Here is a 559,207-nt window from a genome sequence, read left to right on the forward strand (position 1 = left end):
GACATAAATTGAGAAGGATCTGGCCAGTGAAAAAGAATGAAGAATAGGCCACGACTCTTTCTTCAGGTTAGGAGGTCTCCGTTCCGATGATAGGGACCATAGATAGATAGGCGGATATAGTCCCCATTTGAGAATTTTCAAGCGCTCCTTCACAACTGTGAGAAAGTCCTTCAATCTGAGACTTGCATTGGATAACCGGCAGAAGGAGAGAGCAGAGTAAGGAGAGATCTCACCAGAAAACATGGTGGAAACAAGGTGGAAGTAAGAGTAGCCAAGGGGATTATTGCAGTTTTTATCATTAAACATGTCTTGTTCCTTCCATAAACAGAGAGGTGAGGTTTTCCTTGAGCCAAAGGCAAATAAGTGAAGAAAATGACTTAGCATTTTGCTAGAGAAACATCTGTAGGGCTTAGCATAATGCTAGAGTGATTCTTCTGCTTCATAATGGTTGAGAGGAGAGAGAAGCAGCTCTGATAAAAGCTGTACTTGGAGAAGGAAAAGAAATATAAATTGTAGATAAGACGAATTAGCTAAGATCCAGGGAAAAGCATAGAATAGATGGGAAGAGGAGGAAAAGAGGAGCTCAGATCTGTTGTCGGAGATCTAGAACATCACTTCGTCTCCATCCGTACAGAACACCGCAAAAGAGAGAAACGTGGTGACCATATGATTTTTATTTTACGAATGTTGATTATTGATGTTTCGGTTTATTGTGCTCTGGAAGGGTAAGGGAGACTGCTATCGGACCAGTTTTAGCACAAAGGATACTTGGGAGGCCATTAGACAACAAAAAACGAAGAACACTTGGAATAGAGGAGTTTGGTTTAAGCATGCTACACCTAAATACTCGTTCCTGGTTTGGCTTGCTCTTAAGAATCGCCTTTCAACAGGTGACCAAATGCAGAAATGGAATGTGGGAGCTCAAACACAGTGCATCTTCTGCAATCACGTCATGGAAACTAGGGACCACTTGTTCTTTACCTGTCATTACTCGAGGGAGGTCTGGTCGGGTCTCAGCTCAAAGTTGCTTCTGACGCGCTACACAAACTCATGGACTCATTTCATCCCGCTGCTCACGGATACATCACTGGGTCAGGACAAACTTTTTCTACTTCGATACAGCTTTCAGCTTACAGCCCATTCAGTGTGGATAGAACGCAACAATCGACGAAATGGGACACCCGCTATTCCTTCTGCTCAACTTGCCCGAAGACTTGACCTCCAAATCAGAGACCGGTTACTTTCTATCCAAGAACAAGGAGATGGGCAATTTTAGGACTGCCTGGTGACATAGCTTGCCTCAAGATACCTCTCTCCCTAAGCTTATATCTTTAGTATGTAATATGTAATTCATTAACAACCATTACAGAATGATAGTTGTTAATTTTTTTTTTCTGAGAAGCACTTTTTATTTAAGCAATTTGACGAAGGATTCTCTTCTCTTATTCTTCTCTCATCAATATATTAATTTTTTTATTACCAAGTCTTTCGATGAACAATTTTTAGGGCATGTGCAGTAGTGGGTTCTCAAAAAAGTTCTCACTAATTAAAAAAATAATAAAATAATAAAAAATAAGAGTAAAAATTGAGAATCGATTCTTAGAGAGAATTTTTGAGAACCCATAACAGACTACATATATAAATGACAACATATGGTTGATTTAATATTTTTTTAAAAAATTTAAATAAATAATTAAACTAAATAATTGATATGAAAATGTTATATTTAAAAGACCGTGTGAGTCTATCTCTACTTCAAATGCTCTTCGTTCTCAGTTTTCATTTTCCAATGGTTTGCAAACATAACCACATTTTACCTTTTCTATTAGTATTACTTTTTCTTTTTTGTATGTTTTCGATTTTATAAATTATCGACTTACGTTTCTTTAATTATCTTTACATTTCATTTCGTTAAAAGTCCATGAATAATTTGTAAAACTAGATGCTCTAGAATATCGATAAAGAAACTATTTATGTGATCTCTAATTATCCACTAGTTCAATTTATTTGAGAGAAGAGAAATGCAGAGTTATGACTTTTATTGGCTGCTTAAACGAAAAGTTACCAAGACACTTTGACTTTGCGTAATGCAAAAATAACGGCACCATGAAAAGAGGTTCTCTCCCTCCGCCTCTCAATCTGCCTAAGTTGCCGGTCAACAAGCACTACTCTATTTGTGTCATTTTCCGGTCAACATATTTTTTTATACAAAATAAATTATAAACATATTAATTAATCCGACTTTCATTAGAAACCATGCTTTGTAAAAAGATGGATTTCACAAAAACATAGAACAGTTTTAATCAAATTATTTATGAAAGAAGAAAAACTCTTACATAGTTGGTTTACTTCAAAACTAGTTATATAATTTATACGGAAATTTAAAATGACTGTATTAAGATATGTAAACCATATAATATACATTCCACAGGCTAATGATTTATACATTTGAGAATCTCTTTACATTAGTTTCGCCATATATACATATATTTTAAAAATGTAAGATCATCTCAGATATTTATTATATTATTGTTTCATTAACTATTTACGTACGTTTATGTTAACTATAAACTGTATTGAAGATAAATCTTTTTTTTTTAAAAGTCAATTGTTAATAGTGTGACTAATAAGGTTGGGACTGATCGGGTCAATTCAATCCAAAATTAAAGAGTTATTTGTCTAATACTGGATGTGTTTTTAGCAAATATAAAATTTGTTTTAGTTCTATTTTATGATATTTTTTATTTTTTAAATAACTAATTAAACTAAGTCATAATTTTAATTTATATTAGCTATTGAATTTAATTTCGAAAATAAGTAAAAGAAAACCTTACGGCGAAAAAAAACAATTATCAGAAAGAAAATGATTCGATTAACTCTATAATTTTATTTTACATATACTACTTATCTTTTGGATTACATACATTACTTAATAATTATTTATTTAACGTCTCTTAACTTTTTTTCATTTTTCAGCATATAATAATAACAAATAGTAATGATGAAGTTTTTGATGCGAGTAAAGTAAAATAATATTAAATCTACTTTGACAACTTCCTTTTTAAAAAAAACTGTTTTTATTATTTTGGGATTTGAGATTTGTCAGATATTTTCTTAACGTGAAGAGAAGCATTTGTGCAAACTACTACTACTACAAAGACAGAGAGAGAGAGAGAGAAGAAGAAGAAGAATCTTGAGAAGTTGAGCCTCCTATAAAGCGTGAATCTCTCTCTCTCTCTCTCTCTCTCTCTCTCTCTCTCTCTCTCTCTCGCATCACCGGGAAGATCTCGCGGCGGCGGTGGTGGTGACAGTTTGACCAGAGATGGCGGCGGAGAATGAGAAAAAATCTTCTTCAGCAGTCTCCGATATGGGAGCTTGGGCTATGAATGTGATAAGCTCCGTTGGGATTATCATGGCGAATAAACAACTAATGTCTTCTTCTGGTTTCGCATTTAGTTTCGGTTCGTCTTCTTCTTCTTCTCCGATCTCACCTGTTTTTATCAAAATCGCTTTGAGATCTGATGATTTGTTTTTGCAGCTACGACTCTCACCGGATTCCACTTCGCTTTAACCGCATTGGTCGGTATGGTCTCGAACGCTACTGGACTCTCTGCATCGAAGCATGTACCTATGTGGGAGCTTATTTGGTTCTCCATTGTTGCTAATGTCTCTATTGCTGCTATGAATTTTAGTCTCATGCTCAATTCCGTTGGCTTTTACCAGGTTCTTCCCCTTTTTGATGTTGCATCTCGATCTCGATCACGATCTTTTTACATATAGAACCAAATCCAGTGATGAGTGGCTTTGGGATTTTTGGATTTGCATATAGAAAGAACCAAATAGCTTTGATTTTGAAGTATTTGTAATCAATGGGTGGTTCTTGTGTTGATAGATCTCGAAGCTGAGCATGATCCCTGTGGTATGTGTCATGGAATGGATACTACACAGCAAGAGATACTCAAGAGAAGTGAAAATAGCTGTGGTGGTTGTTGTTGTAGGTGTTGGTATCTGTACTGTGACTGATGTTAAGGTTAATGCCAAGGGTTTTATTTGTGCTTGTGTTGCTATTTTCTCCTCATCTTTGCAGCAAATTGTAAGTTTTCTTTTTTTTTTTTTTGTGAAATTGGTTTTTGGAAGGTTGGAATCAGATCTGATCTATTTGTTTGGTGTTTTCTTTTCTTTGTTGTTGCTAGTTAATAGGTTCCCTGCAGAAGAAATATTCAATTGGGTCTTTTGAGCTATTGAGTAAAACAGCGCCGATTCAAGCTCTTTCCCTCCTTGTTGTTGGTCCTTTGGTTGATTATCTCCTTAGTGGGAAGTTCATTATGAACTACAGTATGTCTTCCGGTTGCTTTGTAAGCATCTCTCTCTCTCTCTCTGTCTCTGCTAGTATTGTTATGTTATTGTTGTCTCTAATGTTCTGTCATTTGCAGCTATTCATCCTTCTCTCATGTGCTCTAGCTGTCTTTTGCAACATAAGCCAGTACCTTTGTATCGGGCGGTTTTCAGCGGTTTCTTTCCAGGTTATAGGTCACATGAAAACCGTGTGCATCCTCACACTAGGATGGGTCCTATTTGATTCTGCAATGACTTTCAAAAACGTAGCGGGCATGATTGTTGCTATTGTTGGAATGGTAATCTATAGTTGGGCTATGGAATTGGAGAAGCAGTCTAATATTGCTGCAGCAAAGGCGTTGAACAGTGTGAAACACAGCTTATCAGAAGAAGAGTTTGGACTTTTGAAGGAAGGTGTAGAAACTACACAATCGAAAGATGTTGAACTTGGCTACACAAAAGGTTAGGAAGATGGATAGAGAAACATAGTCTTCAGGTACAATTTGTTCTGTTATAATATGTGTATGTGTTGTGTTATCTAAACCAAGAGATCGGATCCGCAGAGATTAGTCTAGGCTTCGATCTAAAGTTTACTTGGTTATACAAATGTTTTGTGTTATTTATATCTCTACTCAATTCCATGGAAAATAACTTCAATCACCATATGTTTTTGTTTTACAAAGAACTCAAAGAGTATATTCCTTTATCTTTTTTAGCTCATCTTATAGAATTTATATGACAGCAAACGAAAGAGTATATTCGATTTGGTCACATATTCTCAATGTATTTGTTACTCACCGAGGTTTTCCAAGTGTTGGATTTCATTATACCCGGTTTTTGTAATTTGAATTGTTGTAAATTGTCGAAGCCAATAGGGGAATCTGATTACTCAGAAGTTGAAGTAGAACTAATTGCAACTAACAAATGAGTTTATGAAATTGCAAAATAAGTGGTTCGAGGTCTGGTAATTAAGTTTATCTTAGACCAAACAGATCGGTCGTTTTATTAGTCAGATCGAATCTGAGACCGTCTTAATAGCATCACAAGTTCCAAATAGTTGCATTATAACTTTATAAAGAACTGAGATTTAACCCGCCGTACGCCGCGGCACAATATTTTTAATTTTAAAAATTTAAAATTTATATTGTATTTATTTGTTATTTTATTATTGTTATTAATTTGAAAAATATAAAATTTTACAGGTATTTAATATAAGTATTCAAAGTATAGGATTTTTGTAATGTTTTCAAGGTTTTAACCCTTGTGGTATATGTATAGTCTAGTAATACATTTATCTCCTGGTACACATCTAAAAGTGTTTTAAAAAAAAACAATTCCACTTAACTCCCTATATAGGATTAATGCTAACCCGTCTCACCAAAATCAAAATAAACTTTTGCGTAAAAAAATAAACAAAAAAAGTTTTTTTATCAAGTTTAATTATGTTAATTGTTTTACCAAATTAGCATACTTATATAGTTTATAGTTTTCCATGTCAATATATATAGTTTATGATAATTAATAGAATTTTAATTTTTTTGGTAATTCCTCAAAAAATAAAAAATAAACCAAATTATATGGGGGTTTTCAACATATTTAATGTGACATTTTATAATTGGATTTTCGGTTTAGGAAATTTGTTAATGTTAATATAATTATGGATATTGTAAACTTTTGTTATGGAAAATCTGTTGTATATCATTTAAATTTAAGAGATTCTAGCATCCATAAAAATAGTTTTGGAGATTTAATGGGTTAAAACTTTAATGGGTAGAGTTGTTTTTGGAAAAATCGGAATGTATAGATGTTGTTAAGATTTTATGGCAATAAATGTAATAAATGTTGGTCAATTTAAGAAAGTTTAGTATTTGAGTTTTTCTGCAATGTTATTTATGAAATTGTTTTAAGGGTTAATATTGTAAAAAAAAATTAAATAATTAAAACTTAAAGGGCATAGACTGTAGTTCAAAAATATTAATATAAATATATGCTACATGTTAGCTAAAATTGCTTCATAGTTTGGCATTTCTAATTCACGCAATGAACGGAGGGAAATGGATCAGACGCATACATGAACACAAATACATTTGGCATTACATTATTGCTAAACGAGGGTGCACAACATATATGAGTCATGAAATGGCTACTTATGAGGGTGCATTCTTTTTCTTAAAGAAAATGTCAAAATGACATGTACTGTATATGTATTTTATAGTCATTAAACAACGTGGTAATTGTTCAAAAATAACATGTGTATTTAAAATCTCAAAGTCGTGTAAAGTTTAACCCATCATTCGCAAAATTTTACTAACGTTTGTGAACCTTCATTAGCTTAGGCTACCTATGAGACTATATTTTAGTTACATTAATTGGTCGCTTCAAATTCACAATAGGTTACATCACGTTTCTAATGTTGTTTTTGATCAAAATGTTTCATTTTAACGAACCAAAATGCAGATTGTAGAGAATAGATTTAATGATAGTCGTTTAGGGTTTCATGGGTGATATAGAATATAAGGCTTTTAATGAACCAAAATACAGATTGTTGAGTATAGATCTAATGATAGTCGTTTAGGGTTTCATCGGTAATATAGAATGTAAGGCTTTCTAGTTTACAAACTCTTTTCTTTTTAATAACAAAGACCCTTTTAGACCTAGTTCTGTACAGCTCTTCATGCCGAAGATCAGAACATGTTATATGATTTCGTCCTAAGAATTTAATAATTTAATTTGGAAATAATCTGATTTTTCTCACCTATTCATATTCATTGTATTTGCTTATTGGGCGTAGAGCAAGAGACTCCAAATATGAATACAAATCACAAAGATTTTAACGATCTAAATAAATAGAAATTTTATGATCGATTCTTCTGCAAGTGTTGCAAGCTGGTACATTGTGCATGATTTATGCTTTTTTTATATACTCAAATTTTGGGATGAAAGAATTTGCATTTGGCTTTAATTGTTTCGTAGCTTTAATTGTTTCGTAGGTCTTTGGATTCAGTTTTTCATTTCTGATACTGACTATTGTTTTGCTTCATTGATCATGTTGTTTCTTTCACACCAAGCAACATAATAAACTCGTACAAAGAGGAGCCTGTACCAATATGTTATGACAATGATGGCTATTACCTACGTCTCTGTCTAAATATATTAAAAAGAATTGTTGTATAATTGTTGTGATCGGTAACAAGCAGTTCAATAGGAAAAACATTATTGTAAAAAAACAACAAAAAGTAAGTTAAAATTTATATAATTCTTAAAAAAATTTGGGGTATTTTCAAAAATATCTTTTTTTCTATTTCATTTTTTTTTAATATTCTTTTATGTTATCCATTTTCAAAATACACTTTTTAATATACAGACTAAATTCTAAACTCTAAATCCTACGTCGTTAAAACTATATCCCAAATGTATAATAGAGAACCCAAATTTAAAAAAAAATACTAAAAATTAATTTAACATATTGTAATTGTGTAAAAGAAGGTACAAATGAAAATGTAAAAAAAATGTGTGTTTTTGAAAAGAAGTATCTCAAATGGTCTTTTCTAACAAATTCTCAAAAAAATTTAATTTCATGTTTAATAATTTAAAAAAAATCATATATACATAATTATACAAATATTTTTAAGAAAATAAAAATATTAAATAATTAAAACCACCCAACCACTTCTATTTCAATTGCTCATATGGTTGGTAACCAAACGAGCGGTTGAATCTCACACCGTCCGTAATTGTGTTACAAATCAAACCCACAAATATTTAAAGCTACAGAAGCCACTATTGTGAACCCAAAGTCACGTTAGTAAGTTCGAAAGAGGATTGTCTTGTTGATTGTGAATAGATCAAGTCCTGCCAAGAGTCAACTATGTTTCTTTTGATATGGTTGTTCTATGTGTCGAGTTGATTACCTCAGTGTTTCACAAAAGACGAACCATTACAACTATTTACTAATGAATGATTCTGTTGATTTTTTTTTCCAACAAAAGATCAGCTCATATAAATTAATTAGAACGAAAATTGTTTACAAACATAGAATGATTCTCTTGATTAATAATTTATAAATATTAAACATTTTTTGATTTATAAAATTCTTGGTTTAGTCAAATAGTAAAACCAATCAGAACGCATAATAACCAAAATCATGGGTATAGAGCAGAGTTTTCAACGCGTCTAAGACCATCAACAACGAGGATGTTAAATTAATATATTTCAACAGTTTAATTGTTACAGTGAACCTGTTGAAAAAATGAAAAAGCTGAGCTGGATAAATATCAGTTGAAAATCTTTGAAAAAGTGGGTCCGCGAAGGACAGATGTCATTTGTAGAAACAAAGTTGTTATGCACGCATGTGTAGAGAGCGTTTTTACCACTCTTTTTTTTTCTTTTTTTTCTGCCAAAAAACAAATAAAGAAGACACTTTTAATTTTTTTTTTATCCTACTTTATCTATTTAAGACCAATTATTATATAACGAACAACTTTTTTCTTTTATTTTAATATCAAATTTTTTTATTTTTTGTAGTCTATAAATAGGGACTTGATTCATTTTATTTGAACATAGAAAATAGATATTTTCACTATAACTTTCAAATTATTCTACAATAAATTTTTGGTTATATTTTAATTTTTAAAACCTTTTTCCTATTCTAATCTTATTGTATTGTCATGTGCTTGTATCGTATTATATTTGAAGTTTTCGTAATTTCATTTGTTTTCACAATAATTATGTTTTTTTGCTGAAAATTATCTAACTTTTAATAATTTTATATATAATTCTAATGAATTGTTATAAATATGTAATAATAAAATTATAAAGAAAATAAGAATATGAAATTAAAAAATGGAGTAAGGTATTGAATGTTATTAAATAAAACTATTGAAAATGTTAAAATTGAATTGAGTGTTAAATGATTAGGTGGAAGAAAGAAAAAATGATGTGAAGTGTTAAAAATTGAGATGGAGGATGTTGAAATGTTATAACCATTCTACATGGTCTAAACTGGATCATGATACAACAATGATTATTCTATGGCACAAAACTGTTTAGTTTCCACAGAGAGTCCCACGCTTCTCCTTTATTGCTTCAGTAAGCTCTAGTTTCTGAAACATAAATAAATAGAACACGCGAACTTAATTTGTAACTTTTACAGTGAGAATAATTTACCCAATTATTACAATTTCTAACGAACTTTAATTTTTGTTTGAACTACCTACCTATGGAGTAACGGGTACATACATAAATCTACATAAATCTTCCAACAACTCCACAACTTGATTCATAGTAGGCCTTTCTCTAGTCGACTCTTTTATACAAAGACAAGCAATCCTAAAATACTCTTCCACTCCCTTGTCGCTACCAACAACACATCCAAAATCCAACATTTCGTAAAACCTATTTTGCTCCACCATGATCACAGCCCATTGAGCCAACCCAACCTCCTTATCATCAACAACAACCGGCAAATTCGGCCGTCTGCGCGTCGCCAATTCCAACATCAAAACACCGAAACTATAAACATCAGCTTTAACCGTCGCCGCGGTATTCCCTTCCCAATACTCGGGTGGCATGTACCCCATCGTTCCCGCCACTTGCGTCGACACATGCGACCTCGACGCACCCATCCTACGCGCCAACCCGAAATCGGCTATATGAGCCACGAAATTCGAATCCAACAAGACGTTACTCGATTTAATATCTCTATGTATAATCGGCTTCGGTAGTCCATGTAAATACGCTAAACCCTTGGCCACATCGCGCGTGACTATCACTCGCGTTGACCAAGTCAGCGGACTGTTCTCTTCATGAGTCTCGTGTAGCCAATAATCCAGACTACTGTTCTCTAAGAACTCGTAGATGAGGATCCGATCTGATCCCGAGATACAATAACCGAGAATCCTAACGATGTTCGGGTGGTTGAGACGACCAAGAGTCTCCATTTCTGCCGCGAATTCTCGGAATCCTTGTAAAGCGTCGTGATCGAGCTTTTTGACCGCGACTACGACGCTGTTAAAGAGCTGAGCTCTGTAAACGAGACCGAAACTTCCGTCGCCGACGATAAGATCCGATGAGAAGTTTTTGGTTGCTTTAATAAGTTCCGCCATAGATATTTCACAGATTGAAGGATCGAAGCTTGCGCTTTCCGTTACCATGTCGGAGGAGGTAAGATCCGGATCGGGGAAGTTATGATTCCGGGGAGGTTGGTCTTTGATTGCAGGACGGCGGCGACATACGAACGTAACGACTAAGATGAACAAGATTATCAACATGATGGTGGAGCTTGAGGCTGCGACTAGGATTGCTGTGGTTTTGTAATCCATGGATTCTGTCTTGGATTAGCGTGAGAGAAAGAGAGAGAGAGAGAGAGAGAGAGAGAGAGAGAGAGAGAGAGAGAGAGAGAAGAGTAAGGAAGAGTAAGGTGGTTTGATTGAGTCGTAGATAAGGCGAGTCAACGATTTTTGCTGGACAAGTCTACGCAGGTAGCACGTGTCCGATTGATATTGGCGGTTAAATGGGATTAGTGTAAAATGCATGAAAAATTTCCGGTTTGATTTAGAATATTCGTTGGTGCTCCAATAAAAATAAAAAATACAATTAGAATAATTTTAAAACGTGTTAAGGGGATTAACAAAACAAATCTAAAGTCATTTTTTTTACGTGCCGAATATGAACTTTTCTTGACATAAAATAAAAATCTAGATCAAGTGATTTCGTGATCAAGAGATTAACTTATTGCCTACCAAAAAAAATCGACTTTAGCCGTTTCTAGATTTTTTCCCAATATATAAGCTGTTAATTTTAAAATAAACATAACTGAAAAGGAATAAATTGAAAAGGAATCAACAAAAATAAACATAACATAAATAAACATAGCTGTTTATTTTAAAATAAACATAACATAAATAAACATAATTTTAATGGAAAAAATAGTACTGAACAAGAGATATATAAATTGAAAAAGAATAAAAAAAAAAAAACTGGAAAATAGCACTCTAGAGACTCATTACAGAATTAAGTCGTTTATGATTAAGATATTGAGTTCCAAACAGACTGAATTTTATACATAGACACTACTATTAAGAGAAAATATGGTTTTAAGCAGTTTTGTTGGAATAAGTGTATAGAGTAGATTTTTTTTTGTTATGTGAATTTATAATATACTTTGGAATTGTGTAAATGCAAGTTATGTGCAATTTAGCTAGAGAAATAACCATCGTTTGTGGAATTGTGGGCAAAAAGTGGTAGATGATATTCAATTAACATTAACAAGAACAAAAAAGTTCACATTAAAAACACTGAAATTAGAATATGAGTTATGTTGGATGAGTAAATTTATTAGACATACATTGAGAAAAGTTGCATGGTTGACAAAACCCTTTATTAAGCTAATTTTACAAACCAAAATTATACTAAATAAAAGTAGAAGCCGTAAGCTCATAAAGCTGTCCATATAGGATTTTAAACCACTTATCACGATTCAACATGTCACTTATTAAAAAATTTAAATTTTCAGAATTTTCTATATTAATTTTTTTTAAAGACCAACCGGAATCAGACATCTCAATATTTAATATTTTTGAAATTATGTTAAATATCTATATCAAAATACTTATAAATAATTGTATGTACAACATCCCACATAAACTAGAAAATTTTAGACGATGGCTAGAAACCATTAGAAATAAGAGTACGTAACCCCTACATAGTATATACAAGGAAGAATACATGTGTGACTGAAGATTAGGAGAGGAAGAAGCACGTGACTACAAATGTATATAAGACTAGACTCTGTTCGTTATCAAGTTTTAGGCATGGATTGTGAATTGTAACCGCAACATATGGTTGTTGAGAGAGAAGAGTGATGATCTAGAAACATGTTCTAGAGCTCTTCGTAACAAACATTGTATCGATACATTTAGATAATAAAGAGAGTACTTCTTCTTTCCTATCAATTGGTGCGTCGTGACTATGATCTTTATCGCGAAGAGGATTTAGGGTTCTGAAATTGGGGATTTAACAAAATCAAAGAATTGGAAGCTCAACAATGGTGACACAACAAGAATTATCACCGATTAGAGAATTATCGGCGGTGGAACAAGCGGCGGCGTCTCTTGTGGAGGTTTACGATCAATTGACGGATGTGGGGAACAATATTCGTCATTTTGACTCTCGTACGGATGTGAAGCTCGAATCATTATGAACCGAGTTGGGCGCTAAATTTGAGAGTCAAGATCAAAGATTGCTAGAGATTGGACGCAAGATGGATCTGTTGCTGCAACACTTACCAGGAATAGCGACAGTACGTGAGGTTGGTGGTTCAAGTAATTTAGGAGCTGCAAGATCGCAAGATCCACTTAATCAGGTACCAAACTCTTACTTGGAACCATGTCGTAGTGTTATTAGGCATGATTAAGGGAGAATCTTCTCAAGAATGTTGCCGTGTTCGAAGGAATTGGGATCTATAAGCTGGATTGCGCGTGTGGAACATTTCTTTATTATGGGGGCTATAACGATGCAGAAAAGTTGGTGTTAGTATCAATCAGCTTACAGGGAGAAGCTTTGAGCTGGTACAATTAGGAAATCAACAGAAGAGAGTTTGAGAGCTGGCACCAGTTTAAGGCAGGACTATTGTTGCGCTTTGGTAATCTAAAGATAAGAGGGCCTAGCCAGAGTCTATTATACATTAAACAGACAGGATTCCATAGCAGATTATGTTCAAAGGTTTGAAGATCTATCCTCTCAAGTGATTGGATTAGATGATCAGAAGTTGGAAGGGATCTTCTTGAATGGATTAACGGTAGAAATGCAAAAATTGGTTCGTATGCAGAAACCAAGAAACTTACTTGAGATAATTGCATAAGCTAGAGCCATGGAGGATAGTATTATGAGAAGGGTTGTGAGAAAAGAATTGTTGTTAGCTACTAAAGAAAACAAAGAGAATCAGATTCCGACTTACAACGGCAATCCAAATCACAACGCCAACAGTTGGAAAACTAAAACCATCACTACTGATGTGTCATAAGTGAAAGACAAACCAGCGATTAGAGGAGATCAACGACCTAGACAACACAACTCGAACGCTGAATTGGATGAGAAAAGAAGGAAATTTTTATGCTTCAAGTGCGACAGACCATGGTCTAGAGATCACTCATGTCCTAACAAAGAACTAAGATTGCTAACAGTTTTTAACAGATATGAAGTGGAAGTATTAGAGGGGAATGGCGAAGAAGGTGATATAGTAGAACAGATAGGAGAATACATGGCACTGTCTTCCAATTCTTTATAAATAAGATTAATATGCAATAACAGAGCTTCCATCTGTTATTCCATCTGTTATTCCAATGGTTGAGAAGCATTATAAGACAATGGCTGAGAACCATTATAAATAAGATTAATATGCTTCAAACTACGAATGAAAAGAAAATTTGATTTATCAGACGTCCAAATTTAAAAGTTTTATTTGGTTTATTTTAGTGAATTAAAACTTTTAAAAAGTTTTAAAATATTATAATATTTTAAAAATTAAAAGTATCAACAATATTGAAACTTTACATGTAGTTTAAAAGTTTAAAATATTATAATTATTGAAACTTTTTAAAGGTTTAAATATTAGAAATATGAGGAACATCTAGAGATTGATGTTGAGAAGAAATAGATATCACCTACATATCACTCCATGGTACCTGGTAAAATCTATATTCCAAAACTAAATGAACAAATCTAAAATAACTACCAAAATCTTTTGTGTTAGTATCCTAAAATATATTGTTTTAGGAAAGATATATTAATCTTCGTCTCTATATAAGACGTGTCCAAGTCTTTAATTTCCGTTCATTCACAAAAAAAATTTCCAGCGTCAATATTTTGAGTTTTAAAATTTATGCTTTTTATTTTTCATTATCTTTTAGTGTTTCAGATTTGAAACCCTTCAAGAACATGTGAAACATAAAAGTCAAGACTGTACAACTTTTAAAATACGGATGTTGTGAAACAATTAAGTAGTTATAATTGATTTTCTCTTACTATTCTTTCAAATAGTCACGGTTTTTTTTATGTTAGTACTTATATATACATTATTTATAATATATACTTATATAGTGTTCTTTTGTTGCATGATTATTTTTTTTTGTTTTTTTTAAACTATGATTATATTGTTACACGTAGTCTATTGGTATTAAATCATACCAATAGACTGGGAAAGAGGCTAAATAAATATATCTTTCAGAGATAACATGGATTACAAAGAAATGTAATCCAATATAAATGAACTATATTTTAAATAATAAGAAGTAATAGGTCAACTATTAGCTAAAATATTCATGACAAATACATGAAGGGAATTATGGATAGTCTATTGGTATTAAATCATAATAATGAATTATGCAGTGAACTGGGAAATAGGCTAAATAAATATAACTTTCAGAGATAACATGGATTACAAAGAAATGTAATCCAATATAAATGAACTATATTTTAAATAATAAGAAGTGATAGGTCAAATATTCCTGACAAATACATGAAGGGAATTATGGATAATGCGAATTCAAGCAAGGTATATGCCGATCAGACATAATATTTACTCATGTAAAATTCTTGGAACATAATTTCTGATGGTCGTAATGCTTTTATCCATTGCAGAGTAGGTATAGTGGACGGATTTGATCCTTTTGACAACTATATATTGGTCATTCAGTTCATGAAGTTTAAATATTTTTTTAGTGTTTTTATTCCGTTTGATGGTTTACGAGTTTAATAAAAAATAGATAATCACTAATCCAGATTATGTTATAAATACTATACCAAATAAATATTTAAACAATTAAAATCGTAGTTTTTACATATATTTTTATTTATTGGACTAAAATATACAATCTTGAATAGGAAAATTTAATACTAAAAACATAATTATGAGATGGAAAACATGACATATACCCGATATGGTAGAATACATATCCTAAATTAGACATATCTTCTTGCGTTTACTATTTCTTATAGTAGAATTGTCTTTACAAAAAGAAATTTAATCATTTTTGTCTAAACCAAATTAAATACTAAATTGGTACAAACTAATTATGAAAGTTAATAACATTCCTAAAAAATATGTTTACAAACATAACCTACATGTAATAAATTATAAATATGTTAGTAAACTTAGTTTTTAAAATCAATGCTGCACATATGTCCAATATTTATGTTTTCTGAACGTCTTTGGTTTCGTAATAATATATTACAATTTTTAACCGTTTTTTCTAACCAAGTAATAACGAATTGATCAGAATCACCAGTTTGTAAGTTCGTAAAAATCTGCAGTTCCATATTGAAAACTATTTTTTTCCCTGCCACTGAGTTAACAAATTCCAGCAAGTGAGAATCATATCCGACACAAAGTTATCCTCAAAACTGACCATGATTAGTATGTAATCCGAACCAAACCCATCCACTAAGTATTATACATCGAACGTTGGGATGGTTTCATCAAGCTTGTTCACTGGACCTATCCAGATATCGTAATAATCTAAACATAAGATCCTCAATAAACAGCTTTTGTTTCAAAGAAAAACGAAATCAAAATTTTTAAAAAGTCGTAAATAATTTTAAATGAAGAGTCAGAAATCTCGTGTGGAAAATCGACGCTCATCGCGTCTTCAAAGACACTAGCGATCGAAATATATTTTGATTTCATCACTCTCCTCCAAAACTAATATCAAATCGTAAAAACCAAACCTCGGAAGCAAAAAAAGAAAAATGCAGATTTCAATATAAGAACAGAACACAAGCGACGAGATTTGAAGTAGAAGACAGAGGAGGCAGAGAGAAGAAGATGACTTTATTATATAGGGCACCAAGTATTTACCCTAATTTTGATTTTATTGGGCTTTCAGGCCCAATGTGAAAATGGGTTCAGAATTAAAAATGCCCAAAAACGTTTGAAGGTTATATAAATTGAACGAAATTAGGTTTTTATTTTTATTTTTTTATATAGTTCACTTCTCTTTCGCCGCAGGACTCATCGGAGTTTTCAGGTTCGTCTCTCTTCTTCCACTCCATTTTCGAATATCTATGATTCATATACTTTGTTAGAATCTTACTATTCGTCTCTCTGAAACGTTTATTAGAATCCATATGAATCGTTTGATTAGAATTTAGTCTAGAGATCTGGTTATAGAGTTATCTGATTGGAGTTTTGATTTATGATACATTAGGAGGAGAGAAGAATGTCTCACAGGAAGTTTGAGCACCCAAGACATGGTTCTCTTGGTTTCTTACCAAGGAAGAGAGCTAACCGTCACAGAGGAAAGGGTGAGTCTTTTTTCTTATTCAGTTTTTGATTCAGTGTTATTGAAATGCTTACTTTGGTTTCTATCAAGTTGCTCTCTTTTTGCTTACACACCAAAAAGGTTACTCTTTTATGGATTTGTTTTGGTTTGCTTTGCTTACACGTTATTGTTGGATCATCAGTGAAGGCTTTCCCCAAGGATGATCAAACCAAGCCTTGCAAGTTCACAGCTTTCATGGGTTACAAAGCTGGTATGACCCATATTGTCAGAGATGTCGAGAAGCCTGGATCCAGTAAGTGAATTTGTGTTTCATTCTGATTTGTTTTTTTCAGAGATACATGAGTTCAAATAGTCTTTTAACTTTGTTTTTTTTTATTCTTGTGTAGAGCTTCACAAGAAGGAGACATGTGAGGCTGTTACCATCATTGAGACACCTGCTATGGTTGTTGTTGGTGTTGTTGCTTATGTAAAGACTCCGAGAGGTTTGAGGTCTTTGAACACTGTCTGGGCACAGCATTTGAGTGAGGAGGTTAGGAGAAGGTTCTACAAGAACTGGGCTAAGTCTAAGAAGAAGGCTTTCACTGGCTACGCCAAGCAGTATGAATCTGAGGATGGCAAGAAGGGTATCCAGGCTCAGCTTGAGAAGATGAAGAAATACGGAACAGTTATCCGTGTTTTGGCCCACACTCAGGTAATATTGCTTATTGAATGTTTAGCATTCATGTTAAACATCTTTTACATTGCGTGCTTGCTGACAATTCTATGTTACAGATCAGGAAAATGAAGGGACTGAAGCAGAAGAAAGCTCACATGATGGAAATCCAGATCAATGGTGGTACCATTGCCCAGAAAGTTGACTTTGCCTACAGTTTCTTTGAGAAACAGATCCCAATTGATGCTGTTTTCCAAAAAGATGAAATGATTGATGTGATTGGTGTGACCAAGGGTAAGGGTTATGAAGGTGTTGTTACCCGTTGGGGTGTGACAAGGCTTCCACGTAAGACCCACAGGGGTCTACGTAAGGTGGCTTGTATCGGTGCGTGGCATCCAGCTAGAGTGTCCTACACTGTAGCTAGGGCTGGTCAGAACGGTTACCATCACCGTACTGAGCTGAACAAGAAGATTTACAGGTTGGGCAAAGTTGGTTCAGAGACTCATTCAGCCATGACTGAATACGACAGGTCAGTAGAATTTAATCTTTATCTGTCTCTTACTTCTGTTTTGTATTGCCACCTCAACTGATTGTGATGTTTTGTGGCTATGATATAGGACTGAGAAGGAAGTGACTCCAATGGGAGGATTCGCACACTACGGTGTGGTGAAGGAAGATTTCTTGATGATTAAGGGTTGCTGCATGGGTCCAAAGAAGAGAGTTGTGACTTTGCGCCAGTCGCTGCTTACGCAGACATCTCGTCTTGCCATGGAGGTGATTAATGTCAAGTTTATTGATACCTCCTCCAAGTGGGGACATGGTCACTTCCAGACCTCCCAGGAAAAGGCCAGGTTTTTGGGTCGTGCAACAACCAAGGCTTAAACAAGTTCTCTCTTTCGTATTAGCTCTTCTTTGAAAGTCTTGATAAGATATTCTTTTGAAACATTTTTCGTTCGCAGTTTTGTGTTTTAGTTATTTGGTGAATTTGAACATTTTTCTTTTGCTTCCTTAAACTATTCTTTCTCGAAATTTCTTTTCATTTAATTATTCTGACTCGGATTCTGAGTATAAAGATTGCTTACATTATTTTTCCGCAAATCCAAAAGATGCAAATTTACCGAGTTGAACACCTAACTAGAGTCTATCCATGACTTGTTTGATTTTTTTATGAAAGGGATGCACATGCATGCTCGTTGACTTAATTTTGACATGTTCCTTTTGATCGGTTTGGTTAATTAGACCAATAATCAAATCTATTTCTAACATACATGCACTAATTAATTAAAGAAGATTATTATTATTGATATCCAAAATTTTAACATCTTATGCTTATTTTGTTTTGTTAAATTATTAATTCACTTTTAATAATAATGAATATTTATTTTATATTGATGCACATATTGTTTATAATATAACTATAATATAAATTGTGTAGAATTGGAGTCCTAATTATTATGGAATAGATAGTTAAATCCCCTTTATAATAAAACGGAAGTACACAACATTGTTAGTACACAACATTGTTTTGTAGACTATATAATTTTAATAAGTTGGTTACAAATAGGTTATACATTAATTGATAGATTAATTGGTTACAAATATGTTACACCGAAAATCTTAAAAAGAATATTCTAAAGAATCATATCATCTAACTTACCCTATTAATTTCTTTTATTAAATTATTCATCAAATAAAATCTTTTGATATCTAACTTAACATATTAATTTGTTAATTATCATTATATTTCACCTCTCAGTTTTATATATAATCCTATTTTGTGAAACAAATAAATTATCATATTATTTATTGTAATTAAAAAATAGTTTTATTTCTGGATATAACATAAATTGAATTTTTAAAAACAAATATAAATTGTTCAATCTATAAAATATTCAAGCTTTAGTAATATTATTCTTTAAAAATAATATATATTGAATTAAAAATTTTACTGAGTAGCGGATCAAAATTTGACTATTTAAATTCAATTTCATATTTTTTGTTGAATTTTATAATATTATATTATATAATAAATTTTAAATAATTTATTTTGAAATATTTTTAATATATGAAACTTGATATAAAAGTTAGAAACTATAAACACTCTAAATTGATTTGTTATAGCAATGTCAATAATATGTCACTATAATATGAAAGAATTTCAAGAAACCAAGTATATTAAAACAAAAAGTATAACAATATATTAAATTACTCATATATAATAACTCGCTTTTTAAAAACTAAATTTACAAAATTATGTCTTATAATGACATTCAAGTCATGATGTAGAATATACACTGTGGAAATAACTTCACATATATAACCTAATACAACATATCAAAATTTTATTTTAAAATATAAAATATACAAAATTTTGTATAAAATAAAATTTAACCAGTGTTATAGCACGGGTACTTATCTAGAATCATTAACAATATAAAACTTACAAAATAGGTGTCTTTTTTCAAGCCATCATATTTAGCATATATTTTTATTGCATAATATTTTATCCAAAAAAACTTTTAAAAACAATCATATAAATTATATTTTATATAAAATTTCAACCCGTACACTAGCACGGGTCTTAATCTAGTTGTGTTTTTAAAATGGAATGTGTAAGATTAAAATACGGTTTAGTAAAAAAATAAAAGGTACCAAAATACTTTTCTAGAAAATATGTGAAATACCACTTAAAATTCAAATATCATCAACAAAGTTTTAAATTTATTTTTATACTCATGTATTTATGCGAGTCTTATCTAATTATCCATAAAATTTAAAGTAAAACTCACTCTCAACATTCAAGAAGAACAAAACCAACCCACAAAAGACATAACAAGTCCATAAAGTAACTAACAAAACCTACTATAGCCAAGCCATGGTACCTATCTATTGATATTTTATAATTTTTGATTTTAAGAATAATAGTTTGAAGAAAGCACATGAACTCTTTTACAAGACTATATACTCTACTTAATCCACAATAAACAAAAAAACGAATAGTACTAATACGAAATGGAAATGAAACTAAACCAAACTAAATTGAATAAAACACAAACCAAATCGTATTTATTTTGATTGAAATTTTATTTAGGGAAGTTTACTGTAAAGCTTAGAAAAGGTAAAAAAATGACTAGAATGTCTTTGTCTTTTTGAAAATTTAAATGACATATGAACCCTTTGGAAGGTGTGTTAGAAAATAATAATTTACAAGTGTACCATTAAAAAGCGATGCCACATATCTGTTTTTAACACAACTGTTCAAAGTTTTGGAGGGGGGAACTCTCATTCATATAACCTATTTAACGATAGACATATTTTTTCCGACAGAGTTATATAAATATTGGCAGACTTATTCGATAGAGTTTTATAATTAAGTAGATTAATTTGATTGAGAAAGATTAAAGATGGCAGACATTAAAAAAACTGGCAGAGTTATGGTTATCGGTAGATATATTGGATAGATATATTGTAATGATGATAGAATCATTCTTTTTTTATAGAGATATTAGTACAATGGTGAAAGATATAATATGCTTATGTCGAGTAGCAGTTTTGTTTGACATATTTATATAGTCATTATGGTAGACATATACACTGAGATAGATTTATATGACAGATATAGTTACGCGATGGTAGATATTTTCATACGGATAGATATAATTAAAAACGATAGAGTTATGAGTTAATGAAGTGGTAGACATATTTGTTACTAAAATAACAAAAGTTAAGTAGAATTAAACATATAGACGTGATAAAGTTAATTGGTTTGACAGAGTTATACAATTTAGGGGTGGGCTTTCGGGTACACTTTCGGGTTTCGGGTTGGGTATTTAGGGGTGGGCTTTCGGGTACTCTTTCGGGTTTCGGGTCGGGTATTTCGGGTTTTCGGGTTTAGAAACATAAGACCCATTCAGATATTTTTAGATTTAGGGTTGGGTTCGGATAAACACCCATCGAGTTTAAGTATTTTTGGGTTTCACCCAAAGCCTCAAATTATATTTTGGTTCAGATCGGATTTGTAATTTTTTAATCCAAACCAAAGTAAAAGAGCCAAAAATCAATCCGAATTCAAAAAAAAATGAAATCAATCCAAATTCATTAAAAATGATTATAATCATAAAAAAAAAAACAAAGATATCAAACCAAATTGAATTCATGAAAAGAAAAGGATAATTCTAAATAACAAAATATCAAATTCACGAGCCGATAATTTTTGACTTCTTAAAACATCAAATGGCATCAAATTCAAAGTTGAACTATATAATCTATATCTAAATTAACATATGAAAATTGACATATTAAAAAATGAAAACTAATTTATCTTGTAAGTTGTAATAGTGATTATAAAATTACTTCTGAAACTTGTATATTAACTCAATCTATTGTTAGATATATATATATATATATCTTTGGATAGTTTTGGGTATTTGTTCGGGTGTTCGGGTATCCCAATCGGATTTGGGTACCCATTTCATTTACTAAAAGCATCCAATTGGATATTTTAAAAGTTCAAATTTAGGTTCGGATCGGGTATTTTTAATCGGGTTCGGGTTAAACTTTCGGGTTCGGATATTTTGTCCAGCCCTAAAACTATTGATGTTTTAGGTAAAAACAAAGCATTTTAGTAAATATGCTGTGTTTTTTTTAAATATTGGGTTTATATACTATCTTAATTTATAGTAATATTTTAAAACAAGGTAGTAGTGCAATGGTTAAAGTCTTTTATAAATGTGTTTCATGACTATGGTTTGAAGCTTAGCGGTTGCCAAACATTGATTTTTATAGCAAATTTTGACTTGGTCGCAGCGACTAACCTCTACCTCTTCACCGCCGTCACTATCCTCCAAAACCATTTCAAACCGGATCGTACACATCAAAGCAGATTATGAAAAATAACATTTTAGATCTTTCTTAATGTCAATTATATATCAAAGCAGATTCGTACTTTGGATCTTTGTTAACGTCAATTACTATCTCCATTCCAGCAATATTAGCACCGTCAATGCCAGAACAAGTTCAGATTAGTTGGCTTCGCCGAATTATTTACTGAAAAGGTTCATAAACCTCCTTGTTTGAAGCCAACGTCCACCATCGATAGACACATACATGAAAAAGATTAAAAATACATATACAATCTGAAAGAAAGATATAAACTCATGAATCCACAATTGTTTCTAACATATATTTTTTGCTAATTAAATATGAGATCAAACCATTTTTAAGTCGGTAAAACAATAAATCTTTCATAGAGGCTTAACAACATTTTCTACAGAATCTTGGGCTAGAATAATCTAACAAAACAACATAGATCCGGATCCAAGAACTTACCATATCTAGCCTAGATCTGAAAATTAGTTTGAGTGGAGAAGACCTAAACCTAGGTAGCTGAAACCAATTCACCACCCACCGTAAGAACTAAGAGCCAAGGATGGCTAAGGTCTAAGGATTGACAAGCCATGGAATGTTCTGAGGATCGGAAGAAGAAGAGACAATAGTAGAAACAAAAGCCCTCTAAATTTTAGATCTTTAAATTTAAACAAAATAAATTCACACAAAGATCCACCAGAGATATAACAAGACAAAATCAACAACCGGTGTTGATAAAACCACCGACGTCGAAAATATAGCTGGCCGTCAATGTTAATGGAATGAAGATCTACCGTAGACAAAACAAGACAAAGGTGATTTTTTACCTTTTATTTGTTATTTATTTATTTTTTAATTGTAATGACATGATAGTAAATAACAGAAAAACAAAATGCTTTATAGTATTTTTCCAACTTATATGTGTTATTTGAGAAAAAGTTTGGTTGGATGTGCTATTAGAGTAAATGCACAATTTTTATGTGTTGTTTGAGTAATTTTTTTATTTATTTATTAAACTAAAAATTTAAGAAACCGAATTCCCAATTTATTTTTTTAAAAAGGAAGGTCTAACCCATAAATTGCATATATTAAAACAAATTGAATCAAAGAACTAACCAAGAAACTGGTATCAGAAACACACAAAATAAACCAAGACTGAATTGGAATGGTTTAAACATAATGCTTATAACGCGTGCGACAACAACTGCAACTTCTTTTGCTTGTTAATGTTCTCTCCCATTTCCTGGGTTCACGACGAGTATTAATTGCTCTTTGCTTATGGTTTTATCTCAAAGACTATTCCTTTCACGAAAATCTCACTCTTTTGCAAGTGCCCATGTTACCAAATCTCATAATTCTATCCCCAACCCGGTTAAACATCTTGAATCGGATCTGGTCTGTAACGCACACCACGCGTTCGACGAAATTCCTGACTTAAATGTCATTTCTGCTACAGCGGTGATTGGTCGCTTTGTGAAGCAAAACAGGCATGTAGAGGCAAGTCATGCCTTCAAAAGATTGTTGTGTTTGGGCATAAGGCCAAACGAGTTCACGTTTGGCACCGTCATTGGGTCTTCTTCATCTTTGAGAGATATCAAATGGGGTAAGCAGCTACATTGTTATGCATTAAAGGTGGGGCTTTCGTCGAATGTGTTTGTGGGTAGTGCTGTTTTAAACTGTTATGTGAAGCTGAGTACGCTGGTAGATGCTCGTAAGAGTTTTGATGATACCAGAGACCCAAACGTAGTTTCCATTACCAATTTGATAAGTGGGTATCTTAAGAAACATGAGTTTGAGGAAGCCCTTTTGTTGTTTAGAACAATGCCGGAGAAAAGTGTTGTTACTTGGAACGCAGTTATTGGAGGGTTTAGCCAGACAGGGCAGAACGAAGAAGCTGTAAATACGTTTGTGGATATGTTAAGGGAAGGAGTGGTGATGCCTAACGAATCAACCTTTCCTTGTGCTATAACAGCCGTGTCCAATATAGCCTCCCAGGGTGCTGGTAAAAGTATACACGCCTGCGTTATTAAATTCTTGGGTCAGCAGTTTAGTAATGTTTATATTGGGAACTCTCTGATAAGTTTTTACTCAAAATGTGGAAACATGGAAGATAGTCTTCTGGCTTTCAACAAGCTCCGAGAAGAAGAGCGGAACATTGTATCTTGGAACTCTATAATATGGGGTTATGCGCATAATGGAAGAGGAGAAGAAGCTATAGCCATGTTTGAGAAAATGGTCAGCGACACAAACCTGAAACCAAACAATGTGACACTTCTTGGACTATTATTTGCATGTAACCACTCGGGCCTAATTCAAGAAGGTTACATGTATTTTAACAAAGCAGTGAATGGTTATGATGATCCAAACCTGCTACAACCAGAGCATTATGCTTGTATGGTGGATATGCTCTCTAGGTCAGGTCATTTCAAAGAAGCAGAGGAGCTTATCAAAAGTATGCCTCTTGAACCAGGAATTGGATTTTGGAAGGCTCTGCTTGGGGGATGCCAGATTCACTCAAACAAGCGTCTGGCAAAATTAGTAGCGTCTAAGATCTTGGAGATGGATCCCAGAGATGTTTCATCATACGTAATGCTTTCAAATGCTTACTCTGCCGCGGGAAAGTGGCAGAATGTGTCAGAGATAAGGAGGAAGATGAAGGAAATGGGTTTAAAGCGTGTCACAGGATGTAGTTGGATTGAAGTTAGAGACCAAGGTCGTGTCTTTGTGAATGCTGACAAGAAGAACGAACTCAAGGGTGAAGTGTATAGGATGTTGACACTTATTACACAACATCTTAGAGGAAGATGAATGTGGTTAAAAGTTGCGAATGCAACTCTTAACATGTATAACACAATCTCCTTGTGGGCTTCTATGCCGATCTCGTAATAATTTTGTTAGTGTAAGTTATATTATTAATAGATTCTCTTATAAGACTGAATTGCATAGAAATTACTTCAAACAAACAATTAAACAAGAATGTGTCTCTCCCTATCTGTCTACTCCTCTCTCTCTATCTCTTTGCTAAAATGCTAAGAAAAGAAAAACGCGTAGCAAAATGTGATTTTTGTTGGGAGACTCATTAATTTAAAGGTTTCCTCAATTTACTGAAGGGTGAAAGAGAAAAGTGGAACAATTTTGAAACTCCATTGACGTGTTTGCCCAACCTTAAACACTCAAGAGTACAATTAATGTTTTTGTTCCATACATACTCAGAACAAGAGTTTGAAAGTCACTGTTTCTAAGTACAAAGCCCCTTTTGAGTTTTGACAGTGCCTATAAAAATGAAGTACAGATTGCCTTGTTTATAAATTATAATTACGATAAAAAAAAAAAAGTAAAAACTGGGTTTATTAAAAAGATTTTAAAACCACATTGGTCTCTCACCATTTCCCATGTAAAAAATTTCGGTGGATGAATCGTGTGAGCCCATTTCAATCTCTCTACTGAGTCTACCCCAACCTAACCGTACCTCCAAGAACTTTCCAGTTTCCACCACTCGGTAGCGCGTGAGTACCACCGCCGGATCCCTCCCATGGCGTTCGAAGGATTCCCACCTCTAATCGCAGACCAGCTCCACTACTTACTCAATCACTCTCCTGATTCCATCAAGGTAATAATAACATCGCCCAATTTCAAACCGGATTCAAGCTTCGAATCATCTCCTCAATTTGTTCAGAGAATTAGGGTTTCATAAGTCGTAATAGTCCCGATTTTGTTTCCATGTAGATTGAAAATGTCTGGTCTGGTAACAAGATTAATCCCAAGATCCTCGATCGCTTTACTTTGGTGATACCTTACTGTCTTGAAACGATTAAATGTAAGTTGTTTTTTTTTTTTCTCTTCGGCGATTTTTGGTTAAATTTTGAAGCTGAAGTTCTTTTTATTAATTTCGTGTTCATATCGTATCGGCAGGGGATGTTATTTACAATTCAGAGTATGCATTTGATCCTCCTGATTTCGTATTTGGACCCGACGATGAAGATTTTATGCCGTGTACTAGCACTATTACTTCTGATGATGATGATCATATATCTTCGCTGAAGAAGGCTTTGTCTGAGTGGGATAACGAGGATTCCACGCGGTTGCTTGCTCTCATTCAAGGATTGAGGTGGTTTCCTTCAAATCTAACCCTTTTTATTTAGGCTTCTTTTTTATCTTTTTTTGCGTTTGAGTAATCGATGTTTCTCTTTGAGCAATGTATTGTTTAGGGATCAATATGTGGCCTACCAAAGAAGGCGTGTCGGCCAAGTTGATGATGATCGCGTCAAGTTTGAGATTAGTACCGTGTTAACTCGCAAGGTATCATGCAGGCATTTACACCTTCATAGCAAATGTTTGGTGTGTTATATTGTTTCCGTTTAATGTTAGGCTTGTCAACTGTAACCACCATTTTTAGTTAGAACTTCCATTGTAATCATTGTTAATGTTCTTCTCGTTCCTCTATTCTCAGGGAATTGAAATGCAAATGGCTTCAGGAGTTGACAAGGTATATATTGCTCTTAAGATTCTTTGTGAAGTAAGACGCATTGTATGCATTTGACTTTCTATTACCTTTAATTTTTAGTGTAGCCAGAGGAAGTCAAGTTTGCAGTACCTCTTGTGATGGATATGAACATCAACAAAATGGTTGTTGGGTGCCCTTGGAAGCATCAGCAGAAAATTTATCTTCAGGTTTTCTCCTCGTTCCTATATAAGTCTTTTTTTTTTTTTTTTTTTAATTTAAAAATTGCTAGCATCCTTAATAAACTGGTTACGGATGCAGGTAGTGTACCCGATTCTTCGGAAATTTGAATCAACAGCTTCAGCACCTCGTTTGAGATTAGTCTCATCTTCTGAATTAAAAGCGCTATTCTCTGTTGAGGATGTTAAACTTCCTCCGTGGATGGACGGGATGTAAGTTACATGTGCACACAGTTTACGATACCTGCAAACCATGCATGTTCTAATCGCTATGTTTAACTCCCCCCTTAAATTTATATTTCCAAGGTGCTTGGCTGAATATCTTCCCCATCTCGAAGAAACCCTTGAGAGACAAGTAAGTTGAACTAAATCTTCTTACACATACAAGATTGTATTTAATTTCTTGATATGAGGGCCTTATCAAGCTTAGTTTCTAGATCCAGGAAGCTGTTTCTGCAATTGATTTAAGGAGGAGTTTTATTGAGGCATTGACTATTTTTCTTGGAAGACCTCTTGAAGCTAATCCTGTAAGCATTTCTTGGTACGCCTTGGCATATATGTTTAGAGATATTTCCGAGCTGCTTAACTTTCTTATTTGTTTTTCTTGCTAGACCTTTTGCCGTCAGGCTACATTCCTTACTGCCTCTGGACAATTTACTTTCATGGTAATTACAATCACTATTCAGGACTTGTTGTTTTTAAAAAAAAAACAAATTATACTCAAGCTTTGCCAAAGTGGATTTTGGGTTCAATTGCATTTATTCATGTTTCAAACATGTCTTCTAGAGAACTCGTTTCACAGTAAATATGTAGCAGTGGATAACTAGGGTTTTGGCTTTGTTGTAGGTTCATTTCTTCTTTTCAACTCAATTTCCAAAGCAGCAACCAACTCTAATGCTTCAGAGTTGTCAGGTATCGAACTATTTGTTAACGAATCAAACAAAAGGCTTTGGGTTTCTCTTTGTTTCTTTAGGTATTAAGAATTGATAAGCTTTTTGATTTACAGCATTTGAACCAATCGAGCGTACCTGTAAAATCAAACCTCCTCAGTGAGTATCCATGGAGTCCAAGATGGGAAGTGGGTCGAATGGCTGAGCGACTGTGGTTAGTCTCTTTGGACTCTTTCTTAGATATCTCATTAACTAATTCTCCATCCTAACATTCAAGAGCTTACTACTTTTTACAGTGATTTCTTGACCGATGAGGCTGTGAACTTCAAAAAATATTGTAACGAAGTTGTGCTCCAACATTAGAGTATTGTCTTAAATATCTTTGTCACACTCCCCCTGCTATGTTAACTCAAATGGAGTACATTTCTGTTTCAAGGGAAATACTGAATGACAATTATAAGCGCTTTTCCTTGATTTCAACAGTTTTTCGATTAGCTCTGTTCCCTTTTTCCAGTCATAAAAGTTTTCAATTTACACACTTCAGTTGCATATTAGAAAAGAGAAAAATTGGACCGAGAGGAGCTTGTGGTTCGGAAGAGTTTGAAGTTGGTTTTCCATCGATTAAGAGAAGGTAATAGTTGAACTACCGGTTAAGAAAGTAATTGATATATCGATGACGGATCCTGACAATGTCTAGTGAGACGCAGAATACTAATAGTTAAAGATATTGAATTAAGAAAATATACAACTGTCTTTTAAATTTATTTCGTAATTTATCAGTAGCATTATCACTTTTGGTCTGTTTATATATAGTTTTTTGGAATTAGATTTTTATTCTTGAATATTTCCTAACCAATACATTATTTTTAATATATTAAATTATTAAGAAAATAAAATAAATTATTATTTATATAAAAAAACTGCTACAACACAATATATGAAATATAAAATAATGTGTAAAACATAAAAAACAATAATATGTAATTTGAATTTTAAAATATTAACAAACAAAACACCATCATATTCAATATATTGTTACTATAAATTGGATAATTATGCTACATATACAATTATTTTTTCATATTTATAATATCTTGCAAATTATTATTCATAAATCAAAATTTAAAATCCGAGTCTCAACCTATGTTTAACATTCTTCAACCATGAAATTAAATTCAATCGTAAATTAGAAAAGAATTTATACAATAGTAATACTGTAGTCTGTAGTACTGAGTTTATTCCCCTTTTTTTTTTTTTTGGTTCAAAATTGTCCATTTTTTTTTTGGTCAACAGAATTAAATTTCGCCATTTTCTATAAGTTTTTGTTTTAATAATAAAAAACAAAGTACCATAAACCCTAAACGACCGACCCCGCTTTCTTCGGTATATGAAAACAAACAAAGAAAATGAAATTTCGTAATTAGAGGACCCAAAAAGATTCTCCCATGGAAGCTTTGAGTCACGTCGGCATTGGCCTCTTCCCATTCCAATTATGTCGACTACCACCGGCGACGACGAAGCTCCGGCGTAGCCATAACACCTCCACTATCTGTTCCGCCAGCAAATGGGCCGACCGTCTTCTCTCCGACTTCAATTTCACCTCCGATTCTTCCTCCTCTGTCACCACCGCCACTCTCATCTCTCCGCCACCATCTATTGATCGTCCCGAACGACACATTCCCATCCCCATCGATTTCTACCAGGTATTGGGAGCTCAAACGCATTTCTTAACTGATGGAATCAGAAGAGCATTCGAAGCTAGGGTTTCGAAACCGCCTCAGTTTGGTTTTAGTGACGACGCTTTGATCAGCCGGAGACAGATTCTTCAAGCTGCTTGTGAAACTCTGTCGAATCCTCGGTCTAGAAGAGAGTACAATGAAGGTCTTGTTGATGATGAGGAAGCTACAGTCATCACTGAGGTGCCTTGGGAAAAGGTAATTTCAATTCGATTCGGAATAATCTTTTCTTTGTTTTGATTCCTAAAGTGGATAAATAAAAGAACTTTATCATGTTCTCTCTTTGGATATCTACTGAAGGTTCCTGGTGCTCTCTGTGTATTGCAAGAAGGAGACTGAGGTTGTTCTTCGGGTAGGAGAAGCTCTGCTTAAGGAGAGGTTACCTAAGTCGTTTAAGCAAGATGTTGTTTTAGTTATGGCGCTTGCGTTTCTAGATATCTCCAGGGATGCCATGGCATTGGATCCACCTGATTTTATTACTGGTTATGAGTTTGTTGAGGAGGCTCTGAAGCTTTTGCAGGTAATTTGACTTTTTTTTTTGGGATAGTTTGATGGATTTGGATGCGTTAGTTTTGGGGGGAGTTCTAAGAACTCATTTGGGTTGATACTTTTGTTCTTGAGTTTTGTGTAGGAGGAAGGAGCAAGTAGCCTTGCACCAGATTTACGTGCACAAATTGATGAGACTTTGGAAGAGATCACTCCACGTTATGTATTGGAGCTTCTTGGCTTACCGCTTGGTGATGAGTACGCAGAAAAAAGAGTAAATGGTTTAAGAGGTGTACGCAATATTTTGTGGTCTGTTGGAGGAGGTGGAGCATCAGCTCTTGTTGGGGATTTAACCCGTGAAAAGTTTATGAATGAGGCTTTTTTACGAATGACAGCTGTTGAGCAGGTGTACAATTCGATACTTTTCTTCTTTCTTTATCACGACTCAACTAAGTTCCTCAGTCTTATTTATGTCCCTGGGTTGTAGGTTGATCTTTTTGTAGCTACTCCAAGCAATATTCCAGCCGAGTCATTTGAAGTTTATGAAGTTGCACTTGCGCTTGTGGCTCAAGCTTTTATAGGTAAGAAGCCACGCCTGTTACAGGATGCTGATAGACAATTCGAGCAACTTCAGCAGGCTAAAGTAATGGCTATGGAGATTCCTGCGATGTTGTATGATACACGGAATAATTGGGAGATAGACTTTGGTCTGGAAAGGGGACTCTGTGCGCTGCTTTTAGGCAAAGTTGATGAATCCCGTACTTGGTTGGGCTTAGACAATGAGGATTCACAATATAGGAATCCAGCTATTGTGGAGTTTGTCTTGGAAAATTCAAATCGTGATGACAATGGTGATCTCCCTGGACTCTGCAAATTGTTGGAAACCTGGTTGGCAGGGGTTGTCTTTCCTAAGTTCAGAGATACCAAAGATAAAAATTTTAAACTTGGGGACTATTATGATGATCCCATGGTTTTGAGTTACTTGGAAAGAGTGGAGGTAGTTCAGGGTTCTCCTTTAGCTGCTGCTGCAGCAATGGCAAGGATGGGAGCCGAGCATGTGAAGGCTAGTGCTTTGCAGGCACTGCAGAAAGTTTTTCCTTCTCGCTATGCAGATAGAACCTCAGATGAACCCAAGGATGCGCAAGAGACGGTGTATAGTGTAGATCTTGTTGGTAACAACGTAGGCCATGATGGTGAGCCTGCTGTCTTTATTGCAGAAACTGAAAGACCCTCTGAGAACGTTGATACATACGATTATGTAGTTCAAGGTGGGGTCTCAAAGAGTAGCACTGATGCACTTACTGTTGATAAGTCCATTGTCGATATAGTAAAAGAGGCAAGTGTGAAGATCCTAGCTGCTGGCGTGGCTATTGGAATGATTTCACTATTCACCCAGAAGTATTTGCCTCAAAGAAGCAGCTCATCTTTTCAACGCAAGGATATGGCTTCTTCTATGGAATCTGACATTGCTACCATAGGTATGATTAAACGATGCAGTTTTCATTTAAGTTCATTACTCAAAATACTCATGTTTTGTGAGCTTAGAACATAGTTCCCAAGATATATGAGTTTCCCCTGGAGTTGTTCAAAACTATTCCAATTTCTTGACAAGAAAGAAAGTTATTCATTTACCTACACATCTCCCAAAAGTATTACCGAGATTAACAAGTTACTGAGTAAATATCACTCTGAACATGTACATTCACTGCTTGAAATTTTTGATGAAACTGTAGACAGAAATGTCTATTTCTGGAGTTGTTCACTGTCAACATTTCTATCACCGTGGAGTTTCACGATCAATATATCTGTTTAGGATACCGTAGGATCACATATTATCTTACTGTGGCTTTGTATATATCTTTTTTTCTAATTTAGGGTCTGCGAGAACTGAGGATTCAGAAGCCCTTCCCAGAATGGATGCTAGGACTGCAGAGAGTATAGTCTCCAAGTGGCAGAAGATCAAGTCTCAGGCTTTTGGGCATGATCACCGCATAGAAATGTTGCCAGAGGTAAGGGAATAGATCCGCAATTCAATCGATGTTGTGAAAGCTGTTGACCTGGTTGTAGTGTTTGGAACTTGCCTGGTGCCTTTTGTGATTCTGGTTATTTATAGGTTTTGGATGGGCGAATGCTGAAGATATGGACTGACAGAGCAGCTGAAACTGCGCAGCTTGGGTTGGTTTATGATTATACACTGTTGAAACTGTCTGTTGACAGTGTGACAGTCTCAGCAGATGGAACCCGTGCTCTGGTGGAAGCAACTCTAGAGGAGTCTGCTTGTCTATCTGATTTGGTTCATCCAGAAAACAATGCCACAGATGTCAGAACCTACACAACAAGATACGAAGTCTTCTGGTCCAAGTCAGGGTGGAAAATCACTGAGGGCTCTGTTCTTGCATCATAATATGCCATATAGCATTCTTAAGCTTGCAATATTCTCTTTGTTTTGTAAATTTTCTCTCTAAGTTAGTGTTTATAAATGAACACAAAAAAAAAGTAACTTTATTGGCACATCCTCATCCTTGATCTATTCTATAACATGAGTGATAAAATATGAATTCTTTCGCAATCAGGTACAAATTATGTCCGGAACTTTGACTTATCTTACATGCAAGCCCTTCACAATATAAGGATCAGTTTGGAGACTCCTGTCTGGTTTGTGTAGAATAAACGTGCTCTAGTTATCATCAGGTCAAACGTGATCTAGAGAAGGATTTGGTAAATCTCCAGCCAGATGATTTTACGTTCTCGGTTCTAGGTAACAAGCTGAGGCCAAACATTTCCTTTGGCATTCGACTAGGCTCAACAAATCCAAGCAGCTTAGCCACAAGCGAAGCACTCTCTTTAATGTGTTCCATGTCTTGGGTGTTGGTCCACAATTTGTGCGCCACCTGCAGACTTCTCTGCTTTGAGTTCACCTCCACACCCCATTTTTGGTAAAGTTCTATTCTTTGGCTCCATGGAAACTTCTTTGGTATTTGTTTGGAAAGCCATTCCTTTTCGCGTGTGAGCGCCTTCACTGTTTGCATCCTGATTAGGAACCAAAGGAACTGGTTAGAATAATATGGCTAAATGATTGATATTGATGAGACTTGTTGAAAAAATGTTCCAGGAAAAACCTTGATGCTTCCATGTCATTAGACATCGTCTGCTTCAGAAAAGAGAGCCTTCTAAGTTCAACTTCCATATAAACATAGTCAGAAGGATCGCCTTTGAAGAGCAAGAAGAAGTAGGTTCTATGAACCAATGGTACATTGCACACTCCCCAAAGCTCAATTATTTGCCTTCGTTGTCGCTCGAAGTCTGAAGAATTGGTTGAATGTTGTCCATTAGATGCTAACTGTAGTTTCTCCAGGGAAGCCGCTGTGGAATCTGTTTCCTTAGGTTTTTCTTCTTCAACCTGCATTTGGTGATCATTCAAACTGTTGAGAAACGACACAAAGTTTTGCTCTCTCTCTGATTGATTATTGGTGGCATCTGTGGTTACCTCATTTATATCCTGAGGATTTGGCAATGCATTCTTGTTTCCTCTAATGCTATATGTAGGGCTTTCCGGTCCAATCTCCATATTTTGGGTTCTTGTGGGGGCATATGAAATCCCAAAATCTAGATCCGGTGTTGACTCAATTGAGTGGTGCTGCTTTGCCATTTCTTCAAGCCCTGCTACAAATTCATTGAAGCTATTGCCTGTCTCAGGATCATAGTCTTTCAGGCTACGCGCATCAATGGAGGTTGAACTCCCTGAATCAAAGGAAACGCTCGAAGTGTTGGAAGTCTTGCTTATTGGTCTTCCAGGAGACGCTTTTAGCTCCATCATCCTCCAGGTAGGTGATGTATTATTATTAACTTCCAAATTCTCAAACCAATGAGGGGACCTAACACTCAAGAGATTCTCTCTGCAACTTCGGCTTCTTTTGGTAGTAAAATATTCTGGAATCTTAAGTTCTCTTCTAAAGGAGGGTGACAGTTGTTGTTCTGCTGTGTGCATGCTCATAAGGTATTCAATTTTCTTCTGCATCTCCTTAACTTTTTCTTTCAAAGCCATGTAAGAGGTGTTGTTGTCAATATCATCTGTCCCAATATTTTTGCAGACAGATGATTCGTTGTAATCTCTGTTGGTGTCTTGATGCAGTTCTCTCTCCCACTTATCTCCAGATGTCGCATCCTCATCTAACTTAGCATCATCGGGTGTTAACTCCACTTCGACTGTCTCTTCTGGTTGCTTCTTCGTAGGGAGTGAAATCAATTCACAGTCTTCATTTGATTGTTGTTCTGACTGAACATTTTCTTCCAAATCCGAATTCTTTAAATTTAAGTCATATATCTCAGGCTTAGCGTTTAGACACAACTCTACATCTATAGTTTTCAAGGATAAGTCAACATAATCCTTTTCTGCAGGTGTGCTAATCTCCATTTCTTCATTCTCGGCTTTCTCATTACCCGTAGAAGAGTTATAGCTTTGTTCGTATCCCAGCGCTGATAAAGTTTCTTCCTTTTCTGCAGGTGTGCTTATATCCATGTCTTCATTCTCAGCTTTCTCATTACCCGTAGAAGAGTTATAGTTTTGTTCGTATTCCAGAGCTGATAAAGGTTCTTCCTTTTCTGTAGGTGTGCTAAGTTCCACGTCTTCATTCTCGGCTCTCACATTACCCATAGAGTTATAGCTTTCTTCGTATTCTAGAGTTGGTAATGTTTCTTCCTTCCTAGGTGAGAGAAACTCAGAGATAGCTTTCTTATCCACTATGTCGTCTAGTGAGACATGGCTTTTGACTGCTGCTGGTTGTCCACTACTCAGCTCAGCTTCAGGTTCAATGCATCTAACTTCTTTGCACACATCTTCCAGTTTTTCGTCAGTTATTTGAACCATCTCCTCCCAGCCATCGTACAGGTTATGCCTCGGAAATTGAGGCGTATTATCATCAAGCAGGAAATCATCTTCTTCAGTATTTTCCAAAAACTCAAAGTTCCTCTTGGTTAAGTTATTGATAGGTTCTCCAAGATCTGTTAAATCATAGCTTCTTCTTCGGAGATCGGCATCAAAATCCATGGAGCTAAACATGGATTGTTCATCCATCCTAGAATACCGCTCTTCTGCTGATGATTTAAGTAAATTCTCTACCTGGGATTGAGCTACATCACGTTGCCATTTTAATTCTTTCATTTGTTCCTCCATCTGCAGTTTATGGTCAGAAGTTTCAAAGTGTTAAATAGACTTCTTAGTGGGAAAAGGAGAGCAATGTAATAAAGAAGCATTCAAGAGATCAGTGGAATCACTTTTGCAATCACTTCCTCTTTCTGTTTCAGCAAAGAATAGAAGTCAGAGTCTCCAGAAGCAGATCCTAGATTTTTCAACTCATTCTCCATTCGAGCCAGTTCTTTTTGCAATTGCCTCACCAAAGCCTTCTCAGACACAACCAGATTGACCTGAGCATTTGTCGTCACCTCTTTAGCGCAGATTGCAAAGAGAAGGGTGTTTCTCGACTGTTCAACATGGCTACGTGCAGGGCTCATAGTGCATACGATAGCTGTTCTTGCATTTCCTCCCAAAGAGTTCTGAAGGATCCGAGTAAGCTTTGAGTCTCGAAACGGTATGTGCCCGTTTTTACCTTTACTGCACTTCAAAATAATTACACTGTCTGTTAAAATACCACAATTTTGGTAGAAGAGGATTTTCCTAATGACATATAACCGAACCTTAGTTTGCGGATGACTGTTCCAAGAGTAAGTAAACTCCTGTTTATATGACAACCTTCTTTCAATCTTGTCCCAGCAGATAAAGTCTGAGAAGCACGTTCACTTCCAGCGAGATCAACAAAGCACTTGAGAGGCAAAGAATCAAAAACAATTGTCATCAGAGAAAGAAAAAAGGTTAAAAGCTCAATCAAATCTAAAACAGTAATTAATGATTGTAATTGTACAATACCACAGACGCTGCAAGAGTGCTGGAGTTGTCAGGAGAATATTCTCGACCAGTACTTTCGATCGTCTGCAAGAAATGCATCGTTTAGCATAGCGAGAATGAAAAGTTGGAATCAAACAAAAAGGGATGGATTGATTGAGAGTACCAGCCGGAGTATTTGATGTGATCTTGAACTAGTTTCATTCAAAGAGGTTTCTCCAATCTTCCTCTGAGCTGCAACAAAACTGATACATTAGTTAACGTTCAAATTAACCGAAACAATTGTAAGCCTGGCGTGTTACTCACTCTCACAGACTGTAAGAAGTTCCTCTAAATGCGTTCTGTCCTGGATGGTCTCCTCAATAAGTTTCTCAACGACGGTTCCTCTCTGGTAAAGCAAGCGGATGGAAATGAGTGGGTCTAACAATATATGATAGAGTGTATATCATAATATCGAAAAACAAGTAATGTGTACCTCTGGATCATCAAGAAGCCTCAGTGGGTTGTTATCCCCACTTAAGAGATCCCTCACAGCTTCATTGTAGATCTCAATTGCAGAGAATTTGAGAGTGAATTCGCGTTCTGTATGCTGAAGAAAATGAAAAAGAAGAGTGGTTTATTTGGTGGTACTTACGGAGGAAGCAATAAGAGACAGAGAGAGAGAGAGAGAGAGAGAGAGAGAGAGAGAGAGAGAGAGAGAGAGAGAGAGAGAGAGAGTTTAGAGAGATATTAATTAATGCCGCAGGGTTCTTGTTCAAACCTTTTGAATGTAACAAAAAATGTCATCCATTGCAAATTCAGTGATGCCACTCATTGTGTATGTCTTCCCACTGCTAGTCTGTCCATATGCGAAAATGCTTGCTGCAAAAACCAAATGTGTCAAACCAAATTCATTGTTACAAAGAAAAGTTCGATTGAAATATTCGAGGTTGTGTTTCCATTACAATTGATTCCGTCGAGAACACAAAGAGCAACCTCCTTGGCTCCATCTTCATAGACTTGTTTCGTGGGAGAACTGAATCCAAACACTTTATCTGTAAAAATTCCAAAACTTGTTTTCTTAGCATCATTATATTTATTCCACAATGCTTAATTTAGCTCTGAACATCCTACCAAATGTATATGTGGAGGGGAAGAGAGATCTCTCAGGCAAATTATTGTTGCATATTATTGTTGTGTTGTTTACACATTCCCAATCGCATATATCATTCCTCGCCTTCTCCTTCTCGTTCTGCGGCCTTACCCTTACCGAAACCAATATCTTCTCCCCCTTTCCGCTACTAGCCATTTTATAATGTCCCTCTCTTTCTTCAATACATTCCTACCGGAAGATGCAACAATCTTGGAACCCCTTCCTTGAGAGGGAGAGAGACAAAAGGTTTAGATTGAGAAGAAAATTTGATTTAAGAAAAACAAGAGTCAGGTAAAATCTGTAACTAGAAGAGAAACGAGTCAGGTAAAATCCCAAAATAGGTGAAAAGGCTTATTTGGGGTTTCTTCTTCCTTAAACAAACATCTATATATTCTCTAAAACCTAAAATAAGAATGTCGACAGATTGTACCCTTTTACTCTTCCGCTAACGGTACAAATCTATGACCTGTCGTAGCTCTTAACACAAATTAATCGCCACGAAGATCAAAATACAAATTAGACAAAATTGTATCCAATCAAATATTGAAAACAATTCTTATAACATGGCCTTGTCAAACACACAACTGAAAACGTTGGTGGCATCATTATTCTATCTCTCTATTGTTCATCTTCTTATATAGTTTGACATTATTCCACTAGCATACCCTAAGTGCGATTATTATTACCTCTATAAGTTGTAGAATGTTCGTGTTAAAATCCGTACCGGTATATAACGATATATAGATACAAAAATTACGAATGCAACTGTTGTGTAACTGAATTAACTTTAGATGATAAGATTTCGAATGTATACCTGAATATTTTTGCAGCGAAACGATTCAAAAACGATTCGAGGTTATGTTCGCCCTCTAATTTTTGTACTTATACCGGTATCCACAACGCACACAAGTAGGAATTCGTCACACTGTCCCTATCTCTAAGGAGATTAAGTGTTTACTTGTCACACAAGAAACATATAGACCTCACAATATTACGTCTCTGGTATGAGTTTTCTCTTTTAGAACTCTCTGTTCTCGTCTATTTATATTTCTCTAAGTATCTGAATCCATGATATCATATCTATATATATACACGCATGTAACCCTAGCTAGACTTACCCGGGTTAATGTGGAATGGGCTTTTTCCAATTTCAAATTGGATTGGAACTTTTCCTCTTTGTTTTCTTTGACAGAAAAAAAAAGTGAACCAAATAGAAAATCAAAATTGCATAAAACAAAATTTACATAAATTTTTAAGGTATTTATTAGGAATTTAAGGTTTTACACCCATATAAAGGTATTTTGTGTATGAGTCTATGAGGGTTGATCTTATTTTTCTGGTTAAATTAGCGGTATAAGTTTTATTGGCACATGTATTTTTGATAAAGTTTTAAAGAGAAATATTTTTGAAAAGTGGTTTCAAAAAATGACTATTTTTTAAGTTACGGGTATTAAAAACAAATTATATTTTGATCCAATGTACCTAAGTTTTTGACATCTGTATATTCATATAATATTAGTGATAGACATTTATTTAGACTCAAAATTTTAAATAGATATCTAACAAAAACATTGTAACCACTTATATTATATATCACATTTCTAATCGTTTACTCACTCAGAAAATTTCCAATCGTTTACTCATTTCACCAATATCTACATCTTATATGTCCCGTACGCACCCATAGTAAGAACAGGAATTTCCAATTATTACCAGACACTCAAACACACATCTCAATTCTCGACATATTCAAACAACTACACCTTTTAAACTTGGAACAACACAACAAATCAAAAAGACCCAAAACGATATATATAAGAAAACCAAAGTGAAACAATTTATTTTCGAAATACAGTAAACAGCAAAAATCCGATCCCAAATAACTAATTAATGCCAGATGAAGACATTATACTCGACCACGGCATCTTGACCAACAAGCTTATAAGTCTGGGCCTGTGCATAGCCTCTAGCAAACCTGAAAGCGCCGGTTCCACCGATGATCGGCATCTCTCTCAACTTCGTCATTATCGCATTCCGTCCATACATCGCGAGGGTGCTTCCGTTGAACTGTCCTTCCGTGAAAGCCAAGTTAAATACCATCGTGAAGATTAAGTCTTTCAAGTCCGTCGATGCGTACATCCCCTGAGCTCTCCCCACTTCCTTCGAGCTCGGGTCGGGTCCATCAGTCAAGGGATCATCAGCGATCATAATCACTCCAAATTTGATGGCAGAGGAGTTTGTTCCGGGAGCTTCAGCCACTCTGATGGCGGTAGGTTTGTCACCGGAGATGACGTCATGGAAATAAAAGTGGAGGTGGGTGAATTTCTCCGGCTTATAGCCTTGATATGGCGTCGTCGTTGTCGCGTACGCTTCGGATTCTGTAACGGTTACGGCAAGTAGAAGAGTAGTTAAGAAGGGAGAAAGAAGAAGTAGAAACCGTTTAGCCATGTTCGTTATTTCTATCTACAAAGGTTAAAAAAAATATGATACTTCAGGCTGTTGTATATGGAAATGTGATTTATTTATACACAAAACAAGATCAGTACGCAACTATGGGTTTATATAACATTTGTATATATGTCGTTTTCCAGATTGGTGACAACTAGGGATGTTAAAAAGGGTTTATAAACCCAGCCCGGCCCAGCCGTGTACAAGCTCGGCCCTCCAAAAACCAATGTTGAATTTGAACCCTACAAAACTAACACTAACGAGCCTAAACTCAGTCCAGCCCTGACCTTGCAATTATTATTTTGTTTTCTCTTCCTAAGCGTGTTATTTAATTATTGACGAGTTGAGTGATAAACTTTGTGGTGGTCGTGGAATCGAAGCCAGAGCCTTGGACTGTGTCTCTGCTATGCGATTATCTTCTCTGTTTTGGACTTCTTGAAGTTGAATCTAATAAGCCCTTAGATTTCAGGCAAATTCCTTATTCGTTCCCCAATTTCTTCTTTGAATTCGTTCATCTTTCAATCCCTAGTTCCTCCATCACCTCAATTAGAGCGAATTGATTTCTACGAAGATCGTGTGAGTGAATTGATTTTGAGAGGTCCGTCAATGGTGCTTGGGAGTTGGGAAGAAGAAAAAAAAATTGCCTAAAAAAAAACCTAGACTAAAACGTTGTCATTTTCAAATAGAAGATTGAAGAAGAATAAAACAGGGCCAGCTCGAACTTTTGCACAACTCGGCCCTAGACGAGCTCGAAATATTAATAACAAAAATACAGAGTTACGGGTCCAAGATATTTAAACGAGTCGGGCCAACCCTGTAACTTTAAGCCCTTCTTAACATCCCTAGTGACAACAACATGTCCGTTGACGAGGAAGTAAACCAGGTTGTTCGATTTATAAACAACTAGATATTTCCACTTGTACAAATCTTGATACTATGAAATATGTAAACGATGAGGTATATACAAACAAATAAGAACGTTCCCGCAATACAAAAGACAAAAAAGATTTTTTTTTTCTTTTTTTTAGTGCAAAGACAAATCAATACAATAAAAGTAGAAGTTATTGTTCTTCAGTGTTGACACATCAGCTTTTTAGTTGAATGAGAAGCAGACATATCAGTAAAGACCAACAATCAATAAAATTATAACAATTAATACACACATCAGCTCAATTTTGATTACTTGTCATCGTTCAAATTATCTAACCCATTCTCCTTCTCCGCTTCACCATGTATCGAGGACTCAACTGTCACTCTAAAAAACATAAACGGGGAAGGGAGTATTATCAGCGGATCTTCACTCTGCGACAAGATCCGGTGAGGTAGCGCTCGTTCAATATATAATCTGTTCTAATCCGTTGGCTTTTAATTCTAGGGGTAATCATTCTCGGACTCCGTATCTTCTTTTATATTTTTTTTCTATCTCAGCAAAAACACTCGTCTTCGATTTTGATTCTGGTTGATTGTGAAAGTTTAAATTATCTGGAGTCATTTCGTTTCTCTTATGATTACTCAATGTTATTTGGCACTACCTTAGTTAGTGTTCATGGCACGCTCTCTGTTGTTTTTTAAAAATTAGCTATCATTTTTAATATAATTTCTCATGTCTTTTATCTTTATCTCTGTCTTTTACTTGTTAATTATGATTGTCTGGTTTGGTATCTATGCCACAAGTCACTATATTGTATGTATCAATTCGGGAAGTTACATGGCTTATATAGGTAAGAAAGATAACGCTGATAAGAGTGAACTGCTTGTACTGTATTTACATGTTGATTCCAATTCTTTATTCTTTTTGCAATGTTTACTGTTTTGATTATTTCTATGTGCAGGATAAAATTTTCACGGATGTCTTTTTAGAATTATTATTTGTCAACAAGTATAATGTAGAAACTTCATGTTATACTATAATAAACATTCACGAAATTAGAAAGTTTACTGAGTTGTATATGTTTTGTAGAGAGGAAACTCACGGTTTGAGGATTGCCATCCGATCATTTTGGTGAAGAGCAAAGCTAGAGCCATTTGGAAAGTAAGGTTATTGGTTTCCTCTTCCCTTTTCCCTCTGTTTTTCTTTTTATTGTCCACGTTTGTCGATAAACTAAGGACAATTGACTAATTTATTATGTTACAAGCATCAGATTTTGTACCCCCCCCTTCTTGTTTGTTTTTAGCCTAAAAATTATTCACTCCATAATCATTTCACAGAGCCTCTAAAATTAGTTTAGGTATGAAGTTATCTCTTTTTTTTTTTGTCTGATAAAACGGATAAACTGTTGGCACATAATGTATGAGGAAGCTAGCGAAGTAGCGAATGATGCAGTCGGGAGCATGAGAACAGTTGCTTCATTCTATGTAGAGTAGAAAATGTATAAGAAGAAATCTGAAGGTCCTACGAGAAATAGGAATATGTGAAGGCATAGTCAGTGGTATCGGTTTCAGAGTTTCTTTCCTATTCCTCTTCTCTTCTTATGCTAGCAGTTTCTATGCCGATGCAAGGCTTGTCAAAGACGGCAAAAAAACCTTTGATTCTATTTTCAGGGTATAAAGAAACAAATGCGTTTTAGAAACTCATGATTCCTGTTTTTGTTTGTGCCCCTTTCTAAAGACTGTTATGTTTCGAAACATGTTTCTTTGCTTTGACAATGGTAGCAATCTCTCAGTCAAGTTCATTGTCTCTTGATTCCATCAAAGCTGGCAATGCGGCAGCATCGATCTTGACAATTATAGACAAGGAATCAAAGTTGATGCAAGTGATGAGTCTGGAAGAGTTCTTGATAATGTTAAAGGAGATATCGAACTTTGTCATATCAGTTTCAACTATCCTTCAAGACCAAATGTTCAGATCTTCCAATATCTTTATCTATCTATTTGTGACGTTGGAAAGATTAGATATAGAAGAACTAAAACAAATTGTCAAATAGAATAAAATCTATAACCATGAGTTAGTGTAACATCCGCTAATCGGAATCCCGATTTAGGATGTGCATCGATCGATGCAAGTGTTGTGTCGATAAATGCAAGGCCGGTTTAGTCAAGAAACGAGTAAGTTAAACATTGCATTTTGGGGTTAGGAAACCCTGAAACCAAGTATTAAAGTTGGAACTCGAGGGTTTGGCAGAGTTTGGTCGTTTTTGGAGGAAAATATAGAGAGAAAGAAGTTCCTAAGTGTTCTTGAGAGTTTTGAGAGATTTGTGGCTGTTCTTGGAGAAATTGTAGTTGGGATCGTTGTAGGAGCTTGTTAGGAGTGTAGATCTACTTGTTTGAGGGACAGAATCTTCTTGGCAAAGGTGAGTGCATGACCATGGCTTATCTAAGCTTGAGATCTCTGATATTTCCTGTTTATGTGTTATCTGGTTGATTCCTTGGCTTGTTAGAGTGTTTATGTGTCACTTGAGGCTTTGGGAAGCTTCTTTGTGGCTTTGTGATATGCATATATTTTACCATGTTTCACCATAGTTTATTCACATCTTTTGCATAGTTTATTAGCTAGTTTTGTCATTATTGTGTAGTTTTAGCCTCTGTTTGTGCATTCTAGTAGAATATGCATTGCATTTGTATTGTTTCATGCATAAACAGGTGATTTGGACCCCAAGAAGCATGGAAATGAGCTGAAGAGAAATAGAGTGCAATCAGTGAAGCAGACAAAAGCTGGAACATAAGAAAACCAAGGTTCAGAGGCCACTCGACCACCACACTCGACCGTGTGGGAAGATGGACTCGACCAGTGAAGAAACAAAAGGAGAAGGCACTCGACCATGCACTCGACCGAGCACATGGTCGAGCACTTCCAACCGCTTTAGTGTTTTGTGTGTTAGCTAATTTAGGGCTTCCTTCCCATCCTATAAATACCCCTTGTACTCTATGGCCGTCCACAAGTCAGACTAAGTCAGAAATAATATCTAGAGCCACCTCAAACCTAGTTTTTACCCCTTTTGGGGTTTTATTATTTTTCAGCATCATTATCCACTTTTGTTCTTGCTTTTTTCCAGATTTTCAGAGTTTGTAACCTTCATAACTTTTTATGTGTTGAGAATCTGAGTTTGATAATTTGTATTAAGTTGTAGATGTCTCTCTTATTTTTCTAGTCATGTTGGTTTCATCATTTTCTGGGTTTGAGTTTTTCATCATCATGATCTGTTCATCTTAGTAATGAGCTAGGGTTCTAGAGATGGATTAGGCTGGTTTAGAGTTATGGTTGCTTAGACTGATCAAACTTTGCTTGTTTATAGATCTCTTCCAGATTAGGTGTCCACTAAGCTGTTCTTGTTCTGAGAAGTTAAGATTAGATCTCAAGTTTCCTTGCAACATACCAATGTTTAGGTTGCTAGATAAAACCAATACTGGAGATTACTGTGCTAGCCTAAGAGATTAGTTGTCTAGGGTGGTTTTTGACAAATAATGATCTGGATCTTTAATGATGTTTATTCATGTCTTAGCTAGTGAAAACTAGGTCTAAGAGTGTCTAAACCTGATTACTATTATTGTCATGAGAGTGGATTAGTAAGGTTATGAGATCATTTTCTAGAGATAACTCATGTTGATTGAGGTTTGTTGATCAGTTTAGGTAGCCTTAGCTTGATACCAGCCCATGAATCCATCTCTAGGAGCCTACTTTGTTTATTGATTGTCTGTTATTGCATTATGTTTTGTTTCATTGCTTTTTAATATGTTTCAAGTTATTAAATTGCTTATGTTCTTCGTGCCAAACCACTCGACCTAGCAAACGGTCGAGTGCTTGATCGAGCTCTATCTGGGTTCATTTACTTTATATTCTGCTTATGTTCTGCATCTTTGTAGATTTTTTTCATTGCATTTATCTAGTTCTTGCTACTACTTAGTTTAATCTCTGCATTGTTCACCTTTGTTTATTTTGCATTTAGTTTATGTTCTAAGTTCTATTGCTAACTGCTCACCACTGCCTAGTTTCTTCTTTTGGTTGGTTTTTCTTGAGTTTCAGGTGCTCACTCGAGCAAGCACTCGATCGTCTGCACGATCGAGCCTGTGATCGAGCACCAACCCATAAACCAGCTTGTTTCCTCGTCTCAGTCAGTCGACCAGCTGGTCGAGCCTGTGTTCGATCGTGTGTCCATTCGAGCAGCTGATTGAGTCGGTTCATGCAAACTAGATCCAAGGGAAACCACAACCTCCACTAGTATATTGATCACATCAACCGCTTACCAAGGGATCTGAGGCAATAGAAAACAAGAATACTTCAAGAACAAGAGGAGCAGTTACTCATGGATCCTCCAATCATTCATAATCAAAGACCAAGGAACAGGTTGGAGATGCTCCTAACACTCACAATCAAAGAGCAGGGATAGTTCCACCAGATGTGGCCAACAACAACTTTGAGATCAAGAGTGGTCTTATTTCCATGATTCAAGCTAACAAGTTTCATGGTCTACCTATGGAAGACCCCTTAGATCATCTTGATGAGTTTGACAGAGTTTGTGGGCTAACAAAGATAAATGGTGTAAGTGAAGATGGCTTCAAGCTCATATTGTTTCCATTCTCTTTTGGAGACAAGGCTCATCTATGGGAGAAGACTCTTCCAACTGATGCTATTACAACTTGGGATGGTTGTAAGAAAGCTTTTCTGGCCAAATTCATCTCTAATGCAAGAACTGCAAGATTGAGGAATGAGATATCAGGTTTTGCACAGAAGAACAGAGAAACCTTTTGTGAGGCTTGGGAGAGGTTCAAGGGCTATCAAACACAATGTCCACACCATGGTTTCAGAAATGAGTCACTACTTAGCACTCTCTACAAAGGAGTATTACCCAAGATTAGAATGTTATTAGATACAACTTCCAATGGTAACTTCCTCAACAAACATGTAGATGAGGGTTGGGAACTAGTTGAGAACTTGGCTCAATCTGATGGGAACTATAATGAAGACTATGACAGGACTGTGAGGTTTGTTGAATCAGGTCAAGATGAGAAGTATAAGAAGGATTTAAAAGTTGTTCATGAGAAGTTGGATAGGATATTCCTAAGACAACATAAGAGTATTCATTTTCTTGGTGAGGAAGACACTCCAGCTCAAGATGGGGAGAATGAACTTGCTGAGCTTTGCTATGTGCAGAACCAATGAGGTTCCAAAGGCTACAGTCAGTTTTAAGCCTAATAACCTATCCTACAGAAGCACAAATCTAGCCAACCCTCAAGATCAGGTTTACCCTCTTTAACCACCACAACAGCATAACACATATGTACCAAAGCAGCAACAACAAGATTTCGAGGCTCCATTGTATCCCCCACCAGGGTTTCAGACTCATCAGGCCCAGGAACCTGACTTAAGAGATTTGATGCAACAGCTGCTGCTTGGGCAAGCTAATGGTTAGATTGAGATAGCAAAGAAGTTTGCTGAGATAAACTAAAGGTTGGATTCCACCTATAATGATCTGGATCTTTAATGCCTGTTTATTCATGTCTTAGCTAGTGAGAACTAGGTCTAAGAGTGTCTAAACCTGATTACTATTGTCATGAGAGTGGATTAGTAAGGTTATGAGATCATTGTCTAGAGATAACTCATGTTGATTGAGGTTTGTTGATCAGTTTAGGTAGCCTTAGCTTGAGACCAGCCCATGAATCCATATCTAGGAGCCTACTTCGTTTATTAATTCTCTGTTATTGCATTCTGTTTTGTTTCACTAATTTTTAATCTATTTCAAGTTATTAAATTGCTTCTGTTCTTTGTGCCAAACCACTCGACCTAGTGACTCGACCTAGCAAACGGTCGAGTGCTTGATCGAGCTCTATGTGGGTTCATTTACTTAATATACCGCTTATGTTATGCATCTTTGTAGCTTTGTTTTATTGCATTTATCTAGTTCTTGCTACTGCTTAGTTTAATCTCTGCATTGTTCACCTTTGTTTATTTTGCATTTAGTTTATGTTCTAAGTAGTTTACAGTATGCATTTCATTATTGTCATTATGTTGTTAGTAATCAAAACCATTATCATATATGGGTTGAGTTGAGCTAGAGTTCACATCTTAAGTGATTGCATAATCACCCTTTATGGATTGACATCCTTTATGCTACAACTATATAAGGGTATTGAAACACCTTGCATACCATCTGATCATCTTAGCCTAGCTTGTGATTGTTTGACATTCATGATTAATTCATAGGTTCATTGACACACAAAAAGGCATGTTTCACTTTGGATCTTGTTTTGGTGGTTTAGGAACATATATCCGGGGAGGAGCTTTGGGAAAGAAGATGCTCGGCATGTGCGTCCGTCGATGCACTTTGTGTGTCAATCGATGCAATGCAAGGATGGCGCAATTTTGACCTAGGAGCATCGGTCGATGCCATGTGGAGGCGTCGATCAATGCAATTTGGGATTTTGTGCAATGTCGAGCATGCATCAGTCGATGAAGTGTTGGTGTCGGTCGATGCAGGTGAACCTTGCATCGGTTGGTGCAAGCTTGTGTCGGTCGATGCGACCGCAGTTGGTGTTGGTCGATGCATGGGTTGGTGCGGTTGATGCAGTTGTCCTGGTTTGTTGTTTGGTTATTGATTGTTGTTTTATGGTTAGATATATCTCAATTGCTTTTGTGTATAGTCCAATAGATGGGAGGATTGCCTTACTGAGTGTTTACAAAATACTCATGCATGTCATATGTGTTGTGGTGCATGTAAAGACAAAGTGTGATTGTGGAATCATGGCGATGAGGAGGAGGATGATCTAGGATTCTGGTTATGTGTTGTTGGTCTTGGCTATGTTTATTAATGGTTGAACCTGGTTTAGTAGCATGCTAAGTTGATGGTTAGAATGGTTAGAAATGTTCCTGTTGTTGGTATTGTTTCTGTTGTGTATATTGGTTGTTGCTGGTTTAAGAATGAATTGTGGCTTGGTTGGTTTAATTAAGTAGTATGTGATGCTTAATTATATATTATTATTAAGAAAAAACGGGTCGGGTTGTTTCAGTTAGTTTGATATAAATCCAGCTCAGTTCGGTTCAATAAAATTCTAAATTCTCTTATTTTGTTTTGGTTCTCTGTTTCAGACAATAACTTTGATTGGAGAGAGCGGAAACGGGGAATCAACAGCGACTGCGTTTTTGTAGAGGTTTTAAGAGCTTGATTATGGTCAGATCACTTTTGATGGAGTTGAGATCAAGACAGTTCAAGTGATATGATTTAGACAACAAACCGGATTGGTGAGCCGAGAATCTGTTTTGTTCAATGAAACGATCAGAGCAAACATTGCTTATGGTAAAGGAGGAGATGCTACTGAAACCAAAATCTTATATGCAGCTGACCTATCTTACGCTCATGGCTTCATCAGTGGCCTAAAACATGTAACTTAAACCAGAATAATCGAACCAAATAAACAGATTGTTTAGCCCTAATTCCTAAGTCCATGGTTTCAGATTAGACTGAAAAACTTACTTACCATTGCAAGTCAATGATACAATGGTTGGTGAAAGAGGAGTTAAATTATAAGGTGGGGAAAAAGCAGAGAGTAGCCATAGCCAGAGCAATTGATAAAGACCCTAATCGAACCAAATAAACAGATTGTTTAGCCCTAATTCCTAAGTCCATGGTTTCAGATTAGACTGAAAGACTTACTTACCATTGCAAGTCAATGATACAATGGTTGGTGAAAGAGGAGTTCAATTATAAGGTGGGGAAAAAGCAGAGAGTAGCCATAGCCAGAGCAATTGATAAAGGCCCTAAGGTGTTGCTAATTGATGAAGCCACAAGTGCTCTAGAAGCTAAGTCAGAGCGTGTGGTCCATAATGCATTGGACCGAGTTATGGTTAACTGAACCATCATACGTGGTGGTGGCTCATCGGTTATCGACTATCAAGAATACTGTTATAATTACGGTGGTTAAGAATGGAGTCATAGTGGAGAGAAGAGGAAAGCATGAGACTTTAATTAATATCAAAGATGGTGTTTATGCTTCTTTCGTCAGCTTTTAAATCTTCATGCAACAAATAATAACGAAAAACAAAAAACTTACCGTAGAACACAATCAAATATTTTATTAATTATGATTTTGATTTCAAACAACAAAAAAAATTATATATTCTAAAAAGTACGCCGCATGTACTAACCTAGTGTAAGAATAATAACAAGATTCTGCATTGTGATACTCTGCATAAATTCGATAAAAAAAATTAGCTACATCATTAATGTGGCCTAATTTATCCAAAAAACTAGCTCAAAAGTTAAGGATTACTATTTTATTAGCTTAAACTCTCTATTTCAACCGATGTGGTACATTTTCTGACTCTAATAGTCTCTCTGAAAATATGGACGGAATACAGTCCAACAAAAACAGTTGAAATCCAACAATTCGATATCACAGCAAGACACTCATTTATATATGACACATAAATGAAAAAAAAAAAAAATTCCGGAAAATTGGCTGTTAGATATGGGTTTTGATTTTCGTTAAAAAAAAAAAAATCTATGGCCTTTGATACTATATTAGAAATGTGACCCAACTTAATCTAAAAACTAGTTTAAGAATGATTATCACGTCCTTTATATAAGGTCAAAAGTCTTTATCCTAACGGATGCGAGACATATTTGGACTCTAATATATATATATATATATATATATATATGTATTTATATATATAAATGTATAAAATTTAAAGATTAAAGATGTTTGGCATAGTTGTACACGTAATATAATATAGTAAATGATTTTTGTTTGTATACCATGAATGATCCACCCACGTACGTCTCCCGGCTCTGAGGAATCGGCTTGGAACAACACCATGTATGGATCCTTGTTGGCTTTGTCCATTTACGTAAACAAACTTTCATTTCTGCGTATATATCATAACATCTACTACTAATAAAAGAAACTCACTGAGACCTCTCAGGTCGACCATCAGCAAAAAAAAAAAATTTCTCACAATTTGTAAAGTCACCTTCTATTTTAAGGACATCATCAAAATATAGTTTTCTCAGTCTGCCGAATCACTTTCTATTTTTTTTTTCAACTTGAACTAATTCCAAATCCACATTGTGATGCCAATGTTAGCAATGGACAAAACTTCCAAGTTTTAAAGGAAGGATCGTCGATCCCGATTGGCACAATTGGTTTCCATGTTCTTATATATGGATCCACATACTGTAAATCAATTAGAGCACCTGACCACTATTTCGCATTAGATAAGTCATAAGTCCATGATTTGTTCTGGTCTTTTTCATTTTATGTTTCTAGAGTTAGCTTCCCCCACATAGGTAACTAGTAAAAAAGTTCTGTATAGTTACAGAATTATTTGTAGGTATAACTTTGTTTGTGTAGCAAACATTTTTTTATTACTGATTTGTGACAAAAATAGTTAGTAATTATTTGGTCGTAGCAAAATTTTCCGTCGTAGATAATTGTCGCAATTTGTTACAAATTTGTGACTAACGGAAAAGTAGCAAATTGCTACGGTTTGTGACAATTTGCTTTTGTTATTTGTTACAGATAGAGTCTGAAAAATCAGTAACAATTAGCTTCAAAAAGTAACAAAATGGGTGTCGGATAAAGGTGACATTTAGCTACACATTGTTTTGTGACAAACTTGTTACTAATTAAGACGATATAGTTGTGAATAATTAATACCATTTAGCTTCGCATTCACCGTGTTAGTATTTGTGACAATTAGTTACGACGTAGATACGAAAATCAAAATTTATAAAAAGCTACATAAATCACAAATAACCTGCAAATATCATTGCAAAACAAAATTCCAAAAGCTCCGATTACAGAAAATAAAATAGAGTTTTAAACATGAAGAAAATAAAACAGAGTTTTAAGCAGTAGAGAAAAGAAAGAGTTCTAAATAGGTAGATTGAGTAAAGAAAGGTGGGAGAACAACATCTTCGAAAAGCTCCGTATCTTCATCTTTTCTTGCTCATGAGACTCATCAGGGACATTAGTGGGATGACTTCGATGGACATCAGCCATTTCTGGAGGTTCAGTCGCAGGTTCGGGATTTTCTTCACCGTTCTCCGTGATGTTGCCTTGAGTTGGGCCAGTGAAGATTCAGAAACAAATGATAGAGAGATGTGTTTAGAGCAAAGAACCCATGAGAATGCCCGAGGAATATGAGTGAGAGCCATCACTGATTGATAAAAAGCATCACCTGAAATCACAAAAACAACAAGTAAAAATTAACATGTAATCAGAGTGAAGAAAAAATCCACAGAACCAAAGTGAATATTTTCAGAACCCATGAGAATGCCTGAGGAAGATCAGAGAGAGCCATGAGAATGCCTGAGGAAGATGAGTGAGAGCCATCTTGATGATAAAAGCATCATCCAAAACCTGAAATAACAAAAACGACGACAAAGTAAATATTAACATGTAATCAGAGAGAAGCAAAGTGAAAATTAAGAAGTGAACATGTAACTTTGTTTGTTCCAACAATATCAGAAACTACGTGTAGACTGTAGAGTCGTATACATCATACATAGACAAATCCCATCTATAGCGTCAACCTTAGTAAGTAGCATCACAAAGCATCAAGAGACAAATTATATCTACAAAAATTAATAATATGGCAAATTATTGTTGCATATTATTTTTGTGTTGTTTACACATTCCTAATCGCATATATCATTCCTCACTTCTCCTTCTCGTTCTACGACCTTAGCCTTACCGAAACTGATATATCATGGTTTTTACGTGTGTTTTAGCCATGTTATAAGTCTAATATATAATGTCTTTTTGGTGTTTTAGAGTCTTTTAGAGTCTTTACAGTTTTAGGTACGTCTTAGACTTATTTTGAGATTTTTGAGCATTTTGGAGCATCCGGAGAAGCCAAGCTGAAGAAACAAATTCGGAGAGAAAAATTGGTGCAGGTGTCGACCGACACCACCCATGGTATCGAGCGACACCTTTTTCTGACAGCAACTGAATTTTCAATCTTTTTGAAGTTTTGAGGATTTGCAAATTCTGTCCATAAGTTTCTCATATTTGCAATTAAAGCCCAAGTTTTGTATTAGACATATTTATAGGATTTTAGGTCAGATCTATACTTTATTTTTGCTACCACCTTTTGAGAGAGAGAGATTGTAACGCCCCGACCGCCACCTCTCAGTGGGCCCCATGTCCAATCCCAGTCCATGGGCCCATTTTTCTTCATGGGCCTCACGTCCTCTCACTAGGACCGTGAGCCCATCCATATCTGACGGTCGGCTTGCTACGTCCGGGAGGCTTTAAAGACTTTTTACCGTCCCTAAAAATCACCACATGATATTTCCATGTGTTTTGTCCTTACTCGCACAGTTCCGACAGTCAATTTCCGGAAGGTCACCCATCCTGAGACTATTCCATCATAAGCACGCTTACTGGAAGGTCACCCATCCTGAGATTACTCCAGCATAAGCACGCTTAACTGTGGAGTTCTCTCAGGCCCCCTCACCGAAAAGATAAGTGTACTTTGGTGACATAGGTGGCCAAATCAATTCTTTTAAACCTCTCCGCAAATCTATGAAACCGGGGTGTCACAATTCACCCCAACTAACAGATCGCAACGTCCTTGTTACGCACCAAGACCGTCATCCCCTGACAGTGTGAGCCCACTCGACTTCACACTCGTCTGGATTTGGCTCTGATACCACCTGTAACGCCCCGACCGCCACCTCTCAGTGGGCCCCATGTCCAATCCCAGTCCATGGGCCCAATTTCATTAATGGGCCTCACGTCCTCTCACTATGCTCTTGAGCCCATCCATATCCGACGGTCGGTTTGCTACGTCTTGGAGGCTTTAAAGACTTGTTACCGTCCCTACAAATCACCACATGATCTTTCCCTGTGTTTTGTCCTCTCTCGCACAGTTCCGACAATCACTTCCCGGAAGGTCACCCATCCTGAGACTACTCCAGCATAATCACGCTTAACTGTGGAGTTCTCTCAGGCCCCCTGACCGAAAAGATAAGTGCACTTTGGTGACATAGGTGGCCAAGTCAATTCTTTTAAACCTCTCCGCAAGTCTCTGAAATTGGGGTGTCACAAAGATCAATAGAGCTTTTAAGACAAAAGAATCAAGACTCTTTCAGAGAGATTCATAACTCCTTTATTTTTAATGTTTTGATTTTTTAGTGCAATTTATTCAGAATATGATTTGTGTTTCATTGATTATGTCTGAGTAGATCTGCTTATTAGGTTTAGGGTTTCTCATTTGAGATTTCATGGATTGTTAGATTGATTATATTGACTACTTGGGATTCATTATCTTTCTTGTTCTGCACCATAGGTTATTCTTAAAGCTAGATCTTTGATTAGTCATGTGGATTTAAATCTTAAGATTATTGATTGATATGAGAATATAATTGATCTTAAGATTGCTGAGCAAATTTACTTTTTACAAAGAGATTTGGATTAGTGATTTTGTGAACAATCTAAACTTGATTTTATTGCTGACTTAATTCTTGGATTTTACTAAGAGATGTGGATTTATGGTTTTTAACTTGGATAATATTTGAATTAAGAACTAATTTATTTTACAGTTTTATCTAGAGTTCAAGAACGGTGCTTAAATTGTTGAATACTACTTGATTAATCAATGTGATTTTCTGTGATTTCCTGAGAATTTTTCTTGGCCTAATGTTTCATCCATTTAAATCTTACAAGTTTTAATTTAATTTTTGCATTCCTATTTTAAGTAACAATTCTTGTTTAGCTTAATTAAAGAACTTATAAATCTATTGTGCGAGTCTAGAGTCTTTGTAGATTCGATCCCTAATTACTACAATGATATCTTAATTTGAGAGAGTAGCTATAGGGTAAATATGAGCATATCAACAACCAATATATCTCCCCCCTCTTTGTTAAGAGGAAGAGAGACAAAAATGTTCAGATTGAGAAGAATAATGGATTTAAGAAAAAGATAGGAATTAGAAAGCAGCGACACAAAAAGAATCTGTAAGTAGAAGAAAAAATGAGTCAGGTAAAATCCCAAAATAGGTGAAAAGGCTTTTATTGGACTTTCTTCTTCCTCAAACAAACATCTATCTATATTCTCTAAAGCCTAAAATAAGAATGTCGACAGATGGTACCCTTTTTACTCTTCGGCTAACGGTACAAATCTATGACATGTTGTAGCTCGTAACACAAATTAATCGCCATGAAGATCAAAATACATATTAGAGAAAATTGTATCCAATCAAAATATAAGAAATTCAACGCCTGTGTAAATATTGAATAAAATATGATGATAAGATTTCGAATGTATACCTGAATATATATTTTGCAGCAAAACGATTTGAGGTTATGTTAGCACTCTAATTTTTGTACTTATACTGGTATCCACACACACACAAGTAGGAATTCGTCACACAATGTCTTTCTCATTAAGGAGATTAGGGTATTAAGTGTTTACTTGTTATATAAGAAACATATTGATCCCTAAAACGACAGAGGCTGAAAAAGTGAAGGATTATAGGCCAATATAGTGTTGCAATGTCCTCTATAAAGTTATCTCTAAGATTCTCGCTAATCACCTCAAAGTGTTGCTTCCGCAGTTTGTCTCCGCTAATCAATATGCTTTTGTCAAGGATAGTCTTCTGATTGAGAATCTCCTTCTCGCTACTGAACTCGTGAAAGACTATCATAAGGATTGCATTTTGGGCCAATGTGAGATTAAAATTGATATTTCAAAGGTCTTCGACACAATACAATGGTCGTTTCTATCCAAAGTATTACCCGTACTGCGCTTCCCGCCTACATACATCCATTGGATTATGCTTTGTATCTCTACAACATCCTTATTTGTTCAAATGATGGTGACCTAGCAGGGTTTTTAGAAGTTCTCGTTGTTTATGCCAAGGGTTCTCACTCTCGCCGTACTTGTTTGTCATATGTATGGACGTGCTTGCGAAGATGTTGGATAAGGCTGCTAGTGCAAGTCTTTTTGGGTATCATCCACGTTGTAAGAACATTGGTCTCACTCACCTCAGCTTTGCGGATGATATAATGGTTCTTTCAGATGGCAAGATACAGTCTATTGAGGGTATTGTTGAGGTCTTTGATGCGTTTGCTAAATGTTTGGGGTTGAAAATAAGCATGGAAAAATCAACATTGTACCTCACTGGTGTAGCTCCATCAGTAGGACAAGCACTTGGCAATCACTTCCCATTTGTTTTGGGGCATCTTCCAATTCGCTATCTTGGTCTCCCGTTGGTCACAAAGCGGCTCACTGCTACTAATTTGTCTACTCTGTTGGAACAGATTCGTAAACGCATTGGTACTTGGACAGCAAGGTTGCTATCCTTTGCAGGTCGGTTTAATCTCATATCCTCTGTTCTATGGAGAATTTGCAACTTCTGATTGGCAGCGTTTCATCTTCCAAGTGCGTGCCTTTAGGAAATTGATTCGGTCTGCTCAGCTTTTCTCTGGTCGGGGGTTGAAATGAACACTTATAAAGTGAAGATATCATGGGACGTAGAGTGTTAGCCAAAAAAGAGGGTGATCTGGGCTTGAGATCACTAAAGGAAGCCAAAAAGGTGAGCTGCTTAAAGCTTGTGTGGCGGGTAATATCTCATGGAAACTCTCTGTGGGTTAAGTGTGTTACTACAAACTTGCTGAAGAGGCAGTCTTTTTGGTCAGTCAAGAACAGTTCTACTTTGGGATCCTGGATTTTGAGAAAACTTCTTAAATACCGTGATTTGGCCAAAATGTTATGTAAGGTATCAGTGGGTAATGGTGAGATAACATCGTTTTTGTTTGACACCTTTTATAGATGTTGTTGGTGCTCGAGGGATTATTGATCTCGGGATTAGTAAAGACAACTCCTTGGTTGAGGCTTGGTCACCCCTCGCCGGCGCCGTTACAGAGTCAGTGTGCTGAATGACATCTAGGAAGCTTTGTAGGTACAACGACTAGATTTTCTGAATAAACGGGACACCATGCTTTGGAAAGGGAAGAATAATACGTATATACCGGTTTTCTTTACTAGAGATACTTGGAATCACGTCAGAACAACATCTCAAACAGTGGCGTAGCATAAGGGTGTGTGGTTTACTCACGCTTCACCTAAATACTGTTTCTGTGTGTGGTAGCGGTGCATGATCGACTCTCCACTGGCACTCGTATGATCCAGTGGAATGGTTCAGTTGTAGGCGCATGTGTTCTTTGCCAATCTCTTTTGAAGACTCGGGATCATCTTTTTTCTTGTCATTTTGCAGCATAAATATGGACAGCTCTTGCGAGAGGCCTTATGAAGTCGAGTTTTTCTACTGATTGTACGTTTATGATTGATTACATATATGGACACCAGATTCCACGAGTCGTGGAGTTCCTCCTTTGTTATGTGTTTCAAGCAGTTATCTACAGTCTCTGGCGAGAGAGAAATGGTCGGAGGCATGGAGACACTCCAAACACTCCACTACAGATTGTTTCTTGGGTGGATAAGCAAGTTAAGGATCAGATAACAGCAATCGGTTTGCAGGGGAACAGGAGATACGATGAAGCTTATCAAATGTGGCTGAAGCTCGCCTATAGTTTAAAACAAAATTTCATCTGAGAAGTCCCTAAAAGATTTCTGACAATCTCAAAAGTCCCTCTCTTTTTTGGAATTTCTTTTTGATTTTTTTTTAAATCGAAAAAGTGGTGTTTTACATTATTGTCCAAAGGAAACTAAGATATTTACAAAAAATACCTGGGTAGTATCCACCCAACCAAACAAAATCGAATCTAAGACCCGAAAATCGGAAAACTGAATCGGTATCTTTTAAATAAAAAACTGTAAAATTGATGTTTAAAACCGCTCTCTCTCGTCACTCTTCTCTTTCTTCGAATCGATTTGGGTGAAAGTAAGTAGAACTAGGGTTTTCTCGTTTTCTTTCAATCAACCAAAAATCGAGTAAGAAGATGGTTAAATAAGGGGGGGGGGTCGTGTGAGGAGGAGTGATCGTTTGAAAGAAAAGGAGATCTCACAAGGAGAAGGTAATTCGAAAGCAAAATCCAATTCGTCGGAAGTAGGTGTGTCGGGTTTGAGTCCGGAGACAGTAGGAGGAGAGAGAGCTTTGAGTACGGTGGCAGAAGAAAGTGAAACTCGAGTTTCGGAGGAACCCAATCCGGTGGTCGAAGGAGAAAATGCGAACGAAGGAGAGTAAGCAAAATCCGGTACTCCGGAATCAAGTAATCGAGAAGAAGATGATGAAGAAGGAGGAGATAACGAGAGATCCACTTCTGTGGAATCAAGCGATGGAGAAGAAGAAGGAAACAATGAAGGGGAAGAAGAAAACGATGAATGAGAAGAAGGTGAAGAAGGGGAAGAAAAAGACGATGAAGGGGAAAACGATGAAGGAGAAGAAGGTGAAGAAGGGGAAGAAAAAGACGATGAAGGAGAAGAAGAAGAAGAAGAAGATAAGGAGGAAAGTTCGAACTCGGCAGGTAACTCGAGAAGGAGTACAAGCGAAAGTGAGAGGGAGCACGAGGAGCACAACGATGCAAGTGTAAGTACAACTAGTGTTTGTCATTTGGAATTGAATTGGAATTTGAAATCGAACTGGTAGAACTGGTGCAACTGTTGGGTGTAGAACTAGTAGAACTGGTACAACTATTGGGTGTAGAACTAGTAGAACTGGTACAACTAGGTGGTGTAGAACTAGTAGAACTGGTACAACTAGTTGGTGTAGAACTAGTAGAACTCATATAAACCTGATATTGTTGCAGGAATCGGAGGAGGAAACAGAAGCGATGCAACCTTTAGGAATGCACTTCAATCCTAGTCAGTACAACAAGAAAATCAAGCTATCGACAAGGTGTCATATTTTTGAAACTTTGACAACGCTTGAAAGATTAGAGCATCCACTGACTAGTTTTGAGAGGGATTGGTTTGAGAAACATCCACAATTCAAGCACATTTTCCACATGCCAAGGGACCCAAACCACAAGCTTATGGGAATGTGGTTGCTATTTCTTCGAACGACAGAAATTGAAAAAAAGAAGGAAGCATGGTTTGTTGTGAATGGTGTTCCAATCCGCTATGGTCTGAGAAAACACGCGTTGATGTCTGGATTAGATTGTCGGTGCTATCCACTTGATTACAAGGAAGTCGGTAGTAACGAGTTTCGAAGGAAGTATTTTTTACAAAAAAAAAGGTTAGACTTCAAGATGTGAGGGAAAAGCTGATGGTAATGCAACCAGGTCGTACTCGGGATATGTTGAAGATGGCGGTTCTCTACTTTTTAGGAAGCATCATTGTAGGCCATACAAAAGACTAGGGGAAAGATGTTGCGGGTATCGATGATTTTGTTGTAAGAGCAGTGAATGATCTAGATTTTTGTGTGTCTTTTCCTTGGGGGAGATTATCATTCGATAACATGCTAAAAGAGATTTCCCATACAATGAGGAATTTTAAAGGGGTTGTGCATAAAGAGGGAGCGTTATGGCCTGTTCCAGGTTTCTGTATTCCATTGGAGGTTAGTTAGTTTAAAATTTGAAGTATTTTCATTGTTGATATTTCTTATAAGTGAAGCTGATTTTAGTTTATTTTTGTGTTGTGTAGTTTTTACTATTTGAGGCAGTTCCAATTTTGGGGAATACTTACATTGACCAATTTCCTGAGGCGGATGAAAGTTGTCCTAGGATGTGCAGGAGGAAATTTTAGAGTACCGGTCAGAAAGGTTTTCCTCTAAAGGATATAGGTGATACACTTGGTACAACAACGGTTAGTTATCCTAACAACTTAAATTATTTATCATTTGAATAAATTGGTTTGTAATGTATCTAAAGTAGGTCGTTACACAGGCAATTGCTAGTGTGATCCCTCATATTGATGAAGAAATTACTCTTCTCAATTTAATCATGGAAGAAGCTGAGGAAGACGATACCCATGATGTCGTTTTTGCCAGTTGGATGTGGCGTCTTTGTAGAGGACTACCTGTACTTTTGGAGGAGATGTACACAACAGATGTGGCTTCTCGGTCAGGACAAAACGATGCGAATGAGGTGGTCGAGGAAATAGACGCCAATGAACAACTGAGAGAAGATACTATTGAGTTGGTGGATCTTCTAAGCACCATGAAGCAGGATATGAAAACCCAGTTCGATAATATTTCAGCGAAGATTGATGGGCTTGAAAAAAGGATCGAACCGTTGGAAGTATATGTGAAAGAGCAAGAGAAATCAAAGGTAATACTTCGTAATACTATAGTAATACTTGGTAATACTAGAAGGTGTTAACAATATTTGGTTTCATGTCAAGCGCCTATAGATGATGAGCAACCGAGGAGGGATGATGAGCAACCGAGTACTTCGCAAGCAGGAGGAAGAGGGACGAAGAGAAAAAGGTCTAAGAAGTAGTAAAACTATGTTATTTTCTTTGATTTGTCATCGTAGTACTAGTAAAACTATGTAAAACTTCGTTATTTTCTTGGATTTGCGATTGATATTACTAGTAAAACTATGTAAAACTACATAATTTTCTTGGATTTGCCGTTCGTATTTTTGGTAAAACTACGTAAAACTAAACAAAACTAGAGAATTCATAGAAAAATATAGAACATGATTCAAGAAGAGAATTCATATAAAAGATAAGAAACTGATTCAACAAGTTTTAAACCAGCGTAGAAGATCGACTCAGATAATATCAATCATAACACAATTTATCCAGAAGATCGACTTGACTGGAAAGACACGCCACCACCTCCCTTCGTTTGGCAATCTCGTCAGTCTTCTCCTTAAGCTGCATCTGCAAATTATAGATCTGAGTATGATGGGATCGAATTCCCTCAATCTCTCCCAATGGTTATCAACATCCTTCCTTAAGTTTTTTGCTTCTTCTTCAATTGCATCAGCCCAAATTTTCCGTCTGTGCAATCCATCATCCTGCAAAATATATCAACGAACAGACATCATACTCAGATCTCTCAATTGTATTTGATTTAATTTAATTTACCTTATACTTAACGCAAGTAAACCATCTCTTTTTCTCTGTTTCTGTTGGAGAGATCTCTTCGATGATTCGTTCGCCACACGAGCATATTCTAGGCATGCCCAAATCACCATCGGCTATGGCTTGTCGCAACCCTTCTAACTTCCTCGCCCTCTTCTGATCAGCATAGTATGGGTCGGCCTAAAATTGTTCCATAGTTTGAGAAGATCTAGAATTTAACTTTCAAGATGGAGTAGATGAGAGAAGAGAAGACTCAAAGTTTCGAAGAAAATGAATGAATGGATGAGAATGATGGATTTCACCATGTTTCAAGATGGAGTAGATGAGAGAAGAGAAGACTCAGACTCAGGTTTCAGGTAGTGATGTTCATATATTTCACCATGTTTTACCTTAGTATATTCACATCTTTTGCATGATCTATTAGCACATTTAGCCATTATTGAGTGGCTTTAGGACTGTTTGTGCATTAGAGTAGAATTGCATTGCATTTGCATAGTTTCTTGCATAAACAGGTGAATTTGGATCCCAAGGAGCATGGAAGGATGTTGAGAAGGATTTGAGCTATCAAAGTGAAGAAGATCAAGGAGTTAGAGTAGAAGAAACCAAGCTCGGAAGTCCACTCGACCGCCCACTCGACCAGACACTCGACGGTGTGCGGAGAAGGACTCGACCGGCTGGAAGAAGCAGAAGAAGAGGCCACTCGACCAAGCACTCGAGCGAGCACCTGGTCAAGTTGACCGACGACCCTCCATTTTGTCTTCTAGCTACTTTTAGGGTTTCCCCCTCTCTCCTATATAAAGGCTTGTACCCTGCAGCCACAAAAAAAAAAGAAGAGAGAGCCACTTTTAGATCAAATCTGTAAACCTAGTATATACCCTTTTTGGGTATTTTCTACTTTATGTTTTCTTTTCTTTTAGATTCTCTAGCCACTTTTGCATATTTCTAAGAAATCTTTGATACTTGTTGGTTCCATAACTTTCTAAGTATTAAGAATTTGAGTTTGATTTCTTCTTCAATATTGTAGATCTTCATCTCATCTTTCTAATAATGCAAGTTTCATTGATTTCTGGGTTTATAACTTTGTTCATCATGTTTTGTGATTGTGAGTAGTGGTTTAGGATCTTGAGGATGGATTAGGATGGATAATGGTTATGGTTGTTTAGATTGGTCAAGATTGATTCCTTAATATCTCTTCTGGGTTAGATACACTCTATGCTATTCTTATACTGAGAGGGTAAGGGTAGATCTTAAGCTCATTTTTGATTGAGGTTTGTTGACTAATTTAGATAACCATAGCTTGAGTCCAACCCATAAATCCATCCTTAGGACATTTCTTGTTTATTGATTTCCCTGTTGAGTATTGTTAATTGCTTTTTGTTTGCTCTGTTTTCATTATTTGCCCTGTTTCTGTTCATTTGCTTGTCAACTCGATCTCCCACTCGATCGCACATCCGATCGAGTACTTGCTCGAGCTCCTTCCAGAGTTCTTGTTTATGTTCTGTTTCATTTTTGTTGCATCCATTTCATTTCTGTTTAATCCTGTTTCATTACTTGTCTTGCATTTGTATAATTTTTGTTCCTGTTTAGTATCATTACTGCTTTGTTTTATTGTTTACTTTGCATTTAGTATCCTGTTTTAGTAGCTTTACATTCTGCATTTCATAATCATCATTATGTTGTTAGTAAAAATCAATCATCATATATTGCTTGACTTAGATGAGTATTCACATCCTGATTGCTTACATCACACTCATTATGGTTTGACATCCTTTATGCTACAACTACATAAGGGTAATTGAAACACCTTGCATCCACCTGTTCATCCATCATTCATCATCATATTCATCACCATACCACCAAAAGAACCATGTTTCAGGTAGTACCAATTTTTTTATTATTGGTTGTACCAATTTTACCATTTTTACCAGTTTTATCTTAGTTGTCCCAATTCTACTCTCTTATATACACATCTTTTGAAAGAAGAAAACATTAAAAGACTTCGAATTAAGTTTCAAGAGGGAGTTATGCCATAAAAAAGTAGAGAGTAGTCAAACCAAACACAATTGATACATGAATCAAACATGAACATTACAAGAATCTCCAAATAACAACCATTGGAGTCCTTGTCTCCGGCGCCTTTTATTCTGCATCCTAGGTCGAGTTTTTGGTCGTTTTTTCCCAACAGATGCATACCTTTTTGTTTTCTTTCTTCCCTTTTTATTTTTCGATTCGGGGGAATGATCTGCATATCTTGGACTTCATCTGGGACATCCCATCGAGACTTATCATGTACTAAATAAATTGTCCTGCAATATGCAATTGCCCACAACTCTGTCCAATAATACTTAGAACACAACTCATGTAACTCGATATTCTTACCTCCATATTTTTTGGAATGTAATTAAAGACACCAATGCATGCACACAAGGATACTTTTGTATATCGAAAAACCTGCAACTGCAACTTCTCAATCACAACTTCACCAAATAAGGCTTTCCGTCACTGTCAATGACAATGTATTCAAGTTCGAAACCATTTAGCTCTATCACCTTTAGTTTCTCAGAAGTTGCCCATAAATCATGTAAGTAGTTCTCCACTAAAGGCACCAATTTATTTGCGACTGATCCAGACACAACATCTTTCCGATGTTCATTAACCCATTCAGAGAATTTTTTAAGTATTGCATCAAGCATGGGTATCAAGGAGTACCTCCTTGCATCTTTAAATACGTCGTTCATCGATTAAACACAGTTGCTTGTGTCTAGGTTGTATCTATCTTTTGGAAAAACGCATCTTGCCCATCTTTCTTTTTGGGTAGATTCTTCAAGATACTTGGCAGCAGAAGGATATCTTGTCGTAAAAGAAGCGTAAGCAATGTTGAACTCAGCCACTGTGTAAAACCTACTACACTCCATGAATCTCCATGCAACAACGTTTTTGTTGACGTTATGAGCATAACCTTTCACATTTTGGGATAAATGCCATATACAAAAACCATGATGAGCCAGAGGATACACATTAGCTATGGCTTTTATGAGACTTGTATTTCTGTCAGTCATAAATACTATTTCCAAAGAATCTCCAACAACGGTTTTCAACATCTCCAAAAACCAATTCCAACTTGCATCATTCTCACCATCAAGAACACGAAACGCCAAGAGATAATGGTGACGGTTAGGATCTTGAGCCGACGCAAAAACAAGAATACCCTTATATCCGTTCTTTAGAAAAGTTGTATCCATAGTTATAACTTTCCTCATGACTTTAAATCCTTCAACGCTAGCTCCCAAAGCTATGAACAAGTACATGAATTTATTATTCTCATTGCAATGCACATATAATCTTGTACCATGATTAACCTTCTCTAACATGTGCAGATAACATCGCAACATCTTGTAGCTTTCTCCCGGGCTATCTTTCAAATCAGTAACAGCTTGAATTTTTCCTCTCAACGCCGTGGAATATGATATATCAACACCTAATTTTGTCTTGACAAGATCCATGATAACTTTCGGAGGTGGAGTTTCCATTTTCCCTGGATAATCACCATGTAAAAGAGAAGCAACTAATTGTGGAATGCCTTGTCTCTTACTGTTGCTTGAACTTTGACTAGCCCGAGAGCATGTATGCATCTTGTTGTGCCTTCTAATCGAGAAAATATCTGTCTCTCGAATCCTACCAGCTCGTAAAACCCAGTTACATCCTTCTTTAGGACATTTGAGCACATAACACCCCCTGTCCGACTTTACTATTTCAAAACTAAATCAGTTAGCGAATGAAGCTCTATCCACCACTTCTTGCAATGCCTTCTTGTTTGGAAATTCTTGAAGTTTAGTCAGACCCAAACCGTCATCCCATGGTTCAATATACTGACACGGTTCTACAACAGGGCGTGGCTCAGTATATTCATCACCTTCATCACGTGATACAACTTCACCCTCTTTATTAGAATCACCCTCTACAGCCTTTTCTTTGCCTACGTAGACAATAATGGCGTTAGGTCCGATTTCACCATCCTTTGCATGTTGGTTTTCAAAGTTCATACCAACAGAACTTTGGTCCACTATGGGCACTATGGGCACTATTTGAACTTGCTCAGGCTGAGGCTCAGAAGGGATGACATTCACAAACAACATACATCTTCGCTTCTCATAATTAACGGAGTCTAGATAAACATTAACATCCTCATCATTATTAAGCTCACAATGCTCCAATGTTTCTACTAGTAGTGGCTTGTAGCTCAGCTGCAACTGAATGTTACTAACAAACCCAAGCTTCTTGTATATCCTTGCTTTTAACATCAGCAATGTTATATTTCTCTTGAACATTATACTGTACATCCGACCTTCAAACTTAAAATGTAGGTTGACGTTCTCGCATATTGTATCCTACCAAATCAACCAATATAAAAAAATCTAAATTAGTACTACTACTAGTTTTACTAGTTGTACTACATGAATCAGTATTACTAGTTTTACTAAATATACCAGTATTACCAGTTTCACCACCTTCTCTCTCTCCTATCAAAATCGAATCGAATGGTAAATGAATTCTAATCTCCTTAATTCACTGAAATCGAAAGCCAAATCCCTTTCTTATCTAATAGATAGCTCAATTGACCCATAAACCTTTGTAAAACACCCAATGTGCTAAGCTTTCTTCGATCTAAATCCAATTGAATTTCTAAATTTACAAATCAAAAACAAATTCAACCAAAAGCTATTCTAATGTGAAGTAACGCACCTGCATTTTGAAGAACAACTTGATTCAACTCGAGTTGGTGAAGAACGACAGCAGTAGGAGCTCCGACGATGGAAGAATCGCCGGCGGATGGGTTGAGAGGTGAGTAACGAGGTCGGGTTTCTCGGGTCGAAAGAGCAGCTGGGTTTATTTTTTTATTTAAAATTTTTAATCTAAATCAATAAAACTAGAAGAGTAAAATCATCTCACCATCTCTTATTAAAAAAGGTGGGGGTATGAAGAATAGAGAGGGAGATAGGAGATTTGTCAAATTTTTTTAGGGACTTCTAAAATTATCCCTCGTTTAAAACTTACGCTAAGGTTTTGTTTATTCAAAAAATGTTGCACAAATTGTACGTTTTATTTTCTTTTAAATATAATTTAACATTAGATTCAAAAAACATATAGATCTCACAATGTTATGGTTCTGGACTGTTTTCTCTTTTAGAATTCTCTGTTCTCGTCTACACGCGTATGTAACTGGCTAGACTTACCCACGTGAATGTGAAATAGGCTTTTCCAATTTCAAATTGGACTTTTTTTCCTTCTTTTTTTCTTTGACAGAAAATAATAAATTTGTGTTTATCAGAAAGTCTGAATGTTAAAATACCTAGTTAGCCGTAGTGTCGTAAACATTAATTATTATGTGTCGGTTTTAGATTCTTCTTCAACATGAAAAAGTGAGACGAATATTGTCCATTTTGTTTTCCTGCAATACTGGATTTGTGAATTATGTTATTGATATCCCAAAATTCCATAAAATATCAATAATCGAATTAATTAAGATTATCTTCATAGGATCATGTGGAGCTGATTTTGTCCATAACTTCTTTCGCCTTACTGCAAGATTCGTCAACATTTTTCCAATGGATAAGTGACACAGAAATGATGTTTTAAAAGGAAAAAAAAAAGAGTGTACACATTTGTTTGTGGTAGAAGATCTATATGCGACAGAGGACAATGATTTGTCGGATCATAACTTTAAATTACAGACAATTATAGCGAGCTTAATAATTGTAAACCTGCGTCACTTTATGATTTAGGAAATCAAAGCTTAAAAGAGGGCAAAAAATTTTAGGGGTAAGCATTCAGGTTTTCGGTTTGGATTACGTTTTTTTTTTGTTTTATCAAACTGAAACTATATAGAAACCATATGTATTTCAGTTTGGTTATGGTTCGTTTTTACGGTCTTACGGTTTATCGTGTTTTATAAAAAATCAAACCATATAAAAAAACATATGTATCTCGGTTCGACTTCGTTTGGTTTTATTAGGTTACTCTGTATTCTTAAAAAAAATGTTAAGTTTGTTGCATAAAATAAACAAAATACAATAATATATCAATCATAAGTTATACATAATTTTAAACAATAGAATCTAAATCTAGTTTTGAAAACCCAAAGTTTTCAAATAATTTAAAAAGTATAATTGTAACACCAGAAAACCAAGAATTGGATTTTTGGTTGGATTTTCCACAATACAACAATGTAGAGACAATGCTTGCAGCCACATTTTTCTCTACATGCATTACATCCAAATTATGCCTGACCGGAAGATCCTACGCAACACAATTACAGTTCATAAAAATCCTAACTCACACATTGCTTAGTTAATTATAAAATTTATAAACATACCTCCCAATAAGCCAGTTTGAAAAAAATTGATCTTTTTTTCCATCTTGACAATTCCTCTTGGTCTACTTCTACTTTCTCATCTTCCTCAGATTCACTGGATACATCCTCATTATCAGAGACTGATTCCATACAGTCAAACCTTTTTCTCTTCCTCCCAGACTCTTTCATATTTCCAAACTCGTTTTTGAAGTTTTTCAGGTTATGAGATATCTCACGACCTGTTAAAATTCTTGCTTTTTCCGCTTTTCCATCAAACCAAGTCTTCTTCTCCCTATAACTATGTGTTGGTGCCAAACCCTTTCTGTGACACATATACACATGCTTTCTGCTGAACTTCAACCACTTACTATCCATGTTTTTACCACAAATGGGACAGCCCATTTTCCCTTTTACTTTACAACCAGCGAGGTTTCCATACGCAGGAAAATCACTAATAGTCTAGAGAAGAATTGTCCTTAGATTAAAAGTACTTTTACTGGATGCATTATATGTTAACTTTCTGTGGGACACCTTTCTTTACTTCACTAGTGTGCGTATTTATCTTCCACCGTGAAGCATTGCATTTGGGACAATTGTCTAGCTTCTTGTACTTCTTTCTAAATAGGCAGCAGGCATTAACACATGCATGAATCTTTTTATACCCCATATCAAAGCTCTTCAGAAACTTTTTAACATCATAAAATGATGTGTGAAGCACATTATCCTCAGGCAACATGTTTGGCAATGTCTCAAGAAGTTCATTGAAGCTCTTGTCGGACCAGCCATTATATGTCTTAAGCCTGAACAAAGACACAATAGCTGATAGCTTGCTGTGGTTTGAACAACTTTGATATAATGGCGTTCTAGCATCTGCAAGCTTTGCAAGAAACTCATCTTCTCTCTTGTCCTCACTCTCTGCAATCTCAACTAAGTCACCATCTGCAATCTACCTGAGTCACCCTTACCCTTACTCGCCAACTCTTTGTCAGAATATTCAGCTGCTTTATATAACTCAAAAATTTCGTCATTCCACTCATTTAGTTTGCTAACACCATCGACTACTAAGTTCACGTCTCCATGATGATACCAATCGTTTTGCAGCTTGTAAGCCTCATCCATCCCCCTAGTTACAAGATGATCAACCACGTCGATGCATGATTTGCGTTCTACATTACGATAGTCTTTGCAGGGACATATCATCATATCAATGTCCCCTAACGCCGCAGTCACATCCCGTACAAATTTCCGAGCGCCTCTCTCATAATCATGATTGACTCTTCAATGAATAAGAAATGGGACAGAATAAAGAACTGGGGAAAGTATCCAAACCCCAGCTGAAACCTAACCTATATAACTTCATAGCTTACCTGCATAGATGCACCCATGCCTTGTCCAACATTATATGTTATAAGCTTAATTAAAACCTTTATAACAACATTAAAAAGTGTTCCAGATAAGTAAATAACTCAATCACATACCACAACAAATACCCTAATATCATCTCAAGTGTACAACAAAACAATAACAGCCACAAAACAAAAAAAAACCAACACAAAACAACAACAAACAACAAAAGAATAACCATAAAATTTGGTCGAAAGGGACTAACCTGAACTGTTGAGTACAACAAAAGTGAGCTTCAGTTCCCCAATGGCATCAACCACAAACACTTGACAAATTGCAAAACGTATCCAATGAGATATGCTTTGGAGATTTGAAAATTCTTAAAATCCCTAATTTGAATCAAATCCCTAATTCTCATAATCCAAAATTTGAATCAAATCCCTAATTTGAAAAATCCCAAAATCCCTAATTTGGATCAAATCTCAGATCGATGCTCATAAACCCTATAATCGATAATTTCAATCCTTGAGAGTAAGAAGAAAGAAGCAAATTAGAGTAAATAGCAAAAATTTGCCTTCGATTTGAGAGCTGGGCTGGATAATGTGTCTGCGGAGGAGCACGAATCTATTGCCAGCGACAGTATTACGGATTCGTCGTAAAAAATAGAAGAGAATCTCAAAGAAAATAGGAGAGTGTTGTTTTGCTGTTTTTCTCGACAGTGTTATGTTTTGCTCGAGAGTGTTGTTTTGTTCAGGGTTGCTCGACAGTGTTATGTTAGGCGCTTAAGTGAAATATTTTGGCTCAGGGTTGGCGGAATAAGATTTTTCAGATTCTCGCTTAAGGATTTTATAGCAAAGCGTTTATATTGAGCTAATATAAAGTGACCAAAAAAACTAATCATCTTTTATAGCAGTTCATGAAAATGTGCTATCCTCTTATGCTATTAATGTACATATTTGTTGTAGTGTTAAAAAATTAAACTTTGAACTTTACCAAAAATGCAATAAAAAAAAGGATGTATTGTTCATATATATAGAGCAAACTTCCTTATACTTTGATGGTTACGTCCTAATATTTAACCAAGTAATTATGTCAAACATGAGAACAGGTTATTTGAAACTAATTTTCCTATGAAATTCCATAAAATTTACCTTATTTACCTATTATCAAATGAACTATTGCGTAATATGTATTTAAATTAAGGTACAACTAATAAATTGGTAAAACTACAATTGTACAACTATAAGTTTGAGTACAATTACTTGAAAAACTTGATAATATTTTATTAATTTATTGACTATTTTATCATTTGTTGACCATTTTGTCTTTTATTTATTATTTAATTCTGAATAATTTTTCCTTTCTTATTCATCACACTTGTACGTAATCTGTTTCAGTTGTCCCATAAGTTTTTATTTGTTGTTATTTTTATCAATTGTACCTAACCTGTTTCTTCTTTTGTTGACCCTTCTTCTTGTGCTTCGTATATGAACTCTTTAGGTACTTTGAAGGTTCCCCTACTCTCTTCTTCCTCTTCCTCGAATAAGTCTTAATCATCTTATCATCTCTTTTTTCTTCTTCTTCTTCACCATCCATCTCAACATCTCTTTCCTCGCCTCATTCTACTGTTGCTACTTCTTCTTCTTCTTCACCATCCACCTCATCACCATTGTCTTCTTGTTCTTCACCACTGCTCACTACTTCTTCTTCTACATCCACCTCATCACCATTGTCCTCTTGTTCTTCACAATTGCCTTCTTCTTCTTTTTCACTAAACATCTCATCACCTCTGTCTTCTTTTCCACTAGACATCTCATCACCAGATCCTTCTCCCATCTCATCACCTCCATTGTTCTCATATTCAGATCCTGCAGCCTTATTCATTGCATCATTCACATAGAGTTCCACATCTTTCAACCTTCTGTCCAAAACATAAAATTTCTTTTTGATTTTAGTAAACCCTGCTGCTTCCTTCTTCCTCTTCTCCTGCTGCTTCTCCTTCGTCTTGCTGCTGCTCCTCTCACATTTTCTGCTTGAGCAGACACATCTAAACTATACTGCCCTTCCCAGCAAATCTTCTTTTTTCTACACATAGGCGATACTCCCAACTCTCAGCTAATGGATCACTCGATTGTATCTCATCATTTTCTGTGATGCGAGCCATAAGAGAGACCTCAGACAAATCAGGTTCCAAAATGCTATGAATTATCTGTTGAGTAAACAAAGAAGATGCTCAGATTTCCAAATTTAAAAGAAACCTTAGATCACTATGCGAAACAGTTAAGGAGAAACTCTAACCGTTGTAGATCCAAGGGTGTCATTTACATCTTCAATCGGGAAGCCTTTCATGTGACTATATCTCCATTTTTGTTTGCACATTCTTGGACAGTCTATGAGTTCATCAACTATGTCAACTTGGAACTTACTCTTCAACTCAGGAATGCACTCACATGCCAATATCTACAAGTTACATTAAAGCATAAGACACAACAATTATCTCACAAGAACTCAGACGAATTAAAAAAGCTTCACAATAAATAAATCTTACCTCTAAAGGAGTTAAGAAACCCAGAAAACACCAAGATGAATTCACACACCCCTTAAAATTATTCATCATATGGGAGATATTTGTAATACTTTCATCAAATGTGTATCTCCCCCACGGAAACTTTTCACATGCATATAGATCATCCACAATTCAAAGTATAAAATCATCAATGTACCCATAATTTTTCCTTGGTGAGATGATTGTGCTTAAGAACAAGAGCATCACCATCTTTCTCCGGTCTCCACATGCTTCCATGGACTGTAGCTTGCTTCTCACATCTTTGATTTTATCACAATTTTTTCTGTTTTTTCCCATATGTTTCTTCTTCTTCTTGAGAAGGTCCAAAATGCCTTTTCACAAACGAATCACTCCCCAGGTTCTTGAAGTTTGATGGATAGAAACGACAGTCAAACCCATAAATAAGTCCATGCTCCCTAAGTGAGTACCGAACGGGATTACCATTCACTACAAACCAACATACTCTATCTTTTTCCATACGAACTGAGCGAAGCAACAACAACCACATACACATATACCTATGGTTCTCCTCCCTATGCATGCGCCAAACGTGCTTAACTGCGAGTGTGTGCGAAACCAATCCTTCTCATTTTCCTCAAGGATTTCCATGTCTTTCATTGTTTTGTTCTCCTCAGACCTTGATGACAGCCTACACCACTTTGTATATTCAGATTGCTTGAAGTAAAAATCCACTGGTGCTATTGGTTGGGTGTCCTCCTCTGTATCCTGCAAAACATAATTGTAATGAATATTTGTACCAATCAAACTTATTTGTACAAAAAATGTAATTGTACCAAAACACAACTAATTCAATTTCTCAACTCCCGCTCCGTGTACAACAAACCCAATCGAACCCTAGTTTTTCAATTTCTATAAACTTCACTCTAATTACCTGTGGATGCGATGTAGTAGGCGTTTGTTCTTCGGATTCTGTTTGGGACTCTTCTTCATCATCTCGCGGTTGACAAGGATCTATTGCTGGCGGAGAAGGGGAACCTTCGATTGGCGGAGGAGGAGAACTTTCAGTTCGCAGAGGAGGAGGATCTACTGTTGGCGGAGGAGGAGAAGCTTCAGTTCGCAGATGAGGAGGATCCACTGCTGGCGAAGGTGGATCTTCAGTTTCCGGAGGGTTCTTCTTCCTCTTCTTCAATTTAGCCCATTTCGAGTCTTAGGACCCATTGATATAGCTGGATTAACAAAAAAAAAAAAAACACAAAATTTAAAAGATTTCGTTTGAATTTGAACCCTAATTTTTTACAAACCCTAATTTTACAACCAAATTGGACTTACCTTTATGGAGGATGAAGAGAAAGATGAGAATTGAAGAAAATAGAGGAGATTTTAGAAAATTATAGTGAGAAGAAGAAGAATCTAGGAAGAATCTGTATGTGGGTTGAGAAAAAAAAATGATTTGTTGGGTTACGGGAGTTTCAATCGAAGAAAAAAATAATAGTATCCGGTTTGAATGGGTAACCCAAATTCATTGGTTGGGTTAGTAAATATTGGAAATCTGTAAGACTTTCTTGTCTTTCACCATTTTTTTGATTAAAAGAAAAGGAAAAAAAATTATTTAATATAACAGAGGCAGATGAGAAAAAAAATTTGAGATAGGGACACAAGATAATTAAATCCCTTAGTTTAATAGATATTATCGACAAAATAGATGATCAAAAAACAAAAAAAGAAAATCAGTTATTAACTCCACAACCATTTGGTCTTAACAAAAATAATAGAAAAATATCCTTCTCCAACACTATTTAAACAAGTAACTACTTGTGAATTACAAGAAGTTAAAAATTTTAAAAAACAAATAAAAGAATTACAACAAATAGTTCACCAACATCAACTTCACCAACTGCAAGTAAATGCTACATAAGCCCTGATAGAACCAAAAGTCCACCAATCTCCACCCACAATAACGGACGAACCCTCCACAAACAACCATGAAAACCATAATCAAACAAAAGAAGAAGAATAATATATCCAGATAATAATCAAAATAAACTATCAAAACTGGTATACAAAAATCACATTACATATAGGGTATAATTTTAACTAGAAACAATAGAACTTCTAGATAGATTAGCAGACTATGATTGTATTAGAGAAGTAATTGTTCATAAAAATTATATGAAAAAAATGTATGAAAAACTTAGTGGTGCAAATGGAATTAGTTTGAAGGTCAACTACAAATTACCAAAAGAAAAAATCTATAACGAAAATCATTGTTTTAAAACTCAGTTTATCCTTGTAAAAAACTTAAGTCAAGAAGTTATACTAAGAACTCCATGTTTTAAACAAATTTATCCATTTAAAGTTACAGAGCTATGAATCACCAGAAGAATTGTAGGAGAAACGATAACATTTGACTTTCTATCCCCAATGAAAACAAAAGAAATCTTAGCTTTACAAAATTCAACAATTGAGAAATCTATAAATTTAATAGATGGGAAGCTGAAACATGGTATTTATTGGGGGTTGTGATGAATGTATGAAGATAGAGATGATGAATGAAAAGGTGGATGCAAGGTGTTTCAATAACCCTTATGTTGTAGTAGCATAAATGATGTCAATCCATAATTAGTGTGATGTAAGCAATAGGATATGAATACTTGTCTAAGTCAAGCCAAATGTGATGAATGTTTTTAACTAACAACCTAATGATAATGATAAAATGCAGAATGTATAGCTACTAAGACAAGATACTAAATGCAAAGTAAACAGTAGAAACAAAGCAGTAATGATACTAACCAAGAACATGAACTAAACTAATGCAAGCTAAGAAACAGGATCAAACAGATATGATGTGAATGTAACAGGAATGAAACAGGAAATGAAACAGGTAGTGAAACAAGTAAATGTAGAACATAAACAAGAACTCTGGATGATGCTCGAGCAAGCACTCGATCGGATGCTCGATCGAGTGGGTGGTCGAGTTACTTAATACGAAGAACAGAGACAGAACAACAATCAGAACAGAGCAAAACGAAAGTAAATCAAACAGAAAGCGAATAGCACTACTCAAAAAAGGAAATCAATAAACAAGGAAAAGTCCTAAGGATGGATTCATGGGCTGGACTCAAGCTATGGTTATCTAAACTGATCAACAATGAGCTATCTCTAGACAATGATCTTCTAATACTTGTTAATCCATTCTCATGACAATAACAATCAAGCTTAGATACTCTTAGACATAGTTCTCACTAGCTATTACATATAAAAGCAGATATTAAACAACCAGATCATCAATGTCAAAAATCACTTTAAACATCTAATATCTTAGCATATTTCATGATAATCTCTAGCATTAGCCTTATTTAACAACTTAGAAATTGGTGTGATGCTAAGAAGCTTAAGATCCATCCTTACCCTCTCAGTATAAGAATAGCATAGAGCATATCTAATCTAGAAGAGATGTATAACAATAAAGTTTGATCAATCTAAACACCCATAACCTTTACCCAGCCTAATCCATCCTTAAGATCTCTACACACTACTCACAATCACTAAACATGATAAACAAAATCATAAACCCAGAAATCAATGAAACTTGCATGAGTAGAACGATAAGATAAAGATCTACAATATTGAAGAAGAAATCAAACCCAAATTTTCAATACTTAGGAAGTTATGGAACCAACAAGTATCAAAGATTTCTTGAGACAATACAAAAGTGGCTAATGATCTAAGGAAAAGAAAAACAAAAGTAGATAATTCCCAAAAGGGTAAATACTAGGTCTAGATATTATTTCTCTAAAAAGTGCTCTCTTTTGCGGCCATGGGTACAAGGAGTTTATATATGAGAGAGGGGAAGCCCTAAAATGGCTAGAAGACAAAATAGGCAGGCGGCTCGGTCAACTCGACCAGGTGCTCGGTCGAGTGACCTCTTCTTCTGTTTCTTCTATCCGGTCGAGTCCTTCTCCGCACACGGTCGAGTGTGCTGATCGAGTGGACTTCTGGATCTTGATTATTCTGCTCTAGCTCCCTTGTCTTCTTCACTTGATAGCTCCAATCCTCCTCAGCACTCTTCCATGCTCTTTAGGATCCAAAATCACCTGCTTATGCTAAAAACTATGCAAATGCAATGCAATTCTACACTAATGCATAAACAGTCCTAAAGCTACTCAATAATGGCCAAATTAGATAGTAAATCAACCAAAATATGTGAATATACTAAGGTAAAACAAGGTGAAATATATGAACATCAACACCCCCAAACTTAGTCTTTGCTTGACCTCAAGCAAATAAACAAGACATAAGTAGGGAAGTGGGGTTTAAAAGTGGGATCTCAGCTCCTAAAGCTTGATAATAAACTAGCTAGAATCAATGTCCAAGTTACTAGTACTATGATGCAAGTTGAATGAGCTGTAATTAAAGATTTTAGACAAGCCTATCACAACATTTACTGATTTAAGCCTTAGATATCCATATGCATTCAAATCAACTATTTCCTTTAACATTCATTAAACAAGAACATGAATCAACTTATGCAATGCTCTAAACTCATTTGGCTTGGTAATAAAGGTTTAGAGACAATGATTGACTCTCTTTAGAGTGGGGCTTATCAATATCAAGGTTCTCTCATAAAAATGGATTGAGCTTTAGAAGAAGGCTAAAGGTAAGAACACTTAGACACATACAAGAACAAAACCTTGTCTACCCAAAGGTCCCCAAAGTGTTTATCCTATCATTCTAATCCCAAATTTTCCTAGTTCTACCCTTTAACTTCATCTCTTCTCAAATACCCTTTTCTCTTTTGTTTTTAAGCCTTAGGAGAGGTTTCTTATTTGAATCAACTAGTGGAATGGGGCTTCTTTCTTATTTGCTATGGTTCCCTTTTCTTCTCATTTCTTAGGACATAGAAGCTTTTTGCTAGACTCTTCTTTTATTTCTTTCTTTTTCCTTGATTAGAACCATCTTTAACACAACATGCTTCAATTTAGACCAAATGCAATGCAGGAATTCTAGGCTTGGTTCAACCTTATGCTTCTAGCTACTCAACAAGCATCAAAGTACTATTAACTTGGGCATTGATCCTAGTTTAGTGAATTTAAACAAGCTAACAAGGCTAAACTCATCATAAATCCCTAATGCAAATATTAAACAGTCCTATATGAAACATGTTAAACAAGATCCTAATATGCAATGCAAACTACATGAACACTCTTTTTTTTGGTAAAGATTTTTGCAAAAATTTTCAAATTTTTAGGTTTTTTTCTATGCCTTAGATGAAATGCAAGTACTAATATGATTATGATAATATTTTGAAATAAGAAAACAAAACACAACATCAAATGTCATCTCAAACCCTCCCCCAAACTTAAATTACACAGTCCCTTATGTAAGAGAAATTTGAAAGAGGATTCAAGACTAAAAAATAAAATAAAACTATAGATGCAATGGTATTTACAATGAAAAGGTGATGTTGGTACCTCATTGGTTATGGAAGAAGTTGTCCACATCCTCATTCATGCTGTCAAATGTGTAGCTGGAGCTTGGAGCTTAGGTGGGGAAGGAGGCAACTCGACGATGGCCATCGACTTGTACTCAGTCGAGTGGGTAGGTCGAGTTGGCTTCCGAACCTTCCTTTCTTCTTCTGTTTAGACTCCCTTGCTTCCCTGACCATGAAAACACCAAAACAAGACCAAAATACCAAAACCCTAAACAATATGCACAAAGATACCTTAGGGACTTCCTCCCTAGTGAGCTTGTTTAAAGTCACTAAGCTTGACTTCTTCTAGTTCTTCAAGCTTGAGGAGCATCCTTGAGAAACATTGTGATCTTTTCATGTTTCTCCTTTTCTTCTCAGTACTTCTTAACTCTCTGACCATTGACTGTGAACTCACTACCATCCTTGTTGAGAAGTGTGACAGCTCCAAATGGTAGAACCTCTTTTATTTCAAAAGGACCTCCCCACCTACTTTTCAACTTCCCAGGAAATAGCTTGGGCTTTGAGTTGAACAGCAAGGCTTGGTCTCCAGCCTTTAGGTCCTTAATGAGGATTTTCTTATCATGGAAGGCTTTTGTTCTTTCCTTGTAGATTTTGGAGCTCTCAAAAGCTTCTAATCTGATCTCTTCAAGTTCATGCAGATCAAGGCTTCTCTTAGCTTGAGCTGTCTCTAAATCAAAGTTCAAAAGCTTGATTGCCCACAAAGCTTTGTACTCTACCTCAACTGGGAGATGGCAAGACTTTCTATAGACAAGTTGGAATAGAGTTCTTCTTATTGGTGTTTTGAAATCTGTTCTATAAGCCCAAAGTGTTTCATCAAGTTTGCTAGACCAATCTTTCCTTGTTTCTCCCACTATCCTTGATAGAATGACTTTGATTTACTTATTTGAGACTTCAACTTGCACACTAGTTTGAGGGTGATAAGCTGTTGACACTTTGTGTTTAACTCCATATTTCCTTAGCATTCCTTCAAAGATCTTGTTTATGAAGTGTGTCCCTTCATCACTAATCACAACTCTTGGAATTCCATATCTTGGGAAGATTATGGTCTTGAAAAGCTTAAGAACCACTTTGTGATCATTAGTAGGGCTAACAATAGCTTCTACCCACTTGGAGACATAGTCCACTGCTACTAATATGTAGACATTCCCATTTGAAGGAGGATTAAAAGGTCCCATGAAATCAATTCCCTACACATCAAATATCCCAACCTCCATAATTGGATTTTGGGACATTTCATTCCTTCTTGTAATATTTCTCATCCTTTGGCAAGTATCACACTTTGTAATGAACTTGTGAGTGTCTTTGAATAAAGTAGGCCACCATAAACCAGCTTGTAGGACCTTCTGGGCAGTCTTAAAGGTTGCAAAATGTCCTCCATAAGCAGAGACATGACAGTGTCCCAACACTCCTTCAACTTCATTCTCTACTATACACCTCCTAAACAGTCCATCTGATCCCTTTTTGTACAAGTAAGGTTCATCCCAATAGTATCCATTGATGTCCTTGAGCAGTTTCTTCTTCATGTAAGGGTCCATGTCTGCTGGGATTTCTTCACATACTTTGTAGTTAACTATTTCAGCATACCATGGCAAATCTTCACTTTCAAGTGCCATCCATTCCTCCATTTGGTCCTTCTCGACCGAGTGGCCAAACACACTCGATCGTGTGTCTGCTCGAGCAGTCGGTCGAGTTAGATCGAGTTGCATCAGTTTCTCTTCAGGCATTGAATCATCAATTGGTATTTCTTCCTCTATCCCCATCCTGGAGAAATGATCAGCAACTCCATTCTCTATACCTTTCTTATCAACTATTTCCATGTCAAATTCTTGGAGAAGTAGAATCCATCTTAACAACCTTGGTTTGGTATCTTTCTTTGAGTAGATGTGCCTCAAAGCAACATGATCAGTGTACACAATAACTTTGGAACCCACTAGGTAGCTTCTGAATTTTTCAAAGGCAAACACCACTGCAAGAAGCTCCTTATTTGTTGTTGAATATCTTCCTTGAGTTTCATCCAAGGTTCTACTTGCATAGTGAATAACATGCAGCCTCTTATCTTTTTTTCTGTCCTAAAACTGCTCCTACTGCAAAGTCAGATTGATCACACATTATCTCAAATGGGAGATCCCAATTGGGAGCTTGGACTATTGGAGCTGATATCAAGGCAGCCTTGATCTCCTTGAAAGCCTTCAAGCAATCTTCACCAAAGTTGAATTCAGTATCCTTACAAAGTAACCTTGTCAATGGCCTATCAATCTTTGAAAAGTCCTTGATGAATCTTATGTAGAACCCAGCATGACCAAGAAAGCTTCTTATATCCTTGACTGTCTTTGGTGGTTGAAGCTGAACCATGACTTCAATCTTTGCTTTATCAACCTCAATAGCCTTCTCTGAAATCTTGTGACCAAGAACTATCCCTTCTTCAACCATGAAATGACACTTCTCCTAATTTAGAACTAGATTTGTGTCTTCACATCTCCTTAAGACTCTACATAGATTAGCAAGACAAGAAGAGAAAGAGTCTCCATAGACAGAGAAATCATCCATCAAAACTTCAACCATATCCTCAATAAGATCAGAGAAAATTGACATCATGCACCTTTGAAAGGTAGCTGGAGCATTACATAGTCCAAATGGCATTCTTCTATATGCAAAAGTGCCATATGGACATGTGAAAGTTGTCTTTTCTTGATCATTAGGATGAATTGGTATTTGGAAAAATCAAGAATATCCATCCAAGAAATAGTAATGGGTATGATTGGCTAATCTCTCTAACATTTGATCAATGAATGGAAGGGGAAAATGATCTTTCCTAGTAGCGGAATTGAGCTTTCTATAATCAATGCACATTCTATGTCCTGTTATGGTTCTAGTAGGAATTAACTCATCATGATCATTCTTTACTACAATAGTTCCTCCTTTTTTAGGGACACAATGCACTGGTGAAACTCAAGTACTATCAGAGATAGGATAGATCACACCAGCTCCAAGCAACTTAAGAATCTCCTTTTTTACTACTTCCTTGAGGTTTGGGTTAAGCCTTCTTTGAGGTTCAATGCTAGAATAAGATTCATTCTCTAGGTGAATTCTATGCATCCAGAGGCTAGCTGACTTTAATATCATCCAAAGAATAACCAATAGCCTTCCTAAATTTCCTTAGCTCAACAACTAGAAAATCAAGTTCTTCACTTCTCAAGTTAGCATTCACTATGACAGGATAAGTAGAGTTTTTACCTAGAAAAATGTACCTTAGCCCAGATGGGAGAGATTTAAGTTCTACCTTGGGTGCTTTTAGCTCAGACCAGTCATCTGTGTGGGTTTCGGCAGGGCACTCGGTCAAGTGGTGTTGGTGCTCGGTCGAGTGCGCTTGTGTGGGTGGTCGAGCTCTCTGTATCTGCTATCTGAACTGACCAGACTTCCTCTCTTAATGCTGGTAGCCCCTCAAAAACCTCTAGATGGTCTGATTCTCTACTGGAGTCCAGTATCTCTTCATAAGCCTTGGTTTCTTTGTAGATGAACCCTTTTCTCCAGTTTTTGTCAAAACAGTTCTAAGGTGATCTTGTTCTACTAGCTCTCCCATCAATTCTCCTGCTAATTTGTCCAATTCTTCAACCCAAAAGACTTGTCCTCCAATTGTTGGTTTCTTCATAGCCTCTACAATGTCAAATGTCATTTTGAGGTCCTCTCCCAAGTTGAGATCAATCTTCCCTTTTCTCACATCAATTATTGCTCCTGCTGTGGCTAGGAAAGGTTTTCCCAAAATCAAAGGATCTTTTGGTTCTTCATCCATTTCCAAGACTACAAAATCTGTTGGGACTTCCACTGCTCCAACTCTAACTGGTAAATCCTCCAAAACACCATGTGGTAATCTTACTGATCTATCAGCTAAGATCAGAGATATGTTGCATGGCTTATACCTTGTAAACCCTAGGCGCTTAGCAACTGATAGAGGCATTAGGCTTACTGAGACTCCCAAATCACAAAGACATCTGTTGAAGGTCAAAGGGCCTTTAGAGCAAGGTAGAGTGAAGGAACCAGGATCTCTTAACTTTTGAGGGTTCACTTGCTTTTGGATTATGGCACTACACTCATGACTAAGGATCACCATCCCTTGAACTTCTTTGATCCTTTCCATCACAACATCTTTCAAGAATTTCTGGTAGGGGGGAATCATAGCAAAAGCATATATTAGAGGCATCCTAAGCTCAATCTCTCTAACTTTTTTATCAAACAATACCTTGTACTTTTCAACCATCTGCTTCTTGAATCTTCCTGGGAAAGGTAGTGGAGGTTTGTAAGGAGGAGGATTGAACCAGACTTCTTTTTCCTTGGTAGCAACTGGCGTAATCTTCTCCTGAGAAGGTGCTCGATCAGCTGCCCGATCAACCACTCGATCGTGTGAGTGCTCGAGTGCTGGGTCGAGTTCAATTGTCTCTCCATTCTGAGTCTCCTGTTGCTGAAAACCCTCCCCATCTTGTTCTTCACTGTCCTTAGGGATTGGTAGGACGCCTTTACGTTCTGGTAACACCCTTCCACTGTGTAGATTGATTGCATTGGCATATTCTGTAGAGTGCATGATAGCCTTGCCCTTATGTTGGTCATTCCTTGTAGGAGTAGAAGAAGCCAGTTTGGTCTCCATAGTCTCAATCTTAGAATTCAGAGTTTCAAACTTAGTATGGAGGTCATTGTATGTGTTTTCCATCCTTTTGCCCATCTCAGCAAACTTCTTTGCATTCTCAATCTGTCCATTTTCTTGCCCAAGCAACATTTGTTGCATCATAGCTCTCAAATCTGGTTCTTGGACTTGGTTGGTCTGAAACCCTGGAGGGGGACACAATTGAGGCTGGAAACCATTGTGTTGCTGCTTGGGTGCATAGTTGTTTTGTTGTTGGGGCTGTTGAGGTGGATAGACTTGATCTTGAGGATTGGCTACATTGGTGCTTCTATAGGAAAGGTTGTTGTTCTTAAACTGATTGTATCCTTTGAACCCTCCTTGATTCTGCATGTAGAAAATCTCAGCAAATTCTCTCTCCCCATCTTGAACTGGAACCTCTTCTTCACCACGAAAATGAATGTTCTTTTGTTGGCTTAGTAGAATCTTGTCCAACTTCTCATGAACAACCTTCAAGTCCTTCTTATACTTTTCATCTTGATCATTGGAGACAAACCTTACTGTTCTATCATAGTCATCATTATAATTCTCATCAGATTGTACTAGGTTCTCTACAAGCTCCCATCCTTCTTCTACATTCTTATTGAGGAAATTGCCATTGGAGGCTGTGTGCAAAAGCATCCTTATCTTAGGTAGAACTCCTCTATATAAGGTGCTGAGCAAAGACTCATTGCTGAATCCATGGTGTGGATATTGAGTTTGGAAGCCCTTGAATCTCTCCCATGCCTCACAAAAGCTTTCATTGTTCTTTTGTGCAAAACCAGAGTTCTCATTCCTCAACCTTGCTGTTCTAGCATTTGAGAAGAATTTAGCTAGGAATGCCTTCTTGCAAGCATCCCATGTAGTGATAGCACCAGTTGGAAGTGTCTTCTCCCATAGATGTGCTTTGTCTCCAAGTGAGAAGGGAAACAATCTGAGCTTGAAACCATCCTCACTTACACCATTGATCTTGGTGAGGCCACAAATTCTATCAAATTCAAATCTAAGGGGTCTTCCATTGGCAAACCATGGAATTTATTTGCTTGAATCATTGAGATGAGACTACTTTTGATCTCATAATTATTGTTGGCAACTGCAGGAGGAACTATGCCAGCTCTTTGGTTATGTGTATTTGGGGCATCTCCTGCACCAATGTGCCTTGGCCTTTGCTCTTGATTGTTTTGTTGCTCCATTAGCAACTGATTCTCTTGTTCTTGGGTGATTCTTGTTCTCTGCTGTCTTAGGTCTCTTGGTAGGCGGTTGATGTGATTAAGGTACCTCTAAAGATTCTGATTTCCTTTGGATCTTGTTTGCATCAACTGACCCGACGACGGACTCGATGACTGACTTGGACAGACACTCGGTCGAGCACTAGCTCGAGTTGAAGGTCGGACTGACTGAGACGAGTATGCCTTTTTAATTCGGGTGGTGGCTCGATCAGGTACTCGAACGTGCAGACGGTCGAGTTGTAGGTCGAGTTGGTACCTGAGATTCAAAACGACCAAGCAGATGAAGAATCTTAATCAGTAGTGATCAAAAGAACAATATAACTTAATCTTAAAATTGTATAAATCCTAAATGTCACAAACAAACACTAAAAAGGCAACGGTGCCAAATTGAAACATGATATTTATTGGGGGTTGTGATGAATGTATCAAGATAAAGATGATGAATGAACAGGTGGATGCAAGGTGTTTCAATAACTCTTATGTTGTTGTAGCATAAAGGATGTCAATCCATAATTAGTGTGATGTAAGCAATCAGGATATGAATACTTGTCTAAGTCAAGCCAAATGTGATGAATGTTTTTAACTAACAACCTAATGATAATGATAAAATGCAGAATGTATAGCTACTAAGACAAGATACTAAATGCAAAGTAAACAGTAGAAACAAAGCAGTAATGATACTAAACAAGAACATGAACTAACCTAATGCAAGATAAGAAACAGGATCAAACAGATATGATGTGAATGAAACGGGAATGAAACAGGAAATGAAAAAGGAAATGAAACAGGTAGTGAAACAAGTAAATGCAGAACATAAACAAGAACTCTGGATGACGTTCGAGCAAGCACTCGATCGGATGCTCGATCGAGTGGGTGGTCGAGGTACTTAGTACGAAGAACAGAGACAGAACAACAATCAGAACAGAGCAAAACGAAAGTAAATCAAACAGAAAGCGAATAGCAATACTCAAACAAGGAAATCAATAAACAAGGAAAGGTCCTAAGGATGGATTCATGGACTGGGCTCAAGCTATGGTTATCTAAACTGATCAACAAACCTCAATCAACAATGAGCTATCTGTAGACAATGATCTTCTAATACTTGTTAATCGATTCTCATGACAATAACAATCAAGCTTAGATACTCTTAGACCTAGTTCTCACTAGCTATTACATATAAAAGCAGGCATTAAACAACCAGATTATCAATGCCAATAATCACTTTAAACATCTAATCTCTTAGCATGTTTCATGATAATCTCTAGCATTAGCCTTATCTAACAACTTAGACATTGGTGTGATGCTAAGAAGCTTAAGATCTATCCTTACCCTCTCAGTATAAGAATAGTATAGAGCATATCTAATCTAGAAGAGATGTATAACAATAAAGCTTGATCAATCTAAACACCCATAACCTTTACCCAGCCTAATCCATCCTTAAGAATCTCTACACACTACTCACAATCACTAAACATGATGAACAAAATTATAAACCCAGAAATCAATGAAACTTGCATGAGTAGAAAGATAAGATAAAGATCTACAATATTGAAGAAGAAATCAAACCCAAATTCTCAATACTTAGGAAGTTATGGAAACAACAAGTATCAAAGATTTCTTGAGACAATACAAAAGTAGCTAATGATCTAAGGAAAAGAAAAATAAAAAGTAGATAATTCCCAAAAGGGTAAATAGTAGGTCTAGATATTATTTCGGTAAAGAGTGCTCTCTTTCGCGGCCATGAGATACAAGGAGTTTATATAGGAGAGAGGGGAAGCCCTAAAATGGCTAGAAGACAAAATAGGCAGGCGGCTCGGTCAACTCGACCAGGTGCTCGGTCGAGTGCTTGGTCGAGTGACCTCTTCTTCTGTTTCTTCCATCCGGTCGAGTCCTTCTCCGCACATGGTCGAGTGTCTGGTCGAGTGTGCTGGTCGAGTGGACTTCCGGATCTTGATTATTGTGCTCTAGCTCCCTTGTATTCTTCACTTGATAGCTCCATTCCTCCTCAGCACTCTTCCATGCTCTTTAGGATCCAAAATCACCTTCTTATGCTAAAAACTATGCAAATGCAATGCAATTCTACACTAATGCATAAACAGTCCTAAAGCTACTCAATAATGGTCAAATTAGATAATAAATCAACCAAAAGATGTGAATATACTAAGGTAAAACAAGGTGAAATATATGAACATCAGAAGCAAAAATAGATACAATATATACAACAAGAAATAAAATACCAACAAATAAAACAACAATTAAGTGATCCACAAGTAACAAATAAAATTCAAAAATTAGAAGTCGAACTCCTGAACCAAGTATGTTCCAAACTCAAATGCCTTTTGGGAAAGAAAAAAACATTGTTGAAATATGCTACGAAAAAGATTTTAATAAAAAACATTTCAACTAAGGTAGACCTATTCAAATGAATCAAGAACTTTTATAAAATAGCAAAAACAAAATACAAGTAGATTAAAATTTAATAAGAAAATCTAAATTTGCTTGGACTTCTTCAACATTTTATGTAAACAGCCAAGCTGAAAAAGAAAGAGGAGTACCACGCTTAGTAATCAACTATAAACCCTTAGACAATGTAATACAATGGATAAGATACCCAATACAAAACAAACGAGATTTATTAAAATGATTTTATGATGCTTGCATATTCTCTACATTTGACATGACATGTGGATTTTGGCAAATACAAATTGCCGAGAAGGATAAATATAAAACAACATTCACAGTTCCTTTTGGACATTACGAATGGAATGTTATGCCTTTTGGTTTAAAAACGCACCATCCAAATTTCAAAATATTATGAACGAAATATTGAACCCTTACTCCACATTTTCTATCGTATACATAGATGATGTTTTATGGCAAAGAACATAAACCTAAAAATAAATAAAAATTTCATAATTAGAAAGATGAAAAAGAGATAAAAGTTTTATTAGAAAGAAGCAATAGCAAAATGTAAACATAATTCAAGTTGAAGGAACTACAAAAGGAAAATAAATGCTAAGTTCTAAAATTTGCTCTCAGAAAATTGTAAAAAACGGATCTCACCTTTCTCGGTCTCGAAAATAGGGTAAGAGAGGGTTTATATATATAAACCAATTGACCTAGCCGCACCAGATGGTATCCAAAACAGGCTACACAAGGCTAGTGTCGAGTTCCACTCCGGGTGCATGGTCGGATAGTGTAACATCCGCAAACCGGAATCCCGGTTTAGGAGGTGTGCATCGGTCGATGCAAGGTCGGTTTTTGTGCGGACAAGTTAAGTGAAACACTGCGTTTTGGGTTAGGGAAAAAACCCTTAACTCGAGTTTCTGACTCATTAGTCGTGTTTTAGCCGCTTTTGAGAGAAAAGAAAGAGAGAAAAAGTGTTCTTGAGGATTTTGGGAGATTGGAAGTTGTTCTTGTAGAGATCTGTAGCTGGGATCATTGTAGGAGCTTCCTGGAAGTGTTTTCTTGCTTGTTTAAGGTTCAGAATCGTCTTGGCAAAGGTAATTGCATGACCATGGCTTATCTAAGCTAAATATTTCTCTGTCCTGCTTGTTTATGTGTTGTTTGGCTTGTTAGAGTGTTATTTGGGACGTTAGGAAGCTTTCTTTTGTCTTGGGATCGAGTTTTGTGGTTGTAGGAACGAAGATCCGGCGAGAAGCTTCTGGGGAAAAACGATGCTCGGCATGTGCATCGGTCGATGCATTTTGTGCGTCGGTCGATGCACTTTGTGCGTCAGTCGATGCACTTTGTGCGTCAGTCGATGCACTTTTTGCGTCGGTCGATGCAAATGCGAGGATGACGCGTTAACCCTAGGGTTTTCGTGCTATGTAGAGCATGTGTCAGTCGATGCAGTGTGCGCGTCGGTCGATGCTAATGTAATTTGCATCGGTCGATGCAAGCTTGTGTAGGTCGATGCAGCCCCAGTTGGTGTCGGTCGATGCATGGTTGCTGTCGGTCGATGCAGAGTCCTGGTTTGTTATTGTTGGTTGATGGTTAGAGATGTTTCCATTGCTTGTGTGTATAGCCCAGCAGATGGGAGGATTGCCTTACTGAGTGTTTATAAAATACTCATGCATTGCAATTTGTGTTTGTGGTGCAGGTAAAGGCAAAGTGTGATCGTGGAATCAAGGCAATGAAGAGGAGGATGTTCTAGTGGCTCGCTTGGTTGTCTGGCTTCTGTTAGGTTGCTAGATTTGAGTCCTATAATGTTGTTTAGGATTGCTGGTTCTCTGGTTTATGTTGATTGGATCATTAGTTTATGATTGTAATTAATACGGGATAATTATTATTGGTTATTGGATTATTGGATATTTATTGGTATTGTTATTTTTGCTGTTTGATGTGTTTGTGGTTAGGTGGCTAGTGGGTATGGGACCACTAGTTGTAGAGTAGTTATTATTATTATTTTATTATTAATATTTATTATTTATTAAAAAGAAAAAACGGGTCGGGACATTTCAGATAGACTATCGGGTGGTTCCATTCTTTGATATGGATGTATGTACGTTCACTAAAACAGGAATAACTCTTAAATCATATCTCCGATTGGCCTGAAATCACCACCATTGGAAACATAAATCGATTTTCTATAACTTTAATGAAGCACTCAGAAGCTGAGTCCCAACATAAAAGCTTCATTAGAGTCGATCATTGAGGGTTCGTCATGAACTCGACTTGGTGCCCTTTGGCAATGGTCAGATGGTATGGTCAGGTGCCTCCCTTTTCCTTCTTGATGCTTAAAATCCTCTTGTGTAAACCCCATAAATGGCACCAGATCCTTGTGATAACTGCAACTTGTCAATCCTTGTTTTTGCTCTTTTTAGGTTCCAACAAAGTACTTGTTTTCATCCAAAATGTGACAATGCAGTAATGCAACACTCTAAAACACCTAAATGCAAATATCTAATATTAATGACCTAAAACCACTAAGGACAAACTCTTAACAATGCAAAACATGACTAAAAAGATGTCTGAGAAAGTGTAAAATAAAGAGATATCAACATCCCCTAACTTATCTTTTGCTAGTCCTCTAGCAAGAAAGTAAGAGGATGAGATTTGAAAGTGGGGACTCAGAGCCAAAAATTACTGATCGATTAGTTAAATTCAATGTCCTAGTTATTAACACTAACGTAACATCCGTGAACCAAAAAATGGATTTTTGGAGGATGTGTCGATCGACACCCATGTCGACACAGTGTTTTGGTCGAATGTTCGGTTCAATTTTAGGATTCTCGATTCAAGTTGGTTCGGTTTGGGGGTCATAGTTAAAGCGGGAAATCGACAATTTTTGGTTTCGAAAACCTATTTGTCGCCTCCTTTGTGAGAAAAGTGAGAATAACGATTCTCAAAAAGTTCATGTGAGTTTTCCTAAAGGTTCCCTAATGTTTTTGCCATTTTTCTTGAGAGTTTTTGGCTTGGAGGTTGGAGATCTAAGGCTGAGAACGTGGGAGAAGCTTGTGGTGGTGTGTTTTTCGTCATCGTTGGTGAGATCTCTCTGTTTGGCAAAGGTGAGTGCATGACCATGGCTTATCTAAGCTAAGATATCTGTTTTATGTGATTTTTATGATGTGTTGATGTTTTCTTGTGAGTTCTATGCGTTTTTCGGGACTCCTGAGGCTTAGATCTGCTCATGTTCGTGTGGGACGGATTGGAGAAGTTTGGAGGCAAGATTTAGATTTTCTGATCATGAAGAGGCGATGCTCAACAGGAGTGTCGATCGACACAAGTCGTCAACACTTATGCGAGGATGGCGTGTTTGACCTACGAGTGTCGATCGATGCCATGTGGAGGTGTCCGTCAATGCAGTTAAGGATTTTGTGAAATGTCGGGCATGCGTCGATCGACACAAGGAGTGTGTCAGTGGACGCAAGGTGGTCTGTGTCGGTCGACACATGTTCTGTATCGGTTGACACACCCTTTGCAGGTGTAAGTGTCGATCGACACCAGGTGGGTGTCGGTCGATACCAATCTTTAGCAGCGGCTGATGACATGTTTTTTTATGTATTGCCTGGTTTGTTTTATTGTTTGTTGATTCTGGCATGAGAGATCTTATTGCTTGTGTGTATAGCCCAGTAGATGGAAGGATTGCCTCACTATGAATTTCTGGTAATACTTACGCCTCTTTTGTGTTGTGGCGCAGGTAAAGGCAAAGTGTGATCGTGAAATCAAGGCTATGAAGAGGAGGATGTTCTAGAGGCTTGGTTGTTTCCTTTTTGTCCGTGATAGGATGCTAGAGTGGAACTTAGTGGTCTAGAACGGTTGTTAGGATTGCTGGTTCTATGACTTTGTTATGTTTTGGATTGTTGTTGGTATTGACTTCATGATATTCTTTATTCGTTGTTGGTTTCTTGGAATGCTTTATTTGTTAACCGTTGTTTGTTATTGATTGGGATAGGTTGCTAGTGAGTATGGGATAACTAGATACTAGAAAAAAAAATGAGTCGGGTTGTTTCAACTAAGATGCATGGTGAATGAGTCTACTTAAGAATTTTGCCACACAAACCACAACGAACCCGGATTCTATCCTTAATGTACTCATGCATTCAGATTTGTCATTCTCTTTAACAATCATTAACAAAGAACCATGAATCAAAGTTTACATTGTTATCAAACTCAATTTGGCTAGGGTGAAGGTTTTTAGAGACAAAGAAAATCATCTTGTAACATCCTCAAACTCTATATGTATGGACCACTTCAATTGCAGTCCATTAACGGCCCAATTTGAAAAAAATATTGAAATGACAAGGGTTTGGTCGTTGAGTGAGGCCGTATATATGTATAAGCGTAATCATCTCCCTCTTCGTTTGGACAAGAGTAAAACCTAGTCTAAGCCGCCAATAGAGAGAGAGAGGAAGAAGAAGAATTGTTGAGAAGCAAAGGCATCTACCACCACCGTAGCTACACCGTTAGTCACCGTCACACACCGGAGATACCAGAGATTTTCGCCGCACTCAGCCTTTGCCGCCGTGTGAAACATCTTCACCAGAGAGATCTGTGTTGCCGAGTCCTCCACTTCGCCGTTCAACTCGTCAAGTCCAGCCGTCGAGGAAAGTTGCAGAAAGAGGTAACAACGAAGCTCTACGTCTCGTGTTGTTGTTGTTGTTGTTGTTATGGTTGTGTTGTTCGTTCATAACTAAACCGGGTGATTTAAGTTCAGAACCAAAGCTTGATTATCGAACGTGCATGAGCTGATTTGTGGTGTCATGCATGGTTACGTACGTTTACGGTGACGATGGTTAATTAAATATTGGTGGATCGTGTATTATGGCTGGTTTAGGAGTTGGTATTAAATCGAGAGCATGTGATCGTGGACTAAATTACGGTGTTATGAATTATTGGTTTGATTTAATTATTAAACTACATCTAATTAATTTATTTGGGAAACACTAGCACAATTAAATCGGGTTGATAATTAGATTAAATCATGGATTATTATTGGAATATAATCTTTGATGTTTAATCTAACCATTGCGGATTAAGGTCGTTGTTGGATCGGATTTTGTCGTTGCTGGCTTCTACTCGAGAATCAACCAAATTGCTAAGGTGAGGGTTGGATTTGCGGAAATACATTGGTTACTTTCTAAGCATAATTTCATGAATTGCTTGTATAGGCTTGGAAACTATGTGATTGGTTATGACTATTGTTTGATATTGTGTGTTATGATGTGATGATTAGATCTATGATAATAGAAGTGTGATGACATGGTACAATGATATGATGCATGATGATTGATGATATGAGATGATACGAGATTATGTACTGGGACACGAACATGAGATTTATTTCGTGTCTCGTGATGGGAAAACCTGAGATTGGTTTTGTGCCTGGTGATTGTACGAACATGAGATTTGTTTCGTGCCGTGTGATTGGATGAACATGAGATCTGTTTCGTGTCGTGTGATTGGACGAGCCTGAGATTGGTTTTGTGCCATGCTAAGCTGATGAGATTTCGGTTTAGCGTTGTTTGTTGATGAATGCACATAAATGATTGACTATGATGATATGAGAAATATGGTTTAAATATTCTTGGTATGTACTAGGTTGAAATTATGTGAAACCGTTATGCTTGCTAGATGTATATCAAGAAAATGGAGTCTGATTATGTGCTATGCAATTATTATTGAATGTGAGTAGCTTGTCGTCATCGTATTTCAGTGGGCAGTGTTGACCCCCTCACTGAGTAATTAATTACTCACCCCTCCTTTCTATTTATTTTTCTCAGGTTAGTTTTCTTTGTTATTTGAATTTTAGAGATTGTGGTTTTGAGCCAAACCAAGAAGTCAACACAGTGACCAGACCATAAGGCGGGTCTGGGTATTATAATTTTGGTATCAGAGCCTCAGGTTATGTCAAACCGGTTCCGACCCGGGAGGCAGTTCTGAGGAGGGTTACTGATTTGGCTTGTTTCCATTTTGTTTAGATGCCGCCAAAGGGAAAATGTGGAGGACAAACAAAGGGTGCTACACAACCAAGAGTGAGGGCCGAGAGCCCAGTGCATGAAGAACAGCCGGAAGTCGTGCATGTCATTCTAGCTCAGGCGGGAGAGGCTACTGAGATGGCTATGTTTGAGCAATTCCTTTGGTTCCAGGAATTCATGCAAAGGGAGCCAAACTTGAGAGGAGCACCAGGGGTGATTCCACCACAGCAGGATGCACCAGGGCTGATGCACTAGAGAGGTTAGTCTCGCCTCAGCATCAGCCACCACCTCCACCCCCGCCGGTCCAGGTGCAGGGTCTGTCATACTGGGAGGCTATGAGAAATTTGAAGGACATGGGCATGGAACTTTTGGTGGAAAGTCCAATCCTATTGATGCTGATCACTGGAGGAAGAGATTGGAGAGGAATTTGGATAATTCTAGGTGTCCACATGAGTACCGCAGGGACTTGGCGGTGCAGTATCTGAAGGATGAGGTATTGGTATGGTGGGAAAAGGTGGTAGAACAGACACAAGGACGGTATGAGCTGACTTAGGAGGATTTTAGGACCGAATTCTCCAGGAAGTATTTTCCCATAGAAGCTATGAATCATATGGAGAATAATTTTCTGGAGCTTCGTCAAGGCTCCACGACGGTGCGGGACTATGATAGGGAGTTTGATCGACTGAGCAGGTGTGCTGGTAGATTCATGAATGAGGATGAGTTGATTCGCAGGTTTCTGAGGGGTTTGAGGATTGAGCTCAATAATCAGTGTGAGATGTACGACTATCACAATAAGATTGAACTAGTGGAAAAAGCTGCTAATTTGGAGATCGGGTTGGAAAAGGAGATGAATCAAAACAAAGAAGCACATGCAAAAGCTACAAAGGGGACAAACTCTAATAAGAGGACTTGGGATAACCAAATTGATGGACCAATGCAGGATCAAGGACAAGCGTGTGGTACTTGTGGAAAGTCACACCATGGAATTTGTTGGATAACTTTAGGAGGTTGCATGAAGTGTGGTGAATTGGGGCATAAAAGGGAGAACTGTCCAAAAGGTGTTGATCATTGCCATAAGTGTGGGCGACACGGCCAATATGCCAGGGATTGCAGAGTGAAACAATACAACAGAGATGAAGAGCAATTGCCACCATCACCAAAAAGATTAGCCTTGGGAAAACGGCTAGATTGATAAGAGAAATATGGTTTAAATATTATTGGTATGTACTAGGTTGAGTTTATGTGAAACCGTTATGCTTGCTAGATTTATATCAAGAAAATGGAGTCTGATTCTATGCTATGCAATTATTTTTGAATGTGAGTAGTTTGTCGTCATTGTATTTCAGTGGGCAGTGTTGACCCCCTCACTGAGTAATTAATTACTCACACCTCCTTTCTATTTATTTTTTTTAGGTTAGTTGTGTTCCTTATTTGAATTTTAGAGATTGCGGTTTTGAGCCAAACCAAGAAGTCAACACATTGACCAGACCGTAAGGCGGGTCTTGGTGTTACACTTCTTCTCAAAGGGTTTATCATTTAAGAACTGGTTTCTCTCAATGAAAAGAAGGATTGAGCTTTAGAAGAATGCTAAAGGTAAGCTCCAACATATGCATACAAGAATAGGATCCCATCTATCCAAAGGTAAATATATCGATATTGATCCTACCTAATTTACGCCCAGTAAATGTCTAATTTCTACCTTTTAGCTTTAGCTTTTCTAAACCCATTTTTTTTAGCTAGTCTTAGGGGTGATTTCTTTCTTTGAGCTTTCTAGCGGATTTGTGTTCTATCAAGCTATGGTTTTTTTTTCTCTTTTTTTTAAAAAAATATTTTTTTAGAACCAACTCTCTCTTTTTTTTAATTTTGTTCTCAGATCTTTTACTAGAATTTTTGAAACTTTTATCACCCTCCTTTCCTAATGACTTTGTACCCTTTTCTTTCCCATTTTTTTTTATTTTCTTTTTCTTTTTAATCCAAAAACTCTCAAATCCCTAAAATAAGTGCCCACCTAATCTTATCTAGTCTGGATAATGCGAAACTAGAACTACTTACGTTCATATTCTTGTCGCCTCAAACCTAACAATTTCTACCAAGCTCAATCTGAAAAAAGGTCTAACAATCAAAGAATAGCAATGGCTTGAAAGAAGGGTAAGGTTTAAGGTGGGATGAACTGTTCCAATAATGGGAATCAACTACTTGGATTAACATGGGTGGTAAAAATAAAATAGAGAATCCAAGTATGTGTGTTGTGTCCATGAGTTTAATTTCAGTGCATTACTTGATAATTATTAGTCAAGATCAGGTTCAAATAAGATAGGGAATGATATCAAATCATATCCTGCTTTGACTAAGTTTCAAATGCAGATAAAAGTATTTGAGGTGTGGTTCAGTTCTACTTTTCAAACTCAATCAACAAGAATCCGACAGCTAATAATGAGGGCATTGAATTTATCCTAGTGAATCAGCGAGTTTACAAGGCTATAGTCATCATAATCCCCAATATATGTGCAAACAATCCTATGTGAAGCAATCTAGACTCAATCCTATAATATAAATGCAACTACATGAACATTCTTTTTTTAATATTGTTTTTCAAAATTTTCATTTTTTTTCTTTTTTTTCTATGCAAATAGATGCATACTCAAATGAATAAAACTATTATGCAAAAATTTGAAATAAGAAAATATAACACAATGTTAAATACATTCTCAGACCCTCCCCCAAACTTAAATTACACAGTTCCTTGTGTAAATAAAAGTCTGAAAAAGAATCCAACAATCACAAAATGAAACAACTTACAATGCAATTGTATAAACAATGGTTGAATGAAAGTGGTACCTCATTGTTTATTGAAGAAAGAGGTTGTAACAGCTCCCATGCTTTCCAGGGTGTATCCAGGATTGTCACCAGCTTCAGTGGGTGATGAGGTTAGCTCATTAGTAACCTCGGTTTTGAGCATGGACGACTTGCTAGGACCAGCATCCGAGTGGTAGTCTGGGTACGGCATCGATAAACCATCGGGTAAGGAATCGGGTACAGGAATGGATAAGCCTAGGGGTAGGGACCCAAATGGGAACCCGAGTAGGTGCTCAGATGGGGCATCAGATAGGGCATCAGATAGGGCATCGATTGTTCTTGTTCGACAAAAACATGAAAGAAAACCTATCAAAAGCACTCAAATCCTTATATATATACACAAGGATAGCATTGGTACTTTCTCCCAAGTGAGCTTGTTTAAAGTCATCAAGCTTGACTTAGTGGTTGGTCAAACCTAGGTGGGGTAAGCAGGGGAAATGGACGATCCTTCTTTAGTGCCTTCGTCGGCCATGTACTTCTTCACCCTTTGACCATTTACAGTAAATTCAGACCTGTCCATACCAAACAAGGTTACTGCCCATCTTGATTTGAGTTTCCCGGGAAAAAGTCTGAGCTTAGAGTTTAAAAGGAGAACTTTATCGTTGGCATTAAGATCTTTCTGCAGGATTTTCTTATCGTGAAAACCTTTGGTTCTCTCCTTGTATATCTTGGAATTTTCATACGCCTCTTATCGTATTTCACAAGTTCGTGGAGAACCATTGCTCTCTTTTCTTGGGCGGTTTTGATATCCAAGTTTAGAAGCTTAGTAGTCCAGATGGCCTTATACTCAACTTCTACCGAGAGATGACAATTCTTTCCATAGAGGAGCTAGAATGGGGTTCGCCCAATGGGGTTTTTGTAAACAGTCTTATATGTCCAAAGCGCATCATCTAGTTTAAATGCCCGATCCTTCCTTGTGATCCCCATGATCCTAGCTAAGACTTCCTTGATTAGTCTATTACTTACTTACACTTGCCCGCTGGTTTGGGGTGGTAAGCAGTAGCTACCTTTTGTTTGACGGGAAAACGAGCTATTTCCCCCCAAGAACTATCGTATCTCGCTGGATCCTGGACTTTGGACCCGAGCTATATATCCCTGTCCACTATGACCGACTCCTATTTCCCCCCAAATCGAAAGTTATACACATATATCATCCCGAATTAAAATTGTGTTGGCTTAGCTTGTGAACCCCAGACCAAACCATATAAACCTGAAATTAAACCAGTAAAGACTCGATTCCTTACTCAGTTATGACCCATGAACCCACAAATCCCCAATTTTAAAAAATCACAAACCCTACAATCGATTTGGCATTGTTCTTCTTCTTTCTTTTTTTTTTTGGGTTCCCATTACCGAATTCGAGCTTCAGAATGAGCAATTTATCAACAAAGTCGACCGGATCATCCAGTTCTCTTGCGATAGATCATCCAGTTCTCTTGCGAGAGAAAGTGTGTTCAGTGTGCCAAAGAGGTGTTGGTGCGGGGAAGTTGTTGTAGCTTTGATCTCGAAATCTGATCCGAATCTTTACCAGAGATACTACCGTTGTAGTTTGGCTGCAACAAATAAGGTAAAATTTACACCTTTACCCTCTTGTTTCATGATTTTGGTTGGTTCTAATAATTTGGATATTGGCAGCTTCGAAACGATGAACATGTGTTCAAGTGGGTCGATGAAGCTTAGCTGAATGAGGTAGATGCATTGGCTACGAAGAATGCTGGAATTGAGCAACAACTGAAAGATCTTAGGACATAGAGGTTGGAGTGTGATATTATGGTTTATGAGAAGATGGAGAAGGAGGTCTTGGAGAAGGTTGAAGATGGTTTAGTTGAAGCCAAAGCATGGAATAAGAAGATGATGAGTGTTGTATTGATAGTCTTTATGGTCATGATTGAACTAAGCAAAGTATTTGGTTGAAGATGGTGTATGGTCATGTTTGTGATTTAAGACAATGTGTACTTGAAACCTTTTGTGTCAAACATGAAGCTCCATTTGTTGTGTTATAAACGATCATCAAAAGAGATAGGGATTATAGTAAAGAGATGAAATTTAATGTCACAAACGATCATCATTTGAAACAAAATAGATCATACAAAAGAGATAGGAAAGGCAAGAGTTTATTTGGTCGAAAATACAACATAGGCAACCACAAAATTCACCTTTTGAGACAAAAGACACTAAGCGATCTAGGGGAAGAAAAGAGTTTATGTGGTCAAAAATAAAATCTAGCCAACCACAAAATTAGCACCCTAGTTATAAGTAGCGACTTGATAAAGCTTGAGTGAGTGAACCTTGACTTGGTTCAGGTTGAGTAGGCTGTCGAGAAGGCTGCAAAAAAACATGGCATGAGAGTTAGTAACCAAAAGAAAAGTTAGAAACTGAAACCATCAAAGCAATACATCATACCTGAGCAAATTCAGACTTATGGAACCTAGTTATGTTTAGCTTCCCCACAAATGCCACAATGTATTATTCCTTTCTTCTGTTTTGGTTGCTTCTTAGTAGGTGACTCATTGACACCATTCTTCCTTTTCTTGTCAGCCTTGGTCTGTTTTTCCTTAGGTGGTTCTGCATACACTTTATTCCCATTTGTACAAGGCCAAAACTTTGCACTCCTCTGTGGAGTTAGGCGTTCTTCATAGTTTCTCCTCCATATAGCTATTCGGAACCACTGGCAGACGTAGTTTTCAACCGTTAGCTTCTTGTCAATGATGAGACCATATGCATGCTCACATGGGATGCCACATATTTGCCACTTCTGACACGTACAAGTCATCTTCTTTAGACAGACACGGTGAGAGTCTCCACTAATTTTGACTTCTAAGGTGCCATTTGTGGTTGTTGATACCTTAGTCGTAGATGCTGTTTTATGCTCAGCCGCGAGAAACTTAACAACATATGGAGTATAGATCCCTGCAAACATTTGTGAAAAACATGAGAATCTATAAACACAACAAATAATACATAAGGAGAAGATGAAAATTACCTGTGTGAGAATTATATATTACAGACCTCTTTGCAATTCGCACCATGGCCAGTCGTCTTATTGTCTCTAACATGGCAACAAAAGGCTTCTCTCTTGCCTTGTTGATGGAGCTATTAAAAGACTATGTCGAGTTATTGTCGATATCTTTGCAGTAGTTACCAACCTTGTGGAATGCCCTACACCAACTCTTTGGATTTGTCCTCATTACATCACTGTCAACGCGAGAATCATAAGCAAATATCCTCTCCAAATGCCGCCTATACTCTGTCTCATTGTAAGACCATACCAAATTCCATAATAGTGGCTTCAGTTGGGCTTTATTTCCATGAGCCTTTTTAAGTTCTCGTATATGTGTTGAACACACATCCGATGCTCTATCTTTGGTAACTTCAGAGAAACAACCTTGATTAATCCCTGAGACATAACAACAAGACACAAATTAAATCAGTGAAGCCAAAATAAAACAATAAGTGAAGTTATATCAACCATATAAACTTGCCTTTTGCCTATCGAACATCATGATGAATCCATCACCATCGTTTAACCAAAGGTCTTCCTTCAAAAACTTTGCAAACCATACCCAATTGTCAGTGTTCTCAACTTTTACAATTCCCCATGCTATTAGATATATACCATTGTTTGCATCCCTTCCTAAAGCTGCCAATAGCTGACCCTTAATCTTATTCTTCAAAAAGCAACAATCAATTCTTATGATCAGCCTACAAGTCGCCATCCATGTTCTTCTAATGTTGTCAAAACAAACATAGAACCTGTTGAACATGTCTTTACCATCATCATTCGTAAGACATTTGACCTCAACATGTGAATTCGGGTTTGCTTCCATAATCTCAGCTGCATAATCTCTTAATCTATGGAACTGCTCATCATACTCCATCTCAATCCACTTTAGTATCGTCTTCCTAGCAGCTTGACATTGAGCCCTAGTGATACTGATCTTCCAATATGCCTTTACGATTTCTTCAATCTTCCTTGGCATGAAGAACTCAGAAACATCCCTAATCTTATCAACAAACAACCTAGCTATATACGACAATGTTAACATCTCACACTCTCCATTTGGAATACAGCTATGCTTATCAATGATATTATTGATCCTCCACATCTTATCATTTGACAGAATCGACGCATAAACCTTCCACTCACATTTAGATCCATCCTCATCATTAACACCAACACATTTATACCATATTTTCGCTTTATCATACCTGTACTGCTTCAGATTTCTCACAGTTTTGAGAACATAATCGAGAACCGCCTCCTTGAAAGCAACTCCATTGAAAAACACTTGCTTATAGAACAACTCCCCATTACCACGCCTCATATTCATACAAGCTCTTACTTGACCATCGTCATCGTCGTCTTCACTCTCTGGGTACACATTGTGGTGGATTGGAGGTTCGTCGACAAAGTCCATAACCAACTGTAAGATGTGAAATTGGTCTCTATCTTCACCTTCTTCATCGTAATCAGGCATCGGGTCGCCGGGATCTCTCTTGATTAATGCCTTCAAATCTCTCAACTTGAAGGAACTCGAACTCAGACTCGCTCTTTTTAGGGTTCTTTGTATTTTGGGGATTTTCAATTTAAGGTTCTTTCGAGGATTTTGGGTTTCAAACAATGTTTAGTCGGGTCAAAACGAGGTTAAATCGAAAAAAAATCAGGTCAAATTCTGGTTAAATCGATAAATTTGGGTTAAATCAGGTTAGTATGGTCTAATTTGGTTTAGGCTTTTCGTTAGTCGGTTAAGCAAATAGTAAACCATGACAAACCCAGGAATGGGTGTAATTACATATCGAACTTTTAATTCGGGGTGATATAAGTGTAGAACTTTTAGCTCTTGTCCAAAGTCTGGGATCCATCCAGCGAGATATGATAGTTCTTGGGGGGAAAATAGCTCGTTTTCCCTGTGCTTGACCCCATACTTATGTAACAGGCCATCGAAAATCTTGTTAATGAAATGTGTTCCCCCATCACTGATCACTACTTTAGGGATCCCATATCTAGGGAAAAGGATGTTTTTGAACATCTTTACTACGACCTTGTGATCATTTGTAGGACTTGCGATGGATTCAATCCACTTGGAGACATAATGAACCACCACTAGGATGTACGTGTTACCGTTCAACGGTGGGTTCAATTGCCCCATGAAGTTAATTCCCTAAACATCAAAAACCTCAACCTCGAGAATGGGTTGTTGAGGGATTGATGTCTCTCTACTTTACACCTTCTTAGACATTTTTTTAGGCATTTTTTGCATTGTTTGGAGTCTATCTTTAGCAGTTTTAGGTCCTTAACCTTAGATAGTTGCATTTAGGTTTTTTAGGATGTTGCATTGCTGCATTATTGCATTTTAGATGAAAACGAATGATTTGGAGCAAAAAAAGAGCAAGAATGAGAAGTCACCCGAGAATATACCCGAAGGTGTGATCGTGCAGAAGAACAATCCGAAGTCTCAACCCAAACTAGTGGATCTAAGCACAAGAACAACCAACCGAAGTCTAACCCGAGGAGGTGCTCGACCCTAGCCTCGTGTAGATGCCTCGGATGACAGTTGGTGCGGCTAGGTCAAGTGGTTTCTATATATAAACCCTCTCTTATTTTCGAGACCCACAACCCTGGACAGTGAGCGAGAGCCACCGAAAGACCTTGTTGAGCCGAGTTTTACATTTCTAAAAGCTTTGTTAGGATTTCTTATTTTCTGCTTTGCAATATTTTACTTAGATTTTTTATTACATTCTAGTTCTTTTCAATACATAGTTTACTTTCATTTTTCATCATATTTGTTATGCAATTCCTGTTCGTTTCTTTTAATATGTCGATTGCAGTGAGATCTGAGTAGTGAACTAAAGTTTCAAGGGATGTGTCAGGCTAGAAAGTGTTCTTAATCGATTAGGATGTTTTAGATTGTTTGATTTATGAAATTTCCCATTTAGATTAGTGGTCTTAATGCTAGTTTCAAACCAAGACGTTGGGATTAGATTTTAGGCATTTCCACACCGAGAACTCGATGAAACGCCTGAATTAGCTAATGCCAGAGATTTACTCACTTAGCCTAAGAGATTAGATGTGTAAGGAGTTTATTGACAATAATGGATTAGATATTAGTGTCTCCTTGGTCATGTTGTGATTAAGGTTGATTGTTCCTACCACGAGTTTGGATTAGCAAGGTTTAGAAATTCATTGTCTAGGGAATTAATAACTCTCTAATTTACATGTTTTAGGCAGCATTTTTCATCCATATTTTGCATTATAAATACCGTAACCTTAGAATTTATAGGTCCTTAACCTTAGGAATTTGCATTTAGGCCGCTTAGGGTGCTGCATTATTGCATTTGTGCATTTTAGATGATAACAGGTGCTTCGGAGCCCAAAAAGGGGAAGAATAAGGTAAGACCTGAACATTTACCCAATGAAGTGATCGTGCAAGAAGAACAGTCTGAACCTTATTCTGACCAAAGAGGATCCAAGCGCCGGAAGAACAACCCGGGCATCCACACGACTCGAACCTCGTCCATAGCTTCGAGCAGACCTTCGGGCAGAACTGAGCTGCTAGGTCAAAAGGGTTTCCATATATAAACCCCCTTCCTTTTTCTCGCCCTAGAGAGCGGCAGACACTCATGGACCCAGAGAGCAAGAGCTCCTAAGAGAGAGAGTGAGCGATTTAAAATTTTCAAGTTTTGTTAGGATTCAATTTTCACTTCTTTTAACTACTCTTTCATTTGCATATCTGTATTTTTATTACTTCGGTTTCCCTTTTTATTCAATGCGATTCTCATTCCTTTGTGTTTTCATATTGTTTGCCATGAGATCTGAGTAGTGAATCAAAGTTTCTAGAAATGAGATAGGTGAGTATGTGCTCTTGATCAATAAGGATGCCTTAGCTTGATTTTTTTTATGAAAATTCCTTTCTAGATTAGTAATCTTAATGCTAGTTTCAGAACGAGAGGTTGAGATTAGATCTAGGGTGTTTTGCCATCGAGAGATGTTAGTTGAAATGCTTAAACCAACTAATGCTAGAGATTTACTCACTTTGCCTAAGAGATTAGATGTGTAAGGAGTTCATTGACAATAATGAATCGGACCTTAATGTCTGCTTAGTCATGTTTTTCCATCGAGAGTTTGGTAAGGGAGTGATTAAGGTTGATTGTTTCTACCAAGATAGTGGATTTGCAAGGTTTAGAGATTCATTGTCTAGGGAATATTTTGCTTGAGGCATGTGAGACATCCCAAATTGATCAGGAGCACTTATGAGTCGATTACCCTATCCCTAGGAGCTTTCGTTTTTGATTGTTTAAGCTTTTATCCATAACTCGACTCATTACCCGAACTGGTACTCGATCACCATTCTCGTGTATACCCTCGAGCTGTTCGTCTTTGTGCTCTTGATTTTTCTGTTATCCGACTACCTACTCGATCCTGTACTCAAATGCTTGCATCGTGTGCTTAGATCGTGTGGCTCTTGTTTCATTTCTTTTTTATTTACTCTAGGTTGATAGTCAAAAGAAACACCCATACTATTGCTTGGCTTGACTTCCATTGTTCTGATCATATCTTATCTGCTAACATCACAACCATTTGGATTGATAACCCTTTGTACTACAACTGCATAAGGAATTGATACCCTGGGTGAAAATCTTGTTTTCAATTTGGCGTCGTTGCCATTTGGTTGAATTTTGTTTGTTACATTTAAGATTTTGGCACTTGCTAGATCAAGTTTTTTTTATCTCAGAAGATTCGGTACTGACTTGTTTACTTTCTTGTTTGGTTGTTTTGCCTTTCAAGAACAACCCGAGATCCCACCCGACCCGTCACTCTATCACCTGGATTGGGTCGACCTTCATGTACTCACTCGGATAACTGATTGTGCATGCAAACACGATCCAAGGGTAGCCAACACTTGAGTCTTTTCATCGATAACATCGACAGACCAAGGTTACTCCGACAGCAACCGCAACCAAGAACAATTGAGGAGGTCATGAATAATCAGAATGGTCCACAAGCTCCTCAAGAAAGGACCAACATAGGAGCTGGAGATGCTCCATCTACTCATACTCAAAGGCAAGGCACTGTGCCTCGTGCTGTTCAAAACAACAGTTTTGAGATCAAGAGTTGTCTCATCCAGATGATACTGAGTAACAAGTTTCATGGACTACCAATGGAGGACCCATTGGATCATTTAGATGAGTTTGATAGGCTCTGTAGCCTCACTAAAATCAATGGAGTTAACGAAGATGGATTCAAGCTCTGGCTTTTTCCATTTTCTTTGGGTGATAAAGCACACGTTTGGGAGAAATCCCTGCCCAAGAAGTCTATCACCACGTGGGAAGCATGCAAGAAGGCGTTCCTCGCCAAATTCTTCTCCAACTCCAGAACTGCAAGGTTGCGGAATGACATCTCCAGCTTTGTTCAGAAAAGAAACGAAACATTCAGTGAAGCCTGGGAACGTTTCAAGGGATACACCAACTGATGCCTGCATCATGGATTCAGCAATGCTACATTGCTTAGTACACTTTACCGCAACATCGTCCCTAAAATACGGATGTTGCTAGACACCGCCAGCAACGACAATTTTCTCAACAAGGATGTTGATGAAGGTTGGGACCTGGTGGAGAACTTAGCCCAATCTGATGGGCACTACAATGAGGAGTATGATCGCACCATACAATCATCCGGAGAGGAAGATTCAAAGTATAAGCGAGATATGAAAGCCCTCAATGAAAAATTGGACAAACTCCTCAACCAGCAACAACATGTCCATTTACTCTCAGAGGAAGACCAGTTTCATCAGCAAGATGGGGAGAATACTTAGGTCGAGGATGTGAACTACAACAACAATCAAGGGGGTTACAATAAAGGTTACAACAACTACAAACCAAACCCGAACGTAACCCTAATGTTGCTAATCCTCAGGATCAAATCTACCCATCCGCAGTCCAAGGGAACCAAGGACAGCCAAAGCCTTTTGTACAATACAATCAAGGCTATGCTCCTAAGCAGCAGTACTCCATCGGTTACCACCAACCAATGGAACCACCTGGATTTCCGCCTCAGCAGGGATCACACAACCAACCTCAAGAGGCCAAATTGAAACATGTCTTTTTCTGTGGGTTCTTAACTCATGAATGTATGAATGATGCTATCAGACAACAAACTCAAGCTAAGACCAAAGATATATGATCAGGTGGAATGCATGAGGTTTCAATTACTCTTATGCAGTTGCAGTATAAGAGATGTCAATCCATAATGAGTATGATGCAAGCAATCAGGATGTGAACACTTATCTAAGTCAAGCCAAATATGATGAATGTTTTTAACTAACAACCTAATGATAATGATAAAATGCAGAATGTAAAGCTACTAAGACAAGATACTAAATGCAAAGTAAACAGTGAAAACAAACCAGTAATGATTCTAAACAAGAACAAGTGCTACACTAATGCAGGACAAGTAATGAAACAGGATCAAACAGAAACGAAATGAATGCAACAAGAATGAAACAAGAAATGAAACAAATAAATGCAGAACTTAAAACAAGAACTGGAAAGTGAACTTGAGCAAGCGCTCGATCGTATGCTCGATCGAGTACCAGGTCGAGTGGGAGGCTACGAAGAATAGAACCAAACCTTGACAATCAAAAAGAGCAAGATGAAAGCAAATCAAACAGCAAGCGATTAACAGTATCAAAACAGAGAATAAACAGAGAAGGTCCTAGGGATGGGATCATGGGCTGGACTTGAGTTATAATTACCTAAACTGACCAACAAATCTCAATCAACAATGAGCTATCTCTAGACAATGATCTTCTATTACTTGTTAATCCATTCTCATGACAATAACAATCAAACTTAGATACTCCTAGAACTAGTTCTCACTAGCTAAGACATATAAAAGCAGGCATTAAGATTCAGATCATTAATGTCAAAAATCACCTTAAACATCCAATCTCTCAGGTTAAGCATGATAATCTCTAGCATTAGCTTTATCTAACAACTTAGACACTGGTATGATGCTAAGAAGCTTAAGATCTATTCTTACCCTCTCAGATATAAGAACAACATAGAGCATATCTAATCTAGAAGAGATATTTAAACAATCAATCTTGATCAGCCTAAGCAACTATAACTCTTATCCAGCATTATTCATCCCTAAGATCTAAACACACTACTCTGAATCACTAAACATGATGAACAAAATCATAAACCCAGAAATTAATGAAACTTGCATGATAAGAAAGATAAGACAAAGATCTACAATATTGAACAAAGAAGTAAACTCAGATTCTCAATACCCAGAAAGTTACAGAACCAACAAAGTATGAAAATCTTAGAGAAAAAGCTTAAAAGTGGCTGATGATGCAAAAACAAAAAGCTAATATTCCCAAAAGGGTAAAAACTAGGTTTATAAGATTTTTCTCTCTAAAGTGCTCTCCTTTGCGGCCATAGGATACAAGGGACTTATATAGGAGAGAGGGAAAGCCCTAAAACGGCTAAAAGACAAAATAGGAAGGCGGCTCGGTCAGCTCGACCAGGTGCTCGGTCGAGTGCATGGTCGAGTGGCCTCTTCTTTTGGTTCCTCCAAACAGTCGAGTCTCTCTCCACACACGGTCGAGTGTCTGGTCGAGCGTGGTGGTCGAGTAGACTTCCGGACCTTGATTCTTATGCTCTAGCTCCTTTGTCTTCCTCATTTGATAGCTCAAATCCTCCTCAGCATCCTTCCATGCTTCTTAGGATCCAGAATCACCTGCTTATGATGAAAACTATGCAAATGCAATGCAATTCTACTCTAATGCATAAACAGTCCTAAAGCTACTCAATAATGGCCAAACATGCTAGAAAATCATGCATAATGTGCAGATTAACTCCGGTAAAACAAGGTGAAATATATGAACATCACTGACCTACGCAGCTTGATTCAGCAAATCATCCAAGGCCAAGCATCGACAGCGATGGACAATGCGAAACGGTCTGCTGAGATGACCACCAAAATCGACTCTAGGTACAATGACCTCAATGCTAAGTACGACTCTCTAAATAGTAAGTTAAGATACCTAGAAGGCCAACCCATCACACAACCGCCTCCAAAGCATGGCCAGCTACCCTGTAAATCTGTTCAGAACTCAAAGGATTATGCTACTGCCCAATCGATCTTTGTTGAAGATGTAGATGATTACCTCATTGAGGACAGTGACGATCAAGACAGGGAGGATATGGATCACAGTGGGATCTATGAGCACCAATACCTATCCAAGTATCAACCCGATCCTACATTCAATCAGACCGATCGAGTTGGTGATCGAGCACCAGCTAATTGATGCATTACTCGAGGCTGAACGCGATGCATTACCCAATGATAGTGATCGGATGAGCCATCGGGCAGACGTCCAGATGACATATCAAACTCAACTTCCTGCATTTGAGGAAAGGGAATTGGAGGAAAGATTCAGAGCAGCTCTTGACATCCAATTAGTGGCGTTTGCAGAGGGTATGTCTAACCGGAAAGCCCCCCCCCCCCCTAAGTTTTTGCCACCACACGCTCTTAGAGAGGAAATCATCAACGAGACGGCTCAGTGGGAGATGGAAGTAAAGGGAGTTGTTAAAGAAATTGGGAATGCAATCCTGAGGAGTGGTGTGTGTTTAGATCCTGAACTGAGGATCAATGAGAAACTGGAGAACCCCAGGTTTTTCACTCTGCCGTGTTCAATAGGCCTTCGGATCTTCACCAATTGCTTATGCGATTTGGGAGCTTCAGTTAGTATCATGCCACTTTCAGTTGCCAACAAGATGAGTTTCAGCAGTTTTAAACCAAGTAGCCTATATTTGGTCCTAGCTGATAGGACAATTAGGCATCTGCATGGTGTCCTGGAAAACTTGCCTCTTAGGATCGGAAGAGTGGAGATTCCCACCGATTTCGTGATCCTTGACATTGATAAGGAACCAGAAGATCCACTAATCCTCGGAAGACCATTCTTGGCGACAGTAGGTGCGGTGATAGATGTGAAAAAGGGACAAATCAACATTGAGTATGAAGAGCACATCAAAATGAAATTTGACATCAATAATGGAATAAAAAAGCCACCAATAGAAAGTCAGATTTTCTCCATCCAAATGATACCAAGGATAATCAAGCATTGCCAAGAAGTTCAAACTGCCTTTGCTGTGGAACCAGGACAAGAACCGGAGAATCCGTTGAATAAGTCTGCTACAATGGAGAGGATTCTAAAACCTCTCCCTCCCAAAAACAATGCTTGAAGAGCATGAAAAGTCAAGCTTAGTGACTTAAAACAAGCTCACTTGGGAGGAAGTCCCAAATGTATCATTTCATTTTAAGATACTTTTGCCATCTTCTTTTTTTTGGTTTAATTTGGATTTTACAATAGTTTTATGTTTCTTTAAGTTTTCTAAAAAAAAAAAGGAAAAGAAAAAGAAGAAAATAGAAATTTTGCGGAACCTGAGGCTGTACCCGAATACGTACCCAATGAGCTTGATCGTGTTCCCACTTGGGTGGCGAGTGAGGTCTGAATTCCCCAAAACCCTAACCCACTCTCGGTGAAACCCTAGCGGCTGCCTCTTCTATTTAAAGGGACCAAACCTCCTTTCCCCCAACATCACAAACCGATAAGTTCTCCCTCAACCCTAACAACTCTTTAGCTTCCATCTTTCTATTTTCTCTCCAAAAGTCGAGTGTTCTTAGATTTTCGGGAACTAACCCTAATGATCTCGAGTTTAGCTTTTTCTTCTTTTCAAGCATTCACCCATGACTCCCAAGATAAGAACCTACAAAAAGAAAGGAACCAATTCTACCTCCGTCGCTGCCAGAACCGGAGAAAGAAGCGACCTTGCTTGTGATCCCCAGGGACGAGATGACGTTTTTCATACCCAACCAACGAGTGAACGTTTCCAATCCCCAACCCGATGCTCAAGCCGATACGCCACCCGTGGAGATACTCGAGCACCCAATCGTGTGAACATCCATGTTCGCTCACCAATCTCGATGGCGAGTGCCGTCCACAAATCTCCACGACGTAGGGACCTGTCTATGTCGGAGAGAACAGTAACCGACCCAATAGAGGTCGACTCTAACGCCGAAGGAGGAAGATGGGAGGAAAGTCGAACCGTCCATTCAAAGAGCACAGCTGAGGTTACGAGGGGGAAGACACCGACTTCAGAAAAGGCCGAAAAGGTGGCTAAGAGAGCAGCAGAGGAAGAGGAGGAGAACACCGATGGTGAGAGCCCTGACAGCAAAGAGTAACAGCGAGAACGCACCTAGATGGCGTCGAGGAGGCTGAAGCAGAGAGAAGTAGAGACACCGACAAAGCTATTCAAGGTTCTGTGAAAGATGAGCTTTGTTGGAACCATCTATCCCCACCGCGAGACGATGAAACAGTTGGGGATCGCAAGAGATGTCGAGTTTCTTTTCGACATGTGCCACCTGGGCAAGCTTATGCGGATTAACCTAGAAGCTTATGAGGAGGAAACTGTTCACTTTCTTGCCAAGCTATAGTTACACTACTTTGAAGACCACCCGAAGCTGCTACCCGATGGGGGGATCGGGTTCATCACCTTCTCAATGCGCAACAAGGAATATCAGCTTACTTTTAAGGAGATGGAGGAATTGTATGGTTTCAAGGCTGGTCATGGGAAAACTATGAAAGTAGACAAGGAGGAAAAGCATCCTTACAAGTCAACAATCTCCAAATCTGCTCAAATTAGGAGCCTTGTCCTATGGTATTTCCGCAAGTCCTTAGCCTGCACTCTATTTGCTATGAAAGAAACAGGGAATGTGAATGACCATGAGCTTCAGCTTCTCGACATAGCCTTGTGTGGAATCGTGGATAATGCTAGGGGCGATAGACAACTAGTATGGGATATAGCGAACACTAGCATGGTCTTTGTCTTGCTCGATCAGTTCCTGTATTTGAAGTCTTGGGCCATGAAAACCGAGAGGCGAGAAGGATCTTGAGGAATCTCCATAGGAGGATTAGTTACGCCAATATTAGTGGCTTGCGATGTGCCTCTGAAGGGAGTGGTACACGAGCCGAGATGGTTGGATGTTGAATACCTCACATTGGTGAGATTCTTGGCTTATGAGAAGCCAAATTAAAGGTTGCTCTTCAAGTTCGTTCACCCAGCAGTTGGAGCTACTCAGATGATTTTGCCTAACGTCGCAACCACAAAAATTCGGCTAGGAGCCAACATAGACTTCATTCCTCCACTAGAGGCGCTGTATAATCCTGAGGGGGGATTTGAAGCTGAAGAGGGAGAGCCAAAAAGGCAAGGACAAGGAGAAGATTCAGAGGACTACGACTTTGAGGAATATGTTTGCTCCCAGAAACAGCCATTAGGAGTGAGAGAGGCACACAAGTGGATCGGGTGGTTGAAGAGGATGAACAAGTTCCTAGCAAGGAAAGTGAAGGATCTTACCGGCACAATCAAGGTAATGGGAGGTCAGATTATGGAGCTACAAGACAAGGCAAGTTGTGCCTCAGCTCCCACTCCAGCATACGTACCCACATGGATGGGGAGGAGCGGACCACTAGCAGGGATTCGGGGTTTAGTGCCTACAGAACCTCATAGGGTATCGTCATACGTGCCACGAGCAGAGGAGGAAGGCACCAGACCTGATAGGTCACAGAGAAGCCACTATGATGCCTATCTGACACCTCACCTGGCGGGCTACACGATGCCCTATCTGATGCTTCCATCGAGCACCCATTCGGGTGACCACTCGAGTACCTTCCCTCAGCCTTACCAGATGTCGTACCCAATGCCTTATCCGGTACATCCTACAAGCAACTACACGGGTGACAATTCTGGGCCTTTCCCACCATACCCATCGTACTACCTGATGCCCTACCTGGTAAGCTACGCGATGCCTTACCCGATCAACCCCTCGGATGCTGGTCCGAGCAGGTCGTCCGTTCATATTACCAAGCTCTCCGATGAGCTAACCCTGGCACCTGCTGAAGTCGGCGACAACCCTGGGTTCACTCTGGCGAGCATGGAGGCTGCCACAACTTCCTTCTTCACCAACCCATGAGGTACCACATTCATCCAAACATTTGTAAATAACATTGCATTTATTTTCTTTTATTTTGTGATTCTTGGTTCCTTTTCTCCAAATTTTATTTACACAGAGACTGTGTAATTTAAGTTTGGGGGAGGGTCCTAGAATGTATTTAACATTGTGTTTTATTTTCTCATTTTCTTATTTCAAATTTTTGCATATTAGTTTTATTCATTTGATTCTGCATCTATTTGCATAGAAAAACCCGGAAAAAAAGTGTTCATGTAGTTGCATTTACATTATAGGATTGAGTCTACATTGTTTCATATAGTATTGTTTGCATTTGCATTGGGGATTATGATGATTATAGCCTTGTAAACTTGTTGGTTAACTAGGATAAATTCAATGCCCTCGTTATTAGCTGTTTGATGCTTGTTGATTGAGTTTGAAAGGTAGAACTGAACCACACCTTGAATACTTATACCTGCATTTGAAACTTAGTCGAAGCATGCTGTGATTTGATGTCATTTTCTATCCTATTTGAACTTAATTTTGACTATTAATTGTCAAGGAGTGCATTGAAATCAAACTCATGAACACATTACACATACTTGGATTATATTTTTCGCTTTTTACCACCTTTGTTAATCCAAGTAGCTGACTCCCATTATTGGAACAGTTCACCCCACCATTAACCTTACCCTTCTTTCAAGCCACTGCCATTCTTTTAGTGATTAGGCTTTTTTCGGATTGAGCTTGGTAGAAAGTGTTAGGTTTGAGCAGACAAGAATATGATCCTAAGTAGTTCTAGTTTCGCATTATCCGAACTAGATAGGACTAGCAGAGAACTTGTTTCAGGGATTTGGGAGATTTTGGTATAAAAAGAAAAAAAATGAAAAGAAAAGGGTAAAAGGTCTTTGTGAATGAAGTGTAACCAAAGAAAAAAAATCTAATGAAGGATTTGGATATAAAAAAAGAGTTGGTTCTAAAATAAGAAAAAAAAAAAAAAAAAGAACTATAGTTTGATAAAAATACAAATCCACTAGAAGATTTTTAAGAAAAACCATTCCTAAGACTAGAAAAAAAAAAAAAAAAATTAGAAAATGTTTAAGTTAAAGAGGTTATTTTTGGCTAATATGTAAAACACCACTTTTTATTTTTAAAGAAAATTAAAAAAATATTCCATTAAATAGAGGAAATTTTGAGATGGTTAGAATTGTCTTAGGGAGTTTTGACATAAAAACTCGGTGGAAAGAAAGTAAAATGATTTTACCAAACGTAAAAACACTAAGAAAGAAAAAATGCCATCTTCCTCTTCCTCGATCTGTTGCTTTCACAAAGATTTTTTTCTTTATTATCTAGCAGTTCTGATTAGGGTTTCAATCTCTCTGCTCTGCTCTGCTCGTTATCACCAACACCACCGTCGTCTCTTTGTATCTCCCGGCGGTTCCTCTCTTTACTTCCCTCCGGTAAAGCTTTGCTTACTCTTTCACTATCTTCTCTTTCTCTATATCTCTCCGCCCCTTTTCATTTCACTTGTTTCCCGAAGTTTTTAGCAAGTTTCTAAGTTCATTTCCTAGTAATCGAAGCTCGTTTGTGTTCAATTAAGTTGTTAATTTGAAGTAATTAGGGTTTGGCTGAATCCTAATTGATGAATCAAGTTACTCGATTTGATTCATTTGAAGTCTCAAGCTAATTTTGTTGAGTTTTTACCTTTTTCTTTAGCTATTAGATGAGGAGAATTTGGATTGTTTATTTTTTTCTGGAGATTGTGTAAATCCAGATATGTGGTTTTACAGTTGTTGCTAATACCATTGACTGAAACTGATGTTACTGTGTTTCTGTTGGCTGAGTTTGGAATAATTTGTGAGCAAATTCTATAAGAGACTCTATAGGATATTGTGTGAGTTGGTTGGAATGGAGTGCTAAGTGTGTATTGTAGATGATGTTCATGGCTGTAATTCCTGAAACAGACACCATTTATATATAGGAAACTTTTCTTTTACAATTTTGATATTTATGTTGCTATTTTTGGTCATGTGAGTCTGGGTTTTGTTTTTTGAAAATTGGCTACTTTTTCTCTGCTGAATCATATACTTTGGAACTCAAATGTTGAAATTTTTTTGCTTTATAATCAGTTTATGCATGTATTGGTTACTAATACTAGCAATGCTTTGGTGGTGAATGAAATGGTATTTTGACACTGTTTGGTGATTGGGCTATATGCAGGGTTTAAAGATGGATCAGTCTTTTATTTTGATTTTCTATTAGCATGCTCAGTTATTGTTGAAGTTATATCGTGAAGACTTTATATATCTCAAATGGATGATGGTGGGCATCGTGAGAATGGTCGGCATAAAGCAGCTCAGGGCCAGGTATCATGACAATATTTTTTCCAGTCTCAAACATAAATCACTTTTTTTGCGGACTTTTCTCTGTTGCGTACATCTTATCAGTTTAACACTGTTTGTCATGCTGCTGAATACCTCAGCATTGAGATAGTTTTTGATGGAAATGTATTATTGTTCATGGTATGAAACAGTGGATGATGCAGCATCAGCCATCGATGAAACAAGTTATGTCAATAATAGCAGAACGAGATGCAGCGATTCAGGAGAGAAATCTGGCGATATCAGAGAAAAAAGCAGCAATAGCTGAAAGGGATATGGCGTTTCTTCAGCGAGACACGGCAATCGCTGAGCGCAACAATGCGATAATGGAGAGAGACAGTGCTCTTACAGCTCTCCAATACCGTGAGAACTCCATGGTTACCGCCGCTGCTGCCAATATGTCAGCATGTCCACCTGGATGTCAAATGTCACGTGGTGTAAAACACATGCACCATCCGCACATGCATCATCATCATCAACAACATCACATACCCCAGTTGACTGAAAATGCATATGAAACCAGAGAGATGGAGCCAAATGATGGTCTCCCGACATCACCACCTGCTGTTTCCGCCTTGGAATCTGCCAAACCAAAACGTGGTAAAAGAGTGAAAGACCCAAAGGCGACAACACAAACCGCTGCTAATAAGAGAGGCCCAAAAAATCAGAGGAAGGTTAAGAAAGAGAGCGAGGACGACTTAACCAAGATAATGTTTGTGAAGACGACACATGACTACACGGAAGAAGATTCAAGTAAGCATATCCTAATAGGATCGAAATCTGATTGGAAAAGTCAAGAAATGGTGGGGCTGAACCAAGTGGTTTATGACGAGACAACGATGCCACCACCGGTATGTTCATGTACAGGAGTTCTCAGACAATGCTACAAATGGGGAAATGGAGGTTGGCAATCATCGTGTTGCACAACCACACTATCAATGTATCCTTTGCCAGCACTGCCCAACAAAAGGCATGCTCGAGTTGGTGGACGGAAAATGAGCGGAAGCGCATTCAACAAGCTTCTAAGCCGGCTTGCTGCAGAAGGGCATCATGATCTTTCAAATCCGGTCGATCTGAAGGATCACTGGGCAAAGCACGGTACGAACCGCTACATCACAATTAAATGATATGTGCATTTAGGTGTGGGTTGTTCTTATGACATTATCTGATTTTAAGTCACGTGTACTAAATTCAAATAAACTCGACAGGAAAAGGAATTGTATGTGGAGCCGATGTTATGTTGTATTATATAATTTGAAAATCATTAGCAACATCACAAAACATAATTTGTTTATTTTTTATTCACATCTTCAAACAGAAACTAAACACACTTTTTCTTATGAACTGTATTCATTGAATCATGGATGATTGATGGACATGTGAGCTAGTTTATTTACCCAGCACTCGTGTGATCAAATTGAACCAAATGGATCTGATCAGTTCGATCAAAGTGGAATCTTGGATAAAGAAGTCCAAATGAAATTTGGAAGAAGTTATCGATTGCATATTGAAGGAAACAATCACTTGGCTCTGAAGTAATCTTCCTACCACTTTCTTGGGCATAAGTGCGGCTCTTGTTTTGGGATTTTTAATCACACTTAAAAACATAACAGAAAAAAGTAACTGCGAATATTCAATGATGCCTAATCTAATAGACCAATATATCCAAGTTTAGTTTTTTTTTTAGTTTTTTCTTTTCTACGATCTTCAATGAGTTGAATGCATAAGCTATGCTGAATGGAATCGTAAGCGGGTGCGTGGAAGTGGGTACGTTTGGAAACACGGAAGTGGATTTTTTGAAAAAATATTAGAATCAGGTAAGTTTTGGAAATGTCTAATATATAATATATATATATATATATATATTAGGAGAGTTTCCCGCATTCTTGGACAAAAACTTTAAAAAAAAAAATTATTATCTAAACTTTTTTATAGTCAAATATAACACTAATTCAATTCTTTTATACGCTTGTATGGGCAGATATATTTTTAAATAATAGTTCAACTAATTTAACAAACCAAAAAGTAAATTAATTATAAGACTAAAAAGTATTCCAACAAAAATATAAATAGAAAAGAATTAACCAAAAGAGAAACTATAATTTAATCTTCAATAATAAGGAACGAAAGTAATTTTTCTAATATAAACATAAAGTAACATAGTTAGGGGAGTTACCCGCGAGCCTAACAATGCTGACTTCTAATGTTGTGATTGAGCGACTCTATATTGATAGCTTAGTATCCAAGTCAAATCTTCATAATTATCTATAGAAATTTAACATTTCAAAAAATAAAAAAATTCCGAAAAAAATATTTACAAAAGATTTTAGTATTTATTTTCTATTTTTTAATAATTTTGAATGGAATACAATTATTTTAATCCGATTTTTTCTAATGTTCGTTTAAAAAAAATAATTTGTTTTTTTTTTTAAATTTTATTTTTAAAAGTGAAAGAAAAAATATTCTTTAAAATAACTTGTTTTTATTTTCAATATATACACAATTTTAATTGTTTTATTTGTTCATCCATCTAATTATAATTGTCAGAACCTTTTGTCTTATTTAGAGTATTTGTTCCTCCTTTTAGTGATAGAGTATCTAGCCGGAAAAAAATGGCTTTTTCCGGAGATTAGCAGCAACCCTATGAGATTTTGTCGGGATCACAAAAGATTTTCTATATCTTCAAATTAAATGGGTAGTTGTAGTATTATATCCTCTCGAGATTTTCAGTTCAAATCGTCATAATTATCTATAGAAATTTAACATTTTAGAAAATAGAAGTTTTTCTGAAACAAATATTTACAATAGATTCTAGTATTTATTTTCTATTTTTTTTTGGATATGAATATTTGATTTCCTTTTTTTCTAATTTTCGTTTAAAAATTCAAAAAAAAATTAAAAGTGAAACAAATAGTCTGTAGAAATTTAATATTTTAAAAAACAGGGTTATTCTCAAAGAAATATTTGCAATATATTCAAGTATTCATCTTCTTTTACTTATAAATTTTAAATGAGATATAAAATTTAGATTTCTGATTTTTCTTTTTTATTAATCAAAATGAGAAATATACAATTTATTTTATATTATTTATCCATCTAAAGCAATTTCAAATAAAAAATAATTGTAAATTGTTAAAAAAGAACTCTTCCTAATCTTCCTTAATCTCTTTCTTTCTTGAAAAACCTCTGAGATATGAAGTTCTGAATTTAATTCATATTCATTTCTTCGTCTTTCTATCAATTTAATAGAAAAGAAATGTCAGTCACAATTATTGTATTATTTTTTTAAAAAAAATAAACAGAATTATAATTGAAATTCCATCTTCTTTCTATTTATTCAAGAGGGGTAAATAATTTATTAGGCACAAAGATTATATTATTATTATTCAAAAAACAGAATTATAATTTAAATCTATTTGTAAATAGAAAGAAATCCAATTTTTTAGAAAATTACCATAAATTTTCCATGAATAGAATCCACCATAATTTTTCTGCAACTATAACATTAGAAAAAAAAGAACATTAGCATCAATATTATTTTTAAAAATTAAGGATTCGGGTTAACAAAGTTGAATACCTGAATTTCATTATATTCAGTTTTATAGATCTACAATTATGGTCATCCATGAATTTACCTGAAAAAAAAAATTATGAGTTTATTTCAAATTACCAAAGAATAAAATAAAATATAGAGAACAACAAAACATACATGTTTTAAAAGATGGAGAAATTGCTTGATCTTGATTTCCAAACAACCACTACAAAAATAAGGAATCAAAAATTAGAATCCGATGAATCATATAAAAGACCAAAATTATAATTCAAAATAAATAGGGCACACATATTATATTATTAAAAAAATAGAATTATAATTTATTAGGCACACATATTATATTATTTTTAAAAAATAGAATTATAATTTAAATCTACTTGTAAATAGAAAGAAATCCAAGCTTTTTAGAAAATTACCATAAATTTTCCATGAATATAATCCACCATAGTTTTTCTGCAACTATAACATTAGAAAATAAAAACATTAGCATCAATTTTATTTTTAAAAATTAAAGATTCGGGTTAACAAAGATTAATAACTGAATTTCATTATATTCAGTTTTGTAGATCTACAATTATGATCATCCATGAATTTACCTGAAACTAAAAAAAAGATTATGAGTTTATTTCAAATTGCCAAAGTATAAAACAAAATATAAAGATCAACATAACATACATGTTTTATTGGAAGATTCATACTTCATGCTTAACATCCACTACAAAAAAAAAAAAAAAAAGAGGGAATGAAAAATTGCTTGATCTTGATTGCCAAACAACCACTACAAAAAGTACAAAAAAAGGGAATGAAAAATTAGAATCTGATGAATCATATAAAAGACCAAAATTATAATACAAAAATAAATTCGAGAACATAATAATAGTTTAGGATTTTTTTTCTTGTTATTGAGTTATGGAGGATGGTTAGTGTATCTAGTATTTATAATAGTAAACGACCTATGATTTAGGGTTTTGACTAAGACGGTGTATTCTTGACAGATTTTTTTTACAGAAGCCCATTTAGATTTTTGCCATTTTTTAATAAATTTTGACTTTTAATTCATATATTTTCGTAATTAATTTTTTTTTAATAATTTTTAAAAATTATAATAAGGGTAAAAACGTCCAGAATTGAATCTCATTAATGGCAAAAAAGTAATCTCAGGTCTGAGGATGAATGTGGTGCGTTTCTGCAACCTAAATAGGAGGAAAAAGCTTGTCCGAAAATATTTTAAAGGCAATTTTCATTAAGGGCAAGAGATGTCAATTTTTGTGAGATTCAATGTCAGCTATTTGGACTACTCCTTTAATATATATATATATATATATATATCAAAAATATGTAGTCTAAAATATATATAAAAAAATAAGTATTTAAATTATATGTACAACATTATAATCACAATTATGATAAGAAAAAAATTCTTATCACTTAAAAAGAATAAGTTAAAAATGTCTTATTTGTATTCAATTGTATGAAATTTAGTTGTTTAAAATAGTTGTATCTTTGATGAAAAAAACCTAAAAAAAACACAAAACAAGATTAGTATTGATTGTAGCCAAAGTAACTTAAATAAAATTTCGATGGCGATGGTGATAGCTCTAGGGTTTTAACCCGACCATGAGTATTTTCTCTTTAGGTGTGTTATTGTTGGTGTTCGGTCAGATTGGCTTTCATTGCGGTAGATTTCTGTTTGCGATATTTGGGTATCTCTTTTAGGATTTGTTTGGGTAATTGGAGGGAGTTTTGGCGATTTGGGATATTGCAGCGAACGCTGTGTTTCTCTGATCTGATTCAAGATCTCCATTTATGGGATTTCTCCGGCTCTGTATTCACGAAAGGAAAGCAGAGAGGTTGGTATCGGTTCCGGATTCGGTCTATCGAGAGTACGAGGTTTTCACGGTGTTCGATTTGTCAGATCTGGTGTGATTTGGTCTTTTGGTATCAGGCCGTTAATTGGGGATCCCGTGATCGGCGAGATAGGGTAATCCTGTGCTTTAATGGTTTCTTTGCGGACAACATATGGAGAATATCTTTGGTGGCTGAGTATAAAAGCGTCTCTCTTGTCAGGAATCACTCACACATCATCTCATTCTTGTTCTCTTATCTCGGGTTGCCTCATTTTCCTCTTCTTCTTGTTAGGGTTTTCATTACAAAGGTTCTTGAGATGTCTCAGAGTTTGCTGTTGAGTCAAGGTTCAGGTGTGACAGGTATGGTTCTGTAGGTGGTGAAGCGTAAGTTGAAGATTCCATACTTCGACAACACGACGCTCATTGAAGGCTATTCAAAGACGGTGGTGGGTCGATGTTTGAACCCGCAGGATCAGGATATGAAGTCCCTCCTCGTGATGTTTCCCTGGAATTGGCATTTAGAGGGTAAAGTGGTGGGTGCAGATCTTGGGATGGGTAAGTTCTAGTTCGATTTTGACGATGAAGCTGACGTTGTTGAAGTTATGAAGATGGTTCCCTTTAATTTTGATCACTGGATGGTCTCCATGGTCCGTTGGAGTCCGACAGTGGATCCCTAATTTCTGTCGGCTCTGAATTTTTGGGTCCAAGTAATGGGGGTGCCTTTTCAATTTTGGGCAGTACCGACTTCTAGAAGCATTGGTGAAGCCCTGGGGAGCGTGGTGGAGGTCGACATTGATGGTGGTAGAGTTCAGGTGACAGTGAATGGTCTTAAACCTCTATGCTTTGAGACCGAGGTTGAGTTCTTTAACGGGGAAGAGACCATTGTCTCTCTTCATTACGAAAGGTTGTTTGGTGTCTGCAGGAAGTGTTAATGTATGTGTCATGATGAAGAGCATTGTCTGCCTTTGGAGGAGGCTACCTTGGTTCGGACTGTTTTACCACGGGATGATGCGGATAGGCAAAGCAGAGAGGCAACATGGTTCTGGCCAGGATGGTGGTCCTCGATGGGGACATAGAGGTAAACATGGTAATGAGGGGTCTCAGTTGGAAGGGAAACGACCCTTTGAGGGGAAGTTTGGTCGGGGTACAAAAGTCCGCTCCAATGTAGCAGCAGGGTAACCGGTGGCTAAGCAGCGTTGCTTCCAGTCCTATGTGCAGTATAATGAGCACATGCATCGCCGGGAAGGTGCTCAGGAGTCGGCACCTCAGGTGGAGAACCGGATGGTGACTGGTGGAACTGTCGTTCAGCCAGTAGCGAGTGAGTTTAAGACTGCTCCGATGGCGCGTAGGGCTCTGTTTCACAAGGTTGGGGATGATGCGGTTGTGGATTTGGCGGCTTCACAGACCTTTGTTGTACCAGTGGTGGATGGTCCTCCGCTACCATTGAGGGATTCAGCTTTGATGGTTTCATCTGAGGGTTGTGTGGACCTTGTGGCTGCAAAGGAGGTAGGTGTAACCTTTGGGGGGGGGGGGGGTGGTTGCGAATGTGGTGGAGATAGTTTGTCTCTGGCGGTCGAAGGGCTTGCTTTGGTTGGTTTTGAGGATTAGGTAGGTTCTTCTGCTGAGGCTGATTCTGAGGATCAAGTAGCTCCTCCTGCTGGGACAGCGGATCCTATTGGAGAGAGTCACATGGAGGATCCGATGGGGGTCGATTCTAAGGATAAAGTGGTTCCTTCTGCTGGGATTGCGACGGATTATGTTGGAGAGGACCATACGGAGGAACCGATGGTGGTTGATGCTGCTGAAGAGGACACTGCCGATGCAGGGACGGATGATGCTCAGCAGGACACGGAACCTTCGCAGGTGGTAGACGAGGTTTCTTCTTCTTAAGTGGAGAAAACACGAAAAGGAAAGGGTCTATTGGGTCTTCAAGGTATGGGGTCCAAGAAGCTAAATGTATATGCTCGTATTCCCCGCAAACGCCCTGCTCCAAAGGGTTCTACGCTGTCTGGTCAGTCTCTTCCCCCGAAGCCACAGGAGATGGAGAAGGGGGTCACTGGTGGGACTAAACCACCAGTTCCAAAAGCTGCAAAATGAAGATCTTAAGCTGGAATTGTCAAGGTATGGAGTATTTAACAATGATTGTGTCGGATCATAAACCCCTTGTTAGTTGTTATTGAGAATAAGATTCGGCGGGGTCGGGGTGGTTTCCGATTTGATAGACGGTGGATAGACAAGGAGGGTTTCTTTGATACGGTTTATGAGGGTTGGGAGTCTACGACGGGTGCTGCTTCCTCTTCCACTATGGTGGATAAAATTACTAAATGTCGTCGTGCTATTTCTCGTTGGAGGAAAGAGCAATTACCTTATGGGCTAGAGACAATTGAGGATATTAAGTCCAAATTAGCGGTGGCTCAGGAGAATGATGCTACTTCGGGTGATGAGCTTGCGGAGCTTACTTGGCGATTACAAGAAGCATATAGGGATGAGGAGGTGTATTGGTATCAAAAAAGCAGAAGTCAGTGGATGAGGCTTGGTGATCATAATACCAGCTATTTCCATGCTCAGACAAAACAACGACGAGCTCGGAACCGTATTGTAGGTCTCCATGACCAGCATGGTAATTGGACAACGGTGGAGAGTAATATCCTAAATATTGTGGTCTTTTATTTCCAGGATTTATATACATCCTCGGACCCTTCGGATTTTGCTCAAATGTTAGACGAGGTTCCGTCATCTATTTCTCTGGAGATAAATGATTTTTTAACTCAGGAGGTTTCCGAACAGGAGATTAAACACGCATTGTTCATGATGCATCCGGATAAGGCTCTGGGACCGGATGGGATGACTGCCCTTTTTTATCAGAAAGCATGGACTACGGTTAAAGCAAATCTAGTGTTGTTAGTCAATTCCTTCTTGCGGAATGGGGATTTCAACAAAAGGCTACATGTGACAAACATATGTCTTATCCCAAAGGTAGACAAGCTGACGAGGATGATGGAGTTACGGCCTATTAGCCTATGCAATTTTGGGTATAAAATCATTTATAAGGTTTTGTGCCAGCGGCTTCGCACTATATTACCATCTCTTGTCTCAGAAACACAATCAGCATTTCTAGAGGGTCGTTTAATTTTGGATAACATTTTGATTGCCCAGGAAATGTTTCATGGCCTACGAACCAACCCTTCTTGTAAGGGGAAATTCATGGCTATAAAGACGGATAGGAGTAAGGCCTATGACCGGGTAGAGTGGTCTTTTGTCGAACATTTATTCAGGCATTTCGGCTATTGTGAAAAGTGGATATCCTGGATTATGTGTTGTGTTAAGTCGGTTCAATATAAGGTTTTGATTAATGGTCAGGCATATGGCTCCATTACTCCTTGTCGGGGGCTGTGTAAGGGGGATCTTTTGTCGCCCTATCTCTTTATCTTTGTACGGAGGTGCTAATTGCACATTTTTGGAACGCAGAACGGATGAAACTTATCACTGATATTAAGGTTTCGACTGCTAGTCCCGCCATTTCTCATCTCTTATTTGCGGACGACAGTCTTTTTTCTGTCGGGCCATGAAGGAGCAATTCAAGGTGGTATTAGGGATTCTTAGGAAGTATGAACGGGTTTTTGGACAACAAATTAATTTTCAGAAATCCTCGGTCCAATTTGGACACATGGTGGATAATGATCTAAGGGAGGAGTTAAAAGGGGTTATGGGGATCACAAATTAGGTTGTATGGGATCTTACTTAGGTATCCTGGAAAGGCTGGGTGGGGCTAAGACGAAAATATTTTCATTTGTTCAAGACAGATTGCAGTCACGAGCTAGTGGGTGGCCGACTAGACTTTTATCAAAAGGCGGCAAGGAGGTAATGATTAAGTCCGTTGCTACGACTGTTCCTACTTTTTTGATGTCATGTTTTCGGCTACCAAAGACGGTTACAAGGAAGTTGACTAGTGCAATTTCAAATTTTTGGTGGAGCTCGTCTGGACAATCACGAGGGCTATACTGGGTGGCGTGGGATAAAATGTGTAGTGGTAAAGATGCAGGGGGTTTGGGTTTTTGTGATTGGATGATTATAACACCGCTCTGCTGGTGAAGCAGCTTTGGCGTTTGATCACAGTACCAGATTCACTTTATGCACGGGTGTTTAAAAGGCGCTACTATCGGCACTCTGATCCTTTGGATCCAATTAAATCTTACTCGCAGTCTTATGGGTGGCGGAGTATAGTTTCTGCTTGCTATCTGGTTAACAAAGGACTTATTAAACATGTAGGATCTTGTTCTTCCATCTCTGTATGAACTGACCCATGGATCCCTTGCTCAATCCCCGAGACCAGCATTGAGCACAGGGTCGTCTTCTGACCCTCTGCTCCGAGTTACAAATCTCATTGACAGGAGCTCTAATTCCTAGGATATGACTTACCTTACGGCTACGTTTGTACCGGAAGATGTTGCTATAATTTCTGCCTTACCGTTGCGACAACCGGATAAACCGGATTTGCTGAGATGGTATTTTACTAAATCTTGCAAATATTCGGTAAAATCAGGGTACCATAATCTTCGTTCGAATACGACGGCTCCCGCTAAGACGAAAGTATTTGGGCCGGACATTGTACCTCTTCAGGCCTTTGTGTGGAATATCAGGTGTCCACCAAAACTTCGTCATTTTATGTGGCAAGTTCTTTCGGGTTGTGTGGTGGTTACAGCTAATCTACGGAAACGTGGTATGAGTTGTGATGCCACGTGTGGTCTATGTGGTTTTCAGGAGGAGACAGTTAATCATACCCTCTTTGAATGCCCACCAGCTAGACAGGTTTGGGCTTTGTCGCAGTTTCCGACGGCCCTGGGTGTTTTCCCTTCGGAGTCCATTTTCACAAACATGGATTTTCTCTTTTGGCGGTTTACAAATGTTCCAACACAGGAATTCTTTCCCTGGATCTTGTGGTATATCTGGAAAGCGCGCAATGATAAACTTTTCAATAATCTGGATTCAAACCCTCTTGCAATTTTGTGTTTAGCGGAGGATGAGGCAAAAGCATGGGCTCTAGCTCAGACAGAGGATAAGGTTTTAGATTTGGGTATTCCCATTACGGTTGTTCCCTGTGGAAGTGAGGGATTAGGGGTTCCTATGTCTTTGTCGCGTTATAGTTGTTTTGTGGATGGTTCTTGGAAAGCAATAGATCGCTATGCGGATCGAGGATGGTTTTGCACGTCGCCCTAGGGTGATGGCCCTACTATGGGAGCTGCCAACCTTCACCGTAGTCTCTCCTCTCTTCATGCTGAGATTGAAGCCCTTGTCTGGGCTATGTGTTGTATGATTGGGACGGATAACTAATCTTTCGTCTTACTCACCGACTGCTCCGACTTAGTGAAGATGGTGTCTTCGCCTTTCGAGTGGCCAGCTTTTACGCCTTATTTGGAGAACATTCAGGCAGATAAAGAGGAGTTCGCTTCTTTTTTTTTTAGCGCGCCGAGTCCGCACAGTTCCGCACTTAGTTTACATATGTAAACAACATTCCTTTGTTTTGACTTGTTTGAGCCAATCCTGTACTCTGTTGTCAAAAAAAAAAAATAGTATTGATTATTGAACCAACGTGGAAAAAAAAAGGAAACAATTAAAAGGTATTGGGCCACGCTGACCAAATATAATTAAGCCCAAGAGAAAACAAATAAAAGACATAAAAAAAATCTAAAACGCACGAGGAGGAGAGAATCAATCGTCTTCTTCCTTTGGATCTGGTTTTCTGAAACCAGCCAACGACGAACAAAACCGACTATGATTCCGATCTATAAATTAATCATGTTACCAACACAGAATCGTACGATTCTAAAACGTTTCTAATCGCCTTTTCTGGGAATCACGATTTCGTTCCGATACTAAGCGATGTGGGCAAATCTGTTTCCGATTCCGATTTCGGAGCGGCAATCGGAGCTTCATCGGCGATTTCGTGCAACGTAGTGCATAAGTAAAAAAAAATCAATATAATAAAACTACAAGTTTTCCCTGAATTGACACATCAGCGATGGGTTATCTTTTTCCTTTTATGTGAATTGACACATCAGCACCCCGACCTATTAGCCAAATTTTTATATTCGTATAGAACGAATCTCGATCCCTAATATAATGGTGCTTTCTACAATTAGATTTTAAGATAATGTTTTTGACTGAAGATTTATAATATTTAGAACATATCGTGAAATCTCACTTCAGTGATGGTGTAACAGTTAAGAAAAAAACAATAAACAGAACTGACACAGTAATTGACACAAAACAGAGAAGATAAGGTGGTGAATTAAGAACAATGCGGTTAGATATATCAGAGGATGTATCAAATGTCTGAAGCAGTTCTTTTTCTAGAGAAATACAGAAAGTAGTACAAGAAGCTGAATTGAAGAGTTTTAATACAAAAGCTTAAGGTCTACTTGGACAATCCAAGTGATGGAGGATGTATCAAAAGCTTGAAGCAGTTCTTGTACTATTTGCGACGTTAATACAAGAAGTAGTAACAAGAAGGTAAATTGAAAAGTTTGAGTACAAAAGCTTAAGGTCGACTTGGACAAGCCAAGTGACAGCTACTGAGCTGGATAAACATCTTGAATGGAAGATTGAAGATGAGATCATGGAGAGAGACTTTCTTATTTATTCTATAATAGGAAATTCCTATTTGTTGTATAATAGGAAAATTGTCAATTCTAGGGGTTGTGCAATTGTTAATTCCGGTTTTCTTTATTTTTTTCTATATTATAGAGAAAAATAGGGATGGGCTGGAGATGCTATTATAAATGCCAAGAAGGCGCTTCATATAGACTTGCGCGCTTCAAGATATGCTCAAGAGATACACACAAGATGTGTGGTGTCGCTCCATCAACAAAATAGAGAGATCATTTGATGGTTTATTCTTCTAGAAAAGAATGATAGGCATAGTAGTACTTGTATCATATGGAGTTGTAATTGCTATTTTATTCTAGTGAAATTAGTTTGGACTAGGTCTAGAGGGTATAGGAAAAACTGAACCTCATTACCAAAGCTCGTGCATTATTGAAACGACCAGACCCGGTTTTTTTTAATAATAATAATAATAATAATAATAATAATAATAATAATAATAATAATAATAATAATAATAATAATAATAATAATAATAATAATAATAATAATAATAATAATAATAATAATAATAATAATAATAATCTAAACTAGTGGTCTCATACCCCCTAGCCACCTAACCACAATTACACAATAGCGGATAACAGAACCAATACCATTAAACCAATAAATATCCAATACCAACAACCAGTATTAATTCATAACGATTAAACCAGTAATCCAAACAACATGAATCAAATAACCAACAACCTAAACCACATTCTAATGACTCAACTCTAGCAACCTAGCAAAACCATACAACAACCAATCGAGTCACTAGAACATCCTCCTCTTCATTGTCTTGATTCCACGATCACACTTTGCCTTTACCTGCACCACAAACAAAAATTGAGATGCATGAGTATTTTATAAACACTCAGTGAGGCAATCCTCCCATCTATTGGGCTATACACACAAGCAATAAGACCTCTTCATGCCACAAACAACAAACAATAAAACAAACCAGACAAACCGTCGCAACTGAAGAAGGGTGTCGACCGACACTGGCAATCTGGTGACGACCGACACCATACTCGACATCCCCGAAACCCTAGTTTGTGTCGACCGACACCTCCACATGGTGTCGATCGACACATGCCAAAGTTATTGAATCGTCCTCGCGTTGGTGTTGATCGACACCCAAACTGGTGTCGACCGACACCGATGCCGGGCATCGATTTTCTTCGAACAAAAACTCCGAAACTCACCTCCAAACTTCTCCCATCAGATCCCTGCATTCCCAGAAGCAAAACCCAGCCATAGAAAGCACGAAAACCCATACGTACTCAAAGGAAACAGTCACACAAGCACAAAATCACATAGAATTAGAGATCTTAGCTTAGATAAGCAATGGTCATGCACTCACCTTTGCCAAACAACAAGATCTAAGCCCCAACAACGAAAACTAGCTCCGCAACAACCTTCCCACACATCTCTAGCCTTAGAAACTCACTCTCCAGGAAGCAAACCACACCAACAGTGACCAGAATCTCCAAAAACTCAAGAACGCTCTCAGGAAACTCTCCTTTCTCCCTTCTCAAAGTGGCTAAAGAGGTGAAAGAAGTCGACTTATCCCTTATAAACTCGGAACTAGGGCCCTCCTAACCCAACCACGCAAACCGGACGATTAAAATCAAACTTGTGGTGTCGGTCGACACCCTAACCAAAATTTCAATTTTTGGTATGCGGGCATTACAATTCCCAACCACCAACATAGATTTGTCCCCGAATCTTGGACAACCATCAGCCAAGGACTTCCGTGCAACCGTCTCCACAGCCCGCACTCCTTCGACCAATCTACGAAGATCACCTATAGGTGATAAACTCACGTTCAAGGCATTATGTGTTCTCGACTTTTGGACTTTTCTTTACTCATAGGCCTCAACCTAGAGTTTTTATTGGCTCCTCATCAGGCCTAAGCCCGCATGCCATAATATTGGCTCCTCATCAGGCCTAAGTCTCTCGGGTTGCCACCTTACAGCGTGCCCTCTGATCGTCATCCGAAGTCGATATACCAACCATACTCACAAGCCACAAAGTCTCGGAATATGGTGGTAATAGGAGAACCAAAGTCCCCCAACTGTCCTTAGAGCAAGCGATTCTGAACACGTCTGAGTTCTATCCCTACAAGGTTTCCTTCCCGTGGTTTGCGTAAAACAACACAATGTCCTACCACCACATATCCCCTCACTGGAATACCTCATGAACACACAAGGATCATCAAAATGCCACAACGGCCTCCACAAAGGCCAACAAATATCCTAAACAGGACCGCCACAAATGCTAAACAAATGTCCTGAATATGATCGCCACTAAGGCCAAACAATGTCCTAAACAGGACCGTCACAAATATCAATTGTCCCGAAGGACCGTCACGAAGACCACTTGTCCCGAAGGACCGTCACGAAGACCACTTGTCCCGAAGGACTGTCATAAAGACCATACATCCCGAAGGACCGTCACAAATACCATTCATCCCGAAGGATTCCCTAAACAGGCCACACATCCCGAAGGACTGTCATAAAGACCACTTGTCCCAAAGGACCGCCTAAACATGCAACATTGGCTAAACAACCAGCCACAAAGGCCACAAAATTGGCTAAACAGCCTGCCACAAAGGCCACACAATGGCTTAACAGCCCGCCAAAAATGCCACACAATGTCTCAAAAGACCACCACACACGAGCACACAATGATTCAACAGTATGCCACGAAGGCCACACAAGCCCCTCCAAGGCTCACAAGCACAAAAAAAAAATGGACAAACTCTAACTCTCATAAAACTTTCCATTTGTAGAACTTTACACTTTTGAAAACTTTCCTCTTTTAGAAACTTCCATTTCAGGAAACTTCCATTTCAGGAAACTTTCCTTCTTTAACCACTGCCTCGCGGAATTTCGTATCCCGAACAGCACCTCATCTTGTTACTTAGGCGCACAACTAACCACCCCTAAGCAACCAAGTAAGAAATGAGATGGGCTGGAATACTCCATTCCCGCTCCAGCCACGGACTACAACAGGGACTAGGCTAGACAAATTCAAGTCGCGGCCTACTTCTCAAACCACTTCTTGAACCTTGCCTTCACATAACGGTGTACGACATAGCCTCCCATAAAACGCCTCATAAGGAGTCATCCTAATACTCGTTTGATAGCTGTTGTAGTAAGCAAACTCTACCAAGCTAAGGCGATCTGCCCAATGGCCACAACAATCCTGCACACACATCCTCAGCAAATTCTCCAGCGTCTAGATCGTCCTCTGTGACTATCCATCTGTCTGGGGATGATAAGCTGTACTCATATGCACCTTAGTGCCCATCTCTGCCTGAAATGCTCTCCAGAACAGCGAAATGAACTTGTAATCCCTATCAGACACAATACTCGCTGGCACCCCATGCAACCTGACTATCGCCTTCACATATTTCATAGCCAAGACTGCTGCTCCATAAGTTTTCTTAATGGCTAGAAAATATGCCGACTTAGTCAACCGGTCCACAATAAACCAAATAACATCAAAGGTCCGAGACACTGGCAATCCCACCACGGAGTCTATCGTGATCATATCTCACTTCCACTCTGGAATGGGCAGACTCATCAGCAACCCGCCTGGAACCTGATGCTCAGCCTTCACTAACTTACACACATCGAACCTCGCGGCCCAACTATTTACATCTTTTTTTCATCCCGACCCAGTGATAGTACCTCTTGAGATCACGGTACATCTTAGCCGCTCCTGGAAAAATAGAGAACATGCTCGCATGAGTCTCCCTCACGATCTCCTGCCTCAACCCCTCATCCTTGGGCACACAAAGCCGCCGGTGCACCAAAATAGTACCATTAGCTGAGACCTGATACTCTGAGTCAACATCCTTAGAGGCTCACCAGCCCCAAATCCTTTTCCTAAGTCAACCGCACCCTGCTCAGAAGATCTGCTCTATCAGCTGCCTCCAAACCCAACGGCTCCTGAGAAACCGCACACAAACTCAACGCATTGATCTCTCCTACCAAAGACTCCATGTCCTACTCCTGGGCCAAAGCCGCCCGCTTCCGACTTAGAGCATTTGCAACGAAGTTAGCCTTACCGGGGTGGTAGGCTATCTCCAGATCGTAATCCGCCACCAGCTCCATCCACTGCCTCTGCCTCAAATTCAGCTTAGGCTGAGTGAATATATCCTTCGGGCTCTTATGATCTGTAAACACATGTACCTTTGCACCATAAAGATAAGATCTCCAAATCTTCATGGAAAAAACTATAGTAGCCATCTCCAAATCATGAGTAGGATAATTGTCCTCATGCTTCCACAATCGCCGCGAAGCATAGGCAATCACCTTCCCATGCTGCATCAACACACACCCCAAACGAACTCTGGATGAATCTGTATAAACCACATAGGGCTCTCCCTGCTATGACAATGCCAACACTGAAGTAGTAGTAAGTATCTCCTTCAGGCTTGCGAAACCCTCTTCACACTCCTGGGACCAAACAAAAGAAACCTCCTTCCCTGTCAACTTATTCATCGGTTGTGCCTTGCTCGCAAAGCCCTACACAAATATTCTGTAATAACTTGCCAACCTAAGAAAACTCCTGATCTCTGTGGCATTTTGCGGTCTAGGCAAATCCCTGATGGCCTGAATCTTCTCCGGATCTACATAAACCCTCTCTGCAGACACAATGTGACCCAGAAAACCCATCTCACGCTGCCAGAAACTACACTTGCTCAACTTAGCAAACATCTTCTGCTCCCGCAGCTTCTCCAGAACTGCCCTCAAATGCACTGCATGCTCCTCATGACTCTTGGAATAAACCAGGATGTCGTCGATGAAAATGATGAAAGACACGTCCAGAAACTCCTGAAACAGGTTGTTCATCAATCTCATAAATGCTGCTGGTGCGTTAGTCAAACCAAACGGCATCACCACAAACTCATAATGCCCATACCTCGTCCTGAATGCAGTCTTCCTCACATCTACCTTGTCTATCGGAATCTGATGATAATCCGACGCCAGATCTATCTTGGAGAACCAAGTAGCACCTCTCAACTGATCCAAAAACTCATCGATCCTGGGAAGAGGGTACTTGTTCTTCACAGTGACCCGGTTCAGACCCCTATAATCAATACACAAGCGGAATCTCCCATCCTTCTTCTTAACGAATAGCGCTGGCGCTCCCCACGGTGATACACTAGGACGAATGAATCCCCGACTTAACAAATCCGTTGGTTTATTCTTCAGCTCTACTAGACTAATAATCAAGTATGCCGACATCAACTCACCACCACTCTTGCCTGTCCAAGAGCCTCTAGTAACTTGCCTCTAAGGGAAAATTCCGAAAGACATCTTATTCCAACATAGTTTTCCTCGGCACCATACTCGACATCCCCGAAACCCTAGTTTGTGTCGACCAACACCTCCACATGGTGTCGATCGACACTCGCCAAAGTTATCGAATCGTCCTCGCGTTGGTGTCGACCGACACCCCCACTAGTGTCGACCGAGACCAATGTCGAGCATCGATTTCATTCGAACAGAAATTCCGAAACTCGCCTCTAAACTTCTCCCATTTGATCCCTGCATTCTCAGAAGCAAAACCAAGCCATAGAAGGCACAAAACCCCATAGGAACTCAAAGGAAACAGTCACACAAGCAAAAAAATCATATAGAATTAGAGATCTTAGCTTAGATAAGCCATGGTCATGCACTTACATTGGCCAAACAACAAGATTTTAGCCCCAACAACGAAAACTAGCTCCACAACAACCTTTCCACACGTCTCTAGCCTTGGAAACTCACTCTCCAGGTAGAGAACCACACCAACAATGACCAGAATCTCCAAAAACTCAAGAACGCTCTGAGTAAACTCTCCTTTCTCCCTTCTTTTTCTCATAAAATTAAAAGCGGCTAAAGAGGTGAAAGAAGATGACTTATCCTTTATAAACTTGGAACTAGGGCTCTCTTAAACCAACCATGTAAACCGGAAGATTAAAATCGAGCCGATCGAACCATCCGCAAATGGTGTTGACCGACACCCTAACCAAAATTTCAATTTTTGGTTTGTGGTCGTTACAATTATTTACTTTATGTTCATACAAACTTGAAGTGGATCATACATACTTAGCCACAAATATGTGTTTACATGACTTAGTATTGACCACTGCAGTAAGGTCAATTCAAATGGTAAAATTGTAAAAAAAAAAATGTTTAGATGGTAAAATTGCAAAAAAATTAAATAATTTAGAGGTTCTTTTTGCACAAACCCTATAAATTTCTATATTTAATATTTTTGAAAATTTAGAAATTATTGAAAACCAATTTGAACCACGACCCAATAATGAATCCGGTTCGGTTTGCAAAATAGCAAGTTGTTTAATTCCTCCCCTGGCTGACCTAAAGGAGCGTCGTTCCCGTTCACTCCAGCCGCAGCACCATTGTGGCTAAGGTCACAATCTCTTTCTAGTTCTTCAGGAAATTTGTTTCCGATGGGTGTACCGTCGTTCTACAAATGGTTAATTGAAAGGTATCCGTTGATTCTACAAGAAGTCATTGAAGAAGAACCACTCGAGGTTAATGGCGGCGTCACGATCCCAGTCGATACAAGCAAACCAAATCCTAATGGTTACGAGTATGACAATCTCTATCTCGACATGAACGGAATCATCCATCCATGTTTCCATCCTGAAGACAAGCCTTCTCCTACTACGTTTACGCAAGTGTTTCAATGTATGTTCGATTACATTGATAGGCTTTTTGTGATGGTTCGGCCTCGGAAGCTCTTATTCATGGCTATCGGTGAGTGTTTTTTTTTTTTTTTTTTTTTTTTTTTTTTTTTTTTTTTGTTGTTTTGTCTCTATGGCATTACATTGTATGAGTTGGGTTTTAGTTTTACTTGTGTTTGTGAAATTTGTTTCATTGTGTTTGGTGTTGTGTAATCTGCAGATGGTGTTGCTCCAAGGGCTAAAATGAATCAGCAGAGAGCTAGGCGGTTTAGAGCAGCAAAAGATGCAGCTGAAGCAGTATGTACCATCTCTTTTTTATATACTCTGTTTCACTTAATTTGTATCAATTGTGAGCTTTAACCGATCACTTGATAGCGTATATACCACTCTAAATATCTCTGGTTATAGTTGCACCGATCCTGTTGTTGGGTTTGATTTACATGTTACTAGTGGCAAGATGAATCAATCATTATGTCACTATGTTGGGAACAGTTGTTAGTATCGAGAAATGCCATAACTTCTACATCATACAAGAGAAGTTGTCTGCTGAGTATAGCGTTGTCCCTGTGATCATATCGTTCTATGTTATATCATTATCTAAATCATCTCTGATGATAGTTGCACTGATTCTGTTAGTGTATTGTTTTTCAGTCTTGTATTGAACATATTATTCAACTTGTGAATCATGAATCAATTGCTGTGTCACTAAGTTGCGAAGCCTATTTTTACCATTGAGATATTTAAATCTATTACCTCCTGTGTTAGGCAGCTGAAGAAGAGCAGCTGCGGCAAGAGTTTGAGAGAGAAGGGAAGAAGTTGCCTCGTAAAGTGGATTCTCAAGTTTTTGACTCTAATGTTATAACTCCTGGAACAGAGTTCATGTCTACCCTGTCGTTTGCGTTGCGATACTACATTCACATTCGACTAAATTCTGATCCTGGATGGAAAAATATTAAGGTATCAATTAGGGTGTCTCATATGTTCATTATGGCTCTTTACAACATACTTCAAGTTTTGCTCATTATTTACTTATTCTGAAGGTTATACTCTCGGATGCTAATGTTCCTGGTGAGGGGGAACACAAGATCATGTCATACATACGTTGTAATAAGAACCATCCTGGTTATAACCCAAACACTCATCATTGTCTATACGGTTTGGTATATAAGCTACCTTTAAGTCTTATTATTTACATGCCTTTTTGTTTGATTTTGCACCAAGATTGTTCTGATCTTAATCGAGCAAGCTTGGCCATTCTACTTTTTATTCTTAATAACAGGACGCTGATCTGATCATGCTGTCTTTGGCCACCCACGAAATTCATTTTTCAATCCTTCGTGAGGTTAGTACAATTGTTCCTTTGGGTTTTACTCCTAGCCAAGCACTGACCAATCTACCTTGTTTATAATTCAACATGTCCTTCTTCAATATGTTTGGACAATATGACATAGTTACAAATTTGTATGCAAGTCTTTTAAGTTTCAAGATGATTTTTTTTTCCGGTTCTTTTCATGCCAATTCAACTGTATTTCTTCTTGGTGACTTTATCTAGGTTGTTTTCTTTCCTGGAGAGCAAGACAAATGCTTCTTGTGTGGTCAGATGGGGCACCGAGCAGCAGATTGTGAGGGCAAGATAAAGAGGAAGGCAGGAGAAATGCTTGATAACACCGAGCCAGATGTTGCGGTGAAAAAGCCATATGAGGTACTTTTCAGTGTTACATACTTCAATACTATATATTCTAAATTGCATGGTATGTCAAGTTCTCATTAATATCTTTACCAGAATCATGAAGTACTCTTATCTTTTGGCAGTTTGTCAATATTTGGATACTTCGAGAGTATTTGGAACACGACATGCAGAAACCAAACAAGCGATCGAAAAAAAATTTGGACCGCTTGATTGATGACTTCATCTTCATCTGTTTTTTCGTTGGGAATGATTTCCTGCCACATATGCCTACGCTAGAAATACGAGAGGTTTGTAGTTTTATCCGGTACAGTGTGTCCTTACATTTGTATGTTCATGTAGCATTATCTTAAATTCTTTTTAATTTGTTGAAAAATGGCATTTCTTAGAAAGAAGAGATGTTCCTATATCATACCTTTCTACGCCAGTAAATCACTTCATAGAAATCTTCGATTCTAGTTGGTATTATTTTGTATCTAATAACTTAGTACATATGTACTCATAGTTTGTGTTCTTAGAAATAAATAAAAAACTCATCTTTTTGTCATTGAAAGTCTATGAACGTACTTGGAAAATCTTGAGAATTTTGAAAAAAAAGATTTCAAATTATTATTCTTGTTTTCTTGTAGGGTGCTATAGAATTGCTGATGTCCGTGTATAGGAGTCGCTTCAGTTCAGCAAAAAAATACTTAACGGATGCAAGCAAGGTACATAAATTGAATTTCTTTATCTTTAGTTTGTAAAACTGTTGGATTATATAGTTTTTGAACTTTTTTTTCACTAAATTTCAGCTGAACTTAAGTAATGTGGAGCGTTTCATCCAGGCCGTTGGGATGTATGAAAATAAAATATTTCTGAAAAGAGAGCTAGTACATCAGGTTAATGTCCCTTCAGTAATTTTGTTTTCTTTAGTTATCTGCATTTCACGTACATTTTAAGATATTTTGATAGAAGCGACAAGATTATAAATAACATTAGCCTCCAAAATTATTGAAGGTGACATGATTATAAATAACATCAGGCTATGGATGTGCTCATCTGTTACATGTTTGACCAGACTTTAATCACTTCTCTCTGAGACTCTGACATGTATAAAATGTTGTTTGATTTTACAACTGTATATCCTCTAGGTGATGAGTAACTCATAGTGGATTTTAAGGCCAGGGAATGTTATAACTTCAAGTTGGGTGGGAGATCTTTAAGATAAATTGTAAATTTAAGGGATGTTTAAATGAAGTGAATGTTTTAGAGTAACAACCCTGTATTTTTTGATAAGAATATAATATACCTTATTCCTCTCTTTTCCATGGGTTAAAATTTTTCCTGCACTAGCTAACGAATTTAAGCCCCTCTGATACAGCTGTCCACGAAAACATACAAATCTACAATTCTGTTTCATTTTTATGAGTTAGTTTTTCATTGGTGCAAGTGTTATGATTTCTGTTACAGAGGCAATCAGAAAGGTTTTGTCGTGACAAAGCTCGTAACAGTGCTCAAGCAAGCAGACAAATCTCTGGCAAGTTGGTGCAATTAGATTCTGTAGATGAAGTGTCTGATTCATTGCATTCCTCACCACCAAAAAAATATTTGCGTCTGTCTTCGGATGATAACATTGGTGTGACGAATGTTAAAACAGAAAATAGCATCAAAACAGAAGTAAGTCATCTTGTATCTGAGGAGAAATTTTAACAAATTATTTAACTCAACTGCAGTTCTTTTGTTTAATTATATGGTTTAGTGTAAACTATAGTTGTACTCCATTTCAAATTTTGGTAAAACTGTTAAGACTGAATTTTTTTGCGTGGTGTTCTTTTGGTACTTGAGCTTGTCTTTCTCGTTTAAAGTGCACTAAAGTACACAGTGGTTTTCAGGAACTAGATAACGGAGAAGACTTAAAGTTTAAGCTTAAGAAACTGTTGCGGAACAAAGCTGATGTGTTCAGCTCAGGAAATGGAGAACAAGATAAGGTAATATATATATATATATATATATATATATATATAATTTTTTTCAGCTGTGTTTCCGTCAATGGTATCATGAGTGCTTAATCGTCATTGAGTTTGTTTTTTGATTTCCGTCTAATCAATCATTTAATCACGCTAGCAAGTTCACATGGCTGTTGTATTATCAGGTTCGGCTAGGTGTATCAGGATGGAGGGAGAGATACTACGAAGAGAAATTCACAGCTAAGTCTGTTGAGGAAATGGAACAAATACGCAGAGATGTTGTGAGTTTCCCATTGTGTTTAATTTGATGAATATAAATTACGTTAAAGTCACTCTGAATGCATCAATTTACTGTTTCTTTCTTCTAATTCTTTTGCTAGGTTTTGAAGTATACAGAAGGTCTTTGTTGGATAATGCATTATTATTATCATGGTGTTTGTTCCTGGAAATGGTCAGTTTCTGGTCATCCTAATACATATATGTTATACTATTCACATTGATTATTTTCTTGTGGTTCATTTTAACTAATACTGTGAAGCAGTATCTCGCTGACTTTACTATATTGTCCTGTAGGATTGTAATGCTCATTTCAGTTTACACAACATGCTACTTTTAGAGCTATTTAAAATATCAAATTTCCGTGCAAGACTCCAATTATAATTGTGCTATGCATCTTTGTTTATTCGAATCAGTCATCTACTTAAAACAGACCCTATAGTAATCAAGCTAAGATGTTTGAAATTCTTTGTACGTCTGTTTATATGCTTTTATGCCTGTTGTAATTTAACTTTCAAAAGAGCCTAGTTTAAGAGGACAGGATGGCCTTAGTTACAGCAATCTTAGTGGAAACGGACAAATTCATTCACACTTTCGTTTCTCCCATTAGTTTTTATGTGGTTAATTGCAGATTTATTTTGCAGGTTTTATCCATATCATTATGCACCTTTCGCATCAGATCTCAAGGGCCTTGATAGGCTAGATATCAAGTTTGAACTAGGTTCCCCGTTTAAACCTTTCAATCAGCTTTTGTCTGTTCTTCCATCTGCAAGGTATTCTATCTGTATATTTGAGCATTCGTAATGTCTCTCTGCTGTCACTGACTTGCTCACTGTATTCCTGTTCTCAGTGCACATGCACTCCCAGAGTGCTATAGGACATTAATGACAGATCCAGACTCTGCTATAGCTGATTTTTATCCTGTCGGTATGAAGTCGTTACATATTGGTCCCTTTCGTTGTGGTATTGTGCAATCCATGCCTCTTATTGTAGCTTTTTGGGTGTGCAGATTTTGAGATTGATATGAATGGAAAACGCTATTCGTGGCAGGTGTGATTATCATTTCAAACTGATAAAGGCAGACTTGACTGTTTTGATGATCTGCATAATTTCATCAGTTAGATGTAATATTTTACGGTCTCATATTTCTTATCTTTCCTTGTATAGGGTATAGCGAAACTGCCTTTTGTTGATGAAAGGCGTCTTCTGGAGACAGTTGCACTAGTGGAGAAATCACTGACGGTACATCCTATCTATGTTTTAGATATTGACTTTTTTTTGTAATGGTTTTACTTATAAAACAAAATTGTACAATCACATGTAACTTTGTTTTTCTTCTATATGTTTTTCCAGACCGAAGAAATTCGAAGAAACAGTGTGCTATTTGACATGCTCTTTGTGGTTGCATCTCATCCTCTTGCTGAACTCATCCGTTCTCTTAATAGCCATACCAAAAACTTGAGCAGTGAAGAACGAGCAACTATCAAGGAGAAAATTGACCCTGGACTAAGGTTTGTGTCTGATATTCAATAGGTAGTTATGGTTGTAGTTTCACGGTGATGTGATTTTTTTGTCTACTTTTAAAAATTGTATCTATTCCTTCTTGAGTATATAAGAAAAGGGACAAATTTAGTAAGGACGACATCTCTATTTCTTTTGGGTAAAATTTTGTGAGGAAGGCTCAATCGAAAATTTTGTATGCAGTATGTCATGAATGGTTACATGTTTCTTAATGTATGCAGTGATGGGATGAATGGTTACATAGCTTCATGTGGTGGAGATAGTCAGCCTCTATGTTTCAGCTCCCCTGTTGAGGGCATGGAAGATGTTTTAGCCAATCAAGTCATGTAAGCCCTCAATGCAAGATTGGGTTTAATCACCTTTTTGCCATCCCCTTGAGGTTGAGCTTTATGAAGATGCCTGTTGGAACCTGATCTTCATCAGATTAACAATCTTGTTTTTTTTCTTCAGTTGTGCCATATATAAACTTCCAGAAGATATCAGAGGCAGTGAGATCACTCATCAAATTCCAAGTTTGGTAATCCCTAAAAAGGTATAGTTGAGTTTACCATTTGCTCTACTAGGCTTCCGATTTTGGTTTCAAGTTGTGGTCAAGAATAAAGAAACTGCTTTGTTGGGTTTTACTACAACCAAAGTTGTAGTCCACTTGTTAGTCCACTTGTTTTTAGTGAACTAATTAGACAGTGTTCTTCATTTATTGGCTTCACAGACTATAAATCTAGTGGATTTGAAAGGTGAAGGTCTTCTATGGCATGAAGATGGTGACAAAAGACGAGCTCCTGCAAGGATTATAAAAACCAAGAGGTGTGAAGATTATAAATTGTTGTCATATGCAAAGTTTTGGAAGTCCTTTATATACGGATTGGTTTTAAATGTCTCAATTCTTTTTTTTTCTCTCTATTTATCCTGCAGGTATAATCCAGAAGGATCTATTTCCGGGGATAGGCTTGGGAAGGCAGCACACAGACTTGTGTTGCAAACAGTAAATGCCCAGCCTGATAATGCGCACATTAATACGGAACCAGCATTGTGTCCAAATACTGTTTTCCAGAACCAAAGAGCGTCGGAAAAAATCCCAGCCTTTGAAGAAAATAAGATCCAATGGGTAAGCCCTCAGAGTCAAATCACTCCAAAGAAGATGAAAAGCCCTCAGAGTGAAAACACTTGGAAGAAAAAGAGAAGCTCTAAGAGGCTAGAAGATTTGAAGAAGAAAAACCCTCTGAGTGTAATCCCTCTGAAGATGAAGAAAAGTAAAACCCCTCGGGGGAAGAAGAAGGAAAACCAAATCCCTCAAACTAAACCCACTAAGAAGCAGAGGCGGGCAATACACCTACGCATGGTGGAAGAGGCGAGAAAGAGAAAAGAGCAGAAAAAAATAAAGATAGCCAAAAAGGCGCAAATCGTTCCCAAAACGCTTGAGCTTCGATCCAGAACGCTTCCTCGATCATCTTCAACAAGATGATAAAATATGATCTTGAAAACAAAGGAAGGAGCTATTCGGATAATGCCTTTATGTGATAAGTTAATTTGTTACAATTAGTTAATTTGTTACACCCAAACAGTTTTGATACTCATTTGTATTTCAGACAAATGTGATTTAGCCATCATTACATATGTATCTTTTGTTCCAGAGGCTACCTAAAGAAGCCAAAGCAGGCATCCACTATACTTGTGTAAGTTAAATCATTTAAATTCCCTGGTTTGAGTTTGTTATAGGTCAACTAGGTATCTTGTTTGAAGAACAATTTGCTATTTATACATTGAGTTTTATGATTATGAACGTATTCAGATACATATCTTTTCTTCCCCTTTTAGACACTAAATTAGTCGGATCGGATGGTATAGTACATATCGTGTTGCTATGGATACAGTAGCTAGGATTTCTCATACATGTGTTTGTCTAAAAAAGTTCGAATAATTAAGGATAGGATTCGAATCCTTACGTGGGATTTAAACAAATAGGTTTGCTTGTCCAAAACAAAATAAGATTTTGCTTTATCGAATAATAGACACGCTCATGTGTTTTGGAAGCAACATGCACAAAAGCTCGTTACAAACACAACCAAAAGGTTCATTAAAAAGAAAACAAAAGCTAACATAGACATATCGATGCAGTAAAGAAGATCAACTCCCAAGTGCATGCATGAGATTGAGAATCTATTTAACACATCACTTGTTACAAGAACATCAGAAGTTTCAACCACGAAGGCAAAAAAACCAGTGAGAGTCGACTCCTTCTGAATGTTGTAATAAGCAAGAGTCCTTCTCCTTCTGTCTTACTCCTCGACCTGCTTACCAGTAAAGATAAGATAAGTCTCTGATGGAACGGAGGGGTACCTTCCTTGTCCTGTATCTTCCTTGATTCCTTTATTGTTTTCGATTTAGGGTAGCGTAAAATACTGAATTAGCTCAGCAGAATTGAGAAGTTTTGGGGTAATTTAACTGCAAAAGGTTAAATTTCTTGAGGAACAGTCAATCATAGGCCTTATACTCAATGAATTTAGATGTTGTGCAAGATTATCCTTTCTTCCTTGTTTTGGTAAGTGTTTTCTTGGCAATTCATCACTCCGGTTGGTCTTGTCACGCCCTGGAACTGATGATATTCATATCGGACAAGGTTGCCAATTTGCTTCTTCAATCCTTCACATTGTCTTCCGCGTGATCTTCCCTTCTCCGGGCAGCAGAAGTCGATCTGTTGCTACCTGCTTTGAAGCTTCTATTATTGGTGGTAAAAGGTTCCCAAGAATTGTAGGATCCTTGTTTGGATAAGATCCGTTGTACAATAGTTATCCGTTGTATGGTACCAAAGTGTTCATCCAAAAATTTGGTTGCGTCTTTCTGCACTTGCCCCATGACATCTCTCGGAGATGACCACTAGAATCATATACAAGCCTCCAATGGTTAAGGTCATTTAATTTTAATGATATTGTATGAGAAAGGGTATATTTTCTTCTTGATTTGCTAGCTTTTGGGGACTTTGAGATGAGATTCAATTCTTAATAAATAGTCGTTAGTATTATAGAAACTAGGACTCAAACCCGACAATGTCGTGGGGGAAGTATTTCGAAAAAAATTAAGTTAAATTAAATTAAAAGTATACGTTATAAATTTATTTGAAGTAATAGATCATAGCTGAGTGATCCTAATAAAATAAATTATGTTTTAAAAGGAGAAAATAATAAGTAGTACAAAAACTACATGAATATTAAATATAAAATGTTTGTAAAAACACAACCATTAAAATAAAAACCAAAAGTACTGTTTATGATAAAGAAAATATTATGTCAAAGAGACAAAACTCTAAAAAAAATTACAGAATAAAAAGTCATACTAAACTGAAGCAATCTAGCCAAAAATATTATTTAATATATTATAAATATAAAATATTTTATAAAGAATTATGATAAAGAGTTGCAACGGTCATAACAATTAATAATATTTATATTATTAGTAAAAAAACTATTATGACAAAAGTGATCTTAAGTGAGTAAATCGAATGAATGGTTGGAACGAGTAAATGTAACTTTTTATATAAAATAACTATAAATATAAAATATGTTTAATTTTTAGTCTAAATATATCAAGTAAAGTTATAGTAAAAATACACATCTTCTAAAAATAAAATACATATCCTACAAAAGCTTAAGATAAATAGACGCAACTGTAAGTTATATATTTTAAACTGTATTAAATATTTCTATATTGCTATAAACATTTTAAAATCTTTACGTAGATTGTAGAATAACATTGGATATTAAATATTAATATTCAAATTATTTTGATTCAACATAAAACAGAAAATATATTTTCACAAAAAATGATTTGTTAATCATTGGAAAAAAGACAAATATATATAGAGTTCATTAGTATTGAATAGACACAACTATTAAAACGAAAAGTAATGGCGAAATAATGTGAATAAAATATCACACAACTCTACAATAAGCTGACACAACTATATAAATTATATATTTTTTTTACAAAAAAATACAACGAAAAATCATAATTGTTATTGACATTTATTAAGATTACTATTATTATATAGATTATTTCTACCACCTAACTGTCGATTAGTCAATCTTCTACTTGAATCACATGTGAGTTATGTTTTGCGCTACTAACTTTCACAAATGTATACGAGGGCCGCGTTGTCATTCAGAAATACTAATCTCCTCATCTGATAAACCAAAATTACATCCAACAAATATAAAATATTAATACAAAAAAAATTATACAAACAAAAATTAGTTGATTTTATCAAATAATACACGACTTTAAATTATTTGACGCAAAAATTTAACAATTTAGTTATTTGTTTACAAAATAGTAAAATAAAAATTCGTGATTATTTAGAAATACAATTTAACGATTTAATCTATGTTAACGAATTTCATATTTTATTTCATAAAATTAACAAAAAATATCTGGAAAAACAATAAAAGTAAAGTTTCATGTCTTTTTTTTAAAAAAAAATCTTTTTTGGTAAATTCATGTTTTTTTCTATATATTTTCCCAAGGAAAAAATGATTGTGCTACGTCAAGTATAGGCAAACATGACCACACATACAAACAAAATAAATGTTTTGTTAGATACACTAACTATTGTAATTACATAAGGACATGCATAAACAAACACATCAGTTATGTGTACAACACCATAACCATCTAGTTCTGATGATTTGTTTACCGAAATCCGGTGTTCACCGGTATCGACCGACATTGACCAATGTTGACCAATATTGACCAAAAAAATTAAAAATTTTATATATTTTTTATAAACAACAAAAGTTAAAAAAAAGTTACATAACTTTACTAAAAGATTCTATAATAAATATTTACTACAAAATAATACAACAAATATACATTTTCCTTTTATAAATTCATCATTTGTATACCCTATTATATTTTATTATGTAGCATGCTATTAAATATTTTTATATAACAAATAATGGTAAATCAAAGTTCAAATATATAGCTGGATGCAATATACTTTGACAAAAAAAAACAATATAACAAATTAGACTCAATTATAAAAAGTCTGTGAACATTTTTAAGCCAAAAGATTCTATGTCTCATCATTTGTTATATACCATATTATATTTGTTATATAAAAAAGGCAACTTTTGTATATAATAAAATTTTACTACAAAGTATTATAACAAATATAATATGGTATATGAAAAATATTCATTTCCCTTTTGTATATAATAAATATTATATGGTATAAAATTAAAAACTAACTTTTGAATTTACAAAAGAAAAATGTCTATTTGTTATACTATTTTGTAGGGAAATTTTATTATATAATCTTTTAGTAAAGTTATGTAATTATTTTGTTAATTTTTGTTGTTTATAGAAACAAAATTTTGGTCAATGCTGGACCACATCGGTCAACGCCGGTCAATACTGGTCAACACCGGATTCCAGTAAAGAAGATATCAGAATTAGATGGTTATGGTGTTGTATTCATAACGCATGTTTGTTTATGCATGTTTGTATGTAATAAAAATAGTTCGTATAGTTAATAAAATATTTATATTTTTTGTATGTTTGGTGATATGTTGACCTATATTTGGTGTAGGTGACAATCATTTTTCCTTCCCAAAAATCTAATGTGGGATGTGTGTTTTAGGCCATAAATGACGACTTAAGTAAGCGGGACGTATTTCCAAAAGAATGAAATCCGCAATAACTACACCAATCATAGTAGTTTACATTTTTTTCAAAATCTAAAAAAGGAAATCCGCTTTTATTTTTTTTATGTATGATAAAATGAAAAATGCACTATGTTGTAGATAACTCCATAAATGGTGCGGGACATCTTAAAATCCGTTTTTCATAATTAATTGATTAATAAAATTTATAATTATACAATAAATAATCATAACTATAAATAACAAAATAAATAATAATAAATTTATATATGTCATAAATAGCAAAAAATATTAATAAATAAATAGTGTTTTTAGTTATACATAAAAATATATGTACATAAAAACTTGAACTTTTAATTTAAATCAATTTTATTTATGAAATATTTTTTTCATTAACAAAAATAGATAACAAATTACAATTATATTAATTATTTTTATAGTTACTAATTTATTCATGAAAATCATTATTATACTATAGAAATATGTGTAATTTATTGTGAACCACAATTATTTTTTTCACCAATCAAATATCATTTTGTACCGTTTATTTGTATAAACCGCAAATGTGTCACAAATATATTTTTCTACTATAAATCACGGTTAAACCATACCGCACTACTAAATTATTTATTCCACATAACCTAATACACGTTCACCATTTTAGACCCTAATTCGCCAAACTTTATTTTCAAGTAAAAAAGTCAAGATGGCGTAACATTAAAATTGAAAAAAATACATAGCTTCTAACGGTGTGCTAGAATATTGTAAAAAAATATAAAGTTTTTTTTTTTTTTTCTGTCAATCATAAAGAAAAATATATATATATATATATATATATATATATATATATATATATTTTTCAAAGAGGCGTGATTTTAAAAGCAAATCCGAAGAGAGGAGAGAGAGAGAGAGAGAGAGAGAGAGAGGCGATTTTGAAATTTCAGATAACGCTGATCTTTTTTACTCTCGCCGGAGTAGTCTCTCTCGCCGCCGCCGTAGACAGTCGGTTCTTCTTCTGCAGACTACAGTTTCCTCCGCCGGTAACTTTTACCTTCCCCGATCTCTCGAATCGGTGTTCGTTTTCTTATACTGAAAATTCGACAAGTCGTCGTATCTATAGCTCTCTAATTTAACTTTTTGTTGCTTCAATGATCACCTAGTTTTTGCGTACTGATAAATCATTCATGTGCTGTCTCCTGTGTGATTGAGATTTTAGTTCTTCAATTTTGTTTTCCTTAGTTTTTCTCTGTAACGTATCTATCTGATTTGTACTCGATCTGAGAGGGATTATCAAATAGCTTATTTCGTCACCAAACGTGTTCAATTTCACTACTTCTATTGTGATTTTTCCAAAGCTAAGCTCATTTTGAAGGTTTTACTCAGTAGTTAGCATTTTGCAGTATCTGATTAAAACGTTTTATTCGAAACTTTGAGTATTGGAGAATACAGCTTGCTGAATTAGCTTATGGTTTTACTTTATTCACTTACCACTTGAATTCTCCTCCATGTTAATTGATGTGTTTTTGTTTTTTGCTTTCAGCTTGTTCAAGATGATTGGATCGTTTCTTACAAGAGGATTGGTGTAAGAGAATCATACTATCCTTATATTTGTTTGCTAAATTTTTACAAGGATGCTGTTGATTTAGCTCTTTCTAAATTTTATACATTTGTTGCAGGATGGTGTTGGGTTATGCTTACCCTGCGTATGAATGCTACAAGACTGTTGAAAAGAATAGGCCGGAAATTGAGCAGCTTCGCTTTTGGTGCCAGTACTGGTATGTATTGTTGTTAATTTGCCTTTTACTTCGTCTCCCGTCTGTAAGGTTGAATGTTTGGTGTTTGTGTGTCAGAAATGACTTACTTACTTTAAGTAACTTATCAATCACAGGATATTGGTTGCTTGCTTGACAGTTTTTGAGAGAGTTGGTGATGCGTTTGTTTCATGGTTGGCATTCTAAACTAAACCTGCTTCATTATCGCTTACTGCAACAATGTTTTTCCTCTGTTTGATGATTGTTTTGTTTTTATTTCTCTCGTCAAGGGTTCCAATGTACAGTGAGGCTAAGTTGGCATTCTTCATATACCTGTGGTATCCTAAAACCAGGGTAAGTGTGTATATATATATGATTCTGAAAAAAAATACATAAAGAGTTTCTTTATGGTGTACATGATTCTTTGTTGATGATTGTTTAGGGTACTACATATGTCTACGAGTCCTTCTTTAGGCCGTATCTCTCGCAGCATGAGAATGACATAGACCATAGTTTGTTGGAGCTAAGGACAAGAGCTGGAGATATGGCTGTTATATACTGGCAACGAGTTGCAAGCTATGGCCAGACCAGAATCGTCGAGATTTTGCAGTATGTTGCTGCACAATCAACTCCAAGGCCGCAGCCACCTCAGGTACGTTTAAGAATCTGCAATGAGTATATCAATAATTGCTGCATTTTTTCCTAGAGAATCAGTCAATGCATTGATGATACAATACCTAAGTGAACTCGCATTTAATGATCTGTCATATTCGTATTCGTTTGTGATTCAGAAACGTGGAGGTAGAGCTAATCAAGCTCCTGCTAAGCCTAAGAAAGCCCCTATCCCCCAACCAGAATCTGACGAAGCATCATTACCCTCGTCGTCTAGCTCCTCTTCAAGTGAAAATGAAGGTAGTGAGCCAACCGGTAAAGCAGCAGGCCCTTCAAGACCTAGACCAAAAGTGACATCTGTACCAGTCACAGATACCAAAACTGCTGGTATCACTCAGATAGCACAAAAATCAGTCTCTTACCCGACTGTGACCCCAACCCAATCAACCACCCACGTGGAAATGGAACCAATGCAGATAGAATCAGTGGAGGGAGAAGCAGAATCAGGGAATGAAAATCCGAATCCCGAAGGTCCAAAAGAAACGGTGATGGAGGAGACAATCAGGATGACTCGTGGGAGGTTGAGGAAGACGCGTTCTGAGGAAAGCCGTTGAAAGAAAAAGAAGAAGAAGAAGAAGAAGAAGAAGAAGAAGAAGCAGAAGAGGAAGAAGCTCTGTTTTCAAAAAAAATGTTAATTACTTACATAGCATTTGTCGCTCTTCCCTCTCTCTCTTTCGTGCTTCTAGAATTTGGTTGACATGAACTAACAATTAAGTGGGAATGCTTGTATGAAAAGTAAATTTGTTGGATTCGTTCTTTCATTCAGTTAGTTGCGTTGAAGTGTAAGAGATAACACTCTTGTTTTGTTTGTTTCTCTTGATAACTAATTCGTTAAAATAGGTACAACTACTTGAGAGTAGAAATGAAGCAAGGTCAGTCATAAATTAAGGATAGGAAGCAGTTGAAGTTGGATTGCACCTAAATGCCTAATCATGTAATCAAAGACCCCTATAAAACGAAATTAGAGTGGCTAAAAAGAAGTGGAAGTAGGTGGTTGTTTATAGATGAAATAAGATTTAAGAAAGAAATTGGGCAACCAATCTTGGAGTTATTTTCTAGATTAATGTTTGGTTAAAAAAAAAAAAAAAGATTTAAGAAAGAAATATTATTCTTTTTGTGGAGGTGGTTGATAATAATATTTGTCCACATTGCAAAATATAATCTTTGGAAAACGTCGATGGATAGGAAGCATTTGGTGGCAATTTAAACCTTTTATAACATCTGTTGTTACTAACGCGTGAATATTTGAAGTCGGACTCAGATTTTGGAAAAGCCCCAGAGGTGAACATTTTAAACCATTTGACTAAATGCAATTTGGTAGTTCATGTCGTATGTAGTATCTATGTTGAGTGAATTAGGTAATTAAAAAGGATTGGAGTCGGAGATTTAGTTAGAAAACTAACAAATGCAGAAAAGTGTTAAGAGAAACCGTGCAGTTGGAAAGAAGTTACACCTAGTGATGTCAGATATGAATTTGAGTAGGCTAATCTTATATCGTGAAGAAAGAGGCAAAGCAAAACTTTCGACACTTGTTGTATGTAACGGATTATTATTTCTATTTATCTATTTTATCTTGGAAAATTCATCTATCCAATATTTAGCTATTTACATTGCATAGGAACAGAAATTATTACCCTTATGGTTATAATGGTGCTTTTGGAAATTAAGAAATAATTTCATAAGGGATAGTCCTACTATTGTAATTCAATTCTTCAAGCACAAGCTGAAGTCCATGAGTGGCTATGGAATATTCCATCTAAAAGTGGGAAGGATCACACGGAGACACCACAATCGACCGATCGAAACTGGAAGCGTCCTTCTCTCCCATTTGTTAATGCAACTATGATGCAGGTTTAAATTTACGCAACAGGGTTTCTGGAGAATTAATGGATATTGCGCGTGTAATGGAGCCACAAAATGTTGGGGATCTTCTATACTATACATAAAGCTAATTCACCATTAGAAGGTGAAGCTAAAATATTACTATCATTGATGCAACAAACATGGATTAGGAGCTTCTCCTCAATCTGATACTCATTAACATCATTAATGGTCGTAAGCTAAAATATTACTATCATTGTTAGAATTTTTTCTCTGAAGTTATTTTAGGAAAGTGCGATCGTAAGGGCGATTCTAGGTTTTGTTAAGTTTCTTTCATGCTAGGGTTCGCTTGACGGCCGCTGCCGATGTGCCTTCATGTCGGAGTCGGGTGCGTCGGCTTCCTCTCTGGAAGATGATTCTTCCATTCATAGTAAACAACAATCCTATGCTGCTGTGGTGAATAAGCGTCCTTTGCTTGAGAAACACGATTTTGTTATCAGTTTGGTTGATGGGGTTCCAACGATCGCGGTCCCTGATGCGGTGCTTCAGGACTCTGTGCCTCTCTGAGATGATTTTTTGGTTGGTCGGTTTGCCTCGACGGCTCCTCATGTTGCTAAGATTCACGTCATTGTCAACAAGATTTGGCCGCTTGGTAACAAGGCTCTTCGTATTGATGTCTATGAGAACTCTGCTACTTCGGTTCGTTTCTGTATTCGGGATGAGGTTACGCGGCTTCGTGTTTTACAGCGTGGAATGTGGAATATTGGGGGTGTTCCGATGATGCTGACTAAGTGGTCTCCTCTCCCAGAAGACGCTCAGCGGTGATAACATCAATGCCTTTGTGGGTAACTTTAAAGAACGTTCCTCATTCTCTGTTTTCTTGGGTGGGTCTTGGTTTCTTGACTAGCCCAATTGGTAATCCTATTCGACCTCATCCTGATACAGAGCTCTGTAGCAAGTTTGATGAGGCCAAGGTTTTTGTGGAGGTCAACTCAACGAAATCCTTGCCAAGTTCGTTTTTTTTTCAGTTGAATACGAAGGAGGATGTCACTATTGAGTTTCAGTATCCGTGGCTCCCACCCCATTGTTCTCGTTGTCAAAAGTGGGGGCATTCAAGTGAGGGTTGTGTGACAGCTCCCATGTCTCTGAAACAAACATTAGTTACTGATGTGGAGGAGGGTGAGATTGTTGCTCACACGGTGGCCCAAATGTCTGCTGTTTCTCCTCCCATTGTTCTGGCTCCACAGTCTACTGATAACCCTGCGGGTCCTAGCTCCCCTCTTTCAGCTCATGTTGGCGTCTCCCTTCAAACGGTTGACGAGGATCAAATTGGTTGGTCTGTTATCTCTCCTGGGAAAGGTTGTAAGAGTGTTTAGAAAGCTGTTATTCCACCTGTGGTTGGTCATGACACCCTGTTGGCGTCTCGGTTCTCTGTTCTTGGTGATGCAGGGGAGGGCTCTGAGGAAACTGCAGAGTCTGAGGAGATTCCTAAATCCACTTCTTCGTCGGTTCCCATTGTGGAGACTGTGAAGGGTAGCGGTGTTGGTGTGAAACAAGGTTCAGAGGGTGTCACTGTCTGTGCCTCTCTCCCACGTCAGTCCAAGCTCTTAACCAAGTCATCTTTGGAGTCTCTCTCTCAGCAGACTAGGGGTGGTCCCTCTGGCGTCATTAATGTCCGGTTTTTTCTGGAACATGCGAGGTTTCAATAAATCTAAAAAACATTCTGTTGTTCGTGATTGGGTGCAAGCTGAATCCCTTTAGTTTGGATGCTTGTTGGAAACGCGTGTCCAGGAAAATAAGGCCTCTCGAATCATTTCTTCAGTGTTTCGGGACTGGTCTTCTATCACAAATTATGAATTCAATCGTCTTGGGAGAAGTTGGGTGGTTTGGAAGGAGGATGTGCGAGTTACTCCTGTTTTTAAGAGTGGACAGGTAGTTACTTGTTCTATTCTCATGCTGGGGATACTCTAAAGTTTTTTGTTTCTTTTGTCTATGCGTCGAACCATGCTGACGAAAGAAAGGAGCTGTGGTCCAATCTTAAGTGTCACTATGACTCTCCATTGTTTGCCAATAAACCTTGGTTAGTTGTCGGTGATTTTAATGAAACTCTTGATAGTGAGGAGAATTCTAATTTTGAAGATTCCCCTACTGTCACGATTGGTATGAGGGATTTTCAAGATGTGGTTCAACATTGTGCTTTATCATACATGAATTATCATGGTCCTATGTTTACCAGGGGTAACAAGAGGGATGTTGGTTCTGTCTGTAAAAAGTTGGATAGCGTTTTCGTCAGTGAGGCTTGGAGTCGCAGTTTTGCTGATGCTTATGGTGTGTTTGACTCGGGTGGTGTTTTTGATCACCTTCGTTGTAGGTTTACTGTGGGAACTCAAATCATGAAACCAAGAGGGCCTTTCAAGTTCTCTAATGTTCTTCTGTCCTTCCCGGACTTTCAGTCCACAGTGCAATCCTTTTGGGATACTACTGACAGTCTTTTCCATTCCACCTCTGCAAAGTTTCGTTTTGCTAAAAAGCTTAAGGCTCTCAAACCTTTCTTGCGTTCATTGGGTCGGCAGAAACTGAGCAAGTTCACTGAGCAAGAGGAAGAGGCTCATAAGGTTCTTTGCGATTGTCAAACCGCCACTCTCTCCAACCTAACATCGGTATCTTTAGCGGCTGAAGCTGAGGCTTTCCAACTTTGGGATCATGTCTCTGACCTTGAGGAGAATTTTCTACATCAACGATTCAAGCTTCATTGGATGTTAGTTGGTGACAAAAATAACAGATATTTTCACTCTGCTGTTAAGTCTAGACAGGCGTTAAATGCAATAAGGGAGATAACCTGCTCTGATGGTACGGTTGCAAAATCTCAATCTGAGATTAAATAGGAGGCGATGAGATTTTTTGAGGATTTTCTCACGCATACACTGTCTGATTTTGTTGGTCTTAGTGTTGCTCAGCTAGAGCAGTTGGTTCCATTTCGTTGTTTTGATACTGATAACATTGGTTTGTTGCGGATGGTTTCAGCGGAGGAATCCGCACCACTCTGTTTAAAATGGCAGGGAGTAAGGCTCCTGGTCCAGACGGCTACACTGTCGAATTTTTTAAGCAAACTTGGCCAATCTTGGGAAATGATTTTACAGTTGCTGTTCAATCTTTTTTCCTCAAGGAGTTCCTCCCTAAAGGGGTCAATTCAACAATATTAGCTCTCATTCCTAAGAAGGCAGATTCAAAGGAAATGATGGACTATCGCCCCATATCTTGATGTAACGTGCTTTACAAGGTTGTTTCAAAGATCATTGCAACCGTTTGAAGGCTATTCTACCATCCTTTATTGCTCCTAATCAGTCTGCTTTTATTAAAGATCGACTTTTGATGGAGAACTTGCTGTTAGCTTCGGAACTGGTTAAGGATTATCATAAAGAATCTATCTCCTCTCGTTGTATGATGAAGATTGATATTTCCAAGGCTTTTGACTCAGTTCAGTGGCCTTTTTTGCTCAACATCCTCAAGGCCATCAATCTTCCTGCTGCTTTTATTCATTGGATCGAGCTTTGCATTGGGTCTGCTTCTTTCTCAGTTCAGGTTAATGGGGAGTTAGCTGGCTATTTTCAAAGTAACAGGGGGTTGCGTCAAGGTTGCTCTCTGTCTCCTTATCTCTTTGTTATTTGCATGAATGTCCTGTCTCTCATGCTTGACAAAACAGCAGTTGATCGTCGCTTTGGTTATCATCCTCAGTGTAAGGCCCTCGGTCTTACCCATCTTTGTTTCGCCGATGACATTTTAGTCTTTACCGATGGGAGTGCTCGCTCAGTCGCCGAAACTTTGGCTGTGTTTGATCAGTTTGCGGCTGCCTCTGGTCTTAAAATCAGTCTAGAGAAGTCTACTCTTTTCATGGCTGGTTCAACGCCACAGCAACAGCAAGAAATCCTTCAACATTTTCATTTTGCGGTTGGCTCTCTTCCTGTCCGCTATTTGGGTCTCCCGCTACTTACCAGGTCAATGAAAAGAGCTGATTATTTGCCTCTCCTTGAACGCATTCGCCTCCGTATAACTTTCTGGATGGGTCGTTTCCTGTCCTTTGCGGGTCGTCTTCAGTTGATCAAGTCTGTGCTCTCTAGCCTTACAAACTTCTGGCTCTCTGCTTTCTGTCTGCCAAAGAAATGTTTGAAAGAGATTGATAGCTTATTCTCAGCCTTCTTGTGGTCAGGCCCGGATCTAAACTCCAAAAAAGCTAAGGTTTCTTGGGTTGACGTGTGTAAGCCGACAAATGAGGGAGGTTTGGGTCTTCGACGTCTGTTTGATACAAAAACAGTTAGTATTTTGAAACTTGTATGGTGTTTGGTCTCTACTGGATCCTCTATGTGGGTCTGTTGGGTTCGTCACAACCTCATCCGAGCTGATTCTTTCTGGTCTGTTCGTCATACGAGTGTTAGTGGCTCCAAGATGTGGAGAAAATTCTAAAGTTTTGAAACTTGGCTAGATCTTTTCATAAAGTCAAGGTGACATTCGGGATTGATACTTCATTCTGGTTTGATGTTTGGTGTCCTCTTCGGCAACTATTTGCATTGTTTGGAGCTTGAGGTTGTATTGACATGGCAGACGTTTGCATCAGACAGAGCTACTGAACCAGCTCGAGGATGAGTTGCACTGTCTCCGCCTCTCAGTGCAATCCCTTGGGTGTGAACGACCTCTTTGACAACATAAGAATGGCTCCTACAAGTCTAAGTTCTCCACATCATATACCTGGCACTTGGTTCGATAGCAACATCCTCCTTGTGCTTGGGCTCCAAGAGTTTGGTTCTCTCACTCAACACCAAAATACTACTTCGTCTCTTGGCTTGCTTTTCAAAATAGACTCTCGACGGGTGATAAATTAGTTCAATGGAATGCTGATTCGAATGGTGATTGTGTTCTCTGCCAGGGCCATCAGGAAACTCGAAATCACCTTTTCTTCTCTTGCTCCTACTCTTCTCAGGTTTAGTCTGCCTTGACTAGTGCTGCGCTAGATACCAGGTTCACCACACATTGGGATCAGTTGGCCACTGATAATAGGTTTTTCACCCATGGTATCAATTCCCTATGCAGTTGTAGTACAAAGGGTTATCAATCCAAATGGTTGTTATGCTAGACGATGAGATATGATCAGAACTATGCAAGTCAAGCCAAGCAATAATGGGGTTTGAACTAACAATCCTAAAATAATTAAAAGAAAATAAATAAACAAGAACCACACGACCTAAATACTCGATGCAAGCATTCGAGTACAGGATCAGGTGAAGTGATCGGGTTAAGTAAATGAATATGAACAGCTCGAGGATATACTCGAAGATGGTGATCATGTACCAGCTCGGGTATAGGGTCGAATAGATGCGAAAGCTCCTGAGGATGGGGTAATTGACTCCTAAGTGTTCCTGACCAGTATGGATGTCCTACATGCCTCAAGCAAATATTCCCTACACAATGAATCTCTAAAATCTTGTTAAAACACTCTCGTGATAGAAACAATCAACCTTGATCACTCCGCTACCCAACTCTCGTTTGAGAAACATGACCAATCATGCAATACAAACCGATTCATTATTGGCAATAAACTCCTTACACATCTAATCTCTTAGGCTAAGTGTGTAAATCTCTAGCATTGATTGATTCAAGCATTTCATCTACATCTCTCGATGGTAAAACAGCCTAGAATCTAATCTCAACCTCTCGGTCTGAAACTAGCATTAAGAACATCAACCTAGAAAGGAATTTCTATAAAATAAACAATCAACCTAAGACATCCTAACCGATCAAGAACACATATTTGTCTATCCCATCCCTAGAAACTTTGTTTCAGTTTAATTTTAGAAATCGCTAGGCGCTAGTCAGGCGGTTGGGGTGGGCCTAGCGCCTAGCGAGAAAATCGGAGATTAAACGGGGATTAATCGGGGACTAGTTTTAAGGTTATTTTATTAAATTAATAATAAAATAGAAATATATAGTATTAAATATATGTATAATTCTGTTTATGTTAACATAAAAATATCAAATAAAATATAAAACTATAATATTATTTTTAAAATTACGGTAAACACATAAAAACGTAATTTTAGAAGAAAATGAATGATTTTCATTAAAAGTTTGTACATAAGTTATTGTAAAACATCATAAACTCTTAGTTTAAATGTCTAAATAACAAAAAAATACATATTTGATTTATATTTGTCTATGTAAATAATCATTATATACAAAATTAAGTGGTAAGTAATCAGATTAGACGAGTTATAATCACTTAGACAAATATAATTGGATAATCGATGCTAGGCGGGGATTATTCATTAATCGAGGCGGAGAGGGTGGGCCTAATGATTTTACGGGGCGTAATCGGTGCTAGGCGGAGATTTTTAAAATATCAAATCTCATTGCAGAAAACATATAAACACATATAAACGAAAATTGCATTGTATTGAAAATAGAAATAGAGTAGAAGAGTACATAATCGAAATCTAGAAGAATAGCAAAAAGAAAATGAAAATAAATCCTAACAAAGTGGAAAAAGAGTTTGGATTGCTCAGTTTCTCTCCCAGAAGCTCTCGCTCTCTATTCTCATGGTCTGCGGCGTCCCCCAGCGAGAGGAAGAAGAGGGAGGTTTATATATGGAAACCCTTTTAACCTAGCTTCCCAGTCCTGCCCGAGGGTCTGCTCGAGGTGCACGAGGATGAGGTCGGGTTACTCCTCGGATACGTCTTTGGGTTGTTCTTCCTGTTCTTGGATCGTCTTCGATCGGGTTGGGGTTCGGGCTGTTCTTCCTGCTCAATAGCTCCTTCTGGTACATGCTCGGATTTGACCTTGTTTCTCTCCATTTTAGGCTCTTAAGCACCTGTTTTCATCCAAAATGTGCAAATGCAAGAATGCAACACCCTAAATGGCCTAAATGTGAACTCATACAGTTAATGACCTAAAAATGCTAAGGTTAGGGTATATGTAATGCAAAATATGGACAAAAAAGGATGCTTAAAAAATGTAAATTAGAGAGTTATCAGCCACCCTGCTCCTTGACTCCTCCATCCCTCGGCTCCATTGTTTTATCCTCCGTTATGTCTTTCAAACCTCACTACACTGCATTTGGCGGGAACGGAATGCTAGACGACATGGTGAAGCTCCGACTCCACCCTCCTGTCTCCTCCGTTTCATTGACAAAACTATCCGTAATTGACTGCTCACCTTGGTGACTGTTCCTGGCTACGAGAATGGTCTCCAGTTCTGATTTCAAACCCACCCCATCTAAGCTGTTTTTAATACTTTATGTTTTACCTCTCTTTCTATTCTCAGATAAAATATTAAGTTGTACAACAGTCTTTTCTGGTGAATATAATTCATACAAAAAAAAACATCATTATGGTCGTGGTGAGGACGATGCTTCACTTGATGGGACCTATACCAAAATATTATATTATGATCTACAATATTTCTTCAACTCAATTTGTATTTTCTAAACGCCATTGTAATAAGGCTGCTCATTTACTAGTTTTAGCATGGGGTCGAAATATAACTTTGAAAATCAAATTTGATAGAAATATATATATATATATATATATTGTGAAATATACATATTCTAATTAAATTAGAAGTTTTTGCTTTGTTGAAGAAAGAAAATTAGAAAATATTTGAAATATATTTTATTTTTAGTTTTATGTGATATGACAATATGTAAAACATACAAAAGCACTAAATATTAGAGATAATTCAGAAAAAGAAAGATTTGATTTTCTTTCTATATTTATGTTAATTAAAACATACAAAAATATACAAAAATATGTTTGTCCAAAAAACAAAAAAAAAAACATACAAAAATATATCTTTTAGAAATGGGCTAGTAAAATATTGAAAGAAAATTAAACAAAAACAAATAGATTTAGGGAGATTCTCAAAATAGCACCAACATAAGTTTTTATTCCAAACTTAGCACAACATCTCTGAAATTCCAAAAATAACACTAATTAATTTTTCAATAAAATCCTAAATTCAAAATACTAAACCCTATCCCTCAAAACTATACCCTAAATGTGAAATTGAGAACCCAAACCTAAAAAAAAAATTTAAAAATTAATTTTAAATATTTTAATGTGTTAAATAGTGCTATTTTTGGAAATTTATGGAATGTGTGATATAATTGTCCATAAAACTTATTTTAGTGCTATTTTAGGGTATTTCTCATAGATTTATGGGTTTTAGGCTAAATAAATTATTTTTTATGGGTTCATTATAAGAAATTTTATTAAAAACTGGTAAATTTACACTATAATGAGGGGTCAACTGACCCCATACTCTCTCACTTGGGTCCCCCTTGGTTCAGATTGTTATTTCTTTTCAGATAGTTTTATCCCATCTGGATAATTTGCTGAACATTTGTACTATGATTTTATAAATTCATAATATAATACCATTGAGTTGAAAAGAAGAAATTCATTTTAAAATAATAAACAAAATGTTTGACATAACGCCTCCTAATTTTTCTGATATAATATTTTTAGCACCTATCTATTAAGATGAAGTGCATATAATTAAAATCCAATTTATTATAATGAAATAACTATACTGAAATATTTTCCTCCAATCTAAACCAAAAATTACGAGATTAAACCAAAAATTATTTAGTATCTATATATATAAAGTGCAGTTTCCTCACTCCTGGTGCTGCCACCTCAACATACCTCTCTTTTAAATAAGCCCATATTTTCGACATTACCCACTATGTAGTTAATATTTATTTCTATCACATTTTTGTAAAAGCCCAATTCATTATCCACTAAGCGATGTTTTTTTGGCCAGCGGAATAAAACTCCTCTCCACGATACTCCACAGCGCCGTCGTCCGTTGTGGACCTGAAGCGTCCCTGCCTTTCTCATTCTTTCATCCTGGCTCACCTAATGGTTATCTTTGAAATAAATGTTCTCCACTCCTCCACACCCTTTCGCTGTCTTCCCTCTCTTCAATCTTCATTGTAACGTTTTTCTCTATTACTGTAATTCATCCCGTTCAATGCTCGCTCTTTCAATTCAAGACCCACTACTCTATCTTTAAATGGTGTAAGTCCTGTATAATGTTTCCTCCTCCAATTTCATGCTCCATATATATTTTTCTTTGTCTCTTTGATTTCTCCTCACTAAAATGGATTTCGCTGTCATTTCATTCGAAAATCTCAAAGTTGGGCGCCTTCACCAACAGACCGTCGGAAGAATGCTTCGTCACTGGCCTGCTCGCAATGTCAAAAAAGGTGGCCAACTCATGGGCGTCGACTTCCTACTCATTGATGAGAAGGTTGTTTCCATCTTAACTAGACTTTTCATTTATTCGTTTTTTACAACTCTATCTAATTTGAAGTTTTTTTGTGTCATCCAAGGGTCGATCAATGTGACCCACCTTTCAAAATTTGAAAACTCGCTACGTGATGAGGCAATATATATTGTGTCTGACTTTGAAGTCACAAGAAACAACTCCCATTTTAAGCTAATTGATTCCCCCTTTTCAATACGCTTCACACCAACCACTGTTTTTGATCAGACTGAAGAGTCTTTTGGTATCATCCTGGAAGAGTTTTTCAGGTTTTGGACTCATGACCAATTGGTTTCTCTTGCCAACACCAATACAGATCTTCGAGGTGTGTTGATTTTTTCCACTCTTTCAATATTCCCCTGTTTCTATATTTACTCTATCTCTCAAAATTATAACTTACATAATCGACCTTTCATAAGTTGTCTTCTTCTCACATTCGAAAACCCTATCTTCTCCAGAAAATTATTCTAATAATTTTAGTATTTTAAGCGTTAAGGTTTCGTCCTCATGATTGTTTTTGCTCTCACATTAGATGTAATGAGCGAAGTCTGTTCCAGCAAAGCATATCGAAATGGAATGACACAACCTTGGAGAGGATGTTAGTGCACCTCGGTCACGAAAGGTCAGTTTCCACCGACTTCGATCTCTTTAGTTCACTGATGTATTTGGTTCTTTTAATTCCCCTTCTTCATTACTTTCATCACATGGTTTATTTTATTACAGTGGGGAGAAAGTGCCATTGACGATCATGCGTCCTCATTGGAGAAGGTTTTCAGCGAGAAAGACGGAGGGACTAACATATTGTTAGCTATAAATATAAACCAAAAGTTATTTGGAGGTGAATCACTTGATTAACTTCATTCATTAACACTTTACTTTATGCCATCTTAACTTCGCATGACAACTTACCTAACGTTTCTCCACAGGTGAACTCTACCTCAATGCCACGTCTGGGACCAAATTTTATTCAGACAGAGATTTAGCAACAACTCAACAGTTTTCTGATAGGTAATGAAAAGGTTTTGCCTAAATTGTTTACATTTAGTCATTCATACTATGTTTTTTAATCCCTTAACCATACTTACCTAAATGACTAAACATGCTAAAGGGGAAAGCAAAAGCAGGAGCCAACTCAATTTCACCAACCGATCTCAAGAAAAAAGTCTCCAAGTATTACGAAGAATAGGACATAGATATATGTAGAGAGGTCTTTACCTTCAAAATCAAAAAGAATAACCAAATCAAAGCAAGGCAACACAAGCAACACTTTCATAGAATCAAGGAAACACAACTAGAAATCATTTAAAAGTATTTGGCAGCACTTCACAAATCCATCACAAAAGACAAAGAAGCAAAGAGATGAACACACCTTTAATAAACTAAAGAGATTCAGAAATACGAATGCCACAATCAGATAACCGTAACACTAAATTATATGAAAAAGAAACCGAGCCAACAAAAAAACAACCCTGACTGTATAAAATTACAGCAAGATGAACAAGAAATTTATTTTTTCCCAAAACACAACTCACATCAAATCGAAAAAATCACTCAGAGGACAAACGGAAAAAAAAATTACAACTAAAAACACAAAACAACTCACAACTTAATTAGGAACTCTAAGGAAGCCAACACATTTTCATATAAAAAAATTTGCAACCCAATTCACATTTACCTTTAACGAAATCAACAGGGGGATAACCGAATATCCCCTACGGATGCGAAGCGAGCAGGAAATCAACCAATTACGCAAACCCCAAAAAGAAAAAAGAAAAATATTCAAGGGAAAACGAATACGAAAGGGATGACTGGAAAAACGATTACGAGCATCAAAGAGATAAATTCAATCCTCATAGTGTCCTCTAGATCGCAAACATTGCTCTTCTCTTATCCGTTCACGTGGACATCAAATTTTGAAAAAGAACAAATCCATTTCCAACTCAATAACATACAAATAATGACCCAGTAGACCAACACATTATAAGCCTTAAAGATAAATTGGGCCCGAGTGAAACAAACAAAAATAGCCCCAAAAAAAAGAAATGTAAGTTATTGATTTTATTTATTTTTCTTAATAAAATCTACAACGTTTTTCACTCCAAACATTAAAACATTGACAAAAATAACTACTCCAACAGTTTACAAAATACATATGAAAATATTAAATAACAATTCAACCAAAAAATGACAAATAATAATAAATTTATCACAACTATTAACTACAGCAAAACAACAACTTCATCTACACAATGTTAACTTCTAATTATAATTTTTTTTTAAAGCATTAAAAAACACACAAGATGATATCAATTTTTTAAAAAATAAACAGCAAACTAAATTATACTTACTGCAAAACCTATTTTTATAAAAAAATATCCAACAAATCAACATATCCAACCAAAATCAAATACAAAAACAAACGTAAATATGAATTTATGTAACCAAAATAAATAATATACACAACAAAACTTGGAATATACTTTAATCTAACTACCGCGCGTAGCGCGGATCACTTGCTAGTATATATATATATATAGTAAACATTCAAACATTCGCTTTTCCCATAATCAATTAGCAGTACAACAGAATGATAGCAAAAACTGAAAGAAGTTGACTTCATGAATCATCATGATGAAAAATAATCCCAACGTTTATATCCTTCTGTTGATTAATAATTAATGCTTCGTTTCATACTATATTCTAGACGTGGCAAAGTTTTTGGCAGAACTTAAATTGAAGCCCACATGATTTTGATTTACAAATTAAAGTTAAACAAGGCTGGTTGCACAAAATTGAATAAGTTAAATATATTAAAAGTGCAAATGGTTGCACAATTAAAGAAGTTGAAGAAACATTATCAACAAATTTTCACCATTTTAGTTGAAGTGGTTAAAATTTTTTAAAATCCATTAAACTTAAAAAGTTGAAAAAGTAAACAAGTTAAAAAATAGATAAAGTGTTCAACTTGTTCATCCACATTTCTGGAGATGAATAAGCTAAATCAATATCATTCAACTTAATTTTATTCAATTTTGTGCAACCATTTTATTCAACTCACTATTCCTCTAAATACATCAAATTCCCAAATTGGTCATGAAAATTGATTCTCGACCTTCTAGCTTCCTGCATAATTTTAAATGATGACAACCCTATTAGAGTCTCAAGTATCACAACTGTCATTCATAACAAGCTTTTACATCAACAAAATATTCAAAGCAGAGAATTTCATGATATATGCAAAATCTTACAAGAATTGGAGCGATGTGATGCCCGTTAGAACTTGTGGGAATGAGCCCATTTCTTTGGAATTGAACCAGTAAGACAGTTGCGGTCAAGGATCCTTCACCACTTGGTATACATGTAACTTTTTGGGAAAGTAGATAAAATCTAAAATTATATACTCTTTTATAAATATATATATATATATATAAAAGTATTTAATAATTTAAAAATTGTCGTAGGTTGTTGTGTTTTACACTTGAGAGATTTCAAAAGAAATATTCTATCAAAATAAGAGGAAAATCATAAAGATTAAATTCGAAGAAAAATCATGAATAATATAAGCAAACATAAGCAATATATAAGCAAAAGTTAAGAAAAATATATAAAAATGACCCAAAGACAGAGTTGTATACTGTATATGTTCAAATTTGAATAACCAAAACAAAAGTAGATGCATATTAATCATAAACTACACAAAATTTGTATACGTCAAGTTATTTACTAGAAAATGTTGGAATCTGTGACTGTAGACTTATAACCATAAGTTATTTTAGTTTTATAGTTGATATTAAAAACGCTTCGTTGAGTCAAAATGAGCTAATCATCCTTGTTAATTGATTTTAGTTACAATTCATATCATTATATATTTTATCAAAAGTTATTTTTAAACAATTTGTTATTTCTCAAATTTAATAACGTGACTTATTTTTCTAACATACTTTAAAAAACATTTCAAAACTAACATAGAAAACCATATGTCTTATTTAATTAATAAAAATAGTAGAAAACCATATGTCTTATTTAACTAAATACATTATTCAAAATACAAAATGATTATAATTTATACTTTATTTGATTGTCCTGTGGCCAGATAGGCTTATGCTCTAGCTAATGTTTCGCTGGCAATTGTTGGGTTCGCTGGTCGTAATTTGGAGAAGAACTGGGAACATTTGTTGAGTTTATGAAGAGATACGTTATGTCATCCCATGGCTGCAATGGGGTATATAGAAGTGGTGGAACAACTTTGTCTTCAAGGAGAAACAAGGGGATGTAAGGGAGTTGGTGGCTAAAGCTTATCAGGATTCATCTCAATGGATAGCATCCAACCTCTTTCTTTAAATTTGGATAAGCAGTTGCAAATGAAAAAGTCTACTTTGGAGGTGAAATGTAGGAAGCTGGTAGTGGGTATTGTAGTGTAATGTTGGTTCATCATGGTGTAACAAGTCTTCCCTGTCTGGTGGTCCATGGATTGTAAGAGATGATCAGGGAGAGGTTCTATATCATGCTAGAGATGTCTTTCAGCCTACAGATTCTAAGGTGCTAACGACTTTATGTTGTACTTGGACGCTGGAGGCGGTAAGGACATTACATGTTACTCGGGTGGAAGTTGCTATTGACAATGATACAGTTGCTGCAGTAATCAATAATCCTAGGGAGTGGCTAAGGTACAGTTTCATATTGTGAGACATTCATACTGTAATATCAGAGTTTTCCGACTAGGAGTGCCATAAGATGCGGGTTCGACGAATAAGGTGGCCACTGTTATTGCGAAAAGTGTCACGAGAGAAGGAAGATTTCAGTCTTATTTAGCACTTGGAGGACCTTCTTGGCTTAATGATTGTAACGCCCCAACCACCATCTCTTAGTGGGCCCCATGTCTACTCCAGGTCCATGGGCTCACCTTCCTTTTAGGCCTCACGTCCTCTCACTAGGCCCATAAGCCCTTCCATATCTGACGGTCGGTTTGCTACGTCCGAGAGGCTTAAAAGACTTGTTTACTGTCCCTACAAATAACCACTTGATCTTTCCCTGTGTTTTTTTCTTACTCGCACAGTTCCGACAATCAGTTCCCAGAAGGTCACGCATTCTAAAACTACTCCAGCTCAAGCGCGCTTAACTCTGGATTTCTCTCAGGATCCTTGACCAAAAAGATAATTGCACTTCGGTGACATAAGTGACCAAATCAATTCTTTGAAGCCTCTCCGGAAATCAGGGTGTTATAATTCTTGCGCATCAAGACCATTACCCCGATGGTGTGATCCCTGTTGACTCTACATTCGTCTGGGTTCGGCTCTGATACTAAACTCACAAGTAAATGAGCGCTTTTTTTTCAGCAGTTTACGTTAACAAGAGCAAACTTGGTATTGGTATTTGAAGCAAAAGAAGCAGAATCGTTAGGGTTTGGGAGGAGACGGTTTTGACGTATCAAATTGTTGTTAAAGGTAACAAAATATAATAGAGTTAAACCCAAGTCTTTCATCGTGATTCTCCTTATTACAGAAGTGGATTTTGACTTAATCTCTGTGAGTTATTGGCAGTTTCGTGCGATACGTTCTCTCAATCGCGAATTGAGACCAGCGGGTGTTGGAGGCTTGATTTCGGGTTCTTCTGAGATTTGATCGTTATGATATTTTGTTGGAAGCTTCAGGATTTCTAGACTGTATTTTTCACTGGAGGGATGGAAAGTTAAGAGTTTCTTTTTGTTCTGTGGGTTTCATCTTTGAGATGGTTGTTTCTGTTTTCCTTGCAGTTCAGATTCAAGGGTGGTTTGTTGTCTCTTTTGGTTGTAGGAGCGACTATGACTGTTGCTGGAAAGTGGAGAGCCTCTCTTTTGAGTTATATTTGTTATTCCTTAATCACCTTGTTGAGGTGAGTGCATGACCATGAGCTTATCTAAGCGATTGGATTGTATGACTAATTTTGTGTGATGATGTGTAGGTGTGGTGAATGTGTTATTGGGTGTTCTATTTAATGGTTGTTTGTTATGTTTTACTTGTGATTGTACTCTTTATTTGCTTGTGTGTATAGCTCGTAGATGGCAGAATCGCCTCACTAAGTATTTTTGGTAATACTCACGCATCTCATTGTGTTTGTGGTGCAGGTAAAGACAAAATATGACCGTGGGATCATGACAATGAAGAAGAGGATGTTCTAGTTAGGGGCTTAGTTGGTATGCTTTGGTTTTTGCTAGATTGCTAGAATTGGAATGTTGATGTTAGAACTATAGTTTAAGTTGCTAACTATTGGTTTATGATTGTGGTTAATTCTTGATTTATTATTGGTGTTTTCTGCTGCTTATTTTTGTGATTTGACTTTATGAATATTTAAATAAATATTTTGGGTTATTTATTTATTATATATTATTTAGAAAAAACTGATCGGGTCGTTTCAATGATCAACTGAGGGCTGAAGTTGTTTAAGTGTGTTTCTTTGGATTTTTAGTTTTGCTTTGATTTTGTTGTTGTTCCCAATTTTATATGGTTTCTGTCAGTTGACAAAAAAAGAGAATATGTTTTTCATACCAATTTATATATTATAATTGTTGAATATTATATTAATATACTAGGAGATATTTATATATTGTTAAATACTTATATATTTCAGTCGTTAAAATATCAATTTATAAAAGCATAAGAATATGAAAGTATATTAAGATATTTCGTGATTAATTATACTGGGTTTTCTCTCTCTTCACTCTCTCAATTTTTCAGAGAGATAAAGCGATGGGTAAAATTTTCCGATTGTCCAGCACCGTTTTCATTTTCACGGTGGCGTATGGCTGGCTTCCTTTCCGACATCGGTGGTGATGTTCACACCATTGGTCGGCTTGCTTCTGGCACTTGTTGGCTCTTTCCGCAACGGTGGCTGGCGTTCCTTCCGACATCGGTGGTGTCGTTCACACCATTAGTTGGCTCACTTCCAGCACGGTCGGCTCTTTCAGCGACGGTGGCTGGCTTAGCTTTATTTTTTTCCTGTCTTTTTCGTTTGGGTTTGAATAGTCTCTGTGATTCATGAGTTGTTGTTATCGATTTCGATAGCTTTCTTCTCGTTTAAGTTGCAGATCCTTGAGCGTCTAGGTTTATGGTGTAGATCTAATTCCTTGAAGATTGAAAAGTTATAGACTGAAGACAAAGATTAAGAAGTTTGACTTTAGATGGAGTCATATTCTCAGCAAATTGGAATTTGCCTTGTTCTTTGGACGTAGGTTGAGATTTCATTGTAATTTTCCGACGATTTCGGCCGGATTTGAAGTTTTCCGGTGTCATTTCCCTCTTTCGGTGATCAGAGCTCTTCGCAAGAGACCTCGAGTTCCTCTTCGACATGTGAAGCAACCAGACCCATTTTTTTTTTAATAACAATATACAATTAAACATCCCATACTACTTAATTAAACCATCCAAAACCACATTTCATCATTAAACCAACAACAACCAATATCATGCACAATGGAAACATATAATATTAATCAACTCAAATACCAAATATCAATACAATAACTTTATTAACCGATCTATCCAACAACCTAGCATAATGCTATCCAAGATTCCAATAACATAACCATACATAAGCATCAATACACAAACGAGACCCTAGACCATCCTCCTCCCCATCGCCATGATTCCACGTCACATACCTGCACACCACAAACAACAATTGAGATGCGGAAGTATTATCACAAATACTTAGTGAGACAATCCTCCCATCTATTGGGGTATACACACAAGCAACTGAGAAACCAATGTTTAACAGATAACAACCAAACACAAACAAACCAGGAGGAACAAACATCAGACGCAGCTGACAAGATTGGTGTCGACAGACACTGCCTCAGTGTGGATCGACACTCCTCCTTGGTGTCGACCTACACCTACTTGTTGTCGATCGACACCAAAGTACAGATCGTTCTACTCAAAGCTGAAATTCACAAAACCGCTTCCCGAATCCTCCAAAACTCATGGAAACCAACAACCAACCACAAAAACACAAGAAAACAACACAAACAGCCACAAAATAAGCAAAACAAAGAATTTCTAGGCTTAGATCAGCCATGGTCATGAACTCACCTCTTTTGCAGGAAGATCTTGGCTCAAAAACGATGAATCCAACACCTTAAGAAGCTTCTCTTTCGTTCCGAGCAACATATCTCACCAAAACAGTCAAGAAAAGACTCAAAAACCTTTAAACTCACAAACTCTATTTCTCCCTCTGTTCTTTCTGCAAACAGCGACAAAAAACACAAAAACCCTCGACTTGGGTCGCTTTAAATACATGGTTTGGAGATTCCACTTAAACCAAACCATTCCAAAATCGACAATTAGAACAATCTAATCGAACCAGAAATTGCTAATGTCGATCGACACTACCCTTGGTGTTGATCGACACCCATCCCCAAAATCCATAATTTTGGTTCACGGATGTTACAACATGTGCCACCTGGGCAAGTTAATGAGGATCAACCTATAAGCATATTAGGAGGAAACCGTTCACTTCCTCTTCACGCTGCGATTACACTTTTTCGAAAACCACCCGAAGCTACTACCCGATAGAGGGATCAGGTTCATTACTTTCTCAGTACGCAACATGGAGTATCAGCTCACCTTCAAAGAAATGGAGGAGCTGTACGATTTCATAGTTGTTCATGGGGAAACCATGGAGGTAGACAAGCAGAAGATGAAGTCCCTATGGCTGACAATAGGCGACAAGCTTCCCTACAAGTCCACATGCTCCAAATCCACTCAGATTAAGAGCACCGTCCTAAGGTATTTCCACAAATCCCTAACTTGCACTTTATGCGCTACGAAGGAAACAGGGAATGTGAATGATTATGAGCTACAATTGTTAGACATAGCCCTGTGTAGAGTTCTGGATAGTACTAGGGATGGTAGACAGATTCGGCGATGTGGCGAACACTAGCATGGTCTTTGTTTTGCTCGACCAGTTTCTTTACTTGAAGGCTTGGGCCATTAAAACCAAGAGGCGAGAAGGATTTGGAGAGATCTCTATAGGAGGGTTAGTTACACCAATCCTAGTGGCTTTCGATGTACCTCTCAAGGGAGTTATGCATGATCCGAGGTGGTTAGATGTCGAGTACATCACGGTGGCGAGATTCCTGCCTTATGAATAGCCAAATGATAGGTTGCTCTTCAAGTTCGTACACGCCACGACTGGAGCCACTCAGTTGATCTTGCCCAATGTCGCAACCACCAAGATTCGGCTAGGTGAGAACATAGACTTCACACTCCCATTAGAGGCGTTGTATAATCCAGAGGGAGAATCTGAGGCTAAAGATAGAGAACCGGGAAGACAAGGGCAGGGAGAAGACTCAGAGGGTTATGATTTTGAGGAGTAAGTTGGCTCCAAAAACCAGCCAGTAGGGGTGAGAGAAGCACAACGATGAATCGACTGGTTGAAGAGGATGAAGAAGTTCTTGGCAAGGAAAGTCAAGGACCTTACCGGGACAGTCAAGGTAATGGGAGGCCAGATCAGAGAGCTTCAAGAAAAGGCAAGCTGTGCCTCAGCTCCTACTCCTGCTTACACAACAACATGGATGGAGAGGAGCGGACCAATCGGTGGAGTATGCAGTTTAGCACCTGAAGAACCTCATAGGGCTTCGTCATACGAGCCATGTGTAGAGGACCATGACACCAGACCTGATAGATCACGTAGGAGCCACTCAGATGCCTATCTGACACCTCAATGATAGAATACCCAAATGCCGCATCTGAGCACCTACTCGAGTGACCATTCGGGTCCTTTCCCTCAGCCTTTCCTGATGTCGTATCCAATGGTGTATCCGATGCACCCTTCGAGCAGCTACTCGGGTGACCACTCAGGTCCTTCCCAAAGTATCTATCGTACTACCCGATGCCTTATCCAGTGAGCTACGTGATGCCGTACCCGGCCAACCCCTAGGATGCTGGTCCGAGGAAGTCGTCTGTGCACATTACCGATCTCTCTGATGAGCTAACCCCGGCACTTGCTGAAGCCGGTGACGACCCTGGTTACACGATGGCGAGCATGGAGGCTGCTACAACCTGCTTCTTCACCAACCCATGAGGTAACACCTTCATCCAACTTTTGTACATATAATTGCATTATATTTTGTTTCATTTTATGATTCTTGGATTCTTTTTCCAACTTTTACTTACACAGATACTGTGTAGTTTAAGTTTGAGGGAGGTTCTAGAATGTATTTAACATTGTATTTTATTTTTTTATTTTCTTATTTCAAATTTTTGCATACTAGCTTTATTCATTTGAGTCTTCATTTATATGCATAGATATATAAAAAAAGCAATAACAAAAACATTAAAAAAGTGTTAATGTAGTTGCATTTACATTATAGGATTGAGATTGTTTCATATAGGATTTTTTGCATTTGCATTGGGGATTATGATGACTATAGCCTTGTAAACTTGTTGATTAATTAGGATAAATTCAATGGGAAACGTATAACCGAACCACACCTTGATACTTATACCTGCATTTGAAACTTAGTCGAAGCATGTTGTGATTTGATGTCATTCCCTATCCGATTTGAACTTAATTTTGACTAATAATTGTCAAGTAGTGCATTGAAATCAAACTCATGAACACAACACACATACTTGGATTATATTTTTCCCTTTAACCACCCTTGTTAATCCAAGTAGCTGATTCCCATTATTGGAGCAGTTCACCCCGCTATTAATCTTATCCAAGCCACTGTTACTCTTTGAGTGATTAGGCCTTTTTCGGATTGAGCTTGAGAGAAAGTGTTAGATTTGAGCCGATAAGAATATGATCCTAAGTAGTTCTAGTATCGCATTATCCGAACTAGATAGGAATAGGTGGGAACTTGTTTCAGGGATTTGAAAGTTTTTAGTTTTTTTTTAAAAAAAAGAGAAAAAAAAATGGAAACGAAGAGGGTACGAAGTGTTTAGGAATGGAGAGTAATCAAAGAAAAAAATCTAGTGAAGAATTTGAAAAAAAAAAAAGTTAGTTCTAAAATAAACGACGAAAAATAAAAGTAAAAAAAGAGAAAGAACCACAGTTGGATAAGAATACAAATTCACTAGAAGATTTTTAAGAAAACAATCCCTAAGACTTTAAAAAAAATATGAGTTTAGAAAAGCTTAAGCTAAAGGGTAGAAATTAGACATTTGTTGGGTGTAGATTAAAAAGATCAAAACTGATATATGTGCCTTTCGGTAGATGGGATCATATTCTTGTATGCATCTGGTGTAGCTTACCTTTAGTATTCTCCTAAAGTTCAATCCATTTTTGTTCAGAGAAACAGGTTTTAAAAAGATAAACCGTTTGAAAAAGAGACCACCTTTGTCTCTAACCCATTCATCCTAGCCAAATGAGTTAAATGACAATGCAATGCTTGATTCATGGTTTACTACTAATAAATGTGAAAGGGAACAACGAATATGAATGCATGTGTAGATTAAGGATAGAATCGGGTTTGGCTGAGAAAGGCGTGGTGAAAGTTCTTAAGTAGTCCCCATCACCATGCATCCTAGAGCTAATAACTTCGACATTGAACTTAACTAATCGATTAGTAAATTTTGGCTCTGAATCTCCACTTTCAAACCTCATCCTCTTATTTTCTTGCTAGAGGACTAGCAAGAGATAAGTTTGAGGGTGTTGATAACTCACTATTTTACACTTTCTTACGCATCTTTTTAGTCATGTTTTGCATTGTATATAGCCTTACCTTAGAATTTTTAGGTCTTTAACCTTAGATATTTGCATTTAGGTTATTTAAGGTGCTGCATTTGTGCATTTTGGATGAAAGTAGGTGCTTTGGAGCCTAAAAGGAGCAAGAATGAGGTGAAACTCGAGCATGTACCCGATGGTGTGATCGTGTAAGAAGAACAGCCCGAAGCTAAACCCGATAAAACGGAACCGAGTCCGAGAAGAACTACCCAAAGTCCAACCCGAGGAAGTGCCCGATCATAGTCTCGTGTAGACCTTCGAACAAGGATGTGTAGCTAGGTCAAAGGGTTTCCATATATAAACCCTTTTCTATTTTCTGACCCCGCGAGCCGTAGACACAAAAGAAGGAGAGAGCGAGAACTACAAAGAGAGAGAGAGAGAGAACCGATTTACATTTTACAAGCTTTCTTAGGATTTTTTTTATATGCCGTTTCTGCGATTCTTCTACATTGATTCTCGATTACGCTTTGTTCTTTTTCAATACATCACCCACTTTTATTTTATGAAATTTTCATTCGTTTATGTTGGTATGTCGATTATGATGAGATATGAGTTGTGAACAAAAGTTTCTAAGGATGGGATAGGTTAGTGAGTGTACTTAATCGAATAGGAAGTTTTAAACTGATTGTTCTTATAAAAATTCCCTTCTGGATTAGTGTTCTTAATGCTAGTTTTAGGCCGAGAGGTTGAGACTAGATCTAGGGTGTTTTGCCATCGAGAGATGTTTGTTGTAATGCTTGAACCAACTAATGCTAGAGATCTATTCACTTAGCCTAAGAGATTAGATTAGTAAAGAATTCATTGACATTAGTGGATCAGATGTTATTGCCTGCTTGGTCATGTTTCTCCAAAGAGAGTTGGGTAAAGAAGTTATGAAGGTTGATTGTTTTTACCATGAGAATGGATTAGCAAGGGTTAGAGATCCACTGTCTAGAGAATAAACTGCTCGAGGCTTGTAAAATATTCTAAATCGGTTAGGTATACTTATGATCCGATTAGTCCATCCTTAGGAGCCTTTGTATTTTGATTTTTTAAGCTTTCATCTTTAACTCAAACCTCTACCCAAACTGGTATTTGATCATCAGCTTCGAATAGGGCCTTGATCTGTTCATCTTTATGTTCTTATTTTTCCTGTTACCCAACCATCTACTCGATCCGATACTCGATTGCTTGCATCGTGTACTTCGGTCGAGTCGTTCTTGGCTTTGTTCTTTTCATTTTTGTTCATACTAGGCTGTTGTTAAAAACTCATTTCATTAATTGGCTTGACTTGCTTGTACTTGATTGCATTCTATCTGCTAGTTTACCAACCATTTGGATTCATAACAATTGTACTATAACTGCATAAGGAATTGATACCTTGGGTGAAAATCCTGTTATCAATAGGTAAGATGTGAACATAAACTTTCATCATCTCATTGATGTAAGAACAAGCAGCAATGACCAAACCCAACAACTAAAGACTCCAATCCCACCATCAACAGGATAGAGAGGCTAGTAGTGCTCGGTGAGCTCTTTATGATTCTTCGAGAGACCTTTATTGTACCTATCAATGTTTAAACCTATATGATATTCTAAACATATTGAGTACAAGCACCACGAGCACAAATCCCAAACAAACTATGTGGATCACAAACATGGCTGACTAGAATACATCATGCAAGTGGCGAGACTCGCGCACAATGGCTCTGTTTCCATCTCCACTCCTTCGACTCCGCTGAAGACTCTGCAAATCACAAACCAAGAAAACATTGGTTGCTAAGTAGGTAAGTTCATCTTGGATGACTCTTACACCTACAAAATGCTATTCTTATCAATACAATGCGAATACATAAACTTGATCAAACTCACACAAAGGCACATGTCTCATATTCAAAAAAAGAATCAAAATTTGTTACCAACCCGTTTTTAAAGTTAGAAAACCAAAGTAGCCAACCGCTCTCAAATCCTACACAAGCAGATTCGTGCCCATATCGAAATTGAGAAAAATGGAAAACCTAGTCGCCAGAGGAGATAGAGGCGTAATCAGAAGAAGGAGAGACATTGTTAGTGGAGTCACTCATGATTGGAGTACGAGAATAAAAATATTCACAAAGCAGAACCAAATTTCATAGAAGCACCTATGAAATAGGAGGAGTTTCCGCCGCGTGTATTCTCCTCCTTTGGATTACTTTTCTCAACTTGGTCACATACCAATCGAATCTCTTTCTCACGTTTGGTTATGTGAAAAGCTAAATAAACATAGATAATGCTATGTCCTCGTACCAATGTCGGCGTTGCTACGGTGGTCCGTTCTCTTTCTTACGATGCCGATCATTTACTCACCGGTGGCCTTTTCTTTTAGTCCTTCCTCTCATTCTGAGGTGCTTCACCTTGCCTGGGTCTCGATTGAAGTATTGACTACTGCTCTAGATGTAGATCTGGGTTTTACTTTGGTTTACCTTTCTCACGTTACCGTAGAAAGCCCGGTCTCCAATGGCGAATCCTCCGGAGAACTTTCTCGTGTATATAACTGTATTCTCAAAGACGGTGATGATGTGCCCTGTGGAGCTGCTGAGACTGGCCTTTAATTGACCTACCTCCCATCTCAGCATATTATCTTGTCACCAATGAAGTCTCACCCTCAGGTGTCGCTACCCCTGGAGATGGCTCCCTTGGATCTGCTCCGGCTTTGGCCGAGGATACTTTTGTCGATTTTGATGTCTCATACGCTTGAGCTGTTTCTCCCTCATCTTTAAACCAGACAGATCTACTAATCCCAGTGACGCCTCGGCGAAGTTCCAATGAAATCCTATCCAATGCAGCCACCACATCCCTTACACAGCGGAGAGGATCCATGGCTCTGCCTAACCGAGACTTTTCTCAATTAAAGATGAAGAAACGGGTTTCTCTCTCTCTCCGACGACAACCCAGGACTTTTCGGCGAGTCTTCCAAACCTTTATCACAAGCATGATGAAATCTAGATCTTGTTCCAACCTTCCTGTCGCCGGAAAATTGCTCACCGGCACAGAGATAGCTTCAGTTGACCTAGCCGCCGATAAAACAACATCCCACCTATTTGTCTCTTGTGGTCGATTCTTATGGCATCCATGGGCCTTGATCCTGTTTCCTATTGGGGAATCTGGTCCATTAACAAATTCACATATCAGTCCAATTTATGAGTTTTTGGTGGGCTCAGACAGAAATATCTGTCATGGCCCACTTACAAAATTCTGGGGATTTTTCCCTACTAAATTTACAAACCCAATTCATGGTGCAATTACAAGACAAAATGTCATAACAAATTCTTGGAGCAAAGGATTTCCAGACATTTTGTAAATTTCCCTCTTAGTGAAGCTTGCTTTCTATGGGTGATGATGGATGATATGATATGATGATGCATATAGAGATGGATGCAAGGTGCTTCAATTACCCTTATGTAGTTGCAGCATAAAGGATGTCAAACCATAATGAGTGTGATGCAAGCAATCAAGATATGAATACTCATCTAAGTTAAGCCAAATATGAAGGATGTTTGTCACTAACAACCTAATGATGAATATAAAATGCAGAAAGTAAAAGCTACTAAGTCTAGATACTGAATGCAAAGAGAAGTCTAGATACTGAATGCAAAGGATGATCAAAACAATAATGTAATGAAACCGAAATAGAAACTACAACAATGCAAGACAAGTAATAAAGCAGGATCAATAGAAACTAAATGAATGCAACAGAAATGAAACTATAATGAAACATGACAGATGCAAAATATAAATAACAAAAACTGGAGGGAGCTCGAGCAAGCACTCGATCGAGCACCGATCGAGTAATAGGTCGAGTGGGTTGAAATCTTAGAACCGAAACAGAGCATCAACAAAACAGAGCAGAACGAATGTAAACAGACAACAAGCGATTAAACAGGATTCAAACAGGTAAATCAATAGATAAGGAAGGTCCTAAGGATGGATTCATGGGCTGGATTCAAGCTATGATTATCTAAAACTGGTCAACAAACCTCAATCAAACATTAGCCATCTCTAGACAATGATCTCCTAATACAAGTTAATCCAATCTCTTGGCAATAACAATCAAGCTAAGATATTCCCAGTCTAGCTCTCACTAGCAAAGATCATATAAAAGCAGGAATTAAACAACAGATCATTAAAGTCTAAATTCAACAAAACATCTAATCTCTTAGCATGCTTCATGATAATCTCTAGATCTAGCCTTATCTAACAACTTAGACATTGGTGTGATGCTAAGAAGCTTAAGATCTAACCTTACCCTCTCAGATATAAGATTAGCATAGAGCATATCTAGCCTAGAAGAGATCTATAACAAAAAATCTTGACCAATCTAAACAACCACAACCATCATCCAGCCTAATCCATCCTTAAGATCCTAAACCACTACTCACAATCACAAAACATGAAACTTGCATGATTAGAAAGATGAGATGAAGATCTACAATATTGAAGAAGAAATCAAACTCAAATTCTTAATACTTTGAAAGTTATGAAACCAACAAGTATCAAAGATTTCTTAGAAAATAAACAAAAGTGGCTAAAAGATCTAAGCAAAATAAAAAGCAAAAGGAATAATTCCCAAAAGGATAAATACTAGGTCTAGGATTGTACTCTAAAAAGTCTCTCTTTTTGTGGCTGCAGGGTACAAGGCCTTTTATAGGAAAAGGAAGGGAAGCCCTAAAAATGCTAAAAGACAAAATAAGTGGGCGGCTCGGTCAACTCGACCAGGTGCTCGGTCGAGTGCTGGTCGAATGGCTTCTTGATGTTCATATATGTTACCTTGTTTTCCCTTAGTTTATTCACAACTTTTGCATCTTTTGCTATCCATTTAGGCCATTATTGTGTAGCTTTAGGACTAATCATGCATTAGAGTATAGTTGCATTGCATTTGCATCTTTTCATGCATAAACAGGTGATTTTGGAGCTTAAGGAGCATAGAAGCAATGCTGAGGAGAAGTGAAGCTGTCCTGAGGAGAAAACAAGAGAGTCAAGGCTGTAGAATCAAGGTCCGGAGTCCAACTCGACCGCACCACTCGACCACCACTCGACCATGTGCTGAGGAGGACTCGACCGAGTGGAGAATGCACGAGAGAAGCCAGCTCGACCAGCCACTCGACCGAGCACTGGTCGAGTTGACCGAGCCGTTGACCACTTTGACTTTTTGCATTTTTAGGGCTTCCACCTCACCTCCTATATAAGGCCCTTGTACTTGCAGCCACAAAAGGGTCCAGCTTTTTAGAGAGTCTAAAACCTAGTTTTTACCTTTTTTAGATATTATTCCTTTTGCACTTTTATTTTATTTTTAGATTTTGTACTTGTTTGAGAGAGAAAGACTAGATTCTTATATTTTGTTTATTTCATAACTTTCAAAGTATTAAGATTTCGAGTTTATTTCCTTCATCAGTATTGTAGATCTCTGTTTCATCTTTCTAATGATGCAAGTTTCATTATTTTCTGGGTTTTTGACATATTTCACCATGTGTTCTTGTGAGTAGTTTGCTTATGACCTTGAGGATGGGTTAGGCTGGGTTGATCTTGTGGTTTGTTTGATTTGGTCAAGCTTGATTGTTGTAGATCTCTTCTAGGCTAGATGATCTTAATGCTGATCCTATATCTGAGAGGGTAGGGTTTGATTTCAAGCATCTTAGCATCACACCAATGTCTAAGGAGAATAGATAAGGCTAGATCTAGAGCTTACCATTAGGCTTGCTAAGAGATTAGGAGTCTTGTTTGGTTTGAGATGTATTGCTTAATGCCTGCTTGTGTAGATTCTTTTCTTTGTGAGAACAAGTCTAGAATTGCATAGGTTTGATTGTTTCTTGCCATGAGAGTGGATTAAACATGTCTTAGAATAGTATGTCTAGAGATCAGCTCAATGTTTGCTTGAGATTTGTTGACCAAGTTAGATAACCACAATGATTAGCTCAGCCCATGAATCCCTCCTCAAGGCCTTCTTTGTTTATTGAAATCTTAGTCTAAATATCATTGCTTGTTTGTTGTTTGATTGCTTTTGGCATTGCTCTGTTTTTCTTGTGTTGCTCTGTTTTTCTTGTGTTGCTCTGTTTTCACGTTTAAGTCTAGCTCGACCACCCACTCGACCTACACTCGGTCGAGTGCTGCTCGAGTTCATCCCCAGAACTTGTGTTTTTGATTTGTGATTGTCTTGTTTCATTCCTGTTTCATTTCCATTGCATTCACATAGTTTCCTGTTCATTACTTATCTTGCATTAGTTCATTAGCATAGTTTCTATCTTTGCTCTAGTTTCATTATAGCTTTAAGTTGTGTGTTCTGTTTGCATTTAGTATCCTGTTCTAGTTGTTTTTACTTTCTGCATTTCATATCTCAATTTAGGATTGTTAGTGACAAACAATCTTTACAATTGGCTTGACTTAGACTCATATGCACATCTTAATTGTTCACAATCACTCATATAGGATTGACACCTCTTATACTGCAACTGCATAAGGGGAATTGAAACACCCTGACTTCTATTCATTCCATACATCATCATTCCATACATCATTCATTCATACACCACAAATAAAGTCAGTTTCACTTCTTCTTTTGCTTCTCCCATCCGGTCGAGTCCTTCTCCTCACACGGCCGAGTGCTTGGTCGAGTGGGTGGTCGAGTGGACTTCCGGACCTTGATTCTTCAGCTCCAAATCCCTTGTTTCCTTCTCTTGACAGCTCCAATCTGCTTCAGCATCACTTCCATGCTCTTTAGGATCCAAAATCACCTGTTTATGCAAGAAACTATGCAAATGCAATGCAAATCTACTCTAATGCATAAACAGTTCTAAAACTATGCAATGTTGGACAAATGAGATAGAAAATCATGCAAAAGATGTGAATATACTAAGGGAAAACAGGGCAAAATATATGAACATCACTTAGCGAGGTGTCTCCATTGCCAAAGTTAAAGATCACTCTAATCAATATAAGTACGGTGGGGTTTGTTACTCCCTCCGGAACTAACATATGAGGACCTTAGCGTGGAATTGTTAAGAGGCGAGAGCTAAAGAGACTTCTCGTCGATTGGGAGAGATGCGTTGAATGTACTCACCAAGAATGATAAGACGTTTCTGCAATCTTTGCAAGTTGATTTAGCATTTGACAACCTCCAAACTGTTGAGCGTGAAGGTACAAGTGGAGGGTTAGCCCTTTTCTATTCAAAGGACTATCGGGTTAAGTTCTTGTTGTTAGATGATCGATTGACCGACATTGAAACAATCATTAATGGAAACTGAGTTTTTATAACATTTATCTATGGTGAACCTATTCTCGCAAATCGTGGATATGTGTGGGAACGACTAATGCATATCGGAGTTACCAGATCCGAGCCCTGGTTTATTACTGGGGATTTCAACGAAATAACTGGGAATCATGAAAAAAGAGGGGAAAAAAAGAGATCGGAATCTTCCTTTTTACCATTTCATGTTATGATTGATTCATGTGGATTAAGCAATTTTTCTTTCAAAGGAAATCAATTTTCATGGATTGGTCAACGGTCAAATGGTAAGATTCGGTGTCACTTGGATAGAGCCATAGGAAACGAAGAGTGGCACAATATCTTTTCCCACACTAATGTAGAGTACTTGAAGATGTGGGGTTCAGACCATCGTCCTCTCCTCGCATCAATACTAACACGTCCAAAAAAGTTTTTGAGAAGGTTTATGTTTGACAAGAGGTGGATTGATAAGCCAGGCCTCAAAGAGGCGGTGTTAGATGGATGGGGAGGTGATGATATTTTGGTCGAACGATCCATCATGAAAAAAATCCAGAATTGCAAACGAGCTATCTCCATCTGGAAGAAAAATAATCAAACAAATTCGGAAAAATTGATTAAGGATCTCCAAGAAAAGATTGATGAAACCTATGAAGATTGGAGTATGGGTTATTACAGAAGAAGGAATATAAAAAGTAGCGGTGGAGTACTTCAGTAACCTCTTTTCATCCTCGAATGCGAGCGATCCTACAGTGGGAATTAAGGATGTTCCTACTTTGTTCACACCTGATATGAACGAGCATCTCACGAAAGAAATCTCCGGGAAAGGCTCCAGGTCCAGATGGGATGATTGCATTATTCTTCCAAAAAATTTGGGAAACAATAAAAGGCGATCTAACTATGATGGTGAAGAATTTCTTTAGCTCTGGAATCTTTGATGGCAAGCTAAATGAAACAAATATATGTTTAATTCCGAAAGGAGAATGACCTCGTGAAATGTCAAAATTCCGCCTTATTAGCCTGTGTAATTTGAGCTATAAGGTGATATAAAAATTTTTGAGCTTACGTCTCAAGAGGTTTTTACCGAAACTTATATCCGAGACCCAATCTGCCTTTGTAGCAGGAAGATTAATCACAGATAATATCCTCATCGCTCAAAAAAATTTCCACGCCCTCCGTTCTAACCAGGCCAACCGTAAGAAATTCATGGCAATTTAGACGGACATGAGTAAAGCTTATGATAGTGTGGAATGAAATTTCCTAAAAGCTTTGATGGAAAAAATGGGATTTGATCAAAAATAGGTGGGTTGGATAATGCAATGCATTACTTCCGTCTCCTACTGCATTTTGATCAATGGGGAGCCCAAGGGACGGATTAGGCCAACACGTGGGATTCGTCAAGGGGACCCGATCTCTCCGTATCAATTTATACTTTGTACTGAGGCCCTAATCGCTCAGATTAGGAATGCCGAAAGAGAGGAGAAGATTCAGGGTTTACGTATCTCGAACGCAAGCCCACGAGTTTCCCACTTACTTTTGGCAGACAATAGTTTATTCTTTTGTAAAGCTGATCCTCAGCAATGCAAGGAAATTATCGATATAATTCGCTTTAATGGCGAGGCATCCAGACAAGAAATCAATTTCTCTAAATCTTCCATCATGTTTGGAACCGAGGCCCTGTCCCATGTACGACAAGAGATCAAATCTATTGTTGGAATATCACAAGAAGGAGACATGGATACATACTTAGGTCTCCCTGAGAAGATTTATGGGTCAAAAGCACAAGTCTTTGCATTCGTAAGGGATATACTCCATAAGAGGGAGATACTTTTGATATTATAGTCCATTAGAGATACAAGTATCCAATTGACCTTCATATGGTTGGAGGAGCATGTTGGCAGCAAAACATGTTCTCTCGTACGAAATCCGTAAGAACATAAGTTCGGGGTTCAACACATGCATCTGGACTGAACCGTGGATCCCAGATACTTCAGCGCAGCCGCCTGAAACATGGTTCTTTTGGTGGTATGGTGATGAATATGATGATGAATGATGGATGAACAGGTGGATGCAAGGTGTTTCAATTACCCTTATGTAGTTGTAGCATAAAGGATGTCAAACCATAATGAGTGTGATGCAAGCAATCAGGATGTGAATACTCATTTAAGTGAAGCAAAATATGATGACTGATTTTTACGAACAACCTCATGATGATTATGAAATGCAGATTGTAAAGCTACTAAAACAGGATACTAAATGCAAAGTAAACAATAAAACAAAGCAGTAATGATACTAAATAGGAACAGAAATTATACTAATGCAAGACAAGTAATGAAACAGGATTAAACAGAAATGAAATGGATGCAACAGAAATGAAACTAGAAATGAAACAGGAAATGAAACAGAACATAAACAAGAACTCTGGAAGGAGCTCGAGCAAGCACTCGATCGGATAGGGCAAATAATGAAAACAGAGCAAACAAAAAGCAGTTAACAATACTCAACAGGGAAATCAATAAACAAGAAAGGTCCTAAGGATGGATTCATGGGCTGGACTCAAGCTATGGTTATCTAAATTGGTCAACAAACCTCAGTCAACAATGAGCTACCTCTAGACAATGATCTTCTAATACATGTTAATCCATTCTCATTACAATAACAATCAAGCCAAGATACTTCTTAGACCCAGTTCTCACTAGCTATTACATATCAAAGCAGACATTAAACAACCAGATCATCAATGTCAAAAATCATAGTAAACATCTAATCTCTTAGCATGCTTCATGATAATCTCTAGTGTTAGCCTTATCTAACAACTTAGACATTGGTGTGATGCTAAGAAGCTTAAGATCTACCCTTACTCTCTCAGTATAAGAATAACATAGAGTGTATCTAACCCAGAAGAGATATTAAGCAATCAATCTTGACCAATCTCAACAACCATAACCCTTATCCATCCTAATCCATCCTCAAGATCCTAAACCACTACTCACAATCACAAAACATGATGAACAAAGTTATAAACCCAGAAATCAATAAAACTTGCATTATTAGAAAGATGAGATGAAGATCTACAATATTGAAGAAATCAAACTCAAATTCTTAATACTTAGAAAGTTATGGAACCAACAAGTATCAAAGATATCTTAGAAATATGCAAAAGTGGCTAGAGAATCTAAAACAAAAGAAAACATAAAGTAGATAATACCCAAAAGGGGTAAATACTAGGTTTACAGATTTTATCTAAAATTGGCTCTCTCTTCTTTTTTTTTTGTGGCTGCAGGGTACAAGCCTTTATATAGGAGAGAGGGGGAAACCCTAAAAGTATCTAGAAGACAAAATGGAGGGTCGTCGGTCAACCCGACCAGGTGCTCGGTCGAGTGCTTGGTCGAATGGCCTCTTCTTCTGCTTCTTCCAGCCGGTCGAGTCCTTCTCCGCACACCGTCGAGTGTCTGGTCGAGTGGGCAGTCGAGTGGACTTCCGAGATTGGTTTCTTTTGCTCTAACTCCTTGATTTGATAGATCAAATCCTTCTCAACATCCTTCCATGCTCCTTAGGATCCAAATTCACCTGTTTATGGAAGAAACTATACAAATGCAATGCAATTCTACTCTAATGCATAAACAGTCCTAAAGCTACTCAATAATGGCTAAATGTGCTAATAGATCATGCAAAAGATGTGAATATACTAAGGTAAAACATGGTGAAATATACGAACATTAACACTCCCAAACTTAGTCTTTGCTTGCCCACAAGCAAATGAACAAGACATAAGTAGGAGAGTGAGGTTTGAAAGTGGGATCTCAGCTCCTAAAGCTTGCTAATAAACTAGCTAGAATCAATGTCCAAGTTACTAGTACTATGATGCAAGTTGAGTGAGCTGTACTTAAAGATTTAGACAAGCCTATTACAACCTTTACTTATTTAAGCCTTAGATATCCACATGCATTCAAATCAACATTTCCTTTAACATTCATTAAACAAGAACATGAATCAATCTTAATCTTATGCAATGCTTAAACTCATTTGGCTTGGTAATAAAGGCTTAGAGACAATGATGGTCTCTCTTTAGAGTGGGGCTTATCAATATCAAGGTTCTCTCATAAAAATGAATTGAGCTTTAGAAGAAGGCTAAAGGTAAGAACACTTAGACACATACAAGAACAAAACCTTGTCTACCCAAAAGTAACCAAAGTGTTTGATCCTATCACTCTAACCCCAAATGATCCTAGTTCTACCCTTTATCTTCATCTTTTCTCAAATACCCTTTTTTTTCTTTTGTTTTTAAGCCTTAGGAGAGGTTTCTTATTTGAATCATCTAGTGGAATGGGGATTCTTTCTTATTTGCTATGGTTCCCTTTTCTTCTTAATATTTAAGACATAAAAGCTTTTTGCTAGACTCTTCTTTTCTTTCTTTCTTTTCCTTGACTAGAACCATCTTTAACAATCTCATACTTCCCATTTCTTTTTTATTGGAGCTTAAATTTACTTAAACACATTCCCCTCCTAAAGACTATAACCTTTTATTTCTTTCTTTCTCTTTTCTAATTCTAAACAACCAAGTCCCAAACCCAACAATTAAACCACCTAGTCTTATCTAGTTTGAAAATTGAACACTAGAATACACAAGGCAATATTCTTGTCAGCTCAAACCTAATACTTTCTACCAAACTCAATCCCAAAAAGGCCTTACACACTGATAACTCTCTAATTTACATGTTTTTAGCATCCTTTTTTGTCCATATTTTGCATTATTCATACCCTTAACTTAGCATTTTTAGGTCATTAACTGTAGAAATTCACTTTTAGGCCATTTAGGGTGTTGCATTTTTGAATTTGCATATTTTGGATGAAAAAGGTGCTTAGGAGCCTAAAATGGGGGAAAACAAGGACAAACCCGAAGATGTACCCGAAGGAGCCATGGAGCTGGAAGAACAAGTCCGAACTCCAACACGATCAAGGAGGATCCAAGAGCATGAAGACCAACCCGAAAATCTACCTGAAGACTAACTCGACCTCATCCTCGTGTACCCCATCGAGTAGACCCTCGGGCAGGTCTGGGAAGCTAGGTCAAAGGGGTTTCCATATATAAACCCCTCCTCTTCTTCCTCACAAACGAGTACGCCGCAGACCCTCGAACCGGAGAGCAAGAGCTTCTGTGAGAGAACTGAGCGACTCAAATACTTTTCCCTTTTGTTTTAGATTTTTTTTCATAACTTTTTATTATTTTCTTTAGATTTCTATTTTGTACTCTTATCCCTCTACTTTATCGTTTAATATAATGCAATTTTTGTTTATATTTGCTTTGATGTTTCCTACTATGATTTCCGAGTAGTGTAGTGAAGTTTCTAGGGATGGGATATATGATTTTGTGTTCTTGATCGGTTAGGATGTCTTAGTTGATTGTATATGTTTAATAGATTTCCTTCTAGATTGGTGTTCTTAATGTTGTCAACAAACCGAGAGGGTGAGATTAGATCTAAGGTGTTTTATCACCGAGAGGTGTAGATGAGATGCTTGAATCAACCAATGCTAGAGGTTTACTCACTTAGCCTAAGAGATTAGATGAGTAAGGGGTGTACTGACAATAATGAATCGGATCTTAATGCCTGCTTGGTCATGTTTCTCCAACGAGAGTGTTTTAACAAGATTTTAGAGATTCATTGTCTAGGAAATATTTGCTTGAGGCATGTAAGACATCTGTACTGGTTAGGAATACTTAGTGTTCGATTACCCCATCCTTAGAAGCTTTCGTATTTTAATTGCTTGCATTTCTATTCATCACTTGATCCCTTACCCGAACAGGTATACGATCACCTGTTTCGAGTAACCCCTCGAGTTGTTCATACCTTCTTTGATTACTCGATCATCCCACCCGATCCTGTACTCGAATGCTTTCATCGAGTGCTTAGGTCGTGTGGTTCCTTGTTTATATTCTTTTCTTTTATTATTTTAGGATTGTTAGACAAAACCTCATTATTGCTTGGCTTGACTTGCATTGTTCTGATTGCATCCTTCCTGCTAGCAATAAACAACCATTGGATTGATAACCCTTTGTACTACAACTGCATAGGGAATTGATACCCTGGGTGAAAAACCTGTTATCAATTTGGCGTTGTTGCCATTTGGTTGAATTTAAGTTTGCTACGTTTCGGATTTCAGCACTTGCTAGATCAAGTTCTCCTATCTACATTGGTTCAGAATCTGACTTGTTTGCTTTCATTTTTGTTTGTTTTGCATTTCAGGTTCAACCTGAGTACCCACCCTACCCGTCACTCGATCACCTGGATCGAGTTGACCCTCTTGTACACCCTTGGTCACCTACTTGTGCATGCAAACACGATCCAAAGGTAGCCACAACTTGAGTCCATTCATCAACAACATCGACAGACCAAGGTTACTTCGTCAACAACAAGTTCCACAACCGCAACCACCCACAATTGAGGAGACAATGAATGATCAAAACGGTCCACCAGCTCCTCAAGCAAGGACCAACATAGGAGCAGGGGATGCTCCATCTACTCACACTCGAAGGAATGGCATTGTGCCACCTGCTGTCCAGAACAACAATTTCGAGATCGAGAGTAGTCTCATCCAGATGATACAAAGCAACAAGTTTCATGGATTGCCAATGGAGGACCCATTGGATCATCTGGATGAATTTGATAGGCTATGTAGCCTCACCAAGATAAATGGAGTTAGTGAGGATGGATTCAAACTCATGCTTTTCCCATTCTCTTTAGGCGACAAAGCACACATCTTGGAGAAATCACTCCCCAAGGAGTCCATCACCACCTGGGAAGCGTGCAAGAAGGCGTTTTTGGCCAAATTATTCTCCAACTCCAGAACCGCAAGGCTGCAAAATGACATTTTCAGCTTTGTTCAGAAGAACAATGAAACATTTAGTGAAGCTTGGGAACGTTTTAAGGGATACACTACCTGATGTCCTCATCATGGCTTTAGCAATGCTTCATTGCTGAGTACACTTTACAGAGGAGTGGTCCCCAAGATACGGATGTTGCTGGACACCACAAGCAATGGTAACTTCCTCAACAAGGATGTTGATGAAGGTTGGGTCCTAGTGGAGAACTTGGCTCAATCTGATGGGCATTATAATGAGGAATACGATCGTACTGTGCGATCTACATGAGAGGAAGATGCGAAGTACAAGAGGGACATGAAAGCCCTCAATGACAAGCTCGATAAGCTCCTCAAACAACAGCAGCATGTTCATGCAATATCCGAGGAAGAGCAGTTTCTACAACAAGTTGGGGAGACTGTACAGATAGAGGATGTTAACTACATCAACAACCAGGGAGGTTACAACAAAGGGTACAACAACTACATGCCGAATCCAGGCTTGTCCTACCGAAACCTGATGCATAGCCCAATGCTTCCATCTAGTTCATCATGGGTGGAATTGATATCACTGATGCACACAATCCTATCCAATCATAAGACCGACACGATACACATTAATACAAGATTCGATGATCTCGCCTACCGTCTATCCGCCAACTTCAAATAACTACATAACAAGTTTGATGACTTGGGATCTCGAAATTGGCTTCCACCTCAAAAAGCCCTACGGAGTCTGCACACGCAATAGCCCTACGGAGTGGACGACAACTACCACCTCGAACGGCACCACTGAACATGACTGAGGACAACAATGATTAAGATGGGGAGGATCTCCGTGAACTGGCCACTTCTACTGAACCACCAAGCCACTCCCCAGAACAACCCGACCACACTACTCGAATAGATGATCGGGTTGATACTCCGGTAACTCCGTCTCCTACAGGCAAACTGGGAGGAGAGAAACAGAAAGAAAGAAAATTCATCCCTCCACCCTACAAGCCACCATTGCCATTCCCTGGATGATTTCACAAGGAACTTCTGGAGAAGTACAAGGCATTGTTCCAGAAACAAATGCAAGAACTCGAACTCCGCATGCCTCTAATGGACGCTTTCACCCTAATACCTCCTTACCAGAAATTCCTGAAGGATGCAGTGATGGAGCGGATCAAGCAAGTACAAGGGTTAGTCATACTCAATCATGAGTGCAGTGCCATAATCCAGAGGACTGCAGCACCTAAGAAGCTAAGTCACCCAGGATCGTTTACCTTACCTTGCTCGATCGGACCATTGAAGTTCGAAAGATGCCTTTGCAATTTGGGGGCATCTGTTAGCCTGATGCCACTAACTGTAGCCAAACGTCTTGGATTCGAGAAATTCAAGCCTACCGACGTTCAACTGGTTCTAGCAGATCGAACAACGAGGTTGCCAAGCGGAGTTTTGGAAGACTTGTCGGTCAAGGTAGGGTCAGTAGATGTACCAACCGACTTCGTGGTTTTGGAAATGGATGTGGAGCCAAGGGATCCGCTTATCTTAGGACGACCATTCTTAGCCACTGCAGGGGCAATGATTGATGTAAGAAATGGGAAGATCGATCTGAAGCTCGGGGAAGACCTCACTATGCAGTTTGACATTCGGGAAACTATGAAAAGCCTACAATAGCTGGTCAAACCTTCTGGATAGAGGAGTTAGAAAAACTGCGGGAGGAGGCATTTGAGGAGATTGCAATCGGAGATTGCAATCGGAGATTGCTTACAAACAGCACTGATAAATGGTAATAAAGAGGGATTCGTGCATCAAGAAACGGAGCTCTACAAGGAGCTGCTTGATACTTATCAAAAATTCATCGAACCAGAACTAAGTGAGGACATGAGGGAAGCTGAAATAGAGGGAGTGATGCTTGACAACAGAAGTTCGGACAAGTCAGTAGTCACCTCCTACGTCATGTCGTGCAGTTTCTCAACACCAGCCCACCCGGACGCTAACACGATCGCCCCATCGAGTAGGATGATCGAGCAAAACCTCGAGCAACAACTCCAAACCACTGATGATTGGTCCGAGTCTAAAGCGTCTAAAGTGGAACTCAAACCTCTTCCATCTGGGCTAAGGTACGCTTTCTTAGGACCTAATTCAACCTATCAAGTGATCGTTAATTCTAGACTGCCTGAAACTATAGGAGAGCAATAGGCTATACTCTAGATGATATCAAGGGTATATCCCCTGATCTCTGCACCCACCGGATAAACCTGGAGGATGAATCATACTCTAGTGTAGAACCTCAACGTCGGCTAAACCCGAACTTGAAAGAAGTGGTGAAAAAGGAAATTCTGAAGTTTCTTGATGCTGGAGTTATCTACTCCATCTCTGATAGCACTTGGGTGTCCACGGTGCACTGCATCCCGAAGTAAGGAGGAATCATCGTCGTCAAAAACGAGAAAGACAAGCTAATTCCCACAAGGACGATAACCGGTCATTGAATGTGTATTGACTATAGGAAGCTTAACGCGGCCTCGAGGAAGGATCATTTCCCCCTGCCTTTCATCGACCAGATGCTGGAACGACTCGCTAAACACCTGTACTATTGCTTCCTTGATGGGTATAGTGGATTTTTCCAAATACCCCTACACCCTGTTGACCAGGAGAAAATGACATGCACTTGCCCTTATGGCACTTTTGCCTATAAGAGGATGCCTTTTGGCCTGTGCAACGCTCATGCAACTTTCCAAAGGTGCATGACATTCATCTTCTCGGATTTAATCGAAGAAACGGTGGAGGTTTTCATGGATGACATTTCAGTATATGGAGCTTCTTTCTCGTCCTGTCTGTCAAACCTCTGCAAGGTGCTGAAAAGGTGTGAAGAAACCAACCTAGTGTTAAACTGGGAAAAGTGACACTTTATGGTCCAGAAGGGAATAGTTTTTGGGCACAAGATCTCAGAAAAGGGTATAGAGGTCGACAAGGCTAAGATCGAGGTGATGGTTCAGCTGCAACCTCCTAAATCGGTGAGAGATGTCAGGAGCTTTTTAGGGCACACAGGGTTCTACAGGCGATTCATTAAAGACTTCTCTAAGATCGCATGACCATTGACGCGGCTCCTTTGCAAGGAAGCAGAGTTTATTGTCGACAAGGACTGTTTAGCCGCCTTCAACAAGATAAATGAGGCTTTGGTGAGCGCGCCAATAGTTCAAGCACCTAACTGGGACTATCCCTTCTAGATTATGTGTGACACGTCAGATTATGCTATGGGAGTAGTACTGGGTCAAAGGTAGATAAAAAGCTCCATTTGATCTACTACGCCAGCAGAACCATGGACGATGCCCAGACAAGGTATGCGACAACTGAAAAGGAGCTCCTTGCTGTGGTTTTCGCGTTTGAGAAGTTCAGAAGCTACTTACTCGGTTCGAAGGTGATTGTCTACACGGACCATGTTGCCATGCGGTACATTTACTCAAAAAAAGACACCAAACCTAGGCTCCTCAGATGGATCCTTCTTCTGCAAGAATTTGACATAGAGATCCTGGAAAAAAAGGAATTGAAAACGGGGTAGTAGACCATCTGTCCAGAATGAGAATCAAAGATCCACTCCCAGTAGACAACTCAATGCTCGAAGAAAGACTGATGCACATTGCCTTCTTGGAATAAATGAGCCACACGATCGGACACACGATAGCTTACTCGACTCCTGAATCAACCAGATCAATCGATTTGATGGCAATCGAGTCTGCTGAGCTACCATGGTACTCAGATTTCGTGAGCTACATGGTGTGCGGGGAAATTCCTAAGGACTATGACACTCATAGAAAGAAGAAGTTCTTCAGGGATGTCAACAACTACTACTGGGATGAACCTTATCTTTACAAAAAAGGAACGGATGGCCTGTTCAGACGGTGTATAGCAGAGGAGGAAGTCCGAGGAGTATTAGAGCACTGTCATGGATCCGCCTATGGAGGACATTTTGCCACCTTCAAAACAGTCCAAAAGATACTCCAAGCTGGTCTTTGGTGGCCAACCATGTTCAAGGACGCACAGCTCTTCATAGCAAAATGTGATTCATGCCAGAAGATGGGTTACATAGGTCGAAGAAATGAAATGCCTCAGCAGCCAATCTTAGAAGTCGAAGTTTTCGATGTCTTGGGAATAGATTTCATGGGACCTTTCAACCCACTCTCAAATGGAAATATGTACATCCTAGTGGCAGTTGACTATGTCTCGAAATGGGTAGAAGCAATCGCCAGCCCGACAAATGATCACAAGGTCGTAATGAAGATGTTCAAAAACATCATTTTCCCGAGATTTAGAATCTCAAGAGTAGTGATCAGTGATGGAGGAACCCACTTCATTAACAGGGTTTTCGATGGCTTGTTGAGAAAGCACGAAGTCAAGTATAAAGTCGCAACAACTTATCACCCACAAACCAGTGGAGAAGTTGAAGTAAGCAACAAACAGATCAAACCGATATTAGCCAGAATCGTGGGAATCACAAAAAAGGATTGGGCATTCAAGCTGAATGATGCGTTATGGGCTTACAGGACCGCTTATAAAACACCGATTGGGTGAACCCCTTTCCAGCTTCTTTACGGAAAAAACTGTCACCTTCCGGTCGAGGTTGAATACAAAACAATGGGGCGACCAAGCTGCTGAATTTAGACATAAACACTGCTCAAGAGAAGAGAGCAATGGATCTCCACGAACTCGATGAGATACGGCTGGAGGCTTATGATAATTCAAGGACCTACAAGGAAAGAACCAAAGCTTTTCATGACAAGAAGATCCGGCACAAGGATTTGAAAGCTGGAGACAAAGTCCTTTTGTTCAACTCAAAGCTTCGGCTATTCCCTGGGAAGCTCAAGTCAAGATGGTCAGGACCCTTCGAAATTAAAGAGGTTCTGCCCTATGGAGCGGTGACTTTGCTAGGTAAGGATGAGACTAAATTTACTGTGAATGGGCAGAGAGTGAAGAAATACATGGAAAATGAGAGCACAGAGGTGGGATCATCTCTGCGTCTCGTCGATCCCGTGCCAATCTGAGATGAACTTAAAGTCAAGCTTGGAGACTATAAACAAGCTCACTTGGGAGGAAATCCCAAAGGCAGGTTTGTAAATATAATTTACAGTTTAAAGTCTTTTCTCTCTTAAGTCATTTTGCCCTACCTGATGAGCTACGCGATACCCCCCTCGATCAACCCCTCGGATGCTGGTCCGACACCGTGCATATCACCGAGCTCTCTGACGAGCAAACACCGGCACCTGCTGAAGCCGGAGACGACCCTGGCTACACGTTGGCGAGTATGGAGGCTGCTGCAACCTCCTTCTTCACCAACCCATAAGGTACCACTTTCATCCAATCTTTGTAAATAACATTGCATTTAGTTTATTTCATTTTGTGTGATTCTTGGATTCTTTTTCCAACTTTTATTTACACATAGACTGTGTAATTTAAGTTTGGGGGAGGGTCCAGAATATTTTTAACTTTGTGTTTTATTTTCTTAATTTTCTTATTTCAAATCTTTGCATGCTAGTTTTATTCATTTGAGTCCACATCTATGTGCATTGAAAAACCCAAAAAAAAATTGAAATTTAAAAAAAAAAAAAAAAAAAAAGTGTTCATGTAGTTGCATTTACATATTAGGATTGAGTCTAATTTGTTTCATATAGGATTGTTGCATACGCATCTTAGGGGACAATGATTAAAACTATCTTGTTTAAAATCAATCCTTAAGATTGAAGCTATAGCCCTTAGTCACAGTTCTTTGTTGCTAGATCAATCTTTGGAAAAAAAATGAAAAATCTTTGCTTAGAACCTTGTTTCTTTTGAATGCTTCCTCCACTTGCTTGAACATTGGAACATCTCTATATTATTGGACTTAATTTGAAATTAAATTGTCTTGCTTATGGAATTTGAATACTTGCTCATGGTAACTATAAATACGGGTTAGCACTCCAATTCACGAATCTTTTTCGTTTAACCCGATTTGTTTTTCCTACCCATGAACCCAAACCTTTCTTTCAAACCTTGTTGTGAATTGTTGAATGAGGCCTTTTTCATTGTGCTATAGGTTGTGAAACCTTGAGAGTATTGAGAACGACAAAGAACTGCCTCTTGATTTAGCTAAGTTAGAATTTGAACTAGCTAATAGATTCGGTTTTGAAAGGTAGGTGGTTAGTATGTTTATTTGGGGTTGGGTTGAGGAATAAAAAAAAGAAGTCCCTAAGGTTAGAATCAATTAGCTCTAAGTCTCTAAGTAAAAAAAAAAAAAAAAAAAAAAAGATCTTGCTACAGTATCCTAGAAAGAAAGAAAAAAAAAATATATATATATATACATATTAGGAGTTTAGCAAAGAAAGAAAAGCAAAAAAAAAAGAAAGAGAGAAGAGAGCTAGAAGTTTAAAGTTTAAACCTTAGGGAGTAAAAAAAAAAGAGAGTTGAAATCAAGGATGTGGGTAGAGTAATTCTAGGGGGTTTGATATATAAAAAAAAAAGTGAATGAGAAAAGGGTAGATTATCAAGAGTTAAGCTTTGTATGCCCAAATTGTTCTCAATCTTAGATAGTTTTCACAAGTGTCTAGCATTCCTTCTTTTGAGAGAAAACGACCCAAATAATTTGCTTGAAACCACCTTACTAAAAAGTCTTTCCCTTGAAACCGATTGAGCTTGATTCACCTTCCATTTGCAAGAATTCGCCAAACACTTAAATGAATATGAAAGAGATGTTCTCTACTTTTAGTTGGAGGTTGAACTAGATCGATGCATGGTAATAAGCATAGAAAAATATTTGTAAGTATGTTGATTGATTTTAGCACTATTAAACTATCATTAAGGACTATAGCTTGAATCCTTCGCTTAGTATATAAAGGTTATGAGTCCCCATTTTCAAACTGCACTCTCCTACTTCCTTACTAGAGGACTAGCAAGATTTAAGTTTGGGGGTCTGATAACTCTCTAATTTACATGTTTTTAGCATTCCTTTTTGTCCATATTTTGCATTATTCATACCCTTAACTTAGCATGTTTAGGTCATTAACTATAGGAATTCACTTTTAGGCCATTTAGGGTGTTGCATTTTTGCATTTGCATATTTTGGATGAAAACAGGTGCTTAAGAGCCTAAAATGGAGAAAAACAAGGACAAACCCGAAGATGTACCCGAAGGAGCCATCGAGCTGGAAGAACGAGTCTGAACCCCAACACGATCAAGGAGGATCCAAGAGCATGAAGACCAACCCGAAGATCTACACGAAGACTAACTCGACCTCATCCTCGTGTACCCCATCAAGTATACCCTCGGGCAGGTCTGGGAAGTTAGGTCAAAGGGGTTTCCATATATAAACTCCTCTTCTTCTTCCTCGCAAAAGAGCATGCCGCATACCCTCAAACCAGAGAGCGAGAGCTTCTGTGAGAGAACTGAGCGACTCAAACACTTTTCTCTTTTGTTTTAGATTTTATTTCATAACTTTTTATCATTTTCTTTAGATTTTTATCTTGTACTCTTATCCCTCTACTTTATCGTTTAATATAATGCAATTTTCATTTATATTTGCTTTGATGTTTCCTGCTATGATTTCCGAGTAGTGTAGTAAAGTTTCTAGGGATGGGATAGATGATTTTGTGTTCTTGATCGGTTAGGATGTCTTAGTTGATTGTATATGTTTAATAGATTTCCTTCTAGATTGGTGTTCTTAATGCTGTCAACAAACCGAGAGGGTGAGATTAGATCTAAGGTGTTTTACCACCGAGAGGTGTAGATGAGATGCTTGAATCAACCAATGCTAGAGGTTTACTCACTTAGCCTAAGAGATTAGATGAGTAAGGGGTTTACTGACAATAATGAATCAGATCTTAATGCCAGCTTGGTCATGTTTCTCCAACGAGAGTTGGGTAGGGGAGTGATCAAGGTTGATTGTTTCTATCACGAGAGTGTTTTAACAATATTTTAGAGATTCGTTGTCTAGGAAATATTTGCTTGAGGCATGTAATTCATCTGTACTGGTTAGGAATACTTAGGATTCGATTACCCCATTCTTAGAAGCTTTTGTATTTTAATTGCTTGCATTTCTATTCATCACTTGATCCCTTACCCGAACAGGTACACGATCACCTGCTTCGAGTAACCCCTCGAGTTGTTCATACCTTCTTTGCTTACTCGATCACCCCACCCGATCATGTACTCGAATGCTTGCATCGAATGCTTAGGTCGTGTGGTTCCTTGTTTATATTGTTTTCTTTTATTATTTTAGGATTGTTAGGCAAAACCCCATTATTGTTTGGATTGACTTGCATTGTTCTGATTGCATCCTTCCTGCTAGCAATAAACAACCATTTGGATTGATAACCCTTTGTACTACAACTACATAGGGAATTGATACCCTGGGTGAAAAACCTGTTATCACACAATCAAAAATAAACATGGCTTGAAATAAGGGTTGGTTAAGGGTACGGGAAACTGATTCTTAATGAGGAAATCAGCTACTTGGATCAACAAGAGTGGTAAAAGGAGAAAAGATGATCCAAATATGTATATGGTATCCATGAGTTTAAAGCAATGCACAAATTGATAATTATAAGTCAATATTAGGTTCTTATAAATAGGAAATGGCATCAAATCACAACATGCTTCAATTTAGACCAAAAGCAATGCAGGAATTCAAGACTTGGTTCAACCTTATGCTTCTAACCACTCAACTAGCATCAACGTACTATTAACTTGGGCATTGATCTTAGTTTAGTGAATTTAAGCAAGCTAACAAGGAAAAACTCATCATAGATCCCTAATGCAGATATGAAACAGTCCTCATTCATGCTTTCATAAGTGTAGTTGGGGTCTTGTTGCTGACTTTGAGGTGGGGAAGGAGGCAACTCGACTATGGCCATCGACTGGTACTCGGTCGAGTGCACTGGTCGAGTTGGTTGCCGAGCCTTCTTTTGTTCTTCTGTTCAGACTCCCTTGCTTCCATGACCAGGAAAACACCAAAACAAAGATCAAAATACCAAAACCCTAAACAATATGCACAAATATACCTTAGGGACTTCCTCCCTAGTGAGCTTGTTTAAAGTCACTAAGCTTGACTTCTTCTAATTCTTCAAGCTTGAGGAGCATCCTTGAGAAACATTGTGATATTTTCTTGTTTCTCCTTTTCTCCCCAGTACTTCTTCACTCTTTGACCATTGACTGTGAACTCACTACCATCTTTGTTGAGAACTGTGACAGCTCCAAATGGTAGAACTTCTTTTATTTCAAAAGGACCTCCCCACCTACTTTTCAATTTTCCAGGAAATAGCTTGAGCTTTGAGTTGAACGACAAGGCTTGGTCACCAGCTTTTAGGTCCTTAATGAGGATTTTCTTATCATGGAAGGCTTTTGTTCTTTCCTTGTAGATTTTGGAGCTCTCATAAGCTTCTAACCTGATCTCTTCAAGTTCATGGAGATCAAGGCTTCTCTTAGCTTGAGCTGTCTCTAAATCCAAATTCAAAAGCTTGATTGCCCACAAAGCTTTGTATTCAACCTCAACTGGGAGATGGCAAGAATTCCCATAAAAAGTTGGAATGGAGTTCTCCCTATTGGTGTTTTGAAAGATGTTCTATAAGCCCAAAGTGTTTCATCAAGTTTGTTAGACCAATCTTTTCTTGTTGCTCCCACTATCCTTGATAGAATGCCCTTGATTTGCTTATTTGATACTTCAACTTGCCCACTTGTTTGAGGGTGATAAGTTGTTGACACCTTGTGTTTAACTCCATATTTCCTTAAACATTCCTTCAAATATTTTGTTGATGAAGTGTGTCCCTCCATCACTAATCACAACTCTTGGAATTCCATATCTTGGGAAGATTATGGTTTTGAAAAGGTTAAGAACCACCTTGTGATCATTAGTAGGGCTAGCAATAGCTTCTACCCACTTGGAGACATAGTCTACTGCTACTAATATGTAGACATTCCCATTTGAAGGAGGATTAAAAGGTCCCATGAAATCAATTCCCCACACATCAAATATTTCAACCTCTAGAATTGGATTTTGGGGCATTTTATTCCTTCTTGTAATATTTCCCATCCTTTGGCAAGCATCACACTTTGTAACGAACTTGTGAGTGTCCTTGAATAATGTAGGCCACTATAAACCAGCTTGTAGGACTTTCTGGGCTGTCTTGAAAGTTGCAAAATGGCCTCCATAAGCAGAACCATGACAATGTCCCAGCACTCCTTCAACCTCATTCTCTGCTATACACCTCCTAAACAGGCCATCTGATCCTTTCTTGTACAAGTAAGGTTCATCCCAATAGTAACCATTGATGTCCTTGAGCAGTTTCTTCTTCTTGTAAGGGTCCATGTCTGATGGGATTTCTTCACATACTTTGTAGTTAACTATATCAGCATACCATGGCAGATCTTCACAGTCAAGCAGTCGGTCGAGTGACGTCGAGTTGCATGAGTTTCTCTTCAGGCATTGAATCATCAATTGGTATTTCTTCCTTTATCCTCATCCTGGATAAATGATCAGCAACTCCATTCTCTATACCCTTCTTATCAACTATTTCCATGTCAAATTCTTGGAGAAGTAGAATCCATCTTAACAACCTTGGTTTGGTATCTTTCTTTGAGTAGATGTGCCTCAAAGCAGCATGATCAGTGTACACAATAACCTTGGAACCCACTAGGTAGCTTCTGAATTTTTCAAAGGCAAACACCACTACAAGAAGCTCCTTTTCTGTTGTTGAATATCTTCCTTGAGTTTCATCCAAGGTTTTACTTGCATAGTGAATAACATGCAGCCTCTTATCTTTTTTCTGTCCTAGAACTGCTCCTACTGCAAAGTCAGATGCATCACACATTATCTCAAATGGGAGGTCCCAGTTTGGAGCTTGGACTATTGGAGCTGATATCAAGGCAGCCTTGATCTCTTTGAAAGCCTTCAAACAATCTTCATCAAAGTTTAATTCAGTCTCCTTACAAAGCAATCTTGTCAATGGCCTAGCAATCTTTGAGAAGTCCTTGATAAATCTTCTGTAGAACCCAGCATGACCAAGAAAGCTTCTTATATCCTTGACTGTCTTTGGTGGTTGCAGCTGAACCATGACATCAATCTTTGCTTTATCAACCTCAATACCCTTCTCTGAAATCTTGTGACCAAGAACTATCCCTTCTTCAACCATGAAATGACACTTCTCCCAATTTAGAACTAGATTTGTCTCTTTACATCTTTTTAAAACCCTGCATAAATTAGCAAGACAAGAAGAGAAAGAGTCTCCATAGACAGAGAAGTCATCCATAAAAACCTCAACCACATCCTCAATAAGAGCAGAAAAAATTGACATCATGCACCTTTGAAAGGTAGCTGGAGCATTACATAGTCCAAATGACATTCTTCTATATGCAAAAGTGCCATATGGACATGTGAAAGTTGTCTTTTCTTGATCATTAGGATGAATTGGTATTTGGAAAAATCCAGAATATCCATCCAAGAAACAATAATGGGTGTGATTGGCTAATCTTTCTAACATTTGATCAATAAATGGAAGGGGAAAATGATCTTTCCTAGAAGCAGAATTAAGCTTTCTATAATCAATGCACATTCTATGTCCTGTTATGGTTCTAGTAGGAATTAACTAATCATGATCATTCTTTACAACAGTAATTCCTCCTTTTTTAGGGACACAATGCACTGGTGAAACCCAAGTACTATCAGAGATAGGATAGATTATACCAGCTCCAAGCAACTTAAGAATCTCCTTTTTTACTACTTCCTTAAGGTTTGGGTTAAGCCTTCTTTGAGGTTCAATGCTAGAATAAGATTCATTTTCAAGGTGAATTTTATGCATGCAGAGACTAGGTGAAATTCCTTTAATATCATCCAAAGAATAACCAATTGCCTTCCTAAATTTTCTTTGCTCAACAACTAGCAAATCAAGTTCTTCACTTCTCAAGTTAGCATTTACTATCACTGGATAAGTAGAGTTCGTACCTAGAAAAATGTACCTTAGCCCGGATGGAAGAGGTTTAAGTTCTACCTTTGGTGCTTTTAGCTCAGACCAGTCATCTGTGGGAGTTTCGGCAGGGCGCTCGGTCGAGTGGTGTTGGTGCTCGGCCGAGTGCGTGCTCGAGTGGGTAGTCGAGTGGGTGGTCGAGGTCTTTGTATCTGCTATCTGAACTGACCAGACTTCCTCTCTCAATGTTGGTAGCCTCTCAAAAACCTCTGGATGGTCTGATTCTCTACGAGAGTCCAATATCTCTTCATTAGCCTTGGTTTCTTTGTAGATGAACCCTTCTTCTCCACTTTTGGTCAAAACAGTGCTAAGGTGATCTTGTTCTGCTAGCTCTTCCATCAATTCTCCTGCTAATTTTTCCAATTCTTCAACCCAAAAGACTTATCCTCCAATTGTTGGTTTCTTCATAGCCTCTACAATGTCAAATGTCATTTTGAGGTCTTCTCCCAAGTTGAGATCAATCTTCCCTTTTCTCACATCAATTATTGCTCATGTTGTGGCTAGGAAAGGTCTTCCCAAGATCAAAGTATCATTTGGTTCTTCATCCATTTCCAAGACTACAAAGTCTGTTGGGACTTCCACTGCTCCAACTCTAACTGGTAAATCCTCCAAAACACCATGTGGTAATCTTATTGATCTATCAGCTAAGATAAGAGATACCTTGTAAACCCTAGGCGCTTAGCAACTGATAGAGGCATTAACCTTATTGAGGCTCCCAAATCACAAAGACATCTGTTGAAGGTCAGAGGGCCTATAGAGCAAGGTAAAGTGAAGGAACCAGGATCTCTTAACTTTTGAGGATTCACTTGCTTTTGGATTATGACACTACACTCATGACTAAGGATCACCATCCCTTGAACTTCTTTGATCCTTTCCATCACAACATCTTTCACGAATTTCTGGTAAGGAGGGATCATAGCAAAAGCATCTATTAGAGGCATCCTAAGCTCAATCCCTCTAACTTGTTTATCAAACAATGCCTTGTACTTTTCAACCAATTGCTTCTTAAATCTTCCTGGGAAAGGTAGTGGAGGCTTGTAAGGAGGAGGAATGAACCGAACTTCTTTTTCCTTGGTAGCAAATGACTTAATCTTCTCCTGAGAAGGTGCTCGATCCGCTGCCCGATCAGACACTCGATTGTGTGTATGCTCGAGTGGTGGGTCGATTTCAATCGTCTCTTCAGATTGAGACTCCTTTTGCTGAAAACCCTCCCCATCTGTTCTTCACTGTCCTCAGTGATTAGTAGCACTCCTTTTCGTTTGGGTAACACCCTTCCACTGTGCAGATTGATTGCATTGGCAAATTCTGTAGAATGCATTATGGCTTTGCCCTTATGTTAGTCATTCCTTGTAGGAGTAGCAGATGATAGTTGTGTCTCCATAGCCTCAATCTTGGAGTTTAGAGTTTCAAACTTAGTATGGAGGTCATTGTACTGAGAAGATAACTTTTGGTTCAGCTCAGCAAACTTCTTTGCATCCTCAATTTGCCCATTTGCTTGCCCAAGCAACATTTGTTGCATCATAGCTCTCAAATCTGGTTCTTGGCCTTGGTTAGTCTGAAACCCTGGAGGGGGACACAATTGAGGCGGGAAACCATTGTGCTGCTGCTTGGGTGCATGGTTATTTTGTTGTTGGGGCTGTTGAGGTGGATAGACCTGATCTTGAGGATTGGCTACATTGGTGCTTCTATAGGAAAGGTTGTTGTTCTTAAACTGATTGTATCCTTTGAACCCTCCTTGATTCTGCATGTAGCAAATCTCAGCAAATTCACTCTCCCCATCATGAACTGGAACCTCTTCTTCACCAAGAAAGTGAATATTCTTTTGTTGGCTGAGTGAAATCTTGTCCAACTTCTCATGAACAACCTTCAAGTCCTTCTTATACTTCTCATCTTGATCATTGGATTGTGCCCACCAGATTGTTCTATCATACTGTTCTGTCATAGTCTTCATTATAGTTCCCACCAGATTGTGCTAGGTTCTCTACTTGCTCCCATCCTTCTTCTACATTCTTGTTGAGGAAACTTCCATTGGAGGCTGTGTCCAAAAGCATTCTGATCTTTGGTAAGACTCCTCTATATAGGGTGCTGAGTAGAGATTCATTGCTAAACCCATGATGTGGACATTGTGTTTGGAAGCCTTTGAACATTTCCCATGCTTCACAGAAAGTCTCATTATTCTTCTATGCAAAACTTGATATCTCATTCCTCAATCTAGCAGTCCTTGCATTGGAGAAAAACTTGGCTAAGAAGGCCTTCTTGATAGCTCATGTTGGTAAGGTCTTCTCCCACAAGTGTGCTTTGTCTCCAAGTGAAAAAGGGAACAGTCATAGCTTGAAACTGTCTTCACTTACACCATTGATCTTGGTTAGGCTACAAAGCCTATCAAATTCATCAAGGTGGTCAAAAGGATCTTCCATTGGTAGACCATGGAATTTATTTGCTTGAATCATAGAGATTAGCCCACTTTTGATTTCATAATTATTGTTGGCAACTGCAGGAGACACAATACCAGTTCTTTGTGTGTGATTGTTTGGGGCATCTACTGCACCAATGTGCCTTGGCCTTTGCTCTTGATTGTTTTGTTGCTCCATTAGCAACTGATTCTCTTGTTCTTGGGCAATTCTTGTTCTCTGCTGTCTTAGGTCTCTTGGTAGGCGGTTGATGTGATCAAGGTACCTCTGAAGATTCTAATTTCTCTTGGATCTGGTTTGCATCAATTGACTCGAACTGACACTCGGTCGAGCACTGGCTCGAGTTGATGGTCGAACTGACTGAGACGAGAAGACTAATTGAATCTGGGTTGTGACTCGATCAGGTACTCAATCGTGCAGACGGTCGAGTGGTAGCTCGAGTTGATGTCGAGTAGGTACCTAAGATTCAAAACAACCAAGCAGATGAAGAATTCAAATCAGTAGTGTTCAAAGGAGCAATAGAACTTAATCTTAGACTTGTATAAATCCTAAATGTCACAAACAAACACTCAAACAGGCAACGACGCCAGATTGAAACATGATTCTTTTGGTGGTATGGTGATGAATATGATGATGAATGATGGATGAACAGGTGGATGCAAGGTGTTTCAATTACCCTTATGTAGTTGTAGCATAAAGGATGTCAAACCATAATGAGTGTGATGCAAGCAATCAGGATGTGAATACTCATCTAAGTCAAGCAAAATATGATGATTGATTGTTACTAACAACTTAATGATGATTATGAAATGCAGAATCTAAAGCTACTAAAACAGGATACTAAATGCAAAGTAAACAATAAAACAAAGCAGTAATGATACTAAACAGGAATAGAAATTATACTAATGCAAGACAAGTAATGAAACAGGATTAAACAGAAATGAAATGGATGCAACAGAAATGAAACTAGAAAGGAAACATGAAATGAAACAGAACATAAGCAAGAACTCTGGAAGGAGCTCGAGCAAGCAGTCGATCGGATGTGCGATCGAGTGGGAGGTCGAGTTTACAAGCGAATGAACAGAAACAGGGCAAATAATGAAAACAAAGCAAACAAAAAGCAATTAACAATACTCAACAAGGAAATCAATAAACAAGAAAGGTCCTAAGGATGGATTCATGGGCTGGACTCAAGATATGGTTATCTAAATTGGTTAACAAACCTCAATCAACAATGAGCTATCTCTAGTCAATGATCTTCTAATACATGTTAATCCATTCTCATGACAATAACAATCAAGCCAAGATACTTCTTAGACCTAGTTCCCACTAGCTATTACATATTAAAGCAGGCATTAAACAACCAGATCATCAATGTAAAAAATCATATTAAAAATCTAATCTCTTAGCATGCTTCATGATAATCTCTAGTATTAGCCTTATCTAACAACTTAGACACTGGTGTGATGCTAAGAAGCTTAAGATCTACCCTTACCCTCCTAGTATAAGAATAACATAGAGTGTATCTAACCCAAAAGAGATATTAAGCAATCAATCTTGACCAATCTAAACAACCATAAATCTTATCCATCCTAATCCATCCTCAAGATCCTAAACCACTACTCACAATCACAAAACATGATGAACAAAGTTATAAACCAGAAAATCAATGAAACTTGCATTATTAGAAAGATGAGATAAAGATCTACAATATTGAAGAAATCAAACTCAAATTCTTAATACTTAGAAAGTTATGGAACCAACAAGTATCAAAGATATCTTAGAAATATGCAAAAGTGGCTAGAGAATCTAAAACAAAAGAAAACATAAAGTAGATAATACCCAAAAGGGGTAAATACTAGGTTTACAGATTTTATCTAAAATTGGCTCTCTCTTCTTTTTTTTTTTTGTGGCTGCAGGGTACAAGCTTTTATATAGGAGAGAGGGGGAAACCCTAAAAGTAGCTAGAAGACAAAATGGAGGGTCGTCGGTCAACTCGACCAGGTGCTCGGTTGAGTGCTTGGTCGAATGGCCTCTTCTTCTGCTTCTTCCACTGGTCGAGTCCTTCTCCGCACACCGTCGAGTATCTGGTCGAGTGGGCGGTCGAGTGGACTTCCGAGCTTGGTTTCTTCTGCTCTTACTCCTTGATCTTCTTCACTTTGATAGCTCAAATCCTTCTCAACATCCTTCCATGCTCCTTAGGATCCAAATTCATCTGTTTATGTAAGAAACTATGCAAATGCAATGCAATTCTACTCTAATGCATAAACAGTCCTAAAGCTACTCAATAATGGCTAAATGTGCTAATAGATCATGCAAAAGATGTGAATATACTAAGGTAAAACATGGTGAAATATATGAACATCACCGCCACAAGGATTAAATACTGAGAGAAATCCCTTGATATGTGTTAACACCTTGATTGACTTCAATACAAAAAGGTGGAAACTGGAGCGTCTTAGGAAATTTTTCCCCCGGAAGAAATTACCCTTATTTTGGGAATCAAACCAAGCTTAATTGCTTCGAGGGACGGTTATTCTTGGACCTTGACAAAGTCTAGGAATTATAGTGTTAAGTCTGGGTACGAAGCCGCGAGAGCTATCTCTCGCCCTGTTTGCGACCTCCCTTTTCAGGAGCCAAGTGTTACAACACTCAAGGTGCAAGCATGGAAGTTAAAAACATCACGAAAGCTTAAGCATTTCGTGTGGCAATGTGTGACTGGGTGCTTGGCTACATGTCAACGCCTGCATTATCACCATATTGGTAGAATTAGAGATTGTCCTAGATGTGGAGCGGAGGAGGAAACTATAAATCATATGCTATTTGAATGCCCCGCAGCACGTCAAGTATGGGCCTTATCGACAATCCCTTCCCATCCTATGGTGTTCCCATCATCTTCCCTATATAGCAACCTCGATTTTCTATATGGGTGTGGTAGAGACTTTGGTGCAATTGATCAAAACTTGAGGACGTTCCCTTGGATGATGTGGTACATTTGGAAGGCAAGAAACAAGAAAGTTTTTGAAAATATATCCGAGTCTCCGCAAGATACGCTGGAGAAAGCCATACAAGAAGAAGAAGTTTGGAGAAGAGCAAACAATAGAGACATACCATCAGGGATAATAGAAGCGGGCATACCAACCCAAATCCCACAAGATTGCCTTGTATGCTTTATAGACGGATCTTGGCATGAGGAGGTGGATAGGAGTGGACACGGCTGGATTGCTTCTTTCGGTGCTAGAATCTTGCTGTTATGAACCTCTTTATTGCTTGAGAATTAAGAAGAATATGAATGCTTAGCTCCCTCTTAACCCTAATTCTCTCTTAGAGATTAAGGTTAATTCTTGGGCTTGATATTCTCATTAGCATAAAGAGTTCTTTTATAGACCCTAGTACAACCGACCTAAACCTTAATAAGTAAATATTCCAAAGCCTTAATCTAATTATGAAAAGGAAACCTAATAATCTAATTATATGTTACGGCTTTATGGTCTAAGTGATACCACGATCCGTACCATTACTCCCCTCCTCGATTAGGAGCTTGTCCTCAAGCTCCGGTTTGTCACCATCTGCTTCTTCGTCTCTTCCCTCCACGTCGACTTGTCTTTCAAGTCTCATGTCTTTTGCTTGTTGAATCCTCAACGCCATAGCTTCAGGTAGAGACTCCTCCTCCTCAAGCTCCATCTCAAGAAGTGATTTGTTGATGATCCCCTCCGCCATGTGAGTCGGTGATTTTAGCTCCAACACAGATCGTAACTCCGGCTCCTCGATCAAAGCTTCCGCTCCTAAAGTTGCCACCACGGTTGTCGTCACGGCCGGTGCTTTTGAAGTCACTATCTCCAGCACACCTCCCCTCATAAGGTTTGGTTCCTCTATCTTTGAAACTGGAACCGCAACCAACACCGGATCTGGTTTCGAAGTCACCGTCTCCATCACTGCTGCTTGGAACTCCTTCAACATCTCCATAATCTTTTCATAGTGCTTATCGAATATCTTATCAAAATTTCCCATCGGATCAAATGGCTCAGCTCCCTTCATAGGATCGTTCGGCTCTGATACCAAATTGTTTTGAACCTCTCTATTGCTTGAGAATTAAGAAGAATATGAATGCTTAGCTCCCTCTTAACCCTAATTCTCTCTTAGAGATTAAGATTAATTCTTGGGGCTTGATATTCTCATTAGCATAAAGAATTCTTTTATAGACCCTAGTACAACCGACCTAAACCTTAAATATTCCAAAGCCTTAATCTAATTATGAAAAGGAAACCTAATAATCTAATTATAAGTTACGGTTTATGGTCTACGTGATACCACAATCCGTATCACTTGCACATGGGGCTTAAAGGTTCACTCTTGTTTGGGGTATGGAGTGTCTTCTGGCCTTGAACTTAGACAAAGCTCTCTTTGCTACGGATTGTTTAGACCTCCTAACGATGACGTCTAATATTGAAGATTGGCCAACCTTCTCATCAGAATTGAAGAATTTTATTCATTTCAGAAATAGATTTACTAACTTTAGTATTATATATATTCCTCGAGAAGATAATATCCGTGCCGATAAACTTGCAAAATGTGCAAGAGCACGAGGTTTTTGTTTTTCCATGTAAGGTCGTCGGAATCTAATTGGCTCTCTCTTAAAATAAATTTTCTCCGATAACTTAATATATGAGGTTAGATTGTCAAAAAAACAAAAAAAATTGAGAGTTAGGTAAATATTATTTCATTATTTTAGTATTTTTTACTATAATCTGTGACATCTTGTATTTCGTGCACATGTGCTAAAATCAATAATTTGTGTTTTTAAATTTGTAGCAAATTTGCGTCAATTTGTTTATGTTATTATTTTTTCTTTTATAGCTGCGTTTAGTAACTAATTAGCTACAAAATATATTATAGAAATTTCTGTCACTAATCTATAAGTATTTCTAATTAATATTTGTTATTGTTTCTTCCGTTGCTAATACCTAATTATATAAATTTCTGTCACTAATCTGTTATTATTTATAATTAACTTTTGTTATTATTTTTTTCGTAGCAGAAAACGTAGCTATATGATCACAATTTTCTAGTGGGATGCTTGTTGCATAATGTTTAAAAAATCAAAGAATTGATGGAGAGCTTGTTTATATTATTAACCCTGGAATGTGAATAAAGGAAGTCTGAGTCAAATACTCAATTGCATTTTACGACGTAGATTCGCACAAATTGTCATGTCCACATAGGTAGGTTGATGTTACCCTTTTATGGGATTCACATCTAAATTAACATTGTTGAATTATTTTGTGTTTTGCCCTTTAAGTTTTGCATATTTAATTGTTTTTACAATATTAATCCCTAAACAATTTCCAAAAATTATATTGCATAGGACTTAAATTACTAAAACTTCTTAAATCGACCAAAATTTATAAAGTTTCTTGCAATAAAATCTAGACAACATCTATACGTTTCGCTTTTTCCAAAAACTACTCTACCCATTAAAGTTTTATTCCCATAAAATATCCAAAACTATCTTCAGAGATTGTATAATCTCTCAAATTTAAATGATACAACTGATTTTCCATAACAAAAGTTTACAATTCCCATAATTATTTTAACATTAATAAAGTTCATAAAAACGAAAACCCGATTTTCGAATGATTAGGAAACCAATATTCTCAAATATTTAAGATTTTAAGCACATTTTGGGCGTATATGCGGATTAAGTATTTTAGAAAACCAATTATCTAACAAACAAATATTTGTTAAGTACATGTGGATTAAGTACTTCAAAAATATTTAACAAACAAATTTAAATAATACAACTTCATTCAAATTAATCTCTCAAATCTATATATACATTTTTTGAAGTACATTTTGGGTTCTACCCTTATATTTGCACTTATTAAAAAAACTATTTACAAAGTTAATTTCTAAATTTTTTCCAAAAATAGCATTAATTTAGATTTTGTTTCCAAAACATTTTACATATCATTCCAACTAAAAAATACAGAAGAATCAATATGAAAACATAAAATATGATATATTTAACCATACCTTGTATTGTGTATTGAAAATATTTTATCTATGAATTCCTTGCAAACAAAGAACACAACAATTTGATTCCTATTTTGTTTTCCAAACCTTTGAGCTTTGATTCTTAACGTAAGAAAAACTTCGATTCACATTTATTTTAGTACTATAATTAACATACATATATATATATATATATATATAAACTTAATAAAACTTTAAAATATTACGAATATGTATAATTAAAAAAAAAACTATATAATATGGTTATATAGTAGATGGTTTATAAAAAAGACATGTTGGAATTAATAAAATATCATTAAATTTGTGCTAACACGGGTTAAATCCTCATTTTATTATTTGTCAACACTATTAATATTATGATATTTGACATAGAAAAATTAAGTTGATTTAACTAATATTGTGTAAAACAATTAAATCATTAGGAAAAATGTGACTTAATCATAGCGTATAAATGACTTACTATGTATTTAGATATTTTATTTTTTGTTATAATAATTAAAAATCAGAATCGAATCTCAAACACTAAACAAAACAAACTAAATATAGCAAACAAATGGTTATTAAGTATATTAAAGGTTAAAAAAATTAATATAAACATTTAGCCACATAGACGGTCGGAAATTTTAGTTATTCCTCTATTTGGAAGACATATAATATTTAACAAACAAATACAATATAAAATATAAATAAGAATAATAATTAAATGTATGTGGTGTACGACAGGTTAAAAAAAGAAACATGTAAACAAATGTAAACAAATGAACACAACATTTAAGTGATTTTAACTAAAAATTATGTTTATTTTCTATTTTATATGTGTTAGTGTTTCCTCTTGATTATAATAAGTTTAAAGTTTGGTTTTTACGTTCATTTAGTTTTTTTACACTCCACCATCTATTTGTATAATTGGCCATACATAACACACAATATACTTATTTTCATCTTAAAATAATCTACATATTAACCAAATTTATATTCAATATTCAATATACATATCTACCCGCATATACATCCATAAATGTAACAAAAATCTATTGAGAACAAAAAAATTAAAGTAACTAAATTTTATATAAATAGAAGGTGGAGTGTGTAACCTGAATTCATAAAACTGTCATAAATAAAATTTTACAACATACAACATCAAACATACAACATCAATTAAAATAAAATTTAGCGATAAATATAGATCGGCAGATTAAAATCTAGTATATGGTAAAAGATCTTTCCGCAAATCATCGTCTTTCAAATTCAAATCCACCTGAAAACACCTTTTGACATCGATGCCTATTCTCATACTGGAATCTTAGGTGAATAATGTTGTACCAAACTTACTAGATTGTAATATAAGCAAAACACGGTCAACGATGAGACGTTATAGCAAAATACATAAAGCAAGAATCAGCAAAGCCACATTTACCAAAGTTACTTTGTTCTCTACAAAACAGAATTTTCCTTACATTTTGTTTTTACATACCCTTCTTTCCTTCTGGACTATGACCAATAGACTCCAACTGGTTCCTCAAATTCTGATTATCTTCAAGAAGCCTATCATACTCTTTAAGAAATTCATCGGCTTGCTTCCTCAATGCCTCTGTTTCACCTTTCGCCTCTTTTAGTTCTTTGCCTTTGCCGTCGCTCTCCGATTCTACTGTCTTTATCTTTGCCTTTAATACTGCGATTTCTTCCCCGAGAGCTTTCACTTCTTCTCCACTTGTAGTTTTCCCATCCTCAAAACCTCTGTTCTGTTTCTTTGCAGTCTCCATTGTCTTCCTCAACAACCGAAGCTCTCTAATGTAATGGTGAAGGCGATCAATCATGAGCGAGAGAAACAGCACAAATCCTGTAATATCATAACGTTAATAGAACTAACATAATCAAGAGATAAGTTGTGAAATCCTGTTATTTCTTATTTCTTAATCCATACCTAACTTGACTCTAAACCAAACATTAAGTGAGAATAACCCTAAATTAAGATTTGTACTAGAATGGCAATAACATCAATATGATCAGATCTAATCTAATGATGTTAGTAGATAATTCATGAGCGAGAGAAACAACACGAATTTTGAAATGTAAAAAGTACATTAACATCAGTAGTAGCCCTAATCATATAAGATTCGTCTTAGAGTGGTACTATGATCAGATCATAGGATCACAAATTTACCTCATCACACTACTCCTCAATTCAATAACTAAAGCTACAAACACTTTTTTACTGGACCTTACTCCACTTATACATTGAAGAAAGACACACCAGATTCAAATGGTAATATGATGAAATCTACTCCTTTGGAAACTGAATAAGGGAATCAAGCTTTGGCCTATCTAGAACCATAATTACTGTTTTAAGACACACCACAATTCTTGAAACTATGCAACATCAATCAATACTAAAAGAAGAGTAAACCCAAAGCAAATCAGATTCATATTAGAATTTGTAATATGATCAGATCTAAAGGATCATGATTCGTCCTAATAACACTCTTTAATTTCTGACTGAATCAAGAGATCGAAAAATTTAGTGATTTATACCCATAAGAGAAGCTTCGAGGAGATGCTTGGAAGCGAGGACCTGATCAGTAGGATTAAGAACAGCACCATCTTCAGATCGGCGACGTATATTAACCAAACTGTAAACGCTCGACAAGAGAACGACGAACACGGTGGTTCCGATGGTTTTAACAACGACGGGGCCTCGGCCACGTTTGATTCGATCGAAGGTGAGGATAATTAGCTTCCGGAGAGGCGTTTTGAAGAGGAGGAGGAGAATTAACGCCATCTCCGAGAAGATTACTGAGTAAAGGAGGTGAATCATCGTTCGTTCGTCGCCGGTGAGAGTATAAAACCCTAGATTGTGATCGGAGAAGGAGGAGTAGAGAGAGAGAAGAAGGTGTTGTTGTTGTTGTGTCGGTCAATGAATAGATCTGATAAAGGCGTTACGAGACTTTTAAGTAAGCTTTCGATTTGTTTTTCATATTTTTTTGTTGGGATGTTAATAAATGCCACGTTATCGAACTTTCTTAAAAAATCGATCGTGACTTCGCTCCGTATAATTATTTATTGCGATTAGATAACGGAAAATCCCCTAATGAAACAGAAATACACAATATTTTTTAGATTATTTTATGACTTTTTGATTATAAAATTGTAAAATCGATCTATTACAATATACATGTTAGTTTAATTTTTGGTAAGTAAGGATAGTATGGATTTAGTTAATTATAGTAATATATAAATCAATTATAGGTAACATTTAAAAGATAAGGAAATATCTCAACCTAATTAAAACAAAAATATGTAGTTTTTCTTTCACATTTATTTTATTTTATATTTAAATTATTTTTAATTTTTTATCTAATATATTTAGTTAATAAAATTTATGATTTTTTCTGGATATGATGTAATTTAAATTTTTTTAAATAGACACATATTGCTCAACTGATGAATAAAAAAATATACAAAATGCCCTACATCACCTAAGAAAACTAGGCAAAGATTCAAAGTCATATTAATAAAAAAGAGACCAAAATGATTCTGAATACAAATGAGCACAAACCTTGATTTATCAGGCATTGAAATTAAAAAATTTCTGCATTTTATTATGGTTCTTTATTTTAAAGAATTTCAAATTTTAATAACTTAAAAAATTCAAATGTATAAATTTTTTAAAATTTTAAAGATTATTAATATTTCAATTATTAAAACATTTATATTTTCATAAAATGTTTAAGATATGAATAATATTTAAACTTTATAAGAAGTTCAAATATTATAAGTATTTCAATTTCTAAAATAATAAAATTTATTCAAATATTTTAAATTTTGATAATATATACGAATTAAAATATCACATGACGTATGATATGGCAGCACATGTTTGAGTTGATATTAATAGAAAATTAAAATGACATTAATTCGATGCTACACGGGTAAAATATTATCTCATTATTTTGTGAACTTTTTAAAAACTTTAAAGATTATTACTATTTCAATTATTAAAACATTACTTTTATAATTGTTTAAGATATTAATAATATTTAAACTTTATAAGAAATTCAAATATTATAAGTAGTTCAAAAAAAAAAACTTTATTACAACATTTTAAATTTAGTTCAAGATTTGGGAAATTGGCAAAAATAACCCAAAAAAAATATAATTGAATGAGTAACCATTCTAACAATCTAACTATGATATACCTTGTATTATCTATAACAATGACAACTATATCCTTGTTGCATAAGTAACAGTGTGTTTTCTTCTCACTTCCTCACGTGAACATCTTCTCTTCCTCCCTTGCTTATATATATATATATTTTGTCTTCTCATTTCCCTTTTTTCTATTTACTTTACTATTTTTATTTAATTTTTACTTTTTTATTATATTTTGCAATAATATTTCAAAGCTCATACTAATTATATTTCACAGTCTCACTTAGAAAATATAGAGTTTCTGAATTTATCTTACGATTTTGAATATATCAAAAACGAATAGTGTTAATTAAAAACCTAATATATAACTAAAATAAATAATTATTTGTACTATATAAAACACAACAATTGAAAATACCGAAACGATTTATATGTTATTAGTAATATTCCACTTTTAATATTGTTCTCAAGTTCACATTTATTTATATTGCATACCTACATAAATTAAGTTATATTTAAAAATATCTAAATGATTTATATGTTATATATTTTCGTTTCACGCATTAAACTCGGTTGCTTAGGTTGCCTACGTTGTATCTTTTAGGGTATATCAATTTTTTTTGTATGAGTTTAATTGGATCATTTGGGTTCCATATGTTAAATATTTTAAGGATACAATTTTTTTTTAGTATAACTACAACCACAAGTGATACCACCATATGGTCATTATCACTTAATCTATACTATTTAGTTTTGTTCTATACTATTTCATTTAAGTGTTGTAAATAAACACTATTCTACCCATAGTCATTGCTATCATTTTCGCGGTAACCATCGTTTAACACAGTTGTTTGGGTTGCTTATGTTGTATCACTTTGAGTTGCCTACGTTTTTTCTTTGTTGTGCGTTAATTCGGTTGTTTATGTTTATCTCTTATGCTTGGCGTTCACATGGTTGTTTGGGTTGCTTACGTTGTATCTCTTAGGGTATAATACTTATTTTTTGTTTTGCGTTTTATTTCTATTGAAGTTATTTGTGTCATATACTATTTTTTTTCTATACCATTTCATTATAAATACTATTCATCATTTAAGGTTTTCAAAATCCGATTTTAAAAATTCAGGTTATGTCGAATGAAGAAAAAATATTCTATTTTTTTAAGATTAATTTCAAAGTTTCAATTAATTTTGTTGAAAAGGTATATCACATTAAAATGTAATGGGGGTAAGAACTATTTATCTAAATAAATAAATAAAATAAATAAATAAAAAAATTGACCTTGTACTCCATCACTTTCACTGGCTGTGCTGGCTGTGCTGGCTGTGCTGGCTGTGCATGTCATTCACGTTACCCCTTTCTTGTCTTTTTACATTAGCCCATAGTTATTCACTTAATTTATTTCATTAGTGTGCTATATTCTTAGTTTGTTTTTTTTTGTTTTGGTCATCTCGCAAATTCGCTCTTTAGATTTTTATGAAGTTTTTTGTGTACAACGAATTAAAATATCACACGACGGGTAATATAGCTAAACATGTTTGAGTAGATATTAATAGAAACTTAAACTGTCATTAATTCTGTGCTACATGGATAAATTTTCATCTTATTATTTTGTTAACAATATGAATATTAGATTAATAGACGTATCTAATTAAATCGATTAATTAATATTGTAACAAAATAATTAATATGCGGTATAGTGTAAGTTAAGTCATATAATTAACAATCAAAATACAATATATAATTTTAAAAACTAAACAAATCAAATAAAATTAACAAACAGAAATTAATATTTTTATTAAATAACCTAAACTGCAATGTACGGCGGGTCAAAATCTAGATCTACTAGAATGGATCTTACAAAATAGATGTTATTTTCATAAGTTATATTCAACATATGATTTCATAGCATAGTGTTTGAGGAAAAAAAATTAAAACAAATAAAACAATTATATATATGACACTTTAAATAAAAATTACAAAATAAATAAAATAAATGTTAATCTGTGCTCTAGCATGGGTCTAATTCTAGTCACATTTTAACCGGAAAAAAGCTTAAAAATATCTCATCTAATTTTTATTTGGAAGTTTAGAATAGAACAAAAATTATTTGTTAAAATATTATTGGACTAAAAATACCTTATCTTTATAATATTGGTAGATCCATACCCACAATTTAATATTCGCAAAGACGTGATGGAATAGTGTAACGGTGTTATTCAAGTGTTTTTATTAGTGATATAAAATCTATTTATATATAATTCGGTTAATGTTGGTGTAGTTTGGTGGTAAGTATTTGATTTTAACACCTACCTTACGAGGATTCGATGCGTATCGCAGGTTTTTAGTTTTTTTTTTTGTTCTTTTCTCAAGCCCACGAACGGTGGCAGTGATCTCGGCTCGGCAGACCATCGGCGGAGGAGGAGGAGCTCTCGCGGCGGGAGGAAACGTAATCACTAACCAGAAATCTCCGATTGAATACCCCAGATCTGTCTCCGAGTATGATTTTTTTTTTCGTAACAATGGTTTCTGATTTAGTAAAAGCAATGGAGGCTTACCAGCTTCATTATTTAACTGACTCCTTTCACCGAAAAATCCATTACCTGGGTCGCTGTCTCCTCCGTCGTTGCTCTCAGTGGTGGAAGATGCCCCGCCTAGGGTGGGTTATAAAATTGAAGCGTTACCACAAGACCACACCAACATTAACCGTTTAGTGTGTAATTAGATTGTATATATCTATTAGGAAACTTGAATTAAAACTTAACAATGGTACATGAGTCTGTCATTCCAGCTAAAGGATGTTAAATTGTGGGTATGAATCTACCAATATTATAAAGATAAGGTATTTTTAGTCCAACAATATTTAAACAAAGTATTTTTATTCCAATTTAGAAATATCAGGTATTAAACTTCCAAATAAAAATTAGATGGAGTATTTTAAAGTTTTTTTCCCCTCATTTTAAACCTCCAAAGTGTCACTTCGTAGCACTTTAAACCTTCAAATAATTTCACTAACAATATAAACCATCAAATTTTAATTTACTAACTCAAGCGACTCAACCCATTTTTTAATAATAAAATAATAATAATAATCTAAACTAGTGGTCCCATACCTACTAGCCACATAACCACAATCACACAGCAACGGATAACATAACAAAACCACTAAATAATCAATAATCCAATAATCAATATTAATTCATCAAAATTAACCCAGAATCCAAACAACATGAATCAAATAATCAGCAACCTAAACCACGTTCTATCGACCCAACTATAACAACCTAGCAAGGCCAGACAACAACCAATCAAGTCACTATAACATCCTCCTCTTCATCGCCTTGATTCCACGATCACACTTTGCCTTTACCTGCACCACAACACATATGAGATGCGTAAGTATTATCATAAATACTTAGTGAGGCAATCCTCCCATCTACTAGGCTATACACACAAGCAATTGAGAAACCAATGTTCAACAAACCACAAACAAGCACAAACAAACCATGAAACAAGCGTTAGACAAGATGGTGTCAACCGACACTGACCATCAGTGTCGATCGACACACACAACCATGGTGTCGACTGACACCCCCCAGGTATCGATTGACACTAACTCCACAGTCACGATCCGCTCGAAGCTGAAAGTCGAAGAACCGCTTCTCATCTCTTCCAAATCGTTTGGAACCCACCCAAAACCCCTAAAATCACATGGGAACCACAACCCAACCACACGCATACAAGAAAACAACACAAACAGCCACAAAACAAGCAAGACAAAGGATTCTCAGACTTAGATCAGCTATGGTCAAGCACTCACCTCTTTTGCAAAAAGTTTATGACTCACAACAACAAATCCAACACCTTGGAAGGCTTCTCCTTCGTTCCTAGCACCAGATCTTCACTCCACAACAACATATCTCTCAAACAAGCCTAGAATCTCCAAGATTTCCCAAGAACGCTCTCAAGAAATTTTTCTCTTTTTCTCCAACTCTCGGGAACGACACAACTCTTTAATCACGACCTAGGTCGACTTCCTCCTTAAATAACCCGGTTTTAAGGTTTAAATTGACCAAACCAAACCAAAAACGACAAATTAAAAGAAACCGATGAACCCAAATTGCTGGTGTCGACCAACACCCTCCTTGGTGTCGATCGACCCCACTCCCAAAACCGATAATTTGGTTCGCGGATCTTACAATTGTCTCCCACCAACAAGGATCCGTCCTCGAATCCCTCAACACCGTCCATCCAACCAGGACCCCCGCGCTACTGTCACCACGGCCCGCACATCCTCCGACCAGAATGAACAGCGACAACCAAGGCTTTCTGTGCAACTACTACAACAGCTCGCACATCCACGTGGCCCAACGGTCCACATAAACCCAACCCTACCGCTCAGCCCAAAACAGACTATCCCAATCATCATAACTCTGGTCCCCACGGCCAGGATTAACCTATCCCTCCTGGTCAACACTCAGCAACCCTGTGATTGAACCCCCCATGAACCCCGAGATCCGCATTCGATCACAACAGGAAATCTGAGACTGAACTCCCATCAATCTCCTAAATCCGCATCCATTCACATTGCTTATCTCCACGTCTTTGATACTTTTGCCCCCAACTCACCTGCTCTTAGGTTGCAACCTTCAAGCCATGCTGATCTCACTCTCAGACCCCCGTCTTCGAGTCATACCGTCTCACCCTCACGTCGTCACCCTCGAAATCTCAGTACGAGGAGAACCCCCATCTCCTCTGCCACCCTCAGGATCGCAGTCCCTTGAGCTATCGGTATCTATGGAACCCCCGTCCCCTCAGGAGAACCCCCATCTCCTCATGAGTTGTTCAGGACCCCCACCCTTATAGAAAACGGTCATAGCGTCTATAAGCATTTCTCCGACCGAGACCACCCCTTGTGATCCGCGTAGAACATCGCCATGTCCTACCAACACCATATTCTCTCCTGGAATATATCACCACTACTATGGCCACCCCCAGGCCTCACTCCAAAATATCTCAAATACTTTGGTGTTCACACACACCCTTTCCAAAAATAGACAAGTTCTAACTATTCATAAAAGTTTATATTTTTAGTAACTTTCTATTTATGACAACTTTCCATTTATAGAATCCCGAGCGATTTTCTTTTCCACATGACACACAAGTCCCAAAAGAAAAAATCCATAATAAATCTCCATTTTAACTTCTCGGAAATCCATTTGCAACACATCCACTTTCACAAATCACCGCTAGCGGTATTTCCCGATCCACCTCTTTCCATCTCTTTCAATAGCCCAATGCACTTCCCGCACAGAAGCTAAAAACACAACATAACGAACAACACATAAAACAACTTACCGTGGAATCTCATTGAAGGCTCGAAGAGAATGATTCTAGGACTCCATACTCACTCAAATTGACAAACTACTCATAATCAATTTTCATCACACAACAACCATTCACAAACATCTTGCACCAAGCAACAGGAAAATTATTGTAATGGCTCTGATACCAAACTGAAATAACCCGACCCATTTTTTTAAAATAAAAACCATTTTGGAGGAAAAATTTTGACGTTTAAAGGCAATTTGGATGTTTTTTTGTGATCCCGACACAATTAGTTGTGTATACAAAACTATGTTTGGACATGGTTATCGCTTGTTTTTCGAAGTTGGAAGCACATCCAAGGTAACTAAACCGGTACACATATCAAGTGGGACCCACAGTGAATGATCACTTTAGTTTTCGAAAAAGGATATATACGATTGCATGGTATATACTAACGATTGCGATCATACCAGCAGTAATACACCGGATCCCATCAGAACCCCGCAGTTAAGCGTGCTTCGACGAGAGTAGTACTAGGATGGGTGACCTCCTAGGAAGTCCTTGTGTTGCATCCCTCCCACTTTTTTTTTCTCGCAAGACTCTATAGTACAAGCAGAACGTCGTAACTTTCACACCGTGAAGAACCACGCAAGCCATAATACCTTTCTGGAAAGCCCCAAGAGAGTTACTGGCAAAGCAATGGATCTTTGTACCATTGGACCATTTTTGAGGACAAATTTTGACGTTTAACGGCATTTCAGATGTTTTTTTGTGATCCCGACACAATTAGTTGCGTATACAAAACTATGTTTGGACATGGATATTGCTTGTTTTACAAAGTTGGAAGCAGGTCCAAGGTAACTAAACCGGTCCAAATATCAAGTGGGACCCACAATGAATGATCCCTTGAGTTTTCGAAAAGGATATATATGATTGAATGGTATATACTAACGAATGCGATCATACCAGCACTAATGCACCGGACCCCATCAGAACTCTGCAGTCAAGCATGCTTGGGCGAGAGTAGTACTAAGACGGGTGACCTCCCATGAAGTCCTCATGTTGCATCCCTCCCTCTTTTTTTTTTTTTTTTTTTCTCGCAAGACTCTATAGTACAAGCTGAACGTCATAACTTTCACACTGTGAAGAACCATGCGAGCCATAATACCTTTCTGGAAAGCCCCAAGAGAGTTTCTGGCAAGACAATGGGTCTACGTTCCATTGGACCATTTTGGAGGACATATTTTGATGTTTAAAGGCAATTTGGATGTTTTTTTGTGATCCCGACACAATTAGTTGTGTATACAAAACTATGTTTGGACATGGTTATCGCTTGTTTTTCGAAGTTGGAAGCACGTCCAAGGTAACAAAACCGGTACTCATATCAAGTGGGACCCACAGTGAATGATCACTTGAGTTTTCGAAAAAGGATATATACGATTCCATGGTATATACTAACAGATGCGATCATACCAGCACTAATGCACCAGACCCCATCAGAACTCTACAGTTAAGCGTGCTTGGGCTAGAGTAGTACTAGGACGGGTGGCCTCCCAGGAAGTCCTCGTGTTGCATCCCTCCCACTTTTTTTTTTCTTGCTAGACTCTATAGTATAAGCAGAACGTCGTAACTTTCACACCGTGAAGAACCACGCGAGCAATAATACCTTTCTGGAAAGCCCCAAGAGAGTTACTGGCAAAGCTATGGATTTCTGTACCATTGGACCATTTTGGAGGACAAATTTTGACGTTTAAAGGCATTTCGGATGTTTTTTTTTATCCCGACACAATTAGTTGCGTATACAAAACTATGTTTGGACATGGATATTGCTTATTTTACAAAGTTGGAAGCAGGTCTAAGTTTACTAAACCGGTCCAAATATCAAGTGGGACCCACACTGAATGATCCCTTGAGTTTTCGAAAAAGGATATATATGATTGAATGGTATATACTAACGGAAGCGATCATACCAGCACTAATGCACCGGACCCCATCAGAACTCCAAAGTCAAGCATGCTTGGGCGAGAGTAGTACTAGGACGGGTGACCTCCCAGGAAGTCCTCATGTTGCATCCCTCCCTCTTTTTATTTTATTTTATTTTTCTCGCAAGACTCTATAGTACAAGCCGAACGTCATAACTTTCACACCGTGAAGAACCATGCGAGCCATAATACCTTTCTGGAAAGCCCCAAGAGATTTTCTGGCAAGGCAATGGGTCTACGTTCCATTGGACCATTTTGGAGGAAACATTTTGACGTTTAAAGGCAATTTGGATGTTTTTTTGTGATCCCGACACAATTAGTTGTGTATACAAAACTATGTTTGGACATGGTTATCGCTTGTTTTTCGAAGTTGGAAGCACGTCCAAGGTAACTAAACCGGTACACATATCAAGTGGGACCCACAGTGAATGATCACTTTAGTTTTCGAAAAAGAATATATACGATTGCATGGTATATACTACCGAATGCGATCATACCAGCAGTAATACACCGGATCCCATCAGAACCCCGCAGTTAAGCGTGCTTGGACGAGAGTAGTACTACGATGGGTGACCTCCCAGGAAGTCCTCGTATTGCATCCCTCCCACTTTTTTTTTTCTCGCAAGACTCTATAGTACAAGCAGAACATCATAACTTTCACACCGTGAAGAACCACGCGAGCCATAATACCTTTCTGGAAAGCCCCAAGAGAGTTTCTGGCAAAGCAATGGATCTCTGTACCATTGGACCATTTTGGAGGACAAATTTTGACGTTTAACGGCATTTCAGATGTTTTTTTGTGATCCCGACACAATTAGTTGCGTATAAAAAACTATGTTTGGACATGGATATTGCTTGTTTTACAAAGTTGGAAGCAGGTCCAAGGTAACTAAACCGGTCCAAATATCAAGTGGGACCCACAGTGAATGATCCCTTGAGTTTTCGAAAAGGATATATATGATTGAATGGTATATACTAACGAATGCGATCATACCAGCACTAATGCACCAAACCCCATCAGAACTCTGCAGTCAAGCATGCTTGGGCGAGAGTAGTACTAAGACGGGTGACCTCCCTGGAAGTCCTCATGTTACATCCCTCCCCCTTTTTTTTTTTTTTCTCGCAAGACTCTACAGTACAAGCTGAACGTCATAACTTTCAAACCGTGAAGAACTATGCGAGCCATAATACCTTTCTGGAAAGCCCCAAGAGAGTTTCTGGCAAGACAATGGGTCTACGTTCCATTGGACCAGTTTGGAGGACAAATTTTGACGTTTAAATGCAATTTGGATGTTTTTTTGTGATCCTGACACAATTAGTTGTGTATACAAAACTATGTTTGAACATGGTTATCGCTTGTTTTTCGAAGTTGGAAGCACGTCCAAGGTAACTAAACCGGTACTCATATCAAGTGGGACCCATAGTGAATGATCACTTGAGTTTTCAAAAAAGGATATATACGATTCCATGGTATATACTAATAGATGCAATCATACCAGCACTAATGCACCAGAGCCCATCAAAACTCTGCAGTTAAGCGTGCTTGAGCTAGAGTAGTACTAGGACGGGTGGCCTCCTAGGAAGTCCTCGTGTTGCATCCCTCCCACTTTTTTTTTTCTCGCAAGACTCTATAGTACAAGCAGAACGTCGTGCTTTCACACCGTGAAGAACCACGCGAGCCATAATACCTTTCTGGAAAGCCCCAAGAGAGTTTCTGGCAAAGCAATGGATCTCTGTACCATTGGACCATTTTGGAGGACAAATTTTGACGTTTAACGGCATTTCAGATGTTTTTTTTGTGATCCCGACACAATTAGTTGCGTATACAAAACTATGTTTAGACATGGATATTGCTTGTTTTACAAAGTTGGAAGCAGGTCCAAGGTAACTAAACCAGTATAAATATCAAGTGGGATCCACAGTGAATGATCCCTTGAGTTTTCGAAAAGGATATATATGATTGAATGGTATATACTAACGAATGCGATCATACCAGCACTAATGCACCGGACCCCATCAAAACTCTGCAGTCAAGCATGCTTGGGCGAGAGTAGTACTAAGACGGGTGACCTCGCAGGAAGTCCTCATGTTGCATCCCTCCCTCTTTTTTTTTTTTTTTTTTTTTCTCGCAAGACTCTATAATACAAGCTGAACGTCATAACTTTCACACCGTGAAGAACCATGCGAGCCATAATACCTTTCTGGAAAGCCCCAAGAGAGTTTCTGGCAAGGCAATGGGTCTATGTTCCATTGGACCATTTGGGAGGACATATTTTGACGTTTAAAGGCAATTTGGATGTTTTTTTGTGATCCCGACACAATTAGTTGTGTATACAAAACTATGTTTGGACATGGTTATTGCTTGTTTTTCGAAGTTGGAAGCACGTCCAAGGTAACTAAACCGGTACACATATCAAGTGGGACCCACAGTGAATGATCACTTGAGTTTTCGAAAAAGGATATATACGATTCCATGGTATATACTAACAGATGCGATCATACCAGCACTAATGCACCAGAGCCCATCAGAACTCTGCAGTCAAGCATGCTTGAGCGAGAGTAGTACTAAGACGGGTGACCTCCCAGGAAGTCCTCATGTTGCATCCCTCCCTTTTTTTTTTTTTTTTTTTTTTCTCGCAAGACTCTATAGTACAAGCAGAACGTCGTACTTTCACACCGTGAAGAACCACGCGAGCCATAATACCTTTCTGGAAAGCCCCAAGAGAGTTTCTAGCAAAGCAATGGATCTTTGTACCATTGGACCATTTTGGAGGACAAATTTTGACGTTTAACGGCATTTCAAATGTTTTTTTGTGATCCCGACACAATTAGTTGCGTATACAAAACTATGTTTGGACATGGATATTGCTTATTTTACAAAGTTGGAAGCAGGTCCAAGGTAACTAAACCGGTATAAAAATCAAGTGGGATCCACAGTGAATGATCCCTTGAGTTTTCGAAAAGGATATATATGATTGAATGGTATATACTAACGAATGCGATCATACCAGCACTAATGCACCGGACCCCATCAGAACTCTGCAGTCAAGCATGCTTGGGCGAGAGTAGTACTAAGACGGGTGACCTCCCAGGAAGTCCTCATGTTGCATCCCTCCCTTTTTTTTTTTTTTTTTTTTTTTTTTTCTCGCAAGACTCTATAGTACAAGCTGAACGTCATAACTTTCACACCGTGAAGAACCATGCGAGCCATAATACCTTTCTGGAAAGCCCCAAGAGAGTTTCTGGCAAGAAAATGGGTCTACGTTCCATTGGACCAGTTTGGAGGACAAATTTTGACGTTTAAAGGCAATTTGGATCTTTTTTTGTGATCCCGACACAATTAGTTGTGTATACAAAACTATGTTTGGACATGGTTATCGCTTGTTTTTCGAAGTTGGAAGCACGTCCAAGGTAACTAAACCGGTACACATATCAAGTGGGACCCACAATGAATGATCACTTGAGTTTTCGAAAAAGGATATATACGATTCCATGGTATATACTAACAGATGCGATCATACCAGCACTACTGCACCAGAGCCCATCAGAACTCTGCAGTTAAGCGTGCTTGAGCTAGAGTAGTACTAGGACGGGTGGCCTCCTAGGAAGTCCTCGTGTTGCATCCGTCCCACTTTTTTTTTTCTCGCAAGACTCTATAGTACAAGCAGAACGTCGTACTTTCACACCGTGAAGAACCATGCGAGCCATAATACCTTTCTGGAAAGCCCCAAGAGAGTTTCTAGCAAAGCAATGGATCTTTGTACCATTGGACCATTTTGGAGGACAAATTTTGACGTTTAACGGCATTTCAGATGTTTTTTTGTGATCCCGACACAATTAGTTGCGTATACAAAACTATGTTTGGACATGGATATTGCTTGTTTTACAAAGTTGGAAGCAGGTCCAAGGTAACTAAACCGGTATAAATATCAAGTGGGATCCACAGTGAATGATCCCTTGAGTTTTCGAAAAGGATATATATGACTGAATGTTATATACTAACGAATGCGATCATACCAGCACTAATGCACCGGACCCCATCACAACTCTGCAGTCAAGCATGCTTGGGCGAGAGTAGTACTAAGACGGGTGACCTCCCAGGAAGTCCTCATGTTGCATCCCTCCCTCTTTTTTTTTTTTTTTTTTTTCTCGCAAGACTCTATAGTACAAGCTTAACGTCATAACTTTCACACCGTGAAGACCCATGCGAGCCATAATACCTTTCTGGAAAGCCCCAAGAGATATTCTGGCAAGGCAATGGGTCTATGTTCCATTGGATCATTTGGGAGGACATATTTTGACGTTTAAAGGCAATTTGGATGTTTTTTTGTGATCCCGACACAATTAGTTGTGTATACAAGACTATGTTTGGACATGGTTATCACTTGTTTTTCGAAGTTGGAAGCACGTCCAAGGTAACTAAACCGGTACACAAATCAAGTGGGACCCACAGTGAATGATCACTTGAGTTTTCGAAAAAAGGATATATATGATTCCATGGTATATACTAACAGATGCGATCATACCAGCACTAATGCACCGGACCCCATCAGAACTCCGCAGTCAAGCGTGCTTGGGCTAGAGTAGTACTAGGAGGGGTGGCCTCTCGGGAAGCCCTCGTGTTGCATCCCTGCCTCTTTTTTCTTTTTATTTTTTTCTCTCGCAAGACTCTATAGTACAAGCAGAACGTCGTAACTTTCACACCGCAAAGAACCACGCGAGCCCTAATACCTTTCTGGAAAGTCCCAAGAGAGTTTCTGGCAAGGCAATGGGTCTTTGTACCATTGAACCATTTTGGAGGACAAATTTTGACGTTTAAAGGCATTTCAGATATGTTTTTGTGATCCCGACACAATTAGTTGTGTATACAAAACTATGTTTGGACATGGTTATTGCTTGTTTTTCGAAGTTGGAAGCACGTCCAAGGTAACTAAACCGGTACACATATCAAGTGGGACCCACAGTGAATCATCACTTGAGTTTTCGAAAAAGGATATATACGATTCCATGGTATATACTAACATATGCGATCATACCAGCACTAATGCACCAGACCCCATCAGAACTCTGCAGTTAAGCGTGCTTGGGCTAGAGTAGTACTAGAACTGGTGGCCTCCCATGAAGTCCTCGTGTTACATCCCTCCCACTTTTTTTTTCTCGCAAGACTCTATAGTACACGCAGAAGGTCGTAACTTTCACACTGTGAAGAACCAAGCGAGCCATAATACCTTTCTAGAAAGCCCCAAGAGAGTTTCTGGCAAAGCAGTGGATCTCTGTACCATTGGACCATTTTGGAGGACAAATTTTGACGTTTAACGGCATTTCAGATACAAAACTATGTTTGGACATGGATATTGCTTGTTTGACAAAGTTGGAAGCAGGTCTAAGGTAACTAAACCGGTCCAAATATCAAGTGGGACCCACAGTGAATGATCCCTTGAGTTTTCGAAAAGGATATATATGATTGAATGGTATATACTAACCAATGCGATCATACCAGCACTAATGCACCGGACCCCATCAGAACTCTGCAGTCAAGCATGCTTGGGCGAGAGTAGTACTAGGACGGGTGACCTCCCAGGAAGTCCTCATGTTGCATCCCTCCCTCTTTTTTTCTTTTTATTTTTTTTCTCTCGCAAGACTCTATAGTGCAAGCAGAACGTCGTAACTTTCACACCGTGAAGAACCACACGAGCCATAATACCTTTCTGGAAAGCCCCTAGGAGATTTTCTGGCAAGGCAATGGGTCTTCGTTCCAATGGACCATTTTGGAGGACAAATTTTGACGTTTAAAGGCATTTCGGATGTTTTTTTGTGATCCCGACACAATTAGTTGCGTATACAAAACTATGTTTGGACATGGTTATCGCTTGTTTTTCAAAGTTGGAAGAACTTCCACGGTAACTAAACCGGTCCACATATCAAGTGGTACCCACATTGAATGATCCCTTGAGTTTTCAAAAAAAGATATATACGATTCCATGGTATATACTAACAGATGCGATCATACCAACACTAATGCACCGGACCCCATCAGAAGTCCGCAGTCAAGCGTGCTTGGCCTAGAGTAGTACTAGGATGGGTGACCTCTCGGGAAGCCCTCTTGTTGCATCCCTCCCTCTTTTTTTTCTTTTTATTTTTTTTCTCTCGCAAGACTCTATAGTGCAAGCAGAACGTTGTAACTTTCACACCGTGAAGAACCACGCGAGCCATAATACCTTTCTGGAATGTACCAAGAGAGTTTCTGGCAAGGCTATGGGTCTTTGTACCATTGAACCATTTTGGAGGACAAATTTTGACGTTTAAAGGCATTTCAGATGTTTTTTTGTGATCCCGACACAATTAGTTGTGTATACAAAACTATGTTTGGACATGGTTATCGCTTGTTTTTCGAAGTTGGAAGCACGTCCAAGGTAACTAAACCGGTACACATATCAAGTGGGACCCACAGTGAATCATCACTTGAGTTTTCGAAAAAGGATATATACGATTCCATGGTATATACTAACATATGCGATCATACCAGCACTAATGCACCAGACCCCATCAGAACTCTGCAGTTAAGCGTGCTTGGGCTAGAGTAGTACTAGGACGGGTGGCCTCCCAGGAAGTCCTCGTGTTACATCCCTCCCACTTTTTTTTTTCTCGCAAGACTCTATAGTACACGCAGAACGTCGTAACTTTCACACTGTGAAGAACCAAGCGAGCCATAATACCTTTCTGGAAAGCCCCAAGAGAGTTTCTGTCAAAGCAGTGGAACTCTGTACCATTGGACCATTTTGGAGGACAAATTTTGACGTTTAACGGCATTTCGAATACAAAACTATGTTTGGACACGGATATTGCTTGTTTTACAAAGTTGGAAGCAGGTCCAAGGTAACTAAACCGGTCCAAATATCAAGTGGGACCCACAGTGAATGATCCCTTGAGTTGTCGAAAAGGATATATATGATTGAATGGTATATACTAACCAATGCGATCATACTAGCACTAATGCACCGGACCCCATCAGAACTCTGCAGTCAAGCATGCTTGGGCGAGAGTAGTACTAGGACGGGTGACCTCCCAGGAAGTCCTCATGTTGCATCCCTCCCTCTTTTTTTTTTTTTTTTTTTTTTTCTCGCAAGACTCGATAGTACAAGCTGAACGTCATAACTTTCACACCGTGAAGAACCATGCGAGACATAATACCTTTCTGGAAAGCCCCAAGAGATTTTCTGGCAAGGCAATGGGTCTACGTTCCGTTGGACCATTTTGGAAGACAAATTTTGACGTTTAAAGGCAATTTGGATGTTTTTTGTGATCCCGACACAATTAGTTGTGTATACAATACTATGTTTGGAAACGATTACGCTTGTTTTTCGCAGTTGGAAGCACGTCCAAGGTAACCAAACCGGTGCAAATATCAAGTGGGACCCATAGTGAATGATCCCTTGAGTTTTCGAAAATGGATATATATGATTGAATGGTATATACAAACGGATGCGATCATACCAGCACTAATGCACCAGACCCCATCAGAACTCCGCAGTCAAGCATGCTTGGGCGAGAGTAGTACTAGGACGGGTGACCTCCCAGGAAGTCCTCATGTTGCATCCCTCCCTCTTTTTTTTTTTTTTTTTTTTTCTCGCAAGACTCTATAGTACAAGCCGAACGTCATAACTTTCACACCATGAAGAACCATGCCAGCCATAATACCTTTATGGAAAGCCCCAAGAGATTTTCTGGCAATTTGGATGTTTTTTTTGACGTTTAAAGGCAATTTGGATGTTTTTTTGTGATCCCGACACAATTAGTTGTGTATACAAAACTATGTTTGGACATGGTTATCGCTTGTTTTTCGAAGTTGGAAGCACGTCCAAGGTAACTAAACCGGTACACAAATCAAGTGGGACCAAAAGTGAATGATCACTTGAGTTTCCGAAAAAAGGATATATATGATTCCATGGTATATACTAACAGATGCGATCATACCAGCACTAATGCACCGGACCCCATCAGAACTCCGCAGTCAAGCGTGCTTGGGCTAGAGTAGTACTTGGAGGGGTGGCCTCTCGGGAAGCCCTCGTGTTGCATCCCTGCCTCTTTTTTTCTTTTTATTTTTTTCTCTCGCAAGACTCTATAGTACAAGCAGAACGTCGTAACTTTCACACCGCAAAGAACCACGCGAGCCCTAATACCGTTCTAGAAAGTCCCAAGAGAGTTTCTGGCAAGGCAATGGGTCTTTGTACCATTGAACCATTTTGGAGGATAAATTTTGACGTTTAAAGGCATTTCAGATATGTTTTTGTGATCCCGACACAATTAGTTGTGTATACAAAACTATGTTTGGACATGCTTATCGCTTGTTTTTCGAAGTTGGAAGCACGTCCAAGGTAACTAAACCGGTACACATATCAAGTGGGACCCACAGTGAGTTTTCGAAAAAGGATATATACGATTCCATGGTATATACTAACATATGCGATCATACCAGCACTAATGCACCAGACCCCATCAGAACTCTGCAGTTAAGCGTGCTTGGGCTAGAGTAGTACTAGGACGGGTGGCCTCCCATGAAGTCCTCGTGTTACATCCCTCCCACTTTTTTTTTCTCGCAAGACTCTATAGTACACGCAGAAGGTCGTAACTTTCACACTGTGAAGAACCAAGCGAGCCATGATACCTTTCTAGAAAGCCCCAAGAGAGTTTCTGGCAAAGCAGTGGATCTCTGTACCATTGGACCATTTTGGAGGACAAATTTTGAAGTTTAACGGCATTTCAGATACAAAACTATGTTTGGACATGGATATTGCTTGTTTTACAAAGTTGGAAGCAGGTCTAAGGTAACTAAACCGGTCCAAATATCAAGTGGGACCCACAGTGAATGATCCCTTGAGTTTTCGAAAAGGATATATATGATTGAATGGTATATACTAACCAATGCGATCATACCAGCACTAATGCACCGGACCCCATCAGAACTCTGCAGTCAAGCATGCTTGGGCGAGAGTAGTACTAGGACGGGTGACCTCCCAGGAAGTCCTCATGTTGCATCCCTCCCTCTTTTTTTTTTTTTTTTTTTTTTTCTCGCAAGACTCTATAGTACAAGCTGAACGTCATAACTTTCACACCGTGAAGAACCATGCGAGACATAATACCTTTCTGGAAAGCCCCAAGAGATTTTCTGGCAAGGCAATGGGTCTACGTTCCGTTGGACCATTTTGGAAGACAAATTTTGACGTTTAAAGGCAATTTGGATGTTTTTTTGTGATCCCGACTCAATTAGTTGTGTATACAAAACTATGTTTGGAACGATTACGCTTGTTTTTCGAAGTTGGAAGCACGTCCAAGGTAACCAAACCGGTGCAAATATCAAGTGGGACCCACAGTGAATGATCCCTTGAGTTTTCGAAAAAGGATATATATGATTGAATGGTATATACAAACGGATGCGATCATACCAGCACTAATGCACCAGACCCCATCAGAACTCCGAAGTCAAGCATGCTTGGGCGAGAGTAGTACTAGGACGGGTGACCTCCCAGGAAGTCCTCATGTTGCATCCCTCCCTCTTTTTTTTCTTTTTATTTTTTTTTCTCTCGCAAGACTCTATAGTGCAAGCAGAACGTTGTAACTTTCACACCGTGAAGAACCACGCGAGCCATAATACCTTTCTGGAATGTACCAAGAGAGTTTCTGGCAAGGCTATGGGTCTTTGTACCATTGAACCATTTTGGAGGACAAATTTTGACGTTTAAAGGCATTTCAGATGTTTTTTTGTGATCCCGACACAATTAGTTGTGTATACAAAACTATGTTTGGACATGGTTATCGCTTGTTTTTCGAAGTTGGAAGCACGTCCAAGGTAACTAAACCGGTACACATATCAAGTGGGACCCACAGTGAATGATCACTTGAGTTTTCGAAAAAGGATATATACGATTCCATGGTATATACTAACATATGCGATCATACCAGCACTAATGCACCAGACCCCATCAGAACTCTGCAGTTAAGCGTGCTTGGGCTAGAGTAGTACTAGGACGGGTGGCCTCCCAGGAAGTCCTCGTGTTACATCCCTCCCACTTTTTTTTTTCTCGCAAGACTCTATAGTACACGCAGAACGTCGTAACTTTCACACTGTGAAGAACCAAGCGAGCCATAATACCTTTCTGGAAAGCCCCAAGAGAGTTTCTGTCAAAGCAGTGGAACTCTGTACCATTGGACCATTTTGGAGGACAAATTTTGACGTTTAACGGCATTTCGGATACAAAACTATGTTTGGACATGGATATTGCTTGTTTTACAAAGTTGGAAGCAGGTCCAAGGTAACTAAACCGGTATAAATATCAAGTGGGATCCACAGTGAATGATCCCTTGAGTTTTTGAAAAGGATATATATGACTGAATGTTATATACTAACCAATGCGATCATACCAGCACTAATGCACCGGACCCCATCAGAACTCTGCAGTCAAGCATGCTTGGGCGAGAGTAGTACTAGGACGGGTGACCTCCCAGGAAGTCCTCATGTTGCATCCCTCCCTCTTTTTTTTTCTTTTTTTTTTTCTCGCAAGACTCGATAGTAAAAGCTGAACGTCATAACTTTCACACCGTGAAGAACCATGCGAGACATAATACCTTTCTGGAAAGCCCCAAGAGATTTTCTGGCAAGGCAATGGGTCTACGTTCCGTTGGACCATTTTGGAAGACAAATTTTGACGTTTAAAGGCAATTTGGATGTTTTTTTGTGATCCCGACACAATTAGTTGTGTATACAATACTATGTTTGGAAACGATTACGCTTGTTTTTCGAAGTTGGAAGCACGTCCAAGGTAACCAAACCGGTGCAAATATCAAGTGGGACCCATAGTGAATGATCCCTTGAGTTTTCGAAAATGGATATATATGATTGAATGGTATATACAAACGGATGCGATCATACCAGCACTAATGCACCGGACCCCATCAGAACTCCGCAGTCAAGCGTGCTTGGGCTAGAGTAGTACTAGGAGGGGTGGCCTCTCGGGAAGCCCTCGTGTTGCATCCCAGCCTCTTTTTTTCTTTTTATTTTTTTCTCTCGCAAGACTCTATAGTACAAGCAGAACGTCGTAACTTTCACACCGCAAAGAACCACACGAGCCTTAATACCTTTCTAGAAAGTCCCAAGAGAGTTTCTGGCAAGGCAATGGGTCTTTGTACCATTGAACCATTTTGGAGGATAAATTTTGACGTTTAAAGGCATTTCAGATATGTTTTTGTGATCCCGACACAATTAGTTGTGTATACAAAACTATGTTTGGACATGGTTATCGCTTGTTTTTCGAAGTTGAAGCACGTCCAAGGTAACTAAACCGGTACACATATCAAGTGGGACCCACAGTGAATCATCACTTGAGTTTTCGAAAAAGGATATATACCATTCCATGGTATATACTAACATATGCGATCATACCAGCACTAATGCACCAGACCCCATCAGAACTCTGCAGTTAAGCGTGCTTGGGCTAGAGTAGTACTAGGACGGGTGGCCTCCCATGAAGTCCTCGTGTTACATCCCTCCCACTTTTTTTTTTTCTCGCAAGACTCTATAGTACACGCAGAAGGTCGTAACTTTCACACTGTGAAGAACCAAGCGAGCCATAATACCTTTCTAGAAAGCCCCAAGAGAGTTTCTGGCAAAGCAGTGGATCTCTGTACCATTGGACCATTTTGGAGGACAAATTTTGACGTTTAACGGCATTTCAGATACAAAACTATGTTTGGACATGGATATTGCTTGTTTTACAAAGTTGGAAGCAGGTCTAAGGTAACTAAACCGGTCCAAATATCAAGTGGGACCCACAGTGAATGATCCCTTGAGTTTTCGAAAAGGATATATATGATTGAATGGTATATACTAACCAATGCGATCATACCAGCACTAATGCACCGGACCCCATCAGAACTCTGCAGTCAAGCATGCTTGGGCGAGAGTAGTACTAGGACGGGTGACCTCCCAGGAAGTCCTCATGTTGCATCCCTCCCTCTTTTTTTTTTTTTTTTTTTTTTTTTTCTCGCAAGACTCGATAGTACAAGCTGAACGTCATAACTTTCACGCCGTGAAGAACCATGCGAGACATAATACCTTTCTGGAAAGCCCCAAGAGATTTTCTGGCAAGGCAATGGGTCTACGTTCCGTTGGACCATTTTGGAAGACAAATTTTGACGTTTAAAGGCAATTTGGATGTTTTTTTGTGATCCCGACACAATTAGTTGTGTATACAATACTATGTTTGGAAACGATTACGCTTGTTTTTCGAAGTTGGAAGCACGTCCAAGGTAACCAAACCGGTGCAAATATCAAGTGGGACCCATAGTGAATGATCCCTTGAGTTTTCGAAAATGGATATATATGATTGAATGGTATATACAAACGGATGCGATCATACCAGCACTAATGCACCAGACCCCATCAGAACTCCGCAGTCAAGCATGCTTGGGCGAGAGTAGTACTAAGACGGGTGACCTCCCAGGAAGTCCTCATGTTGCATCCCTCCCTCTTTTTTTTTTTTTTTTTTTTCTCGCAAGACTCTATAGTACAAGCCGAACGTCATAACTTTCACACCATGAAGAACCATGCCAGCCATAATACCTTTATGGAAAGCCCCAAGAGATTTTCTGGCAATTTGGATGTTTTTTTTTACGTTTAAAGGCAATTTGGATGTTTTTTTGTGATCCCGACACAATTAGTTGTGTATACAAAACTATGTTTGGACATGGTTATCGCTTGTTTTTCGAAGTTGGAAGCACGTCCAAGGTAACTAAACCGGTACACAAATCAAGTGGGACCAAAAGTGAATGATCACTTGAGTTTTTGAAAAAAGGATATATATGATTCCATGGTATATACTAACAGATGCGATCATACCAGCACTAATGCACCGGACCCCATCAGAACTCCGCAGTCAAGCGTGCTTGGGCTAGAGTAGTACTAGGAGGGGTGGCCTCTCGGGAAGCCCTCGTGTTGCATCCCTGCCTCTTTTTTTCTTTTTATTTTTTTCTCTCGCAAGACTCTATAGTACAAGCAGAACGTCGTAACTTTCACACCGCAAAGAACCACACGAGCAGTAATACCTTTCTAGAAAGTCCCAAGAGAGTTTCTGGCAAGGCAATGGGTCTTTGTACCATTGAACCATTTTGGAGGATAAATTTTGACGTTTAAAGGCATTTCAGATATGTTTTTGTGATCCCGACACAATTAGTTGTGTATACAAAACTATGTTTGGACATGGTTATCGCTTGTTTTTCGAAGTTGGAAGCACGTCCAAGGTAACTAAACCGGTACACATATCAAGTGGGACCCACAGTGAATCATCACTTGAGTTTTCGAAAAAAGGATATATACGATTCCATGGTATATACTAACATATGCGATCATACCAGCACTAATGCACCAGACCCCATCAGAACTATGCAGTTAAGCGTGCTTGGGCTAGAGTAGTACTAGGACGGGTGGCCTCCCATGAAGTCCTCGTGTTACATCCCTCCCACTTTTTTTTTCTCGCAAGACTCTATAGTACACGCAGAAGGTCGTAACTTTCACATTGTGAAGAACCAAGCGAGCCATAATACCTTTCTAGAAAGCCCCAAGAGAGTTTCTGGCAAAGCAGTGGATCTCTGTACCATTGGACCATTTTGGAGGACAAATTTTGACGTTTAACGGCATTTCAAATACAAAACTATGTTTGGACATGGATATTGCTTGTTTTAGAAAGTTGGAAGCAGGTCTAAGGTAACTAAACCGGTCCAAATATCAAGTGGGACCCACAGTGAATGATCCCTTGAGTTTTCGAAAAGGATATATATGATTGAATGGTATATACTAACCAATGCAATCATACCAGCACTAATGCACCGGACCCCATCAGAACTCTGCAGTCAAGCATGCTTGGGCGAGAGTAGTACTAGGACGGGTGACCTCCCAGGAAGTCCTCATGTTGCATCCCTCTCTCTTTTTTTTTTTTTTTTTTTTTTTTCTCGCAAGACTCTATAGTACAAGCTGAACGTCATAACTTTCACACCGTGAAGAACCATGCGAGACATAATACCTTTCAGGAAAGCCCCAAGAGATTTTCTGGCAAGGCAATGGGTCTACGTTCCGTTGGACCATTTTGGAAGACAAATTTTGACTTTTAAAGGCAATTTGGATGTTTTTTTGTGATCCCGACACAATTAGTTGTGTATACAAAACTATGTTTGGAATGATTACGCTTGTTTTTCGAAGTTGGAAGCACGTCCAAGGTAACCAAACCGGTGCAAATATCAAGTGGGACCCACAGTGAATGATCCCTTGAGTTTTCGAAAAAGGATATATATGATTGAATGGTATATACAAACGGATGCGATCATACCAGCACTAATGCACCAGACCCCATCAGAACTCCGCAGTCAAGCATGCTTGGGCGAGAGTAGTACTAGGACGGGTGACCTCCCAGGAAGTCCTCATGTTGCATCCCTCCCTCTTTTTTTTTCTCGCAAGACTCTATAGTACACGCAGAACGTCGTAACTTTCACACTGTGAAGAACCAAGCGAGCCATAATACCTTTCTGGAAAGCCCCAAGAGAATTTCTGGCAAAGCAGTGGATCTCTGTACCATTGGACCATTTTGGAGGACAAATTTTGACGTTTAACGGCATTTCAGATACAAAACTATGTTTGGACATGGATATTGCTTGTTTTACAAAGTTGGAAGCAGGTCTAAGGTAACTAAACCGGTCCAAATATCAAGTGGGACCCACAGTGAATGATCCCTTGAGTTTTCGAAAAGGATATATATGATTGAATGGTATATACTAACCAATGCGATCATACCAGCACTAATGCACCGGACCCCATCAGAACTCTGCAGTCAAGCATGCTTGGGCGAGAGTAGTACTAGGACGGGTGACCTCCCAGGAAGTCCTCATGTTGCATCCCTCCCTCTTTTTTTTTTTTTTTTTTTTTTTCTCGCAAGACTCTATAGTACAAGCTGAACGTCATAACCTTCACACCGTGAAGAACCATGCGAGACATAATACCTTTCTGGAAAGCCCCAAGAGATTTTCTGGCAAGGCAATGGGTCTACGTTCCGTTGGACCATTTTGGAAGACAAATTTTGACGTTTAAAGGCAATTTGGATGTTTTTTTGTGATCCCGACACAATTAGTTGTGTATACAAAACTATGTTTGGAATCGATTACGCTTGTTTTTCGAAGTTGGAAGCACGTCCAAGGTAACCAAACCGGTGCAAATATCAAGTGGGACCCACAGTGAATGATCCCTTGAGTTTTCGAAAAAGGATATATATGATTGAATGGTATATACAAACGGATGCGATCATACCAACACTAATGCACCAGACCCCATCAGAACTCCGCAGTCAAGCATGCTTGGGCGAGAGTAGTACTAGGACGGGTGACCTCCCAGGAAGTCCTCATGTTGCATCCCTCCCTCTTTTTTTTTTTTTTTTCTCGCAAGACTCTATAGTACAAGCTGAACGTCATAACTTTCACACCATGAAGAACCATGCGAGCTATAATACCTTTATGGAAAGCCCCAAGAGATTTTCTGGCAATTTGGATGTTTTTTTTGACGTTTAAAGGCAATTTGGATGTTTTTTTGTGATCCCGACACAATTAGTTGTGTATACAAGACTATGTTTGGACATGGTTATCGCTTGTTTTTCGAAGTTGGAAGCACGTCCAAGGTAACTAAACCGGTACACATATCAAGTGGGACCCACAGTGAATCATCACTTGAGTTTTCGAAAAAGGATATATACGATTCCATGGTATATACTAACATATGCGATCATACCAGCACTAATGCACCAGACCCCATCAGAACTCTGCAGTTAAGCGTGCTTGGGCTAGAGTAGTACTAGGACGGGTGGCCTCCCAGGAAGTCCTCGTGTTACATCCCTCCCACTTTTTTTTTTCTCGCAAGACTCTATAGTACACGCAGAACGTCGTAACTTTCACACTGTGAAGAACCAAGCGAGCCATAATACCTTTCTGGAAAGCCCCAAGAGAGTTTTTGGCAAAGCAGTGGATCTTTGTACCATTGGACCATTTTTGAGGACAAATTTTGACGTTTAACAGAATTTCGGATACAAAACTATGTTTGGACATGGATATTGCTTGTTTTACAAAGTTGGAAGCAGGTCCAAGGTAACTAAACCGGTATAAATATCAAGTGGGATCCACAGTGAATGATCCCTTGAGTTTTCGAAAAGGATTTTTATGATTGAATGGTATATACTAACGAATGCGATCATACCAGCACTAATGCACCGGACCCCATCAGAACTCTGCAGTCAAGCATGCTTGGGCGAGAGTAGTACTAAGACGGGTGACCTCCCAGGAAGTCCTCATGTTGCATCCCTCCCTTTTTTTTTTTTTTTTTTTTCTCGCAAGACTCTATAGTACAAGCTGAACGTCATAACTTTCACACCGTGAAGAACCATGCGAGCCATAATACCTTTCTGGAAAGCCCCAAGAGAGTTTCTGGCAAGACAATGGGTCTACGTTCCATTGGACCAGTTTGGAGGACAAATTTTGACGTTTAAAGGCAATTTGGATCTTTTTTTGTGATCCCGACACAATTAGTTGTGTAGACAAAACTATGTTTGGACATGGTTATCGCTTGTTTTTCGAAGTTGGAAGCACGTCCAAGGTAACTAAACCGGTACACATATCAAGTGGGACCCACAGTGAATGATCACTTGAGTTTTCGAAAAAGGATATATACGATTCCATGGTATATACTAACAGATGCGATCATACCAGCACTACTGCACCAGAGCCCATCAGAACTCTGCAGTTAAGCGTGCTTGAGCTAGAGTAGTACTAGGACGGGTGGCCTCCTAGGAAGTCCTCGTGTTGCATCCGTCCCACTTTTTTTTTTCTCGCAAGACTCTATAGTACAAGCAGAACGTCGTACTTTCACACCGTGAAGAACCACGCGAGCCATAATACCTTTCTGGAAAGCCCCAAGAGAGTTTCTAGCAAAGCAATGGATCTTTGTACCATTGGACCATTTTGGAGGACAAATTTTGACGTTTAACGGCATTTCAGATGTTTTTTTGTGATCCCGACACAATTAGTTGCGTATACAAAACTATGTTTGGACATGGATATTGCTTGTTTTACAAAGTTGGAAGCAGGTCCAAGGTAACTAAACCGGTATAAATATCAAGTGGGATCCACAGTGAATGATCCCTTGAGTTTTCGAAAAGGATATATATGACTGAATGTTATATACTAACGAATGCGATCATACCAGCACTAATGCACCGGGCCCCATCACAACTCTGCAGTCAAGCATGCTTGGGCGAGAGTAGTACTAAGACGGGTGACCTCCCAGGAAGTCCTCATGTTGCATCCCTCCCTCTTTTTTTTTTTTTTTTTTTTTCTCGCAAGACTCTATAGTACAAGCTTAACGTCATAACTTTCACACCGTGAAGACCCATGCGAGCCATAATACCTTTCTGGAAAGCCCCAAGAGATTTTCTGGCAAGGCAATGGGTCTATGTTCCATTGGACCATTTGGGAGGACATATTTTGACGTTTAAAGGCAATTTGGATGTTTTTTTGTGATCCCGACACAATTAGTTGTGTATACAAGACTATGTTTGGACATGGTTATCGCTTGTTTTTCGAAGTTGGAAGCACGTCCAAGGTAACTAAACCGGTACACAAATCAAGTGGGACCCACAGTGAATGATCACTTGAGTTTTCGAAAAAAGGATATATATGATTCCATGGTATATACTAACAGATGCGATCATACCAGCACTAATGCACCGGACCCCATCAGAACTCCGCAGTCAAGCGTGCTTGGGCTAGAGTAGTACTAGGACGGGTGACCTCCCAGGAAGTCCTCATGTTGCATCCCTCCCTCTTTTTTTTTTTTTTTTTTTCTCGCAAGACTCTATAGTACAAGCCGAACGTCATAACTTTCACACCATGAAGAACCATGCCAGCCATAATACCTTTATGGAAAGCCCCAAGAGATTTTCTGGTAATTTGGATGTTTTTTTTTACGTTTAAAGGCAATTTGGATGTTTTTTTGTGATCCCGACACAATTAGTTGTGTATACAAAACTATGTTTGGACATGGTTATCGCTTGTTTTTCGAAGTTGGAAGCACGTCCAAGGTAACTAAACCGGTACACAAATCAAGTGGGACCAAAAGTGAATGATCACTTGAGTTTTCGAAAAAAGGATATATATGATTCCATGGTATATACTAACAGATGCGATCATACCAGCACTAATGCACCGGACCCCATCAGAACTCCGCAGTCAAGCGTGCTTGGGCTAGAGTAGTACTAGGAGGGGTGGCCTCTCGGGAAGCCCTCGTGTTGCATCCCTGCCTCTTTTTTTCTTTTTATTTTTTTCTCTCGCAAGACTCTATAGTACAAGCAGAACGTCGTAACTTTCACACCGCAAAGAACCACGCGAGCCCTAATACCTTTCTGGAAAGTCCCAAGAGAGTTTCTGGCAAGGCAATGGGTCTTTGTACCATTGAACCATTTTGGAGGACAAATTTTGACGTTTAAAGGCATTTCAGATATGTTTTTGTGATCCCGACACAATTAGTTGTGTATACAAAACTATGTTTGGACATGGTTATCGCTTGTTTTTCGAAGTTGGAAGCACGTCCAAGGTAACTAAACCGGTACACATATCAAGTGGGACCCACAGTGAATCATCACTTGAGTTTTCGAAAAAGGATATATACGATTCCATGGTATATACTAACATATGCGATCATACCAGCACTAATGCACCAGACCCCATCAGAACTCTGCAGTTAAGCGTGCTTGGGCTAGAGTAGTACTAGGACGGGTGGCCTCCCATGAAGTCCTCGTGTTACATCCCTCCCACTTTTTTTTTCTCGCAAGACTCTATAGTACACGCAGAAGGTCGTAACTTTCACACTGTGAAGAACCAAGTGAGCCATAATACCTTTCTAGAAAGCCCCAAGAGAGTTTCTGGCAAAGCAGTGGATCTCTGTACCATTGGACCATTTTGGAGGACAAATTTTGACGTTTAACGGCATTTCAGATACAAAGCTATGTTTGGACATGGATATTGCTTGTTTTACAAAGTTGGAAGCAGGTCTAAGGTAACTAAACCGGTCCAAATATCAAGTGGGACCCACAGTGAATGATCCCTTGAGTTTTCGAAAAGGATATATATGATTGAATGGTATATACTAACCAATGCGATCATACCAACATTAATGCACCGGACCCCATCAGAACTCTGCAGTTAAGCATGCTTGGGCGAGAGTAGTACTAGGACGGGTGACCTCCCAGGAAGTCCTCATGTTTCATCCCTCCCTCTTTTTTTCTTTTTATTTTTTTTCTCTCGCAAGACTCTATAGTGCAAGCAGAACGTCGTAACTTTCACACCATGAAGAGCCACACGAGCCATAATACCTTTCTGGAAAGCCCCTAGGAGATTTTCTGGCAAGGCAATGGGTCTTCGTTCCATTGGACCATTTTGGAGGACAAATTTTGACGTTTAAAGGCATTTCGGATGTTTTTTCGTGATCCCGACACAATTAGTTGCGTATACAAAACTATGTTTGGACATGGTTATCGCTTGTTTTTCAAAGTTGGAAGAACTTCCAAGGTAACTAAACCGGTCCACATATCAAGTGGTACCCACATTGAATGATCCCTTGAGTTTTCAAAAAAGGATATATACGATTCCATGGTATATACTAACAGATGCGATCATACCAACACTAATGCACCGGACCCCATCAGAACTCCGCAGTCAAGCGTGCTTGGCCTAGAGTATTACTAGGATGGGTGACCTCTCGGGAAGCCCTCTTGTTGCATCCCTCCCTCTTTTTTTTCTTTTTATTTTTTTTCTCTCGCAAGACTCTATAGTGCAAGCAGAACGTTGTAACTTTCACACCGTGAAGAACCACGCGAGCCATAATACCTTTCTGGAATGTACCAAGAGAGTTTCTGGCAAGGCAATGGGTCTTTGTACCATTGAACCATTTTGGAGGACAAATTTTGACGTTTAAAGGCATTTCAGATGTTTTTTTGTGATCCCGACACAATTAGTTGTGTATACAAAACTATGTTTGGACATGGTTATCGCTTGTTTTTCGAAGTTGGAAGCACGTCCAAGGTAACTAAACCGGTACACATATCAAGTGCTACCCATAGTGAATGATCACTTAAGTTTTCGAAAAAGGATATATACGATTCCATGGTATATACTAACATATGCGATCATACCAGCACTAATGCACCAGACCCCATCAGAACTCTGCAGTTAAGCGTGCTTGGGCTAGAGTAGTACTAGGACGGGTGGCCTCCCAGGAATTCCTCGTGTTACATCCCTCCCACTTTTTTTTTTCTCGCAAGACTCTATAGTACACACAGAACGTCGTAACTTTCACACTGTGAAGAACCAAGCGAGCCATAATACCTTTCTGGAAAGCCCCAAGAGAGTTTCTGTCAAAGCAGTGGAACTCTGTACCATGAGACCATTTTGGAGGACAAATTTTGACGTTTAACGGCATTTCGGATACAAAACTATGTTTGGACACGGATATTGCTTGTTTTACAAAGTTGGAAGCAGGTCCAAGGTAACTAAACCGGTCCAAATATCAAGTGGGACCCACAGTGAATGATCCCTTGAGTTTTCGAAAAGGATATATATGATTGAATGGTATATACTAGCCAATGCGATCATACCAGCACTAATGCACCGGACCCCATCAGAACTCTGCAGTCAAGCATGCTTGGGCGAGAGTAGTACTAGGACGGGTGACCTCCCAGGAAGTCCTCATGTTGCATCCCTCCCTCTTTTTTTTTTTTTTTTTTCTCGCAAGACTCGATAGTACAAGCTGAACGTCATAACTTTCACACCATGAAGAACCATGCGAGACATAATACCTTTCTGGAAAGCCCCAAGAGATTTTCTGGCAAGGCAATGGGTCTACGTTCCGTTGGACCATTTTGGAAGACAAATTTTGACGTTTAAAGGCAATTTGGATGTTTTTTTGTGATCCCGACACAATTAGTTGTGTATACAATACTATGTTTGGAAACGATTACGCTTGTTTTTCGAAGTTGGAAGCACGTCCAAGGTAACCAAACCGGTGCAAATATCAAGTGGGACCCACAGTGAATGATCCCTTGAGTTTTCGAAAAGGATATATATGATTGAATGATATATACTAACCAATGCGATCATACCAGCATTAATGCACCGGACCCCATCAGAACTCTGCAGTCAAGCATGCATGGGCGAGAGTAGTACTAGGACGGGTGACCTCCCAGGAAGTCCTCATGTTGCATCCCTCCCTCTTTTTTTTTTTTTTTTTCTCGCAAGACTCTATAGTACAAGCCGAACGTCATAACTTTCACACCATGAAGAACCATGCGAGCTATAATACCTTTATGGAAAGCCCCAAGAGATTTTCTGGCAATTTGGATGTTTTTTTTTACGTTTAAAGGCAATTTGGATGTTTTTTTGTGATCCCGACACAATTAGTTGTGTATACAAAACTATGTTTGGACATGGTTATCGCTTGTTTTTCGAAGTTGGAAGCACGTCCAAGGTAACTAAACCGGTACACAAATCAAGTGGGACCAAAAGTGAATGATCACTTGAGTTTTCGAAAAAAGGATATATATGATTCCATGGTATATACTAACAGATGCGATCATACCAGCACTAATGCACCGGACCCCATCAGAACTCCGCAGTCAAGCGTGCTTGGGCTAGAGTAGTACTAGGAGGGGTGGCCTCTCGGGAAGCCCTCGTGTTGCATCCCTGCCTCTTTTTTTCTTTTTATTTTTTTCTCTCGCAAGACTCTATAGTACAAGCAGAACGTCGTAACTTTCACACCGCAAAGAACCACGCGAGCCCTAATACCTTTCTGGAAAGTCCCAAGAGAGTTTCTGGCAAGGCAATGGGTCTTTGTACCATTGAACCATTTTGGAGGACAAATTTTGACGTTTAAAGGCATTTCAGATATGTTTTTGTGATCCCGACACAATTAGTTGTGTATACAAAACTATGTTTGGACATGGTTATCGCTTGTTTTTCGAAGTTGGAAGCACGTCCAAGGTAACTAAACCGGTACACATATCAAGTGGGACCCACAGTGAATCATCACTTGAGTTTTCGAAAAAGGATATATACGATTCCATGGTATATACTAACATATGCGATCATACCAGCACTAATGCACCAGACCCCATCAGAACTCTGCAGTTAAGCGTGCTTGGGCTAGAGTAGTACTAGGACGGGTGGCCTCCCAGGAAGTCCTCGTGTTACATCCCTCCCACTTTTTTTTTTCTCGCAAGACTCTATAGTACACGCAGAACGTCGTAACTTTCACACTGTGAAGAACCAAGCGAGCCATAATACCTTTCTGGAAAGCCCCAAGAGAGTTTCTCGCAAAGCAGTGGATCTTTGTACCATTGGACCATTTTGGAGGACAAATTTTGACGTTTAACGGCATTTCGGATACAAAACTATGTTTGGACATGCATATTGCTTGTTTTACAAAGTTGGAAGCAGGTCTAAGGTAACTAAACCGGTTCAAATATCAAGTGGGACCCACAGTGAATGATCCCTTGAGTTTTCGAAAAGGATATATATGATTGAATGGTATATACTAACCAATGCGATCATACCAGCATTAATGCACCGGACCCCATCAGAACTCTGCAGTCAAGCATGCTTGGGCGAGAGTAGTACTAGGACGGGTGACCTCCCAGGAAGTCCTCATGTTGCATCCCTCCCTCTTTTTTTTTTTTTTCTCGCAAGACTCTATAGTACAAGCCGAACGTCATAACTTTCACACCATGAAGAACCATGCGAGCTATAATACCTTTATGGAAAGCCCCAAGAGATTTTCTGGCAATTTGGATGTTTTTTTTGACGTTTAAAGGCAATTTGGATGTTTTTTGTGATCCCGACACAATTAGTTGTGTATACAAAACTATGTTTGGACATGGTTATCGCTTGTTTTTCGAAGTTGGAAGCACGTCCAAGGTAACTAAACCGGTACACAAATCAAGTGGGACCAAAAGTGAATGATCACTTGAGTTTTCGAAAAAAGGATATATATGATTCCATGGTATATACTAACAGATGCGATCATACCAGCACTAATGCACCGGACCCCATCAGAACTCCGCAGTCAAGCGTGCTTGGGCTAGAGTAGTACTAGGAGGGGTGGCCTCTTGGGAAGCCCTCGTGTTGCATCCCTGCCTCTTTTTTTCTTTTTATTTTTTTCTCTCGCAAGACTCTATAGTACAAGCAGAACGTCGTAACTTTCACACCGCAAAGAACCACGCGAGCCCTAATACCTTTCTGGAAAGTCCCAAGAGAGTTTCTGGCAAGGCAATGGGTCTTTGTACCATTGAACCATTTTGGAGGACAAATTTTGACGTTTAAAGGCATTTCAGATATGTTTTTGTGATCCCGACACAATTAGTTGTGTATACAAAACTATGTTTGGACATGGTTATCGCTTGTTTTTCGAAGTTGGAAGCACGTCCAAGGTAACTAAACCGGTACACATATCAAGTGGGACCCACAGTGAATCATCACTTGAGTTTTCGAAAAAGGATATATACGATTCCATGGTATATACTAACATATGCGATCATACCAGCACTAATGCACCAGACCCCATCAGAACTCTGCAGTTAAGCGTGCTTGGGCTAGAGTAGTACTAGGACGGGTGGCCTCCCAGGAAGTCCTCGTGTTACATCCCTCCCACTTTTTTTTTCTCGCAAGACTCTATAGTACACGCAGAAGGTCGTAACTTTCACACTGTGAAGAACCAAGCGCGCCATAATACCTTTCTGGAAAGCCCCAAGAGAGTTTCTGGCAAAGCAGTGGATCTCTGTACCATTGGACCATTTTGGAGGAAAAATTTTGACGTTTAACGGCATTTCAGATACAAAACTATGTTTGGACATGGATATTGCTTGTTTTACAAAGTTGGAAGCAGGTCTAAGGTAACTAAACCGGTCCAAATATCAAGTGGGACCCACAGTGAATGATCCCTTGAGTTTTCGAAAAGGATATATATGATTGAATGGTATATACTAACCAATGCGATCATACCAGCATTAATGCACCGGACCCCATCAGAACTCTGCAGTCAAGCATGCATGGGCGAGAGTAGTACTAGGACGGGTGACCTCCCAGGAAGTCCTCATGTTGCATCCCTCCCTCTTTTTTTTTTTTTTTTTTCTCGCAAGACTCTATAGTACAAGCCGAACGTCATAACTTTCACACCATGAAGAACCATGCGAGCCATAATACCTTTATGGAAAGCCCCAAGAGATTTTCTGGCAAGGCAATGGGTCTACGTTCCATTGGACCATTTTGGAGGAAACATTTTGACGTTTAAAGGCAATTTGGATGTTTTTTTGTGATCCCGACACAATTAGTTGTGTATACAAAACTATGTTTGGACATGGTTATCGCTTGTTTTTCGAAGTTGGAAGCACGTCCAAGGTAACTAAACCGGTACACATATCAAGTGGGACCCACAGTGAATGATCACATTAGTTTTCGAAAAAGAATATATACGATTGCATGGTATATACTAACGGATGCGATCATACCAGCACTAATGCACCAGACCCCATCAGAACTCAGCAGTCAAGCATGCTTGGGCGAGAGTAGTACTAGGACGGGTGACCTCCCAGGAAGTCCTCATGTTGCATCCCTCCCTCTTTTTTTTTTTTTTTTTTCTCGCAAGACTCTATAGTACAAGCCGAACGTCATAACTTTCACACCATGAAGAACCATGCGAGCTATAATACCTTTATGGAAAGCCCCAAGAGATTTTCTGGCAATTTGGATGTTTTTTTGACGTTTAAAGGCAATTTGGATGTTTTTTTGTGATCCCGACACAATTAGTTGTGTATACAAGACTATGTTTGGACATGGTTATCGCTTGTTTTTCGAAGTTGGAAGCACGTCCAAGGTAACTAAACCGGTACACAAATCAAGTGGGACCCACAGTGAATGATCACTTGAGTTTTCGAAAAAAGGATATATATGATTCCATGGTATATACTAACAGATGCGATCATACCAGCACTAATGCACCGGACCCCATCAGAACTCCGCAGTCAAGCGTGCTTGGGCTAGAGTAGTACTAGGAGGGGTGGCCTCTCGGGAAGCCCTCGTGTTGCATCCCTGCCTCTTTTTTTCTTTTTATTTTTTTCTCTCGCAAGACTCTATAGTACAAGCAGAACGTCGTAACTTTCACACCGCAAACAACCACGCGAGCCCTAATACCTTTCTGGAAAGTCCCAAGAGAGTTTCTGGCAAGGCAATGGGTCTTTGTACCATTGAACCATTTTGGAGGACAAATTTTGACGTTTAAAGGCATTTCAGATATGTTTTTGTGATCCCGACACAATTAGTTGTGTATACAAAACTATGTTTGGACATGGTTATCGCTTGTTTTTCGAAGTTGGAAGCACGTCCAAGGTAACTAAACCGGTACACATATCAAGTGGGACCCACAGTGAATCATCACTTGAGTTTTCGAAAAAGGATATATACGATTCCATGGTATATACTAACATATGCGATCATACCAGCACTAATGCACCAGACCCCATCAGAACTCTGCAGTTAAGCGTGCTTGGGCTAGAGTAGTACTAGGACGGGTGGCCTCCCAGGAAGTCCTCGTGTTACATCCCTCCCACTTTTTTTTTTCTCGCAAGACTCTATAGTACACGCAGAACGTCGTAACTTTCACACTGTGAAGAACCAAGCGAGCCATAATACCTTTCTGGAAAGCCCCAAGAGAGTTTCTGGCAAAGCAGTGGATCTTTGTACCATTGGACCATTTTGGAGGACAAATTTTGACGTTTAACGGCATTTCGGATACAAAACTATGTTTGGACATGGATATTGCTTGTTTTACAAAGTTGGAAGCAGGTCTAAGGTAACTAAACCGGTTCAAATATCAAGTGGGACCCACAGTGAATGATCCCTTGAGTTTTCGAAAAGGATATATATGATTGAATGGTATATACTAACAATGCGATCATACCAGCATTAATGCACCGGACCCCATCAGAACTCTGCAGTCAAGCATGCTTGGGCGAGAGTAGTACTAGGACGGGTGACCTCCCAGGAAGTCCTCATGTTGCATCCCTCCCTCTTTTTTTTTTTTTCTCGCAAGACTCTATAGTACAAGCCGAACGTCATAACTTTCACACCATGAAGAACCATGCGAGCTATAATACCTTTATGGAAAGCCCCAAGAGATTTTCTGGCAATTTGGATGTTTTTTTTGACGTTTAAAGGCAATTTGGATGTTTTTTGTGATCCCGACACAATTAGTTGTGTATACAAAACTATGTTTGGACATGGTTATCGCTTGTTTTTCGAAGTTGGAAGCACGTCCAAGGTAACTAAACCGGTACACAAATCAAGTGGGACCAAAAGTGAATGATCACTTGAGTTTTCCAAAAAAGGATATATATGATTCCATGGTATATACAAACAGATGCGATCATACCAGCACTAATGCACCGGACCCCATCAGAACTCCGCAGTCAAGCGTGCTTGGGCTAGAGTAGTACTAGGAGGGGTGGCCTCTCGGGAAGCCCTCGTGTTGCATCCCTGCCTCTTTTTTTCTTTTTATTTTTTTCTCTCGCAAGACTCTATAGTACAAGCAGAACGTCGTAACTTTCACACCGCAAAGAACCACGCGAGCCCTAATACCTTTCTGGAAAGTCCCAAGAGAGTTTCTGGCAAGGCAATGGGTCTTTGTACCATTGAACCATTTTGGAGGACAAATTTTGACGTTTAAAGGCATTTCAGATATGTTTTTGTGATCCCGACACAATTAGTTGTGTATACAAAACTATGTTTGGACATGGTTATCGCTTGTTTTTCGAAGTTGGAAGCACGTCCAAGGTAACTAAACCGGTACACATATCAAGTGGGACCCACAGTGAATGATCACATTAGTTTTCGAAAAAGAATATATACGATTGCATGGTATATACTAACGGATGCGATCATACCAGCACTAATGCACCAGACCCCATCAGAACTCAGCAGTCAAGCATGCTTGGGCGAGAGTAGTACTAGGACGGGTGACCTCCCAGGAAGTCCTCATGTTGCATCCCTCCCTCTTTTTTTTTTTTTTTTCTCGCAAGACTCTATAGTACAAGCCGAACGTCATAACTTTCACACCATGAAGAACCATGCGAGCTATAATACCTTTATGGAAAGCCCCAAGAGATTTTCTGGCAATTTGGATGTTTTTTTTGACGTTTAAAGGAAATTTGGATGTTTTTTTGTGATCCCGACACAATTAGTTGTGTATACAAGACTATGTTTGGACATGGTTATCGCTTGTTTCTCGAAGTTGGTAGCACGTCCAAGGTAACTAAACCGGTACACAAATCAAGTGGGACCCACAGTGAATGATCACTTGAGTTTTCGAAAAAAGGATATATATGATTCCATGGTATATACTAACAGATGCGATCATACCAGCACTAATGCACCGGACCCCATCAGAACTCCGCAGTCAAGCGTGCTTGGGCTAGAGTAGTACTAGGAGGGGTGGCCTCTCGGGAAGCCCTCGTGTTGCATCCCTGCCTCTTTTTTTCTTTTTATTTTTTTCTCTCGCAAGACTCTATAGTACAAGCAGAACGTCGTAACTTTCACACCGCAAAGAACCACGCGAGCCCTAATACCTTTCTGGAAAGTCCCAAGAGAGTTTCTGGCAAGGCAATGGGTCTTTGTACCATTGAACCATTTTGGAGGACAAATTTTGACGTTTAAAGGCATTTCAGATATGTTTTTGTGATCCCGACACAATTAATTGTGTATACAAAACTATGTTTCGACATGGTTATCGCTTGTTTTTCGAAGTTGGAAGCACGTCCAAGGTAACTAAACCGGTACACATATCAAGTGGGACCCACAGTGAATCATCACTTGAGTTTTCGAAAAAGGATATATACGATTCCATGGTATATACTAACATATGCGATCATACCAGCACTAATGCACCAGACCCCATCAGAACTCTGCAGTTAAGCGTGCTTGGGCTAGAGTAGTACTAGGACGGGTGGCCTCCCAGGAAGTCCTCGTGTTACATCCCTCCCACTTTTTTTTTTCTCGCAAGACTCTATAGTACACGCAGAAGGTCGTAACTTTCACACTGTGAAGAACCAAGCGAGCCATAATACCTTTCTGGAAAGCCCCAAGAGAGTTTCTGGCAAAGCAGTGGATCTCTGTACCATTGGACCATTTTGGAGGACAAATTTTAACGTTTAACGGCATTTCGGATACAAAACTATGTTTGGACATGGATATTGCTTGTTTTACAAAGTTGGAAGCAGGTCTAAGGTAACTAAACCGGTCCAAATATCAAGTGGGACCCACAGTGAATGATCCCTTGAGTTTTCGAAAAGGATATATATGATTGAATGGTATATACTAACCAATGCGATCATACCAGCATTAATGCACCGGACCCCATCAGAACTCTGCAGTCAAGCATGCATGGGCGAGAGTAGTACTAGGACGGGTGACCTCCCAGGAAGTCCTCATGTTGCATCCCTCCCTCTTTTTTTTTTTTTTCTCGCAAGACTCTATAGTACAAGCCGAACGTCATAACTTTCACACCATGAAGAACCATGCGAGCTATAATACCTTTATGGAAAGCCCCAAGAGATTTTCTGGCAATTTGGATTTTTTTTTTACGTTTAAAGGCAATTTGGATGTTTTTTTGTGATCCCGACACAATTAGTTGTGTATACAAAACTATGTTTGGACATGGTTATCGCTTGTTTTTCGAAGTTGGAAGCACGTCCAAGGTAACTAAACCGGTACAAAAATCAAGTGGGACCAAAAGTGAATGATCACTTGAGTTTTCGAAAAAAGGATATATATGATTCCATGGTATATACTAACAGATGCGATCATACCAGCACTAATGCACCGGACCCCATCAGAACTCCGCAGTCAAGCGTGCTTGGGCTAGAGTAGTACTAGGAGGGGTGGCCTCTCGGGAAGCCCTCGTGTTGCATCCCTGCCTCTTTTTTTCTTTTTATTTTATTCTCTCGCAAGACTCTATAGTACAAGCAGAACGTCGTAACTTTCACACCGCAAACAACCACGCGAGCCCTAATACCTTTCTGGAAAGTCCCAAGAGAGTTTCTGGCAAGGCAATGGGTCTTTGTACCATTGAACCATTTTGGAGGACAAATTTTGACGTTTAAAGGCATTTCAGATATGTTTTTGTGATCCCGACACAATTAGTTGTGTATACAAAACTATGTTTGGACATGGTTATCGCTTGTTTTTCGAAGTTGGAAGCACGTCCAAGGTAACTAAACCGGTACACAAATCAAGTGGGACCAAAAGTGAATGATCACTTGAGTTTTCGAAAAAAGGATATATATGATTCCATGGTATATACTAACAGATGCGATCATACCAGCACTAATGCACCGGACCCCATCAGAACTCCGCAGTCAAGCGTGCTTGGGCTAGAGTAGTACTAGGAGGGGTGGCCTCTCGGGAAGCCCTCGTGTTGCATCCCTGCCTCTTTTTTTCTTTTTATTTTTTTCTCTCGCAAGACTCTATAGTACAAGCAGAACGTCGTAACTTTCACACCGCAAAGAACCACGCGAGCCCTAATACCTTTCTGGAAAGTCCCAAGAGAGTTTCTGGCAAGGCAATGGGTCTTTGTACCATTGAACCATTTTGGAGGACAAATTTTGACGTTTAAAGGCATTTCAGATATGTTTTTGTGATCCCGACACAATTAGTTGTGTATACAAAACTATGTTTGGACATGGTTATCGCTTGTTTTTCGAAGTTGGAAGCACGTCCAAGGTAACTAAACCGGTACACATATCAAGTGGGACCCACAGTGAATCATCACTTGAGTTTTCGAAAAAGGATATATACGATTCCATGGTATATACTAACATATGCGATCATACCAGCACTAATGCACCAGACCCCATCAGAACTCTGCAGTTAAGCGTGCTTGGGCTAGAGTAGTACTAGGACGGGTGGCCTCCCAGGAAGTCCTCGTGTTACATCCCTCCCACTTTTTTTTTCTCGCAAGACTCTATAGTACACGCAGAAGGTCGTAACTTTCACACTGTGAAGAACCAAGCGCGCCATAATACCTTTCTGGAAAGCCCCAAGAGAGTTTCTGGCAAAGCAGTGGATCTCTGTACCATTGGACCATTTTGGAGGAAAAATTTTGACGTTTAACGGCATTTCGGATACAAAACTATGTTTGGACATGGATATTGCTTGTTTTACAAAGTTGGAAGCAGGTCTAAGGTAACTAAACCGGTCCAAATATCAAGTGGGACCCACAGTGAATGATCCCTTGAGTTTTCGAAAAGGATATATATGATTGAATGGTATATACTAACCAATGCGATCATACCAGCATTAATGCACCGGACCCCATCAGAACTCTGCAGTCAAGCATGCATGGGCGAGAGTAGTACTAGGACGGGTGACCTCCCAGGAAGTCCTCATGTTGCATCCCTCCCTCTTTTTTTTTTTTTTCTCGCAAGACTCTATAGTACAAGCCGAACGTCATAACTTTCACACCATGAAGAACCATGCGAGCTATAATACCTTTATGGAAAGCCCCAAGAGATTTTCTGGCAATTTGGATGTTTTTTTTTACGTTTAAAGGCAATTTGGATGTTTTTTTGTGATCCCGACACAATTAGTTGTGTATACAAAACTATGTTTGGACATGGTTATCGCTTGTTTTTCGAAGTTGGAAGCACGTCCAAGGTAACTAAACCGGTACACAAATCAAGTGGGACCAAAAGTGAATGATCACTTGAGTTTTCGAAAAAAGGATATATATGATTCCATGGTATATACTAACAGATGCGATCATACCAGCACTAATGCACCGGACCCCATCAGAACTCCGCAGTCAAGCGTGCTTGGGCTAGAGTAGTACTAGGAGGGGTGGCCTCTCGGGAAGCCCTCGTGTTGCATCCCTGCCTCTTTTTTTCTTTTTATTTTTTTCTCTCGCAAGACTCTATAGTACAAGCAGAACGTCGTAACTTTCACACCGCAAACAACCACGCGAGCCCTAATACCTTTCTGGAAAGTCCCAAGAGAGTTTCTGGCAAGGCAATGGGTCTTTGTACCATTGAACCATTTTGGAGGACAAATTTTGACGTTTAAAGGCATTTCAGATATGTTTTTGTGATCCCGACACAATTAGTTGTGTATACAAAACAATGTTTGGACATGGTTATCGCTTGTTTTTCGAAGTTGGAAGCACGTCCAAGGTAACTAAACCGGTACACATATCAAGTGGGACCCACAGTGAATCATCACTTGAGTTTTCGAAAAAGGATATATACGATTCCATGGTATATACTAACATATGCGATCATACCAGCACTAATGCACCAGACCCCATCAGAACTCTGCAGTTAAGCGTGCTTGGGCTAGAGTAGTACTAGGACGGGTGGCCTCCCAGGAAGTCCTCGTGTTACATCCCTCCCACTTTTTTTTTTCTCGCAAGACTCTATAGTACACGCAGAACGTCGTAACTTTCACACTGTGAAGAACCAAGCGAGCCATAATACCTTTCTGGAAAGCCCCAAGAGAGTTTCTGGCAAAGCAGTGGATCTTTGTACCATTGGACCATTTTGGAGGACAAATTTTGACGTTTAACGGCATTTCGGATACAAAACTATGTTTGGACATGGATATTGCTTGTTTTACAAAGTTGGAAGCAGGTCTAAGGTAACTAAACCGGTTCAAATATCAAGTGGGACCCACAGTGAATGATCCCTTGAGTTTTCGAAAAGGATATATATGATTGAATGGTATATACTAACCAATGCGATCATACCAGCATTAATGCACCGGACCCCATCAGAACTCTGCAGTCAAGCATGCTTGGGCGAGAGTAGTACTAGGACGGGTGACCTCCCAGGAAGTCCTCATGTTGCATCCCTCCCTCTTTTTTTTTTTTTTTCTCGCAAGACTCTATAGTACAAGCCGAACGTCATAACTTTCACACCATGAAGAACCATGCGAGCTATAATACCTTTATGGAAAGCCCCAAGAGATTTTCTGGCAATTTGGATGTTTTTTTTGACGTTTAAAGGCAATTTGGATGTTTTTTTGTGATCCCGACACAATTAGTTGTGTATACAAAACTATGTTTGGACATGGTTATCGCTTGTTTTTCGAAGTTGGAAGCACGTCCAAGGTAACTAAACCGGTACACAAATCAAGTGGGACCAAAAGTGAATGATCACTTGAGTTTTCGAAAAAAGGATATATATGATTCCATGGTATATACTAACAGATGCGATCATACCAGCACTAATGCACCGGACCCCATCAGAACTCCGCAGTCAAGCGTGCTTGGGCTAGAGTAGTACTAGGAGGGGTGGCCTCTCGGGAAGCCCTCGTGTTGCATCCCTGCCTCTTTTTTTCTTTTTATTTTTTTCTCTCGCAAGACTCTATAGTACAAGCAGAACGTCGTAACTTTCACACCGCAAAGAACCACGCGAGCCCTAATACCTTTCTGGAAAGTCCCAAGAGAGTTTCTGGCAAGGCAATGGGTCTTTGTACCATTGAACCATTTTGGAGGACAAATTTTGACGTTTAAAGGCATTTCAGATATGTTTTTGTGATCCCGACACAATTAGTTGTGTATACAAAACTATGTTTGGACATGGTTATCGCTTGTTTTTCGAAGTTGGAAGCACGTCCAAGGTAACTAAACCGGTACACATATCAAGTGGGACCCACAGTGAATCATCACTTGAGTTTTCGAAAAAGGATATATACGATTCCATGGTATATACTAACATATACGATCATACCAGCACTAATGCACCAGACCCCATCAGAACTCTGCAGTTAAGCGTGCTTGGGCTAGAGTAGTACTAGGACGGGTGGCCTCCCAGGAAGTCCTCGTGTTACATCCCTCCCACTTTTTTTTTTCTCGCAAGACTCTATAGTACACGCAGAAGGTCGTAACTTTCACACTGTGAAGAACCAAGCGCGCCATAATACCTTTCTGGAAAGCCCCAAGAGAGTTTCTGGCAAAGCAGTGGATCTCTGTACCATTGGACCATTTTGGAGGAAAAATTTTGACGTTTAACGGCATTTCGGATACAAAACTATGTTTGGACATGGATATTGCTTGTTTTACAAAGTTGGAAGCAGGTCTAAGGTAACTAAACCGGTCCAAATATCAAGTGGGACCCACAGTGAATGATCCCTTGAGTTTTCGAAAAGGATATATATGATTGAATGGTATATACTAACCAATGCGATCATACCAGCATTAATGCACCGGACCCCATCAGAACTCTGCAGTCAAGCATGCATGGGCGAGAGTAGTACTAGGACGGGTGACCTCCCAGGAAGTCCTCATGTTGCATCCCTCCCTCTTTTTTTTTTTTTTTTTTTTTCTCGCAAGACTCTATAGTACAAGCCGAACGTCATAACTTTCACACCATGAAGAACCATGCGAGCCATAATACCTTTATGGAAAGCCCCAAGAGATTTTCTGGCAAGGCAATGGGTCTACGTTCCATTGGACCATTTTGGAGGAAACATTTTGACGTTTAAAGGCAATTTGGATGTTTTTTTGTGATCCCGACACAATTAGTTGTGTATACAAAACTATGTTTGGACATGGTTATCGCTTGTTTTTCGAAGTTGGAAGCACGTCCAAGGTAACTAAACCGGTACACATATCAAGTGGGACCCACAGTGAATGATCACATTAGTTTTCGAAAAAGAATATATACGATTGCATGGTATATACTAACGGATGCGATCATACCAGCACTAATGCACCAGACCCCATCAGAACTCAGCAGTCAAGCATGCTTGGGCGAGAGTAGTACTAGGACGGGTGACCTCCCAGGAAGTCCTCATGTTGCATCCCTCCCTCTTTTTTTTTTTTTTTTTTCTCGCAAGACTCTATAGTACAAGCCGAACGTCATAACTTTCACACCATGAAGAACCATGCGAGCTATAATACCTTTATGGAAAGCCCCAAGAGATTTTCTGGCAATTTGGATGTTTTTTTTGACGTTTAAAGGCAATTTGGATGTTTTTTTGTGATCCCGACACAATTAGTTGTGTATACAAGACTATGTTTGGACATGGTTATCGCTTGTTTCTCGAAGTTGGTAGCACGTCCAAGGTAACTAAACCGGTACACAAATCAAGTGGGACCCACAGTGAATGATCACTTGAGTTTTCGAAAAAAGGATATATATGATTCCATGGTATATACTAACAGATGCGATCATACCAGCACTAATGCACCGGACCCCATCAGAACTCCGCAGTCAAGCGTGCTTGGGCTAGAGTAGTACTAGGAGGGGTGGCCTCTCGGGAAGCCCTCGTGTTGCATCCCTGCCTCTTTTTTTCTTTTTATTTTTTTCTCTCGCAAGACTCTATAGTACAAGCAGAACGTCGTAACTTTCACACCGCAAAGAACCACGCGAGCCCTAATACCTTTCTGGAAAGTCCCAAGAGAGTTTCTGGCAAGGCAATGGGTCTTTGTACCATTGAACCATTTTGGAGGACAAATTTTGACGTTTAAAGGCATTTCAGATATGTTTTTGTGATCCCGACACAATTAGTTGTGTATACAAAACTATGTTTGGACATGGTTATCGCTTGTTTTTCGAAGTTGGAAGCACGTCCAAGGTAACTAAACCGGTACACATATCAAGTGGGACCCACAGTGAATCATCACTTGAGTTTTCGAAAAAGGATATATACGATTCCATGGTATATACTAACATATGCGATCATACCAGCACTAATGCACCAGACCCCATCAGAACTCTGCAGTTAAGCGTGCTTGGGCTAGAGTAGTACTAGGACGGGTGGCCTCCCAGGAAGTCCTCGTGTTACATCCCTCCCACTTTTTTTTTTCTCGCAAGACTCTATAGTACACGCAGAAGGTCGTAACTTTCACACTGTGAAGAACCAAGCGAGCCATAATACCTTTCTGGAAAGCCCCAAGAGAGTTTCTGGCAAAGCAGTGGATCTCTGTACCATTGGACCATTTTGGAGGACAAATTTTAACGTTTAACGGCATTTCGGATACAAAACTATGTTTGGACATGGATATTGCTTGTTTTACAAAGTTGGAAGCAGGTCTAAGGTAACTAAACCGGTCCAAATATCAAGTGGGACCCACAGTGAATGATCCCATGAGTTTTCGAAAAGGATATATATGATTGAATGGTATATACTAACCAATGTGATCATACCAGCATTAATGCACCGGACCCCATCAGAACTCTGCAGTCAAGCATGCATGGGCGAGAGTAGTACTAGGACGGGTGACCTCCCAGGAAGTCCTCATGTTGCATCCCTCCCTCTTTTTTTTTTTTTTTTTCTCGCAAGACTCTATAGTACAAGCCGAACGTCATAACTTTCACACCATGAAGAACCATGCGAGCTATAATACCTTTATGGAAAGCCCCAAGAGATTTTCTGGCAATTTGGATGTTTTTTTTGACGTTTAAAGGCAATTTGGATGTTTTTTTGTGATCCCGACACAATTAGTTGTGTATACAAGACTATGTTTGGACATGGTTATCGCTTGTTTCTCGAAGTTGGTAGCACGTCCAAGGTAACTAAACCGGTACACAAATCAAGTGGGACCCACAGTGAATGATCACTTGAGTTTTCGAAAAAAGGATATATATGATTCCATGGTATATACTAACAGATGCGATCATACCAGCACTAATGCACCGGACCCCATCAGAACTCCGCAGTCAAGCGTGCTTGGGCTAGAGTAGTACTAGGAGGGGTGGCCTCTCGGGAAGCCCTCGTGTTGCATCCCTGCCTCTTTTTTTCTTTTTATTTTTTTCTCTCGCAAGACTCTATAGTACAAGCAGAACGTCGTAACTTTCACACCGCAAAGAACCACGCGAGCCCTAATACCTTTCTGGAAAGTCCCAAGAGAGTTTCTGGCAAGGCAATGGGTCTTTGTACCATTGAACCATTTTGGAGGACAAATTTTGACGTTTAAAGGCATTTCAGATATGTTTTTGTGATCCCGACACAATTAGTTGTGTATACAAAACTATGTTTGGACATGGTTATCGCTTGTTTTTCGAAGTTGGAAGCACGTCCAAGGTAACTAAACCGGTACACATATCAAGTGGGACCCACAGTGAATCATCACTTGAGTTTTCGAAAAAGGATATATACGATTCCATGGTATATACTAACATATGCGATCATACCAGCACTAATGCACCAGACCCCATCAGAACTCTGCAGTTAAGCGTGCTTGGGCTAGAGTAGTACTAGGACGGGTGGCCTCCCAGGAAGTCCTCGTGTTACATCCCTCCCACTTTTTTTTTTCTCGCAAGACTCTATAGTACACGCAGAAGGTCGTAACTTTCACACTGTGAAGAACCAAGCGAGCCATAATACCTTTCTGGAAAGCCCCAAGAGAGTTTCTGGCAAAGCAGTGGATCTCTGTACCATTGGACCATTTTGGAGGACAAATTTTAACGTTTAACGGCATTTCGGATACAAAACTATGTTTGGACATGGATATTGCTTGTTTTACAAAGTTGGAAGCAGGTCTAAGGTAACTAAACCGGTCCAAATATCAAGTGGGACCCACAGTGAATGATCCCATGAGTTTTCGAAAAGGATATATATGATTGAATGGTATATACTAACCAATGTGATCATACCAGCATTAATGCACCGGACCCCATCAGAACTCTGCAGTCAAGCATGCATGGGCGAGAGTAGTACTAGGACGGGTGACCTCCCAGGAAGTCCTCATGTTGCATCCCTCCCTCTTTTTTTTTTTTTTTTTCTCGCAAGACTCTATAGTACAAGCCGAACGTCATAACTTTCACACCATGAAGAACCATGCGAGCCATAATACCTTTATGGAAAGCCCCAAGAGATTTTCTGGCAAGGCAATGGGTCTACGTTCCATTGGACCATTTTGGAGGAAACATTTTGACGTTTAAAGGCAATTTGGATGTTTTTTTGTGATCCCAACACAATTAGTTGTGTATACAAAACTATGTTTGGACATGGTTATCGCTTGTTTTTCGAAGTTGGAAGCACGTCCAAGGTAACTAAACCGGTACACATATCAAGTGGGACCCACAGTGAATGATCACATTAGTTTTCGAAAAAGAATATATACGATTGCATGGTATATACTAACGGATGCGATCATACCAGCACTAATGCACCAGACCCCATCAGAACTCAGCAGTCAAGCATGCTTGGGCGAGAGTAGTACTAGGACGGGTGACCTCCCAGGAAGTCCTCATGTTGCATCCCTCCCTCTTTTTTTTTTTTTTTTTTCTCGCAAGACTCTATAGTACAAGCCGAACGTCATAACTTTCAAACCATGAAGAACCATGCGAGCTATAATACCTTTATGGAAAGCCCCAAGAGATTTTCTGGCAATTTGGATGTTTTTTTTGACGTTTAAAGGCAATTTGGATGTTTTTTTGTGATCCCGACACAATTAGTTGTGTATACAAGACTATGTTTGGACATGGTTATCGCTTGTTTTTCGAAGTTGGAAGCACGTCCAAGGTAACTAAACCGGTACACAAATCAAGTGGGACCCACAGTGAATGATCACTTGAGTTTTCGAAAAAAGGATATATATGATTCCATGGTATATACTAACAGATGCGATCATACCAGCACTAATGCACCGGACCCCATCAGAACTCCGCAGTCAAGCGTGCTTGGGCTAGAAGAGTACTAGGAGGGGTGGCCTCTCGGGAAGCCCTCGTGTTGCATCCCTGCCTCTTTTTTTCTTTTTATTTTTTTCTCTCGCAAGACTCTATAGTACAAGCAGAACGTCGTAACTTTCACACCGCAAAGAACCACGCGAGCCCTAATACCTTTCTGGAAACTCCCAAGAGAGTTTCTGGCAAGGCAATGGGTCTTTGTACCATTGAACCATTTTGGAGGACAAATTTTGACGTTTAAAGGCATTTCAGATATGTTTTTGTGATCCCGACACAATTAGTTGTGTATACAAAACTATGTTTGGACATGGTTATCGCTTGTTTTTCGAAGTTGGAAGCACGTCCAAGGTAACTAAATCGGTACACATATCAAGTGGGACCCACAGTGAATCATCACTTGAGTTTTCGAAAAAGGATATATACGATTCCATGGTATATACTAACATATGCGATCATACCAGCACTAATGCACCAGACCCCATCAGAACTCTGCAGTTAAGCGTGCTTGGGCTAGAGTAGTACTAGGACGGGTGGCCTCCCAGGAAGTCCTCGTGTTACATCCCTCCCACTTTTTTTTTCTCGCAAGACTCTATAGTACACGCAGAAGGTCGTAACTTTCACACTGTGAAGAACCAAGCGAGCCATAATACCTTTCTGGAAAGCCCCAAGAGAGTTTCTGGCAAAGCAGTGGATCTCTGTACCATTGGACCATTTTGGAGGACAAATTTTAACGTTTAACGGCATTTCGGATACAAAACTATGTTTGGACATGGATATTGCTTGTTTTACAAAGTTGGAAGCAGGTCTAAGGTAACTAAACCGGTCCAAATATCAAGTGGGACCCACAGTGAATGATCCCTTGAGTTTTCGAAAAGGATATATATGATTGAAAGGTATATACTAACCAATGCGATCATACCAGCATTAATGCACCGGACCCCATCAGAACTCTGCAGTCAAGCATGCATGGGCGAGAGTAGTACTAGGACGGGTGACCTCCCAGGAAGTCCTCATGTTGCATCCCTCCCTCTTTTTTTTTTTTTTTTCTCGCAAGACTCTATAGTACAAGCCGAACGTCATAACTTTCACACCATGAAGAACCATGCGAGCCATAATACCTTTATGGAAAGCCCCAAGAGATTTTCTGGCAAGGCAATGGGTCTACGTTCCATTGGACCATTTTGGAGGAAACATTTTGACGTTTAAAGGCAATTTGGATGTTTTTTTGTGATCCCGACACAATTAGTTGTGTATACAAAACTATGTTTGGACATGGTTATCGCTTGTTTTTCGAAGTTGGAAGCACGTCCAAGGTAACTAAACCGGTACACATATCAAGTGGGACCCACAGTGAATGATCACATTAGTTTTCGAAAAAGAATATATACGATTGCATGGTATATACTAACGGATGCGATCATACCAGCACTAATGCACCAGACCCCATCAGAACTCAGCAGTCAAGCATGCTTGGGCGAGAGTAGTACTAGGACGGGTGACCTCCCAGGAAGTCCTCATGTTGCATCCCTCCCTCTTTTTTTTTTTTTTCTCTCGCAAGACTCTATAGTACAAGCCGAACGTCATAACTTTCACACCATGAAGAACCATGCGAGCTATAATACCTTTATGGAAAGCCCCAAGAGATTTTCTGGCAATTTGGATGTTTTTTTTTACGTTTAAAGGCAATTTGGATGTTTTTTTGTGATCCCGACACAATTAGTTGTGTATACAAGACTATGTTTGGACATGGTTATCGCTTGTTTTTCGAAGTTGGAAGCACGTCCAAGGTAACTAAACCGGTACACAAATCAAGTGGGACCCACAGTGAATGATCACTTGAGTTTTCGAAAAAAGGATATATATGATTCCATGGTATATACTAACAGATGCGATCATACCAGCACTAATGCACCGGACCCCATCAGAACTCCGCAGTCAAGCGTGCTTGGGCTAGAGTAGTACTAGGAGGGGTGGCCTCTCGGGAAGCCCTCGTGTTGCATCCCTGCCTCTTTTTTTCTATTTATTTTTTTCTCTCGCAAGACTCTATAGTAAAAGCAGAACGTCGTAACTTTCACACCGCAAAGAACCACGCGAGCCATAATACCTTTCTGGAAAGCACCAAGAGAGTTTCTGGCAAGGCAATGGGTCTTTGTACCATTGAACCATTTTGGAGGACAAATTTTGACGTTTAAAGGCATTTCAGATATGTTTTTGTGATCCCGACACAATTAGTTGTGTATACAAAACTATGTTTGGACATGGTTATCGCTTGTTTTTCGAAGTTGGAAGCACGTCCAAGGTAACTAAACCGGTACACATATCAAGTGGGACCCACAGTGAATCATCACTTGAGTTTTCGAAAAAGGATATATACGATTCCATGGTATATACTAACATATGCGATCATACCAGCACTAATGCACCAGACCCCATCAGAACTCTGCAGTTAAGCGTGCTTGGGCTAGAGTAGTACTAGGACGGGTGGCCTCCCAGGAAGTCCTCGTGTTACATCCCTCCCACTTTTTTTTTTCTCGCAAGACTCTATAGTACACGCAGAACGTCGTAACTTTCACACTGTGAAGAACCAAGCGAGCCATAATACCTTTCTGGAAAGCCCCAAGAGAGTTTCTGGCAAAGCAGTGGATCTTTGTACCATTGGACCATTTTGGAGGACAAATTTTGACGTTTAACGGCATTTCGGATACAAAACTATGTTTGGACATGGATATTGCTTGTTTTACAAAGTTGAAAGCAGGTCTAAGGTAACTAAACCGGTCCAAATATCAAGTGGGACCCACAGTGAATGATCCCTTGAGTTTTCGAAAAGGATATATATGATTGAATGGTATATACTAACCAATGCGATCATACCAACATTAATGCACCGGACCCCATCAGAACTCTGCAGTCAAGCATGCATGGGCGAGAGTAGTACTAGGACGGGTGACCTCCCAGGAAGTCCTCATGTTGCATCCCTCCCTCTTTTTTTTTTTTTTTTTCTCGCAAGACTCTATAGTACAAGCCGAACGTCATAACTTTCACACCATGAAGAACCACGCGAGCCATAATACCTTTATGGAAAGCCCCAAGAGATTTTCTGGCAAGGCAATGGGTCTACGTTCCATTGGACCATTTTGGAGGAAACATTTTGACGTTTAAAGGCAATTTGGATGTTTTTTTGTGATCCCGACACAATTAGTTGTGTATACAAAACTATGTTTGGACATGGTTATCGCTTGTTTTTCGAAGTTGGAAGCACGTCCAAGGTAACTAAACCGGTACACATATCAAGTGGGACCCACAGTGAATGATCACATTAGTTTTCGAAAAAGAATATATACGATTGCATGGTATATACTAACGGATGCGATCATACCAGCACTAATGCACCAGACCCCATCAGAACTCAGCAGTCAAGCATGCTTGGGCGAGAGTAGTACTAGGACGGGTGACCTCCCAGGAAGTCCTCATGTTGCATCCCTCCCTCTTTTTTTTTTTTTTTTCTCTCGCAAGACTCTATAGTACAAGCCGAACGTCATAACTTTCACACCATGAAGAACCATGCGAGCTATAATACCTTTATGGAAAGCCCCAAGTGATTTTCTAGCAATTTGGATGTTTTTTTTTACGTTTAAAGGCAATTTGGATGTTTTTTTGTGATCCCGACACAATTAGTTGTGTATACAAGACTATGTTTGGACATGGTTATCGCTTGTTTTTCGAAGTTGGAAGCACGTCCAAGGTAACTAAACCGGTACACAAATCAAGTGGGACCCACAGTGAATGATCACTTGAGTTTTCGAAAAAAGGATATATATGATTCCATGGTATATACTAACAGATGCGATCATACCAGCACTAATGCACCGGACCCCATCAGAACTCCGCAGTCAAGCGTGCTTGGGCTAGAGTAGTACTAGGAGGGGTGGCCTCTCGGGAAGCCCTCGTGTTGCATCCCTGCCTCTTTTTTTCTATTTATTTTTTTCTCTCGCAAGACTCTATAGTAAAAGCAGAACGTCGTAACTTTCACACCGCAAAGAACCACGCGAGCCATAATACCTTTCTGGAAAGCACCAAGAGAGTTTCTGGCAAGGCAATGGGTCTTTGTACCATTGAACCATTTTGGAGGACAAATTTTGACGTTTAAAGGCATTTCAGATATGTTTTTGTGATCCCGACACAATTAGTTGTGTATACAAAACTATGTTTGGACATGGTTATCGCTTGTTTTTCGAAGTTGGAAGCACGTCCAAGGTAACTAAACCGGTACACATATCAAGTGGGACCCACAGTGAATCATCACTTGAGTTTTCGAAAAAGGATATATACGATTCCATGGTATATACTAACATATGCGATCATACCAGCACTAATGCACCAGACCCCATCAGAACTCTGCAGTTAAGCGTGCTTGGGCTAGAGTAGTACTAGGACGGGTGGCCTCCCAGGAAGTCCTCGTGTTACATCCCTCCCACTTTTTTTTTCTCGCAAGACTCTATAGTACACGCAGAACGTCGTAACTTTCACACTGTGAAGAACCAAGCGAGCCATAATACCTTTCTGGAAAGCCCCAAGAGAGTTTCTGGCAAAGCAGTGGATCTTTGTACCATTGGACCATTTTGGAGGACAAATTTTGACGTTTAACGGCATTTCGGATACAAAACTATGTTTGGACATGGATATTGCTTGTTTTACAAAGTTGAAAGCAGGTCTAAGGTAACTAAACCGGTCCAAATATCAAGTGGGACCCACAGTGAATGATCCCTTGAGTTTTCGAAAAGGATATATATGATTGAATGGTATATACTAACCAATGCGATCATACCAACATTAATGCACCGGACCCCATCAGAACTCTGCAGTCAAGCATGCTTGGGCGAGAGTAGTACTAGGACGGGTGACCTCCCAGGAAGTCCTCATGTTGCATCCCTCCCTCTTTTTTTTTTTTTTTTTTCTCGCAAGACTCTATAGTACAAGCCGAACGTCATAACTTTCACACCATGAAGAACCATGCGAGCCATAATACCTTTATGGAAAGCCCCAAGAGATTTTCTGGCAAGGCAATGGGTCTACGTTCCATTGGACCATTTTGGAGGAAACATTTTGACGTTTAAAGGCAATTTGGATGTTTTTTTGTGATCCCGACACAATTAGTTGTGTATACAAAATTATGTTTGGACATGGTTATCGCTTGTTTTTCGAAGTTGGAAGCACGTCCAAGGTAACTAAACCGGTACACATATCAAGTGGGACCCACAGTGAATGATCACATTAGTTTTCGAAAAAGAATATATACGATTGCATGGTATATACTAACGGATGCGATCATACCAGCACTAATGCACCAGACCCCATCAGAACTCAGCAGTCAAGCATGCTTGGGCGAGAGTAGTACTAGGACGGGTGACCTCCCAGGAAGTCCTCATGTTGCATCCCTCCCTCTTTTTTTTTTTTTTTTTTCTCGCAAGACTCTATAGTACAAGCCGAACGTCATAACTTTCACACCATGAAGAACCATGCGAGCTATAATACCTTTATGGAAAGCCCCAAGAGATTTTCTGGCAATTTGGATGTTTTTTTTTACGTTTAAAGGCAATTTGGATGTTTTTTTGTGATCCCGACACAATTAGTTGTGTATACAAGACTATGTTTGGACATGGTTATCGCTTGTTTTTCGAAGTTGGAAGCACGTCCAAGGTAACTAAACCGGTACACATATCAAGTGGGACCCACAGTGAATGATCACATTAGTTTTCGAAAAAGAATATATACGATTGCATGGTATATACTAAGGAATGCGATCATACCAGCAGTAATACACCGGATCCCATCAGAACCCCGCAGTTAAGCGTGCCTGGACGAGAGTAGTACTACGATGGGTGACCTCCCAGGAAGTCCTCGTATTGCATCCCTCCCACTTTTTTTTCTCGCAAGACTCTATAGTACAAGCAGAACATCGTAACTTTCACACCGTGAAGAACCACGCGAGCCATAATACCTTTCTGGAAAGCCCCAAGAGAGTTTCTGGCAAAGCAATGGATCTCTGTACCATTGGACCATTTTGGAGGACAAATTTTGACGTTTAACGGCATTTCAGATGTTTTTTTGTGATCCCGACACAATTAGTTGCGTATACAAAACTATGTTTGGACATGGATATTGCTTGTTTTACAAAGTTGGAAGCAGGTCCAAGGTAACTAAACCGGTCCAAATATCAAGTGGGACCCACAGTGAATGATCCCTTGAGTTTTCGAAAAGGATATATATGATTGAATGGTATATACTAACGAATGCGATCATACCAGCACTAATGCACCGAACCCCATCAGAACTCTGCAGTCAAGCATGCTTGGGCGAGAGTAGTACTAAGACGGGTGACCTCCCTGGAAGTCCTCATGTTACATCCCTCCCCTTTTTTTTTTTTTCTCGCAAGACTCTATAGTAGAAGCTGAACGTCATAACTTTCAAACCGTGAAGAACCATGCGAGCCATAATACCTTTCTGGAAAGCCCCAAGAGAGTTTCTGGCAAGACAATGGGTCTACGTTCCATTGGACCAGTTTGGAGGACAAATTTTGACGTTTAAAGGCAATTTGGATGTTTTTTTGTGATCTCGACACAATTAGTTGTGTATACAAAACTATGTTTGGACATGGTTATCGCTTGTTTTTCGAAGTTGGAAGCACGTCCAAGGTAACTAAACCGGTACTCATATCAAGTGGGACCCACAGTGAATGATCACTTGAGTTTTCGAAAAAGGATATATACGATTCCATGGTATATACTAACAGATGCGATCATACCAGCACTAATGCACCAGAGCCCATCAAAACTCTGCAGGTAAGCGTGCTTGAGCTAGAGTAGTACTAGGACGGGTGGCCTCCTAGGAAGTCCTCGTGTTGCATCCCTCCCACTTTTTTTTTTCTTGCAAGACTCTATAGTACAAGCAGAACGTCGTACTTTCACACCGTGAAGAACCACGCGAGCCATGATACCTTTCTGGAAAGCCCCAAGAGAGTTTCTAGCAAAGCAATAGATCTTTGTACCATTGGACCATTTTGGAGGACAAATTTTGACGTTTAACGGCATTTCAGATGTTTTTTTGTGATCCCGACACAATTAGTTGCGTATACAAAACTATGTTTGGACATGGATATTGCTTGTTTTACAAAGTTGGAAGCAGGTCCAACGTAACTAAACCGGTATAAATATCAAGTGGGATCCACAGTGAATGATCCCTTGAATTTTCGAAAAGGATATATATGATTGAATGGTATATACTAACGAATGCGATCATACCAGCACTAATGCACCGGACCCCATCAGAACTCTGCAGTCAAGCATGCTTGGGCGAGAGTAGTATTAAGACGGGTGACCTCCCAGGAAGTCCTCATGTTGCATCCCTCCCTCTTTTTTTTTTTTTTTTCTCGCAAGACTCTATAGTACAAGCTGAACGTCATAACTTTCACACCGTGAAGAACCATGCGAGCCATAATACCTTTCTGGAAAGCCCCAAGAGAGTTTCTGGCAAGACAATGGGTCTACGTTCCATTGGACCAGTTTGGAGGACAAATTTTGACGTTTAAAGGCAATTTGGATGTTTTTTTTTTATCCCGACACAATTAGTTGTGTATACAAAACTATGTTTGGACATGGTTATCGCTTGTTTTTCGAAGTTGGAAGCACGTCCAAGGTAACTAAACCGGTACACATATCAAGTGGGACCCACAGTGAATGATCACTTGAGTTTTCGAAAAAGGATATATACGATTCCATGGTATATACTAACATATGCGATCATACCAGCACTAATGCACCAGACCCCATCAGAACTCTGCAGTTAAGCGTGCTTGGGCTAGAGTAGTACTAGCACGGGTGGCCTCCCAGGAATTCCTCGTGTTACATCCCTCCCACTTTTTTTTTTCTCGCAAGACTCTATAGTACACGCAGAACGTCGTAACTTTCACACTGTGAAGAACCAAGCGAGCCATAATACCTTTCTGGAAAGCCCCAAGAGAGTTTCTGTCAAAGCAGTGGAACTCTGTACCATTGGACCATTTTGGAGGACAAATTTTGACGTTTAACGGCATTTCGGATACAAAACTATGTTTGGACACGGATATTGCTTGTTTTACAAAGTTGGAAGCAGGTCCAAGGTAACTAAACCGGTCCAAATATCAAGTGGGACCCACAGTGAATGATCCCTTGAGTTTTCGAAAAGGATATATATGATTGAATGGTATATACTAACCAATGCGATCATACCAGCACTAATGCACTGGACCCCATCAGAACTCTGCAGTCAAGCATGCTTGGGCGAGAGTAGTACTAGGACGGGTGACCTCCCAGGAAGTCCTCATGTTGCATCCCTCCCTGTTTTTTTTTTTTTTTTTTTTTCTCGCAAGACTCTATAGTACAAGCTTAACGTCATAACTTTCACACCGTGAAGAACCATGCGAGACATAATACCTTTCTGGAAAGCCCCAAGAGATTTTCTGGCAAGGCAATGGGTCTATGTTCCGTTGGACCATTTTGGAAGACAAATTTTGACGTTTAAAGGCAATTTGGATGTTTTTTTGTGATCCCGACACAATTAGTTGTGTATACAAAACTATGTTTGGAAACGATTACGCTTGTTTTTCGAAGTTGGAAGCACGTCCAAGGTAACCAAACCGGTGCAAATATCAAGTGGGACCCACAGTGAATGATCCCTTGAGTTTTCGAAAAAGGATATATATGATTGAATGGTATATACAAACGGATGCGATCATACCAGCACTAATGAACCAGACCCCATCAGAACTCCGCAGTCAAGCATGCTTGGGCGAGAGTAGTAATAGGACGGGTGACCTCCCAGGAAGTCCTCATGTTGCATCCCTCCCTCTTTTTTTTTTTTCTCGCAAGACTCTATAGTACAAGCCGAACGTCATAACTTTCACACCATGAAGAACCATGCGAGCCATAATACCTTTATGGAAAGGCCCAAGAGATTTTCTGGCAATTTGGATGTTTTTTTTGACGTTTAAAGGCAATTTGGATGTTTTTTTGTGATCCCGACACAATTAGTTGTGTATACAAAACTATGTTTGGACATGGTTATCGCTTGTTTTTCGAAGTTGGAAGCACGTCCAAGGTAACTAAACCGGTACACAAATCAAGTGGGACCCACAGTGAATGATCACTTGAGTTTTCGAAAAAAGGATATATATGATTCCATGGTATATACTAACAGATGCGATCATACCAGCACTAATGCACCGGACCCCATCAGAACTCCGCAGTCAAGCGTGCTTGGGCTAGAGTAGTACTAGGAGGGGTGGCCTCTCGGGAAGCCCTCGTGTTGCATCCCTGCCTCTTTTTTTCTTTTTATTTTTTTCTCTCGCAAGACTCTATAGTACAAGCAGAACGTCGTAACTTTCACACCGCAAAGAACCACACGAGCCATAATACCTTTCTAGAAAGTCCCAAGAGAGTTTCTGGCAAGGCAATGGGTCTTTGTACCATTGAACCATTTTGGAGGACAAATTTTGACGTTTAAAGGCATTTCAGATATGTTTTTGTGATCCCGACACAATTAGTTGTGTATACAAAACTATGTTTGGACATGGTTATCGCTTGTTTTTCGAAGTTGGAAGCACGTCCAAGGTAACTAAACCGGTACACATATCAAGTGGGACCCACAGTGAATCATCACTTGAGTTTTCGAAAAAGGATATATACGATTCCATGGTATATACTAACATATGCGATCATACCAGCACTAATGCACCAGACCCCATCAGAACTCTGCAGTTAAGCGTGCTTGGGCTAGAGTAGTACTAGGACGGGTGGCCTCCCAGGAAGTCCTCGTGTTACATCCCTCCCACTTTTTTTTTTCTCGCAAGACTCTATAGTACACGCAGAAGGTCGTAACTTTCACACTGTGAAGAACCAAGCGAGCCATAATACCTTTCTGGAAAGCCCCAAGAGAGTTTCTGGCAAAGCAGTGGATCTCTGTACCATTGGACCATTTTGGAGGACAAATTTTGACGTTTAACGGCATTTCGGATACAAAACTATGTTTGGACATGGATATTGCTTGTTTTACAAAGTTGGAAGCAGGTCTAAGGTAACTAAACCGGTCCAAATATCAAGTGGGACCCACAGTGAATGATCCCTTGAGTTTTCGAAAAGGATATATATGATTGAATGGTATATACTAACCAATGCGATCATACCAGCACTAATGCACCGGACCCCATCAGAACTCTACAGTCAAGCATGCTTGGGCGAGAGTAGTACTAGGACGGGTGACCTCCCAGGAAGTCCTCATGTTGCATCCCTCCCTCTTTTTTTTTTTTTTTTTCTCGCAAGACTCTATAGTACAAGCTTAACGTCATAACTTTCACACTGTGAAGAACCATGCGAGACATAATACCTTTCTGGAAAGCCCCAAGAGATTTTCTGGCAAGGCAATGGGTCTATGTTCCGTTGGACCATTTTGGAAGACAAATTTTGACGTTTAAAGGCAATTTGGATGTTTTTTTGTGATCTCGACACAATTAGTTGTGTATACAAAACTATGTTTGGAAACGATTACGCTTGTTTTTCGAAGTTGGAAGCACGTCCAAGGTAACCAAACCGGTGCAAATATCAAGTGGGACCCACAGTGAATGATCCCTTGAGTTTTCGAAAAAGGATATATATGATTGAATGGTATATACAAACGGATGCGATCATACCAGCACTAATGAACCAGACCCCATCAGAACTCCGCAGTCAAGCATGCTTGGGCGAGAGTAGTAATAGGACGGGTGACCTCCCAGGAAGTCCTCATGTTGCATCCCTCCCTCTTTTTTTTTTTTCTCGCAAGACTCTATAGTACAAGCCGAACGTCATAACTTTCACACCATGAAGAACCATGCGAGCCATAATACCTTTATGGAAAGGCCCAAGAGATTTTCTGGCAATTTGGATGTTTTTTTTGACGTTTAAAGGCAATTTGGATGTTTTTTTGTGATCCCGACACAATTAGTTGTGTATACAAAACTATGTTTGGACATGGTTATCGCTTGTTTTTCGAAGTTGGAAGCACGTCCAAGGTAACTAAACCGATACACAAATCAAGTGGGACCCACAGTGAATGATCACTTGAGTTTTCGAAAAAAGGATATATATGATTCCATGGTATATACTAACAGATGCGATCATACCAGCACTAATGCACCGGACCCCATCAGAACTCCGCAGTCAAGCGTGCTTGGGCTAGAGTAGTACTAGGAGGGGTGGCCTCTCGGGAAGCCCTCGTGTTGCATCCCTGCCTCTTTTTTTCTTTTTATTTTTTTCTCTCGCAAGACTCTATAGTACAAGCAGAACGTCGTAACTTTCACACCGCAAAGAACCACACGAGCCATAATACCTTTCTAGAAAGTCCCAAGAGAGTTTCTGGCAAGGCATTGGGTCTTTGTACCATTGAACCATTTTGGAGGACAAATTTTGACGTTTAAAGGCATTTCAGATATGTTTTTGTGATCCCGACACAATTAGTTGTGTATACAAAACTATGTTTGGACATGGTTATCGCTTGTTTTTCGAAGTTGGAAGCACGTCCAAGGTAACTAAACCGGTACACATATCAAGTGGGACCCACAGTGAATCATCACTTGAGTTTTCGAAAAAGGATATATACGATTCCATGGTATATACTAACATATGCGATCATACCAGCACTAATGCACCAGACCCCATCAGAACTCTGCAGTTAAGCGTGCTTGGGCTAGAGTAGTACTAGGACGGGTGGCCTCCCAGGAAGTCCTCGTGTTACATCCCTCCCACTTTTTTTTTTCTCGCAAGACTCTATAGTACACGCAGAAGGTCGTAACTTTCACACTGTGAAGAACCAAGCGAGCCATAATACCTTTCTGGAAAGCCCCAAGAGAGTTTCTGGCAAAGCAGTGGATCTCTGTACCATTGGACCATTTTGGAGGACAAATTTTGAAGTTTAACGGCATTTCGGATACAAAACTATGTTTGGACATGGATATTTCTTGTTTTACAAAGTTGGAAGCAGGTCTAAGGTAACTAAACCGGTCCAAATATCAAGTGGGACCCACAGTGAATGATCCCTTGAGTTTTCGAAAAGGATATATATGATTGAATGGTATATACTAACCAATGCGATCATACCAGCACTAATGCACCGGACCCCATCAGAACTCTACAATCAAGCATGCTTGGGCGAGAGTAGTACTAGGACGGGTGACCTCCCAGGAAGTCCTCATGTTGCATCCCTCCCTCTTTTTTTTTTTTTTTTTTTTTCTCGCAAGACTCTATAGTACAAGCTGAACGTCATAACTTTCACACCCTGAAGAACCATGCGAGACATAATACCTTACTGGAAAGCCCCAAGAGATTTTCTGGCAAGGCAATGGGTCTACGTTCCGTTGGACCATTTTGGAAGACAAATTTTGACGTTTAAATGCAATTTGGATGTTTTTTTGTGATCCCGACACAATTAGTTGTGTATACAAAACTATGTTTGGAAACGATTACGCTTGTTTTTCGAAGTTGGAAGCACGTCCAAGGTAACCAAACCGGTGCAAATATCAAGTGGGACCCACAGTGAATGATCCCTTGAGTTTTCGAAAAAGGATATATATGATTGAATTGTATATACAAACGGATGCGATCATACCAGCACTAATGCACCAGACCCCATCAGAACTCCGCAGTCAAGCATGCTTGGGCGAGAGTAGTACTAGGACGGGTGACCTCCCAGGAAGTCCTCATGTTGCATCCCTCCCTTTTTTTTTTTTTTTTTCTCGCAAGACTCTATAGTACAAGCCGAACGTCATAACTTTCACACCATGAAGAACCATGCGAGCTATAATACCTTTATGGAAAGCCCCAAGAGATTTTCTGGCAATTTGGATGTTTTTTTTTACGTTTAAAGGCAATTTGGATGTTTTTTTGTGATCCCGACACAATTAGTTGTGTATACAAGACTATGTTTGGACATGGTTATCGCTTGTTTTTCGAAGTTGGAAGCACGTCCAAGGTAACTAAACCGGTACACAAATCAAGTGGGACCCACAGTGAATGATCACTTGAGTTTTCGAAAAAAGGATATATATGATTCCATGGTATATACTAACAGATGCGATCATACCAGCACTAATGCACCGGACCCCATCAGAACTCCGCAGTCAAGCGTGCTTGGGCTAGAGTAGTACTAGGAGGGGTGGCCTCTCGGGAAGCCCTCGTGTTGCATCCCTGCCTCTTTTTTTCTTTTTATTTTTTTCTCTCGCAAGACGTAATAGTACAAGCAGAACGTCGTAACTTTCACACCGCAAAGAACCACGAGAGCCATAATACCTTTCTGGAAAGTCCCAAGAGAGTTTCTGGCAAGGCAATGGGTCTTTGTACCATTGAACCATTTTGGAGGACAAATTTTGACGTTTAAAGGCATTTCAGATATGTTTTTGTGATCCCGACACAATTAGTTGTGTATACAAAAGTATGTTTGGACATGGTTATCGCTTGTTTTTCGAAGTTGGAAGCACGTCCAAGGTAACTAAACCGGTACACATATCAAGTGGGATCCACAGTGAATCATCACTTGAGTTTTCGAAAAAGGATATATACGATTCCATGGTATATACTAACATATGCGATCATACCAGCACTAATGCACCAGACCCCATCAGAACTCTGCAGTTAAGCGTGCTTGGGCTAGAGTAGTACTAGGACGGGTGGCCTCCCAGGAAGTCCTCGTGTTACATCCCTCCCACTTTTTTTTTTCTCGCAAGACTCTATAGTACACGCAGAAGGTCGTAACTTTCACACTGTGAAGAACCAAGCGAGCCATAATACCTTTCTGGAAAGCCCCAAGAGAGTTTCTGGCAAAGCAGTGGATCTCTGTACCATTGGACCATTTTGGAGGACAAATTTTGACGTTTAACGGCATTTCGGATACAAAACTATGTTTGGACATGGATATTGCTTGTTTTACAAAGTTGGAAGCAGGTCTAAGGTAACTAAACCGGTCCAAATATCAAGTGGGACCCACAGTGAATGATCCCTTGAGTTTTCGAAAAGGATATATATGATTGAATGGTATATACTAACCAATGCGATCATACCAGCACTAGTGCACCGGACCCCATCAGAACTCTGCAATCAAGCATGCTTGGGCGAGAGTAGCACTAGGACGGGTGACCTCCCAGGAAGTCCTCATGTTGCATCCCTCCCTTTTTTTTTTTTTTTTTTTTTTTTTTTTTCGCAAGACTCTATAGTACAAGCTGAACGTCATAACTTTCACACCGTGAAGAACCATGCGAGACATAATACCTTTCTGGAAAGCCCCAAGAGATTTTCTGGCAAGGCAATGGGTCTACGTTCCGTTGGACCATTTTGGAAGACAAATTTTGACGTTTAAAGGCAATTTGGATGTTTTTTTGTGATCCCGACACAATTAGTTGTGTATACAAAACTATGTTTGGAAACGATTACGCTTGTTTTTCGAAGTTGGAAGCACGTCCAAGGTAACCAAACCGGTGCAAATATCAAGTGGGACCCACAGTGAATGATCCCTTGAGTTTTCGAAAAAGGATATATATGATTGAATGGTATATACAAACGAATGCGATCATACCAGCACTAATGCACCAGACCCCATCAGAACTCCGCAGTCAATCATGCTTGGGCGAGAGTAGTACTAGGACGGGTGACCTCCCAGGAAGTCCTCATGTTGCATCCCTCCCTCTTTTTTTTTTTTTTTTCTCGCAAGACTCTATAGTACAAGCCGAACGTCATAACTTTCACACCATGAAGAACCATGCGAGCTATAATACCTTTATGGAAAGCCCCAAGAGATTTTCTTGCAATTTGGATGTTTTTTTTGACGTTTAAAGGCAATTTGGATGTTTTTTTGTGATCCCGACACAATTAGTAGTGTATACAAGACTATGTTTGGACATGGTTATCGCTTGTTTTTCGAAGTTGGAAGCACGTCCAAGGTAACTAAACCGGTACACAAATCAATTGGGACCCACAGTGAATGATCACTTGAGTTTTCGAAAAAAGGATATATATGATTCCATGGTATATACTAACAGATGCGATCATACCAGCACTAATGCACTGGACCCCATCAGAACTCCGCAGTCAAGCGTGCTTGGGCTAGAGTAGTACTAGGAGGGGTGGCCTCTCGGGAAGCCCTCGTGTTGCATCCCTGCCTCTTTTTTTCTTTTTATTTTTTTCTCTCGCAAGACGTAATAGTACAAGCAGAACGTCGTAACTTTCACACCGCAAAGAACCACGAGAGCCATAATACCTTTCTGGAAAGTCCCAAGAGAGTTTCTGGCAAGGCAATGGGTCTTTGTACCATTGAACCATTTTGGAGGACAAATTTTGACGTTTAAAGGCATTTCAGATATGTTTTTGTGATCCCGACACAATTAGTTGTGTATACAAAAGTATGTTTGGACATGGTTATCGCTTGTTTTTCGAAGTTGGAAGCACGTCCAAGGTAACTAAACCGGTACACATATCAAGTGGGATCCACAGTGAATCATCACTTGAGTTTTCGAAAAAGGATATATACGATTCCATGGTATATACTAACATATGCGATCATACCAGCACTAATGCACCAGACCCCATCAGAACTCTGCAGTTAAGCGTGCTTGGGCTAGAGTAGTACTAGGACGGGTGGCCTCCCAGGAAGTCCTCGTGTTACATCCCTCCCACTTTTTTTTTTCTCGCAAGACTCTATAGTACACGCAGAAGGTCGTAACTTTCACACTGTGAAGAACCAAGCGAGCCATAATACCTTTCTGGAAAGCCCCAAGAGAGTTTCTGGCAAAGCAGTGGATCTCTGTACCATTGGATCATTTTGGAGGACAAATTTTGACGTTTAACGGCATTTCGGATACAAAACTATGTTTGGACATGGATATTGCTTGTTTTACAAAGTTGGAAGCAGGTCTAAGGTAACTAAACCGGTCCAAATATCAAGTGGGACCCACAGTGAATGATCCCTTGAGTTTTCGAAAAGGATGTATATGATTGAATGGTATATACTAACCAATGCGATCATACCAGCACTAGTGCACCGGACCCCATCAGAACTCTGCAATCAAGCATGCTTGGGCGAGAGTAGTACTAGGACGGGTGACCTCCCAGGAAGTCCTCATGTTGCATCCCTCCCTCTTTTTTTTTTTTTTTTTTTTTTTTTCGCAACACTCTATAGTACAAGCTGAACGTCATAACTTTCACACCGTGAAGAACCATGCGAGACATAATACCTTTCTGGAAAGCCCCAAGAGATTTTCTGGCAAGTCAATGGGTCTACGTTCCGTTGGACCATTTTGGAAGACAAATTTTAACGTTTAAAGGCAATTTGGATGTTTTTTTGTGATCCCGACACAATTAGTTGTGTATACAAAACTATGTTTGGAAACGATTACGCTTGTTTTTCAAAGTTGGAAGCACGTCCAAGGTAACCAAACCGGTGCAAATATCAAGTGGGACCCACAGTGAATGATCCCTTGAGTTTTCGAAAAAGGATATATATGATTGAATGGTATATACAAACGAATGCGATCATACCAGCACTAATGCACCAGACCCCATCAGAACTCCGCAGTCAAGCATGCTTGGGCGAGAGTAGTACTAGGACGGGTGACCTCCCAGGAAGTCCTCATGTTGCATCCCTCCCTCTTTTTTTTTTTTTTTTTCTCGCAAGACTCTATAGTACAAGCCGAACGTCATAACTTTCACACCATGAAGAACCATGCGAGCTATAATACCTTTATGGAAAGCCCCAAGAGATTTTCTTGCAATTTGGATGTTTTTTTTGACGTTTAAAGGCAATTTGGATGTTTTTTTGTGATCCCGACACAATTAGTAGTGTATACAAGACTATGTTTGGACATGGTTATCGCTTGTTTTTCGAAGTTGGAAGCACGTCCAAGGTAACTAAACCGGTACACAAATCAATTGGGACCCACAGTGAATGATCACTTGAGTTTTCGAAAAAAGGATATATATGATTCCATGGTATATACTAACAGATGCGATCATACCAGCACTAATGCACTGGACCCCATCAGAACTCCGCAGTCAAGCGTGCTTGGGCTAGAGTAGTACTAGGAGGGGTGGCCTCTCGGGAAGCCCTCGTGTTGCATCCCTGCCTCTTTTTTTCTTTTTATTTTTTTCTCTCGCAAGACGCTATAGTACAAGCAGAACGTCGTAACTTTCACACCGCAAAGAACCACGAGAGCCATAATACCTTTCTGGAAAGTCCCAAGAGAGTTTCTGGCAAGGCAATGGGTCTTTGTACCATTGAACCATTTTGGAGGACAAATTTTGACGTTTAAAGCCATTTCAGATATGTTTTTGTGATCCCGACACAATTAGTTGTGTATACAAAACTATGTTTGGACATGGTTATCGCTTGTTTTTCGAAGTTGGAAGCACGTCCAAGGTAACTAAACCGTTACACATATCAAGTGGGATCCACAGTGAATCATCACTTGAGTTTTCGAAAAAGGATATATACGATTCCATGGTATATACTAACATATGCGATCATACCAGCACTAATGCACCAGACCCCATCAGAACTCTGCAGTTAAGCGTGCTTGGGCTAGAGTAGTACTAGGACGGGTGGCCTCCCAGGAAGTCCTCGTGTTACATCCCTCCCACTTTTTTTTTTCTCACAAGACTCTATAGTACACGCAGAAGGTCGTAACTTTCACACTGTGAAGAACCAAGCGAGCCATAATACCTTTCTGGAAAGCCCCAAGAGAGTTTCTGGCAAGGCAATGGGTCTTTGTACCATTGAACCATTTTGGAGGACAAATTTTGACGTTTAAAGCCATTTCAGATATGTTTTTGTGATCCCGACACAATTAGTTGTGTATACAAAACTATGTTTGGACATGGTTATCGCTTGTTTTTCGAAGTTGGAAGCACGTCCAAGGTAACTAAACCGTTACACATATCAAGTGGGATCCACAGTGAATCATCACTTGAGTTTTCGAAAAAGGATATATACGATTCCATGGTATATACTAACATATGCGATCATACCAGCACTAATGCACCAGACCCCATCAGAACTCTGCAGTTAAGCGTGCTTGGGCTAGAGTAGTACTAGGACGGGTGGCCTCCCAGGAAGTCCTCGTGTTACATCCCTCCCACTTTTTTTTTTCTCACAAGACTCTATAGTACACGCAGAAGGTCGTAACTTTCACACTGTGAAGAACCAAGCGAGCCATAATACCTTTCTGGAAAGCCCCAAGAGAGTTTCTGGCAAAGCAGTGGATCTCTGTACCATTGGACCATTTTGGAGGACAAATTTTGACGTTTAACGACATTTTGGATACAAAACTATGTTTGGACATGGATATTGCTTGTTTTACAAAGTTGGAAGCAGGTCTAAGGTAACTAAACCGGTCCAAATATCAAGTGGGACCCACAGTGAATGATCCCTTGAGTTTTCGAAAAGGATATATATGATTGAATGGTATATACTAACCAATGCGATCATACCAGCACTAATGCACCGGACCCCATCAGAACTCTGCAGTCAAGCATGCTTGGGCGAGAGTAGTACTAGGACGGGTGACCTCCCAGGAAGTCCTCATGTTGCATCCCTCCCTCTTTTTTTTTTTTTTTTTTTTTTCTTTCTCGCAAGACTCTATAGTACAAGCTGAACGTCATAACTTTCACACCGTGAAGAACCATGCGAGACATAATACCTTTCTGGAAAGCCCCAAGAGATTTTCTGGCAAGGCAATGGGTCTACGTTCCGTTGGACCATTTTGGAAGACAAATTTTGACGTTTAAAGGCAATTTGGATGTTTTTTGTGATCCCGACACAATTAGTTGTGTATACAAAACTATGTTTGGAAACGATTATCGCTTGTTTTTCGAAGTTGGAAGCGCGTCCAAGGTAACCAAACCGGTGCAAATATCAAGTGGGACCCACAGTGAATGATCCCTTGAGTTTTCGAAAAAGGATATATATGATTGAATGGTATATACAAACGGATGCGATCATACCAGCACTAATGCACCAGACCCCATCAGAACTCCGCAGTCAAGCATGCTTGGGCGAGAGTAGTACTAGGACGGGTGACCTCCCAGGAAGTCCTCATGTTGCATCCCTCCCTCTTTTTTTTTTTTTTTCTCGCAAGACTCTATAGTACAAGCCGAACGTCATAACTTTCACACCATGAAGAACCATGCGAGCTAGAATACCTTTATGGAAAGCCCCAAGAGATTTTCTTGCAATTTGGATGTTTTTTTTGACGTTTAAAGGCAATTTGGATGTTTTTTTGTGATCCCGACACAATTAGTTGTGTATACAAGACTATGTTTGGACATGGTTATCGCTTGTTTTTCGAAGTTGGAAGCACGTCCAAGGTAACTAAACCGGTACACAAATCAAGTGGGACCCACAGTGAATGATCACTTGAGTTTTCGAAAAAAGGATATATATGATTCCATGGTATATACTAACAGATGCGATCATACCAGCACTAATGCACTGGACCCCATCAGAACTCCGCAGTCAAGCGTGCTTGGGCTAGAGTAGTACTAGGAGGGGTGGCCTCTCGGGAAGCCCTCGTGTTGCATCCCTGCCTCTTTTTTTCTTTTTATTTTTTTCTCTCGCAAGACGCTATAGTACAAGCAGAACGTCGTAACTTTCACACCGCAAAGAACCACGAGAGCCATAATACCTTTCTGGAAAGTCCCAAGAGAGTTTCTGGCAAGGCAATGGGTCTTTGTTCCATTGAACCATTTTGGAGGACAAATTTTGACGTTTAAAGCCATTTCAGATATGTTTTTGTGATCCCGACACAATTAGTTGTGTATACGAAACTATGTTTGGACATGGTTATCACTTGTTTTTCGAAGTTGGAAGCACGTCCAAGGTAACTAAACCGTTACACATATCAAGTGGGATCCACAGTGAATCATCACTTGAGTTTTCGAAAAAGGATATATACGATTCCATGGTATATACTAACATATGCGATCATACCAGCACTAATGCACCAGACTCCATCAGAACTCTGCAGTTAAGCGTGCTTGGGCTAGAGTAGTACTAGGACGGGTGGCCTCCCAGGAAGTCCTCGTGTTACATCCCTCCCACTTTTTTTTTTCTCACAAGACTCTATAGTACACGCAGAAGGTCGTAACTTTCACACTGTGAAGAACCAAGCGAGCCATAATACCTTTCTGGAAAGCCCCAAGAGAGTTTCTGGCAAAGCAGTGGATCTCTGTACCATTGGACCATTTTGGAGGACAAATTTTGACGTTTAACGGCATTTCGGATACAAAACTATGTTTGGACATGGATATTGCTTGTTTTACAAAGTTGGAAGCAGGTCTAAGGTAACTAAACCGGTCCAAATATCAAGTGGGACCCCTAGTGAATGCTCCCTTGAGTTTTCGAAAAGGATATATATGATTGAATGGTATATACTAACCAATGCGATCATACCAGCACTAATGCACCGGACCCCATCAGAACTCTGCAGTCAAGCATGCTTGGGCGAGAGTAGTACTAGGATGGGTGACCTCCCAGGAAGTCCTCATGTTGCATCCCTCCCTCTTTTTTTTTTTTTTTTTTTTCTCGCAAGACTCTATAGTACAAGCTGAACGTCATAACTTTCACACCGTGAAGAACCATGCGAGACATAATACCTTTCTGGAAAGCCCCAAGAGATTTTCTGGCAAGGCAATGGGTCTACATTCCGTTGGACCATTTTGGAAGACAAATTTTGACGTTTAAAGGCAATTTGGATGTTTTTTGTGATCCCGACACAATTAGTTGTGTATACAAAACTATGTTTGGAAACGATTATCGCTTGTTTTTCGAAGTTGGAAGCGCGTCCAAGGTAACCAAACTGGTGCAAATATCAAGTGGGACCCACAGTGAATGATCCCTTAAGTTTCGAAAAAGGATATATATGATTGAATGGTATATACTAACGGATGCGATCATACCAGCACTAATGCACCAGACCCCATCAGAACTCCGCAGTCAAGCATGCTTGGGCGAGAGTAGTACTAGGACGGGTGACCTCCCAGGAAGTCCTCATGTTGCATCCCTCCCTCTTTTTTTTTTTTTTCTCGCAAGACTCTATAGTACAAGCCGAACGTCATAACTTTCACACCATGAAGAACCATGCGAGCCATAATACCTTTATGGAAAGCCCCAAGAGATTTTCTGGCAATTTGGATGTTTTTTTTGACGTTTAACGGCATTTAGGATACAAAACTATGTTTGGACATGGATATTGCTTGTTTTACAAAGTTGGAAGCAGGTCTAAGGTAACTAAACCGGTCCAAATATCAAGTGGGACCCCTAGTGAATGCTCCCTTGAGTTTTCGAAAAGGATATATATGATTGAATGGTATATACTAACCAATGCGATCATACCAGCACTAATGCACCGGACCCCATCAGAACTCTGCAGTCAAGCATGCTTGGGCGAGAGTAGTACTAGGACGGGTGACCTCCCAGGAAGTCCTCATGTTGCATCCCTCCCTCTTTTTTTTTTTTTTTCTCGCAAGACTCTATAGTACAAGCCGAACGTCATAACTTTCACACCATGAAGAACCATGCGAGCCATAATACCTTTATGGAAAGCCCCAAGAGATTTTCTGGCAATTTGGATGTTTTTTTTGACGTTTAACGGCATTTAGGATACAAAACTATGTTTGGACATGGATATTGCTTGTTTTACAAAGTTGGAAGCAGGTCTAAGGTAACTAAACCGGTCCAAATATCAAGTGGGACCCCTAGTGAATGCTCCCTTGAGTTTTCGAAAAGGATATATATGATTGAATGGTATATACTAACCAATGCGATCATACCAGCACTAATGCACCGGACCCCATCAGAACTCTGCAGTCAAGCATGCTTGGGCGAGAGTAGTACTAGGACGGGTGACCTCCCAGGAAGTCCTCATGTTGCATCCCTCCCTCTTTTTTTTTTTTTTTTTTTCTCGCAAGACTCTATAGTACAAGCTGAACGTCATAACTTTCACACCGTGAAGAACCATGCGAGACATAATACCTTTCTGGAAAGCCCCAAGAGATTTTCTGGCAAGGCAATGGGTCTACGTTCCGTTGGACCATTTTGGAAGACAAATTTTGACGTCTAAAGGCAATTTGGATGTTTTTTGTGATCCCGACACAATTAGTTGTGTATACAAAACTATGTTTGGAAACGATTATCGCTTGTTTTTCGAAGTTGGAAGCGCGTCCAAGGTAACCAAACTGGTGCAAATATCAAGTGGGACCCACAGTGAATGATCCCTTAAGTTTTCGAAAAAGGATATATATGATTGAATGGTATATACTAACGGATGCGATCATACCAGCACTAATGCACCAGACCCCATCAGAACTCCGCAGTCAAGCATGCTTGGGCGAGAGTAGTACTAGGACGGGTGACCTCCCAGGAAGTCCTCATGTTGCATCCCTCCCTCTTTTTTTTTTTTTTTTCTCGCAAGACTCTATAGTACAAGCCGAACGTCATAACTTTCACACCATGAAGAACCATGCGAGCCATAATACCTTTATGGAAAGCCCCAAGAGATTTTCTGGCAATTTGGATGTTTTTTTTGACGTTTAACGGCATTTAGGATACAAAACTATGTTTGGACATGGATATTGCTTGTTTTACAAAGTTGGAAGCAGGTCTAAGGTAACTAAACCGGTCCAAATATCAAGTGGGACCCACAGTGAATGATCCCTTGAGTTTTCGAAAAGGATATATATGATTGAATGGTATATACTAACCAATGCGATCATACCAGCACTAATGCACCGGACCCCATCAGAACTCTGCAGTCAAGCATGCTTGGGCGAGAGTAGTACTAGGACGGGTGACCTCCCAGGAAGTCCTCATGTTGCATCCCTCCCTCTTTTTTTTTTTTTTTTTTTCTCGCAAGACTCTATAGTACAAGCTGAACGTCATAACTTTCACACCGTGAAGAACCATGCGAGACATAATACCTTTCTGGAAAGCCCCAAGAGATTTTCTGGCAAGGCAATGGGTCTACATTCCGTTGGACCATTTTGGAAGACAAATTTTGACGTTTAAAGGCAATTTGGATGTTTTTTGTGATCCCGACACAATTAGTTGTGTATACAAAACTATGTTTGGAAACGATTATCGCTTGTTTTTCGAAGTTGGAAGCGCGTCCAAGGTAACCAAACTGGTGCAAATATCAAGTGGGACCCACAGTGAATGATCCCTTAAGTTTCGAAAAAGGATATATATGATTGAATGGTATATACTAACGGATGCGATCATACCAGCACTAATGCACCAGACCCCATCAGAACTCCGCAGTCAAGCATGCTTGGGCGAGAGTAGTACTAGGACGGGTGACCTCCCAGGAAGTCCTCATGTTGCATCCCTCCCTCTTTTTTTTTTTTTTCTCGCAAGACTCTATAGTACAAGCCGAACGTCATAACTTTCACACCATGAAGAACCATGCGAGCCATAATACCTTTATGGAAAGCCCTAAGAGATTTTCTGGCAATTTGGATGTTTTTTTTGACGTTTAACGGCATTTAGGATACAAAACTATGTTTGGACATGGATATTGCTTGTTTTACAAAGTTGGAAGCAGGTCTAAGGTAACTAAACCGGTCCAAATATCAAGTGGGACCCCTAGTGAATGCTCCCTTGAGTTTTCGAAAAGGATATATATGATTGAATGGTATATACTAACCAATGCGATCATACCAGCACTAATGCACCGGACCCCATCAGAACTCTGCAGTCAAGCATGCTTGGGCGAGAGTAGTACTAGGACGGGTGACCTCCCAGGAAGTCCTCATGTTGCATCCCTCCCTCTTTTTTTTTTTTTTTTCTCGCAAGACTCTATAGTACAAGCCGAACGTCATAACTTTCACACCATGAAGAACCATGCGAGCCATAATACCTTTATGGAAAGCCCCAAGAGATTTTCTGGCAATTTGGATGTTTTTTTTGACGTTTAACGGCATTTAGGATACAAAACTATGTTTGGACATGGATATTGCTTGTTTTACAAAGTTGGAAGCAGGTCTAAGGTAACTAAACCGGTCCAAATATCAAGTGGGACCCCTAGTGAATGCTCCCTTGAGTTTTCGAAAAGGATATATATGATTGAATGGTATATACTAACCAATGCGATCATACCAGCACTAATGCACCGGACCCCATCAGAACTCTGCAGTCAAGCATGCTTGGGCGAGAGTAGTACTAGGACGGGTGACCTCCCAGGAAGTCCTCATGTTGCATCCCTCCCTCTTTTTTTTTTTTTTTTTTTCTCGCAAGACTCTATAGTACAAGCTGAACGTCATAACTTTCACACCGTGAAGAACCATGCGAGACATAATACCTTTCTGGAAAGCCCCAAGAGATTTTCTGGCAAGGCAATGGGTCTACGTTCCGTTGGACCATTTTGGAAGACAAATTTTGACGTCTAAAGGCAATTTGGATGTTTTTTGTGATCCCGACACAATTAGTTGTGTATACAAAACTATGTTTGGAAACGATTATCGCTTGTTTTTCGAAGTTGGAAGCGCGTCCAAGGTAACCAAACTGGTGCAAATATCAAGTGGGACCCACAGTGAATGATCCCTTAAGTTTTCGAAAAAGGATATATATGATTGAATGGTATATACTAACGGATGCGATCATACCAGCACTAATGCACCAGACCCCATCAGAACTCCGCAGTCAAGCATGCTTGGGCGAGAGTAGTACTAGGACGGGTGACCTCCCAGGAAGTCCTCATGTTGCATCCCTCCCTCTTTTTTTTTTTTTTTTCTCGCAAGACTCTATAGTACAAGCCGAACGTCATAACTTTCACACCATGAAGAACCATGCGAGCCATAATACCTTTATGGAAAGCCCCAAGAGATTTTCTGGCAATTTGGATGTTTTTTTTGACGTTTAACGGCATTTAGGATACAAAACTATGTTTGGACATGGATATTGCTTGTTTTACAAAGTTGGAAGCAGGTCTAAGGTAACTAAACCGGTCCAAATATCAAGTGGGACCCACAGTGAATGATCCCTTGAGTTTTCGAAAAGGATATATATGATTGAATGGTATATACTAACCAATGCGATCATACCAGCACTAATGCACCGGACCCCATCAGAACTCTGCAGTCAAGCATGCTTGGGCGAGAGTAGTACTAGGACGGGTGACCTCCCAGGAAGTCCTCATGTTGCATCCCTCCCTCTTTTTTTTTTTTTTTTTTTCTCGCAAGACTCTATAGTACAAGCTGAACGTCATAACTTTCACACCCTGAAGAACCATGCGAGACATAATACCTTTCTGGAAAGCCCCAAGAGATTTTCTGGCAAGGCAATGGGTCTACGTTCCGTTGGACCATTTTGGAAGACAAATTTTGACGTTTAAAGGCAATTTGGATGTTTTTTTGTGATCCCGACACAATTAGTTGTGTATACAAAACTATGTTTGGAAACGATTACGCTTGTTTTTCGAAGTTGGAAGCACGTCCAAGGTAACCAAACCGGTGCAAATATCAAGTGGGACCCACAGTGAATGATCCCTTGAGTTTTCGAAAAAGGATATATATGATTGAATGGTATATACAAACGTTTGCGATCATACCAGCACTAATGCACCAGACCCCATCAGAACTCCGCAGTCAAGCATGCTTGGGCGAGAGTAGTACTAGGACGGGTGACCTCCTAGGAAGTCCTCATGTTGCATCCCTCCCCCTTTTTTTTTTCTCGCAAGACTCTATAGTACACGCAGAACGTCGTAACTTTCACACTGTGAAGAACCAAGCGAGCCATAATACCTTTCTGGAAAGCCCCAAGACAGTTTCTGGCAAAGCAGTGGATCTCTGTACCATTGGACCATTTTGGAGGACAAATTTTGACGTTTAACGGCATTTCGGATACAAAACTATGTTTGGACATGGATATTGCTTGTTTTACAAAGTTGGAAGCAGGTCTAAGGTAACTAAACCGGTCCAAATATCAAGTGGGACCCACAGTGAATGATCCCTTGAGTTTTCGAAAAGGATATATATGATTGAATGGTATATACTAACCAATGCGATCATACCAGCACTAATGCACCGGACCCCATCAGAACTCTGCAGTCAAGCATGCTTGGGCGAGAGTAGTACTAGGACGGGTGACCTCCCAGGAAGTCCTCATGTTGCATCCCTCCCTCTTTTTTTTTTTTTTTTTTTTTTTTTTTTCTCGCAAGACTCTATAGTACAAGCTGAACGTCATAACTTTCACACCGTGAAGAACCATGCGAGACATAATACCTTTCTGGAAAGCCCCAAGAGATTTTCTTGCAAGGCAATGGGTCTACGTTCCGTTGGACCATTTTGGAAGACAAATTTTGAAGTTTAAAGGCAATTTGGATGTTTTTTGTGATCCCGACACAATTAGTTGTGTATACGAAACTATGTTTGGAAACGATTATCGCTTGTTTTTCGAAGTTGGAAGCGCGTCCAAGGTAACCAAACCGGTGCAAATATCAAGTGGGACCCACAGTGAATGATCCCTTGAGTTTTCGAAAAAGGATATATATGATTGAATGGTATATACTAACGGATGCGATCATACCAGCACTAATGCACCAGACCCCATCAGAACTCCGCAGTCAAGCATGCTTGGGCGAGAGTAGTACTAGGACGGGTGACCTCCCAGGAAGTCCTCATGTTGCATCCCTCCCTCTTTTTTTTTTTTTCTCGCAAGACTCTATAGTACAAGCCGAACGTCATAACTTTCACACCGTGAAGAACCATGCGAGACATAATACCTTTTTGGAAAGCCCCAAGAGATTTTCTTGCAAGGCAATGGGTCTACGTTTCGTTGGACCATTTTGGAAGACAAATTTTGAAGTTTAAAGGCAATTTGGATGTTTTTTGTGATCCCGACCCAATTAGTTGTGTATACAAAACTATGTTTGGGAACGATTATCGCTTGTTTTTCGAAGTTGGAAGCGCGTCCAAGGTAACCAAACCGGTACACATATCAAGTGGGACCCACAGTGAATGATCACTTGAGTTTTCGAAAAAAAGATATATATGATTCCATGGTATATACTAACAGATGCGATCATACCAGCACTAATGCACCGGACCCCATCAGAACTCCGCAGTCAAGCATGCTTGGGCTAGAGTAGTACTAGGAGGGGTGGCCTCCCGGGAAGCCCTCGTGTTGCATCCCTGCCTCTTTTTTTCTTTTTATTTTTTTTCTCTCGCAAGACGCTATAGTACAAGCAGAACGTCGTAACTTTCACACCGCAAAGAACCACGAAAGCCATAATACCTTTCTGGAAAGTCCCAAGAGAGTTTCTGGCAAGGCAATGGGTCTTTGTACCATTGAACCATTTTGGAGGACAAATTTTGACGTTTAAAGGCATTTCAGATATGTTTTTGTGATCCCGACACAATTAGTTGTGTATACCAAACTATGTTTGGACATGGTTATCGCCTGTTTTTCGAAGTTGGAAGCACGTCCAAGGTAACTAAACCGGTACACATATCAAGTGGGACCCACAGTGAATGATCACTTGAGTTTTCGAAAAAACGATATATATGATTCCATGGTATATACTAACATATGCGATCATACCAGCACTAATGCACCGGACCCCATCAGAACTCCGCAGTCAAGCGTGCTTGGGCTAGAGTAGTAGTAGGAGGGGTGACCTCCCAGGAAGTCCTCATGTTGCATCCCTCCTTCTTTTTTTTTTTTTTCTCGCAAGACTCTATAGTACAAGCCGAACGTCATAACTTTCACACCATGAAGAACCATGCGAGCCATAATACCTTTATGGAAAGCCCCAAGAGATTTTCTGGCAATTTGGATGTTTTTTTTGACGTTTAAAGGCAATTTGGATTTTTTTTGTGATCCCGACACAATTAGTTGTGTATACAAAACTATGTTTGGACATGGTTATCGCTTGTTTTTCGAAGTTGGAAGCACGTCCAAGGTAACTAAACCGGTACACATATCAAGTGGGACCCACAGTGAATGATCACTTGAGTTTTCGAAAAAAGGATATATATGATTCCATGGTATATACTAACAGATGCGATCATACCAGCACTAATGCACCGGACCCCATCAGAACTCCGCAGTCAAGCGTGCTTGGGCTAGAGTAGTACTAGGATGGGTGGCCTCCCGGGAAGCCCTCGTGTTGCATCCCTGCCTCTTTTTTTCTTTTTATTTTTTTCTCTCGTAAGACGCTATAGTGCAAGCAGAACGTCGTAACTTTCACACCGCAAAGAACCACGAGAGCCATAATACCTTTCTGGAAAGTCCCAAGAGAGTTTCTGGCAAGGCAATGGGTCTTTACCATTTTGGAGGACAAATTTTGACGTTTAAAGGCATTTCAGATATGTTTTTGTGATCCCGACACAATTAGTTGTGTATACAAAACTATGTTTGGACATGGTTATCGCTTGTTTTTCGTAGTTGGAAGCACGTCCAAGGTAACTAAACCGGTACACATATCAAGTGGGGCCCACAGTGAATGATCACTTGAGTTTTCGAAAAAGGATATATACGATTCCATGGTATATACTAACATATGTTATCATACCAGCACTAATGCACCAGACCCCATCAGAACTCTGCAGTTAAGCGTGCTTGGGCTAGAGTTGTACTAGGACGGGTGGCCTCCCAGGAAGTACTTGTGTTGCATCCCTCCCTCTGTTTTTTTTTCTCGGAAGACTCTATAGTACAAACAGAACGTCGTAACTTTCACACCGCAAAGAACCACGCGAGCCATAATACCTTTCTGGAAAGTCCCAAGAGAGTTTCTGGCAAGACAATGGGTTTTTGTACCATTGAACCATTTTTGAGGACAAATTTTGACGTTTAAAGGCATTTCAGATGTTTTTTTGTGATCCCAACACAATTAGTTGTGTATACAAAACTATGTTTGGACATGGTTATCGCTTGTTTTACGAAGTTAGAAGCACGTCCAAGGTAACTAAACCGATACACATATCAAGTGGGACCCACAGTGAATGATCCCTTGATTTTTCAAAAAGGATATATACGATTGCATGGTATATACTAAATGATGCGATTGTACCAGCACTAATGCACCGGACCCTATCAGAACTCCGCAGATAAGCGTGCTTGGGCGAGAGTAGTACTAGGATGGGTGGCCTCCTGGGAAGTCCTCGTGTTGCATCCCTCCCTCTTTTTTTTTTTTTTTTTTTTTTTCTCGCAAGACTCTATAGTACAAGCAGAACGTCGTAACTTTCACACTGTGAAGAACCACACAAGCCATAATACCTTTCTGGAAAGCCCCAAGAGAGTTTCTGGCAAAGCAATGGGTCTTCGTTCCATTGGACTATTTTGGAAGACAAATTTTGACGTTTAAAGGCATTTCGGATGTTTTTTTGTGATCCCGACACAATTAGTTGCGTATACAAAACTATGTTTGGACATGGATATCGCTTGTTTTATAAAGTTGGAAGAACGTCCAAGGTAACTAAACCGGTCCACATATCAAGTGGGACCCACATTGAATGATCCCTTCAGTTTTCGAAAAAGGATATATACGATTGCATGGTATATACTAACGGATGCGATCATGTCAGCACTAATGCATCGTACCCCATTAGAACTCCGCAGTGAAGCATGCTTGGGCGAGAGTAGTACTAGGATGGGTGATCTCCCGGGAAGTCCTCGTGTTGCATCCCTCCCTCTTTTTTTGTTCTCGCAAAACTCTATAGTACAAGCAGAATGTCGTAACTTTCACACCGTGAAGAACCACACGAGCCATAATACCTTTCTAGAAAGCCCCAAGAGAGTTTTTGGCAAGGCATTCGGTCTTCGTTCCATTGGACCATTTTGGGGGACAAATTTTGACGTTTAACCACTTTTTATTCACATCCTTTACATGTATTATTAGCTTGTTTTGTCACTTTCATGTAGTTTAAGGACTGTTTATGCATTAGAGTAGGATTTGCATTGCATTTGCATGCTTTCTTGTGTCAAGGGGATGACCAGCAAAGCATGAAGCACTCGACCATCACCACTGGTGCACTCGACCGTTCGCATCTGAAGCACTCGACCGTATGCGACTCATGGACTCGACCGTGTGATATTCAGAAACTCAACCGTTTGGAAGCAAGGGAATGGACCACTCGACTAAGCCACTCGACCGCTTGTGGTCGAGTACATCGAGCCGACTTTCTATTTTGTCATCTAGCCAAATCAGGGATTCCTTCCCTCACTATATATACTCTTTGTACCCCATGACCACCAACAACACTCTCATTTAGGAAAAAAACACATCAGCAGCCACAAAAACCTTAGTTCTTACCCCTTAAGGGTTTTTAGCTTTTATTTACTGTTTTTCTCAGATTTTAATATCTTTTAAGTCTCATAACTTTCTGGGTATTAAGAATATGAGTTTGCTTCTTTATATTAAGTTGTTGTTAATCATCTCATCTATCTTATCATGCTAGTTTTATCATTTTCTGGGTTGATGTTCAACATCATCATGTTTTGTTCATCTGAGTAGTGAGTTAGGACTCTGGAGATGGATTAGGCTGGTTTAGGGCTGTGATTGTTTAGATTGGTTAAGCTTGTTTGATAATATATCTTTTCTGGGTTAGATGTACTCTAAGCTGTTCTTATATATAAGAGGGTAAGAATAGATCTTAAGCTTCCTTGCATCATACCAATGTTTAGGTTGTTGGATAAAACTAATATTGGAGATTATCATGCTTATCCCAAGAGATTCGTTGTATAAGGTGATTTTTGACAAATAATGGTATGGTTCTTAATGCCTGTTTAGTATGGTTTCACCAATGAGAGTTGGGTTAGGATGTTACTTAAACTTGATCACTTCTGTCATGAGAGTGGATTAGTGAGTCATTAAGATCATTGTCTAGAGATAGCTTATGTTTGATTGAAGTTTGTTAACCAGTTTAGATATCCACAACTTGAACACCAGCCCATGAATCTATCTCTGGAAGCCTACTTTGTTATCTGATTGTTTATTACCACATTTTATCTTGTTTCATTGCTTTCTGTTCCATTTTAAGTTGTTAATATTGTATCTGTTCTTCGTATCCGACAACTAGACCTAGCCACTCTACCTCGCAAACGGTCGAGTGCTTGATCGAGCACCTTCGGATTGCTTTGTTTACATTCCTGTTTCATTGCATTTCTCATTGCTTATTTCCTGCTTTAGTTCAATTTACATTCAGCATTGTTTACATTTGTCAAAGCTATTTACTTTCTGCATTTACATTTCTGTCATCAACATTGTTAGTACAAAAACCATTTTCATATTTGGCTTGACTTGAGTCTCTGTTTACATCTTGATTGCATGCAACACACACTTTATGGATTGACATCCTTTATGCTACAACTACATAAGGGTATTGAAACACCCTGCATCCCATTCTGATCATCTCTGCTTATGTCTTTGATTGCATCATTCATTCATTGCATAAGTTAAGATAGAGACCTCAAAAAAACTACGTGTTTCAATTGGCGTCGTTGCCATTAGTGTGTTTATTTGTGTCATTTGAGATTAACAATTGTTCACCACTGCCAAGTTCTTGTTTTGGGTGGTTGTTTTGAGTTTCAGGTATCCACTCGAGCAAGCACTCGATCGTAAGCCTTTCAACCTAGTGATCGAGTACAGACACCGAGTTAAAGTCAGTCGACCAGCAGCTCGAGCCAGCACTAGATCGTGTGTCAGTCCGAGCAGGTAATCAAGTTGGTTGATGCAAACAAGCTCTAAAGGAAACCAGAACCTACATAAGTACATTGATCATATAAACCGCCAACCAAGGGACTTGAGGCAGCAGAAAACCAGGATCCTTCAAGAACAGGAAGACCAGTTGCTGATGGATCCACCAATGCACCAAAATCAAAGGCCAAGGCATAGTACCTCATGTAGTTGCCAACAACAATTTCGAAATAAAAAGTGGGCTAATCACTATGATACAGTCCAATAAATTCCATGGATTGCCAATGGAGGATCCTTTGGATCATCTAGATGAATTTGACAGGCTTTGTGGCCTCACAAAAATCAATGGTGTGAGTGAGGATAGCTTCAAGCTCGGGTTGTTTCCATTCTTTCTAGGAGACAAAGCTCATCTATGAGAGAAGACACTTCCAACAGGTTCTATAACTACATGGGATGGATGTAAGAAGGCTTTCTTGGCTAAATTCTTCTCAAATGCCAGAACAACCAGATTGAGGAATGAGATTGCAGGCTTTGCACAGAAGAACAATGAGAACTTTTGTGAGGCTTGGGAGAGGTTCTAGGGCTACCAAACACAGTGTCCACACCATGGGTTCAGTAATGAGTCACTGCTCAGCACACTGTACAGAGGAGTTCTGCCCAAGATAAGGATGTTGTTAGACACATTATCAAATGGAAACTTCCTCAACAAGCATGTAGATGAAGGCTGGGAACTAGTGGAGAACTTGGCTCAATCTGATGGGAACTACAATGAGGACTATGATAGAACAGTAAGGTTTGTTGATTTTGCGCCAGATGAGAAGTATAAGAAGGACTTAAAGATTGTTAATGACAAGTTAGACAAGATTCTGCTTAGTCAACAGAAGAACATTCACTTTCTTGGTGAGGAAGATACAACAATTCAAGATGGGGAGAATGAAGTAGCTGGGCTGTGTTATGTGCAGAACCAAGGTGGTTTCAAGTCCTACAACCAGTTCAAGCCAAACAATCTGTCTTATAGGAGTACAAATGTGGCAAACCCACAAGACCAAGTCTATCCACCACAACAAGCACAACAGCAGCACAATTATGTGCCTACACAACAGAACCAAGGTTACCAGGGTCAAATGTGTTCCCCAGCAGGGTTTCAGACTGTCAAATTCATGCAAATGATCCAATGGATCCTCCATTGGCAATCCATGGAATTTCTTGGAATGTATCATAGTGATTAGCCCACTTTTAATTTTGAAATTATTGTTGGCAACTGCAGGAGGTACTATTCCAGCTCTTTGTGTATGTGTATTGGGAGCATCTCCTGCTCCAATCTGTCTTAGCCTTTGATTCCGGTGCATTGGTGGATCCATCAGCAACTGTTCTTCATGTTCTTGAAGGATCCTGGTTTTATGCTGCCTCAAGTCCCTTGGTAGGCGGTTTATATGCTCAATGTACTTCTCTAGGTTCTGATTTCCTTTGGATCTTGTCTGCATCAACCAACTCGATCACCTGCTCGGATTGACACACGATCGACTGCTGGCTCGAGCTACTGGTCGACTGACTGAAACTCGGTGTTGGTACTCGATCACTGAATTGAAAGGCACACGATCGAGTGGTAGCTCGAGTAGATACCTGAAACTCAAAACAACCAACCAAAATAAGAACTTGACAGTGGTGAAAAATTAGTAATAGAACTTAATCTTGAATCTTTGTTAATCTCAAATAACACAAATAAACACACTAATGGCAACAGCGCTAATTGAAACACTTGTTATCTTCTGTTGTGTTCTTATGCAATGAATGATGCAAGTTCAAACAAACAGACATAAGTATGGATGATCAGAAGATATGCAGGGTGTTTAAATACCCTTATGTAGTTGTAGCATAAAGGATGTCAATCCATAAAGTGTGTGTTGCATGCAATCAAGATGTAACAGTGACTCAAGTTAAGCCAAATATGAAAATGGTTTTTATACTAACAATCCTAATGACAGAAATGTAAATGCAGAAAGTAGAATAGTGCTGAATGTTAATTAAACAAGTGCAAGAACTAAACAAATGCAATGAAACAAAACTATAGAGGTGCAGAAAGTAGACTAAATGAAACAGAAAGTAAATAAAAGAACCTGAAGGTGCTCGATCAAGCACTCGACCGTGTGTCTGGTCGAGTGGTTTGGTCGAGTTGAGCAATACGAGTAAAAGATGCAATCTTGAGAAATTTAAACAGAACAGAATGCAATGAAACAAGATAACATGCGGTAATAAACAATCAAATGACAAAGAAGGCTTCCAGAGATGGATTCATGGGCTGGTGTTCAAGCTGTGGCAATCTAAACTGGTTAACAAAGCTCAATCAAATATGAGCTATCTCTAGACAATAATCTTAATGACTCACTAATCCACTCTCATGACAGAAGTGATCAAGTTTAAGTAACATCCTAACCCAACTCTCATTGGTGAACCACACTAAACAGGCATTATGGACCAGACCATTACTTGTCAAAAATCACCCTATATAACCAATCTCTTGGGATAATCATGATAATCTCCAGTATTAGCTTTATCTAACAACCTAAACATTGGTATGATGCAAGGAAGCTTAAGATATGGGCTTACCCTCTCAGATATAAGAACAGCTTAGAGCACATCTAACCCAGAAGAGATATGTAAACAATCAAGCTTAACCAATCTAAACAACCGCAGCCTTAAAATAGCCTAATCCATCTCCAAAATCCTAACTCACTACTCAGATGAACAAAACATGATGATGATGAACATAAAACCAGAAAATGATGAAACTAGCATGATAAGATAGATGAGATGATGAACAACAACTTATTATAAAGAAGCAAACTCAGATTCTCAATACCCAGAAAGTTATGAGACTTACAAGATATTAAAATCTGAGAAAAACAGTAAATAAAAGTGGCAAATGATATTAAAAAGCTAAAAACCCTTAAGGGGTAAGAACTAAGGTTTTTTTGGTGTCTATAGGTACTTTTTTGCCTAAAGAGGGTCTCCTGGCGGCCATGGGGTACAAGGGGTATATATAGTGAGGGAAGGAAGCCCTGATTTGGCTAGCTGGCAAAATAGAAATTCGGCTCGATGTACTCGACCACAAGCGGTCGAGTGGCCTAGGTCGAGTGGTCCATCCTTCTACTCCCCTCTGGTTAAGTCCCTGAGTAGCACACGGTCGAGTGCTTCAGTAGCACACGGTCGAGTGCTTCAGTAGCACACGGTCGAGTGCACAAGTAGTGGTGGTCGAGTGCTTCATGCTTTGTTGGTCTTCTCCTTGATTCCACTCCTATATGCTTCAATGGTTGCACTCCTCTCATCCCAGATGCTATTTCCATGCTTCTTTAGTCCAATTCACCTGTTTAAACAAGAAGCAATGCAAATGCAATGCAAATCCTACTCTAATGCACAAACAGCCCTTAAACTATATGAAAGTAACAAAACAAGCTAATAAAACATGTAAAAGATGTGAATAAACAGTGGTTAAACAAGGTAAAATATATACATATCAGTTAGGCTATATACAATGCAAAACATGAATAAAAAGATGTCTAAGATAGTGTAAAATAGAGAGTTATCACGAGTTAAGTTAAACGCTTGTTTTCTTGCGTTTTTTTGTTGGGAAAAAAGTAGGAGTCGAGTATAAAAGGATACTTCGACATCCTTGGCCGAGTTTTGCCGTTTTTGAGAGAAAATAAGAGAGAAAGTGTTCTTGAGCGTGCTTAGGAGTTTTTGGGAGGTTTCTAGCTGTTCTTGAGAGATCTGAAGTTGGGAAGGTGTTAGAAGCTAGCAGGGAAGCTGTTCTTCGTGGTTAGTCGGTCAGAATCTTCTTTTGCAAAGTTGAGTGCATGACCATGGCTGATCTTAGCTTGAGATTCTCTGATTTTCGTGTTTCTGTGTTATGTGGTTGATTGCTTGTTTTGTTGGAGTGGTTTTGTGGTCTTTGAGGCCTTGTGAGAGTCCTTTGTGGTTTTGGATCGAGTTTGATGTGTGTAGGAACGGAGATCTGGTGAGGAGCTACAAGGAGAACAATGCTCGACATCTGGGTTGATTGATACCTTTAAGGAGAACAATGCTCGACATCTAGGTCGATCGATACACGTAGTGCATCGATCGAGACAGTGCAAGGACAGCTCGATAAAACCTACGAGCATCTATCGATACCATGTGGAGGTGTCGATCGATGCAATTAGGTATTTTTCAAATGTCGAGCATGCATCGGTCGACGCAGAGTTGGTGTCTGATATCTTGTGTTTTTATGTGATTTTAAAGCTTAATTCTTCATTGTTTTGTGCATATTCATGAGCATTTAGGTTGTTTAGGTTGTATTTTGCATCAAGTTTGGTATCTCAGGTGTTGGAGTAGATATGTACAAAGAAAGTGTGATTTGGAGCCAAATAAGTCAAGATTTAGCAATATAATGGAAGACACACATTTGGATGCACACAAGATGATTGATGATTCGGAACCAATCTGCAGTCCCTCAAAGATCGACTCGTATGAAGACATTTCCTTGGGATTTAGCTCCATAGTCCTTCAACACATTTATTGGCAATTGAGTAAGCTTTACAATGGAGGTGATTTCAGGCCAATCGGATGTGTGTGTAAAGAGTTATACCTGTTTTAGTGAACGTATATACAGCCAGAGTGAAGACTGGAGCCACAAGACAAAACGATCGACCATTTGGTCGATCGTGTGATCGATCAGCTCATCCCCAGACTTGAGCGGACTTCAGACTTCAATAATCGACCATTTGGTCGATCATAGGGTCGATCAACTTGTGCTGGACTTGACCAGACTTCCGATACTTGACCGATCGACCAAGCAATCAACCAATGGTCGATCAAATGTTATTTTTGAAACCAAAACCCGGTTTGTTCTGGTTTTCTCTGATTTTTTTTATTCCAATCCGGTTTGTCCCGGTTTAGTTTCCTATTTTCTTATAAATACACTAACTTCTCATTAGGAGAGATCATCTTTTGTTTAGCAATTTTAAGGGATTTTAAGTTTTGCTTTTCTGGGTTTATTGAATCTGTTGTTGAATTTGAAGTTTTAATAGTAATCTCTTTTTTATTTTTCCTATTCTACAATCTCTAATTATGATTTCACAAAGATCAAACCTCTACCTTTGTGTGATCATAACTATGAGTGAGTTGATCTTTTAGGACTTTGGGCTTGGTAGATTAGGGAGATAGATGATTGATCTTTGATTTCTAGGGGTTTATTTATGTGTTTCCAATCTTGTTTAGTGTTAATAATGCTAGATAGCCTTGATCAAGCTTGAATCTAGACATTAGGATTTCCATGCCCATAAGGTGTTTGTTGAAATTCCTGAACCAAACTTTTCCAGAGCTTTGCATTCCTAGCCAATGGAAATTGATGATTAGGGTGCTTAGTGGTATTTAGAGTTGATATTAATGCATGCTTACCTTGTGATTGCCTTTGGAAATTGTTGATTATCACTTGATTAGCATAGGATCTTTATCATGGAAGTGAATTGATTTACATAAGTGTTCTTAGCCTAAGGATTGTTTGCTTAGACATCTAGGATTGATTAGCTATCTCCCAAGTCATTAACCTTGCCCAAGGTCCATGATGTTCATATATTTTACCTTGTTTTCCCTTAGTTTATTCACAACTTTTGCATCTTTTGCTATCCATTTAGGCCATTATTGTGTAGCTTTAGGACTAATCATGCATTAGAGTATAGTTGCATTGCATTTGCATCTTTTCATGCATAAACAGGTGATTTTGGAGCTTAAGGAGCATGGAAGCAATGCTGAGGAGAAGTGAAGCAATCCTGAGGAGAAAACAAGAGAGTTAAGGCTGTAGAATCAAGGTCCGGAGTCCAACTCGACCGCACCACTCGACCACCACTCGACCGTGTGTTGAGGAGGACTCGACCGAGTGGAGAATGCACGAGAGAAGCCAGCTCGACCAGCCACTCGACCGAGCACTGGTCGAGTTGACCGAGCCGTTGACTGCTTTGACTTTTTGTATTTTTAGGGCTTCCACCTCATCTCCTATATAAAGCCCTTGTACCTGCAGCCACCAAAGAGTCTAGCTTTTTAGAGAGTCTAAAACCTAGTTTTTACCTTTTTTAGATTTTATTCCTTTTGCACTTTCTTTTATTTTAGATTTTGTACTTGTTTAAGAAAGAAAGACTAGATCCTTGTATTTTGTTTGTTTCATAACTTTCAAAATATTAAGATTTCGAGTTTTATTTCTTCATCAACATTGTAGATCTCTGTTTCATCTTTCTAATGATGCAAGTTTCAATATTTTCTGGGTTTTTGACATATTTCACCATGTGTTCTTGTGAGTAGTTTGTTTAGGACCTTGAGGATGGGTTAGGCTGGGTTGATCTTGTGGTTTGTTTGATTTGGTCAAGCTCGATTGTTGTAGATCTCTTCTAGGCTAGATGATCTTAATGCTGATCCTATATCTAAGAAGGTAGGGTTTGATTTCAAGCATCTTAGCATCACACCAATGTCTAAGGAGCATAGATAAGGCTAGATCTAGAGCTTACCATTAGGCTTGCTAAGAGATTAGAAGTCTTGTTTGGTTTGAGATGTATTGCTTAATGCCTGCTTGTGTAGATTCTTTTCTTTGTGAGAACAAGTCTAGAAATGCATAGGTTTGATTGTTTCTTGCCATGAGAGTGGATTAAACATGTCTTAGAATAGTATGTCTAGAGATCAGCTCAAAGTTTGCTTGAGATTTGTTGACCAAGTTAGATAACCACAATGATTAGCTCAGCCCATGAATCCCTCCTCAAGGCCTTCTTTGTTTATTGAAATCTTAGTCTGAATATCATTGCTTGCTTGTTGTTTGATTAGTTTTAGCATTGCTCTGTTTTTCTTGTGTTACTCTGTTTTCACGTTTAAGTCTAGCTCGACCACGTACTCGACCTACACTCGGTCAAGTGCTGCTCGAGTTCATCCCCAGAACTTGTGTTTTTAATTTGTGATTGTCTTGTTTCATTCCTGTTTCATTTCCATTGCATTCACGTAGTTTCCTGTTCATTACTTGTCTGGCATTAGTTCATTAGCATAGTGTCTATCTCTGTTCTAGTTTCATTATAGCTTTAATTTGTCTGTTCTGTTTGCATTTAGTATCTTGTTCTAGTTGTTTTTAGTTTCTGCATTTCATATCTCATTTTAGGATTGTTAGTGACAAACAATCTTTACAATTGGCTTGACTTAGACTCATATGCACATCTTAATTGTTCACAATCACTCAGATAGGATTGACACCTCTTATACTGCAACTGCATAAGGGGAATTGAAACACCCTGACTTCTATTCATTCCATACATCATCATTCCATACATCTTTCTTTCACCACACCACAAAGAAAGTCAGTTTCAATTTGGCGCCGTTGCCCATTTGAGTGTGTTTTGTGATATTTAGGATCATTATTAGTCTAAGATTAAGTTCGTTTAAACACTTATGAAGTTACTGAACTCGAATCTTCCTTTGCTTGGCTGTTTTGTGTTTCAGGTACCACTCGACCACCTACTCGACCACCACTCGACCGAGCTGTGATCGAGCACTTGATCGAGCCAGAAGCCGGATCCAAATAGCCATTACTTCCCAGTCGACTCGACCACCCACTCGAGCCTGCGCTCGACCGTGTACCTGTTCGAGTCTGTAGTAGAGTTTGTTGATGCACACAAGGTCAAAAGGCAAAGACAGTCTTCAACAGCCTATTGACAACATCCACAGGCTACAAAAGGGTTTGAGACATAAGCAAGGAAGAGTAGTTCAACAACAACAAGGTCAAGACATCATGGAGCAACAAGCTATCCATGAGCAGAGACCAAGGCACATTGGTGCAGGAGATGCACCCAATACCCACAACCAAAGGGCTGGAATTGTGCCACCTTCAGTAGCAAACAATAACTTTGAGATCAAAAGTGGATTGATCTCAATGATATAAGCCAACAAGTTTCATGGGTTGCCAATGGAGGATCCACTAGATCACCTTGATGAGTTTGACAGAATATGTGGGCTCACTAAGATCAATGGAGTGAGTGAAGATGGATTCAAATTAAGGCTCTTCCCATTTTCTCTTGGAGACAAAGCTCACCTTTGGGAGAAGACTCTTCCTACTGGAGCTATCACCACATGGGATGCATGCAAGAAAGCTTTTCTGGCCAAGTTCTTCTCCAATGCAAGGACTGTTAGGTTGAGGAATGAAATTTCTGGGTTTGCTCAAAGGAATAATGAAAGCTTTTGTGAAGCTTGGGAGAGGTTTAAAGGATTCCAGACTCAGTGTCCTCACCATGGCTTCAGCAATGAGTCACTTCTAAGCACCTTGTATAGAGGAGTGCTTCCCAAGATAAGAATGCTTCTTGATACAGCCTCTAATGGCAACTTCCTCAACAAGAATGTGGAAGAAGGATGGGAATTAGTTGAGAACCTTGCTCAATCTGATGGCAACTATAATGAGGATTATGATAGGACCATAAGGAGCTCATCAACTGATCAAGAGGACAAGTATAAGAAGGATTTGAAGATGGTCAATGAGAAGCTTGACAAGATACTCCTCAGCCAGTCCAAGTCTATTGACTTCATTGGTGAAGAAGAAGCTCCAGTTCAAGAGGGGGAGCCTGAATTTGCTGAGTTGTGCTACATGCAAAACCAGGGAGGATTCAAAGGCTACAACCAAGGAGGTTTCAAAAACAACAATCTCTCTTATAGGAGCACCAATGTGGCCAATCCTCAAGACCAAGTCTATCCACCTCAGCAGCCTCAAAAACAGCAACAATACTACATCCCCAAGCAACAACACCAAGTGTTCCAGCCCCAATTGTGTCCCCAACCAGGGTTTCAGACTAACCAAGGCCAGGACCAAGACTTAAGAGCAATGATGCAACAGTTGTTGATTGGGCAAACACAAGGCAAGATTGAGACAACAAACAGGATTGCTGAGTTGAACAAGAGGATAGATGATATTTACAGTGAACTTCATGCCAAGTATGACACTCTGACATCCAGGATTGTGACTATGGAGAACCACCAAGCTTCTGCCTCAAAGAATGACCATCACAAGGGCACAGCCATTGTACAAACTATTGAATTTGCCAATGCTATCAATCTTCGCAGTGGAAGAGTCTTACCAACACGGCTAGGAGCACATCCCAACACTGAGGACAGTGGAATTCAGGAAGGGGAGGGTTTCCAACAGGAAGAAACTCAGGATGAACACACCATTGAATTCGACGTACCACTCGACCACTCACTCGACCGAGTAGGTGGTCGAGTACCCGATCGAGCTGATTCTCAGGAGAAAATCAATCCAGTCACCTCCAAAGAAAAAGAAGTCTGGTTCATTCCTCCTCCTTAGAAGCCTCCACTACCTTTCCCAAGAAGATTTAAGAAACAGATGGTTGAAAAGTACAAGGCATTGTTTAACAAACAAGTTAGAGAGATTGAGCTTAGGATGCCTCTAATAGATGCCTTTGTGATGATTCCTCCTTACCAAAAATTCTTGAAAGATGCTGTGATGGAAAGGATCAAGGAAGTTCAAGGAATGGTGATTCTCAGCCATGAGTGTAGTGCCATAATCCAAAAGCAAGTGAACCCTCAAAAGCTAAGAGATCCTGGTTCCTTTACTCTACCTTGCTCTATAGGGCCCTTAACCTTCAATAGATACCTTTGTGATTTGGGAGCCTCAGTAAGCCTAATGCCTCTATCAGTTGCTAAGCGCCTAGGGTTTACAAGGTATAAGCCATGCAACATCTCCCTAATCCTAGCTGATAGATCAATAAGATTACCACATGGTGTTTTGGAAGATCTACCAGTTAGAGTTGGAGCAGTGGAAGTCCCAACAGACTTTGTAGTCTTGGAAATGGATGAAGAACCAAAAGATCTTTTGATCTTGGGGAGACCTTTCCTAGCTACAGCAGGAACAATAATTGATGTGAGACAAGGGAAGATTGATCTCAACTTGGGAGAAGACCTCAAAATGACATTTGACATTGTAGAGGCTATGAAGAAACCAACAATTGGAGGACAAGTCTTTTAGGTTGAAGAGTTGGACAACTTATCAGGAGAATTGATGGAAGAGCTAGCAGAACAAGATCACCTTAGAACTGTTTTGACCAAAAGTGGAGAGGAAGGGTTTATCCATGAAGAAACTAAGGCCTATGAAGATATATTGGACTCCTGTGAAGAATCACACCATCCAGAGGTTTTTGAGGGGTTACCAGCATTAAGTGAGGAAGTTTGGGCAGTTCAAACAGCAGATACGGATAGCTCGACCACCCACTCGAGCACACACTCGGCCGAGCGCCAACACTACTCGACCGAGTGCACTGCCGAATCCCACACAGACGACTGGTCTGAACTGAACGCACCAAAAGTAGAGCTAAAACCTCTCCCTTCTGGGCTAAGGTACATCTTTTTAGGTGAGAACTCTACTTATCCTGTGATAGTAAATGCTAACTTGAGTAGAAAAGAGCTTGATTTGCTAGTTGTTGAGCTAAGGAAGTTTAGAAAAGCTGTTGGTTATACTTTGGATGACATTAAAGGAATTTCACCTAGTCTTTGCATGCATAGAATCCACCTTGAAAATGAATCCTACTCTAGTATTGAACCTCAAAGAAGGCTTAATCCCAACCTAAAGGAAGTAGTCAAAAAGGAGATTCTAAAATTGCTTGGAGCTGGTGTGATCTATCCTATCTCTGATAGTACTTGGGTCTCACCAGTCCACTGTGTCCCTAAAAAAGGAGGAATCACTGTAGTAAAGAATGATCATGATGAGTTAATTCCCACTAGAACCATAACAGGACATAGAATGTGCATTGACTATAGGAAGCTTAATTCTGCTACTAGGAAAGATCATTTTCCTCTTCCATTTATTGATCAAATGTTGGAAAGATTAGCCAATCATACTCATTACTGTTTCTTGGATGGATATTCTAGATTTTTCCAAATTCCTATTCATCCCAATGATCAAGAGAAGACAACATTCACATGTCCATATGGTACCTTTACATATAGGAGGATGCCATTTGGATTATGTAATGCTCCAGCTACCTTTCAAAGGTGCATGATGTCAATCTTCTCTGATCTTATTGAGGATGTGGTTGAAGTTTTTATGGATGACTTCTCTGTCTATGGAGATTCCTTTTCTTCTTGTCTTACTAATCTATGCAGAGTTTTAAAGAGATGTGAGGAGACAAATCTAGTCCTAAATTGGGAAAAATGTCACTTCATGGTTGAAGAAGGGATAGTTCTTGGTCATAAGATTTCAGAGAAGGGTATTGAGGTTGACAAAGCAAAAATTGAAGTCATGGTTCAACTTCAACCACCAAAAACAGTTAAGGACATAAGAAGCTTTCTTGGTCATGCTGGATTTTATAGAAGGTTCATCAATGATTTCTCAAAGATAGCTAGGCCATTGACAAGGTTGCTTTGCAAGGAGACTGAGTTCAACTTTGATGAAGATTGTTTGAAGGCTTTCAAGGAGATCAAGGCTGCTCTAATATCAGCCCCAATAGTCCAAGCTCCAAACTGGGATCTTCCATTTGAGATTATGTGTGATGCTTTAGACTTTGCAGTAGGAGCAGTTCTGGGACAGAAGAAGGATAAGAAGCTGCATGTTATTCACTATGCAAGCAGGACCTTGGATGAAACTCAAGGAAGATATTCAACAACAGAGAAAGAGCTTCTAGCAGTGGTCTTTGCCTTTGAAAATTTCAAAAGCTACTTAGTAGGGTCCAAAGTAATTGTGTACACCAATCATGCTGCTTTGAGGCACATCTACTCAAAGAAGGACACAAAACCAAGGTTGTTAAGATGGATTCTGCTTCTCCAAGAGTTTGACATGGAAATAGTTGATAAAAAAGGGATAGAGAATGGAGTAGCTGATCATTTGTCCAGAATGAGGATAGAGGAGGAGATTCCAATCGAAGATTCAATGCCTGAGGAGAAGCTGATGCAGATAGGGACAACTCGGCCTCCAACTCGACCGCCTACTCGAGCATGCACTCGATCGAGTATGTTTGGGCACACGATCGAGCAGGATGAGATGGAGGAGTGGATGGCACTTGAAAGTGAAGATCTACCTTGGTATGCTGACATAGTCAATTACAAGGTGTGTGAAGAAGTCCCAGCAGATATGGACCCTTATAAGAAGAAAAAGCTCCTCAAGGACATCAATGGGTATTATTGGGATGAACCTTACTTATACAAAAAGGGATCAGATGGGTTGTTTAGAAGGTGCATATCAGAAAATGAAGTTGAAAGAGTGCTAGGGCATTGTCATGGTTCTACTTATGGAGGCCATTTTGCAACTTTCAAGACTGCCCAGAAAGTCTTACAAGCTGGTCTATGGTGGCCTACACTATTCAAAGACACTCACAAGTTCATCACAAAGTGTGATGCTTGCCAAAGAATGGGAAATATCACAAGAAGGAATGAAATGCCCCAGAACCCAATTCTGGAAGTTGAGATATTTGATGTGTGGGGAATTGATTTCATGGGACCTTTTAATCATCCTTCAAATGGGAATGTCTACATATTAGTGGCAGTGGACTATGTCTCCAAGTGGGTAGAGGCTATTGCCAGCCCTACTAATGATCACAAAGTGGTACTTAAACTTTTTAAGACCATAATCTTCCCAAGGTATGGAATTCCAAGAGCTGTGATTAGTGATGGAGGAACACACTTCATCAACAAGATCTTTGAAGGAATGCTAAGGAAGTATGGAGTCAAACACAAGGTGTCTACAGCCTACCATCCCCAAACAAGTGGACAAGTTGAAGTGTCAAACAAACAAATCAAGGCCATTCTATCAAGAATAGTAGGAGCAACAAGAAAGGACTGGTCTAGTAAACTTGATGAAACACTTTGGGCCTATAGAACAGCTTTCAAGACACCTATAGGAAGAACCCCATTCCAACTGGTCTATGGCAAGTCTTGCCATCTCCCAGTTGAAGTTGAGTACAAAGCCCTATGGGCAATCAAACTTTTGAACTTGGATCTAGAGACAGCACAAGCTAAGAGAAGCCTTGAACTGCATGAGCTTGAGGAAATCAGATTGGAAGCTTATGAAAACTCCAAAATCTACAAGGAAAGAACTAAAGCCTTCCATGATAAGAAGATTCTCATCAAAGACTTACAGGCTGGAGACCAAGCTTTGCTTTACAATTCAAGACTCAAGTTATTCCCTGGGAAGTTGAAAAGTAGATGGGGAGGCCCTTTTAAGATAAAGGAGATCCTACCATATGGGGCTGTCACACTTCTCAACAAGGATGGTAGTGAGTTCACAGTCAATGGTCAGAGAGTTAAGAAGTATTTGGGAGAAAAGGAAACACCTGAGAAGTTCACAATGCTTCTCCAAGATGCTCCACAAGCCTAAAAAGGACACCAAAGTCAAGCTTAGTGACTTTAAACAAACTCACTAGGGAGGAAGTCCCTAAGGTATCCATGTACATATTGTTTAAGGTTTTTGGTATTTTGATTTTTGTTTTGGTATTTTCATGATCAGGGAAGCAAGGGAGACCAGATAGAAGAGGAAAAGAAGACTCGGCATCCAGCTCGACCCCCCCCACTCGAGCACGTACTCACCGAGTCCCGGTCGATTCCCATCGTCGAGCTGCCCCAATCTCCACCTCCAAGTCACCAGCAAGACCCCAACTACTCCTATGACAGCATGCAGATGGATGTGGACAACTACTTCCACAATCCCTAAGGTACCACTATCACCTTCACTTGTAGATATCATTGCATTTGACATTGTGTTTTGTTTTTTGTTTTTCATCTTGAATCCTCAATCAAATTTCTTTCACACAGGGACTGTGTGATTTAAGTTTGGGGGAGGGTTTGAGATAGCATTTGACATTGTGTTTTGTGATTCTTATTTCAAATTTTTAGCATCATCATGTTAATACTTGCATAGCATCTAAGGCATAGAAAAACCCTAAAAATTTGAAAATTTTTGCAAAAAATCTTTATAAAAAAAAGAGTGTTCATGTAGTTTGCACTGCACATTAGGATCTTGTTTAGCATGTTTCATGTAGGATTGTATAGTATTTGCATTAGGGATCTATGATGAGTATTCCCTTGTTAGCTTGTTTATTCACTATACTAGGATCAATGCCCAAGTTAATAGTACTTTGATGCTAGTTGAGTGGTTAGAAGAATAAGATTGAACCAAGCCTTGAATTCCTACATTGCATTTGGTCTAAATTGAAGCATGTTGAGATTTGAAACCATTTCCTATTTATAAGAACCTAATATTGACTTTCAATTATCAATGTGTGCATTGCTTTAAACTCATGGATACCATATACATATTTGGATCATCTTCTTCCTTTTTACCACTCTTGTTGATCCAAGTAGCTGATTTCCTCATTAAGAATCAGTTCCCCTACCCCTAAACCAAACCTTCTTTCAAGCCATGTTTATTCTTGTGTGTGTGAGGCCTATTTTTGGGATTGAGCTTGGTAGAAAGTGTTAGGTTTGAACTGACAAGAGTAAAGCCTTGTGTAGTTTAGTTTGCATTTTTCAAACTAGATAGGACTAGGTGGTTCACTTGTTGGGTTTGGGACTTGGCTGTCATGAAAAGAAAAGAGGAAAAAGAGAGAGAAAAGGTTAGAGTCTTTAGGAGGGGAATGTGTTTAAGTAAATTTAAAGTCTAGTGAAAGAATGGGAAGAATAAGGTTGTTTAAAGATGGTTCTAGTTAAAGAAAAGAAAGAAAGAAAAGAGAAGTCTAGCAAAATGCTTATATGTCTTAAGAATAAGAAGAAAAGAGAACCATAGCAAATAAGTAAGAATCCCCCATTCCACTAGAAAGATCAAATAAAAAACCTCTCCTAAGACTTTAAAACCAAAAGAGAAAAGGGTGAAAAAGAAGAAAAGAAGTTAAAGGGTAGCACTATGATCAATTGGGTTTAGATTGATAGGATAAACACTTTGGGTGCCTTTGGGTAGACAAGGTTTTGTTCTTGTATGTGTCTAAGTGTTCTTACCTTTAGCATTCTTCTAAAGCTCAATCCATTTTTTATGAGAGAACCTTGATATTGATAAGCCCTACTCTAAAAAGAGACCATCATTGTCTCTAAACCTTTTACTGCCAAGCCAAATGAGTTTAAGCATTGCACATGATTGATTCATGTTCTTGATTAATGAATGTTAAAGGAAATGGTTGATTTGAATGCATGTGGACATCTAAGGCTCAAGTCAGTGAAGGTTGTGATATGCTTGTCTAAAGTCTTTAAGTATAGCTCATTCAACTTGCATCATAGTACTAGTAACTTGGACATTGATTCTAGATAGTCTATTTGCAAGCTTTAGGAGCTGAGATCCCACTTTCAAACCTCACCTACCTTCTTTTTTCTTGATTATTTGCTTGAGGGCAAGCGAAGACTAAGTTTGGGGGTGTTGATGTTCATATATTTTACCTTGTTTTCCCTTAGTTTATTCACAATTTTTGCATCTTTTGCTATCCATTTAGGCCATTATTGTGTAGCTTTAGGACTAATCATGCATTAGAGTATAGTTGCATTGCATTTGCATCTTTTCATGCATAAACAGGTGATTTTGGAGCTTAAGGAGCATGGAAGCAATGCTGAGGAGAAGTGAAGCAATCCTGAGGAGAAAACAAGAGAGTTAAGGCTGTAGAATCAAGATCCGGAGTCCAACTCGACCGCACCACTCGACCACCACTCGACCGTGTGCTGAGGAGGACTCGACCGAGTGGAGAATGCACGAGAGAAGCCAGCTCGACCAGCCACTCGATCGAGCACTGGTCGAGTTGACCGAGCCGTTGACTGCTTTGACTTTTTGTATTTTTAGGGCTTCCACCTCATCTCCTATATAAAGCCCTTGTACCTGCAGCCACCAAAGAGTCCATCTTTTTAGAGAGTCTAAAACCTAGTTTTTACCTTTTTTAGATTTTATTCCTTTTGCACTAGATTTTGTACTTGTTTAAGAAAGAAAGACTAGATCCTTGTATTTTGTTTGTTTCATAACTTTCAAAATATTAAGATTTCGAGTTTTATTTCTTCATCAACATTGTAGATCTCTGTTTCATCTTTCTAATGATCCAAGTTTCAATATTTTCTGGGTTTTTGACATATTTCACCATGTGTTCTTGTGAGTAGTTTGTTTAGGACCTTGAGGATGGGTTAGGCTGGGTTGATCTTGTGGTTTGTTTGATTTGGTCAAGCTCGATTGTTGTAGATCTCTTGTAGGCTAGATGATCTTAATGCTGATCCTATATCTAAGAAGGTAGGGTTTGATTTCAAGCATCTTAGCATCACACCAATGTCTAAGGAGCATAGATAAGGCTAGATCTAGAGCTTACCATTAGGCTTGCTAAGAGATTAGAAGTCTTGTTTGGTTTGAGATGTATTGCTTAATGCCTGCTTGTGTAGATTCTTTTCTTTGTGAGAACAAGTCTAGAAATGCATAGGTTTGATTGTTTCTTGCCATGAGAGTGGATTAAACATGTCTTAGAATAGTATGTCTAGAGATCAGCTCAAAGTTTGCTTGAGATTTGTTGACCAAGTTAGATAACCACAATTATTAGCTCAGCCCATGAATCCCTCCTCAAGGCCTTCTTTGTTTATTGAAATCTTAGTCTAAATATCATTGCTTGCTTGTTGTTTGATTAGTTTTAGCATTGCTCTGTTTTTCTTGTGTTGCTCTGTTTTCACGTTTAAGTCTAGCTCGACCACGTACTCGACCTACACTCGGTCAAGTGCTGCTCGAGTTCATCCCCAGAACTTGTGTTTTTAATTTGTGATTGTCTTGTTTCATTCCTGTTTCATTTCCATTGCATTCACGTAGTTTCCTGTTCATTACTTGTCTTGCATTAGTTCATTAGCATAGTGTCTATCTCTGTTCTAGTTTCATTATAGCTTTAATTTGTCTGTTCTGTTTGCATTTAGTATCTTGTTCTAGTTGTTTTTACTTTCTGCATTTCATATCTCATTTTAGGATTGTTAGTGACAAACAATCTTTACAATTGGCTTGACTTAGACTCATATGCACATCTTAATTGTTCACAATCACTCAGATAGGATTGACACCTCTTATACTGCAACTGCATAAGGGGAATTGAAACACCCTGACTTCTATTCATTCCATACATCATCATTCCATACATCTTTCTTTCACCACACCACAAAGAAAGTCAGTTTCAGTCCATTTGTTTTATCTTGATTTTAAAATTGTCCTTGTTTGTTTTGAGTTTGTATTGCTTTGAGTTTGCTTTGCTCTCTTTCTTTAATCCATTTTGTTAATTAAGACTGTTACAAAAGAACCTATTCCTGTATTACTTTAGATTAAGCATTCATGTGTATTTGTAGTGTGTTGATCTTTGCAAACTGAGGTTCGATAATTTTAATTGATTGAAAAGTACTACATCACTGTCGGTCAATGCAGTTGACTCTTGCATCGGTCGATGCTGTCTTGGTGTCGGTCGATGCAACCTCAATCGGTGTCGGCCGATGCAGGGGTTTGGCATCGGTTGATGCAACCTTTTTAGGATGCGGCTTATGTATGTTTTACCTGGTTTCATTGTTTATTGTTGTTTGATGGTTAAAGTTATCTCAATTGCTTGTGTGTATAGCACAGTAGATGAAAGGATTACCTTACTAAGTGTTTATGACAATACTCATGCATCTTAATTTGTGTTTGCGGTGCAGGTAAAGGCAAAGTGTGATCGTGGAATCAAGGCGATGAATAGGAGGATGTTCTAGTGGCTCATTGATGTGATGTCTGGCTTCTGTTAGGTTGCTAGAGTTGAGTCATTAGAATGTTGCTAGGTTTCTGGTTTACTGGTTTATGACTCTGCTCAGTTGAAACTATTCTGTTATAGATTAATTAGTTATTTGTTTATTAGTTATTGGTTTAATGGTATTGTTTGGTTTATTAGTTATTTGAATGTGGTTAGGTGGTTAGTGAGTATGGGATCACTAGTTTAATACAAAAATTTAAAATATTGGTCGGTTCATTTCAGGGCGTGGTGAGGTTGTTATGGAGTTGTTTTCGTACTTTTAGGATCAGATTCGTTATTCTCAAAGTGAGTGCATGACCATGGCTTATTTGAGCATGAGACCACTGAGTTTTTATGTGTTTCCTGTGTAATTTGGTTGATTGATTCATTGTTGGTTGTGTTTTTCGTGTTTCTTGTAACTTGTTTTGGTTGTGGATGTATTCATGGTTGGTGATAAGAGGATTTTTACCCAGGGTATCAATTCTCTATGCAGGGTTAGTACAAAGGGTTATCAATCCAAATGGTTGTTATGCTAGCAGATAAGATATGATCAGAGACAAGCAAGTCAAGCCAAGCAATAATTGGGGTTTAATCTAACAATCCTAAAATAAGTAAAGGGAAATAAAAAGGCAAGAACCGCACGACCTAAGCACTCGATGCAAGCATTCGAGTACAGGATCGGGTGGAATGATCGGATCAAGAAGTCAAGGATGAACAGATCGAAGGTATACACGAAGCTAGTGATCGAGTACCAGTTCGGGTAAGAGGTCGAGCTACAGAATAAAGTTAAACAATCAAGATAAGAAAGCTCCTAAGGATGGGGTAATTGACTCATAAGTGTTCCTGACCAATTTGGGATGTCCTACATGCCTCAAGCAATTACTCCCTAGACAATGAATCTCTTAAATCTTGCTAAAACACTCTCGTGATAGAAACAATCAACGTTGGTCACTCCCCTATCCAACTCTTGTTGGAGAAACATGACCAAGCAGGCATTACAAACCGATTCATTATTGTCAATAAACTCCTTACACACCTAATCTCTTAGGCTAAGTGAGTAAATCTCTAGCATTGATTGATTCAATCATTTCAACAACATCTCTCGATGGCAAAACACCCTAGATCTAATCTCAACCTCTCGGTCTGAAAATAGCATTAAGAACACCAATCTAGAAAGGAACTTATATGAAATAAACATTCAAGCTAAGACATCCTAACCAATCAAGGACACCTATTTGTCTATCCCATCCTTAGAAACTTTATTTCACTACTCAGATCTCATGGTAGAAAGCATAAAAACACAAGTGAATGAAAATTGCATTGTATTAAAAATAGGATAAGAGTAGTAGAGTACAGAATCGAAATCTAAAAAGAATAGCAAAAGAAACAAAAACGAATCCTAACAAAGTGGAAAAAGTGTTTGAATCGCTCAGTCTCTCTCTCAGAAGCTCTCGCTCTCTATTTTGAGTTTCTGCGGCGTGCTAGGGCGAGAGGAAGAAGAGGGGTTTTATATATGGAAACCTTTTAACCTAGCTGCGAAGTCCTGCCCGAGGGTCTGCTCGAGGCGGTGCTCGAGGATATGGTCGGGTAGTTCCTCGGGTTGTTCTTCCTGCTCTTATATCCTCCTTGCTCGAGTTGAGGCTCGGACTGTTCTTCCTGCTCAATAGCTCATTCGGGTATATGCTCGGATTTAACCTTGTTTTCCCCCATTTTAGGCTCTAAAACACCTGTTTTCGTCCAAAATGCAAGAATGCAGCACCCTAAATGGCCTAAATGCAAATTCCTACAGTTAATGACCTAAAAATGCTAAGGTTAGGGTATATATGATGCAAAATATGGACAGAAAAGGGTGTCTAAAACATGGAAATTAGAGAGTTATCACACCCCCAAACTTAAATCCAACTAGTCCTCTAGCAAGGAAGTAGGAGGATGAGGTTTAAAAATGGGGACTCATAACCTTTTTGTGCTAAGCAAAGGATTCAAGCTATAGTCCTTAAAGATAGTTTAACGGTGCTAAGATCAATCAACATACTTACAAATATTTTTCCTTGCTTATTGCCATGCATCGATCTAGTTCATCCTCCAACTATCAGTAAAGACTTGCAATTCCAAATAACATCTCTTTCACATTCGTTTAGGTGTTTGGCGAATTCTTGCAAATTGGAAGTGAATCAAGCTCAATCGGTTTCAAGGGTAAGGCTTTTTTGGTAGGCAGGTTTCAAACAATATCTTTGGGTGGCTTACTCTCAAAAGAAGGAATGCTAGACAGTTGTGAAAACTATATATCTAAGATTGAGAACAATTAGGGCATACAAAGCTTAACTCTTGATAATCTACCCTTTAGTCATTCACTTTCTTTTTTATATATATCAAACACCCTAGAGTAAAACTGCCCACAACCTTGATTTTAACTCTCTTTTTTTTTATAATCCCTAAGGTTTTAACTTTAAACATCTAGCTCTCTTTAAAAAATATATATATATTTTTCTTACTTTGCTAAACTCCAATTTTTTTTTGTTTTCTCTTTTTTTTTTCTAGGAGACTAGCAAGATCTTTCTCCTTTTTTTTTTACTTAGAGACTTAAAGCTAATTAAACTCAACCTTAGGGACTCTCTTCTTTAGTTTCTATTTTATTGCTCAACCCAACCCCAAATAAACATGCTAACCACCTATCTTTCAAAATTGCTTCTATTAGCTAGTCTAAATGATTCTAAACTTAGCTAAAACAAGAGCTAGTTCCTTGTCGTTCTCAATACTCTCAAGGTTTCACAACCTATAGCACAATGAAAAGGCCTCACTCAACAATTCACAACAAGGCTTGAAAGAAAGGTTTGGGTTCAAGGGTAGGGAAAAACAATTCGGTTTAAACGAAAAGGTTTGCTAAATTGGAGTATTAACCCGATTTTAGAGTTACCATGAGCAAGCATTCAAATTCCATAAGCAAGATAATTTAAGTTCAGGTTAAGTCCAATAATATAGAGATGATGCAATGTTCAAGCAAGTTTCACACAAGTGGAGGAAGCTTTCAACAGACTCAAGGTTTTAAACAAAGATTTTTCATTTTTTTCCAAAGATTGATCTAGCAACAATGAACTGTGATTAAAGGCTATAGCTTCAATCCTAAGATTGGACTTTAAACAAGGTGGTTTTAATCATTGTCCCCTAAAATGCATATGCAAGAATCCTATAAAGAGCAATCTAGACTCAGTCCTAATATGTAAATGCAACTACATGAACACTCTTTTTTATATATTTTTAAAAAATTTCAAATGTTTTTGGATTTTTTATGCAAATAGATGCAGACCCAAATGAATAAAACTAGTATGCAAAAATTTGAAATAATAAAATAAGAAAATAAAATACAATGTTAAATACATTCTCAGACCCTCCCCCAAACTTAAATTACACAGTCCCTTGTGTAAATAAAAGTCTGAAAAAGAAATCTGAGAATCACACATAGAAAATGAAACAAAATGCAATGGTATAGAAAATGGTTTGGATGAAAGTGGTACCTCATGGGGTAGTGAAGAAGGAGGTTGTGGCAGCCTCCATGCTTGCCAATGTGTACCCAGGATCATCACCGGCTTTAGCAGGCGCCGGGATTCGCTCATCAGAGAATTCGGTTATGTGCACGGACGATTTGCTCGGATCAGCATCCAAGGGGTTGATCGAGTAACGCATCTCGTAGCTCGAAAATATTGAGGAGAGGAAAGAATTAAAAACATAAGTTATATTTACAACTCTGTCGTTGGGATTTCCTCCCAAGTGAGCTTGGCTATAGTCGCTAAGCTTGACTTTCAACACTCATCAGACTGGAGCAGGGTCGGTGAGATACAGAGATGACCCCGCCTCTGTGCTCTCATTTTCCATGTATTTCTTCACTCTCTGCCCGTTTACAGTAAACTCAGTCCCATCCTTCCCGAGCAAAGTCACTGCTCCATAAGGCATAACTTCTTTAATTGAGAAGGGTCATGACCATCTCGACTTGAGTTTCCCGGGGAACAGTCGAAGCCTTGAGTTAAATAAAAGGAATTTGTCTCCAGCTCTCAAATCCTTGTGTTGGATCTTTTTGTCAGGAAAGGCTTTAGTTCGTTCCTTGTTAATCTTTGAATTATCATAAGCCTCTAACCTTATTTCATCAAGTTCGTGGAGATCCATCGCTCTCCTTTCTTGAGCAGTTTTTATGTCTAGATTCAGGAGTTTAGTTGCCCAGATTGCCTTATACTCTACCTCAACCGGAAGGTGACAATTTTTTCCATAAAGAAGCTGGAAGGGCGTTCGCACAATTGGTGTTTTGTAAGCTGTCCTGTAAGCCCATAACGCATCATCTAACTTGAATGACCAATCCTTTTTTGTGATTCCCACGATTCTGGCTAATATCGCCTTGAACTGTTTATTACTTACTTCCACTTGTCCACTGGTTTGTGGGTAAGCTGTCGCAACTTTATGCTTGACCCCGTGCTTCCGTAACAGTCCATCGAAAACTCTGTTAATGAAGTGGGTCCCTCCGTCACTGATCACTACTCTAGGGATTCCAAATCTTGGGAAAATGATGCTTTTGAACATCTTTACTACGACCTTGTGATCATTTGTCGGGCTGGTTATTGCTTCGACCCATTTTGAGACCTAGTCGACGACCACCAGGATGTACATGTTTCCATTCGAGGGTGGGTTGAAAGGTCCCATGAAATCTATTCCCCAAACATCGAAAACTTCGACTTCTAAGATTGACTGTTGAGGCATTTCGTTTCTCCTACCGATGTTACCCATTTTCAGGCATGGGTCACACCTTGTTATGAAGAGTTGAGCGTCTTTGAACATGGTTGGCCACCAAAGACCAGCTTGAAGGATCTTTTGGACGGTTTTGAAAGTAGCAAAATGACCCCCATAGGCGGACCCATGATAGTGCTCAAGTACTCCTCGAACTTCTTCCTCTGCTATACATCGTCTAAATAGGCCATTTGTCCCTTTTTGTATAAATAAGGTTCATCCCAGTAATAACTATTGACGTCTTTAAAGAATTTCTTCTTTCTATGGGCATCATATTCCTTAGGAATTTATCCGCACACCACGTAGTTCACGAAATCTGAGTACCAAGGTAGCTTAACTGACTCGATCGACCCGGTTGACTCGGGGGTCGAGTAAGCTATCGTGTGTCCCATCGTGTGGCTCATTTCCTCCAGGAAGTCGATGTGCATCAGTCTCTCTTCGAGTATTGAGTCATCTATTGGAAGTGGATCCTCAATTCTCATTCTAGACAAATGGTCTGCTACCCCATTTTCAATTCCTTTCTTGTCTAGAATCTCTATGTCAAAATTCTTGCAGAAGAAGGATCCATCTGAGAAGCCTAGGTTTGGTGTCTTTTTTTGAGTAAATGTGCCTTAGGGCTGTATGATCCGTGTAAACAATTACTTTTGATCCGACCAAGTAACTCCGGAATTTCTCAAACGCAAAAACCACAGCAAGGAGCTCCTTTTCAGTTGTCGCATACCTCGTCTGGGCATCGTCCATGGTTCAGCTGGCGTAGTAGATCACATGGAGCTTTTTATCTATCCTTTGGCCTAGCACTGCACCTATAGCGTAATCTGATGCGTCACACATAATCTCAAAAGGATGATCCCAATTAGGTGCCTGAACTATCGGTGCATTCACCAAAGCTTCCTTTATCTTGTTGAAGGCATCTACACAGTCTTTGTCGACATTAAATTCTGCTTCTTTGCAGAGGAGCCACGTTAATGGTCGCACAATCTTAGAGAAGTCTTTATAAATTGCCTGTAGAACCATGCGTGACCTAGGAAGCTTCTGACGTCCTTCACAGATTTAGGAGGTTGCAGTTGAACCATCACTTCAATCTTAGCTTTGTCAACCTCTATCCTCTTTTCTAAGATCTTGTGGCCTAGGACTATCCCCTCCTGAACCATAAAGTGGCACTCTTCCCAGTTTAACACTAGGTTGGTCTCTTCACACCTTTTGAGCACCTTGCAGAGGTTTGAAAGATAGGATGAGAAAGAGGCTCCATATACTGAAAAGTCGTACATGAAAACCTCCACCATCTCTTCTATTAAATCCTAAAAGTTGGACGTCATACATCTTTGAAAAGTTGCAGGAGCGTTGCACAAACCGAAGGGCATCCTTTTATAGGCAAAAGTACCATAAGGGCAGGTAAATGTCGTTTTCTCCTGGTCGGCAAGGTGTATAGGGATTTCGAAAAATCCACTATACCCGTCAAGGAAACAGTAGTAGGGGTGGTTAGCGAGCCTTTCCATCATCTGGTCTATGAAAGGCAGAGGAAAGTGATCTTTCCTAGAGGCCGCATTAAGCTTCCTATAGTCAATACATATTCGATGACCTGTTATTGTCCTTGTGGGAATAAGCTCATCTTTTTTTTTCACAACAGTGATTCCACCTTTCTTCGGAACACAGTGCACCGGGGACACCCAAGTACTATTAGAGATGAGGTAGATAACTCCAGCGTCGAGCAACTTCAGAATTTCCTTTTTTACCACTTCTTTCAGATTCGGATTTAGCATACGCTGAGGTTCTAAACTAGAATATGATTCATCCTCTAGGTTTATCCTATGGGTGCGGAGATCAGAAGATATACCCTTGATGTCATCTAGAGTGTAGCCTATTGCTGCTCCTCTATAATTTCTTAATTGAGTGCAATGCAATTTCAGCTCTTTTTCTGGCAAGCTAGAATTGACGATAATTGGATAGGTTGAATTAGGTCCCAAGAAAGCGTACCTTAGCCCGGACGGAAGAGGTTTGAGTTCTACTTTAGGCGCGTTTGACTCGGACCAATCATCATTGGTTTGGAATTGCGACTCGAAGTGGTGCTCGATCATCCTGCTCGACGGAATGGTCGTGTTAGTGATCGGGTTTGTGGTAGGGTGGTCTGGTGTTAAGAAACTGCATGACATGATGCAGGAGGTGACAACTGACTTGTTTAAGCTTCGTTTGTCGAGCATCATTCTCTCCTCCTCAGCCTCCCTCAGGTCCTCACTTAATTCCGGCTTGATGACTGCTCTATAGGTGTCAAGCAATTCCTTATAGAGTTATGTTTCTTGGTGTATGAATCCCTCCTCACTATCTTTTGTTAGCGCTGTCTGTAGGCAATCCCCGATTGTTACCTCCTCAAACGCCTCCTCGCGTAATTTCTCTAATTCCTCTATCCAGAAGGTTTGCCCTGCGATTGTGGGCTTTTCATAGTTTCCCGAATATTAAACTGTATAGTAAGGTCTTCCCCGAGTTTAAGATCTATCTTGTCGTTCCTTACATCTATCATTGCTCCTGCGGTGGCTAAGAATGGTCTTCCTAGGATCACTGGATCCTTTGGTTCTACATCCATTTCCAAGACCACGAAGTCGGTTGGTACATCTACTGATCCTACCTAGACTGGCAAGTCTTTCAATACTCCACTCAGAGACCTTGTAGTTCTATCTACCAGGACTAGTTGGATGTCGGTGGGCTTGAATTTCTCAAATCCAAGGCGTTTGGCTACAATTAGAGGCATTAAGCTGACTGATGCCCCCAAGTCACAGAGACAACTTCCGAACGTCAAAGGTCCGATCGAGCAAGGTAATGTGAATGATCCCGGGTCGCTCAGTTTCTTAGGTGCAGTAGTCCTCTGGATGATAGCACTACTCTCGTGATTGAGTATGACCATTCCTTGAACTTGTTTGATTCGTTCCATCACCGCATCTTTCAGGAATTTCTGGTAAGGGGGTATCAGGGTGAAGGCGTCCATTAGAGGCATGCGCAACTCGAGTTCCTTCATCTGTTTTTCGAACAATACCTTGTATTTCTCAAGAAGTTCTTTGCGAAACCGTCTAGGAAATGGCAACGGTGGCTTGTAAGGTGGAGGGATGAATCGTCTCTCTTTCTGTTTCTCCCCACCTGGTTTGTTGGTTGGTGGTGGGCTTACCGGATTATCCACTCGATCGTTTATCGAGGTGGTATGATCGGGTAGAGGGTCAGGTAGTTCTGCGGAATGGTTTGGTGGTTGAGCAGAAGTTGGTGGCTCCTCCCCATCTAAGTCATTGCTGTCCTATGTAACGGTTGGTGGTGCCTCAGGAGTTGGTAGGTGGCGTCCACTCCGGAGGGCTATTGCGAGCGTAGACCCCCGGCTTTTTGAAGTTGAAGCCAAGTTATCTGTAAGCGTTTGAATGCGAGAGCTCAAAGCATTGAACCTCATATGCAGTTTTTGGTAGTTGGCGGATAAGCGATAGGCGAGATCATCGAATCGCGCATTTCTGTGTATAGCATCGGACTTTTTAGTGGATAGGACTTGTTGCATCATTGATATCAGGTCGAGAGACGAGGAAGCTAATTGCAGATTGTGTGATGAATTTATGTTAGACGGCTGGGTTGGTGGGTCTAGTGGTTTAGCAATAGGTAGGCAACGGTTCATACCGTGTGCAGTGGTTGGATGGATAGCCTGGTGATTGAGGATGTAGTTTCTGTGCCTTGTGTTGTAACCTCCTTGATTGTTGATGTATTTCACATCCTCTGGCTGAGTACTCTCCCCATCTTGTTGCTGAAACTGTTCTTCCTCTGAGATGGAATGGACATGTTGCTGCTGGTTGAGGAGTTTGTCCAATTTGTCATTGAGTGCTTTCATATCTCTCTTGTATTTGGCATAATCCTCTCCAGAAGATCGTATGGTGCGATCATACTCCTTATTGTAGTGCCCATCAGATTGAGCTAAGTTCTCCACTAAGTCCCAACCTTCATCAACATCCTTGTTGAGAAAATTACCATTACTAGCGGTGTCTAGCAACATCCTTATCTTAGGGACTACACCTCGGTAAAGTGTACTTAGCAACGAAGCATTGCTGAATCAATGATGCGGGCATCTGCTTGTGTATCCCTTGAAACGTTCCTAAGCTTCATTGAACGTCTCGTTGCTCTTCTAAACAAAGCTGGAAATGTCATTTCTCAGCCTTGCAGTTCTGGAGTTGGAGATGAATTTGGTGAGGAGCGCCTTTTTGCATGCTTCCCAAGTTGTGATGGACTCTTTGGGTAGGGATTTCTCCCAAATATGTGCTTTGTCAACCAAAGAAAATGGGAAAAGCCGGAGCTTGAATCCATCTTCACTAACTCCATTGATCTTGGTTACGCCACAGAGCCTATCAAACTCATCTAGATGATCCAATGGGTCCTCCATTGGCAGTCCATGAAACTTGTTGCTCTGTATCATTTGGATGAGACTACTCTTGATCTCAAAGTTATTGTTTTGAACATCATTTGGCACAATGTCATGTCTTTGAGTGTGAGTAGATGGAGCACCTCCTACTCCTATGTTGGTCCTCTCTTGAGGAGCCGGTGGACCAATCTGATTATTCATGACTTCCTCAATTATTGTTGGTTGCGGTTGTGGTACTTATTGTTGACGGAGTAACCTTGATCTATTGATGTTGTCGATGAAAGGACTCAAGTGTTTGCTACCCTTGGATCGTGTTTGCATGAACTATTAGTTAACCGAGTGAGTACACAAAGGTCTGCTCGATCCAGGTGATCGAGTGACGGGTCGGGTGGGTAGTCGGGTTGTAACTGAAATGCAAAACAAAGAAACACGAAAGTAAACAAGTCAGTTCCAAACCAATGTATAGATAAGAACTTGATCTAGAAAGTGCCGAAATCTTAAATGTAGCAAATAAAATTCAACCAAATGGCAACGGCGCCAAATTGATAAGAGGATTTTCACCCAGGGTATCAATTCCCTATGTAGTTGTAGTACAAAGGGTTATCAATCCAAATGGTTGTTATGCTAGCAGATAAGATATGATCAGAAACAAGCAAGTCAACCAAGCAATAATTAGGGTTTAATCTAACAATCCTAAAATAAGTAAAGGGAAATAAAAAGGCAAGAACCGCACGACCTAAGCACTCGATGCAAGCATTCGAGTACAAGATCGGGTGGAGTGATCAGATCAAGAAGTCAAGGATGAACAGCTTGAAGGTATACACGAAGCTGATGATCAAGTACCAGTTCGGGTAAGAGGTCGAGTTATAGAATAATCAAGATAAGAAAGATCCTAAGGATGGGGTAATTGACTCATAAGTGTTCCTGACCAATTTGGGATGTCCTACATGCCTCAAGCAATTACTCCCTAGACAATGAATCTCTTAAATCTTGCTAAAACACTCTCGGGATAGAAACAATCAACCTTGGTCACTCCCCTACCCAACTCTCGTTGGAGAAACATGACCAAGCAAGCATTACAAACCGATTCATTATTGTCAATAAACTCCTTACACATCTAATCTTTTAGGCTAAGTGAGTAAATCTCTAGCATTGATTGATTCAAGCATTTCAACAACATCTCTCGATGGCAAAACACCCTAGATCTAGTCTCAACCTCTCGGTCTGAAAATAGCATTAAGAACACCAATCTAGAAAGGAACTTATATGAAATAAACATTCAAGCTAAGACATCCTAACCGATCAAGGACACCTATTTGACTATCTTATCCTTAGAAACTTTATTTCACTACTCAGATCTCATGGTAGAAAGCATAAAAACACAAATGAATGAAAATTACATTGTATTAAAACTAGGATAAAAGTAGTAGAGTACATAATCGAAATCTAAAAAGAATAGCAAAAGAAACAAAAATGAATCCTAACAAAGTGGAAAAAGTGTTTGAATCGCTCAGTCTCTCTCTCAGAAGCTCTCGCTCTCTGTTCTGAGTGTCTGCAGCGTGCTAGGGTGAGAGGAAGAAGAGGGGGGTCTATATATGGAAACCCTTTTAACCTAGCTGCCTAGTCCTGCCCGAGGGTCTGCTCGAGGCGGTGCTCGAGGATATGGTCGGGTAGTTCCTCGGGTTGTTCTTCCTGCTCTTATATCCTCCTTGCTCAGGTTGAGGCTCGGACTGTTCTTCATGCTCAATAGCTTCTTCGGGTATATGCTCGGATTTAACCTTGTTTTCCCCCATTTTAGGCTCTAAAGCACCTGTTTTCGTCCAAAATGCACAAAAGCAAGAATGCAGCACCCTAAATGGCCTAAATGCAAATTCCTACAGTTAATGACCTAAAAATGCTAAGGTTAAGATATATATAATGCAAAATATGGACAAAAAGGTTTCTAAAACATGTAAATTAGAGAGTTATAAGTTGCATTGTGGTTTGGAGAACGAATCTTGTTGATGATGGCATTCGGGAATTTATGCTAGGGCAGCTACATCGATCAATGCCAAGAGGGCATCGATCAACGCAGTCGCGAGGATTTGCGAGTAGCCAGTGCGCTGAAAGGAGTGCAATGGTCATAGCAGCTAAGGATTTGGAGGATTGCATCAATCGTTGCAATGACTGCTTCGATCGATGCAGTGGAGTTGCATCGATGGATGCAAGGTGTGCATCGGTCGATGAAAGGGATCTTGCATCGGTCAACACTAGACGTGTGTCCGTCGACATTGGTTCTCAACCAACCAACAACAGCTAGACCACAACCAACTTATTTGTGATGGTTGTTTGTATTTGGAGTTCTTATTACCTGTGTGTATAGCCCAGTAGATGAGAGAATTGCCTCACTAAGTATTTCTAGTAATACTTACGCCTCTCTTTTGTGTTGTGACATAGGTAAAGGCAAAGTGTGATCGTGCAATTAGGACAATGAAGAGGAGGATATTTTGGAGGCTTGATTTATTGTGGTCTAGCTGTAGTTAGATTGCTAAATTTGAGTCGTTAGAACATTGTAGGAAGGTGGTGATTGCTTCTTGACTTTGTTGGTTTTTGGATTGTTAGAGTTTGGATTGGATTATCTATTATTGGAGTTATTTATTAGATTATTTGTGTTGTTTATGTTATCCGATGTTGTTTAATGATGCTAGGTTGTTAGTGGGTATGAGACCATTAGAGATTTAGAATATATCTATATATATATATATATATAATGGAATGGGTTTCAGCGATGCTTCGCGGGACTGAATCGATCGATGCAAAGAGTGCATCGGTCGACATAGCTAGGGATTTGTTGGAGACGCGAGGTTGCATCGGTCGATGCAGGGAGTGCATCATTCGATGCAGGGAGAGCATCAGTCGATGCAGGGAGTGCATCATTCGATGCAGGGAGAGCATCATTCGATGCAGGGAGAGCATCAGTCGATGCAGGGAGTGCATCAGTCGATGTAGGGAGTGCATTAGTCGATGAAGGGAATGCATTAGTCGATGCAGGTAGGGATTTAGAAATTGCATCGGTCAACGGAAGTGCGCAAAGTCGACGCGTGTGTTTAGATTGTTTGGTTTGCTTGCTTTTGTGCATTGTTTGTGTTTTTCTATTTGTTTGTAGATGGGAGAATCGTCTCACGGAGTATTTATTATAATACTCACGCATCTCAATTATTGTTTGTGGTTCAGGTAAAGGCAAAGTGTGATAGTGGATGCAAGGCGATGAAGAGGAAAATGGTCTAGAGGCTCGATTGAGTATGGTCTACCCTTTATTAGGTTGCTAAAGTTGGGTCATTAAAACATTGTTAGAATGCTGGTTATTTGCTTATTGATAGTGTTGGTTTATGAATTGTTAGACCTTGATACTTGATTATTCATTATTGGAGTTATTTATTGGAGTATTGGTATTGTTTATGTTATTTTATTCTTTAAAGTGCAAAATCTTTTTTTTGTTTAAATTAAAAATCGTTGAAAAACTATTTCCTATTTAATTAATTTTACAACAACAAAACATTTTTCCAAATTTATTCAATTACATATTACCTAATTAATGTTCAAATACGTAATTAGGTGAGAAGATATTCCTTTTTAATATTTCTTTTGACTGAATCAAGAGGATTAAATTACAGATTTGTTTCCTATTCATCTTTCATCAAAATTCTAGCTTTTAACGTATGTTTATGTTACTATATATATAACTGTAATACCCGAACTCGGTACTCGGAGCTGGTCAACGGGTTGACTCATTGGCCCGACCCAAAACGCTCTTTAAATGCAAAACCACCAGTTAACAATGCAAAATAAACATTTTACTTAACCAACCTGCAAAAGAGAGAGGGATGAGCAATTGATAATTACTCAGTGAGGGAAAGCCTTAGGGCTCCCGAAGTCTCCACACCCAAATACGCTTAGACAATCACAAAGTCTAGACCTAAGATAAACAGCAATCATTGTATCCTAAATCCTGTGACACACAAACATACGCACACAGCACACAAATGAGACTATGTACGTCCCATGATACCACGTGTCAAGACACGCCAAACCGTGTATTCCTGGATTCCTCATGCTTTTACACTTCTTCCTGCACCTTTTCACTTGCATATCTGGATTCCTCGTGCTTCTCGAACTTCTTCCACGCACAACAACGCGTTGGCTCGTCAGCCAATCTTGATCTATCTGCATTCTGCGCCCGTAGACCACCACACAACTACAAGGATCTCTCCTTGCATGGCTCTCTGCAGCTCACCGCATCTACATGCCCTTGGCACCTACCTCCTCACACACAAGCACTTATTTTACCACAACAAAACATGCATTCAGGACATCATCAATCAACACGCATAAAATATCCATTTTAGTTCAATATATAATTCTAAGATACTAATTCTCTTTCTTATACTTTATAAATATATATATATATATACTTATAAATATTAATATACTCAACAAACAAATACGTTACTCACAATATATGCAACCCGTAGGTATACTCAGCTTAGCCCTAAACTAAGCAACTATCCAAACACATTTGAATATGTAGAAGACACAAACTAGTCCTCCCCTTAGCCACACAAATCAACCTCGGTTTAGCATTTGCAACAACAAATCTCGCTTTGACAACAATCTCGGTCTGCAATGGTTTAGACCAGTCAAATATTATTTCCCAATAATATACAAAATCAATATCCATGATTTAATCCATTGAACCAATCTAAACCAATGTCTCCAAATAAATTGATTTAGATATCCTTCCAATTAATTTAATTAGACTTGATTTAATAGTTAAACTAAACCAATTCTAATAATGAAAGAATTACTCAGATGTACTCCAAAGTTGGTTTATTCCTCATATTTAACAATTTTCTATCTAAAAGTTTTCTAAAAATTGCTCAAATGTTTAGTGCCTAGGGTGTAATTACAATTTACTCCTTGGGTTTAGTTTTTCGATTTTGATTAAAAAATAAAAAAAATTACACATCAGCAAATTAAAATACACATCATTTTCCCTTTTCCACGTCACTAGACAGGTTTTTTAGACAGTTTCTTCTTGTTTATATCAAAAGAGAGAGAAACTGAACAGTTTTCACTGTTCATAAACCGTAAAAAAAAAACTCTCTCTCTCGTCGTCTCTCGTCTCTCGTTGCCGAATCCTAGTTCCACCGGTGATACTCTGTCTTATTAACTCTCTTGCCGTCATTTCTCTGTCCTCGCTCGCTCTCTCTTTCTTCGTCGTCACTCACTCTTTCTTCATCGTCGATCTCTCTCTCTTCGTCGTGTTCGTTTTCGTCTATAGATGTCTTCGTTTACGAGTTCCGGTATGTGTCGAACCTTTATTTTCGAGTTTTCCGGCTTAATGTGGGTTTTTATCGATGGCTTACGACTGATTGATTGCCGCCGTCGTTAATTTACATATGACGTCTGATTTATTAGATCTATTCGATTCGATGGCTGATTTACTGTATGCTTTACGACTGATTTATGAGTTTGTTTTATTTTTCAGCTGAGTTATGTTAGACTTTACGGCTGAGGTTTGTATTGGTGACTGAGTTATTTTATGCTTTACGGCTGAGTTATGTATATGTGGCTGAGTTATTTTATGCTTTGTGTCTGAGTTTGTATGTTATGGCTGATTTGTTTTATGCTTTACTGCTGAATTATATTTATCAGATGGCTAAGGTTATTTCTGAAGAACAAGCAAGGGATTACCCCCCCCCCAAACTTTACTCAGATTTCCCTGAGATTAGAGATTGAATAGGAGAGGATACGTGGAAGAAAACCAAGGATATACCTGTTGGAGTAATGTCTAAGCTAGTTGATAGTGAATTCGTGTGGTCTAGTAAGATTGTACATGTCCTACTATGTAACCAGTTAAGGATACATAAGAAGGAGCTTTCTTTTCTCGTCGGTGGTCAACCTATCAGGTTTGACTTGAATGAATTTGCTCATATGACGGGGTTAAACATAGACCCAATGTCTACAGAAAAGTTTGAACCTGAAGAGGACTACAAAGCGTTCTTCAGACTTTTGAATGTGCCTAGTGGGGAAGGTCCAACGTTAGATGAACTCAGGGAAGGATTAAAAGTGTGTCGGGGATGGTTGCCTAATCCCCGTAGATGGTTGGGGCTGTTTTTTTCTTCAAGCCATTGGACTTTATGCCTTGCATCATAACTATAGAATACCATTTGAAAGTGTGAAAAGAGTTTTTGATGATGAAGCCATGAAGACTTATCCGTGGGGTCAGTCATTATTTGAAGCTCTTGTTGATTCTATAAAGATGTTGAGGCGTATGGGAAAGTCATACACCCTTAGTGATTTTACACCCGTGTTACAGGCTTGGGCATCTGAGTCAGTCAAATGCTTTGGAGAACGATTTGGGAATGTAAAAACTGAAAATCGTGGCATACCGTTGCTTCAATGGTTTGGAAATCATACACATTCAACGATGGAATCAGTAATTACTGAAGAGGTCAAAGTGCTTGGTGACGTAAGGTTTATTAGTGGTTGAGTGATTGTTTATTAGTGGCTGAGTTATTATTTAGTAATGGTTGCTTTATGATTTAGTAATGGCTGAGTTATGATTTAGTAATGGCTGAGTTATAGTTTTTGATGGCTGAGTTATTATTTAGTAATGATTTAGTAATGATTTAGTAATGGCTGAGTTATGATTTTGTGATGGCTGAGGTATGATTTAGTAATGGCGGAGTTATTTTTTGTGATGGCTGAGTTATGATTTTTTGATGACTGAGTTATGATTTAGTAATGGCTGAGTTATGATTTAGTGATGGTTGAGTTAAAACATACTGATGGGTTTCATAATCTCTTATGTTACAGCTGCGTGTGAGTAAACTAGTTATGAAGGATGATTTAAGCGAGCTATTTCATACTTGATCGAATGATCCAAGACATACATGAGGATAAGTTTGTTAAAGGTTTTTGGGATGTTAAGGGGAGTGATAAGAAGAAAAAGCTAAAAGCTAAAGCAGTTGTTGAGTCTGAATCTCCTCCCGCAAAGAAGCTAAAATTCTAGAAGGTGGAAGTTTCCAACAATCAGGGTGGTGAATCTGGTGAAGGAGCTGCACAGAAGAGGAAGAAGAAGAAGAAAGGAATAAAGGTAAGTGATATGGTGTATTGTGAGTTTATATTTTATATAACCTTTCGTTAGCTTGTTTACGACGGTTTGTGTATTTGTTTCAGTATGCTAGTGAGGAGGAAGATGCTGGGGAAGATGTGTCGGTTAGTACTCTCGTTGAGTTGGTGTCGAATTTAAACTCAATGTTTGACACCGTTGATACAAACATTGCAAATATATCTGTGAATCTGGAGAAGAAGATTGGAGATAGAATAGAATTGAGGATGGATGAAAGGTTTGGCCTAAGGATGACCGGCGTTGAAAAAAGGCTTGGATCTTTTGAGAGGGAACTCAAACAGATAAAAGAGCACGTGCTTTCCATGGGTGTTGGGCAAACTGGCCAAAACACGACTGATGCGTTTTCAAATTTCAAAATAAAGGACCTGGTACCACCGGGCCTTTTGGCAAAACTAAAGACAACACAAGGTCCACCAGAAGTTCCACCCAAAACGCATCATAACTACTCTTTCACCAGTCCTCTGGTAATGTCTGATTAATGTTAATTTTATGGCTGATTTACCAAAATGTTTAGGTTGAGTTATCATTATCTTAATTGTCTTCGCTATGTTATACAGGTAAAGAAATCTGGTAATGACAGTGGTTTGGCTGGGGTCAGTAAGAATCTGAATACTGAGTTTGATAAAGATGATCCTCTTGATTTCATTGAGAAGTCTCCAGCTGTTACGAAACCAACTGCTACGAAACCACGGCCTTACACGAGGAAAAATGCAAAAGAAATAGAGGCAAAGAAGGCGAAAGAGTTGGTGGCAAAGAAGGCAAAAGCTGATGAGGTTGTGGATAATCAGCAAAAGAAAAGAGGTAGAAAGTCTACTAATCCTACTGAGCCTACTAATCCTACTACTAAGCCTACTGCCGTGAGGCCGTTGCAATTTTTGAACCTGAAGAAAAAGTTGAAGAAAAGGCCGAAGCTGATGCAGACGCTGGTTCTGACGCTGCTGACAGTAGTGTATGTGAGATGATAGAACAGTTTATGACTGAAAACGAATACTTTGAACCTGAATTAGAGGAAGATGAGGAGGAAAAGATTAGGCTTGATAGAATTAAAGTTATAAGGATGGAGAGTGTTAAGCTGTCACCGGATGGAAGTGCATTGAATCCACAACAAGATCATCCAGCAAGGATTTTTCCTTATATTGGAGACAACGGACTAACGTGCATGAGGAAAAACTATGTACCTGGAGGTGGAATATATGATCCTCTGGCACCGGTTGATCCGGCCAAGTTGCAAAAACTTATGGAGTACCTAAAGACAGTCGAGTATGACCCTTTAGAGCCTTTTGTTTTTAACAAGTTAATCACAGCTTGTTACAATTATATTAACCTGTGTTTATTTGTTTGTTAGGAATCAACCATTAGGCAAGGCAACAGTCAAAATTGAATTCTATAGGATTTTCATCACCGAAAAGAACTGGCCAGTGAAGGACACCGAATTTGGGTGGCTGTCTGATGAAGTAAGTTTAACTTGATGTCTGAGTTATTATTGTTTACGGCTGAGTTATGAAACACAAAGGCTTAGTTATTGTTGTCGTTGTCTCAGTTATAATACATAATGGCTAAGTTGTTGTTTACTATTCAGTGTTATTTTTTACAGCACATGGGCGCGTTTATGAGACTTCTCAGGATTAGGTACAAACGAGATCCCTACCCATTCCACAACAAACGCATTGTGTTTATAGACCCATGGTTCACCAGTATGATGGTTCATGACTATGCACAGTTCACGATAAAACCCAAAATGTTTAAATTCAAGGGAATTAGTTACGAAGAGTTTGTTAGTGGTTTGATTCCACAAGATCAACCGACTAATATGAAGTGGATAGAAGATGTGGATGACCTGTATATTACTCCACAAACTGGAGGCGATCACTGGGTGGCGCTGCACGTGGAACTCATCAGGGGGCATATTGATTGCTATGATAGCATCGTGGGACAAGTAACCAAAGAAAGTCAGACTAGAATATTGAATGCTTATAGGGCGTTTACGAGGATGATTCCAGCAATAATGAACGATCTAGTTCCTCACAAATATCGTACACCTAGTTCAGTCAGTTTACCTTCATGAGGAGGCGTGTCTCCAAGGTTCCTCAAAACGTACAGGTTGGTGATTGTGGCGTGTACGCGTTAAAGTTTGTAGAATGTCTAGCGCTTGGTTTGTCTTTCGATGGAATATGTGATCAAAATATCCAGGCTATACGTGTTAAAATGGCAGCAAATATCTACGATGAGGCACCTGATTTTAAGAATCAGTTTGAATAATGCATTATGTCCTTTGTTTTGTTTCTTTTGGTATGAATTGTACTTGGATATGTATAACATTTGGATTTCTTTTGGTAGGAATTGTACTTGGATATGTATAACATTTGGATTTCTTTTGGTAGGAATTGTACTTGGATAAGAAAGTCCTTTGTTTTGTCTATTTTCAAAGTTATGGCTGATTTACAGTTAAGTTACGGCTGAGTTATATACTTCACACGGCTGAGTTACGAATTACGGTTGAGTTATGTACTTAAACGGCTGAGTTATGGTGGTACGGCTGAGTTATGAGATATGAAATTGTACTATTCGTTCTTTCCTTGGTATTTCGTTCTGTCAGGTTCCTAATAAATTATCCAATTACAACGTCTCTCGATATTACAAAAAGTGATTTAGTGCTTTAGTAATTAATTATGTGCCTGCTCAGATCCGCACGCATAATATATTCATAAAGTCAGCTTGTCTCATAATATGTTATTCAAAATAATTGAAATATTTGAATTCAAATTTCGAATAAAAGAAATAAAAAAATTTCCAACAATTGACTAAATGGCTGAGTTATGATATATTTGTAAATTTAAATTATTATAACTCAAAATTTAAATTTATCATGGAAATATGAATATTAATATTATTATAACCAATAAAAAGTAATAATTATAGACAAAGAGTGATTTTTAAACATTCTGATCAGAATATGTAAAACATTCTAAACATGACATTTAGGGGTTAGGGTTAGGGTTAGGGTTTGAGTAACATTATGGGTTTTGGTTCTAATGTGTTTCGTTTAAGGTGGTAATTTGGATATACTATTATGATAACCATTTGAATATTTTAAAAATCTTTTGAAATTACTTTCCGGTTATATACGGTGATGGGTCGGGTAGATGAATATATAATCATAAATAACCCAAAATATATTGTACTTAAGTAGATTAACCGAAAGAAATCAAAAATAAACGAAAATAACCAAAAATAATACCAAAGTGGGAAAATTTATTTTTTCGGTTCGGTTCGGTTCGGTTTGGTCGATTATTTAATCATTCTAAATTGAGGGTTGGCTGAGTTGCATTAATTACGGCTGAGTTATGATAAAGAAATGGCTGAGTTAGAAAATAGATTGATAAAACACTACTACATAGAGAGTTCATACCAATTCCAAAAAAAAAAAAAAGGATCTTGAATAAGCTCACATATACTTGTTGATAACTCTCTAATTTACATGTTTTTAGCATCCTTTTTGTCCATATTTTGCATTGTTCATACCTCTAACTTAGCATTTTTAGGTCATTTACTGTAGGAACTCACTTTTAGAGCATTTAGGGTGTTGTATTTCTGCATTTACATATTTTGAATGAAAACAGGTGCTAAAGAGCCAAAAATGGAGAAAAACAAGGACAACTCGAGCATGTACCCGAAGGAGCCATCGAGCTGCAAGAACAAGTCTGAACCCCAACATGATCGAGGAGGATCCAAGAGCGCATGAAGAGCAACCCAAAGATCCACCCGAGGAGTAACCCGACTTCACCCTCGTGTACCCCATCGAGTAGATCATCGGGCAGGTCTAGGAAGCTAGGTCAAATGGGTTTCCATATATAAACCCCCTCTTCCCCTAGCTTGCAAAGGAGCACGCCGCAGACCCTCAAACCAGAGAGCGAGAGCTCCTGTGAGAGAACTGAGCGACTCAACATTTTTCTTCTTGTTTTGCATTTTTGTTTTGTAGTTTTCTTAGATTTCTATCCTTTACTTTCTCTACTCTACTCTATCTTTTAATACAATGTCATTTTCTTTCATTTTGATTGCCTTGTTATTCGCTTCTATGTCCAAGTAGTGTAGTAAAATTTCTAGGGATGGGATAGATGATTTTGTGTTCTTGATCGGTTAGGATGCTTTAGTTGATTGTAAATGATTGATAGATTGCCTTTTAGATTGGTGCTCTTAATGTTGTCAACAGACCGAAAGGTTGAGATTAGATCTAGGGCGTTTACAAATGCTACAGGCCGAAAGGAGTATATAAAATGCTTGATTTAGCCAATGCTAGAGGTTTACTTAACTCTGAGTAACAAAATTAGATGAGTTTAAGTCTACTAATAATAATGAATCGTTCTTAATGCCTGCTTGTTCATATTGCTAGTGCGACAGTGTGGTAATGTGTTCAAGGTTGATTGTTGCTAGTGCGAAAGTGTGGTGACAAGGTCTTAGAGGTTCATTGTCTAGGAAATAATTGCTTGAGGCATGTAAGGCATCCGTACTGGTCTAGAACACTTAGTATTCGATTACCCCAATCCTTAGGAACTTTCGTATTTTATTTATTTGCATTTCTTTCACTTGCTCGACTACTTACCCGATCATGTACACGATAACCTGTATCGAGTAATACCTCGAGCTGTTCATATCTTACTTGCATACTCGATCACCCCACTCGATCATGTACTCGATTGCTTGCATCGAGTGCTTAGGTCGTGTGGTTTACTTGTTTATTTTAGGAATCGTTAGAACCAAAACCCTAATTGCTTGGCTTGACTTGCATTGTTCTGATCATATCCTTCCTGCTAGCAATACACAACCATTTGGATTGATAACCCTTTGTACTACAACTGCATAGGGGATTGATACCCTGGGTGAAAACCTGTCTATCACTTGTTCAAGCTCTCAAACTTCTTCTCTAGCCCGTCATATTTCTTTTCCATATTGACGATCATTTCTTCTTGAGTTTCAATGCGCTTCTTGGCTGCATCCAAGTCCTGCTACATCTCATTCTTCTCCTCCTGAATATTGGCAAACTCTTCGCGCAATGCATCAGTCCACCACCTCTCGAACCGCAGCCTTGATTGGGACCCTTAAAAGTAGTACATAACTCATATTACATTATATAAAAAAATCAAGAAGCAGAACACAAAAATAAGAGTACAAAAATCTTTACATCTATGATTTCATACGGACAACTCAAATAAAGTTCTCCTTTCATGCTAGGATCATTAGAAGTGGCAACGAGAACCACCGCACCACAATTACACCCAACTAGAACGCCCTTGTTGCGCCTCCGGATTTCGTCGTACCTCATTTTCATCTTTATTTCCTTACGATTAAACTCCTACATTACCACAAACACAATATTAAGATAATGCATTGAGATTTCAGATGGTCCAGAGATCTACCTTAGTTAGTGCTTCAGAAGCAGTTTTCTTATCAGCCTTGGAGTTGCCGCCGTAGATATCTCTCTGCGCCATCATCTTGAATCGATTACTAAAGCACTAAATCACTACACTCCCATCATTTATACTAAAAAAATAAATTGAACGACGTCGTTTAACAGTAATATACGTGACGGTTGAGTTATGTACTTTGCACGACTGAGTTAGGATAGTATACTAAATTAACAATGATGTTACGACTGAGTTATGCAACAACCATATTAATGGTGTTACGGCTGAGTTATGCAATGGCCATATTAATTTATTATATACCTCCTCGAGAATACAAAAAGTGTTGTTGGGGAAACACAAACAATAATTATGTTTCTTGTTTACATCCACACACGTAATACATATATATTTTTAACGATTTATTTTTAAAAAGGAATTCAACTTTGAATTCGAATTTTTGAAATTTAGTAATAAAAAAATTTCCAAACAATTGACTAGATGGCTGAGTTATTGACATGGTGATGGCTGAGTTATGAGATAATTATAAATTAAAATTATTATAACTCAAAATTTAAATTTAGAATGGAAATATGAATATTAATTTTATTATAACCAATAAAAAGTAATAATTATAGACAAAGAGAGATTTTAAAACATTCTGATCAGAATATGTAAAACATTCAAAACCTGACATTTAGGGGTTAGGGTTAAGGTTTGAGGTGTAGGGTTTTAATTTAACTGTTTGGTTTTTGGTTCTAATGCGTTTGGTTTAAGGTTGTAATTTGGATATACTAATATATTAACCATTTGAATTTTTGGAAATTATTTTCCGGTTATGGGTCGGTTAGATGAATTTATAACCATAAATAACCCAAATTATATTGTATTTAGGTAGATTACCCTAATATAACCGAAAGGAAGCCAATTATAACCAAAATTAACCAAAAAAAACAAATACAAATATACCAAAAGGGGGAAAAATTAGTTTTTCGGTTCGGTTTGGTCGATTATTTAGTCTTCTAATTGGAGGGTTGGCTGAGTTATCGTTTACGGTCTTCTCAATAATATGAAAACGCATTGTAATTCTTTTTCTTCTTGGTATTTCGTTTTGTCAACGTCTCTCGATATTACAAAAAGTGTTGTTGGGGATACGCGAACAATCACTAATTATGTGCCTGCTCAAATCCACACACAGAATAAATTCATAAAGTCACCTTTTTCACAATATATAATTCAAAATAATTATAAAATTTGAATACAAATTTCGAATAAAAGAAATAAAAATAATAAAATAATTATAACTCAAAATTTAAATTTAGAATGGAAATATGAATATTACTATTATTATTTTTTCGGTTCGGTTCGGTTTGGTCGGTTATTTACTCATTCTAATTTAAGGGATGGCTGAGTTATTATCAATCATGGCTAAGTTATGAAAACAATTATACTAAAGTCATGGCTGAGTTATCTTACATTATGTCTGAGTTGTTGTGCAATATGCTTGAGTTATAACTCCGTAATGGCCGAGATATCGTAATAACGGCTGATTTATATTAATATGAAGTTAAAAAAAAAAAGTTTATAGTTCATATTAGAAGATGACACAACAGTACAATGGAAATCACTTTTTAAAACCGACGTCATCTGGGCCAAATTCTTCAAACATATCGCCCAAATCATTCCAAACTATGCTAGTCAGCATCTCGGGCTTATCGCCACCACTCGCCCATATCCTCTTGAGCGCACGCATCTGGGCTCTGAATAATGTTCTAGTCACCAAATTAAACTGCGTCTAGACCGTTAAAGTATGCTTTGGATCTCACGTGTATTTACGCTACAATTAAAGGAAAGAAATAATAAGAGTATAGAATAATATTAATATGGTGGTTTTTTTTAGTGATCTTACCGCGAGGAGGAGAAACCATCGTCTCTTAAAATGGAAGGGAATCAATCGGTACGTCGGCCACGCATGGTGCCAATTGTGTTGACGTATTCCTCCAATCGCGATAGAGATAATCTGTAGGAACTTGAACCAAGTAACAGTGGTTTTGTCAACATAGATACCCCCACCAGAGTTTAGAACCGGAATATTCTCCCGATCAGTAGCGCAAATGATCGCTTCGACATCTCTAAAAAACTATCCATCGATGTGAGGAACAACTTCCATATCGATAGGAAGGTGTAACATATAGACAGATATGTGATTTAGGAGAATATAAAGAGAACAATAGAAACGAATAATCAGATGGAAGAGAGTAAGACCTATAAATTAGGAGAATATAAAGGAAAAACAATAAGAAAACAAAAGGTCGCGTCTATTATTAGGTTAACGTATGGTTTTCCGCCAAAATATTATTTGACGGATGAGTTATATTATATACGGAAAAAAAGAAAGATCTCGTCGATTCATGTGACGGTTGAGTTATAGTGAGACATGGCTGAGTTATCACAAGAAACAATCTGAAAGTAAATGGCTGATTTATATGACTTGACGGCTGAGTTATATTATTTACGGGAAAAGGAAAGGTCTCGTCGATTCATGTGACGGCTGAGTTATAGTGAGTCATGGCTGAGTTATCACAAGAAACAATCTGAAAGTAAATGGCTGATTTATATAATTTGACGGCTGAGTTATATTATTTACGGGAAAACGAAAGGTCTCATCGATTCATGTGACGGCTTAGTTATAGTGAGTCATGGCTGAGTTATTACACAAATAAAACAAATCTCCCTTACAACAATACTACATCCGACAAGTTTTCACATTGTGCCCAACTTGTTTACATCGCGAACATGCGTGTTGCATCCTAGGGCGTTTATTTCCAATGGCAACTTCCAAAGATGATTTAATCCTAATCTTCTTGGGCCTTCCTTCCTGGTTCACAACAATCGGAGGCAAGCACAGTTGATTATCCACAACTTCAGGAACATGGACTGATGAATCTGGAGGCATGATTGAATCAGCTCATCCGTTAACCAAAAAGACACTCCTAAATTTTGGATCGCACAGGGATATACGAGACACATCCATATGCTCTGCAGCTGCGATTGCATGGATGCATGGTATTTTCTCGTGGTCAAAACGATGGCATGTGAATTTTTTTAGATCCAAATTTACAACATGCAAAGATGTTCCATATGTCACTTGCACACGTACAGCATCAATCGTTTGTACATCCATAAGTCTTGCTGCGGTGACACGAGTCTAGTAGGGAGTAGAACAAAAAATACGTTTTAGGCTGAGTTATGAAAACAATTAAGGTTATGGCTGAGATATGAAAACAATTAAGATTATGGCTGAGATATGAAAACTATTATGGCTGAGATATGAAAACAATTATGGCTAAGTTATGAAAACAATTATAGCTGAGTTATCAACATTAACGACTGACTTATGTAAACTTACCTGTAACAGTTTCTCAACACCTCGAGTGAGCATTGTTAGCTGCGATTTCGCATCCTCTCTCCGTTCAGAAAACCATCTGGTCATCATATTCCGTATCGATTCTAGCAGTCGAACTATGGGAAGACTACTAGCATTTGATAGTGCTTTGTTCATTGATTATGCAATATTCGTTGTCATTAAAATTGTACCTTTCACCCGGGAAATGAACACGCGCCCACATTCGGACACCAGCTCTTTGGAGGTATCTATGTAGTTCAGGATGAAGTGCTTCAATCTCATTGAAAGCCTCATTAAAATCAGACAGCCTAAAACACCTTGCCGCTTTTTTCACCAGAGGGAACAAATGTTTTCCTTTGAACTTCACCAAAATGTTCTTATACAAATGGTAAGTGCAAATTCCACGGGAAGCCAACGGATACACTTCACCAATCGCTTTCCCTATTGACTTATGTCTATCAGAGATTATCGCAAGATCCTTTTCGTCAGGAATGGCAACTTTGAGTTGTGTAAAAAACCAACGCCAAGACTCATCATTTTCAGTGTCAACAATAGCGAAAGCTATTGGGAAAATTGGAAAGTTACCATCCTGAGCTAGGGCTGTTAGAAGCGTCCCTTTGTAACTACCATGGAGAAACGTTCCGTCGACAACAACAACTTTGCGCATGAAAGCAAACCCAGAAATACTCACACCGAAAGCAATAAAAACATATTTGGATCTTCCTTCATCATCTAATTGAAGACGCGTGACAGTACCCGGATTTTCCCTTCTTAACATGTATAAGTAAGAAGGCAATTCGCTAAAACTGCCCTCAGGAGTTCCCTGATCGATCTGCCTTGCATACAGCAGCGTCCAATATGCCTTCCAATAACCCATCTGTTGACACCAACAAATAAATAAATCAGCCATAATATATAGATAACTCAGCCAGTACATTCATATAAGTCAGCCGTAAAGAATCAATAAACCAGCCGTAATATGTAAATAACTCAGCCAATACATTCATAGAAGTCAGCCGTAAAGAATCAATAAATCAGCTGTAATGTGTAAATAACTCAGCCTATAAGTCAGCCGTAAAGAATCAATATGTAAATAACTCAGTCAAGACATTCATATAAGTCAGCCAGTTTGTATTAATAATCCAGCCATAACGTAATTATATGTCAGCCATTATTATCAATAAATCAGTCGAAACATAGTAATTACCTTTATACTAAATTGCTTATTGAAAATTATTCCGATACTTTTAGGTTTAACTTCCGGACCAAGATCACCAAGAAAGTCCCTGTAAAGACCTGCCAATACATCAGTTGTTGCTTGTTGGGATCTACTAGAACGTTCCGTCACAGAACATGTGTGTTCCGAATCGTATACACGAACATGAAAATCCGGGTCATCCACTTGTGTAGATGCACGATCTCTCCAAAGACATCCTTCAATCCAGCACTGCACAACCACCATTCTCGGATTTGATACTGGTATATTAAAATCAAATCCATCCCTAATTCTCGAACTCGTCTTTGCTCCTGTATCGTTGTCCTACAGCAATTTTTAGCGTTGACAACAGCAACCTAAAAGCCTCCGGCTTCATCGTCGATCCGGCAAAGTTATCATCTTTATGAGCTCTCTTCTTAGGAGGCAGAGTCGGTGAGTCTTCCTCTTTATTCTGAGGCTCGCCCAATACAGAAAGGTTATAATCATCAGATGAAGCACCATCAGAGTCATCGAAAACATCAAATCGGCTTGAATATTACTATAATCATAACAAGTGCCTTCAAATCCCCCACCATCCACTTCGTATGTAGATTCTACTTTTGAGTCAGAACTGCTTGGCCGTTTCATCCTTCCTCTAGCTCGACTAGTTTCTGTAGACTCTTTCGCCGAAAAACTCCACACAGAGACGTAGCTGATCGATTTTCCATAGCCCCAAAAAACATTTCAGTTGTCGATCATTGGAGACATAAACTGGTGGAGTATCATGCGCCATATGTTTCAGTGCCTTGTTCGAGAACATGTAGCTCAGCTTTAGCTCATGGCTAAACGCATCCAATCCGTAGTCTTCAAGAACAAACTCCACAAGCTTGTCATGTGTTATGCCTGCATCTATCTGCACAACTATACACCCTCTATGGTCGGTGTTAAATACATATATGTGTTTCTTTACCCAATTACCGGAAACAACTAGTACTGGAACTGGATCTATAAAAGAAAATGAAGAAAATGAAGAAAATGAGTGTAACTAAGAAGTAAGGAGAAAAACAATAAGAAAAAGAAGCTGAAGAACAAGTAGAAGAAGAAGGTGAAGAAAAAGGTGAAGAAGACGGTGAAGAAGAAAGTAAGGACCATGTAAATAGTTCACTTTTTAACCGGTTGAAGAACAAGAGTCAAAGGAACGACGTTTCGTATTTCCGAAGAAGATGATGACATGGAATGCTGACATGGATGATGCGACCGAAGTGGCAAGTAAGCCACCAAATAAATTGTAACTCAACCCCTAATTAAATCAGCTATCAAGCAAATTATAACTCATTCACAACATGAATAACATTACAGTAATTAAAAATAAAAAAAATAGCTGCCAAAATCAGCCGCTTAATCAACTGAAAATATGTAACTCAGCCATATCGTTTAATAAGTCAGCCGTACCTGAATGATATTCTAGTAATTAATCTTTTGCTACTAAGTTAGCCGTAAAATGGCTGAGTTTTACGATAAGTCAGCTTATCACGGCTGAGTTATACTCTCTCCGTTTCAAAATATAAGATGTTTTGGGTGAAAGCATGCAGATTAATAAAAGACCACTTTAAAAAAGTTTAACCAATCATAAACAAGACTGCATAATAGAAAATACTAAATTAATCTAAAAGTAGAATAGAAACTTGAAAACATCTTATATTATGAAACAAAAAAACTTCTCTAAAACATCCTATATTATGAAACGGAGGGAGTAGTTTTTAACCATAACTCAGCTAGATTTCACTAACTCAGCCCTAACGCTTGGTTGAGTTATGTTTAAAGTTAGCTGTTCGCTATTACTCAAATGTTTTTTTTCTATAAATCAGCTGCAACATACCATAACTCAGCCATCATTACCTCTGTAGCGCGTTACGGCTGAGTTTTTTAATACATGTCAGCGATTTCTGACGTAGCGTCTGACGTAGCAATGACATTTTTGTAATTACGTTTTTTCCGGTAACATAAACCAATGGCAAGCTGGGCATTTTGAAATAAAACCCGAAATATCCTAGTAATAAATATAAGATTTGTTGATTATGATAATATTACCTAGCTAATTTGGAGTACATGTGACTAAATCTCCCTCTAATAATTTATTTACACCATGCAAGGACGTAATAATACCCAACACCACAAATCAGTTCATGTAACCACGTTTTTCTTCCGGTTCAATAACCCTAACTCCCCACAAAGCCACAACCATATACTGAGTTTAATCGATAAACAAGTTCAAACCCTAACAAACGACACCAACGTTTAATACCCGTGACCACAAACACCACAAACCAATTCCTTCTTTCATAATAATTAAGTGTCGGTTCTGGGAATTAAACTACACTTAGGATCTCTTGGTTAGGCTGGTTTAATTGTCGGTTCACTAATCAACAAAACAACACGACACAAACACGAGACTACGGCTTCACTGTTACCTTTCTCGGCGGACCTGTTCGGTGGCTCCATGAGACGGTTCAGCCCACGGTGGTTACGTCTTCATGACTCAACAATTAAACAACAACAAAGCAACAATCCATCAAGATAATATCAGAAACTTATCCCGCAAGTTACAAAATAAATCTAGGGTTTCTTTACCCTTATCAATCTCAACGACGGCTATGGCTGCTCCGGTGACAGCAGCTGACATCCCCGGTGATACACGGTGGGTGACTGACCAACAGTGGTGACCGGTGGTGTCCGAAGATGGTGAACGGCTGACGTTGTTTAACAACGCATCTCCTCCATGTCACGCCCACATCGCCTCCCCATTGCGTCCTTTACTAACAACGACACCAACACGACTTTAGCATTCCGAGGCTCAAAACTCAAGCTGCTGGTCTGATTTTAGGGTTCACAATCACAACTCTCCTCTCTTGCCAACATGAAGACGGCGATATATGTGCACACACACTACAAAAAAAGTGCATGTTGCATCAGTTAATTTGTGTCAAATAAATAAATGATTTTAGTTTGAATTTCTTTTTTATGAATGATACAAATAATAAAATTTAACATCGATTCAAATAACTGATACCATAGTAATTTGATTTACATCAATTTAGTATAATTGATATAAAATTATATTAATTTGCATCACTTTAAAAATATTGATACAAAATATAAATTTACATCACTTAAGCAATCGACATAATTTTAATTTATATTAACATTAATTAAAAAATTGATACAAATTTACATCAATAAAAAGTGATGCTAATTATATGATTTTTCATCAATTATCAAATCAAAACCGATATAAATATTTACTTGTTTTATATTGATTAGATGAAACTGATGTTATTTACTTTTAATTTGTATTTATTTAAAGAAATTTGACACTAATAAAAACAACATGCGTCATCATTAACAAATAAAATGTATATATATTTGATTTATTAGTTTTTAATCAATTTCAGATTTTTTTAAAACTCTATTTATATATCTAGTTACTTTTAAAAAAATTACAAAATATAATATATAATATATATATAATAATCTCTTTCAACCCTAAGGGGTAAGTTCATTTTTTAAAATTAAAAATAAATAATAATAAACAATTAATTACAACTGTAAATATTTATGATTTTTGTTATAAATTGTTTAAGATTTCTAAACAAACTCAATTTTACATATAATTTTTTTTATATCTCACGTATATCAGTATATCCTCAATTTCCATTTTGGAAAAGATGAAAAAATATTTTTTAATGAGTAATAATTTTTAAAAATATTTTACCACATAATATAATAATTAATGGCATATTCCTTTTATACAAAAAAAAAAAACACTTAAATCATTCCCCTTTTACAGGAATCTTCAATATTTTCTTCTTCAACCTCACGTTCACTTACTTCCTAACTGTTATTTCTTTCTTTTCCATAAATCTACATATGATAGTTTTTTATTTTTCTTGATAGTTTTTTACCTTCTTAAATTCTTCAATAAATCTACATATGTTGCAGCTTTGGTTCCTCTTATCTCAAAGGTTGTGATTACACTCATTCTCATATTTTGCTTTGTTATGAATTTTTGTTTGTTTAAATCATGATTTTGGAAACGGTGAGGAGATCAATATGTATGTAGTCCTGCGTACATATGGTTTGGGGAAAGGTACTGTAAAGTTATTCTTATATTTTCAAATAATTATTCTTACAGATCTAAAAGTTTTTCAAGAGATATAATCCTTCTATTTTAATTTAAATTTTTGTAGAATAGAGATATTTTCAAGCACCATAATAGTGGCAGAGTACAGAAAAAAAGTTTTCAAATTGAAGATCCACTACGATGGAAATGAAGTGGCATGGAACAAAAGCAAGATATGTCTCATAAACGCTGAAAGACCCATTGCATTATCATGGAGATATTTTCAAGCACCATGATGTATTTTTTATTTTTTATTTTTTTTTCTATAAAGGGTTGATGATCATGTATAAGATCACTATTCTTTGAATCAGATTTAATTTACTAATGGTGGTTTTGTTAAAGATTTTAATATATTTTATTGAGATTTTAATAAAATACTTTAAACTGTTTTTGCTATAAAAAAATAATATTTACAAAAAAAAAAATCAAATAAATTAGTAATACGGAAATTACAAATAAATATATTGTAAACAATATAATTATTGAAAATCAATATAAAATGAATACTGGCATTAATTTTAACATCACTCCTCACAATTGATACAAAAATTTAAAATCAATTATAATAATTGTTACAAATAGTAATATCACTTATATTAATTGATACAAATTTAACAACATTTATAATAAATGATTCAAAACTTAACATCCTTTTTTTACAAGTCACTACAAGAAAACATGGAATTTCCGACTGTAAGTTGCGACTTAAAACACAGTCGCTAAATTTAGCGACTAAATTGTGATTATTTTGCTACTGAATGGCTACTAAAATAAAATAGTCGCCTAGTAGACGCTAATTCGGGACTGATGCATAATGTCGTAGTGTAGTCGCCAATTTGCGACTAATTTCGAGACCAATTTGATAGTCGCTAAAAATTGTGACTAAAGAGCTATTATTTTAGCGACTGCATTATTTAATTTGGGTTTTAACAAAATTTGGATCATAAAAAAACGGCGAAAGCCCAATTCTTATTCGTTTTCTTCCCCGAACAAACCCTAATCCCTCATTTTTCAATTATTTCTTCTTCTTCGAGATGAAACGGCGAATTATTTCTGACGACACGTCAAACCCCTAGATCTAAGTTTCTCTCAATCGAGAAACCTCCTTGTATCAATAACAACTTCTTGGTTCCGGTGCGGTGCTTTTGGGAGGGTTTACATGGGAATGAACCTCGATTATGGCGAGCTTCTTGCAATTAAACAAGTGGGTTTTCAAATTTTTAGTTGTAATTTTATGATCTGTTCTGCTTATTCGCCATTGTTTTTGGGATTTAGATTTTAATCGCTCCTAGCAGTGCTTCAAAAGAGAAGACTCAGGTGAGAGTTACGGCAAAATTTTCCTCTTTTTTTTTTTTGTTTAAAATTTGTTCCCAATTTTGGTAACAGTTTGTGTTTCCCTAAGTGGTTGAGGAACTATTTTTTTTGGGTCTTTCATAGGATCATATCCGAGAGCTTGAGGAAGAAGTACAACTTCTTAAGAATCTTTCACATCCAAACATTGTTGTGAGTAGGCGAATCCATTTAGTTCTTTTTATTTACAATTGATTCTCTCGTTTATCTTGTTTACTTACAATCCATTTAGTTCTCACTATTTATCTTGTTTTTGTTTGTAGATATACTTGGTTACTGTAAGAGAGAGTGATTCCTTGAATATTTTGATAGAATTTGTTCCTGATGGATCAATATCTTTTTGTTGGAAAAGTTTGGATCTTTTCCTGAGCCTGTAAGTTTCTCATTATACCTGAACTTTGCTAAGTTCTTGTGTTTGAGCATCACAGGTGATGAATGTTGCGTTTGAACTTTTCTGAATAGGTAATAATAATGTACACTAAGCAAATTTTGCTTGGTTTGGAGTATCTTCGCAAGAATGGGATCATGCATAGAGATATTAAGGTACTTTCCTCTTTCCAGTTCAACATGTGAATGTGTCTGTGGTTGATAAAAATTCCACTATAATTCTTGTCAGATTCTCCTAGGGGGCAAATATTTTGGTCGATAACAAAGGGTGCATCAGACTCGCAGATTTTGGTGCTTCCAAGAAAGTTGGATGGCTCCTGAGTTCATTCTTCAGACTGGTCATAGCTTGTAAGTATTTCTAGAATACCCTACTAGTCATCAGTTTCTCCCCATTTCCTACTTTCTCTTATCTTATAACTCTTTTTAAGATGATCGATTATACATGTTCTGGGTTGGGGAAGAGGGTTCTCATTTCCTACTTTCTGCTGATATATGGAGTGTTGGGTGCACTGTGATTGAGATGGCTACGGGGAAGCCTCCCTTGAGCGAGCAGTATCAACAGCAGGTAAACAGATTCATTGGGTGAAGATACATTTCAATATTGTTGATGCATATGAAACTGCCTTTTATTTTAGAAACCTAAGAAGAACTAAGAATTTTTGCTTCCAGTTTGCCGTTGCCTTCATATTGGTAGAACAAAAGCTCATCCTCCAATTCCAGAAGACCTCTCACCAGAGGCTAAATACTTTCTATTGAAATGCTTGCACAAGTAAGTTTTAAGTTTTTTTTCCCAGTGTGTTTTTGTCTTTTATATAGAGATAGCTCCTGTACATGTACCTGTACAGACCGATTTCTATTTCTATTTCAACAGAGCATATATATTTGTTGTCTTATTGATAAGATAAATTATATTTGCAGAGAACCAAGCTTGAGACTCTCTGCCTCTGAATTGCTTCACTATCCCTCCTTCCCTCATGACCTTAAAAACTTTTGTAATATTTGCGACTTGTACTGTTGGAATGGTTGTTTGGATGTTTTCTGGAACTTATGTTGGATGTATGTTGAAACTTATGTTTTTGTTTAATTTCATGTTTGTTATGTTTTAGTTATAGTTTTTATAATCAGTTTCGCTATTACAAAATCAAATAATTCATTTTTACCAGAATTGTTTAAAAAAAACATGATAATTAAACAGTCGTAAAACAGTCACCGAAACGTACAAAAATCAGTAACCAAAACAGTCGCAAATGAGTAACCAGATCAGTCGCTAAAGCGTTGCAATTCAGTCGCAACTTTAGCGACTGTTTAGCGAGGGAAGAACGACCAAAATTATCAGTCGCTAATTAGTAGCTCCGTGTCGACTTTTTAGCGACTGATTATTTTAGCGACGCTCTGTTTATCGACTACGTATGTCAATCGTCAATCAGTCGTTACTAAGTAGTTTGCAACTCTATAGTGACTGTTTTTGTAGTCGGTAATTCCATGTTTTCTTGTAGTGAGTAATACATATTAACATCTATAACAATAATTGATGCAAATATTTTTGAAACTGATGCAAAATATTTGTATCACCAAATCATAAATCACTTATACAAATGATGTAAAACTTATTTGCATCAATTATACATGATGCAAATATATAAAAAAAAGTGATGTAATACCACTTTTTTTTGTAGTGACACTCACACCATAAACCCTTTGTCGTTCTTGTTCTTTTGAAAATAATTGTGTGTCTGTGGGCTGCAATTTTCAAATTAGCCCACATCTGAATTTGGGGATGTTACAATAACCCTGCTAAGTAGTAGAATAAATCGTATAAAAGATTAAGAGACTATAATAATGGCTATCACCAAGAAATACTTTGTCGCATTTGTTCTCACCATCCTCTTTGTCATGTCTTTCGTTCATTGCTCTGATAACACTTCTGGTATTGCTTTATTATTAATCAACCACCTTATTATTATGAAAAATTTATCCTTTTTTTTATGAATTTATATATTGATATAATGATCATTATTGTTTATAGGCGATGGAATAAATCAAGATTGGAAAAATTGTTTCGGCCCAGATCCATGTAAGCAAGGAGGGACCCAAGGATGCATGGTGTTTTGTAGAAAAATAAGTTTTACATTATATGGTGAATGTGCTCATAATCCTGATCAATGTTGTTGTGTGTCCAAGACGAAATAATCTTCTTCTTTTTTTTTAGCTAAGAAGACACGAAATCATCTAATAAAATCTTTGATATTTTCCTAAAGTAACATAACTAGTTTTCAACAATTTTGAATTTCTAATCAAAAGATCCAGTCATCCAAGAGTGAAATGAATAAACCATCATTGAGTTGGTTCGATTTAGCTCTTTCGCATTTTTTAAGTGAAGGAATTGTAACGTCTAATCACTTTTTCCCTCAATTTGGATGAAACATGAACGTTGCAAAGTTCAATACCATGGAGAATATTTTGAGTTTTCTTATAAAAATCTCCAAAATTTGGTCTAAAAAATTATCAGAAAATGTAGTATTTTGTGACTCTAAAAAGGTCAGCACTAAGAATATAACAAAAGCACTCATCACAAAATGAGCTATAATGGCTGAATTTATAAAACATAGAAAACCACTTGGTGTACAGTGAACTTAGCAACTAGAATTCAATCGGGATTACATCGCAACATTTTCATTTTTCTGAATAATTCTACTATTTATTAGTTTTTTTTACCATTTACAATATTAGAACAATTGCGAATTATAGCTGGACTAAACTTACTTTTAGCTTTAATTCTTAAATAAATGAAAACAATATTTATATTAAGTAATAACATGCATTATCCGAATCTAGTTTTCTAAGATTTAATTATAAATTTGAAATAGATTTTGCTGTAACTAATGATTTTACCTTGTAATTATTGGTAAAGAATTACAGATATGGTATAAAAAGCTTCTTCTTTCGTTATTATATACTTAGGATTTTGAACCCACGCTAAGCGTCGATTTATTTAATATATTTTAGTGAAAATTATATTTGATTAATGACAGTTATGAAATATTATTTTATAGAAAGGTAAAATTTTTATTTTATATACACAATTTTTTAAAAGAAATATAAAAATCAGTTGTGCTAAAAAACCTAATCTGAACAAAAGAATCATGGATATAATTGGACATCCAGGCAAGGCGGATCAAACCGGTGACCTTGCATTTCCTAAACCGTTTTTTGACCACCAACAAACGGAACATTTTTAGAATCATCAATTAATCTCGTTTTCTTAAATTTAATTGACTGCCACCATCTATGTATTCATGTTTTTTTTCATTATTTTCTTACTCTTAATATTCTTTCTTGTCATTTTCATTGTCAAAATTTTCATGATAATTGTCATTTTTACTTTTATGGTCCAATTCTTCATTATACTCTTCTTCTTCCTCTTCCTCGTCAGCTTCCTCACATTCGTCCACTGAATAATCATTTAAAACCATTTTTAGACTACAACATAACTTGTTAACCCATTAGACTCCAAAACCAAAATCATTGCTTCTTTTCTCATAAAATTTCATGGATCAGCATAGTCACCACATACACTCAATTATTGATATTTTCACTCGTATACTTAGTCGATTTTAGATCCACACGTATTGAAATTTCTTGAACCAAAATCTTTAATACTACAAAATTACAAATTACTTGCAGAGAAATTAATATAAACACATGTATAGCTAACAAAAAACGGGTGCTTGTCGTCGATCATTTTTCTTTAAACCTTAAAAATTAACCCAAACAACATCAAATCAAGGTCTTGCGATGTCAATCCTTCTTCCTCATACCCAAAAATAAAATTTTACTAAAACAATATCAAATCACCTATAAAGTCATACATAAAAACATGTTTTACAGCTCATAAGAGATATAAAGCATAAAGAGAGATAAATATAATATTTTCAAGATATTAAAAATCAAATATAATGTATAATAATAATTAAAACTTTAATTTTAAATAGAGTTTAAATATTTTAATATTTTAAACTTTCTATGGGATATTTATAATATTTTTAAACATTCTATAAAGTTTAAATGTTTATATTATTTTTGAATATTTTAAAAGTTTTAATAATTATAATATTTTAAAAATTTTAAATTTGGACGCCTGGTAAATCAAGTTTCGTATTCATTCATAGTTGGAAGGATATTAATCTTATTTATAATAGTTTCCAACCATAAAAAGTGTGGCACGTTGTACATACATTTATTTAAATTTATATTAATATAAAAATTTTACATAATTTTAAAAATGTTAAATAATGAGTATCTGATTTCGATTGATCTTTTAAGAAATTGTGGACAGCTTTAGAAGGTTATAGCTTCTATTTTATTTAGTATAGATTATATGACAAAACATTTATTAAGTTTAGCGGATTTTAAAATTTCAATTAACCTTTTGGAAATCATATACAATCTTATATCAAAATCACTGGTTAGCTAAGCACCCTTTGGCCAAAACTTTTGATCAAAACCAAATTTGCCAGTAAATATATATATGAAACAAGGAACAGTTTTTTTTCCAAGTAAATTTGCCAATATCAGGCGTTGTGAGGCACTGAAGGGGATGAGAAGTGGTTAAAGATGGAAATATCAAATCAATCGGCCCTTTAGAGACCAGATAAATTACGGTTGCTTGTGTTCAGCAGAGTAGACCATCCCAAACTCTAATTCTTAATACATAGTGAGGGATCTCAGCAAATAAACAAAAGATAATCCAAATATCTGACACTTACGGAACCAATTCTACCAAACAGCTTATGGACCTTGATCATCTTTTAGCCGGCCTTCAATATCACGTCTTAGCAACTCCGCATATTCCTGCAATGCCAAAATACAAGTATGATAAGGGAAACGTTACCATCACTACGGAAAAAACTAATCTGTTTGATGCTTACGTGAGAAAGAACTTCATCACAACAAAGCTCGTTAACAAGGTCGTCTTGGCTCACAGCAGCGTTTTCGACCATAGCACGGAAAACATCCTCTGGTGGATCAGAGTGCTCAATCATTTGCGCCAAGGATTGAACATTTACCTATGTGGACACAATTTAGACAAGGCATTCATTACAACGACATAGACTAAGAGACAATGTTGTTTATTGAGACCGAAAAATCAAAACCCAAATGAAACTAAAAGACCCCATCTGAAAAACTTAGATATTGCTAGGCCAAGAAACTAAGGATGGTTTTACTTTTTCTACTACTGAAAAGACAACAAAATCGGAACCAAATGGGAACTTGACTTCTTTTAAAGCAAAATCTATGGTTTATTAGAAAACAAAACTGGACATAACTTCACACCAAACCCCATATAAAAAAAACATACTAACTCGATCCATATTAGATTAAGTTCTTCCTCAGTCACTGTTTTTGTTCTTCAAATCAAAGCTCAGAAAATCCAAACAAAAAAATGAAAACCAAATCTAAACCAAAATCACCCGTAGACATACCTGAAAAGGTTGAAGATCATCAGGCTGCTGTGTTGCGGGTTGAGGCGATGGCCCTCCTTGGCTGAAAGCACGTGAGACTAGAGGCATCATTTGTTGTACCATTCTAGAAAAATCAAAGCCACCACCCTCGCCTTGAGTTCCGCCTGACATCATATTTTCTATCTCTTGCCCATCCACCTGTTGGGCAATTTGTTGGACTGTGTTCATGATCTGTGGGTTCTGAGTAAACTGCTGGAGCATATTTCTCAGCATATTTGGCGAATCCACACCAGCTTGTCGAGATACCCCTGCTAGCAATCCATCCAATACAGGGCTCTCCATGACCTGAGACATTGCACTTGAGACATCTAGCTGATCATCTGAACCTTGCCCACGTCTCAGACCAGTCTCATCTGAACGAGAACTACCAGAAAAGAGAGATTGCAAAAGCTGCTGACCACTACTCCCACTGCTCTGTTGCACACCTTCAACTGTAGCTGAAGTCCCACTATCTTCATTCTTGCCTAATACCTTGGGCTGCTTGCTTCGTTTCTGTAACCATAAAAAAGCATACTATGACTATAAGAATTTGGAACCACAGACTTGTGGATATGTCATGCAAGGAAAATGAAATAGCAGCAACTTGCCACTTATTTTCAACTCATTCATTACCTTACGGTCTAAACCGCCAAGCCCCAATCCAAGTGGTGTAGCTGTAGCTACCTCTGGAGTAGCCTTCTTGGTTTCTTTGGCATCACCGGTAGCATCTTCCCCATTGCTTGTGGATTCTCCAGACGGAGCTGAAGATTGTCCTGTAGTAGAAGAGATATCTTTTGCAAGGGCTGGATGCCCTAAATCTTCACCAAGTTCTTTTTCACTTGGATACTGGTTGAAAAACAAAAAATTAGTGGTAAGGAAAACCATAGTGAACAAATAAATAAAACATCTGATTGTAGAAAAGACATACCAGCGAGTTCCTCCTTTCAGATGGTAAGTCATGCAATGCGCCACTTGAAGACTCAGGTGTGCACGAAGCTGCAATGTTGGTAGGCTGCTCAGGTATACCACCGGCAACCCCATGGCCCGTAGACATATCCCGCTCGAGAGCTTCTGTTCCTGATTGATACGTGAAGCAGAGCTTGAAAGATTGAAAACATTTTACCCACAATGTAAAACTTTAGTCAGCAGGCAACCTACCCGATGGAATCTGGTTTCTTCCTTGCATATTGTTTACCAATTCTCTAATTCTTGCATTGATTTGGGCAACTGAAACAGAACCATCCAAACCAGGTTGAACCCCAGTAGAAATATTCTCATTGGTAGAGCCTGGTGGAACAGCAGCAGCAATGATGTTTCTCACTGGGAGTCCGCGAACTGAACTTGTAATGTTTTCACCGTTTCCTTGCCCTCCTCCATTGCTTCGCTGGTTCCCAACTGATGACATCATAGGTGAACCTGATGTGCCTGGTAATTAAGAATGAAACTCGATGGAGACGAATTGTGCAGCTAAGTCCAATGGAAAAAAAAAAGTGAACTTCACCAACCAGCGTGTATATGAATGTTAATGTGCCGTTGGGGAGTTCCTAAACCAACTGGTCCAGTTACTGGATTTGATGCGACAGCAGCACCAGTAAAGAGAGAGCTGGTTTGGTGAGGAAAAGGCTGCAAAATACAGTACAAAATTACATAAAAGAAGAAAAGTTAACTAAGAAAAATAGATGAGAGTAGAAGCTCACCTGAGCCATAATAGGATTCGGTCCTGATGGAGATATATAAACAGCAGGCCCAGCATTCACATAGGATAATTCCTGCAGATCACAGTGTTTGTGAGCCGCATGTCAAGAAAAATAGGAACAGTTACGAAAGAAATGACCCAAAACGCACCGGAGAGTGTGCCATTCTCAATGTCAAAATTGTGCGCCCAAGCTCCAGTAGGAAGGCCCCTAAATGTTGCATGGCAAGGCCTACTTGCACAGCCTCTGTCTGTATTTGTGCCCTGAGAGTAGGATCTGAAGAGGACCCATCTTGCTCTAGACGTCTGGCAATATGCTACAACAATGTTGTTGAAAATCACAAAGAGCACATGATTAGATGACAATGCATGCTAAGCATATACCGCAGTTTCTCGATAAGGAACGTACAAAGATAGACGGAATCAATTAATATGCAGTGTAAAGAAAATGTTTACCGATAAAGAAGAGACACCTAAACCACTCAGTAAATGCTGAGCATTCCTTAGGACAACAGAGAGTGCTTCAGGTGTTGATGCACCGCGTCGACTTCTAGGTAACTCTTCCGTTGGTCGGCCACCAGATGTAGCAGAAGAGGTATCTGGCTGATAGCCTGGAGGAACATCCAATTAAATTATTGATGCGTTCTGTATCCAATATGACAATAAAAATTTAGATCACAATACCGTTTTGTGATAATGCCTGCTCCATCCGATTAATGAACTCCATTAGGGTATCTAACGAATCCGGAATAGGCTGCAGAATTAGAGAGTTACACTGTATCATAACAAGATTAAAGCTCTAGTCTCAAGATCAAAATACTACGCGACTAAGAACTACCATTAGAAATGTAGGAATAGGAATTGCTGTAGCTGCTGTAACCGGAATCTGAACAACATGAGGCATCGATGCTTGAAATGATACACCAGGAAATGCTTGCCTAGGTTGTGGATGACCTGCAGCTTGGTTTTGACCACCAATGCCAGGCGCTCCATCAGATGTATTTCCAGGAGGAGCATGAGACGACAGATTCGACTAGGAGAAAAGAAATAAAATCGCATGCAAGATTGAGTTTAGAAACAGGTAATAGAGAATGACAATACCAACTAAATCTAATAAAACAGCACACATCGAAAGGTAACAGCATCTGATTATCAACAATCCTCAATGTAAAAAACTTCTACCAGCAACAATGAAAAATCCAGAAAAGAGAGCAAAATAGCAGACTAGGCACTAATAAGAAATAATTTCTAAGTAGTGTGAGGAGAGAATAACTCACGGGCATAGAGGGTGTGCCAATAGTACTGTTATTTAAAGGATGCTGTCCACCAACTCCAAAAGAATTTAGAACAGCTCCAATTACCTAAGCAAAACATAAGTAAAAGTGGGTTAGCCACGTCTTTCTCATTACTCCCAAGCGGCAAGCCCAATCAAACCATCCCATCGGACAAACAATATTTTCCACAGAAGACACCTAAATCACAAATCCTCAAGGATTACCCGGCTGAGATCTGGAACAATGCCTTCAGTCTGATCTCCAACATTAAAACTCCCAAGAACTACGCTGTGGGAGACATGTCTTCCATTTCGAGATGGTCCACCATTTGTACTATTTCCTGTTGAATCAGTTGAAATCAAGGTTCTGGAAACCAGATGATGGTTTTGCTAACAGCTCCTTAAAAACTCAGAAAGGGCATATGACTTAATTACCATCATTTGCAGTTGCCCCTTCTGAAGGTGTACCAGATGTAGGAACCGATTCTGCTGGCTGCCTCACAACCAAGTGTAAAGTATGCCCATTTTCCAAATCTAAGACGATGTCAAGTTATTAACCATACTGAAGTAAACAAGCGATGGAAGGCAACGACAGACATTAAGCTAAGCTTAGCACAGGGGTATATGTATATTTTTCATGGATTACAGCTTCCACGACAGTGTAAGATTCACAGAAGAAATCAGTAGAAATTACATGGCAATTCATGAACACGCTATTTAGATCTTCCTTAACTACACAAAAACAACCATATGCATTATGCGGGTGCAGAAGGTTCTTGGTAATACTTCCATTTTTTATCAAAAGATCGAGCAGCCTTTCTCATGCTTATAAAAAATTGCCAATGGACTTGTTATATAAAGCATAGATGCACTTAATCAACCAAATGCCAGACTTACGACATACTTTGGAAAAAAATGCATTTTACACACAGGGCAGAAAGCATAATGCAACAAACAGCTACACTATAACATAATGTCTACAAGTTAATAAAGTAGGTAGCACTAGGATACGATACTCCGAGAGAGGTTGATCATCTTTCAAAACCCTTCCTCGAAAAATGAGCCGCTGCTGACCAACAGGCACCCCTGTCTCACTAGCTATCTTCTCCTTGAAAAGTGAAACTGTTTCCTGAAACAAGTTAGAACCAAAATAGTATCAAATAATATAAGCATACTAAGCTTAAAATATGCAGATGCAGCAGAAGAACAAGATTCCTTACATTCTTGTTCACTTGAAAAGTATACGTCTGTGAGTCTAACGTCTTGATGTTAAGATCAAGGGTTGATTCTGGAGTTTTCTCAGATGCATTGTTGCTACTAGAGCACTGGTTAATGGGTTGATCTTCCATGAACCCTAAAGTATCGAAATTGAAAACACACAAACGTAATCAATCATCTTTCCATCAAATCTAAACCAAGCAGCATCCTTAGTACCCTTTACGCACACATTTCCAGATATTGATCAAAAGGAACACAATCAACATAATAAGACACGAACAAACGACTCAGACCTAAAATGCAAAGTCATTGTAATAAAACTGGTTAAAAAAAATCAAAACATTAGCCGTCCTAAGCTACAAAAAACGCCAAATCAGAGATAATAGATACGAAAAAGGATCAAACGCTAAGAAATTCCATGAAAAGTAACGAAGAACGAACCTATTTGGCGTCGCTGGAGATTGAAAAATTGAAACTTTTCTTCAGATGATGGAACCAAAGCTAGACCAAAAAAAGATTCTCAGATTGAAATCTAGAGTAGTATCTCAAAGTTGATCCAGGGACGAAACCAAAGCCTGATTTGTTCGGAGTTAAAGGGGAAGAAGAACAAGGACGATTGATTGTGTCGGGAATTTTGGTGAAATTGAAAAGAAAAAGAAGAATCTAGAGAAATATGCAACGACGGCGTTTTCTATAACCTGAATTGACGCATCCGCGAATATAGGCCTAAATGTGGACTCTTCTATAAATAAAATCATTAGAGCTGGGCCTGGACTCTCTGATCCGTATCTAAGATACTTCAAACATGTGGTTTTCTTATTTTTCCAACTACATAACATGTGTCACTAATTGTCAAAAAAAAACACAAAAAAGGTGTCAGTGTGTCGTTGGCGGACTTTTTCTTCCTTTTTTTTTGTTGACTAGGGGTTACTCCGAACTGATTATATTTGACTATTGAATTTTTAAAATTAGGTAACATAGTTTTTTCGTTTTTTTTTCAGTAAAAGTAATTTATTCAGAATAAAATTTGTCAAGTTACAAAGGTTCCATCAGCCATGCAGGAAGATTGCAAGAATCTGAATAAAAATCTAAATTATTACAACCCAATTTAACTAATAAATGGGCAATCTCATTGTTTGTGCGATGAATAAAGGAAAAAGTAATATGAGCAAAGTTTCTGGAACAGAGTTTGATGTCTTGTAGTAAACCATGAATGGAGACATCTTGTAGTGAATCATTGAGACAATCAATTAACGTTTTGCAGTCTCCTTCAAAACATACATTGGTGAATCCCTTAGCAGCAGCTTGTGGAATGGCCAGGAGTAAAGCTTGCGCCTCTCCCTCTAGTGAATTATTTGCATTTCTAAGGATACATGAACCCCAATAAATCGCAACTCCAAGATGGTTACGGATCATCCATCCTTCTACTGTTTTCCTTGTATCTGCTCTGAAACTAACATCAAAGTTACATTTCACCAATGGAGATTCTGGTCTCACCCAATGGGGATTATAAGGTCTGTCTGAAGAAACTGAACAAAAAGAACGAGATGGTGCTGACTTAATCCATTCAAACACATCAACCCTAGATTGAGAAACGATTCAATTATGATCACAAGCAATATTTTGGAAGATGAAATTGTTGCGATCCTTCCAAATGTTCCAAATAAGCCAGAATGGAAGTAGTTTCTGTTCTTTGGATAAAGATTGATCATCAAACAAGTGTAATAAAGATGAAACATTTAAATCGCAATCTGTGTCATGGAAGGATGATAGTAATGGGAGATTAGCCAAATCCCAAACCAACTTAGATGCAGGACATGTGAATAGGGTGTGATTAATAGATTCATCAGCGTCGTGACAACGTTGGCACAGTGTACTAATGTCAATACCCCGAGAGACAAGTCTAGTAGCGGTACCTAAAGATTTAGATAGCGCATTCCAAAGGAAATGTTTTATTTTTGGTAAAATTTGCAGTTTCCATATTTTGTTTTTCAGTTCAACGGAACCATGAGGAATGGCAGGACCAGGAACCAAGTAGGAAGGATCATGTGTAGCCAACCAGTAACCAGACCGAACAGAGTATTCTCCAGAGGCATTATAGTGCCAGATAATTTTATCTATTGCGACAAATTGTGTAATGTAAATTTGTTTTAAAGCATCAATATCAGTCGGTTTAATCATATCAACAATTGCAGGTGTATCCCATGATTTAATGGAACCAGTGCAATCGATTAGAGATGATAGCATACCGGTGGCATGAGAGTCAATAGAACAAACAGGGCGTGGGGGATGCTCTGCAATAACATTATCCACATTGATACGAATTGTTGAACCATCACCAACACAAACTCGAACTCCTTTTTTTAGAAGACTTAGACCAGTAAGAATGGATGACCAGCCATAAGATTGTGATTTTTTGGGCGTGGCATCAAGAACTGAAACATCAGGAAAGTATCTAGCCTTCATAACTTTAGCAAATAAGCTGTTGGGACATTTAAGAATCCGCCAAGCTTGTTTTGCTAACAATGCATCGTTAAACTTAGCTAAATCTCAAAATCCCAAACCACCTTCTCTCTTAGAGTATTGAAGCCTTCTCCAAGCAATCCAAGGGATGCCTCTAGATGAAGTTGTTTTCTTCCACCAAAAGTGCATCAGTAACGATTCTAGTTCAGAAATAAGTCCAAGCAGTAGTTTGAAGCAGGCCATAGCATAGACCGGCATTGCAGCTGCAACCGACTTGAGCATAACTTCTTTCCCTGCATGTGATAGGAACTTACCACTCCAATTTGTCGTGCGCTGTCTTACTCGTTCAACAATATACTCAAACATTTCTTTTTTTTTCTACCAAATTGTTCCGGTAAACCAAGATACTTCCCTCCACCCCCTTGATTTGGTATTTGTAAGATTCTTTTCATAGAAACTTGACGGTGACCAAAAACTCGAGAGCCAAAAGTGATAAAAGACTTTGAGCTATTGATTTTTTGTCCTGCGTAGTATTTATAGACATCAAAAACATCTTTTAAGGCCTGACAGTTGTGAATGTTTGCTCTGCAAAAAAATAAGCTATCGTCTGCAAATTGGAGGTGAGTTATAGGTGGAACATTGTAAGCATTTGGAGGACACCTGAGACTTAATGAGGTAGCTTAAGATGTCTGCACATAGAATGAATAGGTATGGAGACAGTGGGTCACCCTGCCTTATCCCCTGACTTGGTTGTACCTTACCATATGGTGTACCATTTACCAAGACTGCATATTCAACTGATCTAACCGTAGCCATGATCCAATTAATCCAAGTAGTTGAAAAACCAAATAATTTCATTGTGGTTTCCAAGAAGTTCAATTCTACCGATCATATGCTTTGCTGACATCCGTTTTAACAGCCATATATGTTTGAGAAACTCGTTTTCTTGCTTTGAGTGAGTGCATGAGTTCATGAGCAATCAATATATAATCAGTGAGTACACGACATGGGATGAATTCAGCTTGAGAATCAGAAACGATAGAGTCCAAGTGACATTTTAAACGGTTGACCAGACACTTAGAGATAATCTTATAGATGACATTACAAAGCCCTATGGGACGATAATCAGCTAGAGTTTCTGGCTCTGTAATGTTAGGTATCATGCAGATATTTGTATTGTTAAGACTAGGTTTCATGTATGAAGTTGAAAAAAAATCTTTAACCTCCTTGGTTATATCCTCACCAACCACATCCCAGCATTGTTTGTAAAATCTAGCCGTTAAACCATCTGGACCGGGTGCTTTATCATCACCAATCATTGAGATAGCCTTAAAAATCTCATCAGATGAAAATTCTTTCGTCAAGTCATCATTTATAGCTTGTGTGACAGTTGGTATGAAGTCGGCAAAATCCATAGGTGAAACCAAGTGATTTGTCGTAGTATACATGTTTTGGAAATACTCTGCCGCATGATGTCGAATAGCTGTATTGCCACTAAAGATATGCCCTTGATCGTCTTTGATCGAAGTAATATAATTCTGAGCAAACCTGTTCTGAGTAGAGGCATGAAAAAATTTCGTGTTTCGATCACCAACATGAAGCCATAAGTTCCTACTTTTTTGTTTCCAATAGATCTCTTCCTGCCTGTAAGCCGAGGTTAGTTGTTGTCTCAATCGGGGGATCATATCTCGGCCTGACCTGTGAAGACTTGACATTGCTCTGTTTAAACAATATTGAAGCACATCTATTTGTTTAGCAGAATATAAATTGCTTTTACGTTTGCAACGAGCCATATAAGTGTGACAATGCCGTATTTGATCCACTATGGTATGATGTCGTTGTTCCTTGAAAACATTCCAACCCTCTTTTACATAGCTTTTAAAATTTGCAACATCCAGCAGCCTCTTATCAAACCGAAAGGGTTTCCGTAAGACAGGATCATGGCAACCAAAACGTAGCACCACAGGTCTGTGGTCAGACCCATTAAAGTCCAGAAACTCCGCTTCTCCTCTTGGAAATGTAGCAGACCATTCCGAGTTCACCAGCACTCGGTCAAGACAACACTTGACTGTGTAGGAATGACGTTCACCAACCCAAGAGAACCTATCCCCCGTAAACTTTAGATCCAAGAGATCGCAAAAGGACATCATTTGTCGAAAGTCTCTAAAAGTCCAGTCTGCTCGCAAAGGTCCACAAATTTTCTCATTGTTAGAAAGGATCTCATTAAAGTCCCCAACCAAAACCCATGGACCATCTTTATATTGTGATAATTGTTTCAAGTAATCCCAAAAGAAATGTCTTTGATCTTGTACAGGATGACCATATACACAAGACAAATAGAACTAAAAGTTATAATAATTAAAGTTTACATCAATGATCCTAGTATCCTTAGAAATTAGGGATACAGAAACATTGTTTTTCCACAACAAAGGCAAACCGCCACTCCTACCACAAGGGGGCACAGTAATTACATTATGAAATCCTAGAGAATGAGCAAAGTCAACAACCATAGTACAGTTATTAAGAGTTTCAATAAGAAATAGCATATTAGGTTTATAAATACGGGAAATACTACGTAGTCTAGATTTAGTCATAGATCCGCCAAGGCTTTGGCAGTTCCAGGAGATGATCGTCATGAACACAATGGAGGTACCCCCCCCCCCCCCCCCCCCCCCCCCCGCCTCTGTCGATCTCATTTGGTGCAGAACAGGAACCAGCAGACTCAACCTGTTCCTTCTTACGGATCTGGCACAGGACCGCCTGATCTTCAGCAGCTTCCCATTGTTGATAAAAAGCTTCAACCTCCACCCTTTTACACTTAGAACTCGTCTTTCCTGACTCAAGAATCGGACACTTATCCTCATGGATAGGAGAGAAGGTGTCTCTGAACTCCTTGTTGAACTTGGCATGTAAATAACGGAGTCTTTCAGCCGTAGGTTCAGTATCCTCGAAAACACTCAGGTGCTCGCTTGGAGCGGATGAACTCGGCCCATCACCCGGAGTCGAGTAGTGATTATGTAGCCCTTGTATTGTTTCAAAAGGATCAATTGTCTCGAGAGTATTGTTATTAGACAGGACATCTCGCTCAGCCTGAGGACCAGCCATGTTTTGATAATTGTCATTTGGCGGTTCCTCTTGATAGAAATCAGCATCCTCACCATTCAGATCACATTCAGCAACATCATGTTTGAGAGAACCACATTTAGCACAAAACTTACGGAGCCTCTCGAAGTGTTACTTAATGATTGTGTTATCACCCACTGTGAATTGAAAAATACGCTTGAATCTTAAAGGCCAGACTACATTCCAATCTATGCTAACCCTTACAAACTCCACCATATGAGCATTTTCATCAAAGTCTACTGTTTCCACTGGTCCTAATTGGTCCCCTACATACCTGGCCATATCATAGAGCAGTGGAATCCCGCGTATTTGAACCTAGAAGGGGATTATCTTCATAGCTTCATCGGTGATGTTTGGGTGCCAACGATGAACCGTCAGCATCCATTCTTTGAACGACCAAGGGCCACGGCGTAAAACCAAGTTGAGAGATTCCTCCGATTGAAACACAAATAGAGCCTTTCTCGGTCCCAAGATCCTCCCAACAACGGTTCCTTCTACACCCCAAATTATGGGCATATGTCCAATCAAAGCCCTCAAATTCTGCTTGCGAGGGTTCACCGTAGAGACCACCAAAGAGTACCGGTTAGCGGTCACCGCTTTTGCGATGAATTGCAGAGGCAGCAGGATGGGGCATCAGTTATGCCCAAGTCCAAATCTTGTAGAGATTTTCTGATGTAATCACTCATTGTCGAAGAAACAGTGATACCGAACAGAGATGAAAGATTAGAGAACAGAGATAGAATAGAAAAATTGCTGGGAAGAACGAATTTATATAGGATTGTCCATGGCGGTTTTCCCGAACGGTTATCCAACGAGATAAACGGACAAAGAAAATTGCCATATAACCGTTCTGGCAGAAAGACACCGAAAGAAGTTACAGTCTTTAGGCCACAAACTTCAATCGGACCAATACTCCGACAAGGAGAAAATGAAAAACGATTGATCTGCAAATCATTGAAAAAATCGCCCTCAGAGAGAAGCGTAGCTATTTTACTTTTTAAACAGTTTTTTCGTTTAGTTTAAAAAAAGAAGGCGAAGAAAGTGTAGAAATATATTTTTCATTTTATATACCAATTGAAATAATTTTCCAAACATATGATGACTAACTCAATAATATAATAGTTTTCCATAAAATAATAAGATTATTAGCTACTTAAGTATTTTCAGACTTCATAATTTTCTCCGAAACAAATTACCAAATTTTGGAACTTAAAGTTAAAATCATATATATATATATATATAATTATATATATAATAAAATAATGTGAATCTCCAAAAATAATACCAATATTTTAATAATATAAAATGATTTTCGAACCAACTGATTTTCAAGACAAAGGTAATAACAATCACAAATTCTAGTAAGAACCGTCGAGCGTGCGCGTAAAGCCCATATAACTCCTAATATTTTTACCAAATTATTGCACTAAATATTATTTCTAAGAATACGTAAGGTTCCTTGTTATCGCTATATCTTTAAATCCAGCGAAAACATTAGAAAATAGATATGTCTCACTTTAGATCATAGATTTTTGTAATTACAGCTCTACAAAGAAAGAAAAAAATTGTGCTAGAGAGGAGAGGAGACGAAGAAATAAACGTATAAGGTAGAATTTTATCTTCGTATGAAAAGTGGATGTGAAAACGCTACGGAGAATCTATACTATGAAAGATGGTCAACTTTCTTCATCTCTCTGCCATGTCAGCAGTGGAGAGAGTGTCAGGTGTTCTTACAAAATACCATGAGCTTCTCGCCTCCTCTTGGAAGCTTAAACATTCGATCAAGACCCATCACCTAATCTATGAAGATGATATAACTGCTCCCATGTTAGTTGAATGGCTATGATTTTATCGCTCTCTTTTGTCCAACCCAATTCTCCCAAACTTCAATGTTCCTTGGCACAAATATCATCCAAATTATCTTTATTCATCCTTTGAACCAAAGGCTTTATATCAAATTTCTCAATTTTTGGGAGGAGAACGCGTGATGGAGAAACAACGAAAATGGCCTTCACTCTGGCAATTAAAAAGTAGATATTAAGTGCTAATTTCATTTGTTACATATGATTTTTTAGGGTAGTCTCATATCCATTTTCCGGTTGTGACTTTTGAGTCGGTCACCGTCATTCTTATTTTTTTAAATTTCCTTTTTTGGTGGTTTTGGACTATCTTGGTTTCTTATTGGGCATAAATTCATTTATCCTAAAGATTTTGTAGTTGCTTCTAAAACTGAAAGTGGCGGATTAGATGTGAACTTTATGGAACATGGTGATATATCGTGGATTTTTCAGACGAACCCTAGGCTGAAGTCAAATGGCCCAATATTAATTTCAGGTATTGTTACTTTTGGTGTTTTCGTTTTTAGGGTTTTAACTATTTTTCTAAGGTTTATGATTCTGACTTTTTACTGTACTTTTTCCTTGGCACCATGTAAACTAAGAGTTTGATGTTCAAGGTTTTGTCTATCTTGTTAGTTTAAGATTGTTTTTAGTTAAGAGATTAGCTATGTGTCAGTTTCTTATTTCAGTTTCCACGGTTTGTGTTAGATAGTTGGTCATGCAGAAGTTGTTCTCTGTCTTTCATTTATTCCTGATGACAAGCGATTAGCAAGTAGTTCAAGGAATACCACTGTTAGGCTTTTGGATCTCAAAACTGAAACTCCATTCTTTACTTGCAATATTAGAAAGTCCCATTGTCGTCATTATGCATTTTACTTCTCATAATATATGATTGGGAAAGTTCTCAGAGTGCTTTCTCGATAAGCCTCTCGCAATATGGCGACTAAAAAAATGTTTGAAAAAAGGGCAGAATTAAAACAAATACCCACATCCGGTTGACCAAATGAGGATCCAAATAGCATGAGCAATAATTACATGTAAAGGGTCTTGTACTTATTATGTCTCAAATCGTCTAGGAACGTATACATGATTTATATTTAATATATAAAATAAAATACTATCAAATAATTATATTATGTTAAATTATTATGATGTATAAAAGAAAATAAATGATACAAATATCAGATTTTTTTTTTACTTGACATTAATTAACAAGAACTGTCATTACCAAAAACATCTAATTAATTAACAAAAAAACATCTAATTATTTAACGAGCGTAATAAACATGCCAATATTGTTGGCCTTGGAAATCATAAGCCCGTTTGCAATATTAAGGGTTTAAACAGAGCATTAAGGATCAACGACTAATATATTTAAAACCTATATATTTTGTTTCACTATGTAATCCATATGGTTTTGAACTTACTGAACTATGGAGATCCCATCTCTGACATTGGCGCTGTTGCTCTGATCATGAGGCTTTGGATGAAGGCTATAGTCTACAAAACAAAATAACTAAGCAACATTACCATTCTTAGTAATCGAACAAACTAATGTAATATGATATTGATAGATTAATTATTTAAAAAAATCAGTTTTACATCCAACGTAATTTTAACTATCATATATGATTCAAGAAAACAGTAATTTACTTGGGAAACAATATTTTGTTATTTAATATATATATTGAAAAAAAAAATCCAACGGCTTAGCTATTTTCATATATACATCATATATACATTTTTTTTTTAATATTCTATTAAAAAAAATTTAGCTAAGGTTAATATAGTTAAACTCATATAATTAAATATAGCTAAGGTTAGTGTCCTTTTTTACATATTATCCCCTAATAAACATATCCTAACATGAATGGAAATATCATTAGATTTTGTATTTGACGCTTGTATTTTATCAACACTTAAAAGTTGAAATGAAGCATCATTTAGGAGTTTTGGTTTAAGAGAGGTAATGGCGATTTCAACTATGTTAACGTTTAGTGTAAATCTGAGTATTAAAATGAGCTAATTGTTTTGATTGAGATTTATCAAAAATCTTAAAAGTTTGTATATATGTATTGAAAAATAACTAGTTGATTGGTGATTTTTCATGGGATAAGATTTAGTTTCCATTTAGTATAACCTGAAACAGCATACTTTGTGAAACCTAAAATGCATTACTTGGTTACATGTTTTTGTATATTGGCATATATACTATCTATAGTGAATTTTAGTAGAGAATGCAAAACAGTGAAGTATATTACCATGGTGAATCCAGCACACATTATACTGAAACCTGGGAAATTAAATGGAGCTCTTTCGGACAGAAACCAGTCTAAAAAAACGTAAAAAATGAACATGTGTTAGTAGCAAGTGCTGCAATTTTATGTCATAAGTTTTGGTAATATAGCATTAAGAAAAAAAAAAGTTTTTGAAAACAATGAAACCTGTTAGAGGTGAAAATGCCAGGGGGGAAATGACATTTGCAAGGGAACATATACTTGAAATAATCCCTTGGGCTTTCCCCTGAAAAAGTTACCAAAAGTTGGTGTTTGAATAGAATAATGTCCACACCAATCTTACATAAATGAAATAATAATGTTTAGTTTCATACAAATAGCAATTCTATTGGTTTGAGTACAACAATATATATTTTTTAATACTTCCATAAATACATATATTTATTTGGTTCCAAATAATCTGTTGGCTCAATTTATATGTCGAAAAATTAATAATTCTATAAATTAATAAAATATCAAAGTCGCGATATTATTAATTTACTAAGATTTTTACTATATAATGCAATGTTCTACTCTCTTTTTCTACAACATCCTACTTTCTTTTTTTCTTTTTCTTTTCTTTGAAAGCAATTATCCATATTGTTGTTTGTATCCAATTTATAGAGCAAGTACTTTTGGTTTGGACTATTGAATAACAAAATTTAAGTTACCTGTTCGTACGATGCTACTTGTTTCGAGACAATGCTTCGCATCTGTATAGTTAAATTACATAATTACAATGATTAAAATTAAATTCTAAACTCAATGAAAATCATATATAATACATGAAACTTACACATGATTGCGGAAATACAGATAAAAGTGCAAATATGGCTGCAATATATGGAACCTGCATGAGAGTTTTAAATTTTCTTAGCCAATAAGGATATCACAAATCTACAAACCTAAATTAAAGATGCAATTTTCATGAATCTCCAAAATGATATAGCAAAGACAATGAACCATCGAAAAATAAAATATAAATTGTGAAGTTTTTTCGTATAAAAGTTAGAATTAGTACCCATGAAGACCATGCCACACAGAGGAGGAACATCTGCGCAGTTGAAGATCAAAAATTTAAAACATATGAGAAAGAGAAGAGTATGGAGGATCTTGTTTTTTATAACTTTTTTTTTATCATGCAACCAATCATAAATTTAATATAAGCTTGAACAAATCGTCGAAAAGAATAAGGACAAACTGCTTACATGAGCAGAAGCAAAGAAAAGACCAATTGAGAGCAATCTCTCCTCTTTCAAAGCTGGAACTAAATTGGGCATGAAAATCAACTGTGAAATAACTTTGTTTGTAAGCTAAACAATGTGAATTAGATCAAGATCACATAATTCTCAGCAGAAAGTGAACATATTAGTTGTTACCCACCTGTGAAATAGACCCGGCTGCGCCACATATGATCATCAAGTCTGCAAATTGGTCTTTGGTAAAGTGAAATTTGGCCTTTAAATAGTACTGCGTGAAACAATCGACAAAAATATTTATTTTTCTAGAAATGTACAATTTCGAAAAATGCACGAAGTTATATAATTTCTTTTTTATTATTCACACTCTCTCTAGTTATATCGCACAATACAATACTATCTTCAAATTAAGTCCCTTACTAGCATTTCAAATGATAAAATTAAAAGTATGTTTCACAGTTCGGTACTAATATATTTATGGCATAGATCATACAATGGTTATTTACTCTTCGCATCACATAGTAAAAGCGTACCATAGACGAAGCATGTAGACCTGCCTCACCAAGACTACTGAAGAAGGATATCACCACAACTTGAAAAAGTGGAACGCTGGAAAATGAAAGCAAGTGTTAAGATATCAATTTAAACCTGTTTCAATTAAACTAATAAGATTAAGAAATGAGTTGACTTTTTGACTAATCATGAATCTTCTACCCTCTCAAATTAAGGAAAAAAAAAAGAAGAAGTAAGAAATAAGTAACATACCTGCTTCTCATTAGAGATGTCATTTCACGTACCGAACGAAATGATCTGAATATTCTATTTCTATGTCCAGGACAGTCTTCAAGTAAAGGAGAACTCAACTTTTCGCTTGAAACAATGGGAGCCCCTAGACTGTTGTCTCGGATAAAATCCGGTAGGAAAAGCCTCATGTACACTGTTGATAAAATTGCCATTGTTGCTGCGACCTAATTTAACGAGCAGAAAAATCAAGGATTTAAATGAAATTATTCACTAATAGATAACTATACATATAAATGTATACATCTCTAACTAGCCAAAATTACTTGAAATGTAGTGGAAATAGCTAAAAATCGAGCGCAAAGAGTGGCGCAGACAAATGCACAAGATGCAATCCCGGTAAGTATTCCAAATGCGGAGGCTCGTTGCCCTTCTGTTACGTTATCAGCCTGAAAATTTGTCCAAAAACTTATTTTGATAAATATTTTAAACATTATTCACTAATGAGTTAAAAATATTTCCTCACATGTCTTGTAAATATCAAATAATCTTAAACTAAATATTTTTAACATTATTTTGATAATTTTTTTTTTTTGAGAAACTTATAAAGATTGCTGGATTTAACTAAAGATTTCACTTATTCACAAGAACGACCATACATATTTCATGATATGTCACTTTATGAGATAGTTTTAAATTTGAATCCTAACTTTCCTCTAATTTTCATCCTTTTATGGTTGACAATTAATTTTTCTTCCCTGTAGCTTTTTGCTTCTTTTTTTTTGCTCCTTAACAATTTTTTTTGTGTTCACCAAATATATACTCTCTCCGTTTGAAAATATATGATGTTTTGAGTAAAACACTCATATTAAAAAATGACTACTTTAAAAAAATTCAACCAATAAATATTAAACTAATCTTAAAATTACATAGAAACATGAAAACATCATATATTATGAAACAAAATAACTTCTCTAAAACATCCTATATTATGAAGCAGAGGGAGTATTAATCAACCTAGATTTTGAACGTACATGCTTAAGCAACTTTTTGCAATTGATTCAGCTAAAATATTTTCTGCTCGCGGTATATAGCGACATGTGAAACTAGCACAAAATTCCATACCCAGGAAAATATCTGAAACTACCCCATGAAGCTCCAAAAAAAACTGATCGAGAGTTTTTAAGGCTCCAACCTGTTGTAGGCAATCCGATTCCAAGTACAGATGCTCCACTCTTAGCCTGATTGCATCCTGAATTGCAGCTCTACACGCAAGACATTCTCGCTGATTGTTGAGTGTTGGGAGAGTGTACCAGATGAGATTATAGAACTTGTCCATCCCAGCCCCGCCACTCTTAGATTTGCATGCCAAACTGCATATGATGGACACGACATCCTCAAACCTACCTTAATAGATTGAATACACCTCGTAGGCACCACACCAGTATGGGGAAGTTTTAGTCTTTATTTTTAGTCCCAAGCCATTCTTTAGCATCAATAATGGCTTTTAAAATAGTCTATTGCACCCCAAACAAGCGATCATTAAAAACGCTCTGGTTTCTTGTCTTTCAAAGGTTCCAGCAAACCCATGGTGCCAGTGAACCTTCACTTATCTTCGACGGTAAGGCATAAGAGGTTGTTGGCTAGACTCAAACCTGATCTTGCGTTGTCCACTTGGTTACAAAGTAGTTCCTGATTCAGGGGAACGTAACTCCAAAACTCTTTTGCAAACGGACAGAGAAAGAGCAGGTGAAGTATTGATTCAGCAGCTCCACAGCGATTGACAAGCCACTGGAATGTCAATATATCGATCGAGGAATTGTTGCTTTATGGGCAGGGCACCATGCAGAGTCTTCCAGAGGAATAATTTAACTTTGGGGGCCGTATCAATAGCCCATACTTCTGCTTTCCTGTTCACCACCAATAAATGTTGTCCCAACTCCACTAGTGCGGATCCTCTTTCAACCAAATAACCAGACTTAGTAGTATAAGTTCCAGAAGGATTTCCAGCCAAACCAACTTTTCCTTTACTCCCAACCGACTTGGTTTGAGACTGAGAATTTGTTCCTTATAATATGGAAGAAGTATCCCAAACGTAGCTTCGTCCCAATCATGGGATCCTTGAATAAACAGATCCTTACCTAACATATCCTTGTTGTCAAAAGTAGTTGGACCAATAGGTTGCAGTGGGGCAGAAAATGAGAGCCATGGATCCTCCCAAACCCTGATAGATTCCCCGTCACCCACAATCCACAATAAGGTCGTATTAAAGCATTGAAGGTTATAGAAACCTACTCCACCATCCAGCTACACGACATCTTATCCTCTACCACCCAGCACATACATTTCTATCAACCTTAGAATCCCACCAAAATCTTGTCAGATTTGATTGAATCCTTACAGAATCCTTACAGAATCTCGCTACAAAGGATAAAGATATATGGGGAGAGGGGGTCATCCCATTAACTAAGAATGAATATGAAACAATGGAAATACATTGCATCATCCCATTCACCCATTTAGGATGGAAACCTAGTCTATGGAAAACTGCTTGAACGAAGCCTCACTTAACCCGATCGTAGGCTTTGCTCATGTTAGTCTTCACAGCCATAGAACTATATTTTCTCACTTCAGAATGCTTGAGGAAATACAGAATTTTGTGTTTTATCAACATGTTTTCTTATATAGCTCTCCCTGGAATGAACACATATTGGTTTTCTGAGACAATAGACTCCAGAAGTGGTTGTAGTCTCTTGGCTAAAAGCTTGGAAATAACTTTATAATAGACATTGCTCAATGCGATAGGTCTATTGTCCGCCACTACTCTTGGACCTTGTCCTTTTGGGATAAGACATATATAAGTCTCATTAAGTTTCAAGGTCATCTAACCTGATATGAAAAAACACTTGGATTTCAATAATAATAGTCAGTCTTATTGCTTTCTAGTTAAACTGAAAGAAACAAGCTGAAAATCCATCTAGCCTCGAAGCTTTGTCGGAGTGAATGCTGAAGACTGCAACTCTTTTCTCTTTGTCAGAAGGATCTCTAATCAACCCCGTTCACTTCATCAAAAATAGAAGGGGACAGGGCTTCCCTTACAATCTCTTTCACTCCACTAGTATCGTTGCTCGGTGAACCAAACAGATAATGGAAATAATAAGTAATTACCTCCACAATCTTATTTTACTCAAAAAAAGTACTTCTCTTGCATCATTTTTCAATGACAGCAAATTTATTGACTGCCTTCCGTTCTCTAGTTATCGCATGAAAGTAGCCAGAGTGTTTATCCCCGAGACAAAGCCACAATTGCATGCTACACTGCTTTCAGAAGCTTTTTTCCTCCTTATACGCTTACTCCAAGGCTGTATTAATCTTCTCTAAGAGAGAAGCATCATTCACAGTCTTACTCGAAATACTGGATGTTGTTGCTAACCATAACCATCTAACTCTATACAACTTGTGTTGCTGGTAAAGACTGCAATAAAATGTTCGCATATTTATATATATAAAAAGAGTTATATTTATTTAAGTTTAAGTATTTTTTTGATTAAAAATTTCAATATTTTTTTGTCAGTATTTAAAAAAGTAAAATTCTTGAAATATTAATCCTTGAAGCTGGCATAATAATAAATTGTTTATGGTTTACTATGCTGACTTGTGTTCCTAAAACTCAACTATTTGAAGGTAAATAAATTTGCTATAAATTATATTGAAGAGTTACTCCTAAAAAAGATGATTTTACATTAGTTAGCTATCTCTATTTATGAATTTTAAATAATTTTTATATTTTTATGATCTTACTTTTTTCATTAGTATTTGTGTAGCCGACATATACTTTTGAATGTACTTTAGTCGTTATTAGACCACCAAAAAGTGGACCGCTTACATATGCATATTGCATATTAGTAAATAAAAAGGAAATATGAACCGTTAAATAAGCTTAATTTTTTATTGCTAAGTAAAACTATGCAACTAAGTAGTTTACTCTCGGTTAATTACTTTTAATATCGGTTAATTATAACTACAAAACACTATTATACGGTTAGTAGCAATGCTCCCAGTTTCATTGTTCGGGTTTGTTCTCTTCTCGTTAAAGACTGTTAGCTCTACTGCTTCTTTATATTTTATGGGATTATATCTATAACCTTAAGAAACATTATTGACGACCACAAAAAAAACAAGAAGGCAATTCTCATAAATACGATTAAAATGAAACTTTAAAAAAAAAATACTACTAAAATAGAACTAATTTTTTTATATTAAAAATTAATACCTAAATCTTAAACATTAAACACTACCTCTTAAAATTATATCCTAAATTCTACCCAGTAAAAAAATAATTTTTTGTGTTTGTGATATTTTTGGAAAAAAAAACTTAATTGTAGTATTTTTGAACAAAAAAAATAAAGTGTAGTATTTTGATAAATTTAAAAAAAGAAGAAAAGAGGAAGGAGCATACCACGTAAGCAAGGGCAAGACAAAGAACACTTCCTTCGCAAATTATCGAAGTAAAAGTCTTCAGTACATAGTAGACGTAGAAGATGGTCGTCCCTCTACTATATGCTAATGTCGCTGTAATTACCAATCATTAATATCTTTTCAATAACATAATTTTTGTTATATTTGAAATGGAATGTTATGATATTTGATTTAAATTAAATAATTTACTTTGTAAGAAAATGAATTTGAACCATAACTATTTGAATAATATGTAAACTATTTTCAACACGTTTAGTTGCAATATCCCTTCAATTTTTTTTTTTTTTTAAACAAACAAATAACTATGTGAAACATTAGAAGATGCGTTTGCTTTCAAGCAAGGAATAATAGACGTAGATTTAAAGCTTAGGTAAGGGCCAAAGTAGGGACCATGAATGAGTAAACATACCAAGAGGCAAAATGTTGAGTGTCATTGGAAGAGTAAGTAAAGATTTTCTCCCATGCTTGTCCGACAAGCTTCCCACCAATGGCATCATCATCAACGATCCCACACCCGTGATCTAATAAACCGAATGAATATTATATATATGATTTTGCCACAAATTCAGAAAATAAAGAAACGACATATTTTACATGAAAAATGCACTTATTTTGAGTTTTCTAAGACATAAATAATGCAAAAATGTTTGTATTTAATAAAACCGAAGGATTAAGAATAACGATACAAAGATTTATTTGTAGATAGTATACGTACAATTTGTTGAAAGCCGAATAGGTAAATGACGAGAGAACACTCATCCTTTCCCGGACAAAGCGCCGCCATGCTGACGTCTGTAATCACCGGAGCCACGATGAACACTGAGAAGCAGTACAAGAATATCGTCATGAAGAGGTGTCTTAGTCCTTGAAATGTAGTCGTTTCCTCCATTGTTAAGAGAGGTGTTGTAAGTAAGCAAGTGAAGAAAAAGTGTGAGAAGATTTTTGAAAAAATGCATGAGAATGATTAATATAAAAGAATGAGTAAAGAAGTGTTGCTTCTTATGGCTTTCATATTCGCTTTCGACAATTACTTTTTGTATGCTCTTACTTCTCGTTGGAGTATAAGCGAAGGCAACGAATCACATCTTACTTAAAACAATGTTAAAAAGAAAAACAATTATGTACTCAAGACTCAATTCAAGTGTGAACGTTGTGTCCTCTCAACAGCTAGGACTTAATTAATTTCATTCGAAAAATATGTTTCTGTATTTTTGTATGTTTTTTGTTGTAAGTAATATAGTTGAAAGTTAAAATTGTTGTTTGGTTGTTGTACATAGTAATGGGCTAGAGCCCAATCACATAACTAATCTCTCGAGGATAACTGAATAAGAAAAGTCATCTCTTGCTTTTTATTTCACATGCACATATACATAACATTATCTCTATATATTTTCTTTGAAGTATATTCTGGGTTCTACATTTGCCAAAGCTCTCGCTCTGTTAACATTTTGGTGTCAACCAACACCCAGATGTTAGTCTGTACCGATCTCGCAACCACGTTCTCCTCAAAGCTGAAGGTCTGATCTCTGCCTTTCACCGTCTCCAATACGGTCAAGGCTCTCCCAGAGGCCACTACAAGCCGTAGAAACCACAAACCACACATAAAAATCAAGAAAACAATCTACAACTTATAGAGTCATACAAATCAGAGATCTCAGTTTAGATAAACCATGGTCATGCACTCCCTCTTGTAAAATAGAGATATTGAGACTACAGTAAGCTCCCCTCACTTCTGAGCCTTAGATCTCTAGCCACAAGCATAGATCTCTCAAGAATAGATACATACTCCACAAGAAACTCACATAAAATTCACTGAAATTTTCTCACTTTTGCCCAAAGTACAAGCGACTAAATTCGACCAAAGGCGTCAAAATAAACCTTTTATACTCGACCCCTAGGATTTCTAAATCCAAAAACGCAAAAAGCGTTCGTTCAACTTAAGCCAGTCTGCTCTGGGAAATGTTAGTGTCGACCGACACCAGCTTGGTATAGATCAACACCCACTCCAGAATCCCAAAAATAGAACACATGTGTTATTTAATTTAGTTTGTTGCCAGTTCAACTATTATGTTGTTCCAAATTTTCAAATACTGGCGAAACCATTATTATTTCAAATTTTCAAACATTAATAAACGAAACCAAAAATCAAACTAAAATTTTAATTAGTATGAGTTTGAATATATATATAAATATAAATTTGTTTATAAACATAACTACGTACGTACATGCATTTCCGAACCTAGTTACAAATTAAGTGAAAATAAATAATTGTTAAAATCAATCACTACTATGAAAAAAAATGTTACAAAATTATGTAACTGTTTAACACAAAATATTATGCTAGTCATTCGTACCAATTTGTAACTACAGCTTCATCACTCTCTAATGGCACAAATTGTGACTCATATATCTGTTATAAAATTGTAACTAATTTACGACTAAATATTAGTCACCGAATCATCACATTTGTTACAATCAATAATATCGTCACACTTTCCACGTTAATTGTGACATAATTCGGTTCTGACTTAAACCATCACAAAATTGTGACAAAATAACTATGAATTTGTGACAAAAATAGTTATGTTGCTATAGCGTATCTAAAGTGTCACAAATTTGTGACATAAAATTTTCATCACAAACGTTCTCAGTAAGACCATTTTTTGTAGTATTACATATGGTGTTGATAAGACAATAAAATGAGAATTGAAATCCAAGTTATAGCACCATGATATTTTAAACTTTTTCATGTCAATCAAAACTTGTCTCGTCATACAGCTCGTTTCGTGATATTTTAAATATTTTTTTAAGGTTTGAATATATGTAGGGGTGTTATTGGTTTGTGAATTAAATAGAGTTTTAATAACTTTCAATGTTAGGTAAAATATGTTATTATTAATCAAAAAAAATTTAACTCTATTAAACTTTGGTGTTATTAGTTTGTAATTTGTAAAAAGTCATTTAAATCTTAATAAATATGGGATGAATGGATCATAATTTTACAAAGTGAATAAAATTTTTGTGTTATTCAAGTAATACAAAAAAATCTAGGACTGTTATTAATTCAGTGTTATTAGTTTATGATTTTATAAACTTTTCTTTAAAGACATGAAAAATATCAATAAAATAGAAAGATTGTTTGGGAAACTTTATAAGATTATAAAAAACTAATCAACAAGATTATAAAAAATTCTCTAGCAATACTTCAAAATTTTTCACCTGTTCATTTTCTATGAGTTTATTGAAGTCATCACAATGTTTTATAAATTATAATCTATTAACACCCCCTAATAATAAGATTTATAAGTAAAGTTTAAAATTTGAATTTGTTATATCCGGAATCATTAAATGGTTCAATTAAACTTGAATTCAACCTAATACAAACTTTTAAAATTGGATGCTTGATAAGTTAAAGTTTCTGCTCATTCAAAATTAGATTCATTTTTGTCTTATTCATGAATATATAATTCTCTATGCAACAAACATGTAATATAAGAAATGTTACTTTCATGTGTTATTCATATATATCCTTAATTTAATTTTTTTTTTGTCTTGAAATTATAATGGATTTTTTTTTTGTAATATCTGAGTAAAATAAATTAATAAGTTATTAGTGTTATATTATGAAATGTATTTCAAAAATGTTAACATAGATATTTTATGTGTTATATTCATTTTTCGTTGAAGTTGGATCCCAAAAATATTACTTTCATTTATGCACTGTTGGTACTTAAAAAAAAAATTAAACTCTTTAATCATACTTCAACACTATGTCCTCCCACGTCTGATGATTGATGAAGTGATTGTGCTGAAGTGAAGTGTAAGCTCGATGTTAAGCAACGGTTGCGGCTACTCGGTTTTGTAACCAGCAAAACTAATAGAAGAACGGTGATTCTCTCGGTTAATCCGATGCACTTAGTTCAAACAAAACAATTCTCTTTCTTCGTGAAAGCATAAAACCCCTGCAGCCATTGAAGACTGTGTAGATTCCAGCTCCAGCGGCGATATCCTCTACAATACACTCCATGCGGCTGACTCTAATATAGTCATCTGTTCTGGATGAATCGAAGAAGATCTCATTCCCGCATATCACCAGACGACCCACATGACTTCTTGTTTGGAGAAAAAGCCTCAACAACTATTAAATGTAGCATATTTAATTAAAATCATATCATCTTTGTGCTAATGTATTCTTACCCTCTCCCCTCTCAAATCCTGTCAAATATAGAACATGTAAACCTCAAAGCCATATTGGGTTTCAAAGACTCATCTCTTGCATTTATACGTTTGAAAGTCTCAAAACTAACAAGGATAAGAGTGGATTGCATTTATGTCGTTGTCAACTTTTTTTAGTGTGTTTTCTTATACTTTGTAAATTTATGTTTATATAGATAGTGTTTCAAGATTAGAACAAAAGAGATACGGGGTCGTAAAGGATATTGGAGATAATTTTTGGAGCACTACCTAAAGCCTTTATGATAAAGAAATGTATGAAGGAGGGCCTAACCAATTCACTGAAATTAAGTTTTCTCTTCCCTTTTTTTTTGATAAAGGCACTCAAATGAAGTCTAATTTAAGAGACAGATGTATCCCACTTGCTAGCTGGCGATTGCTCTTTCCCCAATCACACATTCTCCTTTAGTTTACATTATCAATGTAATATTTTTGTATTCATATGGGTTTAAAGTTTATTTGATTTTATTTCAAGATAAAAACAACATCTTTGGCACCTGATTTGTCAAGCCATAAAAAAGTGGCTTTTCCCTACTTCATTACCAATTGAGATATTTTCCACTTCCTTCACGCCAACAAACTCCCAAACCCATAGATATTGCCCAAAGACTTACATTATAGAACCTACCTACATTAATTACGTATCAACTGCCGCAGATATTTTTCATTTATTTCTATTTGAACAGTTTCACCCAAGGGAAATAACTAATACAATAGGTGTGATTGGTAACCATAGAAAATTATTGGATTCAACAAAATAACTAATACAATAGGTCTGATACGGAGGGAGTAAGATATTTTGTTGAATCCAATAAATGCGTTTTCAATCATTGGTATGTAAAAAGATGGTGTTGACATTAATTTTTTTACAAGAATAAATGGTATGTAAAAAGATGGTGTTGACATTACTTCTATTAGTAAATTTGATATCGTCTACAACCGCGTGAATAAAACCAGCTGGACAGCTGGTTTTCTTACCATATCAATCGATCTTCTAAATTGAGGCAGAGAATATTTTTGTTTTTGGTTTTGTTCAATGTTTTTTTTTAGTTCAAAATTTCAATTACATTTTTAAAAATAGCGGTTTTCAATACTTAATTTGAAACCCTCAGGGCGTAAAGAAAAGTAATTAACATAAAGTAGCAATTTAATACCCATATGGAAACCCTCACGCCTTCCCCAACGGGGAGTTTTAAGACGGTGTACAACTCAAAAGAAGGAAAAAATTAAATCAGAAATAAGAAAAAAATCAAGAGGCTCTCTTATTTAGTATACTGGATTTAAGAATAAGAGACTGTACGTGTCAATTATTTGTCGGTAAAAAAAACTCTCGACTATTTTCTCTTTCTCCTCTCTCTCTCTCTCTTTTTTTTTTTTTTTTTTTTTTTTGGCCAAATTCCTCTTCTCTCTCTTTGTCTACGAAGATATTAAAAAATCAGAAGAGATATCTCTGAAAAATCGATTGAAAGCTAACATGGTATAACCCTCTAGATCTATTGCTTTTGGTTCTCGATTTGGTGATTAGATTAGAATTTGGTTTGGTTTTGGATTGATAGAAGTTTGTGATTTTGGATTGATAAAGCTCTACTATTTTCTGATAGTTTCATGTTTTGTCAATGTAGAAGTTATCATTAGAGATTATCCAACTCAGTGAGATCTTTTATTGCTGCAATTGACAAAATTTTGCAGATTAAAAAAGAGTTGCAGAGAGTGGAATCTTCTGGTAAAGCTTTTGCATCCGCAGGTTTGTCCTCCAACAAAGCTTTTAGCTGATGTTCAGCTGCTTGATGATCTCATTTCTGTTTGGTTGCATTGGTGAATCTGACGTTTATATGTCATGAACTTATGATTGTGTATGTAGAATTGATTGAAACAGAACTTATTAGCATTCTCTGTTTTGATTCTAAAGACATAGAGAGGCTGCATTGTTGATTTAGATTGTGCTTTTTTAAGACTAGTATAGTGAATAGATCTGTACAAGTGTATTTTCTGTTTTTGTTGGTTGTGATTTACAGGAAAAAAAGCATGGTATGGTCAATAAAAGGTTTCAATTCCAAATTCTACAAGGTGAATAAGCTATAGAATGAATTTTAATCACTATTGGTGTCATTGATTTGTTTACTTTCTTAGTTTAGCTGTTGAGATGGAATCTCCATATGCTTATACTATATATAATCTGGTTACTCTCTAACTTTGAATTAAAGTTATTAGTTGTTACCTTCTTGAAGAACCAAAAGGCAAATCAAAGAAGAAGAAGATGCTCAAATTCGATGAACCACAGTGCACAAACCCATCATGTTTCTTTTGCAGCATGAAAGAGACCAACCCTTTCCGTCGAAGATCCAAACTCACCGCAATTTTCAAGGAGATTCCTCGTACGGAGTCAAAAGACCATGTCTTGGTCTTGAGTGGTCTGTGGAACATAGCCATGTCCGAGCCTGACGATCCTGAGTTCCCATCACTAGGTTTGTTCGAGTGTATGTCAAAACTCATACATAAATCAATCAAAAACAGTGCTTGGCTCCTCAAAGACCAGAACATATTCATTCCTTACTACGCAGCTCATATCATCGGATCATATGTTATGAACAAAGAAGATTTGGCTGCAAGAGCGGTTTATTCAAAGGCTTTTGTTGTTCCTGCTTTGTTGGAGCTTTTGAGAGGGAACATCAGTTGGGTTGAGCAGCGAGCCGCGGCTCGAGCACTTGGTCACTTAGCTAGTCATGAGAAGAGCTTTGAAGTGGTTTCTTTGTTTGAAGAAGAAACCGTTAAGCTTTCTATGGAGATTGCTACTAGTTATTTGGTTGATATGATAAAGTATTGGTTCTTGTTGTTCTGAGCTGCCCGCATGAGTCATGTCTAATAGCATTTGCTTGGTTTGGTTTACGGTAGAGTTGACAGAGATTAGCTGCTTTCAGTATGGATTAGATGTGAATTGCTGCTGTTTTCAGTATGGATTAGATGTGAATTGCTGCTACTTTGTTTTTTATATGTTCATCTGTTTAAATAAAGAGTTCATGAGGAAATTCTCTTTTTTGATTCAATGGTATGTGGCTTTTGAATTGTGCAGATATGCAAACCCAGATAGGATAACTAGTAACTAGTAGCAATCTCCATAGAAAGCTTCACGGTTTCTTCTTCAAACAAAGAAACCACTTCAAAGCTTTTCTCATGACTAGCTAAGTGACCAATTGATCTGACATTGTTTTGTTTTGGACAACTTTGGCATGTTTTCATTTTTGTTTCAACAGACTGCATTTCTTTGTTTTACACATTTTTATGATGAAAAAATTTTAATTTCACAAAACTATATTTTAAAAAATAAGAGACTCAAAATTATATCCGATCATTGGAAGGGATGATTTTAATTAGGAGATGAGGGGTTCTTATTTTTAAAACAATATATAATATATTCATTAAAAATTGAAACAGTACATAAGAGTCCAAAAATATAACCCCCATTGTGGATGCCCTCAAAACCTTATAAAAAAAGAGATAGAAGCTACTTGTGAGTTTCCACCTTCCACATCGTATGTATTGATTTACTTTTTGTGTCTTTTGTGATCAAATTTACGTTTTGTGATTAAGAAAAAGTTTACATCTTAAATTCGAATTATTCTCCACATATTCTAACAAATCTTATACTCTCTGTTGCCAGGGCAAAATATTTTGACCTCTATTATTAAATAAAGTATACAAAGTATGTCTTTATGTACTTATAATATTATTGATATCATAGAACTCACTGTGCCGAAGGAAAAAAGAAAAGTGATCATTACATCAATATTAAAATTGAACTAATATTTTTTCCGTTTTGTTGCGCCGAGTTTAAGTCTATCATTGCAAGTATTAGTAAAAGTGTACAAAAAACAAACGAATATGTTTAGCAAAGATGATCTCAAATTCGACAAAATTTTGTTGTAATTATAATAAAACTCGAACTTCTTGTAATTTATTCTAAATTATTTCATGTACACATTAAAATAAAAAAACAACTAATACCTGGAAACTTCTCTATGTAACGCTTACACAAAAGGCAATAAAAAGAACAAAGAAGGGAAATAAACTAAATGTGTAATAAAGAAGGAAAGAATATTTATGAAGATTCTGTGTTTCAACATGTACTTTGATCTTCACTGATAGGAAGGTTCGGAGCCAGCTCAGCGCGGCAAACAGGACAAACCGTGTGGTTAGATAGCCATGTATCAGCACATAACTGGTGAAAGCCATGGTTGCAACCAGGAACCAAACGAGCCGAATGACCACTCTCGATATTTTCAAGGCAAACGGCACACTCCGTCGACCTAGCCATTACGGCAATCTCTTTCCCGGTGACTTTTGGGATTTTTTCGAGCTCTAACACGGTAAGGCCTTTACCGGTGACCGGCTTAACGGGTTCCGCGAATCGAAGACGTTCAATACGACGACGTGTGGAACACCACAAGAGGAGTAGATAGATTATGAAGATGATGCACATACCGACGCAGGGGAGGAGGAGGACCATGAAAACTGTAGATACCATCGATGCGCCATCGCTAGAATCTGCGGCGGCAGGGGTTGGTGACGGAGAAGGTACTAAAACTTGTGTCATGAGTGTGTAGCGCATCTCACACAGTCGCTTGCTTTTGCTTTTTTTTTTTTTTTGGTTGTGAAAAAAGCAAAAGAAGAAAAGGCAGAAAGAAAAAACAAAAAGTTATATATATTCCACTGCTCGATTTAGGTGTTGTTGCTTAGAGTTAGAAGTGAAAATATTGTGAAAAAGAGTAACGGCTATTTATACGGAGAGGAGAGGACACGGTAGAGCCAAAATATCAGAGTCTAGGTTAAGCTAACATTATTATTATGATTTATTTTTAAGATTTTTTTCGTACAATCACCTTTTTATTATTGTTACGTTATTTTTGTTTGTTTTATTATAGAACGTCAGTTTTAAATGGCAGTGAAAACGATTTGATATATGGCTTCCACTTACATATATATCCAAATTAGATTTTTATTATTCAATTTAAATTACTACGAAAATGAATTTATAATTATTATTTCATTTCCAAATACTAATAGCTAATTAGTGAAATACTTAGCATTGTAATTGAATGAGACTTAAAAAAAAAGTTTGAGCAAACCTTAGTAAAGAAACAGAAAAAAACAGAGCAAATTTTCAAGAGGTTCAACATGAGATAAAGTAAACCGGTTAGTACTCTTTTGTTTTGTCAATCAAAAGATCAATTCTGTGATCGAGCACGAGATAGCATATAGGATAAGGTTTTGTACTCTTATGTACGTGATGACATACTTCAGTTCACAAACATTGTATATGCTATGAAATGTTTGGTTTTGTACTCTTATCAGTAGTAATGCCGTTTGTTTGGTTTTAAAGTTAAAGTGATTGTAACTTTCGTCTTGTTATGAGACTGAGTTGGTTATCATGAAAGAGCTAAAACATATTAAATGTGGGTAAAGTAAACATTTACACACACAAAAAAAAGTTGGTTTGCACCATAAGAAAAATATATCCCAACTTTGAAACCTTGTAGTTGAATCACACTTAAAACCCGTTTAGGAGTGGTCTATCCTCGTGAAATTGTTTCTTTGTCTTGTTTATTTTTTTAAATATATGATTACTTTTGTTGATGCGGCCCTGACGAATTTGTTTTGTAATATCTGACGAGTATGATGAGAGCGGCGCAATGTAACACCCATTTGGTTACTGATATCTTGTGTTTTTATGTAATTTTAGAGTTTAATTCTTCATTGTTTTGTGCATATTCATGAGCATTTAGGTTGTTTAGATTGCATTTTGCATCAAGTGTGTTATCTCAGATGTTGGAGTAGAAATGTACAAGGAAAGTGTGCTTTGGAGCCAAATAAGTCAATAATTAACAATATAATGGAATACACACATTTGGATGCACACAAGATAATTGATGATTCGGAATCAGTCTGCAGTCCCTCAAAGATCGACTCGTATGAAGATCTTTCCTTGGGATTTAGCTCCAGAGTTTTTCATCTAAGTTATTGGAAATTGAGTAAGATTTGTAATGGAGATGATTTCAGGCCAATCAGATGTGCGTGTAAAGAGTTATACCTGTTTGAGTGAACGTATATACAACCAGAGTGAAGACAGGAGCCACCAGCGGCCAAGACCATCGGCCAAACCATGGCCGTGGGAGACCATCGAGCACCACCATCAGCCAAAAGCCAACCGATTGAACTCACTTGGACCACAAACAGGAGACACCAGCAGCCAAGAGCATTGGCCAAGTGATGGCCGGTTGAAGCCATCAGTCAAGGCCATCAGCCAAGAGTCGGCCGATTGAACTCTCCACGCCACAGACAGGAGCTACCAGCGGCCACCACCATCGGCCAAGTCACGGCCGATGGAGCCAAGCGGCCTCACCAATCAGCCAAGACCATCCCGCAGCCGCCTTAGTCCACACTTGTTTTAGCTTTGACCCGGGTTTGACCCGGCCTTTTTTGGGTTGACCCGGGTTCCCTTCTATTTTCCTATAAATACATTAACCCTATTAAGGGGAGACTTATCTTTTGCTTAGCTTTTGTTTTATCTCTTGTTTAGCAGCCACTTAGGGTTCTTAAGTTTATCTACCCTTGGTTTGTTGAATGATTAAGTACTTTTGAGTTTTTAATAGCAATTTCTTCTTCAAATCTCTAAATCTATAATCTCTTATCATGATTTTACAAAGATCAAACTATTTCCTTTGTGTGATCATGATGATGAGTGAGTAGATTCTTTAGAACTTTGGCCTTGGTAGATTAGGGAGATAGATGATTGATCTTTGATGTCTAGGGGTTTATTTATGTGATTTCTATCTTGTTTAGTGTTAATAATGCTAGATAGGCTTGATAATGCTTGAATCTAGACATTAGAATTTCCATGCCCATAAGGTGTTTGATGAAATTCCTGAACCAAACTATTCAAGAGCTTTGCATTCCTAACCAATGGAAATTGACGATTAGGGTGCTTAGTGGTATTTAGACTTGTTTATAATGCATGCTTACCTTGTGATTACCTTTGGAAATTGTTGATTATCACTTGATTAGCATATGATCTCTATCATGGAAATGAATTGATTTGAATAAGTGTTCTTAGTTATAGGATTGTTCTTGATTGTTGCTTAGACATCTAGGATTGATTAGCTATCTCCCAAGTCATTAACCTTGCCCAAGGTTCACTTGTTTAATCTTGATTTAAAGTCTGTTCTTAGTTGTGTCCTTGTTTGTTTTGAGTTTGCATTGCTTGGATTTGTTAAGAAACAGTTTGTTAGTTAAGATTGTTACAATAAACCAATTCATGTTTAAGTTTAGATTGAGCATCTTTGTGTATTCTTTTTTTTTTTTTTTTTTGAATAAAATGTAAAATTTATTCAGAAAAACTTTTGTACATCGAGTGCAGCATTTGTTTTAATAAAGAGCATACATTTTAAAAGAAGAAAGCTTGAGAAACTTGTGCCTTAGTTAGGAGGATAGCGTGTGGCGAGCCATGTGACCAGACCGTCGCGTAACTTCCCGTCTCCCTGTTCTTAGATTGAAAGCAATCGATTTCGAATTTGTTGATCGAGTCGTCGAACTAGCTGAGCTGAAGGAAGGAATGTGTCCCCATTGCGTCTTGCGTTTCGTTCCATCCACAGTGAATGAATGGTGAGCTGAAAAACATACCGTAATAGATATAGTCTGCTAGAGCCCAATGAGGTATCTGTCAATAACGGTAGTAGGTGAGTCCAAGAGGGTGTGTAGCGCGTGAGGAGTAGTTTGGACGTGAGGCCAGACCAAACCTCCCGAGAGTAACAACAAGTAAAGAACAGGTGATTTCTAGTCTCCAAAGACTGGTTGCAGAGAATGCAGGTCGGATTGACACCCACATTCCAAGCCCGCATTCTATCACATGTGGAGAGTCGATTGTGGATGACTAACCAAACCATAAAAGCATATTTTGGAGTGGCGTGCTTGAACCAAACCCCCCTACTCCAAACATTTTTCTGTTTGTGCAGTCGTATGGCTTCCCCTGTGTCTTTAGTTCTGAACGTATCACGAAAACAGTCCCCCTTACCCTTCCAGAGAACTACATCGTCCTCTGTTGCCTGCTGGTGAGACTGCAGCTGATCAATGAGCTGCTCAACTTGGTTGAATAAAGCATTGCGATGGTGCCTTCGGCGGTGAGTTGCCATAACCTCAGCGACAGTCGAATGTAATCCAATACCCAAATCAATACAGCCTCTTTGGCCTGTGGACTCAATCAAACACCCGAAGGGAGACCATTGATCATACCAAAAGGATGTGTGATGGCCGTTATGCACCTCATATTTCACAAAACCAGAGGCTATACCACGATATTTCAGGAGTTTCTTCTACATCCAGGATCCTAGAGTAGTGGTAACTTTGATCGACCAGAAAGAGCCTTTGTGAAGCAGATATATAGTCGTAGCCACTGAACCCAAAGTGAGTTAGTCGACAATATCCTCCAGATAAGTTTCAAACAGCTTACCTTATTTACTTCCTTTAGAGAGCGCAGGCCTAGACCACCCTCATCCTTGGGAGTACAAACATCACACCATGCAACTTTCACCTTCTTTGTGTTTAACTTTGGACCAGACCACAAAAAAGCAGAGCATAGGCTATCTATTTCGCGGATACAAGAGCTGGGAAGCCGAAATGCAGACATCCAAAAATTAGTTAAACTATGAATGGCTGAAGAAATCAGTTGTAGGTGACCAGCAAAGGATAAATGCCGAGCCGTCCAGCTACTAATGCGCTCCCGGACTCGCTCTAAGAGTGGACTGTAATCTGCAGTTGTCATCCGCTTAGTGAGGAGTGGCAAACCAAGATAACGGACAGGTAGGCTACCTGAGGCAAACAGGAAAGATTGAAGAATGTCGTTCCTTTCACTCTCGCTTACCCCTGCCATATACAGGGTTGATTTTTCTAGGCTGATTGACAGTCCTAACATTGCTGCAAAACTGTCAAATAGTTGAAGAATACTCTCAATAGAGCTTTTCGTACCATTAGTGAATACCAATATGTCATCGGCAAAGCACAAATGTGTCAGCTTCAGTTTGTGACAACGAGGGTGATACTCGATACGTTGCTCCAGACCCGCCTTGTCAAGTAAAGTAGACAAAACATGCATACAAATGACGAATAGGTATGGGGACAATGAACAACCTTGCCTCAAACCTCTCTCACTACGAAACAGTCCTGCAAACTCTCCATTCACCTGAACAGAAAATGATGCTGTTGTGACACAGAGTTCAATCCACTTGATAAACTGTGGAGGGAAATCTAAAGCAGAGAGTGTGTTGAGCAAAAACGACCATTGCACTGAGTCAAAAGCCTTAGAAATGTCAATCTTTAAAGAGCATCTGGGAGATACAGTTTCTTTGTGATAGTCTTGAACAACCTCTGACGCCAGCAAAACATTTTCCATCAGAAGTCGTCCCTTGATAAACGCTGACTGATTCGGAGCAATGAAGTGTGGGAGGAGTAGCTTCAACCGGTTTGCAATAATGTTTGATATCACCTTGTATAAGACGTTGCAGCAAGAAATAGGACGATAATCTTTCATCTCTTTAGCCTCTGTCTTTTTAGGTATAAGGGCAAGAATGGTTGTATTCACTCCTTTTGGAATGAATCCATAGATGAAAAAAGACTAAACAGCCACAACAAAATCCGCCTTAATGATTGGCCTTGTTTCCCTGAGGAATTCCACCGTATAGCCATCAGGACCCGCGCTTTTGTTTATTCTTAGTGAATTAATTAATGCAAATTATGGATTGATAATTTAATTGAAGTAAAAAATACTACACCACTTACATCATCGTATCTATTGCATGTATATGATGTCATCTGAAGAATACTAGGATGTTATAAAACGCATATTTCTTACCAAGATTTCTGATTATTTACAGTGTTCGATTCTCTGTCTTGTGTTTTTTTTGTTATTTACTTGAACGTCATAGTGTCTTCGTAATAGCTTCGTATAACATCGTTTCAATGTTTTTCTAGTTGTCACGTGTGTGTTCATTACTTAATACAAAATATTTCATATAGTTGTTGGATCCACATGAAAAGTTTTCTACACCAGTTTGGTACAATTCCTCATGTGAAAAATGTTTTTACTCAAATTTCTTTAATTTTTTTTTATAGAAAATAAGTGAATATTTTTTTAAAAAATTGAAGAATATTTGAATATAAGATGTTTACACAATTACACTAGGGACGTAGAAATACGTTTACGTTACCAAATGGGTAGTGCTTTAGTGGTTTTAAAAGTGACAAATTAAGATCATAAGTTCAATTCCACTTGAAAAAGGTAATTTACACCTTAAATGTCGTATAATTATCAACGGTTGGTCTCGAGCACCGCATAGAACTATGTGCCAAAGGTTCGATGGAAATTTTTCTGATTTTTTTTTAAAAAAGAAAGATTACAGTAAAAAAAACTAGTAAAATATGTGAAATTTTTAAGATTTGAAGCGAAACAAAAAAAGTTTATAAAAATATGCAATGAAGCCTTTTTAAAATTTATGAACTCCTTAAAAATTGTTATAAATGTCTTTTTAGTGGGATTTTTATAACATATAACCTTTTCACCAGTGTTTTTATCTTTTATTTTCTTAAAAGATTTTTTTACTGGTATAAAAAACAAGATTGAATCTTCTTTTGGTTTTAATAATGAAAGAGAAAATAGAATCTCAGTCCATATAGAACAATACAAGAAAAATAAAGAGTAAAGAGCCACATAAAGTAGAGCAACATTGAAACTTCTAGTATACGATAGAAGCTTTTCATTTTGAAAATTACGATATAAGCTCTTTCATTTACGATTTGTCATTTGAGAGATATTCAATTTCTTGAAAGAAACTTCGTTTCTCTTCTTTCAATTATGTGAAAATACACCAGTTTGACATAAATTTGGCAACTAATTTTTAGATAACACTATATTCTATCCAATTACTAGAATGACACAATTTTTACATAAAAAGATTAAAAAACCTACAAATTTTTTATTTCATTTAATAAAAATGAAAAACAAAAAATTATAATGTATAAAAATATGATTTTGAAAACTTTTAATGTATAGAAATATGCTTTAGATATATGATATCTAAAAATATTATTCAAAATATGATTTATAAAAAATATAATGCATAAAAATAAGATTTGAAAAATATAACTTAAAACAAATATATTGTCACTATATTTACTTTTGTACATCTAATAAATCTGTTTTCAAACACTAGATTTTTGAAAGTAAAAATAAAATCTGTCATAACGTAAATAAATCTGTCATAACATATGGTCTTTACTTAGGTCACTTTAGCAATTTTTTAAAAATGTTAATAAATCTGTTATCAAACAAAATATTTTGTTGGCAAAAAAAAAAATAAAAGCGACATATTTTTGTTTAAACTAAAAAATCTTTTATAACCTAAAACAGATCTGTTATCAGTAGACGTCAAACTATTAATTATTTTTTGTAAAAAAATCTGTCACGTTATGATAGATTTTTGATGAAGAAAATAAATCTGAAACAATTGTGAATTATAAATCTGTCAGACATTATATCAAATCTGTCATATATTATAAAAGTTTATGGTGTCTTTATAAATAAGTCTGTCGTGAATAATAATTCTGCCAATAATTATAAATATGTCGTAATTATCGTTAAAAAATATGTCGTCCAAAATAAATTTGTCATAAAAAAGCTGTCTTACAAAAATAAATTTATCGTACACAAATAAATCTGTCACAATTATGAATTAGTTTAGTAATTAAACTTTTAATCTCGGTCATTTTAGTTTTTTCCCTTTAATTATTAATGAAAAGATATATGCTATCAGTAGTATGGCTATTTGTCACTAATGAACACAAACTCATTATATTATGTTTGCGGTTCTATGGCCATTTGGATTTTGGGCCGGTAAAATAGAATTTCAAAGCTAAGGACGTTGATTTGCTTTTCTATGACTGGTGAAATGGAATGTCAAAATTTCTCTTTACTTTATTTTCCTCTTTTTCTGCTTGCCAAAAGTACTTTATCTCCTGAGCTAGTAGAAAATAGTTGTACTAAACAAACTAATCATGTTCTAGGGAGTAGAGGCGAGGGAAGTCCAATCCATTAAAAAAAAGAGTTAAAGAAGATAGCACACTTGACGATGATGCTTAAAAGCAGTTACTTTTTCTAACAAAGAAATTTCAGTTAAATTAAGGGGAAAAAGGTTAAAAATACCATATTTATTTTTTATTTAGAAGTTTAAGACTTTATATTATTTATTGGAAAAAATACTTTATTTAATTATTGTTGGACAAAAAATACATAATCTTTGTATTATTGGTAGATTCATACCTCTGACTTAACATCCGTTAATAGGTATGACGGAATCATTCAACGGAGTTAAAAGTTTTAATTAAAGTCTTACTAGATATATATTATATATTTAGTTATATTATGAATTATGTTAGTGTGGTCTGGTGGTAATGGTTGGGTTATACCTCACACCATATGCGTCTTCGATCCACATCAGAAGAAGACTTTTTTTTGGGTTTAACCCTCTTGTCTCGCCGGTGATGATGAGTCAGAAGAAAATGTATGAGCAATCACATCTTCGTTCACCGAATCTTTTTGTCTATCTCATTCTGCTCCGCACTGGACTATCCTTTAAACTACGCTAGAAGCTATTTCGCTGATCTCCTCCCTCCCTTCGTCCATCGCATCGTATATCTGGACTCCGATCCGTCGTGTCTTATACCTATACTTCGATCTGATCCTCGTCGACGACATGGCTAAAGGGAGATTGCTAAAACTGATGCAAAGATATAGGCTAATGACTAGAATAATTTATAGGTGTTACAAAAATATTAAGAATATTTTTTATACCAATAAAGCAGAGTGAACATGAAGACAAAGTCTCTATACTAAATAAAAGGAGAAGCTATAAGCTCCTAAGGGTGTCCACATAAAATTTAAAACAGCCAATTTGGATTAACCATCTCACTGATTAACTTTTTTTTTTCTTCAGAATTGCCTATATTATGATTTTTTTAAATGACCAATTGAGACCAGCCATCTCAATATTTAACATTTTTGAAATTATGTAAAATTTCTGTATTATAATATTTATAAATAAGTATATGTACAACGTCCCACATTGGCTAAAAAAGTTTAGACGATCGCTGGAAACCATTATAAATAATACAAATATCCTTCCAACTACGAATGAACAGGAAATTTGATTTATCAGGCGACCCAATTTAAAAGTTTTATTTCGTTTATTATAGCAAATTAAAACTTCTAAAAAGTTTCAAAATATTATAATATTTTAAAATTTTTAAAGTATTAACAATATTGAAACTTTAGATGTAGTTGAAAAGTTTAAAATATTATAATTATTGAAACTTTTAAAAGATTTAAATATTACAAATATTTAAACTTAATAGAATGTTTAAAAATATTAGAAAATACTTTCTTAGAAAGTTTAAAATATTATAAAAAGTTTAAGTATCATTAATATTTAACTCTAAAAAAATAAAAATGTTATAAGTATTTAAAGTTTAAAATATTATAAATAATTAAATTCTATTAAAAATTTAAAAGTTTAAATATTATTGAATATTATCTATTTAATTTTCAAATATCTTGAAAATCTCTTATTTATCTCCGTTTGTGCTTTTTCTATCTTATGAGCGTTAATACATGTTTTTATGTATGACTTTATTCTTTCATTATTTCAGGGTCTAAGAAAGAAAGATTGAAGTCACAAGACCTAGATTTGATGTTTTTTTAGTCAAGTTTTGAGGTTTAAAGAAAAAGGATCGATGACAAGCACACATGTTTTATTAGCTATACATTTGTTCATATTACTTTCTTTCCAACTAAATTATAATTTTGTAGTATTAAAGATTTTGGTTTGAGAATTTACAATTTTGTAGTATTAAGGGTTTTGATTTGAGAAGTTTCAATACTTGTGAATATAAAACTGAGTAAGTATACAGTGAAAGTATCAATAATTTACTGCATGTGGTGACTATGTTGGTTTTTATGAATTGCACAAATTTAACAAGAAAAGAGACAATGATTTTGGTCGTAGAGCTTGATTGGTTAACAAGTTGTGTGGTAGTCTAAACAAGAGATTTTGAATGATTATTCAGTGGAAGAATGTGAGGAAGCTAACGAAGAATAGAAAGAAAAATAGTATAACGTTTAAGTATAAATTCATGACTTTTTATCAGATTTGAATTTTAGAAGAGTATAACGTGTAAGTATAACATTATATATTTTATATTTTTTAAAATTGTGTGTTTTAAATAAAAAAAATTGTCTTAATAATAATTTAAAAGTTTTTATAAGAAAATATTTCATAACTATCATCAATCATATATAATATTCACCAATATATATAAAATAAACCCACGAGTAGCGTGAGTTCAAAACCTAGTCTATACTAAATAAAAGTAGGAGCTATAAGCTCGTAAAGCTGTCCACATATGATTTTAAACATCCAATAGGAGTTCGACATGTCATTAATTAACAGTTTTTAAAATTTTCAGAATTTTGTTTATTCAGATGTTTTAAACGACCAATCAAAATCAGAGATCTCAATATTTAATATTTTCGAAATTATGTAAAATTTCTATATTAAAATCTATACTAAATAAAAGTAGGAGTTATAAAGCTCCTAAGTCTGTCCACCTAGGATTTAAAATAGCCATTAGGGATTAGCCATCTCACTGATTAACACTTTTTAAATTTTTCAGAATTTCCTATATTAAAATTTTTTAAATGACCAATCGGGGATCAGCCATCTTAATATTTAACATTTTTGAAATTATCTTAAATTTCTATATCATAGTAATAAATAAGTGTATGTACAATGTCCCACATATGCTAGAAAAGTTTAGACGATGCCTGGAAACCATTATGAATAAGACTAATATCCTTCCAACTACGAATGAACAAGAAACTTGATTAATCAGGCGTCCAAATTTAAAAGTTTTATTTGGTTTATTATAGCAAATTAAAACTTCTAAAAAGTTAAAAAACTATATTATACTATTTTGAAAAGTTTAAAGTATTAACAATATTGAAAATTTAGATGTAGTTGAAAAGTATAAAATATTATAATTATTCAAACTTTTAAAAGATTCAAATATTATAAATATTTAAACTTAATAGATTTTTTAAAAATACTATAAATACTTCCATAGAAAGTTTAAAATATTATAAAAAGTTTACGTATCATTAATATTTAACTCTAAAAAAATGAAAAAATTTATAAATATTTAAACTACATAAAAAGTTTAAAATATTATAAATATTTAAAATCTATTAAAAATTTAAAAGTTTAAGTATTATTAAATATTATATATTCAATTTTAAAATATCTTGAAAATATATTATTTATCTCCGTTTGTGTTTTTTATATCTTATGAGCGTTAATACATGTTTTTGTGTATGACTTTATAGATGAGTTGATATTCTTTCAGTATTTTTGGGTCTAAGAAAGAAGGATTGATGTCGCAAGACCTAGATTTGATGTTGTTTGAGTCAAGTTTTGGAGTTTAAAGAAAAAGGATCGACGACAAGCACACATTTTTAATTTAAACTCTATTATAAATTAAAAACTTAAGTATTATTAAATATTATATTTGATTTTTAATATCTTGAAAATATCTTATTTTTCTCTCTTTGTACTTAATATCTCTTATGAGCTGTAAAACATGTTTTTGTGTATGACTTTATAAGTGATTTGATATTGTTTCAGTAAATTTTTGGGTCTAAGGAAGAAGGATTAACATCGCAAGATCTTGATTTGTGTTGTTTGAGTTAATTTTTGATGTTTAAAGAAAAAAGATTGACGACAATCATACATTTTTTATTAACTATACATGTGTTCATATTACTTTCTCTGCAAGTAGTTTGCAATTTTGTAGTATTAAAGATTTTGGTTCGAGAAAGTATCAATAATTGAGTTCATGTAATGACTATGTTGATCCATGAATTGTACAAATTTTATGAGAAAAGAGACAATGATTTTGGTCTTTGAGTTTGATGGGTTAACAAGTTATGAGGTAGTCTTAAAAAAAAGGTTTTAAATGATTAATTAGTGGAAGAATGTGAGGAAGGTGACGAAGAAGAGGAAGAATAAGAGTATAATGAAGAACCAAAAGGTAAAAATAATGATGACAATTATCATGAAAATTTGACAATGAAAATGACGAGAAAAAATATGAAGAGTAAGAAAACAGTGGAAAAAAACACAAAGACATAGATGGTAGTGATCAATTAAATATGAGAAAATGAGATTAATTGATGATTCTAAAAATGTTTCATTTGTCTCGTGGTCAAAAAAATGGTTTAGTATATGCATCGTCACCAGTTCGAATGTTCGATCCACCTCGCCTCGACGTCCAGTTAAATCCAATTAAATTTATGATTCTTTTGATCATATTTATTTTTTTAACACAACTGATTTTAAAATTTTTAAAAAATTGTGTATCAAAAATAAAATTTTTGCCTTAATAGTAATTTAAAGTTTTTTACAAGATAATATTTCATAACTGTCATCAATCATATATAATTTTGACCAAAACATATTAAATAAATCCATGCGTAGCGTGGTTTCAAAACCTAGTAATTACAAAAATTTCATTACATAATAACAGTTTAGGTAAATTTATTTTCCATTTTATTGATTAACGCTCTTTACAATCAGTGTCGGTTAGTACATGTGCTGCAAATGAGCACACAGTCATAAGGCCCAAAACAACTGTTTACATGTTTAGATTTTTATTACCGAGTCTCGCCAATGTTTGAGGCAAGTTTGCCTACAACAGACTGATTTTCTAGTCACTCTTAACTTTAATACCAACACACGAAATTATCGTAAGTAAAGTTTGGAGAAAAATAAATAAAGAGAGTAGATGAGACGAGGAAGATATGCAAATTTTTCAATAGAATTTGTTTTGAATTGATTTTAGATATCTAAAATCAAATTCATTTATTAGAGAATTTGTTTATTATTAATATTGTATTTTTGCTTATTTTCATGATGTTTTTTGTCAGCTTTTAGTAAAGATTAAAATATTATAAGTATTTCAAAAACATTTTTGACTATTTATAGTTTCAAAACTCTTTACATAATTTTAGTAAGAAAATACACAAAAAACAAAAAATTAGTTTTAAAACATTTTGTTGCATCACAATTCACAAGTTTGACATCTATTGAAGAGCTTCTCGAACACCAATCGGACTTTCTTTCTTTCGTTGGAAAGCTAGAAAAACCATCTTTCACCTCCAAGTATCATCAGATCAAGACTCAAAGCCAAACAAAATTTATGCCCGTTTAAAGGGGATTTTTTTTTCCAGTCTCACCTGTGGCGAAGCAAGCTGAAGTCAAACACTTCGTTACCGCGCCCATAAGCCTTCTTTTCGTGGCCAAGTTCTTCTCCAGCACGCCTTCATGTCCCGGTGCCGCAACCAGCCTTTCGTTTTCCGTCACTTACTCAAAACAATGTCTCTTCATCGTTTTCGACCTAAAAAGCCCTAAAACTAACTAGTTATGAAGATCCGAGAACTTACAAAATACATAAGACTCACCCCCTAATTAAGAAAGACGTGTCTTACTGTCTTAGAGCCTCTACAACAGTTTTTCATACCGAAGCCACCAATCCCTATCACCCTATGACACATTCGTATTGGACCTTAAAGTTTCGATGCCCATTTTGCTAGATTTTTTTTTTTAACTTAAATAAATTAAAAGTAGTAATGGATCCAAAATTAGTAAAATGCTCCATAAATATTTTTAAAGGCCTCAAAATTAGCAAACAAAAACTTAAAATTAGCAAAAAAAAGTCTTATAATTGAAGAAGAGGCCTCATAATTAATAAAAGATGCCTCATATTTAATAGAATTGTAAAAAAATATCCACAAAATTTGTTTAAAAAAACTCCAATTTAGCAAAAATAACTCTATAAATTAACCAAAAATTTCTCATTGCTAAAAAATTATCTAAAATGAACTACTAAAAACGAATCCTAACTCCCAAGAATATATTGTATTTTTTCTCTCTCGGGCACCACTATCGAGGCACTCTCTTCAGCAATGTTTTCCGACGCCGGCGACGCCATGTCTCGCCGGCGTCGGGAGATCCAGACATCTAAAAGCTTTTTGATAACGTTCTCACTTCTTTGGCTCATAGTTTCTCCATTCACTCCAACCATTTCGCATCTCCATCATCTTTGTTCTTTTCCTCGGATCTTCCTCCAAGCACCTAAGCTAGTAAAAGATGAGGCTCTCGCCTCTAAATGTTGTTTCTCCTCAAAATCTGAGAATTGTCTCATTAAACCACACGGATCCGTCGGATCTGAAACCTTCCCGGGATACCACCGGAGAACCTTTGCAAACCCTTTCGCCGCTGACCCATCCTCCGACCAAGACTCTTCACCCATCTTTCTCAAGTGGTACTTTAGCTCACCCGCATTACATGATTCCATTCTACAAATCTCGGTGACACTTTTTTCATCTCCGGCAACCATACCGACGCTGTTCAGCCGCCACATACTCACCATCATCCAACCAGCCAAAGGGAACCTAGGGTTTTTGCTTATTGGGCCTCTTTCTTTTTGGACCAGTATGCATCCCATGTAGACCCATCTTCAAAAGCTGTGGACCAATTTATACATCTGTTAGGCCCAGGTCTGTTATAATTAATAAATGTTTAGCTCACTTAAGCTTGATGGTCCGATACTTTTCTCGATTTGCTCTGCTTGGTCGAGAGCATAAGTCGCGGCTAGTGTCGACATCTCTAAAGTGGCTTTGCAACTATCCCTTAGGAATCCTGGTCCAAAGTTATGCTCTGAATACATCTCATGTTTGTCTAAGTTTGAAGAGTTTTGTCTCTATGCACAACCATTTCAACACCAATTGCAAGCTTTCCCCAGAAGAATCCACTCACCGGATTTCGTTGATGGCAGGAGATAATCCTGGACCGTTACTTGTGTCTTTTCCGGTGAGTTTGTCGAGGACGCACGACATCTCTTCTTTCTGGGTGGAAACCTCCGTTATCGTTCTAATGATAAAAAGAATTTTATCCGACCTTGAGGGTCTCAGGTTTACAGTCTTCGCCTCTATGGAGATTTTCTTGCTGCAACCATCCTCCTTTGTGGAGAGAACTGTGTTTTTCCCCTCCTCCTTTATGGAGAGAACCGTTTCTTGTCTCGGATTGATGACTCTTAAGTCGAGAGACAGCCTCTTTATCCTAACCGTTATACTGCCTTGTGTAGAGAAAGTCATGTGTCTTGTGCCGACGAGACCTACGGCTACAGATTCCTTTTCAACGTCACGGTGTCATATGACAGTGACCACTCATCAACCTCCCGAATTGCTCGTGGAAGTGCTCGCGACGTACCATGAATTTACTTGTGGCAAGATGCTTTTTAGCTCATGTCTTCAATTGTTACGGTCGTTCTATCTTAGTTATATTTATGCTGCATCCCTGAATGCTTTCTCTTTGAGTTTTAAAACCTTGAGTTTTCTCGGAACTCTCATCTATCCTTGTAAGCGATGTTTCCTTTTGAATGAATGAAGAAAGAATAGATTTGACAAAAAAAAAAAAAAAAAAAAAAATTATCTGAATTTTAGAAAATTAATACAAAAAATTATTAAGAGTTCATAATTAGTGAAAAAATTAGCAGTTTTTACTTTTTAAAAAGACCCCCAAATTTTGTTTTCCCTAATAGGCCCCGAAAATTACCGGACCGACACTGACATTTACACATAAAAAAAGTATTTAGGGATCAAATTCAAAGAAACCAAAACGGCCCACATAAGATTATATAGAATAGATTAATCTTGGTCAACAAAAAAGTAATACGGACTCTTGAATTTTTGCACAAAAAGTTAACTTATATCAGTCGATATACGTGCATGAATATCTAACTTTTTTTTGGTGAATGACCAGGGGTTGACACACCCAGAATTTATTATTGCAAACTTAAAAAAAAATTACACACGAACACGTCTATGGATCATAGCGTCGTGCACATCTTCACGCAACAAAGGCTCAACTAAAACATAAGCAACAGTAAAAGCATGAAAACGAAGTGGTAAAGAAAAAGCATAGATGACTAATCCGTCCGTTAAGCTATTAGCTTCTCTATACACGTGAATAACCCGGACTATCCAATCCCTTACAAGAAACCGTGGCACAGACGTACAAAAAAAAACAAAGGATGTGATTTAGTAATCCCTTGTGTAATAAAAGCTACAACCATCTCAGAATCCACTTCCAACTACAACCGCTGAACTCGGTGCTCCCACGCCGTATATAGGCCATAATATACACCCTAAAGCTCCGCTAGTTGTGCTGAGCACCTATCAATGTTCACTACAGCCTCCACAACAACCGCCCATGCTATCCTGCAACACCCCCCCCCCAACTGTAGCAAGGCCTGAATGACCTTTTGAAGCTCCATCCATGTTCATTCTATACCAACCAGGCGCAAGAGCAACCAATCCAATCTCTCGGTCCACTTGTATACTCTGAGATCCCTGAAAACTCCCCCCGACATTAGCCGAAAAAACCTCTACTGCCAGATCTTTTAGAAAGCGAACACGATCTCTGCAAGTTTTATTATCACCAAAAACATTACAACACCGCCATTTCCATTGCCACCATAATAACATGGCAAACAGCGTGACCCATGCGCCATCATTTCCACCTCCCTGACCTGTAAGATTATCGTAAATCTATTTAAACAGAGATGACTGAAAGAAAGATTACCTCCTTGACAACGGTATAATCCGAGCCCATAAACCTGACATTGCAGGACAATCACAGAGCACATGAATAATAGTCTCCACACCTTTACGACACACCTGGAAAACATCAGAATCTGAGAGATGCCTCCTCTTTCGTTCTGCTTTTGTCATGATCACCTGCTGAGAAACTAACCACAAGAAGCACCTAACCCTCTCCGTCGCCATAACCTTCCAAATACAATTTTAAAAAGTACCCATATTTTGCTTGGGTACTCCCTCTTGTGTCAACATTCTGTATGCAGACTGAACCGTGAACTTACCATCCGGATTTGCACGCCAAGACAATCTATCCTTGGAGCCCGTGAAACTCTCCAACACCATAGCGCCAAGTTCCAGTCTTTTATTTTCTGTCACATACGGTGTGATGCGGGAGAGATCCCAGCCAAAGCCATCTCACCAAAGTTCCCTAGTTGTAACTTCTTTCAAACCATTAGGTAGCACATCCGTTATCTCCTCCACCAACGGTTATCAGAGAGCCAAATATCAGTCCAAAACCTTATATGTCTCCCATCCCCAATAACCCAACCCTAACCCTTATGGATCACCTCTAGCAATCCAATACCCACACTCCTCCAAGTAGAGGACCAGTTACTCTTCACCTGCGTCCAAGCGTGATTATGAATATCCCCAACCTTATAGTTATGACGAACAACTTGTGCCCACAAACTATGATGATCATGCAACACTCTCCAACCAACCTTGGCAATCATAGATGTCGGATTACAAAGTTTGAGAACGTTTTTAGGTGGCTAGGCAAAACCTTAAGGAAAAGAAAAAAACGAAATAAAAGATATCTTTGGCAAAGACTTAACAAAATGTATATATAGTCCAACATGGAAAGCCCTAAACAAAAAACGACAAGGTAAAGAGTCGGTTTGGGAATCTCCTGAAGCGTGTGAGACGGAGCGTCTTCCTGACATGTGTGATCGAGTCGGTGTGCGTCCAGTGGCTCGATTGGTATATGAAAGTGGCTCGAACGGTGTGAGTAGGAGTGGCTCGAGCGGTGTGAGTAGGAGTGGCTCGAGCGGTGTGAGTGAAAGTGGCTCGAGCGTGGTCGGCTTGAAGGAGGTGCGGGGAGGTTGGCTCGAGCTGGGTGTATACGCATCCACTAAAACGATGATAACTCTTGAACCACACCTCCGATTGGCTTGAAATAAACGGAATTAGAAAGATGACTCAATTTTCTACAACTTGGATGAAGATGTCAAAAGCTGAATCCCTCGATTGGTGGCTCAAGTGATGGCTCGAGTTGTGGCTCAAGTGGTGGCTCGAGCATGGATGTTGGAGCGTGGTTCGAGCGTTGATGACATCCATTCTAGGCACGATGGATCAAGTGGGATGCTGGTGCTTCTTCCTGGGAGTGCGTCCAAGTCGGATGTTGGTCGAGTCACATGACGTCCATTCCGGGCATGCTTGGTCGAGCCGCATGTCTCAACCTGCATTCAGTTCCAACAGTCTGGACATCTCCTAAACACCTGAAATAACTCCAATATGCAAGATGTATGCAAGACCAATGCAAAGACTACCTAGATATGCATATTATGCAAAAGAGACTAAAAACAATGCAAAACAATGAGTTAAGAGAACAAAATGAATAACAAATGCATGATGAAAGAGTGTAAAATATATACATATCAACTCCCCCAAACTTATTCTTTCCTTGCCCTCAAACAAATAACAAGAACAAAGTATGGAAGAGAGGTTTGAAAATGGGGTCTCAGAACCTAAAACATGTTGAATAAAATAGTTGGAATCAAGGTCCTTGTTTTTAGTTCTATGATGCATGGTGAAAGAACTTTATTTCTTAACTTAATTGAAACGATTCTGATCTTTAATCTACACATGCAATCCTATCAATCACTCCCTTTAACATTCATTAACAGAGAACCGTGAATCAAGCTAAGCAATGTCATTGAACTCATTTTGCTAGGGTAAAAGGTCAGAGACAAAGATGGTCTCCTTCTCAAGTGGTTTTATCAATACAGAACAAGGTTCTCTCACGAAAAGGAGTTGAGCTTAAGAGAAGGCTAAAAGTTGAAACCAACTGATATATACAAGAGTAGTACCCTGTCTACCCAAAGGTCCCAAGGAAACTTAGCTCTAACATTCTAACCCCGGAGTTGGTCCTATCTCTACCCTTCATCAATATCTCTTCTCAAACCCATTCTCTTATTCGTTGCCCTTAGTCTTAGGAGGAGGTCACTTCTTATCATTCTAGCGGATTGGGAAATCTTTATTATCACTATGGTTCCTTTTCTTTTCTTCCAAGGACTCTAGACATCTTAAGCATTTTTACTTTCTTTTCTTTGTCTAATCTTTTAATTTTATGCCCAGAACCAATAACTCTTTTTACTTTGCTCAACCCAAATCCTTTAAACGTTGAAAACACATCCCCTTCCTAAAGACTTTCTACCCTTTACTTTTCCATACCTAATGCCCAAAATCGAGTTCTCACCTAGTCTTACTAGTCCAGATAACGAGAATTAGAACTACACAGGATCCTACTCTTGTCGGTTAGAACTTAACACTTTCTAACAAGCTCAACTCGGAAAAGGCCTGACACTCAAAGAATACAATTGGCTTGAAAGAACGGTTGGTTAAGGGTGCGGGGAACTGTTCCAAAGATGGGAATCAGCTACTTGGATTGACAAGGGTGGTAAAAATGTGAAAGACAATCCAAGTATGTATATGGTATCCATGAGTTCGACTTTAATGCATAACAAGGTAATTGAAAGTCAGGATTATGTTCAGATAGATAGGGAATGACGTCAATTCAAAACATGCTTCAATCTTACATTTCAAGTTCAATCAACAAGCATCAAAGAACTAATAACAAGGGCCTTGATCCTATCCTATTGAATCCAACATGCTAACGAGGTTACAACATCATCAACCCCTATGCTAAGTGCAACAACCCAATATGAATAACACTAGACTCAATCCTAATATGCAAATGCAAACTATATGAACACTCTATTTTTGTGAAAATTTTCGAAATTTTTTTTTTCAAATTTTTTTTTGTTTTTTTTTCTATCCAAATAGATAGATGCAAACTCAAACATGATATGATGCAAAAATTTGAAGTAATAATCACAAAACATAATATCAGATACATCATCTCAAACCCTCCCTCAAACTTAAATTACACAGTCTCGTGTGTAAGAAAAATTTGCAGAAGGATTTAAGAATCACAACACAAACAATGCATGAATAAAATGGTATATACAAAGGGAAGGTAGGAGTACCTCAGTAGTAGAAGAAGGAGTCGGTGCTACTCGAGCGAGAGTGTCCTTGGTTCCAGTCGAGTGAGATGCAAAATTCTGGAATCACCTTGATGTCGGATTGTTGAGGAAGAATGTCGGTTCTCCGGGGATGAAGGTGGTGACTCGAGCGAGATGTAGTCGGTGGGTCGAGTCGTCGGGAAGTTGGTGCCAGTCGAGTCGAACAGGGGTGCCTCGAGGTATGCTACACGACGTTGGTCGAGTGGGACAGTATTGCTCGAACAGGACAGGTGAGAAAGGTTGACTTGAATGTTGCAGCTCCTGGCGGATCGAGTGACATAGTGTGATTCCACTCCGGTCAAGTTGCTTGTTCTCCGCGTGTTGACGTGAGTGTGCGAAGTGAGGTGCACTTGTAACTTGGGTTACAATGGGGAAAGAGGGATCGAGTCGAGGGGTGGTGGCTCGAGCGACACTTAACTTCAGCGGATCGAGTGACAGAGTGGAGATTGCAAGACTATGACGTCGGTCGAGTCGGACCAAGTCGACTCGAGGGAGATGAGTCCGGCGATCGAGTGGTCCTGTACTGGCTCGAGTGGGTGAGTGGAGTAGACGCGGCTCGAAGGGGATGGGAGATTGATTCAATAAGTGATGCTTTCACTTTTCCTTTTCTGTTGCACATACTCCCTTCTGCAGATTCCTGAACACTAGAAAACTAAAAACGAAAATTAAAAACACAAAGATCCTAAAGAATATTTACAGTGATACATTTGGGACTTCCTCCCATGTGAGCTTGTTTAAAGATACCTTTGGGACTTCCTCCCAAGTGAGCTTGTTTAAAGTCTCTGAGCTTGACTTTGCATACTCCTTATGCTTTGGGAGGGTCATAGAGGGGCTTTGGAGACCCCTCTAGAATGTTTGGTCTAGCCAGAACCTCTTTAACATTCTACCCAGGTTCAATAAGAAAAGATCTTCTCTTCTTCATTATTCCCAACCTCTGTCTTGTTTTTCTTGGAGAAATTTTTTTAACTTTACTCAGGAGCTGCATGATTTGCCCTCTCATCTCCTCCAACATGGCTGTTAACTCCATCACTGTATCCCTTAGAATCTTGGTTGTTTGGAGTTCAGAGAAATTGTCAAGCGTGGAAGGACTTGTCTCTTGCGGTTGGTGATCACGAAGCAGGTCTCGACGCTTAGGGAGGGTAACGATTGCACTCGAGTTGGAGAATGGTTGAGTGACACTTTGAGTTTTCTCTTTGGTTACCAAAACCTCTGTTTCTGCCTCGTTCACACCCTAAAAGATGTCAAACCCAGCATTCAGATCTTTCTCTTCAATCACGAAGGTTTGTCCATCAATAGTTGGTTTCTTCTTATAATCCTTGATATCAAACTTCATCTTGAAGTTTTTACCCAGATTGAGATCAATCATCCCCTTCTTGACATCAATGACTGCTCCAGCTGTAGCTAAGAAAGGTCTTCTCAAGATTAGTGGATCTTTAGGCTCTTCATCCATTCCCAGCACCACAAAGTCAGTAGGAATCTCAGCTTGTCCAATTTTGATGGACAGGTTCTCTAGTAGACCATAAGGCAATCTAGTAGTCCTATCAGCCAATGTTAAGCGGAGGTTGCATGACTTATATTTGTTGAATCCTACCCTCTGAGCTACAGAGAGTGGCATGAGGCTTACAGAAACACCAAGGTCACATAGGCATTTTATGAAGGCCAATGGGCCTAGAGAGCAAGGCAATGTGAAAGAACCAGGGTCTTCTAGATTCTTTGGGATAATCATCTTCTGAATAACAGCCTTGCATTCATGAATAACTCCACCTATGACATGTACTACTCTCTCATCTTCTAGAGCCTTAACTTGAGCTCCTTTAGCTATCTCCTCCTTCTCTTTGGTCCTTTCTGTTACCAAATCAGTTCAAAACTTTTGATATTGAGGCGCAAGTACAAATGCATCAAGCAAAGGCATCCTAAGTTCAATCTCCTTGACTTGTTTTTCGAACAGAGCTTTATACTTCTCAGTAAGCTACTTCTTAAACCTCACTGGAAATGGTAGAGGTGACTTGTATGGTGGAGGAATGAATCTCACAGGTTTATCCTTGGGAGCAGCGGACTCTTTAGTAGCTTGAGGATCAGATTGCTTGACTGACTCAATTGGATCCTTGAGCACCTCGACGGAATCCTTTATCTGAACTTCATCTTGAAGAAAATCCTCCACATCTAATCACTCATTGTCCTCAGTGAGTCGTACATCTACAGCTTGGGTGGTGATGGCATAGATAGTAGCATAGTCCTTGGGGTTTGACTGCTTTTCCAGGTAGTTGGCCAGGTGTTGGGGAAGAAGTAGAAGCACTCTTGCCTTCCATATACTTTATCTTGGAGTTAAGAGCTTCAAACTTGACATTCAGATCATTGTATGAACACTCCATTCGCTGACTGAGTTCAGGAAGCTTCTTGGCAGTTTCCACAGAACCACTAGCTTGGCCTTGAAGAAGTTGTTGTAGCATGTGCTTCATTTCTTGATCTGGAGCTTGAGTAGGTTGAACTTGTTGAGGTGAAAATCTTGGTGGTGGTCCAGAAGGAGCGTGATAACCTTGCTGAAACTGTTGCTTAGGCACGAATCATTGATTGTAAGGAACAAAAGGTTTTTGCGGACCTTGTTGTTGCTGCTGAGGAGGGTACACCTGATCTTGTGGATTTGCAACATTGGTGCTCCGGTAAGACAAATTGGGGTTTGTCTTGTAGGGGTTATAACCCTTGTTGTATCCACCTTGATTCTGGACGTAGTTGATTGCTTCAGACTGCTCACCCTCCCCATTCTGAACTTGAAAAGGGTCATCCTCAAATACGAAATGGACAGTCTGCTGCTGACTTAGCAAGAGGTGGTCAAGCTTGTCATTGACATTCTTATGGTCCCTCTTGTACTTCTCCTCAGACACAGCGTCACCTCTAACCGTGCGGTCGTAGTCTTCATTGTAGTTACCGTCAGACTGGGCGAGATTCTCAACCAGTTGCCATCCTTCATCAACGTCTTTGTTCAGGAAGTTACCATTAGAAGCAGTGTCAAGCAGCATGCGGATTTTTGGAAGTACACCACGGTATAGAGTGCTCAGCAGTGACTCGTTGCTGAAACCATAGTGTGGACACTGGCTCTGGTAACCCTTGAAACGCTCCCAGGTTTCACAGAATGATTCTGAGCTCTTCTGAGTAAAACCAGATATGTCATTCCTGAGACGTGCTGTTCGGGCGTTAGAGAAGAACTTGGCTAAGAAGGCTTTCTTTCAGTCATCCCAAGTGGTGATGGTTCCCTTGGGAATGTTTTTCTCCCACTGATGAGCTTTATCTCCCAGAGAGAATGGAAAAAGGCGCAGCTTGTAATCATCCTCACTCACGCCATTGATCTTGGTGAGACTGCGCAGATGATCGAACTCGTCCAAGTGGTGGAGTGGATCCTCCATAGGCAACCCGTGAAACTTGTTTCCTTGAATCATGGAGATCAAACCACTTTTGATTTCGAAATTGTTGTTCTGCACAGCAGGAGGGACGATTCCAGCACGATGAGTATGAGTGTTCGGTGCATCTCCATCACCAATGTGTCGCGGTCTCGGATTGGGTCTGTTAGGTTGTTCCATAGTGACTGGTGCGGGATGATCAGTGAAAGTACGAGCTTGTCGTGGTCTTTGCAACTGATGTATGTTGTCAATAGCAGGAAGGAGATTCTGAGTTCCTATTGATCTGGTGTGCATGCAAGGTTGCAATCAACAGGTTCCTGAGATGCAAAACAAACAAGCAAACAACCAAAACAAGTAATGAATCAGAATGATAAGTGTAACAAAATTTAATCTTGCAAAACTTGAAATCTCAAATGTAGCAAAACAAATCCCAAATGGCAACGACCCCAAATTTATACTAGGATTTTTGTGTGTCAATCCTAGCAGGTTCAATTAACCTTATGTGTTGTAGTACTTAAGGTGTCAATCCAAATAGGATGATGCTAGTCACTCAAGACGCAATCAAGATTTCACAAGTCAAGCCAATTCAAAGAGAGTGTTTTTATCTAACAATCCTAAAATGATCAGAATGCAAAACGAAAATGAGCTACAGGACTAGAAACGAGAATGTATGACAAGAAGCAAAAATGAATGAAAATAGAAAACGAGTCTAAGCAAGAATTAGATAGCAAGATCAGAAATGGTTTCAGGATGTAATAAAAATCAGAAAGATAGAAGCCCTAAGGATGGGAGTAATTGATGTCGATGAAGTATCCTAGTGTACAAAGTGTTTAACATGCCTCAAGCAAACTATCCCTAAACAATGAACATCACGACTTAGCTAATCCAATCTCTTGACATAAGTTACTCAGACTCAACCACTTCGAAACCTAGCTCTCGCTAGAGAAACATGATCAAACATTGCATGACAAACAAGTTCATTCACGTCAACAAACATCTTAGACAACTAATCTCTTAGGCTAGGACTGTAAGTCTCTGGCACAAGTTGGTCAGACATTTCATCAAACACCTTTTGGGTGTGGAAATGTCTAAGACCTAGTTCCAATTGATCAGAGAGAAACTAGTATTTTTAACTCTAGTCTAGAAGGGAATCATACGAATCCAACCTTAAACACCCTACATACTAAGATCCTCCACCTAATCTATCCCATCCTCAAAAACAGTCACACTACTCAGATCCAGAAATCATCATCAAAGATACGAATTCGGAAAAAATCGAATCAAGCATAGTAAGATAGATAAAAATGAGATGAACAACTTTGCAGAAGAAATCAAATGCAAAAACTCAATAAACTCAAAGATGTCGGATTACAAAGTCTGAGAACGTTTTTAGGTGGCTAGATAAAACCGTAAGGAAAAGAAAAAAACGAGATAAAAGATATCTTCGGCAAAGACTTAAAAAAATGTATATATAGTCCAACATGGAAAGCCCTAAACATAAAACAACAAGGTAAAGAGTCGGTTTGGGAATCTCCAGAAGCGTGTGAGACGGAGTGTCTTCCTGACATGTGTGATTGAGTTGGTGTGCGTCTAGTGGCTCGATTAGTATATGAAAGTGGCTCGAACGGTGTGAGTAGGAGTATCTCGAGCGGTGTGAGTGAAAGTGGCTCGAGCGTGGTCCGCAAGAAGAAGGTGCGGGGAGGTTGGCTCGAGCTGTGTGTATACGCATCCACTAAAACGATGATAACTTTTGAACCACACCTCCGATTGGCTTGAAATAAATGGCATTGGAAAGATGACTCAATTCTATAGAACCTTTATGAAGACGTCAAAAGCTGAATTCCTCGACTAGTGGCTCAAGTGATGGCTCGAGTTGTGGCTCGAGTGGTGGCTCGAGCGTGGATGTTGGAGCGTGGTTCGAGCGTTGATGACATCCATTGCAGGCATAATGGATCGAGTGGGATGCTGGTGCTTCTTCCTGGGAGCGCGTCCAAGTTGGATGTCGGTCGAGTCACATGACGTCCATTCTGAGCATGCTTGGTCGAGCCCCATGTCTCAACCTCCATTCAGTTCCAACAGTCTAGACATCTCCTAAACACCTGAAATAAGTCCAATATGTAAGATGTATGCAAGACCAATGCAAAGACTACCTAGATATGCATATTATGCAAAAGAGACTAAAAACAATGCAAAACAATGAGTTAAAAGAACAAAATGAATAACAAATGCATGATGAAAGAGTGTAAAATATATACATATCATGAATCTTCCATGGAGATCATATTCTCCTATTACTCCTAAAATAGCAGAATTAGTGACATAGTTAGCATTCTTACCATCCTTGACACCTCTTAACACTCGCAGATACAGAGACCACTCATAGATAGCTTCCCATCCTTGATCTTTAATCAAACCATTTGTAATCTTCTGTTCAATACCAAAAGTAAGCCCCAATAACATAAGAAATGTTGCCTCAATCTTGTGGTCTTTCTCAGCCTTACTCACACCTTTAAAACTCTTCTTTATGGTCTCATTCTCCCTTTCAAACTCAGCTGGACGTAGTTCTTTGAAAATAGCCCATATAAATATTTGCTTTGTTGAATCAAGGGACTTTTCCTCCTGCCACAAAGGAGACTCTAGTAGATCTTCAGATGCTTGTTGTGATTTTATCTCTCTGTGTGGAGCTGTGACACATCCATGAGCAGAAGAAAAGAACTCACCAGCCTCTACATTATCCAAGTCAATGTCATTATCTCTCTCTAGCATCTGCCTGGCTAAAAATTCTACATTTAAGATTTGATCCTTGAATAAAAATATTTGCCGCGACGTCTCTCCATATCTTTTGATTAGAGCTGCATAAGTACGTTGAAATGGGCTCTTCTCTGACTTAAGCTGCTTCTTATAGCCTGCTACTAGCAGCCTTTTACCATATGTGAACCACAAAACTGATTCCATTTGTTTCCAACATAACAATATGCGTCTATCCATCTTTGCTATAACACACTCTTCCTTGAAGCATGATAATACTTGTACTTCTAAACCATAATAATCAAGCAGCAACATGTGAATATTTTGCTCATAGGAGCATAATTCTAGCCACGTTTTTATATCAACACAAGAACATGTTGATAACCTATCAAACTCTTTGGACTTCATTTCTTTCCTCCATATGTCGGACAAACATTGCATTAACTTTATCAGCCTACCATGAGTGTAACATTTCTCTATCCCTTTCCACTTATCATACTCATTCCATGCTCCACCAGGTTCCCAAAGCCGATTATTCGAAGATGAAATGAATTTTGTTACCTGTTTTAGCTCATGTTCATCATCTTGTTCGTCTTTAAGAGAAAGAGTCTTGTTACTTCTCTTCCTGCCAAAGGTCTTGAACTCTACTGAATTACTTTTCACCACTTGCATCCGAGAGAACAAAAACGCTGCAACCTGATGTGATTCACTGTATGACTTCAATTCTTTCTCAAGCCAATCCCAAAGATCCATTTTAGATGGTAAACCACCAGGCTCCCATACACGGATCTGAACTAGTCCATCATAAACTGCTGACTTTGAACTCTCATCAACTAGCTCAAATCGATTAATTGTTCTCCTCCGACAAGCATCAACTGTTACTTTGAACTCTTTGTTGACATGGTCCCAATTTTTCTCTTAAGGATCTTTATTAAGCAAAGCAGTTTCCTCCTCCTAAGAGAACTTATCATCCATCAATTTGCTTCTCTTTCAAGTGGTTTTGAACTTGAACTTCCAGCCCTTGAGATACTTCCTCTGTTTTTCTTTACTTGTTACTCTAAGAGGAATTTGATCGAACACTTGATATGCAACATTTTTTACATTACCATTTGTTGATTGCTGAGGCGATTCTTCCACTTCCTTGACATTTGAACCCACTTTATGCACCATCAACACATCAGAAACGGAACGTAGAACCTGTAAAACTGAGGCACTCTCCAACGGTTCGATTAAGGGATCTGAATTCTTCACCGTTTCCACGAACGTGTCAGGATTCTTCACAACTTTCTGGATTTGATGAACTTCTTCTATATCATCAGAAGCTGGATCATCGTCACGTTCTATCATGACGATCCGAAATTTCTTGTGATTTAACTGTTGATGACCATGAGTGTCTTGTTCTTCATAAAAGATGCATAAACCTTTTTCCATTCTTTCATACACCTCCTCACATGAATACTTTAGGGGAATCATGTTTGTGTGAGGAAGATTTTGGTCCGAAGAGCTCAAATGCTCTGATACCAATGACCCAAACAAGGAAAACGAGCTATTTCCCCCGAAGAACTATCATATCGTTTTAGATAGAGCCCGAACTTTGACCATGATCTATATATCCCCGAAAAAAAAGTTTAAAACTTGTGTCTCCCTGAATCAAAAGTTTGAAACCTAAATCTCTATGTATATCGATTACATTGGTTTAAGCTCTAAACCAAGGTCAAACCTAGGTCAAACCATCTATTTTTAAAAACAAACCAAAATAAAACAAATTAAACGTAAAATAATAATAATTCAGATTAAAAACAAAAGTAATGGGGTAAATTAAGATTTAGCGGCGCTGAACTTTGTTGCCTCCTCCGTTATCACCAATCTCTCGGAAAAGCCTCAACAACAAACGGCAAGTAAAGTTCTCCACAAGCTTAGCGTCGTTGTATATTTCAATTTTCTCGCCGGATTTTCAGTTTCCGACGTTGTTATGCATTGCTCTCTCTGTCACCGTCTTCTCCACCAGCTTGCGTAGATACAACCACTCAACGATGCTCTCCTATTTGAAATCTCAGATCTGTTCTAAGTTATTCATCTCTCTATTTTGTCCTCCTTTGTCTCTCCGCCGCCGATCAGTAACCATATGTTCCGTCATCAGATCTCCGATTTTGGTGCTGTTCACAATCATAAGTATTCTCATTTCCATTACATGTGGTGTCAATCATAATTGGGCTTGGAGGTCTACACTTGGGATGGTTTTTAATTTTCAATTTTCTATGATTCTAACAATCAGCAAGAACATAAAGTCATTAAAATTCTTTCTAAATCCTAAACCAATACCTCCCCCTAATTCTAATTTTTTTCCAAATCGATTTTTCTAAAAATAATAAAAAAAATCTCTTTTATAAAAAGGTTTGAAAATGCGGTGAAAATTTTGGTTAATCAACTAAAATTAATTAATGCATAAGAAATAAAACATAAATTGCGTGATTGACAGGAATAATTAAGGGGGAGGTATTGGTTTAGGATTTAGAAAGAATTTTAATGACTTTATGTTCTTGCTGATTGTTAGAATCATAGAAAATTGAAAGTTAAAAATGAAGGATTCTAAGAAATTGTTTAGGAAGTTTTTTAAAATCTTGATGATTTGTTTTTTCTAATCTTGTAAAATCTTTCTATTTGATGAAAGAGTTTTCATGACTTTTGTTATGAAGGAAATGATATAAAATCCTAAACCAATAACATAAAATTTGAATTCATTAACAATCCAAGATTCTTTTGTTTTACTTGAATAACATAAAACTTTTAATGGCTCTATAAAACTCTTAATCCAATAACACTAGATTTATCAAGATTTTAGATAACTTTTTACAAATCCACAACCAATAACACCAAATTTTTAAAGAGTTTTTAAAAGTCTTGATTGAATAACAACATATTTTACCTAACTTTTAAAGTCATTAAAATTCTTTCTAAATCCTAAACCAATACCTCCCCCTAAGTTTGTTTAACTGATAAAATAAATTAATTGGATGAATGGAAAATAGAGCAGATAAGAAGACTCTCCCTAAAATCTTTCAAAGAGAGAGAAAGCTTCACTGATTTCGACGGTGGCTTCCGGCATCGACTGGCTTTCATAGCAGTGTTGGCCGGCTCTTTTTCTGGCATCGGCGGCTTCTACAACGTCGTTGGCCAGCTTTGGCTCCGACATCGGCGGCTTCCTTAGCGTCGGTGGTCGGCTTTGTTTCCGGCATCGGTGACTTCCATAGCGTCGTTGGCTGGGTTTGTTTTGATCGATGAAAACCTTTATCTCTCTTCTCTCTCTAGATCATTCAAAGAGATAAAGGTTTTTATTGTGTTTTTCCTCTCCGGCGACGGCCAACTTCCTCGGTGGCGTTAGCTGGCTTTTGACCAGCACCATTGAATACCTTATCAAGGGTGGCTGGCTTCTCTTCCAGCATCGATGGTTTCAAGCAAGCTTCCGGTGAAGTGCAAAATTTTCCTTGGAAGATTGAAAAGTTGTTGTCTAAAAAACTCGAAAATATGCTATCTATTTTTTTTTTTTGGAAGTTTAATACTTGTAATTATTAAATTTGAAAAATAATACTTGGTTTAATTTTTATTGTCTAAAAAAACCATCGTTTAATTTAAATTGGAAGATCCATACGTTTGACTTAATGCCTGTTAAATCTAATGACATAAGGGTTAACCATGGTTAGGATATTAACCCACGTGATTAATTGGAGGTAAATAAAAGACATTGTTGCCCTCCTTCTTCTTCCCCAAATCTATTTAAAGTTTAAGAACCCTAGAAGCTAAAAAATTCGATTGTCAAATTTGGTTTGAGAGAATGGTGAGCCAAGGTTCAGGGTCTGATGTGAATTCGAGCCAAAGCTGGGGTCCTCTTTGCAGCACGTGTGGTAGAGTTACGACTGTTGCGAAATCATGGACCAATGACAATCCAGGTAGAAGATTCTATAAATGTGTTGTTCATGGATTCTTTAGGTGGGCAGATGAACACTCACCATATGGGTGGCAGAAGGTGAGCTTACTAGAGGCGAGAGAAGAGATCAAGCAGCTGAAGAATCTCTTAGGGCATTGAATGAACAAAAGGTGAGTGGTTCCAACACCAACGTTACAGAGGATGAAGAGAAGAAGAATCTCGAAAATTCAGTAATGACAGCTATTGAGAGGGAAAACATGCTTCGACAGTTCATCTTTCTGTCTTGGGTTGGTTTCATTGTTGTAATTGGGATGATTCTTGCAATGAGGAAGTAGGTTATGTTGGGGAGGTTTCATTGTTGTTGTTTTCAGTTGTTAACTATGTATATCAATGAAATCCGGAAAAAAAAATAATTCCAAAAAACTTGTAATGTCATTCATCCGTAGCCGTTAGTTTGAAAATAGTAGGATCCTACCACCAAAAAAAAAAACAGGATCCTACAACATCCAACCATAAATCATCCTACCAGTGAGTTTAAAACATAGATAGATCATCCTACAAATGAATTTGAATCATCCTACAAGTGAATTTAATCTGACTTCTTCTCAGGTCGCCAAACATCAAACACCTTATCAGACCAAAGAGACATAAAAAAGACCGGCGGTTTTGGAACATCGTAGTACTTGCCACGACCTTTGACTTGTGAATTACCACAACCATTTCCACGTCCTGGAGGACAACCTCGTGCACGTCCTGTACCACTTTTTTTAGTTGTTGGTGGAGCACTTGAATGATGCGGTACTTCTTGGTTTTGTGCAGATTGACTTTGTGCAACAGGTGGTGTCGATTGTCTTTGAGCAGCCTTCCACCTCTTTGGTGCATTGTGGATGCTCCAAGGGTCATCGTGGATGCTCCAAGGGTCATCATTATCCTATAACAATCATGATATCACATTGTTACAATTCAAACTATCATCATACACACACATCTAATTCAGATTACTTACCAGACTTTTTCGTGGTCTGCCCCTTTTGCGTGGAGGAGGTAATTGGACTGTTTGTTGCTTGCAGGTTCCCTTATTGTGACCAATTTGCTTACAGTTGCTACACGTAACAGTTTTACCTTCTCTTGCAAGCTTTGTTGGATTAGTTGATGATTCACCTGGCTCCTTTATCCTATTAAAATTTTTTGGGCGTCCTCGTTTTTTCCTCTTATCAGGTACTTCAATTGGTCCTTTGCCTGTTTTCTCCCACAACCTTTCACCATTTACAGGTTCTATGTTCTCCTTATATGTATCTTTCCAGACATTTGTTTGTAAATGTCCATCAACATAGCTACACATAAAACATAACGTTAGTCGACAATCACATGAAAAAGAAAAAAAGGTTTCGTTAAGCATGAAAAAGAAGTTCGAAGTTACTTACTCTTCTGGATCACGATTGTGTTCTGTGATGACATATATGGCATGTGGACAAGGTATGCATGTGAGCTTCCACTGGTTGCAAGCACATTATCTCTGAAGGAGGTTGACACAGAAGCTACCAGAATCCTCTAATACCTCATATTTGGTCTCACCACTTTTGAGGACTGAGCAAAACTTCGCTGATTTTCGGTTGGCTTCAAGTATCTCCATAATTTTATGAGGAAACCGGGTATTACATTTGTTTGTCATACCAGACAGTTTAGCAATGCACTTCATGGAGATTCTCCTCACTTCCTCAAGCATATTAATAACCGGTAACTTCCTGGCGTCTTTGATTGTTCGGTTGAAACTCTCAGAGAGATTGTTGCACACATCCTCACAGCTTGAATGGTAGCTGAAAAACGCCCTACACCATGTACTCGGTTCTATTTTCATCAAATCCTCAGCAGTAGGTGGATCATATACTTTCAAAGCTTCCATATTATAAGAGAAATCCCCAACTGTTGCACTGTATACGATGGCCCAGAAAAAACTCTCATGTGTGTAGTCACCATAAACCTTCTTCCAATTGGCATATATGTGTCGAGCATAATGCTTATCCTCTGCATTTGGAAGCAAATCAGATATTGCATTGATTAACCCATTTCTCTTGTCTGACATAACAGTCAATCCATCGCCAACTCCCAAATCCAAATCTGTCTTTAGCTTATCAACAAACCAAGACCATGACTCATTGTCCTCAACTCTGACTATTGCCCAAGCAATAGGATAAATCCTATTGTCTGCATCCCTTCCAACAGCTGCTAGAATCTCACCTTTCAATTCCCATTTCAGAAATGCTCCATCAATTCCGATAATAGGACGACAGCAATTCTTCCATGTTCTTCTAAGCGCCGCAAAACAGACATAGAACTTGTCAAATTGTTGCTTACCACTCACCTGCGGAATGGTTACAATCTCTGTGTGAGTACCCTCGTTAGACAGCTTCAGCTCTCTCTCGTAGTCCCACAACTTTGCAAACTGTTGTTTCTATGTTTGTATCACCAAATCAAACGCTATCCTCCTTGCTTTTTGGCAAATCCACTTAGAGACTGATATCGTGTACCTCATCATTATCTCATCCTTGATGTCGGTCCAACTCAAAGACGGTCTTCTTCTTGCTTCTTCTCTGAATAACCTACCAATTACACCCAGTTTCAACATCCTTGCTTTTCCACTCACAGCATGGTTATGGATATCAACATATGTCTTCACTGACCATCTCCCTACACGCTTATCCACAGAACAATAGATCTTCCAAGGACATGTCCCATGTCTGCATATTGCCGCCAACTGTGTCTGACCCCATTTACAAAGCTTCACATCATAATTCATCTTCAATATATACCTTAAAAGTTGATCCTTGAATTCCTCTCCATTACGAAACATCTACTTTATCCACAAGTACGATGGCTTATCCTTTGAGTAACTAGCTCTTGATACTTCTCTTTCATAGCGGTCAAAAGCATCCCACTCTTCATTTGTGTCCATAGTAGGCTCCAGACGCTCAACATCCATGCATTGTCTCTCAAATTCTTCCTCCTCCTCTTCACGCACTGCATCTTCTACAGCCTGACGAGCAGCTTCTTCCTCAGCTTCTACAGCAGCCTCTCCCTGATCCACATCATCAGATTGTCTATTAATCTTTTCGTAAAAAGCCCTAAACAGAGGATCATGCTCACCCCCAAAAACTTCTTCTAGTGGATCATCTCCTTGATCCTGTCCTTGCTCATGTCCTTGCTCCTCATCAACATCAGCGGTTTTATCTCCATCATGTTCTTCATCACACATCTCAGGCACTTCAACATCACACTGCTCACCAGGCTGAGACAGAGGAAATGGAGAGGGTTGAGACACAGCTTGTTGGATGAATATGTCGACTTCGCCACCACTCTCAGCTTCAGCACACAACATTCTAATACCACTATCTCTGTCTGTTTCGATAACTCTTGATGAAGATATGTCCTCATTTGGTAGCTTGTACCATACTTGTTCCACTGCCCTCGATACTCCATTCTCTGCGCAGAACTCATCGAAGATTGACCAAGTCATCAAGTCTGGATCAATCAACATGGCTTTAATCTCTTCTCCTCCAACGTACATAAAAGACCCATCCTTATGTGTGACATCTCCTCTGAAGTGAATATTTAGTTTAATTTGATCGAACCCACTGCAAAAAGAAAAGAAAAATGTTCAGATTAGCCATTGAACCCTAATTCCTAAACCAATTGAACCCTAATTGAACCCTAATTTTAACATCCAATTGAACCCTAATTAAAAACCCAATTGAACCCTAATTCTAACACCCAATTAAACCCTAATTAAAAACCCAATTGAACCCTAATTCAACACCCAATTGAACCCTAATTCAACACCCAATCGAAAATATCCCTATCCCCAATTGAACTCGAACCCTAAATCGTGACCCACTCAAACCCTAATTCAACACCCAAATCGATTATAAGACAAATTCAACCTTAAATCAAGACCCAATCGATTATAACCCCAATCGAACTCGAACTATCAATCGCGACCCACACAAACTATCAATCGCGACCCACACAAACTATCAATCGCGACTCACTAGAACCCTAAACATTGAAGTTAAAACGCAAATCACATACCTATCTCTCTGTCGTTAACGCATCGAAGACATCACAAATTCAACGAAAATCGCAACTAATCAGACGCTAAGATTCATCGCAATAAACGGATTTAGGGGTTTGCTCGTTGAGAAGAAGAAATCGCCTTTAGGGTTCTTAGAAACAAAATTGATTTGGGGGTAAACTAAAAGGGCAAAAAAGTACTAATTAACCTCCAATTAATCACGTGGGTTAATATCCTAACTATGGTTAACCCTTCCGTCATTAGATTTAACAGGCGTTAAGTCGAACATATCTTCCAATTTAATTTAAACGATAGTTTTTTTAGACAATGAAAATTAAACCAAGTATTATTTTTCCAATTTAATAATTACAGGTATTAAACTTCAAAAAAAATAGATGGCGTATTTTTCGGGTTTTTTTCCCGTAAAAAAATATAAAAAATCTGCTATTTCTAGATACTTCTGAGTTCTTACCCAGTCGATTACGGTTTAGTTCAATTCATTGAGTTACCAATCTAATAACCGATTAAATGTGTGAACCGGCTTTATATATATATATATATAAAAATCAATCTCCTCAATATTTTTTCTCATCAATCTCCTCGTCTCCACAAATCTCCTCCTCGTCAAACTCCGTGTCGTCTCTAAAAATCCGAAACCAATGTCGACGGTGAGAAAAATCACTCTAAAGAGCTCCGATGGCGAAAACTTCGAAATTGAGGAAGCGGTGGCGCTAGAGTCACAAACCATCAAACATATGATTGAAGATGACTGCGCTGATAACGGTATCCCTCTCCCAAATGTCACCAGCAAGATCCTTTCGAAGGTGATTGAGTACTGCAAAAAGCATGTCGAAGCTGCTGCTGCCAAATCCGAAACCGCCGTTGCTACTGCTGCGACTACTACTACCGTCGCGTCTGGTTCTAGTGATGAGGATCTTAAGACTTGGGATTCTGAGTTTATCAAAGTTGACCAGGGCACTCTCTTCGATCTCATCCTGGTTTGCCTTCGATTTATTTGTTTTTTTACTCGGTGGTGGTTGATTTTTTTTTTCATTTCTAGGGTTTCAAGATCTGGGGTTTCTAATTGAGATATAATGTATAGTGTTCGTGGGAGAGATAACTTAATTTGCTTAGGTTTTGAAATTTCCATTTCTGATTTGAGGTGTAATTTTAGGGTTTTGAGGGAAACTAAATTGGTTTGTAGGAGACTCCAGTCTTGATGTTGTTAGATATTTTCCAAATTTCAGATCTGAAACGGTTTTTGAGATCTTAATTATCTTGAGCTACAAATTAATTACCAATTCTTTCCAGTATCATATCTGGTTAACTCTTTTGTCTGGTTAAGAAAGTTTCAAAGACAACTAATTTTTTAGGTTTTGTTAAGATCGATTTCTAATTTCTGGTTTTCTTATTAGGGTTTTGAAATCCCAATTTTCAGATTTGAAGTTTAGTTTGGTTCATAGGAGACGCAACTCCAGGTTTTGTTAGATATTTTTTCCAAATTTCATATCTGTAACGGTTTTGAGGTGTAATTTCAGGGTTCTTGGGGGTTCAGAACTTTTAGGTTTTATGTAGATTACTTTACCAATTTCAGTTTGAGTAGAATACTGTTTTCAGTATCTTATCTGGTTAACCCTATTGTTGTCTGATAGAGAAAATTTCAAGAGTTTTGTTGAAGACCACTTATGAGTTCTTTGCATATCTGATCAAATTAAGTCAAACATGGCAATCTATGTGTGCACACAGTTCAGTATATCTAATTTGCTTGAACCATAAAGCTTTACATATCTTATCAAATTAGCATTGAAGCATAGTGTCCAACAATGGCATATATTCTTTCATTCAAGCTCATGTTCCTTGTTCTGTCTTAAACATTGGATAATATTGATTTGTTTTGGGATTTGCTTGAATTCCATCGTTGTTCTGAAAATTTCAAGCAGCTGATGAGAAAACATGAATCTAAATTTTTTTTTTTTTTTTGTAACACCTTGTAGGCTGCTAACATGACATGTTGTGTTCTGTTTTCATAGGACTCGTTTTCATTACTCTCTTTGTGTGGACCCAATATGTTTGATTTACTTAAACCATGAAAGAACTTCCAATTTTATTCTGAACGCTGGAAACATCTTAATTTGGTTTCTTTCTGACTCATTTCAGGCTGCTAACTACCTGAATATCAAGGGGTTGTTGGACTTGACCTGCCAGACAGTAGCTGATATGATTAAAGGAAAAACCCCAGACGAAATCCGCAAGACGTTCAACATTAAGAACGACTTCACGCCAGAGGAAGAAGAAGAGGTTCGTCGTGAGAATCAGTGGGCGTTTGAATGAATACAGATGAAGACCTGGTTGCTGTCTCGTCCTCGACCCATTGTGTCTCCCTGTCTTATCTTATGACTTTGACTATATATATATCCATTCTCTTCTCTGTGTTGGTCCAGCTATGACATTGGGTCGGATATTATGCTATGCATGTTAAATTCAATTCAGTACTTAACTGCCAAACATATGGAAGTTGTTGCCCAAAGGAGAATATTATCTTCTGTTAAATTTTTAATCATTTTAGATTGGGAGCGACGTGCTAGTAATAAGAACCAATTTGGAAAACAAACATAAGTGATAAGATTATTGTAAATAAATGCCTATACAAGCACACACAAGAAAATGATAGATAATTGCGATACAAGAACCTCTGCCTTAATCTTTAGAAAGGCCCATTCATAAGTAATCAAGGTGACGAGAGAAAGAGAAACATAAAATGTAATAACTTGCTGTTGGAGGCGTAGATTGAGATTCTAGCGAACCCTTCTGCAGTTAAGTCTGACCTCATTACCATTCCCACTGATACTACTCATCTTGATCATGGATTTCACAAAAGCCCTCTCGAACTCTTCGTTGGAACTCGCGTACTTTGCCACTAGTTTCTTAGTAGAGGGCACTGCGAGAAGTGCTTCGTCGGATGAGAATAGTGACTTGCCTTGCATAAGCATCTTGTAGTAGATATTGTCGAATGACGACACGGTTGCATCCATGGTCGCTCCAGCATTCTTCACCGTGTTGTGCGCTGGGCATACTCCCTCCAACCTTGATGCGAACGATGGGTTTAGTGTTGGATCAACCTCCTTTTGTGTGTTGAAGTTGTGGAGCCTATTCTGAAATGATGAGCAGTGGGCGAATCCTAGCGTATGTCCCCCTGGAATTTCATTCAACATTCCCAATTTATACCACTTTACATAAATAATTAAGAGCATCTAAACTATATTTGGACTTTAGTTAGAAATCAGTATCCCATTCACTTATTTTAAGGAATTAAACTATTCTTTGTTTCATATAGTTTATGTTACATCTTTATGGATACCTTTATACCACCTAACAAGTTTATAAGATATCTTACGCAAATATATTTCAGGTGAAGGAGAGAATGTAGAATACCAGAGAGAACAACAAGGTCATGCATAGAGAGGCCTCTTTGGCCAAAATTTTGACGTAGTTGAGAGATGTTGAAAGTAGGAGCTGGTAGTTGTCTTGTTTCTATTGCCTTTGATATTCTTCCATCTTTTCTCCCTTTCGGCACTTCCCATGTAGGCCCTCCTGACTTTTAACAACATCCACAATGAATATTTTAATTAAGTGGATCACTATAATCATCATAAAAAGATAGTAATATATCTGGAATATGATGAGATGGAGGGAGACTTACGAGAGCGACAGCGTCTCTTGCAGCGAGTGAAAGAATGTCGGCACAAGAGACGATACCGGGACATTGCTCTTCTAATGCCTTCTTTGCATTGTCAATCACATAAAACGCATGGAGTGATATGTTAGGAGGTCCATCTTTCTCTGCTTTGTTCTTTCCCTTGGAGTCTAATAGAACTGACCCATCACATCCCTTTAATGACAAAAAAACATTCACCAACAACGTTATTTAGAAAATAAAACACATATAATATTGAAAGATAACAAGAATATGTGGTGTGTAAGTAGTTAGTACCCTGACGAAGCAGTCGTGGAAATGCATCCTCAAGAGCGCAGCAGGAACTGTTTTGTCGTTTGACATGGCTTTCTTGACTGCATTGGTGACAATGTGGTCAGCTTGTGGACATGAATGGTCGTAGTAGTGAGGACTGAGTGCTTGGACGTCTAAAGAAACCACTAAGACGACCATGAGAAGGAGATTGAGGAAATGTGCATTCATTTCTGAATTCTTTTCGAAATTTTTAATTACTTCAAAAACAAATTTATCAAAATCTTTCTTGACAAATGTATTAAAGAATATGTTGGTGGTGGCTTATGTGATGATATATGGAGAACATTTTATAGGCATAGTTAAAGGAATTTAAATTTTTGGCAGATGGAGTTGTTAGTGAGATGATAAGGTTGTTAAGCAAATTAGGTCATGGAGACAAGACTCGTTTTGGTTGTGGTGGAGTTGATTCTAAGATTTAATAATTAAGATTCCTGAAAAGGACACAACAAAACAAAGGAAAAAAGGTTCAATACAACAAATAACATGTGTGGTACGAGAGAGTTATTGGGTAAGTAGATATATATTAACGAATTTTTTAACCAGATTTGCCATTTAATATTGAAAGCTCTAAACAACCAAGTAGACACGATTTGGTTGCAGTGGAGTAGAGTTGAAGCAATTGATAATTTAGATTCCAGAAAATGACAGTCCAAAACATATAAAATAACTTGACTAGAGCAATAATTTATGTGTGGTGTGGTACGTGAGATATTTTGTCTACGTGAAAAATTAACGAATTTTTGTAAAAGTCGATGGATTCGGACATTTGACATTACAACTCTAAACAACCAAGTTTGCTTTTAAACATATTCAAACTACTAATAAGTATGTTTTTTTCTTTAATAAATGTGTGGGACTTGAGATTTTTCTGTCAACGTGAAGATTAACGAATCTAAAGTTTATGGATTTTGACATTTGATATTACAACTCTAAACAACAAGTCTGCCTTTAAACATATTCAAACAACTAATAAGTATGTTTTTAATAATATAAAAATAACCTACCAAATACTGTCGAATCAAAGAAACAAAAAACACATGATTGGTTATTTTGATTGAAGAAAAGCAGAAGCCACGGTGTCTCAAACGGTATCTCATGGACTTTGTTGTCCACAAATGCAAATGTTTTGTGGATGACTGGATGCCTCTTTCTTCTTCTTCTTCTTCTCGTACGTTTTTTTTTTTTTTTTTTTTTTTTGTTTAGTCAAATTACCGTTGGTTACACCATAACTTTTTCTGGCACTTTCGTTTTATTCGATCATAAACTAGTTTTTTTTTATTTTGCTAAAAGCATAAACTAGTTATTTTAGAGACAATCTTGTGCTATTAATCTAGGAACATAAATCTCGAATTTTCCATGGGTCATTTGATTCATATAAAAAGATAATAATAACAAAGTTTTCAACATGTTAATTAATAATAAACTATAGAACTTTGATACTTTGCTGACGAGGCCTAGCGATTCCAAAGGCGATTTTTACAATTAGGGGTTCTTTGCTTTTTTACCACGTTTGCCGATGACGACGGCTTCTCCTAGCCGGCCGGAGACTGCTCCTCTCCTAGGGGATGGAGTTGTTTCTACGCAGGTTGTAGGGTTGCCATCGGAAAGAAGTTTTGATGCAGTGGGGGTGAGGGAACGATTGGATGACAAAAGGATGGATATGAATGGGCAAACCTTGGCGGGGGTTGTTGAAGGTAATCCTGGGGATACTTCAAAGGATATTGTTGAGCCTCCGATTAAGAAGAAATCGTATGCTCGTGTTACTCAAGGATCTCAGCGTCGGGGCTTTACTCAGCAACGCATGGAGTTCTCTGAGGTGAATGGTCAAACAAGGGTGAAGGTTCCTAAGGAGGTTTTGGTGGATGCAAAACCTCTTTGGGAAGATTTTCTGATTGGTAAGTTTTTGAGTTTGAAAGCACCTCATGTAGGGAAAATTCACATGATTGTGAATAAGATTTGGAGGTTGGGAGACACGTCTTCGCTAATTGATGTGTATGAGGTCGATGACTCTACTGTTAAGTTTCGTATTCGCAACGAAGCTATGCGGCGTCGGATTCTTAACAGAGGGATGTGAAACATTATGGATATTCCAATGTTGGTGTCTAAGTGGACACCATTGGTGGAAGAGGCACAACCAGCGCTGCGATCTGTGTCACTTTGGGTGACGCTGAAGAATGTGCCTTCAACAATGTTCACGGAGAAAGGGTTGGAGTTTTTGTTTAGTGCGGTCGGGAAGCCGATTCGTCTGCATCCCACGACAGAATCCTGTACTAAGTTTGATGAAGCAAAAATGTTGGTCGAAGCGGATTTAACTCGCGAGTTGCCAAGAGAGTATGTTTTTATGGGTGAGGAGGATAGAGAGTTAGAATCAACTGTTCAATACTCATACCCTTGGTTGCCTCCACGGTGTACTGGGTGCAGTAAATGGGGACATCTGAGCTCGACTTGTCTTGTTACCGAGACAACGGTTGGCCAAAGGTCCTCTCCGTCGGTAGTAGCAGAGAGTGAAACAGCGAAAGAAACAATGGTACCTCCTACTGAAGCACTGACTGTACCAGTTGATCTTTCTAACGAGGTCTCGGTCTCCGGCACAGCTGGAGCATTGGCTAAGGGCCCTGCTGTGGAGGAGAAGGATGCGTGGATAATACCTAGAACTAGTCTTAGTCCAGGGAAGAAACAGGTAGGTCTCCCGTTGGTTCTGCTCACTACTTCGTCTAATACTTTTGCGGTCTTAGAAGAAGCAGAGGACCCAGAGGAAACAGAGGATTTGGAAAAAACAGAGGAGATCGAAGGAATTGGTACGGCTGGTTCAAAGGGCAAGGTTTCTCCTCCTCTTGTTGAAGACTCTGCACGCGTTTCAATCTCTTCTACACAGGGAGTCAAGGCTCGAGACAAACCTAGTGAGTCATCATTGCGTCCCTCTCTTTCGAGAGACTCAAAAACGGCTCATAAGGTGATTCAACAATCTTCTTCTCAATCCGTAAGGAATCCACAAAAGGATCAGAGAAGGAACCCCCCTAAATTAAATTAAAATGTCTATGTTCTGTTGGAATGTACGTGGTCTGAACAAATCTACTAGGCATTCCGTAATAAAGAAGTGGGTTGATGATGGTAAGTTTCAGTTTGGATGTTTATTGGAGACTAGAGTGAAAGAAGGAAAAGTGTCGCGGCTGGTGAACAAGGTGTTCAAAGATTGGTCTTTACTAACTAACTATGAGCACAATCACTTGGGGCGCATTTTGGGTGGTTTGGAGGGGCAATGTGAGGCTTACTCCGTTTTATAAAACTGATCAACTAATAACGTGTCAGTAAAATTAGAGGAGCAGGAGGATGAGTTTTTCTGTTCTTTTGTTTATGCGGCAAACACTGTGGAAGGTAGAAAGGAGTTGTGGACAGATTTGAGAGCACACCATGCTTCTCCGATTGTTCGTAACAGGCCTTGGCTGGTTCTAGGTGATTTTAATGTGACATTGGAGCTCGATGAGCATTCCGGGGTGGATACTCGACCTGTGTTATGTCCTGGGATGCAAGATTTTCGATCAGTTGTTAATGACTGTCGGTTAAATGATTTGGCTTACAATGGTCCACTGTTTACTTGGAGTAATAAACAGGATGGTAACTTGATCTCGAAGAAACTGGATAGAGTGTTAGTTAATGCTCACTGGTCTTCTACGTTTGTGCACTCGTACAATGTATTTGAAGCATGTGGGATCTCTGATCATTTGCGGTGTAGAGTTTTGTTGCGTGGAGTTGCAGGAGCAAGTATTTCCCGACGGCCTTTCGAGTTTGTCAATGGGATTGCAGAGATGGAGGAGTTTAAGCCTCTTGTAAAGGATTTCTGGGACGAAACTGAGAATATTTACTTGTCAACATCATCTCTTTACCGTTTTTCAAAGAAGCTCAAGCTGTTAAAGCCGCGTATCCGTTGTTTAGCAAAGAAGAAGATGAGTAACTTATCCAAAAGGACAAAGGATGCTTTAGAGGAGCTGTGTCTTAAGCAGGAGGCTAATTTAGCTTCTCCATCTGATTTTGCCATGGAGCAAGAGAAAGAAGCTTACACACGTTGGGACCACGTTTCTGCACTTGAGGAGAAATTTTTAAAGCAGAGGTCAAAATTGCATTGGCTCCAAGTGGGAGATCGCAACAACAAGGCTTTTCATAGGGCTGCAGCCGTTCGGGAGGCAGTGAATACAATGCGGGAAATTGTAGCACAAGATGGCTGAATGCTAAAGACCATAGAGGAAATTAAGGAGGAGGCTATGTCTTTTTTCCAATCCTTTCTGCAGTCTATTCCAGCGGATTATGAGGGGATATCAGTGGATTGTCTTGAAGACCTGTTGTTGTTCCGTTGTTCAGAAGAGGATAGTAATTGGCTCACCAGGGTGGTAATGGGAAAAGAGATAAAAAGGATTTTATTTGCAATGCCAAGTGACAAGTCGTCGGGACTGGACGGCTATACGGTGGAATTTTTTAGGGCAGCTTGGGATACTCTTGGGGCTGAATTGGTTGTAGCGGTGCAGTCCTTTTTTGCTAAAGGTTTTCTCCCAAAAGGACTCAACTCGACAATATTAGCACTAATTCCGAAGAAAAAGGATGCCAAGGAGATGCGAGACTATCGACCAATCTCATGTTGTAATGTTCTTTATAAAGTCATCTCGAAAGTTATTGCCAATAGACTTAAGCGTATCTTGCCTAAGTTTATTGCTGGAAACCAGTCAGCGTTTGTAGCAGATAGATTGCTTATTGAAAATGTTCTCTTGGCGACTGAGCTTGTTAAGGACTATCACAAGGACAATATCTCGACAAGATGTGCAATGAAAGTAGACATCTCGAAAGCTTTTGACTCCGTCCAGTGGTCATTCCTGTTTAATGTTTAAGAGTGCTGCATTTCCCTCCTCAATTTATCCATTGGATTTCTCTCTGTGTCACTACGGCTTCTTTCTCGGTCCAGGTGAATGGGGAGCTTGCAGGTTACTTTTGTAGTGCTCGGGGACTGCGTCAGGGCTGCTCTCTCTCACCATATCTTTTTGTCATCTGTATGGATGTGCTCTCTAAGTTGTTAGACAAAGCAGCAAGCTCACAGGAGATTGGATATCACCCACGTTGTAAAAATCAGCGTTTAACAAACCTCTGTTTTGCCGATGACCTCATGATATTATCTGATGGGAAGGTCCGATCAGTGGATGGTATAGTCCAGGTTTTGAATCTTTTTGCAAAATTTTTAGGCCTAACGATTAGTATGGAAAAAACAACTTTGTATCTAGGAGGAGTTTCACCCGAAAACAGTGAACTATTGGGTACTCGGTATAGATTTGGCTTGGGACAACTATCGGTTCGATATCTTGGTCTCCCTCTAATAACTAGACGTCTAACTACATCAGATCTCTCCCCCTTGTTTGACCAAATCCGTAATAGAGTAAGTACGTGGACGGTACGTACCCTCTCCTTTGCAGGTCATCTTGACCTAATACGTTCGGTGTTATGGAGCAGGGTGAGTTTCTGGATGAGTGCCTTTCGGTTGTCGAGGGAGAGCATTCAAGAGCTGAACAGTATATGTTCTGCTTTCTTATGGTCAGGACCGGATTTAAATACAAAGAAGGCCAAGATGACATGGTCGGAGGTGTGTAAGCCTAAGTATGAAGGTGGGCTAGGCCTGAGATCATTAACAGAGACAAACAATGTAAGTTGTTTGAAGTTGATTTGGCGGTTGATCTCTGGAGGTACATCATTGTGGGTCCAATGGTCTCGCATGAATTTATTTAAAGAAGGCTGTTTCTGGTCAGTTAAACCTGCATCTTTCTCGGGATCCTGGATGTGGAAGAGTTTGTTGAAGTATAGAGAAGTGGCTAAAACTTTTGTACAGGTGAAAGTTAATAATGGTGCTCTCACATCGTTTTGGTATGACAATTGGTCGACTCAAGGGTGTTTATTGGATAAAGTTGGCTTAAGAGGTATGATTGATATGGGGATTCGAGAGCATATGACTCTCCAGGATGCCTGGAATCAATGGAGGCGAAGGGTTCATCGTATGGCATTGTTATATGATATTGAGGATACTCTGCATCAGGCGTATCAAAGCAGAACACTTCAACCTGATACTGTCTTGTGGCGGGGTAAGGGTGATGCTTATAAGGCCGTTTACTCTACAAAAGCTACATGGAACCATATTCGAACGACTTCAAACCAAGTTGCTTGGCATAAGGGGGTTTGGTTTGCTCATGCAACACCAAAATTTTCTTTTTGTACCTGGCTTGCAGTCCATAACTGTCTGTCAACTGGGGATCGGCTGGTCACTTGGGGCAATGGTTGTAATGTGAGCTGTGTTTTTTGCTCTGTTCCGGTGGAGACAAGAGACCACTTATTTTTCACCTGTCCTTATACCACTGAAGTTTGGTCAGGGATCGCAAAACCTCTATATAGAGCTCGTTTTGCTATTTCATGGTCACCGCTACTCGACTTTATCTCTGGTACTCATTCTGATCGGGTAAATGGCTTTCTACTTCGATATATTTTCCAACTCACCGTCTACTCTGTATGGAGAGAGCGCAACGCCAGGCGACATGGGGAGGTGCCTACTTCTGCGATGGTTCTTATTGGCTGGTTAGACAAGCAAATTAGAGCTCAACTGCTAGCTATTGAGCGCATGGGAGATCGGCGATATGCAATGGGACTACAGACATGGCTTGCAACACGTTACTAAGGAGAGTGTATACAGTCTAATAGCACTTTTTATTTTATTAATCTAAGCTAATGTTTTTCCAACCAAAGCAGATGTAAAACGCTATTTTTTTGTTTGAATATAATTTAATATTTATTCAAAAATAATAATAATAATAATAATAAACTATATGATATTATTTGGAACTGGAGAGAATATAAGACGAGAGTGTGGAAGGAAACACATGAAATGGAGATTCCAAAAGAAAAGATTATTCCCAGACATGCTAGTATCAAATATAATTTTGATGGCTCTTCGAAAAAAAGCTAAACTTTTGTATGGTTTATGATTTTAAATGTTTTTTGATAAAATCATTTTAAACGAACACACTAAATCTATTTGATTAATATAAATGAAAAATTAGCTACTATTTCTTATCACATAAAACTCTTTTTTTTTTTGTATCACAAAAAGGTCTTACGTTTTTTACATAGTGCAAAGCGCTTTACTTACTCAGTATATTATAAACTTACCTAGAATTAGACTAGTCTATATATACATTTTCGAAGTACATTTAGCAAATAAATTCTGAAGTTGCTACCTATTTACAAGACTGTCATTATATTAAATATTATTAATTTATAATTTACGATTTATTAAATTAAATTATGATAAGATTTTTGATTTTTGTAAACAATTATTCCCACTAAATCGCAACTTTCCTAAAAAATCGAAATCATTACTATTTACTAATTTGAATATTAATTAAATAAATATAACATTCCCTAAACTTGAAAATCATATCTCTCCCTAATCAAAGTAATAATGCATGATTCCTAGCATATTCTTTAATAAAACTGATTACACAGATTTTTCTCCCTAATTAGTTGCTAACTGAAATACTATTGCCTTGGAGAAGAAATCATAATCGACCCTATAAATATTTTACACCTAAACGAGAATTATCATCACCGAATACATAACACCCACAACTTACTGAAAACCATTAGATACACCTTTGAACATTGATTTTGAGCTTAGGGATGAAAGGTGACCTTTGCATACTATTTAGTTTTCTCTATATTTATGTTGTTGTTATAATTGTCATATTTTCTGATTTTCAATACTAATATTTTGACATAGTGATGAGAGAATGGCGAGTATGTTGTGGGGTTATTTTGCCGATCAAGTTTTTAGAGCCTGTCAAAAATCTGAGGGAAGCATTGTTGTTTGTCTGCTCAGATTTTACAACATAAGTGGCTACAAAAGTAAACACATCTTCCGGTTAGACTCATTTATGATTAAATAAGATCAATGATTGTGTCATTGCTTACATAATCTTTATCATGACAGGTGTTAAGTTTTTATCTAATTCTCTTGATGGTATTCAACTCCATGTCAATCCACTACGGCCTCAAGTAAATCAATGTTCTGTTATTGATTTTTTTGTTTATTCTATTCGGAGATATGTTCTTGCAATAATATATATATCGTTTATCTTATGTCAAACTATTAACCATATATATTTTTTTTATTTTTGATTGTGGATCCAGAAAACTTGCATGATCCAGTGAAGAAACTGATTGGAAAGACATTTCTCTTTATTGTATGTGTTGGAAAAGAGAACATATGGAATGGTAAAAGAAATCTACAAGGTGTGGAAAGTAATGTCGAAAGATGATCTTCTTAAATCATCACAAATAAGGATATGAAATCGATTAACCAAAAGTCAAGAACTGCGGAGATGTCGGAAATGGACCAATGAAAATAAAGAAAAAGATAGATAGATTTGTTTTCTGAGACTAGAGTGATCCAGGCAAAACAAAAACAAAAACATACTTTAAAACAAAAGCAAATTACGATTTCACAAAAAAAATCCAATTACAAAAATATATATATATATATATATATATAAGTTATTAGTGATATTGCAGTTGTTGTTTTTCTGCTTATAAGACATACTGGCTCCAAACTTAATAACCAAAAATTTCAATGGGATTTATCTATACACATATATTTCCCAAAATTTCAATAGGGAATAAGATATTACTTCAATGTATATAATTTTACATATCTTATTACCTTAATGGGGAATAAGATCAACAAGATTTCAGATGAATAAATGAATCAGATGTTAAAAAGACATACAAAAATTATACTATACATATATTTTAGAATATTACAATATAATAACAATACTACTATCTTTAAATCAAAAAATATAAAGAAACATACAGTCTTTTTCTTCAAGAAATCACTACTTAATGAATTATACGATATAGTTCCTATAGTAAAAAACAATAAATTTCAAACAAAACAATTTTCACACTACCTAATAGATATATATTTGTAAGGTTATACATTTTTAAAGTAAAAAGCTTTAGTTATGTATATAATTAATTTATAAAATAAATTATATGAACTGTTTTTTTAATTATATATATAGTCCCGCGATGTACCGCGGGTAAATATCTAGTCGTAATGCATTTTGCTAACAACTTATCAACGATAATTTGGTTAGCTTTTTCTGTTCAATGGTAACTGTCCGAGAAAATATACGAAGATGAATTTTACATGTAAAAAGATTGATTATGATTAGGGGTGTCAATCGGACTGGCCCGGTCCAGCCTGGCCCGAAACCAGTAAAGCCCGCATATGTTTGAGGCCGACCCGGTCCGGCCCAAAATATTTCCGAACCTATATTTCAAAGACCGAGCCCGGCCCTAACAGGGTTACAGGGGTTTTCAGGCTTTTTGGGCTTATCTTACCGATCAATAATTCTTTTTGTTGGATGAATATATTTTTATCTTTATTGGATTTTTTTTACATCTTAATGCATTGTAAAACAAATCAATCAAAATTTTAATAACTCATTTACATTCACTACAAACAACTTAATATAAAAGAAAAAGTTAAAAACTAAATAAAATTTTATACTTTAACCAAATAAAACTATATATAATTCATATAAAATATCATATATAAAATTTTTAAAAGTATTAAGCAAAGTTATTAAGTAAATATGAAAACTAGGATTAGAGTTTTAAACTTTATTTAAAATAAATCATTAATCAAATATTGCAATCAAATAAAAACGTTAACAAAAAAATACAAATATATTTGTTAAAAGGCTTTTCGGACTGGCCCGAGTCCGGTCGGGCTAAGCCCGAAAAACCCTATAGCCCAAACTGGCTGAGCCCGAAATGCCCGATTTTTCTGGACAAATATATTTAAGTCCGAGCTTGGTATTTTTCAAGGCCGGACCGGACCAGCCTGCGGGTTTTGGCCCTAATTGACATGCCTAATTATGATGCACAAAAAAAAATACTTCTAGTAATCCTGTTCCATAACATCCTCTGTTTGATACTTCAAATCCTATAAAAGAAGAAATAACTTTTTGGATAATTACTAGTAGAACTAGATTAGAACCCGCGGTGAAACAAATTATTTATAACTAAATCATTTAAATTATAAGTTGTATTTGTTGGTTAAATATGTTATATTATATAATAATTAATATTTTATGATTTAAAGTTTAAATCATATAATACTGCAATATAATTTATTTTTGACATAATATTTATTAATCAATTTAAATAAATATGTCTATTCTTGGATACTGGTAGTGTTAACAAAATAATGAAATGATGTTTTACCCGTTTAACATCAAACTAATGAAATTTTAAATTTATATGAATATCGACAAAATCCGTTCCGCTATATAACTCTGTCCCGAGATATTTTAACTCGCAGTATATAAATATAATCTTAATTTTTAATATTTATTGTTTTTTATTATAAATATTAGATTGAGTTGATATGTTATTTATTAAGGTTGTAACCATTTACATTTTATAAGTTTGACGCTTCATATAAATTTTGAATATTTATAATATTTGGAATTCTTAAAATGGTTGAGTATTTCTCATATTTGAAGTTTCGTAAAATTTTAAATATATTATTTATATTTTAAAGGTCTTCTAACTTTTTTTAAAAGTTGAAATATTTATAATATTTGAACTTCTCATAAAGTTCAAATATTTATAATATTTGAAACTTCATAAACGTTTAAATAATGTTAATATTTTTAACATTTTATAAAGTTTAAATTTCAAAAAAAATATAAATATTTATAATATTTAACTTTAAAAAAAATTAGAATAAAGAACTGGAATAAACCAAATAAAAGTTTTTTAAGTTTGAATGCCTAATAAATAAAGTTTTCTACTCATTTGTATTATGAATCATTTTGGTCTCTTTTATAGTATGACTCTGAACTATTGCCCAATTTTTTTAGGCGATGTAGGATATTGTACCCGTATTTTTTTATAGTAAGATATGTCCATTTTTAAAAATTTGTATTACATCATATGCAGGAAAAAATCATAATTTTTATTAACTAATTATATAATAATTCAAGATAACTTAAATATAAATTCAAATAAAAATTAAAGGAAATTATATATTTATGTTTGAATGAGGTAGAAAGATTTTCTTATTTTTTAAATCTTACCTATAATTAATTTTAAAATTTTTGGTAACTAATATTAAAATCAATGCATTAAATGTAAAAATTTTCCAAAAAGTATTTTTGAACAAAAACTACTGCAAAAATACTAGTATAGATCTCGGTACTATTTCTTGATGGCCAAAAATATTCAAGAGCAAATCTGTATGCTCTAAAACAACGGAGGTATGTGAAATTGTGAATCCAGGTCCAAAAAGTAAATTCATGGATCCATATAAAAATACATATATTTGGATCGATTATAAGCATAAAATATCATTTAACAATATGCATAAATGATACTATTATTATGGTTATTGTTAGTTTCTTTCAAATTTATGTCTATAATACTTTTTATTTTCATACAAAGAAACTAGTAAAATATTATATTTTTGAATTCTATGTACGTATTTACTTACTTATTTTAGTTAATTTTACAGAAGTATGTATTACAAAAATATCTTAAGTTTTGGAGCATTTATGCATCTAAATCTTAAAATTCCTAAATATGGCTTAATGTCTTTTAGATTTTTATAACATTCTAAATATTCCACAAGCAACATAACAAAGATAATTAACAACTTGTAAGAAAAATTATGTGTACAGTAATTACCATAGTTTTGATGATTTTTATAACATTCTAAATATTCCACAATTTTGCTATTTGATAATTCTTTTCCTAAACATCGAACCTCGGAGATAACTTTTTGTTAAAGTGGAGAGCAACTTCGTTTAGTTTGTTAGTGTAAATGCGGATGAGGCAATAATAAAGTGCACAAAGTAAATAACACAAGAGCTTTGTTAACGAGGTTCGGTTTTTTTTACTCCCCGGACCACGTTCAGATTTCGATTTCACTAGAACAAGAAAGCAAATACAACCTATTCGCAAACGCGTAAATTAAGCACAACCCTCTTAATTCACCGCTCCGTTCTATAACATGAAATCTTAAGGATAAATCTTTACCCTTAACTAAACTCACACCAAACCTAGATTTAAACCAAGATAACCTAACCTTGGGCTAAACTCCCCCTGAGCCTAGACTTCAGATCTTCAACTCTCTTGAGCAACTTTCATACACACGTCACACCGACGAACAAAGAAGCTTGAACAACATAAGCACCAAACCGTGAAACTAAGCCTCACACAAACACAGAAAGCTCTCTAGGATTTATCTTTATGCATCAAATCTCTTGTCTCTCTAGGACGTGCCCAACACCTCCTTATATACCCATCAAAACTTCCTAATCACCATAGGAGAAGATTTCCAAATTTCATAAGAAAATGCCTTTTTCTTTTGCTATTTTCCTTTTCCTTGTAAAACTTCAATTTAATTAACCAAAGAAATAGTAGTTTTTCTCTTCAATTTATCCCCAAACCGTCCTTCAATATTGTCTTCTCAAACCTTTTAGAAACTTCTCAGACACATAAAACAACAACAATCATGTATCACGTCCTGAATCACACAGACACTAGTTCAGACAAACCAATACATCTTCATTCTCCCCCTTTTTAACTATGCTTGTGAACTCATCAGTTCAAACACTTAAACACCATCACCAAACACATCTTCATTCTCCCCCTGAATGAGTCACAACATGGTCAAAACTAACTGGAAAATTCTCTCCGCTTTGCAATACGCGGTTGATAGCCTAGTACACCACCTCCATTGTAATTATCTTTTCTAACCCATATCTTGTTGCGAATTAGACCTCCATATTTAACCTCTTGAATAAACCTGAAACAATTCCTCTTAATATGTCCTTGAACTCCACATTGATAACTTGTAGGACCATGAAACCTTACATCAAAAGCATTCTCCATGCGGCTCCTCTCTCTCAACAATCTGAAACACCTTGGTCTAATATGCCCAACAACACCACAATGATGGCAAACAGGTCGAAACACTTGTCTAGGTGCATTCTCCAATTCAGAAATTTTTTTACCATGCTCTTTCAAATATACAGTCTCTGAAGCACTCTTTGAAGCATTCTTTGAAGCAGTCTCTGTTACCGTTGCAGTTTCTGATGTAGACGTGATTTTTCCACTTGAAACAAACACGAGATCTGATTTTGAAACTTTTCCTTCAAATCCAAGTCCACACTTATCAGTCTTGCCAATACTCAGAATGTGATCCAACTTCTTTGTACCATTATTAAGCATTCTCAAATTCCTTTGAGTTTCTTCAAGTTGCACTTTAGCTTGTAATGCTTCTTCTCCCTTCTATGTTGCATGTTTCTCTGCTTTAACGACTTTAGCCTCTAACTCGAGCTTCTCCTTAATCAAAACTGAATTTTCTTTAATTACCTTAAGCCAATGTGCATACAACTTCTCATAACTCTTACCAAGTTCTTCATAACTCATATCCTCTGCATCACTATCACTATCAGATTCATGTTCAGATGCAGTTGCAGGTTTTGCTGCAGATTCAGAAGCAGTTGCAGACACTGATGCAGACGCTGATTCAGAACTATCTTCAAAAGTTGTAAACGCCACAAAATTCTTCAGTTTTTCTTCTCCATCTGAATCAGTTTCAGAATCACTATTAACAACATTCATAGCATTCTTCTTATGCTTTTGTAGATTGGCACAATCAGATCGTACATAACTGTATCCTTTGCATTCAAAACATTGAACATTTTTTAATGAAGTCTTTATCTTTTCACCCATTCTACTTTTCTTCTCTTCGCCCTTACGCTTCAGAAATTTAGCAAATTGTTTTGATAACATAGCCATTGAATCTTCACAAGATGATACCTTAAGAGCTACTCCAATGTCAACTTCCTTCTTTATTGCTTCCTTAACTTGATCATCTTTCTTCTTTACTCCTTCAGCTTCATATGCTCTACTTAATTCAAAAGCTTTAAGAATCCCAACAAACTCATCAAAAGCCATCTCATCTAAATTATGAGCTTCTTCAACTGCAGAAATTTTTGACTCAAATTTTGCAGGCAATGATCGCTTCAGCTTCTTCACAAGCTTTTTGTCTTTGTACTGTGCTTTCCAAGAGCAAAAGCCTCATTAGATATATCACATAACTTAGCACTGAACTCAGCCACAATTTATTTTTCTTCAATCCTTAGATTCTCAAATTGTGATGCCAACATATCCAACTTAGTTCTCTTAACACTTGAAGTACCCTCAAACATATTCTCCAATGAATTCCACGCTTTCTGAGCTGATACACATTGAGAAATCAACTTGAAGTGGCTTGAATCAATAGCATTGTAAATCGCTGTCTTGGCTGTCGAATTACAACTTGATAGCTTTTTCTCTGCAGCAGTCCACTTATCTCTTGGCTTAAGACTCTCAACTCCTTGATCATCCACAACTTTAGGAGGCTCCCAACCAAGCTCAATCGAATTCCAGCAATCTTCATCAAGGTTACTAATAAACGTTTGCATACGAATCTTCCAATATCCGTAATTCATTGAATCAAGCAACGGTGGTCTTAACATAGACGTGCCTTCTCTGTATGAATTCATCACAACTGATTCAAAGCTCTGCCTTACTTCCTGAACTACCCTCACCCTTGATCTACCCGAAACTAGACTAAATCTTTATTGAGAACCCGCTCTGATACCACTTGTAAATGCGGATGAGGCAATAATAAAGTTCATAAAGTAAATAACACAAGAGCTTTGTTAATGAGGTTCGGTTTTTCCTACTCCCTGGGACCACGTCCAGATTTCGAATCCACTAGAACAAGAAAGCAAATACAACTTATTCGCAAACGCGTAAATGAAGCACAACCCTCTTAATTCACCGCTCCGTTCTATAACATGAAATCTTAAGGATAAATCTCTACCCTTAACTAAACTCACACCGAGCCTAGATTCAAACCAAGATAACCTAACCTTGGGCTAAACTCCCCCTGAGCCTAGACTTCAGATCTTCAACTCTCTTGAGCAACCTTCATACACACGTCATACCGATGAACAAAGAAGCTTGAACAACACAAGCACCAAACCGCGAAACTAAGCCTCACACAAACACAGAAAGCTCTCTAGGATTTATCTTTATGCATCAAATCTCTTATCTCTCTAGGACGTGCCCAACACCTCCTTATATACCCATCAAGACTTCCTAATCACCATAGGAGAAGATTTCCAAATTTCATAAGAAAATATCTTTTTTCTTTTTGTTATTTTTCTTTTCCTTCTAAAACTTCAATTTAATTAACCAAAGAAATAATAGTTTTCCTCTTCAATTCATCCCCAAACCGTCCTTCAATATTGCCTTCTAAAAACTTCTCAAACACATAAAACAACAGCAATCATGTATCACATCCTGAATCACACAGACACTAGTTCAGATAAACCAATACATCTTCAGTTTGAGCACTTTCTCCTCAATCTCTCATGAATTGTTCTGGTTACGGGTACATATCCAACTGGTACTGCTCCATGTCCATATATTTCCTATATATATAGGAATCTCAAACTGATTCTAGTGAAGTGTTTGCTACTAAATTTTGTAATGTTAAACCGATCGAGAACAAAAAAAAAAGTATTATGTAAAATATAAAATGAAACTGACTTAATCAAATTTACCCTGACAAATTTAGATGCTAAATAAGCCAAAATTAGCATATCAGATTCTGTTATATTTGAGGGAGCCGTATATGTATGAGCAATATCATTACTGCTGGCTACCACAAGGTAAAGACTATTTTAAACCTTTGTTTTTTTTTTACATTCTTGAAAAAAATTTAGTTGATCTGATAAAGATACCACTCTCTGGAGTAATGCAAGGAAATAAATGAATGAAAAGACTAAAACTTTATAAAAGTTACACAAATTTTTAGAGAAAATTTTAAGTGTATTAAAAGTACCACTAGTTTAGCTGTTAACGGATCATAACCAGAACCACCTGAAGCAAAATTTATACACTTAGAGAAGATCTTCACTTTTCAGCTTTGGATTTAAGTATGCTGGTATTGTCTTCGTTATTCCTAGTCTTTCCGCTGCCATATATTGGTATTAAACAAAAAAAGATATATCACCACCATAAATTATCACGACATATATCACAAATACAATGACCATCACTTGACTCGTTAAGTAACAAAATGATTATATGGCATTAAACAAAAATAGATATATCACCACCATAAATTATCACGACATATATCACAAATACAATGACCATCACTTGACTCGTTAAGTAACAAAATGAAGCATTCTTTTTAATTAAAAATATATAAAGCCTTTAAATAAGAAACATGGCATTAGCAATATGTGACATTATAAAACGTCACAATTAAGAAAAATAAATATGCACTTTTAGTCCAAGATCATGAGTGAATTTTAGTTATTTGGTCAGTTTCACCAATTCTACTTAATTATTGCAAAACATGTGTTTTTTCCGTAACGTTCTATTTTTAAACAGACACAAAACTTATTAAATGGGATTTTCCTCATGTGGCGTCCTAAGTCACCATACAGTTAACCGAGTAATAATAGCGTTTGTTAATTTGATGGTTTTTATTGGTAAAATGTTTTTTGTTAAAAAAAAAAAAAAAGTCGTAGAGTTTATATAGTAGTTATAGGTACAATTTAAAGGTATCTATAATTAAACAGAAACAATTAAGTTTATGGAAGAATTAGCGGTTTTCCCTAATTTTCCCTTGTAATACTATTTGTATGTATGGGTTTTTAATTTCTACTTACCCGTATGAACATGTGATCACATTTATTAAAGTTTACACACACACATATATATATATATATAGTATATTTAGTTACCAGAATAATAAATAAATAAATGTTTGGAAGTATATTTGTTTATGTTTTTAGTTTAAAAGGTCTTACATTTGCTTATATTTTAGATTTGAGTTTTCAGCTTTGTTTTTAATATCTTATGTTTTTTTTCTTTAAGCCTTAGATTCCAGAAAATTCTCGTTTTCCACTGGCTACAACTCGAGGGATATTTATATTGTCTGCCAGCTTACGTTTTTATTTTTCTGGGTTTTGTATTTCATCTTTGGTACTAAAACTAGTACATTAATAAATTTATGACAAGGAAAAACATATCATGTTATATTATGTTCATATTTTCAGGCTTTTTTGTCAGCAATTTAAATAATACTCTATGTTTTTTGCCATTTATTTTATTCAATTAAAAATAAGTGATTTGTAAAAGAAATAAAATGAAAGAATACTTACCCACGATATCAGATGTAACTCTTCACAAGGAAAGTTACATTTTAATGCTGTCCGGAGATTGTTATTGTTTCCACTACCCACTATTGAGTCTCCAAATGTTATGACACCATAATTAGTAACATTCGGCGGTAGTTTTATTGTACCCATTTTATAATATGATCAATCCAGATATGCATATATAATAAATTTCGTTAGATACATAGTGATCAGTCCATATAATTTAATCCAAACCAAATCAAAAATACTCAAATCTAAAACTAAATCTAAATGTTAACGTAACAAAAAAATATTGTTTTAAACCACAATTTCTTTAAAGACTACAATATATTTGACAAAAACTTATATCCGAACCTAAACCGTACCACTACATATATTATAAGGTTTTAATTTTGATACAGTTACTCAAAAATCAAAAACCAAAATACCAGAAAAAATCGAATCAAAATGAACCGAAATGAAGGTTAAACATCCTTTGCAACATGAACCTAATTTAGGGAAAAAAAAAGAAACTAGTTTTCCGATTCCTTTTCTTACATAATTGTGTCTAACTGGCATCTAAGAAGTAATTGTACCAATAATTCAAATTTAATTTAACCTTTTACAAAACAAAATGTACCATTCAAACCCATTTTTGTAAGAAAAGAATTGGAAAACTAAATTCCTTCCAACGCTACAATATTGTACGACCATATCGATAATTTACCAATATAACACATGAGTTTATTGTCCTTGTATAAACATGAAAATTCAATGGACATAAAAATAAAAGGAAACAAAGCAATCAATGAAATATGAAAGAAATCAAAGAACCCACTTTTACCAATAGCAACAGTGACCAAACAAAACAAAGCATGTCACAGTATATTCAAAATCCCCCATCAATAAGAAGAGATGATTATTCCTTTCGCCTTTTTTTTTTTTTTTCCTTCTCTAGTCCTACAGTTTCAAATATTGTTACGCTGTGAAATCAGCCGTACGTTATGAAATTCATATTATCACTAGAGATAAGAGCAACGATCCTTTATTCTTTGATCCTAGAAGGCTCTCCGACCGTGTTCTCCATTCGAGAATACCATTCGCCAATGCGTGTGTTGTCCACCATATCCTTACCCGATCGAAGGTATCTTATTGGCCTCAGAACACCAAATACAGCGAGATCAGCCAGGTTCGGTTTTGATCCACCTGCTAATCATAAACTACAATCATGGACCACTCAAGAAAGTGGAGACTAAATTTAGTATTATATCGGAAGTTGTACATACCGAGGTATGGACGCTCTTTCAAGGCATCGACCCATGTCTCAGCAGCATCATAAAGAGCAGCCCGTTCATCAGTAATGTTATATTTCTTCTTCAGTTTCTTTGACACAAAGTACATCGCCGTTGCTCCTGCATACTTTGCCACTAATCTTTCAGTGAAACTGAAATTTCCTGCACAGGGCACAACATTACAACTTAGACAAGAAGTAAATTCCTCCAAAAGCTTTCTGCAGTTGCAAATGACGAATAAATGTTCCCAAAACTGGAATCCCAGACGAGCATAAAGCAAAACAAAAGAAGAAACAAACTAGTCTTTTTTTTTGACAATGAAGAAACAAACTAGTCTCTAACCATACCATGTGTGGTGATGTAATCAAAAGATTCCAGGGCCTCCGAAGTATTCCTGTATATGTTTGGTGACAAAAGATGCACAAGGTGATTGTCCACCCACCTATAACACAGGGATACATTATCAGCCTCAGGTCTGTAATGACACAAATCAGTAACTAAAGTATAAAATGACCATACTTGCGCCACTTAGTCTCTTCATCGTCTTCAGACTTGGAAATTTCAGGGTGCATCTTCTGGAATAAGCCATCGATTATCGCTGCACCAAACAACCAAAGATGACTCAACTAAACTAATACTCATCATCTAATTCGGAAAGGAGAACAGAGGTTCCAGACAGAACATGGAACAAACCTGAAGAATCAACCATTTGTTCACCATCTACCGTAAGAATAGGCACCTTCTTATAATCAGACCATTTGATTTCTTTCTTACTGATGGGATTCACTTCAACAATCTTGTATGGAATCTTGTTATAATCCAAGAACGCTACAGAAGATGAACAATCGTCCAACCAGCAAAGTAAAGACATATAAGCTAACCATCTCTATCTTACTAAATCACAAACAACAAGAGCCCACCACTGGCTCTAACCATGATTGAATCATGAAATTTCAATGTTCAAAAATCTGATCAGATCCAGAAATATACCTTTAACCTTGTTACAGAAAGGGCAAGCCTCGTACTGATACAGAACAACTTCTTTAGGATTAAACTTGTGAGCCATTTCCTTTGCGTGAACTTCCTGACCAAGAGACGATGCGGCGGCGGCAGAGAAGAACACAATCCCAGCGAATCCGCCGGCAAAAGAAGGAGTTGAAATCTCTGGAAGACCGCCGAATCTTCGGGTGATGGGTTCGGAGGACGAGATCGATGTAATCGCCATGGATTGGGCGAGCCGTGGATGGATTGCGACGGAGGATGAGATTGTTCGCGCAGCAAGTCCGGTGACTCTCCTCATAGCTTAGTGTGGATCTGTGATTGAGATCTGGATCTCGAGATTTTTGATAGTTTCGTTGTGTTCTTGAAGGCGTTTTCTTTTGTTTATTCAACGAAAGGGTTCTTAGGGTTTAAGCTGTGTCCACGATTACTACTTCCACTTCCAGAACCTTTTAGATTATTCGTAGGGCTGTTTACGGACAAACAAACATATAGATATATTTTTTATTTGTCTTTGGAAGATCTCTTATACATGTATAAATATATATTTTTACTATGGTATTTAGATAGGAAAGTCTCCTGCAAAATACTAATTTTTTTTTTTGAATGAATGTAAAATTAATTAAAAAAAACCTGTTTTACAAGAAGAAATGCTTCGTAGAGAGATGAAATATTTTTGTTTAATTCTATGAAAAATAAACTAAAAATACTAAATTTTTTATTATATAAAGTCCCAGAAAAAAAATTATAATTCGTTTTAGAGTTTGTAATTACAGAAAATAATTTAAATCTCTCTAGGTAAATTACCCGAAATGTATAATTAAAATATCTAAATCTTTCTTAAAATCCAAAATTCTAAAATCTATTTACCCAAATCACTAGTTTTCCAAAGCAATCTATATCATCAAGTCTCTATTTTGTTCATAAAATTGTCAAACTTCAAAAGATTAATAACCGTTTAGTTAAAATCAGCTAGGATTATGTTGTTGATTTAAATTTGTGTGCATGACTGAGTTTTATTGGTTGGAAGACTTTTGCCCAACTAAACATGGTCATGCAATTTATTACTATGAACCGTCGATTATTTTATAAACAATCAATACAGTAAAATTTGTATGTTTTTCACCGGAACATGACACATCAGCTTTAATATTTAAGCTGGTGTTGACACATCATTTAAAATCAATACCAATAAAAACATTTAAATTAATAACCTAAGATTTCTAGATCAATTAAAAAACTAAGTTTAGTAAAGGAAAAAAAACATCTATACTAATAAAAAGTAGGAGCTCCTAAGGCCGTCTACATATGATTTTAAACAACCAATAGAAATTTGACATATCACTTATTAACATTTTATACAATTTCCAGAATTTTTTATATTAAGAATTATTTTAAACAAACTAAGCACAATATCCCACATCGGCTAGAAATTTTTTAGACAATGGTTCAAAACAAGTATAAATAAGATTAATATGCTTCCAACAACGAATGAGCAGGAAAACTTGATTTATCAGGCATCCAAGTTTAAAAGTTTTATTTGGTTTGATCTGGTTTTTTATTTGATCAAATTAAAACTTTAAACAGTTTCAATAAAATATTATAATATTTAAAAAATTTAAAAGTTTAAATATTATAAATATTGAAACTTTTAAAAGTTCTTAACGTTTAAAAAGTTTTTAAATATTATAAGTTTTAAATTTTAAAAGTTTAAAATATTATAAATATTGAAATTTTTTAAAAGGTTCAAATTTTATATTTCGAAACCTTTTAAAAGTTTAAAATATTATAAATATTGATGCAAAACATAAATTATCTTATTTATCTATATTTGTGCTTTTTATTTCTTATGAGCTGTAAAACATATTTTTGTGTATGATTTTATAGATGAGTTGATATTCTTTCATTAATTTTTTTATTTTTGGATCTAAGGAAAAATGATTGACATCACAAGACCTTAATTTGATGTTTGAGTCAAATTTTGAGGTTTAAAGAAGAAAGATGGACGACAAACACACATGTTTTATTAGCTATACATAGGCATGACCAGGGTTACGATTGTCACGGTTAAGGTTTATTAACCATCGGTTATGGTTATAAATTTTTGTAACCTTAACCAGAACCGTTTAACAAACTGTTACGTTTAAATACGGTTACAGTTCAAATGGTTACTGTTATATACGGTTACGGTTATCTGATAATATCATACGGTTGATATTATTTGATGATATAATATAATTAATATTATTTATTTATAATTAATATGTTCTTATAGTGTACTCATATTTCTATATATCATATGATTTATATTACAATTATTATTATATTTTATTATGTTTTTAAAATATTATAAACCAAGTAAGGATTTTGGTTTGAGAAGTTTCTAAACGCGTGGATCTAAAACCAAATAAGTATATGGATAAAATTGTCAATAATTGGGTGCATGTGTTGATTATGCTGGTAATCATGAATTTCACAGATTTTATGAGAAAAGAAATGATTTTGTTCTTGGAGTTTGATGGGTTAACAAGTTGTGTGGTAGTCTAACAAAAGGTTTTTCAGAGGAAGAATGTGAAGAAGTTGACGAGGAAGAAGAAGAAAAAGAGTATAACGAATAACCAAACGGTAAAAGTTACGATGACAATTAACACAAAATTTAACAATGAAAATGACAAGAAAGAATATGAAGAATAAGAAAACATTGAGTAAAAAACACGAAAACATAGGTGGCGATCAATTAAATATGAAAACGAGTTAAATTCATAATTATAAAATTGTTTTGTTTTTCTGGTGGTCAAAGAAAATGGTTTAGGATATGTGAGGTCATCAGTTTGATTTGCCTCGCCTGAATGTCAAGTTAAATTTATGATTTTTTATCAGTTTTGATTTTATAACACAACTGATTTTTATATTTTAAAAAATTGTGTATCTGAAATTTAATTTTTTTCCTTAGTACTAATTTTAATTTTTTTTTATGAGATAATATTTTATTATCGTAATCAATCATATATAACTTTTATCAAAATATATCAAATTAGTTGTGTTATAAAAACCTAGTGGTTACTAAAGGAAAAATGTCATTGGACCATTATTGTAGTAAAGGCCCATATGCGTAAATAAGTTTGTTTAGTGTAAGAGTTAGGTTAAGACAAGACAAGTATAAATATGTTGATGTTCCAAACACTACAAGAAAACCTGCAATTTGGGACTCCAGTTTGTGACTATTTTTCTGGTCGCAAAATAGAGCGACTCTTATGAGACTACTTTGTGATGATTTTACGACTACAGAATAATTGGAGAGAAAACGTCACTTATTAACGACGAAAGATATAAGTCACAAAAGAGTCTCAAATTAGTGACAACATTAGGACTAATTTGCGACGAATATATATTGGTCGCACAATGGTCACGAATTGCGACTACTATGTGACTCATTAATTAGTTGGTAATCATAGTCGCAAAAACGTCGCATATTGAAGACTTGGTGGTTTTCTGGAGGTGTTTTCTTGTTGGTTTAAGGTTCAGATTCGTCTTGGCAAAGGTAAGTGCATGACCATGGCTTATCTAAGCTGGAGATTCTCTGATCTATTTGTTTATGTGTTGTTAGGCTTGTTAGAATTTTGTATGAGGCGTTAGGAAGCTTTCTTGTGGCTTGGGATCGATTCTTGTGGTTGTAGGAACGGAGATCCGGCGAGAAGCTTCGAGGAAAAACGATGCTCGGCATGTGCATCGGTCGATGCACTATGTGCGTCGGTCGATGCAGTGCGAGGACGGCGCAGCTTGACCTAGGAGCATTGGTCGATGCCATGTGGAGGCGTCGGTCGATGCAACTAGGGTTTCCGCGTATTGTCGAGCATGCGTCGATCGATGCAAATGAACCTTGTGTCGACCGATGCATACTTTGTGTCGGTCGATGCTTGTCCCTGTTGGTGTCGATCGATGCAAGCCTTGTGTCGGTCGATGCAGAGCCTGGTTTGTTTGTTGATTGTTGGTTGATGGTTAGAGTATCTCTATTGCTTGTGTGTATAGCCCAGTAGATGAGAGGATTGCCTTACTGAGTGTTTATAAAATACTCATGCATTGCAATTTGTGTTTGTGATGCAGGTAAAGGCAAAGTGTGATCGTGGAATCAAGGCAATGAAGAGGAGGATCTTCTAGGGATCCGATTGGATGTTGTCTGGCATTGATAGGTTGCTAGAGTTGGGTCTTTAGAACTTGCTAGGTTGCTGGTTCCTTGTTTCCAGTTGTTTGATATTGGAATATTGTTATATTTGATTATTGGTTATTAGATATTGGATATTGGTATCTGTTATTTCCGTTGTTGGTTGTGCTTGTGGTTAGGTGGCTAGTGGGTATGAGACCACTAGTTGTAGTTTATTATAATTATTATTATTTATTAATTTAAAAAAAACGGGTCAGGTCATTTCAGAAATATTTTAAAACTAAGTGATGAAAACAATGTTTTACTAAATCTTATTATTACACGTACTTTATACTACTACTATGAGTGCTCTTGAGTGATTTATATAAACAGTTTTGTTCATAATGTGTAGAATTCAAGATTTTTATTTTGTGACGTATATTAGGTAGTCTCAAAAACGTCACAATATGCGACTGATTTGCCACACTGCTAGGACTACGTCAATATGTCACTCTTCTGCTACCTTTTAGCGACATATTTGCGGCGTTATTGTGACTAACACCTGAAGAATTTACGACTAACACCTGATTTAGCTACTCCTTTAAGACTGTTTATACACTCTCAATATTTTTAATTTCAAATTTCACATTTGAGATTCATTTACATTTTTAGTTTTATGTTTATTATTTGTTTTGCTGGACCTTATCAATAGTAAATTTCTCAAAGTCTTAAATTTCAATGATTATAAACTAAACATCCATAAGTTTCAAATCTATCTTAAGTCTTACATGTTCTTTTATGAGAATGTGTTGCAATGGAGAAAAAATTTCAAAACTAAGTGATGAAAACAATATTTTACTAAATCTTACTATTACATGTGATTTATACTAGTATTATGAGTGCCCATGAGTTATTTATATAAACAGTTTTGTTCATAATTTGTAAAATTCAAGATTTTTTATTTTGTGATGTATATAAGGTAGTCACAAAAGAGTCACACTTTGCGACTAAATATACAGAATGTTACAAATCAATCACAAATTACCTACATACATGCTACTTATTAGCGACTAAAACTTGAGGTTGTGACGATTTTGCTTCCATTTAGTGACCCTCGCGGTTTCATTTACAGATTTTATCAATAGAGATTTGCCAATATGTTAAGTTGTAAGGTTTATATGTTAATTTGAACTACTATAGATAGTGAATCATTATTATACAACTAAAAATTTAATTTTTCTATGGTTTACACAAGTTTTCAAAACATTACACAAGTGTTATATGTAATGTTAACTAATGGTTTTGAAATTTCTTAATATCCTTTTCATTTAGATGTTGTGCCTCATTAAACTAATTGATTATGTTTAATATAGTAACTTGGGTGATTGTAACATTATATATAGGTTTTGTTTGACTCAAGCATATTGACTTTTTCAACATTTTTTACATATTGTCACAAAACAAAACAGTCGCACATTTGCCACGACTTTGCGACTAAATTAGCAATCTAACACTTTTAAACATATAGTCGTATTTTCGTCACAGTATCACCATAAATACCCACGCTTTAGCGAATAAAACATTATTTAGATACTAACTTGCGACTACTTACCAAATCTCGATTTTTTAATTCGAAATTTTACATTAGAGAATTGTTAACATGTTTCTTTATACATTTCTACTTTGATTTGATCAAATTTAGTCATAAAAACTTCGTCAAAGTTTTAAATTTTAATGTTTAAAACAAAATTTTCATAATTTTTAATCATTCTAAAGTGTTACATTTTCTTTAATAAGAAAGTTTGACATTTTTTGTAAAATTCAAAACAAAGTTATCAAAACAATGTTTTAAACTCTTAAACTAATAGATATATATATACTCTAGAATGCAATTATGAGTAAGTGTTTGATATCAACAATTTTGGTCAGAAAGTAGATAATTCTAAAATTTATTGTATACATCCAAAATTTAAATTAAAAAAAAAAAAGACCTAAGTTTGATTATTTTAAAATCTAAATCTGATCTAATCATTTTCAAATCCTAAACCTCAATTCCTAAAAAGAATAAAAACTAGATTATTATTATAATTATTGGTTCCATTATTTTAATGAAAATGAAATAATAATAATGTTTATACTAAATTATTTGGCTTTTATTGACTTAAAAATGGAAAGCTTTTCATTGACTAATCTAAGAAGACAAGGATTGTAGTGTTGTTTTAATATCCACCGTTGATAGATTTAGATCAAACGGACCAAATCTTCTCCTTCTATTTCCCCTTCTCTTCTTCTTCTCTTTCTTCAGATGATTGAATGCTCTTCTCCTTCTCAATGATTCCTCTTCTCCTTCTTCTCCTTCTCAACAATTCTTCTCTCACCTTCTTCCCCAAATTTTGAAACTTCCGTTAACCACATCTCATTATCTCACCTTCGGCCACACCTTTGACCATTCACCACCACCGCATCTTGAAGCTTCTGTTTACCAAATTTGAAAGCTTTCGTCGTCTTTTATCACCAACATATCTCGAAGCTTCTGTCTACCAGATCTGAAAGCTTTCTTCGTCGTTCATCACCATCAGATCTTGAAGCTTACGCCGTTCACCACCACCGCGTCTTGAAGCTTCCACCGTCGTTTACCACCAACACAACTCGAAGCGTCCGCCGTTCATCTCAATCTTCAACTGTTGCATCTTCTCTCTGCCGCCACAATTTTGTTTTTTTTGTAAATTCTCGTTACAACGTCGTTAATATACGACTCCAAGATGTAGTCGCTTATATACGACTGTTTTAAACAGTCACTTTTTAGTCGCAAATTAGCAACTGCTTTGAGATCACTTTAAGTTGCGATAAAAAATTTACGACCATATATATTAGTCTTAAAAGAGGCGCAAATATGCGACGGTATTGCGACTATTGTTTCCAAACATACGACTGTTACTATGTGTCTCTAAACCGTCGCTTTTATACAACCATATTTATCAGTCTTGAAAGAGTCGCAAATATGCCACCTTATTGTGACTGTTATATTTAATGACCGTTTTTAAGCGACCAACTTAGATAGTCTCGTAATAGTCACAAATGGTTGTTTTACGACCATTTTAAGACTCTTTTGAGGGTCACAAACGGCTTGTTTTTTTGTAGTGAAAGCACCGTAAATCGAAAACAAGAAAACATATATTTTACTTTACTATATAATTTTATAAAAATAATAACAAAAAATGCAGCAACAAGAAAAATATATACTAACAACAGACCGAAAAAATCTAAATTAAAATGCAATTTTAATTTCATTGGAAAATACTTTAATTTTTCAAATATACAACTAATTTTTTGGTTTAATGATAAATGAACATTTTGGATTAACTATATTAACATCCAAAATATTCAGTATTGTTTTAGTCAGAGAAGAATATAATTTTCAAGTCAAAGAGACAAAAACTTATTTCTTAACATAATAAAATTCAAAATATATGTAAAAACTAAATTTATGAAATTAAAAACTCAATTATCATATGAAAATAGAAATAATACTATGAATACAAATAACCATTTAATTATCAAAAACTTATGAGACTTGATATCAAAGAACATATATATTACATTATGAAATCAGAAAACTTGATATCTCACAAATATGTTTTGTTATGATATGGTGATTCCTATGAACATTGGTGCTGAAGGTCTGGAAACCGCTTTGAAATTAGCAAGGAAATGGGGTCATGAAAAGAAAAATATTCTCAAAGATGAAGTACCGACTTTTCGGGTTCTTTCTTTTTAAGAATTGTTATTCACATTAGCATATTACAAATTTAGAAGACTATTTTTACACGGTATAATCGTCACTTATTGTGGCTGCTTTCATGTCGTAACCAATATAATGGATTTGATTTCTATTTTATTTATTAATGGTTTGAACTTAGTTGTGGTTGTTTTTGTGTGTTTCTTGCCTCTGGTTGTTTCTTAAATCTATTTTCCTGAGAAAAAATCATGTGTTATATAGTTTATTTCTGAACTTCCATTAATATACTTAGAGGTTTATGTAGAAAATTGCTCTGTATTAAAACCTACGCGAAAGTGACTTTGTTGAAGAGGAAATAGAAATATGACTAGTAACACATGCAGCTAAACACCAAGAAGGATCTTTAGCCTTTAACCACCATCGTTTTCCATGTATATATAGGATTTACAGCTGAATCCATTGCATAATCCATATGATTTTTGGCAAAATCTAGAAGAAATAGATAGAACAAAAGCAATGTTTGTGTAGCCTAATTTGGTCCCCGGTAAAATCAGAAAACTGATGAATAAAGTACAGGAAGGTATTGCTAAAAGATGTTGTTACAGTTATTGAATGAGAAAAAGAGATAAGTTATGTGAGATTATGGAGACAAAGGTTGAAGTGGCTCGAAGAGATCCATCAAGAACATTCAGTTTGTGAATTATGAGTGAAAAACAAATCAAGAATTAATGGTGAGATCCCTTTAACTTAAGGTAAAATTAAAAATACATTCAAAAACTAAAATTTTGAAATTAAAAGCTTATGTATTATATGATGATATAAATAATAATAATCAAAGAAAAAGAAATTACCATTGAAAATATTTAAAAATTATGAAAATTATTCCAAACAACGTATATATTAAATTATGAAATCAAAAACAAAACAAAAAATAAATATAAGAAAAATAAAATAAAAATTCTACCTGCAGCGCGGCTACCAACCTAGTCCTTATAAAGAAGCAATAATCAATTATACTCAAAATGTCTTATACACGTGTGCAGATTTTATTAAGGATTGCAAGAAGCAATGATCAATCTAATGATTACATTTAAAGATTAATAAATGAATGATTAATGGACAGTCATAACTTACAAAGTCGGATACCATAAGGAGTGAAAGTAAGATTGTTTAGAAACTAAAAGAAGTAGAAGTATTAGCATAAGCGAAACTCCCCAGGGAAATTTTCCTTCTCCAAAAAGGGACTTAGCCTGGTTTGCTCTAACGGAGTAAGATGAATTGAAGAGAAGTCGATGGACGAAGCTTAGAGATACCAGGATGAAGACAAAGAGAATTGGGAGGAAAAGCATGAAGAGCTTGAGATTAGCCGCGGTTTTCTCAACCTCGTACTTGTAACGTGGGTATGAAGAGATGAATATGAGTAAAGATATGATGCCGAAGAGAGCTAGTAGTCTAAGAGGAGGTGCTGATGAAGTCAGTAGTGTTTCCTCTAACCATCCTCGCTTCCATGAACCTCCTCTTCTTTCCTTGACAAACCACCCCATCTCCCTTTTTCCGGTTCAAACTTTTTTTCTCTCTCAATGCCTTCTTTTTGGTTGTATATATTGAGCATATATAAGCGTATTTTATGAAGTGAAAGAGACCTTAAATGCTTATTTTCTTGCTAAAAAAAAGATGCGTTTTAATTATAAAGTAGTGAATTTGAATATATATATATATATATATATATATATATATGTATAATTTTTTCAAGTAAATGTGAAGTCCGATCAATTAGTGTGGCATAACCGCATATGTTCTCTGGAAAAGAGTTGTTCTCGAACAATCTTTATACCAACCTTTTTTATTCCATATTCCATGGTCATATTGATTTTTTCTCTCCTCCATTTGGGAATTTCTATCATTAAGTTAACTAATTATTTTCAGCTAAATGCGATGACATTTAGTTAGTAAAATGGACAAATCTAAGAGAAAAAAAAAGTACCTAAGAAATAGTTGAATAAAAAAGAATCGTTAAGAACGTTACCATTACATTTGAGATATGAAAAAAGAAATTAAAAGGAAAGGAAACCACCGAATTGTTTTCACCTTTGAATCCTGCTTTTGAAAAGATAACAAATGGGCATAAAGGATCATACTAGAAGACTAAAGCGCAAGAATATATATATATATATATATATATATATATATATATATGTGTGTGTGTGTATTAGTGTATATATATGTACATCATGTAACTAATATCATCTGGAAAGTACATTTGAACGAAATTCCCAAGTATAAAGTTATCACATTATTTGCTTTTATAATAAAGAACAAATAAGAAGTTTTTTGATGTTAAAGCATTTTAATCTTCATTTGTCTATCCAAATAAGTGTTACAAATCTATATCTCACTAAAACATCCACTTTACATATTCATTTTTTAGGTTTAGTTCTACTATCTCCAAATAATAATCTTAACTAAATCCAGTTGTTGTTATAACAAAACTAAATTACAATGTTTTGGAGGCAGTATAATATTAATTTTGGGGGAAAAAATCGACTAAAACCATGAGACGTTATCTCTCTATAACTACAGCTTCAATATCATTTTCATCCTCACCACTTCTCCAAGAAAACAACTCTTTTGTTTCCGAACATTCTAACATATATGCTACTGCTGAAACCATTGGAAAGATCTTATTAGTTTATATGTTATTAACTTTTTATTATTATTCTTATTTAATTATAAAACAACATTTTCTACCTATCAGGAACTATTATGCATTTTACAAAGTGTGAATTACTTTTTGTTTTATCTTTAGATTCTAGGTGTGTGTGTGGATTCACTTCCAATTTATTGAGTTGCAAATTGGGATTGTCTGAGTGATCAAAATCTCTTATTGCAATATTGATTGAGCGAGTCAATCTTCTATTTATCATCATTTGTTCGGATTCAGAAAATAAACTCGTCAATCCCCATCAACTCCATGAAATTAAATAATAGATTTTCAAGAGAGCGTGAAGGCTAACTTGCTAATTTCAATCTCTATCTCGTAGAGTTCATGCCGAGGCTTACATGAAAAGGAACTAGCTCATCAGTGACCAGCAATGCACATTCCTAAGATATCAACGCCATTCAAGGCTACTATCTTCAAGAAAAGAACTCTCAATTGATTTGGGTGAGTGTAACGTGCATAATATCTTATATCCTTATGCGTCTCCGTTCCAGTCTCACAAGGTCTTCTATAAAAGATTGATTGCAAAAGTTGTTGTTCCAGTCTCAGTTGATATATATATTTTTTTATCAGCCTTAAAAAGTTTTTGGGTATAAGAAAAACCCAACCTAACAAGTAACAACCAATCCAATACGTTGGCATGTGTATATTCTAAATAAACACACGTTCATATATAAAATGAGAAAGTGAGGAGACTTTAATTAGCACGAATGAAAAAGAAACAGATCTACAACCTCTTAAAAAAAATTTTAAGATAAAACAATAATGAGACTTAGTACTTCATATCCAGGCTCATCGTGAGTTCCATTTTTATAGTTCTTTAATCATTTCTTCTTCTTAATCACCACTTCGTGACATCCTCTACCCTCAGGTGCGACAAGTAGCTTTTCTACCGCTACGGCTAAAGTGGGAATATTTTGGAAATTTTCCATTTAATAAACTGATTGATTAGACGAAGTAGAAATAGTTGAAAGAGATAATTAGAAGCAATAGTTAAGAACATAATTAAAATAAATGTAACTTGGTTACTTACAACTTACAACTATAATGCTAAAAATGATAAATACATAAAAACATTTTTCTCTATATTCACTGTTTTGTATCACTTTTAGTTAATTATATATATATGCTTAAAAATTTTATACATATACATATATTTTGATAATTAATAATATAAAATTAAAATATTAGGTGACAAAATAAATATAAACGAGGAACATTATTATATTACCCTATTTATTAACTGATATGTAATTATTTTACTTTTCAACATTGACTATGTCCGTACTTGGAATTCCGCGGCAAAGACTAGTTTCGTTGGCGCTTGATGTAGTGCCTTTCATTCTCGCGCTCTTTCTCTCTGTCGCATCTCTGGTCTCTCTCTCTCTCTCTCCGGCGATCTTCATCTTCTTCTTCCATCCTCCGGTGAAATTTCTCAAGATTACCAAAGAAAAAACCGCAATTTCCAAGAACACCACAGCCGTTACCACCTAAAAACAGCGAACGCTTTTTCTTGATTTCCGATCACACCTCACTTTCATCGGAAACTTCCCCAACTCAAGAAGCTAGGGTTTCGAAATTTCACATTTTTGTCCAAGAATTTTGATATAGAAGAGGGTTTTTTTTTTTTTTTTTTTTTTTTTAAATTTATTTTGGAGTTTAGCGCGGAATTTGATGGTTAGAACGGCGGAGACTTCACGTAGTCTTGTTTGCTTAGGATGACCGGTGCTGCTTCACCGTGTGATCGGAGAGGGTTTTGGTATTTTGGTAAACCCCTCTCATGGAATGGCAGATCTTGTGAGCTATGGTAATGTCGAGCGAGACATTGAACAGGTCCTCTCTTCTTCTTTCCTCTGTGTTTTTTTTTTAATAATAATAATTTTGATGATTTCTCCTAGTCTCACTAGATGTGTCTGAGTTTTGTTGGCAAATTATGTTTTTTTTTTTTTTAAGGAAAATTTTAATTTTAATTTTCGTGTCCCTGTAATTTTGAAGTTTTAGTTACGAACTTGTTTTTGTCTCATCAAGATCTTCACAGAAGCCCTTCCATATGTTTTGCAGGCTCTAATTGCTTTGAAGAAAGGTGCTCAACTGTTGAAATATGGTCGGAAAGGAAAGCCTAAGTTTTGTCCATTTAGACTCTCCAACGTGAGTGTCCTTTAGATTAAAAATGGATTACATTTCGGTTCTGAGCATAAATAAATTTGGTTTTGCTGTAAATTTGGTTCTGAGCCTTGCAATCTTTTCATGAGGTTCTTTGTGGTGCTATTAAGGCTGACGATATTTTCGATCTTTGTGTTTGGTCAAATATAAGCCTTTTATTCTTACCACCTTGGACATGTTATTTGCAGGATGAGACATCTTTAATCTGGATTTCAAATGGTGGAGAAAAACGTCTCAAGTTAGCAACTGTATCTAAGATTGTTCCAGGACAACGAACTGTAATTTCTCTTGAATTTCTACTGTTTTTTTTTTTTTTTTTTTTGTTTCGATGCAGTATCAAACAAAGGCATCAAAATTTATGAGGAACATGTTATGACTTTGATCACGTTTATGCTATCAGGCTGTTTTCCAACGTTACCTTCGCCCTGAAAAGGATTATTTATCTTTTTCTCTCGTATACTCCAACAGGAAGCGGACTCTTGATTTGGTAATAAACCTCAGTTACTTTCTCTTCAGCATGTATTGTCTGCCTCTGTATATGTGAAGTTAAAAAGGTTACCTTATATTCAGATTTGCAAGGACAAAGTTGAGGCAGAGGTGTGGATCGCTGGCCTAAAAGCTTTGATATCTGGTCAAGCTGGCCGCTCTAAAATTGACGGCTGGAGTGATGGAGGCCTCTCTATTGCTGTAAGTAATGAGCATTTTTAACGCTGACAGCGTCAGTTTTATTGATGTTGCAAATGTGTTTCTCTCTTCTCAAGATATGTCGCATTTAGATTTTCCTGAAGTTTGTTTTGTTTCATTTCATCATTTTCAGGACAGCAGAGACTTGACTTTAAGCAGTCCTACCAACAGTTCAGTTTGTGCTTCTCGAGATTTTAGCATTGTTGAGACGCCCTCCAATTCAAACACTTTTCCCAGGACTTCTAGAACTGAGAATTCTGTCAGTTCTGAAAGATCACATGTGGCATCAGAGAGCCCAAATATGTTAGTAAGAGGATCTGGATCAGACGTTTTCCGGGTTAGTGTCTCTAGTGTTCAAAGCAGCTCAAGTCATGGTTCTGCTCCAGATGATTGTGATGCTCTAGGTGATGTTTATATATGGGGTGAAGTGCTATGTGATAGTGTTGTCAGAGTCGGGGCTGATAGGAATGCTTCTTGTGTTGGTTCAAGGTCTGATGTTCTGATACCAAAGCCATTGGAATCCAATGTTTGTTTGGATGTCCATCACATAGCATGTGGTGTTAAGCATGCTGCTCTAGTCTCTAGGCAAGGTGAGGTTTTTACGTGGGGTGACGCATCGGGAGGACGTCTTGGCCATGGAATTGGAAAAGATGTTAGTGGTCCTCAGCTTATTGAGTCTCTAGCTGCTACTAGTGTTGATTTTGTTGCCTGCGGTGAGTTCCATACGTGCGCTGTCACAATGACAGGAGAGATTTACACATGGGGTGATGGAACACATTGTGTTGGACTTCTTGGCCATGGTACCGATGTAAGTCACTGGATACCAAAGAGAATATCAGGTCCTCTTGAAGGTCTTCAAATTGCTTCCGTATCTTGTGGACCGTGGCACACTGCTTTGATCACGTCAACTGGACAGCTTTTTACTTTTGGAGATGGGACATTTGGTGTTTTAGGGCATGGTGACAAGGAAACTGTATTTTACCCGAGGGAAGTTGAATCTTTATCTGGTTTGAGGACTATTGCCGTTGCATGTGGTGTATGGCATGCTGCTGCAATAGTAGAAGTCATTGTCACTCAGTCAAGTTCAAGCATTTCATCAGGAAAGCTGTTCACATGGGGTGATGGTGACAAGAGCCGTCTTGGTCATGGAGATAAAGAGTCTCGGCTTAAACCCACATGTGTATCAGCTCTAATTGACCATTCTTTTCACAGAGTTGCATGTGGACATAGTTTAACAGTCGGCTTGACCACATCGGGGAAAATTTACACGATGGGTAGTACTGTTTATGGTCAACTAGGGAATCCCAATGCTGATGGGAAGCTTCCTTGCTTAGTAGAGGATACACTAACTAAGGATAGTGTTGAAGAAATAGCATGCGGAGCTTATCATGTAGCAGTCTTAACGTCTCGAAATGAAGTATTTACATGGGGAAAGGGTGCGAATGGGAGATTAGGTCATGGAGATATTGAGGACCGTAAGGCACCCACTCTTGTTGTTGCTTTGAAAGAGAGACACGTAAAAAATGTTGCCTGTGGTTCAAACTTTACAGCAGCAATATGTCTTCATAAATGGGTTTCTGGTACTGAGCAATCTCAATGTTCAGCTTGTAGACAGGCGTTCGGATTCACACGAAAAAGACACAATTGTTACAACTGTGGACTTGTCCACTGCCATTCATGCAGTTCCAAGAAATCACTGAAAGCTGCTTTGGCACCTAATCCAGGCAAGCCCTATCGTGTCTGCGATTCATGTTACTCTAAACTAAGTAAAGTTTCAGAACCTAGTATTGATAGCAGGAAGAATGTTATGCCACGACTTTCCGGGGAGAACAAGGACAGATTGGATAAAGCCGAGATAAGATTGGCTAAATCAGGAATCCCATCAAATATAGATTTGATTAAGCAGCTGGATAGCAGGGCAGCTAGACAAGGAAAAAAGGCGGACGCATTTTCTCTTGTTCGCACTTCTCAAACACCTCTATTACAGCTTAAAGATGCTTTCACCAATGTGGCTGACTTACGGCGCGGGCCACCAAAACCAGCAGTAACTCCATCTGGAGCAAGCTCCAGATCTGTGTCACCTTTTTCAAGAAGATCTAGTCCTCCTCGTTCAGTGACACCCATTCCTTTGACAGCTGGTCTAGGTTTTTCAACAAGTATAGCTGACAGTCTGAAGAAATCAAATGAACTTCTGAATCAGGAAGTAGTCAAATTACGCGCCCAGGTAAAATTCGACCTCCAAACCTTGAAAGCATTATCTTTTTCTTCCACGTCTGTCTAAACTCGTTAACTTTTTAAAATGAATCTGGGATGCTGTTCAGGCCGAGAGTCTGAGGCACAGATGTGAGGCCCAAGAATTCGAAGTTCAGAAGTCTGTGAAGAAAGTACAAGAAGCGATGAACCTGGTAGCAGAGGAATCCGCCAAATCAGAAGCTGCAAAAGAAGTTATAAAATCTCTGACAGCACAGGTTTTGGCTTGATTCTCTTATACATATATTAAACCGTCTCTGTGTGATGTATTGATCTTTGAAAATATAATTCCCAGTAAGTTGTCTTGCCATTTCCAGCATCCCCCCCCCCCCCCCCCCCTTCCACGGAAATCCTGATTTCTTTTTTCCTTTTCTGTTTCTTCCCTAAACTTTCCTATTTGATCTTTCCAGGTCAAGGATATAACCGCGCTGCTACCATCGAGTGCTTACGAAGCACGGACAGCTAATTTATTGAACAGGTTTGAGCAAAACGGATTTCAATTTGCTAGTGCGAATGGACAGCGTCCATCACGATCTGATTCAATTAACGACACCTCACTTGCATCAACTTTGGCTCTTCCGTCACGTGCAATGAATGGACTTCGGCGGAATTCCCCGTCACCAAGAAACACAGATGCAAGCATGAGCGAACTTGTAAGCGAGGGTATTCGAATCAGTAATGGTTTCTCAGAAGATGGTGACAATCGCCGAAACTCAAGAAGCTCAGTAGCATCAGCTTCAAATGCTTCTCAAGTTGAGGCAGAGTGGATCGAACAGTACGAACCTGGTGTTTATATAACACTATTGGCCCTAGGCGATGGAACAAGAGATCTCAAACGTGTGCGGTTTAGGTAACATTTTAGAATCGATACACTTGTTATCTTGATACTTTTTTTTGGAGATTATAAACTAATACTAATGCGGTTGTTTTTTTTTTTTTTTGTAGCCGGAGAAGGTTCAAGGAGCAACAGGCAGAGGTATGGTGGTCTGAGAATCGCGAAAGAGTGTATGAGAAGTACAACATTCGCGGTACCGATAGAGCAAGCGTGGCAACATCACCTCTATCCCAATCACAATTCCAGACATGAACCCAAAACAGTTAAAAGCATAGGAAGCAGTTAGCCTTATTCTGAGTTCCACTCTCAGGCATTAATTACACTGTATATAGATAATCTCTGGCGTTGTTTTGCAAAGAGTTTGTCGTGAATTTCCATTTACGTATTGTTTAAAAACTAATTGAGATAACATCTTCTGATTGATTAGCCAACTTCACGCCTTGAAGCGTTTTTTCTCCGTCTTCCACTTCATGTCGTTTTGCTTTTCCGTAACTACACTGGGCGCTGTTTTCTCTTTCTTTTAGGTATCGTCATCATCTTTTATTATGTTTGGTTCTCATTTCCCCCAAATCAGCCATGGAAGGTAGACTCTCCGAAACTCTTGGCCTCCCATCTCCGAATCTTAATCACTGCCATCTTCCAAGCGATTTCAATTCCCTCTTCACTCATTTCTCCGATCTCACCTCCGTCCAAAGCCCCATCGTCAGAGACCCTAAACCCAAACCCAAATCACCGAGATTTACAGCAAGATCCGAGCCATTGTTTGCATGTACATCAGTCTCGAATCCAATCCACGCAAAACCCGGATCAGAATTCCTGAAATGGATCAAACCAGCATCACGAAGCAGTCCAAAAATCCAAACACTGATGAAACAACTCTCTGTCTGGGAACGTGCCATCATCGGTGCAGGAGCCGGTGGACTGGCGGGAGCTTTTACATACGTTGCTCTTCTCCCACTTGACACAATCAAAACCAAGCTTCAAACCAAAGGCGCGTCTCAGGTGTATAGCAACACATTTGATGCAATCGTTAAGACATTTCAAGCTAAAGGTGTTTTAGGTTTTTACAGTGGTGTCTCCGCCGTGATTGTTGGGTCTACGTTTTCCTCCGCCGTGTACTTCGGTACCTGTGAGTTTGGTAAGTCTCTACTCTCCAAATTCCCGGATTTTCCGACCGTGCTAATCCCGCCTACTGCTGGTGCTATGGGAAACATAATCTCTTCGGCTATAATGGTTCCTAAAGAGCTCATTACACAGAGAATGCAAGTTGGAGCTAGTGGGAGATCGTATCAAGTATTGCTTAAGATTCTTGAGAAAGATGGAATCTTGGGGCTTTACGCCGGTTATTCGGCTACATTGTTGAGGAATTTGCCGGCTGGTGTTCTAAGTTATTCGTCGTTTGAATACCTCAAGGCTGCGGTTTTGGAGAAAACGCAGCAGAGCCATCTTGAGCCTTTGCAGAGTGTTTGTTGTGGCGCATTGGCTGGTGCGATATCCGCTTCCATAACTACACCATTAGATGTTGTCAAGACTAGGCTGATGACGCAGATTCATGTAGAGGCAGTGAACAAACTTGGTGCTGCTATGTATACTGGTGTGGCTGGGACGGTGAGACAGATACTGAAAGAGGAAGGCTGGGTTGGTTTTACTCGCGGCATGGGCCCTCGAGTTGTTCACAGCGCTTGTTTCTCTGCTATCGGTTATTTTGCATTTGAGACTGCAAGGCTTACAATCTTAAATGAATATTTGAAGAGGAAAGAAGATTCTGAAACTAACCTTGATGCTGATTCTTGAGTTTGGTTTTAAATATGGTCAGATGAACAAAGAGAGCTTTTCCATGGTTCTCCAAGAAGCATTAATCTTTATCCTTGTGGGTTGTTTAACGGATAAGCTTATTCTCCATACTTGACTTGTTCAAAATATAATTCACTTTTGCTGCATTTTCATTCGAGCTTTATTTTCAATCTGATTCGATTTCTTTCAGACTCATCTTTATAGACTGCCATGCTTTCCTTCAATCTCATGTCATTTTTGGCCGTATAATCCTCCTACGCATGTAAATCTATCTTCCTTCTTTTCTCATACACTTCATTTTTGTTACAAAGCAGTTGGGAGTTATGTTGATTTTATAATTATCTGCTACATACATTAATGAGGAACTTACTGCCTGGCATATTAAGATACTAGTCGTATGGATAGTTGAAAGAAACAGTTTTGGAGAAAATGCAACAGAACCATCTTGAGCCTTTGTTGTGGCGTGTTGGCTGTGCTATATCTGCTTCCATAACTACACCATAAGATGTGGTCAAGACTAGGCTGATGACAGATGTTCACATAACTTGGTGCTTCTGTGTATTCTGGTGTAACTGGGGACTGTGAGTTAGATACTAAAAGAGGGTGGTTGGGTTGGTTTTACGCGAGGCATGGGGTCTCGAGTTGTTCACAGCCCTTGTGAGACTTTAAAATCTAAATGAATATGTGAAGAGGAAAGAAGATTGTGAAAACTAACTTGTTGCTGATTATTGTGTTTTGGCTTTTGGTATGGTCAGATGAACAAAGATATACACAGAGCTTTTCTTTTGTTCTCAAATGAAGCATTAAGCTTCTTTTGTGTCTATATAAGCATGCACTTATAAAATTATCTTCTCAACGTTTCATTACAAAAGCATTTGAACCAAAGATCGATTCCAAGAAAATACTATCACCACAAAAAACCACATGACACGAGAACCGAGATGAATCATCACTCTCTTCCTTTTGTCTTCTTCCTCCACCTAATCCTCTTCCTTTCCCAAGATTTTCCCACATTTTCTCACCGTTTCTCGCCGCCACTACACAACTTAACTCTCTACGGCGACGCCTACTTCCGAGACCGTACAATCTCCCTCACCCGACAACAACCCTGCTTTCCCTCCGCCACAACATCTCCGTCAAACCCATCTCCCTCCGGCTACGGACGAGCCCTCTACGTTTACCCAATAAAGTTTCTCGAACCTTCAACAAACACAACCGCTTCTTTCTCTTGCCGCTTCTCCTTCTCCATCATGGCTTCACCTTCTTGCCCTTTTGGTGACGGTTTCGCTTTCTTGATCACATCCAAAGCTGACTCCTTGGTCTTCTCTAATGGCTTCTTTGGCCTACCAAACCCGGATGATTCTTCCTTCATCGCCGTCGAGTTTGATACTCGGTTTGACCCGGGGAACGGCGATATTAACGATAACCACGTTGGGATCGATGTTAATTCGATCATCTCTGTTGCTTCTGTTGATGCGTTATCAAAAGGATTTGATCTCAAGAGTGGGAGAGAGATGATGGCGTGGATTGAGTATAGTGATGCTCTTAAACTCATTAGGGTTTGGGTTGGGTATTCACGTGTTAAGCCTACGAGTCCTGTTTTAGCAACACAGATCGATCTCTATGGTAAAGTAAAGGAGTATATGCACGTTGGTTTCGCTGCTTCAAATGCTGCTACGGATCCTGGGTCAGCTCTGCACATCGTTGAGCGGTGGAAATTTACGACCTTTGGGTCTCATTCTGATGCGATTCAGGAAGAGGAGGAGGAGGAAGAGGAAGAGTGTTCGGTCTGCTCTGATGCAATTCATCGTAACGGTTTCGATTACAGGGTTTCAGTTGTTGGATTAAAGATCCCATTTTGGAGTCTATTACCTGGTCTGGCTGCAATTGTTATTCTCGTGGCGTTTATTGTTTTATCATTGATTTGTGGCAAGAAAAGGATTAGTGAAGGAGCTGATACGAATTCGGGGCTTAATCGGATGCCGGGAAGGTTGTCCTTGGCTGAGATCAAATCGGCGACATCAGGATTCAACGAGAACACAATCGTGGGTCAAGGAGCTTCAGCTACTGTGTACAGAGGCTCTATTCCTTCCATTGGATCTGTGGCCGTGAAGCGTTTTGATCGACAACACTGGCCACAGTGCAACCGTAACCCTTTCACCACAGAGTTCACCACAGTGACTGGTTACTTGCGGCACAAGAATCTGGTTCAGTTCCAGGGTTGGTGCAGTGAAGGAACAGAGACGGCCCTAGTGTTTGAGTACTTGCCCAACGGTAGTTTGAGTGAATTCCTACACAAGAAACCCCCATCGGATCCATCACAAGAGTTTATAGTCCTCTCTTGGAAGCAGCGGGTAAATATCATTCTGGGTGTGGCTTCTGCACTTACTTATCTACACGAAGAATGTGAGAGACAGATCATCCACCGTGATGTCAAGACCTGTAACATAATGCTTGATACCGATTTTAACGCCAAACTTGGTGATTTCGGGTTAGCTGAGATTTATGAGCACAGTGCGTTGCTAGCTAGACGAGCCCCTACACTCCCAGCAGGTACTATGGGTTACTTGGCACCTGAATACGTGTACACAGGTGTGCCCTCTGAAAAATCCGACGTGTACAGCTTCGGAGTGGTGATTCTTGAAGTGTGTACGGGGCGTAGGCCGGTGGGGGATGACGGGACGGTGCTCGTAGAGCTGATGTGGAGCCTCTGGGAGACGGGGAAAGTCCTGGATGGTGCTGACATCATGCTGAGGGAAGAGTTTGATGCAGAGGAAATGGAAAGGGTGTTGATGGTTGGGATGGTTTGTGCGCATCCGGACTGTGATAAGCGGCCAAGGATCAAAGAGGCTGTGAGGATTATACGCGGGGAGGCGCCATCGCCAGTTCTTCCGGTGAGGAGGCCTTTGCTGAGAATCCGGTCAGCTATGGAAGCTGAAGAGATCATTGCTGATGGTTTGGGTGGGGATGATCTTCCCTGGATGACGCCTAAATCCAATTTTAGCTAATTGATTTTTTTGGGGCTTTCTGTATTTCATAAACTTTTTGGGTTTGATTTGGAAATTTGGACTCTTTTTAATCGGTCTAGTATTGGAAACTAAGGTCATCTCCATTGAATTATTTTAGTGAGTTGCTTGTAAGTTGCTTAGTAATAAAACAGATTAAATATATAATCTAAATAATTCAAATTTGCTATGCATCAATCGTTATATTAGATGTTTTAGAATCACTAAGGATCTCGGGCGTGTCAATTGGTGATTGGCTGGAAGAAAAAAAGAACTTTTTTTTTTCTGCAACTCTCTCTCTCGCGACTCTCTCTCTCGTTCTCTCTCTCGGTAAAATCGGAAGAAATCTACAACACTTCGACTTCATCTCACCTCTGATCATCTTCTCAGTTTTTTTTATTGGATCTAATGAAATCGAGTTGACGGATATGGTGTTCAATTCTTTTAATATATGATGAAATCAAATCTTCTTTAGGATCCAACGCGATGACCCCAAACCCAACCATTGATTGAAAGCAGCTTCGCCAGTCGCCGCCAGTAACAAAACTAAAAAAAAAATTTTTAAGAACTTCAAATTTAGTAACTCTCAATGGATCCATAAAAATTTACAATTTCTTAAGAAGTTCTAAATCTAACATTTTCAAAATTAATGTGTTAAGGAACTTTTTTTAAAGATGAATCAATGGAGATGCCCTTAAGAGCATCACCAATGGGATAATACTATTTTGAGGTTTTTAAATTTTTAAAGATTATATTATGTACTTTTTAAAAAGAGAAAATTGGAGTTTTAATACATTTTTAAAACTTAATTGGAGAATTAGTATATTCACTATTTAAAATTGGCAAAACACACACTTTCACTATTTACTACTATTTGAATTACTTCTTAATCCTCTACTAATCATTTTATTTACAAATGTACCATTGAAATTATATATATATTTTTATTAAATTACCCCTTGAATCTAATAACTAAAATACTATTCAATATATATATATATATATATATTTAATTTTTTTACAGATACAAAAAAATATATGTTTTTTCTTTATAATTTGATATGCATTTTGTGTAATGATTATATTTGATCATGTTAAATATTTGAAAGAATTACTCAAATGTTATCCAAAAGTTGGGTTATTCCTCATCTAACAATTTTTTTAAAATTGCTCAAATGTTTATTGCCTTGGGTGTAATTACAATTTATCCCTTGGGTTTAGTTTTTCGATTTTGGTCAAAAAAATTAAAAAAAATACACATCAGCAAATTAAAATACACATCAGATATGATTAAACATGTCATTAAGCAGTTTTTTTTCCAGATCAACAGTTATTTTTTCTTGTTTATATAAAGAGAGGGAAAGTGAAAAGTGTTCACTGTTCACAAACCGCGAGAAAAAAAAAAAACTCTTCTTCGTCGTCTCTTGTCGCCGGTGATACTCTGTCATTGTCCACTCTGTCGCCGTCAATATCTCGCCGTCATCTCTCACCGTCTTTGCTCGCTCTCTCTCTCTTCGTCGTCGCACTCTCTTTCTTCGTCGTCTCTCTCTCTCTTCGTTGTCGCTCTCTCTCTCTTCATCGTGTTTGTCTTCGTTTAAACGTTCCGGTACATGTCGAGTGTTTAGTTTCGAGTTTTCTGGCTGAATGTGGGTTCTTATCGATGATTTACGGCTGATTGTCGCCGTCGTTAATGACGACTGATTTGTTAGATCTATTCGATTCGATGGCTGATTTACGTTTAGGGTTTACGGATGATTTGTTAGATCTATTCGATTTGATGGCTGATTTGTTTTATTTTGCAGCTGAGTTACGGCTGAGTTTTGTATTGGTGACTGAGTTATTTTGTGCTTTACATCTGAGTTATGTATTTGTGGCTGAGTTATGTTATGCTTTGTGTATGAGTTTGCTTTATGTTATGGCTAATTTATTTTATGATTTACTTATGAATTATATTATTTATCAGATGTCGATGGTGATTATTTCTGAAGAACAAGCAAGGGATTACCCTCCAAGTCTATACACTGAAGGAAACTCTAATCTAAAGTTTAGAGATATTAATACCAATTTCAGGATGGGAGAATTCCTTGCGATTAGGGAATCAATAGGACAAGATGCGTGGGAAAAAACGAAGGATGTACCTATTGGAATAATCTCTAAGCTAGTTGATAGCCAATTCGTCTGGTCTGGTAAGATAGTACATTTCCTACTATGTAACCAGTTAAGGGTACATAAGAAGGAGCTTTGGTTTGTGGTCGGTGGTCAACCTATCAGGTTTGGGTTGAATGAATTTGCTCATGTGACGTGGTTAAACATAGACCCAATGCCGACAGAACGGTTTGAACTTGAAGAGGAACACAAAGAGTTCTTCAGACTTTTGAAAGTGCATGGTGGGGAAGGTCCATCATTAAATGAACTCAGGGAAGGACTGAAAGTGTGCCGGCAATGGATAGATCAAGATCATCGTAAAGGGTTGGGGCTGTTGCTTCTTCAACACATTGGACTTTATGGTTTGCATCATAACTCTAGAATTCCATATGAAAGTGCCAAAATAATTTTTGATGATGAAGCAATAAAGACTTATCCGTGGGGTCGGTCAGCATTTGAAGCCCTTGTTGATGGCATAAAGTTGTTGAGGCCTACGGGGAAATCGTACACCCTTAGTGGGTTTACACCCGTGTTACAGGCTTGGGCGTATGAGTCCATCAAATGCTTTGGAGATCGGTTTGGGAATGCATCAGCTGAAGATGATGCCATACCGTTGCTTCGATGGCATGGAAACCGTACACGTTCAACGATGGAAACGGTTATTTCGGAAGAGATCAAAGCGCTTGGTGAGGTAAGGTTTTGATTGTGTTATGATAGACTGATAGTTACTGGCTGATTATTGTTTAAATGATGGCTGATATATGGTTTAGCAGTGGTTGAGTGATTGTTTAGAAATGACTGAGTTATTATTTAGTATAGTAAGTGCTGAGTGATGGTTTAGTTATGGCTGAGTTATTGTTCTTTTATGGCTAAGTTATGGTTCTTTGATGGCTGATTTATGGTCTTAGATGGCTGAGTTATGGTTTAGTGATGGCTGAGTTAAAACTTACAGATGGGTTTCATAATCTCTTATGTTACAGGTGCGTGTCTGTAAAATGGTTATGAAGGAAAATGGCTACGATCTATTTCATACGTGGCCAGATCAAGAAGATGACCCAGCAATTGATCGCCTGATCGAAGACATCATATGGATAAGTTTGTTAAATGTTTTTGGGATGTTAAGGAGAGTGATAATAAGAAAAAGAAAAAGAAAGCTAAAGCAGCTGTTGAGTCTGAATCTCCTCCCGCAAAGAAGCGGAAAGTCCATAAGGAGGAAGTTTCCAACAGTCAGGGTGGTGATTCTGGTGAAGGAGCAGGAGCTGCACAAGAGAAGAAGAAGAAAGGAAAAAAGGTAAGTGATATGGTGTATAGTGAGTTTATATTTTATGTAACCTTTCGTTAGCTTGTTTACGACAGTTTGTGTATTTGTTTCAGTTGGCTACTGAGGTGGAAGATGCGGGGGAAGATGTGTTGGTTAGAACTCTCGTTGACTTGGTGTCCAGGTTAAACTCAAGGTTTGACACCCTTGATACAAACATTGCTAATATGCCTCTGGATCTAGAGAAGAAGATTGGAGATAGAATAGAAAAGAGGATGAATGAAAGGATTGATACCAGGTTTGGATCTTTTGAGCGTGATCTCAAACAGATGAAAGATCACGTGCTTTCCATGGGTGTTGGGGAAACTGGCCAAAACACGACATCTGCGTTTTCAAATTTAAAAATAAAGGACCTGATATCACCGGACCTTCAGGCAAAACTACATACACCAAAAGGTCCACCAGTCATTCCAGGAAAAATGCAACAAAATTACTCTATCAACAGTCCTCCGGTACTGTCTGATTTATATTAATTTTATGGCTGATTTTCCAGAATGTTTAGGTTGAGTTATCATTATCGTTAATTGACTTCTCTATGTTATACAGGAAAAGAAATTTGTTGATGGCAGTGGATTGGATGGGATCAGTAAGAATCTGATGGATGATTTTGATAATCCTCTTGATTTCCTTCAGAAGTCTCGAGCTGCTAAGAAGTCTCCAGCTGCTAAGAAACCAGCTGATACGAAAACACGGCCTTACACGAGGATAAATGCCAAAGAGTTAGAGGCGACAGAGAAGGCCAAAGAGTTAGAGGCGGCAAAGAAGGCCAAAGAAGTAGCTGCGGCAAAGAAGGCCAAAGAAGTAGCTGCAGCAAAGAAGGCCAAAGAAGTAGCTGCGGCAAAGAAGGCCAAAGAAGTAGCTGCAGCAAAGAAGGCCAAAGAAGTAGCTGCGACAAAGAAGGCCAAAGAATTAGCGGCTGGAGATATTCAGGAAAAGAAAAGAGGTAGAGGTAGAAAGCCTAAAAATCCTACTGCTGTTAGGCCGTTGTCTATTGTACTACATGGAGGTTTGAATAAGGGAGAAGCTGGTGCAGAAGCTGCTGAAAGCAGTGTATGTGATATTACAAACCAGTTTATTGCTGAAGCCAACACACTTGAACCTGAATCTGAGGAAGATGCAGAGGAACAAATTAGGCTTGATAGAATTAAAGCTTTTAGGCTGGAGAGTGTTAAGCTGTCCCCGGATGGGAGTGCATTGAATACACAACAAGCTCATCCAAGCAGGATTTTCCCTTATATTGGAGACAACGGACTGACGTGCATGAGGAAGAAATGTTCACCTGGACCTAGAATATATGATCCTCTGGCACCTGTTGATCCGGTCAAGTTGCAGAAACTTTTGGATTTCTAAAGAAAGCCGAGTATGACCCTTTAGACCCTTTTTCTTAACAAGTTAATCACAGCTTGTTAACATTATATTAACTTGTGTTTATTTGTTTGTTAGGACTATTCCGTTAGGCAATGGCAGAATAAAAATTGAATTCTACAGGGAGCTAATCACCGAACGAAAGGACTGGCCAGTGAGGCCAGAAGAATATGGTACCTATGGGTGGCTTACTAATGAAGTAAGTTTAACTTTATGTCTTAATTATTGTTGTCGTTGTCTGAGTTATTTAAAACATAATGGCTGAGTTGATGTTCTTTACTCAGTTACCTTTTTTACAGCACATGGGCGCGTTTATGAGAGTCCTTAGGGAAAGGTACAATAAATGCAAAGTAAACAGAATGATCAAGGCATTAATGAAGTGAAACAGGAACAAAAATTATAGTAAGCAAACTAAGCAATGACACAAGATTAAACAGAAACTAAATGAAATGCAACAGGACAATGAAACTAGAATGAAACAGGGAATGAAACAGGAAGATGCAGAACATAAAACAGAAACTCTGGAAGGAGCTCAAGCAAGCACTCGATCGGATGCTCGATCGAGTGGATGGTCGAGTTGATGAGCGAATGCCAGAAACATAGCAAATATTGAAACAGAGTAAGCAGAAATTAATTAACAATACTTAAACAGGAAATCAATAAACAAAGAAAGGTCCTAAGGATGGATTCATGGGATGGACTCAAGCTATGGCTATATCTAAATTAGTCAACAAACCTCAATCAACAATGAGCTATCTCTAGACAATGATCTTCTAATACTTGTTAATCCATTCTCATGATAATAACAATCAAGCTTAGATACTCTTAGACCTAGTTCTCACTAGCTATTACATATAAAAGCAGGCATTAAAACCCAGATCATTATTGTCAAAAATCAACAAAACATCTAATCTCTTAGCATGCTTCATGATAATCTCTAGACTTAGCCATATCTAACAACTCAGACATTGCTATGATGCTAAAAAGCTTGAGATCTATCCTTACCCTCTCAGTATAAGAATAGCATAGAGCATATCTAACCCAGAAGAGATATTAAGCAATCAATCTTGACCAATCCAAACAACCATAACCTTTATCCACCCTAATCCATCCTCAAGATCCTAAACCACTACTCACAAACACAAAACATGATGAACAAAGTCATAAACCCAGAAATCAATGAAACTTGCATGATCTACAATATTGAAGATAGAAATCAAACTCAAATTCTTAATACTTTGAAAGTTATGGAACCAACAAGTATCAAAGATTTCTTAAAAATAAACAAAAGTGGCTAAAAGATCTAAACAAAATAAAAAGCAAAAGGAATAATAGCCCAAAAGGGTAAATACTAGGTCTAGAATTGTACTCTAAAAAAACCTCTCTCTTTGTGACTGCAGGGTACAAGGCCTTTTATAGGAAAAGGAAGGGAAGCCCTAAAAATGCTAAAAGACAAAATAAGTGGGTGGTTCGGTCAACTCGACCAGGTGCTCAGTCGAGTGCTGGTCAAGTGGCTTCTTCTTTTGCTTCTCCCATCCGGTCGAGTCCTTCTCCGCACACGGCCGAGTGCTTGGTCGAGTGGGTGGTCGAGTGGACTTCCGGACCTTGATTCTTCAGCTCCAAATCCCTTGTTTCCTTCTTTTGACAGCTCCAATCTGCTTCAGCATCACTTCCATGCTCCTTAGGATCCAAAATCACCTGTTTATGCAAGAAACTATGCAAATGCAATGCAAATCTACTCTAATACATAAACAGTTCTAAAACTATGCAATAATGGACAAATGAGATAGAAAATCATGCAAAAGATGAGAATATACTAAGGGAAAAACAGGGCAAAATATATGAACATCAGATATGTAAAAACATTTGGATTTCTTTTGGTAGGAATTGTACTTGGATATTGAAAACATTTGGATTTCTTTTGGTAGGAATTGTACTTGGATAAGAAAGTCATTTGTTTAGTATATTTTCAATGTTACCGATGAGTTATGTACTTCACACGGCTGAGTTATAAGTAAATATTAAATAAACATATATGTTATGGTTGTGTTATGTACTTCGTACGGCTGAGTTATGTACTTCGTACGGCTGAGTTATGGCTGAGTTTGGTCTTTCGTGCCGTGCCTCGATATTACAAAAAGTGTTATGGGAAACCCAAACAATAATTATGTGTCTGCTCAGATCCACACGCGTAATAAATTCATAAATTTAGCTTTTTCACAATATATTATACAAAATAATAAAAAAATTGAACTCAAAATTCGAATGAAAAATAAAAAATTTCCGACAAAGTGACTAAGTGATGACTGAGTTATTAACTTACACGGCTGACTTATGAAATATTTGTAAATTTATATTATTATAACTCAAAATTTAAATGTACAATTGAAATATGAATATTACAATTATTATAACCAATAAAAAGTAATAATTATAGAGAGAGATTGATTTTTACACATTCTAATGAGAATGTGTAAAACATACAACACATGACGTTTAGGGGTTAGAGTTAGGGTTGGAGTTTAGGGTTTGAGATGTAGGGTTCAGATGAGTAACATTATTTGTTTGTTGGTTTTGGTTCTAATGTGTTTTAATGTGTTTTGTTTAAGGTGGTAATATGAATATACTAATATGATTACCATTTGAATATATTTTCTAAATTTTTTTAATTTTTTTTGGTTATTTCCGGTTATGGGTCGGTTAGATTAATATATAACCATAAATAACCCAAAATATATTGTAATTAAGTAGATTAGCCTAATATAACCGAAAGTAAGCCGAATATAACCGAAATTAACCAAACATACCAATACAAAAATACCAAATTGGGAAAAATTATTTTTTCGGTTCGGTTCGGTTTGGTCGGTTATTTAGTCATTCTAATTTGAGGGTTGGCTGAGATATCGTTTATGACGGCTGAGTTATTATTAATCATGATTGAGTTATTAAAATAGATTGATAAAACACCACAACATAGAAAGTTCATATCAATTCCAAATAAAAAATAAAACAACAGAGCTTGACTAATCTCACAAATACTTGTTCAAGCCCTCAAACTTCTTCTCCAGCGCATCATATTTCTTTTCCATATTCAAGATCATTTTTTCTTGAATCTCGATGCGCTTCTTGTCTGCATCCAAGTCCTGCTTGATCTCATTCTTCTCCTCCTGAATATTGGCAAACTCTTCGCGCAATGCATCAGTCCACCATGTCCTGAAACCGCAGCCTTGACCGAGACCCTTACAAATAGTACATAATTCATATTACACTAAAAAAATCAGAAGCAGAATACAAAACTCAAAAATAAGAGTACAAAAATCTTTACATCTGTCATGTCATACAGACAACTGAAATAACGTCCTCCTCCCGTGCTACTAGCATGGTGCTAGGATCATTAGAAGTGGCAACGAGAAGCACCGCACCGCAATTACACCCGATTGGAACACCCTTGTCACACCTCCGGATTTTGCCGTACCTCATTTTCATATTTATTTCATTACGATTCAGCTCCTACAGTTCCACAAACACAATATTAAGATAACGCTTTGAGATTTCAGATAGTCCAAAGATCTACCTCAGCTAGTGCTTCAGAAGCAGTTTTCTCATCAGCCCTGGAATTGCCGCCGTAGATATCTCTATGCGCCATCATCTTGACTCGATCTCGATTACTAAAGCAATAAATCACAACAAATCCCATAATTTATACTAAAACAATATATCGAACGACGTCGTTTCACAATAATATACTCGAAGGCTGAGTTGTGTTCTTTACACAACTGACTTAGGATAGTCGGTTAAATTAACAATGATGTTACGGCTGAGTTATGCAACAGCCATATTAATGGTGTTACGACTGAGTTATTGAACGGCCATATTAATTTATTATATACCCGCTCGGGAATACAAAAAAGTGTTGTTGGGGAGACACAAACAATAATTATGTTTCTTGTTATCATCCACACGCGTAATAAATATATTTTAAACGAACTATTATTAAAAAGGAATTCCAAAATTTGAATTCAAATTTTTGATTTTTTTTTATTAAAAAAATGGCCCAAAAATTTGACTAAGTAATGGCTGATTTATTAACTTACATGGCTGAGTTATGAGATAATTGTAAAATAAGATTATTATAACTCAAAATTTAAATTTAGAATGGAAAAATAAATATTACTATTATTATAACCAAAAAAAATAATAATTATAGACAAATAGTGACTTTTACACATTTTGATCAAAATGTGTAAAACATTCAAAACATGACATTTAGGGGTTAGGGGTTAGGGTTAGGGGTGTAGGGTTCATATTTCCAACATTATGGGTTTCGAGAAAACGGCGAAAATATACCCCAACTATTTCCGAAACACTTTTTTATACCCCAAACTTTATGAATTTTGTCAGTTTAGACATCCGTTCAAACGGGGTGAAACTGATTATTCATATATTTTACCCTGTTTTCTCTTAATATATTCACATCTTTTGCAACTTTTGCTATCCATTTTGACCATTATTGCATAGCTTTAGGACTGTTCTTGCATTAGAGTTTAGTTGCATTGCATTTGCATCTTTTCATGCATAAACAGGTGATTTTGGAGCTTAAGGAGCATGCAAGCAATCATGAGGAGAAAGCAAAAGAGCTAAGGCTGAAGAACCAAGGTCCGGAGTCCAACTCGACCAGACACTCGACCGTGTGCTGAGAGGGACTCGACCGAGTGGGAAGAGCACAAGAGGAGCCAACTCGACCGGTCACTCGACCGAGCACCAGGTCGAGTTGGTCGAGCCACCTGGCTATTTTGTCTTTTAGCGTTTTTAGGGCTTCCACTACATTTTCTATATAAGGGCTTGTACCTGCAGCCATCAAAAGAGTCCAGCTTTTTAGAGAGTCAAAAACCTAGTTTTTACCTTTTTTAGAATTATTCCTTTTGCACTTTTATTTTCTTAGATCTTGTACTTCTTTTAAAAGGAGAAAAAGACTAAATTCTTCAATATTGTTGGTTTCATAACTTTCTTAATATTGAGAATTTGAGTTTGGTTCTTTCTTCAATATTGTAGATCTTTGATTTATCTTTCTAATGATGCAAGTTTCAGTATTTTCTGGGTTTATGATTTTGATGTTCATCATGTATGCTTGTGAGTAGTTGCTTAGGATCTTGAGGATGGGTTAGGCTGGGTTGTGTTTGAGGTTTGTCTGATTTGGTCAAGCTTGATTGTTGTAGATCTCTTCTAGGCTAGATGTTCTTAATGCTGATCCTATATCTGAGAGGGTAGGATCTGATTTCAAGCCTCTTAGCATCACACCAATGTCTAAGGAGCATAGATAAGGCTAGATCTAGAGACTATCATTAGGCTTGCTAAGAGATAAGAAGTCTTGTTTGATTTTTTGACATATTGCTTAATGCATGCTTGTGTAGATTCTTTACTTTGTGAGAACAAGTCTAGAGATGCATGAGTTTGATTGTTTCTTGCCATGAGAGTGGATTAAACATGTCTTAGAAATATATGTCTAGAGATTAGCTCAAGTTGTTTGAGATTTGTTGACCAAGTTAGATGACCTCAATCATAGTCCAGCCCATGAATCCCTCCTCAAGACCTTCCTTGTTTATTGATTTCTTAGCTTAAATCCTGTTGTTTGATCGTTGTTTGATTCGTTTTGGTATTGCTCTGTTTTTCTTGTGTTGCTCTGTTTTGCGTATTTGTCCAGCTCGACCCTGCACTCGATCAGCACTCGATCGAGTGCTTGCTCGAGTTCCAACCCAGAACATGTGTTTATGATTTGTGTTTGTCCTGTTTCACCCTAGTTGCATTTCTGTTGCATTCATTTAGTATCATGTTCATTACTTACCTTGCATTAGTTCAATACTTGCATTTCCATAGTTTCTATTTCTGTTTGTCATAATCACTCTGTTCCATCTGCATTTAGCTCCTAGTTCTTGTAGTTTTACTTTCTGCACTTTCCATTTCATCATAGGATTGTTAGTGACAAACAACATTTACATCTGGCTTGACTTAGACTCATATGCACATCTTGATTGTTCACAAACACTCAGATTGGATTGACACCTCTTATACTACAATTGCATAAGGGAAATTGAAACACCCTGACATCCATTCATTCATAAGTCATCATTCCATACATCATTCACCACCACCTACAAAAATAATCAGTTTCAATTTGGCGTCGTTGCCCATTTGAGTTTGTTTTGTGACATTTAGGATCATTATTAGTCTAAGATTAAGTTTGTTTAAACACTTGTGAAGTTACTGAACTCGAATCTTCCTTTGCTTGGCTGTCTTGAGTTTCAGGTACCCACTCGACCGCCCAGTCGACCACCACTCGACCGAGCCGTGATCGAGCACTTGATCGAGTCAGAAGCCGGATCCAAATAGCCATTACTTCCCAGTCGACTCGACCACTCACTCGAGCATGCGCTCGATCGTGTACCTGTTCGAGTCTGTAGTCGAGTTTGTTGATGCACACAAGGTCAAAAGGCAAAGACAGTCTTCAAAGGCCTATTGACAACATCCACATGCTACAAAAGGGTTTGAGACATAAGCAAAGAAGAATAGTTCAACAACAAGAAGAACAAGTAGTCATGGAGCAGCAAGATCACCATGATCATAGACCTAGACACATTGTTGCTCGGGATGCACCTAACACACACAACCAAAGAGCTGGTATTGTGCCTCCTGCTGTGGCAAATAATAATTATGAAATAAAGAGTGGATTGATCTCCATGATACAAGCCAACAAATTTCATGGGTTGCAAATAGAGGATCCTCTAGATCACCTTGATGAGTTTGACAGAATATGTGGACTCACAAAAATCAATGGAGTAAGTGAAGATGGCTTCAAGTTAAGGCTATTCCCATTTTCCCTTGGAGACAAAGCTCATCTATGGGAGAAGACTCTTCTTACTGGAGCTATAACCACATGGGATGCATGCAAGAAAGCTTTTCTGGCCAAGTTCTTCTCCAATGCAAGGACTGCTAGGTTGAGGAATGAAATTTATGGGTTTGCTCAAAGGAATAATGAGAGCTTTTGTGAAGCTTTGGAGAGGTTTAAAGGATTCCAAACTCAGTGTCCTCACCATGGCTTCAGCAATGAGTCCCTTCTAAGCACTTTGTATAGAGGAGTGCTTCCCAAGATAAGAATGCTTCTTGATACAGCTTCAAATGACAACTTCCTCAACAAGAATGTGGAAGAAGGATGGGAATTGGTTGAGAACCTTGCTCAGTCAGATGGTAATTATAATGAAGATTATGATAGAACCATGAGGATCCCCTCCACTGATCAAGAGGACAAATACAAGCAGGATTTAAAGATGGTCAATGAGAAGCTTGACAAGATTCTCCTAAGCCAGTCAAAAACCATTCACTTCATTGGTGAAGAAGAAGCTCCAGTCCAAGAAGGAGATAGGGAGTTTGCTGATTTGTGTTATATGCAGAACCAAGGAGGAGGATACAAAGGCTACAACCAAGGTGGAGGATTCAAGCAGAACAACCTCTCTTATAGGAGCACCAATGTAGCCAACCCTCAAGACCAAGTCTATCCACCTCCTCAGCCTCAACAACAGCACAACTATGCACCCAAGCAGCAGCAACAAGTGTTCCAGCCCCAATTATGTCCCCCACCAGGGTTTCAGACTAACCAAGGCCAGGAACAAGACCTAAGAGCAATGATACAACAACTGTTGATTGGGCAAACCAATGGGAAAATTGAGGAAGCCAAACAGTTTGCTGAGCTGAATCAAAGGTTAACATCACAATATAATGATCTCAATATGAAGTTTGAAGGACTTAACTCAAGAGTGAAGTATATGGAGAGCAATATAGCATTTACTTCAGCTCCAAAACCCACCCAACTCCCTGGAAAAGCAGTTCAAAACCCAAGGGAGTTTACTGCCAAAGCCATTCATCTCTTTGAAAAGGAAGTCACTAGGGACAGTGAAGTTCAAGTTGGGGAGGATTGGTCATTTCTTGAAGCTCAGAGTGAAGTTTGTGCAAAGCAGACTGACTCCGGTATTGCACTCGACCAGGTGCTCGAGCATGCACTCGACCGAGTGAGTGTTAGAGTGGCCGATCGAGCTGAAGAGTCAGAAGCTGTCAAGCCTGCTAAGTACATCCCTCCTGCTTACAAACCGCCTCTACCATTCCCAGGACGTTTCAAGGCACAGAAGCTTAAGGAATTAAGGGAAATCATTGAGAAAAACAAATGTTGACTTTGCAACAAAAGGAAGAGAAGGCTTTGAAGGAAGAGGTTGTGATTGAGAAACAAGAAGAAGTGATGGCCATACAAGAGATCATCATTGCTTACCAAGAAGAAGAGAGAGGACCTGCCTTGGAACAGTATGATCCATATCCTCTCTATAAGGATTTTTTGCTTGATTTATCAAAAAAGAAGGCTCAAGCTCAAGATGAGAAGGATCTTGAAGACCTTAGAGGAGTAATCATCCCAATTAAGCTTAAGGATCCAGGTCCATTCTATCTGCCTTGCACACTTAGCTATCTTCACTACAACCAGTGCTTATGTGACTTGGGAGCATCTATCAGTGTGATGCCCTATTCTATAGCACAAAAGCTTGGGTACACTGACTTCAAGTCCACCAACCTTCATATATGCCTAGCTGATGGTTCAAACAAAGATGTGGTTGGCAAATTGGAGAATATTCCAGTCAAGATAGGAAGAGCAAGGGTTCATACAGATTTTGTGGTATTGGAGATGGACAAGGAACCTGAAGATCCTATCATCCTTGGGAGGCCATTCTTAGCCACAGTTGGAGCTGTTATTGATGTTAAGGAAGGTCTTGTGACCTTGAACATTTCTGAGGGTATAGCTATGAAGTTTAACATCTATAACCCAACCAACCTTCCTACCATTGATGATCAACCTTTTACTATCAAGGACAAAGGTGGTCATGAAGGTTTAAGTGAAGTGGCAACTCCAAAGGACAATCTCTCTCTTCAAGAAGATTCTGTGGAAAAGCTTAAGAGGTCAGTTCAAGAGTTGACTGGTATGGTTAAGGATCTCCAAGTCAAGCTAAACAAGAGGTCTTTGAGGAAAGCAAGACCAAAGCTCAAAATCAAGAAGAAATATGGTTTGTGTGTTAAGGGTGAGGTGATCAAGGATCATACTCACAGTGATCAAGAAGTGTCAGGGAGGATTTCATCACCTCCTTGGTATCTAAACAAAGCCTAAGAAGGCAGCCAAAGTCAAGCTTAGTGACTCTAAACAAGCTCACTAGGGAGGAAGTCCCTAAGGTATCCTTTGTAAATATGCTTTATTTTTTAGTAGTTTTGATGTGTTTTGTTTTATGTTTGTGTGGGGCAGGCCTTTCAATGAAAGTGTAGATGGGTATGGAGAGATTTGGACTTGGGGAAGGAGATTCGCAAGCCCACTCGACCAGCCCACGAGAGGTACTCGACCGAGTTGGCAAAGAACTAAGGCCCACTCGATTTTCATTTCTCTAGAATGATCGAGTGGAGGGAAGAACAAGAAGAAAAATTTTGAAATTTCAAACTTTGGTCAAGGAGCTCGACCACATGCTGGTCGAGTGTGGGGTCGAGTGGAAGCAAAAAGCAGGTCAAAGATTCTCATTTCAAATTTGAATGGTATGGACGCTCCACCCTTGTCTCCTTGCCCCCTTAGCTTCTTTAAATAAAGCCTTACACGATCCTATGTCTCTCACACTCTCTCATTTGCTCAAAACAACTAAAATCAAGTTTTAAAATCTCTCTCAAAGTTCATCTTTTGCTCAAGCTTAGCTCTTTTAAGTTTTTGGGTCACTAACCTATTAAACTTAAGCTTTGAGTCTATTCCCTTCAGTTCTATTCGAAAATGTCTTCAAGGATTACTAGGAAGTCTCAACAAGCAGCTGCAAGCTCCATGGAATGTTTTGATGATCACCTACAATCAAGAGGAGAAGCTGGAAGAACCACTCGACGCCCCACTCGAGCATGCACTCGATCGAGTGGTGGTCCGAGTGGTCGATCGAGTCAGATGCCGCGTTTAAGAAATCAGTCAGTTGAGGAAGATCCTGAGAGAACTGAAAGTGAAGAAGAAAGGGAGCCAACTCTTAGTGATTTCATGAGGAGAAACAAGGCCAAAGGGAAGAGGCCAGCAGTTAAGATTAAACAAGAGGAGGTTGAGAGTGAGAGTGAAGAAGAAGGTGAAGAAGAAGAGGGAGAGGATGATGGAGAAGCAGAATCTTGTGGATTGACAAAGAGGCAACTTTATGAAGCCTTCATGAGAATGGAGTTCCTGGGAACTAGGTATCCACACAAGGAAACCATGGAGAAGCTAGCCATTGATAAAGATGTGGAGTACCTTTTTGAGAAGAGCAACCTAACCAAGTTCATGGGGCTTTGCATGGAGGGGTATAAAGAAGAAAGTTGTGAGTTTCTAGCCACAGTCAAGCTGCACACATATGCAAGGAAGGATGATGAGTTTGGAGCTGGTCATATTGCTTTCACAATCAAGGGGAAGAACTATGAGCTTTCTTTGAAGAAGATAGCAAACGTGTTTGGTTTTGAAGTTGGTAGTAATAGGAGCTTGATGATACCAAGAGAGGAGCTCTATGCCATTTGGGAAATCATTGGAGACAACATCACCTATTCATCCTCCAAGACCAAGAGTTCAAAGATAAGAACCCTAGTCCTAAGGTACTTCCACAAGGCCTTAGCAAATACATTCTTTGCTAGGAAGGAGACTGGAAATCTCAATGAGGGTGAGCTCAAGGTAATTGACATGGCTCTCAATGGAATCATCCTTGAGGCAAGAAATGGAACCATCATTCTTGGGACCACTGTGGAGACTGACCTTGCAATGGTGCTCACTGACCACATGATATATTTGAGAAGTTGGGTAGGCAAGCTACAAAACAAAGGATCAAGAGGAGCCTTAGCCATTGGAGGCATCATCACTCCAATACTACAAGCTGCCAAGGTCCCACTTAGAGGAGAGAAGGTTTTGCCAAGATGGATTGAATCAAGCTACCTCACCTCTACTCTCATATTGGCCAAGGAAATGCATCAAGGAAATCACATCTTCAACTTTGAGCTTCCAACAGTTGGGAAAAAACAGTTGATCTTACCTAACCAAGAGCTCACCACCATTCAAGAAGGAGCAAACATTGACTTTTGGCCAGCTGATGAGTTCTTGTTTGATGGGATAGTTCAACCTAGAGTTGATGAAGCTGGAGATGTACAAATGGCTGATGGGGAGGAGCAATTTTACTTTGAATATTATGAGCCCAACCCAAGGGATGGTAGAGGAGTGAGAGAGACTAGCAATAGGTTGACTCTCCTACAAAAGTGGAGCAAGTGGCATGGGAAGAGGTTTGATAAGCTTAAGAAGAAGGTGACCAATATGGCTAAGTCCATCAAGGGCCTAAAAAAGGAGATTGCTGAGCTGAAGAGTGCAAACTCATCTTTAAGCCATTCAAGCCCTTTGAGGAGGAGTAGCTCAACTAGACTCTCAAGAGTTGCAAACCCTGTGGAACCAGCTAGAGCTTCAATGTACGAGCCAAATCAGAAGAAGAGGAGTTCAAGTAGCCGAGAACAACAATTTTCGAGGCACTCGACCGGGTCGCTCGAGCACCCACTCGACCGAGCACCCCAGATGCACTCGGATCAATGCCCAAGTTAATAGTACTTTGATGCTAGTTGAGTGGTTAGAAGCATAAGATTGAACCAAGTCTTGAATTCCTGCATTGCATTTGGTCTAAATTGAAGCATGTTGTGATTTGACACCATTTCCTACTTATAAGAACTTAATATTGACTGTTAAATATCAATGTGTGCATTGCTTTAATCTCATGGATATCATATACATATTTGGATCATCTTTCTCCTCTTTACCACTCTTTTTGATCCAAGTAGCTGATTGAATCATTAAAATCAGTTTCCAATACCCCTAACCAACCCTTCTTTCAAGCCATGTTTATTCTTGAGTGTGTGAGGCCTTTTGGGGATTGAGCTTGGTAGAAATTGTTAGGTTTGAACTGACAAGAATAATGCCTTGTGTAGTTCTAGTTTGCATTTTCCAAACTAGATAGGACTACGTGATTTCATTGTTGGGTTTGGGATTTGGTTGTTTGAAAAAGAAAGAAAAGAGAAGAGGAGAAGAGAAAGAAAAGGTTAGAGTCTTTAGGAGGGGAATGTTTTTAAGTAAAATCAAAGTCTAGTGAAAGAATGGGAAGTATGATATTGTTTAAAGATGGTTTCAGTCAAAGAAAATAAAGAAAGAAAAAGAAGAGTTTAGCAAAATGCTTTTATGTCTTAAGAATAAGAAGAAAAGAAAACCATAGCAAATAAGTAAGAATCTCCCATTCCACTAGAAAGATCAAATAAGAAACCTCTCATAAGACTTTAAAATCAAAAGAGAAAAGGGTGAAAGAGAAGAGAAGAAGTTAAAGGGTAGCACTAGGATCAATTGGGTTTCGATTGATAGGATAAACACTTTGGGTGCCTTTGGGTAGACAAGGTTTTGTTCTTGTATGTGTCTAAGTGTTCTTACCTTTAGCATTCTTCTAAAGCTCAATCCATTTTTTATGAGAGAACCTTGATATTGATAAGCCCCACTCTAAAGAGAGACCATCATTGTCTCTAAACTTTTTACTACCAAGCCAAATGAGTTTAAGCATTGCATATAATTGATTCATGTTCTTGATTAATGAATGTTAAAGGAAATGGTTGATTTGAATGCATGTGGACATCTAAGGCTCAAATCAGTAAAGGATGTGATATGCTTGTCTAAAATCTTTAAGTACAGCTCATTCAACTTGCATCATAGTACTAGTAACTTGGACATTGATTCTAGATGGTCTATTTGCAAGCTTTAGGAGCTGAGATCCCACTTTCAACCCTCACCTACCTACTTATGTCTTGATTAGTTGCTTGAGGGCAAGCAAAGACTAAGTTTGGGGGTGTTGATGTTCATATATTTTACCCTGTTTTCCCTTAATATATTCACATCTTTTGCATCTTTTGGTATCCATTTTGACCATTATTGCATAGCTTTAGGACTGTTCTTGCATTAGAGTTTAGTTGCATTGTATTTGCATCTTTTCATGCATAAACAGGTGATTTTAGAGCTTAAGGAGCATGGAAGCAATCATGAGGAGAAAGCAAGAGAGCTAAGGCTGAAGAACCAAGGTCCGGAGTCCAACTCGACTGCCCACTCGACCAGACACTCGACCGTGTGCTAAGAGGGACTCGACCGAGTGGGAGGAGCACAAGAGGAGCCAACTCGACCGGTCACTCGACCGAGCACCAGGTCGAGTTGGTCGAGCCACCTGGCTATTTTGTCTTTTAGCGTTTTTAGGGCTTCCACTACATTTTCTATATAAGGGCTTGTACCTGCAGCCACCAAAAGAGTCCAGCTTTTTAGAGAGTCAAAAACCTAGTTTTTACCTTTTTTAGAATTATTCCTTTTGCACTTTTATTTTCTTAGATCTTGTACTTCTTTTAAAAGGAGAAAAAGACTAAATTCTTCAATATTGTTGGTTTCATAACTTTCTTAATATTGAGAATTTGAGTTTGGTTCTTTCTTCGATATTGTAGATCTTTGATTTATCTTTCTAATGATGCAAGTTTCAGTATTTACTGGGTTTATGATTTTGATGTTCATCATGTATGCTTGTGAGTAGTTGCTTAGGATCTTGAGGATGGGTTAGGCAGGGTTGTGTTTGAGGTTTGTCTGATTTGGTCAAGCTTGATTGTTGTAGATCTCTTCTAGGCTAAATGTTCTTAATGCTGATCCTATATCTGAGAGGGTAGGATCTGATTTCAAGCCTCTTAGCATCACACCAATGTCTACGGAGCATAGATAAGGCTAGATCTAGAGACTATCATTCGGCTTGCTAAGAGATTAGAAGTCTTGTTTGATTTTTTGACATATTGCTTAATGCATGCTTGTGTAGATTCTTTACTTTGTGAGAACAAGTCTAGAGATGCATGAGTTTGATTGTTTCTTGCCATGAGAGTGGATTAAACATGTCTTAGAAATATATGTCTAGAGATTAGCTCAAGTTGTTTGAGATTTGTTGACCAAGTTAGATGACCTCAATCATAGTCCAGCCCATGAATCCCTCCTCAAGACCTTCCTTGTTTATTGATTTCTTAGCTTAAATCATGTTGTTTGATCGTTGTTTGATTCGTTTTGGTATTGCTCTGTTTTTCTTGTGTTGCTCTGTTTTGCGTATTTGTCCAGCTCGACCCTGCACTCGATCAGCACTCGATCGAGTGCTTGCTCGAGTTCCAACCCAGAACTTGTGTTTATGATTTGTGTTTGTCCTGTTTCACCCTAGTTGCATTTCTATTGCATTCATTTAGTATCATGTTCATTACTTACCTTGCATTAGTTCAATACTTGCATTTCCATAGTTTCTATTTCTGTTTGTCATAATCACTCTGTTCCATCTGCATTTAGCTCCTAGTTCTTGTAGTTTTACTTTCTGCACTTTCCATTTTATCATAGGATTGTTAGTGACAAACAACCTTTACATCTAGCTTGACTTAGACTCATATGCACATCTTGATTGTTCACAAACACTCAGATTGGATTGACACCTCTAATACTACAATTGCATAAGGGGAATTGAAACACCCTGACATCCATTCATTCATAAGTCATCATTCCATACATCATTCACCACCACCTACAAAAATAATCAGTTTCAACCATAGAAACTCGTTCATCGTCGTTAACGATGTATTAATTAATTTGATTTGATGGATTTGGAGTTTAAAGTATGTTTTAGTTTCCCCAGAAAGAAGTCTACTTGATAAGTCTTCAGCATAATAGTACAAAAATTAATTTGATTTGATGGATTTGCAGACGGTCCAGTTTCCCGTGGAGAAGTTGTCAACATAATCATTACAAGGTATAAATTGATTTGACGTTAGTTGGCGGTAATATTTATATGTTTAATTTACCGATAAGCGGGAACCGGTTTTAACCAGTTTTTTTATAATTTCTTCCTAATTTTCTGGTACTGATTCTAATAAAACGATTTTGGTTTTATAAAACCGGGATTATTATAATTATTGTAATTTCATACAACTTAAAAAACCGAGATAACATAGGATAGTTATCTCTAATTCTTCCTCATAGGGAACTAGAAAACGATTCCCTTCTGCTTATCTCTTCCGCTTATCCTTCCGCTTATCGCTTATCACTAACGGTTGATTTTCCCATTTTTTGTTCATGTTAAACCTAAATCTCTATCTTTCGGATTGTCAGTTTACTTACTTTGTTTAACTTATTTGTACCAGATCTCGACAAACTCTGTATTCTTCAACCCAGCCACTTTATCTTCATCTTCGTCGTCGTTGTCCTCTTCGATCAAGCTGGAGGTTGACTTCTTTTGCAATTCGATAATAGCCTTCTTTTTCAATTTGACGCATAGACTTATTGGATTTGTCTTCCTCTTTCTCAATCTCTCGTTTTTTAATTTCCCTGCCAAACCTAATCTTATCTTGCATAATGGATGAGGAGAGAAAACCAGAATTTCCTCGGAGGTTTTACACGAAAGGTGATGAGCCGCTTCCAATAAAAAAAACATCGGCTATTACAGCAACAATACGAAGCTGTTTGTTGAACTGTACAAAGCTCTCGAGCCGGATGAATGGGACGAGATTTATCAATCTCGACTGGGTGTCTCGTTACGGTTCTACAAGCTCGAATTCGAATGGGTTTCCAGACTGGTTCACCATATGCTCACCTTTCAGATAGTCTGCAACAAAAAGTATGAGATCTGGAGTCTGGTTGGATCTAACCCTTTACGGTTTTCTTTGAATGAGTTTGAAGTCATCACTGGACTTAACTGTGACGATGTTGAGTCGTTGGAGCAGCCACAGGTTGAGGTTTCAGACGAGATGGAAGAGTTTTGGGAGAAGCTTGGAGTCAATTTAGACATTGGTCCGAGTATTGAGCAACTGGTTGCAGCATGTAAGAACTCAAATGATTGGGATAGAATATATCGTATTAGGTTGGGTTATTCAGCTATCTACGTTGGGTTTATAGAAGCTAGGAAACCATCAACGCCCCCTCGTCTAAATATGGCTAGGCTAGTCATGGATGTAGATGCATTTCTTGATTATCCTTAGGGAAGAGTTGCTTTCAAGAACCTGATTATGTCTGTTAAGGAGAAGGACTTAAACAAGCAGAGTTACACCATAGACGGATTTGTCGAAGCTCTGCAGATATGGGTGTAAGAATCTATGCCTGATTTTGGCAAATCAATTGGGGAACCGTTGGCGAACAATCCAAGTCCACCGTTGCTTGCTTACCGCGGTTCTCGCGGTAGAAAAAATGTGAAAGAGGGCATTCTAAAACAGGTACGCACCTCTGTGATTTGTCTATAATTTATCTACGATATTAGATGACTCGATAACCATTATTGTGTTAGATTTGAACTAGTACACTGTTTATATCAATTATAGACAAACTTCAGACACTTCAAAACCATTGGTGACATGATTAGTCCTGTTTGGGAAGACGATGAAGCAGATGAGAAGATTGATAACATTTTGAGAGCATTCAATGGGGATTTTGGTCCATGGAGGTGGGGGAGAGGTTTGTGGCAGACGGATGGTATTTATGAATCCAACAATGCGAAGGTGAAGGTGGAGGAAAAGAGTGACAAGAAGAGAGCCGGTACATTTGATGAGCCAAGTGGGAAGAGGCACTGTCCAGGTACTTCAACCGCCTTGGAGTTCAATATCTTGGATTCTATTAAAGATGAGCTCGGCATGTGGGGAGCAGCTCTGCTCGATCAGATGAAGGAAGGTTTCAACATGTTGAATGGGAAGATTGAAAGCCTGGCTTCGGATCTTACCAAAATGAAGGGAGACGTGACTGGTACGAAAGAGGTTGATCCTTTATCAAAGGAATAGAAGGACTCTCAGGCAGCTACTGGTACGAAAGAGGCTGTATCAAATGAACAGAAGGACTCTTAGACGGAAATGGTTAGTTCTGAGCACTTGCTGCCAGTAAGTCACATTCAAGAACAATGAAACCTATCCAAGAGAGAACCATAAATTGTCGAAGCATTTTTTCCCTTTCATTCGCTGCCAGTAAGTCACATTCAAACTTCTTCTTGTCTTCCTCATATGTGTTAACCACCCCAGAGTTCACCAAAACAACTTGTTCTTTCATTTCTCTTACAGATTCTTTAAGTACCTTGATTTCTTCTCTATGTTAATGGATCTCATCCCTCGCATCCAAATAAGCTCCGCCTTTGTCAACCACGTGATGGTTCTGCGTCTGACCAATGGGAAAACCCATGAACAGTGCATCTGAAGAAATTTCTTCCCGGATTTGCATCTGTCCATGATTTCACAATAATCGTTGATCTACCGCAGTAGTTGCAGATTGGACCAGTTATTTGTATATGCGAATTTGTATCAGAAACTGACCCCGAAATTTGGCTCATCATTTTCTAGCTGATTGTGGTTGTTCAAGAAGAGGAGTATCATAAAATGGTCTTACGAGTAAATGATATTTACGTATTAGTCTTTAATAATGTCGACTTGAACATGTGGGATAATCCCGGAAAATTACAGAGACAAATTATAGCTAGGGAAACTCTAGATGACTTCACGATGAAGTTAACTTCTACTCGCCGTGTTCAGCAACCTATACAAATAATTGTTAGTGTAACCGATGATCATATACAAAACGTTAAAAATATATCAAGTGGGATTGTTACTTACACAATGAGGTCGAGTATGTCCAGGCTGTTTGCATTTTGAACAAGCATATTGCTTATGAGACTTCCTCGACTTGCTCCCATTTTTACGTGACAGTTCTAGCCATGTTAGCCAACGAGACTTCTTTTGCCTTCCAGGCTTCCGCTTCGGTATGGGAGGTATACACCGGATATCTAGCCCAATTAGATCGTGCTCGACATTGGGCATGATGGTAGCCGCGTACGACGCATAGACATAATCTTTTCTATAGTAAGCTTCGACTACGGTAGACATATGCCATCTGCTTGACTTGACAGCCTTAATTGCATGTGAACATGGCATTTTCTCAACATCAAACACCCCGCATGAACAAGATTTTGCTTCCAAGTCAACCAAACAGTCACGTTGCCCACCCCTAACGTAGAAACGCCAGCCATCAATGCGTTCTACCGTCATCATATCTGCGTAATGCTCCCTTACGGCCAATAAGAACTCAACACCCTGGCTAAAAGTGGTTGTCAGACTAAGTGCATCCTCTCGTCTTTTCCAATACCACCTACCTAAATTTTTCGTAATAAACTCAATAAGATATGTGATGGGATAACCTTTGGCTTTCTTTAGCATGAAGTTGATAGATTCCGCAATGCTGCTAGTCTTGATGTTGTATCCATCTCCTGGACAGTAAACCCAAGACCATAAAGCTGGATCTGCCTCATTCAAGTACGCTGCAAGGGCCGGATTTACGTTAGTAAGGGAAGCCATGTAGCGGTTGTAATCATCATACGTATGCGCATATGCTGCCCCTTTCACCAAGTACATCAGTTGCTTCCCACGGAAATTAGAAATTATGTTTTCTAGGAGATGGTAGTAACATATCCCTCGTGTTGCCCATGGCATAACATTGCGACATGCATTAGCTATTGAACTGCACCTATCCGAAACTACTACCAGTGGATATTCATCCGAGATACACTCACTTAATTTGGTGAAAAACCAATCCCATGAAGCATCACACTCCGAGTCGACAATTCCAAAAGCCAACGGAAATATCTTAAAGTTACCATCATGTGCGCAAGCGACTAGCAATACACCTTCATACTTTCCGGTGAGATGGGCCCATCAACCACAATAACTCGCCTCACGTAATTGAAACCACGGATTGAAGCATCGAAAGATAGAAAAAGGTTCTTAAACCTATGCTCGTCATCAACAACAAGGTCAACGACACTTCCCGGGTTTGACTGCTCTATTTTTCTAAGACAATAAGGCAACTTCGCATATCCAGATTCGGCGTTTCCTCTCACATATTCCAAGGCATATTGTAAAGCCTTGTACGAAGTTGTGTAATCCAATGTCATGCCGAACATTGTCCTCACTGAATCTTGGATATGTTGTGGGACAACACCATCTACTATTCCTACTCGGTATACAATAAGCATCCCAATATATTTGGAGGTGCAACGCTTACGGTGAGCTATGCGGTCCACAATAGAACATATATGCACGTTCAGATATTTGGTGACCCAAAAAGTGGTTGGATCATTCTTCACAGTGGCCACGACCCTCCACGTGCATCCTGGCACAGAGCATATTGCCACCAACCGAGACTTTGTGGACTTCTTAATTTTGAAAGGGAATTTTAGCATAATAGCGGTCAAACGCACCTCTGTTATGACATCATGTTTGCATGGAAAGCATTGACCTACTTTCAGTTGGTCTATCCAAGTATTATTTAACTGTCCATGAATACCACCAACAAACGGTTTCCCTTCTTCAGCATCTACATCCGGGTGATCTCCATCTTCATCATCATCTTCATCTTCAAATTTCCCATACTCACTGTAATCGAAATCCATTTCATCAACACCTTTTGGCTTCTCATCTGTAGTGTCATGGAGAGATTCTTCACATTCTTCTACACCTTCATCGGCACCTGGATCTACATCGTCACCAAATTCATCTGTTGGCTCTCCATCGGCAATAGAACAAGAGTTATTTATATCATTAACACATCCCTTAACCGACTGTCCATCCATGCATCGCGTAGAGACGCAAAGGCGAACAACATTCCTACTACTAAAATCTATCAAGTTCTGAACTGACCTATCATTTGTGACATAGACAGGAGGGGTATCTTGGAGCAATTGCTGAAGCATCATCTCTGTTAAGGGATACGATAACTGAACCATCTATGTTTCTTTGTCAATCAGATAATCTTCTACAGCCATTTCAAGAAGCTCAGCGTATGTACAACCGTGTCGCAAAAAAAAAACATTCTCCCACATTTGCGTCCATCCATATCAAAATGCCAGGACCCATTTCTCGTCGCCCATACTCCGTAAACAACATGTATTTGTGCCATCTACCTGAAAGAGTAAGCAGCAAGTCAATTACTCATTACATAGCTGACTATCGTAGAAGTCTTAAATCAATAACCTAGATGCCTAACAAAACCAAAAACATGATTGATCCAAAAGTATAATATATTATCGTGACAATAATAGACAGAGGCAAGTACATAACCGATACAAAACATTTTGAACTACAAAATCAAAAAGAAAAATTTATAAATTTCAATTAAACATTATTTCAAATATACAGACTTCACAGATAACTCCAACGGTTTGTCTTCGTACATTAGTCCACTTTAATGACCTAACTGCCTATGAAAACCAAAAACTTGATTTCTCCATATGTATAATATGGATTCATGTCAAAAACATACAGAGGCAAGTAAATAACATATATCAAAGAATACACAAGAAAATCTTTAAAATTATTCACCAATTTGCAATAATTTGGTTTTCAATATCTGCTGACTTCATGTTGACGTCAACGGGTAGATATAAACTAGACTATACGAAGATAACTTCAAATGAAGTCTATTTTTTGTGGTCTATTTTTGCAATTACTATTTAACAAAGCGGACAGCGGACGAAGTCTACTAGAACCGGTTGACTTCTTCTGTGGTCATCCTTCGTTAATTTTTTGGTCAGTTTTGCAATTAAATAGATAAAAATAGGTAGACTTCAATGGAAAGTTCCACCTGTTAACTTCAATTATAGTTTACTCTGGTTATTTTTGCAATTGACCAACCCATTGACTTTACAGTAGATTTCTGTCTAATAAGTAGACTTCATCTATCCGTCAACAAGAAAATATAAACTTCGTTGTGGTTAGTCTTGCAATTGACCAAGTTTGACTTTTGCCAAGTAAACTACGTACAAAGTCTATAGTAATGATGACTTTGTTTGCAGTCTGCCGTGGTCATTTTTGGAGTTGACCAACATTTAAAATTTTTAATTAGTAGACTTCATTTGCAGTCAAATAATTATTTTAATATAATAATATTACGGTCAATGCTTAAATATTTTGGTCAATTCCAAAAATAGTCACTATAGAAGTCTACTCGTTTATTATCGTAAGAAGACTTAGGCCAGCAGTCATCACTAAAAAGTCAAGAATTTGGTCAATTGCAAAAATACACCTTAGTAGATTGCAAACGAAGTATCTGACGGAAAGATTATAATGCAGTCTGAATCATATTTTTTTGTTTTCAAATGAAATTAAGGAGACTAAAATTTTAGTCTACGGGCTCGAAAGTCGATAAATTTTAAATTGCAAAACTGACCACATAGTAGACTTTACATGATATTATGACGGTTGGACTAACAAATGAAGTCTAACTTCGACAAAAAAAACAAAGAAAATCACGAAATCTACCGGAAAATAATCTTATCGGTGGTGGTTTCGCAATGTCAAGCACCGAGGACGTCGTATTTAGTCACCATTGAAGAAACACAGCGCCAATTTTCCTTGTTCACGAGATATAACAAAATTAACGAACTTTCAATTTTTTCGATTAAAATGGAGAGGAGATGGAAGAAAATGAAGTTCTCATAGCATTGGGTGTTATTTAAGCTCACAAATCGGGTTGTTGAAGCATTAAGAGCTTTAAATTTAGTTGTTCATGGTTGTTAGAAAATTGATGGTGGTGGTACAACCGTAAATAAGACAAGAAGATGAGGATATGGATGTAATAAACATTTTCGCAAGAAATTCAAATAAATTAGAAATAATGGCATTTCTGTGAATACAATGAATGATATAGGATTTAGTAGGCAGAAAGTGGCAAATATTTGAGAGAGAAAAAGAGGAGTCTAGTCTTGCAATTGACTCAAGTTAGGGGTTTAGTTTCGCAAGCGTCCCTTGAAAAAATCATAAAGACGTAAAAAAAAAGGATGTGAAATATGATCAGATTCCATTTATAAAAATAGCATAAATTGGATCCCACATGTATGTGAAAGTGAAACAAGGTGGGATGTGAAGATGAATATGGCATTTGTTTCTTTATGATAAAACATTTCAGTTTTTGGTTCATGAAACTCAATGTTTGGTCACCTCCCTTTCCTTGTCTTCTCTTCTTTATTTTCCGATTCCAATTAAATGAAGCTGCAAACAATAATAACATTTAGAAGTCCAATACAAAACTTTAACAATGGTTAAAAGTAACAAAGTAAAACTTACGAGATTGTTAATTGGCTTCTTCCAGTAGAATCCATGAATGATTAGAAAGACAAGATTGCAAGCAATAAGAACAAAGATCGGTAAGGCATGTACTCCCATCCACTCTAAGACAAGACTTGCTCGTTTGTATCCATAAACGTCAACCTGCATGTGAAGATTGTGAGAGAGAGATTTACGTTTTAACAATGTGATGCTTCCTACTCTCGTAGTATATGTAAGTCATTAAGAGACATAAGATAATAGCAAACCAAACCATTAGGTATATCGCGGATAACAGAAATCCAGAAGCGCCTGAGGTGACACACATGTAACTCAGTGTGTATAGAGGTTTATTTAAATGCATTCCTGCAAAGAACCAAAAAACAAATGACACAATGCAAAAATGTGATTAGACCTAAAAAAAATGACGTGTGAATGAGAAATATAGGAGTCAAGGAAAATACCAAAGAGGTCCAGTGCAAGACCAAACATCAGAAGACAAAAAGAACGTAAAATCCATTGATTCAAACGCTGTTTGTGGTCCTGTAAGAAGTTAGTTACATAGCAACAATATTTAGTTTCTTATATAGATTCCAATTCACCAAAACCATAGACACTACTAGATTAACGCGAGACTCGTACTCTCTTAAGCTATGGAAGGCTCGTTATAAACCTATCTCTTACTAACGTCTCGCTTACCAACTCACAACAACTCTAATCTGCTATTTAGAGGATATATATAGCTAAGAGTTGAGCAGCTGAACTTCTTCAAAGAAAACTAAAGATATATTTACCTTGAAGTGGATGATAATATGACCGTAGTGCAGACCCACTAAGCAAGTAACGGTGGCCATCAACGAACTACAATTGAACAAACTTGTGAGTTACTTTGTGAACAATGATGAAGCAAAACTTGCAATGGAAATGGTTTTTGGAGAGTAGAAGCAGAGACCTTAAGAGGCCTTCAGGGTCAAAAGGCGCTTGACACCAAGAAGGAGCGTCTGGAGGTAATGGCCAATTGTTTGGAGAATTTACACTGCATTGCTGAAAATGTATAAGAGTTCATGTGAAATGGATATAAAAAATATATTGAGAGAAACAAGACAGGGGTTAAATCTAGAACCTTGGTTCGTGCATATACGGGTTTCCTGTACAAATGCTGGATTCCTAGAAACATACGGTCAATCATTCCAACTGCATTGCAGCCTGGTCCAGTGTGTCCTCGTACCCCACATTTCACTTTCAGATTCTAAACAGTTTTAAGGATCGTCAATGCATGATAAAAAGAGCGGTAAAGAATATGTAAGGAAGGTTGTGTAGAAGGAAGAAACACTATCTAACCAAGAATGTTGATGATCCTTGGTCTTCACTTGAAATCTGATATTCCCAGTCCGGCACGTATAAGCCATATAACAAGGACAAATATATTGTTGTAAAAACAAATGCCACCATCCTGTCAAAGACCAGGATAAAATCAAGCAAGTGCATAACAATTTTTTGTATACAATTTGCAAGAACACGACAGTTACCAATGAAATCTATATTTCCTGATCATAGATAGCTCTGAGCTGACATTATGGCTTCCCTTTAACCACATCTCGCACAGTGCAGCAACTAAGTATGCTATAGCTATTCGCTGAAAACATAACCCAAAAAGGCCTACTAATTTACAATGAGAATGTAAGAACACAAAAAAATTTCAATGCTGTCTCTAGATAATATACCTGTAATATGCCCATGAATCTAATTTTATCTACATCTATTCCGTAAGTTAAGTTGTTGAGACCATGAATAAATCCTCCTGAAAACTTAGAAAAAAAAGAAGAAAGAAAACAGTATAAATGTAAATGTATCACCATCAACACCATGAGTTAAAGGACAAAGTTATCGAACCAAACCTTGGAGAAAAAGACCAAGTAAGAGAAGTTTCAATGATCGCATCGAAGCTTTTCTTGTTGCAGCTAACCTGCATGACAAGTTCTGTAAGCAAACACATCGAGAGTTAGCGGACTCGGTCTTAAGAGAAAGATAAGAAGAACAGAGCCAAAAAAAAAAAACATTGAACCCTCTCAGATTACCTTATAAGCAAAGGCAAGAGAGACACCAACAATAAATAAGAAAAAAGGCATGACAAAATCCGCAAGTGTAAGACCATCCCAAGGTGAATGATTAATAGCTGGTAAAATCCCTCCAGCATCATCCACAAGTATCATCAACTGTGATTACATTCAAACAATTCAAACTCCACTTAATTACATCGCTAATTAGGTATTTAGAAAGCGATTAGGAAAAACAAACTTACAGCGACGGTAAGGCCACGGAAGACATCAAGAGAAACTAATCGTTCCTTGTCGGGAGGAAAAGAGGAACGAGAAATCTGAAGAGCAGACTCAATGTCTTTCTTCTCTCGCCATTGATGGTCATCATCATCAATGCCTTTGATTGTTTCATACATCGTCAGTTTTGTTCGCATCCCAACAAATTCATCTACTCCAGCGTCTCTATATATAGATTTTTTTGATATATTTTTCCCTATATATATATATATATATATATATATAATTAGAAAAAAATATATCGAAATTTTAAACCTTTATCAAGTAAGAAAAGAAACAAGACTTTGGTTTTGATATGCCTCAACTAGAACGGTTGATGCTAGCCACTTGAGCCGTTTGTTACAGTTCAATAACTTGGGATTTGCACGTGGCTGTGTCCTGATTGGACCTTATCCGAACTTGATTCGCTCACAGCGACTATCTCGTTATTTTCTTTTCCTTTATGGGCCTGCAAGTGAGAAAGCCCACGCTAAGGAGAATAAAAGGCTATAAAATTTACCATCCAAAATTATCAATGTAAAATGATATATACAAAAAGAAAATCATCTAATCTTATTTTTGAGTGGATTAAACTTCATAAAGCATTAAGAGCATCCTGCCGAAAAAAAAAGCATTAAAAGCTTCACTATCTAAAACCTAGAGGCTTAGACCACCACTATTGGTAAACTAATGGAGGAGTTGGGTATTTTTTTTAAATTAATGTTAATAATTTAAGATTTTAAATGTTGTCAAAAAAAAATTTTAGATTTTAGATATCCATCATTTTTAGAAGAGTATCTTCTTTTTTAGACACCAATTAAACTAATAATAAAATTAATGATAAAAAATATACTCATACTAATAAAGATGCTCTTATGGTGAGAACTTTATAAACAATTTTATACCATATTAGTGCTTGAACTAACTCTAAACAATGTAAAAGAGGAGATAAAAGTATGCTAAAACATGATAAAATAGAGAGACATCAGGAGTATATTCATTTTAAGGTAAAAGTAATCTTTTTTTTTAGGGTGGTTATTTTTGGAATTTCTTTATAATCATATGTTTATACTTTATAGTATCATTAAGTAATTATACAATTTCCTTAAGATATTGTATAATTTTCTTATATTGTAGGATTGGTGAGTTTCAAGCTTTATATAATAAGATTGGTGAGTTTCTAATTAATATAATAGTCATATTTTAATTGAAAAAATATATATTTTTCTTTCTAAATTATTTTTTCAATTAAAATTACATCTCTTAAATAACACAATAATGTATAAAACTATTTATCATAAACTTATAAGAACTAAAATTAAATTTTAAGATCTCTCTCTTTCTAAATAATATATTATTGTACTAACTACGACAATATTACTTTAATATATGTTTTTATTAATTTACACAAAATTCATTTAATATTTTTAAGTAGTATCAAATTAAAATAAATAATTTAAATTTATTCATAATGGAACTTGTTATATAGATAATTTTATTTTATGGATAATAAAAATAATAATAATAATAATAATAATAATAATAATAATAACATAGATAAAGTATAAACTATTGAATCAATAAGACAAAATGTGAAAGATATGGGTATTACAAAAATGGTGCACCAAATAAAAATACACATGTGTGTTATGTCTTGATGATATTGAAAGTTTCACATGATTTGAGTTCTACTCTAATTCTATTAAAAACAAACTCTTTTATTTTCTTTTTCTTTTTAGGAGTAGGCTCAAGCCGGTAGGGATATAGATGGTCTAAAAACATCTACATCCCTCAGTTTTTAGAACGAGATGTCTTCAAATCAGAAAAATAATAACCAAACAACAAATATTAATTAAATTGTTTTGGTGTCTTTACACTCAAGACATTAAACACCAAAACAATTTAATTAATATTACTCATAATCAATTATTTTTTTTAATATGAAACATCTCCCTCTATGGAGATGGTCTAAGGTCCATGCCAAATTTTTTCGGAAACCTTTTACCAAAAAAGCGAAAAAATAAAATTCTTATTAAAGGTTATATATTTACTTTGGCTAAGGTAAAAGAAAATATTAGGGTGGAAATGGTTGCATTAGGATGAACGAGTTGAAAAAATATGAGTTGAATAAAATTAGCTGAAATAGCATTTAACTCATTCATCCACTAAATATGAGATGAAAGAGTTGAACAAATTTCCTTTATAATTTGTTCATTTCTCCAGCTTTTTTTGTTGAATGGATTGAATAAATTTTCCAACTTACGCATCTCAAATGGTAAAAAATTGGATGAACAATCATTCAACCTATTAATTTAAGTCATCCATTTGCATCACATCAATCAGGGCCTGAACCTCTTCGAGGGCATGTGTCATGTGTGCACTAATATTTGAGATACAATGATTCTCCTCCATGCGAAAGATGAACCTGTGGCCAACTTAGCCAGAGTGGAGTTGATCTCAAGAACGACACACGTCCTAATATACCGCCCAAATCCTAAAACAATACGGACTACATACTACTCAGAAGTCATAATAGATTTCTCTACACTTGTTATCGTTTATTTTCTCTTTCATATGGTTTCCATTTTATGGACTGGTACGAATCATTCCAAGTTCAGGGATTACAAAAATAACCAACTCAAACGCAAGGCGATATGACACCACGGAGTTACAAAGTAAAAAGAATGACAGGAAATGTCTAATGAGTTTCCGGTAAAATCTTATTCGGCATCATTTAGATAAACAGACAAACAACCTTATGCTCCTGTAGCTCCGGATTTCACAAGGTTTTCAAGGGCCTTTAGAATCTGTGGCTCGCTCAGACCATCCAAGTTTACACACCTCTCAACACCCATATCTGCACAAGGGTTTACAAGCCAAGCACAAATTAACGGATGAAGAAAAAAAAAACAGAAGCATTTATAAATACTGGTTCCAAAGTAGAATCGAGGATGGCAGTTATAACGCATACGCATGGGGGAAAACACGATGATACTTTACGTTTTATACAGTCATCTAACACTAGCAGTCACGTGGAGCGGAGTCTTAAAGCAGTGGCATCTCCCATGGAATAAACAATGGTTGATTCTCTGATCTCAGCAGCTAAACAACTTCCTAAACATGCCAGTTACATGGGTACAAATATCTCTACTTAACTACATGATGGGAGTGGGAAAAAGTTCTCTCGTCGCAGATATTTGAATACTTTTAGTTGCTGAAGAGACACTGATATGTGATTACTATAAAATTCAAAACAAAACCAAAGAATACGAGAACAAGCAAACAACAGTAGTAAAGCAAATCGCATGAATTATATAAGATATTAGCATTCACATAAAACACAGCAAGGAACTAGGGAAAACAATCCTCGTTTTAAAAGCACAAGCAAATACGCATAGTGGTTTACACACAATACATTTTCATCAAAGAATCTTAAGGGTGAGTGTGCACTTTATGTTTAATGGGTTAACTCAAGAAGTTAAAGGACTCTTTCATAAAACAAACTGAATGCAGACAAAAGAGGAAGCCACATCTGTTATTTACCAATCAAATCGAAAAAGTCTTTAAAAAATGCATTTTCATCAGGGTACAAGGAGTGTGTATATCAAGTGTAATGGCTTAACACATGATGTGATAAAGACACTTAAAAAAAAAAAAAAAAAAAAACATAAACAAGAGAAGAAGCGACATTAATAACTACATTCACATCAAATCTTCAAAACACATTAAGCACAAAATAATTTCAACTCTCTACAAATTAAACAATTTGACTATAAGTAATGGGGGAGATGAAGCAATTTACCAAATCTTGCCCACATCTGAGGCTGGATCCCACTACATTCACGGATCAAGATTGGGAATTTAGGGTTTAGAGACTTCAAATCTTTGTAATTCTTCTCAACAAACGTTCTGAAAAAAAAAACAAAACAAAATCCCCCCAAAAAAAAAGAAAAATCACAAAACCAAACAGGAAATGGAACATTGAAAGAAAAATCTCCGATCTGAGAGATTGCTTTTTTTTTTTGGATCAAAAATTGAAACCTGGTGGGAGCACTAGCTGGAGACGATTGACAAAGAAGAATCCTAAGCTCTTTCATAGACTTCGATATGCTTCCTCTCCATGCCATCTCTCGCTCTTCTTCTTCCTCTCAAACTCTTCAGATGCCACAAAACAAACAAACAAAGAATCAAAGACCAGGGAGAAAACTTTTGTGTTCTGTGTGAAAGAAAATGGATCTTCAAGGAGAATTGAGTTAGGCCCATTAATGTTATTGGGCTTAGGCCTATTCAAGTTAGTCGGTTTTGTTAGGTTTAGAGGGGAAAACAATTAAAAAAAAAAACTAGGTTACGTATATAATATATCCTTCAATTCTCTTCTCTGCCACAATTGCTTTTTTTTTTTATTATTATACAATAAACAAAGGCTTGAGCGTTGTTCCTTCGCGTAGCTTCTTCTTCTTCTTCAGGTGCTTTTCGATCTTCATCATTCTTCTTCTTTTTTTTTGGGGTGTTTGATTTGATCGATCGAATCTGTGATCTGATATTTTATTTGCATGTGTTGATCGTTGTTTCTTTGTTTTCTTTAGACTTTTTTTTTGGGTGTATTTGTTTATTAAATTTCCTCGTTTTAAAAATCTTATCAGAATTTGATCATCTTGATTCGTATTTTATTTTATTTTCTGCTTGAAGATATTTTTTTTTTGTTTTTTTTTTAAAGGTAGATCCATCAGTTAGATCATTGAAATTGCGAAGTAATTTATTGAGCAAATAAATCGTTGTTGCGATTCATTAGCGATAAAGGCATGTTTTGAACTATGGTAGTTTCTTAGATTTATAACTTGCGTCTTTTATAAAGTATTGATTTATTGTATGATTAATGAATGTATTAAAACGAGTTGGAACTGGTCATATGACCCAATTATTGTATAACGTTTTGTTCTTTGGTAATGGTTTACTGGGAATTGTATTTCCTGAGTTTATTGTGTTAAAGTAGCTTCTCTACTGATGTTTCAGGTTTTTTTTTGGTTCTATTTGTTAAGATGGGAGACAAAAACGATGAAGACAAGAACATTGAGATATGGAAGATTAAGAAGTTGATCAAATCCCTTGAAGCTGCTAGGGGTAATGGAACCAGCATGATCTCACTCATTATGCCTCCCCGGGATCAGGTTTCTCGTGTTACTAAGATGCTGGGGGATGAGTATGGAACCGCGTCAAACATCAAGAGCAGAGTCAATCGCCAGTCTGTTTTGGGAGCCATTACCTCTGCGCAGCAAAGGCTGAAACTTTACAACAGGGTCCCTCCCAATGGTCTTGTGCTGTATACCGGAACCATTGTCAACGAGGAAGGCAAGGAAAAGAAGGTTACCATTGACTTCGAGCCTTTCAGACCCATCAATGCTTCTCTCTACCTCTGTGACAACAAGTTTCATACGGAGGCTCTGAATGAATTGCTGGAGTCTGATGACAAGTTTGGTTTCATTGTAATGGATGGAAACGGGACTCTCTTTGGAACTCTGAGCGGTAACACACGTGAGGTGCTTCACAAGTTCTCTGTTGATCTTCCCAAGAAACACGGAAGAGGAGGACAATCTGCTCTTCGTTTTGCTCGTCTCCGTATGGAGAAGCGTCACAATTATGTGAGGAAAACTGCTGAGCTCGCCACACAGTACTACATCAATCCTGCAACAAGTCAGCCTAATGTGTCGGGGCTAATTCTTGCCGGTTCAGCAGATTTCAAGACTGAGTTGAGTCAGTCAGATATGTTTGATCCCCGGTTGGCGGCAAAGATACTGAATGTGGTGGATGTATCATACGGAGGAGAAAATGGTTTCAATCAGGCTATCGAGCTTTCAGCTGAGATTCTGGCGAATGTCAAGTTCATCCAAGAGAAGCGTCTGATTGGCAAGTACTTTGAGGAAATAAGCCAGGACACAGGGAAGTATGTGTTTGGTGTGGAAGATACGTTGAACGCTTTGGAATCAGGTGCTATCGAGACACTAATTGTATGGGAAAATCTTGATATCAACAGATATGTGATGAAGAACACTGCGACTGGTGAAACTGTGATCAAGCACCTGAACAAGGAACAGGAAGCCAACACGGAGAATTTCAAAGTAGTCGACAGCGACTTGGCTTTGGATGTGGAGGAGAAGCTGTCTTTACTCGAGTGGCTGGCTAATGAGTACAGGCGTTTTGGTTGTGCGCTTGAGTTTGTGACCAATAAGTCACAGGAAGGGTCTCAGTTTTGCAGAGGGTTTGGAGGAATCGGAGGGATACTTCGTTACCAGCTTGACATGACTGCCTTTGATTCTGAGGATGGACAATTTGATGATGATGATTCGGAATAACAATCAATCAAATCCTCACCATCGCTGGTTGAGGAAGATGGCCCACCGCCATGCCTGAACCAGCCTGCCCGGGGGCTATCAGGGACGCGCAGACGATAGTTCGAGAATAATTGAAGAAGCATCTTTTCAAGGTAAAAAAAAAAAGATCTCTTGAAACCTGCTTTCTTGTTAGAAATCCTTAGCTTAATTATCTCTGTAATGATGTTTATTGAAACAGGTGGAGAGTCAAGGAACAGGTGGAGAATGAAGAAGCTGTTGCTTTGGTAGCGTTCGTCGTTGTCTGCAACATTTACGGAGTTTTCTTTTTGAGTTGGTGTTCTTTAATAATTTTACTTTGGCCAGTTTGATTTCAGTATTTTATACTCTCTGTCTTGAGAGAAACAAGTAATGATTTGGGTTTTATTGCATGGTTGTCTTTGACTTTGGGTTGATAAAATATATGTTGAGACGAAACAGCATTTCATCCACGCGTCTTAGTTTTGCTTAAAGCTTTTTATCCCGTTTTAGAACAGGTTAGGTTAGCCTCAAAATCTTGAGCCTGACCGTTGTTCATTTCTACATCTTTTAAGTCTTGTGGAAGCAAAATTCAACTACGGTTTTCTGAGTATTTTGTATAAGATTGATGGGAGCGTAAGATAGTTAATAAGAATCAAATTCACATTACGATTTTATGTAAGGATTTCATGAGACTGATCAGAATTGGAAGATGGGTCACAATTAAATCTAATACTGCTTCATCATGAATTTATCTTCAATCGGGATCCTTTTTTCTTTAAATTTAGTAAAAATACTCGGAGTTTTTTTTTTTTTTTTGGTAATTAGATCTGGTGGCATCGAGTCTGTGTTTAACCGATTCAAGTAGCTGTTGCATTTCTTTCCCTAATAGCGGGTCATATGCATAAGATGAATTATACTCTTTCCGTTTCATAATATAGGATATTTAGAGAAGTTTTTTTATTTCATAATATAGGATATTTTCAAGTTTTTATGTAATTTTTAGATTAGTTTAATACTTTATATTATGCAGTCTTGTTTGTGATTGGTTAAACTTTTTTAAAGTGTTTATTCCTTAATCTGCGTGCTTTACTCAAAACATTTTATATTTTGAAACGGAGGGAATATCATTTTTGTCTTGAAATATAAGAGCTTCTCCAACGGGGCCTCTTATCAAGCCTCTTACCTTAAAATTGAGCAAAAAATAAATCAAAAACATAAAAAAAAAAATAAGAGGCAGCTCTAATTTCGGATCAATAAGAACATTATTATTGGTAGGTTTGTGATTTTGGGGCTCTTAATTTTTTTAGTATTAAAAAGTGTATTTTTATAAAATAAAAACATTTTGTTTGTTAATTAAAATTGTACTCCTCCAATGGTAAACTCTTATAAGTGAGGTTCTTAGTTTTGAAAAAAAAATTAATGTTTAAATGTTTAAACAATAAAAGATTTTATTATTGCATTTCATAAACTTTTAATTAACAAAAGTAATCTCTTTCCCTTCTTCGTCAATATGTTCGACTGCACACTTGATTAATATGATATAACGACGACGGAACCCAGCAGTCAAGTGCGTAGACAATGCCCAGTAACAATGTTGATGAATGCCACAATGCATACATACAGCAGAGGGAGCCCAATATGCACTTCTATCACTATCTTCTTCGTTCTCAGTTTTGCCTGCATCATATCATAATTAAAACTTTGTTATTGTGAAACTGTTTTGATTATAGGAGAAAGAAACAGCTATTTTCGTCACTAGTATTCTCACCGGCTCATGTTGCAAACTTTGTCTATGTTGGGAGCTTATAGACCGCTCCTCCATTAGTTTCAAAATGGTTGAATCAGCCTGCACCAGATTTTAACTCTTTAGCACAGTAACAGTGATAGCACAGAAGTTGTGGATTTCTAAATCTGATGAACAAACATGTTTTAACTTGGATTCAAGAGCATCTACTTTCAGCTTCATCTCTTCAATGTCTTTAACCATTGAACCCACAAAGATATTAGCGTCAATCTCAAGTACTCACAAGAACAGCCAGATTTTGATGAGGTTGTATGCCAGTCAAAACAATACTCATCGCCTGAAATATACAAATGCATCAGAGTGGGAAACAGGACAATCTAAGCTGGTATTGTTCATGGCAACACATGTAACAAAAGCATAATTCAAAGAAAGAAACAGAGACTTGACCGATGTAACAGAAAAAGAAAAACAAAAGCTTGAAAGTACCTGGAAATTTACAGCCCGTATATGGAGATCACAAGGTAACAGAGGTGGCTCAGGATACTTCTCATCCAGATACTGTCAATTTTAATAAACAGCCACAAATACAAAAGATGAATGAAATACAAAACCAAAGAAAATAAGAACCTCAATGGCTGTATTACTGATAATAGCAAAAGAATCGTTATGACAACATCTCCATCAACAAGAGCTGGTACACTAATTTCTTGAAATCTTGAGGATCATAATTTTCTCAAAATCAAATAACCCTAATTTTCCCAAATCAAAGAACACTAATTTCTAAATCCTTGCTAGACAAAAATTGATTCAAAAATATGATCGAACATACCATGTGAAAGAGAATGGTGATTGAACATCTCCGAATTGGTGAAGGAAAGGATCCGATTTGGTGGTCTCCGATTTCATCAATGTCAGAGTCGTCGGTTTTTCACCGAGAGTCGTCGTTGCGATCCGCCATCGGTGGTTTTGCTGAGCTAACGGCGAAGAACAGAGGAAGGTCACCAACAATCGAATCAATCATCTCCACTTCCAACAGATCATTGACAAAAATCCTTTTCAATTTCGCAATCATCGTCGCGAGAGAGAATGGAAAAAGAAAAAAAAATTACACCCAACAATTTTCGAGCACGTCGACGCTTCTTAGTATTTCTTAAACCCCTTAGTTAAGAGGTTATTCTTAGTAATATTGCCATTTTTGATTTATTTTAAATCAGATTATACCTAATAATAGGAGCTAAGAAGTCCCGATAAAGATGGTATACGAGGCACTTTTTATTGATACATGTCAGCGTCTTGTTTGTTGATGTTTTAATACTTAAAAAAAATTATACCGATTCATTTTTTTCTTTTTTTCTCTCTCTTTTCCGATAATATCTTTTGGGAATTAGGGTTTGAATTAGTTGTTGATGTGTTAAACCGACAATATAAATAAAACGAGTCTTAATGGGGATGAATCAGGACTGGTCCTTTTATTAACGTAGAATTGAAGTGAGGATTTACAGGAAATGACAATTAGGGAGCTAAGTGCAGTTAATACGAAAATAATGCTCTTCTCTCTCTAATTGCCCAAAAAGTGGATCCAGAGCTCTGACAACGACCTCTGATATTTATAGTGGGCCAATGACCTAGGGCTTCTTCTATCTCTCTGTAAAATGACGATTTTGCCCCTGCGACCAGATGTGCCAGATCCATAACTTCAGGCCCTAAATCTCTTAAGAATCTTCTGTTTGAGCTCCTGGAATATTGGGGGCAAAGCCCATATCCAACATTAGTGTTTAGTTAAAGTGCTAATCCGGCTAAAGTGAAGGAGCATGAGAGGCCCGTAACGGTGGCTGAGAGAGCATAGTGATCGGTGAGTGTGGCGGCCGAGCTGATGAAGGTTTCGGATCAACGGAAGTCCCGGTGGAGACAGAGCTGTGTTGTTGTTCTTCCCTCTCTTATGTATTTCGAAAAATATGATGGTAATGAAAATTATTGAGCATAGCAGAAACATCATACTCATCACTTGCATGTCTGGATTCTTGTAAATATGATGGTATTGGATTTTTCTTATATTGAACATGATTCCAAGTTTCAATTTAGAAAATTTACAGTGAATTGAGTTGATTTTTATTTTTGGCTACTACTGGGGATTTTGTGTGTTGTCTAATTGGGTTTTATGGTTTGATGATTTCGAATTCAGGATGATTCAGAAACCAATCGAATTCAGGATGATGTTTTTTTGTGTTAATGTATTGGATTGGATTGTTATAGAATTTATATAAGACTGTGTCTTTCACTATGTAAATTAGGTGACTTGGTGAAATTAGAAAAGGAAAAATTCTTGCTTTAGTCAGCCCACAATGGTATGTACCTATACAAGCCAAGTTCTCTACGGTAGTAAGTATTTAGTCTCTCTTCCAACTACTCGAACTCTCTAATCTGTTCTGGTTTATAATGTTTTGTGGTTTGTTATGTAAGTTGCTAGCTGGGGAGGTGAACTTTTGGACCGTGGCATTCTATCACTCTCTCTTGCTCTTGCTCCGGTTCAGTTTGCTCTTGAACGTGGGATTCCAGCTTCCTGTTCTCTCTGTTTCGTTCTAAGCTTTTTTGTTACTCTTTTGGTTCAAATATGGGAAGGGCAAAGAAAGCTCAAAAGTTTGCTGTCACGAAGAAGCTGATTACCGGGTTTTGGTGGATACTAAGGTGCTGTTCGTTTGCTAATCCAGATGCAATATCTGGATGCAAATACATAATCTTGTTCGTTTAATGATTATTAAGAGCATAATATGGATGATGTATCTGATTGCATTTTCAAAACTCATTCAAAAGTAATTATGTTTTACTTAAAATACTTTCATTTCATAAATAATATTTTTGAATTTTTTTTTCAAAATTAAGAACCCCAATAAAAGCTTCACCATTGGAGCAGCAAATTTTTAATTACCCAATTACAAGTTCTTATTTTCTTAAAGTACAAAATTTATTCTTAAAAAAATTTAAAATCTCACAATAGCAACCTTACCGTTGGAGAAGCTCTAAGGCATGACGGAGATTTGGTTTTGTTTCAAATTATTTCATATTTTCGGGTCATATGCATAGGATTAATTATATCGTTTGTCTTGAAATATAAGGCATGATGGAGATTTGGTTTTGTTTCAAATTATTTCATATTTTTATTTATAATTTACTGTTCTTAAAGCATATGGTAAAGAAGTTCAACATGTAATCTGATTTCTAATATATTTATAAAAATCATTTTTTCTAAATGTGTCGCTTTTGTGTATTCGTTTATGATTTCATGCATATCATGCACTCGTTTAGAAAAGTACACATACGAAACTCATTTTTAAATTGTTAATAGTATTTATTATCATTATACTAAGAGAGAAGAGCGAAAAGCTCAACTAGTAAAAACTTTTGGTAAAAGCTTAGAGATTGATGTACGGACATAGGTGTAGAACCTCTTAATTATAATATATTATTGGTCTTTAGTGTTTTTAAACAAATCCCTAAGATTACAATAGTAATAAGAGAAACCTAGCAAAACCTTAACATCCAAAACCACTCCAAATAAGAGGGAAATGTTGGGAAGAAACACTAATTCTTAATCAATACAATAAAACTTAATGTTTCTCTCTAAAACATGATCCATCAGCTTCAATATTAGAGTTGGTGTTGATATCTCAGTTAAAATTTGTAACCAATAAAAACATTTAAATTAATACAGCTAAACTTATTTTCTGCTTACGTGTCAATATTTAGGATTCTAAAAAAATATTAAAACCCTATGGAAGAAGCGACGAACGATGATTGATTGATGAACTTGTGAATTTTTTAAAGTCTAATTTACTTTCTAGCCCAATTTTTTTTTAACTTTCCATTCAAGTTTTGTTTGTTATTACTCAAATCTTGTCGTCATCCTCTTTGGGTTCTGTTGTTTGTGTGCTTCGTATCAAATTGGGTTTTGTTTCCAAGATAATTGTTCTGTATTGATTCCTTGTTGCTGTAGATTAGAACTGAGGAAATTATGTTTTTTCTTGTATCTGATTATAGTAGATTTCTTCCAAATAGTTTTATATATTTACTCTTTCTCTCTTTCTCACCTTTGAAATCATCGCCGTTGGAATAATAATAAAAATAGTTGCATAACCCAATTCCTCGTTTTTAATGGCGGTATTACGTTTTTTTGATGGAATTAGTTTCGTTTGTGTTGATTATTGTGGAACATAAGGTTTGAAATTGTTCGATTTACACAGTCTTGTTGATGAATTTGGCATTGGAGAACAAAGTAGTTACTTGCTTTTGATGTTCATGCTTCATTATAGAGATGATTAGATTGTTATAGATTAGCCTTTTTACAAAGAATCTTGAGTTGTGTACTCGTGTGATGACAAACTCGTTTTTTTGTTAACTGAAGTTTCTGATCAATCTTTGTTTCAGTACTCTGCGGGGAAAGAATATATGGATACCGAATGGACTAATGAGAAGCATAGTTTATATATTAAATCTATGGAAACTTCATTCGTAGATCAGTTATATAGTTCCCTTGGTGCTCTCGGGGAGAAGGACAATGTATCCGAATCCACGAGGTTCGGTAGCAGCGGTAGGAAACCGTCTCAAGAACAGGTATAAGACATTGTTTTTTTTTTAATTATAGCTGAAGTTGTAATATCACTTTTCATTGAAATTTTTATTTTGTCTATATGTTTTGGCAATTAGTTCAAGGTTCTTCATGATGGTTTATGGCAGAAGATTAATGTGAAACAACCTGAACATCGGAGTAACTTAAGACACGGTGGTGGTTCTCATGAGTTTCTTAGGAGTCCATGGATCAAGCATTATAAACCTTTAGTAAAGGCACAAATTCAGGTAAAGGGTGAAGGTACTTCCGAGCTCGAAAGTCAAGTGGTCAGCTCAAATGGGAAGACAGTAATGGTCATATGCAGCTCTGGTTCAGCCTCAAGTCTCAAGCATATATGCTCTCATTTGCGTGACCACGACCAAATCAGCGTTGGAGAAGGTATTAATTTATTACGATGAGTCTTATTCCTCTGTTTATATATGTTGTTACTATTTTATTTTATTTTTTTTGTAAAATAGCAAGGGAGATGGATGAGTACGATAGTGGAGGTTCTGAGAAGTTTGAAGAGTGATGCTTCTAATTCTTCGGCAGGAGCGTAAATGTTAAGTGCTATCATAAGTGGACTTTGCTTCATTATCTCTAAATGTTGTTGTTTTCTTGAAGTTTATGTGTTGTCTTAAACTTACCGTCTAATCAACTGATCTAATTGACTCGATGAAATTATCTTTTAGTACCAAAACTAAAAAGAATTCATTCTAACAAATATTTACAATGTAAATGAGTTATTAAAACTCTAGACAACCATTTTGGTCCAAGGAGATTTTTTTAATAAACTATCTACAATATTTTTTTTTCAAAACTACCCTAATGTTTTTTTCCTTCTAAATGTTTTTATTTATTGAAATGGTAATCTAAATCATGAGAATACAATTTATAATATATATTTTTAATTAAATATGTAATTTTATTTTGAAGTGAAGACGGACAGAACTTGTCTTTTTACAACAATAGAAAGTGTTTTCACAAAAAAAAAAAAAAGAATAGTTTAGAAGAAAAAAAGCATAGGGTAGTTTTCAAAATATATAGCATACTAGATTTGGATCCGTGCTAGAGCATGGGTTGAATTTCTTTTTATTTATATTGTAATTTTTATATAAAATATAATTTATGTGATTGTTTTTAAAAGTTGTTGTGAATAAAACATTATGCAATGAAATCATATACTAAATATGAGGACTTTAATTTTTTTGAGATTTTTTATGATTGTTCCGCAGATTAACCTAATTTTTTTGCAATTTATCAAATCAATCATAATAAACATTATTTCTGTTATTTTGATATATAGTTGCTATTATAATCGAAAATCACTCTTAATTCGCGGAAGAGTGATTAATTTTTGATATTTTGTTGCCAATATATGGTTAATTAAATATTCTGTTGAAATTTTATTTTATTTTTTTTGAATATCCTTTTTAAGAGGATCTGAAATCGAGATTTAACTAATGATTACAACCCATATAACCTAAAACGTATCAAATAATCAAATAATTAATCTTATAACTCATATTATATAGTCTACAAAAAAGGTTGTATACTTCCGTTTTGTTATAGGGGATATAAGGTAATCAATGCATAAGTATGATATATAGATTTTTGTTTTTCGGTAGAAAAATAAGAAATATAAACTAAACGGAATGTAATTAATTTGGTATGTATAAAATAAGATATAAATAACTTCATAATTAGCATGTCTTAGTTCTATTTTCATAGTAGAGAGATCATAGTAACCAAAATTTTATGTAGTTGATGTTTGCATAATGAAAAATTTGATTTAGTAACAATTATTGAACGGCTGTGAAAGTGATAAACTATTTATATGAGTAGTCATAGTATATAATGTTTTAAAAGATATGTAGCTTTGGTTGGTTGTGCCGATAAAAGCACCATATAATCAATCATAAAGTTCTATGTAATACATAGATCAATTACAAGTTTATAAATTGTATTTGTATGAAATAACAAAAATAAATAATACCCGCCGCCTAGTGCCAGTTTAACCTAGTAGCAGTAAAAACACTTAGGAATGTGTTCTTGAGAGCCAAAACAGGCTGCTACAAAGGCAGTAGCGCAATGACGTTTGAGATACATATGCACCATCCTTTTTAGCTAAAGACGGAACCATCCCGCAGGTTTTGTAGAAGGACCAGCCCATACAACCTTTCCCATGCAAAGGAGAAATCAAAAGAAAACAATATATTATTATATGAAATATGTTACTAGGTGAACCTTGCACAGTTGCACCTGTCTCTTTTTGTATCCAAATATAACAAATTTGATATCATCTCGCTTTTTACAATGACGTTTTCATGTGTCCTAAAAAATTCAAAATTTGAGTCTTTGAACTCTCAATGCTTATTTTTGACAATTATCTTTAGCCGGAATTTCTATGGGATTCAAGAAATTGATGATTCTTTTGAAATTCCGCATTGGATTTGGATTCCTCCGATTAACAAACAAAAAAAAACACTTTTATTCGAAACAGAATTGTTTTCTAATTAAAGATAAAAATGTTAATGTTAGTCCCATCCCAATTAATTAAAAAAAAAAAAAAAAGGGGTTGGTTTGGTTTTGAGCTTCCACCTACCTACCCCACCTACTACTAATTGCACGTCACGTCATGTACCAAACTCTCTCACTCACAATTTTGCTCCCTCCTCCTCCAACTCCAACACGAACACGAAAATCAATGGCTTTGCAAATGCAGCAGTCCTCCTTCAGAATCTACGCACCATCCACCACCGATGCACGCAGCGGACTCTCCCCGTTCAGAACCGTGGCTGTTCGCCGGTTAACGGCAAACCGTGGAGTCGTCAGATGCAGCGGCGGAGACGCCGCGAAGAAAAAAGCAGTTCCTAATTCGAACTACGTAGTTCCTATGGACAAATTCTCTTCCTCTTCTTCAATTACTCGGCCTTTGATTGAGATACTTCGTGACCTTAACAAGAAGATTCCTGATAACATTGTTAAGAGCCATGATCCTCCCTCTACTACTGCTGCTGCTTCTGGCTTTATCCCTTGGTACTACTACTACTACTACTACTACTACTTACTCTTCTTTCTTTTTTTTGGGATCTTTTCGAGTCTTGTTGCTAATTTCTTGTTCTGGCTTTATCTTTTTTTTTAGGTACCATGCAAATCGGATGCTTAGCTTCTATGCTCCTGGTTGGTGTGGTGAAGTTAGAGATGTTATTTTCTCTGAGAATGGTAATGTCACTGTTGTTTATCGTCTCACCATTCGTGGCTCTGATGGTGAGGTAAGCTCTTTCCAAAATTCTCAATTTCTAATACCTCCTTTCTTTTGAGGGGTTAGTCTGATTTTGACTAAAATTTTGTTTGTCTAGTTTTTTTTTGCAAAAATCAAACCTTTGCATCCCATTCATTGTTTCTCTCTTATCAACGACGATTAGGTAAAAGATTCTAGTTCATGTATTTGTCTTGTCTTGTGCACATTTCTAGAGGTCAATAATATCCATCCAAATGTTAGGTTTCAATAGTATATTTACAATTGTGGAAGCTATCTAAGCTCCCACTCTCCTCTGAATATGTTAGAAATTATGAAGAACCAAGTGTTTGTGCTACACTGATTAGTGTTCTTTCTTGTCACATCTCTCATCTTACCGATATTGTAGCAATAAATCCAATTAACAATCTTTAGTGTTTTGTGTTGCCGCACTGTCAAGAGGATTCTGAATTTTTCCTTTCTTGTGCACAGTCAGAGTCAGATAAACAACTGTATTTTATATTCACATTAATATAAGCATCTGCTTTGGTAGAATGAAGTCATCTACGGGCAATAAAGTCCGTGTTTTATGACTTTGATGATATGATAGAAGGTTGTTTTTGTGGAGAAAGAGAGTTGAATGGGTTGTTGAAGTTGGAAATTAATATTAGCAAACCAACATATGTAAAATTGATTACAAGACTAAGTTTTGAAGTTTTATGTAATGCAGGCACATCGAGAATCAACTGGGACAGTAATAACGACTGATGATCACACTGAGGATCCAGTTGCTGCAGCTGAGGAAATAGCATTCTGCAGAGCATGTGCTCGATTTGGTCTTGGCTTGTATCTGTATCATGAATAGTAGGCCAGTCATTTCAAGTCTGCGCACCAGTGTTCAGTGACTTGTCCGTCAACTAGGCAGGACCCCTTCATTGTGTGATCTTTCTTTTTATTTTTGACATCCTTGTGTGAGATGATCTAGAGTACCAAAAAATTATGCAATCGACACGAGTTTTTATGTATAACCGAGACACTTGCTGTTATATATACTTACATTACATTAAATAAAATGCATTGCCCTGTCTTATTCAATTACTTTTATGTTTTGTGTACATGAGTAAACATTATGGTTTCAGAAGTTTGGAACCCATACTTGAAGCCATCCAAGACGTGATTGCATCGACGAGCACTGCAAGATCTTTGGACATATCAGCACGAAGGATTTTCGAGTCCATTCCAAGCGAACCTCCAACCTCTTTAGCCATAGATTCCCACGGAGTCCCAACAGCAATATTTGCCAAAAACTCACTTCCGCGATTCACCGCTTCTGCCATTCGTGGTGGAACATCCGGAAGAGCCTGTCCAGACAGCAAAATGAGTCACTTTCAACATTATAACGTCACCGAGAGGAAAAAAGTTTTCTAAATATATTACAACTACGGGTGTTCAGTCCGTTTCAGTTCAAGTTTAAATCTACTATAGAAGGTTTGTTGAGTTTAAATACACATTAACCAAATCAAAGACTCATTTTCAGCTCTCAAATCGGATCAGTGAGGTTTGGTTTTTCCAGATTGAACACATTTAATCTTAACGCAGTTTTGGACTCTTATCTACATGGCAATGGCTCCAATAACTGTTGCAAAATAGTAGGCCTTAAACTGAACTGAGTACCTGTTGCAGAGGGAGACCATGATCCCCTGGCAGTGTACGGATAGACATATCTAGCTTTGAGCTTATGGATGATTCCACGCCAAGTACCTGAGCTAGGATTGATGTTTCATCTATTGAATCGTCCTCGAACTTTATCAACAGATTTCTAGAGATTCCATAGTAGGATCTTATCTGAACATTATTAGCAATAATCTCGATTAGTATGATGGGATATGATAGATGGTAAGGCTCCGTGATGAAACATAACCAATTAACATAATGGGTTTCACCTACAAGGCGCCTTGTTTCTTCTGGTTTTGGAATAAAATCTTCTCTTCCCTTTACCAAGTCCATGTACAAGGGAGGGAGCTGTTCCACTAATGGAAGAATTTGCTTCATGATGGGAGGGCTAAGCGTTTCTAATTGTTTTCGGGTCATCTCTGCCTGCAAGTATTTTTGTTGTCACTTATTTGAAGGACGAAAGAGATTATAAGATATGAAGCATTACAACTTGATGTGTTAAATATCAAAAGTAGCATTTACTGAGTAAGTGCACTCATGACGGAATTTCTAGAGTTAGCAAACAAATTGATCAATCAATATCACTAAAAGCAAGAAGTTAGACTATCACTTGGGAAACTAGCGAGGAGCAGCACATCTTAATAAAAGCCGAGAAAAGGAATCAGAACCTTACCCCAAGGCGAATTGTTGGGGATGTTGCTATCTGTGATAACAATGGTCCAAGGCTCTGAGCCATCGGGACAAGAACTGGGGAGAACAAAGGAATAGCTAAGCTCGCTTCCTGCAAAATTAGGGGTTCCAAAAAATATATCACTTTTTAGTTCTCACAGGTTTCGTGATTCCACTTACAAGGGTTTAAATGTAAGTGGAATACATTTTAAGAGTACATTGTATTATCTGAATGAGGGAGAGCCAAAGGGATGAAATAATATTGGGAATGTTTTATATATATTTCAATGTAAAGAGGTGATATGACAGGGTTTAGTATGATCTGGTGTTTTCCAGAATAATTGCTTTATAAATGTTTGACTCTGATTGCCCTTTGGAAGATAGATAAACCCATTTACCTTGTTATTGAATGCCATAAATACATTGCCATTTCGCTTAACGGCATACCTTGATCCTGAATGACTAGTGAAAACCAACTCAATAAAAAAAACTAATGAGCTGAATCAGATTTAGACATTCACAACCATTTAAACCTAGTTACCAATCAGAAGGTGAATGACGGATCCCAGTGAATGACCGATCCCAAAGGATGGAAGATCCTGCACCTGTTGAGAGAAAATGAACCTACTATTCAAACTGACACCAATTTTTTGTTTTCCTGGAGCATAAACAAGCTAGTACAAAAAGATTTATTGTTTCTCTAGGATCCTCAAAAGATACTCACTGTTTCTTGTAGAGAGCGACAGCATCTATCAAACTTGAATTGTACTTCGTCTGCAATATTGAAGTGGTCGAAACCACTTGCATAGGGTGTCGCGATAACCAAAACATCCCTGCGCGAGAAAATGGGTTAAATACAGCACACCATTATCATAAACTCATGAAACAACCTAGAGTTAGATAAGCCAGATTCCTTAGTATATTTTTTTGTTTGATCTTATGAAACTTCCTTGAGATACATAGTTAATATAAGTTATCAAAGAATGCTTCAAAAATTACACAAAAAAAAAGAAAAAAAAAAAAAAAGGTAAAATACCACACCAAGAAATCACATAAAAGTATGCTCAAACAGACTTACTTCTCTGCTAATCTCTCAAGAAACAATCGATAGGTAAGCTGGGGTGCTGCACCAACAAATATTCCGCCAATGAAATGAACAACCATCTTCGGTTTCGAGTTTCTTGGTTTAAGCACCCATGCTCCCTAAACCAAGTGAACAAAAAAAAAAAAACACTTATTCTGAACCACTCAATTTGACTTTAGATTGTAGGAATCACCCTTTACAACATCGTTCCCAGAATCTAGACATCAACATCAAATTCTAATTTCAAACGTTCATCAACACTTGCAGTAAAGTTCTGAAACTTATTCATCAACATCGATGTCAAATTAACAATTGTAGGTAAAATCCTAAAATTTTCATATCCAACGATACACAAAGGAATTGAGATACCACCAAAAAAAAAAAAAAAAACACACACACACACACACACCTCAACTTCTGACCAATCAGAAGATCCACCGGAACTACTTTGAGATTGTTTAACAGTCTCAGTTAATAACCTGAAAAATCGTATTGATTAGCCAAAAGTGAGCTTAAAGGTGAAAGAAAAAGCTAGTTACGCAAAACGATGGCGTACCTACCTCTCGATCTCGCCGTAGACCTGAATTCCGGAAGTTTGAGGCCGATCTCTGTTTCTCTCGTCGTAGCTACAGAAAACTCTTCGTGAGATACGCTTATTACCGAAGTTGAACATCGAGGGTAGAGACTGGCGGCGACTGTTAGATAAGCTGCTACAAAATCGCCGGCGGGGAGAAAAAGACGGTGACGCCCAGAGGGAACACGTAGCCATAGCTTGGAGCCGGAGAGGATTTTGGCTTTACTATCTGAGGTGGTTCGTCGCTGAGAGTTTTCTATTTATTTATTCCGTTCTGATTTTTGAAATCGCAGTCGTGTACGCTTTGGCCTTCTATGACTGTAACAGCATCTTGTTTCGCAGCTAACGCAAACATTGTGATCAACTAAAAGCTCAATCTAATTAAAGATATTAAGGAAATAAATCCTATAAAAAAACTCCATTTAAAAAATAATAATAAGAAAAGAAAATATTAATTATATTTAATTTGTATTCAAATAAAAACTAAGGTCACATCATTTTAAATAAATTATTAATTGAGATGATCATTTTTTTTATGAGATCTGTGTATGAAATTAAGTAATTAACAACATTAAGTTTTTTTTAGATATTAAATTTTATGTTTTAATTAGTCTATGTATTTTTATTTAAGCGGAAAACTTTGGGTATTAAAGGTCGGAAAAAGGGCATTTCATATCTTACAACTTCCCAAAGCGCGAATTCTTCCGTGTACAATCATGTAGTGCTAATTTAGACATGCATCCTAGTAAAATTCACAATTCATATCTGTATTTATAAAATTGAGCCAATTTCACAGTCCACGTTAACAGATTTAAGTCAGCCGTGAGAGATGCTGACTCAGACTCCACATGAATAACGACGTGCCATCGAGTTCCTGAAACAATGTCGTTTTACTATTTAGGCCCTGATTGGCAACCCACTTTTAAGACTTTAAAAATGTTTAAAGCTTTAAAAGTCATTTTTTTGCCAATTATACATTTTTGGCTTTTAATTTTTTTAAAGCATTGAAAGTAATTATTTTTTCCTTCCTTGTTTTCTTTTTTTTAAGCGTCAAAACTCATGATTTAAAATGGCATAAATTTAATGTGGATGGTCAGCTTGTGCGGTACAAGGCACATCTCGTTGCAAATGGCAAATCTCAACAGCTTGGAGTCTATTAAGATGAGACGTTTAGCCCGGTTGTCACGCCTGCAACTATTCGGTCTGTTTTCCATGTCACTGTTGCAAAAGACTGGCCCCTTCATCAACTTGACGTCAAAAATGCTTTCCTCAATGGCGACCTTGACGAAACGGTCTACATCACCAACCTCAAGGTTTCATTGACAAAACCAAGCCCGACCATGTGTGTCTCCTCAACCGTTCTCTCTATGGGTTAAAACAAGCCCCCCCCCCCGGCTTGGTACAATCGTTTTGCGGGATTTGCCAAAAAGATTAGTTTCAATTAGTACAATATGTCATTGTTTATCTAGTGCCATAACAACCAGTATGCTTGCATCCTGCTCTATGTTGATGATATTGTCCTTACCGCTTCTACTTCGCATTTGTTTCGCTCCATCATCGCATCTCTTCACAAGGAGTTTGATATGACTGATCTTGGGAGACTTCATTATTTCCTTGGCATCTCGGTCACTCGAACTGCGACCGGATTGCTTCTCCAACAGCAAAACTATGCCGCTGACATTCTTCACCGTGCCAACATGACATATTGCAATCGATGCTCCACTCCCGTGGACACCAAGTCTAAGCTCACTCCGATGGTGCCCCTGTCTCCGACCCTACGTTGTATCGCAGTCTCGTAGGTGCTCTCCAATATCTTACGTTTACTCGCCCTGACATTGCTTTTGTTGTCCAACAGATATGTCTCTTTATGCACGACCCTAGGGAGCCTCATTTTCAAGCTCTCAAACGTATTCTCCGTTACATCAAGGGTACCATCTCTCATGGCTTCCAAATTATCAAATCCTCCATCTCTCAACTAACTGCCTATACCGATGCTGATTGGGCTGGTTGTCCATCGACACGTCGTTCTACATCCGGTTACGGCATTTTTCTTGGTGATAGTCTTGTCTCCTGGTCATCCAAACGCCAAGTCACTGTTTCTCGTTCGAGTGTCGAGGCCGAGTATCGCGGTGTTGCGAATGTTGTGTCTGAAGCAACCTGGCTTCGTAACCTCCTCTTTGAGATGAAATGTCCCTTGCCTAAAGCTATGATCGTGTACTGTGACAACATTAGTGTCGTCTACTTATCGTCTAATCCAGCCAAGCATCAACGTATAAAGCACATCAAGATTGATCTTCACTTTGTTCGAGAACGTGTTGCGCTTCGTCAAATACGCGTTCTTCATGTTCCAACAAGTTTTCAATATGCAGACATCTTCACAAAAGGGCTCCAAACATCACTCTTCAACAACTTCCGCTCCAATCTCAACATCTACAAACCTCCCGATTCAACTGTGGGGGCGTGTTAGAGAATATATGCAAATATATTCTTCCCATTATTGTAATTGTGAATATTCTCATATATGATCTTATGTGATATGCTATGTACTCTATATATACTCTTGTCAATAAGATAACTAGCGCATCGAGCTCTATTCAAGCTTACACTAAATTGTTATTTTTATTATATATCATGAAAATATGTTTATGTCGATTTGGTATAATTAATTATTACCTTGTTAATTCGGTGGATATAAGATTTTTTAATCTTATTTTGTATATTTTTTACCTTATTAAATATGTTAATATTGTGAAAAGTGTAAGAGATTTTTTTTTACGTTATCAAATATGTTAATATTGTGAAAAACTTAAGAGGTTTGTTTAGATGATTAGGTATAAAAAATGATTTGGTTAATATATAATTTGTTAAAATGTGCACCCGTTTCTAAGGAAATATATATATATATATATTATAAATAATAACTTTAAGTTGTAGTATTTATTAAAAGAGAAATACCCTAAAATAGTACTAAAACAAGTTTTATGGACAACTATAGCACACATCCCAAAAATTTCCAAAAATAGCACTATTTAACATATTAAAATATTTAAAATTAATTTTTAAATTTTTTTTTTTAGGTTTGGGTTGTCAATTTCACATTTAGGATATAATTTTGAGGGGTATGGTTTAGTATTTTGAATTTAGGATTTAATTTTGAATGATTAATTTGTGCTATTTTTGGAGTTTTAGAGATGTTGTACTAAGTTGGAAAAAAAAATTATTTTGATGCTATTTTTGAGAATCTCACTTATTAAAATGGTAAGGGTTTATTATATAAATTTTACAAAATATAATGATATATTAGCGGAAAGACGTCCTATTTCTCCCTTGGAACTATCGTATCGTACCAGATCCACCCGAACTTTTACCTCATTCTATATCTTCCACCAACTTAAGTGTTCAACCTGTGTCTCCCCAAATTTATAGTTCTATTGCTATTTCTCCAATTTTTTTGGTTTAAGCGGTTTATTAACCAAACCCTAACAAAACTGACGTAAATCTGATATGAAACCAATTTTTTAAAACCAGACAAACATTAAAACTTGACCCTACCCGTAAACAATCTCATCCAAGATCTTCTTCACCCGGTTCTTCAAGCTAAAAAAAATATCCAGCACCAAAAAATTCTTATATGACTCATCGACGGACTCAAATCAAAGCCTCATAACCCCAAACAAACATCACGCAAAATCATATGCATAAAAATATAACTAAGAACTAATGATTCCAAAGACCAACGAATCAAGCTTCATGCTTCACTCAACACTAAAAATCAGATGTTAGCTCATAAAACAACAAGGTCAAGCTAATTTCTAAAGAGATGAGAAGTCAAAAGTTTCGATTTCACATCAAATACTGAGCTGATTGAAACATGTGAGAGACAATCAAATACAATGAACAGAGCTGATTGAATAAGAACCTAATTCATACCAAATTCAAAGTAAAAACCGAATCCCCAAATATTTTTCCCTTCAGCAGCGGTAGCAGTGGAGGAGACGATGGTCGGCGTTCTCCGATCGATGAACTTGCGACGCCGGCGTTCTCCGGTCTGGTTCTATCCAAAGTGGAACGCGAGTAAAAAATCTCAGCTTCCAATAGCTTTAAAATCCAAAATTACAGAGGATCAAATCTTAAGATAGACCTGCGTATGGTAACATTGATGCCTGCTTCAACCAATAACCTTCAGCAACTGAAAATTTTCACACATAAAACGAAGAAATGTGAGCTGAATTTGACATCTTAGAGATAATGAGGGAGTGAGTGTGAGAGAGACAAAGTCAATACGGACGGGAAGAGAGATTGAGATTTCACTCACTTGGGATTATTAGTTCTAAAGATTAAAAAAAAATTTTGATCTGTTAGATCGGATATCTCAATTGATTTTATATTATCACGAAGATATGTTTCCAAAAAACGATTTGCAAGTAATATATTCTACCTAATTTATAGTAACTTATTCTAATTGATACAAAATCTTCCAAACTTCCAAATCATCGCAATCATTGATAACAATTACCATACACGCCAATCACTAAATCCGGAATTGCCAATATGAAAAAGATTCGTTATTATCAAAACCCTTAATACTTTTCTATAAAAGGGAGCTCTGGTAGAAGAACAATACCTCAAACTTTGCAAACAGTCTCTCCGTCTCTGGCAAAAACAATAAAAAAATGGCTACTTCGTATGAGTCAATCATAATTATATAGTTTGGCATCAATCATCATAGATAATGCCTATTTACTTTGTGTGATTACATGTATGTAGCAGGGATTGAATCAAGAAAATGTGAAATGCTCTTGGGACCTTTGTGACCGAAAGAGTTTGGTTCGATTTTCAACTCTATATTTTTTGTTCCATTAAAATATCTATTATGTTATTTTCTGCTTCAACAGATATAGTATCAAAGCCATTAGAAATTCTGGATACGGGATAAACCTAATTAACGATGGTGAAAGAAAAGTTCGTACAGCCGAATCGTGAGCCTTGCTTTGGGTGTGGATCATGAGCTTTGATCCGACTTTGAATCCATTGTTTTGTTGATTCCATGCATGGACCTAAAAAACTATCTATCAAACAAGAATATAAATATAAAAGAAATCCCGTAACCTAATCAAACAAACAGTAACAATATAAATAGCTTAGAATCTGAAATCAATGGTTACAAATAATTCTTATATTTTTCAAGCGTGGTGTTCTCTTGGGAGATTGATTAACAGATAAAGACTGATGAATCGCATCTTCACCACTTCCTTTAAAAAATTTCAGTTTCTAATTTTTGGTGAAGTCGTCCACATTGTATTTTTTTTTTTAAACCAAGTTGTCGACACTTTGTTATTTTTCTTTCTCAATAGTAAGAAACTAAGAATACTTTATTACACATATCAAACAAAACAAGCCATATAAAGCTCAATAGTAATATAATTACAGAAATGATTTTCAGTTATAAATGATCTAATATATAGTAATAATATATGTGAAATAGTTTATAATAAATATGAAATAGTTTAATTTCTATAAAGGCATGGACATTCGGGTAACCTGATTGGGTTAGGAAATTACCCGATCGGATTCGGGTATTACCCGATCGGGTTCAGATAAACGGATTTAGAAAAATAGAATTCATTGGGTATTTTTTGATATATGAGTTTGGTTCGGTTCGGGTACTATCGGGTTTGGATATCCAAAAAATATCTTTAAAATTAATTAAATTTAAATAAATTTAGCTAAATTTTGACTTATTTAACAAATAATTTTAAATATTTTGATTATTTTTGATATTTAGTTTAAAAAATAATTGAAATATTCAAAATTATAATTAAAGTTTTGGGTGGTTGAATTATACTAATGCTAAATATTATAAATAGTTTTTAATATATTTATATTCGGGTTATGATAGGAACCCGAAGGGGTACCGAGTATTATCTGATCCTAACATGAACTCACGGGTATTAGAAAATAGAACCTAATAGGGTTTTATAGGTAAATCCATACCCAATCCAAATCCCGTTTTCAGGTCGGGTTGCGGGTTGGGTATTCAGATATGATTTTTATGTCCAGGCCTATTCAATATTATACAATCTTAAAATCATTTCTATATTATAATTTGTTTTTTAATAGATTTTGCAAAATCAAACAAGATGAGTGGGACACACTTCTCTTATGGGTTTCGCAGGACATGATTTTTACGGGTAAAAAATAGCAAAACCATTACAAGACAAATTGCAAAACCATTACAAGAAATGCCTAACGAAAAAGATTTGTCCAGCTAGACAATTTAGGTCATTCGATTTGATAAGTTTTAATTAACCTTTTTGGCGGATTTTTTCTGGTTTGATAGTTCATGGGATGAGACGGGACGGATTTTTTGTTAGTTCCTGTCTGGGACAGGTTTTCTGTTAGTTCCGCTTCGGGATGGGTTTTTGGTTAGTTCCGGTTTGAAACGAGACGGTTTGATAGTCCACAGAAAGGAAAGAGATGGGTTTAAACTTTAAACATATCAACTTTTACTTACTATTTTTTTTAATGTGCCACTAATAATAATAAAAACAATTAGATCATTTTTTTCTCTATATCGAATTAGAAACAAATCGACGAGTTTGGGTTATGAATGTTAATAATATTCATAAAAAATGCGCTTACAACATAATCTAACACGTACATAATATATTGTAAACTTGATAGCAAATTTAGTTTTTGAAATCAATCCCGCACGTATGTGCGGGTTTGAACCAAGTTAAATATAGTTTAGATGCGATGCCACTGAAAGTAACAAGTGTTGAACGTTTCAAAAGAGTTGACCATGAAAAAAAAATTAGAAAAAAAAATCACTATGAATGAAGTTAATAAGACTTTAGTTCTGGTCTCTTGGGAGGGGTCTCCTCTAACCGCGTTAATTTGCCTTGTTAAAAACGCAAATCTTCAAATATAAACCAAATTATTCACACGCCATGAGAACTCTTCATCAAAGGCAATTATTAGTATCTCAATTTCTCATTTCTCCTTTTACTTTGTTGTGTCTCTCTTTCTCCTTGTATCTTGCTTCTCCGTTTCCACTGTCTCAATCTCTCACATCTCCAACCAGACCCTTGTATGTGCTCTCACTAACCAATCTTATCTCCAATGTTCTAGTTTCCCTATAAACAACTCGAATCTATTCTCTTTATCTGGTAACCTCTGGAATCGTAGGTTTTCCAGAGTAGTATCTGGGAATGGGTTTGTGTGTGGGTTGATATCAGTGTTGGATTCCAATACTTCTACACTTATTTGTTGGTGATTCTCTGTTAATGGACCTAATATGTCGCATAATAGAATCTACCAAGGTCCTGAGCTAGAAGAGTTAGAAGCCGGGAATTCACGCATTTGCGGAGTTGAGACAGTCTCAAGGCGCCTCCGTTGCTGGCAACCGTTCTATCTGCCACGGTCGGATGGTTACCATTCCATCGCCATGGGTGATAATTTTTTCTGTGGGCTACTTCAGCTACCTGGAAGGATCAGTTGTGAACAAGAAATAAGTATAGCCAAAGTGCCGAGTGGTGACCGCTACATCGCGATAGCGGCTGGGTCAAGACAAGCGCGTGCGATCACAGTTAACAATGATGTGGAGTGTTGGGGGCAAACGCCGTTTCCGCCATGTGAAAAGTTCTCAGCACTCGCGATTGGGGAAAACCGTATCTGCGGTCTTAGATGGTCTAATGGAACAGTGGTGTGTTGGAGCAATAATAACCGTTTCAATCTGCCACAGACGCTTAAAGACATTCATTTCACATCAATATACGCCAAAGGGGCAATCTTTTGCGGTGTTGCCACAAATAACTACACTCTATATTGCTGGGGAAATGAGAATTTTGAATCGGGTATTTTCGCTCCGTTCCAAGGTCAAGTGGTAATGCCAGGACCGTGTAGAAAAGAATGCCCATATGGTCCATTGTCAGGATCACAGTCATTATGTAGCAACAATTTAATGATTTGCGATTTGAAGAGAAAGGATGGAGTATTTCCCGTTACACAGGCACAACAGTACTCTAAGAACAAAACCTGGAGTACAAGAAACATTGTGTTTGTTGCGGTTGGATGCGTTGGAACGTTTTCTTCGCTCCTAGTCATCAGTTTCTTGATCTCTAAAAGCCATTACCGATGTCGTGTCCATGACTCTGGACGTCTTGATGATACTAGGAAAATAGACATACCCAAGCTTGAGAAGAGGATGACTAGTCTAGCTAGTTTAGGGAACCCTAGCCAGCTCACGGAGTTCTCCATTGACGAGCTGGCTCAAGCCACAAATGGTTTCTCTGTCCGGTTTCAGCTCGGGGTAGGCAGCTTTGGCTTTGTTTACCAAAATGTTTTGTCAGACGGACGTCATGTGGCCATCAAACGAGCTGAGCTCACAAACATTGCATTGTCTGGGACAACGATGAGAAACCGACAAGCAGACAAGGATTCAGCGTTTGTTAACGAGCTATAGTCTATGTCGCGGCTAAATCACAAAAATCTTGTTTGACTTCTGGGTTTCTACGAAGACCCAGAAGAGAGGTTTTTAGTGTATGAGTACATGGAGAATGGATCTCTCGCCGATCACCTTCATCATCCTTGATTCGACCCTCTTACGTGGCAAACACGCTTCAATATCGCGCTTGACGCAGCGCGAGGGATACATTACCTCCACGAGTTTGTTGTGCCTCCAGTCATCCATCATAAAGTCATCGAACATACTGCTAGACGCCATGTGGACAGCCAAAGTATCATATTTCGGCCTTTCTCAAATGGGTCCAACCGAAGAAGATGATGAGTGGCATCTCTCCTTACACGCTGCTGGTACGTTGGGCTATATCGACCCGGAGTACTACAAACTTCAACAGCTCACAACCAAGAGTGATGTTTACAGCTTTGGCGTAGTGATGCTGGAGTTACTCTCGGGTTACAAAGCCATACACAAAAACGAAGAGGGAAACTATAGAAACGTCGTGGAATACGTTGTACCTTACATTTTTATGGACGAGGTTCATACACTACAAGAAAACATGAATTTACCGACTGCAAAAACGGTCACTATACAGTCGTTAATTACTTAGTCACGACTGATTGGCGACTGACATACGTAGTCGCTAAACAGTGCGTCGCTAAAAAAATCAGTCGCTAAAAAGTCGCTATGGAGCTACTAATTGGCGACTGATAATTGGGGTCGCTCTTCCCTCGCCAAACAGTCGCTAAAGTTGCGACTGAATTGCAACGCTTTAGCGACTGATAGGGTTATACATTTGCGACTGTTTGAGTACTGTTTTGATTACGTTTTGGTGACTGTTTTACGACTGTTTAATTATCATGTTTTTAAAAAATTCTAGTAAAAATGCATTATTTGATTTTGTAATACCAAAACTGATTAAGAAAACATGTACTAAAACATAACAAACATGAAATTAAACAAATACATAAGTACCATGTTTTTACAAAAGTTGCAAAAGTTCCAAAAAACATCCAAATATCCAAGAGTGCTGCAAATATTACATGAGGGAACCTAACTTTGAAAATCAACAGGGTTTAGGTCATTGGTTTGACACTCAAGGAAGGCGACATAGTTTGGGTTAGTCTTGAGGAAGCTCACCAAGCGTGAGATCTCTGCTCGTTGCTCAGATGCAACCCGCAAAGCCTCAGTTGCAACCCGTGAAGCCTTTGCGTCACGCTCTTCTTGTAGAGCTGCTTGTTCCTCTATCTTGCGATTAGCGTCTTTAAGCTGTTGTTGCAGGGTTGTGAAAGTAGAAGAGCTTCCAGGGTACTTCCGCTTCCCGTTGATGTAACTTCCTAGGCTTCCAACTCCAAAGTATGTTCCTCTATCATTTATGTAAGTAGACTCCATACACAAAACAGAGAGAAAAAGTTATTATAATTACTTAACAATGAAAAACTTAATAGCTTATTAGAAAGAAGCAAATTACCTGAAGAAAGAGCTCATCATCCTCCTCATGAGATAGCTCTGATCGACGTGAAGTACCATCTGAAGACTCATCATTATCCTGAGCAGCCAACTTAGCTTCCCTTCTTTTCTTATATGCCTCATGAACTGCTTGCGCTTTCTTATCCACAAAAGTACCATCTTTTTTGGTATGAGTCCTGAGAAAAACTTCAGGAATAGTTGGCGGTCTTCCCAATTCTACTTCCTGGAATGTTAGACAATGAAAAGGTTAGGAACCATTTGATGTCAATTAATTAAACAATGAAAAGGTTATGATGTAACTCACCATCTCTTGTTTGATTTGTAAGTAAGACTTCGGTCCTGATACATGCTTGTGAGGGCCAAGACCATTACAGTCAGACATTCGAGCTGCTGAAGTGGTTGCACTCTTTTCCATGGCTTCTTCTGTGTTCCAATAGTCACACATTTCTTTCCAAAGAGTTCTCTCAATCCACCTCGGTTTCCCTTCCTCTCGCTGAGCTGCTGCCTTGGAAACCATGTCTTTCATACGGTTTTGACAAATGCTATAGAACTTTGCTTCAACCACACCGGTTAGAGAGGGATCCCAGGTGTGTGTTTTGTACATAAGAAGACTAGTGTTAGTGATTAAAAAAAACCAAGAAAAAAAGCTATAAATACAGAAATCAAATTGAAAGGAGTAGAAGTTTACCGCGAATTCAAAGAAGTAACCTTCTCTTCTTGCATTCGGAACACAACCCCAACTGTAATATGGACCATCAAACTTGTTTGTAAACACTTTTGTAATCTTTCGGGTAAGTGATGACTTGTCTTTACCAAACCTTCAAACACAAACAAATCAGTAGTCAAATTCCAATCAAACACAAACAAATCGATCAATCCAAGTAAAATTCTAATCACAAACAAACACAAACAATCCAAAATTCTAAAAATTCTAATCACAAACAAACAAACACAATCAAATTCTAATCCAAACAAACAAACACAATCAAATTCTAATCCAAAATACAAAATTCTAATCCAAATTCTTACCAAGTGGTTCCACGCTCTAATGAGGGAGAGAGGACAGTGGTATACTTCTCACGGCCTGGTTGGACAAGCATGTCATGTAAAGAAGCGAGTACATCAGCTGGGAGATTTGATTCCCTTGCACCGTCATCCTCCGAATCAGATTCTTCCTCATGTGAGTTTTGCGCTTGAGAACTGTGAAGCGATGCAGAAGCTGCTCGAGGTTGACCAGGTTGAGAAGAGAGTGGTCGATGAGACTGTCGAGGTAGAGGAGACTCTCGTGGTAGATTCGAGACTTGAGGAGACTGTCGATGATGATTCGTGACTGACGGTTGAGGAGACTCTCGAAGTTGACTCGAGAATTCTGGTGGATTCGTCGCCGAGGCGAGAGGTTGAGGAAAAGGACGCATGGTTGGATCTTCGCCGGAAGGGGATGTTCCGGGAAAGCTCCTCGAGTGCTGGAACAGATTTGTTGGAGGTGGATAGTCTCGGTAAGAAGGTGTAGGTCTCGCTGGAGGCTGGAGGTTTGGGACAGGAGTTCCCTGAGAATCAGTCTCTAGAACTCGATGGTTCGCCGGCGTGAAGGTATACTGGGGAGGAAGATTGGCGGGTCTGTGATTTGCCGTTTGTGAGGTTCCAGAGGTTCGATTAGAGGGGTTTCTTCGTCCTCCGCCTCTTTTCTTTACTCCAGCCATCAAGGGTTTACGGTTTCGTCGAGTGAGAGGAATTTAGATCTAGGGTTTTGAGGTTTCGACGTCTCGAAGAAGAAGAATAAGAAGAAATGAGAAAAGAAATGTTAGATTAGGGTTTGTTTGGGGAAGAAAACGAAAAATAATGGGTTTTCGTGTTTTGTTACGACCCAAATTTAGTAAAGCAGTCGCTAAATAGTAGCTCTTTAGTCGCAATCTTTTAGCGACTGTCAAACTGGTCTCCAAATTAGTCGCAAATTGGCGACTACACGACGACAATATGCATCAGTCTCCAATTAGCGTCTACTAGGCGACTGATTTATTTTAGTAGCCATTCAGTAGCTAAAGTGATAGGGTACTTGACCATAGGATTCCACCCCCAGCCCCATACGAAATTGAGTCAGTGGCTCATCTCGGATACTTGGCGGCAGATTGTCTCATGCCTTGTGGTCGGAAAAGGCCGTTAATGGCGGAGGTAGCACGCAAACTAGAGCGAGGTTTGGCCGCTCCTACGGAGACCGTATCTCGATCAAACACTTACTAGCCAAATTAAATGGTACATTCGGTAATTTTAATATTTTAATTGACGAAAATAACAAACCTTGGCACAATCCAATTTCTTTTTCAGCTTGATGTGAAAAGCTCAAAGCTAAAGCCATTGAAATTTCGCTGCTTCTGTTTGTACGCATTACATAATATTACAAGTCAACGGTTTGAAGCCACGCAGTGTAAAGCTTATCAGCGTATATTAAACTCCATGAGAAAAGTCTAAAGTCTTCTCTAATATTATTTAGATGGTAGGAAAAAGAGTTGCTGCATTGGTTTACCATTGTCGAGTTGAATTTAGACGCCAGCGGTCAAAATTTGACTGATACGAAAAAACATAAGAAATTTTCAAAGTCCTAAAACTCACTTAGTACACCAGTTCTATTCTTTATGGTTGTAATTTGTAACAAGACAACACAGTGGGTTCTTTTCAGTAAATCTACAGATTATATGAAGGTGGCATATTTCTGAGGTTTGAGGTAGACATACATTGTCTTACTAACAACAAAAAGAGTGTTATTGCAATACAAGTGTTATCAAGCGAATTGATGAATGTAATAGGGTATATTTACCGGTGGTTAGGTCTTGCCAAGAATGATTCAACTTCAGAGTGAACATGGAGAAGTGTTCATCTGTTGAAGCAATTGAGACGGAGCAGTATCGATACGGGCAAACACTTCCTCAGGTTTGTACCAAGAATGATTCAACTTAATAGTGAACTTGGAGCGGTGTTTCTCTGTTGAAGCAATTCAGACAGAGCAGTGTCGATCTGGGCAAACACTTCGTCTTTTGAACGGTTTCCCTCAATCTGGATGATAATAATAAATGAGGTGCCATTTTGCTTTACGAAACTCATTAGAGAAGATATAGCAAAACCGAAATGTAAAAGGTGTGAATGAGAGATCTCATGCCTTAATAGTTATATCGTCGTACATAGAAAGCACATCTGTCACATTTTGGTTATGAGTCTTTAGCCGCAGTTTTGCCTACAGCGGAAGAAAAAGAATATCAGAGACATAATTGGACTAAGAGAGAGCTTCATGAGTGAGAAATAATGACTGCATGGGTAAACTATCAAGAGACACAGAACTATAAAAGAAGTATAGACTTGCCTTCTCTTCAGTATCATCAAACCGTTGGGTGAGTCTAGCAGCAATCTCTTCAGTCTCTGGAGGAGAATACTTCATGTGGTAGATCTTTCCCGTGACAGGATCCAACCGACGGCCAACAACTCTTTCAATTAGAATATCTTCAGGAACCTGTTCCCAAAGCAGAGTAGGTGTAAATCAAATGAGTCCATACCCATTCATAGGATAAAGAGTAAAAGGCAATGTGACTGAATCTAATTAAAACATCTCACACAAAAGATAAATAGCTAACGGACCTACATTATCAGTTGTCTGAATTTACCAGAATAAAACTTTTCAGCAATCTGTTACAGAATCTCTGGTCCAAAGAAGTAAAAGTTAACCCATCACGTTGAACTTAGATGTATTGCTAAATCTAGTAAGTTGTAGACGAAGAAGCCCAGAGATGAGAGATAATGAACATTAGAAAAAGAAGAGTGCTTACTTCCAGGACAATGAAAAGATCAGGCTGGAATCCAAACCCCTTAAGAGCTTTTCCCTGTGATGAGCTCCTAGGATATCCATCCAAAAGCCATCCATTCTGCTCTGAATCTTTCTGCGACAAACGATCTTTTACCATCATTACAACTATTTCATCAGGGACCAGTTGTCCTTTCTCCATAAATTCTTTAGCCCGTCTTCCATTTTCACTTCCAGAAGCGATTTCAGCCCTCAGCAAATCTCCAGCAGAGATATGCACCAAACCATACTGCATACCGAGAAAAAGAAGAAAATGTCAATCTGCTTCTGTTTCATGAGAGTATCTCATGCACCCACCAAAGAGAAGTAGTAATAAAAGGGTAACCTAAAAAGCATGAAGTCTTCCATGGAAACAGAACCTAAAAGTACAAATGAGTAGCAAAGTGGCTAAACTTCTAGTCTCCACTTAACACCAGACACATTAACTGAAGCTTGTATCATGTTAACCTCTTAATAAAAGATTATTACTAAATCGCACTCAACATCCAAGAACTAGTTTAATGCTTGAAATCATGACTAGAGAAAGCCCTAAATCAACTCATGCAATGCTATGGTTGGCCTAAATTTAGATTCATTGACAAAATCGATCATAAAATGAATTGGATTAGTATCCAAAAATAAATAAAAAATAAAAAGCTTACTTTTTGAGTAATCAGCTCGCATTGTGTACCTTTACCAGAAGCAGGAGCTCCTGATATCATAATTTTCAGAGGCTTCGCTTTCTCAGCCGCCACAATCTATATTTCCTTCCACACACAAAAAAAAAAAAACAATCCATAATTAAAAGCTCGCGGATGATGAAACCCAACGCATTCAAAAATTCAAGCTCATAACAACCATCCACCTGAAATTTGGGGGACATAATCGACGGAGATCTGGTAACACGTCGGACACGGTAAAGAGAGTGGACGGCATCGCCGGAAAAAGAGAAGGATGACCGTGAAGCTGATGAAGGAGAGGTACGAGGCGGCGTGTACAAGGTCACCGGCGGCGGAGAAATACAATGCACACAGCCCGTCATCTCTCTCTCTACGAGCTTTGTGGTAGTGGTGACTATAGAGGAGGGACCAGAGAGAACTTGTAGTTCAGATTATTAGTGGAGGCCCAAACCTAAATGGACTCATTTTACTTTAATTGGTTTTTGTTGGAAAAACTATTATTCCCGCATTACCAAGAAAAAACTGACGTGTAGTCGGGAGAAAATTATATATATATATTTTTGTCAACTGCCACTGTTATTCAATTTATCTATATATATAATATTTTGCTTTTATAAATTCTAAAATTGGTAAATATTATTCAAAAATTAATAAATATTATTCTCTACATATTTTTAAAATTAAATTAATTTTATTATGTATTGTAATATAATAATATAACTATATTATGAGATGTAAATATATATATTTAAAATTATATCTTCAGAAATATAAATAATGTTACCTTTCTAATAATTTTATAAAGCTCTAATGATGAAAGAATAAAAAATCATTTGAAACTGGCTCAATGTTTATTCTTTTGCTAAAAACAATAATTATATTTGCCCCAAAAAACATATGATCACTAATTAAAATGACATGAATATATACTTTAATTTGAATAACTATGTAGGTAAACATTATATATAAATATGTAGTTATAGTGTTTTTACAGAAATCTTAAAATTTAGAAAATCCAGTCCAAGAAAAATGAAAATAAGTAATAATATTATACCAATAGCTGAGATATATAGGGATATAATGACCAATTAAAATTTATAAAATCCAGTGATATAATACCATAACTAAGACCAATTATATAAGAGATCTAATGACAAATTATAGTCTTCTCCCTCACGAAACAATTTTGTAATTTTATTTCTCCATCAATCACAGACACATATATTACTTAAAAAAACTAATAATATCCAAATTAATAGAATTCTCCTTAATAAAATACCTTATGGTATCTTCTATATAAAATACTCACGCTTTATATCCTATTTTATTATTTTCCCTTCTCTTACTATATTATTTACATTAAATTGTCATTAGTATAACTAAGGAATATTTCATTCAATAATTGAAGGAAATCTATACTATTAAGTGGGGAATACACTTAATGGTTAAAAAAAAATCATATCAAATATTCATGCTGTCAAACAGACCCAATTTACATATTAAGAAGAAAAAAAAGATTAAACAACATATTTATTATATTTTAGGAAATCGTTCAAATTAGTTCCATAGTAATTAGGTTATGAGAATTTTGTGTGGGTATATTCATGTATGACAAAATACGGGACGAGAATTTTGGGAACAAGAGTTCAAGCAGAATATATGAGGACATTCTATTTACTCATATGAATTACGAGGAATGAAGTTTTTTCGGGTAAAAAAAAATTTAACCATTGCAATCAGACATATTAGACGGTTTGATCGCTTGATAATTATATTTTTTTAAAAATTATGTAAAAATAACTCCGCACGTACGTGCGGGTCCGAACCTAGTTATATAGCAATGAGAGGAGACGAGGGAATGAAATAGCTTTATTGCTTTTTTGTTGTTGTGTTATGTTACAATGAGCCAAACTAACATATATATATATGTGGTAACTACTTGGGGAGGAAGCAAAGGATTAAGTGATAACTATCACTAATGGATATATATAACAATTGGATAAGTGTAAATGGATAATCATTATCCAGTTTTTAACACTCTCCCTTGATTATCCATGATTACGTACTGCCTCGTTAAAAACTTTATCATGGAAAAACCCATTGGGATAAAAACCATGATAAGGGAAAAAGAGTACAATAATGTAATCTCCCCCTGGAAAATATTATGTTAATCTTTTCATTATAGATCTCGTAGATGACGCATTCCAATACTATGAATATGTTTTCTGAATGTTGAAGTAGGAAGTGCCTTAGTATATAGGTCTGCTGCGTTATCGATTGAGCAGATATGTTGGACATCAACTTCCTTCTTTTTCTCGAGCTCTTGAGTGTAAGAGAAAAATCTTGGGGGTATATGCTTAGTTTTGTCGCTCTTGATATAACCTTCTTTGATTTGGGCGACGCATGCAGCATTGTATTCGAATAATGTTGTTGGTTCTTTATTGATGACTATTCCCCTCGATTCTTGTATGTGGTTTGTTATTGATATGAGCCATACACATTCTCTGGATGTTTCATGAAGCGCAATTATTTCTGTATAATTTGAGGAAGTGGCGACCAATGTCTGTTTTTGTGAACGCCACGAGATTGCAGTTCCTCCAATTGTGAAAACGTATCCAGTTTGAGAACGAGATTTATGCGGATCCGATAAATATCCTGCATCTGCAAAACAAACTAGACCGAATGCACAATTTCTAGGATACAATAATCCCATGTCAATTGTACCTTGAAGATAACGAAATATATGTTTTATCCCATTCCAATGCCTACGTGTAGGGGATGAGTTGTGTCTTGCAAGTAGATTAGTAGCGAATGCAATATCCGGTCTTGTGCAATTTGCAAGATACATGAGTCCAGCGATAGCACTCATATAAGATACTTCAGGACCAAGTATGTTTTCGTTATCTTCAGAAGGTCTGAATGGATCACTATCAACATTCAGAGATCTATTGACCATTGGAGTACTCAAAGGATTCGCTTTATCCATATAAAAGCGCTTGAGGATTCTTTTTGTATAATTTGATTGATGCACAAATATTCCATCTTGGAGATGCTCTATTTGGAGCCCGAGACAAAATTTTGTCTTTCCAAAATCTTTCATTTTGAACTCTTCTTTCATATGAGTTCTTGCATTATCAATCTCCTTTCGAGTTCCAATTATATTTAGATCATCAACGTATACAGCAATAATCACAAATCCCGATGGAGATTTCTTTATAAAAACGCAAGGGCATATTTCATTATTAACATACCCTTTGTTCAATAGGTATTCGCTTAAGCGATTATACCACATGCGCCCGGATTGTTTTAATCCGTAAAGTGATTGCTGTAATTTGATCGCACAAATTTCATTAGACTTTGAGCCTAATGCCTCAGGAATCTTAAATCCTTTTGGGATTTTCATATATATATATATATATCATTATCCATTGATCCATATAAATATGTTGTCACAACATCCATAAGGTACATTTCTAAATTATTAGAAGTCGTAAGGCTCATTAAGTACCTGAATGTAATTGCATCCATGACCGAAGAGTATGTTTCCTCATAATCAACTCCAGGTCTTTGAGAAAAACCTTGTGCAACAAGTCGGGCTTTATATCGTGTGATTTCATCTTTCTCATTTCTTTTTCGCACGAAAACCCACTTGCATTCAACAGGCTTTACTTCTATAGATGTAGTGACAAGAGGTCCAAAGACATTTCTTTTATTGAGGGAGAGTAACTCAATTTGCATAGCATTTTTCCATTTCTCCCAATCAGGCCTATGCTGGCATTATGATACTGACCTTGGATCTAGATCATCTTTTTAATGATCGAACTCTTTAGATACAGAAAAAGAGAATATTCCATTATCATCATTGATTTCATCTCTATCCCATAAAATTCTATCTTGGGTATAGTTTATAGTAATCTCATATTTTTCTGTATCGTCCCGAGGAGTTTTCTCTTTATTTGGTTCTTCTTGAACCTTTTCATTTTCATCTCCCATTTTCCTTTTTTTTTTGGGATTTTTATTTTTAGAGCCGATTGGCCTCCCCCGTTTTAGTTGAACCTTAGGTTCATTGGCTTTGTTTCCATCGAATTCCTCTCTAGGAATTTCAACTCTTGATGGTGCATTTGCAACAGGAATATATGACTTCGTCACCCTTTTTGTATCTATGAACGCATCAGATAACTGATTTGCCAAATTTTGTAAATGTACAATTTTCTGAACTTCCAGCTCACGTTGATTTATAGGGAGGTCAAGATATATCAAAGATGGTGTAGACCATGTAATATCTTTCAGAACTTGTTTAATTCATCTCCCTAACGCTGGAAATTCATCTTCATTAAAATGACAATCAGCAAAACGTGCTGTAAACATATCACCAGTTTGCGGTTCAAAATACCGAATTATACTCGGTGATGCATAACCGATGTATATACCCAATCTCCATTGAGGTCCCATTTTTGTTCTTTGCGGTGGGGCAATAGGAACATAAACCGCACAACCAAAAATACGGAGATGAGATACATTTGGCTCTTGACCAGATGTTAGTTGTAAAGAGGAATGTTTATTATATGCGCTTGGTCGTATTTGGACCAATGCTGCAGCATGCAGTATAGCATGATCCCATATAGAAATCGGGAGCTTTGTTCTCAATATTAACAGTCTAGCAATGAGTTGCAGCCGTTTAATCAAAGATTCAGCCATGCCATTTTGTGCATGAGTATGAGGAACCGGATGCTCAACATCGATTCCTATTGACATACAATAGTCATTAAAAAATTGTGAAGTAAATTCACCAGAGTTATCAAGTCTAACTTTCTTTATGACATTATCAGAGAATTGAGCTTTGAACCTGATTATTTGGGCAATGAATTTTACGAAAGTCGTATTTCTTGTTGTCAATAGACACACATGTGACCATCTACTAGATGCGTCAATCATTACCATGAAGTAACGAAATGGCCCACATGAAGGGTGGATAGGTCTACATATATCACCATGTACTCTCTCTAAGAACATTGGTGATTCATTCCCAACTTTGGTTGGCGATGGCCGAATTATGAGTTTTCCTTGAGAACATGCTTTACATGAAAACTCACCAGATCAAAAAATCTTTTGGTTTTTCAATGGATGACCATTTGAATTTTGCACAATTTTCCGCATCATGACTGAACCAAGATGTCCAAGTCTTTCATGCCAAATCTGAAATGTACTAGTAAGCTTAGAGTTTACTGTAACATAAGATGCAATCATATTTATTTTTGTGCAATATAAACCAGAGGATCACATTGGCAATTCTTCCAATATGTGTTTCCTCTCAGATGTGATGCAAAGATATTCAATGCCATTTTTATTCAGAGTCTCTATATGATATCTATTTCTTCGGATATCTCTGAAACTTATCAAGTTTCTATGAGACTTAGGGGAATATAATGCATCGATTTCAAATTTTGTTCCCCTTGGCATTGAGAAATTGGCTTTCCCAAAGCCCATAATGATCTTTGCATTTCCACATATAGTGCTCACGCTTCCGGCGGAGTCTTTTATTTTCAGAGAGGAGAAATATTTTTTATCTTTACGTATTGAGTGGGTTGTAGCACTGTCTGCTAGACACATATCTCCATCCTCAATCTCAAAATTTGACATTTTCTGAGATAAATCATTTATAAAAATATCCATTGATAAAATAACAAAAAATCTTACAAAGGTTTGTTATATGTATTATAAGAAAACCATTATTCAAAAAGACTTTTATGAAAACCATAAAGTACATATAAAACTATTACAAGCATATCATGTCATATTGATTTTTTTGCATGATTTCCCGTTTTCATGGTCAACGAGAAAATCTGCGATATCTAGATGGGTTTCATCATTTAGGCCATGGAAGGAAGGTCCAGCTTCATCAGAGATGAGGTTGGTCTCCACATCCCTTTCTTTTGCCTTTTGAGATACTTGATACAGATCGGCCAAATGTTTTGGTATACGACAGGTTTGGAACCAATGACCTTTCATGCCGCATCTATAACAAGTACTCTCATCTTGTTTCTTCAAAACGCGACCAACATCATTTATTTGTAGATTTTTGTATGGTTTTCTTGCATTGAAGTTATTAGGAGAGAAACTGATGGAACACGGGACGATGACAAGCATACGGACACGGATGAGGACCGAAGCGCGCAAGGAACCAAGGACGCGACTGCGTCCGGAACTAGACGGCCCTCAACCCAAGCACCGAACCTGATGCCCGGAGCTACAACAAGGAGCCGGACCGCAGAAAGGACCGCAAGGAAGAAGTGCCTCATCTTTGTCCAAGATTTCGTTCAAGAACAAGAGGCACTCGATCACGGACCCGATGGACAGCCGACCAAGGCTCTTCTAACGGGCTTCACCATCACCCAAGGGTGAAGACCTCCATGTCATTAAGGGAAGTAGTACTCTTTTTCCCACCTTGGGTTTTTCCCAATGGGTTTAACAAGGGGGTTTTAATGAGGCTATGATCCCTAGTGCATGGCCATGGCCAAGGACCACTTCGGCCATGTGTCCATTCTATCCTTAGTTTAATTTCGCTTATGACCGTTGTCTTTTAAAACTATTTCCTGGACGCTGCGTTTTAGTTTTACCCACATGTTTAGGGTTTTGAGAGTCCCCTTATGTAAGCCACCCTATATAAAGGGCCTAGACCTTATCATGTTAAGGGGGACTATCAATAATAAAAGAACAAAGTTATCTCTTTCCTCTCGTTTTCAGAGATTGAAACGAAACCCTAGAAGTTACACAAACCAGGTTCGTAATCTTCTAGCTTGGCCGTATCACAAGGAGAGTCATCCCTCGTGTGTCGCTACTTTGCCCCACCTCTATCCCCATCTATCCGAGAGCCAAACGAGTCAAGCATCTCCTCGTGAATCTCTCTCCGTCCGATCTTATCGTTCTTTGGTGTTGTTTCCTTCCGTACGCCGCCCCATCTGCCGATCCCATTCGTTCACGGCCCAACCGAGTCGTACTTCCGAATCGCTCCGCTGGGTTTGCTCCGTCCGTACGTCTGTGGTTCACGTCCGTAGTCCGGGGTCACATCAGAAACCCCTTCCTTTTCCTCTTCCACGACCTCGTCCACGACGTCCTCCACGATCGCGACCATGGCCTCGACCGCGTCCACGTCCTCATCCTTGCCAATTATTGTAGCTAGGTGTAGCAACATTCACTTCTGAAAGTGGAGCTGATCCAGTTGGACGAGTTTGATGATTCATCATCACGAGTTCATTATTTTGTTCAGCAACAAGAAGAACTTGCATTAATTCAGAATATCGAGTATATCTTCTTTCTCGATATTGTTGCTGCAGGATTACATTTGAAGGATAAAAAGTCTGAAATGTTTTCTCGATAATATCATAATCGGAAACATTCTCTCCGCAGAGAATCATCCTGGAAGTGATTCCAAACATAGCAGAATTATATTCACCTACAATTTTGTAATCATGGAACCGCAGATTTAACCATTCATGTTTGGCTTTTGGTAAGATCACATATTTTTGGTGATCAAACCTATCTTTGAGAGAGATCCAAAGATCTGCGGGATTTTCTCTCGTGATGTATTCATTTTTTAAACTATCATGGAGATGGTGACGCAAAAACATCATGGTTTTTGCTTTTTCCTCTTCTAACCAATTTTTCGATGGATCAAGGGTTTTAAGAAGCCCATTTCCTTTTAGATACATTTTTGCATCTAATGCTCATGTCATATAATTATTTCCAGAGATATCAAGGGCAGCGATTTCAAACTTTGCCATGTTTGACATGATAACTATATAAATACCAATATAATTTGTTAAATATAAATTTTTACGAAAAAAAACTTTTGTAAAAGCTTTTGTTAAAAGGAGAAAAATTAAAATAGTATAATCTATAATATAATCATAATATAAAACAATCATTTTAAGAAGCATAACCTTCCATATGATTGTAGAAATAGGTATTAACTTTTTATAAGATCAAGGAGGCAAAGCCTACTATTTGATCCAAATATATATATCTAAATATATGATCAAGGAGGCAGAGCCTACCATTATGATCAAGATTATAGATCTAAATAATCGAGGAGGCAGAGCCTACCATTATGATTAAGATTATAGATCTAAATAATTGAGGAGGTAGAGCCTACCATTATGATTAAGATTATAGATCTATATAATCGAGGAGGAGAGCCTACCATTATAATTAAGATTATAGCTCAATATAATCGAGGAGGCAGAGCCTACTATTATGATTAGGATTATATATCTAAATAATCAAGGAGGCAGAGCCTACTATTATGATTAAATAAAAAATAATAATGCCTTACTCTATAGTAGTACATATACTAATATATGCATATAAACTTAAATTAAACTCAAATAAATTTGACATAATTTAAATGTTTCATAGAATTGATGACAGATCAGGAGTCGCTCGTGCTAATAACGTATTGGAAAAACTATTATTATATTATAATATAGCAAAGAGAGGAGACGAGAGAATGAAATAGCTTTATTGCTTTCTTGTTGTTGTGTTATGTTACAATGACCCAAACTAACATATATATAGGTGGTAACTACTTGGGGAGGAAGCAAAGGATTAAGTGATAACTATCACTAATGGATACATATATATATATATATATATATATATATATAACAATTGGATAAGTGTAAATGGATAATCATTATCCAGTTTTTAACAGTTTTTACCTTTTTTTCAGATTTTTTTTGTCAATCGGTGATCCTTCCTGACTAAATATCAACACATGCTGTCCACAATCTTTAAGTTTTTTGTTTTTGTGTTAGAATCTTTATAAATTTGAAATGATATCAGAGTGATAAAATTACTCAAACAACACTTATAAGCTAGTTGTTTACTTAAACAACACTTGTAACCATATTTTTACTCAAATGACACATATAATTGTGAAAAAGATGTTAAAGCATTATGTCAAACTGTTATTTACAAAACTTCCATTAAAATTTATAAAAAATTAAAAAGCTGAGTAAAGTGAAATATAAAAAGATATTTTGTTAAAACTCTCTCTGTTAGAGCAAATCGTTGATTCTCATTTCTTTGTTCTCAAGATGAGGAAATCTGGTGAGTTAGAGTGAAAGAGATGTTATTTTTGTGGAAAAACAGTTAGGTTTGGTTTAGAGGAAGGGAAGCAATTGTTTGAAGGTTCGCGGAAAAAGATCGAAGCTACGGGTCGGTGGTAATCCGGTAAAGGTGAGTGAAAATTATAGTTGTGTAGTTGAAATTCTTTCAGCGGTGTTGTAAATACAATTAGTTATAATCCTTGTCTTGAATATTGCTAGGCATTAGTCGGGCGGCGAGGGAGGACGTAGCGATTAATCGGGAAACCTGATTTAAATCGGAGATTAATCAGAGATTAGTTTTAGGGGTTTTATCTATATATATGTATGATATACTAAAAGTGTAATATATTTCAAAGTTTCGAGCCTAGTCCAGTGGTTTGTGTTGGTATGTAAAGCCAACCAAACACGAGTTTGATGACCGATATGTTTTGTTTTATGTTTTTTTTTTATCAATTTTATTAATGAGGAGAAAATGGTCATTTCAAAATCATCTTTTCTATTTGATCTCAGTATACCTGTAACCCTATTCTATGGCCGCGGGTCATTTCATTAACTTGTTTTCACTAAATTCACTTCGAGTTGAACTGGTTTCGATAACTAAGTTATAGATTTGAGATATAACATATTATTCTAGGTTAAAAAGGCAAAATTTATTTGTTTTCTTTGTTCTCCGATTTTGACGCTGATTTGGGCAATATCGTGGCGGAGGTCCGTCGTCGAGCGTTTAACCGCCGCTTAAGCGGCCTCTGCGACCGCGTTTTTGAACAGGGGTTATGATAAATATCTGTTTGGTGAAAGTGGGGTGGATAGATCTAGCCGCGACCAACAAAGCTAGCCTTAAGCGAGAGCTTTTATTAGTAGAAAGACTGGGTAATGGTGTGTCGTTTAATTTTGGTATCTAGGGAACCCCCCGTCCCCTCAAGAGAACCCTCATCTCTTCTGCCATCCTCAGGACAACAGTCCCTCGAGCTATCAGTATCTAGGAAACCCGCCATCCCCTCAAGAGAATCCCCATCTCCTCATGAGTTGTTCAGGACCTCCCCCTCCCGCCATTACAACAAACGCTCATAACGTCTGTGTGAGTGAGAACAAAACACAAGAAAATATCATGTGGTGATTTGTAGAGACGGTAAATAAGTCTTTAAAGCCTCTCAGACATAGCAAAATAACCGTCGGATATGGATGGGCTAGTGCATCGATTGACGCAGATGCCGAACATCGTTCCCCTCGAAACTCCTCGCCAGATCTCTGTTCTTGTACGCATCAGACTCGATCCAAAGCCACAAGGGACTCTCTCAAAGCCTCAAGTAACACAAAACCACTCCAACAAACCAAGGAATCAACCACACAACACATAGGCTCCTACTGGTAGCCATTAGAAGAACAAAAAGAAAAAGAATAAAAAGAACAATGCGGAACGGAACAAACAGTTTTTGAGCAATGAAAAAAAAATCTGCATAGAAGAAAAAAAATAGTAAATGGTAACCAAACAATAAAAATGTCTTTTAAAATATATTAAATATTAAATAAATCAAATTAAATGATAAGACTAATACTACTTATAATGTCTATATAATGAATTTTACATTTGATTTTAAAATAAAATTTGTAAATAAAATTTTAGATATGTCATATTAAATATTAATATTAAATATTAAACTATAATACAATTTTAAAAGTAAGTTAAATTATTTTTAGTTTTTATTTACGATATAAATATGAGTCTCTTAAATTTATTTTACTGTTCATATAGTTTTCAAATAGAGCCTTAAGATTAGTTTAACATGAAATTCATATCAAAAATATTTTTCCTGTCAATACATTATGAAAATATAAAAATTACTATATTAAAAAATTGAAATATTATTAATAAAAATATTTTTTATTTATTTTAAAATATAAAAACGAATTTAATATTTGTTATTTTTCTGTTCTATTTGTTCCTCATCCATTTTGAGGAGGAACATTTTTGTTCTATTGTTCTTTATTTTATGAATAATGTAGAGTAAAAATTATTACTATCAAATGGTAAAAAAATTGTGGAATAAAGAAGAATATCACATTCCTCTTCATTATTTTCCTAAATTGTGGTTACCAATTGAAGCCATAAAGACGAAAATCAGAGATATTTCAAGCTTAGATAAACCATGGTCATGCACTCACCTTTGCCAAAGAAGATCCAGACTCTAAACTGATGGATCTATACTTCAAGCAAGCTCTTACAACGATCCTAGCTTCAGATCTCCACTCCACAGGCAAGATCTCACAAGAACAAGCACTCTAATCTCCTAAAACTTCAAGAACAACTTCTCTCTTTCTTTTCTCTCTAAAACGGCTAAACTCGGCCAAACCCACGAGCTTTTCCTTTTACGCGCGACTCTAAGGGTTTTCTAACCCAAAACAAAACCAAACGGACGTTTAACTTAAGTCGTCTCGCGAAAACCAAACTTGCGTCGACCAATGCACATGTCGGGAAGTCGGTTCGTGGATGTTACAAACATAGTGAACGAAATCGAGAAGGATGAATAGTAAAAAAAAAGACAGAAGAAAGATTAACCTACAGATTTGGGATCAGCTTGAAATAGCTGAACATATTGTCATTGGCTACGGGGGAAGAAGCAGAAAAAAAAGAGAATTATAGTGAATTAATAATATTTTTGTGTTTTAGTATTTAATTAGAACATGTGTGCTAATTTTGGAAAATATGAGAATGTGTGGGGTGTATTGAAATTTGTAAGCATGATTTTGGAGTATTTAATGGGATTTAGAAAATTTAGAATTTTAAAAGATTTTAGGAAAGTTGATATGATTTATGGTAAAAAAATTCAAATCCCACCTAAAACAATGAGATTTTGATTTTTGTATTTTTAACTAAACAAATCATTTCAAATCCCACAGAATCCGTAAAACTTATTAAAATCCAAATCTACAACTGATTTAAGTAAAAATAGATTTTAAAATCATCAGTTCAATAACAATGAATTATAATGAACTTTTTAAAATCCATGATTTAATAACATAATTTTTGTAAATTCTACAGAAATCACTCAAGTCAAGTTAGAATGCACCCTTAAAAATTTAAATTAGTGATATTTTTAGAAATTTCTCTGTATGAAATTGCATATTTTTAAAATGGATTTTCTACCCATTTATTCTTAAAAAGAAATCCCTCGATCTATCTTTTTCTGTTTAAAAATGTTCCGATTTCTAATTTTGTTTTATAACCTTTTTGTCTTTTGTTTTTGGTTTGCTTGAAAATGTTGAGAATTTAATAAGAGGTATAATTTGTAAGGAGAAAGAAATTAAAGGAATGCGACAAAGAAGTTCCTAGAAACCTCTCTCTGGCCTTTTTTTTTTTTTTTGCTTTTTTCTTTCTTGGATTCTCTCTCGAGTTTCAGATGCATTACACCATGAACGGTGATCCCGAGACGGAGATGATGGATACGGACTCCGCCGAGACGTTTATCCTCGACAAACCAGGCACCGCCAGAGATTTCCTCTCCGCCGCTCGGAGGCTCGTCGATCAAGGGGAGCCATCACAAGCTCTTCAAGCGGTATTTTCGATTTTCTCTCTTCCATACCCTAATTTTTTCCCCATTTTTGTTCTATGCGTTTTCGGTTTTACCTTTTTTGGTCTGTATTTCATTTTTGCTATCTTTTGGACTTTGATTAGGGTTCGTCGGAATTGGCTTAAGCTATATTGTTAATTCTTTTTTCTTCTCTGGTGAAGTCAATAAAGTAGTTTACCCGGTTTGGATTACCCAAGATTTTTAGTTTGTTGATTTGGTTTAGATTCTGCAGATGGCAATATCGAATTAGTTTGCCACTAGCTGATTTTTTTTTTTTTTTTTTTAACATAGTTTTTGGAGGCTTTTGTTGTGTTTGATGGATCACTAAGATAGATTGGCTTTTCTTTTTCGGGTGATATTATCATTAGTTACCATTATAACTTTGGATTCAAAAGCTCAAATGTGTATTGAGTTTGAACCATTCCCTTCAACTACTTGCCAACAGATACAGCAGCATTGCCTTCATCACTTTCGTCTAGTCTCCTCTATGGTGGACTGAATAAAGAAGTAGTTTACTGGTCTGAACCCTATCACATCGCCCTTTATCGACTATCTCATAATAAGAAGATATAAAATTGTAGAAGAATGACCTCTCTTTTTTTTTATCTTTATTATAAGATATTGGAATTTATTCTAAACATAATTATATTGCTAGCTTTGAGTATGCAATTCTTATGTTATCATCCTCTTCTAGACTTTCAGAATAATAAAGTATCTTTCCTTGTTGCATTTGGGATTGGTTTTGAGTGTAGGAATCATGATTTGATTTCCCGCGCACCTGATTTTATGATTGCAAGATCATTCACATTTATGTATATAGACTGCATTGAACTTTTTCCTTTATAGTACCCTTCCCTGAGTCAGTCTGTCTTGTTCTTAACAGGTCGTGATGGCGATGAGAACCCAAGGAGGAGATGAGGCAGTACTTCAGATTCTGAACCGTACCCGTGAACTTTACAAGCGTAGAATCCAAGAAACAGCTAGTATGGACCAGCTGGCTTCTATATTTGCAGAGTGTGCCATTACAGAAGCACAGCCTCTTGGGCATGAGCCAACATCAAAACACTTATTAGGTACCAAAGAAACAGTTGCAGCAGATGCTCACGGCATATCTATCCTGGAAAAAAGCGGGAGGTCACAGATCATGCTCGATGCCTTTGCTGACGGAAGCAGCTTTATCTGTCTGCAATGCGGTGGTCTGGTGAGCATCCATAGGAAAGATGAACACTATGCGTACTGGTGTAGCAATATGTAATGCAAGGATGTTATTTTGTTGGCCAGCATATTGCCTTTGCTGTTAATTGTTGTTGATCTTTGAATGCAATGGGAGAGATACATATAACGCCTAAAAATTGCCTTAACCCTTTACATGTAATGCGTGTGTCTTGTGCTTAGTAATAAACGCTTGAAGAAAGGACATTGTATCTGCACACCTTCGGATCAGGTTAATCCTTTTCTGCTTTGTGCTCTTGTTTCATGTCTCAATCTTAATTCGTAAGCTATGACGCGCTACAACTTGTGAGACTTGGAACAACACTAGACACTAAAACAAATATTTCTCATTTACAACAAACCAAAGAACAAATAAAAAGTTGTATTGTTCATACAAATATCTGCAACTTGAGGACGGTTTATTTCCTCCATGAACTCCTTTAGTGATGTGTATAAGATGTCAATTCTATCAACATGAAAAGAACAATCCGACTCCTAGAAAGCCGTCAACTATCTGTTAGCTACAGGCCACAGCAAGCGATTGGCAGCACCCGCCGCTCGTCCTGATGGTTCTCCTTAATACGGTAGACACGCCAAATAACGAGGTTCTTAATACCACACAAAACCTTAAGAGTTTTCCTCCCAAATGAAACACGGCAGCAAGCCTACTCTCTCTGTTTGTGCATGAATCGATCTTCGTTAGAAAAGACAATGATATCATCTCCAAGTTTCTTAAATAGTAATAGAAGAATTTGTTACCTGCACCCATTTGTATGATCTTTTCCATAAAAGTCTCATACTCACAAGTAGAGAGAGCTTGGACATTAAAAGATTCTCTCAGAAAACGGCAAGCGACTATAAATCACATGATCTTATTAGGCAGAGCCTTGTGTCGTGGTTTTGACTTGAGGAGTGTTTCGTCACTGTGCCTGATCCACTCAGAGAGTCTCCATGGCTTTTGCCACTTCCATTTAAATTGAACGATCCACTGGTGATGACTTCTCTTCCACCTCCAAAGTTTCCCACCCTGTTTTCCAACGGCTGATAGTTTTCTCATCGATACTTGTCCCATCGGTACCATCTGCACAAACCAAAAGTTACATAGGAATCTTTCACCACTATAATGAAGCTGTGTTTTTACGCGCCAATGTAATCCTAGAAAAGCAATAGTAAAATGAATTTTAACCTTCTTCTTTGTATCAATAAATGTAGCCGATCCTCTAACTTTCCCGTTAGCAATCCCTGGGGTAAACTTGAGCTGTTTCTGTGCTGGAACGGTCATTGGAGACGTTGTGCTCCGGTCTTCAGCTAAATCTTTCACTGAACTCGGTGGGGTTCCCTGCACCAACATTTTATTTCTCCTGCGTTAATATGGCTAACCAACACTAAATATGGATAAAATAAGAAAGGTGGTATAAATCTTACTAAAGTTGCAACTGCTTGCTCCCTCAATTTCAACTCCTTTTCTGCCTCTTTCCTTCTTAACTCACTCTGCCTCAGAAGGCCAACAATTTCTTTGAACTGATCTTTCATTTCTTTTATTTCTACATCTTTCTCCCATAGTTGGCACCTTCATAAAAAAAAAATGCATGAAAAGCTTGATTGGAGATTCAAACTCTAATGCTGAAAACGATTTTCTTGAATGTTGACTCAAGGCACCTTGTTTCGGCAAGAGAATTGAACATATACTGAAGCAAATTCTTTGCCTCTCCCATTGATCGTAGCTGGTTCCAGCGGCCACGGTTTGTAAAGGCACGCTCCCTTTCTTCTGCCTCAGAGAGTTGTGACGCCATTGCTACTAGAGAATTAGAAGATATACCGAGCATGTTCTCAAGTGACGATATCCGGGCCATCCTTGCATTAGGTGACAACGATGACGCCCTGAAACAAAATTCGTTATTTAAGGATAGGGAACAACTTATAAAGCAATGGAAAATTCATGAAAATTAAAAAAGTACCTAGCAAAGCCATTCTTTCCTCTTGGAGGACTTAACCCTTTCACTGCAAACTCATCCACTTGTCTTAAAACAGCCAACTCTTCCGCCAGAGCAGCGCGTCTGAAATTATCGTTATATGCATAATCAGTAACCACAAAATAAAAATATAAAAAAGATAATGGCCATTTTCATGCTAAAAATTATTGCACAACTAAAATGCATTCGAGACATACACATGGCTTTGTTTCTCGTACTCATGACGTACTTCATGCACATTCACCATGACTTCCAACTCATGATCAAGCCAACGCTGCAACGACTTCTCATTGGTCTACACGAGTATGAATTGAATCAGACTTTTCAAGAATCACAATGATACAAACTAGAAAAGATAACGAAAAATTGGGATTGTGTTACACCTGTACCTGACCATTTGTTCCAAAGCCATTTGTACCAGCTGCATAGATAGATAGTTTTATACTTAGAATAACAAAACATAAAACAATAACCACTCGTACATAGCCCAAGAATATCTATCCAACCGGCTCACAACAATCAACTAGATTAGGTGCAAATTTCCAATAGACTCACAACAATCAACTAACTACTTGGTGACATGGTTTACTTTTAAGTGTTCCAAGTATTTTACTAATGTCAAACCACGGAACCCCAAATCCTAAAGTTTATATTAATCATACCAGTGTGTTCACGAGGAGATGATTTCCGAGCTTCCAACAACTCTTTCAACCTTTTGGTAGCCATTGCAGCTTCTTCTGTCTTCCTCTGAAGAACCTGAGAGTGAAAATTTTCTTTAGTTTCAAAGCTGAATCTTTTTCTTTCCTAGTCTCTCAGAGATAATGGTAATAAGGTAACAATCTTGTGTTTACCATTTTCTGGCGCTGATTTAAAGCTTGCAGCTTGTGCCTTTCATACTCGCTCTTTCTCCCTTCTTTCCGTAACTGTAAAAAGTTCAAATTTTAAGTAAAAATAGAATCTAAGATCATTTGAGAAAAGACTTACTTGGTCAGAAGATATCAATGCTGAAGTAAAAAGAAAACGGAAACGGTACCTGCAAAAGTTCCTTCTCCCGGGAGGCTTTCCACTGTCTAAACTGTTCTGCTTCTTGTTTCATTCTGTGCTGCAGTTGAACCTAGAAAGGCAAAAGGAAGAGAATCAAAGTAATGCACTTTCAAAGAGAAGACGCGACATGAGTGAGTCTATATGCATGACTTGATTGCATTTTCAGAGTAAACAAACATAGATGGATCATATTTTTATACCTTTTGTGCCTTGATGGATTGGATTTCGTCTTGTAACCTCCGAGCCGCGTCATCACTCTTTTGTTTCTGCTTCAGTAGCTGAACCTGGCTCTCTTGCTTTTTCTTAAGGTCTAGAATCTGTGCTTCAAGCGCTTTTAAGTTCTGAGCATGCACATCTTGCAACTTCTGTGCTTGACCATCAGAAGCAAGGTTCTCAATTTCAGCCAACAAACGGTTTCTCTCTTCCTGAATGAATGAAAGAAAGAAAGAAACAAATCAACAACTCATAATATGTTTTTGTAATGAAACTTCTTCGAAGCACCAATTGAAAATGATGTTCGACCTGAACAGATCTCTTTTCATCCTCCACTTCTGCAATTTTCTTTCCAAAATGTTGCTTTAGCGCAGCCGGATCATACCCGTCAAAAAGCTTCATTTCAGACTGTTTTCACACATCGATTTATAGACAAGAATAAATCTCTATATGCACAAAAGGGAACCACCCACCAACGACATTCTAGTGCATGAAATAACAAGTGAAAGAGACCTCTTTTTCCTCTAGACGGCGGTTCAGTTCATGCAACTCTTTGTCCATACTATTTTGCAAGAGCTTGTGCTCCCACTCCTTTGCCTCTTCGTCTACTTCCCTGGAATCACCTGCAGATATTAAAAGGCCTCTTTCAGTTTCCCAACTCTTTTGAGTCGAAAAGAAGACTCTTTTCCACCTTTAACTAGTTATACCTGTTGTGGCTTCAACCATGGGATAATTTGAGGACTCGATACTGTGCAAGCTCCTTTTAAGCCCATCTGGTCTGACAGAACCAACAAAATCATCCTGCCACCAAATAATAATTAAGACATTTCACAATAATAGTAACAAGCATCTACCGTAAATAGTTTACCTCAATAATGAAAGAAAAGGAAGAAAAAGAAGTATTAGTTAGTTAGAGAATATTACAGCTCGTATGTCTTTAAAGTCTTTATCAGAATGCTCTACACCAGGACATCTGCTATGGTACTCATGAAGTTCACGGCAAAGGTCTTCGTTAGCAGTTTCAAGCCAAGAAATCCTTTCCTTAAGAACCTGCATCATCATCACACCATCTTTATAACCTTGAAAAATACATGTAAATCCAAGATACTAAGGTTAACTAACATACCTGGATTTCTGCACATGAGGATCCTCCGTTCCTTAAAGAGAGCTCTGCCTGCAAGTATTCTACCTGTTGGCGCATTTTTAGCATCTCACTGGAGACAGGATCTCTATTAACCTGTTTATTGAAGAGTCATATCATAAGAAGAGAAAATTAGACTAATCTAGTATCAGTCAATAATTAGTTTCTTTCGATTGGCATAGTGTAGAATGGCTTACAACAGGTTTATTCCGGATGTTTCGAGCACGATTTGCATATTTTAAAGTGTTAAGTGTTTCCTCCGCGTTAATATCTGCCGGACTGATGCAAGCTGGAGGAACCCGAATACCAAGGATGGAGAAATTGAATGAGCATTAACCAAACTTGCATATATAATAACGAAAACAAATGATAGAAAAACTTGCAGGTTACCTATCATCACAGTTCTGCTGTTACCCCCAAGGGAATCCTAAAAAAAAGTAACATTCACAACTCCTTGAGAATGGAGCAAACCAGTGTTTACATGAAGCAAAATTGAAAACGAATATATATATGTACCTGCAGAAGCCGTGTAAGTTTACTGTCTCTGTAAGGAACATGGGCACCGTCTTTACGCTTTTTCTCATCACCGAGCGCACTGATGACATTACCGAGTGCAAGGAGGCCTTTATTTATGTGAACTCCTGGTAAAAAAGAATCAACTTCCATTAGAGCGCACAGTCATCAAAAAGGGCTTATTTCTGGTTTTGGAAAAAGATAATGCAACAGATCGATGAACACATACATACCTTCCTTAAATCTCAAACCATCAGAACCAGTTCTTTTGGCTCGTTCTGAACCAGCAAGGTCTACTAGGTGCAACTTGGCACACAGATATTCTTCTTTCAAGCTCCCATTATAAGCACCGTTTTCAGGAGAATCCGTGTTAATTTTGCGCATCTGCTCCACGGTGATTGTGAAAATGGCATGTGAACGACTGCGGAAATACCAATAAAAATACATGACTTTTTTTTATCACAGTTTTAAGGTATTAAGTTGTACATACTAACAAAGTGTATAGGTCACCTGGACTGATTATTCATGTTAGTACTACCGGTAGCCCTGCTGACAGACCCTTGGTCAAGACAAGCTGCCATCTCTTTCAGCGTACTAACGCTGACTTCTGTGGATCCTGCTAGTGTGATAACACCATTGGATGTTTCTCGTATCTGTATTGGTGGCTTCCCAGGGACATGTGCTACCTTGCCAACGTGTCCAGTGCTACTAGTATCTGATTTGTTAACAGTGCAAGGATCCAGCAAATCTTGAACCTCTTCTTTATGAATCTACCAAATCAAAATCATTAATGTCATGTCAGGGGTTACACAACGAGGTTGGAAGAAAGAAAGAAAGAAAGAAAGAAAGCTACCTCGATAAAAGAAACATGGATCTGAAACTCAATCTGCTGCTTCAAAGTCTCCATCTTGTTGAAGAGAGCGTTCATAACTTGAGGTATGATTCCGGTTTGGCTGCTGTCTCCGCAGCCCGTACCCATTGTATATGTTTTACCCGAACCCGTCTGTCCATAAGCAAGAACAGTAGCATTGTAGCCTTGAAACAAACCATCAACGAGCGGGGCAGCGCATTCTTCATACATTTCAGTAGATGGGGAACCAGAGCTCCCATATACATGATCGAATGTAAATGAATGTGATCCAATTTGTACCTGCCATCATATTCACAACACATCAATTAGAATCAAAATTTTCCAACTAACATTTTAGCATGTGTATGCAAATTAAAGATTTCAAACCACAATTCCCATTTTTTTTTTTTTTTTTTTGGCAAGAAGACAAGTAAGGGTCAGTAGTGTTCAGAATTAACAACAAAAACAATTGATCTAGTGAGCTAATTAATTAAGGAAATAATTTAATGATGCAATAATTCTAAAAAACAGAACTACTTAGCTTGGTCAAACATGCATACAAAAAAAAAATTAATTAAACACTCTGAAAAAAATCACTGATTCTAAAAAAAGTCTCTCAAGATCTAGATCTCAGGGGAGAGACAATTCCGATACAAAAAAAAAAAAAAAAAGCTAATCTGTTAAAAATTCACATTAAAGAATTCTTCTGCAAGTCCAGTTTAATAATCAGACAGGACAAAGCAGAGAGCTTATAACATTATGGAAACTGAAACTTCACCTGTGGTTTACCGGTAATGACAGTGACGCAATCTTTACAACCTTGAATCTTTTCGTCGCCGATGAGCGGTCTGATGTGAACAGCAACCTTAACGGAACAATCATCCGGCGGCGTAGATTCCATTGGAAGTAGAGAAGAAGTAAACTCCAATCGCAAGACAAGAGAAAGAGAAAGAGAAAGAGAGAGAGAGAGACAGTGAAGTTGCAGACAGACAAATGTGGTTTGGAGAGAGAAAGAGAGACTTGAAAAAGAAAAGGGTAGAAATGGGAATATTGAAAAGATAAAAAAAACTTTGTGAGGAGAGAGCTTAACCGCAACGACAATAACACTCTTTTACTTCCCTTAGGCTTCACTCTTTAGTCTCTTACTATCTCTTTCTCTCTGATAAACGGACCGACGTGACTTTACTTTCACTCTTTCCCGTTTTAACCTCTCTCTCTTTCTTTCAAGTGTGACTTCTGACAACAACAACAACAAACAACAAAATAAAGTGGTGGAAGAGAGAATATTTAAGCAAAAGAGAGAAATTAGGTCAAATTCTCTACTTTATTGCATGTGCCATTGTATGTAACAAATGATTGTAGTTATTTCTTACATAGGGTTTGGTTTTCTTACGGCAATATAAAGAACAATTATGTGCTCTCACCTAAATTTCAACTGGTGAGTTTTTTATCGTCCTCGCAAGCTATATGACCATCAGTTTGGTATTTTAATATATGATTAGATAAGAAAACAGACACCGCCAAAAAAATGGGTTGGTGACGTAATTGTGAAGTAAAGACGGCCATAACATATATATATATATATATATTGAGAAGGGAAAAAACTAAATTATCACTACAATGATATTTAGTGAAAACTATAAGAAAAATTGAAGAAACGTTAGATATAAAAAGTAAACGAATAGTGGATGCAAAGCTTAAATTAAAAAAAAAAACCACGAAAATTAGTGGATACGATCGTTACCTTTTTATTATAAGTTTAATGGACATAGGAAGAAAAAGAGAAAAAAAAAAAAGCAAAGGACGACTTTTGAAGAAAGGTCCACAAGGGGAGACAACGCCAGCTGGCGGAAGAATCGTGGTCACGTGGCTGTAGCAATGGGTCCCTAAAATTATCGGCTTTATGGGAAGGAACTCCCCCTATTTCTCAACCCAAACCATTTCCTTATTAAAAGAGAAATAAAAGTAAATAAATAAAAAAGAAAATCATTATAGAAAAATATACTACACAAATTTGAAAATTAATTATACATTTTATAATGTATAATATCAAATTATATGTTATCTTAAATATAAAGATAAATAAGATAAGGTATATCATATAAATCATTTGAAAAAATACACTAAAAATATTAAAGAGAAAATGATACTAGTTGATTTTTTTTTTAAATATCTATTAAAGTAAAGAAATAAAAAAGAAAATCAATATGGGAGAATATACCAAACAAATTAAAGAATTAATTGAATATTTTATAATATATAATATCAAATTATATGTTGTCTTAAATATAAAGATAGATGAGATAATATATATCATATAAGTACAATTGAAAAAATACACTAAACGTATTAAAGAGAAAATGACACATGTCAAAGAAAAAGAGTGTCAAATGAAAATTTCTTAGAGTTTGTCAAAAGAGAACTTTACTTTTTCTTATATAATATAATATATATATATATATGCAATTTTATTCTAATTAAACAAACTAAGTATATTTAAATATATATATAATTTATAAATATTTAGAGAGAAATATCTATTAAAATAAACAAACAAAAGAGAAAATTATTATAATATACTAAATTAAAGAATAAATTGAACATTTTATAGTGTATAATATCAAATTATATTTTGTCTTAAATATAAAGATAAATAAGATAATATATTTCATATAAAGTTAATTGAAAAAATAAATTAAAAGTATTGAAGAGAAAATAACACATGTTAAAAGAAAAGAGTGCCAAATGACAATTTCTTAGAGTTTGTCAAAAGAGAATTATACTTTATTAAATATAATATATATATATATATACAATTTTATTCTAACTAAAACAAACTATAGTATATTTAAATATATATAATTTATAAATATTTAGAGAGAAATATCTATTAAAGTAAAGAAATAAAAGAGAAAATCATTATGGGACAATATGCCAAATTAAAGAATAAATTGAACATCTTATAATGTATAATATCAAATTATATTTTGTCTTAAATATAAAGATAAATAAAATAATGTATATCATATAAAGTTAATTGAAAAATACATTAAAAGTATTGTAGAGAAAATGACACATGTTGAAAGAAGAGAGTGCCAAATGACAATTTCTTAGAGCTTGTTAAAAGAGAATTTTACTTTATTAAATATACTATATATATGCAATTTTATTTTAATTAAAACAAACTAAAATATATTTAAATATATATAATTTATAAATATTTAGAAAGAAATATCTATTAAAGTAAAGAAATAGAAGAGAAAATCATTATGGGACAATATGCCAAATTAAAGAATAAATTAAACATCAAATTATATTTTGTTAATTGAAAAAAATACATTAAAAGTATTAAAGAGTAAATGACACATGTTGAAAGAAGATAGTGCCAAATGACAATTTTTCAGAGCTTGTTAAAAGAGAATTTTACTTTATTAAATATAATATATATATATATATATGCAATTTTATTATAATTAAAACAAATTAAAGTATATTTAAAAATACATAATTTATAAATATTTAGAAAGAAATATCTATTAAAGTAAAGAAATAAAAGAGAAAATCTTTATGGGAAAATACGCTACACAAACTAAAAAATAAATTGAACATCTTATAATATATAATATCAAATTATATTTTGTCTTAAATATAAAGATAAATAAGATAATGTATATTATATAAAGTCAATTGAAAAATACACTAAAAGTACTAAAGAGAAAATGACACTTGTTGAAAGAAGAGAGTGCCAAATGAAAATTTCTTAGAGCTTATGAAAAGAGAATTTTACTTTATTTAATATAATATAGTTATATATATATATGTATGCAATTTTATTCTAATTAAAACAGACTAAAGTATATTTAAACATATATAATTTATAAATATTTAGAGAGAAATATCTATTAAAGTAAAGAAATAAAAGAGAAAATCGTTATGGTACATGAATGCTTGAATCGAGTGCTTAGGTCGTATAGTTCTTGTTTTTATTTACTTTCACTTACTTTAAGTTGTTAGATAAAACCCCCATTATTGCTTGGCTTGACTTGCATTGTTCTGATCACATCTTATCTGCTAGCATTACAACCATTTGAATTGATAATGATAACCCTTTGTACTACAACTGCATAGGGAATTGATATCTTGGGTGAAAATCCTGTTATCAATTTGGCATCTTTGCCATTTGGTTGAATTTTGATTGTTACATTTAAGATTTCAGCACTTGTTAGATCAAGTTCTTTTTATGTCACAAGATTCAGTACTGACTTGTTTACTTTCGCGTTTCGTTGTTTTGCATTTCAGGTACAACCCGAGTACCCACCCGACCCGTCACTCGATTACCTGGATCGAGTTGGCCTTCGTGTACCCACTCGGATAACTGATTGTGCATGCAAACACGATCCAAGGGTAGCCAACACTTGAGTCCTTTCATCGACAACATCGACAGACCAAGGTTACTCCGACAGCAACAAGTACAACAACTGCAACCAACAACAATTGAGGAGGTCATGAATAATCTGAATGGTCCACCAGCTCCTCAAGAGAGGACCAACATAGGAGCAGGAAATGTTCCATCTACTCATACTCAAAGGCATGGCATTGTGCCACCTCCTCTTCAAAACAACAATTTTGAGATCAAGAGTAGTCTCATCCAAATGATTTAAAGCAACAAGTTTCATGGCCTGCCAATGGAGGACCCATTGGATCATTTGGATGAGTTTGATAGGCTCTGTAGCCTCACAAAAATCAATGGAGTTAGTGAAGATGGATTCAAGCTCCAGCTTTTCCTACTTTCTTTGGGTGATAAAGCACACGTTTAGGAGAAATCACTTCCCAAGGAGTCTATCACCACGTGGGAAGCATGCAAAAAGGCATTCCTTGCCAAATTCTTCTCCAACTCCTGAACTGCAAGACTGCGGAATGACATCTCCAGCTTTGTTCAGAAAAGCAACGAGACGTTCAGTGAAGCCTGGGAACGTTTCAAGAGATACACCAGCCGATGTCCGCATCACGGATTCAGAAATGCTTCATTACTAAGTACACTTTACCGCGACGTAGTCCCAAAGATAAGGATGTTGCTAGACACCGCCATAAACGGAAATTTTCTCAACAAGGATGTTGATGAAGGTTGGGACATGGTGGAGAATTTAGTCCAATCTGATGGGCACTACAATAAGGAATATGATCGCACCATACGATCAACTGGAGAGGACGATGCAAAATATAAAAGAGACATGAAAGCCCTCAATGAAAAATTGGACAAACTCCTCAACCAGCAACATCATATCCACTCAATCTCAGAGGAGGACCAGTTTCAGCAGCAAGATGGGGAGAATGCTCAGCTAGAGGATGTGCACTACACCAACAATCAAGGGGGTTACAATCAAGGATATAACAACTACAAACCAAACCTGAACCTCTCCTACCGTAACCCTAATGTTGCTAATCCTCAGGATCAAATCTACCCCTCCGCAGTCCAAGGAAACCAAGGCCAGCCAAAGCCTTTTGTCTAGTACAATCAAGGCTATGCTCCTAAGCAGCAGTACCCCAACAATTACCACCAAACAATTGCACCACATGGATTCCCACCACAACAAGGATCACAGAACCAACCTCAAGAGGCTGACCTCCGCGACTTGATTCAGCAAATCATCCAAGGCCAAGCATCGACAATGATGGACAATGCCAAAAGGTTTGCAGAGATGAGTAACAAGGTAGACTCTGGGTACAATGACCTCAATGCTAAGTATGATTCTTTCAATACTAAGTTGAGATACCTAGAAGGCCAACACATCGCACAACCGCCTCAAAAGCTAGGCCAACTTCCTGGTAAAGCTGTTTAGAACCCAAAAGATTATGCTACTGCCCAGGCAATCTTTCTTGAAAATGTCGATAATTACCTCACTGAGGACAATGATGTTCAAGATGGGGAGGATATGGATCACAATGGGATCTATGAGCACCAATATTACTTATCCGAGTATCAACCCGATCCTTCACTCGACCAGACCGACCGAGTTGGCAATCTAACACTGGCTCAAGAATCTCTAACTGATGCACCACTCGAGGCTGAACCCGATGACGGTGATCAGATGAGCCATCGGGAAAACGTCCAGATGATAGATCGATCTCAACTTCCTGCAGCTGAGGAAGGGGAATTGGAGGAAAGATTCAGAGCAGCTCTTGATATCCAATTAGAGGCTCTTGCAGAGCATATGTCTAACCGGAAAGGCCCCCTCCTAAGTTCTTGCCACACACACGCTCTTAGAGAGGAAATCATCAAAGAAACAGCTCAGCGGGAGATAGAAGTAAAGGAAGCTGTTAAAGAAATTGGGAATGCGATCCTGAGGAGTGGAGTGTGTTTAGATCCTTAACTGAGGATCAATGAAAAATTGGAGGACACCGGCTCTTTCACTCCACCATGTTCAATAGGCCTTCGGATCTTCACCAATTGTATGTGCGATTTGGGAGCTTCAGTTAGTATCATGCCACTTTCAGTTGCTAACAAGATGAGATTCAGCTGTTTCAAACAAATTAGCCTATATTTGGTCCTAGCTGATAGGACAATTAGGCATCCGCATGGTATCCTAGAAAACTTGCCTCTCAGGATCGGAAGAGTGGAGATTCCTACCGATTTCATGATCCTTGACATGGATAAGGAACCAAAAGACCCACTGATCCTAGGAATACCATTCTTGGCAACAGTAGGTGCGGTGATAAACGTGAAAAAAAGATAGATCAGCATTGAGCATGGAGAGCACATCATAATGAAATTTTACATCAAGAATGGAATAAAAAGGTCAACCATCGATGGTCAGGTTTTTTGCATCCAAATGATGCCAAGGACAATCAAGCGTTGCCAAGAAGTTCATACTACCTTTGCTGTGGAACCAGGACAAGAACCAGAAAAACCGTTGAATAAGTCTGCTACAATTGAGAGGACTCCAAAACTTCTCCCTCCCAAAAACAATGCTTGAAGAGCATGAAAAGTCAAGCTTAGTGACTTAAAACAAGCTCACTTGGGAGTAAGTCCCAAAGGTATCTTTTAATCTCTTTTCACTTAATTTTATTTTATTTGTATTTTTTTACTTCATTTGGATTTTATAATAGTTTTATGTTTCTTCAAGTTTTCTAAAAAAAAAAAAGAAAAAGGGGGGGGGAAGAAGAAAAATAGAAATTTTGGGGAACCCGAGGTTGTACCCGACGCGCCTGATCGTGTTCCTACTCGGATGGCGAGTGGCGTCCGAATTCCCCAAAACCCTAACCCACTCTCGGTGAAACCCTAGTGGCTGCCTCTTCTATTTAAAGGGACTTAGACCCCTCCCTTTTTGCATCACAAAATCGATAAGTCCCCTAAACCCTAAAAACTCTTTAGCTCCCAACTTTTTATTTTCTCTCAAAAGTTCGAGTATCCTCAAATTTTTAGGAACTAACCCTATTGATCTCGAGTTTAGTTTCTTTTCTCCTTTTCAAGAATTCACCAATGGCTCCAAAGATCAAAACATATCAAAAGAAGGGAATCAGATCAACCTCCGCTACCGGAGGAGAATGCATCCCTACTCGCGATTCTCGAGGACGAGGAGACGTTTCACATACCCAACCGGCGTGTGGACGTTTCCAATCCCCTACCTGAGGTGATACTCGAGCACCCGATCGTGTGGACACCCATGTTCGCTCACCAAGCCCGGCGGCGAGTGCCATCCGCAGATCTCCATGATGTAGGGATCTGTCTACGTCGGAGAAAACAGTCACCAACCCAATGGAGGTCGAATCTGACGCCGAAGGAGGACGATGGGAAGAAAGCCAAACCGTCTATTCAAGGAGTAGAGCTGCGGTTGCGAGGGGGAAGAGACCAGCTTCTGAGAAAGCCGAGAAGGTGGCTGAGAGAGCGGAGGACAAAGAGGAGGAGGACACCAATGGTGAGAGCCCTGGCAACGAAGAAGAGCAGCAAGAACGCACCCGGATGGCATCTAGGAGGCTGAAGCAGAGAGAAGTAGAGACACCGGCCAAGGTGTTCAAGGTTCTCTACAAGATGAGCTTCGTTGGAACCCGCTACCCACACCGCGAGACGATGAAACAATTGGGGATTGCGAGAGATGTTGAGTTCCTTTTCGACATGTGCCACTTGGGCCAGATGATGCGGGCCAACCTAGAAGCATACGATGAGAAGACGGTTCACTTCCTTGCCACGCTGCGGTTACATTACTTCGAAGCCTACCCGAAGCTGCTACCCGATGGGGGGATCAGGTTCATTACCTTCTCAGTGCGCAACAAGGAGTATCAGCTTACTTAAGGAGATGGAGGAGCTGTATGGTTTCAAGGCTGGTCATGGGGAAACTATGGAAGTAGACAAGGAGGAGATGAGGTCCTTATGGCTGACTATAGGGGACAAGCACCCTTACAAATCCACAAGCTCCAAATCTGCTCAAATTAGGAGCCCTGTTTTAAGGTATTTTCACAAGTCCCTAGCTTGCACTTTATTTGCTAGGAAGGAAACGGGGAATGTGAATGATCATAATCTTTAGCTGTTAGACAGACTTGTGTGGAATCATGGATAATGCTAGGGATGGTAGACCCCTTGGGCTATGAAAACCGAGAGGCGAGAAGGATCAGGAGAAATCTCTATAGGAAGGCTAGTTACGCCACTACTAGTGGCTTGCGACGTCGCTCTGAAGGGAGTGGTACACGAGCCAAGATGGCTGGATGTAGACTATCTCACATTGGCGAGATTCTTGGCTTATGAGAAGCCAAATGATAGGTTGCTCTTCAAGTTCGTTCACCCAGCATTAGGAGCCACTCAGATGATCTTGCCCAACGTCGCGACCACAAAAAATCGGTTATGAGCAAACATAGACTTCAGTCCTCCATTAGAGGAGCTGTACAACCCTTAGGGGTAATCAGAAGCTGAGGAAAGAGAGCCAAGAAGGCAAGGACAGGGAGAAGATTCGGAGGACTACGACTTTGAGGAATATGTTTCCTCCTAGAAGCAGCCAGTAGGAGTAAGAGAAGCACACAAGAGGATCGGATGGTTGAAGAGGATGAACAAGTTCCTAGCAAGGAAAGTGAAGGATCTTACCGGCACAGTCAAAGTAATGGGAGGTCAGATCAGGGAGCTACAAGACAAGGCAAGTTGTATCTCATCTCCCACTCTGATATGATCATGAGACCATCCAAGAAGATCCTTAGGTTTTAGAAACTCTTAAGTTATTTTCTAGCAGCTTTTTGAGAGAGAGATATTGAGAGCTTTTGGGAGAGACAGATCTGATTTCATCTGTATAGAGAAGATTCCTAAACTCCTTATTTACTCTTTTAATATCTATTGCTTACTATTCAGAATTATGTTTTGTTCTTCATTGAATATGTCTGAGTAGTTTGCTTGTTAGGTTCAAGGTTTTTCACAGGGTTTTTATGGTCTATTAGATCTGTTATTTGTAGGGTTTATTATCTTTTATGATCTTCATCTTTGGTTGTTCTTAATATTAATTCTTGATTGATCACCTAGAATTAATAACCTAATAAAATTAATTGATATGAGAATATAATTGATTTTCCTGGTTAAACTATTGATGAGCAAAATTATTTCTTGCAAAGAAATTTGATTTAGTAATTTTGTGGACAATCTAAATTTGTTTTTAAAGCTGATTTTTAACCTAGAATTTTACAAAGAGATTTGGATTTTCTGGTTTTAAATTTAGATAATATTTGCAGTGAGAACTGATTTATTTTACAAAAGAGTTTAGAGTTCAAGATCTGATTTTTAATTTCTTTAACCCTAATAATTTATTGATTTAATATTCTGTAATTTCCTGAAAATTTCCCTAGACCTAGCTTTTTAATCCCTTGAATTTCCACAGTCTTTATTTAATATTTTGCATTGTTCTAATTTTAATACAAATTATTATGTTTAGCGTAATCATAAAACTCTATAATTTATTGTGTAGTCTTGAGTCTTTGTGTAATTCGATCCCTAAGTACTACAGTGATCTCTTAATTTGAGAGAGTAGCTCTAGGGTTCAACTAGCACGCTTTTGTTTCTCTTCTCTTGTGTGTTTCAGGTGCATGCCTCCTAGGCCTAACACTAGAAACAATAAGACTGGTCCAACTGTGAAGCTTTCAAACCAAGAGTTAGGAAAACTTGAGCGTGAGAACATAAAAGCAGCCAAATCTTTGAAGATGGTTAAGACAATCATTCTGAGAGCTGATGAGGCTAGTGTTTTGAGGGATCAAGAGGGTCACTTGTGCAATGAACATGGCCAAAAGATTGATGTTGAGGGCAATGTGATTGCTGAGATTATCGTAGCTGAAGAGCAGGCTGATGGTGTCGATCGACGCCAACTGGGTGTCGATCGACACCAACCTCCAGCAGACGTACGTGGAGGTGCCAACCACGTTAACAACCCAGTTCGAAGAGAGGAGCAAAACCGGTACTTGATCAGGACGATTGCAGACTTCAATAGAGCTGATTTTATGTATGAGAACCGCTCTGCTATTGTCCCTCCTCCATTCCAGAGGAATGATTTTGAGCTGAAGCCTGCTTACTTCCTTCTAGTTGGACAAAGACCGTTCTCAAACCTTCCCAATGAGAAGCCTTTGGACCATATTGAGCACTTTGAGGACCTTGTGACTAGTATCAAGGCCAATGGTGTAACTGAAGACTACATCTACTACAAAATCTTTCCATATTCACTTGCAAGAGAAGCATCTCAGTGGTTAAAACAGTTGCCAGCTGGATCTTTGACATCTTGACAAAAAATTAAGGTGGCTTTCCTTAATTATTTTTATGATGATGCTATGTCTGATGAGCTGAGAGTGAAGCTGTCCTCTTTTAAGCAAAGACCAGATGAAGCTGTCAAGGCAGCCTGGGTGAGGTTCAAAGCTTATCAGAGGGACTGTCCACACCATGGCTTCTCAAGGGTGCAACTGCTAAGTATCTTCATTAGAGGATGTGACACGGAGTATCAATTAGCTTTAGATGATGCAAGTCATGGGAATTTCAAAACAAGATTTCCAGAAGATGCTGAAGGTTTTATTGAGAATTTGGCCTCCAACAATAACACTAAGAGAGCAGATGCTGAAAGGAATAGATTGCATGGAGGATTTGATTCAAACCAATTAGTTTCTTTAATGCTAAACTGGATTCAGTGCACAATCTCCTTGTGGGTAAGAAATCTGTTCATTTTGCTGCTGAAGTTGAGACATATGAGCCAGAACCTGATCAAGGAAACCAGGAGGAAGAGGATGTGAACTATGTCTATAGGAATCAGGGACAGCGGTTTGGAAATCAGCAAGGTAACAGACCTTACAGTGGAAATAGTCAGCGTAGCAACTTTCAAGGGAACTCTTCAGGCTACACTCCTAAGACTAACTTTCAGAAGCAGCACCAAGGGAGCAACTTCACAAGGACTTATGGGAACTTCTCCTATCAGTCCTCTCCTCCTAAGTCAGCTGAGAGTAGTAGGATGGAAGCTATATTAGAGCAACTTTTGCAAGGTCAGGAGCAGTTAACTATGACATTCAATGGAAAGCTTGATAATGTCTACACATAGCTTAATGGCAAGTTTGAAGCTTTGAACATACATGCCAAGAAGCTAGAGAATCAGGTTGCGCATACTGTTGGGTCTGTAAAACGGCAAGAGGGTTATCTCCCTTCAAGAAACGAATCAAATCCTAAACACTCTTGCAATGCAATAACTTTGAGAAGCGGTAAACAGTTGCATTCAGTACCCCATAAGCTTTAATCAGATGAATTGCAGGAACTGATAGATGAAGATGAAGAAGAGGAAGTCTCGAATGAGCCAGTGTCGATCGACTCCCAAATCACCCGAAGTTGTTTTAAACAAAACACCATTCGATGAAATCACCAAGTCTTCTACTCCAGTTGGTAAAAGAGTCTACACACCTAAGGTTCCATTCCCCAAGAATCCAAGGAAGTCTAAACAAGAGGTAGATGATGCTAAATGCAAGTCCATGATGGATAAGCTTATTGTTGAGCTACCTTTGATTGATGCTGTTAGGACTTCTCCAATGATTAGAATATATGTCAAGAGGATGGTAACCAAGGATTTCAATGCTGAGCAGGGATTCATGATGATATCAGCTCAAGTCAGTGCTACAATCCATAATAAGATCCCAGAAAAGCTTCCTGATCGAGGTAGTTTTGTTCTTGATTGCACTATCTTCACTGACAGATTTGCTAGATCTTTGTGTGATCTTGGTTCTAGTGTCAACTTGATGCCAAGCTCAGTAGCTCTCAGTCTGGTAATGACAGATTTCAAGCCCACCAACATCACTCTCATCCTTGTTGACCGATCAGTTCGTATTCCTGATGGTGTTCTTAAGAATGTTCCAATTAAGATTGGGGATTGATTGATTGATACCTACTGATTTTGTGGTATTGGAGTATGAAGAAGAACCCAAAGACCTTCTTATACTAGGAAGATCATTCTTAGCCACTGCTGGAGCTATTATTGATGTCGAGAAAGGACAGTTTGGTCTTAATGTTGGTGATCTACAAATGCGTTTTGACATGGACACACTGGTTAAGAGGCCAACCATTGATGGTCAGACATTCTATGTGGACACATTGTCTAATCTTGCTGAAGAGATTTTTAAGAGCTGCATCCTGAGGATCCTCTAGAGAGAGCATTGGTTGATTCTGCTGAAGAAGTTGAGTATCTAAATGACATTGTTGTTGGGTATTTCAAGCTACTTGATGCTAATGAACAAGTGAAGAAGCTGGTTGCACAAGAGGAATTGGTTAGTACTTCTTCACAAGCTGAATTTTTTTCTGATTGGAGTTTTGAGAAAGCTCCAAAGCTTGATCTCAAGCCACTTCCTACAGGTTTAAGGTATGCATTCTTGGGTGAAAATTCTTCTTATCTTGTTATTGTTAATGCTTCCTTAAACAATGCAGAGCTCACTTTACTGCTAAACAAGCTGCGCAAGTTTCACAAAGCTCTTGGTTATTCTCTTGATGATATTGCAGGACTTTCTCCAGACTTGTGTATGCATAGGATTCATCTTGAGGAAGGAGCTAAGACATCTATTCAGCATCAGAGGAGGCTGAATCCAAATTTGCAAGATGTGGTCAAGAAAGAGATCATGAAATTGCTGAATATTGGGATCATCTATCCGATTTGTGATAGAAATTGGGTTAGTCCAGTACATGTTGTCCCTAAGAAGGGTGGAGTCACAGTGGTGAAGAATGACAAGAATGAGCTAATCCCGACTAGGACAATTACTGTCCATCGGATGTGCATAGACTACAGGAAGTTGAATGCTGCAACCCGAAAAAATCACTTTCCGCTACCCTTCATTGACCAAATTCTTGAAAGGTTAGCCAATCATCCATATTACTGATTTTTGGATGGTTATTCCGGGTTCTTTCAGATTCCAATTCATCCTGATGACCAAGAGAAGACCATCTTCACTTGTCTCTATGGTACCTTCGCTTACCGCAGAATGCCCTTTGGTCTCTGTAATGCTCCTACGACATTTCAGAGATGCATGATGTCTATCTTCAATGATATTATTGAAGTTTATATGGAGGTATTCATTGATGATTTTTCAGTTTATGGATCTTCATTCAAAAGCTGTTTGGATAACCTTTGTAAGTTATTAGCAAGGTGTGAAGAGAAGTATCTAGTGCTTAACTGGGAAAAATGTCATTTTATGGTTAGAGATGGCATAGTGCTTGGCCACAGGGTTTCAGAAGCTGAAATAGTGGTTGACCGCGCTAAGATAGAGGTTATGACAGGTCTTCAATTACCAGAGAATGTGAAGGCAGTGAGGAGTTTTCTTGGACATGCAGGGTTCTATAGGCCTTTTATCAAGGATTTCAGCAACATAGCAAGACCATTTTCTTCTTTGTTGTGTAAAGATGTCAAGTTTGAATTCACTGATGAATGTCGCATAGCCTTTGAGAGGATTAAGCAGGAGCTTGTGAGTGCTCCTATTGTTCATCCACCATATTGGGATCTACCATTTGAAGTAATGTGTGATGCTAGTAATTTTTCAGTATGAGGAATGCTGGGACAGAGAAAAGATAAGAAACTTCATTCAATTTACTATGCAAGCAGGACACTTGATGATGCATAAAAAAACTATTCAACAACAGAGAAAGAGTTGTTGGCGGTTGTGTTTGCTTTTGAGAAGTTTCGGTCTTATCAAGTTGGTTCAAAAGTTATAGTTCATACTGATCATGCTGCATTAAAGTATTTGATGCAGAAGAAGGATGCTAAGCCTAGACTTTTGAGATGGATTCTTTTACTACAAGAGTTTAACATTGAAGTGAGGGATAAGAAAGGAGTAGATAATGGTGTTGCTGATCACTTGTCTAGGATTAGAATTGATTATGATGTCCTAATACATGATTGTTTACCTGAAGAGCATGTTTATTTTGTGGATACAGGGTTTCAGACTGATGAACAGATGTGTTTGTCTTCGGATGCAGAAGGTGTCGATCGACACCATACTAGCATCGATCGACACCCTTGTTTCCCCGAGACAGATTGGTCGAATGATGGAGATTTAGCTGTTGTGGCTAGCTCCAACCAATCCTGGTATGCTGCCAATTATCTTGCTGCAGAGGTAGAACCAGACAAATTCACAGGTTATCATAAGAAGAAATTCTTAAGAGAGCTTAAGAGATACTATTGGGATGAGCCTTGTTTGTATAAGCATTGCAGTGATGGTGTTTATAGAAGATGTCTAGCTGAGACTGAGGTTTCTGATGTTCTGTTTCAGTGCCATGGATCAGACTATGCTGAACATTTTGCTACTTTCAAGACAGTGTCTAAGGTTCTACAAGCAGGGTTTTGGTGGCCAACAATGTTCAAAGACACTCATGAGTTTTTCTCCCGCTGTGATGCCTGTCAAAGAAGAGGACAAATTAGTGAGAGGCATGAGATGCCACAAAACTTCATCCTTGAGATTGAAGTGTTTGATTGTTGGGGCATTGACTTTATGGGTCTGTTTCCATCTTCTCACAAAACAACTACATCCTGGTGGCTGTTGATTATGTTTCCAAGTGGGTTGAAGCAATTGCAAGTCCAAAGAATGATTCTACTGTGGTTATTAAGTTGTTTAAGACCATTATCTTTTCTCGGTTTGGAGTACCTAAGATTGTCATCAGTGATGGAGGTAAGCACTTTATTAACAAAGTGTTTGAAAAGCTGCTGAAAAAGTATGAGGTTTAACATAGATTAGCTAGTCCATATCATCCTCAGACTAGTGGACAAGTTGAGGTTTCCAACAGGCAGATCAAGGAGATTCTTAAGAAAACAGTGGGTGTTACAAGAAAGGATTGGGCTGCCAAGTTAGATGATGCTCTTTGGGCATATCAGACTGCATATAAGACACCACTTGGTACTACTCCTTTCCATATGCTTTATGGGAAAGCATTTTATCTACCAGTGGAGTTAGAGCAGAAAGCAGCTTGGACAGTTAAATTGATGAATTTTGATGCCAAAACAGCTTCAGAGAGGAGGTTGGTACAGTTGAATAAGTTGGATGAGCTGCGCTTTCATGCATTTGAGAATTCAAAGCTATACAAGGAGAAAACCAAGGCTTATCATGATAAGAAGATCATCTCCAGACATTTTGAGCATAATGATCAGGTACTCCTTTATAACTCTCGGTTGAAACTGTTTCCAGGAAAGTTGCGTTCCCGTTGGTCTGGTCCTTTTATTGTTCATGAAGTTAGACCATATGGAGCTATTGTGCTGTTAAACTCCAAAGGAGAGAAATTCACTGTTAATGGTCAAAGGGTGAAACACTATTGGGCGAAAGCCGAGATACCAGACGGACACATTGTGCGTTTGGATGATGCACCCTCAGCCTAATCTGCTGCAAAGTCAAGCTAATGACTTAAAACAAGCGCTGAGTGGGAGACAACCCACTGGTAGGAACTATTTATTTTTAATTCTCTTTTAGGATTACTAACTTATTAACTTTTGGTTTTGAGTTTTAATTGTTTCAGAAAAAAAAACAGAGTTTCGGACATCATTGATCATACAGAGCATCAACCCACACCACCTGGGTGTCGGTCGACACTACTGATTGATCATAGACGAGATAACGGGCCATCAGGTTTGAATATTTGGGCTTTAAAGCTTATTGGGTTTTGACATTGAAGTGGGCCGGATTTGAACTGAGCAGCATCGACCGACAGTCATTAGTGGTGTTGTCGACAAATGTTAAAACCGAGGGAATCGCGAATTAAACCCTCGAGCCGTCTCTTTTGTTCTTCAACTCTTGAAACTCGAAAATCTTCAAAGATCCACAGGTCTCTCGATTCTACTCCATTTTGAGTGATTCCAAGCTCTATCCCACTCGATTTTGAGCCCTCTTTCCAGATCTGGTGTCCTTTTCACAGTTTGGGGAAATGGCATCCAGGAAAAAGCTAAGGACGAATTTCGGCGAAGCTTCAACTTCTCGCCACCGACGACCACTCCTCCTGCTCCATGAGTTCCAACTCATCCTCCAAGGCCAAGGTTAGAAGGTAGAAAGATTAGATGTCATAGGAATTGGAATGATGATATTATGAAGGAATTTGAAGAATCAAAGTACATCAAAAGGCCAGTGTTAGAGAATTGGGATGTGTATGATACATTGTTCTACAATGGATGGTTAGGAGTTGAGGTTAAACCCACTACAACACTTGATTTGGTTGCTATGACACAGTTGCGCATTGAGGATGAAGTTCTTGCTATGTTGGATAGGATAGGATTGGGAACCATTGCATATAGGCCGTATGATATGTATCCTGATCTTGTTCGTCAGTTTATGGCCAAAGTGCGAGTTTATTATCAGAATGAGGTGGTTAAGAATGCACACGAGGGGTTTCTATCTTTCTTCATCAGGGGTATTCGCTATAGGCTACCACTTAGAGATCTTTGTGGCATTTATGGTTTTGAGAGAGATTTTACAGAGGTTGCACTTCCTGATAAGTTTCCTGATGTCTAAGATTTCTGGAGTTTGTTTGGACATGGGCAGTATCATTTTAAGTCATCTACACAGACAGATATTAGACATCCGGTCCTGAGGTATGTCAGTCGTGCTATTGGGCACACACTTCTATGTAAGATGGAGCCTCAAAGATGCGAGTGGCAGAGTTGATCTTATTGTATTTTGGCTTGCGAGACTTGGTTGTTGATATTTTTCCTACACCCACATTAGATAGGCCAGTTAACATGGAAGCAGTTTTTGCGCATCACTTGGTTACCTTGAAGACCAAGCCTTTCACTGGGAGCGAAAAGAAGACACAGAGCGTTGGGAGTCTTCTGGCTCCAATCTTCAGGCATTTTCAGATTGACCTCGAGAGTTGCAGGATCGTTACTCAGCATCCTGTTATGAACGTTGATTACATGGCACATATTCTTTGGATGAAGAACCTCTATTCTGGCGTTTTTGTTCAACCACTGGAGAGCGGATGATTTCAATGTCGCGTCCTGCACTTACTGATATTGGCAAGGATTAAAGCCAGCTGGCATTTCAGCCTAATATGAGAGACTCTGTTGTTGCACCTGCTGCTCGTCGCCGACGAGGCGCTGCTATTCCTGTTGTGGACTTAGATGGTCCTAACCCTGCTGGGGGTTTTGAGATTGGTTCTTCTTCTGGGACCGCGACACTTGAGTTTCTAGAGCCGCCACAGGATCCTGCCATTATGGACCAGGGAGCTCATCAGGCGTACATGGTTTCTACTTTGCATTCCATCTGGAACGACATGGTTCGATTGTCTCAGTGTGGCCGCATTCGTCCTACTAAGAGCAGATCACCTTCACTGTCTTCCCCACCTGCCAATCCAGCCTCTGATGCTGATGATTAGTTTCTGATCATGGTTTTCTTTATCTTTTTCCCTTTTTAGGATTGAGTCATTTTTATTCTTGCATTGAGTCAGTTTGTGTTTGAAATTTGTTTGAACTTATGAACTATCTATCTATCATGTTGCTTCTAACTTGTGTTTGAGTGCTTCTTAACAGAATTAACATTCAAGGATTGATCCAGCAACACCTCAACACAACTAACTGCAACTAACAAGGAGTTTCGGCCAAAAATCACAATTCGCCGAGGGTGTCGATCGACACTGCAATGGTTTCGGTCGACACTGATGGGTAACCCAAGAATCAGTTCATCTTTTCTTTACAATTTTTCACCACATTTTTGTTTCTTTTCCTTTCCCTTGCTTGATAACACTGGGGACAATGTTGTTTAAGTTTGGGGGAGGTTAGTACTAACTAACTAACTTAGTTTTTTTTATTGTGTTCAAACCATATTTTAGTTTTTATTGAGTAAAATTTTTCTTTTTATGTTGGGGACTATGATTTTTCCTTTTAGAGTACTGTCGTGGTTGATTAATGCTGCAGATTGAATCCACAATCCGACTAATGAAAAATCCTAAGGCTGACCAGTAAACCAGAGACATCCAAACTTCAAACAGAATCCATTAAACCCTGAGGTAATTTCTATACTTTTCTTTTTACACTCATCAAGGAGATTGATGTTCATAGAGCTTGATTCCTTGTTCATACCTGACAAGTAAGATTTTCAAAAGAAATTGGTACTCCTCTCCCTTATTGAAGTTTAAAAAAAATTTCTGAAAGCTTTGTAGGAAAACAAAAAGAGTGAATAAAAGATGAGATGATTTTGATCAGTTTAGAGTGGTAGGTAAATTACCTATGATATCATTATTCTACTCTTGAGTCAAATGATCACACAAAGCTTGAAAGCGAGAGGTAGGGAAATTACCGATGACCCCATTATTCGCCTACACTTTTGATTTAAAAGAAAGAAGAAGATAGAATTATTAAATAACTAAAAAAGCAGCAAAGCAAAGCTCAAAGGAAGAAAAGAATAGAATAAGTCTAGGGGAGAGAAAGAGTACCATAGTTGTTAAAGATATTGTCTTGCTTGTTATGGTATTGTACGAGAATGAGTCTAGAAGGTTCTTGACATTGATCAAATTGATGGGTCCCATCGATGAAGGCTTAATGGAGGATGTTGAGGAATTTGGGATGCTATAAGTGCCAACGGAGAAATACATGGTGGTTCGATTTGGAAATATCTGCTAATCATATGGATTATGGTTTGGATGATCATGGCATTACTTTAAAAAGAAAAGGAGTTTTCGCGTTTTCAAACCTCTTTCACAGGTCTAAGTTTCTGTTTTGCTTGAGGGCAAGCAAATGCTAAGTCTGGGGACAGTTGATATATCATGGTTTTTACGGTTTTAACCATGATATAAGTGTGTTTTTTGAGTCTTTTGATTTGTTTTGTAAGATGTTTTTGAGTCTTTACAGGTTTTCTAGGATTTTGGCATGGATAGAGCGAAGTGGAGCAATTTGGATCATTTTGGAGCATTAATCCGGAGGAAACGAACTTGGAGCCGATCAAGAGTGATGGTATCGATCGACACCACCTTAGTGTCGGTCGACACCCCGTATAGCCGACGAGAGAAGCCAAGTTTTGGAAGTTTTACAAATTTGCCCAAATTTTCCACAATTGCAACCCAAGTCCCTGACGTGTTTTAGGACATATTTATAGTGTTTTTAGGTTTTAGAAACCCTTAAGTTATTTTCTAGCAGCTTTTTCAGAGAGAGATATTGAGAGCTTTTGGGAGAGGCTGATCTGATTTCATCTGTAGAGAGAAGATTTCTAAACTCCTTATTTACTCTTTTAATATCTATTGCTTATTATTCAGAATTATATTTTGTTCTTTATTAAATATGTCTGAGTAGTTTGCTTGTTAGGTTCAGCGTTTTTCACAGGGTTTTTATGGTTTATTAAATCTGTTATTTTTAGGGTTTATTATCTTTTATGATCTTCATCTGTGGTTGTTCTTAATATTAATTCTTGATTGATCACCTAGAATTAATAACCTAGGAAAATAAATTGATATGAGAATATAATTGATTTTCCTTATTAAACCATTGATGAGCAAAATTACTTATTGCAAAGAGATTTGATTTAGTAATTTTGTGGACAATCTAAACTTGTTTTTAAAGCTGATTTTTAACCTAGAATTTTACAAAGAGATTTGGATTTTCTGGTCTTAAATTTAGATAATATTTGTAGCGAGAACTGATTTATTTTACATAAGAGCTTAGAGTTCTAGATCTGATTTTTAATTGCTTGAAGCCTAACAATTTAATATTCTGTAATTTCCTGAGAAATTCTCTGACCTAACTTTTTAATCCCTTGAATTTTCACAGCCTTTATTTAATACTTTTCATTGTTCTAATTTTAATACAAATTATTCTGTTTAGTGTAATCATAAAACTGTATTATTTATTGTGTAGTCTTGAGTCGTTGTGGAATTTGACCCTAAATACTATAGTGATCTCTTAATTTGAGAGAGTAGTTCTAAGGTTTAATTTGAGCATATCAACAACTCAGATTAAGCATAATGAAGAAGAAGAGCTTCACAACTCTTTTAAGTTGATCCTGTAACGGTCAAGCTTCCTCCTCGATCAGATTCTTTCCTCTCTTTTGGTCCACGTCATCCTCTTCTTCACTTACTCCCTTCTGACATATGGCATTGTACAATCATATCACCACCAAATCCTACTCATGGTGTAGAATAGATACGTACGGATCCCTGTCTCTCATAGGATCCTCAGAGAAATAGTTTCCTTCTAATACAAGTTTATTCAAGTAAGCCAATCTTCTATTCCTTACAGCTACAACTACAGACCTTGGTTTAAAGCTCGCCTTATCTTCTTTTTTAAGTTTCAATCAACTTCTTAGTCATGTTTCAAATCATCTAACTCAAGCATTAAGCAGTTTTGACCCCATATCGTTCTGAATTAAAACAAATAAGTAAGTTTCAGATTACAAATAAAAATTTCGATAAGGTTTCAATCTCAAAACCGTAATGAAGCTGATACTAAGATTTTTGTGTGTCTCCTAGTAGGTTCAATTAACCTTATGCAGTTGTACTACTTAAGGTGTCAATCCAAATGGGATGTTGCTACCACTCAAGATGCAATCAAGAAATCACAAGTTAAGCCAATTCAAAAAGAGTGTTTTTATGTCTAACAATCCTAGAGTGATTAGAATGCAAAACGGAAATGAGTCACAGAACTAGAAACGAAAATGTATGACAAGAAGCGAACAAGAATAAGTGAAACCGAAAACGATTCTAAGCATGAACAAACGAAACAGTCTCAGGAATGTAATATTAATCAAAAAGATAAAAGTCCTAAGGATGGGAGTAATTGATGTCGGTGGAGTCTCCTAGTCTACAGAGTGTTTAACATACGACAAGCAAAATATCCCTAAACAATGAACATCACAACTTAGCTAATCCAATCTCTTGGCAAAAGCTACTCAGACTCAACCACTTCCATACCTAGCTCTCGCATGATCTAGCATGGCATGTAAAACAAGTTCATTCACGTCAACAAAAATACTAGACAACTACTCTCTTAGGCTAGGAACGTAAGTCTCTGGCACTAGTTGGTCAAACATTTCATCAAACACCTTTTGGGTGTGGAAATGTCTTGAACCTAGTTACAATTGATCAGAGAGAAACTAGTAATTCTAACACTAGTCCAGAAGGGAATCATACAAATCAAGCTTAAACACTCTACATCCTAAGATCCTCCACCTAATCTATCCCATCCCCAAAAACTCTAGCGCTACTCAAATCCGGAAATCATCACCAAAGATAATCCAGAAAATATTGAACAAAGCATAATAAGATAGACAAGAATGAGATGAACAACTTTGCAGAAGAAATCAACTGCAAAAACTAAACGGATTAAAAGATATTTGGATACAAAGTCTCAAATGTTTGAGGTGGCTTGGTAGAACCTTAAGAACAAAACAAGAATAAAAGATAAGATGTCCTGAACCAAGACTTAACAAAATGTATATATAGTAAAAACGTGTGAATCCCTAAAACTTAAAACGATAAGATAGAGCGTTGGTTCAGGAGTCTTCTGAAGCGTGTCAGAGGGAGCGTCTTCCTGGCATGCGTGATTTCGTCCGTGTGCGTCCAGTGGTTCGATTGGTGTGAGTAGGAGTGGGTCGAGCCGTGCGAGTGAAAATGGCTCGAGCATGGTCGGTGAAAGTGGCTCGAGCGTGGTCGGTGAAAGTGGCTTGAGCTGGGTGTATACGCATCTACTAAAACAATTATAACTCTTGAACCACACCTCCGATTGGCTTGAAATAAATGGAATTGGAAAGATGACTCAAGTTTCTACAACTTTGATTAAGACGTCAAAAGCTGAATCCCTATACCGGTGGCTCGAGTGATGGCTCGATTGAGTGGTCCGACTGGTGTCCTAAGAGTGGCTCGATTGCGTAGGTTGAGAGTGGCTCGATTGTGGAGGCTGATAGTGGCTCGATTGTGGAGGTTGAGAGTGGCTCGATTGTTGAGGTTGAGAGTGGCTCGATTGTGGAGGTTGAGAGTGGCTCGATTGTGTGCGTCTCCGACATCTCCTAAACACCTGAAATACTTCGAAATGCACAATGCATGCAAGGATGATGCAAAAACTTCCTAAACATGCAAAGTGTATAAAAGAGGTTCTAAAATGATGCAAAATGACTAGTTATCCTAGCTAAATGTATGACAAATGCATGCTAAGGAGATGCAAAATATAGACATATCAACTCCCCCAAACTTATTCTTTGCTTGCCCTGAAGCAAATAATCAAGAACAAAGTATGGAAGAGAGGTGTGAAGATGGGGTCTCAGAACCTAAAACATGCTGGATATAGTAGTTAGAATCAAGGTCCTTGTTTTTAGTTCTATGATGCATGGTGAAAGAACTTTAATTCTTTAATCTACAAATGCAATCCTATCAATCATTCCCTTTAACATTCATTAACAGAGAACCGTGAATCAAGCTAAGCAATGTCATTGAACTCATTTGGCTAGGGCGAAAGGTCAAAGACATAGATGGTCTCCTTCTCAAGTGGTTTTATCAATACAGAACAAGGTTCTCTCACGAAAAGGAGTTGAGCTTAAGAGAAGGCTAAAGGTTAAAACCAACTGATGCATACAAGAGCAGCGCCCTGTCTACCCAAAGAACATTCCAAATCGAAGTTGGTCCTATCTCTACCCTTCATCAGAAACTTCATCTCAAACCCATTCTTTCATTCTTTAGACTCGGTCGTAGGAGGAGCTCAATTCTTATCATTCTAGCGGATTGGGAAATCTTTATTATCAGTAAGGTTCTTTTTTTTTTTTTTTTCTAAGGACTCTAGACATCCTAAACATTTTACTTTCTTTTCTTTGTCTAATATTTTTATTTTATGCCCAGAACCAGTAACTCATTATTTTTCTCAACCCAAATCCTTTACTAGACTTGTAAACCTTGAAAACACATCCCCCTCCTAAAGACTTTCTACCCTTTACTTTCTTTTTACTTTTCACTTTTCTGCACAAATCCATACCCAATGCCCAAGATCGAGTTCTCACCTAGTCTTACTAGTCCGGATAACGCGAACTAGAACTACACAGGATCCTACTTTTGTCGGTTAAAACCTAACGCTTTCTAACAAGCTCAACTCGGAAAAAGGCCTGACACTCAAGAATACAATTGGCTTGAAAGAAGGGTTGGTTAAGGGTGCGGGGAACTGTTCCAAAGATGGGAATAAGCTACTTGGATTAACAAGGGTGGTAAAAAGGAGAAAGATAATCCAAGTATGTATGTGGTATCCATGAGTTCAATTTCAATGCATAACATGATAATTGTAAGTCAAGATTAGGTTCAGGTAGATAGGGAATAACATCAATTCAAAACATGCTTCAATCTTATGTTTTCAAATTCAATCAACATGCATCAAAGAACTAATAACAAGGGCCTTGATCCTATCCTATTGAATCCAGCATGCTACCAAGGTTACAATCGTCATCAACCCCTATGGTAAATGCAACAACCCTATATGAATGACACTAGACTCAATCCTAATATGTAAGTGCAAGCTACATGAACACTCTGTTTTTGTAGAAATTTTCAAGTTTTTTCAATTTTTTTGGTTTTTCTATGCAAATAAATGAATGCAGACTCAAACATGATATGATACAAAAATATGAAATAAGAATCACAGAACACAAGATCAGATACATAATCTCAAACCCTCCCCCAAACTTAAATTACACAGTCTCCTGTGTAAGAAAAATTTGCAGAAGGATTTGAGAATCACAACAGAAACAATGCAGGAATGAAATGGTATATAAAAAGGAAGGTAGGAGTACCTCAGTAGTAGAAGAAGGAGTCGGAGCTCGCCCAAGGAGGAGCGTTATATTGACTCTGTCCTTCACCTTGTTCCGGATCCGCAGGTGTGACCTCAGCTGGTTGGTCTACTTGTTGCTCAACTGCTTGCGTGTTTTGATACATGTTTGGCTGCTCATCACACTGCATGTCATCGACTCTAGACTCCCCATGGTCTGATACCAACACAACAACCTCGGTAGGCTGATAATCAACTTGATGTTTAACTCGCTGCTCAACCTCATTCTCAACCTCATGCTCATCTCGAGCTGCAGAACAACGCACGGATCGCCGACTAGAGGAGGCTCTGGAACCTCGCAAACCACGTCTCTGTCTCTCCCTAGACACGTGTGACGAGTGGCGTGAAGGAGTGGGTGAATTTTGACGCTCCTGTGGCACATATGAAGATTGATGTGTTGGAGAGGGAAGCGGAGATAGTGTTCGCTCGAGTGTCGTGGAGGCGCGTCCCGGCATGGGTCTGGTATTCTCGGGGATAGACCTAGGGACGGCGGTAGTGGAAGTCGAGCAGCAAAACTTATGCATGAAGTTCGTCATAGTCTTGGTGAAGCTGCTGAACGCCTTGTCTCTGGCCTTCCCCCAACACTGAAGCTTGTTGAGGCGTTCATGAGTTGCTCTGACTCCCTTAGCCATTCTTGGTTCTGTGTACTCCTCGAAGTAGAACTGCTCTGGGCGGTACTCCTCTGTATCCTCCTCCATCGGGTCTGACCTTGCTTCTGTATTTCTGCTCGCTGCACCTCATCCCCAGATTCGTAGAGAGTGTTCGTGGGAGGTATGAACTCGACATGTTCACCCCTCAAGATAGTAGTCAACTTGACGTAAGGCAGGAGTAATCTCGAGGTACCAACCTGCAGATGCACAAACGTGTAAATCAACCGTCCCTGCCTCAAACCCCGCTGTAGAGTGCGCAACTGTTGCAGGTTGTTCACGTCGATCCAGCGTGGTGGGTGTGGCTCGGAAGATAATGGAACACCAGCTGCTTCAAAAAACCAAGTCGCCAAGCCGCCCATACACATCACTCCGGGAGAGTGGTTGCTGTTGAGTCGCGAGACCCAAGTCTTGTATGACATCATGTAATTGACGGAAGTATTGGACGTGTCGCCTTGCGGCTTGGTGCCATCCATCGCCGTGAATGAGAGTCCCTTGAGCGCTAGATCAATCATCTCAAGCTCGCCATTCGTGATGTATCCCTTAATCTCTTTGGCATAGAATGCATTGGCCACCGCCTTCTGGAAGTAACGCAACACTGGGCTTCTCAGGTTCAGCGCCTTTGTTTTTGATGAAGTGAATGTAGGCGTGCTTCCAATTGTCACCCAGAGTGCTGATATTTCATGCCTATCGCACTGCGGCGTAGTCCCCGTTCCACTGGGAAATCCAAAGATCTCTTTGATGGTTTTGAAAGTAAGTGTGTAGAATTGACCATGAACGCGGAATGTAAGATAGCCCAGGCCTCCATCAGACATCATGCCTGGCTCATCCGCATACAAGTGCATCTCCAGAGTAGAAAGGAACTGGATTGTCTCCTCTCTGTATCCACTCTTGTGGGTGTTCATAATTCTCTCCAGATGGCACCGCCGAAATAGATACTGAACATCCTCCCCAATCCCTAGTAGCTCCATCGTCTCAGGATGCGGATATCTTGTTCCACTGAATTCACACTGTTGGAACAGCTCATAGTACTCCTTGGGAGTCAACTTCGTCTCGATAGATTTCCGTCTTACAGATTTCCTAGGAGCTTGTTCTGAGCGCAACTCAGGTTCCTCCTTTTCGTAATCATTGTCTTCCTCTCTTGAGTTAAGCTTGTGCCGGTCTCTTGCCACGACTCTTGCTCTTAGCGAGCGGATTGGCAGGTCTGCTTGACCCCGCTGCTTGGCCTGAACCCCTAACAACTGTGCCGACCATGTTTTCCATTGCTAAGAAACGCTTCTTCATAGACTTAGGCGATGAGCGTTCTCCTGCCTTACAACCATAGGCATCTCTCATTTCCTCTATTAGCTCAGCACTCTTTTTGCTCCGCGAGATATCATGAACTCAAAGCTAAGCGTCAATATGTCAGTGCACAAGTGACAAAAGCAATTATGAAGATTTAAACTTGAAAGTGCAAAGGGAGGATAAACCAAACGAGCGTGTGGCTCGAGAGGAATTGTGAGAATGGCTCGATTGAGATGGTTTGAGATGGTGGCTCGATTCATGGCCGGGTCATGACTCGATTGAGAGTTCGTCCGTGGCTCGATTGATGCTATTCGGATTGGTGTGCAGCGGACGTGTTGAGTGGTCACGAGAATGGCTCGATTGATACTTTGCGGGTGTGAGTTGAGGTAGCGGATGGAGTGGCGACTCTAGTTCGGCAGCACGGCGGGGGTGACAAGATGGCTCGAACAAGATCGAGTGCTAGGCGGATATGGTGGTCTCGACGGACACGTACGGATATGGCTCGATTGAGTGTGTCAGACCGGCGAGACAGCGACGTTGGCTCGAACGACGAACAAAGATGTTGCTCGAACGGATGGCGCGAGAGAGACGACAAGCGAACAACCTCAACGGAGTGGACGTACGACGACTGTGGTTGCAGTGACGAGAGTTGATGAGGCTGCTTGAATAATGGTGAAAGAGTGAAGTGAGAAAAAGTGAAGTGAGAGATAGACAAGAGAGGTTAAATAAATAGAGTTATGGTGAAGAGGTCGTGCAAGTGGGGGTGAAAGGGAGGGTGGTGGGATGATATGAGAGGATGAGACATAAATGTTGTTTGTCTAGTGGGGGGGGGGGACAAAGGGTGAAAGAAGGTGAAGTGATGGGCACATGGGTGAGAGGAGAAGATTGGTAAAACCAATAATTAAGATTCCCTCTCTATATTGTCTTTTGTTCCCGCATTAAACCAATAGTCTCTCTTTGAATCTGCTTCTCCCTTATATAATTTTTTATCCTCAATCTCTTCTGTAAAACTCATTATTCTTGACTTCACTCTAAACTCACTCTTTTAACCGCAATTTTTTTATTGTTGCTTAGACTCCCTTCTGTAGATTCCTGAACACTAGAAAACCAAAAACAAAAATTAAAAACACAAGAATCCTAAAAAAAATATTTACAGTGATACCTTTGGGACTTCCTCCCAAGTGAGCTTGTTTAAAGTCCCTAGCTTGACTTTTCAACTTTTTATGCTTTTTTGGGTTCATAGAGGAGCACAGAAGACCCCTCTGTTCGGACTTGATCAGCTAAATATTTCTTGACTCTCTGACCATTTACAGTGAATTCGCTACCATCCTTGTTCAGAAGAGTGATGGCTCCGAATGGCAGAACTTCCTTGACGTCGAAAGGTCCAGACCACCTAGACTTAAGCTTTTCAGGAAATAACTTAAGTTTGGAGTTGAAAAGCAAAACCTGATCCCCAGCCTTGAGCTCCTTGACAACAATTTTCTTATCATGAAAATTCTTTGTTCGTTCCTTGTAAATCTTTGAACTCTCATAGGCATCAAGTCTGATTTCTTCCAACTCATGTAGATCAAGGTTCCTCTTGGCATGGGCTGTATCAATATCCAAGTTCAGCAACTTGATAGCCCAAAGCGCCTTGTACTCAACCTCCACAGGGAGATGACATGCTTTACCATACACCAACTGAAATGGTGTTCTGCCTATTGGCGTCTTGAACGCTGTTCTATACGTCCAGAGAGTCTCGTCCAGCTTGACAGACCAATCTTTCTTTGAAACCCCGACAATCCTTGACAGAATACCCTTGATTTGTTTGTTCGAAACTTCAACCTGTGCGCTGGTCTGAGGGTGATACGCAGTAGACACCTTCTGCTTGACACCGTATTTCTTCAGCATGCTTTCAAACACCTTGTTGATGAAGTGAGTTCCACCGTCACTGATCACTGCTCCGGGTATCCCATACCTTGGAAAAATTATACTTTTGAACAGCTTCAGAACAACCTTGTGATCATTGGTAGGACTGGCAATGGCTTCAACCCACTTAGAAACATAATCAACTGCCACCAGAATATAGATATTACCATTTGATGGAGGGTTGAAAGGTCCCATGAAGTCTATGCCCCAAACATCAAATATCTCTACTTCCAGGATCGGATTCTGAGGTCTCTCGTTCCTCCTTGTGATGTTGCCCATCCTCTGACAAGCATCACACTTGGTGATGAAGCTATGAGCGTCCTTGAATAAGGTTGGCCACCAGAGACCCGATTGAAGAACTTTCTGAGCTGTCTTGAACGTGGCAAAGTGACCTCCATAGGTGGAGCCGTGACATGCTCAAGCACTCCCTGTACTTCCCCTTCTGCTATGCATCTTCTGAACAGACCGTCAGAACCTCTCTTGTACAGATAGGGTTCATCCCAGAAGTAGTGGTTGACCTCTTTGAAAAACTTTTTCTTCCTGTAGGGATCCATATCATCAGGAACTTCTCCACAGACCTTGTAATTCACGACATCTGCATACCATGGTGCAGTCTCAGAAGTGATCGACATGCATCTGATTCTGAGGTTCTCAACCCCTGTGTCATGCATCTGCTCACAAATCTGGGCAACCAGAAGTTGTTCCTCAGGCATTGAATCATCTATGGGAACAGCATCTTCAATCCTCATTCTTGACAAGTGATCTGCAACTCTGTTCTCTATGCCTTTCTTGTCAACTATCTCCATGTCAAACTCCTGAAGTAGCAGAATCCATCTCAGCAGTCTCGGCTTGGTATCCTTCTTTGAATAGATGTGTCTCAAAGCAGCATGGTCGGTATACACTATGACCTTCGAACCCACAAGGTAACTCCTGAATTTTTCGAATGCAAACACAACTGCTAGGAGCTCCTTCTCTTTGGTAGCATACCTTCCTTGAGTCTCGTCCAAGGTGCGACTTGCGTAGTAGATGACATGAAGGTTCTTGTCAATACGCTGTCCCAGAACAACTCCAACTGCGAAGTCTGAAGCATCACACATGATCTCAAAAGGGTGATCCCAATTTGGAGCTTGTACTATGGGTTTGTCTCCTCGCATCGCGTCAATACCCTGCATAAATTTAACAAACAAGAGGAGAAAGTGGAACCGTATACAGAGAAGTCATCCATAAACACTTCCACTGACTCCTCAATCAAATCCGAGAAAATCGAAGTCATACACCTCTGAAAGGTGGCAGGAGCATTGCACAAACCAAATGGCATGCGTCTATATGCAAAAGTGCCATAAGGACAAGTAAAAGTTGTCTTTTCCTGATCATTTAGGTGGATAGGGATTTAGAAGAATCCACTATACCCATCAAGGAAACAGTAGTAGGGATGACTAGCTAGTCTCTCTAACATTTGATCAATGAAAGGCATAGGAAAATGATCCTTCCTAGAAAGGGTATTCAACTTCCTATAATCAATGTACATCCTATGTCCTGTGATGGTTCTAGTTGGGATTAACTCATTTTTTTCATTTTTGATCACAATTATGCCTCCCTTCTTAGGTACACAGTGCACTGGAAATACCCAAGTACTATCAGAGATAGGATAGATAACTCCAACATCAAGCAGTTTTAGGATTTCCTTCTTCACTACCTCTTTCAGATTAGGGTTCAATCTTCTTTGGGGTTCAATACTAGTATAAGATTCGTTTTCAAGATTGATTCTATGCATGCAAAGGCTAGGCGAAATACCCTTGATATCATCTAATGAATACCCTATAGCCTTCCTATACTTCTTAAGCTCAGTCACTAGCAACCCCAATTCATCATCACTCAACCTAGCATTCACTATGACAGGATAAGTAGAATTGGTTCCCAGAAAAACGTACCTGAGCCCGGAAGGGAGAGTTTTGAGTTCTACCTTTGGAGCTTTCAGTTCCGACCAGTCATCAGTATGGGAGTCTGGAATGATCACGGTGGAGTGGAAGGGGTGAGACTCGATCGAGCAGGACATCGGTGTCTCGAGTCGGGTCCTGACGTCGGTCGAGTGGGAGATATCACATTCTGAACTCTCTGTCTCAACTGCACGTACCTCCTCTGCGTCAGATAGCTGCTCGAATTCCTCTGGTCCATCCGTTTCTCTGTGGGAGCCTAGCAGATTCTTGTAACAAGTGGTCTCCTCATGCAGGAACCCTTTTTCTCCACCCTTATTCAAAGCAGTCTTGAGATGATCCTCCTCAGCTAATTCCTCCAATAACTCATCAGCCAATTTATCCATCTCTTCAATGTAGAAGACTTGTCCTCCTATCGTTGGCTTCTTCAAGTTATCCTTGATGTCAAACTTCATAGTGAAGTCGTCGCCCACATTGAGGTCAATCTTGCCATTTCTGACATCAATGATGGCTCCAGCTGTCGCCAGGAATGGTCTTCCTAAGATCAGAGGATCTTTTGGTTCTTCATCCATCTCCAGAACCACAAAGTCGGTTGGCACTTCGACGTCTCTGATCCTGACGGGTAAGTCTTCTAAAATACCATTTGGAAGTCTCATTGATCCGTCTACAAGGATGAGAGAGATGTCGCAACCCTTGAACCTTGTAAAACCCAACCTCATAGCAACAGAGAGTGGCATAAGATTAACTGAAGCGCCAAGATCACATAGGCACCTGTCAAAAGACATAGGTCCAAGGGAGCAAGGTAGAGTGAATGATCCAGGATCTTTCAGCTTCCTGGGTACAATCTTCTTCTGGATGATTACACTGCACTCAAGACTTAGTACCACTATGCCTTGAACTTCTTTTTATCTCTCCATCATTAAGTCCTTGAGGAATTTCTGGTAGTGAGGAACAAGTGCGAATGCATCCAGCAATGGCATCCTCAACTCAATCTCCTTCACTTGTTTTTCGAACAAGGATTTGTACTTCTCAGTAAGCTGCTTCTTGAACCTCACTGGGAATGGTAGAGGAGGCTTGTATGGTGGAGGGATGAATCTCACAAGTTTGTCTTCAGAAACAACTTGTTCCTTAACAGCTTCAGGTGTGGACTTCTTCACTGGTTCAACCGGGTCCTTGACTGCTTCGACTGGGTTCTCCATCTGAGCCCCATCCTGAACAAAATCCTCCCCATCTAATTCCTCACTGTCCTCAGTGACATCTGGTACTCCTTGCCTAGAAGGCAATATTTTCCCACTTCTCAGCGTAATGGCATTGGCGAACTCCTTGGGGTTCTGAACAGCCTTTCCTGGGAATTGGCCAGGCTTTGGTGCAGAAAAAGATGCGGATTGGCCTTCCATTACTTTATCTTCGAATTCAGAGCTTTGAATTTGACGTTCAGATCATTGTAGGAACACTCCATCCTCTAACTAAGATCAGCAAACTTCTTAGCAGTATCCATAGAACAGCTAGCTTGCCCCTAAAGAAGTTGTTGCATCATTTGCTTTATTTCTTGATCTGGGGCTGTAGTAGGCTGAACTTGTTGAGGGCGGAATCCTGGCGGTGGTCCTAAGGGAGCCTGATAACCCTGCTGGAACTGTTGCTTAGGAACGAATCCTGGATTGTAAGGCACAAAAGGTTTTTGTTGACGTTGCTGTTGTTGTTGAGGCGGATACACCTGATCTTGTGGATTGGCAACATTGTTACTTCGGTAAGACAAATTGGGGTTTGCCTTGTATTGGTTGTAACCTTTGTTGTACCCACCCTGATTCTAGACATAGCTGATCTCCTCAGTCTGCTCACCCTCCCCATCTGGAACATGGAAAGGGTCATCCTCAGATACGAAGTGGATGCTCCTCTGCTGGGTTAGCAAGATACGGTCAAGTTTCTCATTGACATTCTTGAGGTCTTTCTTGTACTTCTCCTCAGACCCAGCGTCGCCGCGAACTGTGCGGTCATAATCCTCATTGTAGTTGCCGTCAGACTGGGCGAGATTCTCAACTAGTTGCCAACCTTCATCTACGTCCTTGTTCAGGAAGTTACCGTTAGAAGCAGTGTCAAGCAGAATGCGTATCTTTTGTAGTACACCACGGTAGAGAGTGCTCAGCAGTGACTCGTTGCTAAAACCATGGTGTGGACACTGGCTGTGGTAACCCTTGGAACGCTCCCAGGCTTCACGGAATGATTCAGAGCTCTTCTGAGTGAAGCTAGAAATCTCATTCCTAAGACGTGCTGTTCTGGAATTGGAGAAGAACTTGGCCAAGAATGCTTTCTTGCAACCATCCCAGGTGGTGATTGATCCCTTGGGAAGATTTTTCTCCCATTGATGAGCTTTGTCTCCCAGGGAGAACGGGAAGAGGCGCAACTTGTAACTATCCTCACTCACGCTGTTGATCTTGGTGAGACTGCACAGATGGTCGAACCCGACCGAAGACTAGTCCACATGCTGGTTTCTT

General features: G+C 37.7%; 39 protein-coding genes, 5 long non-coding RNA genes, 13 other non-coding genes and 151 pseudogenes across 91 annotated transcripts; 171 read left to right on the forward strand and 37 right to left on the reverse strand.

Moving 5' to 3' along the window:
* The first annotated feature begins 558 nt into the window (after positions 1 to 558).
* On the forward strand, positions 559 to 1,276 carry LOC147934951 (uncharacterized). Its single transcript, XM_087472856.1, has 2 exons — positions 559 to 658; positions 891 to 1,276. Exons 1-2 carry the CDS (start codon positions 559 to 561, stop codon positions 1,274 to 1,276), a joined length of 486 nt encoding a protein of 161 aa, XP_087328982.1.
* A 1,469-nt stretch (positions 1,277 to 2,745) lies between these two features.
* On the forward strand, positions 2,746 to 5,041 carry LOC104725239 (UDP-rhamnose/UDP-galactose transporter 3). The gene is made up of 5 exons (XM_010443865.3): positions 2,746 to 3,461; positions 3,539 to 3,723; positions 3,893 to 4,093; positions 4,194 to 4,355; positions 4,434 to 5,041. Exons 1-5 carry the CDS (start codon positions 3,323 to 3,325, stop codon positions 4,800 to 4,802), a joined length of 1,056 nt encoding a protein of 351 aa, XP_010442167.1. The 5' UTR covers positions 2,746 to 3,322; the 3' UTR covers positions 4,803 to 5,041.
* A 4,228-nt stretch (positions 5,042 to 9,269) lies between these two features.
* LOC104725240 (phytosulfokine receptor 1 pseudogene) lies at positions 9,270 to 10,816 on the reverse strand (annotated as a pseudogene). The gene is made up of 2 exons (XR_015571981.1): positions 9,552 to 10,816; positions 9,270 to 9,437 (listed from the first exon to the last, which is right to left on the reverse strand). The product of XR_015571981.1 is annotated as a phytosulfokine receptor 1 pseudogene (transcript).
* A 5,489-nt stretch (positions 10,817 to 16,305) lies between these two features.
* LOC104725242 (large ribosomal subunit protein uL3z) lies at positions 16,306 to 18,337 on the forward strand. Its single transcript, XM_010443867.2, has 6 exons — positions 16,306 to 16,358; positions 16,539 to 16,635; positions 16,795 to 16,905; positions 17,000 to 17,304; positions 17,385 to 17,794; positions 17,883 to 18,337. The coding sequence occupies exons 2-6, from the start codon at positions 16,551 to 16,553 to the stop codon at positions 18,145 to 18,147; spliced, it is 1,176 nt and encodes a 391-aa protein (XP_010442169.1). The 5' UTR covers positions 16,306 to 16,358; positions 16,539 to 16,550; the 3' UTR covers positions 18,148 to 18,337.
* Positions 18,338 to 23,250: 4,913 nt separating this feature from the next.
* On the forward strand, positions 23,251 to 25,105 carry LOC104728657 (pentatricopeptide repeat-containing protein At5g42450, mitochondrial-like). Its single transcript, XM_087471804.1, has one exon. The coding sequence runs from the start codon at positions 23,410 to 23,412 to the stop codon at positions 24,937 to 24,939; it is 1,530 nt and encodes a 509-aa protein (XP_087327930.1). The 5' UTR covers positions 23,251 to 23,409; the 3' UTR covers positions 24,940 to 25,105.
* Positions 25,106 to 25,416: 311 nt separating this feature from the next.
* Positions 25,417 to 28,175, forward strand: LOC104725243 (uncharacterized). Of its 2 annotated transcripts, none has more exons than XM_010443868.3 (13): positions 25,417 to 25,741; positions 25,858 to 25,948; positions 26,044 to 26,239; positions 26,340 to 26,430; positions 26,582 to 26,617; positions 26,701 to 26,802; positions 26,894 to 27,024; positions 27,118 to 27,166; positions 27,249 to 27,338; positions 27,423 to 27,476; positions 27,658 to 27,723; positions 27,818 to 27,915; positions 27,998 to 28,175. In XM_010443868.3, exons 1-13 carry the CDS (start codon positions 25,664 to 25,666, stop codon positions 28,062 to 28,064), a joined length of 1,149 nt encoding a protein of 382 aa, XP_010442170.1. In that variant the 5' UTR covers positions 25,417 to 25,663; the 3' UTR covers positions 28,065 to 28,175. The 2 variants fall into 2 exon arrangements, with proteins under 2 accessions (XP_010442170.1, XP_087331682.1); XM_087475556.1 differs by having other exon boundaries at positions 25,449 to 25,741; positions 26,696 to 26,802.
* Positions 28,176 to 29,063: 888 nt separating this feature from the next.
* On the forward strand, positions 29,064 to 32,492 carry LOC104728658 (protein ACCUMULATION AND REPLICATION OF CHLOROPLASTS 6, chloroplastic-like; annotated as a pseudogene). The gene is made up of 6 exons (XR_015571682.1): positions 29,064 to 29,635; positions 29,738 to 29,957; positions 30,069 to 30,329; positions 30,411 to 31,401; positions 31,799 to 31,932; positions 32,037 to 32,492. The product of XR_015571682.1 is annotated as a protein ACCUMULATION AND REPLICATION OF CHLOROPLASTS 6, chloroplastic-like (transcript).
* On the reverse strand, positions 32,404 to 37,288 carry LOC104728660 (kinesin-like protein KIN-7J). The gene is made up of 12 exons (XM_087473618.1): positions 36,936 to 37,288; positions 36,767 to 36,856; positions 36,583 to 36,683; positions 36,298 to 36,411; positions 36,129 to 36,210; positions 35,989 to 36,056; positions 35,847 to 35,909; positions 35,618 to 35,742; positions 35,198 to 35,534; positions 33,411 to 35,096; positions 33,043 to 33,323; positions 32,404 to 32,953 (listed from the first exon to the last, which is right to left on the reverse strand). The coding sequence occupies exons 1-12, from the start codon at positions 37,108 to 37,110 to the stop codon at positions 32,611 to 32,613; spliced, it is 3,465 nt and encodes a 1,154-aa protein (XP_087329744.1). The 5' UTR covers positions 37,111 to 37,288; the 3' UTR covers positions 32,404 to 32,610.
* Positions 34,532 to 36,618, forward strand: LOC147934952 (uncharacterized). The gene is made up of 3 exons (XR_015571683.1): positions 34,532 to 35,029; positions 35,103 to 35,511; positions 35,697 to 36,618. It is a non-coding gene; the product is annotated as an uncharacterized LOC147934952 (long non-coding RNA).
* A 1,338-nt stretch (positions 37,289 to 38,626) lies between the features above and the next one.
* Positions 38,627 to 39,478, reverse strand: LOC104725245 (dirigent protein 2 pseudogene; annotated as a pseudogene). Its single transcript, XR_015572868.1, has one exon. The product of XR_015572868.1 is annotated as a dirigent protein 2 pseudogene (transcript).
* A 1,097-nt stretch (positions 39,479 to 40,575) lies between these two features.
* LOC147934953 (uncharacterized) lies at positions 40,576 to 41,601 on the forward strand. The gene is made up of 2 exons (XR_015570351.1): positions 40,576 to 40,779; positions 41,363 to 41,601. It is a non-coding gene; the product is annotated as an uncharacterized LOC147934953 (long non-coding RNA).
* A 3,433-nt stretch (positions 41,602 to 45,034) lies between these two features.
* Positions 45,035 to 45,141, reverse strand: LOC147934954 (small nucleolar RNA R71). Its single transcript, XR_015573290.1, has one exon. It is a non-coding gene; the product is annotated as a small nucleolar RNA R71 (small nucleolar RNA).
* Positions 45,142 to 46,852: 1,711 nt separating this feature from the next.
* On the forward strand, positions 46,853 to 48,343 carry LOC147934955 (ABC transporter B family member 21-like; annotated as a pseudogene).
* A 13,673-nt stretch (positions 48,344 to 62,016) lies between these two features.
* On the reverse strand, positions 62,017 to 62,805 carry LOC104728661 (protein FAR-RED IMPAIRED RESPONSE 1-like). Its single transcript, XM_010447616.1, has one exon. It carries the CDS (start codon positions 62,803 to 62,805, stop codon positions 62,017 to 62,019), a length of 789 nt encoding a protein of 262 aa, XP_010445918.1.
* A 17,532-nt stretch (positions 62,806 to 80,337) lies between these two features.
* Positions 80,338 to 80,444, forward strand: LOC147934956 (small nucleolar RNA R71). Its single transcript, XR_015573324.1, has one exon. It is a non-coding gene; the product is annotated as a small nucleolar RNA R71 (small nucleolar RNA).
* A 14,129-nt stretch (positions 80,445 to 94,573) lies between these two features.
* Positions 94,574 to 95,333, reverse strand: LOC147934957 (uncharacterized; annotated as a pseudogene).
* A 101-nt stretch (positions 95,334 to 95,434) lies between these two features.
* Positions 95,435 to 96,623, reverse strand: LOC147934958 (uncharacterized). The gene is made up of 2 exons (XM_087472857.1): positions 95,628 to 96,623; positions 95,435 to 95,542 (listed from the first exon to the last, which is right to left on the reverse strand). Exons 1-2 carry the CDS (start codon positions 96,621 to 96,623, stop codon positions 95,435 to 95,437), a joined length of 1,104 nt encoding a protein of 367 aa, XP_087328983.1.
* Positions 96,624 to 100,526: 3,903 nt separating this feature from the next.
* Positions 100,527 to 100,633, reverse strand: LOC147934959 (small nucleolar RNA R71). The gene has a single exon (XR_015573408.1). It is a non-coding gene; the product is annotated as a small nucleolar RNA R71 (small nucleolar RNA).
* A 7,737-nt stretch (positions 100,634 to 108,370) lies between these two features.
* Positions 108,371 to 110,823, forward strand: LOC104725246 (protein BASIC PENTACYSTEINE6). Its single transcript, XM_010443871.3, has 3 exons — positions 108,371 to 108,621; positions 109,382 to 109,527; positions 109,695 to 110,823. Exons 2-3 carry the CDS (start codon positions 109,474 to 109,476, stop codon positions 110,667 to 110,669), a joined length of 1,029 nt encoding a protein of 342 aa, XP_010442173.1. The 5' UTR covers positions 108,371 to 108,621; positions 109,382 to 109,473; the 3' UTR covers positions 110,670 to 110,823.
* A 17,057-nt stretch (positions 110,824 to 127,880) lies between these two features.
* LOC104725247 (5'-3' exoribonuclease 2) lies at positions 127,881 to 135,502 on the forward strand. The gene is made up of 22 exons (XM_010443872.3): positions 127,881 to 128,369; positions 128,517 to 128,593; positions 129,062 to 129,253; positions 129,337 to 129,456; positions 129,576 to 129,638; positions 129,849 to 129,998; positions 130,109 to 130,273; positions 130,613 to 130,690; positions 130,775 to 130,861; positions 131,433 to 131,639; positions 131,855 to 131,950; positions 132,115 to 132,210; positions 132,310 to 132,380; positions 132,850 to 132,978; positions 133,056 to 133,132; positions 133,215 to 133,255; positions 133,373 to 133,447; positions 133,559 to 133,716; positions 133,948 to 134,052; positions 134,177 to 134,258; positions 134,436 to 134,530; positions 134,639 to 135,502. The coding sequence occupies exons 1-22, from the start codon at positions 128,060 to 128,062 to the stop codon at positions 135,186 to 135,188; spliced, it is 3,024 nt and encodes a 1,007-aa protein (XP_010442174.2). The 5' UTR covers positions 127,881 to 128,059; the 3' UTR covers positions 135,189 to 135,502.
* A 4,574-nt stretch (positions 135,503 to 140,076) lies between these two features.
* On the forward strand, positions 140,077 to 142,568 carry LOC104725249 (HVA22-like protein i). Its single transcript, XM_010443873.3, has 7 exons — positions 140,077 to 140,420; positions 140,921 to 140,962; positions 141,057 to 141,155; positions 141,269 to 141,325; positions 141,422 to 141,485; positions 141,574 to 141,783; positions 141,923 to 142,568. Exons 2-7 carry the CDS (start codon positions 140,931 to 140,933, stop codon positions 142,355 to 142,357), a joined length of 897 nt encoding a protein of 298 aa, XP_010442175.1. The 5' UTR covers positions 140,077 to 140,420; positions 140,921 to 140,930; the 3' UTR covers positions 142,358 to 142,568.
* Positions 142,569 to 144,451: 1,883 nt separating this feature from the next.
* LOC147934960 (uncharacterized) lies at positions 144,452 to 148,204 on the forward strand (annotated as a pseudogene).
* A 17,801-nt stretch (positions 148,205 to 166,005) lies between these two features.
* On the reverse strand, positions 166,006 to 167,774 carry LOC104725250 (uncharacterized). Its single transcript, XR_757856.3, has 3 exons — positions 166,766 to 167,774; positions 166,548 to 166,642; positions 166,006 to 166,371 (listed from the first exon to the last, which is right to left on the reverse strand). It is a non-coding gene; the product is annotated as an uncharacterized LOC104725250 (long non-coding RNA).
* Positions 167,775 to 178,732: 10,958 nt separating this feature from the next.
* LOC147934961 (small nucleolar RNA R71) lies at positions 178,733 to 178,839 on the reverse strand. The gene has a single exon (XR_015573330.1). It is a non-coding gene; the product is annotated as a small nucleolar RNA R71 (small nucleolar RNA).
* A 217-nt stretch (positions 178,840 to 179,056) lies between these two features.
* On the forward strand, positions 179,057 to 180,399 carry LOC104728664 (uncharacterized). Its single transcript, XM_010447619.2, has 2 exons — positions 179,057 to 179,158; positions 179,773 to 180,399. Exons 1-2 carry the CDS (start codon positions 179,057 to 179,059, stop codon positions 180,397 to 180,399), a joined length of 729 nt encoding a protein of 242 aa, XP_010445921.2.
* Positions 180,400 to 187,813: 7,414 nt separating this feature from the next.
* Positions 187,814 to 188,940, reverse strand: LOC147934962 (uncharacterized). Its single transcript, XM_087472859.1, has 2 exons — positions 188,848 to 188,940; positions 187,814 to 188,311 (listed from the first exon to the last, which is right to left on the reverse strand). The coding sequence occupies exons 1-2, from the start codon at positions 188,938 to 188,940 to the stop codon at positions 187,814 to 187,816; spliced, it is 591 nt and encodes a 196-aa protein (XP_087328985.1).
* Positions 188,941 to 192,815: 3,875 nt separating this feature from the next.
* LOC147934963 (small nucleolar RNA R71) lies at positions 192,816 to 192,922 on the forward strand. Its single transcript, XR_015573341.1, has one exon. It is a non-coding gene; the product is annotated as a small nucleolar RNA R71 (small nucleolar RNA).
* A 7,546-nt stretch (positions 192,923 to 200,468) lies between these two features.
* Positions 200,469 to 202,183, reverse strand: LOC104725251 (uncharacterized). The gene is made up of 2 exons (XM_010443874.3): positions 201,686 to 202,183; positions 200,469 to 200,993 (listed from the first exon to the last, which is right to left on the reverse strand). The coding sequence occupies exons 1-2, from the start codon at positions 201,966 to 201,968 to the stop codon at positions 200,620 to 200,622; spliced, it is 657 nt and encodes a 218-aa protein (XP_010442176.1). The 5' UTR covers positions 201,969 to 202,183; the 3' UTR covers positions 200,469 to 200,619.
* A 6,900-nt stretch (positions 202,184 to 209,083) lies between these two features.
* On the forward strand, positions 209,084 to 209,202 carry LOC147934964 (5S ribosomal RNA; annotated as a pseudogene).
* A 377-nt stretch (positions 209,203 to 209,579) lies between these two features.
* Positions 209,580 to 209,698, forward strand: LOC147934965 (5S ribosomal RNA; annotated as a pseudogene).
* Positions 209,699 to 210,086: 388 nt separating this feature from the next.
* Positions 210,087 to 210,205, forward strand: LOC147934966 (5S ribosomal RNA; annotated as a pseudogene).
* A 378-nt stretch (positions 210,206 to 210,583) lies between these two features.
* On the forward strand, positions 210,584 to 210,702 carry LOC147934967 (5S ribosomal RNA; annotated as a pseudogene).
* A 390-nt stretch (positions 210,703 to 211,092) lies between these two features.
* On the forward strand, positions 211,093 to 211,211 carry LOC147934968 (5S ribosomal RNA; annotated as a pseudogene).
* A 378-nt stretch (positions 211,212 to 211,589) lies between these two features.
* LOC147934969 (5S ribosomal RNA) lies at positions 211,590 to 211,708 on the forward strand (annotated as a pseudogene).
* A 383-nt stretch (positions 211,709 to 212,091) lies between these two features.
* LOC147934970 (5S ribosomal RNA) lies at positions 212,092 to 212,210 on the forward strand (annotated as a pseudogene).
* Positions 212,211 to 212,588: 378 nt separating this feature from the next.
* LOC147934971 (5S ribosomal RNA) lies at positions 212,589 to 212,707 on the forward strand (annotated as a pseudogene).
* A 390-nt stretch (positions 212,708 to 213,097) lies between these two features.
* On the forward strand, positions 213,098 to 213,216 carry LOC147934972 (5S ribosomal RNA; annotated as a pseudogene).
* Positions 213,217 to 213,603: 387 nt separating this feature from the next.
* LOC147934973 (5S ribosomal RNA) lies at positions 213,604 to 213,722 on the forward strand (annotated as a pseudogene).
* Positions 213,723 to 214,116: 394 nt separating this feature from the next.
* Positions 214,117 to 214,235, forward strand: LOC147934974 (5S ribosomal RNA; annotated as a pseudogene).
* Positions 214,236 to 214,612: 377 nt separating this feature from the next.
* LOC147934975 (5S ribosomal RNA) lies at positions 214,613 to 214,731 on the forward strand (annotated as a pseudogene).
* Positions 214,732 to 215,121: 390 nt separating this feature from the next.
* On the forward strand, positions 215,122 to 215,240 carry LOC147934976 (5S ribosomal RNA; annotated as a pseudogene).
* An 852-nt stretch (positions 215,241 to 216,092) lies between these two features.
* On the forward strand, positions 216,093 to 216,211 carry LOC147934977 (5S ribosomal RNA; annotated as a pseudogene).
* Positions 216,212 to 216,605: 394 nt separating this feature from the next.
* On the forward strand, positions 216,606 to 216,724 carry LOC147934978 (5S ribosomal RNA; annotated as a pseudogene).
* A 394-nt stretch (positions 216,725 to 217,118) lies between these two features.
* Positions 217,119 to 217,237, forward strand: LOC147934979 (5S ribosomal RNA; annotated as a pseudogene).
* A 343-nt stretch (positions 217,238 to 217,580) lies between these two features.
* LOC147934980 (5S ribosomal RNA) lies at positions 217,581 to 217,699 on the forward strand (annotated as a pseudogene).
* A 390-nt stretch (positions 217,700 to 218,089) lies between these two features.
* LOC147934981 (5S ribosomal RNA) lies at positions 218,090 to 218,208 on the forward strand (annotated as a pseudogene).
* A 361-nt stretch (positions 218,209 to 218,569) lies between these two features.
* LOC147934982 (5S ribosomal RNA) lies at positions 218,570 to 218,688 on the forward strand (annotated as a pseudogene).
* Positions 218,689 to 219,068: 380 nt separating this feature from the next.
* Positions 219,069 to 219,187, forward strand: LOC147934983 (5S ribosomal RNA; annotated as a pseudogene).
* A 342-nt stretch (positions 219,188 to 219,529) lies between these two features.
* Positions 219,530 to 219,648, forward strand: LOC147934984 (5S ribosomal RNA; annotated as a pseudogene).
* A 390-nt stretch (positions 219,649 to 220,038) lies between these two features.
* LOC147934985 (5S ribosomal RNA) lies at positions 220,039 to 220,157 on the forward strand (annotated as a pseudogene).
* A 395-nt stretch (positions 220,158 to 220,552) lies between these two features.
* On the forward strand, positions 220,553 to 220,671 carry LOC147934986 (5S ribosomal RNA; annotated as a pseudogene).
* A 343-nt stretch (positions 220,672 to 221,014) lies between these two features.
* Positions 221,015 to 221,133, forward strand: LOC147934987 (5S ribosomal RNA; annotated as a pseudogene).
* Positions 221,134 to 221,522: 389 nt separating this feature from the next.
* Positions 221,523 to 221,641, forward strand: LOC147934988 (5S ribosomal RNA; annotated as a pseudogene).
* Positions 221,642 to 222,032: 391 nt separating this feature from the next.
* Positions 222,033 to 222,151, forward strand: LOC147934989 (5S ribosomal RNA; annotated as a pseudogene).
* Positions 222,152 to 222,495: 344 nt separating this feature from the next.
* On the forward strand, positions 222,496 to 222,614 carry LOC147934990 (5S ribosomal RNA; annotated as a pseudogene).
* A 394-nt stretch (positions 222,615 to 223,008) lies between these two features.
* Positions 223,009 to 223,127, forward strand: LOC147934991 (5S ribosomal RNA; annotated as a pseudogene).
* A 360-nt stretch (positions 223,128 to 223,487) lies between these two features.
* Positions 223,488 to 223,606, forward strand: LOC147934992 (5S ribosomal RNA; annotated as a pseudogene).
* An 854-nt stretch (positions 223,607 to 224,460) lies between these two features.
* LOC147934993 (5S ribosomal RNA) lies at positions 224,461 to 224,579 on the forward strand (annotated as a pseudogene).
* A 391-nt stretch (positions 224,580 to 224,970) lies between these two features.
* LOC147934994 (5S ribosomal RNA) lies at positions 224,971 to 225,089 on the forward strand (annotated as a pseudogene).
* Positions 225,090 to 225,431: 342 nt separating this feature from the next.
* On the forward strand, positions 225,432 to 225,550 carry LOC147934995 (5S ribosomal RNA; annotated as a pseudogene).
* A 391-nt stretch (positions 225,551 to 225,941) lies between these two features.
* Positions 225,942 to 226,060, forward strand: LOC147934996 (5S ribosomal RNA; annotated as a pseudogene).
* Positions 226,061 to 226,415: 355 nt separating this feature from the next.
* Positions 226,416 to 226,534, forward strand: LOC147934997 (5S ribosomal RNA; annotated as a pseudogene).
* A 343-nt stretch (positions 226,535 to 226,877) lies between these two features.
* LOC147934998 (5S ribosomal RNA) lies at positions 226,878 to 226,996 on the forward strand (annotated as a pseudogene).
* Positions 226,997 to 227,383: 387 nt separating this feature from the next.
* Positions 227,384 to 227,502, forward strand: LOC147934999 (5S ribosomal RNA; annotated as a pseudogene).
* An 887-nt stretch (positions 227,503 to 228,389) lies between these two features.
* LOC147935000 (5S ribosomal RNA) lies at positions 228,390 to 228,508 on the forward strand (annotated as a pseudogene).
* A 359-nt stretch (positions 228,509 to 228,867) lies between these two features.
* On the forward strand, positions 228,868 to 228,986 carry LOC147935001 (5S ribosomal RNA; annotated as a pseudogene).
* Positions 228,987 to 229,378: 392 nt separating this feature from the next.
* On the forward strand, positions 229,379 to 229,497 carry LOC147935002 (5S ribosomal RNA; annotated as a pseudogene).
* A 342-nt stretch (positions 229,498 to 229,839) lies between these two features.
* On the forward strand, positions 229,840 to 229,958 carry LOC147935003 (5S ribosomal RNA; annotated as a pseudogene).
* A 394-nt stretch (positions 229,959 to 230,352) lies between these two features.
* Positions 230,353 to 230,471, forward strand: LOC147935004 (5S ribosomal RNA; annotated as a pseudogene).
* A 394-nt stretch (positions 230,472 to 230,865) lies between these two features.
* LOC147935005 (5S ribosomal RNA) lies at positions 230,866 to 230,984 on the forward strand (annotated as a pseudogene).
* A 343-nt stretch (positions 230,985 to 231,327) lies between these two features.
* On the forward strand, positions 231,328 to 231,446 carry LOC147935006 (5S ribosomal RNA; annotated as a pseudogene).
* Positions 231,447 to 231,831: 385 nt separating this feature from the next.
* LOC147935007 (5S ribosomal RNA) lies at positions 231,832 to 231,950 on the forward strand (annotated as a pseudogene).
* A 357-nt stretch (positions 231,951 to 232,307) lies between these two features.
* On the forward strand, positions 232,308 to 232,426 carry LOC147935008 (5S ribosomal RNA; annotated as a pseudogene).
* Positions 232,427 to 232,818: 392 nt separating this feature from the next.
* LOC147935009 (5S ribosomal RNA) lies at positions 232,819 to 232,937 on the forward strand (annotated as a pseudogene).
* A 343-nt stretch (positions 232,938 to 233,280) lies between these two features.
* Positions 233,281 to 233,399, forward strand: LOC147935010 (5S ribosomal RNA; annotated as a pseudogene).
* Positions 233,400 to 233,752: 353 nt separating this feature from the next.
* Positions 233,753 to 233,871, forward strand: LOC147935011 (5S ribosomal RNA; annotated as a pseudogene).
* Positions 233,872 to 234,263: 392 nt separating this feature from the next.
* Positions 234,264 to 234,382, forward strand: LOC147935012 (5S ribosomal RNA; annotated as a pseudogene).
* Positions 234,383 to 234,724: 342 nt separating this feature from the next.
* On the forward strand, positions 234,725 to 234,843 carry LOC147935013 (5S ribosomal RNA; annotated as a pseudogene).
* A 387-nt stretch (positions 234,844 to 235,230) lies between these two features.
* LOC147935014 (5S ribosomal RNA) lies at positions 235,231 to 235,349 on the forward strand (annotated as a pseudogene).
* Positions 235,350 to 235,706: 357 nt separating this feature from the next.
* On the forward strand, positions 235,707 to 235,825 carry LOC147935015 (5S ribosomal RNA; annotated as a pseudogene).
* A 392-nt stretch (positions 235,826 to 236,217) lies between these two features.
* Positions 236,218 to 236,336, forward strand: LOC147935016 (5S ribosomal RNA; annotated as a pseudogene).
* Positions 236,337 to 236,678: 342 nt separating this feature from the next.
* Positions 236,679 to 236,797, forward strand: LOC147935017 (5S ribosomal RNA; annotated as a pseudogene).
* A 352-nt stretch (positions 236,798 to 237,149) lies between these two features.
* Positions 237,150 to 237,268, forward strand: LOC147935018 (5S ribosomal RNA; annotated as a pseudogene).
* Positions 237,269 to 237,660: 392 nt separating this feature from the next.
* On the forward strand, positions 237,661 to 237,779 carry LOC147935019 (5S ribosomal RNA; annotated as a pseudogene).
* A 356-nt stretch (positions 237,780 to 238,135) lies between these two features.
* On the forward strand, positions 238,136 to 238,254 carry LOC147935020 (5S ribosomal RNA; annotated as a pseudogene).
* Positions 238,255 to 238,646: 392 nt separating this feature from the next.
* Positions 238,647 to 238,765, forward strand: LOC147935021 (5S ribosomal RNA; annotated as a pseudogene).
* Positions 238,766 to 239,108: 343 nt separating this feature from the next.
* On the forward strand, positions 239,109 to 239,227 carry LOC147935022 (5S ribosomal RNA; annotated as a pseudogene).
* Positions 239,228 to 239,580: 353 nt separating this feature from the next.
* On the forward strand, positions 239,581 to 239,699 carry LOC147935023 (5S ribosomal RNA; annotated as a pseudogene).
* Positions 239,700 to 240,092: 393 nt separating this feature from the next.
* On the forward strand, positions 240,093 to 240,211 carry LOC147935024 (5S ribosomal RNA; annotated as a pseudogene).
* A 392-nt stretch (positions 240,212 to 240,603) lies between these two features.
* LOC147935025 (5S ribosomal RNA) lies at positions 240,604 to 240,722 on the forward strand (annotated as a pseudogene).
* Positions 240,723 to 241,064: 342 nt separating this feature from the next.
* On the forward strand, positions 241,065 to 241,183 carry LOC147935026 (5S ribosomal RNA; annotated as a pseudogene).
* Positions 241,184 to 241,537: 354 nt separating this feature from the next.
* Positions 241,538 to 241,656, forward strand: LOC147935027 (5S ribosomal RNA; annotated as a pseudogene).
* A 392-nt stretch (positions 241,657 to 242,048) lies between these two features.
* On the forward strand, positions 242,049 to 242,167 carry LOC147935028 (5S ribosomal RNA; annotated as a pseudogene).
* A 343-nt stretch (positions 242,168 to 242,510) lies between these two features.
* LOC147935029 (5S ribosomal RNA) lies at positions 242,511 to 242,629 on the forward strand (annotated as a pseudogene).
* Positions 242,630 to 242,984: 355 nt separating this feature from the next.
* Positions 242,985 to 243,103, forward strand: LOC147935030 (5S ribosomal RNA; annotated as a pseudogene).
* Positions 243,104 to 243,495: 392 nt separating this feature from the next.
* Positions 243,496 to 243,614, forward strand: LOC147935031 (5S ribosomal RNA; annotated as a pseudogene).
* Positions 243,615 to 243,957: 343 nt separating this feature from the next.
* LOC147935032 (5S ribosomal RNA) lies at positions 243,958 to 244,076 on the forward strand (annotated as a pseudogene).
* Positions 244,077 to 244,466: 390 nt separating this feature from the next.
* On the forward strand, positions 244,467 to 244,585 carry LOC147935033 (5S ribosomal RNA; annotated as a pseudogene).
* Positions 244,586 to 244,943: 358 nt separating this feature from the next.
* LOC147935034 (5S ribosomal RNA) lies at positions 244,944 to 245,062 on the forward strand (annotated as a pseudogene).
* A 392-nt stretch (positions 245,063 to 245,454) lies between these two features.
* LOC147935035 (5S ribosomal RNA) lies at positions 245,455 to 245,573 on the forward strand (annotated as a pseudogene).
* Positions 245,574 to 245,916: 343 nt separating this feature from the next.
* LOC147935036 (5S ribosomal RNA) lies at positions 245,917 to 246,035 on the forward strand (annotated as a pseudogene).
* A 357-nt stretch (positions 246,036 to 246,392) lies between these two features.
* On the forward strand, positions 246,393 to 246,511 carry LOC147935037 (5S ribosomal RNA; annotated as a pseudogene).
* Positions 246,512 to 246,903: 392 nt separating this feature from the next.
* On the forward strand, positions 246,904 to 247,022 carry LOC147935038 (5S ribosomal RNA; annotated as a pseudogene).
* Positions 247,023 to 247,365: 343 nt separating this feature from the next.
* On the forward strand, positions 247,366 to 247,484 carry LOC147935039 (5S ribosomal RNA; annotated as a pseudogene).
* A 386-nt stretch (positions 247,485 to 247,870) lies between these two features.
* Positions 247,871 to 247,989, forward strand: LOC147935040 (5S ribosomal RNA; annotated as a pseudogene).
* A 358-nt stretch (positions 247,990 to 248,347) lies between these two features.
* Positions 248,348 to 248,466, forward strand: LOC147935041 (5S ribosomal RNA; annotated as a pseudogene).
* A 392-nt stretch (positions 248,467 to 248,858) lies between these two features.
* Positions 248,859 to 248,977, forward strand: LOC147935042 (5S ribosomal RNA; annotated as a pseudogene).
* A 342-nt stretch (positions 248,978 to 249,319) lies between these two features.
* Positions 249,320 to 249,438, forward strand: LOC147935043 (5S ribosomal RNA; annotated as a pseudogene).
* Positions 249,439 to 249,823: 385 nt separating this feature from the next.
* Positions 249,824 to 249,942, forward strand: LOC147935044 (5S ribosomal RNA; annotated as a pseudogene).
* A 356-nt stretch (positions 249,943 to 250,298) lies between these two features.
* Positions 250,299 to 250,417, forward strand: LOC147935045 (5S ribosomal RNA; annotated as a pseudogene).
* A 392-nt stretch (positions 250,418 to 250,809) lies between these two features.
* Positions 250,810 to 250,928, forward strand: LOC147935046 (5S ribosomal RNA; annotated as a pseudogene).
* Positions 250,929 to 251,271: 343 nt separating this feature from the next.
* On the forward strand, positions 251,272 to 251,390 carry LOC147935047 (5S ribosomal RNA; annotated as a pseudogene).
* Positions 251,391 to 251,776: 386 nt separating this feature from the next.
* LOC147935048 (5S ribosomal RNA) lies at positions 251,777 to 251,895 on the forward strand (annotated as a pseudogene).
* A 358-nt stretch (positions 251,896 to 252,253) lies between these two features.
* LOC147935049 (5S ribosomal RNA) lies at positions 252,254 to 252,372 on the forward strand (annotated as a pseudogene).
* Positions 252,373 to 252,764: 392 nt separating this feature from the next.
* LOC147935050 (5S ribosomal RNA) lies at positions 252,765 to 252,883 on the forward strand (annotated as a pseudogene).
* Positions 252,884 to 253,225: 342 nt separating this feature from the next.
* On the forward strand, positions 253,226 to 253,344 carry LOC147935051 (5S ribosomal RNA; annotated as a pseudogene).
* Positions 253,345 to 253,731: 387 nt separating this feature from the next.
* LOC147935052 (5S ribosomal RNA) lies at positions 253,732 to 253,850 on the forward strand (annotated as a pseudogene).
* A 357-nt stretch (positions 253,851 to 254,207) lies between these two features.
* Positions 254,208 to 254,326, forward strand: LOC147935053 (5S ribosomal RNA; annotated as a pseudogene).
* Positions 254,327 to 255,202: 876 nt separating this feature from the next.
* On the forward strand, positions 255,203 to 255,321 carry LOC147935054 (5S ribosomal RNA; annotated as a pseudogene).
* Positions 255,322 to 255,698: 377 nt separating this feature from the next.
* Positions 255,699 to 255,817, forward strand: LOC147935055 (5S ribosomal RNA; annotated as a pseudogene).
* A 385-nt stretch (positions 255,818 to 256,202) lies between these two features.
* On the forward strand, positions 256,203 to 256,321 carry LOC147935056 (5S ribosomal RNA; annotated as a pseudogene).
* A 343-nt stretch (positions 256,322 to 256,664) lies between these two features.
* LOC147935057 (5S ribosomal RNA) lies at positions 256,665 to 256,783 on the forward strand (annotated as a pseudogene).
* Positions 256,784 to 257,172: 389 nt separating this feature from the next.
* LOC147935058 (5S ribosomal RNA) lies at positions 257,173 to 257,291 on the forward strand (annotated as a pseudogene).
* Positions 257,292 to 257,643: 352 nt separating this feature from the next.
* Positions 257,644 to 257,762, forward strand: LOC147935059 (5S ribosomal RNA; annotated as a pseudogene).
* A 392-nt stretch (positions 257,763 to 258,154) lies between these two features.
* On the forward strand, positions 258,155 to 258,273 carry LOC147935060 (5S ribosomal RNA; annotated as a pseudogene).
* Positions 258,274 to 258,616: 343 nt separating this feature from the next.
* LOC147935061 (5S ribosomal RNA) lies at positions 258,617 to 258,735 on the forward strand (annotated as a pseudogene).
* Positions 258,736 to 259,120: 385 nt separating this feature from the next.
* On the forward strand, positions 259,121 to 259,239 carry LOC147935062 (5S ribosomal RNA; annotated as a pseudogene).
* Positions 259,240 to 259,591: 352 nt separating this feature from the next.
* On the forward strand, positions 259,592 to 259,710 carry LOC147935063 (5S ribosomal RNA; annotated as a pseudogene).
* Positions 259,711 to 260,102: 392 nt separating this feature from the next.
* On the forward strand, positions 260,103 to 260,221 carry LOC147935064 (5S ribosomal RNA; annotated as a pseudogene).
* Positions 260,222 to 261,072: 851 nt separating this feature from the next.
* Positions 261,073 to 261,191, forward strand: LOC147935065 (5S ribosomal RNA; annotated as a pseudogene).
* Positions 261,192 to 261,546: 355 nt separating this feature from the next.
* On the forward strand, positions 261,547 to 261,665 carry LOC147935066 (5S ribosomal RNA; annotated as a pseudogene).
* Positions 261,666 to 262,057: 392 nt separating this feature from the next.
* LOC147935067 (5S ribosomal RNA) lies at positions 262,058 to 262,176 on the forward strand (annotated as a pseudogene).
* Positions 262,177 to 263,031: 855 nt separating this feature from the next.
* Positions 263,032 to 263,150, forward strand: LOC147935068 (5S ribosomal RNA; annotated as a pseudogene).
* Positions 263,151 to 263,506: 356 nt separating this feature from the next.
* LOC147935069 (5S ribosomal RNA) lies at positions 263,507 to 263,625 on the forward strand (annotated as a pseudogene).
* Positions 263,626 to 264,017: 392 nt separating this feature from the next.
* Positions 264,018 to 264,136, forward strand: LOC147935070 (5S ribosomal RNA; annotated as a pseudogene).
* Positions 264,137 to 264,989: 853 nt separating this feature from the next.
* Positions 264,990 to 265,108, forward strand: LOC147935071 (5S ribosomal RNA; annotated as a pseudogene).
* Positions 265,109 to 265,465: 357 nt separating this feature from the next.
* Positions 265,466 to 265,584, forward strand: LOC147935072 (5S ribosomal RNA; annotated as a pseudogene).
* Positions 265,585 to 265,976: 392 nt separating this feature from the next.
* LOC147935073 (5S ribosomal RNA) lies at positions 265,977 to 266,095 on the forward strand (annotated as a pseudogene).
* A 379-nt stretch (positions 266,096 to 266,474) lies between these two features.
* LOC147935074 (5S ribosomal RNA) lies at positions 266,475 to 266,593 on the forward strand (annotated as a pseudogene).
* Positions 266,594 to 266,936: 343 nt separating this feature from the next.
* On the forward strand, positions 266,937 to 267,055 carry LOC147935075 (5S ribosomal RNA; annotated as a pseudogene).
* Positions 267,056 to 267,449: 394 nt separating this feature from the next.
* On the forward strand, positions 267,450 to 267,568 carry LOC147935076 (5S ribosomal RNA; annotated as a pseudogene).
* Positions 267,569 to 267,923: 355 nt separating this feature from the next.
* Positions 267,924 to 268,042, forward strand: LOC147935077 (5S ribosomal RNA; annotated as a pseudogene).
* A 392-nt stretch (positions 268,043 to 268,434) lies between these two features.
* Positions 268,435 to 268,553, forward strand: LOC147935078 (5S ribosomal RNA; annotated as a pseudogene).
* Positions 268,554 to 268,896: 343 nt separating this feature from the next.
* Positions 268,897 to 269,015, forward strand: LOC147935079 (5S ribosomal RNA; annotated as a pseudogene).
* Positions 269,016 to 269,402: 387 nt separating this feature from the next.
* Positions 269,403 to 269,521, forward strand: LOC147935080 (5S ribosomal RNA; annotated as a pseudogene).
* A 317-nt stretch (positions 269,522 to 269,838) lies between these two features.
* LOC147935081 (5S ribosomal RNA) lies at positions 269,839 to 269,957 on the forward strand (annotated as a pseudogene).
* Positions 269,958 to 270,275: 318 nt separating this feature from the next.
* LOC147935082 (5S ribosomal RNA) lies at positions 270,276 to 270,394 on the forward strand (annotated as a pseudogene).
* A 387-nt stretch (positions 270,395 to 270,781) lies between these two features.
* LOC147935083 (5S ribosomal RNA) lies at positions 270,782 to 270,900 on the forward strand (annotated as a pseudogene).
* A 319-nt stretch (positions 270,901 to 271,219) lies between these two features.
* LOC147935084 (5S ribosomal RNA) lies at positions 271,220 to 271,338 on the forward strand (annotated as a pseudogene).
* A 386-nt stretch (positions 271,339 to 271,724) lies between these two features.
* On the forward strand, positions 271,725 to 271,843 carry LOC147935085 (5S ribosomal RNA; annotated as a pseudogene).
* A 317-nt stretch (positions 271,844 to 272,160) lies between these two features.
* Positions 272,161 to 272,279, forward strand: LOC147935086 (5S ribosomal RNA; annotated as a pseudogene).
* A 319-nt stretch (positions 272,280 to 272,598) lies between these two features.
* LOC147935087 (5S ribosomal RNA) lies at positions 272,599 to 272,717 on the forward strand (annotated as a pseudogene).
* Positions 272,718 to 273,104: 387 nt separating this feature from the next.
* Positions 273,105 to 273,223, forward strand: LOC147935088 (5S ribosomal RNA; annotated as a pseudogene).
* A 319-nt stretch (positions 273,224 to 273,542) lies between these two features.
* LOC147935089 (5S ribosomal RNA) lies at positions 273,543 to 273,661 on the forward strand (annotated as a pseudogene).
* A 387-nt stretch (positions 273,662 to 274,048) lies between these two features.
* On the forward strand, positions 274,049 to 274,167 carry LOC147935090 (5S ribosomal RNA; annotated as a pseudogene).
* A 343-nt stretch (positions 274,168 to 274,510) lies between these two features.
* On the forward strand, positions 274,511 to 274,629 carry LOC147935091 (5S ribosomal RNA; annotated as a pseudogene).
* A 396-nt stretch (positions 274,630 to 275,025) lies between these two features.
* LOC147935092 (5S ribosomal RNA) lies at positions 275,026 to 275,144 on the forward strand (annotated as a pseudogene).
* A 382-nt stretch (positions 275,145 to 275,526) lies between these two features.
* Positions 275,527 to 275,645, forward strand: LOC147935093 (5S ribosomal RNA; annotated as a pseudogene).
* Positions 275,646 to 276,039: 394 nt separating this feature from the next.
* Positions 276,040 to 276,158, forward strand: LOC147935094 (5S ribosomal RNA; annotated as a pseudogene).
* A 353-nt stretch (positions 276,159 to 276,511) lies between these two features.
* LOC147935095 (5S ribosomal RNA) lies at positions 276,512 to 276,630 on the forward strand (annotated as a pseudogene).
* Positions 276,631 to 277,012: 382 nt separating this feature from the next.
* On the forward strand, positions 277,013 to 277,131 carry LOC147935096 (5S ribosomal RNA; annotated as a pseudogene).
* A 379-nt stretch (positions 277,132 to 277,510) lies between these two features.
* Positions 277,511 to 277,629, forward strand: LOC147935097 (5S ribosomal RNA; annotated as a pseudogene).
* Positions 277,630 to 278,021: 392 nt separating this feature from the next.
* Positions 278,022 to 278,140, forward strand: LOC147935098 (5S ribosomal RNA; annotated as a pseudogene).
* A 2,515-nt stretch (positions 278,141 to 280,655) lies between these two features.
* On the reverse strand, positions 280,656 to 280,762 carry LOC147935099 (small nucleolar RNA R71). Its single transcript, XR_015573388.1, has one exon. It is a non-coding gene; the product is annotated as a small nucleolar RNA R71 (small nucleolar RNA).
* LOC109127402 (uncharacterized) lies at positions 280,696 to 297,931 on the forward strand. The gene is made up of 8 exons (XM_087472860.1): positions 280,696 to 280,789; positions 280,963 to 281,300; positions 281,417 to 281,591; positions 289,062 to 289,488; positions 290,272 to 290,793; positions 290,887 to 292,122; positions 292,222 to 292,329; positions 297,910 to 297,931. The coding sequence occupies exons 1-8, from the start codon at positions 280,696 to 280,698 to the stop codon at positions 297,929 to 297,931; spliced, it is 2,922 nt and encodes a 973-aa protein (XP_087328986.1).
* On the reverse strand, positions 288,344 to 288,450 carry LOC147935100 (small nucleolar RNA R71). Its single transcript, XR_015573304.1, has one exon. It is a non-coding gene; the product is annotated as a small nucleolar RNA R71 (small nucleolar RNA).
* Positions 297,932 to 301,862: 3,931 nt separating the features above from the next.
* On the reverse strand, positions 301,863 to 302,459 carry LOC109127403 (uncharacterized). Its single transcript, XM_019232040.2, has one exon. It carries the CDS (start codon positions 302,457 to 302,459, stop codon positions 301,863 to 301,865), a length of 597 nt encoding a protein of 198 aa, XP_019087585.2.
* A 4,271-nt stretch (positions 302,460 to 306,730) lies between these two features.
* Positions 306,731 to 306,837, forward strand: LOC147935101 (small nucleolar RNA R71). Its single transcript, XR_015573385.1, has one exon. It is a non-coding gene; the product is annotated as a small nucleolar RNA R71 (small nucleolar RNA).
* Positions 306,838 to 315,170: 8,333 nt separating this feature from the next.
* On the forward strand, positions 315,171 to 316,471 carry LOC147935102 (uncharacterized). The gene is made up of 4 exons (XM_087472861.1): positions 315,171 to 315,472; positions 315,558 to 315,666; positions 315,807 to 316,259; positions 316,403 to 316,471. Exons 1-4 carry the CDS (start codon positions 315,171 to 315,173, stop codon positions 316,469 to 316,471), a joined length of 933 nt encoding a protein of 310 aa, XP_087328987.1.
* A 10,395-nt stretch (positions 316,472 to 326,866) lies between these two features.
* On the forward strand, positions 326,867 to 331,278 carry LOC147935103 (mitogen-activated protein kinase kinase kinase 3-like; annotated as a pseudogene).
* Positions 331,279 to 331,968: 690 nt separating this feature from the next.
* On the forward strand, positions 331,969 to 332,319 carry LOC109127471 (defensin-like protein 115). The gene is made up of 2 exons (XM_019232247.1): positions 331,969 to 332,056; positions 332,156 to 332,319. Exons 1-2 carry the CDS (start codon positions 331,969 to 331,971, stop codon positions 332,317 to 332,319), a joined length of 252 nt encoding a protein of 83 aa, XP_019087792.1.
* Positions 332,320 to 334,734: 2,415 nt separating this feature from the next.
* On the reverse strand, positions 334,735 to 340,686 carry LOC104725252 (ubiquitin-like domain-containing protein CIP73). Of its 4 annotated transcripts, none has more exons than XM_087471704.1 (18): positions 340,256 to 340,686; positions 339,817 to 339,950; positions 339,608 to 339,725; positions 339,032 to 339,130; positions 338,822 to 338,937; positions 338,601 to 338,684; positions 338,162 to 338,356; positions 338,008 to 338,077; positions 337,780 to 337,934; positions 337,476 to 337,640; positions 337,328 to 337,399; positions 337,136 to 337,253; positions 336,789 to 337,055; positions 336,559 to 336,707; positions 336,264 to 336,476; positions 335,613 to 336,143; positions 335,058 to 335,195; positions 334,735 to 334,980 (listed from the first exon to the last, which is right to left on the reverse strand). In XM_087471704.1, exons 2-18 carry the CDS (start codon positions 339,943 to 339,945, stop codon positions 334,918 to 334,920), a joined length of 2,682 nt encoding a protein of 893 aa, XP_087327830.1. In that variant the 5' UTR covers positions 339,946 to 339,950; positions 340,256 to 340,686; the 3' UTR covers positions 334,735 to 334,917. The 4 variants fall into 4 exon arrangements, with proteins under 4 accessions (XP_087327830.1, XP_087327834.1, XP_087327833.1 ...); XM_087471708.1 differs by having other exon boundaries at positions 336,559 to 336,701; positions 336,789 to 337,046; positions 340,256 to 340,599; XM_087471707.1 differs by having other exon boundaries at positions 336,789 to 337,046; positions 340,256 to 340,599.
* A 163-nt stretch (positions 340,687 to 340,849) lies between these two features.
* On the reverse strand, positions 340,850 to 343,093 carry LOC147935104 (uncharacterized). The gene is made up of 6 exons (XM_087472863.1): positions 343,039 to 343,093; positions 342,660 to 342,800; positions 342,382 to 342,570; positions 341,821 to 342,249; positions 341,428 to 341,730; positions 340,850 to 341,343 (listed from the first exon to the last, which is right to left on the reverse strand). The coding sequence occupies exons 1-6, from the start codon at positions 343,091 to 343,093 to the stop codon at positions 340,850 to 340,852; spliced, it is 1,611 nt and encodes a 536-aa protein (XP_087328989.1).
* A 5,281-nt stretch (positions 343,094 to 348,374) lies between these two features.
* On the reverse strand, positions 348,375 to 357,082 carry LOC104725253 (uncharacterized). 2 transcript variants are annotated; one of them, XM_087470983.1, is made up of 15 exons: positions 356,649 to 356,916; positions 356,343 to 356,454; positions 355,914 to 356,026; positions 352,650 to 354,929; positions 351,781 to 351,903; positions 351,479 to 351,681; positions 351,247 to 351,322; positions 350,898 to 350,984; positions 350,723 to 350,803; positions 350,536 to 350,568; positions 350,311 to 350,364; positions 350,186 to 350,227; positions 349,683 to 349,761; positions 349,500 to 349,570; positions 348,375 to 348,738 (listed from the first exon to the last, which is right to left on the reverse strand). In XM_087470983.1, the coding sequence occupies exons 4-15, from the start codon at positions 352,791 to 352,793 to the stop codon at positions 348,670 to 348,672; spliced, it is 1,062 nt and encodes a 353-aa protein (XP_087327109.1). In that variant the 5' UTR covers positions 352,794 to 354,929; positions 355,914 to 356,026; positions 356,343 to 356,454; positions 356,649 to 356,916; the 3' UTR covers positions 348,375 to 348,669. The 2 variants fall into 2 exon arrangements, with proteins under 2 accessions (XP_087327109.1, XP_010442182.1); XM_010443880.3 differs by lacking the exon at positions 352,650 to 354,929 and having other exon boundaries at positions 356,649 to 357,082.
* A 4,278-nt stretch (positions 357,083 to 361,360) lies between these two features.
* LOC104725254 (uncharacterized) lies at positions 361,361 to 363,210 on the forward strand. Of its 8 annotated transcripts, none has more exons than XM_087474797.1 (4): positions 361,395 to 361,643; positions 361,856 to 361,910; positions 362,182 to 362,233; positions 362,395 to 363,210. In XM_087474797.1, exons 3-4 carry the CDS (start codon positions 362,197 to 362,199, stop codon positions 363,003 to 363,005), a joined length of 648 nt encoding a protein of 215 aa, XP_087330923.1. In that variant the 5' UTR covers positions 361,395 to 361,643; positions 361,856 to 361,910; positions 362,182 to 362,196; the 3' UTR covers positions 363,006 to 363,210. The 8 variants fall into 8 exon arrangements, 6 of the variants coding, with proteins under 6 accessions (XP_087330921.1, XP_087330923.1, XP_087330919.1 ...); XR_015572150.1 differs by having other exon boundaries at positions 361,459 to 361,643; positions 362,378 to 363,210; XM_087474794.1 differs by having other exon boundaries at positions 361,459 to 361,643; positions 362,371 to 363,210.
* An 859-nt stretch (positions 363,211 to 364,069) lies between these two features.
* Positions 364,070 to 365,095, reverse strand: LOC104725255 (E3 ubiquitin-protein ligase ATL23 pseudogene; annotated as a pseudogene). Its single transcript, XR_015572152.1, has one exon. The product of XR_015572152.1 is annotated as an E3 ubiquitin-protein ligase ATL23 pseudogene (transcript).
* Positions 365,096 to 387,352: 22,257 nt separating this feature from the next.
* LOC147935105 (small nucleolar RNA R71) lies at positions 387,353 to 387,459 on the forward strand. The gene has a single exon (XR_015573377.1). It is a non-coding gene; the product is annotated as a small nucleolar RNA R71 (small nucleolar RNA).
* Positions 387,460 to 394,255: 6,796 nt separating this feature from the next.
* LOC147935106 (uncharacterized) lies at positions 394,256 to 394,683 on the forward strand (annotated as a pseudogene).
* A 254-nt stretch (positions 394,684 to 394,937) lies between these two features.
* LOC104728666 (uncharacterized) lies at positions 394,938 to 398,678 on the reverse strand (annotated as a pseudogene).
* Positions 398,679 to 398,972: 294 nt separating this feature from the next.
* LOC104725258 (SKP1-like protein 1B) lies at positions 398,973 to 400,924 on the forward strand. Its single transcript, XM_010443887.3, has 2 exons — positions 398,973 to 399,415; positions 400,575 to 400,924. Exons 1-2 carry the CDS (start codon positions 399,077 to 399,079, stop codon positions 400,746 to 400,748), a joined length of 513 nt encoding a protein of 170 aa, XP_010442189.1. The 5' UTR covers positions 398,973 to 399,076; the 3' UTR covers positions 400,749 to 400,924.
* A 91-nt stretch (positions 400,925 to 401,015) lies between these two features.
* LOC104725259 (peroxidase 64) lies at positions 401,016 to 403,102 on the reverse strand. The gene is made up of 4 exons (XM_010443888.3): positions 402,409 to 403,102; positions 402,118 to 402,306; positions 401,850 to 402,012; positions 401,016 to 401,610 (listed from the first exon to the last, which is right to left on the reverse strand). The coding sequence occupies exons 1-4, from the start codon at positions 402,610 to 402,612 to the stop codon at positions 401,213 to 401,215; spliced, it is 954 nt and encodes a 317-aa protein (XP_010442190.1). The 5' UTR covers positions 402,613 to 403,102; the 3' UTR covers positions 401,016 to 401,212.
* Positions 403,103 to 403,480: 378 nt separating this feature from the next.
* LOC147935107 (uncharacterized) lies at positions 403,481 to 410,913 on the forward strand. Its single transcript, XR_015571243.1, has 4 exons — positions 403,481 to 403,612; positions 410,246 to 410,370; positions 410,456 to 410,520; positions 410,656 to 410,913. It is a non-coding gene; the product is annotated as an uncharacterized LOC147935107 (long non-coding RNA).
* Positions 410,914 to 415,215: 4,302 nt separating this feature from the next.
* On the reverse strand, positions 415,216 to 417,092 carry LOC147935108 (uncharacterized; annotated as a pseudogene).
* Positions 417,093 to 420,564: 3,472 nt separating this feature from the next.
* On the reverse strand, positions 420,565 to 422,554 carry LOC104725261 (uncharacterized). 2 transcript variants are annotated; one of them, XM_010443890.3, is made up of 6 exons: positions 422,033 to 422,554; positions 421,736 to 421,870; positions 421,562 to 421,640; positions 421,390 to 421,484; positions 421,037 to 421,204; positions 420,565 to 420,956 (listed from the first exon to the last, which is right to left on the reverse strand). In XM_010443890.3, the coding sequence occupies exons 1-6, from the start codon at positions 422,340 to 422,342 to the stop codon at positions 420,796 to 420,798; spliced, it is 948 nt and encodes a 315-aa protein (XP_010442192.1). In that variant the 5' UTR covers positions 422,343 to 422,554; the 3' UTR covers positions 420,565 to 420,795. The 2 variants fall into 2 exon arrangements, with proteins under 2 accessions (XP_010442192.1, XP_010442191.1); XM_010443889.3 differs by having other exon boundaries at positions 420,565 to 420,959; positions 422,033 to 422,508.
* An 8,357-nt stretch (positions 422,555 to 430,911) lies between these two features.
* On the reverse strand, positions 430,912 to 431,569 carry LOC104725262 (uncharacterized). Its single transcript, XM_010443891.2, has one exon. The coding sequence runs from the start codon at positions 431,463 to 431,465 to the stop codon at positions 431,052 to 431,054; it is 414 nt and encodes a 137-aa protein (XP_010442193.1). The 5' UTR covers positions 431,466 to 431,569; the 3' UTR covers positions 430,912 to 431,051.
* Positions 431,570 to 433,896: 2,327 nt separating this feature from the next.
* On the forward strand, positions 433,897 to 439,029 carry LOC104773203 (PH, RCC1 and FYVE domains-containing protein 1-like). The gene is made up of 9 exons (XM_087474028.1): positions 433,897 to 434,473; positions 434,702 to 434,788; positions 434,992 to 435,081; positions 435,204 to 435,290; positions 435,374 to 435,490; positions 435,621 to 437,711; positions 437,809 to 437,955; positions 438,148 to 438,587; positions 438,683 to 439,029. Exons 1-9 carry the CDS (start codon positions 434,426 to 434,428, stop codon positions 438,822 to 438,824), a joined length of 3,249 nt encoding a protein of 1,082 aa, XP_087330154.1. The 5' UTR covers positions 433,897 to 434,425; the 3' UTR covers positions 438,825 to 439,029.
* Positions 439,030 to 439,148: 119 nt separating this feature from the next.
* On the forward strand, positions 439,149 to 440,555 carry LOC109127469 (protein MITOFERRINLIKE 1, chloroplastic pseudogene; annotated as a pseudogene). Its single transcript, XR_015571821.1, has one exon. The product of XR_015571821.1 is annotated as a protein MITOFERRINLIKE 1, chloroplastic pseudogene (transcript).
* Positions 440,556 to 441,307: 752 nt separating this feature from the next.
* On the forward strand, positions 441,308 to 443,554 carry LOC104728673 (L-type lectin-domain containing receptor kinase S.6). Its single transcript, XM_010447628.3, has one exon. It carries the CDS (start codon positions 441,308 to 441,310, stop codon positions 443,372 to 443,374), a length of 2,067 nt encoding a protein of 688 aa, XP_010445930.2. The 3' UTR covers positions 443,375 to 443,554.
* An 11,634-nt stretch (positions 443,555 to 455,188) lies between these two features.
* LOC147935109 (small nucleolar RNA R71) lies at positions 455,189 to 455,295 on the reverse strand. The gene has a single exon (XR_015573389.1). It is a non-coding gene; the product is annotated as a small nucleolar RNA R71 (small nucleolar RNA).
* Positions 455,296 to 465,399: 10,104 nt separating this feature from the next.
* LOC147935110 (uncharacterized) lies at positions 465,400 to 467,272 on the reverse strand (annotated as a pseudogene).
* Positions 467,273 to 470,130: 2,858 nt separating this feature from the next.
* Positions 470,131 to 473,031, reverse strand: LOC104725265 (uncharacterized). 3 transcript variants are annotated; one of them, XR_015570347.1, is made up of 13 exons: positions 472,699 to 472,990; positions 472,475 to 472,612; positions 472,295 to 472,376; positions 472,121 to 472,197; positions 471,926 to 472,032; positions 471,738 to 471,849; positions 471,520 to 471,645; positions 471,349 to 471,432; positions 471,191 to 471,257; positions 470,861 to 470,939; positions 470,671 to 470,762; positions 470,418 to 470,561; positions 470,131 to 470,342 (listed from the first exon to the last, which is right to left on the reverse strand). XR_015570347.1 is itself a non-coding variant. In XM_010443892.3 (13 exons), the coding sequence occupies exons 1-13, from the start codon at positions 472,867 to 472,869 to the stop codon at positions 470,316 to 470,318; spliced, it is 1,314 nt and encodes a 437-aa protein (XP_010442194.1). In that variant the 5' UTR covers positions 472,870 to 473,031; the 3' UTR covers positions 470,131 to 470,315. The 3 variants fall into 3 exon arrangements, 2 of the variants coding, with proteins under 2 accessions (XP_010442194.1, XP_019087788.1); XM_010443892.3 differs by having other exon boundaries at positions 471,349 to 471,440; positions 472,699 to 473,031; XM_019232243.2 differs by having other exon boundaries at positions 471,349 to 471,440; positions 472,121 to 472,204; positions 472,699 to 472,912.
* A 2,217-nt stretch (positions 473,032 to 475,248) lies between these two features.
* LOC104725266 (NADH dehydrogenase [ubiquinone] 1 alpha subcomplex subunit 2) lies at positions 475,249 to 476,894 on the reverse strand. The gene is made up of 3 exons (XM_010443894.3): positions 476,753 to 476,894; positions 476,514 to 476,620; positions 475,249 to 475,568 (listed from the first exon to the last, which is right to left on the reverse strand). Exons 1-3 carry the CDS (start codon positions 476,836 to 476,838, stop codon positions 475,468 to 475,470), a joined length of 294 nt encoding a protein of 97 aa, XP_010442196.1. The 5' UTR covers positions 476,839 to 476,894; the 3' UTR covers positions 475,249 to 475,467.
* A 17-nt stretch (positions 476,895 to 476,911) lies between these two features.
* On the forward strand, positions 476,912 to 479,528 carry LOC104725267 (eukaryotic peptide chain release factor subunit 1-1). 2 transcript variants are annotated; one of them, XM_010443895.3, is made up of 3 exons: positions 476,912 to 477,177; positions 477,725 to 479,192; positions 479,279 to 479,528. In XM_010443895.3, exon 2 carries the CDS (start codon positions 477,751 to 477,753, stop codon positions 479,059 to 479,061), a length of 1,311 nt encoding a protein of 436 aa, XP_010442197.2. In that variant the 5' UTR covers positions 476,912 to 477,177; positions 477,725 to 477,750; the 3' UTR covers positions 479,062 to 479,192; positions 479,279 to 479,528. The 2 variants fall into 2 exon arrangements, with proteins under 2 accessions (XP_010442197.2, XP_010442198.2); XM_010443896.3 differs by having other exon boundaries at positions 477,054 to 477,177; positions 477,751 to 479,192.
* An 870-nt stretch (positions 479,529 to 480,398) lies between these two features.
* Positions 480,399 to 481,999, reverse strand: LOC104725268 (vesicle-associated protein 2-2-like). Of its 3 annotated transcripts, none has more exons than XM_010443897.3 (5): positions 481,632 to 481,999; positions 481,289 to 481,360; positions 481,086 to 481,139; positions 480,827 to 480,904; positions 480,399 to 480,735 (listed from the first exon to the last, which is right to left on the reverse strand). In XM_010443897.3, the coding sequence occupies exons 1-5, from the start codon at positions 481,632 to 481,634 to the stop codon at positions 480,622 to 480,624; spliced, it is 321 nt and encodes a 106-aa protein (XP_010442199.1). In that variant the 5' UTR covers positions 481,635 to 481,999; the 3' UTR covers positions 480,399 to 480,621. The 3 variants fall into 3 exon arrangements, 2 of the variants coding, with proteins under 2 accessions (XP_010442199.1, XP_087331912.1); XM_087475786.1 differs by having other exon boundaries at positions 480,983 to 481,139; positions 481,632 to 481,935; XR_757861.3 differs by having other exon boundaries at positions 480,674 to 480,735; positions 481,013 to 481,139; positions 481,632 to 481,860.
* Positions 482,000 to 484,605: 2,606 nt separating this feature from the next.
* Positions 484,606 to 486,089, forward strand: LOC104725269 (cold-regulated protein 27-like). 3 transcript variants are annotated; one of them, XM_087476293.1, is made up of 3 exons: positions 484,606 to 485,410; positions 485,504 to 485,804; positions 485,885 to 486,089. In XM_087476293.1, exons 1-3 carry the CDS (start codon positions 485,246 to 485,248, stop codon positions 485,935 to 485,937), a joined length of 519 nt encoding a protein of 172 aa, XP_087332419.1. In that variant the 5' UTR covers positions 484,606 to 485,245; the 3' UTR covers positions 485,938 to 486,089. The 3 variants fall into 3 exon arrangements, with proteins under 3 accessions (XP_087332419.1, XP_087332421.1, XP_087332420.1); XM_087476295.1 differs by having other exon boundaries at positions 484,611 to 485,410; positions 485,537 to 485,804; XM_087476294.1 differs by having other exon boundaries at positions 484,618 to 485,410; positions 485,534 to 485,804.
* A 1,834-nt stretch (positions 486,090 to 487,923) lies between these two features.
* Positions 487,924 to 489,741, forward strand: LOC104725272 (DNA repair RAD52-like protein 2, chloroplastic). Its single transcript, XM_010443903.3, has 3 exons — positions 487,924 to 488,444; positions 488,551 to 488,680; positions 489,377 to 489,741. The coding sequence occupies exons 1-3, from the start codon at positions 488,044 to 488,046 to the stop codon at positions 489,509 to 489,511; spliced, it is 666 nt and encodes a 221-aa protein (XP_010442205.1). The 5' UTR covers positions 487,924 to 488,043; the 3' UTR covers positions 489,512 to 489,741.
* LOC104725271 (uncharacterized) lies at positions 489,662 to 493,030 on the reverse strand. 6 transcript variants are annotated; one of them, XR_015572736.1, is made up of 10 exons: positions 492,634 to 493,030; positions 492,483 to 492,552; positions 492,068 to 492,192; positions 491,714 to 491,822; positions 491,531 to 491,594; positions 491,388 to 491,443; positions 490,994 to 491,101; positions 490,590 to 490,743; positions 490,321 to 490,491; positions 489,662 to 490,007 (listed from the first exon to the last, which is right to left on the reverse strand). XR_015572736.1 is itself a non-coding variant. In XM_087475787.1 (10 exons), exons 1-10 carry the CDS (start codon positions 492,840 to 492,842, stop codon positions 489,774 to 489,776), a joined length of 1,296 nt encoding a protein of 431 aa, XP_087331913.1. In that variant the 5' UTR covers positions 492,843 to 493,030; the 3' UTR covers positions 489,662 to 489,773. The 6 variants fall into 6 exon arrangements, 4 of the variants coding, with proteins under 4 accessions (XP_087331913.1, XP_087331915.1, XP_087331914.1 ...); XR_015572738.1 differs by having other exon boundaries at positions 491,388 to 491,451; XM_087475787.1 differs by having other exon boundaries at positions 490,594 to 490,743.
* A 3,341-nt stretch (positions 493,031 to 496,371) lies between these two features.
* On the reverse strand, positions 496,372 to 497,930 carry LOC104725273 (uncharacterized). Of its 2 annotated transcripts, XR_015572740.1 has the most exons (3): positions 497,618 to 497,930; positions 497,272 to 497,300; positions 496,372 to 496,735 (listed from the first exon to the last, which is right to left on the reverse strand). It is a non-coding gene; the product is annotated as an uncharacterized LOC104725273 (long non-coding RNA). The 2 variants fall into 2 exon arrangements; XR_015572739.1 differs by lacking the exons at positions 497,272 to 497,300; positions 497,618 to 497,930 and adding an exon at positions 496,959 to 497,170 and having other exon boundaries at positions 496,465 to 496,735.
* Positions 497,931 to 499,616: 1,686 nt separating this feature from the next.
* On the forward strand, positions 499,617 to 502,035 carry LOC104728674 (serine/threonine-protein kinase-like protein CCR4 pseudogene; annotated as a pseudogene). The gene has a single exon (XR_015572089.1). The product of XR_015572089.1 is annotated as a serine/threonine-protein kinase-like protein CCR4 pseudogene (transcript).
* Positions 502,036 to 502,058: 23 nt separating this feature from the next.
* On the reverse strand, positions 502,059 to 504,781 carry LOC147935111 (uncharacterized). The gene is made up of 4 exons (XM_087474555.1): positions 503,608 to 504,781; positions 502,883 to 503,396; positions 502,580 to 502,801; positions 502,059 to 502,494 (listed from the first exon to the last, which is right to left on the reverse strand). Exons 1-4 carry the CDS (start codon positions 504,276 to 504,278, stop codon positions 502,162 to 502,164), a joined length of 1,740 nt encoding a protein of 579 aa, XP_087330681.1. The 5' UTR covers positions 504,279 to 504,781; the 3' UTR covers positions 502,059 to 502,161.
* A 464-nt stretch (positions 504,782 to 505,245) lies between these two features.
* Positions 505,246 to 507,650, reverse strand: LOC104722507 (adenylate kinase 2, chloroplastic). 2 transcript variants are annotated; one of them, XM_087474556.1, is made up of 6 exons: positions 507,270 to 507,650; positions 507,067 to 507,162; positions 506,391 to 506,654; positions 505,931 to 506,077; positions 505,730 to 505,804; positions 505,246 to 505,626 (listed from the first exon to the last, which is right to left on the reverse strand). In XM_087474556.1, exons 1-6 carry the CDS (start codon positions 507,444 to 507,446, stop codon positions 505,522 to 505,524), a joined length of 864 nt encoding a protein of 287 aa, XP_087330682.1. In that variant the 5' UTR covers positions 507,447 to 507,650; the 3' UTR covers positions 505,246 to 505,521. The 2 variants fall into 2 exon arrangements, with proteins under 2 accessions (XP_087330682.1, XP_087330683.1); XM_087474557.1 differs by having other exon boundaries at positions 507,067 to 507,171; positions 507,270 to 507,537.
* A 5,221-nt stretch (positions 507,651 to 512,871) lies between these two features.
* Positions 512,872 to 514,883, reverse strand: LOC147935112 (uncharacterized; annotated as a pseudogene).
* Positions 514,884 to 519,368: 4,485 nt separating this feature from the next.
* Positions 519,369 to 521,174, forward strand: LOC104728675 (uncharacterized). Its single transcript, XM_087475793.1, has 2 exons — positions 519,369 to 519,745; positions 520,644 to 521,174. Exons 1-2 carry the CDS (start codon positions 519,590 to 519,592, stop codon positions 521,013 to 521,015), a joined length of 528 nt encoding a protein of 175 aa, XP_087331919.1. The 5' UTR covers positions 519,369 to 519,589; the 3' UTR covers positions 521,016 to 521,174.
* A 125-nt stretch (positions 521,175 to 521,299) lies between these two features.
* LOC104725275 (kinesin-like protein KIN-4A) lies at positions 521,300 to 528,425 on the reverse strand. Of its 2 annotated transcripts, XM_087475792.1 has the most exons (25): positions 528,131 to 528,425; positions 527,485 to 527,942; positions 526,710 to 527,006; positions 526,367 to 526,626; positions 526,090 to 526,277; positions 525,860 to 525,984; positions 525,734 to 525,770; positions 525,541 to 525,632; positions 525,329 to 525,439; positions 525,127 to 525,252; positions 524,910 to 525,003; positions 524,716 to 524,825; positions 524,512 to 524,610; positions 524,190 to 524,414; positions 523,979 to 524,059; positions 523,797 to 523,868; positions 523,608 to 523,701; positions 523,335 to 523,366; positions 523,143 to 523,240; positions 522,931 to 523,029; positions 522,632 to 522,853; positions 522,398 to 522,542; positions 522,159 to 522,311; positions 521,732 to 522,053; positions 521,300 to 521,646 (listed from the first exon to the last, which is right to left on the reverse strand). In XM_087475792.1, the coding sequence occupies exons 2-24, from the start codon at positions 527,605 to 527,607 to the stop codon at positions 521,835 to 521,837; spliced, it is 3,102 nt and encodes a 1,033-aa protein (XP_087331918.1). In that variant the 5' UTR covers positions 527,608 to 527,942; positions 528,131 to 528,425; the 3' UTR covers positions 521,300 to 521,646; positions 521,732 to 521,834. The 2 variants fall into 2 exon arrangements, with proteins under 2 accessions (XP_087331918.1, XP_087331917.1); XM_087475791.1 differs by lacking the exon at positions 528,131 to 528,425 and having other exon boundaries at positions 523,329 to 523,366; positions 527,485 to 528,047.
* Positions 528,426 to 531,613: 3,188 nt separating this feature from the next.
* LOC147935113 (small nucleolar RNA R71) lies at positions 531,614 to 531,720 on the reverse strand. Its single transcript, XR_015573403.1, has one exon. It is a non-coding gene; the product is annotated as a small nucleolar RNA R71 (small nucleolar RNA).
* Positions 531,721 to 537,503: 5,783 nt separating this feature from the next.
* On the reverse strand, positions 537,504 to 537,610 carry LOC147935114 (small nucleolar RNA R71). The gene has a single exon (XR_015573462.1). It is a non-coding gene; the product is annotated as a small nucleolar RNA R71 (small nucleolar RNA).
* A 5,371-nt stretch (positions 537,611 to 542,981) lies between these two features.
* On the forward strand, positions 542,982 to 544,530 carry LOC147935115 (uncharacterized; annotated as a pseudogene).
* Positions 544,531 to 558,874: 14,344 nt separating this feature from the next.
* LOC147935116 (small nucleolar RNA R71) lies at positions 558,875 to 558,981 on the forward strand. The gene has a single exon (XR_015573372.1). It is a non-coding gene; the product is annotated as a small nucleolar RNA R71 (small nucleolar RNA).
* The last annotated feature ends 226 nt before the right edge of the window (positions 558,982 to 559,207 follow it).

The sequence above is a fragment of the Camelina sativa genome, chromosome 11 (assembly GCF_030686135.1).
Source record: "Camelina sativa cultivar CO46 ecotype springtype chromosome 11, ASM3068613v1".
Classification (NCBI taxonomy): Eukaryota; Viridiplantae; Streptophyta; class Magnoliopsida; order Brassicales; family Brassicaceae; genus Camelina; species Camelina sativa.

Excerpts from the sequence above, each read along its gene's own strand:
- LOC104725275 (XM_087475791.1), bottom strand. The coding sequence starts at position 527,607 with ATGGAATCTACGCCGCCGGATGATTGTTCCGTTAAGGTTGCTGTTCAC. Across the intron at positions 524,826-524,909 it reads CATGGTTGAAGCCACAACAG|GTGATTCCAGGGAAGTAGAC; the intron begins GTATAACTAGTT and ends TAATATCTGCAG. Across the intron at positions 522,854-522,930 it reads GGAAAGAATGGCTTTGCTAG|GGCGTCATCGTTGTCACCTA; the intron begins GTACTTTTTTAA and ends ATTTTGTTTCAG.
- LOC104725247 (XM_010443872.3), top strand. The coding sequence starts at position 128,060 with ATGGGTGTACCGTCGTTCTACAAATGGTTAATTGAAAGGTATCCGTTG. Across the intron at positions 130,274-130,612 it reads CTACGCTAGAAATACGAGAG|GGTGCTATAGAATTGCTGAT; the intron begins GTTTGTAGTTTT and ends GTTTTCTTGTAG. Across the intron at positions 133,448-133,558 it reads TAGTGGAGAAATCACTGACG|ACCGAAGAAATTCGAAGAAA; the intron begins GTACATCCTATC and ends ATGTTTTTCCAG.
- LOC109127471 (XM_019232247.1), top strand. The coding sequence starts at position 331,969 with ATGGCTATCACCAAGAAATACTTTGTCGCATTTGTTCTCACCATCCTC. Across the intron at positions 332,057-332,155 it reads TTGCTCTGATAACACTTCTG|GCGATGGAATAAATCAAGAT; the intron begins GTATTGCTTTAT and ends TATTGTTTATAG.
- LOC104725243 (XM_010443868.3), top strand. The coding sequence starts at position 25,664 with ATGGCGTTCGAAGGATTCCCACCTCTAATCGCAGACCAGCTCCACTAC. Across the intron at positions 26,431-26,581 it reads GTACCGTGTTAACTCGCAAG|GGAATTGAAATGCAAATGGC; the intron begins GTATCATGCAGG and ends CTCTATTCTCAG. Across the intron at positions 27,167-27,248 it reads AAGAAACCCTTGAGAGACAA|ATCCAGGAAGCTGTTTCTGC; the intron begins GTAAGTTGAACT and ends CTTAGTTTCTAG.
- LOC104725242 (XM_010443867.2), top strand. The coding sequence starts at position 16,551 with ATGTCTCACAGGAAGTTTGAGCACCCAAGACATGGTTCTCTTGGTTTC. Across the intron at positions 16,906-16,999 it reads TGTCGAGAAGCCTGGATCCA|AGCTTCACAAGAAGGAGACA; the intron begins GTAAGTGAATTT and ends ATTCTTGTGTAG. Across the intron at positions 17,795-17,882 it reads GCCATGACTGAATACGACAG|GACTGAGAAGGAAGTGACTC; the intron begins GTCAGTAGAATT and ends GCTATGATATAG.
- LOC104725259 (XM_010443888.3), bottom strand. The coding sequence starts at position 402,612 with ATGAATGCACATTTCCTCAATCTCCTTCTCATGGTCGTCTTAGTGGTT. Across the intron at positions 402,307-402,408 it reads TCCACGACTGCTTCGTCAGG|GGATGTGATGGGTCAGTTCT; the intron begins GTACTAACTACT and ends TTGTCATTAAAG. Across the intron at positions 401,611-401,849 it reads TGACCTTGTTGTTCTCTCTG|GGGGACATACGCTAGGATTC; the intron begins GTATTCTACATT and ends ATGAAATTCCAG.
- LOC109127402 (XM_087472860.1), top strand. The coding sequence starts at position 280,696 with ATGAGAACTTTTGTGAGGCTTGGGAGAGGTTCTAGGGCTACCAAACAC. Across the intron at positions 280,790-280,962 it reads GAGTCACTGCTCAGCACACT|ATGAGAAGTATAAGAAGGAC; the intron begins GTACAGAGGAGT and ends ATTTTGCGCCAG. Across the intron at positions 289,489-290,271 it reads TCCAAAGAAAAAGAAGTCTG|TGGAGAGGAAGGGTTTATCC; the intron begins GTTCATTCCTCC and ends TTTGACCAAAAG.
- LOC104725253 (XM_010443880.3), bottom strand. The coding sequence starts at position 356,822 with ATGGAGGAAACGACTACATTTCAAGGACTAAGACACCTCTTCATGACG. Across the intron at positions 350,365-350,535 it reads GTGTGGCATGGTCTTCATGG|GTTCCATATATTGCAGCCAT; the intron begins GTACTAATTCTA and ends ACTCTCATGCAG. Across the intron at positions 349,762-350,185 it reads AAGTAGCATCGTACGAACAG|GGGAAAGCCCAAGGGATTAT; the intron begins GTAACTTAAATT and ends TAACTTTTTCAG.
- LOC104728661 (XM_010447616.1), bottom strand. The coding sequence starts at position 62,805 with ATGGAAACTCCACCTCCGAAAGTTATCATGGATCTTGTCAAGACAAAA.
- LOC104728660 (XM_087473618.1), bottom strand. The coding sequence starts at position 37,110 with ATGGCTAGTAGCGGAAAGGGGGAGAAGATATTGGTTTCGGTAAGGGTA. Across the intron at positions 36,057-36,128 it reads ACTTCTTACAGTCTGTGAGA|CTCAGAGGAAGATTGGAGAA; the intron begins GTGAGTAACACG and ends GTTTTGTTGCAG. Across the intron at positions 32,954-33,042 it reads AATGACATGGAAGCATCAAG|GATGCAAACAGTGAAGGCGC; the intron begins GTTTTTCCTGGA and ends GTTCCTAATCAG.
- LOC147934958 (XM_087472857.1), bottom strand. The coding sequence starts at position 96,623 with ATGCCTGATTACGATGAAGAAGGTGAAGATAGAGACCAATTTCACATC. Across the intron at positions 95,543-95,627 it reads TGATGTTCGATAGGCAAAAG|GGATTAATCAAGGTTGTTTC; the intron begins GCAAGTTTATAT and ends GTTATGTCTCAG.
- LOC104728675 (XM_087475793.1), top strand. The coding sequence starts at position 519,590 with ATGCATTACACCATGAACGGTGATCCCGAGACGGAGATGATGGATACG. Across the intron at positions 519,746-520,643 it reads CATCACAAGCTCTTCAAGCG|GTCGTGATGGCGATGAGAAC; the intron begins GTATTTTCGATT and ends TGTTCTTAACAG.
- LOC109127403 (XM_019232040.2), bottom strand. The coding sequence starts at position 302,459 with ATGTTCAAAAGCATCATTTTCCCAAGATTTGGAATCCCTAGAGTAGTG.
- LOC104725252 (XM_087471704.1), bottom strand. The coding sequence starts at position 339,945 with ATGGAAGATCAACCCATTAACCAGTGCTCTAGTAGCAACAATGCATCT. Across the intron at positions 337,400-337,475 it reads TGAGAATGGCACACTCTCCG|GAATTATCCTATGTGAATGC; the intron begins GTGCGTTTTGGG and ends TGTGATCTGCAG. Across the intron at positions 337,254-337,327 it reads CGAATCCTATTATGGCTCAG|CCTTTTCCTCACCAAACCAG; the intron begins GTGAGCTTCTAC and ends TGTATTTTGCAG.
- LOC147935102 (XM_087472861.1), top strand. The coding sequence starts at position 315,171 with ATGATAGAACAGTTTATGACTGAAAACGAATACTTTGAACCTGAATTA. Across the intron at positions 315,473-315,557 it reads GAGTACCTAAAGACAGTCGA|GAATCAACCATTAGGCAAGG; the intron begins GTATGACCCTTT and ends TTTGTTTGTTAG. Across the intron at positions 316,260-316,402 it reads AATATCGTACACCTAGTTCA|GCTATACGTGTTAAAATGGC; the intron begins GTCAGTTTACCT and ends CAAAATATCCAG.
- LOC104725239 (XM_010443865.3), top strand. The coding sequence starts at position 3,323 with ATGGCGGCGGAGAATGAGAAAAAATCTTCTTCAGCAGTCTCCGATATG. Across the intron at positions 3,462-3,538 it reads TGGTTTCGCATTTAGTTTCG|CTACGACTCTCACCGGATTC; the intron begins GTTCGTCTTCTT and ends TTGTTTTTGCAG. Across the intron at positions 4,356-4,433 it reads GTATGTCTTCCGGTTGCTTT|CTATTCATCCTTCTCTCATG; the intron begins GTAAGCATCTCT and ends TGTCATTTGCAG.
- LOC104725269 (XM_087476293.1), top strand. The coding sequence starts at position 485,246 with ATGGATACCGAATGGACTAATGAGAAGCATAGTTTATATATTAAATCT. Across the intron at positions 485,411-485,503 it reads GGAAACCGTCTCAAGAACAG|TTCAAGGTTCTTCATGATGG; the intron begins GTATAAGACATT and ends TTTGGCAATTAG. Across the intron at positions 485,805-485,884 it reads CCAAATCAGCGTTGGAGAAG|CAAGGGAGATGGATGAGTAC; the intron begins GTATTAATTTAT and ends TTTGTAAAATAG.
- LOC147935111 (XM_087474555.1), bottom strand. The coding sequence starts at position 504,278 with ATGGCTGGAGTAAAGAAAAGAGGCGGAGGACGAAGAAACCCCTCTAAT. Across the intron at positions 503,397-503,607 it reads TTAGAGCGTGGAACCACTTG|GTTTGGTAAAGACAAGTCAT; the intron begins GTAAGAATTTGG and ends TTGTGTTTGAAG. Across the intron at positions 502,802-502,882 it reads TACAAATCAAACAAGAGATG|GAAGTAGAATTGGGAAGACC; the intron begins GTGAGTTACATC and ends CTAACATTCCAG.
- LOC104725261 (XM_010443889.3), bottom strand. The coding sequence starts at position 422,342 with ATGAGGAGAGTCACCGGACTTGCTGCGCGAACAATCTCATCCTCCGTC. Across the intron at positions 421,485-421,561 it reads GAAGAGACTAAGTGGCGCAA|GTGGGTGGACAATCACCTTG; the intron begins GTATGGTCATTT and ends CCTGTGTTATAG. Across the intron at positions 421,205-421,389 it reads TGATTACATCACCACACATG|GAAATTTCAGTTTCACTGAA; the intron begins GTATGGTTAGAG and ends TGCCCTGTGCAG.
- LOC104725266 (XM_010443894.3), bottom strand. The coding sequence starts at position 476,838 with ATGGCATGGAGAGGAAGCATATCGAAGTCTATGAAAGAGCTTAGGATT. Across the intron at positions 476,621-476,752 it reads CCAGCTAGTGCTCCCACCAG|AACGTTTGTTGAGAAGAATT; the intron begins GTTTCAATTTTT and ends TTTTTTTTTCAG. Across the intron at positions 475,569-476,513 it reads TCAGATGTGGGCAAGATTTG|ATATGGGTGTTGAGAGGTGT; the intron begins GTAAATTGCTTC and ends ACCCTTGTGCAG.
- LOC104725249 (XM_010443873.3), top strand. The coding sequence starts at position 140,931 with ATGATTGGATCGTTTCTTACAAGAGGATTGGT. Across the intron at positions 141,326-141,421 it reads GGTGATGCGTTTGTTTCATG|GGTTCCAATGTACAGTGAGG; the intron begins GTTGGCATTCTA and ends TCTCTCGTCAAG. Across the intron at positions 141,486-141,573 it reads TGTGGTATCCTAAAACCAGG|GGTACTACATATGTCTACGA; the intron begins GTAAGTGTGTAT and ends ATGATTGTTTAG.
- LOC104725246 (XM_010443871.3), top strand. The coding sequence starts at position 109,474 with ATGGATGATGGTGGGCATCGTGAGAATGGTCGGCATAAAGCAGCTCAG. Across the intron at positions 109,528-109,694 it reads ATAAAGCAGCTCAGGGCCAG|TGGATGATGCAGCATCAGCC; the intron begins GTATCATGACAA and ends GGTATGAAACAG.
- LOC147934962 (XM_087472859.1), bottom strand. The coding sequence starts at position 188,940 with ATGAGGTTGAAGGAGTGCTGGGACATTGTCATGGTTCTGCTTATGGAG. Across the intron at positions 188,312-188,847 it reads CCAGAAAGTCCTACAAGCTG|AACATCTTTCAAAACACCAA; the intron begins GTTTATAGTGGC and ends TTGGGCTTATAG.
- LOC104725268 (XM_010443897.3), bottom strand. Across the intron at positions 480,905-481,085 it reads ATCAAAATCTGGCTGTTCTT|GCTGATTCAACCATTTTGAA; the intron begins GTGAGTACTTGA and ends AATCTGGTGCAG. Across the intron at positions 480,736-480,826 it reads AAAGTTTGCAACATGAGCCG|GCAAAACTGAGAACGAAGAA; the intron begins GTGAGAATACTA and ends GATATGATGCAG.
- LOC104725251 (XM_010443874.3), bottom strand. The coding sequence starts at position 201,968 with ATGATTCACCTCCTTTACTCAGTAATCTTCTCGGAGATGGCGTTAATT. Across the intron at positions 200,994-201,685 it reads CCTCGAAGCTTCTCTTATGG|GATTTGTGCTGTTTCTCTCG; the intron begins GTATAAATCACT and ends ATGATATTACAG.
- LOC104728657 (XM_087471804.1), top strand. The coding sequence starts at position 23,410 with ATGGTTTTATCTCAAAGACTATTCCTTTCACGAAAATCTCACTCTTTT.
- LOC104725254 (XM_087474792.1), top strand. Across the intron at positions 361,911-362,370 it reads TAAAGCTTTTGCATCCGCAG|TTATTAGTTGTTACCTTCTT; the intron begins GTTTGTCCTCCA and ends TTTGAATTAAAG.
- LOC104725262 (XM_010443891.2), bottom strand. The coding sequence starts at position 431,465 with ATGGGGTGGTTTGTCAAGGAAAGAAGAGGAGGTTCATGGAAGCGAGGA.
- LOC104728664 (XM_010447619.2), top strand. The coding sequence starts at position 179,057 with ATGAAAGCCCTCAATGACAAGCTCGATAAGCTCCTCAAACAACAGCAG. Across the intron at positions 179,159-179,772 it reads TACAACAAGTTGGGGAGACT|GAACTTCTGGAGAAGTACAA; the intron begins GTACAGATAGAG and ends TGATTTCACAAG.
- LOC147934951 (XM_087472856.1), top strand. The coding sequence starts at position 559 with ATGGGAAGAGGAGGAAAAGAGGAGCTCAGATCTGTTGTCGGAGATCTA. Across the intron at positions 659-890 it reads CCGCAAAAGAGAGAAACGTG|GTGACCAAATGCAGAAATGG; the intron begins GTGACCATATGA and ends GCCTTTCAACAG.
- LOC104725271 (XM_087475787.1), bottom strand. The coding sequence starts at position 492,842 with ATGGCTACGTGTTCCCTCTGGGCGTCACCGTCTTTTTCTCCCCGCCGG. Across the intron at positions 491,595-491,713 it reads GTCGCTCTCTACAAGAAACA|GTGCAGGATCTTCCATCCTT; the intron begins GTGAGTATCTTT and ends TTCTCTCAACAG. Across the intron at positions 490,744-490,993 it reads CCCCAACAATTCGCCTTGGG|GCAGAGATGACCCGAAAACA; the intron begins GTAAGGTTCTGA and ends AAATACTTGCAG.
- LOC104773203 (XM_087474028.1), top strand. The coding sequence starts at position 434,426 with ATGGCAGATCTTGTGAGCTATGGTAATGTCGAGCGAGACATTGAACAG. Across the intron at positions 435,082-435,203 it reads TTGTTCCAGGACAACGAACT|GCTGTTTTCCAACGTTACCT; the intron begins GTAATTTCTCTT and ends TTATGCTATCAG. Across the intron at positions 435,491-435,620 it reads ATGGAGGCCTCTCTATTGCT|GACAGCAGAGACTTGACTTT; the intron begins GTAAGTAATGAG and ends CATCATTTTCAG.
- LOC104725272 (XM_010443903.3), top strand. The coding sequence starts at position 488,044 with ATGTACCAAACTCTCTCACTCACAATTTTGCTCCCTCCTCCTCCAACT. Across the intron at positions 488,445-488,550 it reads GCTTCTGGCTTTATCCCTTG|GTACCATGCAAATCGGATGC; the intron begins GTACTACTACTA and ends CTTTTTTTTTAG. Across the intron at positions 488,681-489,376 it reads TTCGTGGCTCTGATGGTGAG|GCACATCGAGAATCAACTGG; the intron begins GTAAGCTCTTTC and ends TATGTAATGCAG.
- LOC104725265 (XM_010443892.3), bottom strand. The coding sequence starts at position 472,869 with ATGCGAACAAAACTGACGATGTATGAAACAATCAAAGGCATTGATGAT. Across the intron at positions 471,850-471,925 it reads AGGAAATATAGATTTCATTG|GATGGTGGCATTTGTTTTTA; the intron begins GTAACTGTCGTG and ends GGTCTTTGACAG. Across the intron at positions 470,562-470,670 it reads TATCCGCGATATACCTAATG|GTTGACGTTTATGGATACAA; the intron begins GTTTGGTTTGCT and ends CTTCACATGCAG.
- LOC147935104 (XM_087472863.1), bottom strand. The coding sequence starts at position 343,093 with ATGGCTACGGTTAGATCAGTTGAATATGCAGTCTTGGTAAATGGTACA. Across the intron at positions 342,801-343,038 it reads GGTAAATGGTACACCATATG|GACAAAAAATCAATAGCTCA; the intron begins GTAAGGTACAAC and ends AATACTACGCAG. Across the intron at positions 341,344-341,427 it reads CATCTTCCAAAATATTGCTT|TTTCTTCAGACAGACCTTAT; the intron begins GTGATCATAATT and ends CTTTTTGTTCAG.
- LOC104725267 (XM_010443895.3), top strand. The coding sequence starts at position 477,751 with ATGGGAGACAAAAACGATGAAGACAAGAACATTGAGATATGGAAGATT.
- LOC104728673 (XM_010447628.3), top strand. The coding sequence starts at position 441,308 with ATGAATCATCACTCTCTTCCTTTTGTCTTCTTCCTCCACCTAATCCTC.
- LOC104725258 (XM_010443887.3), top strand. The coding sequence starts at position 399,077 with ATGTCGACGGTGAGAAAAATCACTCTAAAGAGCTCCGATGGCGAAAAC. Across the intron at positions 399,416-400,574 it reads CTCTCTTCGATCTCATCCTG|GCTGCTAACTACCTGAATAT; the intron begins GTTTGCCTTCGA and ends GACTCATTTCAG.
- LOC104722507 (XM_087474556.1), bottom strand. The coding sequence starts at position 507,446 with ATGACGGGCTGTGTGCATTGTATTTCTCCGCCGCCGGTGACCTTGTAC. Across the intron at positions 506,655-507,066 it reads GCGAGCTGATTACTCAAAAA|TATGGTTTGGTGCATATCTC; the intron begins GTAAGCTTTTTA and ends CTCGGTATGCAG. Across the intron at positions 505,805-505,930 it reads TTGATGATACTGAAGAGAAG|GCAAAACTGCGGCTAAAGAC; the intron begins GCAAGTCTATAC and ends CTTCCGCTGTAG.